General features: G+C 35.6%; 1 protein-coding gene across 2 annotated transcripts; it reads left to right on the top strand.

Moving 5' to 3' along the window:
* Nucleotides 1-97,571: 97,571 nt before the first annotated feature.
* XIRP2 (xin actin binding repeat containing 2) lies at nucleotides 97,572-340,319 on the top strand (the record flags this gene model as incomplete). Of its 2 annotated transcripts, none has more annotated exons than XM_084247807.1 (9): nucleotides 97,572-97,988; nucleotides 221,230-221,383; nucleotides 287,645-287,805; nucleotides 293,633-293,770; nucleotides 320,191-320,298; nucleotides 320,672-320,744; nucleotides 321,884-322,017; nucleotides 334,187-334,320; nucleotides 338,816-340,319. In XM_084247807.1, 9 exons carry the CDS (start codon nucleotides 97,572-97,574, stop codon nucleotides 340,317-340,319), a joined length of 2,823 nt encoding a protein of 940 aa, XP_084103933.1. The 2 variants fall into 2 exon arrangements, with proteins under 2 accessions (XP_084103933.1, XP_084103932.1); XM_084247806.1 differs by lacking the exon at nucleotides 338,816-340,319 and adding an exon at nucleotides 322,620-331,896 and having other exon boundaries at nucleotides 334,187-334,281.
* Nucleotides 340,320-576,716: the final 236,397 nt, after the last annotated feature.

Below are 576,716 nucleotides of genomic sequence, written 5' to 3' on the forward strand. Positions count from 1 at the left end.
GAAGACTTAAGTAGTAACTGGAATTGCATTTTAAGTAAGCACTTTTGGGTATTCTGTGACAAGTGTACAGAAAATCACACTTTGTAAATTTCTTCTTTAGAAAAATGTACCCAAATCTTAGTGGTTTACAAAATAATTTAGACTCAAACCTATGGCATTTGAGAATAAAAGAGACATTTATGTTTGGACTTTTTATTTTATTTTTTATTTTTATTTATTTTTTAAAGATTCATCTATTTATACAAGAACCAGGGTATAGGTCAGATGTGTGGGAAGGTGAGAGGATTCACCAGAGACAGAGCAGGGAACAGAAAAGGCACACTGACGAAATACACTGCTGAGGGAGCAGCGGGAGAGACAGGAGAGGTCTGCTGCGCCATGTGGGATTCTCGCCGGCCGGCTGGGATCGAGCCCACACTGCAGAGGCTGTGGACAGCTTCACAGTGTGGTGTTCAACTGCCTGCGCCAACTGAGAGGCCCTATGTTTGGAGTTTTTAATGTCTATGTGTTGAGAATATCACATGTAAAACACAAACAAATCTATATACACAGATTCATTCTGTCTCTTGATGCATTACTTTCTTCCCTTGAGTGGTGGAGACAGTAGTCTTGCATATTGCATATTCTCGAATACCTAAAATTAAAAATAATTTACTTAAGCCGTAATTTCTGTCTTCTCACTTCCTCTCCCCACTATTTCCCATCTGACTGTGAATAAACAGGTGGTATGAAGGAGGCTTATAGTGTAATTTAAAATGAAAAACAATTAGAAAAGTAATTAAAAATGGGAACTGACAATATGTCTTGATGTGCCTGGTGTATAAAATATAAATATTCTAGGGAAATTTTATTTTGTTATTTAAAAAAAATTATGAATCTGGGGAAGCATAGAGTTAAGGCTCTCACTCGCTCCCTCAATCACCATTGCTTTATCAGCTGTGTCCTAAACTTGAGTCAAGAGGGAAAATGCAAAGTATATTTAGGGAAAGAACTGCTGCTACCAGAAAATGGCAAGACAATTTTCCATTCTATTGGGAGTGTTGACTCTGTAATTCCTTTACATGTAGTATTTGGAGAAATGGATTCTGTAATGTACTGTTTGCCAGAATTAAGCAGAGTCCAAAGTTCTTATGCATTAAAAAAATAGAGGGTGGAAAGAGTTCTACTTCCAGTATGACAGATTGGGGGGCTCCATAGACCACACAATTTAATTTCCAGTGAAACTGATATAAAAAAGAAAAGATAACGTAAAATCTCTAGAAATGAATTTAAGAGCACAAACCAAGTAAAAACAAAAAATAGAAAACCATTAACAACTTAGATTCAAGAGGAATCTACTAAAATTTGGTAAGAACTGGGAGAGTATGAGTGTTTCAACCATGTCATCTCTCTCACAGCTCAGTTATCACTCCAGATAGGGATGGTGAAAAATCATAGAAATTGCTTTCTGCCACCTTTCACCAAGAGAGTAATGTTCCCAAGAGATGCAGGATATCAGTATTTCTCATCCTATCCAAGCTACCTGCTGTTTAAGCTGAGCTGTCATTGGATACAGTTGAAAAGTGGGATGCTCCTTTCTTCTACCTGCCTCCCACTAGTAGGACAAAGGCTTTACCAGAGGCATGGCACCTCTAAGAATACCAGTCCCCACCCACCCTGGTTCCAATTTAGGGGTGGGTAGCAAGGAAAAGGAGGAGGACTTGTGCTATTGGATAGCAAGATTATATAACTATGTACAAGACTATGTTAAACCACAGTAAATTAAACAGTGTGGTATTAGGGTAAGTAGAATAAAACAAGAGTGTAAAAACAAGAGAACTCAATTTTTTTAATGGGCTGAGATAGAAAGGAAATATGGATGTTTTAGAAAGTATGTTGTTTTCATCACTTGTAATCAGGGAAATGCAAATCAAAACTACCATGAGATACCATCTTACACCAGTGAGAATGGCACATATTAAAAAAACTAGCAACAACAAATGTTGGCAAGGGTGTGGAGAAAAAGGAACTCTTCTGCACTGCTGGTGGGAGTGCAAACTGGTCCAACCACTATGGAGAGCTGTGTGGAGATTTCTGGACCTACTAAACATAGAGCTTCCATATGATCCAGCAATTCCACTCCTAGGTATTTACCCAAAGGACACAGAAACATCCATTCCAAAGAACACCTGCACCCCTATGTTTATAGCAGCACTATTTACAATAGCTAAGCTTTGGAAACAACCCAAATGCCCAAAAATAGATGACTGGATCAAGAAGATGTGGTACATATATACCATGGAATATTACTCAGCATTCAAAAAAGATAAACACATGCAATTTGCAGCAACATGGATGGTGCTGGAAGGGATCATGCTCAGCGAAATAAGCCAAAAAGAAAAAGAAAAATACCGGATGGTCTCACTCATAGCAGGAATCTAGAAAACTTAAATAAGGGACCAGGAAAATGAATAGCTACAAGAAAGTGAAAATCAAAATCAACAAAAAACTATGAACCAGAGACACTTTTTGGGGGGTGAGGGGCGGAAGGGGAGGGATTGGGGTCAGAATGGGGGGGTTGCAATTGTATAGGGAATATAAAAATAAAATTTATTATTAAAAAAATATATACACAATGGAATACTACTTAGTCAAATAAAGATGAAATCTTGAAAAAAAATAGAAAGTATGTTGTTTTCCTGTTATATAAATATTAGAGTTTATCCTTTTTTCTACACAAATTGAGCCTTTCTACAGTAAAAGGATTTATTCACAAGGTAGCTTCTATGAATTTCAAATTAAATGACCTGTGATCCTAGGTCAAATGAATTTCACTGTATATATTGACATTTCTAAAAGGTATGCATGATGTCTTCTCTAAATGAAACAATTTATTTTTAAAGTGGCCTTCTGACTTTATTTCACCTTGTACCTAGGTATTAACCTGAATGTAGATTAGCAGAGAATTGGAGAGTTCCTGCATCCAAACTATGCATAGAAGGGAAACCACTGTACATGATATCACCAATAGTTTGAGAATTGGAAGAGATAATCCTATATACAATAACATGCAGCAGCTACCCAAGTATCAATTTGGCATAGATTTCAGGGCTGGGATGTCTGGTGTCACGACAGCACTCTCGATGTAGTAGTGATGTGCTAGAGTTTACTAGATGTTAATGCACATTTATTTACCCAGTTATCTTTTTGATTTGAGAACTAATAGCTGAGATACAGGGTGTCTTTTCTAAGTTACCTATGCAGATAAGTGTCAAATACTATGAAGTAAAGACTACTAGATATTCACCAAAATTTATTTTCTCTTTCTCCTGGGTAAATAGCCATGCTACATTTTTGAGTCTCTCTTGTTATTAAGGGATTAGGTGTTAGTTAATGGAATGCTATCAAAGTAATGATCATCATTTCCGGTTCTATCCCACAAAACCTTCCTCCTGTGTATTTTCCCCCATGCTACTTCCCTCTTGCAGTCAATTGGAAAGGGGATGATTCTCTCAAAATAACTTTGGGAGCTGTGACTTGAAAATCTCCAGAACTGTAGGTATTCTATGTACCAGAATTATTTTTTTTGTTAACCAGACACCTCCCATTGACAAGATGCATTGGCCTAAGTCTATTTAATGAACCACAAGTGCACTTCAATTGTATCTGTGCCTTTCATCTTTCTACCTCTTTAATCCAAATTAGCATGACCCTCACTAACTTAGTGGAAAGAGTGATGATGTAATGATTAGGAATTTTGTACTCTCAGCCCAAGTTTACCACTGACTATTTCTAACTGGCCATGTAAAGGTGATACTATCTCTGAGAACTGTAATTTCCTCATCATGCAATGTGGTAAATCTACAGGTATAGCCCATTATTTCCCATTTCACAATTTTTAAATTGTGTCAACAGTGTATTTTTGTATTAATGCAGTGACACTAACTACAGTATTTACACTAGTGTGCAGCTATGTGCTCATTTTTTTAATCTACAAGTAAATTTCCAATAACTTTTCTTGGGGTGTAAGTCCCCTGCTGTTGGTTAAACTGAAATATCTGGGATGCACATTCACTTATTTGAACTAGTCCTTTTTCTAAGCAACTAAGGTCTATTATATTAGTATATCTATAAATTTGCTCCCAAATAATAGGAAAATAGTGTTTATTCAAAAGAAAGCACCACAGAATTGTTAACAAATATAAATGACTGCTTCTACTCTGCAATGTTTATAACATTGAAGGGAAATGAGCTTTTGAGCAAAATCATTCATTTCCTATTGTCTGTGAAAAGGGCATTTTCTTTCTTTTAAATGTTTGAGTGAAATTGATTTGATCATTTTTGAGTTATTTAAGGGTCTTCTAGGGAACTTTTTTATCTAAGAAGGTAAAAGATTCCTCATATTTTCTAGATTGCCTCATAAATAAAACCAAAAACAGGAAGACTAGGTTACTCTCGGAAGTGTCAGTTTCCTATATGCTTTGTAAGCAATTGCAGAAGGTACAAAAGGGATGTATGATTTTTAGAAATGAATTTCCTGAACTTTAGGCTTATTCCTTTTCTTAAAATGATTTTAAAAGAGTTTATGTTTTTTGATATTTATGAACTTGACAACAGTTTCATATACTGTAGTCTCTTCTACTTTGAGACATCAGTTTGTTTGCTAAATATAAGTGGTCAGCATTGTTTAGAACACATTGACTTTTTTTTAAATGCTGCATTATGTTCTTAAAATAGTTCTTAATAAGATGGAAAAGCTGACTCATGGGTTTTATAATTTGTTAGCTGTCCTTGATTTAAAAACAAAATACAGCACAAATAGTAGAAGAACTGATGATTTTTATCCAAAGCACACATGGTTGACTGCTTAATGAGGTGGCATTACTGGTAAAGGAACTACACTGCTTACATTTTTTCATTATTTTTCTCTTTCAGAATTAATACATTTTTCTCTCTAAGTGAAACTTTGAACAGTGAGGACGGTTGGTCATTTTTTGGCATAGAGGTCATTGACTATTGTGACAATTTAGAAATGCTTTCAGCCTTCTTCCCTGATTCCATTGCTGACAAATACAAAGTCTGCTAAACAAGTGAACTCTGGAGTAGAATGATGTAATGAAATAAATTACTCTGTTCCTCACTATAATTATAATTATTTCAACAAATAATTGTATTTACTCAGATCAGAGTGACAGGCTAGATATATAGCATTTATTATTATTATTATTATTATTATTATTTTAAGATTTATTTATTTATTTACACAAGAACCAGGGTACAGGCTAGATGTGTGGGAGCATGATAGGTTTCACCACAGACAGAGTGGGGAACAGAACAGGCAGACTGATGAAATACACTGCTGAGGGGAACAGCAGGCGCTACAGGAGAGGTCTACTGCGCTATGTGGGACCCTTGCCGGCTGGCTGGGATTGAACCTGTGCTGTAGAAACTGTGGACAGCTTCACAGCATGGCACTCAACTGCCTGCGCCATCAGGGGAGGCCCTATTATATTTTTAACTCCAGTTTCTTGTATCTAATTTTTTTGCATGGAAAATGAGTCATCCTCACAGATGAATTTTTTTTCTCTTATATAAGTACAACTGGAATTTATTACAAATAATTTGTAGTGTTCAGATCAAATTGCATATTTTTTTCATAGTTAATCATGTTCCTTGAATTTGACTTTAGTAAAATATTTCCCATTTCTGGGCACTAATCACTTTCATAAATTTATCACTTGCTGTAACCTCAAAAGAAAATTTTCATATCGCCCAATGTTATAGCAGAGGGAGAAGATTGAAAGGATATTTGAAACCACAGTGATATTTATAAACTGAAAATTCATCTAAATACCTTCACACATTGAATGGTCTATAGATGATATATGAGCAGAATAGTCAGGGAGTTAAAGCCTTCTGTAGAATAGAATAGAGGAAATCAATGAACAATTTCTTTAATTCTCTGGGCAAGAGGGGAAAGCCTATCTTTAACTGTCAGGACTATTGTCATCCAGTTGAAAGCTAGCAATAAGTTGAGGCATCATGTTGCTTTACACCACTGTGAAGTTATTAGAGAAACTGCTTTAAAGAAATATTTACTGGATTCCTTTTAAAGGATGACAGCCTATTACTACTAACTCCTGTCAAATAGAATATTTCCTCTTCATTCTGTACTTTGCAACTCTCCATGAACTCATAATCATAAACGAAAGTAAATGGAAATCATTCCTTTCTGTTGAAATCTAGAAGTCACATTGCCATCAGTCACAGCCATATGGCAGATGTTCTTAGAGGAGGAGAAATTAAACCAAATTCTAAAGCACATGACTCAGGAATCTCACCACTGAATCCTAAGTTGCACAGCAAATTAACTTAAAATGATTTCTACTAACACTTTAAAACATTATGCCACATGACTTTTAAAATCTGCATATGTTTATGCCTTTTTGTTATTGTGTAAATGTTAATATCTAATTTTAAAATAGATTTTTAATTATGAAAGCAGTATGCAGGCATGTCAACAAACTCAGATAGGGCAGAAGAGTATAAGACTGAGGCTTTGTTTTTCTATCCCTGTAATGACTACTTTCTCTTCCCAAAGATAATGGATATTAAGAGAATATTGTGATTTTTTTTTGTATTTTTGCTGACATATGTTTATGTACACACAATTGTGTGTTTGCATTTGCATAAATAATTTTAAATTAGTACATCCATGCTTTATGGACTTTGTATATTGCTTTAATTGGTCTTATTTTAAGAATAGTTTGTATTTATGAGTTTCTTAAAGATCTAAAATGGATAGTATAATATGTCCGACTTCAGTTAACTCAGTTTGTTGTATTTCTCAACTAGAGGAACCATAACTCCCAAACTCATAAAATATTGGATAGAACATAGATTTTAGGATGAGAAGAAAGGTTTAGATTTTAGTTTGAACACTAACTGTTTCACTCTGGCTAAGTCATATAATTTGTTCAATATTTTCATACCTCTTTCTTCCCTTTACCTTTGTTTAATAAAATCTAAAATACTAATTCCTCAATGAATTTATCATTAAGTCCTTAATCCTTCTTCTTGATCTTCAACTTTTGCACTTTACAGATATACCATGTGTTTTAGCATCCAGCAATGAAAAATAACATAAGTCTATTTTCTTAGCTTTCATATTTATCAGAGTACTTTGAACATTGTTAGCTAACCTAGAGATTAATGAACTTCCATTGATTGAATGATCAAGGAAGCAAATTATAATTAAATCAGTGAATCCATTCAGCCATTAAAGCCCCTGTTGGCACATGTAACAGCATAGCCAGATGAATCTATTTCTACAGATGGTTTTCAGTCTGAAAATCACAGCTATCTTTTACTGCATTTCAATTGCATATTTCTAAAGATGAATAGGAGTGTCAGATGCAATCTCTGAAGTAAATATAGAAGTAATTTGATTTTTATTCCTTGTCTTATAATCGTATTTCTCTATTAAAGAATTCAGCCCACTGATACAACCTCAATCACCTTCCCGTGGATGGTGCTCCTGTCTGTCTGATGCACTCTTAAACCTGAAGTTTCTCTATAAGTTTAGTTTCGGTAGCTCTAGTGCTCCAAAGGGAAACATATTAAGATCCCTATTTCTTCAGATGGTGCTGGGCATGCATATTAGTCCCAGAATTTCAGCATTAGTGTGTGGCTCTGGAAATACTTTGACCCTTATAAACCTGAAAGAAAATTAGGTCAAGTGGATTGAAAGGGAAGCTCTACCTTGCCATTTTTGATCACTGTAGAATGAAACTGTACACATTTCTCTAAACCCTGAAATTGAGTTCTTAGGGGTGGATTTATTGAGAATTACTTAGATGTAGGACAGAAGAAAAGGACACCAAACAGAAAAGAATGAAGGAAAGAGGTCAAGAAAGGTTATAATATACTCTCTTCTATCCTTCAAGTGCCTAACTAATAAAGCCTTTTTTTTTCCCCTAAACCTTGGTCTATATTTAGAATGAGCCAAACTGTATCAGTTATTTCCATCGGATGGTTATATATTCTTGAGATGTAAGTGAATGTTCTTTTAATCAAGTTCATATTCATGAAACAATGATTTGTTAAATATTTTTCAGCACACTTAAAAGTTACAGTGAGATCACAGTCTGCAGCTTAATGATGTTTTGCCTTAGAAAGCCTATGACTGTAAATGTGGAATTTAAACAAAATTCAAATTTTTTTTTAACTACCTAGATGGTGCCGAAGCTTATAGCAAATAGCATTGGTACATATGAAGCTGCCAAGTGAGTTTAAAGAGATTTCCTTTTCTTTCCCATTCCCTCCGTATGGGGTGATTCTTATTTTAATGATGTATGAGGGAGTTCTCATAAAATGAACTAGTTATCTTGGCTTCTTAAACATCTTTATGTAGTAGAAATTATACCTAAAAAAACGGGATGCTATAAATTAAGAAATTATATATCAAATTACCATCATCGTGCATTTTTTTCCATGTGGCAATTACTCTTCAAAGATCTTTTTTTAGATTTATTTATTTATATATATTTTACATCATTGTTCTTTTTTTTTTTTTTTTACAATGTTTGCTTTCTTTTCTCAGGTGTAGTCCCCATAGAATTTCCACCACCAATTCACCCATGCACCATTACCATAGTCCCTTGTGCTCTTCCCGCCCTTGTTTTGATACCTCTCTCCCCCCATCCCCTGCAGTGTCTCTGATTTATAGTTCTCTGTTTATTTTTGTTTTGTGGTATTTTTTATTGTTATTATTTTTTCCCTGATACCTTATTTGGTTCCCCTATATTTTTCCTGTATGTGAAACCATCCCATATTTTTCTTTTTCCTCTGACTTATTTCAGTGTGCATAACCCCTTCTAGCTCCATCCATGTTGCTGCGAATGGCATTAATTTGTCTTTTTCTGATTACTGAATAGTATTCTACTGTGTGTATGCACCACATCTTCTTGATCCAGTCATCTATTTTTAGACATTTGGGTTGTTTTCAGCTTTTACCTATTATAAATAGTGCTGCAATAAACATAGGGATACAGAAGTTTTTTTGCATTAATGTTTTTGTGCCCTTTGGGTAGATCCCTAGGAGTGGAATTGCTGGATCATATGGTAGTTCCATTTTTAGTAGACTGAGGAACTTCCACAAAGCTTTCCATAGTGGTTGGACCAGTTTGCATTCCCACCAGCAGTGTAGGAGAGTTCCTTTTCCCACCACATTCTCTGCAACATTTGTTGTTGCTAGTTTTTTTTTTAAATATATGCCATTCTTACTAGTGTATGGTGGTATCTCATTGTGGTTTTGATTTGCATTTCCCTGATTATGAGGGATGTTGAATATTTTTTTCATGTTTGTTAGCCATTTGCCTTTTTCTCTTTGGAGAAGTATGTTTGAAGTTTTAAATTGAACTCATCTAATCTTCCTAATAAACCAAGTATATAGGTATATAAAAGCACACTTACATATGATTGTATGTACATGTATTCACACACACTTGTCTATCATACTAGAAAGAATAACTGTAATTGAAACTGTATTGATTTCTCATTAACAGAAACTTAGATGATTAGGGTATTCATCATTAATAGGAATCCCTATTTGGTTTTACGGATTTCCATAAATTCCTAAATCCTTTCCATAAGAGGCCACTCCCCATGGTCTAGAGCAGAATTCTGATGTGGTGGGAATTCCTACTAATCTTATTTCCTTACCCAGAGGTTTTGTATTTCCAAGATTGTTTAGTTGTTTTTGAGGCTCTGTTTTGATGTAGTGGTCTGAGTTCATTGCAGAAACAGAATGTCTAGTCATTTCCTTGTTGTGCATATTCTTTTTCTTTGTGGTTTGGAGGCAAATGAAGAACTTGTGCTACAATAAACATAGGGATACAGGTGTTCTTTTGAATTAATGTTTTTAAAAGACACGTTATTTTGGGAATCAGTGGCAAATATAAAAGCTGCACTATATATATAAGACATTCAGCCTGCGATAGGCAACTGCTTTCCAGCAAATAAGAACAATATTGCCACTCAGCTGAAGTTCAAGTGGATTGTCAAAACAGTTCTCATGTTCAAAAGACCTAATAGGAGCTACACTACACATATGAGAGTCCTGTCTAGCGATTTTTTTTTCCATCTCTTTTGAACTTGCTGTGGCTTAAACTTTAGAATGTCGCTCTGTCTCTCAGAGGAGACTGACTCAAATTCAGCAGGAGTAAGCTTTGAAAACTGACCTATTGTGATGGTGTTTGATTCAGAAACAGCACAGTGTTGGTCAAAAAATATTCCATAAATATGAAGGGGGATATAAATTTTATAAAGCAGCTAAAGAAATATTACCTGAATGAAACAGTGGACATGACTCACAAGTGTCCTTTCTTTATAGAGACTGTGGTTAAAATAACTTAGAAAACACATAAACATAAAGTAGAACTTAAACTCACTTGAGCCTTAAAACTAAGATAAGAAATGAAAAAAATACATGTATCCTAAGCAGAACAGCATTCATAGTGGTATTACTGTAGTTTTATCATTGTTGTCATCATTGTTTAGTTTTTGATTGTTTTTAATTTTTTTTTAAAGACAGGAACCAAATAGCTATTTGAACCAGGATTTGTAATCAAACCACAGTACATCTGAACAGCAGACAAAACCAGTACTTATCAGCGAACTGGTTACCGTCTTCAATGCGGTAAGCATAGAAGTCATGAGTAAGCTTTTATGAATATTTGTAGTCATTTGATATTGCTGCAATATTTAAGTACATGATCAGTGAACATGGAGTGAATAATGTATCATCAGTGAATAATGTATAATATGTCCAGATTTGTTTAACTCTCCTTTGCAAGCTATGTACTGATCATGTGGGATGAAACCATTTATCAGTTCATAAAAAATTTGAAAGAAAAAAATAAAAAAATGTGTTTCCTCACCAAAATAGGTTTGAAATCAACTACCTAGATGTTATGAGAGGCTTTCATATCTCAAACTACTTCTCCAGTAGAATATGAAATGTCTACATTATTTGTTTTGTTGCACTCTTATGTTAAAACATTTATAGTACTTAAAATATAAATTAATTATGGAAGAGTTTATAGTGGTCCTTCAGGATTAAAGGACTTATACCACCAGCTGCTGAGAGTGATGACAACTAATGGCTGAGAGCTGAGTATTCTCTCCTGAGGTTTGCTCTTGCCTGAGACAAGAACTGTCTCATGTAGTAACACGCCACTTTTCAAAGATGGTCTAAATATAGTGCTGTTTACATGGGACTCTCACAAATTGGCACCACTGTGTTGATTGGAGAAAACTGTTCAGGACCAGCACAGCTTCAGAGCTTCTCAAGGCATCACTGATGCTTTGTTGTGACCGCATCCCAGTCTAACTTCCTCCTTGGCCTTGTCTCATTTCCTTCACATCCCAGCAGCTGTTAATTTCATTACCACTTCCTCCAAAATTTCCTGCATACAAATTTCCATCTCAGAATCTTCCCTCTGGGGAAACCAAGCTGTGGACAGAAGTAACACAATGATTTGTTGAGAGGGACTTTCACTTTGGTTTCATTTATCAGAGTAGCCTGATTGAGAATAAGCCCATAAAATAATGAAAAACTGAATTGGAGAGTGATATTGGGAATGTGGTTGTGTGGTATTTGTCAAAACTAGAGCTGAGAGCCCAGGTCACCAGGGACAGGAGTTGGCAGGGGGCATTAGCAGAAGGACACAGGTCCTCAGTTTGTATGGGAAGGGATACTAGAAGTATACACTTCCTTTTTTCATGACAGATAATCTTTCCTTTCTTTATATTCACAAACTAAATCACCACTCAATTTTCCAATCATACAGAGCTGGTAGTAGTCCAGTACTGAATTGTCATACTGTGTGTTCACAGAACACATAACTCATTTTTAAGCACAGTGTATAATCTAAGGAATTGGAATTGGAGGTACTACATATATTTTTATTCAAAAGGATTTAAAATCATGTGTTTATATTTTAAAATGTCCTCACCACAGTTTATTAAGTCATACCACATTGCTGTATCACATCTGAAATTTATCAACTTCATGATGTTCCATCTGCTCAAATAGTGAGCCATCCATTCCATCCCAAACGACATTGGTCACATTATGTTTTACTTTTATGCAATTCCAAGTGAACTCTTGGGGCAGTCAGCATCATTAGCACCTGATGCCTGTTAGAAATTAAAAATCTCAGGTCTTTCCCAAACTAAGTGAGTCAGAATTTACACTTTATAAAGACCCCCTGGTATTTCTTATACATTTCTGGTATTTGAGAAACATTGTTCTGTGGGACTGAAATCCTCTTGAGTTGTTAATATATAAAGAAACTTGTTAGAACAACCTCCATACTAGAGGCAATATCTGCAAAGCTAACTGTGTCATTCACTCCAACAACATACCATAGTATTTACTTCATATTAGAAAGTTGGAAAAGGAATGTACGGAGTTCAGGATGATTAAAAAAGAAATGCTATGTTTTCATGAATCAAACACTAGTAAGTCAAAACAAAATATCATATGACATATACATCTAGAAGAAAGCAGATGTTTATTAGGGTACAGTCCAAACTCTGTGAAATCACTAACAAGAACAAACTGCATAACTGAACAAACTGCACTACTTTCTGTTTCACCCATATGTTTTGCTACCTCTAATGTCCTCTGAATATGCTTTGGCTAAACTACAAGCCTCATCTATTTTCAGTTTTACTTTAAGCATTGCAGGAGTTGTTTCCTTCTAATATTATCTAGAAAATTTATTCATATTTCAATTTTTATATTAGATATCATATTGTCAAGAAAGTCTTTGTAGCATTGACTGGATCCCAAATATCCCCCCCTTTTTTTTAAAAAAAAAAGATGCTGTTCATACATTGTTCCATTTTTTTTTAAGATTTATTTATTTATATATATATTTATTTATTTATGCAAGCACTGGGTACAGTCAGAAGCGCAGGAGGGTGAGAGAATTCACCAGAGCCAGAACAGGGAGCAGAACAGGCAGAAGGACCGAAGTACACTGCTGAGGGGAGCAGCGGGCTGCAGGAGAGGTCTGCGCGCCATGTGGGACCCTCCTCCGGTGGCCAGAGAGCAGCTGGGGATCGAACCGGCACTGCAGAGGCTGTTGGCAGCTTTGCAACCCAGTGCTCAACCGTTGTGCCACCGGGGAGGCCCCCCCAAATATCCTCTTAATTGTTGTGCAGTATAGTGAGTGTCTGATCTCTTAGGCTATAAATATTGGTTAGCCCTGTACCCAGCACCTAGCATAATTCCTGAGTACTTATGGATTAAATACACAAATGAATGAAAAATTTAATATAAATAGGAGTATTAGTTTTCTGTGGCTAAATAACCAAATTGCTACAAACTTAGCAGCTTGAAACAACACATGCTTGTTATTTTATCATTTCATATTCAGGAGGCTAGGCATTACTTGGTGGACTCCTCTGCAAGGCTGTAATAAAGGTGTTGACCAGGGCTGGGTTCTCATTTGGAGATTCAAGGGGGAGCCGAATTTGCTTCCAAGTTCTCTCAACTTGTTAACAGATTTCATTTCCTTGCATGTATAATACTTTTAGAATCTTGTTTCTTAAAGGCTATGACTCTGGCAAGACAGGGGACACACCCTTGTGTAATCACATGCTTAATCATGTATATGCCCTTACCTTTTTACATCCCTTTGGTAATAAATGAGTCAGAGGTATTGCTCAGCACTAGGGGAGGGGTTACACAAGTTGTGATTGCAAGTAGGTAGGGGTCATAGATGTCCCTTAAAACCTATCTACCAGAATAGTATTGTTGTAAATTGTGTTTGCTTCTTTTATTGTTGTTAATTTACTAATGTATTTAAAAATTAGACTTTCCCATTATGAGATTCCAATTAGTGATCTGCAAAACAATTGCAGGGAGATTTTCCAGAGTTTCCTCAATTCTGTTTCATTCTCTGTAAGTCTCTGCAGTTGGATTATGTACTTCTGAATAAACCCATTTTTTTTTTTCTAAAGATTGACTCTCCTGCTCCATAACAACCTGCATGCCTTCCAGAGGGGAATATCATATTTATCTTCCTGACTTGAGTCTTCAAATATGTTTTTCATTTCTGCTAACCTTAGTCAATAATCAACTTGTTTGCTAAGCTGAAAATTTAAAGCTGGTTGGCAGCTCCATATAATTCTCATCTATTTTTTCACCTCAGTAGTTTTATTTTTCTCATATTCCTTTGATTGTTTCTAAAGAGTTAGTAATAAACTGTCAGGCACCTGTGTCTGTCGACAGAGAAGAATTTTAAATTTGCCTCTGCCTAAGGTACAGATATATACTTGTAAAATCCAGCACTTTCCATATCTATAGAAATAGTGTAAGTCCTCTTGAACCCACTTTATCTGTATTACCCTTTCAAATTCACACTTATTTGTTTCTTTGGAAGAATGATAAATACTAGAATAAAAAAGATAGAATTGATAAAAATTTGGTAATTACATTAAGGAAACAAATTCTTATTTTGCTTTCTAGTAATATGGTGAACGATGATTCACATTGCTTGCACCTTTGCAGTACTTTCATGTTTTCATACTTATGATGTATTTATGTGTGTGTGCGCTAGAAATTGTTTCTTCCTTCCCCAGCTTACACTGACTTCTCAAATAATGGTTGAATGGAATTTGTAATTGTTATCATCAAAGCATTCAGTACTAGTGTAATAAAAATTTTTAAAGGAATAGGAAATTATTGCCAATCCAATCCAAGTTATTTTTGTCAGATTAAATACACAAATGAATGAATAATACATTCATAATAAATACACAAATGAATGAATATAGTCCATAACCCTATGTGGACTAATGACTAGGAAGGATCTCCGGTCATTTCTTTGCTTTTCATTTTTGATCTGGATACTGCATGAATCAATTGCATAGTAATCATATTTGTGGAAAATATGGCTTGTTTCTTATGAGTGATTTTATATTAAATATCATTTAAATGCCCATATCACCCCATATTTCACCTCTAAATAGTTATCTCTGAACTCAGATGCAAATATATACTTGTGTTCTCACATTTTTATCAGGATTTCTCACACTCAGTACAAATAAAACATATCTAAATTCCATTTCTCATCAGTTTTCTTTAAAGCTTTTGCTCTTTCTTTTTTGCTATACAATTTATGATACTATTACTCTACCAGACAAAGAAGAAACATCTTTTGGGATCATCTTTTATTTGATCATCTCTGTAATACACACCTGAAAATTTTATCTCTTGAATATTTTTATAATGTGTTGCTTTTTATTATCTATAACATGGTTCCAGTTCAGACTCTGTCCATCATGTGTCTGGATAATTGCAACACATTTTCTACCTACCTCTCTATTTCCCTCCAGTGTTGTTCTCCTTAAATTCACTCTTCCCAGTCACAGCAGTTAAATCATTTAAAAAATTGCCTTGTAATCCCCAGTCTCCTTAAAATCTTTTAGGGGCTCCCCTTTACCTAAGGTATAAAGCATAAGCTCCATAGTACAACATACAGTATAAAGTATAATCTGGCCCTAGCTACATTCCTAAATTTCTTTTATCATCTCTTGCCTGGTACTTATGACTCAGTGCAAGGTATGCTCTTGCTAGCAAATCACAATGAAGAAGGTATTTGAGATTGAAAGCATAGTCAGCTCATAGAGACATAGACTAGAAGACTGTGACTCTACATGTCGAACAAGAACAACAAGAAATATTAACTGTCTACAGAATTTCCGTTTTTGAGACTTTAGGGAGAAATAAACTTTTGAGGATAGAAATCTTCCTATTAAGAGATTAAACGAGAATAAAAGAAGAGAGAATCACATGCATTTGCCAGGTTCTCAGGCATATATAGTGCCAATAAAAACATAAAATATTATTTCATTAACTTATGAGAATTATTGTGTTTCTCATAGAAATACTTATAAATGAAAAATTTTTAACCAGGATTTATATTTATTCTCCTCAGCAATTCAGTCATCCCAAGGGCTGATTGGTGACTACCTCAAGAGGAGGGTAGAAATACATTAGGTAGGAAGCAGTCCTGACTCTAGTCACCTAAGACATATTGTTGCAAACTCTCATCTCATTTTTCTCCTCAAATTTTCCTGATGCTTCATTTTCCTTGCATAATTTAATTCCTTACAGAATGTTCAAACTATTTGAACCATTAACATGTTGTATCCTTCACTGTGTTTGAAGTCCTATATTTTGTTGGCCAATATTTTAAACTTAAATGAATTCTACACATTACCATGTACCTCATTTCTATGTTGGCCTGTCTTACTGTTATATCTTAATTTTATATTAAATATAATTTTATAATAAAGATTTTTATAATAAAGATACATCCTTAATGCATATAATCATAGAAATGCTAGAGAAAATAAAAATATAAGCATTGGGGAATAAAGACAATATCAATATTTTCAATAGAAGACAATTCAGAGCCATAATGACAAGAAACACACACACTTATACCCCTAAGGAGAACTAGAATATTGAGGAGAGAAAATTGTTAACCTTGTCATCTACTTCTGAAATAGCAACTCACTCTAGGAAAATAAGGAAAACATCACTTATTTTCATCCTAAGAAAAGAGCAGGGAAGCTTGTCTCTTAATGAAGCTCTGATGGGAAACAGCAAAGTGTTCTCTGTATAATCAAAATAACATTTGCTTTGCCTATAATTTTTCTTAAAATTAGCACACAGTTAACTAAGATGGCCATCTACTCTGGTTAACTTAATCCCTTTTGTATTAATCAGGGTTCTCCAGAAAAACAGTACCAGTAGAATTATGTATAAATTAAAAGAGATTTATTATAAGGAATTGATTTACATGATTATGGAGACTGACAAATCCCAAGACCTGCAATTGGCAAGCTAGAGACCTAGTGGAGCTGATGGTGAAGTTCCAGTCCAAGTCCAAAGGCCTGAGACCCAGATAAGCCAGCACGCCCAAGACCCAGAAAGAACTGACATTACAGTTGAGTCCAAAGGCCATGAAGAAGTGATGTCCTAGCTCAAAAATGGCCAGGTGAAAGTAATTCTATCTTACTCTGGGGAATGTTAGCCTTTTTACTCTGTTCAGGAGTTCAGCTGATTGCATGGAGAGCACCCACATTAGGGAGGGCAATCTGTTTTAACTCAGTCTGTCAATTTGAATGTTAAACTCATCCAAAACACTGGGAAAAATGTTTGCTCAAATATCCTGGCACCTAGCAGCCCTGTTTCATTGACCCATAAAATTAACCATCACACCCTGATTTTTATAAAGCCTCTGTATATGCCAAGCAGAGAGTAATGATTTTCCCAAAATAAAAAAATATATATATTAATGCACAAAATAGATCATTCTACCTTTGGCAGATTACAGTATGATTTCATGATTATTATGTTCTCTCACATTGTCCTTTAAGTATCTAGAAGTTCTACCCAAACAAAATTCTCCATAAACTTAGACTCCTCTTGTAAGTTCAGATTGTCTCTTTTTATGAGCTGCCAATATCAGCTTTCTCACAGCTTCCCATGTTAGCCTATAATCTACAACCTCCACCCTTTAACTGGCCATGTTCTGGAGTTAACTTGTGATTTATAAATACCAGGATCCTGATGCTTGCCAGTGTATGCTAGTGCTTGCAGTTCTGTTATTCCCTTGCTATCACTGTGCCTTAATTAAGTAATCTTTCTTGACTATAGACACCACTTTCACCCCCTGAAATTCTCCCAGCTCACACTTGCCACTGTGTCTATCCCCTATCTTTTTCCCTAACTAATATATCTCAGTTGACTCTGGTTTTCTCTCATGTTTGTGAAATCTAATTATGTGAATAATAACAAAATCAACCATAAAAAGGAAAGCTAATAGGGTAAGGTGGACTAGATCCTAGTATGTAATGATCACTGAAACCACTTTACAAGTCAGTTTAAAAAAATGGAGGTTTTCCATAAAACAGAGAGACTTCCTTTGGAAGGCAATATCATCTTCACTCACTTAGGCCATGACTTCTCTTACTGAAAATGTGAAATTATTTTGAATACTAGACTTAATTTCTCTTTGAAATTAAATGTGAAATTTTTTATCTCAGAAGACCTAAAGTCTATTCATAACCCATGAAACAAACATTTATGATATTTGGTAATTCAACAGCTGCATTCTAGATATACAAACACAGAGTGATACAAAAAACATATATGGATGAGTTTCACAAAACTGAAATCATCTCAACAAATGATAAGAGATTGAAGTTATATATCTGCCAGTTCTCAGCAAACTCACACACAGTTACAGGACAGAGGTATCCTTCTCATCCATTAGTCAAGACATTATCTAGTCTGTCCCCCTGGTTTCTAGAATGACTTAAGTTTAGGACATTCTAGATTGATAGTTTTCTATCCTGTTCTTCAGCTGTGTCTTCAGATACTGATGGAAATTCGTAGATTTCAAATTGATCAGTCCTTAGCCACTGATAAAGTGAAGCATGATCCTTACTTAGTTGCCCTTCAGTTCAAGGCATTTTTCTTCATAAGAGACCTGTGCGTGTCTTCTTATAAACTGGAAGACATATAGAAGAGTTGTTCACCATGATCTTTATGTAATAAGAATTTACATGAATTCAATACTTTGTTATTTAAAGTTTGTTTTTATTTAATTTTAAATATATGATTTAGCAAATATATGAGACTTAATTTTAAATATATATTTATAAATAAAGGTATCTGATTTAATACTGTGAAGACAATGAAATAATATTTGCTATAAATTCTGGATTAGAAGGGACATGATATCTGAAAATAATCATCACAGGCAGAAAAGTAATAGAAGCTTATACAATTTTAGAGATAGGAGGAGTGATCCTAGATATTGTCTAGACCACCTTTGTCCATCATTTCATAAATGAATAAATTGAGGTTCAAAGAGTAAAGAGACTTGCACCAAGACCAGAAAGCTAATTAGGAGGAAAGAGAAGTCTGTGCTTCTGATTATCACAAACATTCTAGGACTGTGCCATTTTAAATGTTTATACTTTAGGAAAAAATTTCTTAAAGAGATAAAAAAGTAGATAAAATGTAAGAAAGTAGATAAAATTTAAAGCAAATCTATTAAATGAGCTAGTGCCATTTATCAATGTATTATTCCATTTCTGCGAACGAACTGGATCATTAGCCCAGTCATAAGATTAAATAGTAATTAATATGTAATTAGCAGAATTATATACAAAATGGTCAAATTATTTGAAAATAGATATATTGTTTGGCCTCCTTTACCCACCACCAAAAAGCCCTTATACCCTGTTTGCCCTTTTGTGGGACCCTTGCCGGTGGCTGGGGATCAAACAGGCTGCGGGCAGCCTCGCAACCCATTGCTCAACCGCTGCGCCACCGGGGGAGGCCCTACCCTGCTTGCCCTTTGAGGCCCATTTTTGACTTGGTTTGTTCTGGGTTCTGATATATTTAAAGAATTATTATAGAAGTCATCCATTATCCAGTAATAATCCAGAGGCTATTGTAAGGGGTAATGTGTCAATAGTAGTTTATAGGAACAAATTCAATTAAATATACTTAGCATCATTCCTCTTTCTGGAAATATAATTAATTTCACCAATTTGAAAATTGATTTTTCAAAAATTAGAACAGATACCTGTTTATCTACCTGAATTGTTATTACCAAACCTCATAGGAGCTATTCATATTTCTAATATTCTTGTTTCTTTGTAAGAGAATATATCAGGTATATAAAATCATGTATATTAGTCACCACTTAGAAAAGATAAATAATGATTACAAGGTAGCATTCTCATGTATAATATTTAGATTAATAGTGATAATTTAGGGGGCCTCCCTGATTGTGGGAAACGTTAAGACTCAACCTGTGAAGCTGTCCACAGCCACTGCAGTGTGGGTTCAATCCCTGGCCAGGGAGCTACCCACATGGCAAAGCAGACCTCTCCTGTAGTGTCTGCTACTCCCCTCAGCAGTGTATTTCATTTCAGTCAGTCTGCCTGTTCTGTTCCCCACTCTGTCTCTGGTGAATCCTGTCACCCTCCACACCTCTGGCCTGTACCCCAGTTCTTGTGTGCATAAATAAATCTTTAAAAAAGTAGTGATAATTTAATGAGCTATACTTTTATATAGTGCTTTTAATATAACTTGTTAGAATTGTATGTGATTGAGAATTTGGAAGGAGTCATATAATATTATGGTAATTTCATCCATAGAATAATATCTTTCTATGAATCTCCACAAAAACTCTGTCAAAACAAATCAAACAAAACTCCAACTCAAAACAAAACAAAAATGAAGTCTTCTGAAATTGTCATAATACTTCCCTAAAAGAGGAAATGATATTGTACAGAAAGATTAATTTGCATAGTATTTATTTTCTGAGAAAATAATATTACATGATAGTTTTCAGCACTTTTGCTAAAATAAATCATTATTCAGAGTGATATGAGTATTAATATTAATATAAGTGATAAATTTTTTTGGAAATGAAAAACTATTTTCTGTTGTACTGCTTTATTTACTTCATTTAATATTCAGAATGTTTCTTCAATTTAATCAACTATGAAATGTGAGTAAGAGATGTGGTCAAAGTAACATGCATTGAATGACTTAAACCTTCTTCCCTTTTGCATTTTTAAATATCTCAGATGAAATTATCTTATGGAAGAGAATGGGTGATTGCTGCTTATAAACCTATGGAGAGCCGGAATGATATCAAATAGTGAGACTTTGTACAACTTCTGTAATTATTTCAATAATAATGTTTTACTATTGAACAAATCATCTAATATAATCTTACTGATAGAATACTCATATGGCATAATGGAGATAATGTAGTTTAGGGGTCAAAAAGTAGATTTGAAATTACACTTTTTCCTTTCCTAATTGTGTCAAGACTTGCTGAATGATTGCAATAGGCAATGATGGTGCCAGGCCCTAATGTCTTTTGTTCTAAGGAACTCATAGTCTAGTAAAGGCAGTAGACATATGAACAGATCATTTAACTAAAATGTGGTTATTATTTGGATAGACACATGGCCTAGGTGTTAGGGGAGCCCAACTAGGAAACTTAACTGATCAAGGTACTTGAAGGTTCTGGGAGAAAGTGATGCTGGAATTAGGTTCAAGTCTGAGTGATCATATTCTAGGTGAAGAAAGACAGGAAGGGTGTTTTCTGCCTTAACCAATGTATGTAAGCATAAAACAGATAATGCATTTAGGGAAAAAGCAATGTATATTACCAGAATATAATAGAATATATAAAGGATATATAGAGAGAGAATATAAAGGGGAGATAGATAGATGGATAGATAATGTATATTGTGTGTGTATGAATAATATAAAGGATAAGTGAGAGAATATGGGGGCATGAGATTAGACACATAGTCAATGCTAGGTTATAAAATTAATTTTTGTGCTCAATTATGTCTATGATGGGAGGTCCAGGAATTATGGCAGCAGAGGAATGTTAAATTACAACTTCAGCTTGTATCAGTCACACTAGCTACCCAATGAAGAGGATGTTTAATGTTTTCAAGTCTAGATGAAGGGGTGTTAGTTAGTGGTTCTGGCAAGGGTGGCACTGTAATACTCACTGCAGGAAAAAGGAAAGATGTAGACTGAAGCAGGGAGCATGAGAATGAAAAGACAGAAATACATTAAAACATTTTAGAGGGTTAACACTATAAAATGTGGTAAGTATTGATACATTTAAATATTTTTAAAAGAAGGTGGAAGGGAAGTTGAAATGATTTTTAGATTTCTCTCTTGAATGACATCAGTGAAGAAGACAGTTGTGTCCATAATAATGAGTTGTTTTTAACGTGCTAATTTGAGATGAATTGGGATCATAAAATATGACTTTCATCAGAAAATAGCTGCTTCTGAATCTTAGGGTGGATGTCAAGGTTAGAAATTTAAATATCATTTGTATATTAGGTAAAAAAATAAATCCATTGGAGCGATGGGACCAAAAAATGAACATTTGGCAAAATATAAAGCTATACTCCTTTGTGGTTATTAATATTTTAAATTTGTGTTTTTACTAACAAGAATTCTATATTCTTTTCCCCAGTTTTTTGCCATGTATACATCCTCACTATATCCATTTCTCTGGCATAGAATCAGTGACATCCAACAGCAGTGAGCATACTCAGTTCTTGGTTTCTTAATATCATTTTCCAATAAAAGGAAATAACTGCTGAAAAAATGGAAGATTCTAAGGCTAGAGCAGAGAAAATACAAGTGCACCAGGAGCACCTGGTCATAATAGAAATTAAAGAAGTACTCAACAAATAATGATGTTATTGAAATTAGCCAAAGAATAAAACAAGTTCTTACAAGTCCATACTGAGATAAATAAATGAATAAATAAGTATACATAGGGAAGAGATATGTGTTGTCTATATAAGGATTACAGATAATATATTTAGATGCTCGTTATTCCTAGAGAAGGGAAATAATTTTCCTTTCTTTGGGTTTGAGTTAGATTTAGTGACTTATTTCCAAATAAGAAGAATATGGTAAGGGACAAATAGAAAGTGTGCAATGAGTTGGTAAACCTGGTAGTTAACACCTTTGCCAGTATTTCCAGGTTAACATCATCAGAGGGAAGTCACATTAACTTCAGATACTCTTCAATATGAAGAGAAGGGAATTCCCTCTCTGTGAAATTTTTGCTCCAAATCTATTACCCAATATAATCATGAAAAATATAGAACTATGAAAACTAAAGAACTTTTTTACTAAATAGCTAACTAGTGCTCTTCATAGTTATAAAGTTTGTAAAAACCAGGAAAGAATGAAAAACTATGACAGATTGGAGGATGCTCTGAGAAGATGATCACAAAATATGATCTAGAAACTTGGAATGCCTCCTGGAAGTGAAGAAAGGATATTAGGGGAAAAAACAATGAAATCACTCTATGTCCAGTTTAGATAATAGTTTTGTACTAATGATGATTTTTTTAGTTATTTATGTTGCCATGACAGGAACCTCAATGAGAATTGCTATGTTTTTTTAATTAATTTTTTTATTTTTTTACATCATTTTTAATTTTTAAGCAATATTTGCTTCTCCCCACCCCCTCAGGTGTAGTCCCCATAGTTTCCTTCCCCAATGCATCCCCTGTGCACTATCACTTCAGTTCCCTATGCTCCTCCCTCCCTCCCTCCCTCCCTCCCTCTGATTCCTCTCCCTCCAACTCCCCTGCAGTATGTCTCTGATTTATAATTGTCTGTTTTTTCTTTGTTGTGTTTTATACTGTTACTATTTTTTACACTGATGTCTTACTTGGTTCCCCTATATTCCTGTTGTAAGTGAAACCATCCAGTATTTTTCTTTTTCCTTCTGGCTTATTTCATTGAGCATAATTCCTTCTAGTTCCATTCATGTTGCTGCGAATGGCATGAGTTTATATTTTTTGATTGCTGAATAATATTCCATTGTGTATATATGCCACATCTTCTTGATCCAGTCATCTAGTTTTGGGCATTTGGGTTGTTTCCAGGTTTTACCTATGGTAAATAGTACTGCAGTAAACATAGATGTACAGGTGTTCTTTTGAATCAATGTTTTTGTGTCCTTTGGGTAGATCCCTAGTAGTAGAATTACTGGGTTGTATGGTAGCTCCATTTTTAATAGATTGAGGAACCTCCAGACAGCTTTCCATAGTGACTGGACCAGTTTGCACTCCCACCGGCAATGTAGAAGAGTTCTTTTTTTACCACATCCTCGCCAACATTTGTCATTGCTTGTTTTTTTGATATGTGCCTTCTAACTGGTGTAAAGTGGTATCTCAATGTGTTTTTAATTTGCATTTCCCTGATTATAAGGGATGTTGAACATTTTTTCATGTGCCTGTTTTCCATTTGCATTTCTTCTTTGGAGAAATGTCTTTTAAGTTCTTCTGCCCATTTCTTTTCTTTTTTTTTTTTTTAATAGAGGCATGCTTGATTTATTTATTTGTTTGTTTGTTTGTTTGTTTTGTTTATACATGCAGTGGGTACAGTCAGAAGCGCGGGAGGGTGAGAGAATTCACCAGAGCCAGAGCGGGGAGCAGAGCAGGCAGAAGGACCGAAGTACACTGCTGAGGGGAGCAGCGGGCGGCAGGAGAGGTCTGCGCACCATGTGGGACCCTCCTCTGGTGGCCGGGGAGCAGCCAGGGATCGAACCGGCGCCGCAGAGGTCGCGGGCAGCTTCGCAACCCAGCGCTCAACCGCTGCGCCACCAGGGAGGCCCCCTGCCCATTTCTTGACTGGATTGTTTATTCTGTTTTGTTGAGTCATATGAATTCTTTGTATATCTTTGTGATCATCCCTTATCAGTTGACTGGGGTGCAAAGATATTTTCCCAATCAGTGGGGTGTCTCTCTGTTTTGATTAATGTCTCTTTTTCTGTGCAGAAGCTGAGAATTGTTATGTTTTTTTTTATTGTGGTTATTTTATAGCTGGAAATTCAAAGTTTTCTATTTTTGAGAGGACTTTCTGCTTTGCAACAATTCATGGGTGAGTTGGAAAAAACAGAGTTCTAATTATGAATTCCTCTGGAAAATAGTGGCTCTATAAATTTAGTTTAGAGGATGTAGAAGGAAAACTCTGGAGGGATTTATTTTTCAGAGAGAATTTTCAGTGGAATTCTAAGAAAATTAGTATTAGTTTATTTTGCTAAAAATATGTAGTCATAATTAAAGTATATGACTACATCCTATCTTTCCTTGAGGAAGTTTAAAGCATTTTGCTAATATAGTTAGGAATATGGTTTATAGCCAAACAAAATAACAATCAACAATGAAGTTTCAGGTTTCGTATAGATATTAATATGCTTTGTCCATCTATCTCTCTAGGTTGATAACATATGAAGCAGTTAGTAACTATGGAGGATGCATGAATGATTCAAACTGTTTGCTCATTTTGTGTGTGTTCATTCATTCAACAAAATGTTCTAAAGTCAACTGCACCAAGTACCATGTTAGGTTTTTATGATCACAATCACAATATGTTCAATGACCTGTTGTATCCTAATCAAACACAGCATACTTCTGGATTGTGGAATGCATCTGCAGCAGCAGAGACTAATACTGTCACACTCTATTCCATAGATTCAAATATCTGCTTAGAGATTTTACTGCAAAAGAAGCATGTTATTCTTGATTTCTGACCAGTGGTATTTCAAAGTTAATATAAGACCTAAGTGAGACATACATGAATAATAATTTAGAATTAATTTATTTTCATAACCTTTATTTCCTTAAACATGTCATCCTAAATGGTACATAATAAATAATTTAGAGTTAAATAGAACATTGACTCTGCATAAAATGAAGATAAAATTCCCTCTCTTGAGTAGAGCAGCTAAGAGATATCATATACTATTGATTGCTTCTAAAATATTAAGGATTCCTATTCCCAGAATACATTTATGGAATAAAGTTAGGTAAAGAATACAATCATTTTTCTTGGCAACGATGATAACTGTTACCTAAGCTGTTGCAGGCACTGAGGAAAAAGCCTAAACCTTTCATTTGAAAGCACAGTTTTTCAGGTGGCTCTTATTTTGGGAAACACTTGTCTTTGCACATTTGTGAAGAAAATCACAAATGAAAGAATGCATAAGTGGTAAAGGGGGTGGGAAAATTATTTACCAAAGCATCCTGTTCATTGATTATATTCACAGAGAGAATAGAATTAAAAAAATGAAACCTGACCATAGAATGCTAGCATTATAAGGAACTTAAACATCATCTAGAATAATTCTCTGATGTCAGTAGTAAGGATATTAGAATTGAGAATACTAAGATTAAAATTATAGGTAATACTGACTAAGAACAACCAAGTAAATATCGTCAAGTTCATACCTGGGCTATTATATTTTGAAAGTAATTTTGAAAAAAAAATTGAGAATAAAATATGTGCTATTATTTGCAGCCTGTGACACCACCAGTAGTAAAAAATATCCTATCAACTATATTATTTGGTGGATGTTAGAGTTCAAATTGGAATGCATATGTATATACTTTTTCCCAATAATGTATGTAGTAGTTATTTGATGGGTGATAAATGAATAAATAGACATTTAGTTATACATATATATATATGCTTATATATGTAGAATTAAGCAAATATTAATATTATGGATACTATCTCTTTTTTAGGAACAGAATTCCTTAAAAATGAAATTAGTCTTGTGATATTTAAGTAACTTAGAGTACTTAAGTTGGCATTTAGAAAATACTCTCTGAAAATAAAAATATCGATTGTTAAGAACTTAAATTTAAAATGAAATTTTATTTTAGTATCCTCCCTACAAATTTAGCTAGAATAGCAAAACTGGCATATTTGCATTGAAGCTTTTTTTGATGCTTCTCTTCTCTTGATTTAAGTCTGAATGAACAAATTTAGCATGTAAAAGATCATCAAAGACCAGGATAATACATTGTATTATCAACTTGAATAATCCACAAGAAGAAAGAACAAATACTTTAATATTGAACTCTAGTCACCTTTTTAGAGTAAAGATGAAAGAATTTGCAGCTCCAGAATTGTGAAAGTCGATAATGACCCTTTAGAGATTGCTTGCATATTTTTCATACTCCAAGTAGATAATATCTTTGGAGAAAATCTATAACCTAGCACTATAGAGGTATATTCTGTAGCTCACAACTGGGAACGTAAAGTTCTGTTGTTTTAATATTGGTATAGTTCAAAACCTCTTAGACGCAGGTCATAGTGAACCATTTAGCCAGTTTTACCTAGAAGAAAACTTACTTATTCCTTCTTAAAATCTTTTTGATGAGGATCAATTTCACAACATCTGAAAACTCATTACCAAATTAAAATATTCTGGAATAACTAGAAGAAATAATAGCTAAAAAAATTTGGTGAGTGACTTCAATTGAACAGCCAGCCCAAGTGTCTGAACTCAGGTTCATTCTGTTTATCACTTTCGTGGATGGAGAGCTTGAGTATCTAAAGTTAACAAAGGCTTATAAACAAGACAAAATAAGTGGAGTAAATAATTGTGGAAATCATAATAGTGCTTTTGATACATACAATACAGTGTTTCCATATAAAATATTATAACAAGTATCATCTCTTAACTCCAAAAATATTAGAGAAAACATTCAATTTTGATAGAGCACATCACATTATTGAAAAATCAGGGACTCCCTGGTGGTGCAAGGGGTTAAGGTGCAGCCTATGAAGCTATCCATAGCCATTACAGCATAAGTTCGATCCCTGGCCAGGGAGGTGACCCACATGGTGCAGCAGACCTCTCCTGTCTCGCCCACTGCTCCCCTCAGCAGTGTATTTCACTCATTTTGCCTGTTCTGCTCCCCACTCTGTCTCTGGTGAATCCTCTCACCCTGCCCCCCCCACACCTCTTGCATGTGCCACAGTTTTTTTATGCATAAATTGAAAAAACTTTAAAAAAAAGAAAGAAAATCACTAATAATTATTTTTGCACTAATAATATATTTGCCCTACTGTACAAATATTGTGGCAGGACCAAATATGCTGAACCCCTGATTTAAACTTAAACTTACGGACTCAGTTGATATTCCTCAGGTGGTTCCTAGAAACCACCTAAATGATGGTTTCTGATATTCTCCTAAAAAAGGAATGTGATCCTTGGAGAACTGACTGATTCAGTTATATTTTATTTCAAACAACTAATTCAATTAAAAGATGAACCTTGAGCATCTTGTCATTCCAGGAAGTAAGAAAGTATCCCCAAAATTCTCATTAAGGGGAACATTGTCAAAGCGCAAGCATCAACTGAAAATGCTTCTAATCCCCAGATCTGAAACAATTTGAGAACCAAAGAATTTGTTGAATTTGAACTCAAAGATTATAATGAATATTCATGAGTCCATGACTAAGTAAAGAAGTTATTGAATAGTTCAATAAATGGGGGGTAGGAGGAAAAGAAGTATCCCATGCAGAAGAATGACAAATAATTTATGTAGCTAACTATACCCTAAAGGAGGGGGAACATAAGGTTCTACTCCTCTGACTGTGGTCTATGCATAATGATTTCCTCCCAAAAAGGATTGTATAGAAAGGGGGAAAAAAGAGTATATTTACAGTGCAGATTTCTGACAAGCACTACTTCAGCCAGGTGATCAAGGCCAGCAACAAAAGACATAAATCATATCACTTTAGGACTGTGATTTTTGTCCCTAAAACCTATAACACAAGTATAATCTTGAGAAAAACATCTGACAATCCCTATTTATTGACCAGTACACATCAAAGCTGTCAAGGTCATAAAAAAAAAGTCTGAAAAACTGTTATAGACAGGAGAAACCCAAGAAGACAAGACAGGTAAATGTATTGTGGTAACCTGGATAGAATTCTGGAACAGAAACAGAACATTATGAGTAGAGTAAGACTAGCCAAATAAACTATAGGTTTTGTTCATATTGACCTATTAATTATAAGAAATGTACTATGCTAATGTAAGTTGTTCATAATAGGGGGAAATAAGTGAAGGGTATGCAAATGGTGACTATACTATTTTTTCAGTAATTTTTGTAAACCTAAAACTGTTCTAGAAAATCAAGACTTTTATAAAAAACAATTTAACTTTCTATAGTAACCCACTATTAAAAAGATGGGTAAATGTGAACCTCAGGACAAGTATCGACAAAAAAAGCCACTTAGGCATTGCAGAAGATGCATAGAAGAGAAATGTTTCTATCTAGATGTGTAAGTGATGGCAGAATTTCGTGTATTTGTTTTATATTTACTCCCTATACCAATATGTTTAGATGCAAATTGTGAAAGGGAAGCTGGCATTGGGTTATCAAGGTTCAGTTCTGGAGACAGCATGGCCTATATAGATTAAGAGACCTGGTCCTCAATTTTCTGAAGGGTGAAATATGTCACTTATGAAACAATCCAAAATTCTATTATCTTATATTCTAAAATGGTAGACATTATTCCTGGTTTGAAAAAACAATGTCTTCTGATCAGAATCTAATAATGTAATTTGGGCACATCATACAAAGTTTTTTTTTTTTAAACTTTCAAGCTCCTTGGTATTATATTTCTTTGTAGGATAATCTTATTCCAATATTAAAAGAAGCTTCAATAGTATAAAATATAGTTCACAAGGAGAGAAGTAGAACTGCATTTGATACTTTGTAGAAAATAACATTTTGCATAATGAAAACATAAAACAAAATTCCTTTTGTAGGCATGTCAGTGAGAATTAGAAATGACTGAATGCAGAAATAGCTTCCATATATTCACCTCATATTGTGGGTGCAAAAAGTATTGTTGTTTGACTAAATTTTTTCACTGCAAAGAGACTCAATTCCAGTGAATCTCATATCGCCAAAATTTCTTTGAGGAAATGTTCCTCTAGTGAAAGTCAGTGATAAAATGTTTGAAAACTGGAAAAGAAGAAGCCATTCATCTCTGGTGGAAGTAGTGGGGCAGAGGCTTGAGCAAAGGAAGTGATAAGCCACTTAGCTTTCTGAAATATCTAATTTAGTGCTGTAGGAAGCTGTGGCAATTTATGGTGAGATTCCTCTGATGTCTATATTTGCAGGTTTCCTAAAGACTAGCAGTGGCCTCAGTGATCTTTGTTCCTCAGCTATTCCAATTCTATAAATCTTTTATCAATTTCCTTGAGAGAAGTAACAGAAAATAGAGCATGATGTATTTTTTTAGGTACTGAAAACATTTAATTTTTTGATCTGGCCCTGTGACATGTGTATGTTCACATTTAACTTTAAAATTATGATGGGTATATTTTATGGGTACACATTATACCTCAACAACAAAATTTATGCAACAATTTCTGCTTAAAAGATGTAGAAAAGCTTCTATTGTTCTAGCTGATTCCTGGCTGATACACAAATACAAATTGATAAATGAGCTACTTTATTGTTGCAAATCTCTTTAATCAGACTTTCTACATTCATTTAGGTTTGTTTTACACTAATTTCTGTGAAACATAACAAACTTTGTTTTCTATAGAAATAAATCATCTGAAAAAGTATACCTTTCCTCCTCCTTCACTTCTCTTAAGGAATGATCATTTTTTCTGACTATTTTTCTTATTCTCCCGTTAATGCTCATTAGCCAGACAAGCTTTTATTCTTTCTAGCATGAGTATACATTAATGTTGAGATATTTATCTTGATATTTCTTGTTAAGGTAAATAAAAAATACACCTAACATACCATGAAATAGCTTGTTATAGCCTCACTGAAAGAAGATTATTATAACCTTGATAATGATATCAAGAAAAGATATGTAAAAGATACATTCAGATATACAAGAAGACAGACTTTATGCAAGGTCTAGAAGAATGTTCTTCATCATGATTCAAGTTTCTGGTAAAGATAACATTTCTTGTTTCAAATAGGTTCTGCAACTCTATGTAGAGTTGAATCCTGACCCAAACTTTTTATTGGCTAGGTAACATATAAGTCAAATGTCCTTCTTCTTCTTTGTCCTCTAGAGTTTATAAAAAAGTAGACACAGACTGGCTTAGTAGTTGATTTTACAGCATCATCTTGAAAAAGAATAGTTAGTCTGCTCCTACTTACTAATCTTCGATGTTTGCATTTCTAGGATATTCATGTGTATAAAAGTATTTTATTTCATTATAAGCCTATTGCATTTAGATTATAATCATCATGTAGATAAAAAATGATCTCTTGTTCAGCTTGAGAGGAAACATTTCTGTAATGACATGGCCACCAGGAGTGATCCAGTCTGTAGCTTCAACTTATGAAAGAAAATTTTCTAAGTTTCAAAGAAAACTACTTACTGTAGAGGCAGTGTTAGTAAATTACTATTTTTCTCCTATTTCTTAGTGAAAAAAAATTATGCAGATATTCTGTTGAATCATATTTTTTCTTTATGCATCTGTATGAGAAAGTTAACTGTTTTTTTTCATTTTGACTAAATATTTTGCTGTTCCTGTCTGGAGCCATTGCTAAAACATTTTTACTTTAACCTTTCCCTATTTTTCCTAAAAAGAAGAGTAAATAATTAAAACCAGATTACTGAATTGCAGTCAGACCACTTACTAGCTGTGTGATTTTGAGCAAATTGACCAACCATTTGCCTCATTTGTAAAATGAATTGGGTGATAGACTTACCTTATGAGGTTGAGGAAGGATTAAATAAGTTAAGATGTATTAAATGTTACAAAGTACATGCCATAAGGTAAAAGTTATGAAATGTTTGCCTGTTTAAATAATAAATGCATGCATGCATATCATATGTACATACATACCAGTTTAAGGCACACAATTCATTTTTAGACCCAGTGACCTAATGTGGTCAGTTTCACTATCTGTTTTAGTTACCATTAAATCTCCTTTGTCCTGAACAGTACCTGAAAGGAAGTTAGTATTCAAGAAAAATTAGTTTAACAGATTGACTTTATTTAAGCCAAAAAATTAATTTTATATTCTTTTCTCCCAAATTTCTTTTTTTTTTTTTTATTGAGAACAATCACTGCTTTATACCACTTTGCTTCATTTCTAGGAGTACTATTAGTCAATTTCTCTTGGGGACTATTTCTCACCAAGAGACAAAGTCTTACCCTTCAAAAGAGCTCACTGGATATTTGACATCAAATAAAGAGCAACAAAGTCATGTTGAAATGGATATGCTAAGAGGTCTGCTGGTCTCAGTTACCAGCTGAGAGATCTGCTTCAGCTCCCAGACTTCAGAGTATATGCAAACCAAGTACATGTTTCGAGAAAATGACTTATTCATGCTTGTCACCTTCAGTGCCAGCAGTTAGTGGTCATAAACACAAATGTTAAATTCATTTATTTTAAGAGTCTGCCACAAGTCTAGATTTTAAAGCTAGTTCTGGTATTTTAATCTTTCTTAAAAAATACTTGTTCATGAATATATTCATGGAGTATTTCAAATATAACTGCTAAAAAAGGAAACGTGAAAAATGAAAGTTCTTCCAATTTTTTTTCTCTATATTGTATTTTAGTATGATGTGTATAATAATGTATATGTGTGTATTTGTGTTATGACCATGTATTATATGTATACATCTGCTGAAGAAAGCATTATGAGGAAACAGAATGACTGAATTTTGCATGAGATAATATCTTGTTGAGAAAATACACAAATACCAAGGAAAGTTGTAAATGCTTATCTGGGTAAGTCTCTAAAGAAAGAGACAACTTACAGAAATAGATCTAGAACATGACATTATATACAGTTAAGGAAAAATTAAATGCAGGTATGGCTAATCTGTTTTCCCATTTTTCTCTTCATGTGCTAAGTGTATGAATAAGTTGAATGACCTTCGTCTTCTATACCAAATGGTTCTGGGTATTCATTTAAATTAAAATAAAATATTTACTTCTTTGAAGTCAATTCAAAAGGGAGAAAGGACTCTGATTTTTATGCAACATGGGTGCTTTTGTCTGGCCTTGTGGCTGACTAATTCAAATCTGGATTATTTGACCTACCCAAGGCATCATCTGTATCATCAATTTCAAAGATAAAACCTCTGTTCAGGGCAAAAAAAATCAATTTAGATCATATTAAGATGCATAGTCTATCTCCCAACTTTACCAATTTTCTCAGTTTAATTATTGCTAATTCTTATTATAAAGACCAGGTAAAATACAGGTTTCTACATTTCTCCCTCTTGTAAATGTTAGCTTTTTGTGTGGCTGTTTCAGTGTTCCATTAGGGTCTTTTTATTGGATTGTTAAAGGAGAACAATTTAAATGTGAAGGAATAATCACATCTGCAGAATGACTTAGATGCCAGACATTTTAAAGGTAAAAAGGCTGGTTAAAATGCTTACTTTTCTTTAAAGACAGTAATACCACACATGTAAGAATTTTTAAAATGCATTCTTTAACTTCTATGTATAATACGTCGTACACAAAATGATATGAAAAATTGGGCAAAGGAAGACATGAATCATTAATATGTTTCCATATACTCAAAGACTGATAACAAAATTCAGTGTTTTGTAGCAATCTCTGGACCTGGATCTTGGTTGGACAGAGTAACAGCAAGTATGAGAAATTAAATAGGCCATACTTAAAAGACTGGCATATGTATGTAGGCCTTGTGTCTAATATGGCTGAGAGTCCAAAGTATCAATAGTAAGCTACGAATGCATGTCCATTAGGATGGGTTCAAGACGAGGAATAGGATGAGTTATGGAAAGGTGAATAGGTGTAAGGTGCTTAAGGATGGAGTTCACTTTTTGCATGACAACCAGACAAAATTATAAAGTACTATGCTTGATGAACAGCATTCAAGTAAATTACATCTATTATTGCACTTAAAGAAATAGGGGCTAGTGAAACATATTTGTCTCATCTGTTAATTTACTCATAATTCACTGATTTTTATATAATATGTATTGAAAGATAACACCTTTCTCGGTCTAAATCCTGAAAATTCAGAGAGGAAAATAATACATAAGAGTTTACAGAAGGAAATTAATAGAAATACACAAATAAGTAAGCAAATATTAATCACTGTATGTAATAGAAAGAAAATAGTTGTGTGCTCTGAGATACTATAATAGGGAGTAGGAATTTAGATTGAGGTATTAGGGAGGGTTTCTTTAAGGAAGTATCATGTTAACTGAGATCTGGAAATGATATTATTTTTGCAATGATTGAGAAGAGCCTTCTAGGTGAAGAGAATAACAGGTTCAAAAGCAAGGGAAAAGGTTTGCAGAAATAAGGGAAATGCAGTGAGGCTTCAGTGTTATGAATCAAAAAAAAAGTAATACAAGGTGAGAATGGTGAGGTAGGTCAATCAGAAAGGGCCCTGAGGATCATGGTAAAATGTTAAATATTATCCTCTTTGCAAGTAAAACCATTTGAAGTTTTCAGAGAAAAAGTGCTGTGATCTGATGAATGTTTTATTGATATCTTTCTTGTGCTATAAGGAAATGCATAGAAAGGGTATTAGAAGGTCAGAAGTTGAAATGCAATAGCATTTATCTAAATTAGAGTTGATAGTAGCAAAGATGAGGGCAGTGTCAATGAGAAATGTTGGCAAATAGATTCCTTGGTATGTCAGTGTGCATAACGCATTAGGTCCCCTCAGACCCAGGGGACCAGGAATGACATGAGCCTACTTGGCAGGCTGGACAGCTACAGATTTGGTGACTGGTTAGAAGACATGCATAATTAATTTTAAAACCTGCCGAGATTTAAGAAATAAATGAAAATATATTGGCCCTCCATGTTGCTAATACCTACATGTGCCAAAAGAACAGCTGGGATCTGTCAAGTTCTTAAATTTATGAGTTCTAACTAAAGTATAGTTAAAATCACTGTTAGTAGTCTAGTTTAGTTAAATTATTGAATCACTGGTAAATTAGGATTCTGTTTGCTAGTCTGGGAACCTGTCCACATTTATAAAAGTTGTTTCTTTGAAGGAAAAGTATTGTATATTGGAAAAAACAGGGCCCATGTAAAGTAGAAACATGTCAAGAAGGAATCACTCTATAGTTGGATAAATGAAAGGTCCAAACAGAGGTGTTCTATCAAAGATGAGCGTGATTTACAAATAAGTGACATAGGAAGTCTACAAAATTAATTTTGGTTAAATTTTCATTTATTTATTTATTTTTATTAAGACTTTTTTTAAGATTTATTTTTATTTATTTATACAAGCACTGGGTACAGTCAGAAGCACGGGAGGGTGAGAGAATTCACCAGAGCCAGAGCGGGAAGCAGAGCAGGCAGACTGAAGTACACTGCTGAGGGGAGCAGCGGGCAACAGGAGAGGTCTGTCGCACCATGTGGGACCCTCGCAGGTGGCCAGGGATCGAACCAGCACTTCAGAGGCTGTGGGCAGCTTCACGACCCAGCACTCAACCGCTGCGCCACTGGGGAGGCCCAAATTTTTAAGATGACTATAAGATGTATTCCTGATTTTATGACAAAGAAACTGTTAACTAGAACTAGATTTTAAAAATTCTGAACATAATGAAGCTTTAAGGTCAGAATTAATATCAAGGTAAGGAAGTGATTTAGGGTAGAGTAAGAGATTATCTCATACTAATATTAATACATTGTTAATACAGATACCAGACTATTCTTATTAAAATCAAGACCAAACAAGGATTTCTAATGAAAATTAATTTAATCTTTCACTATAAATGTTTGTTGGTGCAATAAATATGGGGAAAATAGCATAAAATCCAGTGTTGGGAGTTACATTTTACATACGTATATTTGTTGTCTAAAAATCCAAAATAATCAACTAGAGTGTTATGAAAATAAGAGATTATGTTAAAATGAATGTTATAATTAAGACTTTTTTAAAAATCTCAGTTTTCAAGTATTTAGAATAGTCATAGATAAGCCATGTACCCAAAATATCAATGTACTTTTAAAAAAGATTTATTTTTATGTTTATACTTATCAAATGTCTATAATATATTATCTAAAATGCAAATATATTTAACATGTTTTTATTTTTGAAAAAAATCCCAACATCACATAAACATGTGTCCTAAATATGTCTGACAGAACTCATTAATTCTTAAATAGTTCTCTTTGCATAATAAAATGCAGAATGGTGTGAGGATTTTTTATATGTCATAAAATTATCTACTGTTAGGAAAATTATGTCTTTTATAAAGAAAATGTTTTAAATACCAAGCTACTATAGTTCACTTCTGTCAGGTCATGTTTACAAAAAAATACAAATTTTAATTAACATTTTATATTACAATGAAAACAAGTACTGCTTCCCTGTGAAAAAAGGGAAAAACGTAAGTATTGTTTCTTAAATTTTAGTTTATGTACTTTATTTTTAAAGATTTATTTATTTTTGCGCAGAAAAACTGGGGTATAGGCCAGATGTGCAGGGTGTGTCAGAGTATTCACCAGAGACAGAGTGGGGAGCTGAACAGGCAAATTTACTTAAATACACTGCTAAGGGGAGCAGCGAGAGAGACAGAAGAGATCTGCTGAGCCATATGTGGGTTAGCTTCCTGGCAGGGATCGAACAGGCCATGTTGGTGATAGTGCTGAGATTTAACCCCTATGCCACCAGGGAGGCCTTGTACTTTAAACTTAAGTTCACAGACACATTTTCCAATACATATTTTCTCAAAATACAAAATAAGTTAGTACTTGTACTGCAATTATTAATGACATCTTTTCTCTTTACCTGCCTTTTCTCCACCCCTTTCCCTTTGTTAGCCTGAGTTCTCTAGTCAGATTTCAAGGGTTTGGTTTGGTTTGATTTCATCTGTTCTTTTACTTTGTTTTTTTTATATTCCAAATATGAGTGTAACCACACAGTGTCCGTTTTTGTTCTGACCTATTTCACTTAACATAATCCCCTCTATATCCATTCATGTTGTCACAAATGGCAAGATTTCTTCCTTTTGTTGATCTTTTGGTATACATTCCACTACCCTACCTTTCTTATCACTGATTCAGCCCTTGGCCTCATTGATTCTATTGAGTCCCTCTATGTATTGTTTAGTTAAATTATTGCATTATTTAACTCTGTGACTTCTGTTTGGAGCTTTATTATACTTTTTCTGTGCTTGTTATTCATCCATTATTCTAATTTTATTAAAGGCAATTGCTCTGAGGTCTTTGTCTGGTAGTTTGGTTAATTCGTTTGTGTTAGGGATTTTTCCCAGGGTTTAATCTTGATCCATCCAATGGGGTGAATTTCACTGCCTTTCCATTCTGTTTGATATACTGTGATTCTAAAGATTAAGTGAAACTGCTTTCTTTCCCAGTCCTGCTGTGATAATCTTGTATTAGAATTGCATGTCATAGTGGTTACATGCTTAGGGTATTCATTTTGGATACTGTGCTTTCTGTTGTTGTATTGGTTGAAAACTCCCAACCAGGCAGGGTGATCAGAGGTCTAGAGTCAGCCCAAAGTGATGTTTCAAAAACCCAACATATGAAGTAAGGGCTGGAGATGGGGTGTGTATATGTTACTGTAGTAGATTACCAATATCATAAGTCTCCCCTTACTGATCTGGTTATTTATTTTAAAGATTTATTTATGCATACAAGAACTGGAGTACAGGTGAGAGGTGTGGGGGGTGAGAGGATTCACCAGAGACAGAGTGGGTAACAGAACAGGCAGATCAACTGAAATATACTGCTGAGGGGAGCAGTTGGCGAGTCAGGAGAGGTCTGTTGCGCCATGTGGGTTGCTTCCTGGCCAGAGATCAAACTCATGCTGCAGTGGCTGCGGATTACTTCATAGGTTGAGTCTTAACCCCATGCGCAACCAAAGAGATCCCCTGCTCTAGCTAATTTTGCTGAAGGAATAATCTGCAATTCCACTCTGGTCAAGGCAGGTCAAGGTCAATTTTACTGTGGTGTTCTTTCAGAAATCTCAAATTACACCTGAATTTTCAACTGTAGCCTAGTTCTAACCTCAGCAGGTTTTGCTGGCAGTACCTTTCCCCTGGGGCTAGGCACAAAGTAATTGATCAGGATACTGTGGGTTTTCAAGGATATTTCAGTTAATTTATTCTTCCAAACTATGTTTTTTTTTAAATTGTTTGAGGACCTCTCCGGTGGCACAGTGGTTTGAGCACAGTGCTGTGAAGCTGTTCACAGCCTCTGCAGTGCAGGTTCAATTCCCAGCCAGCCAGGGAGATTCACACATGGCGTGGCAGACCTCTCCTGTCTCACCCGCTGCTCCCCTCAGGAGTGTATTTCAGTCAGTCTGTCTGTCTTGCTCCCTACTCTGTCTCTGGTGAATCCTCTCAACCCCCACCCTGTACCTCTGGCCTGTACCCCAGTTCTTGTATGCATAAATAAATAAATATTAAAAAAAATAAAATTGTTTGAAACAACTATTTTACAATTTTTAATAAGACATATTATATGAGAATACTCTTTGAAGTGTAAAATTTTTCTCTTATAAAATGTGAAAATTATTTGGCAATTCATATTTATATCATACCTTGTGATATGCAAAGCTAATTTGCAAAGGACAGGTGTCATGTGCAAAAATATGTGCATAAATGGAGGAAAAACCATCTGATGGCAACTAGGAAGCCTGAAAAAAGGGAATTCTTGTTTTCCTTATTCAGTTTGTAGACTAAACTCGATAAAATCATTGGAACAGAACCTTTGGAACAAGGAAATGAAAAATGTTTCTTGTAAGGAAGTAGTTATTTCAAACCAAGAACCATGTTATAAACTGCTAAAACACCGATAGTAGATGAAAATAAAATCCAATTTTTCATTTTAATCAGTACATGAAGAGATTTTTTCATGATATTGATTCTTAAGCAACTGCCTATATTAACATATGCAAATGTTTGAAGTCTCACAAATTTTTGAATCCATGAAGCTTATATGTTTTGGTGAAAAATAAGATAAAATTATATACCTATTACCTTCTTATTATAGAAGGGGGGAAAAGGAGCAGAATTGACCAAGTGCTTTTTAATAATGGTAATATTCTGTAAACAAACCTTGTATATGTGTTTAGTAAGTAAACTTAACACACACACACACACAGAGTGTTAACACTTATCTGGGGCTTTGAAAAAAATATTTTATTCAGGTAAATATTAGTGACCATATAAACAGGACACTTCTGTCACTCACTACTGGTATGATCTTATGCAAATAATTTACCTCTCAATTTTAGTTTCCTAAAGTATGAAAATGGACATAATACCATTTCTGTTTGTAGGACATGTAATAATTATTAAACAAGATCAAACACATGAAAGCTTTTAACAAAACACCTGACAGACAGAATGGGGATAAAGTAATAAATGGTAGTTTTCTAACCTGCAGAGATATTGGGCAATTGAGAAATTAATACAATTTTGCATTCTTTAAAGAAAATTTACCCTGTAGGGGAAAATGTGAATAAGTGTTTTTTCTGGAAGGCTAGGGAATAGAGTAGAATTCTATGCTCAGGACAAATACCTCTTTAAAAATTCCCCCACATAGTGTTTCCAGGGAAGGACAGTTATTAAAATGATTCTGGGACAGGTGGGTTAGAGATTTCCAAATAAGCTTACAAAACAATGGAGAATAAAGATTTTTAACCCCAAGTTACTTACATTAAATATCATTTGTTCCTAATAATTTTTATGCCCAACCTTGAATATGTGGAAGCCCAATTATTATTGTTATCAAATTTGAAATTCTTAAGTTTTTAATGGAAAGATTGCCAGATTAAATTTAAAACTGCAGTGTGGTATTGTCAGAACTGCAGAAGATATTTAATTTATCATTACTGACAGATAGTAGAGAAAGTCTATAGTCAGTTACATCTTGAAAAACACATCTCTTGAAAAGCATAGGGGAGCAGAGGTGAAGGATGCCCTAATGTTGAGGCATCAGAAAGGAATGCGAGATATCTGAGGCTTGGGGTAGGGGCATGTAAGGACAGTAAAACAAGAAAGGAACCCAGAAAAACAAAGGTCTGTTTGACAAAGTGAGTTGCAGCCTGAGCAGAGTAGAGGGAGGGGTAAGGTCAGGGGGAGCAGCAGGCAGAGAGGAGAGCATCAGGTAACTCAGAATTACTTTGGCTCCAGGGAAACCTGAACTCCAGTGGGAGAGTAGGTATATTTAAGGTAGTCCAGGGAGCTTAAAAAAAATAGAAAGGAAATTGGATATCAGAAAACATTTTGTGATGCTGTAATGAGATCTCTGTGTTGGTGGATTCATGCCCTAAGGAATACAATGCAAGGGCCTGTCATCTGAAACATGTTCGTTAGAGAGGGAAATCTACTTGAATGCCTTGAGGAATCATTCTAACAGTATTGTGTCATTCATAGCATGGTTAAAAATTTTGCAAATTATGTTTCATTTTGTGACTCAGTAACCTACTAAACAGAGTTGCCTGAAGTTAGTCAGCAGCATTATTGTTTGTTTGTATAGAACTGGTTTTTCTTTTTGTTTTAGGAACTGATGACTCCACATGTCCTTACTTTATCTAAACATAGCCAATTGCAAACTCAGAATCTTCAGATGGCGGGACCATCCAGTTAGAGAACTTAATGAAGTCTTCATAAAGCACTGGAGTAATTGACCCTTTATATTGAACTATGGAAGGGAATGGAATGAAAACAGAAAATAGACATCCTTGGCTGCTTCTCATAGTTGATATGTCACTTTTGAGACTCTTTGTGGGGCAGGCTGCTACTTTGCACTAGCTGTCATATGAAATCAGTGAATATTTGACAAAGTGAAGCATTTCATCTTCCTAGGGATATAGGTTTGAGCAGTTTTGCATTAACAAATAGAAAAATTGTTTGCAAATAGCCTAATATTTTTCAACGAAGGGAAAGAACTAGAACAAAGCATCTAAGCTGCCTCCAATTTTCCTTAGCAAATAGAAGTTACATTGTTTTGTTTTGATAAATGATGCCAATGAAAGTTGGGGACTTTTACAAGTGAGTAATTTTTCATTTCACTATACCATTGTTTTCCATTATTTTCTGTTAAGGCACTTGCATGCTTTTAAATAGTCTGTTAGACAGCCCATTTCCTTCAAATTTATTTTTGACATATATATTGAGAAAATGAATAACCAAAGATGAATCTATCCCAAATCCTCCTTCTTCCTCATTCTCAATTTTACTGTTGCTCATAGTCCAGTGAAACAGAGGGTCATGTCCTTTCCCAAAATTGTTAAAACTAGCAAATGTTAATTACTTCCTTTTAATATTAGTGACCACATTTTGAGGTCAGATCATCTCCACTAAGTTAGTGGGCACGAAGGAAGATATGAAAAAAAGTTATACTTACGTTGCCTACCAGGGCTCTTTAGTTACTTCTTGAAGCTATAGTTTACCAATTTGTCACAAATGTCTAACAAAGTCTTATTAGCAAGTCAGTCTATGTAGGTGGAATGCATAACATCCAAAAGTGTTATAACATGGTCTTCACCTTGAAAGTTAGTTGCTTTATAGCAGGCACAGCTTTCCTAAAAGTCTTTTCCTTTTCATCTTGAAGAGATGAGGGACATATCAGAAAAGGCCATCTTAACCTAAAACTCGAAAAGTCCTGGTTAATCTAGCATTCTTTGCTTAGGGATTGATTTATTTTTTTAATGATTTATTTATTTATGCATACAAGAACTGGGGTACAGGCCAGAGGTGCAGGGGTGAGAGATTTCATCAGAGACAGAATGAGGAGCAGAACAGGTGACTGAAATATCCTGCTGAGGGGAGCAGTGGGCGAGACAGGAGACGTCTGCTGCACCATGTGGGTCACCTCCCACCAGGGAGGGGATTGAACTCATGCTGCAGTAGCTGTGAATAGCTTCATAGTGCTGTCTTAACCCCTTGAGCCGGCCAGGAAGGCCCCCTGCTTAGGGATTGTTTTAAAAAGTAACAAAGAACATTGATTAGGAGTGAGATAAGATTTCTATCACTTTTTGTTTGCATCTCTTGGTCACATCAAGTATATTTGTCACAAATACTGACAAATATGGCCACACATGAGGACCACTTCTTAAATATGTAATTTTATGTTATTTGTGTGAGGAACTATAGAACTATACCTGCTAATTTTTGAAATTCAGATAGTTGAGAGATGAGAAAATAGTGAAAATCACCCATATTCCTTTTCCTATCCTTCATCTCCAAAGGAAAATGTAATACATTTTTCGGAAATGTTTTAAGGCATATGTAGATATTCTATGACAAAAAGTGTCATTGTAGCCATATTTTAAGCCATATTACAGAGTAATAATGGATTCAGCCTTTCCCTTTGCCTTCTGGTTGGTTTCTTTTATGACTCTGTCAACTTATTCAAAATACAAGTAAGATGACTCAAAGTAATATGCAGCCCGTGTTGGTAACTCAACACTGAGCATAGACCCTGCTCATTTCAACTGTATTCTAGTTCAGACTTTATATGCAGTCTTAAGGGTGAGACTGAAAAAGTATGGTGATTGAATGCAGACTCTGTTATCTAAACCATGTATTATTTAGTTTATATGTAGACCATGTATTATTTAGTTTATATGTAGTATTAAAAAAGAAATTTCAACTGAGTAAATTTTAAATATCATCTTGTTATTCGATAATTCATGAACCTGGCAGCATCCCATTTAGCAGGTTAGAAAGGAGCTCGAGAGAACTATACCATATAAAAGACTTACAAGCAGAAGGGAGCAGGGACAGGGAATTTATATTGGCAAAATATAGACTGGTTGGACATAGGTCACCTTCCTTAAGGGAAAACAGTGGTGTGACAAGCAGAAAACTTCATGAGTGCTTACCAGATGCTTCTTTATTTTTATAAGATTTATTTATTTATGCATACAAGAACTGGGGTACAGGCCAAAAGTGTGGCGGGCGAGAGAATTCATCACATGTTGTGGAAAACAGAACAGGCAGACTGACTGAAATACACTGCTGAGGGGAGCAGCAGGCAAGACAGGAGAGGTCTTCTGCGCCATGTGGTTAGCTCCCTGGCCAGCAGGAGATTGAACTCCTGCTGCAGAGGCTGTGGATAGCTTCACAGTGCTTTGCTTAACCCCTTGCACCACCAGGGAGGCCCTTACCAGTTGATTCTTGATTGGTTTAAACATTCCATTTCCATATAGGCAAAACACTACGTGATCTGCACATCAAAGACATCTTTACAGACACATCACCCAAAGCAGTGATAGTGAAGGCAAAGATAAACAGCTGGGACTACATCAAATTAAAGAGCTTCTGCACAGCAAAAGAGACAATAACAAAAACAAAGAGAAACCCCACCAACTGGGAGAACATTTTTGCACCCAACACTAATGATAAAGGACTGATCACAAAAATCTGCAAAGAGCTGATGAGACTCAACAACAACAAAGAAAATAATCCAGTCAAAAAATGGGCAGAAGAGCTAAAAAGAAACTTCTCTGAAGAGGAAATGCAAATGGCCAACAGGCATATGAAAAAATGTTCAACATCACTTGCCATCAGGGAAATGCAAATCAAAACTACCATGAGATACCATCTTACACCAGTGAGAATGGCACATATTAAAAAAACTAGCAACAACAAATGCTGGCGAGGGTGTGGAAAAAAAGGAACTCTTCTGCACTGTTGGTGGGAGTGCAAACTGGTCCAACCACTGTGGAAAGCTGTGTGGAGATTTCTGGACCTACTAAACATAGAGCTTCCATATGATCCAGCAATTCCACTCCTAGGTATTTACCCAAAGGACACAGAAACATCAATTCCAAAGAACACCTGCACCCCTATGTTTATAGCAGCACTGTTTACAATAGCTAAGCTTTGGAAACAACCCAAATGCCCAAAAATAGATGACTGGATCAAGAAGATGTGGTACATATATACCATGGAATATTACTCAGCATTCAAAAAAGATAAACACATGCAATTTGCAGCAACATGGATGGCGCTGGAAGGGATCATGCTCAGCGAAATAAGCCAAAAAGAAAAAGAAAAATACCGGATGGTCTCACTCATAGCAGGAATCTAGAAAACTTAAATAAGGGACCAGGAAAATGAATAACTATAAGAAAGTGAAAATCAAAATCAACAAAAAACTATGAACCAGAGACACTTTTAGGGGGGCGGGGGCGGGAGGGGAGGGATTGGGGTCAGAATGGGGGGGCTGCAATTGTATGGGGAATATAACAATAAAATTTATAAAATAAATAAATAAATAAATAAACATTCCATTTCCAGAAGAAGCCAAAGCTGTAATTAAGTTTTGGTTTGGAGATATGAAGTTAGCATAGTGACTCCATTTTGAGCCTGTTTTTGTGTTTTTAAAAATATAAAGTTGGGGCCTCCCCTGCTGGCGCAGCGGTTGAGCACTGGGCTACGAAGCTGCCTGCAGCCTCTGCAGCGCTGGTTCGAACCCCGGCCGCCGGTGAGGGTCCCACATGTTGCGAAAGACCTCGCTTGCTCCCCTCAGCAGTGTATTTGGTTGTTCTGCCTGTTCTGTTCCCTACTTTGGCTCAGGTGAATTCTCTCACCCTCCCACGCTTCTGACTGTTCCCAGTGCTTGTATAAAAAAATAAATAAATAAAAATGTACAGTTAAAGGCAGTTTGAAATATAGATTTCTTGCTAGACATCTTATTGCATTGCACAAAAATAAAAACTTAAGCAATTATATAATGCAACCTTCTATTTATACAAATATGAATGCTGAGGAGTGGAGCGGTCAAGAGACTTGTTCATTATGGCAGGTCTGCGTTCAGGATGCTTAGTCCAGTTTATGTTCAGTTACACATTATTGTCTAGGATGAGCTGACAGTTTTTGGCTGTCATTTGCCTGTATTGATTTTTTAAATCTACTTTTTGGAATATTTTTTCTTTCTTAAAGAGAGCTCCATAAGTTGAATCTACTTCTACAGTAGCTCTCACAAACATGAAATATCAAGTTGCTCCCATCATGTACATTTGATTGCTGAATGTAAAGCTTTTCTATAAATCCTGTGGAATTACATTTTTTTTTTTCTGTGCTAATTCCTTGTTGGCATACTGGTACTGGCTCATTCTAATCCTATACCTGTCTCTTAGCTTTATATTCTAACAATCCCCTTTATCCCATTTTCAAAATGGTACATAAACTTAGCTCACAGATTATATAAAATTCACTACTTCACAAATACAATGGATTTAACTTGCTTCAAAATATTTATTATCTAATATTTGCCAAGCACCAAAATTATGTTTTTATAGGAAATATAATCCTGTTTGATATCCGTTTGCTTAAGGTCTCCATGCATTTCTAGCTCTAGATACCAGGTGAGGTGGCATTCATTATATAAATCGTCTTTAGTGTTTATATGTAAATGCTGAGCCTGTATGTGCAGAGGTCACAAGAAAGAAAAAATTTCCAAGACCTTACAAAAGGTTCCAGAATATCCTGAGAGGCTTTAAAATTATTAAAGTTTCCTTTCCAACTGTGGGACCTGAGTGACATCACTGAGCAAAGGTCATTTTGAATAGCAACTACAAGAATAAGCTTGGTAAACTATTCTGTCAGGTAAGATCTTGGCATTTTGCTTCTCACAATGTTTAAAGATCTACCCTGTAATGTCTGGGAAGTAAGGCATCTGTAGTGTATTATTGTTAATTACAGACTTTTCCTTCTAGGCCTGGCTGTGTTTTATGCTATTTGCTAATAACTGATCCAGGCCTGAACATAAGGAAAACTGAGGGAATGCAAATCCCCATTTATCTGATCTTTTGTTTTTAAGTAAGAATGCTTTCTCCCTATGTAATATTGTAACTGACACACTTGAGACAACTGTAGACCCCAAACTATTTATAGGCTAATCCTGAATTGAGACTAATTGTTCCTATCTTTGTCGATTTCATTTTTTTTTTTTTGCTTTGAACCCTAAATTTTTGTAAATGCTTTTGATACCTTAAAGTTTGACAGCAAGTTTGAATTCTCTGTTTAATTATTAGAAAGCACTTACCACTCACCCCTTCTCTGTGTGTACTTCTGATTTTTGAATCTCTATAACTCATATAAGAAGTTTTCCTTTTCAACTCAAATCCAAGTAATCCATCTGGCTGGGCTTGATGCCTTCTAGGAGGAGGGATTTGGTTTTCAGCTTCCCTCAGAAATGACTTTGCTTTTGTGTCCTTGACTTGAGCACCAGTGATCCCCAACAAATTCAAGCTGCTCATAATAATCATACCTACAGTGATCTGGGTGTTCACAAACCTGAACTACTTAGGAAATACTTTTGAAGTTATCCTCCTTTCTAGTTTATTGTACCTTCAAGTAATACATACATACAGGGAGTTAAAATTTTTACTGCTATTATTTCCATGAAGAATACAATCATTTTGGAATCAAATTTGCAAGCCTAAAGTTGTAACTTCTATTTCCTGGAAAGTTTATCTATGTTAAAGTATAGCGTATTGTTGAAAGCTGCAATGTAAGAAAAACTTTGAGATGTGGGGATTCTGAAGTTCCCAGAGACATGAACTAAAGTGAAAGGAGACAAGAGGCCACATATGTGAGATGGTTATGACTCTGGATGAGGAGCAAGAGCAGGAGAATGTATGTGAGGAAGAGAATCCACCAGGTTCCTTCTCTTACCTAAGCTTAGTTCCTCCATGGCAATCAATATAAAGAACAAAATGTGAGAGGTCCAGAAAAATGTTCCTTTTTTCATTCTATCCTTTCTTCTTTTCTTCCTATCCTTCTTTTCTTTTTCAAATGGAGTTCAGATTTGTTTTCAAGGTATTGTTTCCAAAATCTTTTAGCATAAGCCTGAACATCTGACCATATAAAAATGGGAAGGGGTAGGAACTTACCCTTAATGATTTGGGATACAAGTAGGAAACAAAATGTAGGCACAGAAAGATATAATCCATGCTTACGCATGCACTTAATGACTATTCTATTCTCTTGAGGTCCTTCTTATGCTAAAACTTGTACAGTATCCTAAGTAGCCCAAGGTAATGTCTTAAGTATCCCAAGGTAATAAGTACGCTGCCCCTTTGCCTAAGGAATATATGTAATCTAAAAGGAAGGAAGACTCAGATACCTAACTTCTATAATAGAGAAATGTACTGATAACAGTCATGGCAATGAGGAGAAACTTTTCTTAAGTGGATCAGAGAAAATCTCATTAAAGTTCTCATGATAACCATGATACAGGAATATGGAGGTAGAGGGGTGAAAAGTACAGAGTTTCTTTTCATAGGTACAACTGCTATAGGATCGAAGTCATGGATAATTCACAAAATCTTGAGTAATTTGCTACTTTTTGGAAAGTGGAAGCAGAGTGGAACCTGTGAGTGAGAAAAGACTGAAGTATTAGGGGCAAAGAAGCAAAGGGCTTTGGTAACATTTCAAAAATAGGGGATTTGTGAGTAATGGGAAGAATTATTAATTTTAAGCAAGTAAGACAATTATGTCTTAAAAAATCTCTAGCTGCATCATGGAGTGTAGGATGGAACATTTAAGATTAGATCTTATTGCTTAAAAAATACAGCTTTTTCTCAGCAAAAGGAAGTAGTGATTTTAACTAGGATAATGCTGTGATTTGGAGGTAGGTAGATAGAACCGACATGAAATTAGGAGTTAATAGAACTAGTATTGATTGGTCAAAACTGGGAGGTTAAGGAAAGGACGAAATCATAACTTGAAAAACTGGCTAGCTTATGGGTCAATGTCCTGTAATAGAGATAACAATAATAGGAGTATGTTTAGCAGAGAAAATTATATGTTTAATTTTAGATCTGTGATTATGGTACCTATAGAATAAATACAAGTAAGTAAAGATGTATTATAGGTAGTTATTATTCAAAAGGGACATTTAGGCTGGAGATAAAGATTTGGTAGTCATCAACGTATATGTAGTTCTGATATCTAGGAGTAAATGTGATTGTCAAGGAAAACTGTGGGGCAAGAATAAATCTGTGAACAAGATCAACTGTTGAAAGGCATAAGATGGACAATTCAAAAAGATTTCTAGAATTAATAGTTGTATTAGTCTGGAAGATGTCATTCTTTATTTTATAGACTTTTAAAATAACTTGTAGGTAATTTTTTTAAAAGGTTGTGTATTATTTACTCTTATCTATTTAATGATAATACACCTAGGGGAGAAACAAACAGAAATTATAAGAAAACCTTGCATTTGAATATCATATTATGGGTGCTCAATATGTTATGCTGCCATAAGCTTGTTAATTGGGAAACTAAGCTTCAAAATTGTTTTTCATCTTATTTTTTCTACCTTTCTCTTAAAAATTAATATAGATATTAGGATAAATTGAAGACAATGGATATCAGGAAAACTTAAATGTTTTACTCCCTCAACTTTTATTATCACAACTTTGATAGGAAATAGTTATAATGATTCAAAAAAGAAGAGAGGGCCCCTTTAAAAACCAAAAGACTCTAGAGAGGTATATATATTTTTATGAGCTTCTCATAAGGAATGCAGATTGGACTCACACTAGGATTCAGATATTTCTCTGGAGACTATGGGATCATGAGGGGTCTGTTTCAGATAGGACTGGGGAGGGTTCTGAGAGGAAGTGATCCCAAGTGTGGGAAGAGTCAGGCATTAAGTCTGCACACAGTCACAGTGACAAGGGGAGTCATGACACGAGGTGTACCACTCTCGATCCTCCAACTTATTGCTACAGTCTTTTCTGTTAAATAAAGAAAATGGACTATGAATAATAAAAGATTTTTTTAAAAAATCATTGAAACATTGGAAAGACTAGAAGCCCAACTTTAGAATGTATAAAAAGAGCAACCCAAAAGCCAAGGATAAATACCACATGACAAACTGGTCCAACCACTATGGAGAGCTGTGTGGAGATTTCTGGACCTACTAAACATAGAGCTTCCATATGATCCAGCAATTCCACTCCTAGGCATTTACCCAAAGGACACAGAAACATCAATTCCAAAGAGCACCTGCACCCCTGTGTTTATAGCAGCACTATTTACAATAGCTAAGCTTTGGAAACAACCCAAATGCCCAAAATTAGATGACTGGATCAAGAAGATGTGGTACATATACACCATGGAATATTACTCAGCATTGAAAAAAGATAAACACATGCAATTTGTAGCAACATGGATGGAGCTGGAAGGGATCATGCTCAGCAAAATAAGCCAGAAAGAAAAAGAAAAATACCGGATGGTCTCACTCATAGCAGGAATCTAGAAAACTTAAATAAGGGACTAGGAAAAAGAATCACTATAAGAAAGAAAATATCAAAATTGACAAACTATGAACCAGAGACACTCTATGGCGGGTGGGGGACCGGGAAAGGAGGGGTTGGGATCAAAATAAGGGGGTTGTAATTATATGGGGAATATAAAAAATAAAATTTAAATTAAAAAAACACCATATATTTTGAAAAAAGAGTAACATCCCACAAATGAATGCTTCTGAAAAAAATCCTAAAACATAAACAGATGGTGTGCAAAAAAAAATAAATAAATGCCACATGATACAACTTATATGAGGAACCTAAGATCATAAAACTCATAGCAGCAGAGAGTAGAATGGTGAATGCCAGAGCCTGGGTCAAGGTCAAAATTAGACAAAAGGCACAAAGCTTCAGTTATGCAGGCTGAATATGTCCTAGAGATCTACTATATAGCATAGCGTGTATAGTTAATATTGCTGTATTACATACTTAAAATTTTTTGGAGAGTAGATCTTATACATTCTGTTCACAAAATAATAGTAATGATGATGATAATGATAAATAAAAGAGATGGGGAAACTTTTGGAAGTAATGGATCTGTTATGACAGAGATTGTTTTTATGACTTGACAGAGGTATTCTTAACTCCAGACTCAGCAAGTTGAAATATAAATGTGTGCCACATTTTGTATGTAAGTCATACTTCAATAAAATATCTAAATAGCATATAAAGAGGAATCATCATTAAGTGAGAAATCATGGTGCAGGGTTTCTGCAGAGAACACTTTGATATGGGTATCAGTAGACACTGCAGCATGTTGGATACTGTTCAGTGCACCTAGTTGCTGCCCCTCTATACAAAATGTATGTGTGTACACATATATATTATTGGAATCATGCACAAGCTGGGAAGATAAACTATGATTGACCCAAGTCAATCATTATGCATAGTTAACAAGAGTAATCTAATGTTTCTTTGTGGTTCAGTTCTAGTCCATTGGATGTAAATAGAATAATACTTGGATTTTTGTGAAAGATTTTTCTTTCTCATTAAGCAAAGATAATTACCTTTTGGCCTGAGTGCCTCCTTCCCTTCCCTACTGTTCTGAATGTTCCAATATCAGGTGATCTAGCAGCCATTCTGTATCCATAAGGAACAACATTTCAGCACACTGAGTTGGAAGGAGCAGAAAAAACATAACAATAATGAAGACAGCATTGGGCTACTACTCCAATTCAAAAATCATTGACTTCCACACTTTTTGTTATATGACATAGTCCAATGTCTTTATTGTTAATGTCACTGTGAGCCAAGTATTCTATTATTTGTAGTCAAAGCATTGCTTATTGAAACATGGTAGCAGAAATAAGGCACCTTTAAGTGGCATTACATCTTCAATAACATGGACAACAGATGTTTTGAGCAGATTTTTCTGAGAGCAAAGCTAGGGAATGGGGGGTGTAAAATAGCAGATGCTACATGATAGAGGAGAAAACTCAGGAATCAATCAAAAATTCCTTGCTCCCATTATTTTGCTTTGCTGTAAGGATTCTCAAAGTGAGATTTTGAAGTCTGCCTAGTAATGTCAGTATAGCCAAAAAATATTAGTTGGGCTATTTTGTGATGCTGTGGTTTACGCACCACTGTTTAGAAACAACGGATATGAATTGAATGGATAGTTCAATGGATAGAATGATAGCTAGCTATTAAAGAAATTAGACAGTAATTAGGCTATAAGAAGAAAATAACATGGTAATGAACCTAGTGAAATGTCTGCCATATAAAACTACTCTTTAAATGTCTGTTGAATCTAAATAAAGTTGCAGGTTCCATGTTTGTTTTTTAAATGTTCTCCTACTGAAACGATCTTACCAAGAAAAATAATATTACCTGTAATTATCCCTTAGTTGATAGTAATAGAATTTCTTCTTTGTTCATTATCTTATTTCTGTCCCAGGGACAGAATTTGAGACATGAATTCACATGATCAACAACCTAGTTGGAAAATGCAGGTCACTGGTAGGGAGGTATAGTGCTGGCCAGAGGAGGGAAGGCAATGAATAAAGTGTTTATCCATTCAGCTACCATTGTGAGCTATCGGATCTTAAACCCATGGGGAAATCCTGAAAATCCTAGGAAATGTGAAAAATATCCTAGGAAATTGCCTCAAAACTATCCCATCCAAAGGACCAGGGACTGCTTACTGTTTGAGGAGAGCTGGGGAAGAGGTTTGGGATAGTTAATTCCTTGATACTTGCAGTTTCAGGAAGAAAAATAAAACCCTTAAGAACAGAAGAAGATGCTGACAGTTGTCAGTCAGCTTGAAAGACTGGACAGTTGTGGGCAAGTGTGGTCAGGGTCTGCTACAAATACCTTTGAATTATATACTATACACTGCTTCACCAGCTCCTCAGGCTTTCCCCCTTTTTCTGGAAACACATGGACATATGTTCATATGGACATATGAAAGGAGGAACTGGTTTGGAAACAGATGAATGATAGTCGATGATATATTAGAACATTGTTGACAAATGTATATATCCTACTTCTTTTATCTTTCCTCTTGACAGATTAAAACTGAGCATAGTGTGAGTCATATGCCTGGTACATGACCTACACAGTCCTGTGAGAGATGCAGTGTATGGTTTATTGCTTTCTCATTTCCCTTTGGTTTCCTTCTTTCTTTGCTGCAGACTCTTTTTACCTGTCACTGGGATACTGAAGGCCTTCATAATGCTCTCTGGTTGCTATAAAGTTTTTTTCATTAACCTGACCATATCAGCCATTCTCAGTGTTCTAAAATTATGTCTTTTCGTGCCTTCTCTCCTCACCAACTTTTATTCTATCAGTGTCCTCTGCTAAGAATGGAACAAATTGACTGATAGTGCAGTGTACATAAAGGGGCATCTATGTTAACTGCAAACATTGACAAATTAACTCAAAGCAATTCTCCTTTCAGATTGTAATAGAGCAGTGTGGCAAGTTACAGGAGGAGATATTTGTGGAGACAGTAGTTGTTCCAGTACCTCTTAAAACATTCTCGGAAGCCATTACTCCAAATCTAATTCTATCTGGTTTTATATCTGGATCTTTGAAAATGACCAAGGCTAGAATTTCAGACTATAAAATTCAAGTTTTGGTGTTCTCTATTTAGAACAATCTGTTAAAGACCCTTTGGCTAATTTATTTCTTTGTGAAATATTGTTATATTCAGCAGTTTACACTGGTGTAGCTAAGCTTTTAAAATGTTAATTGTTCATTTAAAAATGATCCCTGTGTACCAGTTTGCTTGACACTGTAGTTCCTAGGAGGAACAACAAATTCAGTGCCTAAGTATTGCCTAGTCAGCGTGGTGTGCATAATGTTCAGAATTGAACTCCCAGTGTTCCATTCTCTTCTGAAAAGAGACATTACTCATGACACAATTTGCAGTTCTTTCAACCGGAGATGGCAACTGGAACTCATTTGGCCTCTGCCTTCAGATCTTTGCCATCTTCTTGCTCACCATTCTCCTCCAGAGGGAGAATATTTTACCTTTTTTACCTGGCATGGTTCTCTATCAATTTTTCATTTAAGAATGTATTCAAAAAAGATGAATAGTTGGATCATAGAGATGTTTTCAGGCAGTGGAATTTTTATATTGTATGACACAGTAGTGATGGATACATGCCATTATGTATTTATCAAAACCCATAGAATGTACAACAAAAGGAGTGAACTTAGTTAATAATAATATATCAATATTGCTCATCAGTTGTATCAAATACATTACACTAATATAAGATGTTATATAGAGGAAATAAGGGAATGAGGAGGTAATTAGTGACTCTGCATTTCACTCGTTGCCTTCTATAAACCAAAAACTGGCCCCTAATGTCCATTAATTTTAAAAAACTTAGACACATGTGTCAATGACACAGGCATTCCTTCTAAATAGTCACCTAAAAGAAATGAAACTATATGTTCATACATACTAAAACTTATGCACAAATGTTCATAATAATTTAATTTTTAATTATTCAATCTAGAAACAATCCAAATGTCATTCATCCACAGATAAATGAATAAGGAAATTGTGGATAATGCATTTAGTGGAATATTACTCAGTGACAAAAAGAAATGAAATATCACTTAGTTTCAAAATAATTTTGAGATAGAAAAGATACTAGGCAAACTAAAAAAAAAGAACTATAAGGGAAGGGTGCAAGCAATCTCTTGGTGATGTACATGTTCATTATATTATTGCAGTAATGGTTTCATGAACAGATCTGTGTGTCACAATGGATCAAATTGCCTAATTTATATATGTTTCAGCTGATTTTATGTCAATTGCATCTCAATTAAATATGTTAAATATATCAAAGAGCATTTAGCCATCCTTCCTTTTCCTTCCCTTTCTACTCTTGCTCTTTGCTATATTCCCTATCCTTCCCACACCACACACATCTCCTTGAGATATTTTAGGTAAAAAATGTTGTCTATCAATATTTTCCCTGTTTAGCTTTATCAGTTAGGGTTTGCATAGTTTGGAGAATGAATCATCATTGTTTCTCAACTCTTCAGAGTTAGGTCTAAGACTTTCCTCTTATTATCCTTTGAATGGTATTGGTGTATATCGTTCTACAGTGGGATTACTCTATGAGGTAAGGGAAAGAAGAGATGACTGTGGTCAACTGCCTTCTGATCTTCAACCTAGCACATTGCCACAGAATTTAAAATTCTGTGGAGAAAGGAAATTTACCACTCAAGGGAAAGTTAAAAAAGAAAAAAAGGTAGATTTCATCAAATAGGGAGTTTTTTTTCTGTAGTATCATTTCTCAGTGTAATTCCTTATTTCATGTCACTAGGGCACCTACACTACTGTCTCATCCTTTAGAGAGATCAATTAGTATAAAATGTCTTAGTTATACATCATGATAGTTTGTGTTATCTTTTTGGAAAATGACAGCCAGAATATATCAGGGTGAGTGCAGTCTCTTCCTATAAGGTAAGGGGAAATTTCTTAACCCTTTTTATTATCTTTTTTTATTCTTTCCTTCTCAAGCAATTTATCCCTCTGATGTTACCAGTGAGAAATACTTTGCCGTGGAATTCCATGCCAGTTTATAATGGTATCATCTAGCAGTTTGGAGCCACTCTCTAGAGACAGGCTGCCTACATTTAACAATCAGTTTACCATTCACCATCATGTTAATATACTCTGTAAGGTTTAATGGAGCAAAGTGGAGTCACTGACATATCATAATGGTATTGCATATGTTGTGAGCATTAAATGAGATATGTGGAACACAGTTTCAGGCACAATATCGCCATAAACATAATCTTTAGCTAATACAATTGTTTTATTGTCATAATGGCAGATAACATTTGACTGCTCATGTTTAAGAGGCATAATGAAACTATTTCCTAAGATAATGTACTGAATAAAGACATTCATCTCTATTCTGCAAATGCTAAAACAGTAAATAACAACTGTCAGCATTTCCCAAGAGTTTCAGATGAAATGTTAGTGAAAATTAAACTGCAATCATGAGCTGAGAATTAATTGTGATCATGCATGTTATTTTATGCAAGGTACATTCTACACACTTGTGACCTATCATTAGTTGAACTGTGAAAATTGGGATTCATCCTGGGAAATCTACCTACCTTTTAGAGTCATGCTGTGTAGTCAATCAATTATTTATTTATTAAATATGTTGGAGATTTACTGTATGCCAAGCACCATTTAAAAAGATGAAAGGCAGCAATAGCCAGATGTGTACAAGTCTTCTCTCATGAAATTTATAATCCAGTAAGGGGGGAAGACAATAGGAAGCAATTATCTAATTATAATCTTGACGAGCCATTGATGAGCCAAGTTAAAAGAAGTTGAATAATAGTAGATTCTCACCTGATCTGTGAGAATGATGTGGTCAGGATAGCTTTTGTTCCACAAAATGTACTTTCAAAACCATTACCTCATTAACTCTTGCGTAAGATAATTCATCTCTGATTTGGCACTTATTAGCTTTATTATTTTATCTCTCTTAAATACTTCAGGCTTCAATTTCCTTCTTTGTAAAACAAAGATAATAACATTTATTTGACAGGGATAATATAATAATTAATAATGGCCATTACAAACCATTGAATATGTATTGTATGTCAAAAACTTAGCTGTTGTATAATCTTAGGATTTGAGAGACATTTAGATTTTTAATATTAGATGTAATTATCATTTATCTAAATTTTATAGAGAAAAGTATATATTTATTAAATAGTTACAATTTATACTTTTCAGAGACCAGAATGGAGGTACATTTGTGTGTATGTGTGTGTGTATGCACATGTGAGTATGGCTTCTGCTTCCCATTGTGTAGAAAGGGATTCTAAAAAGGAATCATTCCAATAGCAAATAAATTATTAAGTAACAATAAGGGGAAATTTGGTTGAAGTTTTGAACATGAGGGCCTGGTTAATCCTGATTAGACGTATAATCAGCATTGTTTGTAGTCCCTGAGACATTGGTCCAGTGTCACCCACAAACAAACATGGCACCCTAATGTGAGTAAGTAGTAGATGATTCAAGAGCAATTCTAAATCCATCTGAGGTGAATAATAAGATTCTCTCTAATTTAAGAAATACCAGAAATGTATATCTTTATATCTTTTACAACACTTCTTTCTCTGTAGATGTGGAAGAGCCTCAACAGTTTTTTTATGGCTTTTATAATCTCAGGCCTCTAGAATTCTCAATTTATAAGAAAAATGTAAAATTATTTCTCCTGGGATCAGTCTTTATGCCTAAACCTACATCAAGAAAATCTTAGAGATTAGAAAGACTTAATTATAATTTTTTCTAATAATAAACAAATACTGTGTCAGTGCAGTTAACTAGAACAAATAGTATTTACTTAAAATAATATTGGTAGTGTTGTGGAAATTGTGAAAATGCATTTTTGTCTAGGTTGGTAGAATCATTATTCACATCTTTGAACATATTATGTGGGGTTAAGTAAAGTTATATATGGTTTATAACTACTGACTAGAAATGTAGCTATTCCAATATCTAGTTCTTACAATTTTTCAAATACACAGTTATTAATTATGACGTATTTTCCATGAATTCTAAGAACTGCCTACCCACTCAGCTTTTGGTCTTACTGAATACTTTTCAAATTTTGTTTAATTCCTTTCTACAATTAATACTTTAACTTTCCATCTACTTAAATATAACCAGATTTTTTTTCAGATTATTTTTACCTATGATTAAAAAGCCAATCAGAGTTAAGGATATCCTGATTGCTGAGAGAAAAGGCAAACTTTTTTTTTTTTTTAAGATTTATTTATACAAGCACTGGGTACAGTCAGAAGTGCGGGAGGGTGAGAGAATTCACCAGAGCCAGAGCAGGGAACAGAACAGGCAGACTGACAAAATACACTGCTGAGGGGAGAAGCAGGCGTGGCAGGAGAGGTCTGTCACAACATGTGGGACCCTCTCTGGGTGGACGGTGATCGAACCGGCGCTGCAGACGCTGCGGGCAGCTTTGCAGTCCAGCGCTCAACCGTTGCGCCACCAGGGGAGGCCCAAGGCAAACATTTTTAAAAGAAAAAAAAATCATACCAAATTTTTTAAAGGAGAAATAATACATATATTTAACAGTTATGCCCATTAAAATAATATGCAGAGCACAAGAAGTGATGTTCAAAAAACGCTAAAACAGGGTAACTTTGCTTACTGCAAAAATTAAACATTAGATTGTAGGGTTTATAAAATAATGTAGATATAAAATATATAAAGCAAGTATTTTAAAAATTGATATGTGGGTTGGATAGAGAAATGTATAGAGAAACAATATATATATTCTCAATGATAAGGAAAGTTATTTCATGACCATAAAAGATTAAATTGATTAGAAAGGCATTACGTTCCCAAGTGTTTCTGTGCCTAAATAAAAAAAAAAATATATATATATATGAGGCAAAAAACAGACAGAATTAAAAAATATATTCACAATAGTTGGAGATATTTATGCCCCTTTATCATTAATGATTGATAGAATAATGAAAAAATCAATAAGTATAAGATTTTAATGACTATCAATTACATTGGCTTCTTTTATCTATTTGATATTTATTTGACACTACAACCAACAACAGGCATTCTGTGGAAAGCAAGAAACTTTCTTTTCAAATTCACATTGAGGGCCTCCCTGGTGGCGCAGCGGTTGAGCGCTGGGTTGCGAAGCTGCCCGCGGCCGCTGCGACACCGGTTCGATCCCCGGCTGCTCCCCGGCCTCCTGAGGAGGGTCCCACATGGCGCGCAGACCTCTCCTGCCGCCGCTGTTCCCCTCAGCAGTGTACTTCAGTCCTTCTGCCTGCTCTGCTCCCCACTCTGGCTCTGGTGAATTCTCTCACCCTCCCGCGCTTCTGACTGTACCCAGTGCTTGTGTAAACAAACAAATAAACAATAAATAAAGAAATAAATAAAATACATGCCTCTTTAAAAAAAAATCACATTGATTAGTTAGCAATATAGTACATATATTAAGCCATAAAATAAGTCTCACATGTTTTAAAAATATTAAAATATTAGAGTATCCAATTACAGCCAGAACAGGAAATAGAAATGGAATACCCTACAGCTATTAAATAAACAGAGTATATAATTATAAACAGTCATTAAAAAAGAATTTGAACATGTTACATGCATAACATTTAAAAGAAATAATCAGCTAACTGGATAAGATGATATATGTTTTTGTTGTTTTTATCAGCAATAAGCTGAAGCACCGATATTTGAAAGAAGCAAGGGAAAGAAATTAAGGATATAAAGATTGGGGAAAAGCTCAATTATTGTTATTTAACTGTTTGCAAAAGAATTCTAAGAAAACTATATGGAGCAAATATTAGAACCAATGAACAGATGTACTGACATTCTGCATACTAGATCAATTTATAGAATAGGCAGAATTCTAAGATGATTCCACGTATCCTGCCCATTCGTTGTATGCATAGTTTCAGTTATTAAATCAAACCCTAGTCTAAGGGTTGCTGTAAAGGAATTTTACAAATATAATTAAAATTGCAAATTAGTTCTTAAAACAAGGGAAATTTCCCTCAGTGAAGCCCACAAACCCTTAAAAATAACTCAACTGCTCTGGAGAGATACAAAGCGTGAGAATGATATAAGGGCAATTTCTATCGTTGATTTTGAATGTGGACTTTTGACTTTGAAGGGGGATACACAGCAAGGAATGTAGGTATCCTCTAAGAACATGAAATCATGTTTGGTTGAGTCAAAAGGATATGAAACTTGTTCTAGAGATGCAGGCAACTGAATTATGCCAGAAAATTTAGTGATCTTATAAGTGGATTCTTCCCTTTGGACTCCAGACAAGAATTTGGTACAGCTGGCACCTTGATTTAATCTTAACAGACCCTGAGTAGAGGAATCATCTCTGTTATGCCTGAACTTCTTACCTACAGAACTGAGAGATAATAAATGGGTGTTATTTTAAATCACTAAAGTTTATCATAATTTGGTACACAAAAATAGATAAATAAATCAAGAAAACTGTGATTATATATACTAGAAGCAAATAACTGCAGGTTGAAATTTTAAAAAAATCATTTTAATAGCATCAACAAATAATTAAAAATAATAACAAGAGGTATAAGATTTTGAAACTAGTAACAGTAAAGTATTGCTGAAACTAAAAACTAAACAAATGGAGCTGGATGGATGGCTATCTGTCTATCATATTCACAAATTGTATAATTGATATTAAAATGTCAATCCCCTCAAAATTAATGGCATAATAACAAAATTAATGACAATGAATCACATACTAAATCTATAGTTTCAGCATGACCTCCATTACAATTTCAACAAAATTATTTTTCATAGAATTTGGCAAGCTTATTTCACATTTACATTGACATGCAAAGGATGGAGAGTATAGCTAAAGCAATCATGAAAAAAAATGTTGAAGGATTCACACAACTTCATTTCAAGCTTAGTGTAAAGCTCCTACTATTTAAAATAATGTGGCCGGGGTATAAGTATGAACAAATAGATCAATAGAAGAAACAGAGATCCATATCCAAATATAGGTGACTTTCAACAAAGATGCCAAGACAATTCAATAGGAAAAGGATAGTGTTTTCAACAAATACTGATGGATAAACAAGGGATAAAAGAATCTGTACTCATACATCCAGCAAATTCATTTGAATCGATCATAGACCTAAAGCTAAAAACTTAAGCTACAGTGTTTATTTTAAAAATATTGGAGGAATATCTTTATGACCTGAATCACAAAGCTTTTTCATAGGGGACACCCTCTCATATTTCTTCTTGCTGTCTCATTTTACTTCTCTGATACTTGATATCTTAACATATTCTTTAAAAACTCCTTCAATTTTTAAAAAGCGCCAACCATAATATAAAACATGAAAAGCAGGATTTTATCAAAATTAAATAATTGTTCTGATTCACATAGAATGGATTGCTATTAAAATGTTTGCTAATTCTCAATTTAATTTCTAACAGAAATACACCTGTTGTTTTATTTAGTGCTCATAACAGCTCATTGGGGTTGATTCCCCTCCCCTCCTTAACCAGATGGGAAAAGGCCAATCTTTAAAGTTAAGAGAGTATTCTCAGAAAATATTAAGTTATCAGGTATCATGGTCAAGATTCAAAATCTGATCTTCTGTTTCTGTACCTAGGGTTCCATCCAAACCTGATCTGACTAGTAGATAAAAACAGTTTCTTTCTTGACAAATTCATAAAAGTAAGAAGAAAAAATGATAAAAATCTTTGCTGCTTTAGAGTTGAGTGAGTTGCCTTGTCTTAAATTATTATACTAAAAACATATTTGATGAAACTGATGACTTTAATAAAAAGTCCATACAAAACAAAATTGTTAAAGGTATGCTATCTATAATGGTTGTATTAGTGAGAGGTACAGTGCTGAAGGATGTGTGCAGTTTACTTAGAGCCTTTAGCTGCCTTTACTCTGCTCTGCTGAAACCTCTACATCACAACTTTTTATCACCTGCATGCAGTTTTTTTTTAAGATTTATTTTTTATTTATACAAGAGCCGGGGTACAGGCCAGATGCGCGGGAGGGAGAGGGGATTCACCAGAGACAGAGTGGTAACAGAACAGGCACACAGGAGAGGTCTGCTCGCCATGTGGGTTGCTGCAAGGCTGGTGGGGATCGAACCGGCATTGCAGAAGCTGCAGACAGCTTCACAGCGCTACGCTCAACCGCCTGCACTACCAGGGAGGCCCACACCTGCATGCATTTTTAAGACAGATTTGCAAAATTAATGGAGTGAAAGAGGCACATACTTCAGTGTATCCCAAAATTTATGATTCACAAAAGTCAACAAATATGCCAAAGTGGTGGTAGAGTAGAAATGTGAAATAATGATTAAAGTGATTATAAAGATAATCATTGAACCTGTTGAGAATCAAGACCTGATGAAGAATTTTACCCAAATTTAGTTTCTTTAGAAGGAATATGGGAATGAGTAGGAAAATTGGAAATTATTCAGTCAATGGACAATAAAATAAAAATGTTGCATATTTTTATTTCCATTTAAAACCTTGAAAGTTTCATTGACACGGACATTTCTCTGCTTCCTGCAGGCTTAGATCATTTACATCCTTCTTCTCAATATCTTTTGCCAGCTAACCATTTCAAAATTACAGCTAAATTAAAGATACAGCTTGTTATTTGCTGTATACTGAGACTCAGATCTACCCTTGGAGAGCTCTGAGCTCATTCAATGAGGCGTAGCACTTAATTTCATTTGCAGAGTTTCTGCTATCCAACTTTCCACAAATTAAATGAGATCATTCATTGCTTCCCTGTAGGCTAATGGGACTTACATTGTTTGGCCACATTTATTGTCCTTATATCTTGGTTTCATGGTCTAATGTTTAATAACAAATCAGTAATGTATTTTCATGCAATGTTAAAAAAAAGCTTATAGTTTATTACTTTCTATTGCTCTATGTAACCTTAGGCCTCTTCTATCTCAAAAAGTTGCAAACATAGATGCCTGTAGGAGTTAGGAAGGATATAAATGTTTGAACTGAACTTGATGTAAAATCATAGAGCAGGTTGGGTCTAAGGATCACCTGAAGAAAAAGATACTTAATTTTAAGGGTTGAAAATTAGCACTATGAAAAAATGTTGGTGGTGCACAAACATATCAAGTGTCTGTTGATGGAATTTATTATAAAACTTCACCAATTTTTCAACCTGAACTTACGTACCTTTCTGATTTGGTACCTTAGAAAATAAATAAAGCAATTTAAATATTTAACAATTCACTTATGACCACTAGTATAGTGCCTAAAAAAACTATCCAAACACAGTCTGTGTTCTTGAAATAAATTGTACATATTCATAAATGTGACCCTAAAGGATAAGGGAAGATGCATGTTCGAAGAAGAGAAAGGCTGACATTAGATTAAGATACAGAAACAAACAACAGGGACCACAGTGAAAAGTATATTAAATAAGAAAATGAGTTGCAAGCAAATAAATTCATGAGAAGGTCAGGATAGCAGGTGTGATTTCAATGACAATAAGAGAAGCTTGAACTGGAAAAAGCACAAAAGTAGTAGGATTATTAGGCAGACTGAAAAATATGATTTTTTTACTCTTAGTTTTAAGGCTTAGACTAATGACAAACATTTTCAAGCACCTATACAAGCTAGCAAAAGGCATATATGTTGGATCCATGGCTTTGATTATTAATTGGCAAATAATGTATCTTTATTAATTCAGGATTTGGAGAAGAATCACAAGATGTTTGTATAAATTATTATAAAAAGTACAAAATATTTTAAGACACGGGAAAAACACATCATTTGTAACAATTACGGTTTCCTGGGAAGGAAAATAGCAAATCCAAGCATGCTGCTTTCATGAGAGCAAGACTTGAAAAAAGATCAGTGAGCTAGAAGGAATTATGCTCAGTGAAATAAGTCAGAAGGAAAAAGAAAAATATCTGATGGTTTCACTTATAGGAGGAATATAGGGGAACCGAATAAGACATCAGGGGAAAAATAGCAATGCAAAACACAACAAAATAAAACAAAAACAAATAGATAATTATAAACCAGAGACATCCTGCAGGGTAGGAGGAGGGAGAGGGATCAGAATGAGGGAGGGAGGAGCACAGGGGACTGAGGTGATGGTGCACGGGTGCATTGGTGAAGGAAATTCTATGGGGACTACACCTGAGGGGGTGGGGGAAAGCAAATATTGTTTAAAAATGAACAATTATGTAAAAATATATAAATAATAAAAAAATCAGTGATACTAGCAATACAGTATATGTTCACATGCACAGGATCATCTTGTTTGTGTTAGTTCTTCTGGTGTGAAGTTATGACAATTCCTGGTATTTGGTAAAAAGGAAAAAAATACTAATAAAGTTGTTTCATAAAGTGTTGTTTTCAAGTTCTATGTTTAAGAACTAAGAAACCTCTAAGAAACTTTAAACATGGATTCACTATTCCCTTTCCTACTTTAGAAATAATTCACTGTTCTGTCCAGTATAATGCTTCAGCGACTGAAAAATATGTAAAACATTTCGAACAAGTGACATTTGGCTGAAATTTTCAAATGTGCGATTTTTAAGTCTAGGGTATATTCTGAACAGTGTATTTTTTTCTATAGGTTGTCCTATAAAAATCATTTTACTATTGGCTGAAAAAGCAGGTAGGAAAAACATAATTTTGTAAAAAGAAGATTCTGGGGACAGATTCATGATATCTGAATGAAGACCCTACTTAAAATTGAGAACCCTTGTGTTTTTTTTAGTGTAAAACTTTTAAAATTGCATGCAGTGGGTTCCTTTATAAAGCTGGATGAAGAGTATGGAGATAGCAGATGTATTCAATACTTGAAATGATTCAGCTAATTAAAGAAAATGTTTAAGATGAAGGATGCAGTGCAGATTGAAGGAATTAGATGGAACTGAAATCATAAGTCATATTGTCAGTGTCTCCTTTGGAAGATGGTTCAGAAGGAAAAACAAGTTGATGCTGGTCTCAGAAGTAAACTGCTAGAGAGCTGACCTAAAGCTGAGAGCTTTAATAGGGAGAAAAGCAACTTCAATGAATTCGAATATCTACATTTTAATATGTGAATATAAACTGAAAACAAACTTTTAAACAAGTGATGAAATTGACCTCAAGCAATGCAAAAGGGAGAAAATCTGATACCATCTAGTTATCTTTGCTTTCTGATAATAGTTGCATGCCAAAGATGGTTTTCAAGGGCAAGTCTTTCTGTTAATCTAGTGGGCTGATTCCTTAATCTGCTAATCCAACTTCTCTCTTGCCCTTTATTTTAACAAAATTTCCTAATGAGGTAGCACCCTGATAAAAATTTTACCAGCTTCACATACTCCTAATGTACTTTTCCATATATCTTTCCACATTCTCTTGATGAAAGTAATATTTTCACTGCTAGGAAAATAATCCAATACTAAATTATGAAATTAGTCACATATGGTTTTAAATGTTTTACAAAATATTTTTATTTTTAAATATTATATGTATGTCAAATCACTCATTTGACAACATACATACAGAAAACAAGAAAACATCTTTAAAAGGGATGGGCACTTAACTATAGACCAGAGACACAGTACAGTGGGGGGCGGGGGAGGAGAAGAAGGATTAGGGTCAGAAAAAGGGGGTGGGAATTGTAGGGGAAATATAACCAAAATGAAGCTGCATACATTATGCAAAAATGAAAAATGATGTAAAAATTATATAACATAAAATAATTTATTAAAAAAAGGGATGGACTCTTTTTGGGGGACACCATACTCCAAAAATATCAGATGAATTAGGGTCACAGACTTGCACATGTTATTGAAAACACTTTCCTCATAGATTGTTTTCTGTTTTTTATTCATTATTATTATGTATAAACTTACAGTGACTTGTCAATTCCTTGAAGTCACGTTTGTATCTTGTTTTCCACAGTAGTCTTGCTCCTAATACAGTGCCTAAGAAGTGGTAATATTTTTTTGAAAGAATGAATTTTGGATAAGTACACATATGATTTTATAAATTATTTTTCAGATTCTTTTATCTTCATTAGACACAAATATGTGTAGACATGTTCCAAACAGTAATTAACTGGCTTTTCTAGAGCCTTTCCTAAAATTTCAATATAGTTCACTTGACATGTATATCATACTTGGTGGAGAAAAATCACCTTAATTTTATTTAACCCCTGAGGAAAGAGTAAGATGAAAATGTATATTCTTGGTCTCTTTAATCCCTCTATATTAATGTGAAATACCATGTTCAGAATTCAATGATGTACTTCCTTGAGTGATATCTGATTATAATTATGGTGCTAACTTTATGCTCTGAGATTTGTCTATTTGGTGTCCTACACATTTAGTGGGTCACATTTTTTCCCTCTATGAAAGAAATATCAACAAATAGTCAAAAAGTCAACTAGTATTAATTAAATTCCAACAGTAGGTGCTGTGGGCAACTGGAAATTCTCCCTTTAGGATTCTGCAATAATGTTGGAAAACCACGACACACAAATTTTATTGTTAATGACAATACTGGGATATGCATGAGATAATGAACAAAAGATCCGATAAAGAGAAATTAGATAAGTAAATATGGTTTTTTAATCTAGATGACTTTTCTGTTTTAAATTAAGGTAGAAACAGCAGTCTTCAAAATATTTTAGGCAGGAAAATTATTGGAAGACAGTTAAAACCTATTTGATTTAGCCAAAGATAAATTTATTTGTTATAAAAATGCATATTTAAAAATTTTAAAGGAAAACAGAACAACTAGATTTCAGCAAACGTGGAAATCATGAGAGCTCCAGGGAGCTCAGCTGGAGGAGTTCATGGACCTTTACTCTAATGATCTGCCATTACCTCAGCTAACAACTTATTAGGTTTCCTCCTATCTAGTTCAAATTCTCAAAAGGGAATCTGATTAATTCAGATTAGTTTATGGATTTGTTCCTCTGGGATTGGATAGCTACTCTTGACTCAATCAGCCTTGTCAGGGGAATGACATTACTAATTAGAGATAAGCAGGAAGAAATGGATCTTTCTATATAGTAGAGATGTTCGCTATACCTGTACACATTTGTTGTCATATAAATATGTAGTAGAAAAACAGATGCCATAAATATTAACAAATATAATTATCTTATTGTAGGGAAGTGCTGCAGGAGGACTTGTTGCTCCAGCCAGATAGGATACTGACAAGCAGCAAAGAGAAAGGGCCTCACACCGTGGGGCTGAAGATCTGACATCCCTTTGCTTTTTGTTCATGGACATAGAGAAAAATTTATCAGAAAGTATATTAGCCAATAAATTATATGTATCAGCATACTGTAAGTAAATAGCATGGAAAATTGTTTGTTTAGAAATTAGTTGTTGGGCAGTTTGGCCCACTTGACAATGGGAGACAAGTTATTGAACATGCCTGACAAGCATTACAATACAATAATTATAATAGGTCCTTCTATTTTGTTTTCTCTTGAAGTTTCTTGGGAAAGTTTTTAATATGAAGCTATTTGAGTTAAGGAATTTCTAGGTAAAAAAAGTTCTGATAGCTGAACTGCAGCTGGTCTCCGGCTGAAGGTCATGTGAATAGAATAGTCCTTTGATGCTTAGGCTTTAGCTGATAGGGATGCACTGGTGGTTATTCACTGTTTTAAATAATTGTCTAAATGAAAAAATAAGTAGCTTTAATGTTAGGTCTGGTTTATTTTCTATTAACCTTGAAAGCTGCCGTCTAGCTGAGACCTGTAGGGGCCAGTAGTCTATGGGAAACATAATATACTAATTGTTTTTGCTTTACACATGATAATGTATTTCCTTATTATTATTACTAATAATGAATAAAAAAAAGACCTGCTGAGTCTCTCGGCAGAAGATACTAGCACCTCACCAAGTGTCAGTGTCTCCTCATTCTACCTCATTCCCCTTCCCCTCAGCCCTTAAGTTTCAGATCTTTCGTTTTCGCCTAGGCCGTCTCATCCTTTCAGGAACCCCTGGCAAGACGTTTTGCCGGAGGCTGGTCCCCGGCAGGGAAGTATATTTATAGGCAAATTATTTACAGGTCTTACTCCTGCGTATTCAACATCAATATATGGAACATAGGTTGCAAAATTGCTTAAGTAAAAACCAGGTGTTATTCTTGATTGACCTCTTTAACTTACCTAATATATACAATCACCCAATCCTAGCACTTATATCCTAAATGACATATTAAATACATTTAAATTATCTATCCATGTGTCAAGTTTTCATGTTATGTTAACAATCCATGGAAGAATGGACTTTTTTCAATTTTTCATATTTGTATCCTCTAGTATTTCACACAGTGCTTGCCACCAGCAACCCCTACTAATACATTGACTGCATCTTTGTGGGATCCTATAGCAGAGAACTCAGCTAAAATCTGCTCACAGAAACTCTAAGATCATAAATATGTTGTTAAGTTTGTGATAATATTGCTTTGCAGTAGTAGATTATATAACCTTTTTGTCCTTTCAGCATTACTTTTTTAATGACAAAATCTCATTTTAAATTCTGAATCTATGTTTTTATTTTCTACAAAAATCTCACATTTAGCATTTAGTAACAAATTTATTATTAACTCGACATGAAATCCAAAAATGATACAATGAGTCAGCAAGATGAGGTGCAGATGTGGTTAAATCATTGATCATTTTCTTTTGGTTTCTCCTCCTTTCTCTCCTCCGCTGTCTCAGAGACTGACATTATAGATTGCAGTCCCAAATTATTTCAGACTTTGTTGTTTTACTTAAAAATCATAACTGCCTCTTTGTTTAGCTACTATGTCATATCTATAAAACTCTTACTCTTTCCTATAAGATGCCATGAAAGTATCAAGTGTCCAGTTTTTGTCTCAAGTCCCAAATCAATCTACCATGGTGTTTCCCTGTTCAAGGAGCAAGAGGAACATTATACTCCTATTCAGAAAGTAGTAGATGGATATGGTTCCCAATCTGTGAAGTCATGTATTAATAGAGCAGAGATGAGGCAAATTATAGGTTCCTTTTAATGGTCCCAGGAGATCATCATATCTTTTATATATATATATATATATATATATATATATATTTACATCATTTTTCATTTTTATACAATGTATGCATTTTTATCTTGATTATAGTCCCCGTAAAATTCCCACCACCCTTGTTTTGATCCTACTCCCTTCTCCCCGTCGTAGTATGTCTCTGGTTTATAGTTGCCTGTTGATTTTGATTTTTGCTTTATTATTATAAGATTTTTACTTTATTATAACATTAAGAAATTTAAATTTATATGGTATTTTAGTGATAGGTCTTTTTCATTATCCCTTATTTGGGTTTTCTAAATTTCTGCTATGAATGAGACCATCCGGTATTTTTCTTTTTCTTTCTGGCTTATTTCACTGAACATGATCCCTTCTAGCTCCATTCATGTTGCTGCAAATGGCATGAGTTTATCTTTTTAGATTGCTGAGTAATATTCCATTGGGTATATGTACCACATCTTCTTGATCCAGTCATCTATTTTTGGGCATTTGGGTGGTTTGATATCGTGAGGCAACTAAAATCCTGAGACTCTGAAGAAAACCCTTCTAACCAATTGGCTTAATGGTATATAAGGGCAAATGAATTTCAGCATTCATATATTCAGAAGAAATTACAAAACTACATAAAAGATGGTGAAATAAATATAAAGGAGGGACATTCTTATATATCTGTGAAAAGTTTTTCTATATATTTATATTTGATTATGAGTTTCTGAAACTATGCTTCAAGCTCTCTGCCAAGGGTACAGTAATCTAGATGGCCAAGTTCCTCCTCTTCATCTGCTCCTGGAGTTACGTAAGTTTGAGTTTGTATCAAGTTTGCACATGCTTCTAGAATTCCTGCTTCTGAGAGTACTGGACCATGCCTTTTAGTTGTCGGGACCACGCCTTTGAGTCATCATCACAGAAACCTCAAGATTTATAATAGGCTTTCTCTAAAAATAAAGGACTCAGACACCAAGGAGAACATTAACTGTTAGTGCTATAGACTTTAACCCCAGCACCACCAAGGAGGCCCCCTTCACTTAACTTTAAAAATAATAGTTCTGTTTTTATTCTGTATTGCTGAATACAATTTTAATGGAACACAAAATTGTCAATTCATGGCATGCCATCCTTTCTATCCAAGGATTTGATTGTGCATTGAAATTAATAACTAAACTTTCATAGAAATGTGAAGTTGAACATTGAAAGTGTAGTTATTAAAGAGTAAAACAATTATAAAATCTAGTATTGTCTATTATTAGTTTTAATATAACAGATAATCAAAATTTTTATGATTATGTAGAAAAATCTATTTGAAATATCTAGGAAAATTTGAATGTTTTGGAAATTTTCCATGATAGTACTTCAGTAATTACTTTGTCCTTGATAAATACTGCTTTTTATTTTTCTGACATTTTAATTAACATTAAGAAATTTAAGTTTATATGGTATTTTTGTAATAGATACATTGGAATTTTTCACTAGGTTTTCTTCAACTCAGAAAAGATTCCAGTAATATATATAGAGTTTTGAGATGTGAGAGGACCTGACAATTTTTTTAAAAATTCATTTTGTATGTATCCCTAATAGCAATAATATGACATTCCAAGTTACTAGATATCTTACTCAAAAATACTCTGAAACAAAATAAAGAATTGAATGATACTAAGTGGTGTTATTAAATGGAAATTGAATGCATTCATTTGTAAGCCTTGGCATAATAGTGTAAAGCAAAATATATTGAGGTTGTAGTGGAATATTGTGTTTTGTAGAAAGTTACTTTGTTTATTAAAGCGAGGGAGGTAAATAAAATACTATAACAGAACAGGATTTTGCATACTTAAAATTTATTTATTTTAAAGATTTACTTTATTTATTTATGCATACAAGAACTAGGGTGTAGGCCAGAGGTATGGGTGGTGAGAGAGTTCACCAGAGGCAGAGTGGGGAACAGAGTAGGCAGATTGACTGAAATGCACTGCTGAGGTGCACAGTGGGCAAGACAGAAGAGGTCTGCTGCACCACGTGGGTTAGCTCCCTGGCTGGGCGGGGATCAAACTCATGCCTTAGTGGCTGGCAATGGCTTGATAGCACTGAGACTTTAACCCCTGCACCACCAGGGAGGCCCACAAACTTAAAATTTAATTGAATATGTGACACTAAATTGTTTGAAACTAAACATAGATGACAGAATTGTTTTGCTCAGCTTGAAGTCGTATGTTTGAATCTTATGTTTAGACCCATGCATTTAAACATAGTAGATAGACCAGGTGATAGCTGAATAAAACACAGGGCTTCAGAAATTATATTGCAGAGATTTTGTTATTTTTCTCACATCTCATAAAATACTGGTAAAGCTGATTTCCATTACTGTCTACAAAAATATCAACACCTAAAAAAATGACACTTTCAAGGAATATAGAACTTTCATCTGCTGAAATGATAGTTAACACTTTGAATTTGAAATAAACTGCAACAAATCAAATCATACATTAAGTAAATACTTATGTAGCCGTGAGGGATGGATGAGATGCGGATGACTCGTTTTTTTTTTTTTTTTGGATTTATTTATTTATTTATACAAGCACTGGGTACAGTCAGAAGTGCGGGAGGGTGAGAGAATTCACCAGAGCAAGAGCGGGGAGCAGAACAAGCAGAAGGACCGAAGTACGCTGCTGAAGGGAGGAGCGGGCATGGCAGGAGAGGTCTGTCATGCCATGTGGGACCCTCACCAGTGGCCAGGGAGCAAACCAGCGCTTCAGAGGCTGCAGGCAGCTTTGCAGCCCAGCACTCAACCACTGCGCCACTAGGGGAGGCCCGATGCGGATGACTCTTAAACAAAATAAAGTGTATACATATGACATTAGGATGAATGCTAGCAGCAGAAAGAAAGATCTATATAGGAAACACTGCACTTAATTTAGAAGTTTTGCTTTAATTTTAGCATCAGAGTCATTATTCATAGATTGATATTCAAAAATGTTTAAGCAAATTTATTTTGTTAGAAACAAATATTTTCATATTAAGTAATAAAAATTACAAATACTGAATCACTTAAAGAAAGTTGTTATTATTTTTAAAGATTTATTTTTATTTATTTGTGAATACAAGAACTGGATGTATGCCAGAGGTGCAGGAGGTGAGAGGATTCACTAGAGACAGAGTGGGGAGCAGAACAGCAGATCTACTGAAGTACCCTGCTGAGGGGAGCAGCAAGCGAGACAGGAGAGGTCTGCTGCATCATATGTGGGTTAGCTCCCTGGCTGGGGATCGAACTCAGGCCATAGGTTGATAGCACTGAGACTTAAACCCTAGGTCACCAGGGAGGCCCCCACTTACAGAAAATTAAACTAAGGGGAAATATCAATATAAGATATCACATTTTAAGAAAATTGACTGTTCATTTTGTACATTGAAGTGATCTAAGAGCAATACAAACCTAATAGACAATTCCAGCTCCCACATTATTATTTCTAATACCATTCTCAATTAAAAGGTTCTGAGGTGCTTTTGAGCAATGGAAATTACATGTATAGGTCAGTAAAGATACAAGGTCTGTCTAGAATATCTTAGTGTGGCCAAAGAAAAGTAAGCTTTCAGTGACTAATAGCATAATTTCAAGAGGACACAGAAGCCTTATAAAAAGGTTCCTACTGGTTAATGTTTTAAAAATTTGAACATGAAAAAAAATTGTGACTGATAGAAATATATTGAAAAAATAAAAATCAGTGCACCCATAAAGAAAATATAAATGCATTTATATAAGTAAAATATTGTTGTGTTGTCTTTTTCTTCAATTACTTTAATATCACTTAGTCACTTATTATATTTTATTTTCCATTTTAAATAAAAAAATCTCCAGGGAGCATGAAATGATCCAACAGTGCTTCTATTTCAAAACAATAGCATAAGTAGAAGCATCTAGTTTCTAGAGAGAAGAGTCTCAAAAATAAGGCCCACAGGACTATCATAACTAAGATAAAATGATATCTTCAGAAAGATTATAAAGAATGTACTGTGAACAACCAATCAACAAGAGCAAGAAACAACCATTTATAATCAAAGAATTGTTTGAATATATAAAAGATGCTATTATAAATATGAATATACAAAAAACATCAAGTTTAACAGATGTACTTTTTTAAAAGTTAAATTTCAATAAATAAAAATTATGAGGATGGAAAGTAAAATATGCATAGTAAAGTCTCAGGAATCACCATTGAACTTAAATTGTTTTAAAATGCACAAACCTAACATAATAGAGAAAAGATAGAATAAGAAATTAGTGAACAGAATTTTTTAACTCAAGAGAGGAAAGAAATACAAGCAGGACATGAATAAATTCAAGTGTAAGGTGATAAATATGACACAAATTATCAATATTTTCATTAAGGTAAATGGAGGAGATTCACAAGTTAGAGATGAAGATTGTCAAATTGATTTTTTAAAAATCAGCTCTATGTTATGTGGTTGGCAGAATAATTACCACTCAAAGATGTTCAAATCTTTTTTTTAACTCGTCTTAATACTGACAACTTACGAATATATTGACTTACATGGAACAAGGAACTTTGCAGATGTGACTAAGTTAATGGTACTGAAATAAGGAGATAATCTTGCATTATCCAGTAGGCCCTATGTAATCATAAGGGTACTTAAAAGGGGAAGTGAAGGTCTTAAAAAGCAGGTATTAGGAGAAAGAGTGGGAAATCTGAAGATGCTACCCTGCTTTGAAGATGAAGGCAGGACTACAGCAACCTTTAGAAATTGGAACAGATTCACAAACATTCTCCAATACACATTCCAGAAGCACAGTCCAGCTGAAAACTTTCTTTGAATATTTCTGACCTCTAGAGCTGTAAGATAATGGGTGTTGTTTTTGCCACTAAGTCAATGACAGTTGATACAGCAACAATAGGAAACTAAAATTGTTTATGTTGCATCTCTAAAGCATGAGAGTATATGAACATTGAAATTAAAATGCAAAGGAAGATACAGAAGTTTGATCAAGAATTTTAAAAAGACAAAGCAAGTAAGATAGAAGGAAAGAAACAATAAAAAATAAGATTTCATATTTTTAATAGATGAGTAGTATCCCAGTGAGTATATACTATAAACTTCTTTATACAGTAATCCATTGATGGATATTTAGGTCATTTCCATGCTTCGGCTATTGTGAATAATGCTGCTGTGAATATAGACGTGCATGTATCTTTTCAACTAGTGATTTCATGTTTTTCAGATGTACACCTGAGAGTAGTATTGCTGGACCATATATTATTTCTATTTATGGTTTCTTTAAGGTATCTGCTCACCATTTCCCATAGCAGCTGCACCAAAAGGAACAAGAGTTCCTGTTGCTGTGCAGTCTCACCAACATGTGTTGTTTCCAGTTTTTCTGATACAAGGTCATTCTCAGTGGAGTGAAGTGTATACCACTGTGATTTTGATTTGCATTTCCCTAATAAGTGATATCAAACATTCTTTCATGTGCTTGTTGGCCATCTGTATTTTTTTTTTAGAGAAATGTCTATTTAGATCTGCTTTTATAAAAATTGCTCTTTTTGGTGTGTGTGTGGGTTTTTTTTTGTTGTTGTTGTTAAGCTATATGAGTCAATAAAGGCCAGTATAAAAATAGTGAACCTTCAAGCAAGATGGGAAAAGAATAAAACAAATGTCAGAAATAAGTAATATTGCTAATGAAAAGAATATAATTCTATATAACGGTGATTTTTAAATAAGAGTAATACTATAATGGCTCACAAAATTCCCATAAAATAGAAAATTTATCATCAAATCTGATGGCATTTATACATGTGCACATACACACACACATATACACACACAGGCTATATTATATCTTAGTTTTTTTTTTTTTGTTTGAAACAAAGCACCTGTTGAATTTAATTTAGGATTTTAGGTATTACTATATATACTGAGATGAAAGATTCAGTTTCCTTTATTTCCTCTTTCCATTGTCTATTTTTCCTTTTATTTGCTCTCTGTTATTTTTTTCCCTTCCTAATTAGTGAGAGAAAAAAAAATGGCATTCCCAAGTTATTCAAACAACAATTCATAGTTGGTCAAATCAGGCAACTATAGTAAGGTTAATTACAGATCTTCTGGAGTCAACAGAAGATGCAAAAATGCTCCATTGACCATCATTCCCCCTACCAAAATAACAATTTCATTTTAATTGTGAAGCTGCCAGAATAAGGTGCAAAATGAATTACTGCATAGTTTAATGCATTTTTGCATTCTTCTACTCAAGCAAAAATAGAACAACAGATGGCCATAAATTCAGGAAAGCTTAATGAATTGGCAAGTTATGACATAAAGTAACTTGGAAATAGTAATTTAAAAATATATTAACAAAGAAGGAAAATCTGCAAGCATATTATTTTGAAAAATATAATGCATTGTGATTGATGATTTTGATTTCATTTTAATTAGTATTTCCCTGATACAATTAACTTAAGAAAATCAGAGTGAGTGGTGACTTTGGCTATGATTGTTGATGTTCAGTTACACATGACCTGCAGAAGACCCCTCAACTGCACAGTTTTACCTGAAGAGGCACAGTGCCATGCATTTTTGGTCAGGCACCATGAAAACTTCAAGATTCTATAATAAACAGCATTGGTGGGGCGAGCCTCTGGGGCAGAAAGTGAATTCCCAGTTTAAAATTGAATCATATAAATACTTACTGTAGTTTGTCATTGCTGGAATGATTGTAAAACCTAATAATTTTATATGCAAATACCAAGGGCATAGAAAAGAAGATGAGAGAGCAATTTGAGGATTGGAGGATTTGTGAACATTGTATATTAATCCCTTTTTCATAGATTCTTTTAAATTACATTTTTCTTCTATTAAGCGTGTGTTTATTGACAGACATAATTCAATATATAAAGAGACTAAAAGAATATCTAATGGGTAGTCTATAAAATATTTTAAGATCTTCTATCCTCTATAGCCATTCAAAAGCAGGTTTTACAGAGTGATGTTAAACAATATGAGTATAATGAATAAATCTGAGCAAATAGTCAAAAGATTGGGGGAATGCTGACCCATCACAAAGCTATGCCAAGTAGATGTTAACTTTTCCAATGTAGACTTCACAAGGATGTCAGTAGAGATCATCCTCTCCTTTACACCAAGAATATATGTTAATACATTTATTTTAAGCATAGGCTCTTTGCATGGCTTACCAGTGTGAATGATTCAATGGTTGGCAAATTACTCATCATTCTTCAAAATTATTTTCAAAATAAAAACAATTAGGTTTTATCACAAAATAGTTTTCATGGTTCTAAAGAAAAGCAAAGATCTAGAGAAATGTAGACTGTGAGCTTCAGTAAAACACTGCAAAATCTTCATAGACTATTGTAACTTAGAGTATAGTTTGAATTTTTTTGAGTGTCAATTCAGTGATGTGATAGGCCTGCAAGTCAAAGTAAGGAGGGTTAACAGAAAAAATGCCAAGTAATTTTAGACTGTGAGCCATGCTTCTTTTTTCAATAAAGTTAGAAATGGCAGGAAAAGAAAGAGGTCAGAAGGCATTTCTGGGATAGACTTAAGCATACTTTTTTGGTAGAATGAACCATAAAAAAGGAAAAAAAATATTAGTAAAATAAGAATTTACTCTTTGTTTGATGTGACTCACATGCTGAGAATTTGGGGAGGCTTTCATTTGGGGAGTGATTTTAAATAGAGCTTTTATAAGCTTTCCTTGTGCCTTATGTTTACACATAAGAATTTCAATGTTTGGTGCAATTCCCTTTTTTAAAGTCGGTTTTTATTTTTTTAATTTTTAAATATTCATTGTGATTTTAAAAATTTATTTATTTTTCATTGACATAATATTGGAATACCCCTATCAGGTATTACCTCCATATTAGGTGCGATTCTTGAGTTTTGGTAATTATGCAGATATATTTGATTTATTTCACCAAGCATAATATCCCACTCATAGTCTACAAGGGTTTCTTTCTGTTCACATCCTTCCTAGCACTTGTTTCTTGTCTTTTGGATAATAGTCTTTCTCATAGGTGTGAGATATTGTATCTCATTGTTTAGATTTGTATTTTACTAATAGTAACAGATGATGAACTTCTTTTCATGTTCCTGTTGGCCATCATGTCCATTCAGATCCTTTGCCTATTTTTCAGTTGTTTTTTTTTGGTTGTTGTTGAATTTTATTAGTTCTTTATATACTTTGGATATTAATTTCTTTTAAGCTGTGTTATTGGTAAATATCTTCTCCCATTCAGTAGGTTTTTGTTTGTTTTGTTTTGATGACAGTTTCTTTCACTTTGCAGAAGCTTTTTAGTTTGATCCAGTGTCATTTGTTTATTGTTTGTTTCCCTGGGCTTTGGAGTTAAGTCCCCAAAGACTTTTCTAAGGCTCATGTCAAGGAACATATTGTCCATATTTTCATCTATATTTTATGGCTTCAGGATTTACAGTCTTGTCTTTAATCCATTTTGAATTAAGTTTTGCACTTAGTGTTAGGAAATAGTCTACTTTAATTCTTTTCCATTTTGCTGTTTGATTTTCCCAACAACATTTATTGAAGAGATTATCTTTGCTCCATTATATACTCTTGGTTGCTTTATCACAAATTATCTATACATATATGTGTGGGTTTATTACTGGGCTCTCAATTCTGTTTAATTGGTCTGTATGTCTGTTTTTATTCCAGTACCATGCTGCTTTAATTACTATTGCTTTGTAGTATATTTTGAAGTTGGGGAATGTGATACCTCTGTTTATGTTCTTTTCTCCAATGATTCTTTTTGCTATTGAGGGCTTTTGTAGTTTGAAATAATATCATGGTTTTATTTTTAATCCTTGAGATTTTTATAGAAAGTTGCATTGATTGCTTTAGGTAATATAGCCATTTTATTGTTTTGTTGTTTGCTTTTTTTGAAATATAGTAAATTTTTACAATGCTAATTCTTTCTATGAGCATGGAATATCTTTGAGCATGGACTATCTTCCTATTTCTTTGTTTTACTTTTATAATTTAACAAATGTATGAATGAAATCAAGAGGAGAAACATGGTACTTGCAAAAAGTATGATGACTTTTATTTCATTTACGTATTTGTAAATTCTTTATCAGATGAATGTTACCATACCCACCATCAAAGCCCATTAATCTCCCATAATAGTCCATTGGTTCTTCTCCCTACTTCACTCCCCACCTGCACTCTTCCCATATGGTAACTTCAATTGTATAGTCAGATTCCTGGAGGGTGGGGGTTTGGTTTAGTTTTTTTCTTTTCCTGCTTTATTTCTTTGTATTCCATGTGAGTTAAATCACAAGGTTTTGTCTTTCTCCTTTTGAGTTTTTTCACTTAGCATAACCCCATCTACTTCTGCCCATGTTGTTACAAATGGCTAGACTTATTTTAATCTTTTTTCTAAAGCTGAATTGTATTCCATTGTGTGTATGATAGTTTTTTACATTTTATTTTAATTGAGGTAATATTAACCCCAACAGGTATTACCACCATAGTGTATCCATGATTAACTCACCCCTGTTCTACAACCACAGATCATTTTGCTTTTTTCCCTGTCTTTTCTTACTCCTCCCACCTTAGTGCTTCAATTCAATAGTCAGCTATCAAGAGATAGTTTTTAAGTTTCTCTTTATCTGACAATTAGTTTAGTTACTTTATAGTCCACATATTAGTAACAGCATATGATGGTTTTTTAAAAGAAAGAAATTGGGGTTTTTCAGTTTTAATTTGCTAATATTTTCTGCTTTTTTGGTCAGAAAATCAGCTCTCTACTTGTTTTTGAACTTCTTCATCTTTCTGTCTAGCCAGTCACCTTCCTTGTCCAGTATTCAAATTGAATATAGTTTACAGATTAGTAATTAGAGATTTTTAATAACCCAAAGTCAGGACTTATTTTGTCTATCAAGTTCTCTGTCTACTGTTTTTGTCACTCTGTCATACATAGAAATTAAGTTGATTTGACAGGATTTATTTTTCACAATGCCAAACAGATTTTACTTACTACCCCATGATTTTCTAGGTACTTGAAAACTGATTTTTTTAAATGATATATTTCAGTAAGTCTCCAACTAAGTAGTGATGATGACAGGTCTATAATTTTTAGAGTTATCCTTTTTTTAAAAATCCCCCTAGAGTGGTAAAAAAGATGAACATTAAGATAAGCACTGCATTTAGTCTTTCCAGTACAGCTGAATTCATAAGTCCTTTTTAAATTAAAAGATGTTAGGTTAATTGTTCTTCCTTGACTTTGGCAAACTCCTGAGAAAATGTTCTCAGTCACCACAACTTGCAGTTCAGAATGTAAACTGTTTATAAAATTAGCCTTATAATAGAATCTTTATATCACACTTTTCCCAAATAGTGCCTCATAATTCTCCATATTTTAATCTTTCAAATAAGACTTACGATACTTATCATTTGAAGATTGACTAATTTCTACAGCTGTTTATCTGATTTATTGTACTGTTTATGTTAGACAATTCATTAATTAAACATATAAAAATAAGATATTACTTCTGCCATTGAAGTCATTCCCCCAACAAAAAATAAGTAACATCATCCTGAATAATATCACCATAACAATTATACATAGAAATCTCCAGACTATAACAACATCTATCAGAAAGACCAAATAAAAACCAGTTAGATTTTGTGATTGCAGTCTCTAAGGAGAAATACATAATAAACTCAATTGAGAGACAGTTTAAACTATATCGAATCAAGTCAGATTGTCTCAACAGACGTCATCTATTGTTTGTAGAAAAAGATAACTCATATCTTTAAGTGTTTTTTTGTGATATCTACTATATTAATTCTGCTAGTAAGAGCTAATATCCACTGATCATGTATTCCATACTAGACACACTGAGAGACCAAGTGAACTTGACTATCTTAAGATGAACATTTGCTACTAAACAGCTGGCCCTCATCCCAGCATTCCCGGAAGTTTTCTAAGAATATAATCAATCTTCTTTTTCCATTTTAATCCTTTGACTTAGACTATTTTTGAAAATCAAATCCATTCTTAATGCATAATTTATATCCACTGAAAGTGAAAGTTAACATGAATTTTTAGAAAAGTTTTAAATATGTTTTGACTGGCATTAGTGTAGTACTCAAAAGAATTAAGTCCCTATTGAATGTTATTTCTGGCACTACCTAAGAGATTATTCTGACATTGTGAAACATTTTAAATTTCTGCATATTCCCTCTAAGAAGTGATCTATACAACAGTTTCATGTCAGGGAAGGCATTAGCATCCCATTTTATCCTCAAGGAAACTAAAGCTCAAAGCCATGTGGCAGCCAAATAGAAAATCTGGGTTAATGATCTCTGTGTGCTGAGTCCCAGTTCTGTATTCTTTGCTGCTACGCTGTAAGTAGCATTCTATATTATCTCATCTGTTCTTACTGCACTGCTCTTAGTCTCCATCTCATTCACTTATTGGATAAGAAAGTTGTTTTAGCTTTGTTTTTTTGTTGTTCATTGCCCAAGGAAAAAGAACCTTGCGTATTCTTGTGTCTTCTTACAGAATTTCAGTAATATGTTATTCTATCTTCATATCTTAGGTGTAATAGTATTTTGTTATATATAATATATAATAATATTTGTTCCATAATTATATTTTATTATATATTTTTAAAAAAGATTTATTTATTTATACAAGCAATGGGATATAGGTCGGAGGCGCAGGAGGGTGAAAGAATTCACCAGAGACAGAGCAGGGAGCAGAACAGGCAAAAGGACTGAAGTACACTGCTGAGGGGAGCAGTGGGTGAGACAAGAGAGGTCTGCCGCACCATGTGGGAATCTCCCTGGCCAGCCAGGAATCAAACCAGTGCTGCAGAGGCTGTGGACAGCTTCACAGCCACAGCACTGCACTCAAACTACTGCGCCACTGGGGAGGCCCTATATTATTTTTAATATATTGTATATAATGTATAATACTTTAAATTTATTTCTATTCTATAATACAATAATACAATATTTATTACCATAGTATATTTTATTATATATAACATTTTTATAAAATAAAATTTTTGTTATTTTTTTATATACTAAATTACTAAGTTTCCAATTCCTCTTCATTTGTGTAGTGGGAGGAAGGCAAAAGTTTCAGGCAGCAGGTACAGGGTCCTTTTGATTTCAATATCATGTGCAAAATTTCTTTTTCCCAAGAAGCCTGTTTTAATTGTTCACAACCATTGTATTTTCTACCCTTTCTGATCTTGTGTATTTTTTATTGTGGTAAAATACACACTACATAAAATTTACCATAATAACCATTTAAATGTACAGTTCAATGAAATTGAGTACCTTCAACTTACTCTGTTTATCACTACTGAGCTCCAGAACTTTGCATCTTCCCAAACTGAAACTCTCTACTCATTAAACAATAATTCTCTATTTTCCTCTCCTCTTAGCCCTTGGTAAACACTATTTAATATTCTTCCCCTATGAATCTATTAGAAGTGTCTCATAGAAATGGGATTATGCAATATTCATCCTTTCATGAATGACCACTTACTCTAATATCTTAAAGTTTCATCTATGTTATAGCATAGAATTCATTCCCTTTCTATGGATGAACAATATTCCAGTGTGTATAGTACATTTTGTTCATCTAACCATCTGTTGATGGACATTTGGGATGCTTCCACCTTTTGGTTATTTGTGAGTGTACTGTCCTATATATCGGTGGTCAAATGTGTAACCCTCTGCTCTTTGATCTCTTGGGCAAATACCTTAAAATGGAATTGCTAGATCCCATGGTGATTATACATTTAAATTTTTGAATACATACTCTCTCCCAGAGCAGCTTCACCCTTTTTCATACCTACCGTCAAGCAATGTTTAAGAGTTCCAATTTCTCCATACCTTTCCTAATACTTGCAATTTTCTGTTTTTATTTGTTGTTTTATAAATGCTTTAAAAGGACTTAGCATATTATCTTCCAAGTAGGAAGTGCCACAAGCATTTATTGAATTAATTAATGGTATATCTTTGCTATTTCATTGAAATTTTTGTTAATGTGACAAAGTGATTTTTAATCTCAGGTCCATAGACCTGGTGGTGCTTTGTAATATGGCAGATTCCCAGATCTATTGAATCTGGAACTTCCCAATAGGAGCCTTAAAAAAAACAGTGTTAACAGCCTCTTAGGTGATTTGGGTACACAATAAGGTGAGAACAAATACATTTAACCAGATTGTAAATCCTTCAAGGCAGGACTTACCTCTTAACCCTTTAGCAGTTTCCCACAGTAAACTCTAATTTGGTTTTTCTTTTTATTATTAACACTGAGATTCATATTTTAAGCCTCATAAGCACAGTATTTGGATGGTTATTTTCCTGCAGATATGTTCTATCTGTGAGTGTAGTAGAAGCTTACTTATGGGACAGAAACATTGGCTTTGACCTAAAAATCAGATATTATCTGCTCATGATAATATATAAAACACTTAATGAATATCTTTTATTTTATTAAATACTAATTATCCACACCCTGCAGATAGTTTTCTGATATGCTGGAAGATCAATCCTTTGAGAATGGATTTTTGTCTATAGAATTTTGAAACAAAAACTGCTTCAATCAGCCTTTACCTGGTAAACCTTGTAAGCTGAGTACTCAGCACAAGCTGGGGTTATGGTCGAAAGTGCACTTCTCTCTTCCATGACTTACTAAATAATGTAGCTCCCAGAGCTAGCTATGAGAGATTTGGTGTCTTGTAACGGCTATCTAGCGACGTATGTCCATCATGCTTGATGTTCATTAGTTAGATGAGATCAGTGAGTTAAAGAACTGTTAAATTTGTGTTTTCCTTTATGGTAGCCGAGTCACAGGACAGATACTTGACAGAAAAGGATATGGCGGTAAGATATGCTTATTGCAAATATACAACTACATAAATTCTTTTAAAAACTTGTCTTAGCAAGGTACTTTGTCACTGGACTTAATAAATGTGAATGAGGAGACAAAAGAAAGACAAATAGACAGATGTGTTATTCCTATCTGTTCTTCATGTATATGAATTATGCATGCATCTTTTTAGGGTAAAATTAATATACTGATTTTAGTTAGAATATCGGAAGGGAAACCAATTGAGTATCTCCTTTGATAAAGTTAGAATAGCTAGAAAAAGTATTGAAGTTGGCAACATCTAATATTAAAGCTGGCTAGATTTTTTTTTTAATATTTAAAATGTCATTTCTTTGAAATTCTTAGCTCATTTCTTCATATTCTTATCAGGTAGATATTCAGCAACTCCTTGCCAAAAGTAATTAATATTTCTTTCCTAAAGATGTCAATTAATTGATTTGTTTTTATAAATACTTCTAGCAATTGCCTTTAGGGTATTTTTCTCTGGGAACAAAATGAGTGTTGAATGAGAATGTTTCTCAGTACCAGCAAAAATACTGAATTCTTGGTAACAGCAAATGTAACCAAAACAAAAAAATGAATTTTATTGACTTTTAACGCTTTAAACTTAAGCTGATACTTGGGATGCTTAGCTTTGCTGAAAGATGCTAGTTTGACTTATTTCCATAACCTTAACTTGCTTTCTTCTGTTGCAAGACTGAGGATTTCCTGACAGAATCTGGCTCAGTGACAACTTAAATTTGGCAGGTTCTTGGAAACCTTTTGTTTTGTAGTTTGAAATGCAGTTTGCCGATGCTGATACACCACACAATCTCTTTATGTTCTGCCATCTTGGTGTGTTTATCTGATGTTTTAAAAGAAGTTAACATTATATTGCAGAATGTTTTCCCCTTCTAGCATATAATTGCAGTTCCCAAAAGGAAGAAGCCCACTAAAAAATGTTCTGCTCTACAATGCATTTTTATTCCACTCTGGTGTCCTTTGTTCTTAAATTGGTGATGAATTCATTTAGATTAATAGCAAAGTTTCCTAACTTAAGTTGGTATGGAAATTACTAAAGTATATCTAAAAAATATATAATTGTGTTGAAAGGGCTTTGGGAAATGATCTGATCTCTAAAATGCAATGGTTAAGAGGCCAGTAGAAGAAATAACACATAGAAACCAGTAGAAGCAATAAAAATGGAAACAGGCATTTGGTAATTTTTTATGAAAAAGTAAATTGATCGATGACTGAAATTATTCTACAGGACAGCTCTGGCATGCAGTCCAGAGCTCTGCAGCATGCCATGTTTCCAGAACTTCAAAATAAACTTCAAGTGATTGACTAGAGTAAAGAACTCCACCTGCCTGCATCTGGAAAAGAGCTTTTGGCTCTTTCCCCACAGGAGAATATGTAGAGGAGACTTCTGAAGTTCCTACAAAGTTTTTATTCTTTCATTCTTTGGCTGGTTATTTGACATAGATTGCTATGATTTTCAGAGCAATGGAAATGATGTCACTTGCAGTCAGAGATAAACTATTCTTTATAGAAGCTATATATAGAATATGTGTGTGTGTGTATGTATTATTTAAAAAAAAAATAAAACCAACACAGGGAAAAAGGAGGAATTGAGTGCTGATTCTGAGGAGAGCTTGGTAGTGTAATATAAAACAGAGATGACGATAGTAAACTGACTCTAAGGTTTAAATTACCCTCAGTGGTTATACTTTGCTTAATGAAGACTGAGAATATTGGAATTTGATGCTATAAATATTAGAGTAATGAGAGGGGAATTTAAATTTTTCTGGAACAATCCATAATTGTTTTTTAAAGACATTTTCTCCCTCATGGAAGGAAACAGTTTAAATTAATGCTGCTAAGGAAAGTATTTTTTTAAGTGTGGAAAATCCAGCTGCTTCAAATCTAAACACACTAACGTAATTATTCTCATTTTAAAAAGTGCTTTAAATTCTCAAACATTGACATATATTTTGAAGTAATAAAATATATTCCATTCTGTACATTTCTTTGCTTAATGTTATACTATAAATTAATTTTAATATTTTCTACCTTGTCATATTTACAAGTTCAGATGGCTATATAATTTCATTGTGAGGCTAAACTATAATTTATTAAAACATTCCTTATGCTCGAACTTTGGGGTTTTTTTAATGACTATAAAAGTGCTGCAAGGGATATTTGCTTATAAAGAATGTTCCTTGTTATTAATCTAGTATTATTAAATTTTGACTTTAGGATACATTTTCCTTTTGGAAATATTACTCAAAGATATCAGCACTTTTGTCACTAATGAGATATATCTTGTCACTTGCTGTCATTCTGTAATAATCATATACTTGCCATCATTTTGTGTTATTTATATATTTATTAGATTTGGAACTGTGTCTCAGTTTATAAATAATTATGCTTTAAACTTGAAACACTCTTAATAGAAAAATATACCAAAGTATGTCTTGAATACAAGAAACAGTTATGATTTACAACAAGTCTTAGTAAATCAACCATATGAAACTATTTCCAAACCTTGTTTAAAATGTGACTTCAGGGAATTTCAGTGGAACTGGAAAGGATTTGGTAGTTTTTCTTCTCACAAAGAATTCCTCCAGAACTTAATTTTTCTTTGATCAAATTGATGTGCTTACAGGAAAAAATCGTTGTTTTTGTTCTTATACATTTATGAAATGGGTCAAAAAGAATATATTATTGTTAAAATTAGAAATAAGCTCAGTGTTACAGTAATTGAGACAAGAGGTAATTCTTATAATTACAAAGATTGCAAGATATAAAAAGCTTTTGTAGGAATCCACTTTTCATTGCATTGACAACTTTATTTTGAACAAGTCTTTCCTTGCCTTGGTTAAAAATTCTCTTTCTGTATACCTGATACTTTTTCACATGTGATAGCAGATCACCTGGCAACAACGTGAACTGAAGTCTTTGGAATCCTAATGTGAAGTCAGTTCTTGTGCGCATGCTGTCTTGGCAGATTTTATATCTGTCAGTCCTTGTAAACAGTTTTTCTCATTGTTAATGTTTCTTAAAGTATGAATTTAGATTCCTTTCCTTGAAATCACATCAGAGGCTTATTAAATAGTGAACTATAACATCATTGTTAAATCAGAAATGATTCTCTGAGGGATTCATGCTTTAAGTTGAGAACAGAAGCATAATTAGGATATACCTGGAGAACAGGAGAGGAAAGAATACTGAAGCAGAGGGAACACATTTGCAAAGGAAAGAAAATAAGGAACATGTGAGACTGAAAGAACCGAGTGGTTGCATTCTAGAATGAAAGGATAATGGAGAGAACCAAGGTTATGAGTCCCATAGATTACCAAAACCATCCCTGAAACAAGGGAAAAGATAGAATTCTTTACTTAGGTTTGTACCAAAATATTTTACATGTCAGATGTGACAATGCAAAACAGCCCACATTTGTATGAAAATTCCAACATTGGTGCTGTATGTACAGTGCTTTTTTCAGCTCATTAGTTATTACTGTAGTGTTTGGAGACTTTTTTCAGTGACTCAACATATTGATGACTAACTGAGTGCAGATACTGACAGAGAAAACCAAGGTCCAAAATCATTGAATTCAAATAGTTTCTTGGGCATTGCTCACCTGGATGTCTAGATAAGGCCGTAGGTAGTCCTCATGATGCCCATTAACAGACCTGAAATGAAGCCCAGGTGAATGAAAGTTTGTCTCACTAAGTGTGAAAGAAGGCTTTGCAGCTTGCTCATGGTAACATCACCGACATAGCCCTTTCAAATCTTCATTTCACTGAATTTTTTTATCAAATGACTTTTGTTATTATGAAATACAGTTATTTTCCTTAGTTCAGACATACCTGAAGTATGACTTACTCTACAATTCCCTGAATAATGGGAAAGTTTTCTCATTTTTACATAAATGGTGCAGCTTTTCATGTGGTCTTTAACAGATGCCAGCTATTTTTTAATAAAATAAAAATACAGAAGTCATTTTAAGTGTAATAATTAACATAAATAATTTAAAAAATGTATTCAAGACTGAGATTAATAATTAATTTTATAACTATATATATGAGGCTTGCATTTTATAATCAGTGGTTTTTGCTTTATGTCAATGTTTATCAAAATGACTTTGTGTAAGATAATACCTGAGGATGTTATGGGCAATTTATAATAAAAAATTCTCTTGTTCAGTAAGTTCATAACAACACTGAACTACTTGCACTTATTTTTGTCTGAAAAAGCCTTTATATAGAAGTGCACATTGTTGTTCTCTCAGAATGGGATGGATGTTAGGTTTCTTAAATACATTTGCCCAGAAATTCTTTCTGTTTTGTTTTCTGATGAATGTCAGTGGGACACTTTAAGAGAAATGCTGCCCTCTGCCATGTTGGATGTCATTCTTTGATTAAGGAGTAGGGGAGAAGAGTTGTCCCCAAGAGCATGTCACAGCCGAGGACAATTGATTAATTGGAAACAGTGGCTTGCTTCATCACCGATAGTACTGAAAACGTGTCAGTGTGATCTACTGTTGGAATTACAGAACAAACATCTCTTACTGAGAGGAAATGTTATAACAGCCTGGATCCAATCAGGAAATAGAAATGATTCAATAGGTTGAAGAGAAGCTTTATACAAAGAATTAACAACTATAATGAAAGTGTAACCATAACATATAAGGAAACACTACATGATACAGTAGGTATGATTACATCTGGAAAAGGATTTTGATCTTGGAGAAGGTATGGAGAATGGCGAAGCTTGCTAGTTTTAGCAGGCATGAGCTGGTTGGGAGCTTCTAGACAAACAGTAGGCCACTGCTATGATACAGACTAAGAAGATGATCAGCAACTGGTGGTAACAAGGCAATGGAAGTTAGAAATGTGTCTAAGCAAGAGGGCTGCAGAGCACAGTGGGAATGCATAGCTTGCTAGAGGGAGCAGCAGGTCTGTGGTTATCTCTTGGGTCATCTCTTGGTTTCATGGAAGGCTGTGTACAGTCTGCTCAGAGCCTTTCAAATCAACAGCTACTTGCTGTGAACCTCCAGGCCACAGGAAACTGTGGGATTTATTTCCTTGTGAGAGGGCTATAGACAGATTATTCCCAGATTAAGGCAAGATCATGAAGGGATGCTTGTGCCTGGGCAGGATCCACTGAGTATAATCATATCTACAACTCCTGACACCCAGGAAAGAAAGTGCAGGAAGCCTTTTCCTCCTGCAATGTCCCTCCAGTGCCCTCTACTGAGAAAGTTAAACATTGTACTCACTTTAAGGAATAAATGCTTAAAGGGATTTAGTTGTTTACCATGAATCCTATATTTAAGAGTGCATTTAGAGCTGAAGGGCAACACATTGACCACTGACACTTACCATTTATCCTTCATGATGGTGGCTTATAATTGCCACCGTCATAAGTTGTCATTGCACAACATGCATTCTGGTACTGGCTATACGTCTCAACTCCCCCCGCCCCCCCACCAAAAAAAAAAAAAAGGAATAAAACCTGGAGGAGTGGCTCCAAATCATTTGCTCATTTGGTTTTGACATTTTATTTTGAAATCGTAATAGAATTGCAGGAAGAATTTTATTTATAAATTACAAATAGAGTGCAGAAATTTTTTTTCTTTCTTACTTGTACTTTTCACCCAGTTTCCTTCAGTGGCTACATCTTAACTATAGCATTATTAAAACAAGGAAATTAACATTGACACTGTGTGTGTATAGTTCTCTGCTATTTATCATATGCATAAATTGTTATACTTACATTATAGTTGTTGCTGCTTTATAACCAGAGCAAGGAGAGCAGAACTTTTCCATTGTTACATGAATCTCCCTTGTGCTACAACTTCATTGTCAAATCTACTCCACCCACCACCCCAACTTACATATGCCTTGACATTCTTTTATCTGTTGCATGTATCTGTAATTTTTGTCATTTCAAGAATGTTATATAAATTCTGTCATAGAGTGAGTGACCTTTGAGATTACCCTTTTTTCATTCAGTGTAATACTTTTTCACATGTATTTGGATGATATTTATCTACTTTGCAATCTCTGCCATTTAATTGGTGTTATTAAATGATACACATTCCATGTAATAATTAATATTATAGGACTTAAACCTGCCTTTTTAGTCTGTTTTATCTTTGTGCCCTTCATTTTGTGTGTTTCTGTATCCTTTTCCATGCCTTCTGTAAGTTTCTTGAATAGGTCTTAGAATCCAATTTCATTTATCTGTAGTGTTTTTTAATATATAAAACTGATCACAGTCTATTGTTGTCAGAACATTATCCATTTGAACGTTTGAATGAAGTATAGACTCTTTTCTTCCTTTTTCTCTTTTCCCTCCTTTTTTTTTTTTTTTTTGGTCTTCTGTAACTCCTCTGTATGCTAGGGAACCGTATCTGTTACACTTTTTTCTTTAATCATCAGAAATAACTTTGACAATTCAAGAGGAAGAAGTCTAGTGTATTTCTACATGCTTTTGCACTTTCTATTGTTCTTTCTTCATTCCTGATCTTCCAAGAATCCTTCTTTTATAATTTTCTTTGTATTTCAAGAACTCCCTTGACTATTCTTTTGGAGTAAGTTTGGCAGCATTTAATTTCTTAGTAATTTTTTGCTTGAGAAAGTCATAAATTTACCTTCATTCCTGAAGGATTATTTTGGCAGAAATATAATTTGGGTTTAGCAATTATTTTTCTTTAGCAGTTGAAAAATATTTTGTTACTTTCTACTGGCCTCTAGGAGTTTGGATGAGATATTCACTGCCATTTAAATTGTTTTTCTCATATGGGTAATGTGCCATTTCTTTTTTCTTTTTTATATATTTTATTTTATATATTTTTACATCATTTTTCCTTTTTTGCACAATGTATGCTTTTTCATCTTGGTTATAGTCCTCATACAATTTCCACCCCTCTTATTTTGACCATAATCCCTCTTATCCCCTCTCTACTCCTCCCCCCACTCCCGTGTGTCTCTGGCATATAGTTGCTTGTTGCTTGATGATTTTTACTTTAATATAATTAGTCTTTCTCCTGGACCCTTATTTAGGTTTTCTAAATTCCTGCTATGAGTGAGACCATCTGGTATTTTTCTTTTTCTTTCTGGCTTATTTCGCTGAGCATGATCCCTTCTAGATCCATCCATGTAGCTGCAAATTGCATGAGTTTATCTTTTTTGATTGCTGAGTAATATTCCATTGTGTATATGTACCACATCTTCTTGATCCAGTCATCTATTTTTGGGCATTTGGGTTGTTTCCATTGCTTAGCTATTGTAAATAGTGCTGCTATAAATATAGTGCAGGTGCCCTTTGGAATTAATGATTCTATGTTCTTTGGGTAAATAATTAGGAGTGAAATTGCTGGAGCATATGGAATCTCCATCTTTAGCAGGTTGAGGAATCTCCACACAGCTTTCCATAGTGGTTGGACCAGTTTGCACTCCTACCAGCAGTGCAGGAGAGTTTCTTTTTCTCCACATCCTTGCCAACATTTGTTGTTGCTAGTTTTTTTAATGTGTGCCATTCTTACTGGTGTAAGATGGTATCTCATTGTAGTTTTTATTTGCATTTCCCTGATTACAAGTGATGCTGAACATTTTTTCATATGCCTGTTAGCCATTCACATTTCCTCTTTGGAGAAGTTCCTTTTTAGCTCTTCTGCCCATTTTTTTTTTTTAAAGATTTATTTATTTAAGTGTACAAGAGCTGGGGTACAGGCCAGAGATACGGTGGGTGAGAGGATCCACCAGAGACAGAGTGGGGAACAGAACAGGCAGACTGACTGAAATATACTGCTGAGGGGAGCAGCGGGCAAGACAGGTGAGGCCCTCCTCGCCATTGGGTTTCTCCCTGGCCAGCCAGGGATCGAACTCGTGCTGCAGAGGCTGTGGGTTGCTTCACAGTGCGGTGCTTAACCACTTGTGCCACTAGGGAATACCTCTTCTGCCCATTTTCCTCTGGATTATTTACTTTGTTTTTGTTGAGTCTCATCAGCTCTTTGTAGATTTTTTGTGATCAGTCCTTTATCATTAGTGTTGTGTGCGAAAATTTTCCCCCAGTCAGTGGGGTATCTGTTAGTTTTGGTTACTGTCTCTTTTGCTGTACAGAAGCTTTTAATTTGATATAGTCCCAGCTGTTTATCTTTGCCTTCACTATCACTGCTTGGGGTGATGAGTCTTTAAAGACGTTACTGAGGTGTATGTCATGTAGTGTTTTGCCTATATTTCCTCCTATATATTTTATGGTTTAGGGTCTTATGTCTAGTTCTTTAATCCATTTTGAGTTGGTTTGTGTGCATGGTGTGAAGTAGTAGTCAAACTTCATTCTTCAGCATGTTGCAACCCCGTTTTCCCAGCACCATTTATTGAACAAACTTTCTTTGCTCCATTACATAGTCTTTGCTCCTTTGTCAAAGATTAGTTGACTGTAAATCTGTAGGTTTATTTCTGGGTTTTTTATTCAGTTCCATTGGTCCATGTGTCTGTTCTTGTTCCAATACCATGTTAAAATTATGGCTTTGTAGTATAGTTTGAAGTCTGGAAGTGTGATGCTGCAATTACCTTCTTTTTTTTTTCAGGAGAGTTTTGGCTATTTGGAGTTTTTGGTGGCTCCATAAGAATTTCATCAATATTTGTGCTATTTCTTTGAATGATGTCATTGAAAGTTTTATTAGAATAGAATTGAATCTGTAAATTGCTTTTGGGAGGATGGCTGTTTTGATAATGTTAATTCATCCAATCCATGGGCAGGGGATGTCTTTCCATTTCTTTGTGTCTTCTTCTATTTCTTTTAACAGCTTTTTATAGTTTTTGTTTTTGTTTTTTTTTTTTGGTATAGGTCCTTTACCTCTTTTGTTAGGTTTATTCCCAAGTATTTGATTTTTTTTGTTGTTTCAATAATAAAAGGGATGGTTTTCTTGATTCCTTCTTCAGATTTATTGTTTGTGTGTAGGAAGGGTACTGATTTTTGTGTGTTGATTTTGTATCCTGCTACTTTACTAAACTGATTGATTAGTGATTAGTTTTTCTGTGGAGTTTTTAGGGTTCTGTATGTATATTATCATATGATCTGTGAATAGTGATAGTTTTACTTCTTCCTTTCCTTTTTTGGATTCCTTATATGTCTTTCTCTTATCTTATTGCTCTGGCTAGGACCTCCAGTTATATTCAAAAGCAGTGATGAGAGTGGACATCCTTGTCTTATTCCAGATCTTAGTGGAAATGCTTTCAACTTTTCACCATTGAGAATGATATTGGTTATGGGCTTGTCATATATGGCCTTTATGATGTTGAGGTATGTTCCTTGTATCCTGAGAATTTCAAGGGCCTTTATCATAAATTGTTGGAGGCGGCCACCCTGCGTAGTGAGCAAAAGGGCCTTGACCTGAGTCCCTAAGGCATGTGAAAACACATGCGTCTCAGAGGAAAATCTCTGAGTGACAAGACTTGGTGTTGAGAGCCTGGAAAGTGACCTGCGTGGAGTCGGGCTTCTACATCTCCACAGCCTGAGAATAATAAAATGGAGAGATCCTGTGCAGTAAGCAGAAGGGCCTTGACCTGAGTCCCTAAGGCATGTGAAAACACATGCATCTCGGAGGAAAACCTCTGGGTGACAGGACTTGGTGTTGAGAGCCTGGAAGTGAACTGTGTACATCTCCACAGATTGACAACAACAAATAATGAGCGAACTTTCCAGGCTCAGGCTAGGAGGCGATAAGATTATGTGTGTGAGAACTAATCGCCCAGTACCCTACTGTCTGAAGTAAATAGATAATAGTAAGAAAATAGACTAATCATTCATGCATGTTATCATTATGTGGTATGATTTGATGTTACACCTGCTGCAATTAAAATAGTATATAATGAGCACTAAGACAATAAAGATTTACTGCATGCTGGACATGACAGTCCCCCATGTCTGATTTCCTTCACCATCGCGGGTCAGGGTCGGACTCACTAGAAGTCCACAATAAATGGGTGTTGTACTTTGTTGAAAGCTTTTTCAGCAACTATTGATATTATCATATAGTTTTTATATTTCTTTTTGTTGATGTGTTGGATTACATTGATTGATTTTTGGATGTGGAACCATCCTTGTGTCCCTGGAATAAATTCTACTTGGTCATGGTGAATTATCTTATGGATATCTTGTTGGATTCTGATAGCTAAAATTTTATTGAGGATTTTTTGCATTTGTGTTCATTAGAGAGATTGGCCTATAGTTTTCTTTTTTTTTTTGTATTGTCTTTGTTCAGTTTTGGTATTAGTGTAATGTTGGCTTCATAGAACGTGTTTGGTATTATCCCTTCCTTCTAAATTTTTTTAAAGAGTTTATGAAGAATAGGCACTAATTCATTTCTGAATGTTTGATAGAATTCATTCGTAAATCCATCTGGTCCTGGGCTTTTGTTTTTGGGGAGGGTTTTGATGACCATTTCAATTTCACAGCTTGTAGTTGATCTGTTTAGGTGTTCTGTTTCTTCTTTATCTAGCTTTGGGTGATTGTAAAGTTGTAGGAATTTGTCCACTTCTTCTAGATTGTTGAGCTTGTGTAACTGTTCATAGTAATCTGATTATTCTTTTGATTTCTGCTGTGTCTGTTGTGATTTCTCCTCTTTCATTTGTGATCCTATTTATTTGTGCTTTCTCCTATTTTTCCTTTGTGAGCCTGGCTAGGGGTTTGTCTATTTTTATTATTTTTCCAAAGAACCAGCTTTTGGTTTCATTAATCTTTTGGGGTTTTTTTTAGTTTCTTTTTTTTCCCCAAAGATTTATTTATTTATACAAGCACTGTGTACACTCAGAAGTGCAGGAGGATGAGAGAATTCACCAGAGCCAGAGCGGGGAACAGAACAGGCAGACCGACAAAATACACTGCTGAGGGGAGCAGCAGGCGTGGCAGGAGAGGTCTTTGCACCACGTGGGACCCTTGTTGGTGCCTGGGGATCGAACCGCGCTGCAGAAGCTGCGGGCAGCTTCGCAGCCCAGCGCTCAATCGCTGTGCCACCAGGGGAGGCCCCTGTTTTTTTAGTTTCTATTTCATTTATTTCTGCTTTGATTTTTTTTTTTAAGATTTATTTATTTATTTATACAAGCACTGGGTACAGTTAGAAGCGCGGAGGGTGAGAGAATTCACCAGAGCCAGAACAGGGAGCAGAACAGGCAGAGGGATGAAGTATACTTCTGAGGGGAGCAGCGGGCATGGCAGGAGAGGTCTGTGCACCATGTGGGACCCTCGCCTGGTGGCCGGGCATCGAACCGGCGCTGCAGAGGCTGCAGGCAGCTTCACAAGCCAGCAGTCAACCGCTGCGCCACCAGGGAGGCCCTCTGCTTTAATTTTTATTATTTCCTTTGTTCTACTGGTTTTAGGGTCTTTTGTTGTTGTTGTTGTTCTTTTTCTAGTTCTTTAAGATGTGACATTAGGTTGTTTCTTTGAGTTTTTTCTTGTTTCTTGATATGAGCCTGTATTGCTATATATTTTCCCCTCATTACTGCTTTTGCTACATCCCATACATTTAGGAATTTGGTGTCTTCCTTGTCATTGAACTCAAAGCATTTTTTAATTTCTTCTTTGATCTCCTCATTAATCCAGTGATCTTCCAGTAGTGTGGGTTTCAATCTCCATGAGGTGGGAGGGTTCCTTGTCTTCTTTTTATGGTTTATTTCTATTTTGATGCCTTCATGTTCAAAGAAGATGGTTGGTATAATTTCAATCTTGGTGTATCTGTGGATGTTTGTTGTGTGTCCAGTATGTGGTTGATCCTGGAGAATGATCCATGTGCGCTTGAGAAAAATGTGTACGAAGATATTTTGGGTGTAGTGATCTATAGATGTCTGTTAAGCCCACGAGGGCTAAATCCTTATTTAGAGCTTTATTTTTTGTCTCATTGATTTTTTTGTCTCATTGATCTATCCATTGTAGATAATGGTGTGTTGAAGTCTCCCACTACATTTGTGTTTTTTCTGATATCTGTTTTCAGAGATGATAATAGTTGTCTGATATATTTTGGTGGCCCTTCATTTGGTGAGTATATGTTAATGAGTGTTATTTCTTCTTGAAGTACTGTCCCCTTAATCATAATGTTGTGACCGTCTGGGACTCTTTCTACCTTTTTGAGTTTGAAATCTGTTTTATCTTATATAAATATAGCTGTTCCTGCCTTCTTTTTTGGTCTATTCAATTGTAGGATTGTTTTCCATCCTTTTACTTTCAGTCTATTTTTATCTTTTGTAGTTAAATGTGTTTCCTGGAGACAGCAAAATGTTGGGTTTTGTTTCTTAATCCAGCCTACGACTCTGTGTTGTTTTATTGAAAAGTTTAGTCTGTTTACATTTAGAGTTAATATTGATATGTTAGCATCTGTATTTGCCATTTTGTTTGTCTTTTCTCTGGTTTTATTTATATTTATTTTATTTATTTTTTTTGTCTTGTTTCTCTTATTCATCCCTCTGTTGGTTCTGGCTTTAGGACTGCTTGTAGTATTTTTTGGAGTGGGGGTTTAGTCGTAACAAAATTCTGGAGTTTCTTTTTGTCTGGGAAGGTCCTTATTCTTTCTTCATAGAGGAAGGAATGCTTTGCAGGATTGAGTATTCTTGGTTGGCATTTGTTGTCATGGAGTCTGTTGACTATGTCCCTCCACTCTCTCCTTGCCCGTAGTGTTTCTTCAGAGAAGTCTGATGTCAGCCTGATTGGTTTTCCTTTGTATGTTATCTGTTTCTTCCCTCTTGTCAGCTTCATTATCTTTTCCTTGTCTTGGATTCTCGGGAGCTTTACTATTATGTGTCTTGCTGTATTTTTCCTTTCATCATGGAAGTTTGGTGTTCTTGCTTCTTGTATGTCTATTTTCAGCTCCTTCTTCATGTTTGGGAAGTTCTCTTCAATTATTTCCTTGAATATTTTCTCTGTTCCTATGTTTTTCTCCTCTCCTTCTGGGATTCCTATAACTCTTATATTTCCTTTCCTCCTGGAATCAGATAGTTCCCGAAGTCTTTCTTCATTCTTTTTCCTTTTCTGTTTTGGTTCTTTTTATTTCTGTGTCTTTGAGAGTACTTATTTGTGCTTCCATTTTATCTATTCTGCTTTCACTGCTTTTCCCAGAGTTCTTTAGCTCCTCCATTAATCCTTTGATCTCCTGCATTTCTTTCACTTCCCTCTTTAGGGACTCAGTTTCATTCTTCTGATTGTTGATTATTTTTTCCCTTATCTCTGTTTTCCTTTATGACTTCTTTCAGTTTTTTAATCATGGCAATTTTAAATTCTCTATCTGGAAAGCTCAGAAGTTCTTCCAAGGCACTGTTGTTGCATTCTGGTGGGTGATTTTGTTTTTGTGGAGTGTCTTTTCCCTGAGGACTTGCTTGATTGCTTGTAGTTTTTCTTCTCCCTGCTGCTTGTTTTCTAATTTGTCCTATGTGTTGGGAGACTGTGTCACTGGCCAGCATCTTTTTGGTGTGTTCTTTCCGGGATGTCGGAAACTGGTAGTCCAATTGAGTCAAAAAGTGTTATGCTAGAAGTCTAGTCAGGCAGTGGTATTATGAATATGTTAGTGGTCGCTGTCACAGAAAATTTCCTCCTGTGTTTGTTTAATTCCGGAGGTGGGTCTTACAGTCCCACAGACTGCCCTGTCCATGGCTGGAACACCCACTGGGCTCCAAATCGCTGGATCCTCCTCTGGACTCTGACTGGCAGCCAGATGTGGCCTGGCTTATGGGGGCTTTTCAGCTGAACTCTGGTTGTGGGTGGTAGGTGTGAACTTATTCCCCTAGACATACACAATGTTGTAAACCAATGTTAGCTTAATCAAGGGGAAAAAAACCCCAGAAAGAAAATATCAGTAATAGCATGATAAACTAACCGCAGCCAATTAAATTTGTTTGCCATCTACAAAATTGTTTTACTCTGATGCTTCCTTGAAACCTCAACAATTAATTGTTATCCACAGTGTTTTACCTTCAACAAAGTCCTTTCTTATTCCTACAGAAAGAACTTCATATACTGTGTGCTTAAGCATGCACTAAGTATAGTGTATACTTAAACAGCTTTGAGGCTTTACTAGTAGCTAAGTTGAGAAGCTACTGGGTTCTTGAAATTGCTAACCAAAGAACTAGTGGGAGAAGAATTAATTATGTACTATCAAATGAAGTTATGAGAGATGATTGCAGTTTATGTTTGAAATGTTGATGTTGTAATATATCATGTTTTAATTTCTCAATGTGTGAAGGAACCCTTCCTCTTAAACCATTCATAGCTTATAACAATTTAGTAGACTTAGCTTTCTAAAATTGAAATTCAGTGTTTGTAAATGAAATCTTAATTTCCTAATCAGTTTTAAATATTAGGATCTCCTTTTCAGTAGGAGTGTCAATTTTTCTTCCTTCTGAGCTTTCGTTTCCTAACTTTTTCATTGAATAACCTCATGAGATCACTATTATCAGTTGTGATAATGTCTCATCAATTCCCTTGTTAACAAGATCTTTTCTGAATTTCAGTCACACATGAGACACAGACATTTCCAACATATGTTGATTAGATTTTCAACACATGCTTATGAGTTTCCCAAATGATATTCAGGTCTTGTTTGGTGCTACTGTTTTACTGAGACTTTCTATAATAAATGACTAATCCAAAATTATTAATTAGCAATATTATTAAAACCAAATTTTCCAGTCTGCTCAGTCTATGGATTTGTGACTTAAATTCCCTCTTTCTTCTCCCAAGCACTTTAGGAAGCTCATGTGCAGTGTAAATGTTTGAATAGTTTTAATGATGTTGTTTTTGCTAGAGATGGGGCTGGGAGTGGAGTTAACAGCTGGGGAAAGGGAGGAGGGTTTCATACATACTAGTAGTTTAATATGCATTATGTAATATATCTCAAAATGAAACCATAATGTATATAAACTCATTTTATAAAAAGAGTTTTTGCAGGGCCTCCCCGGTGGTGCAGCGGTTGAGTGCTGGGTTGCGAAACTGCCTGCAGCCTCTGCAGCGCTGGTTTGATCCCCGGCTGCTCCCCGGCCACCAGAGGAGGGTCCCACATGGCGCGCAGCCCTCTCCTGCCGCCCGCTGCTCCCCTCAGCAGTGTACTTCGGTCCTTCTGCCTGCTCTGCTCCCTGCTCTGGCTCTGGTGAATTCTCTCACCCTCCTGCGCTTCTGACTGTACCCAGTGCTTGTATAAATAAATAAATCTTTAAAAAAAAAAAAGAGTTTTTTCAAGGTCACACAGTCACAAAAACCCAACTGGGATTGAAAACTTCTGCTGTAAGTATAGAGCTAGTCAGTAGTCCATGAATCATTAGGAGACCATTAAATCAATTCAGTGAGTAGCATTATTTTAAAAGGGAACCATATCAGAGTAGAAAACATCATCAGACATTACATGGTAAGGAAGACTATTATTTAATGAAAACAAGTTTATTTCATATGTATATGTATACATACATGCATACATATATATGTGCATATATATACGTCACTCAACATTACCTCAATTAATAAAAATACATTTTTAAAAAAATAGTTAAAACAAAGTTCCAAATTCATAGTGTGGAACCTCTGGGTTAACCAAAATTATTTCTGCATTAAAAATTTATGCTAACATATAACTCTTGTAGCTAATGGCGTATGTGTATATGTGTGTGTGTGTGTGTGTGTATTTCTGATAAGAGTACATTTTGCCATCGGACTTTTTCAATTCATCACAAAACTCTAAAACAAGGAAGAATTCTAAAGAGTTTCACAGTGAGGTGTGAATTGGACTTCAAGTACAAGCAAGAGATTACACTCCACTTGTTGAGAGGTTGTTCTGGAGTCATACAAATGAATTTCAAACCCAGGCTCCATCACTCCAAACCCTGGGCAAATTACTTCTCAGTTTCCTCTACCAGGAAAATAGTAATAATAGCAGCAACTAACTCATTGTAATATGTTGGGATTAAAATGAGATAAACATATAAAGTTATTATCAAAGGATTTCATTATAGCAAAAAGTTAATAACTTTTAGCTAGTAGTCTATTACTTCTGAAATAGTTTGAAGACATTTGCAGAAACCAATAATTTCAAAGGAAGTCCTAAAATGTTATAGGCAGGAGAAAAAACCTTAACTTTAGTGTCAGACATGTTAAATCACTCTTCTCCCACAATATGCTAAACGATAAATGAACATTATCCAATTCTACATTGTAAATAATTGTTGGATGATCTAACATAGAAGGAAAAGGGAAGAAAATGGTGTCTTTCTGCTTTTTCTCTTTATATTCAAATATTCGTGTGTTAGTTGAACCTTAGGAGTTACCTTGCTGAAATTTGAAACTGAGTCCTGAATAGGGAAGCCTTAGGGAGACTGAAGGAAGGAGCAAACCACTCTAGATTGGTAGGTGGTGATGTTAATAAGCAAGGGAACCTGCATAGTGAGAATTGTCCTGGATGGCCACAGAAACAGGACATCTCTGCACAACCCATCAGAATCTTAAAAGTTTATACACAGGCTTTAACTGGGTTCAGTCCTGCATACAGGCCAGATGGTCTCTGCAATACATTACACTCTCAAGACTGCATCTTTAAACAGCTTCTAGAAGAGTGGAATGGACATACATTCCAAGGAAATGGGAGGCAGGGAAGGTGCATCCATTGAACAGGTCCAGCTCTCAGGTTAGCCATGATCATAGCCTCTCTATGACTTCCTCCAACACCATTAAGGTATAAATTAGTCCTCTACTTAATCTTTCTATTCTAGGTTAACTGACATAAATAAGAGGAAACGAGTCCAGAGTCGGAAATAGCATAGCAAAGCTGAATTTCTACGCTGAAACACAGACCCTAAGAGTTGGCACTCCTGACACTATGTTTTGAAAATTACTCACACCTCTGAGCATACCTTTGATGGAAGGACTTTTGATATTGCAGGACAATCTGGAGCAATCTATGTTCCCAATGCAGAAGGGCTCCCTGAATCTCCTGAGGCAGAAATGGGAATCCACCGATTACCAGAAAAGTGAGTGTTGTCCTGGTGGCAGCCGGTGCAGACTTTTTCAAGCTCCAGAAAGCAAATTGCTTGAACCTGAAGGAGAGGTAATGCCAGAACCTGTAACCCCAGATCCTCCATGTCTGCCCTTCAGTGTAAGAGAAAAGATACTGAGCTCAGAGCCTATAAAGAGGGGCCTTGAGAACAAGAGTAGCAACTCCAGGGAACACAGCTGGCCATCAGTGCTGAAGGATGACTTGTTGAGTGGTCGGCACCGGATCGAGCACTTCTCCATTGCCCTTGATGAGCTGAGGAGTGTGTTCGAGGCTCCTCAGAGTGGAAACAGATCACCCGGACCTGCTGAGTACGTTCGAAAGGTAGGGAATCATCGAATAAGAACTGAAGTTTATAGCTTTTTATTTCTGTGCATGTCATTTTTTTCCCCTCTCACCTGTACTCTTGACAGATGTACTGAAGCAACCATGTAACACAGTATGAAATGTGGCTTCCTCTATTACTGACTTCTCTGTGGTCTGTTCATTTCATTCCCACAAAAACAGCTCTGATAGGTCCTTTTAGGTGGGTGTTTCTTTAATTGTGTGCTTTGTTGCCACAATCAGGTTGTAAGTTCCTCAGATACAGGGACAATTTCTTAACTATTGTTTGTGCTTCCAACATCTTGTAAATGGCTGGGTTAGTTAGCACTCAATGAGGATTTATCAGTAATGATGGTGATGTGGTACAAGGGAAAGCTTGTGATCTACACTTTAATCCCCCAAACTGCCTTTTACTTCTCTACTACTTGGCGCTTAACCTTGCCAATGTATGTCTTAATCAGATAATTTGCAAGGATATTTTGGGGGATTGTTGGTAATAAGTTTAAGTCACTAAATATATTTGGAATATTTTGTCACAGATAACAACCTTGCCTCAGTCATTATGGTGAACCATAGTGTCACACATAAAATATAGCTATTAACTAAAAGGAACATTTAATCCAATGTAAGAAACAGGATTAGCAAAGTTATTAACAACCATATTTATATTTCTGATGACAATTAAAGGCAACTGCTCTTTCACCTGGAATTGTTTAAATTTAATGCACTTATTAGCACCCCAATGTGAAGCAAACTCGGTGCTTTATTAATTTTTTAGACCTAGTGCCAGTCATCACGAAGGTACAGTTTCACTCTTATTAATGGATAATTAGCCTTCACAGAAGACATCACAGGAAAATTTTTCAAAATAATTTATTTTGCTAATACCAGCTCTCAATTTTGCTATTGAGACATAGATAGTTGTTATAATGAGATAATTGTTATGTAGCAAATAACTTGATTTTATCAGAAAAAGTGTATATGATGTGGGCCTCCCCAGTGGCGCAGCGGTTGAGCGCTGGGTTGCGAAGCTGCCCGTGGCCTCTGCGGCTCCAGTTTGATCCCCGGCTGCTCCCCGCCACTGGAGGAGGGTCCCACATGGTGCACAGACCTCTCCTGCCACCCGCTGCTCCCCTCAGCAGTGTCCTTCTGTCCTTCTGCCTGCTCTTCTCACCGCTCTGGCTCTGTTGAATTCTCTCACCCTCCCGCACTTCTGACTGTACCCAGTGCATGTCTAAACAAACAAACAAACAAACAAATAAATAAAACATGCCTCCATAAAAATAAATAAATAAATAAATAAATAGATAATAAAAATTTTAAAAAATGTATATGATGTTTGAGGTTATGTTGAAGAAAGATGATTTTTTTTAAAAATGCAGTCTTTCTCATCCAAACTTGAGGTTTTTCTTTCTCTCCTTTTTACTCTACAAATGCAATCCTTTTGCTTTATAATATCCTGTAGTTGGATAAGTAGGGATTTGGGAAAGTTTAACATATATTTTTAAATTTTCTTTTTTTTATCTTAATGAAGAAAAGTAAAGTTACAGAAAAACATTTTCATTCAATCTCTCTTGAACTTTGTAACAATTTTGGACTTTTACCCAGGATAAATGACAGAAAAAATGGCCAAAGGTTAAAAAAAAACAGTCATCATAAATTCTGCAATATAACCCATCCTCATCTAGAGCTGATATAGCTGCTTAAATGCAGTAGTAAGATGAGGGATTAATAAGGATTTCTGGTTGAAATGTAAAATTGCTGTAATTTGTATGGTATGTGATTTTGAGTTTAGTGCCTATAAAATTGATTATAGAAAGAAGCAGATATATGAAAAATACCAGTGGGTTTACAATTGTGAAATTTGGTAAACATATTTAATACACTGTGTTTCAGGTATTCTCAGGTATGGTATTTCCCTAAATGGGTGAAATGTGGGCAATTCGAAATTTCTAATCTGTATATGACTTTAGAATCAGTTTACTTAATAAGCATTAGAAATGTTTGCAAATTCCTCTATAGGAATTCCATGTGACTTCCAGAGAATGGAGAAAAAAAAATGAGAAGACAATGAGAAATAAACTTGTTTTTTTTCTGATGAAGTAATTATGAAGTAATTAGTAATTAGTTAAGCATGAAAATTCTTGTTCAACTGAAATTGAAATTACAGATTTTACACCAAAGCATAACAATTATATACCACCTAATCCTTAACCCTTTTTTTTTGTTTGTTTTTAAAGATTTATGTATTTATTTATATAAGCACTGGGTACAGTCAGAGGCACAGGAGGGTGAGAGAATTCACCAGAGCCAGGACAGAGAGTAGAGCAGGCAGAGTGACCGAAGTACACTGCTGAGGGGAACAGCAGGTGGCAGGAGAGGTCTAAGCGCCATGTGGAACCCTCCCCAGGCTGCTGGGGATCGAACTGGTGCTGCAGAGGTTGCAGGCAGCTTCGCAACCCAGCGCTCAACCACTGCGCCACCGGGGAGGCCCAACCCTTAACCCTTTCTATAGATCTTTTTCTTTTCTCTCATATTAATATTTATTCTATTATTATATAGTAATAAGGTAATATTTATTTGAATAAATTAAGCAAAAATATCCTAGCTACTTTATAACTAGGACACATTTATGGAGCCACTTACTGAGATATTTGTGATGTGAAAGTTATTCAATATCTATGATATTTAAAGCAAGGACAGAAAATGATTTCAGATAAGGGACATTCTTACAATTAGCAAATAATCTAAATAATTATAAACAATTAAATGTGTTTTAATGTTACTATAGAGGGTAACTCTTCAGCAATAGGCATCTTTTTAGAATAAATTTTATGAACTTTTTTAATTTTTGTGTAGAACAACTGGGGTGTAGGCCAGAAGTGCTAGGGTGAAAGGATTTACCAGAGACAGAATGGGGAGAAGAACAGGTGGATTTACTGAAATACGCTGCTGAGGGGAGCAGTGGGAGAGACAGGAGAGGTCTGCTGTGCCAAATGTGGGTCAGCTCCCTGGCCAGGGTAGAGCTTATAGCACTGAGACTTAACCCCAGACCACCAGGGAGGCCCTTATGAACTTATTAGGGTTCAGTCTAGAGTTTACAGAAATTTTAAAGATGAACAGTATTTTATACATTATGTATATAGTTACATATACACCTACACACATATATTTGTTCAAAGCATTTTTGGAAAACAGAACTAGGTCTTAAAATATTAAAAAGTGTTCATTTAATGATAGTTTTTGCTTTTAGAAAATACTTGTCAATTGGAAAAAGAAACTTAAAGTCAATAGTATTATTTCTATGCCGCGGACCAGCACAGCGATGGACGATGAGGCCGTGTCAGGGTTGAGAGATTGCGTGGGGTGGTCAGGGATTTGGCTAATGACAAACAGACACACTTCAAGAGAGTGAAATTCTGAGTGTAATTTTATTTAAGTTAGTGGCCAGTATATATATGTTTTTTTTAAAGGCATAGGATCGGTTATTAGTGAACTAAACCAGTTGGCTCATAGGTTTACTTATCGATGACAAGGCAGTGATTTATGTCCAGAGTTACATTTGGATCTAGGCACATTCCTAAGCAGTCAGATCATTAGTTTTGTCTTTTGTTTTATATAATTACATATTCTCTTAGCTAACCACTAAATTCATTAATTATTATTAATTATAACAGGTGCACTTATTTTTATGTAATAACACTTTTTCATTAAGGATCAAAGCTAAGGAATTTTAACATATAACAGAGCAATTATTGAACTAGCAATTTTGTTGTTACACAAGGCTTAGTGGTGTTTCATTTGCGTCATCCTTGTTACTAGATTTCATATGTTTCTTTAATTTAGCAATCAATGACCTTTATAGAAGAGAAGGAAAAAGTTTTAGAAAGAGAGTGAAGGGATAAAATTTGTAGGTTTGAGGAGACGAGATAAGGTTCCTTTTGGTCAGCATTCTTGTGGAGGCTTCTTGTGGTCGTTATCTTTCAACAGGCTTCAGTCTTATCTATGTCTTCAGTGGGGTTTGCTGTTCTCCCCCTGCACGCTGGTTCCTTGCCCAGCCGGACCTAGGGATGGTGGCGAAAGCCATTAGCCCTAAAGGTCACTGCAGGGGGAGGTGCAGCATTTCTATAAGTATGAAAGCTCATTAAAGAGATACAGACTTCTAAAAAAATATTCAGTTTTCCAGAGCCTTTGTTAAAACAATTTATCCTAATAGAATTACAGTAGAAAATTAATGAGAAATCCTTATAATTTTCCCTACTGTCATTTTATTATTTCCAAAGAGGTTCTGTATAGCATCCTATTGTTATCATTTCTAAAATAGCTTACATGGGCCTCCTCTGGTGGCATAGGGAGTTGAGCGCCATGTTGTGAAGCTGTCCGCAGCCTCTGTAGCACTGTTTCGATCCCAGTTGGCTGGCGAGGGTCCCACATGGCGCGGCGGACCTCTCCTCGTGCACCCGCTGCTCCCTCAGCAGTGTATTTCATCAGTCTGCCTGTTCTGTTCCCCACTCTGTCTCTGGTGAATCCTCTCACACTCCCGTGCATCTGGCCTGTACCCGGTTCTTGTATAAATAAATAAATCTTTAAAAAATAAAATAAAATAAAACAGCTTACAAAAGCAAGTTAGAATCAGCTTTTCAAACTAAAGATTATTATGCTCATAAGGCAGATTATAATTCACAAACACATATTCACATAAGCATTATTCCAAATAAATTGTGTGAAACATGACTTTTAAAAAGTTCTTAGTAACTTGTAAGAATCTGTTATCAGAAAAAAATTACTATAGATGGCAAAAATATCAGTTAGCATTTGCTGTGTAACAAACCATCCCCAAACTAGCAACTAGTGAGCATTTGTTATTGCTCACAGACTTTGTTGAGCAGAGTTCATCTGATCTTGGTTAGTGATGCTCATACAACTGCAATCAACTGCCAAGTCAGCTTCAAACTGGCAATTTGAGGCTGGTTACAGAGTTGGCACAAAACAACTCTGCCCTGTGGTCTCACCATTTCTAACAGATTGCACAAATTTATGCATACATTATAAGAATTTCAAGAGAAAAAGTGGAAACACTGGAAACCCCTTAAAAGTGGAAACACTTAAAAAGTTTTTTGCCAGAAATTGCATGAACTTAACCAGATTAAACTGGTCAAAGTAGTCACAAAACAAGTTAGATTTATGACATGCTGAAGTAGACACCATCACTTGATGAAAGGACCTGCAAACTCATATTTGCAAGCATAAGTGGATACAAGAGAGAAATAATTACAGTGACTTTGCAGACATTTATCTAAGGAAAGTTTACCAAAATACATAAAGAAATAGCATGGTTTGATATATCACAAATTAATGCAAATACTAGGACAATCCTACATAAAAGGATCCATGTTGATAACTATTTGGCAACAAAACTTGTCTTATTCTTCTCTTAGATTCAAATAAATGAATAAACTGACAATACTTAATGCAGATAGAACAGTGACCTCCCAAATATATCTACAGCCTCATCTCCATAACCTGTGCATATGTTTACTTGACATGGCAAATGGATTTTATCAAAGTGATTAAACTGTCTTGAGATGCAAAGATTCTCTCGAATTATCTGGGTAAAAATTGCAGCTTTGTAAGTGGAGGCAAGGATAGCAAAGTGAAAGAAAATCAGCAAAGAGATTATAAGAATCAGAGGTGGGAGTGGTGCAGGGGCCATGACCCTAAGAATGTGGGCAGTCTTAGGGACTAGAAAGGACAAATACACCAGGTCCTCTGTAGAACATTCAGAGGAATGTAGCCTGAGGAAACCTAGAATTTGTAGCCCAAAGAAACTGATTGACTTACAGAACTATATGATAATTAACTTATTAAATCACTAATGTGGTAATTTGTCACAGCAACAATAAGAAATGAATACAGTTATATTGTAAGCACGTCAGACATTACTAAAAATGTGGGTAGTGTATGATTTTTTTAAAGATTTATTTATGCACACAGGAACTGGGGTACAGGCCAGAGTTGTGGGGGGGGGATGAGAGGATTCACCAGAGACAGAGTGGGGAGCAGAACAGGCAGATTGACTGAAATATACTGCTGAGGGGAGCAGCAGGTGAGACAGGAGAGGGCTGCCGTGCCATGTGGGTAGCTCCCTGGCTAGGGATTGAACTTGTGCTGCAGTGGCTGAAGATAGCTTCAAAGGTTGCATCTTAACCCCTTGCTCCACCAGGGAGGCCCAGGTAGTGTATGATTTTAGAACTTTCCTCTGTTCTTTTCTGATGAATATATTAATATATTTCAAAAGCAGGTCTTTCACCTTATTCTAAATAATTTTAAATAATCAGGTGACATTAATGCATATTAATAAATCCTAGATTTGGATGATCTCTATTTGATATACAACACATAGTCACCTAAAATGCATAAATTTCTCGGAAGCTTCCAGTTGCTGTCCAGCAAGCTGGCATAGTGAGGTCACTGAACAAGCCTCACTAAAAGATTCCTTCAGATCCCATTTTAAATAAGGGTTTCTTGACTCAGTTAAATAATTAATTTGCCTTTAGTCTGCTCATGTTGTTAGACTTAAAATGGTAAATGATCTGATATTCACAGTAAATTACTTAGTGACCTTCTGTATTTTCAATGCATAGTTAGAACCTTTCTGTACAGTTCCACTCACTTGTGCAGTCATGTTGAATTTACCTAATGCCCCAACCAAAATTGTTGCATCGCCTACTTAGGCCCTATTAGTTTAACAAAAACCATTCAGACATGAAGTTGAAAAAAGGGAACAAGGGCTTTCCTGGTGGCACAAGGGGTTAAGATGCAACCTATGAAGTTATTGACAGCCACTGCAGCACGAGTATGATCCCCAGCCAGGGAGGTGACCCACATGGCGCAGCAGACCTCTCCTGTCTCGCCCGCTGCTCCCCTCAGCAGTGTATTCCAGTCAGTCTGCCTGTTCTGTTTCCTGCTCTGTCTCTGGTGAATCCTCTCACCCCCTCAAAACCTCTGGCCTGTACCCCAGTTCTTGTGTGCATAAATAAATAAATCTTTAAAAGAAAAAAAAGGGAACAAAATCATCATATTCTAGTAGTACTGCCTCAGAATGTATGAGTGAGGGTGTAGGAAAGAACATGAAGAAACAAGCTAAGTGACTGTGGGGCTACATGGACATTAATGATTAAATAAGATATAAATAATTAAGCATGGAATAGCCCAAAATATGACATGTTCACTACCTCCCATAATCCAGACGTCAGCTTTTCATTTAATGAGCAATTTGTCTTCCCTACTTTTTATTTCTGCATAAAATCAAGACTTTAAAAGCACAGGTGAATCATGACTTCTAGTTTGATTTCTACACAAAATCTCTTCATTAGAGTTTAAACATACATTTGCTTTTTAAACTTACGCATCAGGGGACACAGGGATTAATTTATCTCTAATCTCAGAGTAGGAAGCACTACTTCTTTTCAGACCATTATTTAGTCACAGAGGTCTAAGACTCTACATTTTCCACCCTCCTCTCTCATCAGTATTTCTGAGATAATACCTATGGAGCATGATAATTTTGTAAAATAATTTAACAGGACAGAGTTTATTACAATCTTGAAAATTGCTGAAAAATCTGGACACCAAACTGTCAAAAATATATTGTTAATATTTTTTTCTTTAAGAAGAATTTAAAAGATCTTTGAAGATCTTTTTTAAATTTTATAGATATATTACACCTTTCTTCCTTTTTGTACAATGTATGCTTTCTCCTCTCAGGTGTAGGCCCCATAAAATTCCCACCACCCATTCACCCGTGCACCATCACCATAGTCCCTTGTGCTTTTTTTGCTTGAAAAATACAGTAGGTTTTTTTTTTTAAGAGCTTATAGTTTAATGAGGTCACTACTTTTTTTGTTAGAGTACATATAAATCATAATTTCCATTTCAGCTACATATAGCTTACAGACTAAAAAAACATAATTATTTGGTGACAAAGGTCAGTTAGAACCTTGCCTCATTGTACAAATTTGAATGAGTTATTAATTCCCTTCATTAATACTTAATTTTCACTTCTATAAAATGAGGAAATTAATATAGCACAGGATTGTTGTGAAGATAAAATTTTATAACACCAAATAAAATTTGAGAAACAACCCCCTAATAGCAGCAAATGGATATTTCTTTTATTTTCTTTTCTCTAATCAATTTGTGTAAGTCAGTACATGTCCTTGTGGGAAAACATATAATCTCAATGGGCTTCTGTTTTATCACCTATAAAAGCAGAGAATTATACTCTGTTGTTTCTAAAAGTGGAAAGGTACACATTTTGTTGTTTCATTACTGTTAACACCTTAGTCTTTTATAAAAACACTACTTAGAAGGCTGTCATTGAATATTCAGTGGAGTAAATGCTACTGAAACTTTGCAACATGAATTACATTCCCATTTTGAGATAGTAAAACATTAACAATTTGATAAACTATAGTTTCAAAATTTTGTTAAACCCTAGACAGATGTTTTTGCCACCTTTCTTTCCAATTAATAGAAAGGGAACTGGCATTTAGGAATTCAAAATCCAAACCCCAAAAATATGAGACTCACGTGGTATTAAAATGATGTTGCTTTTCACCCATATAGCACACCATGAACAAATTAAATGTAGTCTTCACAGACATTCTAAAGATGAGTCATAATGTTTTGTTTCATTTTATGTAGGTATTTCTTTTTAATAATTTGTTTTTTCAAGTGATGTTAGTGTACTTTGGTTTTTCTTTTCATCCATTTGTATGTTTGACAAATTACTGCCTCCTGTCCAGGGATTTATGTTCATTGGGGTAAAATAGCTGTGTGACCTGGTGATAAAATATCCAACTGAATACATTTGCATGACCTTAAATACTTTCAGATGAAACTGCTATCTCATTTCACGTTTCTTTCACAGTGATATATGCAGTCACAATATGACATTGTTTAAGATTGTAGTGCCAGTAACCACAGAAAGATGTTAAGCAATACTGACTCCCCTTCAACTGGGAAAACTGCTATCATTTCATGGATGGCCATTCTTTGACATTTTACTTGGGAGACTAGCAAGTATTTTTATCCTTTTATTATCGGAGTATTGATACCAACTCTTCTACATATGATTGCAAACCCATTCTTTTACAAATCCTTATTCCACAGATATTTATCCAGCATTTCTACTTATTGACTTAATTGCTGCAAGTCCCATGCTTGACAAAATTTCCTACTCCCTGTCCTGACATTAATGATTTTCGTATTCAGTTGGGTATTTTGAAGAATATTTTTACTATAAGCATAAACTAAAGGGAGAAATAAAAAAGACATTATGTCAGAAGGATGATCAAATTGGGAGAATTTTAGTCTTTATGCCCTTTATGCCCAACAAGAGCTGTGGAGATGACATTCCAGACATTCACACAGCAATCCAAAGGCTATCTTAAAAGAAGTCAACATAGGAATTCCTTCCACAATACCCATTTGCTATAGAGATGTCTGAAAGGAATTAACTTAAATCATCAGAATTAATATTGCTATTAATCTGATACATTGATATCAGTATGTCCAGATATGATATCACAGGCTGTGAAAGACAAAACATCACACTTGTGGTATTTTGCCAAAATTAAGAAACCTCAATTTAATCATGAAAAATATAACATAAATTCATGTAGCAGGACAATCTATAGACAATTTGCCATTGTTCTTTAAAAGGGGGAAGACTGTGTTAGATAACTATTGAGAAGCTGCCATAGATTGAAAGATACTGATACATGATAACCTAATTGAGGATGGGACCCTATATTCAATCTTGAACCAGAACAGAGTGCATTAGTGGGACAGTTGGTAAAATTCTAATAGTACTTGATTATTTCATGTTTTTAGAATTATATCATAGTTAAATGAAATGTTAAGATTAGGATTCAGTCAAAGATGACATCAGAGGAGCTACCTGGCTTTGCTCCAGGAAAAATAATCTGAAAGTTAATGCACAACATCTCTTCACCCTGAAAGTTCTGTGACAAGGTATATGGTAATTCTATGTATTATTTTTGTAACTTTAAGTATAAATTTATTTCAAAGTGAAAGTTAAATACTGTTATCATCACTGCTAAGGCTTTAGCACTGTAGCGTGGAGTCTCTTTTGTTTAGATTTTTCCAAATCTAGCATATTTATAATTCTTATATTTCCTTGCAAATGTGATCTTTGTCTTCCCACCTCCCAAGTTCTAAAACTTTGGAAGTTTTGGCTATTTAATCTCTGCCTATAATCTCAGGCACTCTGCAGTTAGTACTTTTTCTAACAGAAAAATTGGGATCCAAATCAGTAGCTCAGCTGATGACAGCTGAGTATGGATAGCTTTATGACTAGATCATTTTACAATTTATAACCCATTTCTACTTCTGGGTTTCCCTATAATTTTAGAAATAGAGTGTTTCTTTTCTGTTTATTTGTATTTTTAGTGTTATAGTTTAGAAACTTGGTTTTGTCTTGACCATGGTAGTTCTAAGTCATTGCTTCAAATTCATGAAGTTCAAATTATCTCGTCTCAAACTTCAAGAACTGTAACTATAATCCTTCTGATGTTGATATGACAGCAAGCTTCAATCTCTATAAAATATTTTCCAGCCTCTCCACAATGCTCTAAGTCTTCTTGGGTGGTATAATACATTGCTTTTTGCTGTGTTTCCCAGTTACTCCTACAATTCTTTCTGTTTGGAGCTGGTTCCTCTAAGGGCTAATTTCATTAGCTCTGTAGGGTCCCCAACTGATCTTTCTCATTGCAAACTAGCCCCAGGGTTGACATAGGGAAATTTCTTTAATGAAGTTGCCTTGCTCATTTCTCAAAGTCCTTTTCCGAATTTAGAAATCTGGAATCTTTTGTCAGGTTTAAATTGAAGATACTTAGCATGGACTGCACTGCAGTTTTAAGTGTCCTTAAAATTCAGAATGGATGTGCTTTTAAAAACAGGCACAGTCATCCTTTTACCATCTTCTTGGATGCCAATTAGTCTTTAATCACCATATTATACCCTTATCTTAGCACCTGCCAAGCACTCGCTTTATTGTGTATGGAAAACAAATGGTTACCACATTCTCCTACTTGGAAAGATATTTCTTTATTTGCTTAATGTGTAGTGGTGAGTGAATGCAATGAGTTCCAAACACCTGAAACAAATTCAAGCTCCATTAATGTTTCTCATCTACATGAACTACCAGATATGATGATTGATCGTACTTAATAGTGTGCTAACTTGTTTTATGTCAAAGTAAGGCATGTATTGGATGCCATGAGACAAATTGCTCAAAGAATGGTTATGCATCATAATGCGCACAGTTCTCTACCCACCCCATCCCCACTTATGGGAACAGATCAAGAGTATATTTAAATTTCTTAAAATGTTCTTATCTCAACCTTGATTAGATGACAATCTTTTATTATTAATGATAAGTATGGTATAACATTTCCATTTCTGATTATAATGTTTCTGTAATTTAAAATTCAGTATCTTTCCCATTTACCTTTTTTTAAGTGTTAGAAGAAAATTTTCTGTGTCTCGAGATATGTTTGGAAATGCATTAAGAAAATAAGTGAAGCTATGGTTAAAAAAGAGTAATTAGCAATGACAACAAAAAAATAAAAAACTTGGAATCTGCAGACATTCTCTCTCTCCTCTCTTTCTCTCTCTCTCTCTCTCTCTCACACACACACACACACACACAAACACACTAATACACAGGTTTTTGTAATAATTTGTTTAAAACATTTATTAAAACATTACTTGTTGATAAAATTGATTTAATATTTAATGAATTTATGTAAATGAATTATTAATTAAATAACTCAGTAAAACATTCAAAATAGTTATAGTAAACTTGAGATGTTAAAGAATATGTGTTAATGTCTCTAAAAAGATTTATTAACTTTGGGTCAGAAGTATAATGTGAAAATATCTTCTCCCATTCAGTTGTATGCCTTTTCACTTTGATGCAAGTTTCCTTCAGTGTGCAGAAGTTTTTAGTTTGATGTAATTCTGTTGGTATATTTTTGCTTTTTTTCCTTTGCCATTCAAATTACATGAAAAGATGTTAATATTCTCTTATTGTTATAGAAATGTATATAAAAACAATGAGATAGCCAAGCCTGAGTCATAAAGAAATGGAAAATCCGAGTAGACATAGCACACCTAAAGATATTGATAATGAAAAACCTCCCCCAAAACAAATAACCAAATGAGTCCTTCCAAATATTCAAAGAATAGCTAATACCTATCTTTCTCAAACTCTTGCCCAAAATTGAAAAAACAGGGAATGCTTCTTAACTTCTTTTATGAAATCAGGATAATATGAAACTGGTTATACTGGTTTATACTGGTTTCAGGATAAAACTGAAACCAGACATGGACATCAAATAAAAAATTATAGGTCAGTGTTTCTGATGAAAATAGATGTAAAAATCCTCAACAACATATTAGCAAACTGAATTCAACAATACATTGAAAAGATCACACATTGGCTAAGTGAGATTTATTCCAGGGATGTACAGATGACTCAACAGATGCAAATTCAAAACCTTGATTCATCAAATCAGCAAAATGAGAAAAAATTCATATGATCATCTCAATTTCAATAGACATAGAAAAAGCATTTGATAAATTCTGGCTATTTTCATATATATATAAATTTTGTTCACAGCTCTCAATAAAATAGGTATGAAGAGAACATACCTTAAGATAATAATAGCCATATATGATAGTTTCATAGCCAACATCATCCTCACTGTGGTAAAATGACTTTTCCTGAGATCAAGAATAAGACAGGGATGCCCACTCTCAAAATTTTATGTGTACATAAATTTCTAACTCTTTTCTTTTTTTTTATATTAAATTTTATTTTTATATTCCCCCATACAATTGCAAACGCCCCATTCTGACCCCAATCCTTCCCCTCCCGCCCCCCACCCCCCAAAAAGTGTCTCTGGTTCATAGTTTTTTGTTGATTTTGATTTTCACGTTCTTATATTCATTTTCCTGGTCCCTTATTTAAGTTTGCTAGATTCCTGCTATGAGTGAGACCATCCGGTATTTTTCTTTTTCTTTTTGGCTTATTTCGCTGAGCATGATCCCTTCCAGTGCCATCCATGTTGCTGCAAATTGCATGTGCTTATCTTTTTTGAATGCTGAGTAATATTCCATGGTATATATGTACCACATCTTCTTGATCCAGTCATTTATTTTTGGGCATTTGGGCTGTTTCCAAAGCTTAGCTATTGTAAACAGTGCTGCTATAAACATAGGGGTGCAGGTGCTCTTTGGAATTGATGTTTCTGTGTCCTTTGGGTAAATACCTAGGAGTGGAATTGCTGGATCATATGGAAGCTCTATGTTTAGTAGGTCCAGATCTCCACACAGCTCTCCATAGTGGTTGGACCAGTTTGCACTCCCACCAATAGTGTAGAAGAGTTGCTTTTTCTCCACACCCTCGCCAACATTTGTTGTTGCTAGTTTTTTTAATATGTGCCATTCTCACTGGTGTGAGATGGTATCTCATGGTAGTTTTGATTTGCATTTCCTTGATTACAAGTGATGTTGAACATTTTTTCATATGTCTGTTGGCCATTTGCATTTCCTCTTCAGAGAAGTTTCTTTTTAGCTCTTCTGCCCATTTTTTGACTGGATTATTTTCTTTGTTGTTGCTGAGTCTCATCAGCTCTTTGCAGATTTTTGTGATCAGTCCTTTATCATTAGTGTTGGGTGCAAAAATGTTCTCCCAGTTGGTGGGGTTTCTCTTTGTTTTTGTTATTGTCTCTTTTGCTGTGCAGAAGCTCTTTAATTTGATGTAGTCCCAGCTGTTTATCTTTGTCTTCACTATCACTGCTTTGGGTGATGTGTCTGTAAAGATGTCTTTGATGTGCAAATCCCGTAGTGTTTCGCCTATATTTCCTTCTATGTATTTTATGGTTTCAGGTCTTATGTCTAGTTCTTTAATCCATTTTGAGTTGATTTTTGTGTATGGTGTGAGGTAGTGGTCAAGCTTCATTCTTTTGCATGTAGCGACCCAGTTTTCCCAGCACCATTTATTGAACAAACTTTCTTTGCTCCAATGCATAGTCTTTGCTCCTTTGTCAAAGATTAGTTGACCATAAATCTGTGGGTTTATTTCTGGATTTTCTATTCGATTCCATTGGTCTGTATCTCTGTTCTTGTTCCAATACCATGCAGTTTTGATGATTATGGCTTTGTAGTATAGTTTGAAGTCTGGGAGTGTGATGCCTCCATTTCCCTCTTTTTTTTTTCAGTAGAGCTTTGGCTATTTGGGGTTTTTGGTGATTCCATATGAATTTCATCAATAATTGTTCTATTTCTTTGAAGAATGCCATTGAGATTTTGATTGGAATAGCATTGAATCTGTATATTGCTTTTGGTAGGATAGCCATTTTAATAATGTTTATTCTTCCAATCCATGAGCAGGGGATGTCTTCCATTTCTTTGTGTCTTCTTCTATTTCTTTTAACAGTGTTTTATAGTTTTCTTTGTATAGGTCCTTTACCTCTTTTGTTAGATTTATTCCCAAATATTTGATTTTTTTTGTTTCGATAATAAAAGGGGTGGTTTTTTTGATTTCTTCTTCTTCAGATTTATTGTTTGTGTATAGGAAGGCTACTGACTTTTGCGTGTTGATTTTGTATCCTGCCACTTTACTGAACTGATTGATGAGTTGAATTAGTTTTTCTGTGGAGTTTTTGGGGTTCTCTATGTATATTATCATATCATCTGCAAATAGTGATAGTTTGACTTCTTCTTTTCCTATTTGGATTCCTTGGATGTCTTTCTCTTGTCTTATTGCTCTGGCTAGGACTTCCAGTATTATATTGAAAAGCAGTGGTGAGAGTGGACATCCTTGTCTTGTTCCAGATCTTAATGGAATTGCTTTCAGCTTTTCACCATGGAGAATGATACTGGCTGTTGGCTTGTCATAGATGGCCTTTATGATGTTGAGGTATGTTCCTTGTATCCCAAGAATTTCAAGGGCTTTTATCATGAATGGGTGTTGCACTTTGTCGAAAGCTTTCTCAGCATCTATTGATATTATCATATGGTTTTTATATTTCTTTTTGTTGATGTGTTGGATAACGTTGATTGATTTTCGGATGTTAAACCATCCTTGTGCCCCTGGAATGAATCCAACTTGGTCGTGGTGAATTATCTTATGGATACATTGTTGCATTCTGATAGCTAAAATTTTATTGAGGATTTTTGCATCAGTGTTCATTAGGGAGATTGGCCTATAGTTTTCCTTTTTTATGTTGTCCTTATTCGGTTTTGGTATTAGTGTAATATTGGCTTCATAGAACATGTTTGGTATTGTCCCTTCCTTCTCAATTTTTTGGAAGAGTTTGTGAAGGATAGGCACTAATTCGTCTCTGAATGTTTGGTAGAATTCATTTGTAAATCCATCAGGTCCTGGGCTTTTGTTTTTGGGGAGGTTTTTGATTACCATTTCAATTTCGCTGCTTGTAATTGGTCTGTTTAGGTGTTCTATTTCTTCTTGATCTAGCTTTGGGTGATTGTAGAGTTGTAGGAATTTGTCCATCTCCTCTAGATTGTTGAACTTGTTTCCATATAACTGTTCATAGTAGTTACTGATTATTCTTTTGATTTCTGCTGTGTCCGTTGTGATTTCTCCTCTTTCATTTATGATCCTGTGTATTTGTGCTTTCTCCCTTTTTTCCTTTGTGAGCCTGGCTAGGGGTTTGTCTATTTTATTGATTTTTTCAAAGAACCAGCTCTTGGTTTCATTGATCTTTTGGATTTTTTTTTTTTAGTTTCAATTTCATTTATTTCTGCTTTGGTTTTTGTTATTTCTTTTCTTCTACTGGTTTTGGGGTTTTTTTGTTGTTCTTTTTCTAGATCTTTGAGCTTCGAGATTAGGTTGTTTCTTTGAGTTCTTTCTTGTTTTTTGATGTGAGCTTCTATTGCTATATATTTTCCTCTTATTACTGCTTTTGCTGCATCCCATACATTTAGGATATTGGTGTCCTCCTTGTCATTCAATTCAAAGAATTTTTTAATTTCTTCTTTGATCTCCTCGTTAGCCCAGTGGTCTTCCAGTAGTGTGGCTTTTAATCTCCATGAGGTAGGATAGTTCCTTGCCTTCTTTTTATGATTTATTTCTAGTTTGATGCCTTCGTGGTCAGAAAAGATGGTTGGTATGATTTCAATCTTGGTGTATCTGTTGATGTTTGTCTTGTGCCCCAGTATGTGATCGATCCTGGAGAATGATCCGTGTGCGCTTGAGAAAAATGTGTACTCCGTTTTTTTTGGGTTTAGTGTTCTATAGATGTCTGTTAAGCCCAAATGCTCTAGGTCCTTATTTAGAGCTTTAGTTTCTTTACTTATTTTTTGTCTTGTTGATCTATCCATTGTTGATAGTGGTGTGTTGAAGTCTCCCACTACGTATGTGTTTTCTCTGATGTCTGTTTTCAGAGAGGACAACAGTTGTCTGATATATTTTGGTGCTCTTTACTAACTCTTTTCTGTATGTTCAAAGGAGTGTAATTGCTGGAACATATGGTAAGAGTATGTTTAGTTTTTTTAAGAGACTGATAAACTCTTCCCAAGTGGTTATACCATTTTACATCTGCCCACCCCCCTCCAGCAATGAATGAGAATTCCTGTTCCTTCTTTGCCAGCATTTGGGCTTGTAAGAGTTTTAAATTTTAGCCATTATAGTAAGTATATAGTGTTCATTATTCATTTTCAATTTATGCCTTGCTTGTGCCAGTTGGTGTTAAATTGACTTAATTTTTAATATTCTTGAATGTTTTTAATAGGGGGGGTATAAGCTTATCTTCCTTTATTGAAGGTACTCTTTCAATCCTGCTTTATATTTTATTTTACTCTATATTATTTCAAATTTAATTCTCCAGACTTTTTAATATTTAAATATGGAAAACACATTTTTTATCTATATGGTAAACATATATATCTTGCTTTGTGGGTACAGTCCTGGTCTAAATACCAACATAATTAATAATGGTATCCTTTCCACTCTCAAAACTGTCTTAGTGATCAGTATTTCATTATCCTTTTTCAATAACCACCTGGATTACAAGGCAGGCACCTTGTCTTCTCTTTCTTTTCTACCATCTGCCCACACACTTTTTTTTTTAAACAGTGCTAAGAATTCAGTGGGTCTCCACTAAGTGTCTTGGGAGTGGGTGAATGGAGGGATCTTGTTAATATGACTTGAATCCTTTCAAGTCCACATTATGTGCATTATCATTCCATCCTTTGGACTTAGCTTCAAGGTAACCTTTTATAGCAATTTTTCAGCCTGCACTGTCTATAGTTGTACGCTTTCTGGTTATTTGACAGCAGGTGCTTGCTAACCAGATGTCTTTCATTCCTTGTATGTGATCAGCCTAAGCCCAACCTAAGCAGTATTTCTAGTACCTGTGTCAATGTCTCTGGTTTAGGCACCCTATCTTATCATTCAGTGTGTTTGATAGATGACCTGGTGAAATTGGAATTGCAAGAAATAAACATGAAGGAATTAATAGTCCTTTTATTGATTTTTTTTTTATGTCTCAAGTCTGATGTTACTTTGACATCAAGCTGCAATTGCCACCCTCCTAAAGGGTAAATTACCTTCATAATTCATATTTATTCCATTTTTCCCTGCGCATTATTAGACAGTGACCTGAATATGCAGCTAGTTTCCCAAAGAACTTGAATAAACTGTCTTGGTAGAATCTTCCTCATGAACTGTTGACCTTCCCCCTACCATTGTCACTCCCAGCACAGGACACTCCTTTAAAATATACTGCAACTTATTGTTTGACCTGTTTTTCCTACTCTAGGAAATGTTAAGTAATAATCAATTATTATCTACCTTGTAAAAATTATGAAATATTTCACCAATATGAAAAACTGTGAGAATATATTCTGCATCTTCTTGAAACTTTGCATCAAAAGTACAGTGGTGAGTGTTTAGAGTCCCCAAGTACTAAGGTCCTTTAAAGGGATATGCCACCAAGGAGTTTAAAGATTTTTTTTTTGCTAGCAAAATGCTTTATTTTATGTTAATGTCCAAATTCTCTTTTAACATAATATATGTTACTTCTATTTAAAGCAGGAGAAAATAAACTCAGCAGATATATGACACAGAATAAATAATAAATGTGTTCTACCTCCCCCCACACACATATTCATACCTTAAAAATAAGCCAACTACCAAATCATTTTATTTCTGTTTTTCATTTGAAGAAAGGTAACCGGGGTCTATAGCATATATACCTAAGTTAAATGGTTTCTACTACTCAGAGTGAAGTGTTCATAAGATATACTTAAGCTGAATCATCATTTTCTTTTCTTATTCTTTATCAGTGAATAAAAGTAAGTTTTTGATCCCCATGGGTGTCCAGAATCTGAGTTTCTTTGCTGCTGAAATTGGGAGACATTCCTATCATTTCAAAGAGAGTGAGGGGGTGGAAATAATAGAAGAAATCCACTGGTTTAAAGTCTAGATCCTGTTTTCTTATAATGCTGCTAATAATAACTTAGGCATGGTAGCTAGTGTAAAGATGCTGTGTAAGCAAAAATAAATCTATACTAAATGGTTTTTAATGCCTGAAAGGTAAAAGTAGCTGCAAAGTTAAAATCAGTTTACTATAAACACTTTTTCCATAGCAACATATCTTGCCCGAGTTCTCCCTAGAGTTTTTTGGCATATTGCTCAGAGATGTCGCAGTAGAATATATCTAATGAGATCTTTTCCATTGAACATTTTTTACTGAGAGATGCTTTTCCAAATATAGAGCTTAAAAACTATAAGTTCTTACTTATAGTTTTAAGAAATTATTAAGAAATAATTATAACTATAAGAAATTATTCCAATTCCAATATAAACATTACTATTAAATCCTCTCCCAGCTTGAGGACATTATACTGACTTTTAACTAGTAAATGCAGTTCCAAAATAGATAATTAAAAATATGAAGCAATTCAGTTTCCATAAAGATAGGGCTATTAAAGTGACTGAAGTAGATGGCTAAGAATCTTAGAGGAGAAACCTGCATTTAGGTGTCATTGAGTCAGACTTGCCTTCCAAGGTTGGATTCCATATTATATCCAGACAGATGACAGCCTAGCTTCCCTTTAAATACTTCCAGCTTGAAGGCATTCATGCTTTTGCAAAGCAGTGTTTGCTATTGTTAGATGGCTCTCTTTCCTAGAAAGTTAATCCTCATGTTGAGTAGGATGTGTCTCTTGGGAATAACTAATGTTGAATAAAGTTTTGCCCTCTGAAGCAACATGGACTATTCTCCATTTGTCACTGTGAGAAATGACAGGTTACCTCTAACCTTGAGGGCTCAGCACACAGCTTAACAGTAGGAGGTGAATTTGAGATACTCCTGAGTGACATAGGAAGAGTCACGGCCAAATCTATACATGACAAGGGCATGCTATGATTCAGCAGGATCAGACTAGAGAAAGACATTGGGCATTAATTAAGGGGTTTGTACTAGATAAGTCAGCCAATATATTTGAGTATCTTCCTTTGCAAATGTTTTAAAAGTTTATGTTTGGGGATTTTATAACTCCCCTTTTTTATAATCATATCAGGAATATATTAGTTGATTCACTTGGGAGTTACAACGACTATAACAGAGACAAACGAAGTTGACTGTTTCTTTGTCCAACTGTTGCAATAAGCATTTAGGTCAGAAAGGTAGAGAATTTCCTAATGGTGGGTTCCATGCAGCATGTTTTATTATCTTTTCTGAGTACAGTTCATAAGCTTCAAAAATGTTGACACCTTGTGGCGCTGACATTATGTGTCCCAATTGAAACTTTGTCTTTTCTGACTAAGCTTCAAACAAGGACTTATAATGGCTTTATTCGCATAAATAGGTACCAAATGTGTCATTTTCATCTTTTTTTAACTGCTAATTTTTTTTGGAAATTTTTTCTTCAGTTATAACTCCAGTCACAACCATATGTACACAATTTCTTTTACTGATTATGCTTGTACACAGCTTTTTCTTCCCATGACAATTATTTTCTCTGACATTACAATCAGGTTAAGGACCATGTATGAAAGAGAAGGGGCTTCCTGAGTCCTGTTATTTGGAGCTTACAAATCCTTTTAATGGCAGAAGGACTCAGGAAGGCCCTGTAACAGAATAAACCTTCCTACCAACCCACCCAAATTTAGTTCACACACACCAATTCTCTATCAGCATCCAGCTGACTTTTTTCCATTTTTATTGAAGTTTAATTAACAAAATTGTAAAATATTTAGTGTACAGTGTGACAGTTTGATATATGTATACATTGTGAAAGAATGTTAATTACTGCATCTATCACTTTACATATTTACCCCTATTTGGTGAGAACACTTCGGTTCTACTGTCTTAACAAATTTTAATTGTACAATATAGTGATAACAGCTAGTTAATATAACATGCATTAGCTCTTCAGATTTTATAACTGAAAGTTTATACTCTTTTGTTAACTTCTTTCTATTCCCTACCCTCCCAATCTTTGGCAACCACTTCTCTACTCTCTGTATATATGAGTTCAAATTTCCCACCATCCCAACCCCAGATTCCACAGTATTTGTCTTTCCCTGTTTGAGTTATTCACTGAGCATAATACCCTCTGGGGTAATTCATGTTGTGTTAAATAATGGGATTTTCTTTTTTTTTCTTGAGGTTGAATTATGTTCTATTCTGTGTACATATTTTTTTGACCCATCCATCCACCGATGGACAGTCAGGTTGTTTCTATACTTTGGCCACTGTGAATAATGTGATAATGAAGATGGGAGTGAATATATCTCTTTTATATCCTTTTTATACTTCATTTAGGTAAATACCCAGAAGGGGGATTGCTGAATCAAATGGCTGGTCTGTGTGTAATTTCTCGATGAACCTCTATAGTGTTTTCCATGTTGGCTATATCAATTTCCATTCCCACCAATTATAAAAAGGTTCCCCTTTTTTCCCATGTCTTTCCAGCATTTGTTACTTCTTATCTTTTTGTTTATAATTGAGATTACATTGGCTTAAAACACTGCATATGTTTTTACGGTCCAGATACAAACCTTTATAAATATATGTTATAATACCATAATCATCAGCAATGTACAGTAGCCCTCACCACATTTCATTTGACCTCCTTACACCCTTTACTCTCACACCTTCTCCCCATCCGATAATCTCAGTTATGTAGTCAGAATCCAAGGGATTGTTTAGGTTTGGTTTTGTCTGTTTCTTTGGCTTTGTTTCTTCATAGAACACATATGACTGAAATCATGTGATATTTGTCTTTCTACTTCTGACTTACTTTGCTTAGCATAATCTTCTCCATTTCCATCCATGTTGTCACAAATGAAAAGATTTCACCTTTTTATAGTTGAGTATAGTTCCATTGTGTGTTTGTTTGTGTGTATACATACCACATCTTCTCTATCCATTCAGTCATCTGTCTGTTAACACTTAGTTTTCTATATTTTGTCTGTAATAAATAGTGCTGTAGTGAACACAGTGGCACATATGTATTTTCAAATTAATGTACTCTTTCATATTTTTATATTTTTTGGATAGGTACCTAGAAGTAGAATTGCGGAATCATATGGTCATTTTATTTTTTAAGTTTTTTGAAGTACTTCCATACTGTTTTTCATAGGGACTGGACCAGTGTACATTCCCACCAACAGTGCGTGAGGTTCCTTTCCCTGCACACCCTCCCTAACATTTCTTGTTTCTCATATTTTTTTATAATAATTATCATAACAGGTGTAAGGTGATATCTGATTGTGGTTTTGATTGTCATTTTTCTGATCATTGTTTCCCTCATAATTAGTGATGTTGAACACCTTTGAATATACCTATTGGTTGTTTGATTGTCTTCTTTGGAAAAATGTTTAGTCAGATTCTTTATTCATTTTAAAATTATGTAATGTGTTTTCTGTTATTCAGTTGTTTGAGTTCTCTGTACATTTTAGATATTAGCCCTTATTTGATATGTTGTTTGAAATTTTTTTCCATTCCATAGATTGTCCTTTTTTAAAAAAATATTGTATTTATTTATGCATACAAGACTGGGATCTACGCCAGAGTTGCAGGGGGTGAGAGGATTCACCAGAGACAGAGTGGGGTGCAGAACAGGTGAATCTACTAAAATACACTGCTTAGGGGAGCAATGGGCAAGCCAGGAGAGGTCTGCTGTGCCATGTGGGTTAGCTCCCTGAACTTATGCCACAGTTGCTGGTGATAGCTTGATAGTGCTAAGACTTTAACCCTGTGCCACCAGGGAGGCCCATAGATTGTCCTTTGATTCGGTAGATGGCTCCCTTTGCTCAGCAGAAGCTTTGTAATTGATATAGCCCCAGCTATTTATTTTTGCTTTTGTTACCTTTTCTGAAAGGTACAGAACTGTTTTGATTACTATAACTTTGTAATATAATTTGCAATCAGAAAGCATGAGGTCTTCAGCTTTATTCTTTGAAAGATTTCTCAAATATTATTTTTCTAAGATTACTTTGAATTTTAGGGGTCTTTCATGTTTTCATACAATTTTTAGGATAGTATGTTCAATTTCTGTTGAAAAATGCAACTTAAATTTGAATCTTTGGATCATTGCCTGTCATAACTCTAGTTTATAATGCCAAATTTAAGAACGATGGGAGAACAGAATAACTGCAGCTTTAAATGAACCGCTTAAGTTCAATTGTTGATGGTTTTATAGAACTGACATTTACATGTTGATTTCTTTTATCCCAATGCTAAGGCAAAAAGAGAGTGTATATTTTGTCTCGATAAGAAATGAATCTTTGATTCTGTTTTTTTTAATATTAAGGATTAATACAACTTTAACTGTGTAACTTTTCTATCTTTTCCCAACCCCCAATAACCTTGTGCTAGATCTTCCCTACTACACATTGTTTTTTTTTTTAAGATTTATTTATTTATACAAGATCTGGGGTGCAGGTCAGAGGAATGGGAGGGTGAGAGAATTCACCAGAGACAGAGCGGGGGGCAGAACAGCCAGATGGACTGAAGTCACTGCTGAGGGGAGCAGCGGGCGAGGCAGGAGAGGTCTGCCACGACATGTGGGTTTCTCCCTGGCGGGCTGGGAATCGAACCTGCACTGCAGCATGGTGCTCACACCATGGTGCCATGGGGGGGACCCTACACATGTTTTTCTTATATTTAAAGAATTACAGGCTATACTTTCACACAGAATAGGTAGTATCTATATCTATAAATAATCTTGTCAATTTTTCAGTTAGATAGCTATCAGCCTACATTCAGTATTGTTCTGTAAAACTTCTGAAGGAGGACTTAATATTATGCATTTAATACTTAATGTATGGGGAATATAAAAATAAAATTAAAAAAATAAAATTAAAAATACTTAATGTAAAAATGTATATACAGTTTATTGAACCATTTAATTGGTATATAAATTAAAATTTCACTTTTTTATATCACCAATTTGTAGAATTACTTAATAGAAGCATTCAGAAATGATATCTTTTCACACTGCTAGGTATGTTCTAGGAATTGTACTCAAAAAGGACACCAAGTATATATTGTATTTTATTTTATAGCATAATTGTAGTGTTTCATATATTGTGATTTAATAGATGCTACAAGTAGTATCATCAGCTCTAACCACATGTTGCTCCAGTGGCTATCTTTAATAAATGCACATCCCAATGTTCATTTTGAAAATATTTATGTATGTTTCTGATTGCTCCCCTGCTGTTCTCATGAGGTTAAACTATTTCAAAATTCAGGTTGTTCTCCCCATTGCCTGCCATGATTATAGGCAAATTCAATGTTTGTTGAATAAATAAATAAATAAATCCATTTTGAAGCAATCCTGTGCCTTTTACAAGTACATGTATAGGAATTGAAGGATGATTGCTTGAACTTACTTGGTTGTCTAAAGCACTCTTCTATTATCCTGTGTATTTGGTGGGATTATATATTTGCTCAATTTACATTGAAATGCAATTCTCAAATTTCTTTATAAAATCCCCTACGTACCTTCCTTCATTATTACAAATTATCTATCATGGGAATCCCTGGTGGCATAGGGTTTAAAGTCAGCATTGTTAAGCTAATGCCAGCCACTCTGGCATGAGTTTGATCCCCAGGCAGGGAGCTGACCACATTGAACAGCAGACTTCTCATGTCTCACCCACTGCTCCCATCAGCAGTGTATTTCTGCAGATACACCAGTTCTGCTCACTACTCTGTCTCCAGTGAATCCTCTCACCCCCACACTTCTGGCCTATACCCCAGTTCTTGTATGCATAAGTAAATGAAAATAAATCTTAAAAAAGACAAACAAAACAATCTATTGTTATTGAAATCTTGTCATAACAATAATCTATAAATTCATTTCCACCTAAAATGTGGAAGATTATCTGTCTCAGTTTAAAATAGTTACCATTCCCATGTGCTGTCAGATGTCATTTACATCACAACCATTAAAAGGAATCTTTAAACAGTAGTGGCTATTTTGTTGTGGCATTCAAAATGAGCAAAAAGGTCAACCATAATAGTCTCTGCTTTTATAACAAATATCTACAGTCATCTGCCTCTTTCTCAGTGTCAACTCTTTGTTCTTCCAACCACATTAACATGAGTGTTGTATTTGATAGGATAGAGTCATATTTTCAGTTGGCAATCATTTCACTGTTCCAGTTTTGTGCAGAATTTTTCCTGACATGAGTTATCTTGATTGTTTACTGCTTGCCAAAGAAATACAATCTCATTGTCTAAGAATTTACTCATTCAGTGGACAGACTATAGAGCAGAGGAAACATTAGCCTCACACACACAATGTTTTTCATGCTTAAAATGGAACCCAGGAGTCTGCAAATAAATAAAACAGCAGCTGTCCATTGACCCAGCAGGCATAGTGCACCAGTCATAATATAGCCAGCAATAGCTCAAAACCCTGAGAACATTATTTTTATAAAATAGTCAACTCTCAATTGTCCCTCAATGAACATGGCTCATTGAGCTGAGAATATAATTTTAAAAGACTCAGGCTTACCATTAGTTTGAAATGGTTCCTATTGTTATTTTTCTGCAGTTATTTTCAAATATGAAAACTAGCATTTAAGTCTTTGTCTATGTTCCTCTTTACAGGAATGGATATTAAACTGGGACCTACAATTAATAATTAAATCAATTACCAGAGTAAAAAGAGCAAGGAATAAAATGGGGAATGACGAGTAAGAGGTACTTCACTTTAGGTTTATCAAACCAATTTGCTACTTAATGGTGGTATTTCTATTGTTGCTATAACAAATTGCCTGAAACTTAGTGACTTAAGCAAATCATTTTTATTTTCTTATAGTTCTGGAGGTCAGAAGTCCTGTGTGAGTCTCAGCAGGATACAATCAATGTAGCATGATTTCATTTCTTACTAGAGGTTCTGAGGATGGTCTGTAACTTTGGCCCTTCCAGTCTCTGGAGGCGGCCTATATTCCTTTGATCATGGTCCTTTCCTCCATCTTTAAGGCCAGCCGTAGTGGGTTGTGTCCCCACATAACATCTCTCTGCCTTCTTCTGTCCTGCTGTTCCGCTGTAAGAAATCTTGTTTACATTGGTACCACTCAGGTAATCCAGGAGAGTCTTCCTATTTTAAAGTCATGTGATAGCAGCCGTAATTCCATCTGCAGCCTTCATTTCCCATTGCTATGTAGCCCAAGGTATTCATAGGCTCTACCTGAGGACATAGACATCCTTGGAGTCCAATATTCTGTCAACCGCAATAATATTATGAAGATCATATTTCAGATCTATATATTTTTTACCTTTATCTTTTCTAATATAGTATCTTTTCACTAGTTGGCTCCTACCATTCATCTAACTTACAGAGGAAACTACAAATTTATTAAAATACTAAAGAAAGGCTTTTTTTTTTTAATTCTAGCTTCTTACATCAAAATGGACCTGTTGGAAAGATTTTTTTTTTTTTTTTTTTTTTTTTTTTAGTGCTGCCTTTATATATCCATGTGCAAGGCCAGAAGAGTAAATACAAAGAGATCTCTCATATTTTAGAGCACGTATTTCTGGAAACAGACATGAAGGGAGACAGACATATTTCATGGACACAGACAGGCACTTGCTATGCCTATTAATCTGAGGTGGCTAATATACATAAATAAAGTATACAGATTTCAAGTGTACATCTTGGGTGATTTTTACATGTGCTTATTTATTCATCTTTTTAAACATCACTCAGATCAAGTGAGTTCTCATTCTTTTTATCAGTCAGTGACACCCTCCCCAGAGTGAACTGCTGTTGTGACTTCTATTGTAATAAATTCTTCATGTTCTTAAACTTCTTATAAATGGAAATATACCATCTGTATTCTTTTGTTTCTGGCTTTTCTCCCCTCAATATATTTTTTCTGTGCTTTGTCCATGTTACTGTATATAGTACTTTGTAAGTTTTTATTGCAGAGTTGTGTTCCATTGTGCAAGTATTCTTTGATTTGTTTATTCATTCTCCTGTTACTATGCATTTGAGTTGCCTCATTTTTTGACTGCTCTAGTTATTTTTTACATAAAGCTATGAATATTTTTTAAATGAATTTTGGCAGACATCTGCATTATTCTCTTGAATTGTATAAATGCCGGCACAATTGCTGGCTTATGTTTAACTTTAATAAAATCCATCAAATAATTCTCCAAAGTAATTGAACTAATTTACATTTCTATTATCAAAGTCTGAGAGTTTTGGTTATTCGTTATCCTTGCCATTATTTATGGTCTGTCAGTATTTTTAGTGTTTGCCTTTCTAATGGATGTACCATGTTCAAATTATGGTTTTATTGTAGTTCCCTGGTGACCAATGATGTTCCCTTTGTCCAATGCCTATAACCATACAATTATCTTATTTTATGTATTGTCAGTTCATATATTCTTTCTTTCATTTAAAGTCAGTTGTGTTTTTCTTGATTTGGAGATTTTTTTTTATATATATGTTAGATACGCATCATTTGTCATAGTATCGTCTCTCTATGCTTTGCATGTTTGTGTTCTTAATTTACTTTGCTCATGAGAAGTGCTTTATTTTATTGAAGTCTAATCTGTAAATACTTTTCCGATCTGTTTCAGAAGTATTTGCCTTCCCAATATTATTATGATATTTTTATGTTCTCTCCTAGAAGATTTATTAGTTTCACTTTTAAATTCCTGGCTCAATTTGAATTAGTTTTTGTGTATGGTGTGAGATGGAAGTCAAGAAAATTTTTTCCTCAATAGGTAATAATTTGCTCCAGCACTATTGTTTGAAAAGACTACTAACCCCAACACACACCAAATTGTCATAGTACATTCATCAAAAATCAAGTTATCCACTTTCTATAAATGTATTTCTATACTCACTGTTCAATTTATTTGCTCTATTTGTTCATATGTCACTCTTGCACTATTATTTTAGATTTACAATAAATGTTATAATATGATAAACTATTCAACTTGTTTTGCAAGATTGTTTTGACTATACTAATTTCTTCATATTTGCTTTTAAGTGTATAGAATCAGTTTGTTAACTTAGATACATATACATAAACATGCAAATATTTCAATTCTTTCACAGAAAATATCTCTAGTTATTTAGGGCTTTCTAAATTTCTCTTTATAATATTTTATACTTTTCAATGTAATGATCTCACATATCAGTTGTCTGATATTCCTCTGTGTTTGATATAACTGAAACTATTTGTGAAAAGTATTTTTTTAATTTTATTTATCATGTTGTTACTACTTTAGTGTTGTTTTAAAGATAGAAGCCCCTTTGTTTAAAAAAAAAACCTTAAATTTGCTTTTTCTCTTGTTGCAAACATAGTATATGTTTTTGTAGAATTTTTGAGACTCATAGAAATATAGGGACAGACCTTAAGGTGACTCAAAATACTTTCTGCCTTCTATGATTCAAGCCCTTGAGTGAAGGTGAGACCTGTGATTTGTTTCTAATCAGTAGATTATGACAAAAAAAGAAAAACTTTATACCTGTATTTGTGTTACATTATATAAATATGTCTTACTAATAGACTAGCGTTCCTTAGTCACTTGACTTGAGGTTGCAAGCTGTCATGAAGTGGACGTACTAGAGAAGCCCACATGGCGAGCAGTTGCATGCATCTTCAGCTCTCAAAGAGCTGAAGATGAATGCCAGCAAGAAACTAAAATTTGTAGTTCTTCACGTTTTGAAGAAGATGATAAATCTTCATAGAAAGAGGATAAATTTTGTAAACAAGCTCAAGAATGCTGGAAGTATATATTTTTCCCATTTGAGCCTCTGAAGAGAATGTAGTCCGGGTTGACACTGACTATATCCTGCTGAGACCCTGCAGCACAAAAACCCAGTTAAGTCATAGTTAGGATTTTCTCACCTACAAATGTGAAATAATGAATGTGTCTTGCTTTAAACTGCTCATATGTAAATAAAGGGTAAGTGGTTTGAGCCTTTTTAACTCCCTCCCCCTCCACTCACAGACAGTTTTGTCACAAATGGCCACACCTTCTACCACTTACCCCTAAAAATACATGAATTGCCTGTGAAAATGCTTTCCAAGGCCAGAATTTGTCAAATGTAAGATAATAAACATACTCTTGAATCTGATTTATTTAGAGACATTTTCCCTAAATTATGAAGTGCTACATTTAAGACACTACTAGAGGAGCTCCATTATAATTGGGGATATGAGGCAATCAATGAGCTACAAAATTCTCACAAGTACCCATGCCCTAGAAAATTTGCCAGAGCTGCCATGGAGCTGGCAGGTCTAAATTCCTCTTCATAATACTACTGTTTTACATGAACCTTCCCTGACTCAGTTCATAATATAAAAACCTATTTTCCATGTGAGTGTGTTAAAATACTAGGACAAACAGAGCTTTAGAGGTCATGCTTTAGAGGTCAACTACAACAAAACTGTCTTAAATTTGTATAACCCTTGAAAATACACATCATGCTGTCACAGATATTATCTTGCTTTATTTTTATGAAAAAAATTCAGTAGGCACAAGAATGCATTGCCTAATATTATTCTTTCCATTTCATATATAAATAAAATGAGGTTCTTTGCAATTGCAGTCATTCCAAGGACACACACCTAGTAAATGGTACAGCCAGGACTCAAATAAAGCTCAAGATTGTATGTTATGCTGTTTTCATAAAAATATTGTACAATCAAGCCACAAACATCAAATTCTATGTATTATTTAGAGACCATTGTGATTATGCATATTTCATAAACTGGTACTTATAATCAATTCCTAAAAAGAGGCAGGAAATGTTAAAATCATTACTTTAAAAATATGATCTTTTCATTGCAAAGTTGTTTTTCACATACTTGTATTAGGAAAAAATATATCAGTGTCAGGTATTTTTAAAATGCAGAATAAATACTTTGAATATTAAGCTCTTAAAACATCAACTGAATTGCTGACATAAGTGTTAAAAATCACTAACAACATCAAAATATTACCAATTAAATTGAAATTCTCAAATGGCATCTCTTATGTTAGTAATGAAAACATCAAAATTTATATGAATCATCAGCAATTGCATCTAAGGAAAGATGAATAAAATTAAAGCATGCTTTCATTAAATTTGAATTCAGTACCATTAAATACAAATAAATGGCTCTTAGAACAATTTAATTTTTTAATTGAAATATTTCTAGGAAAAACATTGTTGCCTTTATTATTCAGAATCAAAACATTTCGTTTTCTCTTCGGGATGCACATGAAAAAGTAACAAAAACATACAAAGTGTTTTTACCTTAGATCTAATATAATTTAGATGTATTTGTATTATTTTCTCTTTATTTTATAAACTAAAAGAAAAATAATTCAGATGGTACATAATATACTAATTTTAAATATAGTGAAATAGTACATAAAAATTTAAAAGATGGTCAATGAATTCAAAGATGAAACACTGGAAACTCATGAAATAACTATGTTCTCATCTCCCTTTACTCTGTCTTTGCTCTGATTAAAAGATTTCTCTAGATTTTTACCTTAAATCCTATTTAGAAATTTTATTGTGTTCATAGGATCAGGCAAAGTATTGTTTATAATGATGGACCATTTGTGGTTTTGGTCTTCATATAAAGACCACATAAGTGATCATAAGTGGTCATATGAAGTGGTCACTTTTTTTATAAGACACTTATATGTACCTGACTTATAACAATCAGCACCCTGCTATATCATGTTTTGATAGGTGAAATGCCACCCCACCTCTTGAGTAGGCTGTGTGCCTCAGTCTGAGTGAAAACGAACATGGTTGTCCCATGCTGCAGTGACTGGCTTGTGGTAGGCATATGACTGGCTCTCATCAGAATGATGTATATCTGGTATGGAAGAAACCGAAACAAGAGTTTTTGAATTTCTTACATTTGGACTTTTTCCTTATCAGTTCCACTCCAGCTATTCCAAAAGATGAGCTGGGTCATTGACATGATCTTTAACCTGGTTTTTTTTTTTTTTTTATTGACTTGATGTTCCTGTAGAATGCCAACTCCTGATTCTATACTGGGTTTGATATCATGTTCAGTTCAATTATTTACAGGCTAGAATTAACTCTCAGCAGGCATTTTGACATACTAAATCTTCAGCTGCATATAATTGGGTAAAATGACAAGTAATGAGAAGTGAGATATGGAGATGGCAGCCTCTTCTCTATGACCTAAATTTTTCCAACCAATAAATGAATAATTGATATAATTAACTTACAAATTTTTAAACATTTTAATTTTACTTTTCCTTTACTGAGATGTAGTTTATTGTTTCAGTTTTTCTAAATAATAAAATTATGGTCTTCCTCTGATTTCAAATCATTGTGTATTAGTAATGATTACTTTGTGTCAAGTATATATATGCTTAAAAACTGTCATTAGCCCATCCATATCTCCTTTAAAAATGATTATAGTTTGTTGTATATTTTGTCAGCTCTCTGAAGCAAATAATTATACCTCCTGACCATAAGTTTCCCGAATTTTAGGTAGTCATCTGAGAATCATTTTTTTTTTAAAGATTTATTTATTTATTTATGCAAGCACTGGGTACAGTCAGAAGTGCAGGAGGGTGAGAGAATTCACCAGAGCCAGAGCGGGGAACAGAACAGACAGACTGATGAAATACACTGCTAAGGGGAGCAGAGGGCGAGACAGGAGAGGTCTGCTGCGCCATGTGGGATTCTCACGGGCTGGGATGGAACCCGCGCTGCAGAGGCTGCGGACAGCTTCACAGTGCGGAGCTCAACAGCTTATGCCACCAGGGAGGCCCTAGACTATTCTTTCGATCTGGAAAGGGCTTAGTCCCCCAGGAGACTATTGACCTCAAGTAGTGGAAGATTGTCTGGATCTGGGTCACCTGTCAGATTCTGTGCCTTGGAGTAAAGTGACTGGAGGCAGGAGTATTTGGAAGCTACTGGACAGACAGAAACACTTCCCTACTCCCCTATAATTCCCACCCACAAAAGAAAGAGGTTTTACTCTGATTTCATTGCGTGGATGTTATCATTCCTAGTAAATATATTTGTGGGTTTTTTTATCTTTTTGTTTTTTAAATATCTTTGTTTATTTTTTAATAATATGTAATTTCTCCCTTCAGGTGGGGTCACCATAGTTTTCACTATATTTATCTTTTATCAATGAAAGGTCTTGATCTAAAAACAAAATATTCTGATTATTATGGTTAAACTTAGAATTATAAATGGTTTGTGCTATTTAAGTAAAGCCTAATATTTAAAATGATAAATTATTCTTCTGTTTATGGATATAAATTTAGTTATAAGTACACTCTGTTGTTAGGTCATTGACCAAATGTCAGTTTGCTTGCTCCTTTCTGTGTGTCACCTACACAAGAAGAAAGTCCTTTTCCTTTAATTGTGATTTTTTTTCTCTGATTGTTGTAGAGTTTGTATGTATAGCTTAGGTAGCTTTGATTTTAATGTATACCTTTACATCCCTGTGGAGTCATAAATACAACCAGACATGCAACAGTGATATGTGAAGCAAATTGTGTATGTGGTCCATCATTTTAGAATATTATTTTACCCAGATATAGGGATGTTGTTATAAATATATAAACAAATATTTATGAAACTGGGAAAATTGATAGATAAGGGATGTTTTTCTAGGGAAGTAAAAGTCATAATTCATATGTAAATATAAAAGAATGTGTGCCAAATATATTAATATTTCATATTATATTTATTACATTTTATTAATAAAGAGGCAGTTGGTACAATGTTAACAACCAGTTCAAAGAAGAATTCAAAATACCCTGTATTGACAGATGAAAATAATTTGCAAATAAACACAAAACTGGTTGGATTGAAGGGAAAATAACCAGATTCTATGAAATATAATTTGGATCTCTATGGGAAGATATCATTTTCATTGCTCTACTTCTGTAAAACATACACATTTGTGAAGTGGCTCAAAAACACTGAAAATCTCAATATTGCGGTGGAATCGGGAACAGTGCAGGGTGTAGTCTATGCCTTGTTTTCATTGGTCCATTTCCAGTACTTCATAAATTTTACTGAAAAGGGATTATCAATAAATACAAGTATATAAGGAAACGGGTGCATTTAGAGTACATTGTCATGTACCAATGTAACAATTTTAATAGAGAATAGTTGACTCCTAAAGCATTTCTGATTATTGGCAATGATTATTGCCTCAGTTTTGATAGTTCCTCTAAAATAGGGTTCTTTCCCTAGGATGCAAGGGCAGCATTTAAGAATTTTCTATATGAAGAAATTGTTTGCTTTCATCAGAATCTAAAATACAGCCTTAATGGGCCTCCCCTGGTGGCACAGGCGGTTGAGCGCTGCCGCGCTGTGAAGCTGTCCACAGTCTGCAGTGCTGGTTCGATCCCGGTGGCGGGCGAGGGTCCCACATGGCGTGGCAGACCTCTCCTGTCTCGCCCGCTGTTCCCCTCAGCAGTGGATTTCAGTCAGTCTGCCTGTTCTGTTCCCTGCTCTGTCTCTAGTGAATCCTCTCACCCTCCCGCACATCTGGCCTGCACCCCGGTTCTTGTATAAATGAATAAATAAATCTTTAAAAAAGAATAAAACACGGCCTTAAACTAATCTTGAGTGAGCACTTTGGAAAAAAATTTTGATGTATGAACACATTTATTCAAGTATCTCTTTGACTGTAGTATATAGAGCAGTTGTAGTTCCATGATCTGAAGTTTCTTCATATACTTGAAAACAAAATTCTATTTTCAAAAACAAAAGAAAAATGAAAATATTTGTAATGTTTTCTCATATTTCATTTTGATATTTGTGGGGTTTTTTTGGTTACTTTTCTGTATTTTTCATCTTTTCAAATCTGCCTCCTTCCAAATACACACTTAAGTGTTTACAAATCTGTTGTGTGGTGATAGAACATTACAATATTCATCTGACTAGCTCAGCTTGAAAAAATAAGAGAAAATGAGTTAAGAACTTTAGAGAGAATGTGTCAAGCCCAGTTTTGGTACTTCAGGAAAGTTATTTTCAACAATCCTTAACTGATAAAAATTACTATCCCCATTTTATAGAGAATTATATTAACCTCAGAAAGGTAAAACATTTGCCTATATCTTATTTTTCTCAGGTTTGTCTAACTCTTAAAAAGTGTTTTTATTACTACACTGTGATGCCTCTTTATTTCAGACTTTCATACTCTAATATGCCAAGAGAAAATTGTTAAAAATCTTTTTAAAAACATGAAAATGGATAGTAGCTCCATTTCAAAGATTCATTCAGTTAATCAGAGCCAAGAAAAACTGTAGTACTGGTTCTAAGAATATTTGAAAATCACAGTTCTGTATAGTCAGTAAATATAGAATTGCCTATATAAGATTGGCCAATTAAATACAAAAGTGGTTACTGTCCTACTAGGAAATAAAATCGTAACTTTTCAAATTATTTTTCCTACTGTTCTCTAACCCCCAAATCATATCACATCAGCATTTTTTTCTCTATGCTGATAAATCTCTCATTGAATAGGCATTAAAACACCTGGACCTTTGTTTGCGAAAACAGAATTGCATCCTTCTAAAGTTACATGTGAGTTAAATGGGTTTATTAGCAAGTGCTCTAGCATTTTATTTAAAGTCATAGAATTATAATTTTGCTTTATTTCCAATTTTTAAATTATTCTTTAATGGAGTATAGAGATTGGAGAATGCAGACTGTGCAAAAAGTGCTTTGATTCAAATGCCATCTCCTCCCCTTGTTAGCTCTGTGTCTTTGAGCAACTTTCTTATATGTTCTGTGCCTTCATTTTCTATTCCTTAAAATCAAAAATTAATAATAAAGTTTTAACCTTGTAGGGTGTTACAGGAATTAATGGTGCCTTGTACTTAGCTAGTGGCCAACACAGCAAGGTGGTAATTATAAGTTAACCTCATTTGTTTTTGTTGTTTTTTCATTGATGCCACAAAAAAGGGTCTTAACAATTACAACTGGGAGTGGGGATTGCTTTGTCTTCTTCCTCACTTGTTTCTTATTTCTAAATATTCTTTCATTTTCTGTTTTTATTCCTCTCTTTACACCTAATCTTATTAAATTTTATGCACTGTATTTCCAGCACGTTAAATTTATATGTAGTAGTGTTCATGCAAAGAGTGGCTCTGCAAATGTGATTAATTTACTGCAAGTATGATACAAATAGGATAAGTGTGTTCATGATTCAAGAATTCTGATTGATATCAGAACCAATGCTTTAAGATCATGAAGTTCCTAAAGAAAGGTGTCATACCTGTGCTAATAATTATGGCATTTCTATAATTTCTTTATTGGTCTTAAAGCTATCAAAATTACTTCATTTGAGGTATGTTCTTTAAAAATCTGGATAATTCAATCTTAAATCCATGCTTTTTTCCTTTTTACTTTATTCAGCTTTTCCAACTTGCTATCTTTCAATGAGTAGAAACATAACAGACTTTCCACTTAGATGTGGAAGGATATGTCATCATTACAAATGGTAGTTACATATAATAGTTTCACAAACATGATGGCTAGCAGTGCCTTAAATTCCAAGGTATTACTCCACACTGAATAATTTAATTTAGAAATGCAAACCAAATGCTAAAGGTAGCATTTGGCAATGTTCTTGATTAGAATATCTGCATGTAGTATTTGTTTATGAGCAACTGAAGTGCCCTCCCTGGTTGTTTTGCTATTTGAAGAATCTTCTTAGAATCTCAAGTACTTGTTGTCACTGAGGCAAAAACTAATTTGCTTTCCATTACACTATCTGCCTTTCCATTTATGTACTTAATTGTGGTGAGGTCTTGGGAATAGTTTCTGACTTTTATACAAGGAAAAATGAGAGTAGAGCTGTTACTTTTGACAGCTCACAGATTAAAAAAAAAATGATGGAAAATAAGTTGGAGGCTGAATTACAGCCAAACTATAAAAACCTTAATTAGTGGAAGCATAATTACAGACAGCTATTGTAGAATAAAATTTAAATTGTATTAAAATATTTTTTCAACTGATTTGAAGTAAGAAAAGCATGCTTTAGACTACAAGTAATTTCTCTAAATTACTGCCCATCATTAAATTTCACAAATTAAAACTGAGTGCTAAAATGAAAGCTTGTTGCTACCATTCTTTCTGTTTAGTTCAGTTTGGAATGATTTCCTAAGGCATTTTTAGAACAATAATGTTGTTTCTTTCTTTTGTATATAGTGAAAACTGTCCAATCTTGTCAAAGCCAGGGATATCAATGATTATTAGAATACATAGATAATATGAAGCACCCTCTTTAAGGAGTCATTCAATCACTTGATCTTTAAATAAACAATTATTATGTATAATCACAGCACAGAATCAGTATAATTCTCTGTATAACCAGGGATGTTAAGGAAGAGCTAAAACATATGCTCAATTTTTTTGTGTTTCTTTCTTTGTTCCAAATATTTGCCAAAGAAGTATGAACAAACAGGGATATGACAATAAAGGAAAGTTTAGAAAATGGAAGATAATTAAAAATTATGACTTACTATGGCAACACAATTTTGAACACATATAGTCAACACATGCACATGCATTCATATTGTTATAGTTAGTTAAGTTTGATTTTTGATTTTTAAGTTTGCTTTTTATTTTGATTCTTTAAAATATTGCAGTATCAGCTTCTAGAGCTCCTTGTCTATACGGTCTGTGGCTCTCAGATTTTTATATATATTTACACATGTGCCATGTCCATGTGTTACATATATATAACTTTGTACATATATTATTTATGCATATATCATATATATGTATGTACATATAAATTATTTGGCCAAATAGTGACATATTAGAAACAATTACAACTTTCCATTCTATGCATTATATTATAATTTAAAAAATTATTTAAAAATTTTAGAACACATATTATTGCAAATGAAAGGAGAGTATTTCTTTTTTAAAAGATTTATTTATTTATGCACACAAGAACTGGGGTACAGGCCAGAGGTGTGCGCAGTAAGAAGATTCACCAGAGACAGAGTAGGAAACAACAGGCAGACTGACTGAAATACACTGCTGAGGGGAGCAGCAGGCAAGGCAGGAGAGGTCTGCTGTGCCATGTGGGGAGCTCCCTGGCTGGTTGGGGATGGAACTTGTGCTGCAGAGGCTGCAGACAGTTCCACAGTGCTGTGCTTAACCCCTTACGCCACCAGGAAGCCCTGAGAGTTTTTCTAAGGGAGGAAAAATGAGTTGGTAATCTGAATGTGTCATATTAAATATACCTATTTTTTTTTTTTTTAGTCATTTGTCAAGAATTGGTCAAAACCCCATTATTGACTAAAGTTTGGGAATCAGGAGACCAGAGATTAAATATGGCAAGTTCAAGTACTCACAATCTAGCTCCAGGATACCTTTTCTCATCTGTAAATTTTACTCATGAATGCTAAGCTTCATCTGTAGCAAGTCGTAGACAGCACAGACTTGTGATCTGATCCCACTATAAGCTATTCCATTTTCCTGAGTCTTGGAATTATAATATGAGAGACAGGACATGATCCTAAGATCATGTTTTGTATTCAGAAACCACCACTTAGTGTGTCTTTTGGGAAGTCACTTAGTCTCTGTGTACTTCAATTTCCATCTCTCTAGTATGAGGACAATAGTATTACTTCCAAAGAGCATGACCTCAGGGATCCAGATCATTCCTGGGACTAAGGGATCTTTTCAGTTCAGGACTAACCCTGAACTGTACAGCTTCACTTCTGCTGCATTTGATCGATGAAGTCACTGAGGGAAAGGGAAATTGACTCTGCCTCTTGATAAGAGGACTGTCATGCTCATATTAGGACTGGAGAAATTGTGGGTAGCCATATGTGTAGACAGAATAGTACAGCACATATGAAAGTTAATTTATTGTTGTTTATAAAATGGAGTCAGTGCTATCCTCCTGCTCAAGTTGTAGTGAGTATTAAATGAAAAAAAAAAAAAAAGAAAGATACAAGCACCACCATTGTTGTCATTGATATCATTACTAATGATTGTCACTTGTAAAGGATTCTCACCCAGCTGTATTTTTGGAAGCTGAAGCAACTGAGATTCTGCTATAGCTGAATCATCTCAGCACATGATTCTCAGGCCTTGGAGACTGTAACATCAAGAGACCATCTCTATTTCTTTTCTGCCCTGGCCATCTGAATGTTCCAAGTTGCAGGTCTCCCTAAATCTTCCTGTCACTTTGCAGTTAGAGAGAGGTACAAAATATGTGCTGAGTCTGGAAAATGGTTTTATGAAGTGCCTTTCATAGAAACAAAAATGGTGATTATGCTCTCTAGAACTCAAATTGAAACATGGTTTTGGAATTAATTGACTGATTTGAGAAGTTAAACTTTTCTAGTATTGGTTGTTGTTTCTGACATGAAAATGAAGTTTTGAACCTAAACTACTTCTGAAGCAAGCTCTAAATTTTCAAGGAGGTAGATTTCCAGAATTTTTATAGAGGTCTCATTCTTAAGATTGTTAAGAAATATTTACACTTTCTAATCCACTGTTATACAAGTAGTCTTATCTACTAAGCTATTTCAATCCACTGTTATACAAGTAGTCTAAACTACTAAGCTATTAAAGAGTCTCCTTTTCCTGCCAGTTCCTTATATTTTTACTCTTAACTCCCATGCCAAACCTCTCTTACACTGTTGAAGTTCACTCAATTTAAAGTGAACAAAATCCAAATTACAACACACTTTAATAGTTGTGATACCTGAATTGCTGAAGTTTTCATATGCTAGTATTTAATGTTATAAAGTAATAAATCTAAGAAATACTCTGCAGTGACATGAAAAAATCCATTCTCCTGGGATTTTTGCAATTAGGACAAATGTCTAGAATTAGACAAATTTCACAACTCTCTACATCCAGAGAGTAGATTCTTATTGCCATGAACACCAATTCTCTTTGGTGATTAATAGTAATATTCCCACATAAATCCTGAAATAATTAATTGTTATTAGTCTTCCAAAGATCCAGGTTCTTGCTATAGCAACTCTGATCAGTTAATCATATTTTAAAATGTAAAAGAAAAAGGTGTGCCCAACTTCACTCTGTGTTTTTTATGCAGACTATAATTGTGCCTCTGAAAGGCTGATTTCAATTAAAACTTGAATTTTAGAGACTAGCAGTGTTCCAACAAATGTTTTAAAGAACCCTAATTTTTTTGTGAACCCTCAGCTACCCTCTAAAGGCAGTGTCGATTCAGGTAAAAGAAATTATTAAGAAAGTCCCCAATATTATCATGGCTACTGACATTGTACAGACATAGACAGTGTCAAATTCAATTTAAAAATTGTTTAAATATTTCCATTGGTAGGAATATATCAAGGAACACATGCATGATTTTAAAGAAACTATTTTGTATGTGTGTGTTCTTTAAAATAACCCATTGCTTCTGAGACCAACTAGGATGCCCCTAGACCATATTGTAATGTCCTGTCATGCAAATGTAGCATGTGTTGAATACATGCAAGCACATGGTGTACATCAGAGGGACACTTGCAGAACCTATACTAATACTACTGCCTCTTCTGTAAGATCCTTTGGGATTAGTCATATTAAGGATTCCCAGTGTGTTATCAGGCACATACACATCTGAAATTTCTCATTTGATCAAATTAAAGTATCAACAAAAGATTGTGGTTGTTACCCTTGCCATCACCTCTGAAACCAGTATAGGTTCTAAAGGTGACATCTCAAAATCACTGTTTCTGTTACACCAGCTTCTCAAGAGGTCCTTGCACTATAGGACATTGTTAATTACATTCTTATCATTTCTCTAACATCCCTCTTCCATCCCCCCCCAATCGTGCATTTTGAGAATAAATCATTCAATACACTTCTCTCTCACCATGTCTTCGACTAGCTCCACCAAAAGGAACTAGGGGAGAGGTTTTCATAAAGGAGAGAGAAGCAAGTCCAGGAAACCATTTAATTGGTTAGAACTTAAGTGTTTGTCTTATTTAGGAAAGCCTAGTTTGTTGGTTGTGATTGATTGTTTTTGAGTTTCATTTTCTCAGACTCCCATGCTTTGATGCTGGCTTAGGTTTTAGTTTTTCTTTTCTTTTTTTTTTTTTTTCCAATGGATAACCATTGAAATGGATAACATTGGAGCCACCCCATTCTAACGGCTTCATTATTTAATTACTTTAACGGTTAAAATTGTAATTAAATTTCCAGGATTGTCTTTTTCATTTCTGTGCTGCATTTTCATCTTTTTGGCCAATTCTCGCATTCTATTATTTCTTTTTGAAAATGTCATGTGGATTTATCACTGATAGACAAGGAGACAATACAGTGAGTTGCTGTGTGTAATGAAATGAACAGATGTGTGGTGGCCAACACAACAGACTTGGAAAAAATTAATGTGACTGGTCATTGATCACAATGGTAGGATCTGTTCATGTGCAATGATTCTGTTCTTGTGCAATGATTATGAACTGAACAGTGGGATTTTTACCTAATGCAATAATTGACTGCTTATAGTGAGGGAAATTTAGATACCATTAGAACTGATGTCATTTAACTGGAATCTATTCTTATTAAGTCTGTGCAAAGTAAAGATTGCCTGATTTGTCTATATATTTGTGCATTTCTTTTCTTCTCCTTTCCTTTTTGGTGATCATTGCAATCTATCATTTTTAGGCTGAATTCAGACCCAAATAACAAGTTCCAAGGAAGCCTGAGGAGTAGTTAAACATTACCTGCATATTTTTCTTCATATAACAAGTCCATGCTGGATAGTTTTCAAGTACCAAGACTCCTTCTCTGTACAGTCAGCCATCCTTACCATGTAGCTTTTATTATTTTACATTGTCTCATCTTACAGATGACTGTTCTGTGTGTGGAAGGCACTGGAATAGTAGGCAAGAAGAAAGGAAAAGGCTCAGGGGAGAATATGCAGACAGATGTCATTTTTAAAAGAGTTTCCCTTACTTCTACTTACATCTCAATGACCAGAAGTGTGTCACGTATCTTTGACTGCCCAGCAGTCTAGTAAATGCTTATTTATTTTAAATCTAGTTAAAATGTTACTCTGTAGAAATTGAGTTCTCTTAATTAAGAAATAGACTGTTAAATGGATATTGAGCTGAATGAATATTGAACTAACAGCATATGGCACATTAAACATTTTGCAATTTCACTTTATTATATCATAAGCATTTTGCCCAGTATTACCCATCTTTAAAAGCATTGTCCTGGAATATTGTATGATATTCCATTAAATGTAGGTTTCACTAATAATATCTGTTTTCATTTTGTTTCTACATTGAATACCCTTTATTCTTGATTGTTCCCTTTATTTGATTTTACTGAATTACTAATCAAAGGTTATTAACATTTTATATTCTTAAAATTGTCAATTTGGAAAGGTTATTCTTATTAAAATTAAATTGTACATGGGAATAACATAATAAACTGCCCCTCCCCAAATTTATAGCTATCTTTTCTTAACTCCTTTGATTAAAACAATTTTCTTCAAACATCATCAATACTAAAGATTAAAAACCAATTTTTTATGCATTTTTGGTTTAATGTTTTAATTTGCTTGGCACATATACATTTTCCTGGTTAAACGTACACTAATCTGCATTTATGATTCAATAAATGAACTGACATAGGACTTAATACTAGTAATTTTCTTTGTTTCTGTGAGTGACTAGATACCACAGGAAATGCACATTTTATGCAAATTTAACTTTACAAGTTTCCAAGGATGGGCATGGGGTAGGACAGGACTTTTTATATGCATGATTCTATATGTAAACTGTGTGTAGCATCTTATGGTCAGTAGATGAAATTATGGTCTACTCCTGGTAAAGGAAGCACTGAATATGTAAACCCTATCAAGAGTCAGCTCTATTTAAAGCAAAACATAGACAACCCCCTATGAGTGTTTTAGGGTCTTTTCAAAGATAATTTTTTGTTTACTTGATTTTCATGTTAATCATTGACTTTATCAGATAATTCTATATAAGATATGACTGCACTGAAAAAATATTCTTCAGTATATAGAGCTGATTTCATTTTGAAGCCATGTTAGAAACTTTCTGTGATGTCTTATGTACTTTTCTCCATAGCTGTGATTGCAAGTTAATTACTGAGTATCGATGATAGTAAAGTATAATTGCAAACTAATGAAGAGGGAAACATCTTAAGAATCCAGGATGATTGGTGATCTTAGAGTCTGAGTCATTTATATTTTCCCTTGAAATATGAAAAATTTTGCAAATATGGTTTTAAAGTAATGATAAATTTCAGTTTGCTGCCTGGGCATTCCCCAGGAATCCACAGACAGGCAAGACCTGCTGACTGGGGATAAGGTGGCTAGATGTGTGCCAAACAATTGTGAGCAGGGGTTGTCATTCAAAACACTTGAGAAATTACATAAATTAGACATGTATGCACAATACCAAGCTGTCTCAATGGAATAGGAAATGTTAGATTAAATAAAGAAACTATGGGCAGTTTTAATTTTTCATTGCTAACATTTAACTGTTTCTGAAGGGAATTTGAGGGTTCTCCCTATATGAGCCCAATCAGACTAGTGATTTTCAAGCAAATATTCTCATTTATATTTAGTTGTTAAGAATTAGGTTCTGGAGCCATACCACCTACACATTAGTCTTGGGCCTGACATGCTACAGTGTGTGAGTTTGGTGAATTCTAAACTATCTTAAGTCTCAGTTTCTCTTTATGGAGAAAAACAGATTAATAAGAGTAACTAACTCATAGGGTCATGAGGATTGAATAAGAATATATAAAAATGCTTAGAATGTGCCATAGAGTTAAATATACTCAATAAATGTTAGTAATACTATTATTATTTTTATTGTTTTTTGTTGTTGTTGTTGGACAGAAGCGCATCAAGAGGAAGCCATCCCTTTTTCTGTGATGAAATTGCTTCTTTCTCGTTCAGTGTATATCTTCTTGTCATGGAGTCTTGAAAATTAATTTATCTGAAACATAAATGTATTCCCAGACATTAATTCCATCATATGCTCATAGAATTTTAATGGTGAAAGGCATCTTAGAGGACATCTTTTCCAATCCTCTCTTTGTCACAGAGGGGCACAGCACAGGCCTTTCTTCATTTTACACTGACTGCTCCACATTCCATAATGCTTTGGCTGGAACATCTCTGTTTTTCCACCTCCTTAAAGAGGAAACATTCCTAAAAGACTGTGGAGAATCTCTATGGTAATTGTTATCACTCTGGACTCAATAGAAGCTATTCTTTAAGGTATTTTTGTCCTGGTTGGACTGCTGTTTTTTCTTCTCCTGTCATCTTTAACATATATCAAAAGCAATTTTAAAGCAAGAAAGTGCAAATGTCCCTGTTGTAAGAAATAAATCTGAACCATTTTCTCTGATCAAATCATGAAAAGTTGCCCTGGAGAGAGCCAGATAAAACAAGGGCCATGGAGACCTTCCATGGACTTGTGTAATAACTCATTTTTAGATATTTACAATGCTAGGCTTTACTATGCAGTTCTGCAGATAGAAGCCAAGAGCAGTAGTGTGATTAGATTTTTAATCCCATTAACTCTAATTGCTTCTCAGAAGCCGTGTACTTACAGTATGTGTCTGGTTTTAGAAATGCAGGGGAGAGAGAGGGAAAGCAATGAAATGTTTCCTTCATTTTGGATAGAAAATCGAAAAGCAAGGAAAACAGTGCACAGGCAACCAGCTATGGAGAAATGCTGGCTGAGTTTTTTAAAGACTCTATTTACGATGATTAGATATGCTTTTGAATATAGAAATCCTCTTGACTGCTCTGAAATTTCAGCATAGGAGGATTCATTTCCCTGTTCTTCATTCCTTGGGTTGGACTTTTGACACCCTCATTGTGTTTTTGAGAGTTTGCCCACAAATTATTGCACTGAAGAGCATACAATTGCAGTGACTGTCTTTGTGATTCAGAACAAGGTCTATTAAACATGAAGCTGACCTAGTGGAACTGATAAACACAATCGCTTTAAGGAAATGGAGATGAATTGTAGCTGGGGTTCAGGAAAATAGGAAAACATAATTGGGTAAATTAAAAATAATTTTAAATCACAATCTTAATAGCGCTTCATTTATTTTTACCCTGCCAGTTTCATGTAGCATGGTCTGTAATTTGAGAATGTTTCAGTGTAGCTAGACTTACTGTTTAAAAAATGAGGTTATTAACAAGAAAATCCAGTTTGTTCTGCAGAATATCTATTCATTGTGAGAACATTGGGCCGAAAGTGGAGTTGTTTTTTAACTAAGGAAATCACAACTTTGGAGGATTCTGCATTTGATGGAAAAGGCTATGTTATTTGAATGATAAGAGAAAAGCAATGAAAAAATCGTAGAAAAGAAAATGCTGGCAACAACATCCTTCCTATCTAGAACCCATAGAACAGGTAGCAGAAAAAGGAAAAAAGCAGAGGAAAGGAAGAAAAGGTCAAATATGTGAACTTGTCAATTAACTAGAACAGTTGTGCTTATGAAAAGGGCAGGTGAAGGTTTCAGAAATAAGGATCCTCAGTCTCCACCAAAATCACACTGAACCCACTTTTACAATTCCCTGCTTTGATGATCACATCACTGAATGCTTTTAAAAATGCAAGGAATCTCAGCAACAAATGTGCCACCTTTGTTCTGCGTGTCTGTGTGCTCTTAGAGGACAGTTTTTTTTTCTTTTTTTTAATACATTTTTTACATCATTTTACATTTTTGCACAATTTATGCATTTTCATCTTGGTCATAGTCCCCATACAATTCCCACTCCTTTGTTTTGATCCTACTCCCTTCTCCCTGCCCCCACTCCGCGTAGTGTGTCTCTGGTTTATAGTTGCTTTTGATTTTGCTTTTTAGTTTATTATAATTGGGTTTTTTCCTGGTCCCACCTTTAGGTTTTCTAAATTCCTTTTATGAGTGAGACCACCCGGTATTTTTCTTTTTCTTACTGGTTTATTTCACTGAGCATGATCCCTTCCAGCTCCATCCATGTTGCTGAAAATTGCTTGAGTTTATCTTTTTGCATTGCTGAGTAATCTTCAATTGTGTATATGTACCACATCTTCTTGATCCAGTCATCTATTTTGGGGCATTTGGGTTGTTTCCATAGCTTTAGCTATTGTAAATAGTGCTGCTATAAATATAGGGTGCAGGTGCCCTTTTGAATTAATGTTTCTGTGTCCTTTGGGTAAATACCTAGGAGTGGAATTGCTGGATCATATGGAAGCTCCATCTTTAGCAGGCTGAAGAATGTCCACACAGCTTTCCATAGTTGTTGGACCAGTTTGCACTCCCACCAGCAGTGCAGGACTGTTCCTTTTTCTCCATATCCTTGCCAAGATTTGCTGTTGCTAGTTTTTTTAGTATGTGCCATTTTCACTGGTGTAAGATGGTATCTCATGGTAGTTTTGATTTGTATTTTCCTGATTACAAGTAATGTTGAACATTTTTTCATATGCCTGTTGGCCATTTGCATTACCTCTTAGAGGACAAATTTATGAGGATTTGCTTCAAACATCCTTAAGAATCTCAGATTAAAAACAGCATGAATTTTGGGGGTAAATATAATACAGGCTCAAAGAACTCCAAGGGACTAAGGTAGTTCATTCAAAACTATAAATCAAAGAATTGGGATCAATTCATCTCAAGGGAATTAGACATGAGAATAATTAATATTTGCAAAATATTTGCTAATGGGAGCCAAGTCAGAAGCTCTTACTAGAGAGATTGGAATTGGGTTTATTCAAAATCTCCTACTTTAAAGCACTTAATGGCACATTGTAACCATCCCAACCTTTAACTTCTCCAAGTGCAGATTAAACTCATTGGCAGGGCACTGACTTGTGCCCTTTGAGGCACATTAATGCCATTAGAAAGCTCAGTTTAAGTACCATCATTGCATCAGATTACTGCACTTGCTTAATTAGCATAACATGAATATGAAAAGTACTGTTAATGGAAAGTGCCACTGCACAGTTCCCCTCTCCAGTGCTCCAGTGTCTTATTCCAGTGAATTGCTGGCAAAGTTGCATCTAAGAGGAAAATATTTTGCCGAGAGCAGAGTTAACCCTCACTTCTGGGTGACTGGAGCAATGCCATTAACAATGATTGAGACATTGTGTGTTAATTGTCATTTAGAGCTTGTTTCTTCTCTTGGACAAAAAGTGATCTATCCAGAATCAAAAGGTACTATGGAACATACCTCATCTAAATTCATCAGAATCACATCAAATTAAAGCTTCAGAATATTCCGTGGACACTTCAGAATTTATGTCTAGTAAATTTCAGGGCCATGGGTTGCTTTCTGTTATCTTAGTCACTCAGAGTTTGCATTATCAGTTACTTTAAAAAAGAAAAAACTCTCCAAATCTGACAACTGAGTTAACCTTCAAGCAGCTAATATATCTGTTTGTTTATTTTGTATTCTGTTTGAAAAAGAAGGAAATGATATGTACTGTATTCGAGGGACTGTACTAGTAAATTTGATAAAAAATATTTCCCTTTTTCCTATTTCATCATGAATATTATTCTGTCCAAGTTTCAGAAGTAGCATCTGGGAAAGGGAAGTTGTGTCTACCTAGATATGTCTTATTTTATAGATGTACCAAATGGTCATCTTCATTTCCCATATACTTAAAAATATCTACTTTTCTCCCATGAAGCAAAACTCTAATTCAACATACCTGTAATTTCCACCATTAACTTTACTATTTATGAAGTAATTAAAAGATGTAAATATGCTATGGCCAATGAAACACATTAAGATACATATAATCATCTCAAGAAAACAACAATAGCATTCACAAACACTTGTGTGGTAGGGAAGATAAGGATTGATCAGGCATAAATTCAGGCATCAAGGAATCTGTCATGTAGTAGAAGATTGTAATATGTACCTGAAATGTAACTGGAGGCTAAAAAAGATACAATTGAGAACCAAAGAAGTTTAAAAGAGGAAGGTATCTTTTCAGTTTCTCAATAGGGATGCTGTCAGCCTCTTGGGCAGAATAACACTGTGTTAAGAATCCCTGGCTCCCTGATAGCCACCAGTCTTATAACTTTAAAATATCCATACATTTCCCAAAGCCATCTAACAGCCTGATTTGGACTTTGTTGAAAATCAGTTATTTCCAGACAATTCAAAGGAGGCTTTTTGGAAGAGCTGTTTCTTGGACTATGCTTTTGAGACTAAAGATGTTCTGCGTATGCAAAAGTGGAGTGGAATATCCATCTAGGTCTAAGAAACTATTATTCAAGCCACTAAAACTGTATATATGAAATAGCGAGTAGTTCATTAAAAACAAAGAAAAGAGTGCTGTTATATTACTATAGGATACACTGAGGACACATTTTCCTCATTAGGACTGGTTTGCTATGTGAAATCTACATTATTTGGAGAGCTAGAAACAATGCCTCAGACATCTATAACAGGAAATTCTTAAAGCAGTTGATTGCAATTGTATGTTCAAGATTGATTTCAGACTTGCTTAAAAAACTAAAATATAGGAAAAAGCAAAAGATTTTTTCCTGGACAAGATAAAGAAAAAAGGATATACAAGAAAGGAATGCCTTGTTAAAGTTTATTAATTCACCACAGGGATGATCCAAGAGTAGCAATTGTTGAAGGGGATTAACTCTAACTTCACAAATGAGGTTCTTATTTATTCTCATTAAATTCCACTAAGAATTGCTCATTTTATCAGGCACGTTTGTTCCTTTCTAGAGGAGGTTTATGAATTAGAGTAATACCAAAAGCCCTATCTTAGAACCAGTTAGGTCTGTTTTTCTTTTCACATATTAATGTTCTAACATGGTGCTAAGCAGTCAACAATAAAAATGTGAAAAATAACATGATACAAACTAGCTCTGATATCTATTTGGTTATTTACATTTCATGTTGACAATTTTTCCATTCATTCTCTCATTCATTCATCTAAACTGCATTCATTCAAGATCTCAAATACCAAGTCTGTCACTCCCACAGAGTTCTATATTCAAGGAAAGGTAGACCAAAACAAGTAAATAACTACAATTACTTTAGACAGATAGCAACAAGTGTTAGTGAAGGCAATAAAATTTTTCTAACAATAAAAATGATAGGTAGGGCCTCCCCTGTGGCACAGCAGGTTGAGTGCAGCACTCTGAGCTGTCCACAGCCTGTGCAGCATGGGTTCGATTCCCTGCTGGCCAAGGTGATACCCACATGGCACAGCAGACCTCGCTTGTCTCGGCTATTTCAGTTGGTATGCCTGTTCTGTTCCCCGCCCTGTCTCTGGTGAATCCTCTCACCCACCACACCTCTGGCCGGTACCCCAGCTATTGTATAAATAATAAAAGAAATCTTTAAAAAAATAATGATAGGTAAACAGATAGATGATAGACACAGATATAGAAGTATATATAGTTTTAAATATAGATACTATGGGGTCAGTCTTCCCCAAAAGGTCAGTTAGCCTTTTTCAATAGACCCAGAGCAGGCCTTTTGTCATCTTGGTATTGTAACAAGAGGTCAGTCAAGGTCCTGTGAGCTTTGGGAGGTCTATCATTACTGAAATAGTGCAGATTGTTTTTGGTCGAGAGCAGTGAGGACCCTGAAGCCTAGGAGAAGCTTCTGTTCTTGAGTAAGTTCTTCTCCCTTCCCTAAGGAAGAAGAGATCGTTATGTCCTAAGCTTCTGCCCTTTTCCTAAAAAATGTGGAGGGGATTCTCACCGAGGTCTAAGTAATCAGTAAAAATGTTCTAAGATTCTCACCTTTACTTTCAGAGTGAGGATGAGGTCACCCCTGTTTGTCTGTCATGTGGAGTCTCTACTCTCTGTCCTTAATGCACCTTATCCCCAAACAAAACACAGAATAAATACACCTGTTCCACTCCATACTTTCCAATTTACAATCATATAAATTCTCTATACATACATTATTAAATTGATTGTTTTTTCTTTACCAACTCTTCTGATGCTGTTTTGATTACTTACCCAGCCTGAGAAGAACCCAGAGGGGTGCAAGATGATTTATTTTTTGTCCAATCAATATAAATAAGGATTTACATATAGAGAAAGATACAGTTGCAGATACAGAGTCTTTCTATAGACAAGTAGTGATGTTGGTGATGCACCTAAGGAGGTTTATTACTCATTTACCAAAGATCATTGATATTGTATCTGTCTCTCCACCTATGTATTGCCACAAAACCTTATGTTACATATTAACATATTATTTCACAGTGGTTATACTAAGATATGCCTGACCCTTGTTTGGCACTATTTCTTACTTGTGTTGCAGTCTGTTATTCACTTGTATAATTTCACATGGACAGAAATGGACAGCATATGATTTCTAGAAAATATCAATTGCAAAAATAACAGAAAGTACAGGACTTCATGGATATACAACAATGACAGATTTATGTAAAATGCTTTTCCTCAGAAATTGCATCATTTTGAATTCTACACTAAACTGCTTCACTTAACCTCAGATGTTAATGCATTAACAATCTCTGATTTATTAATATTTGGCATTTACACATCTGAGTGTGTTTTCTTAAAGGGCTTTTAAAAACTGACATAACCTCAGGATAAGGTACATTCTGCAACTTCTTCTAGCTGGTGACCTTCTTCTATAGGTCTGATAATATAGTTTATGCAGCATAGCAGAGACTCAGTGTGTACCCTTGATCCCAGATCCTCTCAGGACTGTGGTATGTGAATTCCTTAATCTTAAGGTGAACCTTCTGACCACAGATTCAAATAGCAGACAGAAGTAGTGGTGTTCCTCAGAGGCCTCTGCCTGATGAGTATACTCTTTATGTTTTACATTTCTTCTGCTACTTGACTTTTGGTACTTTCAATCTTTTGTTTTCCCTCGGTCTAATAGTTCCATTCCATTATTAGCAAACGTCTTGAGTGTATAATTTAACTTTACTTGCTTCATCTAATTCTCTCCTGTAAAGCAACAAATATGGAGTTTGGATCAGGAAGGTGGGTGTAGAAAGAGAGTGAAGGTTCCTTAAATGTTCTGATATCAGGGTAAATTATAGATAGTCATACTATTTGTAAGCTAAAGTCAATCTACAATTTTCACATATTCAAGCTGGCATATAGTCCATTGCTACCCCAACTGATGTTTGGAATGGCATCACTATTACCTTCAACCCTATTAGGATCACAGACCCATCTCAAGTCTACTAAATCTGATTTTACTTTTGGCATAGTTTGGAGTGACTGATGTGCACCCCAAAGTTTGAAAAATATTGCCTATAGTCAATATATTACTGTGCTATATGCTTTTCCCCCCTGCTTTGAGTTTTGATACAAGAAAGTTATTTTCCCCCCTGCTTTGAGTTATGATACAAGAAAGTTATTTTCTGCTGTCTTTCCTGTGGTAGTTACCAGGATCCTGATAAATAGGAAAGTGGGAAGAAAAAACTTATTCCAACACTCTAGTTAAGAAAACATTAAAATTATATTAAATGTTTTCAGAAGCCCTATAGCAAGTTATATAAAAGACAGATACTCTGTTAAGAGTTAAGCTTGCATCTGGTTAAGGAAGAAAGATTAATTTCACATATTTGAAGTCTCCATTGGTTGAAAAACCACAGTTTCTTGAATTATATGAAATTAGTTCAACTTTGATGAACCATTTATTACTCAGAAAGCCCATAAGGCACATGTGGCATATTGTTAAATCACATTGATTCAGATATTGATCCTGTTTTTCAAAACAATGCCTAGGTTCCACTGAATGAGTACTGAAGGGATGCTGTTTAGCTCAGTGGGCATTGTATGATCAGAAAGTTGACACGGAAAGACCTCTTTATCCAATGTGAGGACAAAAGACTTATAATCAAACATAACTATGTTTAAACATGCAATTTTCTACTAATAATCATATGATGTACTCTTACCAGAACGGTGATTATAATCAGTGTAATATTTCACTTCCCAAAAGAGTACCTTTACCATTTCAATCATGTCCCACATAACTATATAATAGTAAATAGAAAAGAATTTCACATATGTTTCTAAAAGATGACAGTGGTGATTTGTAAGTAATTAGCTCTATACTAGTAAAATAATTGTTTGGTCATAAACCATTAAACTTCTTTGTAACTTTGTGATTTAAGAAAATCTGACAAACAAGCAAAATCTGAGAATCAACTATAATTGATTTATACAGAAGAATATATATTTTTACTTTTTTTTTATTAAGGTAACATTGTTTTACAACACTATATATAATTCAGAAATAAAGGATCCTACCTCTTCAGATATATGTTACCACCCCAAAGCCATCACCAGGGTACCCACAGTCTGCCATAGTCCATTGGAACTTCCCAACTTTGCTTTCTAACTTCTTCCGTCTCCAGCTCCTCCAGCCTCAGTTCTGCAGTCAGACTTCTAGGGTTTGTCCTTAGTTCATCCCTGTATGACCTTTTGCTTTGTTTCTCTGCTTTCCACACATTTATGAAACCATCTGGTATTTGTCTTTCTCCCTGGCTTGTTTTGGTTAGCATTACATATATATATATATATATATATATATATATATATATATATAGAGAGAGAGAGAGAGAGAGAGAGAATATATATATAGTACACATATATAGTACATATATATGTACATACATATATATGTATAGTATATATAGTATAGCATATGTATAGTATATATAGTGTATAGCTAGCTAGCTATAGTGTGTGTGTGTGTGTGTATGTAGTGTATAGCTACCTAGTATACCTGAAGTAATATGTCACATGAGTTTCTGGAATTCCAAAAGAATATACAAAGGGTAACTATATGGATGGAGATACTAACCTTTAGAACTACATGAAAGTGGAAACTTCTTGGAAGCTAATGAATCCTTCACCTACAAGGGAATTCCCAAAAAGGCTCAATGATGAATTGTAGAACTTGCTTTAAGGATTCACTATAGGTGAAAATCTTTCTAGTTCTGAACTTTTTAGTTTCCAATTTTTAAACTCTTTATCTTCAGATATATGTATATATGCTTTTATGCATATAATTGAGTATATATAAAGACAATGAACAATATTTGATGACACTAATGAAATATTATTATCAAAAAATATTTTGTAAAAACCTATGCAGAGAATAGGGGAAGATCTGTGCTTTAAGAGCTTAAAGTTGAAAACTATAAAACTATTTGTAAAAACAAAAGATGCTAGCTTTCCTGATGATCTGCATGCAGTACATGGCTTAAACCCTTTCCCCTCAAAATCTTCGTGCTTCACTGACTGTAGAATCATAGGGCATTAAAACTGGAAAGAAACCTACCAATCATCTGTTGCAATGGTTTGTTTGTTTATTTACAAATAAGGAAATACCTGGAAGCTGGTCTGTTGTGGCATAATGTTTCTTTGAAAGAATGTTCTCTTGTTTTCAAAATTACATGTTAAAAAAAAAAAACTAGTCAGTTAACTTTTAAGACATTTGATTTTAGTATTTTCTGTTTCTTTTCACAGGATCTAGTACAGAGGCGTGTGCGAATATTTTAAACACACACACACACAAAATATTATACTAATAATAATATTTATAAGACAGGTCAGCATTCAAATTCCAGTTAATAACAAGGTGGTTTAGTTTTTAAAAGGTGAGTGTTAAAGAGTCTGAGCTCTCAGACTAATTCATTTGAATCTAAGCAGAGGCAATTAAACAATTTATGCTTTCAAATGGATTTTAAAAGTAGGGCAATGGTATTTTGCCAAAGGCAGTACATGTTATTCTGGATTCCATATCCTTACTTCCAAGCAACTTAAAGATAATTTACTTTTTCACGTAACAGAAAAATCTGAGGCCAAGGAAAGTGTTAACAAGACTTTTATCAAGGTTTTAGTTCTCTTCTCTGCAGTTCTTAAAATTGACCCTTAATCTGTGTCCACTCTCTTTTAGGTCCTCATGGATGTATAGCGGTTTTTAGGATTCCTAGGCCAACACTTTCTTTGTCTTACCCAGGAAATGAACATGAACATTGAACAAAAGTACTGAAAAGATCTTTGATGAAAACAAATGAGGCAAATGCCAATATCTGTAACAATCTAAGTGGCAAGGGAATGGAATTGATCCATCCTAACCCAAAATCTATGACATGTTGAGCCGGAATTCAGTGGGATTGGGAAGACAGCAAAATGTTCACTATACATATAGTAAATTTATTTACCTCTGGTTAATATTCACCAATTATAGAGGCTAAGTGTTCTCATGTATAAAAGTAATGTATAGGAGCTACAGCTTTTAAATTTGATAAATAACTACCTATTAATATGATATGTAGCAATTCATTAAAATAATTCAAAAATCCTGCTGGGTTTTGTAATGTCTTGTGGAATGAGTGGAAATAAATCTCACTGCAATTTTAAAAAACTCCTTTTCAATCATTTTTCCTTTAATAGTTAGAAATTCAGGGCTTTATACATGATTTTCTAAAAATATTTTAAAGCATCCCAACTGGGAAAGCAATTTCATGCTTGCCTTTTAAAGAATCTATTCAAAGAACTCATTAAAACCATTCATTTAAATAATCTCATGTATGTTCATTATGCTATATCCTTTGGGAGAAAAGAAAAAGTATGAACTACTGCCAGAAAGCAAATGAAGGGAACAAATGTTAAATGTAAAAGGTTAGTCCTTCATTAAAATTGTTTAAATAAGCAGCAACTCCCTTGTACCCTTAAAAATTCTTTGAAGAAACATTTGTACACATTTAGGATAGCAAATTAAAAGCAGAAACTAAAACTATAGGTCAGTTTCATGAACTGTTAGTATTTGCATCGTTTTCGCTTTTTACTTTTGGGTGTAGGTGACAGAAGATCACAGTCTGTGCACATAATGTGAAGTGTCCATAGACAAAATGAGCCTGAATATTATGGGTGTCCTGTAAAATGTAGAATTTAGAAACTTCAGATTTCAAAAGTACCTGTATTTACATAAAATCCTATGCCTTCTCTATATACTTCTGGTCTTAACTTTTTTACCCTTATTTTTTAATAACTATTTTAGGACCTGGAAAGGTCTTGTGGAGGGAATGAATAATCTAAAATGACTTTATTTACCTTTTAGGGAACAAGTTGTATATATGCATTTCTTTACCTTCACTACTTGCCCAAGTATGGAAATCACCGTAATTTTCCTGACTGATGTGCATTTCTTAAATTATGTGCGTTCTAGGCAAGACACCGAAGCACCATTGTGTCCCCTATCTGCTTTACTCCCGATCTCGCCTTTCCCCTTTTGGGGCCCTCAATTCTACAGTCAAATTTCTGGGGTTTGTTTGGCCGAGTTTTATTTGTTCCTTTGTTTTGTTTCTCTATATTCTACATGATTGAAATTACCCAGTATTTATGATCTTAGATAGAAGTATTTAACCTCTGGAAGATGACAGTTCTCCCAACATAATATATAAATTCAAAGTTATCCCAACAATAATACCAATATTTTCCTTTGGTAGCAAATAAAACTGATTCTGAGGTTCATATTTTAAAATAAATATACACTTACACAAACTATTACAATATTATTAGGCCTTAATGGTGAAATCAGTTCATAGAGAAATGAAATTGAATGGAAAGTCTAAAAAAGAATCAAATACATGTAACATATATAGTAGGTATCATCCAGGTTTTTAGGGTAAAGATAAATTATTTAATATAGATATAGGGATAATGATTGGCTATATAAAACACTCAAAAGCCTGAATGAGCAAGGAACCAAAGGGCACATTAAGATGAGTAAATATATTATTTTGCACATCAAATAGTCTTTTTTTTTCCACATACTCTTTTAATGGTAAATCTCTTAGAATTTAATAAAATTGTAATTTTACTTTGATTTTTTTTTATACTTCAGTCTCTTTCTTCTACTAGAATATATGCTGCGTTAGGATAGGAACTGTGGCTGATTTTGCTAATTTTATTTTTAGAACCTAATTCACTGCCTGGTTCATTGTAGGAGCTCAATAAATGCTTGTTGAATTGATTAAAATATATGAAAAATCAAATTGCTTCTAGGAGATATTTGGAAGATAGGTAAAAATAGTGTATAAATTGTGTAATTTATTGGATGCTGATGTTAATTTGGCAAGATTTTTTTTAAAAAAACAAAAATATTGATTCCTTAGAGCACAGCATGGATTAATTACCTCTGATATTTTGGACTCTACTTACCCACTTTATTCCGCATGTTTGTGATTTATGAGGCAATGAGTGAAAAATATTTTATTTGTTAGGTGTAGTTAGCTCTCTCTTAAATGTACAGTATTTTATTGATAACTAATTTTCTTTTTCAAAGCAGCTGTTTTTCAGTGGATTTAAGTCATTTTACAAAGTGAGACATTGACCTACAAGATTGAATAGAGGATATCAGAAAATCTCTTGAAAGATATTTTGTAGTTATCTTAGAGATCTTCAGGAAAATTATTTTTAATTACCAAAACCAAGGGGGATATTTGAACAACATGACATGCTTACTATTTCAAAAGTAGTTAACTTAGTGGAGGGCATTGTTATACATTGTAGTACCCATAATGAGTTTAACATTTGCATGGCATTTGCAAATACAAATAACAGAAAAAAATATATAGATATAGGGATGTAAATATAAAGGACACTTACTATGAACTCTTCTTCAAAATTCTTAGGCTGAAAAACTAATCCCCAATATGTTGGTATTTGAAAGTGAGACCTTTGAGAGCTTTAGATAAAATCATGAGGGTATAGCCCCCATGATGGGATTAGAAAAAGAGTCAACGCCCTGTTGATCTCTGCCATGTGGGAACAAGGCTTCTGCCTACAGATCAAGAAGTCTTTTACCAGACACTGAATCTTCTAGCACCTTGATCTTAGACTTCCTGACCTCCAGAACTTTGAAAAGTAAATACTTACTATTTAAGTGCCCCAGTCTATGTTTTTTTTTTTTTGCTATAGTCACCCATGCTAAAATACACAGTACATATTTTCTCACGTAATTATATGTCAGACAGAATGATCCTCACTTGCATTAAATAATCAACAGCTCAATGCTGTAAACAGGAAATTAGCTACCAGCTACAGTTGGTTTCACTGATCAGAATCTACACTTACAGTGGTTGGACCAGTTTGCACTCTCACCAGCAGTGCAGGAGGTTTCTTTTTTCTCTGCATCCCTGCCAACATTTGCTGTTGTTAGTTTTTTTTAATATGTGCCATTCTTACTGGTGTAATATGGTATCTCATTTTAGTTTTGATTTGCATTTCCCTGATTTCAAGTGATGCTGGACATTTTTTCATATGACTGTTGGCCATTTGCATTTCCTCTTTGGGAGAAGTTCCTTTTTAGTTCTTCTGCCCATTATTTACTTTGTTTTTGTTGAGACTCTTCAGCTTTTTGTAGATTTTTGTGATCAGTCCTTTATCATTACCGTATGTGCAAAAATTTTCTCCCAGTCGGTGGGGTGTCTGTTTTGGTTACTGACTCTTACTATGGAAAGCTTTGTGGAGATTCCTCAAATTCCAATTCTCCTAGGTATTTACCCAAAGGTCACAGAATCATTAATTCAAAAGGGCACCTGCACCCCTATATTTATAGCAGCACTATTTACAATAGCTAAGCTATGGAAACAACCCAACTGCCCAAAAATAGATGACTGGATCAAGAAGATGTGGTATATATACACAATGGATTATTACTCAGCAATCAAAAAAGATAAACTCATGCAATTTGCAGCAACATGGATGGAGCTGGAAGGGATCATGCTCAGTGAAATAAGCCAGAAAGAAAAAGAAAAATACCAATGGTCTCACTCATAGAAGGAATTTAGAAAACCTAAATAAGGGACCAGGAAAAAGACTATAATAAACTAAAACTCAAAATCAACAAGCATCTATAAAACAGAGACACACTATGGTGGGGGGGGAGTGAGTAGGATCCAAACAATGGTGTGGGAATTGTATGGGGATTATAACCCAAGATGAAAATGCATACATTGTACAAAAATGAAAAATGATGTAAAAATATATAAAATAAAATAAAAATATATAAAAAAATCTACACTTATTAGTGGATCCCCTTCAAGACTTTGACGGGGGAAAAAGATGGGAGGGAGGGAGAAAAGGGAGTAAAATGAATTCTGTCAGGGCACTGGATATTGTGTACTAAAAAGTTCATATTTGGCAATCCTCTCCCATAAAATATACCTTGGAATAAAAAATACACTTGTAGATCAGAGTAAAATGAAGGCATCTTGAAGCTTTATTTAGCTATTAAAGCAGTTATTTCCTGACAGAGAACATAAGGAATTTATACTGTGAAGAAGTTTTCACATACACAATTCTGGCATCCTTTTGGGAGTGGAAAGCTAGGAACAGCCATCTCCAGGGGAGAGGAAATCTTTATTCCACTATGTTGTCATTCAGACTTAAGGTGTAGCTAATAATAAATGGGAGGGATAAACTCCATGGTAAAAGAGGACTTGTCAAAAGAAGAGAGGCAGTTTTTGTAATCAACTATTTCATGTTTCAGATATCTTAATAATACTTTCTAAATTTATCTTCACTTTGACATGATGTGACTTTTGCAACCACATTTCATGTTCCAAAAAATTTTGCATGTATTTTGTTTTAGCTTATCTTTTTCTAGCAAATTCTTTAAAAGGATGAGTGAATCTGGCTTGAATTATTGCTGCATATAGCACCACTTGCATTTCATAGGCATTTTCCTTTTCTATAAGTTTGCCACATTTGAAAGATGAAAAATTCCTGCAGAAAAAGGAGAAATAATTAGGAATTTAACAAGAAAAGTAGTATTTTAAGAAATAAGTATTAAGTGGAAGCAACTGCTTATATGCAAATGTGATCTTTTTTATTAGAAAACGTCAGGAAATGTTTGATCATTGACATCATTAATTAGAATACCATAATCATTAATTAGAATACCATAATAATATTTTATGTTTTTTTAAAAATTGTTAATTTTGCAGTCATTAACATAGCTGTATAATTTTGGAGTATGGTTTCATTCACCTTCTACCAAAACCCCACTGTCAATGGCCTGTCCCTTTCCTTCCTGTACCTCCTTCTCTTTCTCTCCATCCCCTCTGGTAACCAGCACATTTTTCAGAGACAAAGAATTACATTTGCTGTGATTTACCAGTTTGTTTTCTTTGGTTATTTATATTCCACAAATGAAGAAACCAGCTGGTAACTGTCTTTCAATTTCTGACATTTCACATACATAATTACCTCAAGATCTCTCCATTTGTCTCAGAAGTCAATATTTCATGTTTTTAAATAACTGAGTAGTATTCCATGGAGTATATGTTCAATAATTTATTTAGTCCTATGACAATGGATATTTAGGTTTGTTTCATGATTTGGCTATTGTGAATAATTCTGCAATGAATATAGGAGTGCATAAATCTTTTCATGTTAGTGTTTTCATTGTCTTTGGGTAAATACCTAATAGTGGCATTGCTGAACAATATGGTGTTTCCATTTTTAATTTTCTTTTTTTTTTTTAAAGATTTACTTATTTATGCATACAAGAGCAGGGGCACAGGCAGAGATGCAGGGGGTGAGAGGACTCACCATAGACAATGTGGAGCAGAACGGGCAGACTGACTGAAATACACTGCTGAGGGGAGCAGCGGGCAAGACAGGAGAGGTCTGCTTCACTATGTGGGTAGCTCCCTGGCTGGCCGGGTATCGAACTCGTGCTGCAAAGGCTGCGGATTGCTTCATAGTGCAGTGTTTACCCCCTTGCGCCACCAGGGAGGCCCTCCATTTTAATTTTCTTAAGGAATTTCCACACTGTTTCCTTAGAGGCTGCACCAAATTACATTCCCACCAACAGTGGATTAGTTCTCCTTTTTCTCAAATCTTCGCCAATATTTGATGTTTTGTCTTTTTGATACAGGCCATTCTCACAGATGTGAAGTGATGCCTCATTGCGTTTTGATTTGCATTTTCATTATAGTGATGAGCACTTTTTCATATTTCTATAGGCCATTTGAATGTCTTCTTTTGAGAAGTGTCTATTTAGGTCTTTAGCCCATTTTTTAATTGGGTTACAATTTTTGTCATTTTTGAGTTGTATAAGTTTCTTACATATTTTAGATATTAACCACTTGTCAGACACATGATGTGAAATACTCTCTCCCATGGCATAGGTTGCCTTTTGTGGTGCTTTTTTTTAAAGGTATGAAAGTTTTTTAATTTGCTATAGTTCCATTTGTTTATATTTGCTTTTGTTCCCCTTGCCATTGGCATTTCATCCCCAAATACATCTTTACAGTTGATTGCCAAGACTGTGTCAATGTGTTTTCTTTTAAGTATTTTATGGTTCAGTCCATATATCTATGTATATGGATATATATATATATATATATATATATATGTAAATGTCTTGAATCCATTTTTGAATTAATATTTCCATATGGAGTTAAGTAAGGATCTAGTTTCAATTTTTTGCATGTGGCTTACCAGGTTTCCCAGTACCATTTGTAAAAGGGTCTCTTTCTTCATTGTTTGGGTATGGCTCCTTCATCCATATCTGTGTGGGTTTATTCATGGTTCTCTACTCTGGTGCACTGGTTTGTGTTTCAGTTTTTGTTCCAATATGGTACTATTTTGATTCCTGTTGTGTAATCTTGTTTAAAGTCAGGCGATGTGATACCATCATTTTCTTATTTTCTCTTAAGGATCACCTTGTCTGTTTGGGGCCTTGTGAGGTTCCATACAAATTTTGTAATTGTTCTATTTCCTTAAAAGATTTAATTGGTATTTTGATAGGAATTGTGTTGACTATGTAAACATCTTTAGGTAATGTGGCCGTTTCAATGATGTTTATTCTTCGAATCTAGGGACACAGGATATCTTTTCATTCATTTGTGCCTTCTTTTATTTCCTTTAACAATATCTTACAGTTTTTGATGCATAGGTCCTTCACCTCCTGTGTTAAGAGTATACTCTGAGGTATTTCATCTTTTTAATTTATCCTTTCAAAGAACCAGCTGTTGGTTTCATTGATCTTTTGAACTCATTGTTTTCCAATTCATCATAAAATAATAACTTTTATTATTTCCAACCTACTGATTTCTGGTTTCATTTTTTCCTTCTATCTCTATTTTTTCCAGATATAAAATTAAATCATTTGAGTTTTTTCATGTTTTTTGATGTAGGCCTGTATTGCTTTGTATTTTCCTCTTAAAACCACTTCTAGTGTCTCACAGACTTCAGTAACATTTCGTTGTTTCCAGTAGTCTCCAGATCATTTCTTTATTTGTTCTTTGATGTTTTCATTGACCCAGAAGTAATACAAACAAGTTTTGTTTATTCTCCACAATTTTTGGTTTTATCTGGGTTTCTTTTTGTGGTTAATTTCTTGCTTTATACCAATGTGGTCAGAGAAAATGCTTGATGTAATTTGTTTCCATATATGTTTGGAGACTTGTTGTGTGTTTCAGCGTATACGCTATCCTTGAGAATGGTTCATGTACACTTGAGAAGAATATGTATTGATTTCTTTGGGGATGAAAAGCTCTATAAATGCTTAGTAAGTCTATATGACTCAATAGTTTTTAAGGCAATTATTTCCTTGTTAACTTTCTGTCTGGATGGCGCTGGAAGGGATCATGCTCAGCGAAATAAGCCAGAAAGAAAAAGAAAAATACCGGATGGTCTCACTCATAGCAGGAATCTAGAAAACTTAAATAAGGGACCAGAAAAATGAATAACTATAAGAAAGTGAAAATCAAAATCAACAAAAAACTATGAACCAGAGACACTTTTTGGGGGATGGGGGTGGGAGGGATTGGGGTCAAAATGGGGGGGTTGCAATTATATGCAGAATATAAAAATAAAATTTATTATTAAAAAAAAGATTAGCCATAGAGGAATGTGGAGAAATAAGGTGGTAGAGGGAGATATGTGATTTTAACTTCAAAAGATTAGCCATACGAGGGTGTGGAGAAAAAGGCACTCTCCTGCACTGTTGGCTAATCTTTTGAAGTATTTTCTGATATGGTAACCTAAACTCTCTCAATTTCCATTCATTGATGATAATACCACAATCTCCCTTGCAGTTTCACCGTGAAACTACGAGGGTATATTTTATAGTTATCAATTATTTCTTTTTCATTAAATAAGAGAGAAATTATTTCCCCCAAACTTAAAAAAGTGGTACTTGCTTTTATTTGAATCCTTATATGAATTCTCATATTTTGGGGAATTCTTTGATTTATTGAAATAAAAATTTTCCCTTTGAAGAAGACACATCAACTTAAAATAAGTCTGCTTACATCTAGTTTTGGAGACTCCTTTATGTCACATGATATAAGTTAAAAATGGATAAAAATGTTAACATAATTATCAGTTACATTATATTATCGTATCAATTATTTCAGGAGGTACTCCCTCATAATATTCATTTTTTTATATTTTGAAGTGAGTCTTTTAAATATTACTAAAAAATAAGGCATCTGTAAGGGATCACAGATACAGATTTACAGGAAATATTTTCATTTAGGAGAACTATTATCCTAACGATTTTTTATAAGTAGTTGAGCATTAGAACAAACTTTTAAATGTGTATTGTTATCTGAAAGAATTCAGATGATACTGAGAATGATATATTAGGGAATTCTATTTTAAATTAAGCAGAATGTGTTTCTATGATTCTGAAGACACTGTGTCAAAAGATGCATGTAAACAATTTGAATAAAATTGTTTCATGAGATATCAGAGTTGCGTTTCTGCCACTCAAACAGGAGTCCTGACATTGCAATTAGTGAATTAGTCTGAGAGCAACTTAGACATGTGCTTGTGAAGGCTGATGAGTTATTCACATTGTAAGACAACACAAACTTTACTTTCTCTTTAAAATTAGTTCCAACTATTGTATTCTTACCTCTACCTACAAACCAAGTTTCACATATAATTTTACTTATTCTAATTCACAACTCACTTCATTGATTGTAATTGTTTACTTTTTATGTCATCTACTCTTTCGAACTCCTAACAGAAGATATGTTATATGATTCCTTTTCATACTGTTATGCAGAAAGTTTGGTTCTTAATAGTGCCTAGATTGATACAAGATACATGTTACAACTCTTTCCCCCCTTTGTCTTCATTAAAAATGGAAATCAATTAGTAAAGCAATTAAAGCAATTACAAGTACAAATAAGTGACCACAGCAAACAGGCAGGTCAGAAAAAGATAAGAAAAAGGAAGCGTAATCTATAAAGTTACAAGAACTGGTAAACATGTGAATTTGTTCAAACTTTAGTTATTTTTTACTCTCTGCTAAAGTTGCCAAAATGTTTTATTTAAAACTACCATTTTAAAATGCATAATTACCTCAATGTCTTTACCTAAAAATATTTTCTAACAGTTACTCAGTATTGGCCTGAGTGGGAATGACGTTAGCAATTTCTGATCTCTCCACTCTGAAAACAGCAACAGTATGCTGCGTTTAGTCCCTACCAGAGGAAGCATCATATTTCAAAGATCAAGTGATCTAGTCATGTGGGAGTAGAAGAAATATGGCCAAGTTTGGCAGAGCAGGGCTTTAACTTGAGAGAAGAGCACAGATATAGCCAAGAAGCCACACCCATCGTCCTATAATTACAGGAGGAGCACAAAGAGTCACCTGGCTGCACTGTGGGTAAAACAGTTCCTGCAAGACTACTCGGCTCAGCGGGCAATATCTACATCTAATGCAAGAGATTTTGAGAATCAGAAACACAGCCTTTTATGTTTGAATTGACTAGATTATTCTGTGATACACTCTAGGAAACCAGAGAGTGCTTTAAGCTCCCTGTCAGAGTAAGAGATTCTGAACCATGTGGTTTGAGGTTATTCCCTCAGTATCCTCAGACTCTTAGTAACATGGGGTAGGGATGAACATAGCCAATACCTCAAAATCCCTATGTATCCGATGTATTGTTGCCAACTGATAGAGGATTTTTATGAAATATTTTCTATTTCATCAAGGCTACATAAACTATCGATGCACATTTCAACCAAAATATTCACATGTAATATTTACACATTGTGATTTATTTTATTGGTGTCACTTCTCCATAATAAGCCAGTATATGTCAAAGTGGGGAAAACACTGCAAAAGTGGAACCAGACAAGTCACATCTAACTTTAGCATCTGCTTCTTTTTGAAAAGCTTATGATACCAAATTATTCATAGATTGAGGGAACTGTAGATGTTACAAGGTATGGTTAGGGTATTCTGAATGTAAAATTTTGAAACTGGTCATGAGAAATTGTCTTGTTAAATGTTTGTCTGAGATCTTTGTATTGAATTATTTAAACTTGTCAGTACTGTGAAATAGTGTCATAAAGCATACACTTAGAAAAAAGAGGTTATAGCAGAGGCTTCATGGAGCAAATATGCTAATGGAGATTCTGACCTCTTTATTTTCATGTGCTAATGAAGAAGTAGGATGGTCTAAAGTTAATCTTGTGGGATTTTGTAAGAATTATAATATTTTCTAAAATAACTCATGTTTACCAAAATGAGTTATTTTATTTCACTTTATTATGAGGACTTGTAATTCACTGAGTTAGTCAGTCACATTTAGACCTGTGAAATAAAACCTGAAATTCTAAGGGGAGCGTAAATGTCATTGATAGTCAACATAGTATAACCATGTTTAAATTCATTGCTATCCTCTCAACGTATAGCCTATATCAGCAATTCTGGCAATTCAGGAATTTTGACTGGAACAGGAAAGGGGAAAAAAGTGTAATAGGTAGGCCCCTGTAAGGCAAGGCAAGTGAAACTGAGTCACCACAATGACAGTTCTGGGTAGTCTGGAGGTAGCACAGGGACAGTATCTGCCTGTGGTCTAAGACTTGGTATGGAGAGTCAATGATAGGTCTTGATTAAAAGAGTTGAGAAAGGTGGATGGATATCAATAACAGGAACTAAACTGTAACAGGAAGACCAAGAAGACCTAGTAACTGCCTAGTGTTCACAGGACACTTATGTATATAAGTCTTAGACTACCAACATCTGTGCAGACATATGTGAGGTAAATATTAACAAAGTATAATTAGAAATTATGTCATTCATGGCATCAGTGAATAATGATGCAGCCATGAATAATACAATGAACTTTGTAAATTACAAATATTCTATAAACAATTTTAAAATAATGCACTAAATTAGAATGCAGATCTTGATATCTGAAACCCATTCTTAAAGAAATCAGGACCTTCATTTTTTATTGTATTATTTGTTTTGCTAAGTTAGTGTTGGTTTACTGTAGCATATATGATTTAGAACTATAAGTTTAGAGCCTCCCTGGTGGCACAGGAGTTAAGTCTCAGCACTATGAAGTAATCCACAGCCACTGCAGCACAAGTTCAATCCCCTGCCAGAGAGCTGACCCACATGGTGCAGCAGACCTCTCCTGTCTTGCCCGCTGCTCCCCTCAGTAGTGTATTTCAGTCAGTCCGCCTGGTCTGCTCCCCACTCTGTTCTGGTGCATCCTCTCACCCACCCCTGCATCTCTGGCCTATGCCCCAACTCTTGTATGCATAAATAAATAAATTTTTTTTGGATTTATTTTTTTTTTATTTATACACACAGTGGGTACAGTCAGAAGCATGGGAGGGTGAGATAATTAACCAGAGCCAGAGGGGAGAGCAGAACAGGCAGACTGACGAAGTACACTGCTGAGGGGAGCAGTGGGTGGCAGGAGAGGTCTGCGCACCATGTGGGACCCTCACCTGGCGGCCGGGGATCGAACCAGCACTGCAGAGGCTGTAGGCAGCTTCACAACCCAGAGCGCAACCACTGCACCACTGGGAGGCCCTAAATAAATAAATCTTAAAAAAAAGATGTGTAAGTTTACATCACTTCAGATGCTTGGTAACACCATCAAAGTACCACCCCAAAGTACAGCAGCCTCCATCACAGTCTTTTGGGCCCTCTCCTTCATTTGCTTCCCACTTCCATCCTCTTCTTTAGGTATCGCTAGTTTTACAGTCAGAGTCTAGGGTTTGTTTTGGAAATCAGGATTTCTTGTAGAAATATTTAGTTCCAGAATTGGAAATGGAAGACAAGATGGACTTGGAAACTTGGATGTGCCAAAAAACAAGGAAATACTAAAAAACTAATAAGGGAATATATAAAGGAATATTGGGCTCTAGTAGAAGGAATTTCCAATGTCCAAACATCACAACTTAAACAACAAAATGATTAGCAATAGGACATATTACACCCAATAGAATAAATATACATGCATAGTCTATCTTAATATAAAAAAATTGAATGCATTTTAAAAATTGGGAGAATACCTTCTTCCATATAAGAATTCCAATCAATTAATATAGAATTTGGATAACAGAAATGGAAAACAACCATTAGGCAGACTCCACAATGAATGTGTCAGGCAGGGACCATTGATGGGTTCTAAAGCTAGTGATCAAAAAGTATGGTGAAAAATACTAGTTTTGGTTAGTCTCAAAGCAACTTCCTGTATGATACTCCTTAATTACAAAGGAATAATAATAACTGTATCTAAAGTAATAAGACACATGACATCAGGTACTGTGTGTATCTTGCTATGGCACAATGAAAAGTACAAAATGTCACCTATATCAAATTCTTGCCAGTTATGTACAACATATATATGTATGTGTACATGTACACACATACACACACACACACAAAGTCTAGTAGCGAGAAAAATCAGATTTAATTTTTTTATTTGACTTTTTTTAATTTGATTTGAATATCCCAACTTGAGGGATATTCTACAAATAACTGCCAGTAATCTGCAAAAGGGTCAAAACCCAAAAACCAAGGAAAACCTAAGGAACTCACTAATTGAGGAGTCAAAGGAAATATGACAACTAATAACAATGTACGGCCTGGATTAGATCTGGAAAAGAAAGAGCATAAATTAGAAAATTGTTAAAATTTGAATAAAATCTGTAGATTAGTTACTAAATGAAAGGTCTGTTGGCTCCAGGAAATGGCTAGTATACATACAATGGTAGAAATGACCATCTGGAATTTGTTGCCTTGTTGAGTTTTTTTTTAATTTTTAAAGCAAAAGTACTAATTAACCTGTTTAAGTGACATTTCACCTATTTTTTCCTCTCTCAATTGATGGCTATGCTTTTGAGAAATCATGGGTGAAACCAGTTGGGATTGGTAACAAGCTGTGATGTAGCTTTAAAGATGCATTATTAGTAAGAACATTTTTTTTCTGAAATTTGTCACATCATCTACCAGATACCTGATAATATTTGTTATCAAGAGGCTGAGAAAATGTCTCTTCTGAGTTGACTATAAAATTACAGAACAATTCAGATTCTCCATTTTTTTATAATGTGAAGATAAAAAAGCAAAAAAAAAAACCCAATTATCATAGAGCAATTTTGTTGTGAAATTGATTTATATGCAGATTTCCTAGAAAGTAGATATAGCACATTATTGACCTTTCAAACTGACTTGAAATTTGTAGCAGATTGAGAAATTAGGGTATTTCTTGCCCTTCGCTGTTTCCTTGAAAGGAACTACTTTCGCCCTCAAGCTAAGTCATGAAACTCCACTTCTTATCTCAGTATCTATCCTTACACAATCCTGAGGTTTGCTTTCCTCTGTCTTCAACAGCCTTCATCCTTTACATTTTGATTTATCACCTTCGTTCACTCTCCTTGTTATATCTCTCCTATTCCCCTCCTTTCATATGCCACTCAAATAATGTGATCAAGGGACCAAACAGAGTGATCTATAGTTACTTCATGACTTAGGCTTCCCCAACTAAGTTGAAGCTCCTTGAGTCTTGTTCAAGGACTGACTGACTCTTATTCTTTTCCTCTCCCCAGTCATTAAAAGTCCCTGGTATATTGTAGAAATGCAGTATTTGTCAGAGAAATGTGTGAATGAGTGAATGACCTGGGAGAAGAAAAGATAAATGGTGACTATGTGAGGTGATGGATGTGTTTATTAGATTGGTTGTGGGAATCACTGCACAATGTATACAACTACAAAAATAGCATGTTATATGACTTAAGTAAGTACAATTTTTGTCTATTACATCTCAATAAAACTAGAAACAATAAAAATCTATTCTAGTTTACATAAGAAATAGCTCAACACAAAAAATTCAAATTCAGGAAAGAGTAAACAAAACCCAGATTATAATAAACTTATAAAATTTGTCAAAATAAGTAAAATTCTAAATTGTCTTCTTGGACATATTTTTGAGTACATTTATGTGCAGTAAAATCATAGTCAACCTAAACCAAAATGATGCCTTGTTCTCAATTTGGCACCCCTTCTTACCATCACCCCAATTCACTGGAATTCAAACCCACACAATGATTTTCACATACATACATACACATTCAGCTCTTAAATTTGGGGCCTCTCTACTCTGCAATTCTGGACAGATTCCATATGCATTTCAAATTTGACATTACCTGCTCCTGTTCCCTAAGACTAATTCAGTAACTTCAAGAAGAAGTAATATTTCCCTTTTCTTAAATAAACATATTCTTAACATAAAAATTTATAGGTGTGGCAGAAAAATGAATTAAGTTTGCTTTGTGTGTATTAGGAAGGAAGATGTCCACTTGACCTAAATATAGAATTATCTCTACATCTTTGGTGATGGTCAGAAGACGTTTAGTACTGATATATGTCAAGAACATGTTTTTTGTTTTGTTTTGTTTTGTTTTTGTTTTTTAAGATTTATTTATTTATTTTTATTTATTTAACAAGCACTGGGTACAGTCAGAAGCGCGGGAGGGTGAGAGAATTCACCAGAGCCAGAACAGGTTGCAAAGCAGGCAGAAGGACTGAAGCACACTGCTGAGGGGAGCAGCAGGTGGCAGGAAAGGTCTGTGCGCCATGTGGGACCCTCCTCTGGTGGCCGGGGAGGAGCCGGGAATCGATCCGGCGCTGCAGAGGCTGTGGGCAGCTTCACAACCCAGCGCTCAACTGCTGCACCACCAGGGAGGCCCAAGAACATGTTATTTTAATAAGATTTTAAATAATTCATAATTTCCACAGTGCCTTTTATTATTTACCACATTTACCCCAGTTTTATTGCTGTGTCATTGATGTACAGCACTATAAAATTTTAAGATGTACAGTAAGTGATTTGACATAATGTTTATCATGAAATGATAGTCACAGTAAATTCAGGTAACACCCATCTTATATAAATACCAAAAAAGGTAAAAGAAAAAAATTTCCTTGTGATGATAACTCTTGAAATCTACTCTCATTCAAAATACTCTTTTTTCAAAAACATGGATCTCTTCATGAATTTGCCTTTTCATCCTTGTGTAAGGACCATGCTATTGATGGTCTCTGTCTTGCTCCAAGTTTACTATATGTACTACCAAAGTGAGCACCTTTGTCACGTTCTTAAATTTATTTCCTCATAACTCTTTGAACTGTGTCTTGCACTTCATAGGCGGTTTTGTTGTTGTTCACTTAAAGATCCTTAAGTTATAATTATGCAATGCTTTCCATATCCCACTTTTTCCTTAAAAGCAAATTAATAGCTCATGTAGGTTAAAAAGATACACAGAAGTTTAAATTAGGAAGTATCAGTAAGTTAGTTGTTAAGAAAATCTAGTTCAATATATCTTCCACATATGGAGTAGGTTACATTAATAAATGTAGGTTACATTTATTTCTTTTGTAGTCTTTCTCCCCATAAATGTTATTACTCAGAAATCATAGCTTGAGGTGACTTTTGCAAAAGTCATGCTTTGATTTTTGCACAAAATGAATTTCTGTATAAAGTTAAGTTGAGTGAGGATTATTGGGAGCCTTTTAGGTTCAAATGTTGATTCATGTAGGTCACACAAAAGACTTTCAATTTGAGAAACAGGGAGAGATAAAATGTGATCCATTACAAAGTTCATAAATGATTTCATGCACTCCTTATAATTACTTTATGATACACATCACATTCATGTGACTCTGAGCTCTAGAATTGATTCAGAACTCAAAATAAGAAGACATAGCTTCCAAAAACAAACTTCAAAAATCTCTAATTTTTCATTCAAAATTGATTTTTGGTCTTTTACTTACAGTGAATTTTTTCAGAAAATGTACACACACACGTATATATATATATATATATATATACACATATTAAATTAAATAATTGCTTCTAATTGTTTTTAATGTATGAAATATACCTAACTAAACTTAGGGACAAATATTAGTAATCCCCTACCCCCCCAAAAAAGTAAAGCATGGGTAGATTTAATTATAAACTCAAAGTGAAATCCTATGGATTATTTTACTAAACTCAGGACCTAGCAGATTTATAAAAACTACTCTAAATATATATAAATCCCACTCAAGTGCTATAATTGTTTGCTCAGGCAAAGTCATGTGCTGTACAGAATTGGAAGAAGTTAGACACAGAAAAGTGTTTTGAAAATATTTAATTGTAAGTTTTAAACATTTAAAGTATATTAAAGTTATTATGGTTTGTGAACACAAAGAACTTTCAAAACACTACTCTCCTCCACCTCCACAGTTAAAATATAACTAATCCACATACAGGAGAAAAATCTAACCTTTTTAACTAAAGACTATAACCATATAAAGATGCCTAAATTTTAGGCATTTCTCTTTGATACGCTCAAGATTTTTCTAGATTGGAGAAGGACATGATCAATTTATAAATCAATAATTAGATTAGTAATTACTTCAGAGGTGAATCAGTGAAATCATGATTCTCTTGAACAACACTGAACTTGCAGTAGCAATAGAGGTGAGGTAGGGGGTGGTTCTTAGCCTACTGAGAAAGCTTTAACACTTTAAATCATTTTTGTCATTGAAAATCTTAAACACAGGATAACCTCAAACTCAGGAACCAGAAAATACTAATGAGCAGAAAGTCTAATGGTCATTATAGTAGTTTAGGATAGATTTTCCCTGAAATATTAAAGTTACTTTTGGTAATCCAGTTGCCTATTTGATTGAAAAGTTCCTATTGTCTAGAAACCAATACTGATTGCTGAAACCAATGGCGGATACAACATACCTGGCAATAGGATATTTAGTTGAGCAATTGTGATGGCAAAAGAGCTCGAGAAACCCTCTAGGAATTGCTCATTTTGGGAGACACTGCTACTACATGCCCTGGACATTGACCCTGTGTGGGTGTGCTCTGTACCTACAGTAACACCTTCACTGCAGCACTCTGAGAGTAGGAGTGGGTGCTGTTAATAGAAAAGGTTCGTAGACATAAAGAGGGACTCCTCTTTGTATTGTCACCCTATCTCTGTCCATGGGTCACGATTTTTGTGTAGGTCAAAATATAGCAGCTGCCATCTCCATGAGAAACTTTCTAAAGGATTGAAGTTATCTGTTGCTTGGCCACCCTGGCTACATTTAGACTTCTCAGGAATGAAAATGTGTCACATTGTGTTTGCATTAGAAAATTACTTCACCTAAAGAAGAGAAGACACAAGACAAAGATGAATTTGTTGCATACGACTTGCTCATGGTCTTTTGATAATATGCAAATGAATATTGCATTTGAAATCTAAATCTTAGAAGTAGTAAATGACTTTGAATCTTGAATGCTGAAAAAAGCTCCCTAGACAAATTTAAACTGGGAGTGGAATGACCTATTTCTAACCATACCTTTAAACTCATTTTAGGATAAAATATATGCATGTATGTGTGTGTGTGTGTATAAATTATGGCTTGATTTAAATTATCTGTATGCTTTTCTGACTTTAAAAGTTTGTGTTACTGAAGTAACATTGGCTTATATGTTACATAGATCATCAGGTGTGCATCACTATATCACAATATAAGTGGATAGTGCAGGATATTCATCAGTCTTCAGTTCATGGCTGAAAGTCCAATTCCATCCTTTACCATACAGTGGAAACCTTTTACCCAACTAATATACCCCATTCTCTCTTCCCTTCCAGTAACCACTAATTTGATCTTATGGTCTAAAAGTTTATTTTTATAAGGGGGGTGAAATTGTATGGGGAATATAAAAAATAAATCTTAAAAAATAATAAAAATAAAATAAATACAAGTTTATTTTTACACATTTATTCATACATTTCTTTTGCTTTTTTATATACCACCTATTAATGAAATCATAATGTTTGTCTTTCTCTTATGACTTATTTCACTAAGTATTATATCCTCTAGATCCATCCATGTTGTTGCAAATAGCAGGATTTCATCATTTTAAATATTCCAGTATTTGTATATACCACATCAAATCACCTGTCAATGGGAACTTAGCTTCTTTTCAGCTCTTATCTAAGGTAAAGAATGCTGTGATGAAATATGTGTGTGCATATGTCTCTTCAAGTTAGAGTTTTTATATTATTTGGATAAATACCCAGAAGAAGAATAACTGGAATTGATGGAATTTCTATTTTTAATTTTTTGAGGATACTTCATAGTGCTTTCCATAATGGCTACAGAAATTTACATTGCCATCAACAGTGTACAAGGTCCCCTTCTCTCTACATCGTCTATAACATTTGCTATATTTTATCTTTTGGATAATAACCATTCTCACAGGTGTGAGGTGATAATTTCATTGTTTCGATTCGCATTTTCCTGATATGAAGAAATGATGAATATCTTTTCATGTGCCTGTTGACCATTTGCATTTCTTCTTTGGAGACATTTCTATTCAGATCCTCTGCCAATTTTTAACATTGTGTTGTTTGTTCCTTTGTTAAGTTTTATAAGTTTTTTAAATATATTTTGTATATTAACCATTTGTTAGATGTATGAGTTTCCAATATTTTCTCCCATTCAGTTGGATGCTTATTCATTTTGATACGTTTCTTTTATTATGCAGAAGCTTTTATAATTTTTTATGTAGTCCAATTTGTTTATTTTGCTTTGCTTCCCTTTTCATTCAAACTGCAAAAGTCACCAAACAGCCAAATGATTCTGAGAAAAAAAAAGAAAAAAATGGATATATTACACTCCCAACATCAGCCTGTACTACAGAACAATAGTAGTCAAAATAGCTTGGTATTTGGGATAGAAACAAAACACACAGATAAATGGAACAAAATTGAGAGCCCAGAATTAAACCCACACATGTATGATCATCTACATTATGAGAAAGGATCTAGGAACATACAATGGAAGAAGGAAAATATCTTCAATAAATAGTGTTGGGAAAACTAAATAGCCACATGCGAAAGAATGAGACTAGATCACTGTCTCATACCACACACAAAATTTAATTCAAAAGTGATTCAAGATTTGGATGTGGTAGCTGAAATCATAAAATTCACAGAAAAAAAATCCTAGAATATTATGCAGCACTTTAATTGATATTCTTATTTTCTTCATTTTACTTTTTGTATCAGTCAACCATAGCAAATATTGTTCTTTAATTCTAACTACTTTAAAACATTTTTTCATTAAAATAAAATATAATTAAAAAATTATTAAACCTGCTTACTAAAGTATTACTCTAATTTGCAAAATTAGAGTATTTCTGAGGAGGCAATACAAATGATTTCTGAGGAGGCAATACAAATGATTCTCAAAAGGATCTCCAAGTTTTCATGTTTATTTCAGGTTGAATGTCACCCGAATATCATTGGATGGTTATATGACATTATTTTCCTGAAAATAAATATGATATCTAAAATATTCAATATAAAAGTAGCTGAATAGCTTCAGAGACACAGTCCTAAACCTGGATAAAATGGTGGTAATTTTGTAATTTAGTATGTTTACAGTGACTGTAGTAGTTTTTTACTACCTATATATTTTCCTTCACCAAAAATAAAACAAAACAAATATCAAAAATTTGAAAGCTTGGTAATTTTCTATCATCACATGTCCAAATACTATTAATATTGTAAGGTATAGTTCAAAAGATTTTGTCTCTTTTCTCAAAGGGAATTATCTTTCCTTCTTTGAAATGTTACTATATTTTGCTATTTCCCATGTCATTTATCAATGTCTGGCTTATTCATTCCATGCCTTATCTCACTTCCTAAAACTTAACTTCTTTGAGAGTAAGAAATATTTCTCAGAGCATGTGCTCCAGTGTCTTACGCATAATAATTTTCAATAAGTGTTTTTTTTAATTAATGAAAAGCTAATTACTGGGATTGTGTCAATAAAGCATAAGATAACAATGTTATATTTTTCTGGTAAATACGTCTTTAAATATTCAAATGTAGTAAATGTGGCATTAATTTATTTCAGGAGATGTTTGACGCATACTATTTGATGTTTGGATTGTCAGATGCTCATGGCTTATTAACCCTGTGCTTATGAAATTTGAAAGAGTCACTAATATATTTGCATATTTCTAAAATCCATTATTTCTTATGTTTCTCCTATTGAATAATTCATAAAATAAAGTTTTAAAGTAAAACACCAAGAGAGAATAAAATATGTCTACATTAGAAAGAAAAGAAAGTAGAGATATAATTTGACAATCAGAAACGTAATATTCATTAGTTGCAGGTGAACATTACACACATGTCTCATTTATTCAGTCAGCAAACACTTGTAGATAAAAGGCATAGGCAAGATGAAACGATGAAAAATAATTCTCACCATTAACTTGGAAAATGGAAATATACAAACCTAAGTACAATATGGCAAATAAATAAATTTTCTAGAGAGATGATAGGAAAGCAATAAAGGAAATACTGAGGCGGTAGAGACTGGTAAAAAAAAATAGTATAGAGGAATGTGGTCAAGAGACTACAAAGAGATAAAATTTTGAGCTGATTATTAAAGTATACATTTTCTCTGTCAAATTTGTGGAGAGAGACTGTAAGAGGTATTCCAGCCACAGAGAGCAGGAGTGCAAATTTATGAAAGGATGAGAAAGTATGAAAGGTTTAGAGAACAGCACGTAATTTAGTATGATTGGGGGATTGATTATGAATGAATATTATGCTGTGGTAGGAGAATTTGTTCCTAAAGAGAATGACTTAGTGTGTCATGGGGAAAATAAAGATAATAAAATCTTAAAGAAAGTTGGGGTATTTTTTTGTTTGTTTTTATTTCCCTTGCTGAGAGTTGAGTCCCCCAATATATCACTGAGGCCAGTGTCATACATATGTTTCTGTCTGTGTATTTTATGGTTTCAGGTCTTACATCCAAGTCATTAATCCATTTTGAAATAATTTTTGTGTATGGGCAAACTAGGAAAAAATAGTCAGGCTTTATCCTCAAGGCAATGGAAAGCTGTAGGAGGTGATAGATAACATAATGAAATTTATTTAAATCAGTAACATTATAAATAAGAGTAAAAAATATAAAAATGTATTTAAGCATTTGTTTTGGTCCCTATTTTAATAAACTGTGTTTATGATAACATCTTACTCCAGTCTAGAAAACTAAAGTAAAATAAATTGCAAAATATTAGATTACAGGGGTAATCTGTTGTTTATAGGATTTTTAATTATTTTCTAGTCAAGGCCAAAAATAATTTCTGTATTCTTTCATTCTAGTAAAGCTGTTAAATGTCCCCATTTCAAAGTTTACATAAAATTAGAAAAAAATAAAAGGGATGGGATGTTTTTAGCATTATAAGGAAATTCAAAACTTTTATCTGTGAGGATATTACAGGCAATATAAGAAGGCAGACCCATCATCAATTATCATGTGAAAGTGCTATGTCAGTGACTTTTGGCTGCTTTTATGTGCATGCATCCACTGATTTATTTTTAAACCTAGAGATTTGTAGATGTGAAAACTGAGGCAAAGAGATGTTTAGTACCTTCTCTAATTTCATCACTGAAATAGTGGTAGAGCAATTTGACTTCAGAAAAGAAGACAAGTCAAAAAGTAAGTTTTAAGTGACAGCTATTTTCAGGATATTCTGTTAGTGCATTTGATCTACTACATGTAAAACAGCTAAAACATTTATAGTAAAAAATATTACATCTTAAACTGGATCAGAATGCAGTGCAGTTGATAACAGAAAGGTGCCCAGTGTCTATCTAGAATTAAATGTGCTTATAAATTCTCACAGAAGCAGGAGAACTGAAGGTCCTAACACTAGCTCCCCTATTTATAATCCCTGATTATAAGTAACCAGGTAGATGTAGCAAGTGTTACCCAAGTGAGCTGAAGAGACTCTGGGCATAGAAAGGATTTTTCTATATTAAACAGATCCAACCCTTTTACCCAAAAATGGTAAATTCAGGAAAGGAACTAATTTTTTTAAATAAAAAGTACCATTGGGGAGACTTTTATATTAACTCTTTAATATGATACATTTGCAGATAAATTTAAGCAAATTTTGGATTTTTTCCCATTTTTCTGAGTCATTCTACGTATTATCTAAGTAATGAATCACATTCAGACACATCTACTTCCCACTAATTGTTTAGAAGAACAGGAGTGAATTTCATAACATCCTTAGAGACAAGTTCAATCATGTTGTAAATAAGTGGACAAAAATAGGAGGTGGAAAAATATGGATTACCCAAGTAGGAAAAGTAGGTTAAAATCTTGTATAAAGAATTATAGAATTATGTTTTTAAAGACATTTGTCACCTACTTACAGAGGTGAGGAATATTATTCTCTGGAAATGAAACATGTTTGTGTCATTTCTGCATTTAAACTGTATTTCATGATATTAATATTGGGTATTCAGCTAGGTGAACAGGCAAGATAGTGCCTTCTGAAGTTGAAAATGGTACTGTTTTATACACAGCCAAGGCAGTATATGTACAATTCTTTAGGTGCAAAGGAGAGCAAGCATCTCATGAAAATGCACACAGCTACCTGTCAGTAGTTGGATAAAAAAAAAAATCTGTTGGGTGAATTAAAAATACTGCTAAAATTTTGGAACGTCAGTAAATTTCCTTGTGTTTGTAATATTATTTTCTTCTTTGAGTAATGTTCTATCATAAAGATTTAGTTTTGTGTGTTTTACCTTTCTCATTGTCTGATCATTTCCATTCTTCTTCTTCCATTGTCTGATCATTCTGCTTGTTTTAAAGCTATTCACATTCGACCAAAGTGATCTAGAAAATAGAAATATCTATAGGAACAATAAAGAAAATGTTCACAGGTTACAGAACTAAAATTGCATATGGTATATCAAAAGAATATCACTGATTCAACTTATAATGAGCAGCTATATTTTATTAAAAATAACATTGTATTCTTCCAATGGATCTTTTGATTCTTTAAAGGTGTTGGCAGTAATTTTTTTACTATAAGAAATTCCTAATTAGATTTTTTAAAGTACTTATTTTTATTTTAGTATAAGTTAAAGATGTTATCTGGAAACCACATTTAATGCTAGGAGCTAAAATGATCTAAGACTTGATATATTTGCAAATTCATAAATCTCTGAAAGAGATTAATTTGACATTATCAGCAATGAGGTGTGAGACTTAAAGAAACATTTCTAATTATAACTTTAAAATACATACATTACCCTTGCATGAGAAGAGATTTAGTTGTCTCCTAATGCCCAATAGAAAGCAATATTATGTTATTATTAAAAACTGCAATAAAAGTGCATGTAATTAAAAAAATATATGGGAGAGGGGAAAGTATTGTAGAAGAATATCAGACACTTAACAAATGAAAATAATACCTTTTTTAAAAAGATTTATTTATTTATACAAGCACTGGGTACAGTCAGAAGCGTGAGAGGGTGAGAGAATTCACCAGAGCCAGAGCAGGGAGCAGAACAGGCAGACTGACGAAGTACACTGCTGAGGGGAGCAGCGGGCGTGGCAGGAGAGGTCTGTGCACAATGTGGTACCCTCACCAGTGGCCAGGGATGGAACCAGCGCTGCAGAGGCTGGGGGCAGCTTCACAGCCCAGTGCTCAACCGCTGTGCCACCAGGGAGGCCCAACAATACCTTTTTATAATGTGGTTTTTGGCATCTTTGTATACTCTTGGATTTTTCTCATTCTTAATAAATGTTTACATTTGTACCTATTTTTATACCCCAGTTAGGTATTATATATTTTCTTTCACGCACAGCTTCCTAAATTGCAGAAGTTTTAGTACCCTTGAAACTATGAGCCACCCTTGGACTGAATTTATCTTAATTGTCACTTCATTATAGGGCAGGTTGCTACAATATTTTTTCTTTATATTGAACTCAAATATTTAAACCTGTCTTTTACTTGTATATCCAAGTTTGATCTTTAGACGCTAAATAGAGCACATTTTAATATTTCTTCCAAAATAGAACTGTCATTTTCTTATTCTGTCCTAGAAAAACATCTCGAAATTTTATCATTCTTTCTGTTCTCTGATTTTTTCTAGAAATTATCCTTAGTACTTCAGTTGCTTTTCATATGAAGTTACTAAATTGGTCTCTCTTTTAAGTGTTTCATATTACTCTTAAAATATGTTAACTAAATCTGTAATAAATCATGTGTAATATGATGAGCTTATAATAGAATCATAAAGTGTTGTTATAATACAGCAGTATTTCTGCTATCTCATTTTACATACCATTCATAATTTAACTGAGAAAAAGTCATCTTTTGTTGGTAAGAGGTAGCCTCACAATTAACCTCTCTCTAGTGCTAAATTGGCTTGTTAAGCAGCATCTTTTCTTTCCACAATAATTTCCTCCCATTAAATCGGATGCAAATTCATTATTATCTGTTCAGTTTTCCATAAGGAAATTTTTCCCTAAAATTCATATATACGCATGGCCAAATTTCTTTGTTCTGCAGATAAACTCGTTCCAAGAGGAAACTCTTAACTTCATATGACTTAGTAAACTCATTTTTAAAAAAGATTTATTTATTTATGTATTTATTTATGTATACAAGAACTGGGGTACAGACCAGAGATGTGGGAGGGTCAGAAGATTCACCAGAGACAGAACAGGGAACAGAACAGGAAGACTGACCAAAATACACTGCTTGGGGGAGCAGTGGGCTAGACAGGAGAGGTCTGTCAGGCCATGTGGGAATCTCCCTGGCGGAAATCGAATCGGCACCGCAAAGGCTGCTGACAGCTTCACTTTGCTGCGCTCAACCTGCTGCACCACCGGGGAGGCCTCCCGAACCCATTTTTGTTTTGAGCATTTTTTCCAAGTGCTCACAACATATATTTTAATAATACAATATGTAATTTAATTTAGGAATGGCATCATTTATAGTTTTTAGCACTTAACAGAATTTGCTTCCTCCATATTTTAAATATCAAAATGACATTGCTGATATATCCTCTTCCATGGATCTCCCTGTTTCTTTACATCTTGCTGATGCTAAGTGTGCAAGAACAACATAAGTCCTTACTGCTCTTTAGTCAAGTCATTTTTCACAATTGTGTTTGCAGTCAGCAACTTTAAGGATGAAAATAATGTCTTTTTCTGGGACAAAAGGCAGGCTTGGCACCATGCATGACATGATGGCAGGCTACCTTATAGCTTGCTAGTAGGCCAGCTCCAATGATTCTTTCAGCTACAGCTGTCTTCTTCCTTCATTGAAATTAGAAGTAGTTCTTTTTTGAGTACTTTTCCTTTGACCACTTTTCTTATAGAAACTTAGAATCATTACCAACATACTTTTAATTTTTTGAAATTTAACTTCCCATAATTGATCCTGTCAATCTAGCTATGCCTAGATTTCTCTCATTATGCAGACTCTAAACAATTAGCTGCAATTCCCCAGTGCCTTATTATTTCCAATTCATCAATTGGCTCTTCCATGATGATAAAAATTAGGACAATAAAGCTTCTTGTCATTTGCTCTTCCTTCTCAGAGGTAAAATCGACATTCACTCATAAAGTGAAAATTTTGCCAGCCATCCTGCTTGTTATGAACCACCCAGAAACTGTCTATCTAGGTTAGGTATCCACCATTACTATATCTTATCTTTAATTCAGTTTGGTCACCTCCAATATGGCCATGCCAATTATTTTCAATTTGCCTTTTTCCCCCAGAAGAGTTATTCAGTACTTTTTTATTCCCACGTATGTGGATATTCATGCAAGTATTTAACACGAAATGCTACTCATTGTTCTTCCCTGAGCTTTTTTACTTGTGTATATTACGCCGTAGCTTCCAGGACTTGAAGTATGATTTTCAGCATAAAACATATAATAAGAAAAAAAGCGGTTCTAGAATGAGGTATAATGATTCTCAATTTGATCTTCTTTCCTATCTACTTGCACAGACTTTAATGAGCATAAAAATCAGCTGGGGACCTTGTTAAAATGCAGATTCTGATTCAGTAGGTGTGGGAGGAACTGAGATGCTGCATTTCTAACTAGCTCACAGGTGGTAATGATACTTCTAGGTAATGGTTCGGTTCTCTCTTTGTATAGCAATGCACTTCCTCATATTTAAAGGTATATACACTGATTATACAAGAATCCCTAAAATAATATAAAGATATAAAGAATATGCATGTGAAAATATAGATCAGTATAATAGCTGCAACATTGTTTATAATTGCCAAATTTTGTCTGCTATTTTAATGCACATTTCTAATGTAATACTATCGGTATTTAGTCAACAGTTCAAAAAGTCACATCACCACATAATCCATCTAGAAATCATTTAAGATTCATTTTAACTTTAAAATTATGAACTTTCATTCAGACACAATCTTTCACAAAGTGTCTTTTTTTGAATATGCCTTAATCTTACTCTACCACAATCTAAGATTTTGATTAAATATCTGATATCAATTTCTTTGAAGAATATAAGAACCTAAAGACACCCTTAAATAAAATGAATGCAAGTCACTCCAGACATTCAGCATTTAAATAATTTAACATTGGTTTGCTCATAATTAATCCAGCAGTAACAAAAGCGACAATTGGAACACTCTAGAACAAGTGGAACTCTGGAACATTATAGGAATCTGGTGATCCTGTAGTTCTATAAACCTATAAAATGAAATATAAAACCAAAATAAACAAAAGAATATATAAACCAGAATAAACAGATATTTCAGTGAACATGTTAACAGCTTGCCTGCTGGCTAGGTATATGTAAAAAGATCTAGATAGGACACTTAGAAAATCAAGAATATATTACTTCCACAAAACAAGAATGTGATGTGTGCTGTTGATTTTATAAATATTATATGTACATTATACATATGTATTATATGCATGTTATTATGCATGTTATGCAATATAAATCATATATATCATATATATATATCATACATACACACAGATACTTATTAATACCCTGCGAGATGTGAGTCTCCCCATTTCACAGTTGAAGGGAATGAGACAAAACCTTAAATGTCATGAAGACACACAGTGGTAAAACCAGAACTGAAACCCAAATGTCCCCTACTCCAAATATTATTCTTTAAGCATTAGTTGATATTGCCACCAATAAAATGATTTTCTTATATCAGCATCCTAATATGAAGAGGAAGACTACAAATTGAAACTTTGAGAAGAGGTTCCAGGGAATATTTACCAAAATGGAGTTGATATAACTTATTCCTTTTCTCAGTTGACTTTTCTTGCCACTCACTATATCCTCCATGGGTAATCTTAAGCACTCTGAGATTATTTATTATATATAATTTAATGTATACTGTATCTTTATCTCCTCCCTCCCTCCTTCCCTCCTTCTCTCTCTTTCTTTCTTTCTTTCTCTCTCTCTCTCTCTCCACACACACACACACACAAACACACACACACACACACACACACACGCCCCTTCTGCTTCCTTGTTCTCTTTTTTCCCCAGTTCAACTCTTTCTTACATAACACTACTTGAATTTTCCCCCAGTACACAAGTTCATCTGGTACAGTTTATCTCCTGTTCAAGCTTCCATATTCACTATCTTCACTGTGCTTTGTTCATATGAATTCATGATTTTCCTTGTCAGCTTCTTCTCATCCATTTCATATTCTGTAATTGATCAAATCAGTCATTGTTTTTTAAAAAAGATTTACTTATTTATGCATACAAGAACTGGGGTGTAAGTTAGATGTGTGGGGAGTGAGAGGATTCACCAGATACAGAGTGGGGAACAGAACATACTGCTGAGGGGAGCAGCGGGCGAGGCAGGAGAGAGCTGCTGTGTGTGCCATGTGGGTTAGCTCCCTGGCTAGCCTAGGATCGAACACGTGCTGCAGTGGCTGGAGATAGCTTGATAGTGCTGTCTTTAACCCCTGCACCACCAGGGAGGCCCTTCATTGTTGATTATTATATAAGATCTGTTAAATCCATCTATTTCTCACCATCCTAAACAATTTCAGTAGGTGTAGACTATCCTCTTTTCTAAATTTTATGTACCTATGTTCCTTCTTTGACAAAACTGAGATACTCTCCTAAAATATAAACTTTATCTAGCAATCCATTCTAATGGTCCCCCAATCTCCTTTAAGAATATGTAACTTTTCAGTGTGACAAGACTAAACAAAATCTTATAATCAGCCACTTCCCACTCATTGTGCTTTATCTCTTTACAATTCATGCTCTCCTGTATACCCACTTGTACCCAGTGTTATTGTCAGAGAAAACATTGACTTCTTTAAACAGGCTGTGTTTTGCCTCCTTGGTCCTATGAGAAGCAGTTTCCAACATGAAACTAGGTATAAAAATATTTATTGGAGCAAATGCCTAATACAGATGAAAAGGAGACAGTGCATGCAGTAGGTGGCTCTTGAGTATTCAGGTCTGGCATCTGTGAAAAGAGGGAGGTAGGGAAGAACTGAGCAGAGGGATTCTCAGTCACAATATAATCCATGCAAATTTCAGGGGTAATGTTGAGCCAAAGACATCTATTAAAGGAGTCCAGTGGCCCTCATGAAGGAAAAACATGCACTGGTACCCTTATAATGCTCTAACACTGGTTTAAAAGTAAGACAGGGGAATCATAGCACTTGCATGTACGTAGAGGTAGATCCAACAGAGTGGGAGATTTGAGTAGTGCATTCTGTGCCTTATACTGCACAAATATATGTCATAGTTCTTTCAGGAATTAGTTTCTTTATTGCTACTCTGTTGCCATGGGCTTTCATAAGAACTTTGAAATAGCAGTGGTGGAACAAACTGAAGACCCCATTGCTAAAGTTGATTTAAAGACTATAACTTGTATTGATCTCCTCCCTTCAGCATGTCTTCTACTAAATTCCCATCACCCTTTCCTATCACTGGAGGAGGCCCTGCAGTGATTTATGTGATTGTGTGATTCAAATTTTCATTCATGAGGTACTGAACAGAGTACAATTCCATCACCTGTTGATGTTCCACATGTCCCAGAGGTGTCATTTACCCCTACCAATTGGATAAGAATTACTCTCCTTGCAGGTAATCTAAAGTGCCTTAGAAGCATCCATATCTTGTAGGTCGGTAAGAAACTTGTTGGAAACCAAGTTCCCCAACACCGAAGAACAGGGTTATGACTAGAAGAATCACCAAAAAATCATTACTGGGAAGGGCATTAAGTGAGACCATTCCTGCTTCCACCTCTTAGTTCCTGGAATCATTGTACAAGTTCTTTTGGGGATGAAATGCCTACAGATGTGTCTGATTTAATTCATGTATCACATCCAAAATAATAGCTTCCCATCAGTACTTTTCAGAGTATTGCCTCCAAACTGTTACTTCATCTATCCTTTTAGAAACCCATCATGGTGCTCTATTAGGCCCACTAATCCTGGAGGTATGAAGGCAGTATGCTGTCTTTTTGGAGTGACCATCCTTAGCATGTGTTCTTCCATTCTTGCTTTTATTTGTTGTATATGTTCAGCATCATTTTCAGTTTCCTAATGAGATTGTCCCCAAAATATCTTGCTCTGTTGAATATCTCCAATACTCCCTTTGAGTCAAGTGCCTTTGGTTCCTTGTACAACTTTGTAGGTCATTACATTAATTGAAATCTCCTGCTTAACTCTGTAAGTCAAGCACTGCTACCTTTCCTCTAATCTTGGGAGGGAGGTGTTATCCCCATCAATGTCAGAATTCCATGATTGACTCCCCTATTATCATGCCTGGTCTGTAGAGGGCAGTCACCACTGAACTACCTGAAAATGTTGGTTCCTCTATCCTCAGTGAAAATTGAATCTTTGGTGAGTGCTATGTCCTGTAGGCCTTTTTTTTTGGAAAATAAACTCCTGCTGGTCTTCTGGAGACACATAATATATTTATTCTAGCATGCTCAATTCCTGTACCTCTTTACTTATTCCTCTATCATCTGCTAGTGTAATTTAGGCATATCCACTTTACTCAGCATGGGGCATAGCTTCATCAGTTGCTATGAGCTACACTAGCAGCAAATTTGCCTCACATCCTAGGGTAATTCCAGGCTGTTAAATCCTGTGGCCCCAAATGAATGGATTCTTGATTACCTAACCTTATATCTCACCCCACTGATAAAACACATTCAGAATTCAATCCTAGACTCACACCCTTTGTTCCTTTCAGTACATGCTAACTAAAGCTCAATTTCCTTCATTGTATTGCATCTTCCCACTCTTAAGCCTATCATCTCCTCTATGATTTTGGGGTTTAACCCTAGTTATCAGCCTGGCAGCCAGGGGAGGAAGTTCACACAGTTCCTGAAGGTTCATCATGCCCTTGAATTGGACAAATTGCAATAGTGTCCTCTAACACAATAGATATCCTACCTCGTACTGGGGAGATTCTCCTCTGCAAGTCCTGTGGTCCAGGAGGTTCTTCAGTGCCAAAATCCTCAGGGGTGCCCATCCAGATGACCCCAGTCCATATTTCAGAGTACCAGGTTTTCCAGAGACTTGATCTCAGCAAAAAGGACCTGCCTTGTTTGAACATTTGGACATCTCTGGAACTCTGTGAATCTAAATAACAAGTCACAAGGTACTGCAATTCCATTGCAGAAGATGAAAAACTTTTTGGAAGCTACCAAAGAGAATTAGCTCTTACGATTAGCCTTTTGCTGCTTAATACTACCCCTCAATTTCTCTTTGCCCCTCTGCAAGAAGTCAATTCAGTACAATAATAACCAACCAACTCTGAGGTCTTTGTAAAAATTGTTGCCTTCATATTTTTTAAATTCCTGAATCTTTGCATTTTCACAAAGCTCCCCATACCCCAGTGCATTTTCCCAAGTTAGCTCTAGTGAGATCTTCAACACTTAGGCCACTACCTGTTCTACAGGCCATGTGTATCCAAATAGCTCCCAGGAATGGGCCTCCCTGGTGGTACAAGGGGTTAAGACGCAGCACTAACCCCTTGGTAAAGTGCCTTAGAAGCATCCACTGCAGCATGAGTTCGATCTCCAGCCATCCAGAAAGGTGACCCACATGGTGCAGTAGACCTCTCCTGTCTCACCCACTGCTCCCTTCAGCAGTGTATTTCAGTCAGTCTGTCTGTTCTGCTCCCCACACTATCTCCAGTGAATTCTCTCACCCTCCATGCCTCTGGCCTGTACCCCAGTTCTTGTATGCATAAATAAATAAATCTTTAAAAACAAAAAACATACCTCCCAGCATGGTGTCCTTTACTTTTGCTGGGCAACAAGTTGGCCAGTCCCTAAACCCTGTTGTCTGTGGATCCCTCTCAGTATTACCTGTATTAATTCAGGTTTTTCCAAGAAGCAGGCTACAAAATAAAGAGGTATTTTGTGTGAAACAAATGTGAAAGATGAAGGGGAGGAAGGAGAAATAGAGAAATCAGGTAGTCTATGATAAAATGTCTGACACCTGAGATAAGAGAGGGAAAAGAAAAGAGTTCATGAAACAAAGATTCTTAATCTGCAATACAATTCTAAGACAGCTTCATCAGGCCAAGGGGAATGAAACAAAAACTGTCCATTGAAAGATTCCTAATTCCACAGAAATGGATCTGAACAGATACCCCATGGCTCACGGTTTTGGGGGTGGAGCAAGGCTACAGGAGTACAGCCTCCCTGTGGGTGTGGCTGTGGGTGCACCTACAGCTGTCAGTCAAGTTTGCGTCCTGCAGCAGGAGACCTGTGCCTCGTATTTTCCCAGGCTACCAGACACCTGAAGCATCATTCCCTCTACTTTCTGACATTTACTGATAATTCAAAATTTGGTTTAGTGTTTACATCCTTTGGGATACAATCCCTCTTCAGTTCTCTTCTTTTTCTCCATATCCTTATAACATGCAAAACTTTAATTCATGCCCCAAGATCCCAGTGTACACCTCATATCTGCTTGTTTGCTCTTTTGACGTGAGCACCTGGAAGTCAGGGATTTTTTTTTTTTTTTTAGGTATTTTCCAACCTTTGAGTTCTTACTTCCTAGCATAGGTATTAGGATTTGGTAAATGTTGAACAAGTGTTTGCTGAATGAATAAATGCATACACAAGAGACCAGAAGAGATCTACTTAGGTTAGATGTTGAAAACCTGTATACCACAGTAATAAAAATGAATTGCTAAGAAAACCCTAAAATCTCTCTGTAAATAGTGAAATATTTTCAAATTCCCGAGATGGTTTTAAAGTCTTAAAACCTTGACATGAGTTAAGAACTAAATGACTCTTCAAGGTGCCCTTCAGTCCCTGCTGCTGTGAAAATCTAAGAATCAACCTATTAAAAAAAAAGAAAAAAAGAGTTGATCTTTAATAAGATGTATACTCTGATTACAAGGAATAGTGACCCAAATAATAATGCTATGAATGAGAAAGGTTAGTAGGTGAAATAAGTCACCACAGAGAGGATAAAGTATAGATAATGCTATTTAAAAGAGTGAGGATTTAGGAGAAATAGAGAGAGCGACTTGACCTCTTTGTTACGTATCTAATCTCTGGGGCAGTGTGGTTGTCAAGAATTTTGTCTTCATTAAAGAAGAAATTCAGAGTGAAAAAGAACATGGCAATAAAGCAAATGTCCAACATGCCCAATTAGCCAGCTAGGGTTAAGACCTTCAGTCTTCAATTTAAACTCAAATTTGCAGTGTTTGCATTCACTTTTTTACCAAGAAGTGGCAATATGTTCAGAAAATTTTCCTATTGATTAAAGTAAATTTCATTTTAAAAAGATTTTCACAACCTTGAATTTTTATTAATAAGACATTTGGCAAGAGTATAAGTATATGAGTTATACTCTTTGGGGGCTATGAATTACTAAAGTTACTACACTCTTCCATCTGAGAAAAATATCTCATTTTTATTAACACATTAAAACTTAGATACATTTTATAGCAGTCACTTGTATTGCCAGTCTAAGTGCTTTTATTTGTAGCAAGATAATTTTTTAAAAGGTTGTATTTTTATTTTCTAGTTTTCCATAAGCATATGATGCAGTTCACAAGTACATTTAGCTTTGATGGGTTAGATGTTAAAATCACATTCTTTTGGGCATAATCAACAGCATAATAAAAAAAAGTTCACTGATGAACTTGTTTCCATCTATATTAGAGAATTTGTTTCAATTTTCATGGAGATTGTATATAGCCAAATTTGAAAATGGAAAGAGAAACTCAGGATGAAGGAACATGTAGGTGATCCTAAAAATTAATACTAAAATATTCACTTTTATCTCTTCTATCTGGAGCTTTTAGGCAAAAATTTCATTTATGGATTATCAGTTATTATTTGCTAAGAGTAAGTACACATAATGTTTAAATATAATATCATATAATAGTGAAACAAATGATTTTGAAGTATACTCTAAAGCTGTATTCTTCCACATGAACAAAAGTCAAGTCATTGCTTAGTGTTCCAAAAGTTAATGTATCTATCTGTGTTGAAGATATTTATTATCTTTAATATATCCTATAATACACAACACTTTGTTTCGTACAAATTGTGTTTGTGTATTCTAACCAGAAATGTCTTTTTTATAATGTTTTGAGAAAAGGAATTATTTCTACTCTGAAGCGTATAGCTCAACATGTCTCATACTGGATGTTACTGGTTGTTAATTCATCCGCTGATGGTTTATTTTTATTTCTTCCTGCTTTAAACTGAGGAATTATCGCCTTTATCTGCTGCCAGTTTTTCTCAATCTTGGGTAATTTCCTTTCCTATTTCATTATTATTTATCTACCTATTTAATGTGATCCCATTGTCTCCTGATCAAAGGACTAACATTTATTATTTTTGTTTCTGAACTAATATTAAAATCTTATTCTAAATTAAGATTTACTTATTGATTAAAAACAATTTGATATTTTTGTCTTCAAAATCTATTTCTTAGATTCTAGAGTTGAGGAGGTGGTCCAAGTGAAAGGGTCTCAGGGTCACCCACTACTTCTTCCAGACCCCTGGTTCTCATCCCTGCCCCTATGTTAGAATCACCTGAGAGGGTTCTCACAGTGTTTGAGGAAGTCTAATTTGCATGCTTTTAAAACATCCTAGGTAGCAGGGCTCCCTGGTGGCACAAGGGTTTAAGTCTCAGCACAATCAAGCCTTGGGTAGCCACTGCAGCATGAATTTGAACCAGGGAGCTAACCCAGATGGCACAGCAGACCTTTCCTGTCTCGCTTGCTGTTCCTCTCAGCAATGTATTTCAGTAGCTCTGCCTGTTCCTCTCACTCCCAAGTACGTCTGACTTACACCCCAGTTCTTGTATGCATCAATAAAAATAAATATTTAAAAAATTACTCACAAATCTAGTTCTTAAAATGAGGATCATTTATTTAGTTTACTGTTCTATGCATCATAATTTTGATTTGAGCTAGCTGTAGAGTTTTTCTGAAATCTAAGATCAGCTGCACTCACTTATGTATCTATGGTCCGCAACCAATTATGTTAGAATCAGAAATCTTTTTTAAGCTATAGATACTATTTTCATATCCTTTTTTATGCAACTTATTATTTTGTAAAAGTCATTGAAAATTTCTTCCTACTTCAGCTATGCTAATGACAGCAATGAAAAACTGTGTCATGTTTGAATACAAACCATTTTTAAAAAGCAGTGTATTTCTGGGAGCTAAGAAAGTGCAGAGAAAACATAATAAAAAAGTAACAGTTTTGTAGTAACTCTGTCTAACTCTTTCTCTCTACTCATGATAAAACATTGAGAATTCATGTATTTATTTTAATGAAGGATGCAGTTTCTTACAAAAAGTATTTTTCACAAGAATATTTTGTGGATCACTTCATTTAATAAAATTATAATCTACAAATATTTTGCTGTAAGAATAAATATGAGATAATATATGTTCCATATGCTGGAGATTATCAGAAGTGCAAGTCATTGTCATGGATGGCTACAAATCATATTCCTGTCTAGTCAGTTGGGACAGCTATAACAACATGGTATAGACTGGGTCACTTATGAAATACCGAAATTTATTTTACATAGATCTGGTTGCCAGTAGTCTGAAATTAGAATATCTGAATGGTCAGGTTTTGATAAAACCCTCTTTAATCTCATATAGCCAATAGCATTGTATCTTCACACAGCAAAGGAGATCAAGGAAGTTTTGGGGGTCCCTTTTATAAGGATCCCTTTTATAATGAATCTATTCCATTCAGTGGGACTCAACTCTCACAAGCTAATCATCTCCCCAAAACCCACTTTCTAATATCATCACACTGGGTATTAAGGATTTAAAGATAAGAAGTTTGGAAGGGTCATAAGCACTCTTCCCATTGCTCCACTTCTGACTAAAAGTATGGAATGATGATGTAGCCTCATCTCTAAATAACACTATTTTACCAATTTTTAAGAAACCCAAGTAAATGAACAGATTTACGATAGTAGCCTACTGTGTTAAAAAAAATATTGGGGTAAAAAATTATTTGTTTTTAATGAAGATAGTCGTCCCTAAAAAGTGATTAACTTCTATAGTCCAAAAATTACAGCCTGATCTCAGACTCAGTTTTTATCATCTTCCTCTCCCTTTGTGTAATTTTAGGAGGAACGCATAAAATTATATCTGCTACCTTAAAAACTACAAATGCTAGAATTCAATTTTATATGAAGTAAATTAACATAGTAAACATTTGCAAATTTCATTAAGACCTAATTTCATAATTATGAGTGTACCATAAACCTTTTTTCATAAATATATCAGGTTCAATAGATAGCTTCTATTTCATCCTATTTCCTTCCTCACTGATTTTCATTCCATTTTGAAACATTAAAATGTTCTTTAATAAGTATATGGTAAAAATAAAGCCAGCTTTCCTTAGAGAGAGTTCAAGCCTTACCTAGATTAGATGTCTTTTAATATGAAAAGTAAGCTATAGCTAGGGTGTCATTTACCGAAGAAATTGAGTATAAGGTTTGTTGCTAGGCATGGACTTCTAAGTCACTAGAGGAAAATGAAAGAGGCCATTCCTCTCATTTCCTGCTAGAAGCCTGAAGTTATAAAATCAATGATAGAACATAAATATGAAATTACTTTTTTATGGATACATTTCTGCTGATTGATTTAAGTGGTTCCTTGTTCATTTCTACATGTTACCTCTCTCGATTTTGAGAGTCTCAACACATATCTCCAAATATTAAAAGTCCTTATGTTCAAATTGATAGCAGAACATGTAAAGTTTCCTTCTAAATAAATATTAGAGATGCCCAGTTTATGTAAACTCTGTTTTCTCTATATTTCACTTCCTGAAGACCTTCTGCAGGCAATATTATAACAACCTGGTTATGAGTTTAATCTCTGCTCCTAATCACTGCTCAGAATCACACAATTTCTGTGTGAGCTTGGGTAGGTTGTTTAATACTGCTCAGTGTTCAGTTCCTCAGATATAAAATTGAAACAAAAGTAAAATACTATTATTTACTTTATTAGTTTGTTTAGAATAATAGGACAATGCAAATGTAATGGGTCTTTTTTGGCTAAATAAGCTAGATATATGTGTCTTAATTCAGGCAGCTTTCCTTATAGACCTGTTTCCAACCTCTTATAAGAGGAGGAGGTTTCGTTGCAAAGTCAAAGAGGTGGAATTGGGAATGGTTGTGAAGTTGTGGTAGCAGTGAAACATGATTGAGTGAATGGAATGGGACATGAAACACAATAAGCCCCTTAAACTGGATTTATGTTATTATGATTAAAAGAGTGACAGTGAAATCTGATGTAATTTCTTGGAAACTTGTTTAATTTGGGGCAGTTTAACCTCTCTAACTCTGTGTTTCCATCTCTGAACTAGTGATGAAAATATCTCATAGAGGAAGTGGATGTATTATATGAAAAATGTAGATAGAAAGTATAGTGTTTAGCTAATGATTAATAAATTCTATTAGTTTTTAAATTATCTGTGAGACTCTTTATACAAGCTGACATATTTCAAGACCCAGGTTATAAGCATGGGGAAGAATTGGGTAGGAGGTATTTTTCAAGCCATGTCCTTATAGACCAAACCAAGGAGTCCTAATCTTTGAGAACATGAGTATAGATCAGAATTTTCATGATGGGACATCTTACCATGAGATTTCACCAAGTGGATTTTTGAGCAGATTCATAAATGAGTGGGATCAGAATGGGAGAAGAATAGCATGATAGCATCTAGATAGTGTTCTTCTTTGGTAATCAGAAGATACTGAGGTCTGCGAAAACTAGATTATATATCTAAAAGGCCTAAACACAGTCCAAGAAACATTCAAAAACTGATTGCTGTAATTATTATCATTGGGTACATTTACCACTTACCTGCAAGAGCCAGGTAGCTAAAGAAAGAAAATGAACTGAAACTACTTCATTTATCTACAATAGCAGTTTTCTTGATGTGTTGACAGTTTACAGTCTGGGTTTAAAATAATGATATACTTGTAATTCTAACTAGTTAATGAAAGTAGAGACAACCATAAATCCTAGGGAATAGTCTACTTGGTAAGAAGTAAAGAAATATAAGTTAGAATATATGAGAAATATAGGACAACTTTATCACTTTGCTCACTACTTAGTATCTCAATGTTTTGAAAGATATGTAACATTTCAATAGACAGAGAGGCATACACATCCTAGAAGGAAATATAAACATGAGCAAATCATAGAGGAGAAAAATGAAAAAAGAATTTATGGAAATATGAGTAGCCGAGTTTATCTGGGGTCAGGGTTTCCCTTTGTGCATGTTTCAGTTTTCTCACTGCTGTATAACAAGACACCCCCCAAAATGCAGTGACTTGGGTAGTGAATTATTTCTTATTCTGGGGTTGATTGATGAAATCCACATAGACTTGGTTGAGGTCACCTTTGTGGTTTCATTCAACTCCATTCTCCTTGACATGTCCTTTACCTCAGTACATGGATTCTCAGACCAGGATTGTCAGCGGACCTCCTTCTAGCAGAATAGCCTGGACTACCTTATAACACAGTTGCTGGATTTCATGAAGGACAACTTGTAGAAGATAACCTGCCATATAGAAGCACATATTTACCTCAGCCTGAAGAATGGTTGGTAATGTCTCACTGACCAAGGCCAATAATGTGAATGTGAGAGATACAGAAGGGTGTGAATACTGGGTGGGACTGAGAATGGGGCAAGTTGGCAGTTCCAATAGAATGAATTCAAAGGTGGAATCAACTAGAGTTATGTTTCACATCACTACATGATCTTACGGTGGACAGAACCTATGTGTCTACTTTACTTTCAACAATTAGTCCAGAGGGGAAAGGTGGAAAAGATCTTTGGGGAAAAAGTAACAATAAATTCATCGCAAAAAAGAAAAATAATTGTAAATTTAAAGTAGTTGCCCCCCACCCCCCCGCCACCGCCCCGGTGGCGAAGCAGATTGAGCGCAGCGCTGTGGAGCTGTCCTCAGCCTCTGCAGCACGGGTTTGATTCCCGGCTGGCCAGGGAGATAACCCACATGGCACAGCAGACCTCTCCTGTCTCGCCTGCCACTCCCCTCAGCGGTGTTTTCGGTCCATCTGCCTGTTCTTCTCCCTGCGCTGTCTCTGGTGAATCCTCTGGCCCTCCTGCACCTCTGGCCTGTACCCCAATTCTTGCATAAATAAATCAATCTTTAAAAAAAAGTAGTAGATACCACTAGAAGATTTGGCTATGTTTATCTTCATGCTAATTAAACACTCTCTTAGTTACTGTAGAGACAGTACTTCTTCAAATCAGATAGTATAAGTCCTTTTCCAAAATGCCTTTTTTCTCTATTTTTAATGTGTCACAGTTGTCTAGATTCTTCCAATTTCTATATAAATTTTAGAATTATTTTACAATTTCTATAGAAAAACCTAAAAGAATTTTAATTGAAATTGCACTGAAATTTAGGTGACTTTGAGGAGGATTTCCATATGAGCTATATTAAGACTTTTATTGAATTTCTTTGTTATATGAAGGTGTTTTTTAGTTTATCACAGCAATATTTTACAGTTTAAGCCTATGGTGTTGAACTTGTATTGCTGTATTTATCCACAATTAATTTATGTGATTGAAAATGGAATATTTTTATTTCAAGTTCCATTTGTTTGTTGCTAGCAAATAGAATAACAGTTGTCTTTTGTATACTGAATTTGTATTTTGTGACAATACTAATAGTTAATTTGTGCATTAAAGATGTTTTACATGGAAAATCTAGTCATCTGTGCATAAACACAATTTTATTATTTTTATATCTGTGTTACTTTTATTTCTTTATTTGCCTTATTGCTCAAGTTTTGACCTCCAGAAAAACATTCAATAAAAGTGGTGTGACCAGTATATCTTTGTTTTTCACTGGTCTGAGAGGGAAACCTATTGGTTCTTTAAATGTAATATTAATGATAGATTATTTGTAGATGCCATTTGCTCAATCTTACCCAGTCTTATGGATTGATTAGTGCCCCCCAAAAAAGAAATGCTAAAATCCTAATGTCCCAGTACCTTTGCTTCTGCTCTTATTTGGAAATAGGGTCTTTACAGATGTAATCAAATTATGATGAAGATACATTGGATTAGGGTAGATTCTAACAGGACTGATACCCTTTTAAGAAAAGAGAGACACAGATAGCTATAGGAAAGGTCATTAAAGATGGAGGCAGAAATAGGAATGATACATCAATAAGTCAAGGAATATCAAGGATTTCTAGCAACCACTAAAAGCTAAGAGAAAAGGAAGAGGTTCCCCTAGAAGCTCAAAAAAAAGTATGGCTCAGGCCTCCCCTAGTGGCACAGCAGTTGAGTGCTGGGTTGCGAGGCTGCCTGCAGCCTCTGCAGCACCAGTTCGATGCCTGGGCACTGGCGAGGGTCCCATAAAAAAAAAAAAAAAATATGGCTCTACCAACAACTTGATTTTGGATTTCTATTTTCCAACATACAATATTGTTTTTTTCTGTATGTCAGTGATGTCTCTCCACTCTTTTCTCACATGCACACTTTCTGATAAGGAATTTAAGATAATTCTTATCTTTGTCCTCTATACATAGTGTGGTTTTGCCCTTTCTTTCCCCATCATTACTTGTTTTAAACAATTTAAGATATACTTTAGGGGTAACTTTATAAATTGTAGTCTGCTAGGAATATTGAATTTCCTGAATTAATCAGTATAATTTTTATATGTGGATTTTTTCAGTAATTATTTCTTCAAACATATGTTTTACTTGTCTATGCTCTTGTCTATGTTCTTTTCCTAGGACTTCAATTATATATATATTTTTGATGACTTGACAAGGTCTCCCAGTTCCCTGATGACCTGTTTATCTTTTTTTCCATACTTTATTTTCCTTATTTTCTATTGCCATGTCTTCAGGTTCACTATCATTTATTCTGCAAAGTTTAATTTTGCTTTAATCACAATCAGTGTATATTTAATTTCATTTATTTTTATCTCTAAAATTTACATCTCTCTCGTATGTATGTTTTCCTGTACCTTCTTAAAATATATTTGTAAAAGGTATTATGAAGCTATGCATATGTTTATAATATCTGTTTTAATATGTGGTCTCTTGCCATGCTCATAGTTGGCATATAACCCCAGAATAAGCTGGCAAAGGCCAACTTCTTCTTTGTCATCTTAACCTTAGGAATGCTAAGCTTTTGTTGACATAGAAATAGTAATTTTTATGTCTCATTGCTTCTGTAATTCTCCACTGTCATAAAACAGATGATTTCTATATTTTATTTGTCGTTCCTAATTTTTCTATAAAATGAACACTGCCCTGCCCTGAAATATGCTACTCCACTGCAACCATAACTTTTAAGATGGTTTAATTGTGAAGTAAAAAATTCTCAATTTAGCCTTCCACAGTCTGACCTCAACCTACATTCCAGTCATATTTCAGTAACATGCCTGAGTATATATATAATAATTTAGTCCTAACTTGCTGAATGCTTCAAATATTCTCTCAACATTCCTTACTGGAATTTCCTCATTTAACTCTCTGAACCTCTGCTTGAAGAAGGCAGATCTACTGAACTGTTCTCCATAGTTAAATACTCTTTAAAGTTAGGCACTGTGTCTTGTTAAATTTGAATTTCACTGTGTCATAGCTCAGAGCTTTAGACATAGCGGGAACCCAATAAATTCTTGATGATCTTAGTCAAGTGACCTTTATTTTGACATCCTGTGCCCTTTCTTTCCCTGACCTTTTAATCTATGATAAATTTCAGTTCTAGATAAGTCTTTTACTAGCTTGGTTTCCTTGTGGTGAAAGCATCAAATTTTGAGCTTATTGACCTTTGGGTTAGATACATAGAACCAAATGAATGGAAAAACCAGTATCTAAGTGAATTTTAGTTATGATATTTCAATAAGCTATTGAAATTAAAAATCTTTATCTTGGATGTATTTTGTATTTAATGACTGATTATGCTTTGGAGTTTAGCATTTAGATATACTCTTCTTTAAAATGCCCATAGGACGTTAGATAGCTGTTTCTTATCAATCAATAAAAATGACCTTATCAGTATTTTCTCTTATTGATTTTTATTATCAGAAAGACAATATATCTGCAGATGCAAAGTCTCCTATTGCAACTTTTAAACATTTAATTTGAAGCAAACTAAGTCTACATAAAGTTGATTTAGCCTTACCATAATTTTATCATTTTCCTTTAAGGAACAAGTTCATTTTGATGCCCTTTTGTTAAATTGATTTAGAAGAGAAAAAATATTTTAAAGAAACAACAATATGCAATAGCAACAGCTATTGCTTCTTGGAAGTTTATTATGTTGACATCATTGTACTAAACACTTGTTCAGATTATTTCTCATTTAAAATTCACAGTGACATCATTAGGTGGGTATATTGACCATCTTCATTTTGTAGTCAAGCTCACTGACTGTGTCAATGCGCCCTGCACTTCCCCTCCTTTTGTTACTGAGGTTTAGAAAAAAGAGATTTGCTAAGACAAACATTTAGCGAGTATCAAAACAAGGATTTTTACCAAATTTTGTCTGAATTCTAAAACTTGTTTTTTTTTTTTTTTTAACATTCTGAGGTATTAGTTCTCTATCCATACATGGATAGAGATCTATGTGGAAAGGAGTCACAACAATGTAGCTGAACAGAGATGAATTAAAGTGTTGAACTGGACGAGGTTAATAGGATATAAATTAATTTTTACCATAAACTGATGTGAATGGCAACATTTTACTAACAGACATCTACTTTAGAAAAATGTATGGCTTCACAAAATTTGAATTTTTTTCTGATACTGTCCCCATTATTAGGAAGTAATTAGTCAAAAATATTACCAATCCCAAGAAAGTATATGTTATATATACAGCTATAGTTGCAACATATCTGAGCAAGTTTGCCTGGTAAATAGGAACAGATAGTCAGAAGCCTATTTTACTTAGGAACTACAGTATCTTATGGGACCAAACTTGTAGAAGTCCAAGTGAAAGCCATCATTTTCTTAAGAGAATGTAGACTGAGTCTGTCATCCAGGTTTAGCTACTGTCCCATTTTCTTACTAATCCTTTCCTATAAGAAAAAATTAAAATAGCTATTAAAATGTGTAAGGCAGCATAACGAAAATATGAAAATGAGAAACAGAAGAGAGTGTTATTAACCCCATTTCTGCTGGAAGCTAGCAGGCCTCCAACATAGTGGCAACTCCTGAGAATGTTGCACATGCCTGGTGTCAGTGCCTAATAGTTGTGGCATCTCCATGAGAAAATAAAGCATGAGCATTCTCAGTGAACATAGGTAGAGGTAAAAAATCGAGAGCCAGGATGGGGAACACCCAGATATCATCACTACATATTTGCTCACAAATACATGTGAGGCATTACACTCAGGTAGTCAAAGGAATGTAGCAGTGCATGTATATATGCCATGCATGGAACATGGTGTTTGACATAATAGTCATTTCATATCGCAACACTTTGGGGTTAATATTTTTAAAATATATAATATGGATATATGTATATTTTGGTGTGTGTGTATATATATATATACATGTACTGTGTCCATATTAGGTGTGTGTATATATATATATATATGTGTGTGTGTGTGTGTATGCACGTATGTGTGGCATGAATATCTCTGTATATGTGTAATTACATGCATATGCATATATGCTTTGTTCCTTTTATACAAACTAACAATTTACTTATCATGATATTGTTTTATGTGTAATGTTTTATGGGACTATGTATAAGAAAACAATGATTTATATACCGTGATTTGTTGCTATCCTACATTTTCTCTGACAGGCAATTTCTCAGTAAACTAATACTTATATGTCCTAAAGAAAATATGCATTTTAAAAGTTTAACAAATTCCTTTGCAATGCAAATAATCTATTATTTATTTTATCTTTCATTAAATGGTGAAAACACTACTAAAAAAACTAACTTCATTCGTGTAGTAACCACATTCATGTTTTGTAAGAGAATCCCAATAACCTACGGTGTCTTTTCTACCTACTTTACAGGATCTGTCACTTAGTTTTATTTTAGTTTTTGTCTTCAGCTTTCAAATCCTGGCAACCAGATATCAGTGGCATCACATTCATTATTTAGTGCCTCATTAAGTTTTATTCCTTCCTTTGTAATAAATGTCTACCTGTCTAAACCTACTGATGAAATTATAGGCTTGAAAAAGGATCAAATAGATAAATTAAATTTTGAAAAGAGTTTCCTTGACTGTATCAGTCAAAAACTCTCTATTCTTATAAATATGGAATACTTTGATGTGTATTGACCCCTAACTAGAGGGACCATTTTCCCCTTTCTAATACTTAATAATGTCCTTTATGTCAAACAGGAAAAAACATAAAAGCTTAACAGTAAACATCATAGATTTAGAACTTCGTTTTTGAATGTCAAAGAAAGTTTAAGTTTTTAATCATATGGTTCAGTTTGGAAATTTTAAAGTCTTTTCTTCACTTTAAACTTTCCTTTGGTCATTTATTTAAAAGCTTTGTTCTGACTGAAAGTCACCATGCTTTCAGAGAAAATGAATTGGACCAGGCATCAGAAGTCCTAGTTTTTAGTACCACTTTTTCACCATTTAATTAAAGGAGTGATCTCAAACATCTGATTTTAAGAGACTCAAAATCATCACCTATAAAATGTGAATTGAATAAATTACTTTCAGATTTCCTCCTAATTTTAACAACTATAATTTATATGTGTGTATGTCTTTTTTTCTCCTTTTTTATTAATCAGTATGAATCTTGTTAATCATTTTTTCATCCCTTGCAAATAGAACACTGTTTAATCCCTGTGGTACTGAATGATACTCTTTTTTCCCCCCCTAAAAGAAGGAGGTAGCAAAAGGCAGAATGGAGATGAGAATGGAAGGGGGGGAATGGAGTAAAGGAGGCAGAAAGAAGTATTTCAAATGTGGCAAAAAATAGACCTTTCAACCTGGGCAAACATTATCAAAGAAAAATTTGAGTTACTTGCTATTTCCAACCTAGTTCAATTTCCCCACATCTGGAACATAATTCATTCTCATAGGGCACATCACTGATAACTGTTTCACAGCTGCTCCATCCTAGATATTGTAAACATTTCTTAGCATTAGCTAATTTTATTAGGTTGTTAAAGGTAGTGTTTCTTAGTGTCTCTGGGTTTTTCTTCCTCTTTCTTTTCTTAAAGCATTATCATTTGCATCCAGACAAATATTTTGAGAGATTTAAGAACACTCTTGACACTTTTAGTAAGACTTGTCTTTCAAGAAGACCTAATGAGTATTCACTTTACCAGTCCTGCAGAACAGGCAGTTCTTTTTGGGAGTTCTCTTTGAAGGTAGAATGAATTCCTAGAATGCAACCTTCATAGTACACAGAATATGGTATCATCAGAGTGGTGACAGATGTTTACTAATTATGATAGAAAATGGTGACTCACTTCTCTAGCTTCTATTTTTCTGAAATGTAAATGATCTAAAATTAATAGGTATTCAAATGATAGGTGAAAGTTAAGGTAACATTTTCAAGGAAATTTAGGAGCAATTTATATGGCACCCAGGCAATTTCTGCCTTAGAGTAGACGCAATCTTTTATTTTAATGCTGACATTTCAAGCTGAAAGTCTTTCAGTTACTGTTGAAGTTAAAATAACACAACAGAGGGAGGTGAATAAACTGTTATAAAATACATGATGAATGTTCAGAAAACATTGCCTATTATATGCAAGAGAAAGTGCGTAGAAGAGGAAAATATGAACTTGCAAAATGAATCAAGAAATCAAAGACAGTTCACCACTATACAGGAAAAATGAATGCAGTTTGGAGAAGGGAGAGATTTTATTAAGAAAAGCAAAAACAGTTCCTTCTTCCTTAATTACAGTTCCTTCTTCCTTTATAAGCTTTAGAAATATTTTTTATTTGCTTTTTAACAATAGTTTGTTAGACTTTAGGTTGACTAGGTAAATTAACTACATATTCAAGTTTGAACCTTTTTTTTGAAATGAAAAGATTATGTTCATGAGCATTGCATATATATTCATTTTGCAGAAGAGTGCTAAGAAAAGACTTTTCTATTTTATGGTAACAGCTACTCTTAGTATTTTTTTTTTTTTGCTTTGTTTTCTAAATTATTGGGAGGGGAAGTAATTATTCAATGAAAGAAACCCTTTCTGACAGTGAATATTGTAGTTATGTTTAAGCTTTTATAAACTTTTTCAGATTATATTGAAAAACTCGTTACAGTCATTTTAATGGAAAAGTATGATTTCCTGATATTACACTAATTGCCATTCTTTTTGGTGTTTATATTAAATCATTATTTCAACAAATAGTTATTTATAGCTATTATGCAGTTCTAATATAGACAGTGAAGATGAAACATAAAAAAGGGGCCCAACTCTGTTTGTTTAGGAGCTGATCTTCAAATGAGAAGGGATAAGGTAAATAAATATACAATATGCCCTAAACACTATAGAGAAGAATAATGAATGGAAAGAGTATAGTACAGCAGACATTGTTGGAGGACTACAATTTTAAATAATGTGACCCAGAAAAGCCATTAAAATATATCTGAGTAAATATCTGAAAGCCATTAAGAAGTATGTCATTGCTTACCTTGGGAAAGAGTAGCTCAGACACACAGAACAGTAAATACTAAGACCCAAAGTCAAGAGCATGTCTGGAATATCAGAGAAAACAACTATAATTTGCTTTGAAGGGTTTTTTTGTTACCTAGAGTGAAATGCAAAAGCTGTAGAAAGTTCAGAGCAGAGAAATTAAACATTCTGTTTTAAATTTTTGTAGGATTAGTTGAACATCAAGTCAAAAAGATACTGTTGGTATCCCAGAGCAATAAAAATGGCAACCAGTTAGAATGTATTGAAATAATCCAGGCAAGATATAATGGTGGTTTAGACCAACGTGGTAACGTAGAGGGAAGAATGGCAAAAAAAGTGATGTCTGCTGTGATGGTGACCTTAATCATTTAGACCAACTCTAGAGTAAAGGTGCAAGGATACAAATGCAAAAATTATTCTGTGAAAGCTTTGAGGAATTTACCAAACAACAATGTATTTCAGATTAAATCCTCAGAGAAAACAAAATGCCAGAGAAATAAAACAGGATGTTCAAATTGTTCTCCAGGGCCGCTAGCCAAATACTGGAGCACCAGTTTGCACCATCATTTTCTACTTCCACTCACAGTCTCTATATATCTCTCTGTTTTTTGGTATAGATTTTAACATCCTCAGTGTTTATTCTGTCACAGCCAATGTTGGTCTTCCATGTGCAAGAGGTCTCCAATTTTGACCCCAATCACAGACCATCAGTACCTCTCTGGTTTACTTAAAATGGTTCCCCTGGATGAAAAGCAGAAAACCTGCTCTAAAGCCATCTTCCCATCGCCAAATTAAAAAAACCACAACTATATATACCATACACACATACACACATGTATATGTATATACTAAATATATATGTATGCATGCATGTATAGACATGTATATACTTGAATTTTTAATTTGAACATATATAAATATATTTTGATATATGTAATATATGATTGTTCATATTAGTATAATGTACTATAATGTCATCAATATATTAAATATATTAATTTTAACAGTAAATAAATAATATAACATCAAATATATTTGATAATTATATATATGTATATACATACATTAATGCTGTTTTATTTTTAACTTGACACAAATTCTTGTACAGATTACCTCATTTATTCCTTACAACAGCATTGAGGAAATTGAGGCCAGGAGAAACTATGTAGATATGATTCAACTAGTAAACAGTTGAATTGAGAGATTAACTCAAGCTTATCTATTGCCCAAAACCATGTTTTTCCCACTAGAACATATTTTTAGTAGGGACAATACTTGAAAAATCAGATACTACTGTTTATAAATAATATATTTATGAAATATTGTGTATCAACTTCTGGTTTTATCTAGGATGGGAAAAAAATTGAGAAATGTTTAATTTTTAGAATTCCTTCAAATCTCACATTGTATCAAGGTACATAAACTCCCTTTTTCCCTAAAATCTTTACAACTTGATAAGGAAGCTACATGTAGTGTTAATATTTTCAGCAGACTCGTTTAGCAATTGCAGTCTATAATCACTCACCTGGGACTGAGCATATGTTACATGGAATTGTCATTTGTCTTTCTAGATTAAACGCAAGTGAGCTTTTTGCCTGCAGTAATTACTCAGGAAATACTAGTTGACATGAAATCGAAGAACTCCCTTTTTTCTGGTCTTATGCTACTTTGATCTTCAGGCCACTACCTCTCTGCTTATTCTTTCTATTACTAGTAATTTCTGCTCGTGTTTTAACACATCTCCTCACTTCTGCCAGAAAAAAAAAAATAAGTTATGGAGAAAATAAAACAAGTTTATTTCTTAGTATTTCATAACAATAGATTTTCCCTTTTTTTTAAGTTTTTTACTGTTCTCCGATGTTCTTCTTTCCTAGTGTCTTTACACAGATGGTCAAGGTTACTTGAAGACTAAGAAGTAAAGCTACTGAACACTTTGAGTTTGTAATTTTGTAACATGCTGTCTGTGAAAGCTATACTCATTTTATCTATAACCTAGTTATATTGTTATAAATTGCTTATAGTAAATCTAGCATTTAACAGTAACTATACTACTTTAGATAGAATGAAAATTGTAATTTTTATTACTTAACATGTAATAAAATTTAGATCTGAAAAAATATGCCTTCCTTGATCACCTCCTCATTATCTATGCTTCTTACCAGTTCAATGTCAAGTTTATTACCAGACTCCCTGCCTTACTACAGCACATAGCAGACTTTGTTCATAGCAGAATGCTCATTCTATCACTATTTGGTTTCCAAATGAATGATTTTTCCCTGTGAGATTTAGTTCTTATTCTCTATCTGTTGGGTCATTTTATTAAAATACAATTTTTATTTAACTTCTCTGTCAGACAAAAGATTAATTCCTATAAATAAAAAAGAATAAAATCCATTAGATTTTGCCTACTGCAATCAACCAGATTAATTTTTTGTTATTAATAGTTTCAGAAGAAAAATTGAGTACTATTTTGGCACAGTACAAACAATTGACTTTTTGCATTTCCAAAGTGAAAATCAAAACCTATGACACTAGATGAGGGTATGGTCTGTCATATAATATCAAAGCTTATTTTAGCTTTTTATTTTTCTCTTTGTTGTTGCTCTTTGGGATTGGCCTCTTTTGGATTTGCACAGTAAAATCTTTATTTCTTACCCAAACAGGCTTTTCCAACAAATCTTGAGATTTAGGGAGTCACCAATGCTTCCAGGAATTTATGTTACTCAAACTCAGCAAACAGATTTAGCCAATATTACAGCAATGCTCTAAGCTACAGGAAAGCTGTTATTTGACCAGATGTTATTACAGAGTAGAAAAACAGATTACTCTTTATATTTTGGTTCTACAGAAACCTTTCATAAAGTAGTTACACCTAAGAAAATACAGAAATTCATTTGTCAGAAAACACACGCGCGTGCACGCACACACACACACACACACACACTATTAGCTAAAAAGGATCAAACACTAGTTATATACTTGCCCACATTTGTAAAAACATGTGCTTATGATTTCACTTTATAGAAAAAAAAATCGTGAAATGCCACGGCCAGACTGCAGCTAATTTTAATGTATCTACTCTTATCACTAGACGCTATTAACTTATTGCATCATTACCAGCTCGAGTGATTGTTTTTCTGCCCTAATCTGCATTTTCCCTGTTGGAAAAAGAAGTCAGCTGATATTTCTTATGCTGTCTTGTACTTAATCGTTATTGTTAGAGCTCCTTTAGAATTTCTCTTACAAAGTGTTCACTTGGGTTTTGTATGAGAACAAAAACTAAGCTACCAGCATACCAGTTGATATGAGCTGATATTATTCTATGGTTAATTCTCCTTAACAAAAAATTGTCTTTTGTTCCCTTGCTTTTACTCTTGAAGGATTTTAGTATTTTCATTTGGTTGAAATAATCATCTTACTTTTTGCAATAAAATTTATCTGAGTACTCTTTTATGTTTCATTTTTGTTTCCCATTTCATTATTTTTTTAAATAAGTACAAAAAGAAATGTATGCTGGTAAAGTTTTAAACTACCTATATATATATATGAATGATAAATTCTCCTTCACAATTTCAGCAAGCATATATAACAATTTGATTACTTTCCCCAAAATAATCATTGCCTTTGCAGAATATTCTCAATTTGTATTTATATACTCCCACAGATTCTAATTTTCCACTTCTAACACATCAAATAAGCAAGCCATTTAAAAAATTCTCTGAAGTAAAATTAAATGCATAAAGTAATGACCTGAACCAAATATGTGTACTTTAGTGTATGAACTTAGTGACATTTCTTGGCTTCTTAGAATTATTTACTTGTTTTATATCCCTTTCTGAATTCCTAGTAGTTGTACTTAACAAATAAGTAAATTCAGGGTAAATATTTTTGTAATTTTTAGTGTTACCTTATTTTTCTCATGTGAAATTGAGTTTTTTCCATCATTGGGATTGGCCTGTATTAGAGGTAAGAGTCAAATGGTTGATCCACAGCTGTAGCCATAATATATTAGAACATCAACACTATCCTCAATTTGCTTTCTTGATCACTCACAATATATACTTTTAAGAACATTAAATTATTTTACTCTATACAAGTCTTTTTGCTCATTTGAGCTACTGAGCCAGATTATTAAATTGTTATCAGGTTTGGGGAGTTCCTAGGGGTCCCTGGATTTTTGGGGTTGCTCCATCCTTGACTATGGCGTGAGAGGAATTTGAAACCATATTTTTTCGCAGAAACAAAGGCAGTTTATTTAGAGACAGAACAAAAGTACACCCAGGGAGAGAGTCTGAGGAAGAGCAATGCAAGGAAAGGCAGGGAGCTCCTGGCTTAAATTGGGTGCAGAAGGCAACTAGCTCAGTCCCTGTGCAGACTCTACTGAGGTGTTGGTTTATTAGTCCAAGCAAGAGTTTCTAGGTCTTTCCCCCTTCCACTGTGTTACCTGGGTATATATAGTTTTATCAGTGCCTATAGCAGGTCGCAGCAAGAATCTGCCTTCCCTCATTTACCACTTCTTAATCCCCTGAGGCTTTATCAACCTGCCTGTAAATTGGTAGGGGACTGCCTTTCTTCCTTCTGGGCATTTTTTCATTCTCTCCTGGCTTTACTGGTTCTGACAAGTGTTTCCTAGGGTCTCGGATTTTCTTTAGGCACCACCCTCCCTGTCTAACAAAGTCATCCATTATAAACATTTACTAAAAGTAAAACCACATTCCAAAATGGTCAATGAATTGAATTAGTAAAGTGAATTGAAGAATATTTATCAAATGAGTAAGTCAGTTCTTTTAAACCAAACTTTGAGATAATTGTAGATTTACATAGTGAAGTAAGAAATAATAGAGATCCTGTGTGTGCCTTTACTGAATTCCCACAATGGTGACATCCTGCAAAATTCTAGTACAGTTTTACAACCAGGTATCCACAGTGATAAGAAATAATGGAATGTCACCGCAGAGATCCTTCCTGTTCCCTTTCACGGTCACACTCTTCCATCCTATACAACTAAGAACAAATGAATGTAGGCTAATCCAGCCTTGATGAAAAACAGTATGAAGGTTTCTCAAAACATTAATAATAGATCTATCATATGACCCAGCAATTCCACTTCTAAGTATCTACCCAAAGAATGCAAAAACACAAATTTGAAGGGATGTTATATATGTACGCCTATGTTCATTGCAGCATTATTTACAATAGCCAAGTTATGGAAACAACTGCAGTGCCCAATGACAGATGAATAGATTTAGATGATGTGGTATTTAGCTGCATAATGGAATAGTGGAATATGATACAGCTATTAAAAAGATGAACTCTTGCAATATACAACAACATGGATGGAACTGGAAGTGACTATGCTAAGTGAAATAAGCCACAGGGACAAATACAAATACGAGATGGTTTCACTTATATGGAATATATAGAAACAAAAGAAAGGGTCAGACAAAACCAATCCAAAAACCAGCCCTAGAAATTTGAGCAGAAGAAAGGGGAAGATGGGAAGCTAAGTGTGAAAGTAGTGGGGGACACCCAGAGGATTGTAGTAGAGAACTTGGTGTCTTGGTAGTAGGTGTGGTGTGGTAACACACATCCGAAGTGATGTGCACCTATGCCTTAAGAATTAAATGCATTATTCTAAACCAGTGTTACCTCAATTTTAAAAAAATGAAATCATGCAATACATTTTCACCTTTCAGAATTATGTTATATATAATATATATATTTCATATATATATATATATATATATAGTATTTTTTCTTTGTATTGCTGAAAGTAGTCCATGATATGTACATATCAATTTGTTTAACCTATTGCAGTTTGGGACTGTTATACTAAAGCTGTTATGAACATGCATGCACAAGTTTTTGTGTGAACATGAATTTTAATTTTTCTAGGATAAATGCCCAAAAGTGCATTTGCTGGCTCATATGGTAGTTTTACTTATAGCTTTTTTAAAATCTGCCAAACTGTTTTCTAGAATGGTTGTACTATATATAAGTGATCCTGTTGCTTCACATCCTTGTCAGCATTTACTCTTGTCACTATTTTTATTTTAGTTATTCTGACAGGTGTGTTGTGATATCTTATTAGGTTTTAATTTGCATTTCCCTGATAGCTAATGATGTTGAACATATTTCCGTAGTACTTACTGCTTATGAGCTTATTACTATCTGTATATCTTCTGATGTGAAATGCAGACTAAAACACAGTCTCCTCATTACTTTTGCCCATTTTCTATAACTTTGTTTTGTTTTTTGCTCTTGAGCTTCAAATTTTCTGTATATATCAAGATACTAGTACTTGACACAGATGTGCCTTGCAAATATTTTCTCCTGGTTTGTTGCATGCTTCTCTTTTCATCCTCTTAAGATCTTTAACTGAGCAAAAACTGTTGACACTTAAGTTAATTTTTTCAGTGTTAATTTTATGGGTAATGATTTTTATTGTTAAATCTAAAAACTCTTCACCTAGCCCAAATAATAAAGAATGTCCCCTATGTTTATTTCTTAAAACTTTTGTAGTTTTACATTTAAGTCCATTATCCAGTTTGATTTCATTTTTATGTAAAATGTTAGGTTTGCCTTGAGCTTTTTTATGGATTATTTTTGTCTATGAATTTAAAGATATTTGAGTAATTGAAAAAGCCTAAAAATGTATGCTTTTTGAAATACATGGAAGGCTATAAAACTATGATTCCTCCATTGAAATGATATTGTACCTTTCTCAAAAATTAATTGAACATACCTACATGGGTGTTTTTCTAGATTCTATATTCTGTTCCATAAATCTATATGTCTAGCTGTTACTGTGACACAATTTGAACTACTATAACTATAAAATGAAAATTATTAAAATCAATTTAATAGTTTTCTCCCACTTTATTTTTTTAAGTTATCTCAGTTACCCTAATTCCTTTTATTTCTGTACAAGTTATAAAATAATCTTGTCTGTAACTGTCAGTATAAAGGAATTTGTTAAGATTATATATTGTCATTTTGAGTATATTAGACACATATTTAATTTACTGAGTTTTAATAATCCCTGAATACAATATGTCTCTTCATTTATTTAGATTTTTCATTTCATTCATGAGTCTTATAGTTTTTAAGCATCCAAATCCTATATATGTTTTATTATATTTAAACCTAAATAATTAATTTTTGAGACTTTCATGTAGTATTGTTAACTTCAGTGCCCAGATGTTCATTGGTTGTAATGTTTTTATTCACTCTGCCAATCTCTATTTTTAATTGGTATAATGAGACCATTTAAATTTAGTGCAATTATTGACACATTAAACATCAAGTTTTAATTTTTTCATTTTTTTTCAGTCTTGCATTGTATATTAGTTGATATAATGTTTAATTAAATTATGTTATTGCATTAACAAGGATAGCTGACATATGTAGTTTGAAAACAACTTATGTTTTATAAAAGAATTGTTGGGATTAATCTAACAATATAGTTGGCTTTTGCGTAAGAGAAATTTGATTTTCTATGTAAGAGAAAATATATGATTTCCTTGCTAAGTGTAACTAGTCCTGTCTTTTCTTATCAAGGACGGTGATAGGTAGAGAATGCACCTGAACATAACTGGTCAGAACTGAGAACAGAACAGAAAAAACAGAAACATTGCTTGATTGATATTATAATCTCGTTAGTGACTTCTGGGCATGGCTGATGCCCAAATACTGGCTCTATTCTGTGGCTAATTTTGTATGCTCCTTGGATACTTCCTATTCCTTGGGTATCTCCCACTTGCTCATTTCCTAATGCTATCACTATAACCTCTGGATGGCCACTGTATTTCCTAATTTCCTCTACCTGCATTCCACCACACAAACAGTAAGTTTCTGTCTCTGGCTGTATATCCCAGTCTCTTTTTACTTGACTCATCTCACTTCCACAGAAAGCCCTTTAGGACAGTGTCCATTTAAAGATGACTCAAATGCAACTGTATTTGAATACACATGAAAACTCATGCATCCTCCTCTTTCCTTCACTGCATTCTCAGCTTGTGCCCAATTTAGAATGTCTTGCTTTCAGAATTCTTCTAGCAAGAGTCAGTTACCAGTTTATGTGACATATAAGTATGAGGAGATAATGCCAGCTAACCCTCTCTAAATCCTCTTCTGATGCCTTAGCATTGCATGAGTCTGTGGTTTTCTATAGTTCAGCACACACTCAATTGAACAGATTTTATTGTAGTGCCTCTCTCCTCCTCATTTATGTGGGTTTGAAATACAATACTCTTCAAGGAATACTTTCCTTACAATTTCTTATCATTCAAATGCTTCATTCCTTTTGCTTCCTTTATGTGTCATGAACTAAGGTTTGGTGGGTAACTTTTTTTGGGTTACCCTTCAGCAAATTCTACATGATTGACCCGATACATTTCTCCGATGGTTGTCTCATATCCTTCATTCTCAGCTTTGCAAACCGAACTAAAATTCTGAGACAAATTATTTTCATCTCTACTATATAAAAATATGTACATTAAGATATATCTCCTCTAAACCTTAGACCTTTAACTTTAGATCAGTTATAAATATAGGTGAGTGAAACACATTCCCCAAGATAATCATATAGCCTAAGTCCTAAAATGATATTGAGATAATTTGCCACCTACTTTTTTGGTCTCATTGATAAGTTTTAGATAATTTGTCTTATATTATTCATTGACAATAGTGAATAATTCTAGAGTAAGGTGTCCAAGAAAACAAGAGGACAGGAAGGTTCTTGCCCTGGGTGAACTTTAAAATCACCTAGAAAAGTTTTTAAAAGTTCATGACTCCCAGCCCCACACCAAGGGATTCTGATGTAAGAAATGAGGAGTAGGACTCTATAGCATTCAGAAATGAAAACCGTAGCAAAGGGTATGATAATTGGAGCACAGTTCAGGGAATTAACCTTAGATTCAAGAAAAAAAGAGGGATACACTCTGAGCTGTAGTAAAGAAGAAAGGGTGAACTATAGATACAAGTTCATAGATTTCTATAAGAATAAGAAGTAATACCTGCCTGTCTCACTTCATCTAGTTGTGAAAATTCAACAAGAAAGCAAATGCAATCTCGGAAATGGAATAACATTTGAACTGTGTTTAAAAGATTTACCTCTCTTGCTTTGTAGTTTCCTGCTTTGTATGTATAAAAACAACATTTTAAGGTAAATCTAATGATCTTCATAGAATTTTCATTGTAAAATTCACCCTCTTTAATTTAGCTTCTTAGATGTTTTCCATTTTACAAATCTGATTTCTTAAACAATAACCTATTTTAAAGCACTGTTTCCACTGATCAATGACTGTTTCAACTCTTTCATGTGAGAATGAATAGTCTATGTGGCCTAATTTTTGAATTTTTTAATTGAATTAACATTACGTTATGACAGTACATAAGTTTCAGGTGTTCACTGATAAGAATCAAAATGCATATATAGTACATTAAGGTCATCGCAAAACCTCAACTCTATCTTTTACCATACCATTGTCCCCTTTTTCCTGATTTACTCACCCCCTATCCCTTCCCTTTCAGTTATTTCTAATTGGTCTTATAGTTTGAAAGTTTGTTTTTGTTTTTATTTAGTTCATCCATTTGTTCATTTTCTCTGTATACCACATAGGAATGAAGTCATATGGTGTTTGTCTTCATCTGACTTATGTCATAATAATGACATTCTCCTGAGTATATTCATTGTTTTCTGTTGCAATGGTTGGACATGCATCCCTTTCTAATTAAGATAATCTTTAACAGGCCACTATAAATCAGAGACATTTTGCAGGAGGGCAGAGGGAGAGGGATCAAAACAGGGGAGGGAAGGGCCTCCCCGGTGGCACAGCGGTTGAACGCTGGGTTGTGAAGCTGCCCACAGCCTCTGCAGCACCAGTTCAATCCCCGGCTGCTCCCCGGCCACTGGAGGAGGATCCCACATGGCGCTCATACCTCTCCTGCCGCCCGCTGCTCCCTTCAGCAGTGTACTTCGGTCCTTCTGCCTGCTCTGCTCCCTACTCTGGCTCTGATGAATTCTCTCACCCTCCCGTGCTTCTGACTGTACCCAGTACTTGTATAAATAAATAAATAAATCTTAAAAAAAAATAGCACAGTTTAAAAAAAAATAAACAGGGGAGGGAAGAGCAAAAGGGACTATGGCAGTGGTGCTCAGGTGAATTGGTCTTGGGGGCTACACCTGAGAGGAGAAAGCAAACATTGTATAAAATGAGCAATGATGTAAAATATATATAAATAAATTATATAAAATAAACTTTATATCACCCCCCCAAAAAAAGATAATCTTTGAAATGCAAAGAAGCAAAGGTAAGATACTATGGGGATACCCAGGAAACAGTAAAGAGCGAATGTATGTGACTTACTTGCAAAGTTTAGTGTTTGAGCACAATCTCATGGCTCACTACCTCTTAGAACCACTGCCCTAGCTTGTAGGTGCTTTTCCAGCCTGAGAGCTTTTGAAGGGACAAACTGTTGACTGTTCTTTGCAAAATTTCAGCATTTGACAGTCTCTGCCATTTGATAAGTGCTCAATAATGGTTGCTGAATGAAGGAATGGATTATGCTTATGAGGCCCACATTTCTCCAAAGACTACAGAAATAATTATAATTCAAAGCATACAGCTTCAGAGTTAAGAAGATTGAAAATTTCTTAATATGGCACATGCTAAAGTTCAGCAGTTTATTTATAGGATGGTTTTGTTTCAGCTTCTCTCCCTCATTGCTGCAAATGTTAAACACAGTCTGTCATGTATGCTAAGTGCTGATCTAATTGGCTTATAAGAGTATTCTTTCCCCTTTTCAGCATTGTAAAGATGGTATATGGATAATCCATTTAGAGCCTCCCCTTCTGTACTACTATATTTAAAATAGCTTGTTGTGTTGTTCATGGGGTTTTATAAAATGAGTTTCTATACTATGGAAACTATGCTCTGAGAGTGCCAGTATGCTTTCCTCATTTCACTAAGCCTTTGAAAGGATTTACCTCTGTCACATTGGGGCTGATTTCCATTGACTTTTTTGGCCATCTTTAGTCCAGTATCACAGAAATGGGAACCCTCTCAGGAAAAACTTTAAAGAAGATGTGGTTCTCTCCATACTTCTTCAGTGCCATTCCGTGAACTTCATCTCTCAGGGGCTGTATCTGGCTTCCTAGAGCACACATTGTTATTTCTAGCAGTAAGCACAGTCCCCAAGGAGGGAGGGATTTGAACAGGATTTCTTTGCCATCTGTTCCTCCATGGTGTTGAATGTTATATTCCCTAGGCACAGCAAAGAACTGTGTTAGAAAGTGTAATACCTTCAGGAGTCTCAACATTTCTGCCTCCTGATTCAAAACATTTCTAACTTTGAATAAGAGCACTATGCCTCGGAGGCATGTAAGACATTTTATAAGAATTGTTTTAAGTAATTATTTTAATTATCACCACAGAAGGCCTGAATTATCATTCCCTTAATTTATAGTAAAGGAAAAGAGTCATGGGGAGTTTATGACATATCTAAGTTCCCACAACTCATAAGAAATAAAAGAAGATAAAGGTCCATCTTTTTTTATAATTAGCATCTCACTGTATCTCACTTTATCTTCTATAAAGCGTAGACAGCCAGAAGCTTCATAAGAGCAACTTTCTCAGCCTCTTTTCTTAGCAAAATCTCAACTTGGCATAATTAGTCCATGAATATAAATATTTATACCTTATGAGGATCGCATTTTTCCTGAATATTCAATTTAGTGTCGAAAAGAGAGTTCACAGCTAAAAATCAAACACACTCCTTGAGAAATCTTAAGTGTCTCTTTGAATTTGGAAAACTCAATTTCCTTCTTAGCATTTCATTGATGGTTATTAAAAACGTGTATTGAAATATCTATGCAATATCTACCAGATATTAGATGCCTACTTTACCCAATGTCATATTCAACTCAAAGTAAGTAATATTACCATAATTTAACAGATGAAAAAATGGATGCGTATAGTAGTAAAAAAATTTCCTCACATTCATGAAGCAAAGAAGTGATGAATTTGAGTCTGACTAGCTTCAGCCATTTTCCGTCATGCTGCTACAACTCAACGCAATTATGTGGTCTGTCAAGAGCTTTGTGCTCCTCAGGTAAACATGACTGATTCCCTCTGAGCTCTGTTAGATCACCATCTACACAAATGAACATTTTTCCATTTTATCCTTCTGCATATTTTTAGTACGATAGTTTGAATACAAAGTTTCGTTTTTAACTGTTTCATGAAACTCTAGGGAATATCATTGGGTTATCTCATTTCTAAAAAGTTAAGGGGAAATGAAATAACAAATGAATGTCAGAATAGGAATAGAAAACAGTTTGCAAGCTAACACCTAAATCTCAAATGGCACATCAATTTTAAAATGCGTTAAAGCAGATTAGCTTTAAAAGGTTTAGCCATTAGGGATTTTCCATTGCCAGTAATATGGTCAATTGAAACTAGTTAAAATATTTTAATAGAAGTTTTCCTTTCATTAGAATTATTTCAAGCCTGGATATAGTCTCCAACTAATAAAGATAATCATAAAATACTTTAGGGCCCTATTTAAGAAAATGAGACAACTGGGGCAAGTTGGAGAATTTTATTCTTGACTGAGAAATAAAAGAAGGCATTATTTCTACTTTATATGGAAAATTAACTGCCTAAATGCAATGCCAGCAGGAAAATAAGGGCATCTAGCACTAAAAATCTGTATCTCATGGGGAATTTGAGTTCAGTTCTTCTTAAGGATAAAATGCCACATGCTTTCTTAGGAACACAAAAGTGCTACACGCTTTCTTAGGAACACAGCAAGTCAAATGAGCATGGTCTCTGAAGAGGTGAGAAACAAAGGGACATAAGGATGTGTTTTCCATTCAAAGCCCAAATAGCAACATGTTTTCTGTACTTGAGGAACCTCAGTTAACTTGGAAACATACCTCTTTTCATTTCATGGTATTCTTTCTGTTAGGTCAGTAGCAAACAGCAAAATAATCATGTACATGCCCAGCCTCTAAATGAGGTGACTTTATCAAAAGAAATTAGAAAACATGCACACAAGACCTGAATCAGCTTTTCCCCTCCTGGAAGAGATTTTCTTCCAAGAATATAAAGTGAGAGTGTACTTGCATATACCAAATATTTTCTTTAAAAAGTTGGGACATAAGAGTTTGAATTTTGGATCCAACCAAAAATTGGATATGTAATTCTAAGATCTCTGTGCTTAATTTTCTCCAAGTAGAAAACAGGGATAATATATAGGGCATAGTACAAGGTTTCACACCCGGGAGGTGAACATGTTTTATACCCACTTGCACATTTAGGAGAGGCGATGAGGAGCAGATTCATTCTACAGAAAATAGCAGACACTGGAAAGGTTGATAGTTAATAGTGATGTGTGTCTGGCCCCAGAAGTCAAGTATGTATGACCATGTAGATTTGGATGTCCAGGCTCACTGGACTCTGTAACAGAGCATGGGCCCCAGAGAGCATCATCTACAGGGGCCTGATTCTGCCTGTGGCTGAGCTCCCCTTAGTCCTGCAGCCCGAAAGCTGCCCACTAATTGCATTTTTGAGCAAAATACTCCATTTTAAATGACTATACCTGTCAAATTCTTGAGACTACTAATAACATTGTGCATCATGTTAGACAATCTACAAAACTCAAAAGGTTATCTTGTATTTTGAGAACATTTCCTAGAGATGGCTTCTCTATTCCTAACTCTATCCAGGGTACTAAAAAGGAAATTTGAAAGATGGAGGAGATATAGTCTTGTTCCTGAGGGCTAGTGCATCCCTTTAGGAACGCTGAAGGAAATGTTGGGGAGAATTTTAGTATGCATCTCAGGTTTAGGTATAATACACCAGAGTGATAAGATTCAAGATGTCTTTATAGCTTCTAGAACTAAAGTTAAGGTGAAGAATGGCCTTAAGTGATAGATCTGGAATTAAATGAAAAGAAATTGAATGTTGCATGAAATAAAACACAGAATGACCTTGAGGGTCAATGCTATTTATGCATTTATAAGTTTTGGCCTTAGGTCTTTATGCCAGGGACTTCTGTGGGACTTGGTACGTTAGTTTGTGCTGGCTTGTCAAGGGCCAGATAGGACTTACATTCATTTCACCTGAGGAAAAAAAAAAAAATCTGTCAGGGTTTTAATAAAATTGACTACAATGCAGGCAAAGTATCAATGGGATTTTATCTGAAAAATTCAGCTTTCGAGAATGTTCCATACTTTGATAAGGAGATACCTTGGAAACCTTTTGCCTGTGGCCTTGTCTCAGAATCTGGGCCTACATACATATTACATAAATATCACATGTGAGCCTTATGCCCAATGCAGAGTAAATGTAAAGTACTCAGATATTATGAGTGCATAGCTACTTTGATAGTTGTTCTATTAAATTCACCCAATATTGGTGACACAGAGCCAATGGTAGTAAGGAGTTCTCTGTTTGGCTATAAAGATACAACCAGTTAAATCTATTGTTTTCAAAGCTACTGAGGAACAACTCACAATCAACAGCCAGGTATATCCTTATACGTCTAAGTCTAAATGTAGTGTTTAAGTTTGCTATAACTGCTTAACAAAATACCCCAGGTTGGGTGTCTCAAACAACAGAAATTTATTTTCTCACAGTAATGGAGGTTGATGTCCAAGAGCAATGTAATGCAGGGTTAATTATCTCTGAGGCCCGTCTCCTTCATATAACTGACTATTTGATGGCTCCAGTTGGTCATCCCAGTCTTTGTGGGTCCAAGTTTCATCCTCTAATAAGGACACCAGTCAATAAGTTCACCCTAATGGTCCCATTGTCATAATTTCTTTAAAGGTCCTATTTGTCACGAATATAGTCACGTTCTCATGTAGTGGGGAATAGTGATTTCACATGAATTTGTGGGTTGATACACAGTTTGGGGTTGATACATAATTCATAGCAGTAGTGAATGGATGAATGAATGTATTCTCGGGGTACACAGAAATAGAAAAGGAGACTACAGAACTACATGAGGAAAGAATGCCTCTAAGAATGGTATAGATGACATAGAATTTTATGGCTGTATATTTAATAAGGATTGATAAAAGAAATTTGAAAATCATAAAAATTATTGGTGCATTTTCTTGCCTGAAAAATCGTAGTTCAATTACGCCATTTATATTTAAGCTCATTCTGGAAGAAGTAGTAGAATTAATGTGACAACTGATGAGACATTAAAAAAGAAGAAATTATCTTATAGTACCTTAGGAAAACATGTACTTTCTTGCTTATAGACAACAATGTTAGTATTCATGTATTCCTATTGGTTCTTTCTGGTATAATGAAATTTTTTAGCTTTAAGTTTAAAAAATTGTGATAAAATTAGTTTATTAGACTACTAGAACAATTTAGGTGCTGAGTTCTAGTAACTGGCAATAAAATTCGGTTCATGAATCAAAGGATATAAATTTTGTTTTCCTTTCTCTTTTCAAAGCAATTCACCAATGTAATGTCTGCTTCTTTCACTCTGTGAAGTATGTCTTCACAAATTTTGGACATTTCTAGATTGTATTTTCTTCTGAATGTTTTATGTGAATATAAAATTCAAAAATTATTTTAGTCCATTCAATAAACATTTAGTATCTGCAGTGTTCAAGGAATTCAGTGTATTAGATTACATGTGGGCTATAAAGATGAATAAAGCTTCTCCTTAATGAGCTGACACTATAATGGGAGAAACAAGATGTCTCAAAAATGACTAGAGTACAAAAGAGAATGAAAAAAAAAAAAAAAACCCTGCAAACTGACATTCCAAGGTGGGTGAAATTTCTTATATCTGTGGCATTAGGGAAAAACTACATAAAGCAAGTGGTACTTGAACCTCATCAGAGAAGACAGTTGGCATTTCTGTAGATAAATATGGCAAGTGGGGACCAGAGGAAGAGTTTTATAGACAAATAGAAATTAATATAGCAAAGAAGTAGAAAGTAGAGAAATGATTCGGGAAACACCAAGTGTCATCCCTTTGAGAACAGGAAGAGGGATGGCTCAACACAACCTGAAGGGACCCGGTGGACTCATGGTAAAGAATCTCAATGCCAGATTATTGAAAATTTCCTGGCAAATCAGGGAGTTCCACTAGGCCAGCTGATATACTCACATTGAAATTTTTTTAGGTGTGGTTAAATAAGGGAGCAGGCCACACCATTTCTTTGGGTACTTCTTGAGTGATACATGCAATAGAGTGTGAACAGGTTGTGACATTGAATATGGTTTCTCCATCTAATTATTGTTTTTGCCCATTTTCTTTGCTTCTGTTCCTGAATTCTATGTGAATAAAAAAAAATGCCATGTGGGCCTCGCTGATGGCACAAGCGGTTGGTTGAGCGCTGTGAAGCTGTCCACAGCCTCTGTAGCACAGGTTCGATCCCGGCCGGCTGGCAAGGGTCCCACATGGCTTGGCAGACCTCTCCTGTCTCTCCTGCTGCTCCCCTCAGCAGTGTATTTCGTCAGTCTGCCTGTGCCTGTTCTGTTCCCCACTCTGTCTCTGATGAATCCTCTCACCCTCCTGCACATCTCGTCTGTATCCCGGTTCTTGTATGCATAAATAAATAAATCTTTTTTAAAAAATGAAAAGTTTTGAAAAGTTAGGCTGAGCCTTTATTAAATGATTACAATGTGTAGGCATAATGCTAAAAAGTGTAGAAGGAGGAGTAAGACCTATTTATAACTGTTAAGGAGTTGATATTTTATTGTCACCCCATTATAACCCATATTATAGATAAATTGCCCTATGGAGACAGGAAGATGTAGTAATAAAATATATCAACTTAGACACTTTCTAACTGTGTGGCCTTCAGCAAGCTGCTGAAGTTACCAAAGCTCTTTAACCTTTATTTATTATAAATAGACATAAGCATCTCATAGTACTGTTTCAAATGTTAAATAAAAGGGATACATGTGGAGCAGAGAACACTTGACATAAATCAAAGCAAGTTCAAAAAAATATTGGCCTTTATTATTTGTTTAAGGAATATTTCTGTTCTCCAATTTTCTTATTTCTGAGTCGAAAATTGAGGGCCACTGAAACTAAACAATAGAATATACATTGTGTGAGGAAATACTTTATGGTTATTTATTACTCCATAACAAACCACTCCCCAAATTTGGCGACTTGACAGAATTTTTTGTCTCTCAGGGTCCTAGGGTTGACTTAACTAACGTGGGCAATTCTTAGAATCTTCCATGCAGTTTCACTTTCATGTGAATTACAGCCATAGTTATTGAAGACTACATAGTACTGAACATTCAAAGCAGCTCATACACACTGCTCCTGTCACCTGGAAAATCAATTGATTCAGAGCAGTGGAGCTCTGTGCAGATGTTCTCTCCAAGTGTCTTGAGCTTCTGAAAGCATCATGGTTTCTGAAAAGGATATCCAAAAGGGAGCATCCCAGAGACTCAGGCAGAAACCGCAGTACATGAGCACTCTACTTCTGTTACAACTCACATTCTCCAGGATTACAATAAAAATTTGTGATTGTCTCTTTCTCCTAAATATCAGTCTATTTTGTTTTCTGTTGCCTTGCTTGATGTTTTTTTTTTTCTAAATTGAGTTAACATTTGCTTATAACACTGCATATAATTTAGAGCTGTAGGATCACACCCTTCAGATGTACGTCACCACATCACTTTAGTTATCCACCTTAGCTTTTCTTGAAACAATTGTCTTCTTCAGGGATTTTTTTTTACCCAGAACACCTCCTAATTGCCCAAATCAGGGGATTTTTTTCATTACTTATTTTCTACAAAGTGCTTGCTGCATTTGAAGTGCCATGCAGTAATGTTCATGGCTTTCAGGTTTCCTTAGCTGCTTCTGGCAGCCACACATTGTTGTGCATGATGTAACCCACTCAGGCAGAAGCAGTGCAGTCAAAAATAAGGTAAAGTTATATATCTATTATGACAGTTTTCCAGCAGATGGCAGTAACATGTTCTGATCTAACAAAAACAGTATATTATGACAACTTTCTAGCAGATGCAGTAAAGGATCTTGAGAATGAAACACCTTTTGCTAATTCACACAAAGACAGTGTAGATTGGAAGGGGCCTTTCTTCTGATGTTCCCCCTCTACTGCCTTCACCAGACTATCTTCCGTCTCCTATCCCTTAAATACCAGTGAAGTTCCTTCTTCCACTGTCTTCACTTTTTGTAATACTCTGGGTAATTTAATAGACTCATTGTTGTAACTGTCACCTTCTTGCTAATGAATCATGTCTTTCATTCTACCACAAACTTCTCTTTTCAGTGACAGAACTCTAGCTACCTCCTGAATATCTTCAGCTGAATGTACCATAGAAAACTCATATTCAGGGCCTCCCTGGTGGCGCAGGCGGTTCAGTGCAGTGCTATAAAGCTGTCCGCAGCCTCTGCAGTGCCAGTTCGATCCCCACCGGCTGCAGAGCAACACACATGGCGGGGCAGACCTCTCCTGTCTCGCCCGCTGCTCCCCTCAGCAGTGTATTTCAGTCAGTCTACCTGTTCTGCTCCCTGGTCTGTCTCTGGTGAATCCTCTCACCCTCCCATGCATCTGGCCTGTACCCTGGTTCTTGTATAAATAAGTAAATCTTTTTAAAAAAAACCCTCATATTCAACATAGCAGAAACTTAATTCACTACCAAGATGTCAAAAGAAAACACAAGCGCCATTTGTGAAGCAAAATAAATGCTATGCTTTAGCAATATTTCCTTGGAAAAAGTTAGGTTTTACAGTTATGTGTAAAATGTGTATTAGAGAAATAGGGATATATGCTTGTGGGAGTCCCTGTGGCTTTTATCCATATGAGTATCCCAAAACTGAGAATATAACAAAGATTTTATCCACCAGGTTCCCTATTAGATCACCTCACTTCATGATGGGTTGAGAAGCACACGAAAAATTGGCTTTCACCTCCCTGAGGCACTGATTGACTTGAAGAGATTCGTCCTGTTTTATCAATTTCACAGTGCTGTTCAAATCACTGTATAGGAGCCATGCTTAAATTCTACACTACCTTTATCTTACAAATTACTAATTTCATGCCTAACTAGTTTTTAATGTTCTCTCTCTCCTCCCCTTTTTACTAATCTTTTGTAGGTTTATTCTTTCAATTGGAAAATTTAATAAACTCTTTACTATGCTTACTAATAAGCAATTAGACATGTATGTATGTGTGTGTGCTGTATTTGTAGGTAATATTTTTCATATAACTGACCGCTACATATATCTAAAGTACAAATTTAATCTTGTAACCCTATTTCATTCATTCTCAATAATTCCTGTTTCCTATAGGAGAGAGCTCAACTCTAGTCCAATACATAGCTCCACATCACCTTCTTTAGGGAGCTTTCTGTGATCCTAGTTCCCAGGAGTTCTATCTCTCTGCATCCACGATGGCTACATTTCCTTATAATTATTTTTTTTGTTTTTTTTTTTTGTTTTTTTTTAGTTTTAAGGCTCAATTGATGTGATTTTCTCTGTCACTAGACTTTGAGCTTCTGGAGATCCCAACCTGCATCTTAATAATACTTGTATTCATAGTGACTAGAAGAGTGCTTGAGAAATTTTCAGTGTTTACACACATTTGAATGAATGAAGATGAGTGTAGGATGGAATGAAGGAGCTTTGTAGTTGGCCTTGCACCAAGTTGGGTTATCAGGAAAAAGATATATTTAAAATATAGAGAAAAGAGGTAAAGCTTTCCTGGAAAGGGGTTGCGACAAAGGAATTTTAAAACTTCAAAAGCATGAATAAATTTATTTTTCATTCATGAATTGATCAGGCTGTGTCTGGAATTGTCCTGTTCACTCAATAGAGCAGAATTCATTGTGAGTTTTCTTGTCATTTATGTTGTATAATTCCCCTTTCTTTCTGGCCCTCTCTTTATGTCAACATAAAACTTTCTATGTTTGTCTATTTCAATATATTTATTTCTCCAAAGGCAAGAATACACTGAGTCTGGCAGGAAAGTGCTTAATCTAGATCAGCATTTTTTTAAAGATTTATTTATGCATACAAGAGCTGGGGTACAGGCCAGGGATGCAGGGGGGAGACAGGATTCACCAGAGACAGAGCGGGGAACAGAACAGGCAGACTGACTGAAATATTCTCCTGAGGGGAGCAGCAGGCAAGACAGGAGAGGTCTGCTGCGCCATATGGGTTGCTCCCTGGCTGGCTGGGGATCAAACTCATGCTGGAGAGGCTGTGAATTGCTTCATAATGCACTGCTTAACCCCTGTGCCACCAGGGAGGCCCTGGATCAGCATTTTATTTATTTATTTTTTAAGATTTATTTATTTATACAAGCACTGGTTACAGTCAGAAGCATGGGAGGGTGAGAGAATTCACCAGAGCCAGAGCGGGGAACAGAACAGGCAGACTGATGAAATACACTGCTGAAGGGAGCAGCGGGCACGGCAGGAGAGGTCTGCACACCATGTGTGGACCCTCGCAGGTGGCCGGGGATCGAACCAGTGCTGCAGAGGCTGCAGGCAGCTTCCCAGGCCAGCGCTCAACCGCTGCGCCATCAGCGGAGGCCCTAGATCAGCATTTTAAATAGAGACAAGTGGAAACATTTTCATTTCCCACCCCAGTGACCTCCCTACTCATAGATACAACCAAGAGAAAGAAAATACAAAGTACAAGGCAAACCACTCTTTTAAAAAAACATGTTCTGACTAGGTGGTTCTATAGTTCCGTGGTCTCTTGTGAAGTAGATGTTAAATCATAATTAAAGGCTGGAACTTTTCATTCTCATATTTTAAATATATATAAATACTGATTTTCTAAGGTTATAATTATACATTATGTTAAAGGAAGAATTGTACATAAGTAAAAATGAATAAATATCTCATTTTTATGCTTAAATTTCCTGTGTTTTCCATTGCTTTCCTGATTTTAAGGTTTCTTAACAGCTAGAAAATATTGTAGACAAAACTGAGAGACTTTATCTATTTAGGTATTATTTAAGCCTAGCTTCCACAAGTGTTTCTGGAACTCCCGATCCACAATCAGCAACCTCCTCTAAAGCCTCAACTGGTCTACTTTTTTCTACCTACTTTCTGTAACAGACACATGACTCTCTCCTGAAAACACACCAATCTCTGAATTTTCTTCAGGTGTTTTTTTTTATTCTGTATAATTGTAATCACCCTCAGTTCTCTTGATGACAGCCTAAATCCCTTGCAACTTCCAACACCATAAACTACCCTACAACACACATTTCTTTTTTTTCCTCACAAAACCTCAACCTGACTGAAGTAAAATTGTAGAAAACTTTCAGACAAAATCACTCAACAGGTTCATTAATAGCCCTGGAAATTTAAAATAGTGCCCTCCCAACAAAAAAAATATTTGTTTCAAAATGCTGATAATGCCAAGGTTGAGAAAATACATGCTAGTGGTTGACTGAGCTATTCACATTGCAGACCTAATTTTGTCATGTGTGTCCATGGACGCACACGTGCACACACACATACACACACTTAAAATCCTTCAGTAATGCCATTTGGCTTTTTTTTTAAATAATAAATTTTATTTTTATATTCCCCATACAATTGCAACCCCCTTATTTTGATCCCAATCCCTCCCCTCCTGCCCCCTACCCCCCATAGAGTGTCTGTGGTTCATAGTTTTTTGTTGATTTTGATTTTCACTTTCTTATAGTTATTCATTTTCCTGGTCTCTTATTTAAGTTTAAGACCAAAATAGTTAATGTTCCTCCAGGTCCTGTGTGAATCACCTCTACCTACCTCTGCAGGTCATCCGTGTTCTCTCTCAGCTCCCTACTTCTACCACATTATCCACCATGCTTCCTTCCTGCCCAGATTCTTACCACATGAAAAGTTCTTCACATAGTTAAGTCCCACTTATCCTTCAAATATTTACTGAAGATCTTCTCCTGGGGAACTTTGCTGACCTTCCTCACTAGGTTAATTTCATTTTAAACACACTGAGTTTATATATCTCTCCTTTCTGAATCTATATATAGTTGCAGAGCTACATTGATTTATGTGCTTTATTAGTCACATAAAGGACTTAGTCTTAGTCTCCCTCACTGAACTGGAAACTACAAAGGATGAATAATGTTTCTTTATTGTAATTTATTTCAAATAAAATTGCACTTTGAATTGTTGGTTGTTGAATGCTAGATGTTCAGTGACTAAATCTCCTTGTATAACAACAAATAAAAACTCTTAGTCATAGACATGTCAAGTGACTTGAGCAAGACCACGCACCTAATAAGTAGCGAGGGAGAACTCCAATCCAAGTTCTAGTACCGCATGTTTTCCCTTTCAACTGGTGTTTTGCACATATGTTTAAGTCTAGATTTTCACTCAAAGTAAATCTTTTGGGAAAGCACAGTACGTAAAATAAGCTCAAAGAGATTAGAGTGGATCACTAATTTGATGAGGACAGTTCAGTTCCACATGCTCTAAGTTCTTCTAAGTCTTTACCTAGGTCCCTACTTACCACTGTCCAGGGTGCTGAGAATCTTACCTGACATCTGATGATCAAGATGTGGGAACATGTCTACTACATTCACATGTGAACCTTCTGTGGGGTCCCTTCCATTCAGTATATGATGCATTCTTGCTATCTTTTTGAGTTTAAATTTGAGAATACCAATATAGTATAAGTTAGTGTCATCACTGGATGAATATTTATTTGCTTAAAGAATCTCACCTGTCACATTTCCATGTTTTAATATGAAACAGAGATGATCCTTTCACATCATCAATCAGGCCAAGGACCTTATTCAGTATTCCACCCTTTCTCCAAACAAAAATTTTCTGAACAGGACTCACTGATTTTTCAGGCATCTTCTTACTTTATTTTCCCTGGGAGTTGGGTTACATTGATAAAACAAAAGACCAACATTCTGTATCCATTTCATAGCTGTTATTTTCCATGTTAGTAGAAGGAGGCACCAAAAGACCTGAGGTGATGATGCTATGCTTTTTCACTAGTTAAGCAACTGCCACCCTCATGCCATGGATGAGTAGCATTGTGTCTCAACAGCATAAAACATCACTGCTGTTATAAACGATGGCATTTTGGTGTGAATTTATGGATTTTTTATAATAGTTGGGAACACAAATGTTACGGAAAGTCCTGAAACAATGTAAACTTCTTTTCCTCTATTTTTCTCCTGTGTTTTTAATTTCAGTTAAAGAGTACAATAATAAAGGTAGCAGGGGCCTCCCTGGTGGCATAGCAGTTGAGCGCTGGATTGCAAAGCTGCCCGCAGCTTCTGCAGTGCCGGTTCAATCCCCAGCTGCTCCCCAGCCACCAGAGGAGGGTCCCACATGGTGCACAGACCTCTCCTGCCGCCCGCTGCTCCTCTCAGCAGTGTGTTTTGTCAGTCTGCCTGCTCTGCTCCCTGCTCTGGCTCTGGTGAATTCTCTCACCCTCCCTTGCTTCTGACTGTACCCAGTGCTTGTATAAATAAATAAATAAATCTTTAAAAAAATTTTGGAAAAAAAATAAATAAAAAAATAAAGAGCAGAAAACATACCTTTGGTATGTGAGGTTATTTAAAGGAAAATATAATTAAACACAAAACAACAGTTTCTAATGATTTATTATACATAAATATACATTAAACATATTCATGTATATACAAATTAGAAAACAAACAGGTTAAGTGGTTAAGAGGTTACTTATATACACTTTTGTTTCTCAAGCTGTCTTGGCTCATTTCCTTACATTTTACAATTTTTATCCAAAACAATTAGCCTGATTACTTGTTTTATTAGATAATATAACTCAATCTGTTAGAAAGGAAAGCTAGACTCCCTACATGTGAAATGTCCTTTATTCTTTCTTTCTCTGGGAACTTTTTATGTCTCCAGTTTTGAGTTACTATCTCAAAGAATTAATTGTACAATCTTTATGAATTGCCGAACTATACTTGCAGTGGTGTCTAAATGGATCTGTAATTTGAGAGCTCTATAATTACAAAGATTATCATCATAGGGTAAATGTGACATTTTAAAAAACTCATTTCCTTCTGTCTTAAGCATCTAATGTTGCTATATAACTGTTTTTTGAAATCCGTCATGGACATTTCTCAGGCCTTAGGAAGTTATATCTATTAACATATATTACCTTATACTGTGACCCTTATTTCCAATTTCTCTTTTTTTATTAGAGAGAAAAAAAGCACATGAAAGAAAAGCTAATTCAGAAGTGTAACTCTTGGTAATAAAGTAAACTAAACATCAAATATGTATTTATAGTTCTTAGCTAAGTTATCAAATTTACCAGAAGAATATTGGAAAACATTATTCATAGAAACCCCCTCTCTCTCACTGTTGCTTCCCAACCCCCCTGAAAACCACATCTGTTTCCAACTGATAACTTTTAACAAGCATCCCTTTCATGTCTTCTAACAGGAAGTAGAAATTGAGAGAAGTTTGTGTTCACCAACATTTAAGAGTCAGCCTGAAAGCCTGTCTGATGATTCTGCGAAAGATTCAGACAAGAAAAGCAATGAAGCATCTTTTGACAAGATGTCACCTGAAAGTGGTCACAGCCACATTTTTGAAGGTTAGCATAATATTTTCATGTGGTTTCTTGGGATCATAAATTGTGCAACATGAGTGCTTAATGAAATATATGAAAGTTTGTTTAACAATTAGTATAGAAAAAGATGGCAGAATATAGCTCAAGAAACAAAATTCAGGAATAGAGGTACATTTAAATGCTTCTAGCTCTATTAAATTTGATGGAGCTATTTTAACAGATGTTAATTGTTTATAAACCAGTATGACAAGCACTTTCAGCATTAGACTATTGGAACAATGCATTTGACTATCATCTGACTTTTCCTTTATGAATAGAAAACATTTGTTTCTTAGTCCGTAGGTAATAAGAGGATAAAATATAAATAACTGTCAGTTACAAAATGTAAAAAGTTTAAATGCCTTCAGCATCTCTTTTTCAGGAAATTAAATGTACTAAATGAATTTGAAACAAAAAGTGACATGAATGTGTCATAATTTAGGGGGAAACCTCATAAATTTGATTAATGTTTTACAAATGTCATTAAAAAGTTAATAGCTCATATGTTATAAATTGCACTATTAATATAATTTTCAACTGGGACAGAAGTGCAAAATAGCAATAATTTATTGGAACATACAGGCATCATTTATCATTTCTGATTAGTCATAGTCCAGATTTTTCCATTTTAACCAAGTAAAGCATATTATAGTATTTGTGATGTTTGGTAAAGATCGTAATTAGTATAACATTTAGAACATCAGAGCATCACCATCACCTGAAAGTGTATTAGAATTGCAGAGCCTTGGGCCCTACACTAGTCCTACTAAATCAGAATCCACATTTTAACAAAATTCTCAAATGATTCATGTGCACATTCAAGTTGGAGAAGATATATTCTATGACAGTACAGACTGAAGCTTAGAATGATTTACATATGATTTAGCCCATTCTGATTCCAATTGGTTTAAGTATATAATTTGGAGTAGGAGATGGATGTGGGCAGAATAAAGGGAAGCTTACTAATGATGGACGGGACCTGGGTTTCAAAATACATGTAAATTGGGATTTCAATATCTATTTTTCATTTTCAATTCATTTTGGTATGCCCAATTGATATCCTAATATGATTAGCATCAGTCTTGAGGAATTTACTCCACATATTTCTGGCATGTGATTAAACTTTATGAGCACTTGCATGAATGCAAAAGAATTAGATTAGTAGAGGCCAAAAAAGAAAAGCTTTAGGGAGTGATTTTCATTCTGATGATACTACCCTATGGTGATCTTCGCATTAGTAAACAAATATGAAGTTGGCTAGATGATCAGTTACATGAGATAAACAACTCCACTCATCTTACCTTATTTCTCATCTCCTGTTTTTGTTTGGTTTCCATGCAAAAGTTTATAAAAGTCTCTGTTTTATAAGCTTAATAAAGGTATTCTAGAAGGCCACCATTATTTGGCATATGACATAACATTTAAGAGTCACCTCAGATTTAAACATCCAGATATTGAGAATTTTAGGAGCTAAACTTAAAAACACAAGATTGGAAAATTGGACTGGGGGTGAACATTGCACTTAATTTTATTTTTACTTCTACATTACAGAAGAACTTGAATTCCTGTATATAATTACTTGTAAAAGAATCTTCTTTCACTATGGGATCCTCTTAATTCTCCCATGGTGCTCCAAATTTCTACCTCTGGTGGGACAGTCATAACCCTTTTTCTACTCATAGTTAACTTTGATGGGTTTGATATAAGCCTGACAAAACCTGCACAACCAAAGAGCATATTGATATTGCTGTTCTAATACAAAGAAATAAGATTTATTCCAAGAGGATGAACACGTCTGAATAGAATGTAATAACTGAAAGATGTCAGAGTTTATGACATATGAGTGACAGTGATGCCTCATAACTAGTTAAATGTCTTAAGTAGTCTCAAGAGTTTCATACGGGCCTCCCCGGTGGCGCAGTGGTTGAGCGCTGGGTTGCGAAGCTGCCCGCGGCCTCTGCAGTGCCGGTTCGATCCCCGGCTGCTCCCCGGCCACCGGAGGAGGGTCCCACATGGCGCGCAGACCTCTCCTGCCGCCCGCTGCTCCCCTCAGCAGTGTACTTCGGTCCTTCTGCCTGCTCTGCTCCCCGCTCTGGCTCTGGTGAATTCTCTCACCCTCCCGCGCTTCTGACTGTACCCAGTGCATGTATAAACAAACAAACAAACAAATAAATAAAGCATGCCTCTATTAAAAAAAAAAAAATTAAAAAAAAAAAGAGTTTCATACAGTATTTGAACAATATTTATTTATAGCTCTTTCAAAAGCAGTTGAATTTTTTTAAAAAATCTTATAATAAGTCATTAAAATGCATTTTAAATTAAATGCATTTAAATGTCCTGATTTTTAGAATTTAGTAAGATCATTGTAAATTGATAATTTTTCATCTCAGGACTCCGGAATCATAATGGATATGGAATTATTTCCCACTCTTTACCCTCAACTATAGGTCCCAGGCAACAGAAAAAGGCAGTGGGATTCCCTACCACCACCACCCCCCCACCCCGTCTCCTTTCCATGCCTGGTTATCCACTCTCAGGTTGTATTTAACTGCACTGATCACTCCTTATTTGGCTTCCCCTGCTTACCTTGCAGAAGTATTGATGCTAATAAAGCAACGTGCTTGGGTGTGCATGTTGATGCATTCTACTCTAATGGTTAGTTGTTCTAGTGATACTAAGAAGACTTGGCTCATTTTATGTTAAATGTCAAACATAACAAATGTCAAACATAACACATGCATAATTTCGAATTTTGGGTGATATAATAGGTCTGAGAGAGAAAAATCAGTATATATGGTTTTGAAGAACACTCTTGTAGTGATATAAATATGTGATTTGTGCAATTCACTTTAGATATTTTAAAATAGTAAGTTGGAAAGTAAATATTGGGTATCTTAGGTACTGATTTACATGATTTTATCTACTAAGCTTTGAGCTATCTGTATGTAGAATAAAAAATAAATCTTTTTCTGCTGGAAGATTCTGGATCAAGGGATGCTTCAAATAACACAGGTGACTGGGTTCATCACATTTAAATTACTTGAGACTTTTTTATATGACAATCACTTGTGTTTCACTTTTATTCTCTGAAGCATAATTTTAATTTTAATCTTCTAAGTCATCAACATATAAAATGCTAACAGATAAAACATACATTCAAAGTCACTCTTTCAAGGCTTTTGTAATAAACCTTCAAAATTACCTGCTGTATTTCTCTTTTCATTCTGCTCCATTAAATCTAAATTCATTCTTTATCCTTATAACGGCCATTCATCTTCTCTGACAGATTTTACAAAACAAACTCAGGGTTCTATTCTTTTTAATTTTCTACTTCTCTTTAATTGATAGGATCCTTGTAGTTATTAATGCTCCTAAAACATTGAAGTATATGTAGATATTTATTTATTTGAGTGATTGTTATTCACATATCTTGTTTTTTGTTTAAAATCAGACATTTCAGAGTGATGTTTTTTGAGCTAAGAAAAGTGCTCCATTTTTGTGCTCTCCAGTGTGGTAACCACTAGCTAGCTATTTGCAACTATTAAGGCTTTGAATATCAACTAGCAAGATGGAGCAACTTAATTGTTAATTTGATTTAAATTTAATTAGTTTAAATGTAAACAGTTACTTTATTGGATAGCATATTTTTACAAGCTATTTCTTTGAAGAATTCATTGTCCACCCTTCTCATAGGAAAGAATTCAGATGCTCATTATTTATTTTAATCTTCTCTATGCAAGTTTACTTTATTAAAATGTATGTGTATAAATGCCAAGAGAATCATGTCAGCAAAATAAACAATCATCCATGAATTGAAAATATTGTATTTAAAAGCGAGTGATGGCCTTTTTGCTATAGTATTTGTAGTGACAAAATTAAGAAAAAAAGTATTTCCCCAGTGTGCTCTCTTTCAACATGCTGATAAACAATGGTTTTATCATAGGAAGAAAATATCTACTATGAGGCTGTGCGTTTTCCCATAGCATCTTTTTAGAATGTAATTGCCTTGGGAATGTGAATTTTCTCAAGGCAGAAGGCAAACTATTTTCTTAAATGCCTAAGGTCAACAAAGTTAAATGAAATGGAGTAACAGGATATTTTAAAATTAACTACAGCATTTCTTTAACAAAAAAAGAGGATTTCATTTGGAAACTTATAAATAAATCAGACATTTAGTCACAGAGTAGCTTCAGCGAAGACCATCGGCATCATTTGTTCTGTTCTGACTGGTGTGTTCTCTTTTTTTCCCCCCTAAAGATTTATTTATTTATTTGTACAAGCACTGGGTATAGTCAGAAGTGCGGGAGGGTGAGAGAATTCATCAGAGCCAGAGCAGGGAACAGAATAGGCAGACTGCAAAATACACTGCTGAGGGGAGCAGCGGGCACAGCAGGAGAGGTCTGTTCTGCCATGTGGGACCCTCCCTGGCAGCCAAGGATTGAACTGGTGCTGCAGAGGCTACCCAGCGCTCAACTGCTGCGCCACCAGGGGAGGCCCTGGTGTGTTCTCTTAATGAAGCCCAGGGGACGGGCTAGTCTTTAGATAGTCTTTAGATAGTCTATGAACCCTCATCTCCAACACCATCTTCTACTTCCAGACTTGCTTCTTCACCCACTGTATCTGCGTTCATGCCCCCAGAAATTCTCCTGTAAAACTGGCATGTTATTGTAATTCACAGTGGAGACATTTCATTAGTAAAAATAATATCAGTGAATCATCATTTAAAGTAATTCTGAGGTACGCCCCTTTAGAAAAACTCCTTTTGTCATATCAAAAGGACTTGATATGTTTGATCTGTTTACTCACTTGGGGGTTTATCCTTTCTTGAAGTAGGTTTCACCTTCAGTTTTTCAATTACTCCCACATGTTACTTTGTGTTGCTTTTATAGTCAATGAGTCAAAGCAAATTCCAGAGTTAAATCATGGCTCTACGTGAAGGGACAGCTGGAAGTTTGCTATTCTGAGGAAATCGAAATGAAAGGTCTATTCATGAGATCTTTCACATAGTAGCTGGAAATCAGCACCTTGGAATGCTGGAAATTTTCCATTGATTAATGATCAAAATCCCAGGATCCCATTTTGAACTTGTGCATAGTCATACTTAATTTTAAAACATGATGCAATCAAAGAAAGAGAACAACAAATATAAATATCCCTCTTGAAAACCACTCATTTATCTTAACTTTTTGCAGTTGGAAAGGCTAAATACTCTTTTTAAATATTCTCACTGTGGATTATCAGAAATGCATATCTATTTCTAAAGAATGTTTTTGAGATAATGTTTACATGTACCCATTTATTCAGTAAATCTTTATTGCACATCTGTATTTGTCAGTACTATTCTAGGTGCTTAGAGTCATCAACGAATAAAAGACAAAAGCTTATATTCCAACAGGTAGAACAATAAAAATAATGAAGTTAATTGACTATCAGGAGGTAATGAGTGCCTTAAAAAAATACAGACCAAGATAAAGAAGATGAGGTTTGCAATTTTGAACAGGATTGTCAAGGTCAGCCAAAACAGAAGGTGGCATTTATGTAAACACTTGAATAAAGTATTACCTCTTTTTCTTCATTAACAAAATACAAAGTCATCTTTTTATAAGTGTTTAAGACAGTTATATCCAGGAAGACTTAAGGCAGAATCTTTCCTGGGTAATCCCAGGCCTTGTGGCTGGAGCACTCCTGATATATTGCTACTTTCTGTGGAGTTACTTGAAGCAGAGGAAAGATACCTGGCAGTAAAACCTTTATACATTTCTGCTGTCACCAATGCAAAAAGTGTAGACTATTCCTCCCTTTTTTCCTCAGCATATGCACTGTAAACTTGGGGTATTTTCTCTCCAGTGGATAGGCCCAGACAGGAACCAAGGAGTTTAAGCAGAGTCACAGGACTGGTTGAAGACTTAGAGCCTATGTATGGGAGCCAAACCAGGAACCGGTTATTCTAGGGAAAGGGACATGAGAATTGTGTTGCCTAATAAGTTTAAAATGAGAATGTCAGTGCAAAGGTGAAACACAAGAACCCCACATCTTTAAATATGTTCATGATTTCATGTGCTTCTCCAGGTTGACACAGCTCACATGACCGTCAGTGTTCCAAAATAAAGGCAATGCTAAAGGCTTATGAATGTGGTTGGTCTGCACTGGATGAATTTGATGACAAGTGATGATACAATCCTAGCTGGGTTTAAGGATTCAAAACCTAGTCACTACACATTAGCACATGACTGAGAAAACACTACTTTGTCAGAGATTTTGAATGAAAGGAAAGAAGAAAAGGGTGAGCAAGAGAGAGAGGGATGGAGGAAGAAAAAGTGATAGAGACAGAAACAGAAATGGAGAAGAAAGACAAGAGAAAAAAGGTTGGGGGAGGGGCAAGGCAGTTCTAGGAAGATTTTGAGAAGTAGTGAAAATTCAGTTATTCAGAAGCTGCTGTTTTGTTTTTTGTAGTCAGAGGCAAACAAAGAGCAACATCCATAAATTTAGTAAATGTTTACTGAACATCTACTGTGAACCTGCCTCTGTACTTGGTATTGGAGAGTAGGGTATGTGAAGACAGACACCCTGCTTATGAGAAGCTTAGTTTAAGAAAAGGAGGAAGGTTCATAAATGAATGTCATTATATAAAGATGAACAGTATTACAATATAGCACATCTGTCCCTGGACCCAGAGATAATCAGAAAAGTGCTAATTTTTCCCCTGTATCTTTCTTTTATTTCTTTTCTTTCCTTTATTAAAAAAATCCACTGATTTGAAGTGTGATTTGGGAGTTCACCAAGAAGAAAAAGAAGGAATAGGTAAGAGGGAGGAATAGGAGTCAAGATGGAAATTCCAAGTAGCTCAATCAGGCATTGAAACTAAGGAAATTGGGGGAATAGGAATATCTCCATATGTTTGCTGCTTGGCAGTTGATTTTAATAAAAGTCCTTATATCCCCAGGAGATGAGCTTAGAATTGGTTCCAGAGTCAAAACCTAGGGTGAACTAATTCAGGTTGAGGTTAGGTAGACTCCATTGGCAGGTTAAGAAGGCTGGATTTCATGAAAAGGGAAGACTAGATTTTTTTTTTTTCTTTGCTTTCAGAGTTGACTAAAATGTTCATTGACGTAATTTAACAATGCTTACAAAATTGATGTATTTGGTGTATTTGGCTGTTTTTTGCCACTATGAAAAACTAATATCCTGAGGTCAATGCTAAGCAGTAGGTATCCTGGATATGCAGAGGGGGGAAAAGCCACTGAATATCTAAACTTATCTGAAAGTCTTTAAAATTCAATTTTCAAATTATATAGTTTTTTATGTATTGATATTTTCAGGTTTTGAACCAAATACTTTTATTAAAAAATGTGTCTTTTCTCCACATGACTTATATAATAAATATTTAATGTAAGAAATACCTTAAATATTTGGAGTCATAATTAATTATGAATATTTAACTTTTTAATCTAACTTCTCATTTCTGGTTAATGCAGCTTCACATATGCTTTAAAATATATAGGGCTGGTCTACCTGGTGACCTAGTGGTTAAGTCTCAGCGCTATCACCTCTATACTTCAGTTAGACCCTCCGCCAGGGAGCTGACCCACATTGCACGGCAGTCTCACCCGCTGCTCCCCTCAGCAGTGTATTTCAGTAAACCTGCTTGCTCTGCTCCCCACTCAGTCTCTGGTGAATCCTCTCACCCCCACACACCTCAGTTCATCTACATAAAATTAATATATAGTCTGTGATAAATATTAAGAATAACAAATTATTAATAATAAGTGTTAAAATGCAAATAATAGCACATGAATCTATTTGTAAAGTTCACTTACAAAGTACTACGTTTCTATATTTGACTCTTTTTCCACATCTCTAAATATGCGGGTGGACCTAAAATAACATTCTATGAATAAATTCTGCACGTCACAGTTATGGTACTTTATTTGACTTTCAAACTGATGAAATTGTATATGAGGCCTTAATTAGAAGAGTACACAGAGTCCCAGCCAGAGGGTCTCAGAAATCCTTGAAGAATATTACCTAACTTTGTACTGCCTAAGACGAAAAACCATTTGTTTCATTTTTTGAAGAGCATCATTTTGTAGGAAAACTATCATCTCTTGCCAAACGTGATAGGAAAATCACATTGTTGATTAGTTTGTTTGGTCTAATATTTGAGCACTTAACATTCTTTAAATTCTAAATTTATTATTAGCTATGTAAATGTTCTCTAGTTACTGGTAAGAGCATTACTTTTCACCAGGTAAGAATTTTGATACACTGCCTCCAAACTTATCTTGCGTAATTATTCCACAGTACTTTGCTTTAAAATATGTAATTAAATATATGTATTTCACTGCTTAAATATATGTACTTTTCATCCCCAACAATGACATACTTCCCTGTGAGGGGAAGCTTTTAATCATGGAGCCTATTACTTTTTAGTTATATTATAGACAGGATACTATTAAAGAAATGTTAACATAACAAGATTTTGATTTTAATAAGTCAGATTAAAAATTTAGGAAATGAGTGAGGAATGAATGAAAATTCTAGTAAGCTAAATAAATACTTATAGTAAGCTAAATATAGACTTTGCTTTTCTTGACATTTTGCTCAGGATCTTTTAATCCCCATCTTTGTACTGCAGCAACAAGCAATCCTATCTTGGCTCATTCTCAATATATCTTGCTTATACAGTGCCATAGAATGAGTAATCTAGCTATAAATTTTTAAAATGTTTAGTTTCTTAGTAAGGAAATAATGAAGGCTACTATATACAATCATATTTTCTATGACTATAGAAGCAAGACATGATATGTACTATATAACTTGTCATTTGGACACTTTCAGTGCCTATACTCCCACTCCCATATATTTTCATTTTTTGGTAAGCAATGCAATTTTTTTTAATACACTGAAGATGGAATTGATCAAATGGAAGCCTGATAACTACCACCACTGAAAATGGGAGAAATAATTATGGATTTTGTGAAAGAATGCCATCAACGAAACAGTAATTTTGAGGAATTACTGAAAGATCTAAATTAACAAGAATTTAAGGGAGTGATTTGAGTGAACAGAAAAGGTAGATGTATCAGTAATTGTAAGCAAATTCTTTCAGAGAGGGAAACATACTGGAATTAAAAATTGAAAGAACCCATTGTGTTCCAATGAAGTTGGTAAGTTTGTACAACTTTAATATAAAGTCCTAACAAATTCCAGGTTTGGGAAAAGGCCAAGTTTCCAAAAAAGGAAATGAGTTTGAAATTGACAGCAGACTTATCAGTTATCTGGATGCTAGAAGAAAATAGATCAAATAATTTTCCTTAACAATCCATGTTTGGGCCTCCTGGTGGTACAGCGGTTGAGCGCTGGGCGCAAAGCTGCCCGCAGCCTCTGCAGCGCTGGTTCGATTCCCAGCCACCTTCGAGGGTCCCACATGGCGCGCAGACCTCTCCTGCCACACCCGCTGCTCCCCTCAGCAGTGTATTTCGTCAGTATGCCTGTTCTGTTCCCTGCTTTGTCTCTGGTGAATTCTCTCACCATCTCACACTTCTGACTGTACCCAGTGCTTGTATAAATAAATAAATAGATCTTTAAAAAAAAAAAAAGAAAGAATCCATATTTGCAGAATTACACAAAAAACTACGCAGCCAGACTTGTTCAGAAACTCACAACTAAGTTAGATTAAAACTATTTCATATTCCTTGTGCTACAAACTACCTGCCAAAAGCAAAGTCAAATCACTTATCCCTACTCAGGGTTACAATGGTAAAGAACCATTGAGAGCTAAAATTCCAGAATTTCAAGGTACACAGGAAAACAATTCACCATGAATTAGTCAGTAGAAATGTAAATACAGAACTTAAACTGTCAAGAAATTCAGACAATTGAAGTATCAGGAAATTAAAATGCTAAAAATAAAGTATATCATGAAAAATAATGGAATGGGACAATTTGTAATAAAAACAAATAATCAGTCAGATTTGGGAAAGAACCAAAGAAAATTTCAAAAATGTTAAAATTATTTTTTTTCCTCTTTGTAGATTTATGTTTTTCTTTTTTTTAAGATTTATCTTTTTATATTCCCTATACAATTGCAACCCCCTTATTTTGACCCCAATCTCTCCTCTCCCTGCCCCCCCATAGTGTGTCTCTGTTTTATAGATGCTTGTTGATTTTGATTTTTTTCTTTATTATAGTTATTCTTTTTCCTGGTCCCTTATTTAGGTTTTCTAGATTCCAGCTATAAGTGAGACCATCCGGTGCTTTTCTTTTTCTTTCTGGCTTATTTTGCTGATCACGATCCCTTCCAGCTCCATCCATGTTGCTGCAAATTGCATGAGTTTATCTTTTTGGATTGCTGAGTAATATTCCATTGTGTATATATATCACATCTTCTTGATCCAGTCATCTAATTTTGGGTATTTGGGTTGTTTCCAAACCTTAGCTATTGTAAATAGTGCTGCTATAAACATAGGGGTGCAGTTGCTCTTTGGAATTAATGATTCTGTGTCCTTTGGGTAAATAACTTGGAGTGGAATTGCTGGATCATATGGATTCTCTATCTTTAGTAGGTGGAGTAATGTCCGCACAGCTTTCCATAGTGGTTGGACCAATTTGCACTCCCACCAGCAGTGCAGGAGAGTTCCTTTTTCTCCACATCCTCGCCAACATTTGTTATTGCTAGTTTTTTTTTTTTTAATATGTGCCATTCTCACTGGTGTAAGATGGTATCTCATTGTAGCTTTGATTTGCATTTCCCTGATTACAAGTGATGTTGAACATTTTTTCATATGTCTGTTGGCCATTTGCATTTCCTCTTTGGAGAACTTTCTTTTTAGCTCTTCTGCCCATTTTTTGACTGGATTATTTTCTTTGTTGTTGTTGAGTCTCATCAGCTCTTTGTAGATTTTTGTGATCAGTCCTTTATCATCAGTGTTGTGTGCAAAAATGTTCTCCCAGTCAGTGGGGTTTTGCTTTGTTTTGGTTATTGTCTCTTTTGCTGTGCAGAAGCAAATTTGATGTAGTCCCAGCTGTTTATCTTTGCCTTCACTATCACTACTTTGGGTGATGTGTCTGTAAAGATGTCTTTGAGGTGCATGTCATGTAGTGTTTCGCCTATATTTCCTTCTATATATTTTATGGTTTCAGGTCTTATGTCTAGTTCTTTAATCCATTTTGAGTTGGTTTTTGTGCATAGTGTGAGATAGTAGTCAAGTTTCATTCTTTTGCACGTAGCGACCCAGTTTTGCCAGCACCATTTGTTGAACAAACTTGCTTTGCTCCAGTGCATATTCTTTGTTCCTTTGTCAAAGATTAGTTGACCATAAATCTGTGGGTTTATTTCTGAGTTTTCTATTTGGTTCCATTGTTCCATGTGTCTGTTCTTGTTCCAGTACCATTATGGCTTTGGTTATTATGGTTTTGATTATTATTATTATTATTATTATTATTATTATTATAGTTTGAAGTCTGGGAGTGTGATGCGTCCATTCCCTTCTTTTTTTTTTTTTTTCAGGAGGATTTTGGCTATTCGGGGCTTTTGGTGGCTTCATATGAATTTCATCAATATTTTTTCTATTTCTTTGAAGAATGACGTTGAAATTTTTATTGGAATAGCATTGAATCTGTAGATTGCTTTTGGTAGGATGGCCATTTTGATAATATTCATTCTTCTGATCCAAGAGCAGGGGATGTCTTTCCATTTCTTTGTGTCTTCTATTTCTTTTAAAAGTATTTTATAGTTTTCTTTGTATAGGTCCTTTACTTCTTTTGTTAGATTTATTCCCAAGTATTTGATTTTTTTGTTTCAATAATAAAAGGAATGGTTTTCTTGATTTTTTCTTCTTCAGATGTGTTATATACCTGATTATCTAATCCTTCATGATCTAGAGGAGAACTCAGAAGAAATTATAGGGAACATGAAACAGAACAATGAATGTGAAAATATGAAAAGGTTTTAGACAAAAAGGACATAATGAGTAGTCTAACATGTTTTTAATTGAAATCCCAGAATAAGAAAATTGAAGAGAGAAAATATTCAAGATGATTATGGCTGGAAATTGTACAACTTATAAAAGACCTGAAACTCAGATTTAGGTTGCACAAGGAAGAAATAGCAACATAAATAGAATCTGCACCTCTGGGCAAATGATAGTCAAACTACAGGAAGCTATAAAATTAAGTAAAAAGGGAAGTATAAAAACAGAAGTTATCTTTGGAAATTGATAATTAAACTGATAACAAAATTAAAAATAAAATCTGAAAAAATACAAAGTTATATTTTTGATATAGTGAGAAAAAACAACTTTTGACTCAAATATTGTACTTAATTAACTGATAATATAATAGTAAGGGCATTATATTTCTTAGACAAACTAAAACATAAAGAAATTGCTACTAGTAAGGCCTAATTAGAGGTAACTCTTAGTAATACTTAAGCCAAAAGAAATATAACTCTTAGTAATACTTAAGCCAAAAGAAATAGCTCACAAGGATTGTTTGTGATATAAGGAAAGGGTTGATCATATTCAAAATGTTTAATATGTAGGCAAAAATGAGCAAACATTGATTTTGTAAAACCATAATAATTTAGGAGATTTGCTGTAAAAGATTAACTCAGCAGGTTTGGCTATACAAATCCTGCACATTACAAAGCAAATAATTGCCCTTGACCAGCTCCCAGGAGACACCTCTAAGCATTAGCAATAACTGACCTGATATGGATATCTTGTATACCTAGAGTATTGCAAGACCAGACAGTTTATGTTAGCTTGTGCTTTATATTGTGACCTCTGAGCCATGTAGACAGTTTATGTTAAATATTATAGGGGCCTTGAGATATACTGTGTCAGTTTGACCTCTGGAAGGACTGATTACTGAGTATCTGAGGTTCAGTTACATGGCTAGTACATACCTATGTGACCAATCTCTATTAAAAAATGTGGAAACTGATTTCTGGTATCTAATTCCATACATAAAGTGCTTGGAAGTTATCAGTCCTTCCAAAATGCAAGACATAAGCTGAACAGATTGAAAAATCAGTAACAAGTAAATACAGGGAGTCACAGCATACTGAAGTGGGAGTTCATGAGCAGAAACCACTAAGAGAACTAGTGCAAGATAGGAAACCTTGATAGTAATTGGCAAATTTCTTAAAGCTTAGTATAGATTAATTTGAAAATTAAAATATTCAGGGGACCTGGTTATAACAATTTTGTTAGATTTACCTACAGGACTTCAACTAGGCTTTCACAGTAAGTATCAAAAACAAACAAAAAAAATCCCCTCATGTTTCTGGTTATGGTAGGGAAAAGAAGCCTTTTTTTTTTTTCCTTTTTTATTATTTATTTATTTTTTTTTTTGCCATCAAAGTACTTTGCCATCTTGCTTTATTCTATATATTTTTTTTATTGTTATATTCCCCATAAAATTGCAGCCCCCCCATTCTGACCCCAATCCCTCCCCTCCCGCCCCCGCCCCCCTAAAAGTGTCTCTGGTTCATAGTTTTTTGTTGATTTTGATTTTCACTTTCTTATAGTTATTCATTTTCCTGGTCCCTTATTTAAGTTTTCTAGATTCCTGCTATGAGTGAGACCATCCGGTATTTTTCTTTTTCTTTTTGGCTTATTTCGCTGAGCATGATCCCTTCCAGCGCCATCCATGTTGCTGCAAATTGCATGTGTTTATCTTTTTTGAATGCTGAGTAATATTCCATGGTATATATGTACCACATTATTGTATATGTACCACTATTTTTGGGCATTTGGGTTGTTTCCAAAGCTTAGCTATTGTAAAAAGTGCTGCTATAAACATAGGGGTGCAGGTGTTCTTTGGAATTGATGTTTCTGTGTCCTTTGGGTAAATACCTAGGAGTGGAATTGCTGGATCATATGGAAGCTCTATGTTTAGTAGGTCCAGAAATCTCCACACAGCTTTCCACAGTGGTTGGACCAGTTTGCACTCCCACCAACAGTGCAGAAGAGTTCCTTTTTCTCCACACCCTCGCCAACATTTGTTGTTGCTAGTTTTTTTAATATGTGCCATTCTCACTGGTGTAAGATGGTATCTCATGGTAGTTTTGATTTGCATTTCCCTGATGACAAGTGATGTTGAACATTTTTTCATATGCCTGTTGGCCATTTGCATTTCCTCTTCAGAGAAATTTCTTTTTAGCTCTTCTGCCCATTTTTTGACTGGATTATTTTCTTTGTTGTTGTTGAGTCTCATCAGCTCTTTGCAGATTTTTGTGATCAGTCCTTTATCATTAGTGTTGGGTGCAAAAATGTTCTCCCAGTTGGTGGGGTTTCTCTTTGTTTTTGTTATTGTCTCTTTTGCTGTGCAAAAGCTCTTTAATTTGATGTAGTCCCAGCTGTTTATCTTTGCCTTCACTATCACTGCTTTGGGTGATGTGTCTGTAAAGATGTCTTTGATGTGCAAATCACGTAGTGTTTCGCCTATATTTCCTTCTATATATTTTATGGTTTCAGGTCTTATGTCTAGTTCTTTAATCCATTTTGAGTTGATTTTTGTGTATGGTGTGAGGTAGTGGTCAAGCTTCATTCTTTTGCATGTAGCGACCCAGTTTTCCCAGCACCATTTATTGAACAAACTTTCTTTGCTCCAATGCATAGTCTTTGCTCCTTTGTCAAAGATTAGTTGACCATAAATCTGTGGGTTTATTTCTGGATTTTCTATTCGATTCCATTGGTCTGTATGTCTGTTCTTGTTCCAATACCATGCAGTTTTGATGATTATGGTTTTGTAGTATAGTTTGAAGTCTGGGAGTGTGATGCCTCCATTCCCTTCTTTTTTTTTCAGGAGAGCTTTGGCTATTCGGGGTTTTTTGTGATTCCATATGAATTTCATCAATAATTGTTCTATTTCTTTGAAGAATGACATTGAAATTTTGATTGGAATAGCATTGAATCTGTATATTGCTTTTGGAAGGAAGGCCATTTTAATAATGTTTATTCTTCCAATCCATGAGCAGGGGATGTCTCTCCATTTCTTTGTGTCTTCTTCTATTTCTTTTAACAGTGTTTTATAGTTTTCTTTGTATAGGTCCTTTACCTCTTTTGTTAGATTTATTCCCAAATATTTGATTTTTTTTGTTTCAATAACAAAAGGGATGGTTTTTTTGATTTCTTCTTCTTCAGATTTATTGTTTGTGTATAGGAAGGCTACTGACTTTTGCGTGTTGATTTTGTATCCTGCCACTTTACTGAACTGATTGATGAGTTGAATTAGCTTTTCTGTGGAGTTTTTGGGGTTCAATATGTATAATATCATATTGTCTGCAAATAGTGATAGTTTGACTTCTTCTTTTCCTATTTGGATTCCTTGGATGTCTTTCTCTTGTCTTATTGCCCTGGCTAGGACTTCCAGTATTATATTGAAAAGCAGTGGTGAGAGTGGACATCCTTGTCTTGTTCCAGATCTTAATGGAATTGCTTTCAGCTTTTCACCATTGAGAATGATACTGGCTGTTGGCTTGTCATAGATACCCTTTATGATGTTGAGGTATGTTCCTTGTATCCCAAGAATTTCAAGGGCTTTTATCATGAATGGGTGTTGCACTTTGTCGAAAGCTTTCTCGGCATCTATTGATATTATCATATGGTTTTTATATTTCTTTTTGTTGATGTGTTGGATAACGTTGATTGATTTTCGGATGTTAAACCATCCTTGTGTCCCTGGAATGAATCCTACTTGGTCGTGGTGAATTATCTTATGGATACATTGTTGGATTCTGATAGCTAAAATTTTATTGAGGATTTTTGCATCAGTGTTCATTAGGGAGATTGGCCTGTAGTTTTCCTTTTTTGTGTTGTCCTTGTTCGGTTTTGGTATTAGTGTAATGTTGGAAGAAGCCATTTTGAATTATGTCATAGCATTCTTTCCTCCTTAATGTGGCCAGCTCTTAACAGAAAAGAGAAAAGAATGAAAAGACTTAGCTATTAATTCTAGTGGCACAGAGGTTAAAGTCTCAGTGCCATCAACCTGTTGCCAGCCACTACAGCATGAGTTCAATCCCCAGCCAGAGAGCTAACCCACATGGCAGAGCAGATCTCTCCCATCTGGCCCGCTGCTCCCCTCAGCAGTGTATTTCAGTCAGTCTGCCTGTTCTGCTCCCCACTCTGTCTCTGGTGAATCCTCTCCGCCCCCCACATCGCTGGCCTACACCCCCTACACCTACATTTGTATGCATAAATAAATAATAAATCTTTTTAAAAAATAGTTATAGCCTAGCCTAACTGACCTGGGAGAAAAGAAATACCAAACTCCTGTCAACTCTAGTTGGAGAAGGGGATGAGCCATCCTCTTCCAAGAAAAAATAGAGGGAGAAAAATCCTTGAAAAACTTAAATGAAGTTCAGGGTTCAGAGACTTAGGTGCACTAAAAAACTGAGACCAAATCAAAAGACAGTGGAAAAGTTTCCTTCTCCTTACCTCACAGCCACATTTCTGAATATCTATTTACAGCTATTTTGACTATTAAACAAAACTTACAAGTTTATAGATAACAATCAACCAAAGCCCACAAAAGAAGACTAGCTGAGTAAGTCTAAATGTATAAAAAATGGACTCAATAATTAATAATCTTCCAAAATAAAAACTAAGGCCAGATGGGATCCATTGATAAATTTTATGAAATACTTAAGGAAGATATTATATCAATTCTCTATCATCTTTTTTTTAGAGGGTAGGAACAGAGAAAATACTTCTTAATTCATTCTACGAGGCCAGCTTTATCCTAATTACCAAAATCTAACAAAGATTTTACAAGAAATCTACACACCATTATCTCTCATGAACATGGATACAAAAATCATCAACAATATAATAAGGGGGCCTCCCCGGTGGCGCAGCGGGTTGAGCACCACTCAGTGAAACTCTCTGCAGCCTCTGCAGTGTAGGTTCAATTCCCGGCCAGCCAAAGAGAAACCCACATGGCGCAGCAGACCTCTCCTGCCTTGCCTGCTGCTCCCCTCAGCAGTGTCTTCGGTCCATCTGCCTATTCTACTCTCCGCTCTGTCTCTGGTGAATTCTCTCACCCTTCTGCAGCTCTGACTGTACCCCAGTTCTTGTATAAATAATAAATCTTCAAAAAATAAGTTATCAAATTCAACAATGTATAAAAAATAATTATACAGAACAGTAAAGTGGGATTTATCACAAGCATGCAAGATTGATTTAACATTTTATTTTATTTTTATTTATTTATTTTAAACATTTTTTTAAGGTTTATTTATTTATTTATTTTATACAAGCACTGGGTATAGTCAGAAGTGCGGGAGGGTGAGAGAATTCACCAGAGCCAGAGCAGGGAACAGAATAGGCAGACCAATGAAGTGCACTGCTGAGGGGAGCAGCGGGCGGCAGGAGAGGTCTGCGTGCCATGTGGGACCCTCCTCCGGTGGCCGGGGAGCAGCGGGGGATCGAACCGGTGCTGCAGAGGCTGCGGGCAGCTTCGCAACCCAGGGCTCAACCGCTGCGCCACCGGGGAGGCCCTTGATTTAACATTTTAAAATCAATTCATGTCATCCACAACAGATGAATGTTCATGTGATCATATCAATAGATGAAGAAAATACATTTCACAAAATCCAACGCATTTGTGATAAAAACTCTTAATAAACAAGGAATTTCCTTAACTTGATAAAGATTGTCTACAAAAAAAATCTACAGCTAACATCATACTTGTCAAAAATGCAAGCTTTTCCCGCTGAGACAATGAGCAAGGCAAGGATTCCTCTCACCATCCCTTTTTAAAAACAAACTCTGCTAGCTACGCAATAAGATAAAACAAAGGCATACAGATTGGAAAGAAAGAAAGAAAACTATATTTGTTTGCAGATGTCATAAATGTAGAAAATCTGAAAAAATTAACAAAAAGTATTCCAGAAACTATTACGTGTTTAGAGCAAGTATGTATAAGATTAAAATACGAAAAACAAGGGTCCTCCCTGGTGGTGCAAGGGATTAAGCACCGCACTATGAAGCAGTTCCCAGCTTCTGCAGCTCGTGTTCGATCCCCACATGGTGTGGCAGACCTCTCCTGTCTCACCAGCTGCTCCCCTCAGCAGTGTGGTTCACTCAGTCTGCCTATTCTGTGCCCCACTCTGTCTCTGGTGAATCCTCTCACCCTCCACATCTGTGGCCTGTACCCCAGCTCTTGTATGCATAAACAAATAACTCTTTAAAAGAAATACAAAAACACTCTTGTATACTAGCAATGAACAAGTGAAATTTGTGGAATTTAAAATAAAAAACACAATATCATTTACACTTGCAATCCCCAGATTTAATTATGTATTTACAAATGTGTGTGTGTGGGGGGGGGTGTCTACATGAGGAAAATTAAAAAAACTGATTAAAGAATTAAATAAATGTTGAGCTATTCCATGTTCATGAATAGAAAGGCTAAATATTGCAAACATGTCAGTCCTTGCCAATTTGATCCGTAGTTTTAATGTAATCCTAATCAAAATCCCAGCAAGTTATGTTTTGTGGATCTTGACTGGCTTATTTGAAAGTTTACATAGAGTTAGCAAAATACCCAGAATAGTCAATACAATATTGAAAGAGAAGAATGAAACTGGAGATCTGACACTATTTTCAAAACTTACTGTCATGCTACAGCAATTAAGACAGTGTAGTATTGGTGAATGAATAAACAGTTCTTACATCCATTTTTTTTAGTTAATATTTGTGTATATGAATTTATTTTTGTGTATGAAGTGAAATAGTGTTCTAGTTTCATATTTGTATGTGGCTGTTCAGGAACTGGTCTTTTGTTGTCTAGTTCACATTTTTTAAGAGACCACTGTTATTTCAATTTAGTGGAAACTTTTAAGAGATTTATGAGGTTAAAAATTATTAGTGAATGAAGTATTTTAGGAAACATTAATATAAAATCACGTAACTTGAAACAAAATCCATTGGAGACATAGTTGAATATATGACATTGCATTGACTGAAGAAAAAAATCTACATTCATTCATATGCTTGCAAAGAAGTGATTTCAATGATTATTCATTAATCATTAAATAATCTCTATTGGGTCCCAGTGGCTACAGGACTTTACCTAACTTGTTTTTACATTTTAACTGGTTCTTAATAAACAATTCAATTATCTTAAGTGACACTGGGAGTTGTTAATGGTACAAAGAAGGGTGTGATTAAATATTAATCAGTGGTCTAAATTCCTATTAAGGTCAGGTCCTGGTACAGGATAGAAAATAATATGAAATGAGTTCTGGGGCATAAAATAGTTAACAAAAGAAGAAAGATCGTGAAAAAGCTGATTCTCTAGGGAGCATAGGCATCTACATTTTAATGGATGGTGTTAACACCAATTAAGAATCAAATATAGGCACTGACAAAGCAAGGATGCATAAAATTTCCTCTCTGAACTCTCAAGTCATAGTATCACCCAAAGTTTCTCAAATCATCTTCCTAACATGATTATTAAAATGTTACTTTCTCAGTTTAATCTGAATTTTAAAGTCAAATGCAGTTTAATCCTATTGATTCAGAGTTTGTAAAAATCAGTGCATTTTAATACAGTTCCCAAGTGATTTCTTTGCACTCTTATCTATTCTGGTTAAACTATGTTATCTTGAATTTTTGTTTGCTTAGGAAAATAGCACTGAATAACTCATCTGTACCAAGACCCATCCTGTATTTGGAAAGAGGCTGGAGTTGAGAGTGAGATCACTATTTTGAGATTGGGTACAAGTTTGTCAACATAGAGATAGCTAAGAATAGAAGGCACAAGAACACAAATTACTGTAAAAATTCAAAACAGAAAAAAAAAAACTGTAGAGGAAGAGTAATAAGGAAAACTATTCTCAAGCCGAGATTCAGATCCTCCCTCTTTCCCCCATCAAATCTGGTTAGCAAAAAACTCATTTACCAAACAGTGGTTGAGTATCTCTTATAAACTAGGCACAGAAGATACAAATTCAAGACTAATCTTGCTTTCAAGGAATTCATATTTTAGTGGAAAAGAATGATAATGGATACAAAAATATGGAAATAAATGATAATAGCACTGTAAAATCACTATTCATTTATTCAAACAACAAATTCATGAATGACTATTGAGTACTAGACATTAGATGTACCATTCTGAACAAAAACATGGTTACCCCTAATTTGACTTTTATTTTAATTGGGAAAACAGACAGTAAGTACTTTACACCCATAACAAAATAGGGAATTATAAATTGTGGACATAAAAGAAGAAAATTGGGTTCATGGGATCACTATGGGTTTACTAGGGACAGCAAAACCAATTAAATATAATATTCAACATTCAATTTCTAATAGATTTCAAAAGAATTAACTTTTGAATCTGACAAGATATTTTCTGAACTGGTTATGTGTTTATAGTCTATAAAAAAAAGTATAGAGGTTGTATCAACTCTTTTTCCTGTTGTCATATTTGTAAATCAATTTACAAAAACTCTTGAAGTAAGCTTCTGTGACTTACAGTTCTTTGTGTGGGAGAAATGTTCCAACCATGTACTTTGGTTTCATTCAGCTCAAATTCACTTTTTTAGTACAGCTGGGTATTATTGCTTATGATTTTTTTTTTTTTAATAGAGGCATGTTTTCTTTCTTTTTTTTTTTTTTATTTGTTTGTTTGTTTGGTTTGTATATACATGCACTGGGTACAGTCAGAAGCGCGGGAGGGTGAGAGAATTCACCAGAGCCAGAGCGGGGAGCAGAGCAGGCAGAAGGACCGAAGTACACTGCTGAGGGGAGCAGCGGGTGGCAGGAGAGGTCTGCGCACCATGCGGGACCCTCCTCCGGTGGCCGGGGAGCAGCCGGGGATCGAACCGGCAGCGCAGAGGCCGCGGGCAGCTTCGCAACCCAGCGCTCAACCGCTGCGCCACTGGGGAGGCCCATTATTGCTTATGATTTTTAGTCTTCATTTTATACATGTAATCTTTTACTTCCGCACAGCAATAGACTTGATGTCTTCTGAGTCCTATACCCTGGACTTAAGAACAAGAAGACAAGCCAAATCATTTTTAATTGGAATGAGAAAAACAATATAATAGAAACCTCAGCTCTAAATATGTAAATAGCTATTTCCTAAGAGAAATTGAGTCTCTGGAAATTGCTCACCACTTTGATGCTCTCCTATGTAATCACTTTGAGAAGTACAAGATTCCACAAAATAGAAAATGCTTCAATGGTTTAAAAGGAAGTTGTGCTAACTCCTTGACATTAGAATAAGAGAAAAATGATCCCAGAATGTCTTATTCAGTTCCTCTCTCAAATGCAATTCCTCCCCCATCTGCACAGGCAGTGTCTATATTTTCTATATGATGGTTCTGATATGTTCTATACTATGGTTTATTTGTCTGTTTTACTCATAGTAAAATTTGCCCTGTGTGGAGTGTATCTTAAAAATACTTATTGAATGAATACATTAATTAATTTTGAGATACTAAGATCATTAACATAGTTGTAAGTCATGAGCATGAGTATGCACTTTTTTAAAAAAAGATTTATTTATGCATACAGGAATTGGGGTGTAGACCAGAGGTGCAGGGGATGAGAGAATTCACCAGAGACAGAGTGAGGGGCAGAACAGGCAGATCTACTGAAATACACTGCTAAGGGAAGCAGCAGGTGAGACAGGAGAGGGTCTGCTGCGCCATGTGGGTTGCTCCCTGGCAGGCCATGGGGGATCGAACTTGTGCTGCAGTGGCTGGCGATAGCTTGATAACACTGTGTCTTTAACCCCTGTGCCACCAGGGAGGCCCATGAGTACGCTTTTTTATACACATCCTCTCCTGATAAAATAGTTGAATGTAAACTTTGATGATGGAAAAGCCCAGATTAAATTGTGTATTTGGCATGTATGAATCATCAACTTTGAGAAAGTTACTTAGTGACCCTAAACTTTAATTCCCACATTTTAAAAAAGTAAAGTTAGCAGTAGCTACCTGTTATGAATTTTGTAGGTATTACCTGGAGTATTACATGAAAATAACTCAGACACTGCATAGCCCTCAAAGTGGCACTAGTTTGAGTAGAAATTTAAAACATACCTTAGCTTTCCAGTTAAGGGAAGTTAATTCTTAGAAAACTTCTATAATATATGTTTATAGTTACAATGTACTACTTGAAAGTATCTCTCTAAGATGGTTCCAACCTCTCTGAATCAATAAACAACAGTGAGTTCATAAAGTGCACAGCAAATTGTACTTGCATTCTCAATGCCTGGTAGATATTTAATGAATCATGTTCAGATAAATACTTGATTTCCTACTTCTTGACAAGGTCGTCATCTACAAGTTATGCTTCTGAGAGTATAAGCTTAAATGATAGCTCTGCAAAAGCATTGTATCAAATAGAGTCTGCTGTATCCATATCTTTCAAAGATTTATTTATTCATGCATACAAGAACTGGGGTGTAAGTCAGAGGTGCGGGAGGCAGGGTGAGAAGATTCACCAGAGAGAGTGGGGAGCAGAACAGGCAGATCTACTGAAATTCACTGCTGAGCGGAGCAGCGGGCAACACAGGAATGTCTGCTGCACCATGTGGGCTAGCTCCCTGGCTGGAGAGAAACTCGTGCCTCAGTGGCTGGCGATAGCTTGATAGCACTGTGTTTTTAATTCCTGCTCTCTAATATCCATATTTTTTGTGGACTGTCAACAGAGTATTTGTTAAATGATTGTTTTTTGAAAAATCAGAGAAACTGACCTAACAACCTAAGATTACAATTGAAGGTAGATGAATAGCTCTTTTGTCAATGAAAATGGGTGAAAAAACAGACACTCCTCAGCTAAATCCTCAATGATAATTAAAATGACTGTGCTTGGTTCCTTCTTCCAAGCCCCATTGTGTAATTTTTAGACTTTCATTTTCTTCTTGCTTTAAATTTTTTTTTTAAATTTTATTTATTTTTGCATGGAAGAACTAGGGTGTAAGCCAGAGACAGAATGGGGAGCACAACAGGTAGATCTACTGAAATACACTGCTGAGGGGAGCAGTGGATGAAACAGAAGAGGTCTGCTGTGCCATATGTGGGTCAGCTCCCTAGCCGGGGATCAAACTCAGGCTGAAGAGGTGATAGCACAATTCACAGTCTAAAAGTATTCATACTGAACCATTCTTACAAATTGTCCCTATTCCTAATACAAACACATCAAATGTTGCTTAGAAATGTGTGGTATTCTTTTTATTTACAATAACAAAATGCACTGAGTGCAATAAAGTGAAAGCAAGCGTTCCCAAAAGATACATGAAGCCATTTATGACATTCAAATGCCACTCTTGAAAACTGGTATACTCATGAGAGGCCAGTAGTCCTAGTTTTGTCTTGCTCATCTGTCCTTCATATTGTCTCAACTTTAATTCATTCATTCATTCACTTATCCAGTTACTCATTTTTTTTATTTCATAAAGCAAATATATGCTTTAGGTGTGCTTTTGACTAATGTTCTACAGTATAATAGGATAGCATTTGATCCTAGTATGCTCATGAGGGTGTCCCTACTTTATAAAAATGCTGTTCTTAATTTGTGTGACGCAAAGGAAGAAGCCTGTTATGCTGTATAAATATATATGTATGATAACTTAAAGGCTAGCTTTTCATATTTTAAAAGAAACATCAAAGAAGCAAACACACAAATGTGCAGAGAAAAAAAGTGAATTTTTTTATTACTTTTAGAAAAGTATTAAAAATCCTTATTCCTTTCCTTTCCTTTCACCTTAAATCAAAGCAAATTGGTAGTGTCATTAATTCTATGCTCTTAGAAATAAAACAATGAAATTCCTTGACAAGGCTACTAGACATCCTTATGAAAATGTTGCAATAGGAATTACAGTTTATGAACATACACACCCATGTACTGATGTAAAAAAAATTGTAGTTTCATCTTGGTCATAGAAACATATTTTTACTTGATATCTGTTTAGATTTCTTGGTGAAAATATTGTAGGAGAGGCTATTAGGAGTGAAAAAAAATATGAAAGCTTTTTCCTTCTCCATGATAAAAAAGCTACAAATGGGGTGTTATTTATTCACTTAATAAATTCTTTAAAACTGTTCTCATTGGACTGCAACATAAAAGTTTGTTATCAGAAACTACAAGTTACCCTTAAGGATAAGAAAAGAACTGTAGTCAGTTTTATGTGCTTTATCAGGTTATAAAGAATAATATCCTTACAAAATGAACCTGAAAATATGACAAAATTTTATGACAAAATTTTAGTCTCCGAGACAGTTTTCCTATAGTCCCTGTCTTCATTTATAACCACAAATGTGTTTGAGGCAAGATTCTAGTATATATTGGGATGCAGTTGAAGGATACCAAGTGTATTTTTATCATATAATATTTATATTTTTCAAACTTGAAAGCACTAGATTTATTTATGCCATATTTTTAAAATTCAACTCGATTAATTTAACAAGCATGAAATAAAATATTATAGATGCGTTTGTGCTTCTGTTCAGCAAGCTAGTTTTTCTAGAACACCCAGTATACCAAGCCCTCTAAGAGGCACTGGGTATTCAGGAATGACTGGATGAATCCCAAAATAGACCTGCTTCACAGTTTATCATCCACTAAAAATAATTCATATACTTGCTGTGTTTTCACACCTTCTAAGGAATTTCCATGAACATGGTGTTATCTATTCCTTATCCTTTGACTTGAGTGCTATTATTCCCAGCATTTATTAATGACTATTGAAACTTAGAAATTTTAAGGCTACTATGTTCAGAGATAACTACAAATATATATTCAAAATATTCTCTCATGACAAATAAGGTTTATATTTTATTGAAATGAGAGGTTTCGTCAGAAAGGTTCTAATCAGGAGACAAGAACCATACAGGAATTTGAACAGGGTAACTTTTAAAACAGAATTATTAACTATAACAAGAGATAAGAATAACAGGATTGGGTACAAAGGGGTAAAAAAAAAACTCTAAGGAATAGAAAATTGTAGATATATAGAGTAACCATTACCTCTACAGGTAATACAGAACACCCAAGAAACAAATCTGTCACACCTATTAGAATGGCTATCAACAAGAAGACAAGAGATAGAAGTTTTGGCAAGGATGTAGGAAAAAAGGAACCCTTATGCACTGTTGCTGGAAATGTTCTTCCACTGTGGAAAACAAGAAATTCCCCCCAAACATTTGAATGTAGTCACCAAATGATCCCGCACATCTGCTTGTGGGTATATACACAAAGGAAATGAAAATGGGATATTGAATTATTATCTGCACGCCCATGTTTATTGCAGCATAATTCAAAATAGCCAAGATATGGAAATAACAATGAATGAATGGCTAAAGATGTGCTATATATATATATATATATATATGTATATACATATATATAAATATATCAATTGTCACAAACACTATACATATATATGTGTATATATAATATGCATGTAGAAGAATTCATACTGTCTAATGATTATAGACAGCAATATTGTATTATAAACAAATAACTTGCTAAGATAGTACATCTTATTAATCCCATCACTAAAAAGAAATGACAATTGTGTGAAGTGATAGATGTGCTAGGTAACATTTCAATGTGATCATGTTGCAGTATATAAATATATCAAATCTACATGTGGTATACCTTAAACTTATGCAATGTTATATGCCAAATATTATTTCAATTTAAAAAATACATCTCGAATGAGTTTCTTCCCCGTAAGACTGGGATCCAGAACTCACTGGAGAGGGCACTACTGTGACCCACTGTGTGGTAGAGAATTCACTGAGTCACTGCGCTCCAAAACTAACTAGGAGATCACCTTCTTAGGTATGCAGGGAGGTGCCATAGGCTCTTACCACAAAGCACTGGAGGAGCCTGCAGGAGAGAGGATGCACAGAAAGCAAGAACTGTTTCTACTCCTGGAACCCTCTAGGGTCTTCTAATGAAACTTACAGTCTCTCTAACTGACAAAGGAGAAATGTTTTAGTATCACAAGCAGAGCCACAGAGGGTAGATTTGGAGCATAAAGAAATAAAATGCTGGGCCTCCCTGGTGACACAGGGGTTAAAGTCTCAGTGCTACCATTTCTGTGGCCTGACTTGGATCCCCAGCCAGGGAGCTAACCCACAAGGCAGAGCAGACCTCTCCTGTCTCTCCTGCTGCTCCCCTCATTCATGTATTTCAGTAGATCTGCCTATTCTGCTCCCCACTCTGTCTCTGGTGAATCCTCTCACCCTCCACACCTCAGGCCTACACCCAGTTCTTCTATGTATAAATAAAAAATAAATCTTTAAAAAAGAAAGAAAATGCTAAGTGGCACTTTGATATATCGAGAACATGTAGATGAATTATATCAATTATTTCTCACAACCACACCATATTTTATTCTTATCATATATGAAGCCATTTAGATGTACTTTATGTAATTATTTCTGAAAGATAAATAATTTTGAGATAATAAAGATTATAAAGAGTTATAGTCTGATAATCAAAAACATTGAATTTTGTACTAGACAGTTTGGATCCAATTTCTGATTGTTAGGCTTCAGGCAAATTATGTTGGAAAACATATCTAACCCCTGCAACACCAGGGAGGCCCAAGTATGGGATATTTTATACATGCAGTTTATGAATATAAGAATGTTCCTTTTATTCTTAATTTGTTCAAAGTTTTTAACTATGAATGGCTACTGAATGTTGTCAAGCATGTATCTTCAGTTAATAAGATGATAATTAACTACATTTTTATCTATAATTTTCTTTAATAATTATTTGCTTCAGATATGGAAATGGATTTGCAACGTTATGGAGCATTGGTTACATGATTCCAGCATTTGTATAAAAATGAAAAGTGTGGTTTCATCTATGTACCATTTGTTTTTTGCATATTAAACACATTGTATGCTTTCATACACAAGAAGATTTCAAAATACATGAAAAATTTAACAATCATTGCCCATATGAAAAAGACTATGTCTGGCCCTGGAGAAAAATTTTATTTGTGCATAGTTTTTGTGCTGTGTGAAATGTTGATGATCTATAACTGAAAAAAATGTGTACTTGTATTTCTTATAGCTATTTGTTGCATATAGACCTAAGTATTTTATCATATTATACTATACTTTGCAACAAAGTATGAGGTAAGCCTTTAAAATATTGTCCTAGATATTTAGTTGCATTTCCAAATTCTTTTTTTGAAATTTCTTCCATTTAGTTGCATTTACTAAACACTATTGTTTGAGTCAGAATGGTTATTTTTATTCTACTGAAAGAAATGTTGATTTCAATCCCAGTTTCATAGCATTTGAATTAATGTAGCTTTGTAATTTTTGATTTTTGTTGGGTCTAGTATACCATGTTGATTTATCAAGGTTTTTTTTAATCTCTTTTTATGTATGTGTTTATACTTCTGATGTAATTTAAATTTTGGTCACTTCCTAAAAGTGCTTACTCTAACACTCAAAATATTTTCTTTTTCATACCATTGATTTCTTCTGCTTCATAAAGATAGCCCACTTTATAGATATATACTATTTGTGTATTTCATAAGTCCTGTAAATATTTTAGTCATCATATAAAAACTGTAGCATAACACTTAACTTACAGGTACTCCATAAATATTTGATGACTTGATGAATGAATGAATGGATGATTACTCAAATTCAAAAAAAAATCAAACTGCATTTTACTTCCCCTGTTGTTCTCTACAAAACAAAATTTATCTTATTTGTTTATATCTTTATCAAGGTAGCATTGACTTACAACACTGTGTATAATTTGGGGAGCAGATGTATGTCACCACACCACACCAAAGCTTTGTTCCCACCTCCACCTTCCCTCTTCCTCTAGTATCTTCAATTCTACAATCATATTTCTAGTCTATGTTTTGGTTTTGATTTCTCAGTTCCTTTATTTTTCTGTATTACACTTATGGGTAAAATCACCTGATAATTGTCTTTTTCTTCTGATTTATTTCAGTTACCATAATCCCCTCCAGTTCTATCCAGGTTGTCACAAATGGCAAGAATTTATCTTTTTTTTAATAACTGGGTAATATTCCATTGTGTGCCTACACCACATTGTCTTAACCCATTCCTCTGTCTTTGGGCACTTAGGTTGTGTTTATAATTTGGCTATAGTAAATAATGCTGCAATGAGCATAGGAATGCATATATCCCTTCAAATTAGTGTTTTTGCATTCTTTGGGTAGATACCTAGGAATGGAAATGCTAGGTCATATAGCAGATCTATTTTTAATATTTTGGGAACCTCCACATTATTTTCTTTTAAAAAAAAGATTTATTTATTTATGCATATAAGAACTGGGGTACAGGCCAGAGGTGTGGGGATTTACCAGAGAAAGTGGGGAACAGAACAGGCAGACTAACTGAAATACACTGCTGAGGAGAGCAGCGGGAACAACAGGAGAGGTCTGTTGCCCATGTGGGTTGCACCCTGGCTGGCCAGGGATCCGGATCAAACTCGTGCTGCAGAGGCTGCAGATAACTTCCCAGTGCTGTACTTAACCCTTTACTCCACCAGGGAGGCCCACCTCCACATTGTTTTTGATAGAGACTGGGCCGCTCTACATTCCCACCAACAGAGTACAAAGGTTCCTTTTTCTCCACAATCTCAACAACATTTATTGTTTTTGGGTTTTTTATATGCAGCAGGTGCATATATGAGATACCACAGATGCAAAGTGGTATCTCAGTGTGGTTTTGATTTACATTTCCCTGATGACAAGTGACTTTGAACATTTTTTTCATTTACCTTTTCGCCAGTTGTATGTCTTGTTTGGAGAAGTGTCTATGTAGCTCCATGGAATCTATCTTAATCTTTGATTAGTGCTTAATTTATCATATTATTAAGATAATATAAAATGCTAAGTGTCATGAATACTAAAAATGTAATCTTTTCCATATTTTTTTCAAAAAAAAATTATTTAGGGCCTCCCCTGGTGGAGAAGCGGTTGAGCGCTGGGCTGCGAAGCTGCCCACAGCCTCTGCAGCGCCGGTTTGATCCTGGCCGCTGGCGAGGGTCCCACATGGCACGCAGACCTCTCCTGCCACCCGCTGCTCCCCTCAGCAGTGTATTTCGGTCCATCTGCCTGTTCTGTTCCCCACTTTGACTCTGGTGAATTCTCTCACCCTCCCGTGCTTCTGACTGTACCCATGCTTATATAAATAAATAAATAAATAAATCTTAAAAAAAATATTTACTTTCAATTTTGTAGCACCTTTTGCAATATTTATTGGTTTTAATTCAAATAATTCATTTTACACACTGAATTTCCCATTCTTCTGTCTCTCCTCTTTCTCTTTTCTCTGTATGTCCTCTACTAGCAATAAAATATCCACCCAACATAGGACTCACCCTGAGCTACACAGTCTCATGCTCTTCCAAGTAACTTAGCCAGAAACACCTACCCCAGAATCTCCAACTTCCTTGTTATATACCTTAATGTACTCTTGTAGTCACTTTTATGAAGTTGTGGTTATGTCCATATGGAATTAGCAGGAGGATAGCCCTTAAAAAACAATATCCAAATGGCACTGGCTATCTATTTATCTTCAACTGCATTCATTCGCTAACTAACCAGGAAGTACTGGTAAGTACTATAACACAAATTTCAGGCCATGTTCACTCAATTCTAGCCAAAAGTAAGATGCAAAATGCCTCAGAATCTAATTTGGAGATGTATTTGAAATCCCTTCTAAAGAAATGTCACTAAGGCTCCCTAGTCTCAAATCTCCCTCTTTTCCCATCATATAGTTAAGATGATTTAATATATAATATTACAGATGTATTTTATCCGTAAAAAATATTTCATTTATATTTTATAAGCATATACTACTGATATATTTAGTTGCTTCTCAGTGAAGATGTGTTTACCATTTCCAGATAATCTTTTATATATTGAAAAACATTTTCTTTGTCCCTCCTGCATAAATAACAAAGCTTCTGTATAAAGAGAATTCTTCATTCAAGTCTATGTCCATCATGTAAACAAAAATAATGCTTATATACAATATTCCACTCTGTTTTAGTACCTACTATAGTAGCAAAAAACTCTAAGACCAACTTATTTTTTCCTTTTTTGTTATATTTTATCTTTAAAATTCAAAAATGTATAAGGGCATTCCAGGTGTCTTGATGAGACTTTGGTTTTGTCTTCTCAGATCTTTCTTCAGCTTGAAAACTTTTTCATTTCTTTTAAATTTAATTATTTATGTCCTTGTCATTTTTCTCTTTCTTCCTCTGAAACAGTTATGTTTGTTTGATCATGTCTCTATCTTTCATATCCATCTTTACCTAGGACCTCATTTTCTTTTTTTTTTTTTTTCTTTTTTTTTTTTTTTTGCAGGAATTTATTTTTTTTTTTATAAATTTTATTGTTATATTCCCCATACAATTGCAGCCCCCCATTCTGACCCCAATTCCTCCCCTCCCACCCCCGCCCCCCTAAAAGTGTCTCTGGTTCATAGTTTTTTGTTGATTTTGATTTTCACTTTCTTATAGTTATTCATTTTCCTGGTCCCTTATTTAAGTTTTCTAGATTCCTGCTATGACTGAGACCATCCGGTATTTTTCTTTTTCTTTTTGGCTTATTTCGCTGAGCATGATCCCTTCCAGCGCCATCCATGTTGCAGCAAATTGCATGTGTTTATCTTTTTTGAATGCTGAGTAATATTCCATGGTATATATGTACCACATCTTCTTGATCCAGTCATCTATTTTTGGGCATTTGGGTTGTTTCCAAAGCTTAGCTATTGTAAACAGTGCTGCTATAAACATAGGGGTGCAGGTGTTCTTTGGAATTGATGTTTCTGTGTCCTTTGGGTAAATACCTAGGAGTGGAATTGCTGGGTCATATGGAAGCTCTATGTTTAGTAGGTCCAGAAATCTCCACACAGCTTTCCACAGTGGTTGGACCAGTTTGCACTCCCACCAACAGTGCAGAAGAGTTCCTTTTTCTCCACACCCTCGCCAACATTTGTTGTTGCTAGTTTTTTTAATATGTGCCATTCTCACTGGTGTAAGATGGTATCTCATGGTAGTTTTGATTTGCATTTCCCTGATGACAAGTGATGTTGAACATTTTTTCATATGCCTGTTGGCCATTTGCATTTCCTCTTCAGAGAAGTTTCTTTTAAGCTCTTCTGCCCATTTTTTGACTGGATTATTTTCTTTGTTGTTGTTGAGTCTCATCAGCTCTTTGCAGATTTTTGTGATCAGTCCTTTATCATTAGTGTTGGGTGCAAAAAGGTTCTCCCAGTCGGTGGGGTTTCTCTTTGTTTTTGTTATTGTCTCTTTTGCTGTGCAAAGCTCTTTAATTTGATATAGTCCCAGCTGTTTATCTTTGCCTTCACTATCACTGCTTTGGGTGATGTGTCTGTAAAGATGTCTTTGATGTGCAAATCACGTAGTGTTTCGCCTATATTTCCTTCTATATATTTTATGGTTTCAGGTCTTATGTCTAGTTCTTTAATCCATTTTGAGTTGATTTTTGTGTATGGTGTGAGGTGGTGGTCAAGCTTCATTCTTTTGCATGTAGCGACCCAGTTTTCCCAGCACCATTTATTGAACAAACTTTCTTTGCTCCAATGCATAGTCTTTGCTCCTTTGTCAAAGATTAGTTGACCATAAATCTGTGGGTTTATTTCTGGATTTTCTATTCGATTCCATTGGTCTGTATGTCTGTTCTTGTTCCAATACCATGCAGTTTTGATGATTATGGCTTTGCAGTATAGTTTGAAGTCTGGGAGTCTGATGCCTCCATTCCCTTCTTTTTTTTTCAGGAGAGCTTTGGCTATTCGGGGTTTTTTGTGATTCCATATGAATTTCATCAATAATTGTTCTATTTCTTTGAAGAATGACATTGAAATTTTGATTGGAATAGCATTGAATCTGTATATTGCTTTTGGAAGGATGGCCATTTTAATAATGTTTATTCTTCCAATCCATGAGCAGGGGATGTCTCTCCATTTCTTTGTGTCTTCTTCTATTTCTTTTAACAGTGTTTTATAGTTTTCTTTGTATAGGTCCTTTACCTCTTTTGTTAGATTTATTCCCAAATATTTGATTTTTTTTGTTTCAATAACAAAAGGGATGGTCTTTTTGATTTCTTCTTCTTCAGATTTATTGTTTGTGTATAGGAAGGCTACTGACTTTTGCGTGTTGATTTTGTATCCTGCCACTTTACTGAACTGATTGATGAGTTGAATTAGCTTTTCTGTGGAGTTTTTGGGGTTCTCTATGTATAATATCATATCGTCTGCAAATAGTGATAGTTTGACTTCTTCTTTTCCTATTTGGATTCCTTGGATGTCTTTCTCTTGTCTTATTGCCCTGGCTAGGACTTCCAGTATTATATTGAAAAGCAATGGTGAGAGTGGACATCCTTGTCTTGTTCCAGATCTTAATGGAATTGCTTTCAGCTTTTCACCATTGAGAATGATACTGGCTGTTGGCTTGTCATAGATGGCCTTTATGATGTTGAGGTATGTTCCTTGTATCCCAAGAATTTCAAGGGCTTTTATCATGAATGGGTGTTGCACTTTGTCGAAAGCTTTCTCAGCATCTATTGATATTATCATATGGTTTTTATATTTCTTTTTGTTGATGTGTTGGATAACGTTGATTGATTTTCGGATTTTAAACCATCCTTGTGCCCCTGGAATGAATCCAACTTGGTCGTGGTGAATTATCTTATGGATACATTGTTGGATTCTGATAGCTAAAATTTTATTGAGGATTTTTGCATCAGTGTTCATTAGGGAGATTGGCCTGTAGTTTTCCTTTTTTGTGTTGTCCTTGTTCGGTTTTGGTATTAGTGTAATGTTGGCTTCATAGAACGTGTTTGGTATTATCCCTTCCTTCTCAATTTTTTGGAAGAGTTTGTGAAGGATAGGCACTAATTCGTCTCTGAATGTTTGGTAGAATTCATTTGTAAATCCATCAGGTCCTGGGCTTTTGTTTTTGGGGAGGTTTTTGATTACCATTTCAATTTCGCTAATTGTAATTGGTCTGTTTAGGTGTTCTATTTCTTCTTTATCTAGCTTTGGGTGATTGTAGAGTTGTAGGAATTTGTCCATCTCCTCTAGATTGTTAAACTTGTTTCCATATAACTGTTCATAGTAGTTACTGATTATTCTTTTGATTTCTGCTGTGTCCGTTGTGATTTCTCCTCTTTCATTGATGATCCTGTTTATTTGTGCTTTCTCCCTTTTTTCCTTTGTGAGCCAGGCTAGGGGTTTGTCTATTTTATTGATTTTTTCAAAGAACCAGCTCTTGGTTTCATTGATCTTTTGGATTGTTTTTTTAGTTTCAATTTCATTTATTTCTGCTTTGGTTTTTATTATTTCTTTTCTTCTACTGGTTTTGGGGTTTTTTTGTTGTTCTTTTTCTAGATCTTTGAGCTTCGAGATTAGGTTGTTTCTTTGCGTTCTTTCTTGTTTCTTGATGTGAGCTTCTATTGCTATATATTTTCCTCTTATTACTGCTTTTGCTGCATCCCATACATTTAGGATATTGGTGTCCTCCTTGTCGTTCAATTCAAAAAATTTTTTAATTTCTTCTTTGATCTCCTCATTAGTCCAATGGTCTTCCAGTAGTGTGGTTTTTAATCTCCATGAGGTAGGAAAGTTCCTTGCCTTCTTTTTATGGTTTATTTCTAGTTTGATGCCTTCATGGTCAGAAAAGATGGTTGATATGATTTCAATCTTGGTGTATCTGTTGATGTTTGTCTTGTGCCCCAGTATGTGATCGATCCTGGAGAATGATCCGTGTGCGCTTGAGAAAAATGTGTACTCCGTTTTTTTGGGGTTTAGTGTTCTATAGATGTCTGTTAAGCCCAATTGCTCTAGGTCTTTATTTAGAGCTTTGGTTTCTTTACTTATTTTTTGTCTTGTTGATCTATCCATTGTTGATAGTGGTGTGTTGAAGTCTCCCACTACGTATGTGTTTTCTCTGATGTCTGTTTTCAGAGAGGACAACAGTTGTCTGATATATTTTGGTGCTCCTTCGTTTGGTGAGTATATGTTAATGAGTGTTATTTCTTCTTGAAGTATTGTCCCCTTGATCATAATGTAGTGACCATTGGGGTCTCTTTTTATCTTTTTGAGTTTGAAATCTGTTTTATCTGATATAAGTATAGCTGTTCCTGCTTTCTTTTTTGGTCCATTTGCTTGTAGGATTGTTTTCCATCCTTTAACTTTGAGCCTATTTTTATCTTTTGTAGCTAAATGTGTTTCCTGGAGACAGCAAAAGGTTGGGTTTTGTTTCTTAATCCAGGCTGCAACTCTGTGTCTTTTTATTGAAGAGTTTAGTCCATTTACATTTAGAGTTAATATTGATATGTTAACATCTGTATTTGCCATTGTGTTTGTCTTTCCTTTGATTTTATTTATTTATTCTTTTAATAACTTTTTTTTTTTTTTGGCCTTCTTTCATTGTTATTCGTCGCTCTGAGGTTCTGGCTTTAGGACTCCTTGTAGTATTTTTTGGAGTGGGGGTTTAGTTGCAATGAAATTCCGGAGTTTCTGTTTGTCTGGGAAGGTCCATATTCTTTCTTCAAAGAGGAAGGAGAGCTTTGCGGGATAGAGTATTCTTGGTTGGCATCTGTTTTCTTGGAGTCTGTTGACTATGTCCCTCCACTCTCTCCTTGCCCGTAGTGTTTCTTCGGAGAAGTCTGATGTCAGCCTGATTGGTTTTCCTTTGAATGTTATCTGTTTCTTCCCTCTTGCCAGCTTCATTATTTTTTCCTTGTCCTGGATTCTTGGGAGCTTTACTATTATGTGTCTTGCTGTATTTTTCCTTTCGTCGTGGAAGTTTGGTGTTCTTCTTGCTTCTTGTATATCAATTTTCAGCTCCTTCTTCACATTTGGGAAGTTCTCTTCAATTATCTCTTTGAATATTTTCTCTGTTCCTACATCTCTCTCCTCTCCTTCTGGTATTCCTATAACTCTTATATTTCCTTTCCTCATGGAGTCAGATAGTTCCCGAAGTCTTTCTTCGTTCTTTTTCCTTCGTACTTCTCTTTCCTTTTCTGTTTTGGTTCTTTTTATTTCTGTGTCTTCAAGATTACTTATTCGTTCTTCCATTTCATCTATTCTGCTTTCATTGCTTTTCCCAGAATTCTTTAGTTCTTCCATTAATTCTTTGATCTCCTGCATTTCTTTTACTTCCCTCTTTAGGGACTCAATTTCTTTCTTCTGACCATTGTTTTCCCTCTCTAGGGACTCAATTGCATTCTTCTGATCGTTGATTATTTTTCCCTTATCATTGTTTTCCTTTATGACTTCTGTCAGTTTTTTAATCACGGCAATTTTAAATTCTCTTTCTGGAAGGCTCAGAAATTCTTCCAAGTTATTGTCGTTGCAATCTGGGGGCTGGCTTTCTTTTTGTGGTGTGCTTTTTCTCTGGAGAGTTGCTAGGTTGCGTGTGGTTCTTCTCCTCCCTACTGTCTGTTTTCTAATTTGCCGTATGCGTTGGGACACTGTGTTGTTGGGACTTGCCGGCATCTTGGGTGGGCTTCTCTGTTCCCCTCTGGTTCTTCCAGGAGTCATCTGTCAGTTTCAAGCAGCCTTTACTGGAGAAAGGTCCCTATTCTAAAATGCCGATGTGGGGACACACTCCCCTGTGCGCCTGGTCTGCCCCGGCGGTGGGTTCCTGCTCCCCTCTGGGCTTGGACTGCAGGCCAGAGGGGGTCTGGCGTGGGCGAACTTCCCCCGCTCACCACTGGCTCCTGAGGAAGCCTTCTGCAGGTAGTCTTTACTGAAGAAATGTCCCTGTTCTAAAATGGTGATGTGGGACACACTCCCTGCACTTCTGGTCTCAGGCACACTATTCTGCGCACCTGGTCTGCCCCGGCTGTGGGTGCTCGCTCTCCCTGTGGGCTCAGACTACTTGTTCGGAAGGGGCCCAGTGTGGGCTAACTCCCCAGCTGGCCACTAGCTCCTTCAGTAGCCTGTGCTGGGGTCAAGTCGCTAGGTGGCACCAGAGATCTCTCCTAGAGCCCTTGGGGAGCTGATTTTCCACCCCGTGGGACAGGGAGCAGAGCGGGGATGGTAGGGTACACCTCAACGGCTTTGGGGTGCTGTGTCTGCCTTGTGCCCCACCGTCGTGGGGAACCCACGCCCCTAATTTCGTGCCCCGGGTCTCAGTTCCAAAGCCCTCAGTTCCAGGACGCGGGCTGTAGCCCAGATCAGTGGCGCGGGAATGGCGCCTTTTGAATCCCGCTCCCCTGCCTGGGCGCCTTGTTCCTGCTCACTCAGGGAGGGCCTCTGCCCCGGTCTCAGTTCCAAAGCCCTCAGTTCCAGGACGCGGGCTGTAGCCCAGATCAGTGGCGCGGGAATGGCGCCTTTTGAATCCCGCTCCCCTGCCTGGGCACCTTGTTCCTGCTCACTCAGGGAGGGCCTCCGCCGTCTCCCCGCAAGCCTAGGTCGCAGGCGCAGGGCCCTGGGCAGCTGCAATCCGAGCGCCGCTTTAGCGCAAGCTTACCGGGCGGCCGGGGCTGTGTGCTGGTGCTGGTCTCCTCCTGGGGGGCGGGGCTCTCTTTAATGGCGTCTGGAGCTCACCTCCGCGGCGGATCCTGCAGGGTTCGCCTCAGCTCCCGTTCACGGGGTGTGGTGGCTGAAATAGTTCCTTTCCACTCACAGTCCCACTTGCTGCATCCGGTTTTTCTTGTTGGGCGTTTTGGTTTGTTGTTTCCCTCGTCTCTGCTGGTCGGAGAGTGCCGCCTCTGTGGGCGGGGGAGGGGAGCAGGGTTCTGCGCTTCCCTCCCTTCTCGTCCTCTTTTATGGCAACTTTCTTCTTCGGGCAGTTTGCTGGAGTCGTCCGTTTATCTTCCGTGTCCCAGTTCTCACTGGGACCTGCCGCTTTTCCTCCCTATTAACTTTTTTTAATGGGAGATCTTACTCGCAGCGTCTCCTCGCCGCCATGTTGCTCCGCCCCTCCTAGGACCTCATTTTCACCTCTGATTTTAGTCTACATTATGGAAAAGTTCTCAAATTTTTCTCATTGATTGGATTTTCTCATTGATTTTCTTCATTGATTGGATTTATGTTTTTGTATGTGTTCTTTACTATCTCAAATGTATTTTGACTTTTCCGTTGGATTTTACATTTTAGTGTTAATATTTCATTCTTTACTTTCATCCTATTCTCTCCTTAATTACACCAATTACACTTGTGTAGAAATTTCTATTCCTGAATGTTTTTGAGCACATTAGGAATGATAATTTAAAAATTTAATAATAGGGCTTCCCTGGTGGCACAGCAGGTTGAGCCCGTGCTATGAAGCTGTCCGCAGCCTCTGCAGCGTGAGTTCGATCCCGATCGGCCACGAGAATCCCACATGGCAGGCAGACCTCTCCTGCCGCGCCTGCTGCTCCCCTCAGCAGTGTCTTTGATCCTTTTGCCTGTTCTGCTCCGTGCTCCGTCTCTTTGAATTCTCTCATCCTCCCGCGCCTCTGACTGTACCCCAGTGCTTTTATGCATAAATAAATCTTTAAAACAAAATTTAATGATAATTTAGAAGCAATTTAATTTTTTAAAGATTTATTTATGCATACAAGAACTGGGGTAAAGGCCAGAGGTGTGGGGGTCAGAGGATTCACCAGACAGAGTGGGGAGCAGAACAGGCAGAATGACTCAAATACACTGTTGAGGGGAGCAGCAGGCGAGACAGGAGAGGTCTGTGGACCATGAGGATTAGCTCCCTAGCCTGGAACTCGTGCTGCAGTGGCTGCGGATAGTTTCATAGTGCTGAGACTTAATCCTCTGCACCACCAGGGGATTAAATTAAATTAAATTAGGCCCCTAATTTAATTTAAAAGTTATGTTATCACCTAGTCAGTGACCCCTTGCCACCCTCCAGCAGTGCTTCTATACAACTTTTTGACTTATTTACTTGCTTTGTATTGAGACTGCTCCAGGTTTGTCATTTCCTTTAGCAAGAGTGAGTGATTTTTTCTTATTCTGCAATCACTGGACACTTGGCTCTTATAATTTCTCCCTTTTTTTTTTCATTTCCCCTCTGAAATATATCTAAAATCTCTAATTTTTATTTCTATATAAATTGTCCAACTAAATAATAACTGTGATAGTTATAGGGGTAGAAACTTCTCTATTCCTTGCAATCTTAACTTAGGTTATCAGATATAATGTGTCAACTTTCTTTGTCTAGTGCAAAACATAAAAAGAATTGCACCAGGTACGACCATGTGCTCACTAACTTGCTTCTTTATGAACTGAATGACCCATCCCATCCCCTCTCTAAGTCTTGAGAAATATGTCACATGAATAGATGTCACATAAAGAAGAGTCAGAATTGTGGTTTGGGTTGGCCCAAAAAGGTATTTCACATGGTACTGGGAGAAGATCTGGTTTGGTTCACAGCAACATGAGACTATGGGGTAAATCAAACTCTTTACCCTGTGGGAAAGCTATGTGTCCTCTGCTGATTCAGAGGATGCTCTATGCACTGTGTCATCTAAAACTGTGATTCATGTTTGCTTCTCTCAACAATAACCACAATTGGAAACTTCAGCATATTTTCTCCTCCTACTCTGCCTTTTCTCTTCCTCATTTTCTTCTTTGTGTTCTTTACCTTTCTCTCACACACACAAACCCTCTCATTATTAGCAATTTATGTTATTTTGTGTTGCTTTTTCTTTCGCTATTTTCATTGAAACTTGGCAAGAAGATTATCAGTAATGCCTACCCCTCTGTCATTCTTTAACCGAGTAACTTCCTAATTGTACCTGACCTCATTCTTTTATGAATCTAATTTCACAGGTTCTCTAGAATTCTTTTATTGATTCCAATCTTTGTTATAAGGAACATATCTAATCCTAATTATACTTGAAGATTAGGGATGATACACACATTGTGTACATGTTAAAGAACTTTCTTCTTTTTTTTTATATTGGAAACCACACCATTAGAAACCATCCTGAGTGTGGACCTGTGGTGAGTCAAGAGGGTCCACATTTGGCTTATTAGTCAGATGATTCCATGCCCTTATTTGCTTGCATAGGCCAAGATTATACTGCTGTTAGCATAGTTATTAATAGTGCTCCCTTCACTCTCAAAAGTGCCATGGTTTGCTTGATAAAATGCATGATCACTCTACACATGACTATGAAATACATTTTAAATATGAGTCATATATGCCAGAAGGCCTTAATCATGCTTCTTTAATATCTTGACATTATTTCAATGGAATTATACTTGAACAGGTAAAAAATTATAGTTTACTAAATTCAGCTACAATTTAGTTATTAATACCACAATCCTGCTCACTTGACAATTGAGTTGATCATACCACCAACCATATTCAAAGCAGATTACTAAACCTTAATGGTGAGCAATTTCAAGTGTTTGAGATAGTAATCTACAATTTGCATATTCAAGATTTTCAATTCTACAATTTTTGTTCTTTGACTCAAAATCTTAGATTGACATCATTAGTCCGGAGATTACTTATAAGGTAACTAAAATACAGTTGTCTTCATTTTAAAGTCCTCATTTATTTACTACTCTCCTGGTGTCCACTGATAGGTAACTTTGCTGCCAACACAAAGAGGGCCTTACCAAACGGAGCCTAACTGTTGCAGGTCTACACTGTATCTTAACCACATATTTATTACACACATATTTATTACACATATTTATTACAGTCTAACCACATATTTATTACAGTCTAGCAAACAGCTGTGAGTGGATGGTGCTTTTAGAGTAAGATCTGGATAAATAATACCCGTAGGAATCCAAACATATGGAGTCAAAAGAATTTAATCCAATTCCCATTTATGCTGATTATTAACTAGTTTCAATCTTTGAAATGATGTTAAACAAAATCTAGGGTTTGCTGTGAGAATAAGAGAAAATAAATGCACATTATCTAATTAAATCCCTGATACAACTCCTCTATAAAATATAGATGTTATTAAGGGAAAATTGAAATAAGAATCACTTTTTTTTTCCTGAAAAGTTTTAACATTAATGAACAAGATGAGAAAGTGACCCAAATGAATTCCTAGATGATGTCTATCTTTTATGCCAAGGAGAATGAATATTCTACAGCTAACACAGCCCTGGCAAAAATAGAAAAGGGAAGAAAATCAAGGTGACAGATGACCTAATCAGATATATTTTATTTCAGATTATTAAGAACACCTACAAATGTAGATACATAGACTTAAACTAATATATCATTTTCCCCTCAGAAAGAGGTATTTAGTAGTAGTATATTGTTATATGTTAGTGGCTCTGTTCTACTAAATATCCTTTATCATATGTAAGAATTATATAAAATAAAATAATTCATAAAAAAGAAATCTGAAATTATATGAGGTTATCAATTAACAGTCATTACTAACACTAGATTTTAAGATCTATCTAATGAATCAAGTAGTAAAATCCCCTATGAGACATTTGAATTTACTAGAGAAAAGTCACTATCTAAAGGTTACCTATAATGAACCATTCTTCACATTTAGGGATCACTTTTGTCATGTAGGCAATCTTCCTGCTAGCTAGCAATTTAAATTTGTGGTAGGGGGCAACTAAATTGATCTTCCTGAAAAAAAAAAATCCTTTATCATAGACCTAGATTAGGTACAGATTACCATTTGTAATATAATAAATATATTAGATGGCAGAAGCAAGTTGGGATAATGGTCTGATACTATTGTCATTCATTTAGGCAAAAACTCAAAAACATAAGAAAATGTAAATGTAACTTGTCAATAACATGCAAAAAAGACAAATTTAATGGACTCTGTGACTCAACAATGTCACATTGATACAGGAAACTTAGTTTTTGGGTTTTTTTTTTGATATTCTATATAAAAATTTCAAACCAAAATTCTGTTTCTTAGTTACCTGTCCTCCATATATCTAATCTTATCTTTTACTATCTCCAGACTGCTGTTAAACTTCCATTGAGTTCTTAATGTCTGATATTTTTAATCTGAAATGTCCATTTAGTTATTATTTTCTAATTTTAATTTTATGAAATTCTGCATCTTTCACATCCTTTATTATTTTCTATATTCTCTTAAATATGTCAGTCATGATTATTTTAAAGTTCTTGTCAGCTAATTCAAATACCTACATTTGCTTGACATTCTAGTACTTTTTTTAATAGGAAAACAAGTATTGTGTTTTCAAAAACAAAGGTAGAAATGCTCCGGGTATTACTTTCATCAGAGAGATTCAACCTTTCCTCTGCTAGACAGGTAAAGTGGAAAGGAGAGAGAGACTGACCATCTTAATTTAGAGTTGCATTGAGAATCTGTCAGATCCTTTTCTCCTCAACATTGAAACTACAGAAATCCATGCCCTACTTTTCTGATGTCTTCAGTTTGAATATTAACCTCAATCCCCATGAAGCTTCACTGTTTGTGAATGTCTTGTCAGGAAGACTTGCTGTGTTTGAGTCTATTCAAGTCACCAATTCTATCACCTCAAGCCTGATCAAGTATCAAAATCTTCGCCGTTTCATCTGTTTCCTTTCTTCCAGGGGCCAAAATAGTATTTTCACTCAACCTCGAGCTAAGTCCACACTATCAAGGATTTCCAGGGACAAAGTTCCCCTTTCTGCTGAGAACTTTGTTGTTACCTGTCCTTCTCATGGGTTCTTGCCTCGTAAGTTATCACGAAAATGTGGGCTAATCTACTTCACTTTTCTCAGTTTGGGCTTATGATTGTGACCTTCTAACCTGTGAATTTTTTGAAGTTAGCAATTATCTTAAAGAGAAAACAGAGTTGAGGTCCCACTATTCTCCAATATTGTCACTCTAGTTCTGTGAAACTGCCAACAACAGGAGTGTTCTTTCAGGGGTTAACACAGATTCTCAGCCTCTTACTGAATCCAGAAGTGACAACTAACCCTCAGGGACAGCTGCAAATCTTCAAATCATATTTAAAAGATTTCTGCCTTTCTTGAATTGTACTCCCTCTGGTGCTTATTGTAATTGATCCCACATTCCTAATTGTTCTCTGTGGGAGCATTGGTCTGATGCTGAATTTTCCATCTCACTAGAAGCAACAGTCTTATGTAGATTTCAGTTGGGTATGATGGTATGATACAGGATTTTGATAGTCAAAGATATAGAATATAGAAAAAATAAAGTATGTTTATGGATTGATTAAGGAGCAAATTTATCCTTTTGAACTTTCTAAAATTTTTAATACAAAGGATCACTTGTGCATCTTTTTACACACCTCTCTCTCTCTCTCTCTCTCTCTCTCTCTCTCTCTCTCTCTCTCTCTCTCTCTCCCCCCACTCCCCGCATCTATCTAGATAGTTTCTATGTATCTGCCTATCAACAACCCACTCACTTATCCATCCATCTATCTACCCATTTATTCAACTTACTTTTATAGTAATTTCACAGCAATTGATTATATTGTTTTATAAGAATGAAAATTCTTATAAAATCAAGGGCCTCTCTGGTGGCGCAAGGGGTTAAGTCGCAGCACTGGGAAGCTATCCATAGCCACTGCAGCACGAGTTCAATCCCTGGCCAGGGAGCTACCCACATAGTGCAACATACCTCTCCTGTCTGGCCTGCTGATCCTTTCAGCAGTGTATTTCAGTCAATCTGCCTGTTCTGTTCCCCACTCTGTCTCTAAGGAATACTCCTGCCACCCGCCACCGCCACACACACACACACCTCTGGCCTGTACCCCAGTTCATGTATGCATAAATAAATGAATCTTTATAAAAAGAATGAAAATCAATGTTCCAAACAGCTTAATTAACAAATAAGAATCTATGTGCTGATATTTTCATTGTCATCATGACTAAAATGAATAAATCAAATTTTTGACAATTCCATAAATTCTATAAATACTATAAATGCAAATTCTATAAATACAAATTCTATAAATAAAAATTTTGCTTGACCAGTGCGCTGGAAGAAATAAATTTTTAATTAAAATTTAAATGCTCACATGTGTCTAGTAGCTACCACAGTGACCAGCAGTACTATAAAATGATTAGACTCTGCTGGCACCTGGTCCTGAAAAATCTTATAGAGTGGATAGGGACAAGATTTTAGAAATTTTTTTCTTAGAGATAATAAGCAAATATCACTAATTGAGCTACTTTTAAAAGAAATACAGGGGCCTCCCCGGTGGCGCAGCGGTTGAGCGCTGGGTTGCGAAGCAGCCCGCAGCCTCTGCAGCACCGGTTCGATCCCTGGCTGCTCCCCGGCCACAGGTGGAGGGTCCCACATGGTGCGCAGACCTCTCCTGCCGCCCGCTGCTCCCCTTAGCAGTGTACTTCGGTCCTTCTGCCTGCTCTGCTCCCCGCTCTGGCTCTGGTGAATTCTCTCACCCTCCCGCGCTTCTGACTGTACCCAGTGCTTGTATAAATAAATAAATCTTTAAAAATAAATAAATAAATAAAAATAAAAGAAATCCATACTGAATATGGGGGGGGATAATGTATAACCTTGCCTTCATTAGTAAGTAATTGGTAAATAAATTAATTTGTAAGCCTTTTCTATGAAATAAATAGTACAGATATCAGGAAGTTTTCCTAAAATAAAGAACAGTTTCCTCTTTATTTGGGCCACTTGTGGGGTTATGGATGCACACTTAACACTGCATTAGGAAAATAACAGCAGGAATGAAAGATAAAGAAAGCCGCTTGTTTTATATTCTCTTAGAATGGTTTAGATGTTGGCATTACAGAGCTAAATGGCCATTCTAGGTGAGGTGCCCTACTTCCAGGTCAAGTTAGTGGGGTATGCTGAGTAAGCAGGTGGCAGCAAAGGACATTTAATATGCTTCTCCCTGGCACATGTGAGGTGACTCCTTTCCTCTGCTCTTCCTCCTGCTAAGTGATTTTAAACTAATATTAGTGGGCAAAAACAGGGTAAGTGTGCCCTTTACCTTAGCTGAAATGTCCTTTCACCACTTCTTCATATTTAATACACACACTGTAATAGTGTTTTTCTTCACATGTAAAACCTCAAAAAGCAAGGTAATGATTTCTATATCTAAAAAAATTTTGTAGAAAAGAAACATGTTTCTTGTTCCTGAGAACCCAGTTTCTACCAGAAAAAATTGAATTTTTTCAGTGTGCTTTGTTTTGTACACTTGACATTCAAAAATTGAAATCATTTTTTAAAGTACAAGTAATTAAAGGGATTTAATCCTGCCATTTCCTCCTTGGTGCTGCTTATTTTTTAGGCTTTGTTTGGAATTTAAGAGTCGGTTTGGTGGTCAATGCTGCTAAAATGTTTGATTGACTGCACATGTGTTAGTGCCATGTGTATATTACCAAAGATTCCCGAGGCAGAATGCCCTCAGAAACATACTTCTGAGAAGACTGGTTGACTCGGGCCCCACCTATACAGAGATCAGTTCCTAAAAATAGGTGCTAAGTTGCATCCTTTACAGGCAGGGCTAAAATAAATTCAGCCGTCCCATCTACTTGCTTGATAGACCCTTCAGTGGAGCTGGGCTCCACTCTACCGATTGCTTTCAGGGGACTGGGAAATTTGCTGTACGTGAAACAGGGAGGAAACAAGTCTGTGAAGAACTGTAAAGATTTATGGTATTTCCACGAACTTGGGGTTAAGTCTAAATACTACAAAAGGTACGTGTAATAGTCTTTGATATATGTCTGTGTCCAAAGTTGTACAAATGTTCTTACTGATTAAGATTAATGAAGATCATAGATCTAACTATAATTGTTATAAAAGGAAATATTCAGTCAGATTTAGCTTTTCTGAAAGTGTCTGACATTACTTTATATCATTAAATTAGGACTTCATATATAAATCTCTTGGCAAAATAGTTAGCATTTTTCATACTGAGTAGTGAAGCATAATGAGCCAAACTTGGTAAGTAATGATGAGTTACAATGATACTTTAACATAAAACTAAAAGCAAAAACTGAAAAAAAATAGTTTATCTGTTATGAGCATAAGTTGATTACACATACAATAAATTTATTAAGACATATGAAATGTATTTTTTGGAATTTAGTGAGGGAAAGTAATAATTTACAGTATTCTCAACTGTTGTAACTTGCTCAGAGAAAGGTATGAAAATTATTCTTCCTCCAGCCTTAGTTTGATTTTGTACCTCTTGCTCCAGTCAGTCTCATCTCTTCTGGGAGTGTTACTGGAGTAAGGATTAAAGAATCGGGTTATTACATGTTTTGCAGAATTAAGAAAACACTGCCAGTTGGATTTGCCAGCCCTAATTACAGTAACTACAAACTTAAAGAGAGAAGACAGAGATTTTACTTTAAAGATATCACGCCCTATATACTGTTTCAAGTGGACTTTTTACTGTCTTAGATTGCCTGTGAACACCTTAATTTGGTCCTGTTGTGCCTTAAGTGTTTAGACATTAGAAGCTGAAGTGATTTGGGAGAGACATTATAACAGAACCTCTTAAGACACCAACTAAAAGCAAGGACACTTTAAGATTACATAATACAGGGTTTAAATTTAGCCAGTTGGTGCTGAACTGAAAAATATTTTATTTTTACCAGAGCTCTATTTGGTCACTGGCAAGCCTTAGGTTGTTTGATTTATTTTAAAATTTTATGTGCAGGGTGCTGAAGAACGAGTAAAATATTTACCTCAGCTACCTTCAGAGCTATGAATTTTAATATGAAAGAGCACCTGTTTTGATTTTTAGAAGACATTTCCATTGAGTGGCAAAAAATATTTGGTCAGAAATGAGAAAGTCTTGAATTCTAAGCTGAAATATTCTCTACTTGTCTGCCTAATCTTTGAATATTTTACTTTTCTTGCTATCAACATGTAAAGGAACCACTAGTTCCATTTTTTAAAGTCAGTCAGCATATTTCAGATGTATGCGCTGTGGCAAAGTGCCAGCCATTAGGGGAAAATGTAGTCTGGAGTTTGGACTAAATGTATCTGCTTTCATCTGATGGTGGGCATTTTTAAAATACGGCTTCTCTGAACAGCCTGAGAAATAAATGTAGACATTCTTTAATGATCACAGAAGACTTTACTTCAGAAAATGTTTGTGTGAAAATATCAGCCTGGACCTCATGTCTTCTGTGAAGAGATCTGTTGCCTTTCCATAGGTTTAATTTTGGGTGAAAAGCCCAGAATGTTCACGGATAATTTATTATCCTTTACAAATAATAACTATCCATTGTTCCATCAGTTCTAGCTTGATTCTCAAAGTAACCACAATTGAAAACCTTCTGCACTTAAACTTTTTACTTGCTTGGTAAAATATTAATTACAATGAGGTGATTTGGGTTTGGGATATCCTGGTAATTGTGTTTCTAGAACTGACATTTCCATTCCTTTTTTCTCTCTCCCCCGCCACCCCATTCTCTCACATATTCATGTAGGCACACAACTCTGGAATTAAGAGACCATTTTGTCAGACTTGTGTGGTAGTTAGGAGTCTTGTCTCCATTCAGTAATTTCTAGAGCAGGGAAGACATTTAGTAAGTGTCTGGCAGTGTAATTCCAAGATTTTTGATTGAACAATCTGTAGGGGACAAAATTTAATTGACATTACATTGTCCTTTTTATTAGCTTCCCACCCCCTTTTCTGAAAGCATCCAAGTTACACTCTGAAATTTAATTAAGTTGTAATTTGTTTTTTCCTGTTTCAGAAACAAACCCTCATTCAAATTGCAGGGTCAAACCTTGCACAATGGTGGGTAACTTCAGACTTTCTGATTTGGGAATGACTTTTTTAGAACACTGATTTGTTCCAAATAGGTGTATGATCTTTATATGACTGTTTGATATATTTGTTGTTAGTTTTTTTTCCCCTGACCGTAAATGTATGGTGTTTTCTGACACCAACCAATTCTTCCACACCAACTAAATGTACAACAGTTTAATTCAATTCTCTGACTCCTAGAGCTAGAGCAGACCCCACAGATTGCCCTGCTTCAGCCAGTTAATGCAAGGTACAACTCAGGGCAGGAACATGAGGTAGAGAGGGCCATTTGGGGGGCAGGCAGGAGTGTCACAGAGCTTCCATGCTCTCTGTGATCCAACCATCCATCAGGGTATTCAGCAAGCAGGAAGTTTACCGAAAGCTTTTGCTTAGGGACTTTTTTCAGAGCTACGGTGATTAAATCACTGTCTATAGTCTCTTTTTACAGAACTTCTCAGATAGGAAGTGGGACAGAAAGTTGTAATGCTCTAATTATTTGGTTGGTATTTCTGAGAATCAGCCCCCGTTTTGAAGCTATCTCTATCCCCTGCCTTCATTCCTCTCTTGAAGCCAGGAGTCATTCATTGGCACACCGAAGACTATCACTCATGAAATTTTAAGAATTTTAGGAGCTCTGTGCCAGGACCCAGAAGCAAAGACCAAATATTTATTTTTATAATACTACATATGTCCACCATGTCTCCTCTTCTCTGAAATGCTACCTATGGACTCTAGATTAAAAATTTTCATGTAATTTCTTTTCCTAATCATTAGCATCCCTCTCCTGAAAACTTAACTAACCTGAGTATCCAGTTATTCAGTAAAAACACAAAGAACAATGACAGAAAATGAAGAGCAAAGATTTTGTTTTCTTAAATAAGTGGAAAATCTGCAGATTGGTTGTTACCAGGAGTGAGGGCAGGGGAGAGGTGAATGGGTGAACAGGATCAAGAGACACAAACTTCCAGATATAAAATAAATGTCATGGGGCTGAAATGTACAATGTAGGTGTTATAGTTAATATTTTATTGCAAATTTGAAAATTGCTGCAATGGTAAATAGACATACTATGGTGATCATTTCACAATGTATATACAAATGTTGAATTACTACTTTGTACACCCCACACTAATATCCTATTTGTGTCAAAATGCTTCCATTTAAAAACCAGCAAACTAAAAATCCCTGCAAATAAAAAAGTTGGAAATATGAAAATTCAGAGAATTATCTGTATCAATTTTGATGCAACAAATGAGTGTAGTTTTACATGTAATGACTCTTGGGACTTTGTGGGCCTCAATGGCACTTAAAAATAATCAGCCAGTGAGCCACACAGTAGGTAACTGGAATTCCCGCTGAAGTAGTTGTACTTCTTAAAATGCCATTAGGATAAAAGGAATCGATTACATAGATATGAAAAAAAACCCTCAGTGATTATTTGGTTTAACACCTTTAAGTTTCAGATAAGAAAATTGAGGCACAAGAACACTCACCAGAAACTCTTAAAAGATTTCAACATAGAGAATTAGAAACCAACTCCCTTGATTTCTATTTCAGTGCTATCTGTCACCCTCCTAATCTTTGTGCCTTACCATCACCGCAGGCCCACTCCACCCTCATGACTTGGGATACATCCCCAGGTACACCTTGATAAAAGCTTTGTTTTTCCAGCACTAGTTTTTGTTGCTGAAAAGAAGGCCTTATCCACATAATTTAGTTTATACTCAAAGAATGATAGACTTACTTTTTCATTTTCCTAAGCATCTAACTTTTCTCATCTTCTTTGTTAGATGAGCTCTTCCCCCTCACCTTCACCGTCTTGTCAACTGACATATCATTCCTCACTGCTCTTGTTGACAAAGCGTCATGTAGGATTTTTTTTCTTCCACATTTTTCTAATTGTGTGCAGAGTATACCCCATTACCTGGTGAATTAAATGCTTTAGATATACCTAACATTTCAAAAGTAAATAGTTGCCAAGTAGCTCCAGGCAATCATATGACTTAAAATAAATATAATGCTAAAATAATTAATTTTGGCAACTTCTCTGTGAGTCAAAGATCCAATAGTATTTTTGAAAAAGGACACAATTCTGAATATATAAGCATCTGTTTCCTAAATCTCATACTTCTGTGCTACCAGTGTGGAAAAGCTTAAAAGCAAAAAAATAATGAATATCATCATTAAATTTAAAATCAAAGCCTATCGTTAAAAATGGTTTCAATACATGTTCTCAATTTTTTTTCATTGAAGGTTCCATAAATGTGGACTAAATGTAAAATAAAATTCTAACAGTAATTATTTTTTAATTTATAGGAACTTCATTGTATTGAAATAAAATGTAGGTAGACTATATATTATAAAGTATCTGGAATTTTTGAAACTTTATATATTGAATTTTGATAAGTAGATCCCATTTCCTCATCAAATTGCACTATATCTTCATCGGTACGTTATCAGTATGTCTGTTGATGATTTTGTTTGTTTTAGTCAGCACTGTCATAATAAGACTTCAGTTTAACCTTATCTAAGCAGTAAAACTTTTTATCAAATTATTGCAAGTTTGTAAGAAATTTATAGTAAATAAGTGCTCCAAGGAAACAGTGAAAAAACTTTTTTTGTAAAGTTAAAATTTATCTTTATCAGTTCTCTAAGTTATAATTTTTGTCTACCCACACCAGATTTCTTTGTCAAGTTGAAATATTCTGGGAAAGGGACAAGAATAAAGTGAGTTTGTTCAAGCAGTTAAAGGGTTGTCAGTTCAGCTGCTTTTATTTAAAATGTACAATGTCTGCTTCTGTTGTATCTAGAGTCATTTTCCTGAGCCCTGTACAGGAAGTCTGCTACTTTGCTATGAGGGAGACACCCAGAAGCAGTTTCCAGCTGGAGCACAGGGGATGGAGGGAGGGGTGCCAGAGGAAGAGCAACTGGTGCCAGTCAGCAACTTCATTAGCTCTTTCTTTCCTCTGAGTCATCCCAGGGTGCTCAGATGGGAACAAGCCACATTAGAGCCTTGACTTCATTGGTGGAATCTATGTGAACCCTCTGAATCCTGGAATACTCAAAAACATTTATTTTGGGGAATGTGACTGTATTCAGGCTTGTCTGATTCTATCACTGACTCATTCTGGAATGGGAATAATTTCAGGATTCAGCATCCCTCTATATTTCACATTTGGACAATAGCAATAACTCTTACCCTGAAAGATTTCAGAGAAATGACATTTGAAAGAAAATCATCTGATGTATTTAAGTTACAAAAAAAAAAAAAAACTTTTTCCTCTCAAAAGATCTAGTCCAGCTATTGTAATTGTCAATTCAAAACTACTATTTATAGTTCATTACACACCACACGTTAAGCCTTAAATAGAAGCAATAAATTATCTCAAACTTCAATTTTCAGCTCTTTTTGTTTCACCATTTTAAGCCAACTGGCCCCACCTTCTTCACTATCATTATACTGTGTTATTACCATTTTTTTCAATTATGCTTTATTATGTTCTTACACACATACATATCTGTGTGTATTTTTTTTCTATAAGGTATGGTATAATTACTCTTACAGACTGTTCTCCATTTCTTTCATAGTCTCAAATTCCATTTGGGTGTTCAAAGAAATATGAGTAGCCTTCAAACAACAATCCATAACCACAATATCATCCATAATGATACCTTTTTTACCATCTGTGTAACATAGTATAGAGACCCTCATACAGAATTATGTGAATATTTGTATTGAGAACATGTTAGGCTGTGTCATAATAATAATAATAATAATAATAAAATGTTTTTTAACTCCCAGGGATAGATATATAAAAGGAGTTTCAGATACATAAAATTTCATTATTGACACCATCTTTATACTTTGAGCAATCTGAATGATGTACATTGTTCTCTCTCCCTTGATCCTTCCTTTTTCTTTTTTAATCTCATTCTATTAAAGACCTGTAATAGATTCCTAACCCTAAAACAAAAACTATCTTAAGATGTATGAAGTGTCCACAGTTTACCAGAATCACAGAAACATCATTTCAACCAAAAGCATCTTCAAATGAGCCCCACATAACACTTTACTGGAAAACCGAAAAATACCCTCAGGAATATCCTGATTGGTTGAACACAGACTTTGGAACCAGGCTGCCAAAGCATGAATTCTGACTCTTATACTTACCTCCTGATTGATGTCAGGCAAATTATTTAATATCTCTGTGCCTATTGCCCATCTGAAAATGGAGATAACAACACTATCTCTAGGGTTGTTTTACTAACTAAATTCAAGTATGAAAATGACTAAAACAACAGTGCCTGGTACATGGTAATTACATATTGGTGGTGGTAGTAGTAGTAGTAGTAGTAGTAGTAGTAACCATTATCTCTTTCCCAGAGACATAGATAAGAATAAAAATACACAGTACCAAGTTATCCTCAATGTTGAGCATTCAAAAATAACAGTAAACCTAACTGTTTAAGAGAGAAAATTACCTGATTTAATACGTTGTTCTGTTGTTAAAGATATCCTTACCTCTCTGAGAAGCACTCTTGAGCTCCAATTAAATTCCAGTCCTCTCTGGAATTGAAGGAAGCTATTTTTTTTTTATAGAGGCATGTTTTTATTTATTTATTTATTTGTTTGTTTGTTTGTTTTGTTTATACATGCACTGGGTACAGTCAGAAGCGCGGGAGGGTGAGAGAATTCACCAGAGCCAGAGCAGGGAGCAGAGCAGGCAGAAGGACTGAAGCACACTGCTGAGGGGAGCAGCGGGCGGCAGGAGAGGTCTGCGCGCCATGTGGGACCCTCCTCTGGTGGCCGGGGAGCAGCCGGGGATCGAACCGGCGCCGCTGAGGCCGCGGGCAGCTTCGCAACCCAGCGCTCAACCGCTGCGCCACCAGGGAGGCCCTGAAGGAAGCTATTAAGTGCCCTCTTTCTATTATAGCCATTCCAACACTTGAAATTGATAACCTTTCTGTTATCTTTTGTGATGTCAGTATCTATTACTTTAAGAAACTGGATGTTTCAGCCACCTCAGCCTTCATGACTCCATTCTGCTTTTTGATGGAGCTGCTCACAATATCTTAGATCACAATTTTCTTTCATTTCATCTAAAAGTGATCTTAACCCTCAACATAATCTTCACATTCTCAATGCCCTGCCCACCAACCCCTCCAGCCACTCTGCCTTTATTTGCTTTCTCTTTGTATATATTGGGTCCATTTTTAGTATCTCAGCATGGTGGAAGGAGAGCTCTTGGAAAGGAGGGAAGCACTGAAAGGTGGGACTGTGATGGCCAGACTGCTTATTAAGAGAATCTAGAGCAGCAAAGGCAAAGAAGAATGTAATAGTTGAAGACAAAGCAAAAGATCCTAAGCCAGTGAAAGGCATCAGGTTCAAGGGATGAAGCTAAGTTATAAATAGGAAAATAAATCATAAGTTCAGAAGGAAAGAAGACAATGGACAGGATAGGAGGAAATCTGCAATGAATTAGAACATAAACTTTGAAATTAAGGGGTGGTGGAGTCCCAATGTTCAGGTTTTCTGACTCCAGACTTCAGGGGCTGTTCTAAAACCTTAAAGGAACCATGCTACACCAAATGCTCTCTCAGTCTGGGCCCCACTGTCAGCTGCAACATGAAAGTGCCCATTGACCCTGTTTCATTTGTGCCCACACTCCTAAGCTAAATCCTCACCAAGAGCCAATTTAGAGATGGCTTCGCATGTGTGAAATGTGTCTAAAATGTATATATATTTTTATATATTTAAAGGTTAATGGTTTTGCACATAAGTTAATACTGTACAGTCACTATTATTAGTTGACTCCTTGTCACAGTCCTCATTATTCTGACAATACCAGCTGTACCCTGTTCCTAATATACAACTGGGAAATTTGAGAGTGGGGCAAAGCTTTTAGGTAATATTTTTAAAAGCCCTTTTGAATTTTAAAATGTTTGGTAGCATATAATTAGGACTTAAATAGTTGTTGGCAATTTGTGTGTTGGGTGTAATATGGATATGGTTGCAGATGTTGATGTGTATGAGTAAGACAAAAACAAAAGAATTGGACAGAGCCCTGCAGGCTGTTCATGGTTGAATAGTGTGTGTGTGTGAGAGTGTGTGTGTGTGTGTGTTTGTGTGCGCGCGCGCATATGCATGCTTCAGGGGACAGTCATGAGAGGTGAGTGTCTGGTTGAAGCCACTTGCCAACTCCACACTCAGGTTTACCATTTTGTAAAGAATAATGTAGAGTGTTATAAAGCATCAACATATTTACATTTTCCTTCTAAAATAATTTCTGTAATGGCTGTGTCAGAGTTAGGAAGGTTTATGACATTTTCTTCAGGCCCTGTACTGTTGGAATCTAGTGCTTCTTCCACATCTGCTTTCCTTGGCAGGCTTCCAACCCAAATGTGTGCTGGGACACCCTGAAAACCTGCTGAGATCTCTCTTCCTCTTAGATCTTATAAAAAAAAGTAAAATACAAGTTGTGATAAAATGGTCCTCAAGGAAAATTGTGTGTATGTGTGTGTGTGTGCATGTTAATGTTTGCATGTTCTGTCTATTCTTGGCCCACTGGACTGAAGAGGCTGGTTATTTTTTTCTTTAATTCTTTTCTTGTCCTTTCTTTACAACTATGATGGTGACATGAGTGTATTTGGAATTTTTTTTAGCTGTAACACTTATCTAATTGCATTCTGCAGATATGTAATAACAGGAGAATTTCTGGCAGAATTTAAATTTGGCAGAAAGCCCAAAGTTGACGGGTTTCACTTTCCAAGCAAACATCTTTGTGCAGTTCTAATTTTCACCTGCTCATGTGGTGTCCTGCTGAGCATTTTTGGTGATGAGCTGGATTTCGTTGTGGGAGACTCACAAGTTCACAGGCAAGGAATTTATTTTTGCTCCCTCCTGGAAGCTCTAATCCCAACTTTCACATAACTTCTCTGTACTGCTTAAATAACTTATCTTGAATAATTTAGAACTTGCTTCTTCCTACTCTTTAAAAAGAAGTAGGAGAAAGAAGGTAACAAAATCTGTCAACAGGGACCACAAAAAGATGGGCACTGAATTTTCCAATATTATTTCAAGATAAATTTATTCAATAAATCTTAATGGATGTACACTGTTTAGAAGTTGATGTTAAATGTTAATATCTGTGAATCTGGACATGTTAATGTGAACTATCAGTTTGCTCTTGGCAGTCTAGGAATTTTAGCTTTAGGTAATTATCGATATTTAATAACCAGTTCTGCAAAAATATGAGGAAATGCTCTACCACTCATTAGTAAGGAAACACAAGTTTATTCATGCTGAGAAATGCTTTGTGTTTTACCTACTTCGCATGAGGCCCTAAGGAGCGTTTCTAGTCACTCTGTGCTGGCCATCCTTCTGCATTCCCAGTGTGTGCACTTCCAAGTTATAAATTAATGAAGCTAAGAGATTCTTTGGCTAAAATTATGGTAGATATGGCATGTCTGCTTAAGTCTTTGAGTGACTTAAGAGATGGAAATTGATGCTTTATTGCTGGATATTGGTTGATAGCCTGCTGTTGTAGTTGCAGGTTCAAAAAAAAATGAGCTTTCAAGATAAATGAAGAGATGCTCATGTTTACAATTTTAGTTTCCTATCAGGTGAATTGTCCTAATGTAGTGGAGGTTACTTAGTTGAAGTGACCTCCTGTCTGTCCTCCTGAGATTTTAATGTATAAAAGGCATAGTCTAAGAAAGTGGTTCTATTGTAAAATTGTAAAAGCCTAATTTCACATGGAATTTTACAAGAAAACCCAATATATAATTTGTTTAATTGCTTTTTACATTTCTACCCCCAACTTCCCTCCTTTCACCTTTTACTACACTTGAGTTTAAATTCCACTGGTCTAGGAGAACTTTTGTTTGCAAGTTTTAATTAAATTCTTTGCTGTTCACAGATGTTACTGTCTTCATGTACATGGAAAAGAGCAAGTTTCAATCTGAATAACATTTAAAGGCTGATTTTTTACACTTCATTCTTTAAAAACAGGAGTGAAATAAGAAGCATAAACTGGGTTCCTCTACTTATGGTGCACTTAAAGGATTAAGTTTGGAATCTCAGAGAAAAGAAACAAATGCCAGTGCCAATTTATTTGAAGATAAATAGCTATAAATAAATCAAGGGATGGTGAGAATAATTATGTACTCCATGTGTATCAAACAGGGAGAACTATCAAATTACTTCCACTCTTTAGACTATTCCTAGTATTGGCATATCATTAGGAATCTGACATTATCTTTTTTTTTTAATTACAAGCTGCTTTTGTATGCAAAGGATATTTAGGCTATGTTCATGGTGAGAGGAGAATAACCCAGTACCCAAATGATTCAAATTTTTGATGTGTTAAAATTATCATAGCTTTAATTCATAAGTATCTCTGTTCTAAATTTCAAAGACTGTTCAAGTCTATCTAATATTATCTGGTATGCCCTATAAATAGGGGGGACAGTAATCAGAAAGTACTTGTGAAAATACAAACATTTGAACAAGATGTAGATTACATTTAATTTTAGACCATATTAGAAGAACCTATAGCTTTAATCAGAACAAGTGTACTCTACAAGGATTCTTAACATTTCTGCTTAACATTAGCAGTTTTAGCTTCCCACCCAAAATTAAATCATTAAAGACCACATCATTTTGAAAGTGTTCAGTACTTAGGTAGAATTTTTCTAAGTACATTGCCTCTCTGAAAGGGTGAATTTACTTCCAGTGGAGTAGCTTATTCACTGACCAAGATGTTGCATTATTTATACATCTTCACTTTTCTCCTTGATTGCTTGGCTTCTCCAAATAATGTTTAGTAAAGAAAGTGTATGGAATCAATGTGTCTTTCTTTCCTTGGTCAAGTCTCTCAGCCATTAAGTCTGAAAGAAAAACATAACAAAATATGCTACTATTTGTGGAGTTAGGCAGAGAAAGTATTTTAAACAACAACTTACTCAAGGTCACGAAAAGAGTTTATCTGTCTAAAATTCAGAGACTGAAGTTCTCTAAAATGAGGGAGATTGAATTAAATACATATTATTATTCAAATGGAAAAAATGACTAGTTGGAGAAAAGCTGCCATAGTCTCAGTTGTCTAAGTTGATAGAAAATCAGAATATGGTGATTTGAACTTTCTTTTAATATCCTTTGTCAGAATAAATTTCAAATGTAAACCCAAACAGGGGTGGAAGTTGGACTGGTAAAAAATTGGGGAATTTCTGGGGCCTCCCTGGTAGCACAGGTGTTAAAGACAGCACTATGGAGCTATCAGCAGCCACTGTAGCACCAGTTCAATTCCCTGGCCAGCCAGGGAGGTGACCCACATGGCCCAGCAGACCTTTCTTCTCTCACCTTCTGCTCCCCTCAGCAGTTTATTTCAATAGATCCACCTGTTCTGCTCCCCACTCTATCTCTGGTGAATCCTTTCACACCCCTGCATCTCTGGCCTACACCCCACATCTTTTATGCATAAATAAATATATCTTTAAAAAATAATCGGGGAATTCCCAAAAACAGATCCAGAAATCTCTGGCTATTTCAGAGTGCAGCTAGCATAGAAATAGTTTAAGGTGGACATGCTAAGATGTTTTTCCAAATTGCAAATTATTAAAGATTCATCTCCATTACATTATTGTTACTGTTTTTGTCTATAGAGTGCCAACAGCATACCTAGAACTAAACAAAACAGTCCAATACATGTGAACTAACATAAAATGGAATTTGGCAAATCCTGTACAAGATAAAAGTAGATCACTTTTAGGAAAATGCATGAATCATTTCCATCTGCCAACAGGTGACTTTGCCCCTCATACTGAAATCACTTTTCTGTGCATTCTGGAGACCTCTGTTGGGTTTAAAAGTGCTGGCAGACATTCTAACTAGTCTGTTTCTGCAGTGCTTTTCAGAAGCAAGCACATTTGCTACTAATCACAGACCAGTCTTGATGATGATCTCTTTATGCCTGAAAGAATAAGTCCATTTGCTTGTCATCTCCCATGTTTCACCCTAAAAAATAGAAACATGCTTTCCCCCTCAAAAAGGCACTGCTGGTTAGTATTAAGATACAAAGAAGGAGGAGGTAGAGACCTGGGAAACACAGGAAAGTCTAAGTAAAGGAAAATTAAAAAATGAAGCATTAAGAATTTTTAAAAGGGTTTGTTTGAAATTTTGGGGTGAGAAAAAGATGTCCTATAAAACAGCTCAGGGAGAGGTGGAATCATGTAAAATAATACAAAAATTAGAGATTTTTTTAGAACAGATATTTTGGGAAAAAAAGCCTGGGAGTTAATTTAACTCAGAGATACACTAAAAAGGAATAGGCATACAAATAGAAGTTTGGTTTTTTGGTTTCTTTTGTTTCTTTTTAATGTTGTGGAGGCACAGCAGAGGGAGCCCCTCACTATCTGGGTTAAGTGGGGACAATCTGAAAAGAAATTATACCACTGAGTAGCTTCAAGTGATTTTTCAACCACATCCAATATAATTAGTTTGATCCATTTTCATCTAATTTCATCTCTCTATATAAAAAAAAACATGGTTTGAGGAGTGGGGCTGTGAAGTATGTGTTACGAAGCTCCTCAATATCCCCTACATAAGGAGGACTCCATTTGGTGTGTCTTCAAACAAGCCAGCTTCCTTGGCATGGCCAGCCTTCTGGGAACTTGTTTTATTCAGAAGTTAGTGTGTTGAAATGATGCAACCTGCTGGGTTTCTGTTTTTAGAGACAAGGGCCAGATCAACACTTCTTAGAATACTGTATTTCTTGAGGATCGTGCTGCTCTCTTAAGTAGAGCAGTACTGAATATAAAGGTGATTGCTTAGTGTTTGTCGGAGTGCTGTAGTTGGCCAACAGTAGATGGGCAGTAGATACTTACTGAATGTATGACTTGAAGTCTTAAAAAGAAAGCTTCTCAGATACCCTCATTGTGTACCTGGGATGCAGATGTAAACAAGAATATCCTTTGATGGCAGCATGACACCACCTTCTATGCTCTGTGGCAGAATAGGTTTATAGAAAATGTCAACAGTGGTCTTTGCTTTGCATTTTCCTTCTCATAGTTTTGTCCTTTTCCCTGTGTGCTAGGATCAGTGCCTAACAGTCTCTAGGTTGATCTCGATGGTGATGAAAGAAATGTAACTGAAGAATTTGCTTTGATTTCTAATTCTATGCTTCAAGTTTATAAGAATGAAGAAGAAGTCACTTGGAGCCATAGAAATTCAGCAAACTGGTTTCTCTTTGATTTACCCCTGGATACACTGAAAATAAGTCTAGGAAGGATTTGTGTATACTTAGGAAACAGAAAGGAGGATTCATATCATTATTTAAAATTCTACTTTGTAATAAAATTTTATAGTTTAATGAAAATATACTTACATAAGAGACTTTAGAGTTGAAAAACCTTGTTTTCATAAATATCTGAACTCAATTCGTTTTAGTCACTTGCTATATGAGTTTATACTTTGATTGTTACTTTCCTCATTAGAAAAATAGAAATAATACCTCTTTATCAGGTTGTTATAAGAATTAGTGGGATAATACTTATAAAAAGATTAATATATAATTGATATTCATTATCAGGTAGTTATTGTTATAATGCAGTATAAGTCTGGTTGTATTTGGAAGATGTCCAACAAGAGATTTATACTGTAAAAATCATCTACAGGCATCATCTACAGGCAATTAATGGTTCTAATTTATTTCACCATTTCAAAGAAATTTAAGTCATTTTATTCAATTATTGATTTTTTTAAACTGGCCAATTATTTAAACTAAGCAATGAATTTAAAAATATTAAACAGCAATATGATTAAATTTTCAAATATACCCAAACTAGCAATATTAATGCACTTAAATTCTGTTCATTCATAACTATTCTAGTACAGAGCATATGTGAGATGATAGAAACTGCAGAAAACAGGCTGAGTCTATATAACTAGAATGTTTGCAATTAAAAATGGCTGTACGGTTGCTCAGATTAAAATTTAAATGGATGTTTAAACTGAGTATTCTCTATAGGAAGACTTTTCATCTTTGGTGCATAAAGAATAACTTCAACGATGTTTTCATCACAGGGTCGGCTTGTGTAAATAAATCTGTGCCATTTGGCAGAGGTGAAGCTGAAATATACAAAGAATCTACTATGTAATGATTTCTCTCTTGAACAGATGTGTGTATGTACATAGTGGACGCTTGTGCTAGCTTCCTATTGCTGCTGTAACAAATTCCCACATAGTAGCTTACAATAGCACCAATTTATTATATTACTGTTCTGAAGGATTTATATTTATTATATTACTGTTTAAAATGGATTCTACTAGGCCATAATCAAGGTGTTGGATGGGGCTTTAGTGAGGAATGTTTTCTTGCCCTTTCCAGCTTCTACCTTCATTCCTTGACTCATGGACCTTTCTTCCAATTTCAAAGTCACCCTACAATATCTCCTCCCCCCTTCCCTTGCTTTGGTCTTTTGTCATCACATCTCCTTTATGACTTTAACTCTTAAGGACTCTTGTGATTACAGTAGGATGTACGGGGATAAACCAGGATATTTTTCGCAGTCAAGATCCTAACTTCACCAGGTAAAGTGACACATTCACAGATTCTGGGCATAAATGCAGAAACATCTTTTCAGGACCAATAAAGTGTTTATCAGTGTTGAATCTTCTTCTAGTCAGCAACTGGATATATACAGGATTTCTCCCAGTATCTAGTAAACTAGAAGAAGGGTAATAATCCTTTTTATTAAACTGAGATACCTATTTTTGTGAATATATAAAACATAGTAATCTGATGGGTGGATGGATTTGGGGAAAATGATAAAGGTACACATAATACCACAAAGCATTTTAGGGAAAAAGGAACATAGATTAGTTTAAAAAGTGATATTTAATTCATTCTGTCCATATGCTGGATGGACACCACAATATAGTTTTTGTGCTGTCACAGAATTTCCACCATTTTGCTTTTTCATCCTTTCTCTCTCATTTTTTTAAAAAAAACTGTAAATTAATGCAAGATTGTGTTATACACTTCCTCTTTCATTTTATTCTCCATCTACTTCTCAGTTTTATAATATTCAAATGAGAGTAAAATATATAAAACTCAAATTGATTACAAATTTGACCCGGTAGTAGCATTCTGAGTGTTTAAAAAAGATGAATTTTATTATTAGCTGAGGGAAATGCAAATATTAAGAATTACAGAAAATTTATTCATGCTAATGGCTCTGAGCCCTTATTATGTCCAGCAGTATGATATCCTATGCGCAAATCTGAGCTGGGTTATATATCATATACTTAGGTTTGATAGAATTTTGTTCATCACTCCCCCATTTAATTCTGAATCAATTTTCTGAGTCGTAAGCAGTTGACTTCTTTCCAATGCATACAGAATATAATAGCGGGGCTATTGATGTGTCTCCAAAAGTGTCCTTGCCTTTCCAAAGCTGGTGTCTGCATCTCTGTCAGCTCTGTGGACTTCCTTGTAACACTTCAGCTCACTCTCTGCCTGGCTTTTAGTTCAAACTAAATAAAGGCCTCTTCAATTGCTTTTAGAAAAATTCAAAGAAAAAAATCATTAATTTTTTCAGGTTAACACTCAAAACCTTATATTTTATTTTCACTCATAGTTAGACACTAGATTAGCTATTAAGGAATATTCTTTAGATTGTATTAATTGTATATGCCTTCTGAGTATTCACAACAGAAAAGGTATCTCATTGTTTGGATTTTCCTTCATCTGTTTACTATAAAAGGTGATTGCTTGGGTTTGTTCTTTGTCTGCTTTGCTTCCCAGCTCTGAAGCTCATCAGTCACCTCACATTAAGCAAGTGTTGTAACCTTTCTTTGTCTCTGTTTCCTTATCTGTAAAATGGAGATAAAAAATATTAAATAGTCTCTACCTTATGGTGTGATTGAGAGGATTAAATATATCAATGCCTGATACATAAAAAGCAATTTATACATATATACTATTACTTTTAACTTATAAATCATTTTCTTGAATACTTTATCAATTTTTCAATAATGTTAGTAGCTTTTTTCTAACCAGTATTCTTTAATGAAGATTAATATTTCAACCTATTTATTATAATTACTCCTTTTCAGTTTTATTCATCTTATAAATTTTAAGAGTTTTTAATTTGAATGTTTTGTGCTTAAAAAGTCCAATTGAAATAATTTTATGAATTACATTTACTTCACTGAAGACTTTTTATCATTTAAAAATCACTCCTTAGTCTATCTAATACTCCATTTACCATATGTAGTCAGGTGAGGAACTCATGTTTCCCTCAAAGCTATTACCCAGTTTTCCCATCAAAACTTGTTGATAATACTGCTGTTTCTTTGCCTTTCTGCATCTTTTTCTCTTTCATATATTCCGTGGCCAGCTCTTCCATGTTTCAGTGTTGAGATCCGCTTCCTGCCTGCCTTTCCTGACAGCTGTTATGTGGATTATGTCCTCCCCTAGAGCTTCCCAACTCACCTGAGGCAAGCCTATGTGCCTTGGGGTATAATTGCCTGAATCTCTCTTTCTAACTAGACTGAAAGCTCTGGAACATCATGCACATGTCTTATGCTTATTACAGATAATCAATACTTGTTTAAAGTAATAAATGAATATAGTAATATAAATTTTATGAATTCTATAGCTCAAATCATTTCTTGTTGAAATTTCATGTGGCAAAGATGGAGGGAGATAGGTCAGTGTCATCCATGGCAATTATATCTCTATAACGTTCTACTTTTTCTTACTGATGGTCTTTATACGTTTATACTTTTTCTTACTGATGGTCTTTGTATGTACTGTGCTACTCAGGGTGAAGACTCATAGTTCTTAGAACGTCATAGTGGGATAATATTTTCACTTTAGAGAATAGCCCCCATCATCCTTATTAATACACTTTGTCTGCAATGTTACTTTGTAAGAAAACACTTTTCTTCAGTATATTCATGTGATAGTTTTCACCCAATGTTTTATTTTTAAATTGTGTTTTATTTTAGGTTTGTTTCTCAGAAGAGACATATTTTGGATTTCATTGTCTTTGTCTTTTTTCAGTGTGAAGTTTGACCTGAGTTTATTTTTATGACTGTAACATTTGATTTTATTTCTAGCTTCTTGTTTAAATATTTTATATCAGAATCCTCTGTTTTCTTTTTAGCTGACCTTTGCTCCATGGGCTGATTGCTTTTTTGGTTGCCTTCTCACATGAGTACCAACTTATATGCATATGGACAATAGTTTACAAAACTAAAATTTTGGTAACCAGTAACCAGTAAACAATTCTTAATTTCATTTAATGTTCAGTGTTTAAAGAAAATATCTAAAGACATATGAGTTTCTTTTCTTTATCACCAAATTCTTCATGTGTCTATATAGCTGCAGAATTTTCCTTGAATTTCAAAGGCTTTACCAGGATTTGCTGATGTGTTGGTGCTATAAAATTATTTTTCCTGGATTATGATTCATAAATATAATCATAGACTAATCTAGGTCCACATTTTATTTTCAGCAGTTTTCTCATATATTATAGCTTATTTGTTTTATCTACTCCCTCATCTTCTCACTGAAATGTTATTATCTTATAGCTTGTATTTTTCTCTCTATTCTTTCTCTGCTGCCTCCTTTCATATTCTTTTTAATATGTTCATGATTCCTGTCTCTGCAATACATATTATTATTTTTTTTAAGATTTATTTATTTATGCATACAAGAGCTGGGGCACAGGCCAGAGATGCTGGGGGGTAAGAGGATTCACCGGAGACAGTGGGGAACAGAACAGGCGGATTGACTGAAGTACACTGCTGAGGGGAGCAGCTGGTGAGAGAGCAGAGGTCTGCCTCACCATGTGGGCTGCTCCCTGGCTGGCCAGGGATCGAGCTCGTGCTGCAGAGGCTGCGGATTGCTTCACAGTGCAGAGCTTAACCGCCTGCACCACCAGGGAAGCCCCACATATTGTTCTACTTATTGTCATCAATGTATAATTTAATTATTGTAAAAATCATTAATTTCCCTAGTTATTTTCTCATTTATAACAACTTTCCTGATTTTTTTTCCTGATTTCACTTCAGTCAGGTCTCTGTTTTAAGTGACAGCTCAGACATTAGCAAATGTTCTTTTTATGAAATAGAGGTCAAATTATTTTTTATTGTAGACACTTCCACATAATACACATTGGGTAGAAAAAATGGAAAACAAATAATATAACTCATAAATTTTTATAAACCAATTTCAAAGTAGCTGTTGTTTAATATCTGTCTCTCTTCCCATTACACCTATTTTACTGTTATATGGTCATCCTTTCCATAAAACTTTATCCACAACTACAGTTTAGAAATGTGCCAAAGTAAAAAGAAATATTTAAATTAGAAAATGTGCTGAGATTAAATTTTGCTTTATAAATAACATTATGACAAAGCACTTGGCCTTATGTACCCTGACACAGTAGATACTGTCAAACATTTTTCTGACTTTGACAGAATTTTTGAACAACACACTGATCCTAGTATGATGTATCAAGTCATTGATCTTTATTTCCAAATCATTACTCTATAAAGATCTTAGGTTCATATTTATAACTTGCTATTTTAAGTTTTTTTTTGATAATTATGTGTTTACTGGAAAACAAGGGTAGTTTTTGTCATTTCTTAATGTTGTAAGAACATATTTTTATAAACCACTAAATTTCATATTTGAAATTTCTGAAGAGCTAGTTAGAACAATTCATAACAATGTAGCAGTGACCCTTTTGAAATGTCTTTTGATATTCTTCTATGCACGTTTCTAAGAATTCTTTTATAGTAAAAATGATAAAATTAAGAGAAAATTCCAGAATGTATTGATTGCATTAACTAGCCCTCATTGTTTTCTATATCTGACACCTTAAAACTATTTTTATCACTTCTGAGGAAACATAGAAGGATAAATATAGCAATCGTTCTGATTGGTCATATGCATGTGACGTATTGGTCAATAAAAGAGGAGTGAGTATTTTGCCTTACATGATGCTCTGTTTCTTATTTTTTTTACCTTAAATTAAACATGGATGTTCCATAGAAAGTCAAATTCAGGAAGATATATAGCATTTTGCTACCTGGACAAATGTGATCAATTGATTGATTTAGTTACATAGTTCTTAACAGTTATAGAAGAAAAACACATGTTTAGAACTCAAGAAAAGAGATCTTTAGTCATACATATGATTGAAGAAAATAACATAACTTTTTATATTAAAGATTATAATATGAATCTTTTCTCTAAAAACTTCAGTATTTTTATAAAAGACAGCATTATCCTTGATATCTAATAGTATTGATAACCATTTTTAATGCTTTATTTTCTGTCAAAGTGCTTCCCTGTATGTTCTTACTATTTTTACAGGATTTACTATACTACCCAAAGAATTAATATTATGTAGGAATTGGCAATTATTTTCTTATCAGTAAAGAAAACATTCTAAATTTAGGGTTTAAAGGATTCCAGTCCCAGCTACACCATTAATTCTGGAGATATGGGAGAATTCATCGAACTTTTTGAAGTTTTGTTTATTCATCTGCAAAATAAATTACCTCTAAGTCCTAGAGAAAGTAACTTCTACTACAGTGATTTGTGATATTAATATTTATAATGCCTTCCAACAGTAATACTCACCTGAAACTTTCATTTTCTCCTCTCTCGTTTTCACAGATCACTTTAGGCTTATATATAGCATGTTCCTCCTCTGTCTGATTTGCATGCTTACAGATTCCACCATTCTCTTTTTCCACAGATATTTTATGACAGTGGTATCTTAATTTGTTTTTCTATGTCACCTTTTTCTTTAACGGTATCCTAAGCTCACTTCACACTGTTCTCTAATCTCAGTTGCTTCCAAATCTTCTGACAGCACGTTATGAAGTCTTGTGACCACTGTTTCTCTCTTCTTTCCCACACATGCCTAAGGAAAGGGCTCTCATCAAAACTAAATATTTGCAGCAGATATCCTCAGCATCAAGTTAGGTATAGATCGGTGCAATTCCTTATAATAGACAGGGCAGGAATCATCACCTTGTTTTTCAGATGAAGAAATTAGTCAGTAATTTAGGAGGTTAAGAAACAATATGCACACAACTTCTTAGTTAAAGGCATGTTTTCTATCCCATGGCCCTACCCGAGCAGGCAAATTTATGGTGAGGGGAAAAGAGGGAGGGAGAGAGAGAAAGAAAAAGAAAAAGAAAGATTAAAATGTAGTGGTTTTCCATTCAGAATAAAAGGCCACAAGGGGCCTCCCCTGGTGGTGCAGTGGTTGAGTGCTGGCTGTGAAGCCTGTTCGATCCCCGGCCACTGGCTAGGGTCCCACATGGCATGCAGACCTCTCCTGCTGTGCCCGCTGCTCCCCTCAGCAGTGTATTTCAGTCCATCTGCTTGTTCTGTTCCCCACTCTGGCTCTGGTGAATTCTCTCACCCTCCCGCGCTTCTGACTGTACCCAGTGCTTGTATAAATAAATAAATCTTAAAAAAAAAAAAAGAATAAAAGGCCACAAGACTAGAGAATCCAAATTTTTTAACACTCAGGCAACTGATTTCCTGACTATCAATCTTGGGCATTTCCTAGATGAAAAAGTGATAAAAATCAAATATTTGGAAATTAAAAATATGTATGGGTGAGCAAAAATATACTGCTCACTTTCTGCTATGATTAAGAAAAGAAAGCATCTTTACCAATAACATACAAAATGAAATTTATATTTTAATGTGGAAAACTTTAGGGGGCTCATGTTCAATAAAATCTCCATAGTGATCATTAGCAAAAAAGAAGAGTGTAATTGAATATAAACTGAATTCATCTGTGCAGCTAGATAATCCAATGGGAAAAGTAAAGATATATTTTCATCAGGCATGTGAAAGATTTTCAGGGGTTTGTGGGACTCTCTAGCAGAATCAACTGGAGGAGCATACTTCTGTAAGCATATGAAGTTTGAAAAACAGGTGAATTTTAAAATAATTGACAGCGTGAATATAGTAATGTTGTTTAATCATAACATTCTTATAATACAGATATCTATTCCTTTGCTTTTGTTCCTTTCTGGCAGCATGTGAAATAAAATATATTTACAATTTTATTTAAAGTACATGAAATGTTTACTTAAATAGAAAGTCCCTATGGAAAACAACATAGACTCTAACAATTTTTTTTTTTCTGGCTAACAGAAGTTGTTCACAACTGCTATTATATACTAAGCCTTGAAGAAGCTTAGAATGTTTAACGTAAATCCCATGCATAGTGCTTTAGGATTGTTCATTATTAATGTTATGTGTCTCTTCATATATAACTGTCTCATCAGAATAATTGTAAGAACAGATAGGGACAATATTTGTACTTCCAGGTATGCTCATATACTGGCATTTTGTAACTACTTAAAAGCTTGAAGAGGGTGACTGTGAAACATTGAAAATATTATGAAATGTTACAGTTTATTGTACAAGAAAGGATATTTTAAATGCCCTTACTGTTCATAAGGTGATGATATTTCCTCTTCGAGATACCTGACATATTTCTGAGCATGCTACATTTGTTTTCAGTGACTGCTGGCCCTCATAAACCTGCAAGTGGATTTGCAAAAGACTGTGCTGTGCAGAGTGAGGGTGTGTCAGACCTCCAGGAGGTGGTGTCCTTGAAGGAGCGGATGGCGAGATACCAGGCAGCTGTTTCCAGGGGTGACTGTCGCAGTTTCTCTGCCAATGTAAGCTGCTCCTGATGGTTTTGCATTAAGCAATGTGCTTGTTGTCTGCCTTTCACATGCCCTCCTTATATTGTATACAATTTTGATGGGCAGTTGGATGAAGTTAAAAAAAAAAAGGCACAGATATAGTGTGACTCAAACTCAGGGGATCTTCCACTTATTATTAGCTTGTGTGATTTTGGTCTACTGTCTTCACTCTTTTTGAACTTCAGTTTCCTTGCCGAAAAATGGGAATAACCATTTATTACAGAGGGTCTTGGTGAAGAGTCAAAGAGATAATTTACATATAAGCCATAAGGCACTGTATAAATGTGTTATTATTGCCATCATTATCATTTAACCTATAGCTATTCTCCTCGGGAAGGTTGAGAATTAATTTCAAATTTTAATAATGTGGGTCTGCTTGCTGCCCTCCTCAGTCTCATGTTCATTTGAATTCACTGGCAGTTAATTTCTTTTGCTTTTCTCGTTTCTCTGTATGCACTAAATCCATTAGGAGTAGCTTAATCAACATAGAAATGAGAGAGATTAGCAATGTAGGCACTCTGCTAAACCAATTATGATTATAGGAAACAGCAGGATTCAAGTAAGACCACCAAATTTTAGAGCCAATGTATAATAAAGTCATATTCAATAAAGTTTGTTGGGTTCCATATTCTTTGACCTTCAATCCACAGGATTTGATGAGTCATTTTATTAGTAGCAGCTTTATAGCCTAATGGAATTTAAAGATATTATTTTATAATTATGATCTTCAAATTAGTAAAGTTGTTTATTTAACCAAAAAAGAAAGAATAACCTAAAAGGGTGGTACTCTAAAATAGCTGCTTTTAACATTCTTTTTTACAAATCATTTAAGGACAAGACTGTGCCAAACTCATTAACAATATTGCACTTCTAGATGACATTTAAGTTTTTACATAGTCATTAAAACACATTTTAAATGCAGCATAGATTTCGAATGAATGCAGAGAAATAAAATAGATCACTACAAAACAACTATCACTCCAGTGCGTCCTGGCTTCTTAAATAGCACCCCCTGCTGGATCATTAAGGATTTTTTCTGTAAATTAATATTCCAAACAAATTATTCATGAGGAAACTAGTTGATTTTGAAAATACTCAGTTAAAGAGTGGTTATTTAGTAAACAGCATTTTATTTAGGAAAACTATTATCTTTACAGCACTAGAGGACATACCATTAAACAAATTTATATAGCCATGATTTGAATTTATAAAAGAGAATATTTAAACTGGGCACATAGGAAACAAAATTATCTCACCATTTGATACAAAATTTTTTAAAAGTATTTCTGTTCTTAAGATAGTCTCTGTCTCTCGGTCTCTTCCTGCCTCTCCTGCTCTCTCTCCACAAACACACACACACACACACACACACACACATATATTTGAAATGTAATAATCCTTTCCTATCCATTTACAGACAAATAGAAATTAAGGGTAGTGATTAAAGGGAGATTATGCAAATAATTAGTGACAAAGCTAGATTCCTTAGTTTGACACCAGTGCTCTTTTAACTGTATTCAACTGACATCTTACATCAAGAAAGCATCTTTGGCCCAGTATATGCCCCACTGTATGATTTGGCCCTAAGCAGATATGAGAAAAAAAAAGGGAATATATATATATATATTATCTCAGAGAAATGTTGGTTGGTTGTTGTCTAAAGAAAAGTAAAATAACTTCCTAATTTAATCAGTTGCATCAAATGCTACAATTTTGAAAATAATTTTTAAAATCATTTATCTACAAGACTAAACCAAATATTTTAAGAGCAAAATCTGAAAGCCACTGGGTCTGATTCAACCCCAAACTGATTGCAATATATTTCAGTGACATTGAGATAGATGACAATAATCAGGTAATCATTGTCATAGACTCAGCCAGATGCCATTGGGTTGAACCTAATGAAAGTCATGCCCATGAAAAGGCTGCCATCTGCAGAAGCCCCCTAGGAGCCTGGTAGGAAAGAAGGGGGAGGTAACTTTTGTTTAAAAACAAATTAAAGTGCCATATTCTATGCTCTGCAGTTGTATTTCCTTTACCATGTTTGACATTCACAAGAGATCTATTGTTTTGTTTTGTTTTGTTTTTTAAGAAGGAGTTATTTAAAAAAAAAAAAGATTTATTTATGTATTTATACAAGCACTGGGTACAGACAGAAGTGCAGGAGGGTGAGAGAATTCACTAGAGCCAGAGCAGAGGGCAGAGCAGGCAGACTGACGAAATACACTGCTGAGGGGCGCAGTGGGCGGCAGGAGAAGTCTGCACGCCATGTGGGACCCTCGCCAGGCGGCTGGGGATCGAACTGGCACTGCAGAGGCTGCGGGTAGCTTCGCAACCCAGTGCTCAACCGCTGCACCACTGGGGAGGCCCGAGATCTATTGTTATTCCCAGTTTATAGGAAATAAATCTGAGGTTTAGGAACTCTCGTCCAAGTTTTTAAGATTAAAGCCAAAATCTAAATTATTATTTTAATCTCATGTCATGATCCAATCCAGGATACAACATTGTATATATCTGAGTTTTTTAATTGATTTGTTAGTTATTTACATATTTTATATCTTTGGGGTTACATTATTACTCCTCCATATGTGCACATGCTTCACTCACCCTTCAGCAAACTTCTTGTACCAATGCCTTTTCCCTCTCCTTCCCCTATACTCTCCTCCCTCCCTACCCTTCACTCCCCACCCCTTCCAACACCCTCTTCTGCCCCCACTTCTGTCTGATAACCAGTTTATTTTTCAGTCTAAGAACTGTTTTTGTTGTACCTGGTCAGGAGTTACTTCACCTCAAGGTCCATCCATTTTTGTCCCAAACGTCATTATTTCATCTTTTCTAATAGCTGAATAGTATTCCATTGCATATATACATAATTTCTTTATCTACTCATCCAGTGTTAGGCACTTAGGTTGGTTCCATGACTTGGCAATCGTGGATAAATAGTCTTACTTCTATCATTAGAGCCTATGGACAGTTGTTCATAAAGGAAGTTGATGATTATGTAATATCTTTACCTAGGTTTAGCATCAAAATGTTAGATATTTAAAGTAACTTATTAAAATATAAAATATACTAGATAGGCTGGTTCTGTGATAGGCATTTAGTGAAAATCAAAATCAACAAAAATTATGAACCAGAGACACTTTTTGGGGGGTGGGGGGCGGGAGGGGAGGGATTGGGGTCAGAATGGGGGGATTGCAATTGTATGGGGAATATAAAAATAAAATTTATTAATTAAAAAAATAAATAAATTAACTTGTTAATAAACTAATTATTTTTGTCATACCCATTAGATCTGAACTCTTGTTTCTGAGTCCAAGAATTTAAAAAAATAGGCTAAAAGGATAAGCATTAAAAGTTTCAGTGCAAAGTAATCTTAGTTACATGGTCATTTACAATAAAGCATGTTATTTGGGAATGGTAGTAGTTGGTGCTAAACTAGGCAAAGTCAAGGAATCTTCATCTGGGAAAGCAAGTATCACTCCAGTTCATGGCCAGCAAGTGCTGCTTGACCGTGCCCTATATCTCACATGTGCACAACTTCATTTACAAGCTGGACTGAACAAGGAAACCTGATCATCCTCACATAACTATAACTCAAAGGACTTGCCCATGTAGGTGAGTCAGCAGCAGCACAGGGTAACTAGCATCGGGGGACTAGAATAGTGGTAGTGCTACTAGTAAAAATAATTAACTACAGACATTTCTGAATGTGGCCCGATTCCAAATTACAATACTAAAGAAAATCAATGGTATATATCTGTATTTTTATTCCATTAGGTAGATGGGAGGCAGATGTTCAGTCTAGAAACAATATCTTTAAAAATTAACTTACTAGGAAAGCATCTAATCATTAATATAATATAATTATAGTGGCGCAGCAGTTGAGCGCTGGGTTGCGAAGCTGCCCGCAGCCTCTGTGGCGCTGGTTCGATCCCCGGCTGCTCCCCGGCCATCGGAGGAGGGTCCCGCTTGGCGCGCAGACCTCTCCTGCCGCCAGCTGCTCCCTCAGCAGTTTATTTCGTCGGTCTGCCTGTTCTTGTCGGTCTGCCTGTTCTGTTCCCCTCTCTGGCTCTGCTGAATTCTCTCACCTTCCTGCACTTCTGTCTGTACCCAGTGTTTATATAAATAAATAAATAAATAAATCTTTAAAAAAAATGGAAGAGGGAGTTAAACGAAATACTGTGGACTTAATTCACCCTTCTTTATTTTAAATTTTAAGAGATGCCATTGTTTGTTATAACCTTAACATGTATCATATGACAGTTACTAATCAGAATTCACATTTGAAGTTTGTTGCAGAAGTTCATATAATATGTATCTAGTACATACCAGTATACATTTTTATCTCTTCTTCCCATAAAGCCAATGTGAATATTCTTAAATATTTATAGTTCATGTAATTGGGGAAAGGTGAACTTCATAAACCAGTTGAATTTTTACTAGTAATTTGGACAACCTGCATTTTAATTCAGTCTGTAATATTTTGGAGTATGGGGAACCCAAAGATGTAATTGTGGTAGAATCAGTTTTAGAAACTATATTAGGAGTAAAGATTCTGGGACTCTAGGAGTCCAGTCCTTGATATGGGAACCTCAGTTCACTGGTATCTAGTTACTTTCAGGGCTCAAGGCTTCTAGGGTTATGTCAGGACTGGACCAGACCACAGGAGATCTCCTATGATTTGAAGTGTTGCTGGTTTTCCTCCTGGTATTAAGGGACTTGGAGGAGGGCAGGTTGGCATGAGGCCTGTTTGCTTGAGTGTTGTCAGCCCATTCGGGTTTGAGTGCCTGCTAGGCCCAGAGTGTGCTGAATCATCAAAACCAAAGCCCTTGAATTATTGCACTTCCCACAGGAGCATAAGATCTGACAAGACTCCTCAGTATTTTTCAAGTGGCTCCAAATGATACTTATTGAAAAAGACTTTCTCATCTATAAAATGCCAGTGATGGGCTAGAATTCTGCTCACCTTAAACTCCCCTCTCCTCTGATTCTCACACACCAATTCTAAAAGCTGAGTGTTAGTCCTGGAGAATCATATCTTCTTTTTTTATGCTTGTTCTTGAAGGGTAATGATTAATACACATGCTATGATTTAAACAGAAATCTGGGTTCTAATTCCAGATCCATACCTATAACCCAGTTATGGGAATTTAACATCTGCCTTACTTCTCCCAAACCTCAATTTCCTCTTTTTAAAATGAGGATATGCCCATACCTCACAGAAGATGGAAAAACATTACCAATCACAAAATATTGGTAAATACATAACAGTTCACCCAACATGATGTATTAAATAGCTGTTATTATTTCCGATATTAGTATTTTTGTATGAGATACCCTGAGGTTATTTTGTTCATCCTTAATGATTTAAACACATATTGCAATGAGTCAAATGTTTTTAATATTCTTAATAATGTGTTGCCTGTATAGAGATTTGGAATTTTAGTGACAACCTTATTGTAGATTAAAATTGAATCCATTATTCTAATTTCTACTAATCTTTGTAGTATGAGAGTAATATATTCTAATAGGCCTAGTCTCCAGATATCAAAATCTATGTGAAATAAAGAGAATTAACTCAGTATTTTGAAGTCTTCAGAGTTTACATCCAAAGACTGATAAATGAGAAAATAACATAGAGAAGTTATTGTGGTTTTCTATAAAGGCCTACTGTGCATGTTAATATCTTTTTAATATACCATCCTTCAATCATGATCAAGCATTTTTTAAAAATCACCAAGAAACTCATCCTGAGTAAATGTAAAACTAAATTTTCCTTTTTCTTAAATCATCTTAGATGATGAAGGAATCAGAGACCTGCACAGTGCCGGGTGGTTTGGCTAGAGTGAAGAGACAGTTCGAGATGGACAAAACTACTGCTTCCCGCAAAGCCCTTTCTCAGTATCAATACCAGCATGAGAATGTATCTACAAAGGTAATTCTGCTATACCTAATGGGTAAATTACACTTGGTTGAAATGCTCACATTTCAGTGCCAATGCAGAACTCACCTTCCCCCCTTGGGTGCTGTACTTTTTTGTCATTACTTACTATAAACAAAAAGTATGCTTTTAAAATATTTTGGAAAATAATCTTTAAAGCTTATCATTTATTGTTTTTTCTTACTTGGAGCATGTATTCACATTCCTAGAAAACCATGCTGGAATGTATTTCATCTCAGTTTCCAATGCTTCAAACATATATGAAAATTAAATAGCCTAAGTTAGTCAGCAGGTAAATAGAAATATTGAGAACAGTGTTTATATTAAGCCTCTACTTCTAGCTTATAATACATGATAAACTATCTGTTCATGATAAATTGCTGGTTGCTTGCATAAATTAAATCTGAAGCATTATTCAGCTGATTATTGTGGTGAATTTTCTATTTTCTTTAAAATCATCAAAAACTGAGCAGTAGAATCAGATGTTACATAAAATGCATGATGCAACTTCTAAATGTTATCTTAGATTAAAATTTTTTTTTTCATTTCATTACCCCATTATCAAATATCAGCAAATAATATCAAGGTATATAATGATTTTTGAATGTGAATATATAAGTAATAAAATTCATTAGATTAAGCCTGATAACTTTGTAAAATAGTAATTGCACTCTAAACAACTATACTCTGGTTCATATTTTAATGAGGAAAAAAATATTGAGGTGTTTCTGAAATGTTTGTAGTGGGAGATAAACATAGGTATTTTATTTTTATAAAATTCCTTAGGATATTTAGTTCCCTAAGTTTTAAGAAAAATAAGGCAACTGGTTGTACGTATGATAGTAATAGTGGAGTATATCAGAGTGATTAAAAATCTAATACATGAAAATAGTATTTTTTTTCTGACTTGGTCTGAAAGGTTAAAAATGTGCAATATAGGTAGCTCAATTTATGGTAAGATTTAATTTTACCTAAAGAAAACCATGTAGGGAACCCCCTGGTGGCACAGGGATTAAAGACACAGCACTATCAAGCTATCGCCAGGTGCTACAGCATGAGTTTGATCCCCAGCCAGGGAGCAACCCACATGGCACAGCAGACCTCTCCTGCCTCGCCCGCTGCTCCCCTCAGCAGTGTATTTCTTTTTTTTTTTTTTTAATTTTTAATGCTATTTAGCAGTGTATTTCAATAGATCTGGCTGTTCTGCCCCCTACTTTCTTTGCTGAATCCTCTCACTCCCCCCACCCCCAACCTCTGGTCTACACTTCAGTTCTTATATGCATAAATAAATATTTTTTTTTAAAAAAGAAAGCCATGCAAATAAGAAATTAAGGTTGAATATACTTGTGATCTAATATATAATTGCTGCAACATAGGTATATGTTCTTAAAATTGACCAAAACCAAAAAATATATTTATCATTAATAATTTAAGTGAAAAATTCTACATAGGTATAGACAATGCATTTATAGATATTTTATTTCACAGGGAAGCAGTGTGACAGAGTGTAAGCACTATTAAACATGTAGATTTTGAGTTCACATTGCATCTCTGCCACTTACCAGCTGAATGACAGAGGTCCAGGGTCACTTTCACAGGTGTGTGGCTTGGGTGGTTACTCAGGCCCATCTTTAGAAAGGATCTGTACCTATTTTCATGCTCTGCTGTCATCATCACCATAAAATTCTTAATAATTTTAAACAGGGGACTCTACATTTTTATTTTGTACTGGGTCTGTCAAACCAAATTCATAACCCCCTTAAACTTCTGTTTCTGATGAGTTAGATGGTGAAACTGGTGAGTAATTTGTCCATCAAATGAGGTTATTGTGGAAGTCTAGATGACAAAGACTAATTTCTGTGAAAGTATTTCATTAGGCATGAACTTGAATCACTTAGGACTCTTTAATATTGCAGAGACCAAAAACTCAACTAAAAATGGCTTAAACCAAAAGGAACATTCTAGAGTCGCAAAAATGCAATAGTGTGAAGGGAAGTATCATATAATCTCCAATGATGTACTAAAACAGCTGGCTAGCTTATACCATCTCTCCAATTATTAAACTTTGGGGGAATTTTGCAGACCACATGATATCACGTTAATAGCTTCAAATCAATCATAGGGAGGATATTTATATCAAGGAAATTGGCAAATGCAGTGAATTAAGATATTCTCTCTTTATCTCTCTCCCTGTGCTCCCCTCTTCTCCCACCTCCAGCCTCTCCCTCCCTCCCTCTCTAGAACCCATTGTTAAGAAAGTTCCACTTAAGTAAAGGCTCACAATATGTCCCAAGTATAGTGGCTAACAGCACAGAAACAAGTCAGAGCCCTTGGGTCTAGGAAATTTCCTCAGTTACAAAGTGAAATTATAATAGTAGCCACCTGATGATGAGCTCATTAACAGGATTAAATAATTTGTATATTTAAAGTGCTTAAGACTGTGCCTGGCCCATCAAGTACAAGTTTTTGTTTAAAATAACTAAGTATCATCACTATTATATTTTTTCCTTTTTTATCCCTCAGCCCATTTCCTCTGTGCTGGACCCAATCTCACCCAAGTTTCCCCCAGCAAGTAGTGAAGAAAGATGCAGAAAGATGTGAGAATCCTTTTCCCTGAAGTCCAAGGGGAAAAAAATGCCTTACTACATTCTAATTGACTCTAAATGGACAAATGCATTCCTCCTAGAAATAACTGCTATAACTGGAGGGTGCTAATTGACTGAGATTTCTTTTTTCTCTTTTTAAAATTTTATTTTTTTTTTACTCCTGTTTATTAAATTAACGTTACTTTACAACACTGTATAGGTTTTAGGGGCATAAGGTTCACACCTCTGCAGATGCATGCTCTCACACCACACTCACCACCAAAGCACCAAAAATCTTCCCCAATAGCCCACTGGGCCTCATTCCCCGACTCTGATCCCACTTTCCCACTCTCTTCTGGTAACCTCAGTTCTGCTGTCAGATTCCGAGTTTTTATCTGTCCCTTAGCTTTGATTTTTTATATTTCACATATGAGTGCCTGAGGCTTCTGTACTTGTTTCCCAGAAGTGGAAGTTCTTGGCATAAGGTTATCCACGAAGATGAATGGTTGCCAGATAAAAAGAAAACAAGAGACAGAGGAAGAGAGATCTCCACTATAAGCTCCTTGTCAATGTTGATAATGATGGTGATGATGATGATTATAGGGTATACTTGATCATTGTGTGAATGGGAAATACTAATGTGTAGCAGTGTATTAAAAAACCACTAGAAGTATCAATAGCTGCATGATTCTGGGCTGGTAGTGACCTCACTAAACTTCACTTTCATTATCTACCTCTAGACATGCTAATAATACCCAATTACTCCATGAGGAATGAGTAAACCTGTTATAACAAAATGCAGTGTAAATAAAGTATAAAGGAAACATGTGAGAATAAGCCAGCAAATGTCATTTATTGAACTATAGGAAGGAGTCTGGAAAAATGAAAGAAAAAAAGTCTTCTATACATTAGAAAATTAAGTGACTATTTTATAATCCCAATGAGAAATTTCTGATACAATTTGATTTGGACTAGGGCCTCCCCTGGTGGCGCAGCGGTTGAGCACTGGGCTGTGAAGCTGCCTGCAGCCTCTGCAGTGCCGGTTCGATCCCCGGCCACCAGCGAGGGTCCCACATGGTGCGACAGACCTCTCCTGCTGCGCCCGCTGCTCCCCTCAGCAGTATACTTCATCAGTCTGCCTGCTCTGCTACCGGGTCTGGCTCTGGTGAATTCTCTCACCCTCTCACGCTTCTGACTGTACCAAGTGCTTGTATAAATAAATAAATCTTAAAAAAAAAAATTGGACTAGAGGGGAAAATAAAGAAAAATCATATCTTAGATACTTAAACTTTTAAAGTTATCTCAATGCATTCGAAAAATCCCTTCTTTTATCAGTGGGAATTGAGGACAAAACATTTACTGGTAGAGACAGTTAATTCTTTCTTACCTAAGCTACTGTCAGCTTTGATAGTGTTTTCAGTCACTTTTGCCTGTTGAAAGTATACTTGAGATTTATCTCTTCTACGTCTGCCCCTGGCCAAAGAGTGTTTATTTAGTTGCCATATAAAAATTAATATTAATTTGAAAATCAAATGTAATTAGAGGTAAAAGAAGTAATATTTGTTTTGGATTTCTGACAATATTTAATGTCACAATTAATAATAGGTTCATAGGGTATAGTAATTAACTCCAAGCTGCCTTTTTCCTTTCTAATGTACTGCAATCAGATATTTCAAGGGAATTAGCTGACGATTTGGTAATAGTTGTCTGGGAGATCAGCAATGAGACTAAACAAGTTTGGAAAAATCAGACTAGTTTATACATATTGAAAACAGGATTATAAAGTAGAAAAAGGAGGGAGCATTATTTATAGGAGCTCTCATTTTTGCCAGACATTTTAAACTTGGGATTGTGTCCCACTTATATATTCTAGACTTGCCATGCTTTATGGTTCTGCCTATTTAACAGGTAACGATATCACTGCTGGCCTGTGGAGTATCCTTATATAAATTCGAAAAAGGGACCACTGTGGATAATCAGAAGTCCTTGGCAGGGAGCTTGGGGTTAGGATTCAGCTTCTTAGAAGACTGTGTTGGAGAATCTTTATTAGGAGGCTCTGGTAGTTATTACTGTTTTTAACATTGCCTAAGGATACTTAGCTTTTCCAAACACACATAACTGATTTCAGTAGATATGAATGAAATCCAGCTGTCCTTAACATTTATATGTCATTCATTACGTCTCCTCTTGATGCCTTGATTAGAATATCTCATCAGCATTGTCTCTGATTTTGTTTTAAGACTGAGTTCTCAGCATCAGTGAAAATCAATAGATCCTTAATGCTAAAATGGAAAGGACCACTTAAAAGGAGTGTTTTTATTCCACTCACTACAGTAGACTCCCTTTTGGAAGAACATTCTCAATATTCCATTCCCTCATCCTTAAAAAGGTGTCTTGAAATATCCCGAAACAGATTTTAGAATAAATGTGTTATTGGAATGAAGCTGCCATTGTCATTTTCACTTGTCCTTTCTATAGTTTCTGAGCTGAGCTTTTTTTAAAGTCTTTCTTGTTCTGCATTTTCTTTCTTAGCAGCTTTATTGAGATTTAATTTGCATACCATAACATTCATCCATTTTAAGTGTACAATTCAGTGGCTGTTTAGTATATTTCCAAAGTTGCACAGTGTCACCCATCTAATTTTGGAATATTCCCACCCCTACCCCCCACCCAGTAAACCTGGGACCCATGAGCAGCCTGAGATGTTCCTGCTAGGTTCACTGTCTCACCCTCGGGCTCTGACTTTATCTTCTCTTATGAATTTCTCTCTCGTCTTTCCCCCATATTTATGCAGTACTGAATAGTGCTTTGTGTATTAATTGTAAAGTCTTGGAAGCCTCTTCTTTTCTGAAGTAGTTTATTTTTTCTAAGTGGCTGAAGTAGGGAAGAGCAGATGGAGCTCCAAAAATTTGGGGAATAATCAGTGCAATACAGCACTTAGGTAATTGCTTTCATGTGAAAATGGCTGCACTGAATCCATGTCAAAAATCTAAAGCATTCATAATCTTCCCTCCCTGCTGAAAATTCTGATGTGGACCAGTAGGGAGCTTCAAGACTGTATGTAGCTTTCTTCATACATCTGTTGTTGCAAAAATCCTAATGTAAACTGTAGCACTCTGTAAGATTATGTGGATTTGCACCAATCTCTGGACAATTTAAGTTGATAAAAAGTATTTTTGACAGCTTGTGACAGATACAAACTGATATCTGCGTGTTTTAGACTCTTTAAAGGTGACCCACAATTATTTTCTAGCAAACTAAACATATTTTTATCAGCTAAATGTCCACATTGCAAAACAGTTATCATATAAGAGCTTTAAAGCTTCCTTGAGCCTCCTGCCACTTACATAATTTTTCAAGGTCATACATTGCTATTAATAGCCCCAACCTAACCTAGATCTCTATCAACAAACAAGATTATGGCCAAAATTCTTTTATTGTCTGTTAATTATGTGCACTAATTTTAAATGACTAATATAACTTAAAGTAACCCCCCTCGAAAGGAGGTCATTTAGAGGAATGGTTAGGCCTGCCTGCTCCAGGTTCAGATAAAACAAGTTATAATCCTCTGATTTAGTCACCTAATCTCTGCTGTAAAATGAAGATGCACTAACAGGTGTGTTTTAAGAATAAAATGAGATAGTTCATGTAAAACTCTTACTCTGATGCCTAGCATATATGAATTGTTCAATAAACACCAGCAATTATCATCAGCAGGATTGCTGCTGAAGCCAAGAGAGCATAATGAAGTGGTAATTATTCTCAATGTAAAATATTATTCATAACATTTTAAAAAGGAAAAAAAGGAATACATTGTTCTGTGCCTCACATCTTAGCTTTCTTTTTAGTTTTTTTGTTCCCGTTAGAATCCTTTTCCAATAGCTCATTAGGTAATTAAAGATTAGTTTAAATCTAACATCCCCATGTATGCTTTAAATATATTTATGCTTAAAGTGTGCTATGTTGCTTTGGAGAAGTCAGTAACTTTAGTGCATATTTTAAAAATTATAATAGGTTTCTTTTGAGGAAAGAGTGCTTAACCTAAGCACTAGAAAATGACAGGATAAGCCGGACCTCTCAGAAGGCTGAGGAGAAGAATATGCATAAAACATATTTTGCCCAGGTATGTTATTGCCCTCCGATGCCTTTATGAATAAAGAATTGTTTTTTAAATGGGAGCAAATGAATAGCATAGCATTTGCTTTTGAAGACTGCTTTATTCACAGTATTGTGACAAGATGTACTGAGAGGAAAATAATATAATTAATACACGAATTGAATCAGGGAGAAGAGAAAAGCCTACACTGCTTGAATGAATGAGGAAAAGAGGGAGAGTTGAGGGAGTATTGATTTCGTTCAGTTTCTGCAAATATGGTTGTTTCTCAGTAAGTTCTAGTTGATGTTTGGGAGGGAAAGAGTAGTATTTGTGAGGGGTGGAGACTACCTTGTACTATTTTCTAACTTGTGTAGTTTAAGCAATGAAGATAAATGTATTCCTACAATTGTCTTAGTAAAAAATAAAAAGCATTTTTTCAACATACCATGTTAATATGTACAAGTACTTTAAAAAAAATTACGACCCCACTTTGCCAGAGAATTGTTCCTTTTTCTTTGACACAGGCCAGGGTATGTCCCTGCCCTTTCTTCACACAAGCTAATGACAACACATAAACCTTCCACAGGCTGAGTGTCCACAGCAGGGACCCATGTTTGCTGGGTGGCAGGAGGACCCAAGGAAACGGAGATTAAACTATGATGAGGGGAGAAATCCTATATTGTGAAAAAAATTTTAAAAAGATATGAAAATAAATAATGAAAAAGAAAGAAAGAAAAAAGAAATCACACAATCCTTGTCCTCAGATGCACAGTAAGGCTCATAGCCGGTGAGACTTAACAGTCTCACTCTGTGAGAAATTAGAACTCTAAATAATTAATCTTGTACTGCTTTTCCTTTCCAAATCTTGAACCTTTAAGATCTTTGTACTCTTCCTTATTGTCTGCATTTTAGTGGGCTTTGTTGATGAAAACAACACAGTAAGAGTAACTTTTTAATACTGATTCAGAATCAAGAGAAAGAGTCTGCTAAAAAAAAAAAAAAAAAAAAAAACCAACAATGGAACAATGGCCTCTACTAAAAAGAAGTTGCTTTTTTTAACCCTATCAATTTATGTGGCGTTTCTTATTACTATTTTTCCTATAAATTATATAAGACTAAATAAAGACTATTTTGTAAACAGAAAACAAACAAACAAAAACAATGGCCTCAACTTTTGCAGTCTATAATCCAACTGTGGTCAGTCCTGCCCAAACTGGTTGAAGCAGAATTCCTCCTACTGAAGTTAACTATTAATCAAAACATTCCAGTTCCTGACTTTGTTAGAAAATAAACCAGCTTTGCTCTACATTAGCAACTTGGTTTTCCTATCAATTCAACAATAAAGAGAAATGTAGGCTCTGGTCAAGTTGTGGGTTTATACATACATACTCCGTGATTTGACATTTTTTCTCTACACTTGCCTTCAAAACTCTCTGCTGTGCTTGTGGTTGCCCACTCCATTACTATGTTTCACACGCATGTGGGGTCTCTGGCCATTTAGCAGCCTCTGATCTCCTGCTGCTCAGTCTCTGTGTCTCCTCATTTCCTACCCTGTCTACCTTTCTGCAACTCTGTAGGTAGGTCTTGGTGGAATCACATACTCTTTTCCATAGAAATGAAATAAAAAAGGCATTTTTCTAGTTAAAAAAAATTGCTGCGCAATTTGGAAGGTAAATTAACTGCACTTAGGTACTGCTTGCATTAACTTAAGGAAAACAACAGCAAATTCGCAAACTAAACTCAGGGAGAGCTTCCGTTTCTCATAGTGAATGAAAAAGTGACTTTCTCTACAAACTGCAACAAACTACTGATTTTGTCTCTGCTTGTGCTTAGTCCTGCATAGACCCAGTCTGTCTAGCATACCATCATGCTCCTTATGAGGCCCTTACCTGTCTCTACTCCAGGCTTCCTTGAATTGGGTATAGAAATGTGATAATTTCCAAGAATCCTCTGTCTATTGGCTTCTTCATCACTCTGGGCCTGCAGGGGGACATCTTTACAGAGCCCTTGAACCTTCACCTCCTAGCTTTCCTCTGACTGGATAGAGATTTAGAATCAAATCATATTCTGTCAGGGTATCTATCAATTAATAAGGTTAAAATCTAACCACCCCTTGCCCAGCGGGAAGGCTTGTGAGGCTTAAATAGATAACAGGAATTGATAAGGTTGCGATGGGAACCAGGCCATAAGGCTGATTATCTTGACCCTGAATGTGGAAGCAGGGCCAAGACCTATGAACCAAGGGTTCATAGGTCAACGACCATGACCCAACATCCCAGCACTAACTGGCCCAAACCAACTCCCCAGACATGAAAAACCTCCAAAAACAGGTTATAAAAGGGAGCCCCAAATCCTTATTCAAACATAGACCTCTCCCTTCATTGTGACTTCTCTCAGCAGTGTATTTCAGTAAATCCCCCTTTTCTGTATTCCACTCTGCCTCTGCTCACTTATTTCACCCCTGTACCTCCGGCCTCACTCTGATCTTCTACCTACAACATACTCTGTCTTGGGCTAAGAGATGGAATCTCAGGAAGAACTCTGGTCACCTAAGTCTCTAGGCCATCAGTGAGATGGGCCCTCAACTCTGGTTGTACAGTGGTGCTCCCAGGGACAACCCCAGTAATTCTGATGGAACTTTTCTGGCTGAGGGATCAGGGAATGTTGCAGCTCTCCAGGTGATTCTAATTCACAGGAATGAACAAAACATTGCAAACCTGAGCCAGGATCTGTTGCAGTGCAAGAAGAGGGGCACCCCAGAAATCCCAAACCTGCCTGCTCTAAATAGGTTCTGCCATCTACCACATCAAGATAACATATCGACCTTTAATGGAAAGGTGCAATTAGTGTGCAATACAGAAAAGACAAAGAATATAGTTTGCAAATCAAGCACCCAAAGTTAGCCATCCCCTCATGGGTAAAAGCCCGTTCAAACAGGATTGGCCCAAAGCCAGGCCCAAAAGCCTGCCCCAAATCTAAAGCACCTTCCAGCAGGGACCCATAGCAAAGGTCAGAAACAGCCAAACAAGTCTGGAAGGAAAAGACCAAAATCAAGATAAAAGCTGCCATTGTTAACCTCCCCACAGGTCTCTCACTCATCTGTTTCAACCAGTCCAGGACCAAAAAGCAAGTGCAGCTTCTTCACATGTCTCTCTTCTCCATGTGCCTCCTTAGGGGGCTTCTTCTTGCTCTCCATCCTGCTTCCTTTCTTCTTCAGTCTCCTCTCCAACTTCTTCTCCTCACTGCTCAGCTTCACCCTCCTTTGGGTAGGGCAGGGAACCTGGAACCTCCTCTTTTCTTGGGGACCACCCTGTTCCATATTTGCATTCCAGGGATGATCACTCCCCATTTGGTTCTCATCCAAGGCTTCTGATCTGCTCACTTCATCACTGTCATCAGGGCTTTTCTGTTTATATTGACATTTCTCTAGAGATGCCAACTGCAGTAAAAGAGAACAAAGGGTTGTGGAGAATACAGAGAAAGCAAGGGCTTAAACAAATCATGGTCAATATAAGACATGCCAATCAACCAAAAAGTTTACTAATATCTCCAAACCTAGGTAACTCCTTTGTTAATGGTAGACAGTATTGAAATCATGGGGATTTGCATATGTACAAATATCTAATTGAATATTAAAAACAAGTGAAATAAAAGATATAAACAAACTAAAAAAGATACATGAAAACATTAAAATAAACCCATTAATTAGAATTAAAAATCTAAGTAATTTATTAATTTTAGGCCACATTGATACACCAATAATTAGAATTGGCATTTAATTATTAGAATCTTTCATTAAAAAAAAACTTTAATTTGCTAGGATTATACAGTGTCTCCTGACTTTGTACCTTTGATATTTCTATACAAATAATATTTTTTAAAAAGCACTGGACTTAATTATAATATTCAGTGATGTAATGAACATGTTCATAGTCATTTATCTCTTTATATAACAAAACCAATGTGTGCTCTTCCCCTGGGATACAAGGTGTACCCATAAAGTGCAGTAATATTGTCTTCTGTGATCAACTAACATCAATCATACTACTTTAGAGTCACACACTGTAACTCTCAACCTCTGCTATTCCCAAATGTAGTTGATGGTAATTACTGAGGCTGACTAGAAAGTCTCAGTCATGGTCCCTTTGCAGCTCCTAATTTCAGCTTCCGTCTGCAGAATCTATTGGGATATGAGTTCTCTTGCTAGCACTTAGAGAGTCTTTCCCCCCTTCACTGTGGCAGCACTGCCTATGTTTGCCCATGTCTTGTATGGAAACTGTCTTCTTGGTGAAGAATTACAGTGTGTGATTCAGGCTGGGTTTCCTAAGGTAGTGTAAATAACTAGATGAATCCATCTTTCTGATGGCTTGGAAGGGTGTCCTGCCAGGGTGTCCTGGCACTGTTTCCCAGTTGTCAGGGCCTCAGTGGATAGTAGAAATACTCATAAGTAAGACTGAGTTTCAAGCACAAATTCAAGTACTTTCAAAAAATCTTGAATTGGTGACTGTTCTTTCTGTAATTTATGTTACTTTCCAGAATAGAATTTGCAGGAGCAATATTTACCCCAATTATTGGAGTATCACTACCTAGCTTCTCTTCTCCTTAACAGTATTGTGGATTTTCTGTCTCTGTAAACCTGTGTGTTCTTATAGATCCCATTTTCAATTTCATTTACAGAGGACAAGTGCACTTACAGATATACCCTTCATGCCTTTAAAGTAAAATGAATTGGGATTGCTTTAGGAAAAAAGGAGTAATGGTGTTCTTATCATAGCGTCCTGAGTTGTTGAGGGAGTGTCACCTGCACCATTTTGCCAAAGAAAAAAATCACAGTAGTTTCATGTTCTTAGTGCTTGCACAGGTGACTTTTTGATGTTGAAAAAGATATAAAACAGATATTTTTGTTAGCAGGCAAAATCAGGGGCACCCCAGTTCCCTCAAAACTGCATGATCTAAATGGTTCTACCTTCTGCAAGATGAAGACAAAATATACTCTTAGTGTTTAAGACCTTCAATAGAAGAGAACTTTAATACAATTAGTGTACAAGAGAGAAAAGAGAAAAGAACGAAGATAGCTAAAATAGTTTGAAATTAAACACCACAAGTTACTCATCTGCTCATGGGTAAATGCCAAGCCAGACAGGGTTGGCCCAAAGAGGAGTGGGCACTGAGGCCCAGAAGCTTGCCACAGCCTAAGGCACCTTTTGGTGGGGAGCCAGAGGAAAGAGGCAGTAGGGGTCAGGCAAGTCTGGATGGAAAGAACAAAATCAAAATACAAGCCAAGATAAAGGCTGCCATTGTCAGCCTCCCCACAGGTCTCTCACCCGCACTACCAAGTGTTCCGTTCCATGTCCCTCAAGTCCCTGGTGCGAGTCCAAGATTAAGAAGCAAGTGCAGGCCTCCCCGGTGGCGCAGCGGTTGAGCGCTGGGTTGCGAAGCTGCCCGCAGCCTCTGCAGTGCCAGTTCGATCCCCGGCTGCTCCCCGGCCACAGGAGGAGGGTCCCACATGGCGCGCAGACCCCTCCTGCCACCCGCTGCTCCCCTCAGCAGTGTACTTCGGTCCTTCTGCCTGCTCTGCTCCCTGCTCTGGCTCTGGTGAATTCTCTCACCCTCCTGTGCTTCTGACTGTACCCAGTGCTTGTATAAATAAATAAATAAATCTTTAAAAAAAAAAAAAAAAGGAAGCAAGCGCAGCTTCTTTACAAGTCTCTCTGCTCCATGTGTCTCCTCCAGTACTTCTCTCTTCTTCCTCTTTTCCCAAGTCCTTTTCCCAGTCTTTTCTAGCTTCTTCTCCCTGCTCAGCTCCACTTTTCCTTGGGTGGGATAGGGAACATGGAACTTCCCCTTTCTATGGATATCACACTGTTACATTTTGATGTAATAGACTTTTATATCTTGTTTTATTGGGTGGGAATGGACATTTGGAGGAGTTGGAATAGGAGTAAGACATTTGTATAGACTCTTCTTCAACCTGAAATTCCCTATTAGCTTAGAAATCTAAATACACTGTTATATGTAATTGTAATTATACCTAGCAGAATTCTCATGTGCACAGGCAGTATGTTATAATATGCTAGTTAAATTTATTTATTGTTAAAATGCAAGCTACAGATTTTGCTAGTTTGTAAGGAGTAAGAAACATTCTTATATTTTGCTAATGTATAAGGAATAAGAAACATTGTAACAGAAGAAACCATTTACATTACAGAATCACTATGCTCTTAGAACTTAGTGAAACACTTTATGAAAAAGGATGTTTTCTGTACCAGCACTTGACATCAGAAGATATTATTAGTGTTTTCCTGTTCTTCAAGGTCTGGTATGTCTCAAAATAAATTAATCCTCATGGGTCTTTGAAAATGATTAGGTTGAGTCAAGCTTGTCTATTCTTTTGAATGTTCATTTTATTGCCTGCATAATTACAAACAAATTATGCTAAAAACTAGAGGAACACAGGCCTGAGACAAGGAAGAGACATTAAGAGATTCTGTCCTTATACCCCAGGCCCTCAAGATGGGTCATGTTTATAGCCCCCTAGTACCCCACCTAGGTATTCTTTCCCCAGCGGCTCCTCTTGGAGACAGACAGACTCAGCCCTGCGGCCCCTTCCTGCTTCTTTGGAGACCCAAGGGCTTGAGAAAGAATGGAGGGCTGACTGTGTGTCTGCAATCACCAGGTTACTGCTGGTATAGTGTACTGGGCTCTCATCTTAATTTAATTTTTAATATTTAATGGTTTTGCCTCTAACAACAAAGTTTTGTGTGCCCACTGCTTTTGCTTTCCCTTGGCTCCTGGGAAGAGACTGGGTGTCTTGGCTCTGGGCTTGGACAGGTGGTGGGTAGAGGCCCTGCCCCAGGAAGAGGCCTCAGCTGGCGCTGAGGGAGAACCTTTCCTGGTTCTTTGCCTTCTCCTATTACCAGCAGGTGCCTCATGGGCCTTGGTACATTTTAATTTCCCCTCCCTCCTAAGTTCCTGATTGGTGGGGAAGGGGGCCTCCCATCCCCAGACTCTGGGCCTGGGATGAGGAAGTGTTAGGCACTGCCCAGAGCCCAGGCTCTGGCCAGACCCAGTGGACAGCTGAGATAATTCCTTTAGTCCAGGTATAATTTTTTAAGCTCTAAGGTATAAGTCACCCTGGTATGCTTCCTGCAGCCCCCTAAGCACAAGCTGTGTTGAGATTTGGATCAGAGGGGGAAATGTCAGGTACCCTGGGAGTGGGATATAAAGGCTAAAATAAAAATTTGTTCCTTGGCCTCCCTGGTGTTGCAGGGGTTAAAGTTATAAAGTTATCACCAGCCACTGTGGCCTGAGTTCAATCCCCTGCCAGGGACCTAACCCACATGGTACATCATACCTCTCCTGTCTCACCTGCTGCTCCCCTCAGCAGTGTGTTTCAGCCAATCTGCCTGTTCTGCTCCCCACTCTGTCTCAGGTGAATCATCGCACCCCCAGTACCTCTGGCCTGCAGCCCAGTTCTTGTATGCACAATAAAAATATATCTTTAAAGAAAAAATTTGTTTAGTCATGGGGAAGGAAGAGATTCTGTCCTTAGTACCATGCTATTGCAAAGATATGTTTGAGAAATTCTTTTTTTCCCCCCAGCCTCCTTGCACATCTCATCAACACAGAGCATGGAATAAGATTACATCTTCTAACAGTCTTTCTTACATTTGTTTTTAATCCCCTCTGTCCTGAATGATCTACCCTGGCATGGAACAGTAAGTTATTGTTCATCTCTTTAGGAACCAGTGGAGGCTACTTCATTTCTTCCCATCAGGAAGCTAGGAGAGAGCCCATGTACCAGCCACTAGATCAATACCAACAGGGGGAGCCAAACATTCAACCTTCTTATCTTGGAGCAAATTCCAGTGCCTTCTAGAGACATCACCCTCCTAAGTCATTTGAAATTCGTTCTCAGAGTACATATTGCAACAAGCAATTTCTGTAACTTATTGCACCAATGTTTAGAAACATAGTGAAGAGTTTGGGTGCTTCATGAAGTCAGTACTTTAGACTGGGGTTCAGTTTGAAAACCTTTTATCATAAAAATTTTATATCATTATCCTAAAAATATCAACTAAGTCCCCCAAATTATATATTCTGTAAGTTTTTCTTTTTTTGAGGACGAGAAAAGGAGTTTTGCATTTCTCCTTCCAACTCCTTTTCCTTCCTGTCCTTTTATTTTCCCCCGGGGCCTTTTATTACTACAGAAGGAATTATGATAATGAAACAATGTGCCTGAGTACAGAATATTAAGAAAAAGACAATTATTTATGGGAAAGAGGGAGTATGAAAAAACATGAACAAATGAATTTTAGGTAGTTACCTATAGAACATTTTCTGTATGAGAACCAAATACAAATATATTGATTTCTTCCTATAAAAATAGTTGTGTGACAGACAATATCACACAAGATGTTGGTTATATTGTTTAAATATAATAATGATAGCTTTTGGCTCCTATGTTCAGTAGAATCTCTCTTACTAATAATTTTGGGATATGTAATCAAATATTTATCTCTTAGTATTTCTTGGACCACTATACTTGAAGTAACTTTTTAGAACCAGTCACTCTTTATCAAAGCTTATTTGAATATCATCTGCACTAACCTATCCTTATCCTTATGAACATGATCTCTAGTGATGAGTCTCTATCACATTAGTGGCTTTTTTAGCCTTTTGGTGTGCTGGTACTGATAAACTTTATTGGAGGGAACTCCAGTACTAATCTTAGAGGATGTCCTTGACTTTAATTTCATCTCATTTATTTCCAAAAGTCTGTGGGAGTTAAGTGGCTCAATTTTTACTAATTTTCAATTGATATTTTTTATGTAAGATGAAACTTTTAAGCCTTTACTTAAAGCAAATTGTTCTTTGTCCTCTTTTTGTAAGAAACTCTTTTCAGTTTGAGATACCTCTAATTTTTACATTTGTTGAATCTTTATTCTTGATGACCAAATGTTACATTGATAGAAAAGATATTTGGCTGATCACCAACCCTAAAAGAAAGCAAGCATAATTTGTAGCTACTTGATATAATAGTGAAAAGGATATTATAGTGAAAGACTCAGTGATTTTTTAAAAATAATTAATACCCCAAATTTACTGTACATGATTTCTAATTTTTGATTCTTTAAAGACATTTCAGAACTGTGCAATTCTTCAACATATTTAGCTACTTAAGGATCATGATTCTTTCTCCTTGCCCCAACATTAAAAACACTCTAAGTATATTATTGATATATGTTAAAATACATCACTTTTGTACGTTAAAAATACTGGTTCAAAAATCTAGTTGATTGAATTTTAGTTAATATGTTATCGTCTGGATATATCTTTGGTATTTTTTAAACATTGCATAGCATTATTCCTATAATTCATTACTCATTTCTTTGATAGAGTTCATATGTAATCAACTCACAGAACATAAGAATGGTAGAATTTTAAGGAAATTAGATACTATACTATTGTAAAGGGCCTTGTATATTTCCTGACCAATACAACAGCCCAATCCAAGGTGACCCCTCCTAGCTCTCTCCTTCAGTGCTTACTTCTCTGTGTGCCAGTAGCTTACAAATGTGGATTCCAAGTGAGACCAAAATTAGTTGTGACTTATTTCCCTATTCTCACTTGAACTGATGAGTCTCCAATCATAATCCAAGATCCCCATATGCCTCTTCAATGTCTCTCCATTCCCCATGTTGCTAGTGGATACATTCACCAGTGAAATTGCAACTAATTACCCTTTTAATTTTTTCCTTTTTTGAAGAAAGTCCAAGTGATCAGAGTGATTCATTTGTTGTCATAATTAATAATTATCCTGAAATGCCTTGTTTGCACACCTTACAATGCTTACATTAGTACCAAATCAGTTTTACTGTGCTTCTTCCTTCTTGCTTAGATTTTATATAAGGATTTAAAATGCCATTCCTCACAACACAAGGGGCCATAAAGATTCAGAAGGACAATGAGAAGAAGGCAGGCTTGTACAACAGGAGCTCTGTGTGAATCTCTCAGCAGGCAAATTGTGCCTGTAATGTCACATGGAACTTATATTGTCAAGAAATAAACCCGTATTAATTTTACTATAAGATATGAATAGTGTTTTCTACTGTTTTGTCTATATTCAAAAAGGAGTGTTTTAAACTGCTTCCATTATTTTTAAGAAGATTTTAGTGTTCATGAATAATATTTTTCTTTGTGGAGATAAATGCAATCCTAGTCTAGAAGGATGACTTCAAAATCTGTGCCTTATACAGTTGATAATCATTAGGTACTCACCATCTCTCAGGAACAAAAGATTCAGTGATGACTATGATATTATTTTGCCCTAAAGAAGCTCACTCTATCAAAGAGACAGACATATATAAATAGTTACAAGTGCAATATGGTAGATTCTGTGATACAAAATGTAAATGAGATTTGTTGCAACACAAGAAGACTATGTTTGTTCCTTCTGGATGAAGGAAGATGTTGAGGATATCTGAGGGTGAAGAATGCTTTGGCTGAGACTTAAAATAATTTTTCGTGAATGTAGAATTGTATTTGAGGCAAAAGGAACAATTTACACAAAAGGTAAAATAGCATGATATATATGTGAATATTGTGAAGAGTAATTGAGGCATGAATCTGGAGATGCAGACAAAGGCCAGATAATAGAGAAAATTATATGCTATGTTAAAGAATTTTTACTTTATTCTAAGGCATCCAGGAATCCTTGAAAAAGCTTAAACAGGAGAGTAAGATGAACAGATATGCATTTAAGAAACATAATTTACAGAATAATAAATATTAAAAATGCATAATCACTTGGTAATTAATCCAAAAAAGTAACATTTCTCTACCAAGGATGCATAAAACAAAGAAAATCAATATTGTTCAAAATGATTCACTAATGGGAAAATAAACTAGTGTACTGTCTGGAAGGCAAAAAAAAAAAAGAAATATTTTTGTGACTGTGTAGGATTGATATAAGCAGGGTCAAGATCAGCTGGAAGAAGATAAGCTTTAGGAGACCACTAAAATAACAGATTGTATACATGGGAACTTAAATGGGTCCATAGTTCTAGGGTAATGAGGTCATTGACTCAAGAGATAATTAAAGATAGAATTACCAGGACATATGAATCAGTTGGATATGGGGGAGTACATCTTTTCTATATTTTTTCATGAATTTTAGCAGTTTTGGACTCTAAACTATGGCTCTATAAATAATACTTTTTGGAAAGCAGAGGACAAAGTTCTAACAGATTTGCATTACTTATTCAGAATCCTCTTTTTTGAAGGCAAACATTTCTATTTTAAAATTAATTATTTTTCATTAAAATCATGTTTTGAAACTCATGCCATTCACAGCAACGTGGATAGAACTAGAAGGAATTATGCTCAGTGAAATAACCAGAAGGAAATAGAAAAATATCGGATGGTTTCACTTATAGCAGGAATATAGGGGAACCAAATAAGACATCAGTTTAAAAATATAACAACAGTACAAAACACAACAAAGCAAAAACAGACAATTATAAATCAGAGACATCCTGCAGGGGAGGAGGAGGGAGAGGGATCAGAGGGAGGGAGGGAGGAACACAGGGGACGGAGGTGATGGTGCATGGGTGCATTGGTGAAGGAAATTCTATGGGGGCTACACCTGAGGGCTGGGGGGATGCAAATATTGTCTAAAAATGAACAATGATGTAAAAAATATTTTAAAAAGCAAAAAAAATAAAAATGTGTTTTGTTCTTTATAACTAAATATGACCAAGGAATAGTTGTTTGAGTCAAGAGAGAATTGAAATTGTATGGAAATACTTCTCTCAGAGAGTAAACCTGCATAATTCATGCATCTGTACATATTTAGAATTCTTGTCTCAAGAGAAATTCAAGATGAGTATATTTTATTCCATTAAGTATAAAATATGTATTTTTATATATTTCACAGATAAACATATGCATGGATCATAGGTAGATGGGCAGGCAGATAGATAGATAGTACAAATTTTTATTGAAATACTGTACTTATGGAGATACTTGGTGCTCAGTAGCTATTGACTGAATAAATAAATGCATTGGTGAAGCCATATAAAATCACACATATTTGGGGATGCAGTGATCTTCAAGGAAAAAGTCATTACCTTAATACTTTTTTTCTAATATTTTACATCATTAGTTTCTTAGTATCCAACAATCCAGCTAATACATGCTTATAACTGTTAGCGAGACTGCTATGGAACCAAGTAAAATTGGAGGCTTTACTTCTGAGTTTGTTTATTCAAAGAATCAGAATTAATCATTGCCTTGACATTTTTGCTCCTTGATATATTTTCCCTATTTATATAAATCAGAATTGAGGATAAAAATATTTTCATTGTCATTCAAAATATCTCAGCTTAATTTTTTTGTGTCACGCTAATCCCATCCAATGCATTCTATTCCTGTTTCTGCATGATGTTTGACAAAACACAGATTCAGCAATTCAATGAGTAAAACCCATTCACTTGAAAAAAAAAACCAACAACAAAATGGTTTGTTTCACACCAGAAGATTTATAAAAGATTATTTAAGGGTCTCCCTTGTGGTATAGGTGGTTGAGTGCTGCACTGTGAAGCTGTCCTCAGCCTCAGCAGCATGGGTTCCATCCCCCCCAGCCGGCGAGAATCCCACATGGCATGGCAGACCTCTCCTGCCGCACCCGCTGCTCCCCTCTGCAGTGTATTTCATCAGTCTAACTGTTCTGTTCCCCACTCTGTCTCTGGTGAATCCTCTCACCCTACCCCAGTTCTTGTATAAATAAATAAATCTTTTTAAAATAATTATTTAAAATACTTTTTCCTCTTTTCTAAGGGCCTTTCCTTCTGTGTGATTTTCACTTTGCGTATTTTTTTTTTTTTTGGTTTGTTGGTACCAATTTTCTTCATGCTGATAATGCCAGCTACAGCACTACAGACTACCCATTTCCTTCCATAGATGTCTTGATCACTTGCACTGTTATAAGGAAGCCTTTTTCAGAGTGCACTTTGTAAAGTGATTGACATATATTATACACTGTTGCAACAGGAACTTTGTTGCTGGCTTGGCTTAGTTGGGGGACACAACAGTGGTGGAGCTGGTTTGCAAGGCAAGGCTCTGCCACTTGAGCAGTTCTTGTGCCATTTATTGAAATTATACAGGATAGTAAAAGCTGATCATGGGACAATGGTATGAGGAATACGGTCCAGAGGGCAGGATAGGAATGGGAGACAAATTTTTACAAAGGACAGGAAAGGGAACATCATGCCATGTGTCCAGAGACATTTGCATCAGCAAAGTACATCAGCAAAGTACATGATGTTATCACAGGCAGTTATCCCGAGACCACCATGGAGATAGTCAGCTAATCAGGTCAGCAGTGGCCTATGTGGCCCCCAGCCTGCCTTGCGATACGAGCTATACTCTGTAGGTAGTCAAGGAATGTTCTTCTGTGATTTGTAGATAGCAAATAGGTCACAGTTGCCCATGAGTGGCCAGCTCATAGGAAGGCACAATACACAACAGCTTCTGCAGCACCACCTGCCAATTATGAAATGTTCTGTATCAAAGATTGACAATGAAATACCAAAAAATAAAATCATAGATTACATGAAACATTTTAGATTCTTAAATTTTAATGCAGATATTTATAAATCATAAAATTTTCACAATCCTAGAAATATATGACTATTTACCCATTCATTTGCTCCTTTGTATTTTGGAGAGGATTTGTGTCCTGGGAAGCTAAACATTGGGATTTCAGGATGCATGACATTGGTTAAAGAAGAGGGTTATATTATCAGATAATGACCCTGAGATGTGACAGGTAAACAAAAAGAGATGTAGACTGACAGCATGAAATAGCTAACTGTGTAGAAAGTCAGGGAAGACTTCAAAGAGCAAATCCTTTTTTAACTAAGACTTTAAAAGTTTACAGTCAATATGGAAAAAAAGCCTTTACTTGAAGCACAGACCCTAATGGTACAAATTTTATACTGTAATGGTACAAATTTTTATACTGTACAAAATTTATACTGTAATTTTATTTTTAAAATAAACTTGAATAGAAATAAAGAGGAAATTTGGGGTAAAAGAAAACAGGTTTGAATTTCAGTGCATCTAAATACAGACAACTATATCAACAGCAGATTGTTATGTTCATCGCATGAAAGAACTGATTATTCTTTCAAACCTTGCATCCATTGGCATTTTTGCTAACATAAATAACACAGTTTTGGTGTTGCTTATGTTTGTTTGACAAAGATGCAAATAACATTAATACATCACAACCCTTTCTAGTTTTATTAAAAAAGAGATTAGTGATGGGTAAAATTGCTGAATTTTTGGCATTGAGCATGAAATGTTTTGTTTAGTTTTGGGTTTTTTTTTTGTTTTGTTTTTTTTTTTTTTTTTTTTTTTACTTTACTGAGACAGCTCTCATTTACCACTCTACCAGTCTTTCATCCCATTTTGTTCTGTGGGGGCCACTTCTAAGAGTCACAGTAATAGTGACTCACCATCCACAAGTCTATCTTTTTCTTTACTTACTGTGCTAAAGTGAGTTTACGGTTTTATTGGTAGAAATGTATAATGTCTTCTCCCCTAATAATGATGACAGTGGCAAGACGGATAGGCAGAATGTGCTGGAGAAATCTCCTCAGGAAAAGGACTTATTTATCAGGTTTTTGTAATATCCTTGGCTCCCGTATGGGCTGACATCAGATAGTTGTAAGCCACACAAGCATCTTAATGTTGTTTTGCGATTTGCCACATTGTCTTCTTTAGATTCCAGAATTATAGCAGATATATCATCTGTTTTTCTTTCTCTTGAGGGATGAATGAAATGAGAAAAACCAAGGTTAGGTGTGATTTAGTGACTTATTCAGGATTATGCCATACGTAGTAGAGGAGGGATTTACAGCTGATCCCCCATTCCTGACTCCAAGGAAATTCACCTGTGAGCAAAACTGCATTTTATGTCTTGCAGCCTGATCTGTATTTGAATTTAATTTTCAGGAACCAATTTCCTGAATTGTGTGAATTTATGTTTGGTGTTCCAGCCAGAATTTTTTATTGTATTTTATTTGTGTAATTTGGTTTCTTCCTGAGCATGAAGATGATCCACCCTTTTACCTACCTCTATACTCTTAGACACCAGCAATTGGGAAAAATGAATGTCAGATTTAAAATCTAAAATAAACTAGGCACAAAATATGAAACATAATAAATGATGGAAACAAAATCTCAGATCATTTTAAGATAGACTTTATGTAAATTACAGTAACCAGGGGGCAGTAAAATTGTCTCAAAATGCTTTTATTTACTGTTTCTTTACTCCCAGTATTTTGCATTTGTCTTTCTCAATACAGATTCACATCACTAACTCTATTCTTATATTTAACAATTAGCAAGACATATTAGAAACTCAAATTTCTTTGGATTTAAGACAAAAATTTTTAAAAATTTTTAAAATTTTTAAAAATTGTCAGCTTGATATTAAATAATAGTGAGTGGTAGGAATAGTGACTAACTGCAAAGTACATGTCCCAACTGAAAAGGATGGTCACAACTTTGTTCCAAGTAGACACTGCCATCTTGGAAAGGAAACCTGGTTATTCCCAGATCTACAAAGCTTTTAAAAGCAGGAAAAAAAAATTCTTGATTTTTGTTAGTGTTAACCAATTCAAAGCTAAAGAGGAGGAATGGATCATATAAACTATGTTTCTGGGACACAGCCTGGCATGTGGGCCTGTAGGTAGAGAATGGTTCTGTAGGAATGTTTATAGTCCCCTTAAACAAGGATCTTGGTGCTGGTCAGACTAACACTGTCCTTTGCATTCTCACATCTGATTGATCGGTACTTCCTATTTCTCAGTGTGTCTATGCATCATTTTTATCTGCAGGTTTCAATGATTATTATTGTTACCTCCAGCCTAACACAATTGATATCCTTAAATAAGATTTGATTATGCAAAGCTAATTGTATGGAATTACAATCTTTAAACTTAAAGGAGAGAATATAGATTGTTTTCTATACTCCCTCAGGAGAAAGTAAAATAAACATTTTGATCGCTGTTATGCTCCTAGTTTCTGGAATGTTCTCTGGCAAATAGTAGGTTGAATGAAATTAATTTATTAATGGAAGTTTATTATTTTAGTCATTTATTCATTATTTCTTCCTTCATTTGTTAACTTTTCTTAGCATAAACTGTATCAATCATGCTGTTTTAAAACCTTTGAAAAAGTAGAGATTAATTAGGGCAGGAAAATTATTCTGCTTGGTAAAATAAATTATACTGTCTCCAATTTAGTGAGATATAATCTATATTTTTTTCAGCTTTATTGAAGTATAATTGAAAAGTAAAATCTTAAGATAATTAGTTGTACATCATGATGATTTGATATTTGTATATATATCATGAAAGAACTCCTCCCATCTGTTTAATTAATGCAACAATTGAAATGTGATCTACATTGTAAAGTGTAAACCTACATGTAGGCTTCAACTTTTTGTTGGAAAGATATCAACTTTTTTCTTAATTCTCCTTCCTAGAAAAATGTAATAAGAGCATATCATATTTTATAATCACCAAGCAAATATCCCTTAGCCAACCAGAACTTTGACCCTGTAAATGAAATGCCTTTGGGGGAAAAAGCCACATACTACAAGTCCATTAGCCAAAAAAAAAAAAGAAAAGAAAAGAAATCACCACAAGATCTCATAAATTAATTTTAAAATAACTCTTGGTTTAGGGCCTCCCCTGGTGGCGCAGCAGTTGGGCGCTGGGCTGCGAGGCTGCCCGCAGTCTCTGCAGTGCCGGTTCGTTCCCTGGCCACCGGCGAGGGTCCCACAAAAATAAATATATAAATAAATAAAAATAACTCTTGGTTTAAAGGATTAGTATTTGATAACCTAAAACTATTTAATTCACTGTAAAGAAAAAAAAAAGCTTTAAAACTCCCATTTGGTTAAAATAATGCACTTTTGCTCACTTCACTATTCACTACTAATTTATGACCATTTTTTAAAAAAAAACAGACCTCAAAAATAGTATTCATTTGACATATAAGTATAAAGAAAAAAATGAACTCCCAACTTCAAGTTCAAATACATAAATTCTTATAGAGTCGTGTCTATACACTTATTTTTTGATGTTAAGATTTTTAGCACTGTGTCAACTGTTTCATCATATGAATCACTCCATCATACACTGCATCAGATTCAATTCTGTACTAACAGCAGCATTGGATAACCAAAATTAACATGAGTACCAAGCTTCCTCTTCAGCCAGGGTCACCTATCTACTTAACTAAAAATCAAAAGTAGCCCTATTTGAAAAATACTCACTAGCATAATATTACCTGTTTATGTTGGTTATAGTTCATTGTTCTAGTCTTCAACTGAAGACTATAATTGAATGTGCCATCAAACTGTGTTTCCACATTGATTGGATTGCCTATTTTAAAAAAAATATTTTTATTTATTTATGCATTCAAGAACTGGGGTGTAGGCCAGAGGTGCTGGGGGTGAGAGGATTACCAGAGACAGAGTGGGGAGCAGAACAAGCAAATCTACTTTCATACAGCAGGGCAAGACAGGCGAGGTCTGCTGCACCATGCGGGTCAGCTCCCTGGCCAGGGATCGAACTCATGAGGCAATGGCTGGCAATAGCTTGACAAGGCTGAGACTTTAACCCCTGCGCCACCAGGGAGTGAAATGTCTTTCTATAACATGAAAATCTGACTTATAAACCACAAAATATATTTCCTTTTCATTAAGGATTTGCTTTAACTTTTCAAGCACATGTTTCTTAGAGTGTGTAGAAGATAATTAATATTTGCTGCTTAGAATAGCAGGAAGAATAACATATATGTCCCTGAAAACATATATGTCTCAATCACCAGAATTTGTAAATGTTAAATTACATAGTAAAGGGAAATCAATATTACAGAGAGAATTAAACGTATAATCAGCTTATCTTTTCTCCTCTATTTTTAATTGAAATCACATTGCATTTTATGTTTCGGATGTGCATCATTGAAAATCAGTATGTGTAAATGCAACATTAAGTTTACCACCAAGGGAGTGCAAACTGGTCCAACCACTATGGAGAGCTGTGTGGAGATTTCTGGACCTACTAAACATAGAGCTTCCATATGATCCAGCAATTCCACTCCTAGGTATTTACCCAAAGGACACAGAAACATCAATTCCAAAGAGCACCTGCACCCCTATGTTTATAGCAGCACTATTTACAATAGCTAAGCTTTGGAAACAGCCCAAATGCCCAAAAATAGATGACTGGATCAAGAAGATGTGGTCCATATATACCATGGAATATTACTCAGCATTCAAAAAAGATAAACACATGCAATTTGCAGCAACATGGATGGCGCTGGAAGGGATCATGCTCAGCGAAATAAGCCAGAAAGAAAAAGAAAAATACCGGATGGTTTCACTCATAGCAGGAATCTAGAAAATTTAAATAAGGGACCAGGAAAATGAATAACTATAAGAAAGTGAAAATCAAAATCAACAAAAAACTATGAACCAGAGACACTTTTTGGGGGGTGGGGGGCGGGAGGGGAGGGATTCGGGTCAGAATGGGGGGGTTGCAATTGTATTGGGAATATAAAAATAAAATTTATTATTAAAAAAAAAGTTTACCACCAAAAGTCCAATTCTGTCCATCACTATACAATGGACTCCTTTTACCAATTTACCATTTGTTCATTTGTTTGTTTTCTCTGTATACTACATACAAGTGAAATTATGGCATTTCTGTTTCTCTACCTGACGTCTTTCATGAAACAATACATTCTAGATCCATCCATGTTGATGCAAATGACAGGGTTTCCTCTTTTTTATCGCTAAGTAGTATTCCATTGTGACTATATACCACATCTTATTCATCTAGTTGTCAATTGATGGGTATGTAGGTTGTTTCCAGCACTGAATAGAATAAATAATGCTATATATCTCTTCAGTGCTTTTGTATTCTTCAGATAAATTCCCAAAAGTGGGATAGATAGATGATATGTAATTTCTGTTTTTAATTTTTTAATTTCCACACTTCTTACCATAAGTGGCTATACCAATTTACATTCCCACCAACAGTGTTAAAACATTTCCATCTCACCACTTCCTCTCCAAAACTTGTTTCTCACCTTTTTGGTAATAGCCATTCTTGCAAGTATGAGGTGCTCATTATTTTGATTTTCATTTGATGTTTTGAATGGGAGAAAATCCTGGATTATCTGGATTGATTCAGTGGAATAACAAGGATCATTAAAAGTAGAATAGAGAATCAGAAGAGAGTCAGAATCAGAAGAGAGTCAGAGAATCAGAAGAGATGGCAATATTAGAAAATTGCCATGAACCAAGGGAAATGGGAGCTTCAAGAACTGCAAAGGGGAAGGGAATGGATTCTTCCATAGAGCTTGCAGAAAGGAATATATAACTTCTGACAATTGACAATACCCAGTGAGACACATTCAGGGCTGTTGACCTACTGAACTGTAAAACATTACGTTTATGCAATTTTGGGCCATTGAGTTTGTGATAAGTTTACTGAAGCAACCAGGCAAACTAATATACTGTAGAACCTTATTTTTTTTTCCTTTTTCAGAATCCTCTGCTATTGAAATTTCATTAATGAAAATAAGTTAACATTTTCAGGCATTCTTAAGGCATTATCTATTTGTTCAGTCATTCTTTTTTTTTCCAGGCAAGTCGACATAGCAGGCAAGTAGACATTTCAAGAAGACAGGAAATGGAAAGAAATGAACAAGAGCCTTCCAAAGCACACAAAATTGATGTTCTTGGAACAGAAATGGTAACTACATAGAGACACAATACTTTACAGTTTCCATAAGTGTGTGGAAATTCTGAACTTATGAGCTTTTTTAAATTTTATTTATGTATTTAACATCAATGTAAATCAGAGTCTTTTTCCATAGTTTGAAAATAACATATTTGAAAAATAAAACTAGCACCCTAAAAATACGAGTGCATTTAACATGTTAACTTGTATGTGTCATGTTGTAGCATAAATCTCTGTGTTAAAATAAGTGATAGAGTTCTAATTAGCGTCGCTCAACCTGTACTAAAGACTTTGATGAAAACCTCTGTGAGATGAAGCCTTTATGTGCAGGGCTGAAATAACTTCCTGAATACAAGTATTTATTTAAAATTGTCTTTAAACACAGATGTCTCATCTTGAAGAACACACTGAGGAAATAAACCAAGCTTCCAAGTTTCAACAATGTGTTCAAGAAACAGGTAAGAATCTGGCATTATTTGATCTCAATATACTTTCTATTATCTGTCTGTGTTTGAATACAGGACTTTCAAAACACAATTCATCCCACTAAGAAAAGTTAGTAACTGTTACTCATGATCCCAAAGGGACCATATAATTTTGTTCTATCTGTGGTAATAGATGCAATAAACTTTTTAAAATAAACCATTGTCTATCAACCCTAGATGTATTTATCCTAAAAACCTAGAAAGTGATAAGCCAGCCACCTCAGAATTGTTCTTGCCTCAGAGACCTGGAAAATAATGATATTTATCAAGATCCCTGATAACAAAGTTGTTATATAGATTGTATTACTTGTAAAACAGATTTGAGCACTTATAAATCCAGTTCTCCAACCTATAGATATGAGATCAGACTAAAGGCAAATTTGTAAGTGTTCACATAAAATGGACACAGGTTGTCTTGCCTACAAAAAGAGAATGGCAGACCTCCCAGGTGGCGCAGTGGCTAGAGCGCTGTGCTTTGAAGCTGTCCACAGCCTCTGCAGTGAGGGTTTGATTCCCAGCCAGCTGGGGAGAAGCCCACATGGCTGGCAGACCTCTCCTGCCTCGCCCACTGCTCTCCTCAGCAGTGTCTTCGGTCCATCTGCCTGTTCTGCTCCCCACTCTCTCTGGTGAATTGTCTCATCCTCCTGCACCTCTGATCTGTATCCCAGTTCTTGTATAAATAAATAAATCTTAAAAAAAGAGAGAGAGAATGACAATTTTTGCAGTCCTGAAGGGTTTAAGGAAGATTTAAACCATATGTGACCAAGACATTATTAAACTATATTTGTATTTTGATTTTGCTACTTAAAGAAATAAGTCTACCTTTACTGTTCTCCTGTTGTTCTTGTTTTATATATTTTAATATTTTTTCCTGACTATAAAAGTAAAACAAGAGTATAGAACAGTTTAGAAAATATATACAGTTAAAATAAACAGCAGTTTCATCAATATGACTCCCCACCCAGAGTCACTAATACCACCATTTTACTTTCTGTAAATTTTACTTTCTTAATTTATGAGACATTTCCCATAGCATTATAATTTCTTCTCAAATATCATTTTTGTTAGTTACATAATGTCCCTGGTATTCTTTTTTGTTTGTTTGTTTGTAGTCATTGACACACCTGAGGATGAAGAGACACCAAAGGTTTCTACTAAGTTTTTAAAAGAGCAATTCGAAAAATCTGCCCAGGAAAATGTTGTTTATTCTGATAAAGAGATGACAACCCCAGCCAAGCAGATTAAGGTAAAATACTCTCTCTAAACAGAAACTTATATCAAGCATTTTCAAATTGCTGAATGTTTGAGGTGATTCTTAACAACAAAAACTCCTAAACAGTTTATAAAGAGAACATTATCCCACATGAGAAAAGAGGTAGAGTTAAGACCTTTCTCACTAAAGAAAATGAGGGAAGAAAAAATTATGTATGCTCTAAGTTTAATAACTGACATTAGATAAAGTAATGAAGTCAATTTTAAATGTCAGATACTCTGATCTGTTTGAAATTTGAAGGAAAACAAACAATCCTCAAAAGTACTTTAAGACTTATTGTTTCCTGTAGATGATTCTGCATAGCACATTAAATAAAGGAGGGAAAAACAACATTGTGCATAAATGTTAAAAACCTGAGTCATTGACGTGTTGAAGAATATAACTCTAAAACTATAAATGGATTCTGGAGAAGATGACAAATACTGAGTATTGCTTCAAAGTAGTTATTTAAATGAAGTATATCATCTGTTATTCCTAATGGAGGTGTCACAGCAGGTGGGCAGGTGAAGGGGAATGTCTAGGAAGACTTCACCACTGCATCCATCTTTATATGATTTGATTTTCTCTCCTTAAAGATCAAAAGTGACTATGAAGAGACTTTAAAGCCATCATCATTGGTGGGTACCTCTTCCACATCTTGTACTTCTTACAATCAAAGAAATGAAGCATCAACCACAAAATATAGTGACCACAGTGCTACTGCCTCAACTCTAGCACAAGTTAATGCCATTCCTTCAGGAAAGACAGAAGAATTTCCTCCTCCCCCACCTGATATGCTTCAAACTCCAATAGATGTGACAGCATTTTCCCAGTCCCCTGAATTCCCCAACCCTCCTAGAATGCAACCAGTCCCCAAAGAACTATATTCCAAGCAAAGAAATTTGTATGAATTAAACCGTTTGTATAAACATATCCACCCTGAGTTAAGAAAAAACTTAGCAAAAGATTATATCAGTGAGGTTTCTGAGATTGTTTCTAGTCAAGTGAACACAGGGAACTCACTTTTAGCAGATGTGCAGCAAGCCCGCTATGTTTTTGAAAATACAAATGACAGCTCACAAAAAGGTCTGAATTCAGAAAGAGAACACGTGGAGTGGGATGAAATTCTGAAGGGGGAGGTACAGTCCATGCGATGGATCTTTGAGAATCAGTCATTAGATTCCATTAATAATGACACTCCAGATGAAGATAACATCTCCAAGGGCATTGCTGCTCAAGAAATAATTACTGGTGGGGATGTAAAATATACTACATGGATGTTTGAAACCCAACCCATAGATACATTGGGGATTCATTCTCCTGGCACTGAAGAAAATGCTGAGAAAACTCCAGAGCTAGCCAGAGGAGATGTCCGAACAGCCCGGTGGATGTTTGAAACAAGGCCATTAGACTCCATGAATAAAATACATGAAAGTCAAGAAGATTCAGCAGTAACTGCCATAAAGGACATTACTGGGGGGGATGTAAAGACTGTGAGATACATGTTTGAAACTCAACCTCTGGATCAACTTGGGCAGCTTGATTCAGTTGATGAAGTTCACCTACTGCAACTCAGATCTGAGCTCAAAGAAATTAAGGGAAATGTTAAAAGAAGTATAAAATGTTTTGAAACTCAACCACTGTATGTTATCAGAGATGATTTCGGTCAAATGCTAGAAATTAAAACTGTTCACAGAGAAGATGTCGAAAAGGGGGATGTGAGAACAGCACGCTGGATGTTTGAAACACAGCCCCTGGACACAATTAACAAGGAAATCACAGAAATTAAAGTTGTCCGAGGAATATCTGTGGAAGAAAATATCAAAGGTGGGGTGAGTAGGGCAAAGTGGCTGTTTGAAACCCAACCTTTGGAGAATATCAAAGAAGAGTCAGAAGAGGTCATCATTAAAAAGGAAACAATAATAGGTGCAGATGTGTCCAGAAAGTGTTGGATGTTTGAAACACAGCCACTAGACATTCTGAAAGAAGTTCCTGTTGGAGATCCTGTACAATCTGAAGAGATAATAGGGGGTGATGTACAAACTACTAAACATCTATTTGAAACACTTCCAATGGAGGCCTTAAAAGATAGCCATGATATAGGAAAACTTCAGAAAATTACTGCCTCTGAAGAAGAGAAGGGGGATGTCAGAAACCAGAAATGGATTTTTGAAACCCACCCTCTGGAGGAAATCAGAGAAGATAAAAAAGAGTACATACGAACAGTGAAACTTGAAGCCGTTGATAGGGGAGATGTGAGGCATTACACACATATCTTTGAGTCAAACAATTTAATTAAATTTGACGCATCACATAAAATAGAGGTGGAAGGAGTCACAAGAGGTGCTGTAGAGTTAAATAAATCACTCTTTGAAACAACACCACTTTATGCTATTCAAGATCACCTTGGAAAATATCATGAAGTAAAGACAGTCCAGCAAGAAGAAATCGTAAGAGGTGATGTAAAAAGTTGTAGGTGGCTTTTTGAAACAAGGCCCATTGACCAGTTTGATGAAAGCATTCATAAATTCCAGATAATTAGAGGAATATCCGCTCAAGAAATACAGACTGGCAATGTGAAATCTGCTAAATGGCTATTTGAAACCCAACCTCTTGATTCCATCAAATATTTTAGTAATACGGAAGAAATAGAAAGTAAAACTGAATCAGCTACAGATGTTGTTAAAGGGGATGTCAAAACCTGTAGATGGCTTTTTGAAACCCAGCCAATGGAATCTCTTTATGAAAAAGTTTCATTAATGACTGGCAATGAAGACATTCATAAGGGAGATGTCAAAGCCTGTACTTGGCTCTTTGAAACCCAGCCACTTGATACCATAAAAGATGACTCTGAAGCAACAATCAAACTACAGACTGTAAAACAGGAAGAGATCCAAGGTGGGGATGTACACACAGCATGTTTTCTTTTTGAGACAGAAAATTTGGATAGCATACAAGGAAAAGAAGGAAAGGAAATGAAGGCTGTGGAAATAGATATCCAACCTGGAGATGTCTCCAGCATGCGGTTTAAATTCGAAAATCAGTCCTTAGATTCTATAGGTTCGAGCACAGAAGAAGTTTTGAATAAGATGAAAACCCTAAAGACTGAAGATATTCAGAAAGGCAGTGTTTTAAAATGTAGATGGCTTTTTGAAAACCAGCCAATTGATAGGATAAAAGAAATCCAAGAAGGTCAGGAATTAGTGAAAACAGTTACAGACATACAAGGTGGGGATGTGAGAAAGGGGTGCTTTATTTTTGAGACTTTTTCTTTAGATGAGATTAAAGAACAATCTGATGTCACAGGCAGCAAGAAAGCAATTACTGAAGAAGTAATAAAGGGTGACGTAAAAAGCTACAGAATGCTCTTTGAAACCCAGCCACTCTATGCAATTCAAGACCGAGAAGGGCATTATCATGAAGTGACAACAGTTAGAAAGGAAGAGGTAATTCATGGAGATGTACGAGGGACAAGGTGGCTTTTTGAAACAAAACCACTAGACTCCATTAATGAATCAGAGACTGTGTATGTTATCAAATCTGTCACACAAGAAGACATTCAGAAGGGGGATGTTAGTTCTGTCAGATACAGATTTGAAACCCAGCCACTGGATCAAATTTCCAAAGAGTCACATAATATTGTGCCCACTATAGATGATATTCAACATGGGGATGTAAAGACAAGTAAACAATTCTTTGAGTCTGGAAATCTTGATAAGAATACTTATATAAGGACAGTAAATGTCAATGAAATACAAAAGGGCAATGTTAAAACATCTACTTGGCTATTTGAAACCCACACTCTGGATGAGCTGAGAGGAGAAGGGTCAGAATATGAAAATATCAAAATAGTCACCCAGGAAGATATACAGAAAGGTGATGTTAAACAGGCAGTATGGCTTTTTGAAAATCAAACTTTGGATTCTATTAAGGAAGCAGATGAAACCCTTACAAAAGTAATCAGGGAAGAAATCCCTCCTTCTGATGTTAAGACAACTACATGGCTCTTCGAAACAACACCCCTTCATGAATTTAATGAAAATAGAGTAGAAAAGGTAGAAATTATTGGAAAAAGCATTAAAGAAACCTTAAAAGAACTCTACTCTCAAAGAGTTATTGAGTTTCCTGGAATTATCATCGAAGCTGATGAAGTTGGAGATGTCCGAATGGCAAAATACAAGCTAATGAATCAAGCATCTCCTGAGATACAGAAAGAAGCTATTATCAGGGTTGATCTCAGACATATAATAGTGAACCTACTTTCCAGGGGAGACTGTATAAAAAGAGAGATTTTAGTCAGTGAAGAAGAAAGGGGAAATGTTCACTTGACCAAAACTCAATTATTGAATAGAGCAACAGAATTTCATGCTGAAAAAGAAGAAATAGTGAGTGGCAATGTGCAACAGGCAATCAGAAACCTTTCCTCAGAGGAAAGATCTGTAAAGAAAGGCATTTTAATTCAAGAAGATGAAAAAGGGGATGTTAAAATGACTCTCTATTGTCTTCTTCATGAAAGGCCTAGTGACACAATTGAGCGTGAAAAAGTAATAGGGGGTGATGTAAAACGTACTATTCATAATTTGCTATCATCCATATCAACAGATAAAATACCTGAAAGGGCTAAACTTGATGTCTCTGAGAGGGGAAATGTTCAGTTTTTTACAACATGTATAGAAACTGGAGCTTTGGATTATCTCAGACAACTCCAGACAGGGTCAAGTGAAACACTAACAGCTAGGAAACAAGAAAGAGAGGAAGCTGTAATTGGTGATGATGCCGAGGGTACAAAACTGTTACTAAAGAAAAGGCAGTCTCAGTTTAAACGTACTGTTAATGAAACTGACATCATCCCAGGAGACATGCATAACACAGTTAAGGTTTTTATGACACAGCCTCAGAGTACATCTTGTAAGACACCCAAAGAAGAAATTATACAAGCTGATTTCAAATCAAAATCAACCTTAAATTCTTTCAACCAGGACATAAATCAGAAAACGGTGGCTAAAACTGAAGAAATCATAAACGGTGACACGCTGGCCACAGTCAAGTCACTTAAGGATTCAGGACACCAACAGAAAGAATCTAAACAGCCTAGTGTCATCCCTGTTGATATTGAGCAAGCTATTGAATGTCTTGAAAGGACTGCAAACACAAGGACGGAAATCCTGAAGAAGGAGCTTATCCTCGATGACCTTGAAACATCATTAAGGAGTCTGAAAGAAGCACAGAGAGCTTTCAAAGAGGTAGATAAAAAAGGTATAATCAAAGAAGATGGGCACACTGTGATGGCAGGGTCCTCAAAAGAGCCAAATGTTCTTCAGCCAAGACCAGGACCATTTGAACCAGAAGCCAGGTGGCAAAAGGGAATAAACACTCTCACTCAAACTACTGACAGTTCTTGCCATGGGAATTTGACAGAAGGAAGAACTGAGGTTATTCTTCCAAAAGCCCCCAAAGGTAACGTAAAGTTTGTCATAGATCGTGAGCAAAACAATGATACTCTTGAAAAAAGTCTTAGAAAACTATCCAATCCGCACAACAAAGCTATTAAAAATGTATTGGAATCAGGGGACAGAATGGGTATCTGGACTGATACCACAAGAGAGAAGCTTAGAAATGAATATATGAGGAGAGAATTGACTTCAACTGTGTCAGCTAAGGAAAGTCTAACAACTAAGGTATCAGAGAAAGTGAAAGAACAGAAAAAGGATGATGTCTTTAATGCCACCCAATCTATTAACAAAAAAGTTGAAAAGCAACAGATACAAAACTGCCAACTGAGGAATGATTCTCAGGAGACTGAGGCATTCCCTGTAACATGTTCCAAGAATTCCAAAGACATTAAAATATCAAGAGATGTACTAAACCCCAAGCCCAGTCCTGCCCAGGGTCCAGTCAATAAGATAGTTGGGAAAACTTGTGATGTCACAGGGGACTTTCAGAAGCAAACTTTGTTAAAACAAGAAATGCAACATTCTGGTAAAGATATAAAGAATGTGAACCTTCAACCAACGTGGCAGAGTTTGCCTGTAGATCAAAACATCACAAATGTAGCAGAAGTGAAATTCTTGCAAGAAAACAACAATAAATTTAAGACAGCTGACAAGAAGCAAAATGTTCACCTAAAGAGCCAGGACTTTCTAATGAAGACAAATACTTCCACAGACTTAAAAATGGCAATGGAATTGTCTTTTAATCCAGTCAACCTTAACCCTAAAAATAACATTAAAGAAAATGAGTGCCCTCTTCCACCTCCATCTCCACCTCCTCCCCTACCCTCCAACTCATCATCTGAAATTGAATTTCCTCTTCCTCCCCCACCTCCTTTAATGATGGTGCCTGAAAAAAATGTCTTTCACCCCTCAGAGAAGATAAAGGCAGAATGTGAAAGTTTCCTGGTCCTCCCTCTTCCTCCACCACCAGAAGAGAAATCTGAAAAAGAACGTGTGCCAATGCTACAACCACCTCCAGCTCCAACTCTAGCTCTAGAACCCACACATCTTCCTTCCTCTTCCATTCAAGGAAAACATAGTGGAACATTCATACAGTATTCCCAAGAAGAAGCCTCAAGCTCTCAGCAAATTCATTCTCAGGCTAAAATCCAAACAGGAAAATCGGGGGTACGTGTGCCACCTCCCACACTCCCCAAACCCAAATTTCTCAAGTGGATAGGAGACAGCAAGAGTCAAGACTCCTCTAAAGTTGAAATGGAAAATTCCCTTCCAAGAATGGAATGTACAATTACTCCCTCAAAGGACCAGACAAGAGAGATAATGGCAACTAGCAGTGAACACACACAGACAAAGCAGGACATTGGTAGAAAAAATCTTAATGAAATAAAGCAATTATCTATGCACTCTATAAGGTCTATTTCACCAACAGCTCCAGAAATTTCAGCAACCAAAAGGAAACAGGTAGCACCCCTCATAAAATCACATTCTTTTCCAGCCAGTGCAGGACCACAAAGTCCAAAACCCTATATGAGAAAATTTAAGACTCCTTTAATGATTGCCGAGGAAAAATACAGACAACATAGAAAAGAACTTGAAAGACAGAAACATGAGAGTTCTTGCTACAATACAGTCAGAACAGAAAGGCAACATCAAAACATATCAGAGATGCAAAAGGAAGTACTTTTACAAAAAACAGTTGAGGACAACCCCTTACTTGGAACGGATTCAGAGGTCACTGTACTCCAACCCAACACAGACATTCAAGGGAATTCTCAGGTACCAGGAGTGTGTACTGATAACCAGCTCTCCATGGCACCAGTAGTGACAGTTGTGGCCAATGTGCTCCAGCCCATTCCAGCAGCCTCCGAAGACAAAGGTACCATAAAAAAGGAAGTTTTACAGAGCTCAAGGGACATTATACAATCTAAATCAGCTTGTGAAATTAAACAGAGTCACCAAGGATGTAATACACAGCAGACGTATGTGGGGCAGCTGCACTCCCTCCAAAGCAAACCAGTGGCCCCAAGTTTCAAAGTTAAGACTGTTAGACTTCCAAGTCTAGATCATAAATTGAATGAAACAGACCATAGCTATGAAAGCCATAAAAAGCAATCTGAAGATGCTGTTCAAACCATCACCCAGCAACACCAAGAAACAGAGAAAACTGAGGCAAACCCTAAAGATCATAATAAGCAACCCATGGCTGAACAATATTATCAGTTACCTAACAAAGAGAAAAGAGTGACAGTAGCATTGCCCACAGAACCTGCCGGGAAGAGTCATGAAAGTAAATTCAGTATAGTTCATGAGAAGCAAAGAGAATTTAGAGAATATGAAAGTGGGAACATTCTAGGAGGTGAGCAAGCAACTCAGGGGCCACCAATGACTGGCCCAAAAGAAGAGAGACTAGTGGTTGAAAGCAAAAAAGAACAGTCAAACAAATCAGCACAGAAAGTAGTCAAGCAAAAGGTCACTGATATACATCTTGACTTACAGACTCAGAATTTTCAGCAAACACAAATACAGACTTCTCAAAGTCAAGTTGAACATAAAAAATTGCCCCAGCCCTATAATAATCTGCAGGAAGAAAAATGTCTTAGAGACAAGGATGTGCAACAGAAACAAGTCTCTTCTAATACGAAAGATTCAAAGCAAGATATTACACAGAACAAATCTTTATTTTCCTCTGTGAAAGAATCCCAGCAGGGTGATGGAAAATGTGCTGTAAACATATTGGAATTTTTGAGAAAACGTGAAGAACTACAACAGATTTTGTCTAGGGTGAAAGAATTTGAAGCAGAGCCAAATAAAAATGACCTTAAGACATTTCAGACACTGTTAAATACTATTCCAGGGTGGCTGTTAAGTGAAGAAAAGAGAGAATATGGAGTATGCATTGCTATAGAAAATAATGTCGAAAAAATTAAAGAAGAAATAAGGCAAATTAAAGTTCAAGCGGAAGAAATGCTCATGTCCTGTGAAAATATAATTCAAACAGCCATGATATCCTTCAAAACAGGAAAGCAGAGAAATAAACCTAATCATCTTAATGAAACATCTAAAGTGTCTAGTGTTAATGTCAGCTATAATAAAGGCACTGAACAGAAAGAAAATAAAACTGTAGAAAAAACAGAACACCATCAAGTCGCAGCTCGTCATGAAGCAACTGCTCATAATCTTGAGCAAACCCACCAGGAAACTAAACGAGATCTCAGAATTTCTCCTCCCTCTTTGAAAACACGCCCCGCGTCACCAACTTTTATAACAATTGAGTCTACCGCCCGTCGGACGGAAACCTCAACTAAAAATGGGCTTTCTCAGTCCCCAAAAAAGGACAATTTTGCTGAACCATCGCCAAAAAGGGCCACCTCACAACCGTCTAGAATCCACAGAGCAAATACCGCCCCTTCTCCACCTATGAGTCGCTCTGAAAAACTTGTCAAACTCAGAGACACCACTGCAAGGTTATCCAGAGGGACCGTCCCACATTCGTCAGCAAGCCCAGTTCCGATTGTGGAGAAGAGGTCTGAGATCATCGTGTCTCCTGCAACGCTTCGTCGTCAAATTAAGATAGAAACTCAAGGTAGGGACTCTCCACCTACAATCACGATACCCATAAGTGTAAATCAAGTTGGCAGTTCCCTCAGAGAATCCATGGAAGCTCAAGAGGAGGTGAGGAAAGTGGAGAAAAGGGCTACATATGTTCATAAAGATGGAGTAAATGCCACTACGCATGCGGTGCCTGATGCTGAAAGTTATGATGCAGTCGAAATCATCCGCAAAGTGGAAGGGCCTCACCTGTCAGAGCACATGGAGAGCTACGAAGCAGCAAACCGAACTCTTCAAATGGCTGAAAATTTCATGAATGACCATGAAAACGAAATAAACAGATGGTTCAGGGAATTTGAGAACAGCCCACTTTTTGAAGCCAAGTCAAACAGAAGAGTTAATGCAAATGGAGAAGCAAACCATAATATAAAACAAGAAAGCCGTACATTTTGTAAGGAGGAATTTGGGTTAACATCTTTAGAAAACACTAGTTTCACAGACTTTGCTCACACTCATCCTATAGAGCTGAAAGAAAGATTTACTGTTAAACAGCCTGGGGTGCACTCTGAAGCAAGAACTCTAAGTGAACATTTCACAGGTGTGGATGCATTTGAGAGTCAAGTGTCTTCATCTCATAGCTCAGAAGCCGGCAAAGCTGGCTTTGACTTTAAACATGCCCCACCAACCTATGAAGATGTCATCGCTGGCCACATTTTAGATATTTCTGATTCACCTAATGGACTCAGGAGGAATTTTCAAGAGACATGGCAGGAGAGTGGAAGAGTTATTAAAAACCAGGGCTGTGCAACCTCAGATGCTTCTGCAACCGAGATGAGAACCACCTTCCAAGAGGAATCTTCCTTTATAAGTGGTAAATGAGCTTTTGAAGTGTGAGGAAAGATTAACCCATTTAAAGGCATGCTTTCTACATGTTCCATAGCTAAAATGATTTGCAGTTAAGAATGTATGGAAATAACCAAACAATATAACCCGAAACTAACAGATTTCCCTGGATGCTGGTCTCCACTTTGCAATGTTTGCTTTTACTACCTTTTCTTTACAAAAACACCTGATATGATTCACCGGTATGGTGTCAGAATAACAAATACTCGTGTATAAATCATGGGGACCTGTGTTTGTTGAGGTAAATAGGGTTTTGGATAAAGCAGTACATATAATAATTGTTATTGGATGATACTAATGACTGTATTTAACTATATATTTATTAATAATTATACTACCATAGTACATTTTTACTATATCCACTTGCTTTAGACATTAGATAACATGCCTTGACCTTGTATTAATGTATTTTTAACTGCCAGATTTAAATGCTATTTGCTTTTGAAATCAATTCATACTGGTAATAATCCAAGAAGCTATTTACACTCTTCATATGTGCTTTAAGAATTTTTATTGATTGGTAGTTCTGACAAATATAGGTAGAAAATTAGGCCTTTTATATATTTAATTATTGTTATTGAGTTGCAGATTTAGTTATCTCCAATACTTTTTTTCTATAGATAACTTTTTTACCTTTCTTAAAATAAACCCCAAATGATAGCTCTTGTTCACAGATGACACGGATAATAAATTTTAAATTTTTGATTATATTGGAAGGAAAGAGGTTTAAAACATATGGAACATCGAACATATTTAACATCAGAGAGAAGTTCATTTCTTTATATTTCCCTACTTTTTTACAATTAATGAGGCTTTACAATAAAGGATTTGACATAATTAATGGGCATCATTAGTATAGTTCATTCTTTTAGACAGATTGAAAGAAATAGCCTGCTTAAAAATAAAAACTGCCGAAACTAATAATTATGCCTCTATCACATTTGCAACATATGTGTCTAGTTTATCAGGTTAATGTGATGTCTTACTATGCTTGCTTCTGGCATAATTAAGCAAATATGTCTAATTAATTTCAAACACTCAGTTTCTGTTAAGATAGCTAAAAACAGAAAATACAAAGAACTTGGCATTAAATATAGAAATATGTCCTCTACTAGCACCAAATAATCAAAGGAAATCTCTCAGTAGCACAAATTGGGCATCAAAGCACTAGAGTATATTATCTTTATTTGTATAAAGAATCCTGAGCCTAAGTGCTCTTCTATGTAACTATGTGAAAGCTTAGTTATTCTCACAGGATTGTTGTGCGGATCAAAGCAATACAAAGTTTGGTATCAGTTTTGAACCACTATGCAAGCACTCATTGGTATTATAACTAGAATACAATATTCTAGTTATATTCTCATTCACATGAGAACAGTGGCAAGTGTCTGTACTTTAGACCAAGGGAGGAGATAGAAAAACTATAAAAGGCAGACTTGAGAATCCAGGAGGCCCTACATCCAAAGTTATTTAGATTGAGGACAAATAACCCTGAACATTTCAATACATCAAGAAGTCTCATTGTATTCAAGTTAAGGACTGGTGCCATAGAGTAGTCACTAAGTCATCAAGACTTATTCTAATATATTAATTCTAATATATATATATATATATAATGTAAAATTCAGGTATTTAGAATGATACATTCTCTCAGGGCTCCCCATGGCTGAATTTACTATATGTAGTCTTTGAAACATTAAAGTTAAGGAAAATACTTTTTCATGTATGCTTCCTTAAATAACTTAAGTCAACTTGTACAATTTATTTATACATTGTACAAGTTGCATCCTGGAGACCATAGGATAAGGTACCAGAGCCTTAAATCTGGTGGTAGGATGGCCCATGTCCAAAAAAGCAGTATTAAGACAATAGTCTTAGCATATTCTAATTTAGGGCCTCCCTGATGGTACAAAGGGTTAAGACACAACCTATGAAGCTACCCACAGCCACTGCAGCACGTGTTCAATCCCCGGCCAGGGAGCTACCCACATGGTGCAGCAGAACTTTCTTGCTCCCTTTAGCAGTTTATTTCAGTGGATCCGCCTGTTCTGTTCCCCACTCTGTCTCTGGTGAATCCTCTCACCCTCCACACCTCTAGCCTGTACCCCAGTTCTTGTATGCATAGATAAATAAATCTTTAAAAAAAGATATTCTAATTTAACTGCATGACTACTTAATGTGCTATTGTTGTTTTGTTTTTGTTCTTAAAATGTGATTAAAGGTAATACTATATAAGCTTTGTAAATTTCTGTTTTTAGAAACTGCTACTCCAAGACAAGGAAATATGTATACTTTGTCAAAGAACAGTTTATCCAATGGAGTGCCTAGTAGCAGACAAGCAGAGTTTTCATAAATCTTGTTTCCGATGTCACCACTGCAACAGTAAACTGAGGTAAAAGTTTTGTGGTCTAAATTTCATTTCTCATAAGTACAACAATTTCTATATGCCATTGTCTTCTATTGAAATCTATTAATTTACTGCATGGTCTGTATGCTACTGTCTAAGAAAATGACATGAACATTAATTCAATGACTGAATCATGACATTACATTAGACTGGGTCTACGCCTTCATTTCTTATACCCAATCTACCACCATGTCCTTTAATTTTTGTCTCAAAAATACCTCTTTATCTATATACTCTCGTCACCTCCACAGCCCAGTTATCCTTCACACAAGTAGTATTATCTCTCACCTGTACTAATGCCACAGTCTTTCTAGCTAGTTGGTCTCCCTGCCTCCAGTATCTATCACCACCCTCATCACCTCTATCACCAACATGCCTCAGTGCCACACTCCATAGTATAGTAAGAATGATCTTTCTAAAATGCAAATGTGAGGTCACGTCCCTATTTAAAACATACATGTAGTTTTCTTCATAAAAAATTACCACCTTGGGCCTCCCCTGGTGGCGCAGCGGTTGAGTGTTGGGCTGCGAGGCTGCCTCTGCAGCGCGGTTCGTTCCCCGGGCCACTGGCAAGGGTCCCACAAAAATAAAAATAAAAAAATTACCACCTTAACATAAATTTAAAAGGCAGTTAAGGCTCTTGTCTCTACTACTCTCTCTACCTTCTACCTCTTCTTCCTCTCATTGCATATTACTTTTCATGAATTTCTTCCAGTTCCTCAAAATCATTATTTTTCTTTCATATCTTGCTGGTCCCAAAGGTTATTTTCATCCCATCTAGGGGTTTTTCCATGGACTTCCCTCAAATCTATACAATTCATTCTTCAGCTCAAGTGATACTTTATGTCTCTGAAGAAACCTGCTTCAAACCCCATATGTGGAGTTGGCATCCTTCCTCTGTGCTTCCAAAGCACCCTCCCATCCTATTTGCCTTATTCGCAACACAATCTAATGTGATTGGCCTCAACTGTAGGAAATGTGTTAATGCTTATCTTGCCAAAACCAGTAAAGACTGACCTATAAGGACTCAGAAATAGGTATTCAATGGCTGATACTTTTTAAATTATTGTACCAAAAAACCCAGAAAACCAAACAAAGCAAACATGATTCATTAAAGTATTGCAAAGTGAATTCTTTATAACCACTACCCAAGTCAAGATATACAACATTGTCAGTCACTCAAGAAGCCACATCCATATGTCCCCCTCACACATAACCTGCATTTTATAGGTTATTTTATCCAAATGTGCCTTCCTCGACACTAAGACCTGCACAGTTTTCAGAACTTCAACATGTCTTTAAAGGCTTGTTGAATGCATATGTTTTCTATCCCTGCCATTTCTTACAATTTATTTGTGAAGAACCAGAGCATTTACCTGTCGAGCTTTCCATGGTCTGGATTTGCTGACGGCACACTCATGTTGCACTTCTACATACTCCTCTCTCCTCTGCGTTCTTTAAAACAGTGGTGGATCTAGACCAATTTAAACTAAGATTCCTTTTGCAAGGACATGGTGAGGGTTTCAAAGCTATAATAAATACATAATGTCTGTTGTTATCTGTGTTTCGCATTTATAATAGATATCAAAGTTTAAAGCCTATACTCATTCATGCATATTTGCATAATGCTGATTGTCTAATACTGTTCTCTCTCTTTCATTGTTAGAATACTTTTATAGGAGCCCCCTTCCCTCATCTACCATCTTGCTACATAGTGGTATAGTTAGTTGGTTGGACAAAAAGCAGAATAAATGCATAATTATTTCCCTTTATTTATGAACTTTGCTAATGTCATTTTTTAAGAATGTGATGTAGTTCCTTATCATCCCCTAAAATAATATTTTTAAAGTTTAATATATTTATAATGATAACATGCATTATTATCATTATTGAAACTCAAATTATTCTCTCTCTGGCCAGTGGGAGTCTCTTCAAGTTGTCTCCAGACTCCTTTATACAAAACCTTAGTAATCTTTGATAGTTTTCTCTTCATCTGATAGACCAGATATTCCATGTTCATCTTGCGCATTTCCCACTCCAGGCTTAGAATCAGTCATTTTTGAAAACCAAGGTTTCATTGAGTGAGAAATGTATTTTAAGATTACAATCTCAATACTCTTTCTACTGGGTTTGTCACTTCATTATTTCTAAGCTTTGTCAGTGTGAAGAGCTAGTAGATATTTATATTTAAAGAAAAAAATCATAAATTTATAGTGGTATTTCCAAATCAAGTTCAAAACTGAATTCCTTTGCTTAGTTTCTTCTCTGTTAATTGTTGTACTATATCTTCATTGTTCATTGTCTGAACCTAGTCATTACAAATCATATTATCTCCCTTTTACACTCATTTAAATTTAATTTACAAGTAACAATATAGTTAAAACTCACCATCAGTCTTAATGTTGATGTTTCTCAAGTCTTTCTGGTTGTCAAGCTTGTATTCTAGCAGATTCCTCAGAAAGGTTAATGGAATCATTTTCTTGAGATCTTGCATGCTGATAACAACTTGTGGTCTCTGTAATGGAATGTTAGTTTTTCTGAAAATAAAATACTTAATCTTTGTTTCATTGACATCTTAAATGTATTATTCCATTTTTTTGGTATAAAGTCTTGAAAATATCTGATAACAATTCAATTTTCTGTTCCTCTATGGCATAGTTTTTTTTTCCTTTGCTTTCAGATATATAAAAAACATTTAATTTATATATATTTAACATTAGTAATTTTACTAGAAAAGCTTTGGTATTGGCCACTCTGGGTCAATAATAACAACATGCTCTTCACATCTTCACATCATGCTCTTCACATCAGGAAAATTGTATTAAATTGTGACTTTTTAGTATTTAAGCTGTTTCATTGCCTTACTTTCTTTTTCAGGAACTCCTACTATTCATGCATGGGTATTTTATGTTTATCTTTAATATTGGTAATTCTTTCAAATTCTCTCTTTTTTTCATTTTTGTTTGTAAATTTCATTGCCCAATCTCTTTTTAAGACGTTTTCTACTGTGTTCATTTGCTCTTAAATTTATTTCAGTTTAGTTTTTATTGCTGGCATGATTTTTCTTTTCTACTTTTTTCAGATTTCTGGAACTTTTATGACTTTTTTCTAATTACAATTCATGCTGTTCTTTCAGGTCTTTTATGATGTTCTTAATGTCTTTGAGATCATTTTGGAATAGTAGGTGAACATTTTGATGTTTTTCTAGCATGTTTTCATTATCTGCAGGGATAGTATAATTTTCCTTACTCTTCTATTTCCTTACAATAACTTTGTATAATATTTGACCTTGATACATTTTGTTGCACTTTTTTATATTGAATTAGTTTTCTCAAAACTTAATGCAAAATGTAGGATGGTTTTCCTAACTTTACTGTTACGTCTTCCATTTTTTATACACTGTTAAAATAAACTATGATGGTTTGATTTTTGGGTTTTCCCGCCTTGGTTCTTTGCCCCATGTTAGTTCCCTGTGTTCTTTTCTTTCTGTCATTATTAACCTATCCAATTTTGATTCTACTACCATATATTTTTTTCAGTATGGGATCTTGTTCTAAAAGGGCACCTCAGTGGACCAGTTTTGAAAATTTGGGTTTTCCAGTCCCTAAAACAGTGTGAAAGTCTTTCTTAGCACAGAGCCATTGCATTCAGTGGCCATTTGAGAGGGCAAATTCCCTTCCAGATTTAGCTGCTGTTATCTGTTGACATATGATATTTCCCAGGAAACATTTGCAGGCTATTTTGTGGTTTCATATTCTCAGGTCTATCTGACACTTGCCTTCTCCCTCTGCTATCATCTGAAAAGGCAACTGTCATTATGGTCTCATAGCTGTTGATGGTTTATCCTTAGCTCCTTGTATTTATTTGATCTTTGGTGGGGAGAGACCTTATCACTTAGTTTTATTGTAAATATTATCCATAAGTTATTAAGTTTTGCTACCCAGTTAATTTGTTTTTATGCAGAGATTCTGAGATATTAAAAAATTAAGTTGCTGACTGATTATATATGATTTTAATTTCAATAGACACTCTATTTGTTGATCTCCTTAAAGAGGCCAAATAAACAATAGACTAGGCAAACTTTCAAGTTCATTTAAAAATCCAGTTCACAAGGAAGTTCAAATAGTTAGTTTTTGTGTGTGTGCTCTTCAGGATTTAAGAATTATGACCTCTCACAAATTATTAAGTTAGCACAGATTTAGCCCTATAATTTTCTACCAGCTGTAACTACATTTACATTATACTCTAATACCGATTATGCCAATATCTACATACACCATGAAATTCTAAATACTAGAAGACTTATATATGTATTTGTGGCAATTGTTACCTAACAGGAGTGTTCAATTAATAAGCACATTTCTGTTCCCAGTTAATTGTACTGAATCTCTGACTCATTTATGAAACAATTAATTCCTTAATTCCATATGAATATGCAGTGCATATATAGAATGTTAAAATTGTTTTTTCTCTTTGGCAGTTTGGGAAGTTATGCATCACTTCATGGACAAATATATTGTAAGCCTCACTTTAAACAACTTTTCAAGTCTAAAGGAAATTATGATGAAGGTTTTGGACACAAACAACACAAAGATCAATGGAATTGTAAAAATCAAAGCAGCTCAGTGGACTTTATTCCTAATGAAGAACCAAATATGTGTAAAAACAGTGCAGAAAATACCCCCTTACATGATGCTCTTAATAAACATTTAGATGCTGGTAACAGTGAAGGGCAAAAGGATGATTTGAGAAAATTTAGGGAGAGGGGAAAATTAAAAGTCATCTGGCCCCCCTTAAGGGAGCTGCCAAAGAAAGCCTTCCCTCTTGAGGAAGAGCTCAAAATGTGTAAACCTAAATGGCCACCTGAAATTACAACCCCTGCATCTGCTGTGTTTAAAAGTGATTCACTGAGAGAACACATTAAAACTCTGGAAAATAAAAGAAAAGAGCAATATAACCTTTCTTTCCTGCAGCCATATCTGCAGTCCATGCATATGTGTCAGAAAGGGGATGTTACCGGAATCAAAGAAATGGAAATGTATGATGCGCGAAAAGATGAGAAGGAAGGAAATAAGAACGTGCAAGATAAGCTGAATGAGGCAGAAGATACAAAGAATAAGAGGAAAAGTGAAATAGATCTTAATGACAACAATAATGTGGTTGTGCAGAGTGCTGAGAAAGAGAAAAATGAAAAAACTAATGAACCTGATGGTACGGAAGTTTTACAGGTTACTAACACTGAAGATGAGGTAGTGTCTGAAAATCATAAAGAGAATTTGAATAAGAATAATAATAACAATTATGTTGCAGTCTCATATCTGAATAATTGCAAGCAGAAGACATCTATTTTAGAATTTCCTAATCTATTACCACTGTCAAGTGAAACAAACTGCACTGCAAGTGAATATCAAATTGAAAATGTAGAAAATGCATCTAGAATCTCAGAGTTACTTGGTATATTTGAAACTGAGAAGGCTTATTCTAGGAATGTATTAGCTATGGCTCTCGATAAACAGACTAACACAGGTACTGCTGGCAGTCCTGTGCAGTCTGCTCCAAAATCAGACCTCAGCAGTGCATTCATAGTAAAGGGGAAAAGTTCAAAGACCTCTTTTGATAAGAATATCTTACACATCAAAGGAAATCACTCAAATAACAAAAATCTCCACTTCTTCTTTTCTAACACTGTGAAAATTGCTGCTTTTTCCAAGAAGAATGAGCACATTTTTGAAAGTGATTTAATAGAATCTGTAGATCAAGTTAAAAATATGCCATGTTTGCATTTAAGAGAGTTTGGGAAGAACATCAAACATTGGCATGATGAAGCCACGGAGTTAGCCCACATGAATGGAAACACAAATGTTAAGGCCCTGAGCAGTGGATGTGCAGCTAAGCCTTTGCATCTCACTGTGGAGGTCCAGCCTCAAAAACTCACTGTGGAAGAGCAAATTAAAAGAAATAGGTGCTACAGTGACACTGAGTAAAACATCTCTGGCCACTTGCAAACCACGCTCAGGCAGAAGAAATACTGATCTCCTGAAATAAGTCTGGAATAAGTCTAGGAATCTGATTAACCTCTACTTGCAAATGGAATGTTCAAAAAATCTCCTGTCTGTCACAATGGGATATTCCTTATATTACATCATATAGTGTTTTTCATAATTAGTTTGAATCTATTTTTATTCTGAATGGAATGAAGAGATGAAACAGCATGACTGTGTTTGCTTCTCAAATGACATTAAAGTATATCATCTTATTTTTTAATCTTCAAATAATATCATTGGTGAGATTCTCTACTGCTAATGTTTATCACAATTCTTATACCCTCTCTAATTTCTGCTGAAATAAAAGGAAACCACTTGTGGTACAAAGTAGAATACTTTTGTTACCTTTTTTCTTTATCTATTGACCTTCTAGATATATTTGTTTTCTATTATTTAGGAAGAATTTGCCTTGGGGCAAGTATTTAATGTACACACACAAAACCCTGGAAAAAATTAATACTAAACCAAGATGACAGTAGTATTAGAAATATAACATTTTCTTTCTCTTTTTTAAAGGTATGAATATTAATATGGTTCTTAAAATAATTACCCATATTAAACCATCATGCAATAGGTATATAAATATTTAATGAAAAATTATCATTTTCCTCCAAAATAATGTGGCGTCCATACTCAGAAATCAGCTGAATTAGAAAGGTGTTAAAAATTACTTAAAGAAGTAATATACAATGTTTTCTTATTGCTTACTATATGCAATTGATATATATATATATATATATCATGTCACTATTTCATCAGTTTATTTTTCTTATCATATTTAATGGATATCAAATTTTTCTGGTAGGAAAAGATAGCCCTTAGAAAATTTGGTCTCCAAATTTTCTGCCAATTTTGCCTTTCCTCAAATACATTTGATGATTCTGAGAGAAAAAAATAACATGAATGTAATGAGTGGCTTTGCATTAACTTAGGTTATACATATGAAAACTGGCCTTATCCCATATTCTCCTAAGTAAACACAAACCATTGACTTTCTGTTTCATGTGAAACCAAAATACAATAAATTTGTTCTTACTAATATATGCACAATAGAAATCTAATACCTAAATTATTAGTTTGCCAGGACTCTCAGGCAAAGTGCCACAGACAGAGTAGCTTAAAACAACAGAAGTTTGTTTCCTCATAGTTCTAGAATCTGAAGTCCAAAATCAAGGTGCTGGCAGGTCTAGTTTCTCCTGAATCTTTTCTCCTTGACTTGCACGCAGCTGCCTTCTCACTGTGTCCTCACCTGACTTTCTTCTGTGCATGTACATTCTTCATGCCTCTTCTGGGGATTCCAGTCTTAATGGATTAGGGCCCCATCCATTTGAGCAAATTTAACCTTAATTTCCTCTGTAAAGACCTCAACATATGAATTTTATAGGAACACAGCTCTGCTCATAACACGTATTTTTACTCAATTAAATCTTATGAAAATCCGCCAAGAGAACGACAGGCTGTGGGGCTACCATAGAAATCATTCATTTTAATTGAGTATTGTACTTTTCCACTACCCTTCATATATTCTTAATGATATAGCATTATTTCAAAGACACTTATACCAATAACAAAAGTTTCATAGCACCAAAAGTAATTTATGAATGGTCATGACATAATACCTTAATGTATCATTTCTTAATATCAGTCATCCTTTTACAAAAGTTCTTGCTTCATAAAAATTCTCTCTTGGGGCTCTGCCCACTTTATCTTAGGAGCCCAGCCCTCTGTTCAATTACGTTAAAAGTTGGATTTAAAATAAGCTAATATGCATATAATATTGAAGAGAAAACAATGGAAAAATATGATCTGTTGATCTATTTGCCCTCCATTTAAATCTACATTTTTTTAATCTTATTAATCAGAAATAGTATGTCATAATTTCTGGCAGCATCACCTTCCTTGGATGACATGTTAGAGTTTAAAAAGTACAAATAATGGAACTAGAAGGAATTATGCTCAGTGAAATAAGAAGAAAAAAGAAAAATATCGGATGGTTTCACTTATAGCAGGAATATAGAGAAACCAAATAAGACATCAGTGTCAAAAAATAATAACAATACAAAACACAACAAAACAAAAACAGACAATTATAAATCAGAGACATCCTGCAGGGGAGGAGGAGGGAGAGGGATCAGAGGGAGGGAGGGAGGAGCACAGGGGACTGAGGTGATGGTGCATGTGTGTATTGGTGGGGAAATTCTATGGGGACTACATCTGAGGGGGGTTGGGGGGTAAGCAAATATTGTTTAAAAATGAATAATATAAAAAATAAATAAAGTTTTTAATATTAAAATAAAAAGTACAAATAAGCTTAAGAAATTCAAAAACAATTTAATATGGTTATGGATTCATTCTAATTTTGACAAAATCTTCCAGCTATATAATAACAATTATTAAATAAGCTTTAGGAACTAAAGTATAGATAAGCACACAAATACAAAATTCAGTAAGTTTTCTTACTGTTATGAGCAGTGTTTTAGCTTGCTAGGACTACCATTACAAAACACCACTGACTAAATGGGTTAAAACATAGAAATTTATTTTTCCCCAATGCTGGAGGCTAGAAATCTGAGCTCAAGGTGTCACAAATGGTTTCTTCTGAGGTCTTTCTATTTGAATTGTAGATAATTTTCTCACCATGGATAGTCTCTTTTGTACATGTTTGTGTCCAAATTTGTTCTTATTAGACACCAGTCATATGGATTAGGGCCCATTTTAATGTCTTCAGTTTACCTTAATTACCTTTTTAGAGACCCTATCTCCAAATATGTTCCCAAGATACTGTGGTTAAGACTGCAACATGTTGACTTTGTGGGGATATAATTCAACCCATGATAACAGTGATGGCATTTCATCTTTATTTTTTTTAATATATCTATTAATATTAAGAAACAACATCCTAATAAATTTTCTCTTGGTATTTATAATGTTATTATAGATTTATACTGTGCAAATTAAGATTTCCAAGAATAAATTCTCTTTCAAAGAATCAAGATGGTCCAATGATAGACCAAATGCCATATTAGAAGAGGTTGTGTAATGGCAGAGTTTGGCATGTAAGAGGATTTGCATTATTTATTCAAGGCTGGACCTTCCAATGAATCTTGTAAAAGTGTTCTACTCCTCAGAAATTTGTGCTGAATTGTCTTTTTCAGCTTCCACACAATCAAACGTTGTTACAGATTTGGGGCTCTAGGCAGCATTTTCTTTGAATTGGAACAATGGATTTCAACAGTGAAGTAAAACTGCAGAATCCAAACCTACTACTCCCTAATGTACAGTCAATATGTGCATTTGGCGTATTTTCCCCCAAACTAACAATTTTATATAAACATCTCTAGAGTAATTTCTAAAGGTACACTAATTTTCAAGGAACTAGAAGATAGAAAAAGAATACTTTCTCTGCTGTGTATTGATAGTACTGACTGCTGCTTACTATCCAACTGAGGAGTAGAAAAATTTTTCCATTGCCAAGAAAATGAACTTACAAAAAATGAACTTACAGAAAGATAATCACAGGATGGTCTCACTCATGGCAGGAATTCAGAAGACCTAAATAAGGGACCAGGGAAAAGACTAATTATAATAAAGTAAAAATCAAAATCAACAAGCAACTATAAACCAGAGACACACAATGGGGGGGGGAGGAATTAGGGTCAAAATAAGGGGAGAGGGAATTGTATGGGGACTATAACCAAGATGAAAATGCATACATTGTGCAAATGAAAAATGATATAAAATATATAAAATAAAATTTAAAAAAAGATAATCACAATGTTGAAATGAAAGAGAAATGCAATGCATTTTTTTTCTCTCTGAAAATATCATGGAGAACCAAGGGTGACTTCCAAATGTAATGTAAAAGTTTTGAAATCTACAGGTATTAACACTAATATGAAGTCTTATTTTAGAAAAATCTAATTTACATGGAAATCAAAAATACACCATGGGACATGATACTCAGATTCAAAATGAGAGTCATCATAGCACATGAGAGCTGCTAAAGAGTGCAGAATGTCAATCCCCTGGAAATTAATTCTACTAGAAGACACAAAAGATTTTTTAAAAAATAGAATCTAAAAGCAGTTTAATCTCAACATTGCTGAAGTGTTTGGGAAGACTACTATAAACTTTCTAACAGTGGCATTTAGTATAGATAGTTTCCCCCTAAAACTTTCTGAGAAATTTTTAAACACTAGACACTGGCATGCAAATGAAGTGGTAGGGGAAAGTAATAGTATAGAAAATAAGCAGTGTGTTCAGTGTCTTTTAATAGAATGATTTTTTTGTAGAAAGCAAACTGATGGATAGAAAGCATGACAAATACTGTGTCGTCAACAGACATTCCACAACCTGGAACCCTTCTTATGTTTTGGCAGAATGATTTTTGACATAAAGGATAAATCATGGTATTTTCCAAATAAATTCTCAGACTAGAAGAGTGATGAAAAGAAAAAACGAAAAAACCCTACTTGTAGCTGATGTTCCCGGATGTAGATGTAACCAATCCAAGAACATATATAACCACAAAAGAATTCTGATAAATTTGGAGATCAGGATAACAGTAAATAAGCAGATGGAACGTTTCAGGTTTGAAAGCTAAAGAATATTCATTTCCTGATAGTCATAGTTTACATAGATGTATTTATATGCACTCTGTGAAGCATAGCCAAGATACTCTTTCAGAATTGAGGAATTTACTTCTGCAGATGCTGGAACTTCTGCCCACAGGAAGCCCTCATCCTTCAGTCTTCCCCCAGGATTGCATTACTTGAAAAGAGTCACTTCACCCAAAACAGACAATATTCAGTAAGTGATCAGTGACATAATGACTCAGCACAATTCTTAAGGGTCACTTCAAAGTCAAATCTTCCTGTAAAATAGGCCAAAGCCTTCATTGAGACTGAATCACAATTACACTTCTATCAATTGTGCTTCTTTACCATCCCTTCCCTGAATAATAAGAGCACACCCTGATAAACCTACTTCACATTAATCTCTGCCTTGAATCTACTTCTCTAAGCAAGCAAACTGGACCAGCCAGTGCTACAAATGGCCTAAGCAAACAGATAATGTTTTAGAACTCAGTTATTTGCTGCCTGGCTGAGAATGAGCACAAGATGACAATGTAACTGTTAAAATTCTCAGCAGTGATTAACTGGCAATAGTGGCTAAAGCAAATACATAGCTGTTACCATGTATCAAATACTTGAAATGCCTAAGAAAAAGAACAGTTATGAAATTAAGTGGCCATTGCTAAGCCCTATCATTCTGGGGGAAAACATGAACAAAAAGCTGAGAGTATTAATTAACAAATTGTTAAACTTGCTATGGTTAAGTTTCTGTTTGGGGGAAAAAATGGGATCTAGAACATTAGAGAGAGATAATTTGACTGATGCACCCAAAATGTTTGAAATCAAGATTTATCTGAATTCTCAGCCTACTCCCTTTTAAAGGTTAGCACCTATACTCTTATCAGAGATGAGCAAACACCTTCCCCCAATTCAGCTGGTGCTTCATGTGATCTTGGCTGGCACCATCAAGTCTGAAAAGAACTGTGTTCTAGGTTGTGCAAGGTTGGGGCGCCTTAGCCTTGGATAGCTCTGTACTAAGTAATTTTTCATCCTCCTTCCGTGACCAGTAAGCTTTTCTGAACCTGGCTTTTTTGCTTATTCTGGCTGCTGCTGCAACACCTACCACATACATACTGGCTGCTTTTCTATGGAAAGTCAAAGACACACCACCAGCTTAGGTTCTAGTGAAGTGGATCCTTTGAGGGTTCTGACCCAAAGACATCTGTTGCAAGCTGACTACACCTGCTTATGGGTACATTGCAAGGAGTGTTCTGAAATGAACAGTGGCACTCAGTGGCTCTTGAGAGGCAGTTTGGCCTCAACTGAACATGACTGGGATTTAGGTCTTGCCTTTAGGCAGGGGTACCTACATATCTAGTTCCAGTTTGTACTGTAAAGAAGTCAAAAACCTGGGGCCTTCCTGGTGGCTTAGGGGTTAAGACTAGGGTTATTACCGTGAAGGCCTGAGTTTGATCCCCAGCCAGAGTGCTAACCCACATATGGCGTAGCAGACCTCTCCTTGTCTTGCCTGCTGCTCCCTTCAGTTAGTCTGTAATTCAGTAAATTCACATGTTCTTCTCCCCACTCTGTCTGGTGAATCCTTGCCCCTGCCCCCAACACCTCTGGCCTACACCCTAGTTCTTCTCTGCAAATTAAAAAAAAAAAAAATCAAAAACTTACCTGCCTCCCTTCACTAGTTTGTGCTAAACTTGGTGCTCAATTTTCCTGAAATCCTATCCTATCAACTCACGAATGGGATTCTGAAAGCTCAGGAAAGCATTTTTCTGTTCTTGGAAGCCCAGGCTGTTCACCTTGGGGCAGTTTCGATTTTGATTGAAAACAACCACCTTTTACCCTCGATCACTGTTTAGTGCAAAAGTTGATTGAAGTAGCATCTGAGAACCAAACTAATAGTAGAAGTCAAAGAGAAAGGGAGATACTACCACTTTGTGACTTCTGCCTTAGTCTGATGTTGTATTCAAAGTCAGCATGACAGAGCTATGGAGACTCAAGTAGTACAGTGTTTATTTACAGTGAGAGGAGAGAGATTTAGTGGCTCTATCCCCCAGCAGACATGGGTGATGCGGCTATATGCACCCACTTCTTGTTATAGTAGAAGGACTCTGACACTTGTACCTTATCCCTGAAATACGGAAAGCTGGAGGAGTATCAGAGAGGTATTGATGTACTCACGGCAGCTAAGAAATTTTAGGAAAAGGTTGCATACAGAGGGAACAGGGTTGTGTGTACTGCCTGTGCTCTGAGCTCTTTGCGTGAAATAGGATGTGTGGGCTTGCGGGCATGACCTTTACCAATAGCCAGGTTCTTTTGGCGAACAAAGGGAAGGTATCCAGCTGTGCTTGGACCCATTCTGTGTTTTATCATTTTACCTTAACTTTGCTTCCAATGAATGCAGATTTGAAAGTGTGAAAGAAATAATTAGTAAAGACCACTATTGGATCTACCATCTAATTTACTGCGTGATTTGCAAGATGGTGGTAAATTAATTACCATGGTTTATTAATTACCATGGTGTTCCTTTCATTCCCTTTAACAGGATAGACTGGTTAGTGAACAGACCTCACTATATTGTCTTTATTTGCCCATATAGAAATTTCTAATTAGTTTAAAATTCAATGCTAATATAATTCATTATTTCCTGAACTCTGTCTACACTAACATGTTTGTTGGTCAAAAAATTTCAATGATCTTGTTCACTGAAATGATACATAAGACCCAAGCAGTGCTGGCAATGTCTAAGAACAAGTAATGGAAAAATAATAATAACAAATGCCATGCTCTTGCTCTAACTGCTCTCTTTTAAATCTTAATCCCTGCATTTCATACTGTGCATATGTTTGTATGTGTTGATATGAGTGTATGAGTAGGTCTTTAATAGTTAATGTCTAAATTATGGAAACATCGTTATCAGCAGTCCTCAATGCTATCAGCCTGTTTTTAGCAAGGCAACACAACATGTTCAGTGTCGATGTTAATGTCATCAAAATCGACTTTGAATACATGTTTGTTGTAAGTTAATAACATTAGTTGGATAAATATTTATCATCAAATGGAAGAAATTTATATTACTATTCATAATATTTTGATTATGTATCTCAGTCCTCTCAATTTTGCTAATAATTGCATTTGTTTGTTGTTGATGTAGTTAGAGTACTTATAAGCAAATGCACATTCATTAACATATTTTCTTATAACCAAATTACTGTTACTCAAAACATTTTACTAATCTATTTTATTTCCTCACCTATACTACTCCTAGCAATTTTATCCATGCATGAGGCTTTAGTTATCTCCTAAATACCAGTGACCCTCAGATGTGTATCACCTTGTGAGCACTCTTCTAAATACTGGAATCATATACACAACTGCCTACTAGATAGTTTCTCTTGGATTTTGCAATGACACCTTATATCTATTATGCACAAGTTCAGGCATCGCCCTCTCCCACCACCAATCTCAAATTTCATCCTCATCCTTTTCTAGTATTTCCAGTCTCACACACCATTATCAATCCAGTTGATAAAACCAGAAAATTAGGGATCAAATTTTAAATCTTTAGTTCTTTCATACATCCCCAATTAAAATTTCTCACCAAATCCAGTTGATTTTTATTACATATCTCTTGCATTTCTCACACATATCATGTTTATAATTTCACATGGTTTTATAAATTATTTGATTAGTGTCAGGGACACCCTCTATGGCACCACCTCTCTATACTCACTGTAAATGTCACAAAGACAGGAACTGGGTCTGATTTGGCTCTCCAGAATTCCTCAATTTCCAGCAAAAATTTTGACATGTTAAATTTTTGATAAATGTTGCTAAAAGAGTCAATCACAATACAAATCTAAAACTTGAGCCATTATACATGCTGTTTGAGAGTAACATTGAAATTGATAATCGTTTTGAAATGATTTTCAGGTTATATGTAAAGTATTAACCACAGACCGTGCTGATAACATATAAAAACAATACTGCCAAGGGAACTACAACTATACTTCTAGATTGTTTACCTAGGTGCCAGTGGCACCCTTGAGCATATTTATAGAACAATGGTTAACTATGTCCATTTCATTATTACAAATATGGCTAAGCAGGTTTTATAGGAAAAAATGTTTATTATTTTAAAGATTGCCAAAATTAATCCAGTCTCTCATAATGGATAAATTCATTTATGAATATTTAGTTTTATGAAATCTGCATTAATATTCATTATAATTCCCTTAAAGTGTACAATTTCCCACATGTTAGAAGTTAAGTTTTCTTGCATAATTCTAATAGGATAGTTAGTCTGGAATGATGGTAAGTTTTTGATTTGGAGATCACATTTCTAAACATAAATATAATGGAGTTACAGATGAAATCTGAAAGGAATGGTTCTTTCAATTATTTAAAGTATTAAGATTTCATAGGGTAATACTTCTACTATTTTTACTGGCTATCAAAATTTATCTATCTCTCTGTAGTTTAATAAAACATTAACATGTTTTATCTGACTCAATCTTCACAGCAGCCCTACATTCTATGTAAATCTTTACCTCATTTGACATGTGAGGAAACAGGATGAGAAAGGCTAAGTATTTATCCCAAGATACCCCAGTGAGACAGAAATGCAAGATATATTTGTATCCCTAGTTTATATTTGACAAAAGCAAGATTTAGAGAGCACATGTTTAAGTACTATGACATAAGGACATGAACAAGAGTTGTTGCTTAAAGGTCTGTACACTTCCCAACATTCACACAGTCCTGTGAAAGTATAGTGATTTTGCTATCAAGCATTTCATTTTTATGCTCAGGCTTCATTTTTATGCTCTTGCATTTATCATTGTATTTAATGATACATGGTATTATTAAATATGTATCACTTACACATGTATGTTATTTATGTGTTCATATGCAAGTATATGTGTATGTACACATACACACTAATCTTGGGAACAAATGAAACATCAGTTGTTTAATCAAGGTCCAACTCATCATTTGACTGAAAAACAGCATGATGTATTATTGGCTTTTATATAAACACAATCAAAATTTCAATATATTTAGAAATTTTATATGTTGATCATTTTAATTAACTTAGATAAACTGTGATTTCATTGGTTTGGACAAATTTTTAACAAGAATTAAAAAGATAAAAGGTCTGGATTAAGTGTTAATTTTTATTTCATTTTTTTTTAGTTGTAGTATTTTCTATTGAGATAACATTGGTTTACAACAATGTAAATGCTTGAGGAATATAGGGTCACCCTTCTGCAGGTATATGTTAGCATATTACACCCACCACCAAAGCCCCCATAGTCTTCCACCATAGGCATTTGGGTCCCTCCCTCTTGTGGTCCCCCTCTCTCACTCTTTTCTGCTGGTAGTGTCAATCATTTAACCAGAGATTACAGTCAGGGAGCCAACTGCCATGAATTAGAGAATGGTTATGCAGGTCTATATAAAAATAATATAAACAAGTAGCAGGTAGCATTCATCTTTTTGCTGTGCTCAAAGGCCAGCAGCATGGTATTCAATCTCACTTAATCCTTACAAATATCCCATGCATATAATGAGTTAAGTTTTATTATTCTTGGTGAAGAGTCTGTAGATTACAAGTTAGCCACCTTGTAAGAAATTAGCCCTAACTCACCATTAAATATGATTTTTCCATTTCCATCTGACCACTCAACACTTTGTACACTATGTACAGAAAATGGTTCTAATATACACACATACACATGAATTCAGGTATGATTCAGTAATGTGCCTATCACTGTGTACATTTATGTATTGTCCTGAAGTTATTTATAAAGTATACAGATTGTACTGTTGTGTTATCTACATGTTTATATGTGTTTGTATGCACACACCTATATAGTACTATGGCTACAACCAAGTACCCATACCTGTACATTCCAAAGACACATTTATAATGCAAAGTAGAGAACAAAAAACTAAAATTATTTATTGAAAATGTCATCAACCGCAGGGAATGGAAGTGAAGGAAATACATCAATCCTCCCGCCTACCTTAAAGGCAAGCAGAAAGCAGAACTGCTCTTTTTAAATCGATGAAATTAACAAAAGCAATTGAATGTGGCAGAGAGGAGATGTCAGGTAGGAATCAGTACATGTGGGACCTGCAGATTGTGAATAACTTAGGAAAAAGACATCAATGATGCTGCTGCGAGTGATTACCTCACTCTCCGTGTGGCTGTAAAACATGGCAGCATTTGTCCCTGTGCCAGGAAATGTCAGGATGTTAAAGATTCAGCCCTGGTTATGTGAAACAGGATAGGAACTCTTTGCCCTAAATACTAAACCTTTTAATTTTCAAAGTTCTGAAATATTTAAGCTAGAAATACTTTCCAACACTGGAAAATGTTTAAATGGCTACTTTATAAAGAAGAAAGGAAGAGCATGTGCCTTTTTTTTAATTCATAAGAAAATTATTAAATCACTCGCCTTTCAAAGAGCCCACTTTCAATTACCCATGAAGAGATTGCCTACAGAAAATGTTAAGTAGGTTGGAGACCGGTGTCTCCAACCTACCCAGACCACTGCCTCCCTTCCTGTGCACTGCCTGCCTGCACCTGTGTCCTCAGGGAATAAGGGTGAACTTCAATATCAGCAGAAGTAAAATGTAATGGCCACATTTATAGAATAATTTCCACTGATATTTTTATTCCAAGGCAGAGGGAAGAGAGTTGTGAACTAAATGGCATACCCTGGATTTCTACTGCTTCTGCTTTCAATGTCAGTCTTCTATAAAATCCAGCTAAAGACTTTTCCCGTGGTCTGGCTTTTCATCTTTCTCCTGCCCTCAGGGTATGCAGCTACTTACTCCCTTGCTAACTTTCTCAGTTTTTTTCATTAGCTATGGCATCCTCACCTGCAGTTAATGCCAGCATATGAAAGGCATATGATATGTGAATAAATGAGTGATTGGATATATGAATGACTGAATAGCATATGTCCCTGTGAGCAGCAAATGGCAACACTTTGCAGATACATCTTTAGTCCTTTGTCTCCAAACATCACTAATGATAGAGGCTAAGGAGATAAGGAAGAAGGAAGAGAAGGAAGTTATAAAGAATGCTTATTTTTGTAAACAAAGATCTAATACCCATATATTTGGCCTATATTCAAGTATCAGGGTTTTATAATTGCAGTAATGATGGTCACTGAGTTTTGGACATCAACATACTTCTGATCAAAGGTGTCAGTATCTTTTTTTTAAAGATTTATTTATTTATGCGTACAAGAGCTGGGGTACAGGCCAGAGATGTGGTGGGGGAGAGGATTCACTAGAGACAGAGTAGGGAACAGGACAGGCAGACTGACTGAAACACACTGCTGAGGGGAGCAGCGGGTGAGACAGGAGAGGTCTGCTGCGCCATATGGGTTGCTCTCTGGCAGGCCAGGGATCAAACTCGTGCTGCAGGGACTGTGGATTGCTTCATAGCGCTTAACCCCTTGCGCCACCAGGGAGGCAGTATCTATGTGATGAACTGACTTAAGTCTTGAAGAGGTTAAACTTTTCCCAAGATCACCCATCTAGAAACTGGCAATCACAGTAAGTCTTGAGAGACCATGAGGACAGTGGCCAAAAGTTATTATGTCCAGATTAATCTAGAGATCTGGGAAGTAGATGTGAGAAACAATAAGAAAGAAAATGATCCATGGGAACATCTTAAAAGGATAGTTTGAGTTTGGCCTTATGTTTTTTTTTTTTTTTTCCATTTCAATCAGGGTGGTAATGAACAGATGAAGGAAAAGCAAAGGGTATGGCAGCATTCTGCAGCTCCATCAGGGAGGAGGTACAAGCAGACAGGTTCATGTTCAAGGACTGAACCTTGAAAAACAAAAAAGAAGTTAGAATAATGTATGGCTAGCATAAGTCAGTTATTACAGATGTAACAGATAGACTCTGAATCTCAGTGGTTTTTAGACAATTTTCATTTTTGTTTATATCACAATCCACTGCGTGTTGGTGAAGACTGCCCCAAAAAGGTGTTCAGAAACTGAGTATTTGCATGTGCTGGCTCTGCTCTCCTCTGAGGCCCTATAGTCCCCTCACTTAGCAGGCAGAGAAGAGAATGAGGCTCACCAGTCAGCACTTTGGCTTTTACATGTCACGCCCATCACTTTAGCTTGTGCTCACTATCTCAATGTCACTAATAGAACCACACCTGCATGTAAGGAACCTGGGAAATACAGTTCATATGAGGCCCAGGAAGAAAATTAAAACATGCAAGTAACTGAACCTCCATCACAATGAGCTAAAAGGAAGTCCTGATTTTCAGACCCTTAATCACCCTTATTTTCCAGTGACATTTATATTACTCTTTAAGATATGGACTTGTATAGCTTATAGCCTTTTGTTTAAAAAGCCTTTGTAGATATTTTAGTATGTATGAATCTAAATATATGCTGACAGGCGACATCTGGGAGGTTGAGCACTAGGCTCAGGGACACCCCACAAGGCCAGTGGCACCCAGATGCAGGAGTCAGCAACAGGCTAGGCTGAGACAGGTAGGCAGGAACTTCATGTGACAGAACTGAAGGTAGGGATGCAGGTTGGGGGATTCCAATCAAACCTGAGTCTCAAAGGGTCAGGAGGCTGCCCAGGTGGGAACCACGTGGCAGAAGAGAGGTTGCAAAGCAGAGTATCACTCACTTAGGACAAGAGCCCAGGTGTGAGCACTGGACACGTGACTTGGTTACTGTTCTCCGTCTGCTTTTGGAAGTTTTACAAGAGACTGGAGAATTACTGAAAACCGAAAAGAATTAGTTTAGCCCTAGAATTTTCTGTTCGTTTTGTATGTTTCCTCACATTCTCTTCTTGCATTTATTTGATTTGGGAACCTATTTAAGCTTATGGAGGCAAAACTCTGGAAGCACTTTGGCAGGTGTGATTTTTTACTTTCAAGTTAGATCTCTGTGTGTGTGTTTGGAGTGCCAGCAACCAGGCACAGAGTGGGCAGGGGGTCCGGGGGACCAGGAGGCTGGAAGGCCTCATAGACCCTCCAGCCCCCCAAACCCCGTGATTCTCTCCACTTTCTCTTTGGGCTCTCTGGTGTCATGTCATGGCCCTACCTCTCCGTTATCACCCATCCTCTCATAGCCCTTCTGCTGCTCTATCTCTGAGTATTGCTGCCTTTATATCCCTGACCACCTAGGCGCAGGTGTGTACACTTAAACATGCCCACACCATGCTCCAGATGTCCACCTTCAGGCACTTGTGCCCCGAGCCCACATGCCTAAGCTTCTCCTGCATTCAAGGCTGCAGGCAAGAGCCACAGAGGCCAACAGCACTTTTGTCTGGGCATCATTGTTTACCCTAAAGTGTTAAAAGAAGATTCATATTCCATTCTTGTTAAGAGAACAAGAAAATATTTTTTTAGTGCCTGAATGCATAGAACAAAATATACAGAGTATTAATATAAAAATGGATAAATTATTTTTTCTTTTCAAGTATTAAAATGCAGCTATATTTATAGAGATACCTGACATGCCTAATCAGACACAGGTGTTTCCTAAAACTTATTTGAATTCTAATTGTTCAGATACATTTTAGACATATTAACTTGGAGTTAATTGAATTCTATTTGATATGAAACTACTAGCAACTACTATGAGTAATAAATAGGTTAGGGGAATTTAGGACAAAGGAACAAAATCTGCTTGTGAAACAGGAGTTGTTTATTTTCCCCATCAAATAAATAACTGACTTAAGATGCACTAATATGGATATAATTAATAGATTCAGGTGTCACTTTATTTTAGAGTTGACTTTTTCAATGTTGGTTTTAAAAATAAATTGTTGATCTATCAAACTAAATGAGCTAAGACTTTTGAAGAATGTGTTACACTGTAGCTACAGGTCTGAATGTGTTATGCATAAACTTCTCTAAGTGATCCAGCAACACTCATACTGGGCTTTTGAATTTTTACTTAATTTCATAATTACAATGAAAGTACAATTTTCTACAAGTAATTACAAAAGGGAGTAAATGAAAGTTTCTCTGGTCTCTTTGTTCCCATATCAAAAAATCTCCGAAGCTAAATTATGGCTATGCATTCTATGTCTTTGCTGGTTTCATCTTCATGCCTCTTCAGGGCTCTTTTTCTAATAATTGTTCATCCTGTCTCCCAAAACATCTACCTGTCCCTTTTTCCATGTTTAATCACCGCTGTTTCAAAGGTAAACTAGATTATACATTCTTCTTCAGCTACATTGTGTCTTCTCCTCTTTACAGCAAAGTTGCCAACAAACATTATTTTTAGCCGCAATCGATTCTTTCTCATTTCTCTTACACAGCTCAAACAACTGTAAACTGGAATCACCCAGTCCTTACTGGTGAAATCCCAGTTATGGAACCTAATGACCACATTTCAATCGGTTTGACTTAGCTCTTTAAGTTTCAACACTAACCTGTCTCCAGGTTGAGTGTGTTTCCTAGTCCATCTGGTAGAACATCTATGGTCATACTCTATTGACTGCCTGGCCATAGTGAAGTTTTACTTTCTTCCCTGGATATTTGGAACATTGGTGCTTATGCTTTGGTTCTACTTCCTCTTCTGCCTTGGGGATCTTTCCCTGAAATAATATGCAGGGATCACTTATCTGGCCTCTAACTGTAGAATTTCTTCCCAAAGCTTGTTACTTAGAAGTAGCCTCTCATCAGTTCACTTCAAGTTTATACAATATCTGACACTGCTGACTACTCCCTCCTTGACACCATCATTTACCTTATTTTCCCTAAATCACTTTACTTCTGGTTCTGTTACCACTCACTGCTTGTTCATTCTCCACCTTTTCCACATGCAGCTTCTCTTCTATCTCTCTGGAATGTGAAGTCTCCAGATTTTTCGCCCTCTCGCCTCTATTGTTATGCGTTCTGCCTAGGCAATTTTACCCACATTCACCTTCACCTGCAATCACCTTCGCCTGCATAGATAAATCACAAGGTTGTGTCTCTAGCTCTGAATGTTTGGCCTTCTTCCTGAGCTCTAGCTCTTTGTTTCTAATTGTTTGATCTTTTACAAAGACCTTAAACACAGCAGGTTGAAGTGCTCTCCACAAGTATTCCTTTTGCATATGTATTTGCGTGTCTTTGTGTTATAATGTGTTAATTGAGTGGGATGGTCACAGACTCACTAATCAATCCAGCAAGCAGTTGATTATATTTTATTTAATTTCTTTCTCTGGATAACTCTCTCTCTCTCTCTCCACGCCACACTCCTCTTCTCCCCCCCCCCCCCACCGTGCTGTCCTTTCTCCCTGGAGACCCTCTCTCTTATTTGAACTATGTTAACTCATATCTCAGATGTGTCTCAAGATCAATTTAAGCATCACTTCATTTTGAAAACTTTCCCTCACCACCCTGGACTGACTTAGGTATCTCTACACTTCCTATTGCCTTTGTAATAGAATTATACCACATTGTCAGATAGCTTGAGGTAGGGAAAAAAATATGTCTTCATCATATCTGTACTCTTTTTTTTTAAGATTTATTTTATTTATTTATACAAGCACTGGGTACAGTCAGAAACGCAGGAGGGTGAGAGAATTCACCAGAGCCAGAGCGGGGCACAGAACAGGCAGAAGGACTGAAGTACACTGCTGAGTGAGCAGCGGGCACGGCCATGGAATCGAACTGGTGCTGCAGAGGCTGTGGCAACTTCACAGCCCAGCGCTCAACCGCTGCACCACCAGGGGAGGCCCCATATCTGTACTCTTAGTTGTGGGAATAAAGTAAGTCAAGGCTAGAAACCTAAAAGCATCACCTTGGAATAAAATTGCCCAAGCAGAATACATACATACAGAAACATCAGAACTGTGCATGAGCATGACAATATGTTTAGTTTGCAAAATAGATGATTAAATTCTGTATGTAGTACCTATGAGTTCAGGATTTAAGACAAACAACATCTGATGCTGACAGACTAATAAAAAACACAACCAAATAAAACAGAAACATGAAAATATAGGTTCAACAAATAGCAGAAGTTAAAAAGAATAAGAGCAAACCAAACACTTAGAGATTATTACTTTAGTTTCACTCTGATAAAATAAGAAACAGAATTCAAGGAAATATTTAGAAACCAAGAAGAGGAGAACTGGATAAAATACTTGAGAAAAAAATAATGCTAGGAATAGTATGATTATTATGAAATTTAGAATAGGATAATCAGATAAAGAATGAGTGTGCTGATGGGGCATATGGGGCTAGAATTAAGACAACAGTGATCACAATTCCAAATAATACAGGAAAAAATACTATTTATGGCATGTTTCCTTTTCATGTTTAATGTTTAGACTCTGAATGCTATGAATGTATTAGTTTCCTGTTGCTGCTATAACAAATAACTGCCCATTTAGTGGCTAAAAACAAAACAAATACATAATTTTATGTTTTTAGCTATCAGAATTCCCTATACCAAAATATCACAGGAGAGAATCATTTTCCTTGCCCTGTCCAGCTTTTAAAGACATCCTACCATCATTGGCTCCTGTGCACCAGCATTGTGGCAATCCAGGATAATTATAGTATTTCACTATAACTTATTCATACTTGCAAAGCCCTTTTGCCATGTAAGTAATATATTCACAGGTTCTGAGTATGAGGTTGTGTATAACTTGGGGCAGGGTGGGATATCATTCTATGTAACACAGAGATCAAAAGCATAATAAGTTAGGGGAAAATCTGATTTTCATTCATTTGAGAATGTATTCTCCATATAAAAACAGTCCCTTACATTAAGAACTTCATCCTTTTTAAGGGTTTTTCACACTCATAATCATATTTGAGTCTTAAAATAACCCTGTGAAATAGATACAAGCAATATTATATCTATTGCATAGATGAGTTTATGCATGTGTTCATAAGAGTTTAGTGGCTGGCCCAAAGGCACACAGCTAGTGTATATCAGATTGAAAATACAAAACCATATTGGGCCTCCCTGGTGGCACAGGTGGTTAAGTGCAGTGCTATGAAGCTGTCTGCAGCCTCTGCAGCACAGGTTCGATCCCAGCTGGCTGGGAAGATACCCACATGGCGCAACAGACCTCTCCTGTCTTGCCCGCTGCTCCCCTCAGCAGTTTATTTCAGTCAGTCTGCCTGTTCTGTTCCCCGCTCTGTCTCTGGTGAATCCTCTCACCCTCCCACATATCTGGCCTGTACCCCGGATCTTGTATAAATAAAATAAAATATTTTTTTAAAGGAAAAAAAAATAAAACCATATTATCTAACTATAAATCTTTGTTCTTTCCACTACTCTATAACTTCTCCTTGTGAATGAAAAATAAAGAAAAAATTCTACATGCACCAGACATTTCACAGCTGAAAAGAAACAAAAATTAATTTAGATGTTGATCCATGATTCTGTCTTTCCTAAATACATTCCTCATTGTCATTGATAGTGAGAAAGTTGAACATGTTTCTATCCCCTTCAAGTATTAGATTTAAAACAAAAACCCGGAGTTATCTAGGAACCCTGGCACGCAGACACTGCATAACCCCGGTGCACTGCTTGTCTCCCTCCTTCAGGAATGAAAACGCAATTATTGTGTGTAAAGGCAGGAATGACCACTGAGCAGGTTTTCTGATCCAGCAGACCGGGCAAAGGAGGAGTCAGAGTCCTCAGTGGCTTTTGCAGGTCTTTTATTTAGATTTACCAGGCATATGGCAGGCAGTGGTGCTGGGGGGCTGGGGGGCTGGGAGGCCTGCCAGCCTCCCAGCCCCCAGCAAATCCTCACTCTATCTGGGCTCTCCGGCATTTTCTGCTTCTCTCTCGGCTTCTGTTACTTCTTTCTCGGCTTCTCTTTCGGCTTCTCTTGGTGTCCCCGTGATGCCGCCCTTAAAAGTACCGTCTTAGCCCAGGTGAATCCCATCTACCTATGCCCACACCCTATTCCAGGTGCCTGCCATTAGACATGCATTCAGGACCACAAGGATCCATCATCTATCCTGATGGCGGGAGGGCAGAAAAGCCTGACATTTTTCCTTACCCTACATGGTGGTAGACACAAATGCCCCTGGTTTCAAACAGGGCTTCTAAATCTGAGAAGCAGATTGGGTAGAGAATGCAAGCTCACTTACAAATGTAACTATCACTCACCTTCCATGACAAGGAATCCAGGGGAGCAACAGGACCTGAGACAGCTGGAGTGTGCCTAACTCATCAGAAGGGGAAGCTTCTCAAGATCAATTTAAGCAGCAAGAATTGGCAATATGTATGGGGGAGGCCAGTTCTTGGTTTGTAATTTCTGAACATGGGGACAGATATGAGTGAGGCGTGTAACAGCTCTGATTGTGGAAAGTCACTTGTGTTTGTTGGTCTTCTGGTGGAGGTCTTAAAGGAAGTATATTTGAATATTCATGGGGTTAAAAGTATCCACAAGCCTTCATTTTAAGTGGTAAAAGTTGCCTAAACCAAGAAATGCCTCAAGCAATATTGGGAGATTTGATAATGGTGACAATTCCTCTTATATTGATAGAATTAAATTAATTTTCTTTAAATAGTCAGTGTAATCCTCTAATCAAGCGATAATTACTGCTTTTTCCAGGTATATATTTATATACCTTTTGTCCTGGGATCCATTGACCATCTCTAAATAAGTAATTTTTAACATCATATATTTATGTTCATTCTGCTATAAAGTTCTTTGAGTTTTGAGAAATGCATCATGTCATCTGTCCTTATTATAATGTCACACAGTGTAGTTTAACTGCCCTTAAAAAAAATGATCCCCTACATCTTTTCAGCTTTCCTCACCTATAACACCTGGAAACCATTGATCTGTTGTTTTTTTGTTTGTTTGTTTGTTTTTTAATGCATACAAGAGCTGGGATGTAGGCCAGAGGTGTGGTAGGTGAGAGGATTCACCAGAGACAGTGAGGAACAGAACAGGCAGATTGACTGACATCCACTGCTGAGGGGAGGATTGGGTGAGACAGGAAAGTCTGCTGCACCATGTGGGTCAGCTCCCTGGCCAGGGACTGAATTTGTACTGTAGTAGCTTCATAGTGCTGAGACCCAACCCCTTGAGCCCCCAGGGAGGCCCTGATTTGTTTGTTTGTTTGTTTGTTTTTTAATAACTCTACAGATTTGCCTATTTTAAAATTCATAAAGATGGAATAGCAGGTTGTATAATCTGTTTAAACTGATTTCTTTCACTTAGCATTATGCATTTACTATCCATCCAAATCTTTGTATATCTTGATATTCCATCATATGGATGTACTATAGTTGGTTTATCCACTCACTTACTGAGGTACATCTTGGTTGATTTTAGCTTTTGTGATTACAAATAAAGTTGCTATCAACATCTGTGTGTGGGCATAAACATTTTGTGTGGGCATAACTTTTCAAATCAGTAGGGTTTATTCCAAGGACAGTAATTACTAGATAGCACCATCAAACAAAGCGTAACAGTGTTTACCCCAAACTGTTTTCCAATGTGTCTGAACCACTTTGCATTCCCACCAGTGATGAATGAGAGTTCCTGTTGTATCACATATTCACCAACAATTTCTGGATGTTAGAATGCTTGTGCAGAGGCATCTTGTTTTTTTTCTTAATTTATAATCCCTTAATAACATGAGGTTTGAGGGTATTTTCATATACTTGTTTGCCATCTGTTTACCTTTTTTGATGAGATGTCTGTCTGTTCAGATCAATTGTCAGTTTTCAAATGGGGTTGTTCATTTATTTACTGTTCAGGTTTAAGAGTTCTTTGTATATTTTATATGCAAGCCCTTTATCAAATATGTGTTTGATACATCTCTTCTGCCAATGTGGGGCTTGTCTTTTCATTCTTTTTACTGGCTCTTTTACAAAGCAGGTTTTTCATCTTAGTAAAGACCAACTTAACAACTTATCTGGATCAAATTTGTTGTTTTCAACATGCTGTTTCCACTTAAAATGTTTTGAGCATTTATCTTGCTAATAAATATACACTGATACTTTCAAAAATACTTTCAGAGAGACTAAAGAAACAAGTGAGAAGGGAATGTTTCATAAGTTCATTAAGTATAAAAGTGCAAAAAGATGCTTTTTGTCTAATGAATAAATGAATGTGTTATTTGAAGTGTAACCTCAATTACATCCTCTGAATTTTTCTGATTATCTCTTCTTAATTTAATTTCTGTTCTACTACCACTGTTGCTCAGTCAAGGTGGATGTTTAAAGATAATGAGAAGTAACATGCCTTTAGTTATGCTGCTTAATGTAGAATCTAGTTCTTTGTGATTTAAAATGAGAGGCTTTAAAATCTAAGATTGGAGATTCACAGAGAAAGATTTAGAAGAGAATTTGAATCATAGAATTACTGAATTAAAAATGAAATTTATAAGAAAGATCAAGGTTTTGAGGCATTAGAGTCCCTTGGATCATCCTTAACTGATTATCAAGAAAAGGAAACATTACAAATTAAACACTTGCATTTAATATTCTATTCAGGAATGTGTACACAAACTTCCTTTAATTATGATAATGTTAATCATGAATTAGTATGTAATATATACCAAAGGAAAAAGATACCTTAGCTTATGCCAACATATCCATTAATTTTCACAAATTCCCTATAAGATACTTATTATTCCCATTTTATAAATTAGAAAACTGCTGCTCTGAGATAACTAGTAACTCAGTGGCACACAGCTAATTTATGGTAAAGATGGAGTTTGATGAAGGTCTAGATAATTTAAAAGCTTAGGTTTTCTCAAATACCAGTACAGAAATAGAAACCTATTGTATGTCATATGCTTACACATAAACCCTTCTCATTTGGAGGAGAGATGAGGCAGAGTTGATACAAATATAACTACTGACATATGATGGAAAATAATCTCTATGGTATTACAATAAATGTAATGGGAGGTCAGTCAGAACAAAAGTAAATAGGTGAGGGATTAGGAAACTGTTCAACAAATTAAATTTTCCTTCTTTCTGGATAGCTAGACTACATTCTCAGTCTACCTTAGTTACACTGGCCATGTCTGTATATATTACTTCCTGGCCTGGCCTATAAAAATTGCCTATATAATCTTCCTCTTTTTCTTTCCTTGGACTTCACTCAGCCTGAATCCTTGAGAGTCTGAGTGTAGTCAGTGTTGCTGACTCCTGATTGAACTTTTTGAGAGCAAGAATGAACTTCCACTATATTAAGCCAATAATATTTCTAAATTTATCTGTCAACTACAAGATAACTAGTGTTGCCTTCACTAAGACATACATTGGTACCAGAAGTGGTATGCTACAAAAGAAAAACCCAAGAATGTCTCACTAACTTAGTAATTGAGCAACAAGATGCAATGCAGGAAAACTAGTATTTTATGAGTTGGAAAGACATAGAATGATTTCAGATGCAGGCAAAATATTTGGAAAAAGTGTTGCCTACAATAAAGTAAATAATACAAATATCTATTGAGAGGTTACAGCTAGGGGGAGTTGCACAAAACAATGGTAACATTGCTAATAATTAAACTTAACAAGGTATTTTTAAAATGACATGAAGTCATTCAAGAATTAGTAGGACTAAAAACAGAAATGAATTAGTGAAAAACCAAAATATTGGGTATTTAAAGTACTGATATTTGTCTGATTCTGGTCCTCACATATTGGGGAATATAATTTAAAAATACACTGAGCAACTCTGCCCATTCAATTTCTGTTATGAGTTATGAGTGTATCCCTCACCCATTTCTGTAAATCTTTTTTTTTAATTTTTTAAATATTTTTTTATTTATGCATACAAAAGCTGGGGTACAGGACAGAGGTGTGGGGGGTGAGAGGATTCACCAGAGACAGAGTGGGGAACAGAACAGGCAGATTGACCAAAGTACACTGCTGATGGATAGCAGCAGGCAAGTCAGGAGAGGTCTGCTGTGCCATGTGGGTTGCTCCCTGGCCGGCCAGCAGTCAAACTCCAAACTCATGCTGCAGAGTCTGCAGACAGCTTCATAGTCTGCATTTTAACCCCTTGCACCACCAGGGTGGCCCCGTTTCTGTCAATCTTAAGGAAGGTTTCATTGAGTTAAAGGACAAGGAACACAAGGGCAAGGTTAAAAATGGTGAAATGAGAATTACACTTGAGAATTATGTCTAAAGAAAGAACTTCAAATGTGAAGTGTAACATAAAACTCTGGCAAAAAATAGGACAAAAGCCTATTAAATTTTTGATTAATTGTATAGTCAAATAAATCAGTACTTCTGACTTAAAAAAAATCTATAATAGGAAGAACAAAATTTGGATTCTTCATGGTTTAAAACAAACATCAAGTTTTCTAACATGTACTGACTAGAAGCAGAATGCCAAGGGGAATATTTCCCATCTCCAGGTTCATGTGGGATCATGGAGAACAATTTACAAGGGAGAGGAACTCTTCCTAGAAGTGTACAAAGGACCACAGACAAATATGTACAAGATACTTAGTCCTCAAAAGGAGGATCAAGGCCTCATTAAGGAACAACCCCTCCAGGTTAGAGGTTTTCACAGATCCATAGTAAAGTCTTCCTGATTGCTGTGGGCAATTGTCTCCTTGGTATTTCCCATTATCTCGTTTCTAAGAAGATAGTTTTTTTAATTGCTCCTATAGTTAACATATTTCATTGGGTATGGAAGGGTAGATAACAAGGCTTCTAGCAGATAGTTTATGAGGAAGCACCTCAGATTCTGAATAAGACTGTGAGACACACAAATATCTAAATATTCTGGTTTTGAGTGACACACACTCTGGTTGGGAATTGGGTAATCTTTCTGACTATGGGGTGTTGAGTGAAAAAAGGGCAACTTGTGGCAGAAACTGACAAGCACTAAAAGCATTTCCCATTCCTCCAGGTATATGGTTAGTCTGTTATTCCCAGATTGCCTCACAGTTAATGTGGATGTATCATTGATATAATACAATAAAATGTCGGTGGAATTGATGTATTCCACATGTGAATAATCCTTCTGATCTTATATTCCATTTGTATTTGGATGTTTGTTCCCAGAATCACTTTGAAAGCTTGGTGCCAGAGATGAAAGAACCTGTGTGGAGCAAATCTGCTTCTCTTCCTCACTATACCAACAGACCAGTAATGAGTGAGAAATAAATTTCTATTCTTTTAAGTCATTGATAAATTGCAGTTCATCTACTGCAGGGTAACTGTCCTCACAAATACTTTAGGAAAGACTTCCCAGAAAAAAGAGACAGTGAAATGGTCCCTGAAATTAACTTACAATGAAGAAATATATATCTGCTTTAGTGGGAAAAGCATGAGTAAAAACTATAAGACTGAGTAAGTTTTTTTTTAAAGGTTTATTTTATTTTTATGCATACAAGAGCTGTGGTGCAGACCAGAGGTGTGGGGGGTGAGAGGATACACCAGAGACAGAGTGGGTAACAGAACAGGCAGATTGACTGAAATACACTGCTGAGGGGAGCAGCGGGTGAGTCAGGGGAGGTCTGCTGCACCGTGTGGGTTGCTCCCTGGCCAGGGATTGAACTCATGCTGCAGTGGCTGTGGTTAGCTTCATAGGTTGCGACTTAACCCCTTGCGCCATAGGGAGGTCCAGAATGAGTAAGTTTTGAAATAATAGTTCTCAGCAAGTCAACTACCTCAAATTTATGATGACTTCTGTTCTAATATATTTATTAATAATGAAATTATGTAACTCATATATATTGAACATGAATCGTCCAGATAGTTACTTAATATACATTTTCTCATTTAAATTTCCTTATTTTACACCAATGAGGAAACTGGAGCATAAAGATTTAAGTAACTTGGCTAAGTCACACATCTCATGAGAAGTAGACCCAGAATTGTCATGTACGTTGATCTGTCCCCAAAATATCCATTCTTAGTGACTTCATTCTATTGCTTAGAAAGTGAAATACTTTAAAACTTCCCTGACATTACCCACTTGATGTAAATGAATATGTGCATTATGGTTGATATTTTGTGGTTGAGTTTTCAAAAATTTCCAATTTGTGCTTCTGTTAATACATTTTCAGGTAGTCACCAAAACCAACATGCATCTTATTATACCACTATCATTCAATTCATGTTAGAAAAATCCGTAAAGTATATATTTGACTTGTGTTTATGTCTTGGAATACTAACCACTGGATTTCAGTGAATAGAGACATTAACACATTGACTTAGTGATTAATTTTAATTTCTCATTACATTTATAAAAAAGGATTATTTGTACATATTTTAGGTTTTTTGTTTTCCTCTTTTGGCTGCTCTGAAGTTGTGCTTCGTGCAATTATCCTATTGGAGTCCAGAAAATTATGATATTCTTGCCCCCAGAGGCTTAAGCCCAACAAAGAGGATCTATGTTCTAGTGCCAAAACCAGCTGTTAGAAATTGTCTTCCAACTCAAAAGCTATCTGTTCCTTTTAGATTCCCGAATCTCCTGTTCAATTCCAAGAACTAACATGTTTTCCAAAGACTGAAAAGACACTAATTAGTTAAAGTACCTGATTTAAATGTTTTGTTAAGAAATTCCCAAGTTGCTACAACTGCTTGAGACTTCATGTAATATCTAGTAGGTGGTTCTGTTAGACATCACCGGTATACAGACTAGGGGATGATGCCCTGGGGGGCTGTCAGAAGGATCTGAGATGGGCTAGTGAATTAGCACCAGAATTAGTCAGGGAGATTTATGCTAAAGATTTAAAATCCACAGGGCAGTGGCTTTATGGGAGCTAACCAACCGAGAGTCAGTGGGGGAGATAGTAAAATACAAGCAAAGTAAAATATGTTGGCATCTATCTTTCTTATACATATTAAGATTAATTTTAATGTATGTCTAGAGTACCTAAAGCCTAATAGAGATGTTAAATACATATCATCTTGGGAATCTGTCTTATCTTACCCTATGCTACCATGTTTTATAATGTCCTTGGTATATTTATAATTAGAGTCTCAATTGGAAAGTGCTTGATAATAATCAGAATTGCTTTTCTAAGAATGAAGTACTCAAGTCAAGTACTATATACCTCTAACTGGTGAGTGTAATTAAGGGGGGAAACTGAATACATATGTACACATGTAAAATCTCAATCAGAATATAGAAAGATACAAAAATTAAAGCTATGTATTACAAGTTTTTAAGATTATCAGAAATGAGTTTTTTATTTGAAGACATTTGAAGACCATATAAAAGACGGAAAATAAAAAAAAAAGCTTTCCATCTTTTAGGGGAGAAATAACATTTCTAGAAGAATAGATTGGCAGTAATTTAGAAAGGGTTGAAAGCCTGGCTCTTAAAGATGTAGACTATCAGCTGTCTAAATATTCTGGTTTAGGCAAAAAGATTAAGGCAGAATTTAAGAAAATTTTGAATTGTGAAGTAAGATTTTCACTTTATAATTAAATGAATGCTGATAAGGAAATTAGTTTTTTACCACATAAAAATTTTACTATAAACCTTTCTCAATCACAGCTAAAAGCCCTTTCTGCTAGCAAATGACATGACTGAGTCTACGTCCAAAGTAACTCACATTATATGGCATTAGACTCATAAGCACATACTCTCAAGTTCCTGGTTTATTTTAAAGTCGCAAACATTTTTGACAGAGCAAGGGTATAAAATCTTTTGTTGGGTATTTTTAAGACCTTCAGTCCTGCAATGTGCAAGTCTGTTATATTTTTTCCTGTGAATGTAAAAGTGTTCCATAGCACTCACTGGGTCTCTCTGAGTTCACATGCAATAAAACGGAAACAGCAATGGTTTGCATGCTTCACTTACCAACTAACAACATGATCTACCTCCCTCTACCATCACCAGATCAAGAGTCAGTATACCAGCAGACTGCAAAGTACTAAAATATGCTTGTAATACACATTAAGAGAAGTAGACTTAAAATATCAATCCTGTTATAAAATATTTATCCACTGCTAAAGAGACACCAAAGGTTACTGAATATAAAGCATATGTGCAGTGAAGCTCCATTGTAATGTGACAACAACCACAAAAGATTACTAGAAGAAAACATTATGGGCTTATCTTGCACTACAGGTACAAAGACTAAGGCTGACATTCAGAACGCAGAATAATTTTTTTTAAAGAAGCAAAAGCTTTCCAAACTTAATCTAGAAAGCAATTATCAAGCTACACGGTAGCATAAAGTCCTATTGATCCAAATTTCTCTTTCTGTATGAACTTCACAGACTTGCATGACTTGGCATCAGTAAAAGCTAATGATGATTCATGCTATTAGCTTCAGCAGTCCCAGTCTCCGGGAACTCAGGTTTGACCTTTTATTAGCACTTTTCTCTCAAGCAGGTGGGATCATTCTCTAGGTGTACTTCCTAATCACCTTAAAATTCCTCAGGAATTAGTTAAAATCCTATCTGGGTGTGGGGCTTAGATGCTAAAGGAAAATATTCAGTCTAAGGATGAAATGCATCGATTATATAATTTGACCAGTATCCTAGCAGACCATGCAATGTAAAATTACATATTAAGATTTCATTAATGTAAACTTAAAATAGCCATAATTATGAGAAGCATGTCAAATGTTACCAGTGGTTTCAACTTTTAGCAGCATACTCTTCCCTCTAAAGAAGAAAAAAAAAAAAAAAAAACCTAAATCTATGTAACACTCACACCTTCATTTTTTTTTTTTTTTGATGAAATAGTTATGGAGCTCCAAGCACTATTCTAGGCACTTGAGGAACATCTGTTGAGGTAATATAGAAGTCATTAATTTTTTTAGTTGACATTTTAGTGTTCTGTACTTTAATTAAACCATGGAGATCTACTGCACAAATAACTTGAAAACTCAAATCCTTCTGTTCTTCCTCTTCCCATTTCCCACTGCTTTTCCTTATCTGTGTCCCACATGTGCACACACTTACACACACACACACACCTGCCTCTTCTTGACTTTAGACTGGGCCAATGCAATGTGCTGTTCTTTAGTGATTAAAGCTGAAAGGGGGAAAGAAGCTTATTTTAAGAGGTCAGATTCTCTTATTCAAGCAAAGAACCTAATTCAAAAATTATAATTATTGAAGATGGAATCTATAGGGCAGGTAGAAAAATATCTTTTCTTCAATTTTGGTATTGGTTTGATTTCCATCACCTACACCCTCACTGGAATAATGCATAACCTTGCAAATGATTTTGTTTTAATAACAGCAATAAAGACTGTCAATAATGTAATGCTTTATGAGATTTTATGTTGATTTAAATTCTTTATACAGCCTTCTGCATAAATCATCACTCCATCTCTAATGCAAGGTACTGAACTTAATATGACCCTTTCTAACACAGGTATCCCCTGCTTTTGGAAAGTTCTAGTTCACTGCTTTGTTTTTTATGAGAGACCTACATTAATACCTGTTTTTGCTAACCTAAAGAAATCCAAAGAGCATTTTTCTTTTAGGATAAAAGATGAAGAGCAAAAGAGAAAAATGGGTCCTAGTAGCAAGTATGTTTTTAAAAATAATAATCATTATGAACTTAATAGAATCCAGTTCCAATCTGGAGGTTTTCATGTCTTGACTTTGCTTTAATCTTACAGCATAAAAGATTTAATATAGCAGTGTATTAACATAAGCAATATCTATTATAATATATATTTTAGAATTTTAAATATGAAAACAGGCTTTTTATATTATCACATCAGTTATATTGTTTGGGGAAACATCTTTATTCCAGGCAAAATTGACATCCAATGTTAAATACAATGGATTGTCCTTCATTTGAATTAAGGTGCAAGCCTTTAAACTTGTGTATTTCACCCATATTGGAAGTGGCATTCTGAAGGAACCATGGGAGAAACATTCTTACTGAACACCACCAACAAATAAAGTGTACCTGATAATCAATTTATCCTAAAATTGGTGATAGAACCTCTTTGGTACTTAATGTTTGTCTGTAGAAATAGGTATCATATATCCATAATGAACGGGGTTATTGTGAGAATTAAACTAAGCCATATTCAAGAGAAGGTAATATTACCATTACATTCCAGTTCTCTACCTTTTTGTAAGGGCCTTTCTGCATTTGAAGGAAAAAAAAAGCCCATTGTGACTTGCAGTTCCAATTATAAGTTAATCCTCACATCTTAGAAAGGCTTGATTTTGTTTTTAATCTCTACTTTGCAGATAAGGAATGCTGGGAAAGTTTAAGTGACCTGCGATTGCTCACTCAGTCATAACCAGAGCTGGAACTAGACTCATTTCTTTCCTTTTTATTAAGTTTTCTGCCTGCTGGATGTAACTTTTGTCAGAACTGACTTGAATAAAATATTCTGTTTCTGTTCTTGATACACATTTTTGAAACATTTAGTAATACCATTTTAAATATTTTTAGATTATGCAAGTTATTGATTTAAGTAGTGCCTAAGCAAATTCATTCCTCCACTAACAAGTCCAGTGAGTTCTTTCATTGTATGGGGAAAAAATGAATGCATGTAAGTATCCCCTCCCCCTAAAAAGAACCATCATTATATATTTAAACATAATTAACTTAAAGTCATATAATTCAATAATACTAGCTTTTCTGTCAATTTCATCCCATGAAATTCATAGCAAAGCCTGGAATCTAGTTGTAAGGGTCGAACTGGACACGGTGCAGGTTTTCTGATCCCATGCAGACCGGGTAAAGGAGAAGTCAGAATCCTCAGTGGTTTTGCAGGTTTTTATTGGGGTTCAGCAGGTACGTGGCAGGCAGGGGTCTTCCAATGGGGAGACTGCCAGCCTCCCAGTCCCCGGCAAATCTTCACTCTATCTGGGCTCTCTGGCGTTCTCTGCTTCTGCTTCGGTCTTCTCTTTCGGCTTCTTTCAGCTTCTGCTGGCGTCCCCATGACGCCGCCCTTAAAAAGCACAGTCTTAACCCAGGTGAATCCCATCTACCTAGGCCCACACCCTACTCCAGGTGCCCGCCATCAGGCATGCATTCAGGACAAGGATCCATCATCTATCCTGATGGCGGGAGGGCAGAAAAGCCTGACACCTTTTACCTTACCCTACACTAGTGTTAGCATGCAATCTTTTTACGTAAACATTTTTTCCTTAATCTTCCATCTTTATTGATTTTAAATATTTTATGGTTTTCACTGTTGGTAGGTTGTTAATCATGCAGCTGAGTTTTACTCAGAGCTGCTTATGCACAGCATTAATGATATATTATTATTGCATCTGCATGCATGCCCCTGATTTTCTTTAACTTTTTGCTTTTGTAATGTTAATTATTTGATTATCTTAATCACCAAGAAATATGGTATATAAGATTCATATATTTTTAGTATTTACTGTTGCAAAATACCAGATAACATGAAAAAAGATTAAAAGATATTGGAAAGTAGTATATGTGATATGGTATATGTCTCTCTTTAGGGCCTACAGCTTACCATTATAAGCTTCCCATTATCTATTTAAGCACAGTTGTTTCCTTAAGAAACTAGATTGGGCAAAAGACTGATGAGGGAGGCACACGGAAATTGGGAAAAAATGATGCTGTTAAGCATACACTTAATGTACTATTAAAAGATGGAAGTTCATGTCTACTCTGCAATCAAATTTTCCTTAGAGAGCTTATAATAATTAGGGTTTTCTAGTATCAAAGGATACACAGAATTATCTTGGAAGGTCAATGAAGAAATAAGTGTTTATTGGGGAAAAAAACCTTAAAATACAATTAGGAACAGCTGCATAGTTAAGACATACTGAATTTCAACTATGAGTCAGACAAACTATGTAGCTGGTTTATACACTTTATTTTGAGGTCTTCAGGTAGAACTTAGTTCACTTTTTTCCTGAACATAGAATATAGGCTTGGAACTGTGGACCACGCCTACGTATTTGCACTGAAGGGATGCTCCCCAAGGAAGGATCATTAGTTTTGGGGAGACCGTGCTGGAAAAGTTTGCCACTTCCGTTTCCCTTTGCTTAAATAACGTCTCTTCTCTGGTGTGTGGGTCACAAACCACAAACCAACCTTTTGTGTCATTCAAAAGTGATTTTCCTAAGAAAAGGAAAAAGAAAAGCAAGCCATCTAGGTTGTCTCGAACTTTTTGCACCGCGTTGGGAGGCGGTGTTTGTTTTCGGGGTGTGCTGGGCGAAGGGGAGGTGAAGGTGGGTCGTTTATTGGAGGGAAGGTGGGGACCACCGCGCTGCACCGTGGAGCGCGTTCCTCCGTGCGCCTCTGCCACGGCTCGGGCACGCTGCCGGGCTGATCCTGCGAGGAGTGGCTGGCGGCGCACAAGTCCCGCTCCCTTCAGCAGCTGAAGGAAGAGGACGGGGGCGCTGTCTGGTGGCTGTTCGCGTGATTCTGCCAAGGCGGCGACCACCTCCAGGGACGCGCTCTCCAGCCACGCCGTTCGCCCCGGGGTCCCGCGGCCGCCACGCCGGGACGCACAAACGCTGAGCCGCCAGCCCCGGGGTCCGGGGTCCGGAACGCCGCGGGGGTCCTCCTCGGTCAAGTCGCGGGGTCCCCGTGGCCAGGAGACGCCCCAGGCCCACCTCGGCGGGCCTGGCTACCTCGGCCACCTCCAGCCGCGGCGCCCAGAGCCCCTCACCGCGCGCCCGCGGCCCCCGCCCCCCAGGCCAGCCCCCAGCCCAGCCCCAGCCGCCTCTCCCGGAAACAAGCCTGCCGCGCAGGGGCGGGGGCTCACCCCGGCCTTCCGCTCTGATTGGTCTCCCCCCGCCGCGCGGGGCGAGGCTGCGATTGGCTGCCGGGCGTTGTCAGTCGCGGAGGCCGGAGCCGTCGCCGGGTGAGCGCAGCCCGGCTCGGGTCCTCCGGCTGCTGCCGCGGCTGCTCGAGCGGGTGCAGCTGGGCGAGCTCGCGCGGGCGCCGCCGTCGCCTCCGCTGCTGCCCGCCGCGCCGCGCCGCCCCGCGCCGCCCCGCCGGAGCTGCCGGTCCCGCGGGCGGCCGCCGGGGAGGGGCGGCCCAGAGAACGGAGCCCCGGGAGGCGGAGGCGGCGGAGAAGTGATGCTGGCACCGGGCATCCGGGCAGCGGCAGCGGAGCAGCAGCATCGCCGGGACTCCGGCTGCGGCGTCCCCGTGGCCCGCGGGCCGGCCGAGCGGCGGGAGACCACGCGCCCCACGGGTAAGGTCCGCCCGGCGGCTCCCGCGCGCCCCCGGGCGCTGGTGCGGTCTTTGGGGGTGACGGGGCTCGCGTCGTCCCGGACATCCGGACGAGGGTGTTGGGACCCGGACGGCGAGGGTGATGCCCGCGCCGGTGCCACTCCCGCTCGTGCGCTCTCCCCTCCGCACTGACACTTTGACAGCTCGGAGATGGCCGCGTGAGTGTGTGTGTGTGTGTGTGTGTGTGTGTGTGTGTGTGTGTGGGCGCGCGCGCGCGGTTCGGAGCACTTTGCAAGGAGCGAGCTGGGTCCCTTGTCTCGAGAACCGACGTCCTTCAGGAATCCAGGCTGGGATGGGGCGTGAATAGGATGCTCTTGGCTCGGCGGGAGGCAGAGCTCGCAGAACGCATGAAAAAGTCCGCCGTGGCTCTTAAAGAGCCGGACAAATTGAACTTTATTCCCTTAATGAAAAGAGGGAACTGTGGCTCTAGCGCGCCAGGGGACAGGAGCCTTCACCCTGCTCCCCAGCTCCTGGGCGGGTGGGGTGAGGAAGCGGGAAAGTAATGGTTGGTCCGCCTGGCTGGAGGCGAGGAAGAGCGAGACCGGGAGTGAGACTAGGCTTGGGGAGAGTGGCCACTTCTTTTTTGTCTCTCAGGCCCCTTGTAAGAGGATCACTGCACTTTTCGGGAGCGCAGAATTGGAGTCCCGCTTGGAGGGGCTGGAGAACAGCGCTCCCGGTCCGCGAAAGTGTGGGGTACGGGCGGCGGCCACCAGCTCCCCAAGCTGGGCGGGGCTCGGCGGTGCGTCCAGGTGGAGCCAAGGCCGCGGGAGTCGCGACCCGGCCCGGCGTGCGGGTGGGCTGCGCGCTGCTGGGGGCGCCGCCTCCGAGAAGTTCCGGCCCGCAGGGGTCCGGCCCGCTGGGCAGCCAGAGTACATGTTTCACGTTTCACCGAGTGTGACAAGGTTTGCTACCCACTTTCCCCCTGTGCCTATCCCGTTTTTATTTCACAGTAAATTGTTTTATTTTGTAAAGCCATTGGGAGTTCCATCCGCGCTGCAAACCTTTCCGCAGAAGGTGGATTTTAAGCGCTGCTGCAAATGGCTGGTTGGCCTGACCATGTCCTAGCCTCAGAAGCTCAGTGCAGTGGTTGATTTCGCCATCCCTGTTCAGGACACACAAACTTAACTCTTGGCGACTGCTTTGTACCTGGCCCGTTGTCTTTGTAGGAGTCTTTGCTTGGGAAAGTTGTTGAAACACCTAGGCACTAACAAATTGTCCCCACCCTGATGCGAATTGAGAGAGGCTCTACTCCTTTATACAGAAGATGGGATTGCACCAGGGGATTGGACGTGGAGAGGGCAGCTCGCCGCTGCCTGCTAGAATCTGGTAAAATTAAAATTGGCTCAGTACTGAGATCCGGATCTTGAACTGAGCCCAGCACTTTTTCTTGTTATGGAGTGCCTTGATCTCTTTCACTGGAGGAGTCTTTTGCCCTCAAATAACACAACACAACAAAACTAAAACCCAAACCACAGAAACCGCTTTGGTTAGACTCATTTCTCATTTGGTAAAACAGAGAAAATGAAAGTAAGATACTCAATTGAAATAATGTGGTTGTGGTGGTTGGGGAAATCAGGAGGGAGCTGTCCAAAATGTCAGCATTTTCACCATTTTAAAAAAATTGTGAAGATTCCACTCTCTCTCATTTTACCTGTGTGAATTATTCTGAAGCACACGAACAACTTACTGGTAAACTAGCTGTATTGTTTTGTGTCTGAGGATGGTTGTATATATTTTTGTCAATTATTTAATCATAAGGAATTTTAGTACTATTTTAGTTGAATGTTGCACTTGAGTTAGTAGAAAATTGGTAATAAGTATTTTCTCCTTAGTGGCCATTACATCTAGTTTAAAAGTCTAATTTTCTGATGTAAAGAGTGTAATCTGAGGTGTTTATATTTCCATACAAAATTTACCTGCCATCAGGTGATTATTTTAATAAAATTTTCTAACTTTCAGGACTTAAGATTATGAAACACTCTAAACAGTTCATTTTAGTTTTGTACTTTATTCATGCAATGCTGTGAGCTGCTAAGATTTTCTCTGTGGGCTGATATGGGGGAAATAGGGTTAAACTGTTATGCATTATTCATTAATAATTTTAAAATATGCTTAAATTAAAAACAAGGTGACCAATAGCAGACAATACTAAAATAGAACATTTAAGGAAAACGTTAATACTTTATTAAAGAAGTGATTATTTTAACATTGTTATCAAGTAATACCTTGAAAATCCACTACATTATATACTGGGGTAAGTCACAACCATTTAAATGCAAATAGAATATCTGTACTCACTTTAAGGTATTTGGGGTGACTTCTATTTGAGAAAGTTTTTTTTTTTTATAGAGGCATGTTTTTTATAGAGGCATGTTTTTATTTATTTATTTGTTTGGGTTTTTTTTTTGTTGTTGTTGTTTATACATGCACTGGGTACAGTCAGAAGCGCGGGAGGGTGAGAGAATTCACCAGAGCCAGAGCGGGGAGCAGAGCAGGCAGAAGGACCGAAGTACACTGCTGAGGGGAGCAGCGGCAGGAGAGGTCTGCACGCCATGTGGGACCCTCCTCTGGTGGCCGGGGAGCAGCCAGGGATTGAACCGGCGCTGCAGAGGCTGCGGGCAGCTTCGCAACCCAGCGCCCAACCGCTGCACCACCAGGGAGGCCCGAGAAAGTTTTTTTTTTTCCAAATAATTAAATATGCCTTGAAATCCACCAAGACAAAATGTAATCAACTGCAGAGAAATGTGTCAATGGCCATAAATATTAGGTTAAAGTATTAGTATGTAAGTTTGACTGAAAGCCAAAATGATGTAAGAAATGGTGGTGGTGGTGAAGGGGGAAAGCACAGGCTTGGGGGAGGTTATGGATGGTGCAAGCTACTTAGTTTATACAAACAATTCAAGTTCAGTCAGTTCTGCAAATTCACTTCAGTTTTGACTTGTTTTGCTGCAGGCAGCCCATGAGCTCAGACTGCCATATTTTCCAGATGGATTTTAGTAACTCAAGTAAATGTCATCTTGTCAAGACTGTAGGCCACTAAATTTGCTTTTTGACCTAGATCAGGTTTTAATTTTAATCCTGCGTAACTTTTCTAAAAAGATCATGTTGGCTATGAATAGCAATACCATAAATACCATGTTCTTATGAAATAAAACATTTAATTTGTCAAGTAGTCATGATTAGAGTTGCTACTTTGTTAAGTAAGATAGTGGAGTTTGTTTCATTTAATAGTAATTCATTTTCACTTAAAGATGAATTTTTTTTAAAAAAGAAACACTTAGGGGAATTAAAAGCTTCAGTCAGATCAGTAAGTCAGAAATTCTCTGTCTCTCTGTTTCCCGCTCACTCTTGTAGGCGCCTCCTCCCTTCCCTTCCCTTCCCTTCCCTTCCCTTCCCTTCCCTTCCCTTCCCTTCCCTTCCCTTCCCTTCCCTTCCCTTCCCTTCCCTTCCCTTCCCTTCCCTTCCCTTCCCTTCCCTTCCCTTCCTTCCCTTCCCTTCCCTTCCCTTCCCTTCCCTTCCCTTCCCTTCCTTCCCTTCCCTTCCCTTCCCTTCCCTTCCCTTCCTTCCCTTCCCTTCCCTTCCCTTCCCTTCCCTTCCCTTCCCTTCCTTCCCTTCCTTCCCTTCCCTTCCTTCCCTTCCCTTCCCTTCCCTTCCCTTCCCTTCCCTTCCCTTCCTTCCCTTCCCTTCCCTTCCCTTCCCTTCCCTTCCCTTCCCTTCCCTTCCCTTCCCTTCCCTTCCCTTCCCTTCCCTTCCCTTCCCTTCCCTTCCCTTCCCTTCCCTTCCTTCCCTTCCCTTCCCTTCCTTCCCTTCCCTTCCCTTCCCTTCCCTTCCCTTCCCTTCCCTTCCCTTCCCTTCCCTTCCCTTCCCTTCCCTTCCCTTCCCTTCCCTTCCCTTCCCTTCCCTTCCCTTCCCTTCCCTTCCCTTCCCTTCCCTTCCCTTCCCTTCCCTTCCCTTCCCTTCCTTCCTTCCCTTCCCTTCCCTTCCCTTCCCTTCCCTTCCCTTCCCTTCCCTTCCCTTCCCTTCCCTTCCCTTCCCTTCCCTTCCCTTCCCTTCCCTTCCCTTCCCTTCCCTTCCCTTCCCTTCCCTTCCCTTCCCTTCCCTTCCCTTCCCTTCCCTTCCCTTCCCTTCCCTTCCCTTCCCTTCCCTTCCCTTCCCTTCCCTTCCCTTCCCTTCCCTTCCCTCTCTCGCACATGCACACAGACACATGACATGCTCTCAGGAGGAATGTAATCTCTACATTTGAAATAAATTGATCAACCCATTATGAATTGCCAATGTATTTAATCAGGCAACTTTTTACCCACTTTATAATCGATTCCTAATTAATTATGATATTGGTTTATTCAAGTACAATTTAAGAATTTGTATTGTGTACCTATTGTATGCCACACACTGTTCTACTTGCTTTTTTTAATTAGGTCGGGAAAAAAAAAAAAACCCTAATGAAGCTTCTATTTTATTTGGGTGAAGTAAATCATGAACAAAAGCATAATATAAGTAAATAATGTTTACTGACTGTTTATCTCTTAGCAACCTATTTTTGCTAAACCCCCAGCCCATGGCTCAGTCTCCTTGTATCTTATCATCTCTCCAATTAATATACACCTACCCACACACCCACATAAATATACTCGAATTAATCTAAGAACTGGAAAGTAATCATGTTGACAACCTATTGCTGAAGCTATTCCTGAAGCTATGTATGTGAACAACAATAACATTGTATAAGATGAGGGTTAAGACATGGGAGGAATTCAAAGATGATGAAGTAATAAAATAACAGGCTATCTCCTCTTGAATAAGTATTTGAAATCAAATTATATTATTTTTCAGAAGAAACTAAATTTGAAAACATTATCCTTTTACATACTTCTTTCACATTAACATTTTGAAAGCCATTTATGACTATTCAAGGTCAAGTTTAGGAAACTTCATTTAAAGGGGATGATTGAGTGAATTCTAATCAGGAGGCATCCAAAAGCCTAGTTTTAATGAGAAATATTCTACTTTTCCCCCCTCCAGAGTGGCATATTCTTCTGCCTCTGGGGAAGTTGATCAAAAACCTTAGGGTTTGAGGTCAAAGTTTCCCTAAATTTATATATCAGAAAAAGACTTGTGTTCTGATCTTCTAGTAAGATATGCCAAAACGCTTAAAAATTTTCAAAGTAAATTTGCCTTTAATTTAAAATCAATTTGGTTATTCAATCCTTACAGTTACATAAAACCTGGTGATATTTTCCTCGGCTCTACTCTCTAATGCCTAAAACAGTATGCAATTATGATTCCAATTTCACTTTCTGTGCTTTCCATTTTATTATTTTCTTTAGGGTCTTTAGCTTACATCTCAAAAGAATTTTTTTTTTACCCTTATGAGAAGAGTGAAACCTAGCTTAGCTTTCTGAAATTGGTTTATGAATAATATTTTCATATTAGAAGAAAGTTGAAATTGTACTTTCAAGAAGTCATGCCTTATAATGAATTAATACCAACTTATTCACCATTTCTAATATGACAGAATATTAGTATAGAACACAGTGTTGAGTGGATTTCCATTACTCAAGAGAAATATTCAAGATTGCTGCTATGCAATCCAGTTTTAGAAGATAAGGAAAAGTCTTCTGATAATTCTGTCACACTATTTTATTTATCCAGATTCAGGAATGCATGCCACCCATTTAAGCCTTTACCTTTTTTGCCTTGGTTTTTCTCTTATCAGCCTTAAAATTTGGAAAAACAATTTTTAAAAAGTAAGTAAGCCAACCAGAGATTAACATAACTAGCTCCTCAACTTGGCTCTGATTAGTTATAAAACTATTAGATACAGGGCCTCGATGGTGGCACAAAGGTTGAGTGCTGGGCTGCGAAGCTGTCCACAGCTTCTGCAGGGCCAGTTCGATCCCCAGCTGGCCAGCGAGGGTCCCACATGGCGCGCAGACCTCTCCTGCTGTGCCTATGGCTCCCCTCAGCAGTGTATTTCATCAGTCTGCCTGTTCTACTCCCCACTTTGGCTCTGGTGGATTCTCTTACCCTCCCGTGCTTCTGACTATACCCAGTGATTGTATAAAATAAATAAATAAATCTTTAAAAAAAAAAAAACTATTAGATACAAGCTAAGCAGGAAGCTACTATGTGGAGCTGGGAAGAACCCAGGTCATTTGTCCAACTTCCCTTACATGTGGGGAAGTACTTTATTCCAGGAAGTTGATATTAGTTGCCCACAGTCAGGTGAAAGTAGAGTCATGTTCAGAAACATTGTTTGTCAACTATTAAATATACAAGTGAACCCCATAAGAGTTGCCCAGTAAATAACTCTACATTTTATAATATTGTAATGTCAAAGAAATAACAGCATCTGCAAATTTGTGCGTATAGTATTTTAATACCTGACATAACATTGTGTTGTATTAATATTATGTTGTGATCAAGAAAATGATAAATTTGGATGCATTTAGAGCTGTCAGCTAAGATTTCAAGGACTAGGAGGTAAGTTTGCTTATTTGAGCTTAATTCATATGTTATGTCTGTGGAATTCCTTTTAAACCTTTAGTAGAATCTTTAAACAGGATTTTTTATTCCAGAGGTCTGTGTGTCTCAAAGTGGCAGATAGGTGAACTTCAAAGACTCTAGGAAATACTGGAATTGTTCACCACCTTTCCTTTCCCCAATGTATTAGGGTAAGGAAAAATGATTAAGAAGAGAGTAAGAGCTATTGTTCCAAGTTAACTTAAAACAAAAACAAAACAAATGTTAGAGAGAAGGAACCTGCATAGGTAGGAGATTTTTAAGAGCAAGTACTGTTACAGGGCAGCCCCTATACAAAACGGGGTGCCTGACTGTGTGTCCTCACCTGCGGGCTTAAAAGGACTTATCAGTACTCTACTGCAGGCACACATGAAAGGTTAATAAAAGGTTTATTTACAAGGGAAGGGCAAATGAGGAAATGTACAACTCAGGGAGAAAAATGGGAGACAAAGTTTTAAATGCGTCCTACCCGATCTACCGATCTGGAATCCCAAATGGCACTCTGAGAGCTGGCCGCGAGCCAGGAGCCTTGAAGCCAGGAGGCGAGTGAGAGAGCAAGCTCCCCAAGGCCCATGTGTTTGGTTTTTATAGCAAACCTGGCTGCTTAACTCCACCCTCAGGTCCCAGCAACCTTCCCTTTGGTGGTGATGGGATTTGTCTTTCCTAATGTCCTGATGGCTTTGGTCTGGAGTGGGGGTGGAGTCCACAAAGCCTGTATGGAATTAGCTCAGGACATCCTTTCCCCCTAACAGTACCTTTCTCAAAACTTAAGGAAAAGGAAATAGAACAAACCTCCAAAGTTGTTAGATTCCATCACAAAGGTTTGAAGATAAGATTCCTTGTCCTAAAATGCAAATTTACAACTGAAGAGATGGTTTACAACTAATATATAAGACTTTGTTCTGAATTATTCAAATTAGGATTTAGTTTGTATTTTGACTATGAAATGTTTTCAAGATACATATACATGAAATCAATTCCTCACTGAACAACAAAATTCGTGGATGACTGACTGCCCTAACACTCAGTTAAAGACAGTGGATAGATGTAAAATTGATTATGTGCAGTTAATTATTAGTTTAAATGCTGCCAAACAAGAATTGCACAAGTGTATACAAATACACTGACTTTATGACTAGGTCTCCAACAGCCTATGTCAATCAAGTCCTGGTAAGTTCCCACCTAACCCATCACTCATTTAATTTCTAAGTGTGCAAAATAATGATGGCATCACTGTTTGAATTCCAGTTTTTGAGGTTAGATGAATTGAATATACAGATACCTAGTTACAAATGGGAGAGGTACTATATTTTATAATAAACAATGACTAACAAATAATGAATTTATCAGTAAAGTTGTTATAGTTATTACATTGGCCTAAATACCTTTATTCAAAGCAATAAAAGATATTCTTCAGATTATAAGCACAGAAATAGGCTGCTGAAATTTCTTATAAAGGCACATACTGAGATATGAAGTTATACTCCCCAAATTACATAGCTATATAAATGATTGGCAAATCAATAAAAGTTGAGAGGGAAGAAAATAAAATCAAATGTATTTTCATTTTATAATTCAAATAAAGAATCCTAGTTTAAAAGGATAAAAATATATGTATTTACATATGTGTATATTATCTATTACCCTGCTAATTCTAATAGCTCATACTTAAATTGAGAAAATATTAACCCATTCAGTCTTAAGAAGATGAACTATACTTGGCCTAATTATTTATTAATGCAACTGAAGATTCTGATAAATTTGTTTATAATAAGCCAGAAAGTGATGTTCCCTTTTATAAACCAGCAAGCAAATACAATATATTTTTTTTCTTCTTGGTTCTTACCTACAAGTAGACATTATAAGTTTCAAAGAAGAACAAAGAGTTCTAGATATAAGAATGGTTGGAATTTCCCTAAAAGAAATTCAGTTATTGTAATACATTGTTTAGCATCATTTTACTTTGCCATATTAACAGAACTTTATGCATCTACTTGATGATCTTGTGAACTGTATTTGAACAAGTAATGCAATTATTTGGAAAAGAATAGAGGAAGAAAAGAAAATCGCTCATCACTAGTTTCCTCTAATCGTCATTGCCTTCTTGTAGTTCATGGGCATGTGAAATTTGACAGTTAGTTTTATTCCACAGTTAAGTTAGGGCCATTTTGTTGTTACTGGCTTTTGTTAAATTAACATATTTGCTTGAATCGATAATATACCTGTTTCAAAATAATCACAGTAAAAGTTCTTCTTTTCCTGTCTCTCTCCCATACACTCAGTACTCATTCCTTCTTTCCCCAAATAGGTAACTACTCTTATTAGCTTCTTGCTATCTTTTCAGAGATTGACTAACATATACAGACAGTAAACTCCCCCATTTTTGTACAAATGACAACATTTATGTGCATGTTTTACTTCTTTTTAAATTCAATAATCTTGGAGGACTGATAAGTTGATATATAGATTACCTCACTCATTTTTACATATTCCATGCAATTCCAAGGTATTACATTTGTTGAAAATACCATACTTTATTTATTATTAGTCCCTCCTGATGAATAGTTTTATGTATTATTTTTTTCAAATCTTTTGGCTAACACAACCAGTGATGTCATGGATAATCTTGTACAATTTGCCTCAATGCACTAGTATCTGTAGGTTGTAGAAGTAGAGTTGCTGGATTAAAATGTATTTATGTTTGTTTACTTTGAAAATGTGTGCATGTATTTATTTCCATTTGATTATCCTGCTTTCCTGCTCTTAGTAATGCTGAGTAGAAGTGGACCAAACCCTTGCCCAGGTTTTATATTTACTATCAGCGTGCTTTGTGTGTACACAATTTATCCTGAACTAATCTTGTCTGATGATCTTCCAACATCTACTTAATCATCTTGACCACAAAGATAACCACAAGAATAGTTTTTACTAAGGAACTTTCGTCAAATTGTTCCTTTATTTCAGATACTCTTCTTTCTCATTGCTGGTCTACTAGACTAAATAAATTATGTGAACAATATGAGACCTTGTTATTCATCTACTAAATGACAATATTAAAAATAATCATGTCCCATGTTGGCAGGGATGCAGTGAATCTGGTGCTTTCAGAAACTGTTCGTTGCAATTAAAATTGGCAAAGACTCTTTGAAAAGCAATTTGGCAGTATACAGGGGAAAAAACTATAAAAATATTCATACTGTCTGAGCCATTAATATTCCTTCTGGGAATCTATCCTAAGGAAATAATACTAAATAGAGAAAAGGTCATATGTTTGAAGATGTTGATGGATGTGTTATGCGTAATAAAAAAAATCAGGAACAACTCAAATGGCCAATAATACACTTAGGCAAGTATATTTGAGGATAATATGTAACCATTAAAAGTAAATATGAGGATTATGACAGAACAAAGATATGAAAGCTGTAATATTTCTTGGGGAAAATGTAGTACAAAATTATGCACAAATCTTACTATAGCTAGATAAAACCTACATATATAAACACTGAAAATAGAAATGCATTATGAAATGGTGGGAAAATAGTGATTCTTCCTTATCTTTTTATCATCAGTTTTCTAGAATATTTTATGATGCTTTAAAATTTTTAAAAGGAAAATACTAAAGGAACCCTTTAGTCATTAATATTTTTTCACTAAGTATAAGTAATAACTTCAAATGGTTCTACCTTCTTTGTCAGCATTCAGTGATGTGAAATTTTTCAATATTTTGTAATACAGATAAGTTTATCCTAGAGCAGTGCAATGCAATGTGTGTTTTCAGAAGTGTACTCTACTTCCTTTCTATGTATGAAAGACATATTAATTGCTGAACTTTCTTTCGGTCATTTTCTTTGTGATAGATATTTTTCCTTTTGGAAGAAAAAACTGAAACATTTGAAAGAGTATTGAACCCAACTCTTGTCTATTTCTTGGACTTAATCTCCTAACATTATCCTCTCTGCTCACTAAGTTCTTATGCTGATCTTTCTCAAACAGTCTAAACAAGTCCAACAGTAACTTAATTCCTTTTTAAATTCTACACATTTTATTAAAGTATATTCATGGAAAGTTGGTAACATATATATTTGTTACTAACAAATATACCTGTATATACATATACTTAGCCAATAGAATAGATGGAAACTCAGTGAGATTGCCCATTGTAGTTGTGCATTTTTTAAGAAAAAGCAGGTAACTAGTATATGAGAAAAGTTTTCCTTTTACATATGAGTTAATTTATTAACTTCATGTGAAATAGGAACAGTGTGAACTATTTTTTTCTTTTTTTTTTAAAGGGGTGTGAGGGAATCAGATGGAATTAGCTTTATTTTATTTATTTTAGTTTTTAAAGATTTATTTGTTTATTTATACAAGCACTGGGTGGTATAGTCAGAAGCACGGGAGGGTGAGAGAATTCACCAGAGCCAGAGCCGGGAGCAGAGCAGGCAGAAGGACTGAAGTACACTGCTGAGGGGAGCAGCGGGCGGCAGGAGAGGTCTGAGTGCCATGTGGGACCCTCCTCTGGTGGCCAGGGAGCAGCTGGGGATTGAACAGGCGCTGCAGGAGCTGCGGGCAGCTTCGCAACCCACCACTCAACCTCTGCGCCACCGGGGAGGCCCTATATTTTTTTTCTTCACTAGCTTTTGCTCTTTGGAAAATGAATGCAGTGGCATTATCTCTCTTTATTGAAATGCATTTTATATCATAGACTATCTTTGCCCAGTTGATTATCACATTTTCTTCAAAGTATTAAGCTCACAGTTAATTTCAAAGAGGTTGCAATGAGAAGAGTGTCATCTCATGTTTGAAGTACTATGTTTTATAGTTCTACTTATTGTTCCTGTCAAGTGAACTGATTTTCAATTTCTCCATATTAAATATGTCACTTTCTGAGAAGGTACACCAATGAATATGTGGGCTCATTTTGAAAACTAGGTAGAAGACAATGGTGTAGCTTTCTAAATGACTGGGTTCACCCAATGCCCCTTTCCATGGTGTGCCAGAACATTCATCAGAGCTAGGTCATATTTTTAAAATTAAGCCTGTTTTGCTTATATTGTGCTAAAATTCTTCTTCCTCCTTCCTCTATACCCTTAGGGGTATCTCTGCCAAAGCCACTCCTTCTCCTTTCCTTGTCAAAATCAGAGATTTCATTCTCAGCTATGTCATAGCCTTTAGTAACATCAGTTTTGATAATTTTAAAAATTGTGGGTATCTTCATTAAAAAGAGCTTCAGCAGTTTTTTGAGCTTTAAAGACATGGTCATTTAAAATTGCATTTATAGTTAAGTGTTCAATCCATGATTAGAAGTAGAGATGATATAATGGGATTTGAAAATGAAGTTAAAATATCATTTTAGTAAATGAGACAATAGTTCCTATCTTATTAAGCTTTTTGTTGAGAATAATGATAATGACAGTATATAATTTTTGGTGATGCTATGTATTAGATATAGAGTTGTTAATCATTTTATAAGAATTATGTAATTTAATACTTTGTAAAACGTAAGGAAGTAGATATCATTTTATAGATGTTGAAACAGAGAGAGCTGTGTGTTAAGTAACATTTCTAAGACTCAAAAATGAGCTTTTGTTGGAGCCAAAGTTCCAATACCAAAGTCTCAAACAAAAGAGTGTTAATTTTGTTTATTGGCTTTTGGTGTTGGGTGAATTTCAACTTTCCCCCTTCTGTAAACAAACTCAATAGAGATGAAATGTCAAATGTTCATATCCATTTGTGTATATGTATATCTATTTATAACTCTGACTTAAAAGATTTCAAGTGAATAGACCCAGAGTAGTCTAATAACTGGAAAAACAGTCCTATCTTCCTTAGACATTAGCTGTCATTTCTTTATACATTCTTCATATCCCCCAACATATAATTTATTATACTATTATTTCACATTTCAGCTTAAAATTGAGAACTGAAGTGATATTTTAAAACCAAATTTGAAAAACATATAAATAAAATTATCTCCATGTTTTCAGTTTTGAAATGAAATGAAAAGATTTGATGACTAACCAAAGCTCTTGGCGGGGGTTAAGGAGGGGTGTTGGGAATGGGAGTGAAAAGTTGAATATATGTCTACTGTTTATTTTTTAGCAACTAATTTTAAGTAGTTAATTTTTCTATTTTTACTTGATGATGGTGAATGACATCCTTTACTTCACCTTCCCTTATAACTCAGATGTGAGAACTATATTATCCCATTAATAGTATGACAGATATTTATGACTGATCTTTTTCATTTGTATATAAAATCCTTAAAAAAAACCCAAACTTAATGATTAAATCCTGTTTGAAATAGGAACTTACACTAGTAACCTTGTTTCTTAGCTATTTTTAAGTCATATTTGTCATCATATTTATATCTATAAGTTTACCAGTTGCCAAAGTAATTTAACCAACAGCATCTGGCTTAATATCCAAGGGACCATGAATCGCAATCATGAAGTTATTTTTTTCAGTTACTTTTTATATATCCAGTGCCAGTTCAAAATTATATATACTATAAAATTCCAAATAAATAGTAATAGTTCAGAATTTCTGAGAATGAAAAAACAATATATAAATATAGGAAAGATGTAAACTTAAGAGTTTATGTACCTTGGAATTATATACCCATTTTGATAATATTACTTTATATTCATGAATTTCTGTCTCACAGAATTAGTATATGTTGTGTGCACAATTATATATTCCGTTGGGATTTCATAGCTACATTGATCTACTCTTAAAACATATTTGTGTGCTAATCTCAGTCATCTAATGATTTGAAAACAGTTAGCATCTATATTTTCTTATGCCTGTTAAATCATTATTACTCTACTATCCCAATTTATTAACAATGAAGGGTGAAATGATCAAACTAGATGATAATTTTTAAAAATTTAATTAGGAAAATAAATATTTGGCTACATTAATGTGACACTTTCACTTTAATTTATAATTTAGTATTCCATAATTATAAACATGTCTTAAATACTTATTTTAAATGCATATTTTGTTTTAAAGATTTATTTATTTTTCTACAAGAGCTGGGGTTACAGGCCAGACGTGCGGGAGGGTGAGAGGATTCACCAGAGACAGAATGGGGAGCAGAATAGGCAGACCACCAAAATACACTGCTGAGGGGAGCAGCGTGCAGGACAGGAGAGGGTGTGCTACACCATGTGGGGATCTCCCACATGGGCTGGGAATCCAACTGGCACTGCAGAGGCTGCGGACAGCTTCACAGCACTGCACTCAACCTGCTGCACGGCCGGGGAGGCCCTTAAATGCATATTTAATTCAGTTTTGTTTTTCAGCAAATACTTGTCTCAAACAGGCAAAACTTGCATCTCAGTTAAACCAATAACTAATAGGATAAATGAATATTTGGATATTGTACACATGCAATATGTATTTTTAACAGCAACATTTTATACATATCAAAAGCATAGACAAGAATATATAAAAGATGTTTTGTGTAGGCATCAAACACAAACTCTTCTTTAGCAATGTACGTATTATGATTTCATTTTTTAATGGGATATTTTCACTGAGCAATTAATATTTGCACTAAACAAACCAGTATCTTCCTTGTAGAGTGCCTGTTTATCCTTTTTGGGGGCCTGGCCTAAAATGATTACAAATTACTTAGCCTAAAATAGAATTTTACATTCATTTATAATTTTTTTTAGTTGTATAATTATATGCCAGGTACTGCTGTAAGGAATGGGAATACAGCAGTGAGTAAAACAGTTTCTGGTGAAACTCAGGTTTTAATGGAAGGGAAAGAGAGTCAATGGGCAATAGGGGAGGGAAGCCAGGAGAGGCAACAAAAAGATAAACAGTGTAACAGAACATCAAGTGTTGCAAGTGCTGTGATACAAAACAAGGTGGGGGAGGGCATAAAAGTGGGTAGTATGTTTGTTCTTTGAGCAGAGACCTGAATTGAGTAAAAGACCATGCCTTGTGATTCTTGAGGGAAGAGTCCCACCAGGCAGAGGTGCTGCAGAAGGAATGACCCTACAGTGTTAGAGACACCTCAAGAAATCTTGTACTACTGGGAGGGACAAGAGGAAGAGTATTAAGACAAGATTATACAGGTAGCCAGGACCTGTGAATGAACCTTTTGTGGATTATACAAAGGATTATAGAGGTTCTTTAAAGTGTCAAGGATTAAGGATTGGGAAGATGGGGTGATGTATTTTCTGGTTCCCATTGGTAGACTTGGTGATGGGGGGAAAAAAGGTAGCCCACTGGGAAATGACCAGAGACTATTTCATAAACCCGAATGAGAGATCATGGAGCCCTTGGGGGCATGGCATAGAAACTCCTTGGAGATGTTCCAGTATTCAGAATATGGTTTGTCTTGTTTGCTAATGACCCACCTTTGGGTCTACATGTTATGTAAGGATAATGGAAGAAACTAGGGTGCTGTGGGCTCATTGGAAGAATTGTCATGTATGTGCATTTCATTTTTCCTAAGGCAACTTATCAATAGTAAAAACACTAAAAGATGTGACTACATGAAAATTAACTGTGGTAATTAGCATTTTCCATCTTCTTTCCTCTTTGGATTTAATTCCTACAACACTGTTACTTTATATGCCTTTTCATTTGGTTATTGCTCATTGACCTGCAAGAATTCGAGGAGAGATACTCTATAGTTAGACACAGAATTTTTTTTTTTAATAGAGGCATGTTTAATTTATTTGTTTGTTTGTTTGTTTTGTTTATACATGCACTGGGTACAGTCAGAAGCGCGGGAGGGTGAGAGAATTCACCAGAGCCAGAGCGGGGAGCAGAGTAGGCAGAAGGACCGAAGTACACTGCTGAGGGGAGCAGCGGGCAGCAGGAGAAGTCTGCGCGCCATGTGGGATCCTCCTCCGGTGGCCGGGCAGCAGCCGGGGATCGAACCGGTGCCACAGAGGCTGCCGGCAGCTTCGCAACCCAGCGCTCAACCACTGCGCCACCGGGCAGGCCCTAGACACAGAATTTTTATTGTGTACATAAATCTTTAAAAAAAAAAAATTAAAGATTTATTTATTTATTTATACAAGCACTGGGTACAGTCAGAAGCACGGGAGGGTGAGAGAATTCACCTGAGCTAGAGCAGAGAGCAGAACAGGCAGACTGATGAAGTACACTCCTGAGGGGAGCAGTGGGCGGCAGGAGAGGTCTGCGCGCCATGTGGGACCCTCACCTGGTGGCCAGGGATTGAACTGGCACAGCAGATGCTGCAGGCAGCTTCACAACCCAGCGCTCAACCGCTGTGCCACTGGGGAGGCCCAAATCTTTAAAATTTTTAATCATTCTGCACAGAGTGTTGAAAAAGACAGAAATCCAATCCAAAATATCATAAATTTATTGACTTGTATAACTGAGCTATCCAAGAGGTAGATCTAGGTATGTCAGGATCCATGGTTTCAGTGTTATGGTGGTATTCTCTAACTTTGCATGTCGGTATTCAGACTAGCTTCTACATGACTGCATTCACAGGCAATTTCTCTCCCTCCCTCCCTTCCTCACCCCCCAAACACACACACTTCCCTTCCCTCCACTCACCCCAAACAGGCAATCTCTACACTAAAGAAGCCAGAAAGGGAGTGAGTCCCAGTTTGCATCAAATGACACAATCACTGTGACCAAGAGAAAATGCTGGGCCACGTGATCCACATTTCTTTTCTGTGACTCCATGTAGAGCTGATCATGACCTTAAGGAAAGTTGATGGGGAGATAAAAGAAATTCTGTACACCTCAACTGATTTACTTCAGTAAATTTTAGATTTTTTTAACTATTTGGAAGCTGTCACTCTACTTTTATATTACTTATTTGAGAAGAGATTTAGAATCACAGATAACATAACAAATCTCTTTGTCATTTGGTTGAATGTAAATATTGCTCAGTGGCCATGAGATAACAGATGATGACTCATCTTCTGTTAGACATTGCTTACAATAATAATACACACAAATTTGAACCACCCCTGCCACCAAGACCAACTAGAAAAGTTGGATGGAATTTAAAAGAAAAATGAAACCTTTTAAAAAGCAACAAACATTGTGAAGAATTATGGTGCTGAAGTCTGGGAGAAGAGAGAACCCATAAAATTTAGCCCAATATTCAAGGATATTTTTTATCATTAGATAGAAATAGCTGAGAGACTGAGTTGCATTTCTGGTAGTTTTGTGGGTCTGAGTGAAATACAGGAACTTCCATAGGGGCTGGACTTCTAAAGAGCTACACATTGGGAATAAGTTTGTTTAGAATCAAACCAATCGATTCCCGGCCAGCCAGTGAGAAACCCACATGGCGCCGTAGACCTCTCCTGCTTCCCCTGCTGCTCCCCTCAGCAGTGTTTTCAGTCCATCTGCCTTTTCTGCTCCCTGCTCTGTCTCTGATGAATTCTCTCACCCACACCTCTGACCTGTACCCAAGTTCTTATATAAATAAATACAAATCTTTTTTACAAAATCAAACCAGTCTTTGTACAGACTTGCCACTCATCTTCATGTCACATGGGTGACCTAGAAATCTAGCTTCCAGCTAGCTAGTACTTCTAGCACCTAGCAGAAGAGAATGAAAAGACTTTCTAGAGGAAATAGCATTATCCAGGAATGTTTTTGAATTTTTTTTCATATATGATACCCAGTATGCATTCAGATCAGACCCATGTTGACAAATGATCAAAATTAACATTGTCAGTGAAAGGCAGATAGATATTATGTGCCTCCAGACATGATGTCCTGAGAGGGAGACAACATAATTTATTGAATGTATAAATTGAATATAATTATTGGGGGAAAGGAAGTTAATTTTAAGGAGGTCAAAAGAGAACAAGACTGTATTATTCAAGTAAGTCAATATTTTTTTGTCATAAAAAGACAAAAAAGAAGGATTAGGAATGTTCCAAATTAGAGGATCTGGACAAGTGACTGAACAACTAAATGCTATACATGATCCTAAATGCTATACATGATCCTAAACTGGAGGCTTGAAACCTGTGACCATGGTTGGGTTCTGGTGAGTCACCTCTTCTGTCTTCTGGGGTTGCAGACTGCTGACTCTTCTTGTATCTTCACTCAGTGAGCAGAACTAGCTAGCTTTCTGGACACTTTTTACATGGCTACTAATCTAACCCATAGGGATTCTACCCTTCCAAAGGCTCCACCTCCAGTTGTCATCCTCCAGTTGTCATTTTAGGGTGACATAAATGTTTATTCAGTACAGTGTAATGTTATAACATTAAATTAACTGAAGTTGGTAACTGTGGCAGTTGCTTAAGATACTATCCTTATCTTCAAAACTAAATGCTAAGGAGTTTATGCATAAAGAGGTAAAGAGTACTGCATGCTACTTATTCTCAAATAGCTCCGAGAAGAAACACATGGAGATATATATCTATTTCTATATATCTATATAGGTATATATCTATATCTATATATCACATATATATGATATATAGATATATATGAATAAATATTTATATAGAAAATATATTTAATATTTATGGATATAATTAAAAAGCAAAGAGGTAAGGTATTAACTGTGTTTGAATCAAATTTGAATCAAGGAAAGGTTATATGTATGTTCTCTGTACTGCTTTTATTCTTACAAATTTCCTATAATTTTAAAATTATTTCCAAGTGAAAAGTTAAAAATAAAAATCAGGCCCATTAGGCTCTAAGATATTTAAAATATTAGATACAATCTGTAGTACCACTAAATATAAATACATATTGTTTTCAATGAGGAAAAAATTTGGAAATCTATGTGAAGGTGATGTAATAGATTTGATAAAGATGAATTAAAAATAACAACTCTTGAAACTAAAAGTTTGTGAATAAGTTTAACCGCAAATTAAACACATACGAAGAGGTCCCTAACAAGTTGAAATATGGGGTGGAAGAAACAATCATGATTGTATAATGAGGAGATAAAAGAAGGAAAAAGGAGAGCAGAAGGAGTTTGTGTATATTTAGTTGGGTTCCGGAAAGAAAAGAAAGGAGACAAAAGCAGTATTTGATGAGAAAATGTCTGAAAAATTTCTACACTAATTAAAATTTTGATCCAAAGATTTAAGAAGTCCGAGAAACCTCAGGTTTAGAAAAGAAAATAAACCATAATTAGAAATATCACAAGTTGCAAAAAAAGAAATATAAGAGGAGAGATTTCCTTAAATAGGTAGATTAAAATAACATCTAGAACACCAGTGGAGGCCAGAAGACAGTGAAATATTATAGTCACTGTGTTGAAAGGAAATATCCAGTTATCCATAAATTATAGTCAGTGGAAATATTCTTAAAAAACTGAATAAAACTAATTTTCTAATCAAAAAAAGCCAAATAAATAAAAACTAAGTTCATCACCAGCATACTTGCATTAAAGTAGTTACTTTGTATATGAGGAAATGATCCCAGTGATACAGGAGACAATAAAAAGTCAAGGATGATAAATTTGTAGATAAATCTAAATGAAATTAGCTTCATAAAATGATAATGAAATTAAGTAAATTGAATTGAGAGAATTAAAATATACAACAAAAAATCATAGGAATCAGGGGAAGTTAAATGAAGTTAAATTGGCTCTTGGTCCAATTATCTGAGGAGGGATAAAGCACTGGTAATTTAGGGTGTGTGCTGTAATTTCTAGAGTAAATCTGGGAAATTAGAAAAGTATAAGATAACAGGGTGAAAATGAATTGCTAGTTAAAAAGATCATTCAGTCTAAAAGCAGACAAAATGTGAGACAGACTGTAACAAGCATAAAGGGATATACAGAAAAACAAGATGGTATAGTCACACCAATATTTTGATATAAAATGTAAATTGGTCTAATTGATCTCACTCCAAGAGAGACTGTTGGACTGCATTTTTAAGATTTTATGCTAATTTCAAGAAGATATCTAAAACATTAGTGTGTGGTAAGTTTGAAAAAAAAAAGAATGGCAAACATCACTCTTCACTGATTCTGTGTGGTTAATGATGGTGTTTTTGACGTAGCACAGTTTATACTCACTGCTAATTGTAAGGATTATAAAGATAAAAATCAGGGAATCATTTCATACCACTATTTATTTTATAAATTATGTGTCATATGATTATCAGAAGAAAATGCAAACCAAACCTATAATGGAATATCAACTCCCTCTTGCTAGAATGGCTGTTAACCAAGAGATTACAAGTGTTGGTAAGAATGTAGAAAAAGTCAGGAACCCCGTACACTATTAGAGGGACTATAAAATGGTCATCATTATGGAAAACAGTATAAAAGTCCTTTAAAAATTTGAAAATAGGGCCTCCCCTGGTGGCGCAGCTGTTGAGCGTTGGTCTGCGAAGCTGCCTGCAGCCTCTGCAGCGCCAGTTCGATCCCCGGCCACCAGCGAGGGTCCCACATGGAGCGACAAACCTCTCCTGCCACCTGCTGCTCCCCTCAGCAGTGTATTTCGTCAGTCTGCCTGTTCTGTTTCCCACTCTGGCTCTGGTGAATTCTCTCACCCTCCCACGCTTCTGACTGTACCCAGTGCTTGTATAAATCAATCAATCAATCAGTCGATCTTTATTTTAAAAAAATGAAAATAAAGCTACCATATGATTCAGCAATCCCTCTTCTGGGTATATATATGAAGGAAATGAAAACAAGGTATCAAGATCTATCTTCCTGGGTTCTTTGCAGCATTTTTCATAATAGCCAAGACATGGAAACAATCTAAGTGTTCATCAGTGAATGAATGAAGAAAGATAATGGGTGAGTGTACACATACACTCATGTGTATATATTGGATGTGTATTATAGCCAAATTTATTTAGCCATAAAAAAGAAATAAGTCCCTCCATTTGTGGTAACATAAATCGATGATGGAATTTGAGGACATTATGCAAATTAAAATAGATCAGACAAATACTGTATGATCTTTCTTACATGTAGAATCTCAAAAAGCCTAACTCATAAAGAACAGAGTACAGTGATAGTTACCAGGGATGAGGGTGTGGGGAAGGAAGGGGAGTTAGAGGGTAAAAATTTTAGTTACAGGGTAATTAAGTTATTTTTATATAGTTAATAACACTTCACTGTATACTTAAAATTTGCTAAGAGAGTAGATATTAAATGTTCTCACAACACACAAAAAGTTAATTATGTGAGGTACAGAGGTGTCAGCTAACTGTTGTGGTAATCGCTTTGCTATATATATGTGTGCATCAAATCATTTTACACCTACACAGTGTTATATGTTAATTATATCTTGATAAAGCTGGAAAGCATATTTGTGATGAAACATAAGAATTCGTTTGCGTAATGTATAAAAATAGTTTTAAAAATACTCCAAAGAATAGACATAAAATGTGCCATTCAACTATCACTACACTTCTATTATAGTTGTCTTTGCCTGGGATTTCCAAACCCCCCCAATTCTTCTTCATTTCCTCAAAGTATACTCAATTGTATTAAGTGTTGTCCTGATGTAATGATATTGTGGAGTAATTAATTTGCTAAATGTTGTGCTATCTTGATTCTTCATTTTTCTCTACATTTAAAGAAACCCAGTGCTCATTTCCTTTTGCCATTTCTATGGAGATCTCAGTAACCTAACACTCCCCATCAGGATAATTTGCTATGCATTTTTTGCTTGCCTGTCCTCTGCTTTTTATAGGAAAAGGCATTGGTTCATTTTTAAAGTCCATACCCCAATTCCCAAACCATCTTTCAGTAAATAAGTCAGAATAATTTAAATAATATTACCTAAAAATCTACAGGTTATTCTTGACTACAGTTAATGTGTTAAATGATTTCATCTAACAATTTAAATTTAAACATAAGTAGGGCCTCCCCAGGGGCGCAGCGGTTGAGCGCTGGGTTGTGAAGCTGCCCGCGGCCTCTGCGGCGCCAGTTCGATCCCCGGCTGCTCCCCGGCCACCAGAGGAGGGTCCCACATGGCACGCAGACCTCTACTGCCGCCCGCTGCTCCCCTCAGCAGTGTACTTCTGTCCTTCTGCCTGCTCTGCTCCCGGCTCTGGCTCTGATGAATTCTCTCACCCTCCCGCGCTTCTGACTGTACTCAGTGCATGTATAAACAAAACAAACAAACAAATAAATAAAGCATGCCTCTATAAAAAAAATTAAACATAAGTAGAACCCTGCATATGGAAAGATTAAAGGTATTGTTAGTTTTTAAGTCCCAGCTGGCTCTCCCAGTGCAAGGAGCCTCTTAAGGATCTGGTCCTCCGATGATACCAGTGTGTGCAAAAGAGCAAATAAAACCCCCCTCCAATGAAAAACATCAAATTTGTTTTTTGACCTGGTTAAGTCAGTGAGAAGATCAGTTCTCAGTTTAACCCAACATTTGGATTTTGTCATGAAATTTCTTGATTTGGGACTGCTTTTTAGTTTTATCATTAAGAAAATGATTTATTGATAATTATCAAATGACAGTTGAAATAATTGAGCATCTTTTGGATATACAGCAAGCTAGACTACCTAACCAAAAGATATCCTTCCATTGCAGACTTGTCAAAACTCAAGTCACTGGAAGTCACTTAGATTTTCCATTGTTTCCCTTTGACCAGACAAAGTAGCCATGTATCTTTTGATTGCGTTTTATGAGTCTTGAAGGATGTTGAGTATCTCTTTGCTTGCTGAGCCCTCAGCTTTATCATTAGGTTAAAATCTTCAGTAAGATCATATCCTATGATGAGCATCACTGGCTGTGAGATTGGAGGGTCTTAAGCTTTTAGAAAAGAAGTTGTTGGCAGCAGTATTAACCTCATGTGCTTTTGAACTGAGCTTAGCATTCCCCACTCATGTACGTATAAATGCTGCTTGGCATTGGTTTCCAGATTTAAAATATGAAAGAATAATTAAAAAAAAAAGAGGTCTGGGGAAGTTAGTCTGGATGCTGAGAAATCTAACAGCCCCTCAGGAGGGAAGAGAAAATTACTCAAATGATATCTTTGCCCTGTGATAATTTAACATGACTTCCTACTAGCAGTAGACTCGTCTGTCTCTGTGATCAGCATGTACAATTTTGCTTTCACTTGCATAAACTTTATAAGTGAATTGCTATGTGCCAATGTGTTTTTAAACAAGTGGTCATATATATTATCAGCTCCTTCAAAAAAGACATGATTTTTGCCAGTTGCTGTGTCATTCATGGTTTTACCAAATTATTTTTTGTGTGAAAACCAACTATATTTATTCTGTTGTTTTTAAATACCAAAAATATTCAAAATTATGAAAATTTTTAATTACTTTAAATTATCATTTTTCATTAAGAATCTATATTTTTGTCTTGGTTTACATGCAAACAGTACACATTTTTTTCTTGAGAATGATATCACCCTTAACTTGGGCTGCTGAAATATGTTGGGACATTTATAGTGACCAAAATAATGTTTCCATTTTGTACTTAAAGTCCTTGAAATTTATGACCACCCTTGCTTACAAATAGAGGTCAAAAAGCTATTTTGCATAAATTACATGCATGTAAAAACTCCTAATAAAACTCTTAAATTTATATAAATGGAATGTTGCATATTGACTACCCATTTCAAATTAGAGAACTGTTTCAGTTTAATCTTTCCCTTAGACTGCAAAATATCTTCAGAATAGGCACACTTAATAAACTATATCTCTTAAACATTATTAAAATAAATCAAGCATATTTAGGAAGAACTGTGTCATGATGGTGATAGTGAGATACATCCTTTGATTCTTGAAGTGTAATTGAAATATTAGGTAAAGCTTGAAATAAATGAGGAGTTTGTTCTACATGATAAAATACATGCCAGAGAATAAGAAGCCATGCTTTTTGTTGCTTGTCAATCCTTATTTAAAAATCCCTGTTTAATATCATAGTATAAACCTACCTACTATGAAAAGAATCCTAGAATAGTTACTATTTATATATAAAATGGAGAGCTGTTGTTTTATATATATACTTGTTATGTTTATATATCTATAGGAAACTAAATCTTTTCACTCTTGAAAGAGATTTTTCCAGAGTTCATTATCCAGATCATTATAACATGATCTTTGGTTTCTGTGACAAAGACAGTGTGAACAACAGCAGCAGTTCCCACCAACTTCATCACCCCCCTAACTTGGATTTCTGTTTTTCTGAGCTGATAGGGAATCTTCACTGCTTAACAAATTTCTAGCTGGAAGGAGAGAAGTGGTATCTAAGCTTACCTAGCCTTGATAAATGAGATATTAGTACCTTGAAAGTTTAGACTCACATAATAATTTATAATTATTATGAAATTCAATGTCTTTTCCTCTCTCCTCTTATCCTTCCATTGCCAAACAGAATCCCATTTTGGTTCAGTGACTTGAGCAGAATTAACTCCTTCCTATAGACATGACTTCACAGCCTTCCTTTTTACCTCTAATGCTGAGAGTTTATGCTGAGAGATCTCTTGGAAATGTAATATTAGTTTTGTTTCCACTTTGGTAGAGAAAATATTCCACTTGGCTTGTTATGTTAAACTATATTTTGTAGCACTTCTAGCCACTGAGTCATATTTTAAAGTATATTTTACATATTTTGCCTATTAATAAAATGCAAATATTTTCAATTACTAGTCCTTTCATATTTATATAATTGCTCAGAGCATGAGAAGAAATAATGACAATTGACCAAGAAATTTCTTTGCATTTAACCAGGCTTTGGAAAAAATTTGCAAAATTTCTAGGACAACTTATTTTTACCAAAACTGTGAGAACTGATACAGATAGATGGGAGGGTGGAAAAGCTAAGGTATTGGTGCAAAAAAAATGCCACACCAAATTCTAGAACTTTATTTCTTGGGAGGAAATGGAAAGGAATGTTTGTGCAGGAATGCATCTATAACAAGAACCAGAAAAACTAAATGGGATGGACAACTAACTCACAAAAACCTCTACCACAGGATTCTGACATAGCACAAGGTTTCTTGACCCATAATAGGCAATTGAAAAATAATTATTTCTCAAATTATAGTCTTGCTAATTATTTATAGTATGATTTGAGATATTTCAGCATACATATGGTATTTAAAGAAGAGTAGTGTCCACTCATTTATTGCTGGGACATGTCATTGCTGCAAGTCTCTTCACTCTCCAACTGAGGCTTCAAACCACCCAGCTTGGACATGCCTGCAGGTAACCGCCAGCAGGATCATCCTTAGCTAATAGCACACTGAAGTGGGAGATAAATACCTCACTTCTTGTTTCCCAGGTAGGATAAATGTGAGGTATATTCTATATTGGTTCACGATATTCCTTAGCAAGACAGCTGCCTAGAGCAGTAACCCACACACAGGACAACCTTTATTGGCTTCTACTCTTCTTTATCTCACCTCTGTATTTCCTTATCAGTGCTTTCTGAGATCAGCTCCCACTTAAGCTACTTGCACTTAAGTCCTCCTTATAGAATCTCATTCTGGGGATTCCAAACTCACCTTCCACAAAATTCTAAGGACACTAACAAGGGAAACATCTTTGTGCAGATACTGAAGGATATGCTAGTCAAGTTTTTTGCTTGTTTATTTTCCTAATTTAAAGTTTCTGTCAATCCTCTGAGACTTGGTAATGTAACTATGTCATTTTCTCCAGCTACTAGGACTGAGTGGGGTAAATGTTTTAGCATGAAAGGAACAAAAAAATAAAGAAAATGGCTCAAATTATTTTACTCTGCAACACCACAGGCATTGAGAGGACTACATAAATAAAGTGTATGTATCAGAAGATAGACTGAAATATGCGGGCTATCCTAGCATTGACTGAAACAGAAATGAACTTTGAAAACCATGTTAGAGACAGCCAGGATGATCAGCTCAGCTACATGGGATGGTAGTAGAGCAGACAAAGGAGTGGACGAATCTAGATTTCAAGAGAGGCACAGGTATATAGACCCCAGGCTAGCTCCAGTAACCTCCACAGGAGGGAAGGATGTCAGGTTGCATTAACTTTTCTTTTTTTTTTTTAAGATTTATTTATTTATACAAGAACCGGGGTACAGGCCAGATGCACAGGAGGGTGAGAGGATTCACCAGAGACAGAGCAGATAACAGAACAGGCAGACTGAGGAAATACACTGCTGAGGGGAGCAGCAGGCAAGACAGAGAGATCTGCCGCACCATGTGGGATTCTCGCTGGCCGGCTGGGATTGAACCCGCTCTGCAGAGGCTGCAGACAGCTTCACAGTGCGGTGCTCAACCACCTGCACCACCAGCGAGGCCCTGCTTTAACTTTTCTAACAGAACATTCATGCTGTTCCTGGAGGTCACTTGAGGACATGTTTAAAAACATTTGAACCTCCTGAGTGCCCTGACCAAGATAGTACAGTGCACTTCTTTCATCTATAATAAACAAATTTATGTTCTTATTTGAATTTCAAAAGGTAACTTTATATCCTTGAGTAACACAATCAGTTTGGGGTGAATGTATATTCCACATTTGTAATCTAGTGTATATATGAATAAAAAAATCAGAAGTCAGATAATTACTGATAACTTATCACAGCAATTATATTTAAAGAAGTGAATGCATCATGATTTTTTATGTAAAAAATTGCTGGTTCTTATGCATAGAGATAATGATAGGAATTTATTTTCTCAGCATATTATATATTATAGAACTTAAATCCTGAGATTATTACATTTTCAAATTCTGAGGTGCATCTACACATTGCGAATGGACTCAGTTCTAACAGGAACACTAAAATTCACTCTTAGAAACTGACTAAAACTTGACAAAAGTTTTTTGAGTATACTTAAAATCAGTTAATTAGTTATATCCCAAAATAGGAATTATTATTCTCTCTGTTCAGTTTTTTAACAACTTGAATATGCTGCTTAAATTTAAAAATATCCAACCCAAAGCCAAATGGAACAGATATTTACCCAACCTTCAGTCCATGAACAAGTGTAGATATAAAATATGATTTTGTTATTATTTTTATGAGATAGTGAGTGACTTAGGTTCCTAATATTGTTTCCTCTCCCCAACTAGACCCTTATCCTATTAAGAAATTTTATATATAGGAGGGATGAAAGATAAATTCAACTGTGGTTTTGCAGTTATTTTCTTTAAAAAGTTATTTTAAAGAGAAAATTAAGATTTTGTAATTGTTTAAATTTAACATTTGTTGATCTTTATTATCCAATTTAGGTTTGGAAATGTAAGCCAACTGCACTCCTTAGCTAAGGAGAGGAAAAAATTCCTTTTCCAAAATCTTGGATTCCCTGAGGTGCCTGGGCTTTCGGCCAGCCTCCCTGGGAGGTATGCTCAGCTGCCATGGCCGGTACACTCCTGTCTGCACAGTGGCTGAGAAATGTCTCTCTGACAAGCTGAAAATCAGCTACAAAAACCAGCTGCAAATGGGACAGCAGGGCCCCTGGGCCACCCAGAGGGTCTAGCCCCTCAGAACATGCAGGGTGCCATTTGTTGTCACGAACATTTTTTCATCACCTTTGCTCTCAGAGGAACTTGAGCCACTTCATTTTTATAGCTGTGCAGAAGAATGACTTCCAGAGGTGCCTTAGATGTGACAGACTGGCGTTAGAGAATTCAGCTCTACATAGCACTGCCTTGCTCTGCAATGGTTTTAGGAGATCTTGTGAGGAATAGTAATGGCTAGGGCAAACTGAAGGTCAGTCTCTTTTTTGCTCATGATGTGTGTTTGGAGCCCATTATGGGCAACACTGCTGTTAGTGTCTTTGCCCTTGATCATGTTTCTACAATAGGGCTGCATGCAAACATCTCTAAACCTTTTAGAGGACTCATCTAAACCTTTCATCTTTCTCACTCTGTTTACCTTTCGTAACATTCTTCTTCCTGAGAGTCCAAGTTCCTCTCCAGGAAACCTAGATGTTGTCTTCTGAACTAATGGTGTGGAGATGATATTCTGCACACATGCTTAAAGTCTTTTTCAGGTCTCAAATGCCTATGCAAATATGCATGAGCTAATAAAATGTGTATAAACTATAGTCACTGTAATTAGACAGAAGGTAGAAGAACATAGAGAATCTTTTAAAGTCACACTTCGGACTTTCTAAGAATTCTCTTACAAGAATAACACCATTGGCCTAATTGCTTTTTTGAGATGATGAATTTTTAAAAAAACACATTCTCCCTAGCTGCAAATCAAATGAGGAGATATCTCTGTGTCACTTAAAAAATAGGCATAAACTCATTTATATATATATATATATATATATATATATATATAATTTCTCAGATATGGGTACTTAATGATACACAAGGAAAATTCTAATAATGATTAATAGTAATAGCTAAAGCCACAAGGTGTTACTGCATGCCAAGGACCTCTGCCAAACTATGTGATGATTTCCCATTGGATCCCAATAGAGTACGTGTAGATGGAAGCACTGTGACTCAGCAGATTAGTGATACTGAAGAAGAGACTGAGGAAGGAAGCAGGATGGAGCCAGGAGACCTGGAAGAGGCGCATGGAGCCTAGAGACACATGAAGAAACTGTGCTTGTCTTTTGGTCGTGGACTGGGTGACACAGATGTGGGTGAGACCCATGGGGAGGTGACAATGGCAGCTTTTATCTTGATGTTGATTTTGCTCTTTTCCTTCTGGGCTTGTCCGGTTGTTTGTGACCCTTTTCTGTGGGTCCCCACTGGAAGATGCTTTAGTCTTGTGGCAGGCTTTGGGGCCTTGCTCTGGGCCAATCCCATTTGGATGGACTTTTACCCATGAGGGGATGGGTAACTTTGGGTGCTTCATTTAGAAAATAGACTCTTTGCCTTTCCTGTATTGTTTCCTAGTTTTATTAAAGTTCCTTCCCATTAAAGTCTCCTATGTTTTGTGTTGATGCGGTGGATGGCAGAACCCATTTAGAATAGGCAGGTTTGCGGGGTTTTGGGCTGCCCCTCTCCCTGTCCTATAACAATACAATAGATAAGTTCCATACCTCAGAAGTGACCAAGTTTATGACTGAACCCAGACCTCTTAGAAATTCACATTTGTGTGATTAATCACTGTCTTATACCACTTATATTCTTTTGGTAGGGAGGTACAGTTGGTCATTAAATATAAGGATACATTGTGGAATGATTGCCACCATCAAATTAGTTGGCACATCCATCTCTTCAGAGCCATATCATGGCTTCATGTGTGGTGAGACTCCTTAAAATCTACTCTCTTAAGCAAATTTCAAATATACAGTAGAGTATTTTTCACTAAAGTCATCAAAATGTACATCAGATCACCAGGACTTATTCATCATATAACTGAAAGATTGTGCCTTTTGGCTAGTTGTCTTTTTGAAACACACTAAAACCTGCCTTTTACAGTTAGGTTGAGGAATGTTCTGATATTAATTTTTTTTAATATTCTCTCTCTCTTTTTAAAAAGATTTATTTATTTATACAAGCATTGGGTACAGTCAGAGGCACAAGAGGGTGAGCGAACTCACCAGAGCCAGAGTGGGGAGCAGAACAGACAGACTGACAAAATACACTGCTGAGCAGAGCAGAGGGCATGGCAGGAGAGGTCTGCGCACCATGAGGGACTACCCTCGCCTGTGGCTGGGGATCTAACTGCTGCTGCAGAGGCTGTGGGCAGCTTCACAACCCAGCCCTCCACTGCTGAGCCACCGGGGAGGCCCCTGATATGAATTTTTAAAGTGTTTCTCCATCTATTCAATTCAACATCTGGGCTGTTAATTTTAAGACTCTGCCTCTGGTGCTCTGGATCTAGATTTCCACGTTCATCACAGAGCTGGACTTTGCTATGTTTGCGCTAAACTGTGAAATCCACTTTCCACTTTTAACTCATTGATCTTCCTCTCCAAAATGCCCTCACCTTAACATATATAAGCTTAAAAAATATTTTCAAGGCACTTTAAGTAATGCTTCCTGTATAGATTATAAACTGATATTATTTAGCTGTAATTTTAGAAAACAGCATTTTTTTTAAAAATCAATTGAAACCATTTAAGTGGTTAAATGGGAACTGGGCAGTTCAGGAGTGAATGTTGTAGCTGCATCATGGCTCTTGAAGAAAAATGTTCACCTAAGGACTGCTTTGTAGGTTAAAAGGAAGCTTTCCAAGTTTAAATCCATCAATCACCAGAAAAAGAACCCCTACTCTCAAATATCCTGAACAAGGAAAAATATAAAGTCACATTCTTTAAAGGAATTTTGATAATTGGGACAGAAAGGAATTCATTAAGTAGATTGAAAAGACTGCTGAACACAGGTCAAAAAGCTAGCATACATTAAAGACAGAAAAAAAAGATAAAATATAAGATAAAATTAAGCCAAGGCCTTCATGTCACTTTTGTAAAATTGAGGTAACATTGGTTTATGTCGTTGTTTATGTTTTAGAGGTATAGATTCTCCCCTTTAGGTGTTGGTACTATGCCACACCCACCACCAAATCACCCACAAGGCCATTGCCCCTCGTATCCCCTCCCCATTGTTCTTCCCTTTACCCCCTCTTTGGTAGCTTCAGTTCCAAAGTTGGATTTTTGGATGCTCTGTCGTTATCTTGGCTTTAAGCTGATCTTTTTATGCTTTTTCTGTATTCCACATATAAGTGATACTGTCTGGGGTTTATCTTTCCTCCTTCTGACTTATTTCACTTAGCTTAATTCCTTCCATTCCATATTCTCACAAATGGCAAGAGTTTATATTTTTTTGATAGCTGAGTATTTTTCCTGATCCACTCATCTATATTTGGGCACATAGGTTGTTTCCATATCTTGGCTATTGGCAACAATGAACACAGGAGAGCAAATTAGTGTTTTTGTATTAGTGTTTTTGTATTCTTTGGGTAGATACTTTGGAGTAGAGTTGCTGGGACAATGGTACCTCCATTTTTAATATATTGAGAAAGTTTCATACTGTCTTCCACAGGGACTGGACCAGCCTGCGTTCCCACCAACAGTGTGTAAGTGTTCTTTTTCCTCCACATTCTTGCCATCACTTGTTTCTGATCTTGTTGATATGGGCCATTCTCAAAGGTGGGAGGTGGTATCGCATAGTGATTTTGATTTTCATTTCTCTGCATGTCACTTTTTAAACTTAAAATTCTAAAGCAGCTTTAAGTTTACAACAAAGTTGAGGAGAAACATGTCCCCTACCCCTGCACATTGACAGCCTCCCCAATTATCATCAAAATACTTTTTTTTGAACCAAAGATGAAACTACTTTGACACATCACAGTCATCTAAAGTTCATAGTCTATATTACAGTTCATGCATACATACATTTATCTCATTGTAATATCACATAGAATATTATAAAAATCCTGTATTTTGTATAATTCATCTCCCAACACCCTCTCCAGCAATTGATCTTTTTTTTTATTGTCTCCGTAATTTTACCTTTACTGATATGCCATAAAGTTGAATTCTGATAGTATGTAACCTTTTCCTGGTTAATTTCTTTTACTTTGTAATATACATTTAAGTTTCCTTCATGTCTTTTCAGAATGATAGCTTACTTCTATTTAAGGCTGAATAATATTCCATTGTAAAAAAATAAATAATATTCCATTGTCAGGATATAGCACAATATATTGATCTAATCACTTGCTGCAGAACACCTTGGTTTGCTTCCATTTTGGTTTGCAATTATGAATAACATTGCAGTAAGCATCCACGTGTGGATACAAGTTTCCAACTCCTTTGGGTAATGCACATTCCTGATGACAAATGATGTGGATCAATTTTTCATATGGTTACTTGCCCTCTGGTGAGGTATCTCTTAAGGTCTTTTGTACATTTTTAAATTGGGTCATTGTTTGCTAATTGTTGAATTGTAACAATTCTTTATATATATCAGATGACTGTCCTTTTTTATAATATATTTTATTTTATATGATTCTTACATCATTTTTCATTTTTGCACAATGTATGCATTTTCATTTTGGTTATATTCCCCATACAATTCCCACTCCCCTTATTTTGACCCTAATCCTTCCTCTCCTTCTCCCCAACCCCCATAGTGTGTCTCTGGTTTATAGTTGCTTGTTGATTTTGATTTTTTCTTTATTACAATTAGTCTTTTTCCTGGTCCCTTATTTAGGTTTTCTAAATTCTGGCTATGAGTGAGACCATTCAGTATTTTTCTTTTTCTTTCTGGCTTACTTCACTGAGCATGATCCCTTCCAGCTCCATCCATGTTGCTGCACATTGCATGAGTTTATCTTTTTTGATTACTGAGTAAGATTCATTTGTGTATATGTACCACATCTTCTTTATCCAGTCATCTATTTTTGGGCATTTGGGTTGTTTCCAAAGCTTAGCTATTGTAAATAGTGCTGCAATAAACATAGGGGTGCAGGTGTCCTTTTGAATTAATGTTTCTGTGTCCTTTGGGTAAATACCTAGGAGTGGAATTGCTGGATCATATGAAAGCTCTATCTTTAGTAGGTTGAGGAATGTCTGCACAGCTTTCCATAGTGGTTGGACCAGTTTGCACTCCCACCAGTGGTGCAGAAGAGTTCCTTTTTCTCCACACCCTCGCCAACATTTGTTGTTGCTAGTTTTTTTAATATGTGCCATTCTCACTGGTGTAAGATGGTATCTCATTGTAGTTTTGATTTGCATTTCCCTGATTAAAAGTTATGTTGAACATTTTTTCATATGCATGTTGGCCATTTGCATTTCCTCTTTGGAGAAGTTTCTTTTTAGCTCTTCTGCCCATTTTTTTTTGACTGGATTATTTTCTTTGTTTTTGTTGAGTCTCATCAGCTCTTTGTAGATTTTTGTGATCAGTCCTTTATCATTAGTGTTGTGTGGCAAAATTTTCTCCCAGTCAGTGGGATGTCTCTTTATTTTGGTTATTGTCTCTTTTGCTGTGCAGAAGCTTTTTAATTTGATGTAGTCCCAGCTGTTTATTTTTGCCTTCACTGTCACTGCTTTGTGAGATGTGAGATGACTGTCCTTTATTAGATATGCCTTTGCAAATATTTTTTTCCATTCTGTGGCTTGTGTTTTAACTAACTTGATAATAATTTTTCTTTTTCTTTCCAACATTGTTGAGATATAACTGACATATAACATTGTGTAACTTTAAGGGATACAGTGTTTTGATTTGATTCTCATATATATTGCAATATATTAATATTTACCATCAGAGTGTTCAATAACTTCTCCATCATATCACATAATAAGACTTCTTTTTTTGTGGTGATAACATTTAAGATCTACCCTTTTATCAACTCTCAGCTGTATAGCACACTCTTGTTATCTATAATTGCAATGCTGTGTTTCAGAAGTTATTCATCTTCTAAGTAGAAGTTTGTATTATTGGCCAACATTTCCCCATTTTCCCTTGCCCTAGCCACTGGGAACCAGTGTTCTTTCCATTTCTGGAAGTTAATGCTTTTTAGGTTCCATGTATCAGTTATATAAAATACCTAGTGAGACACCACCCACATTCCTGCCAAGCCATTGATGTTTTAACCAGGTCCAGGTAGAAGATGCATTATTCTATGGTCAAGCCTATTCCTTCATACTTTCTCAGGTATTTTACCTTACTCTCTATTAGTGCCTCCTAATGTGTGTTTAAATATTTTCTTTCTGTCTTGAAAACAGTATCAGGAAGAAACTGCCTGTATGTCCCATATCTCATTTTAATTTTCACTCTTCTCTCTCCTTCCATTTATAAACTTGTCAAAGTGGTAAAATAAACTTTGGCCTCTTTTCTGAATTCCCAATTTTAATCTAGCTTCTGTAGTTACCACTCATTTGAAGATCTTTCAATGATATCACCCTTAAAATTCAAAGGGTTAAATTATACATGGTGCTTGGTTATTTCTTGCTTGAAATCTTGGCATCACCTAATACTGTGACCACTCCTTTCTGATTCAGAAATTCTCCCTTGCTGTATACATTTTCTACCTAAGATTTGGCTCCATAAATTCAGTCTCCTTTTTGGTTTTCCTCTTAATTATCCTAATTCTCTCATCAAGTCTTTAAATTACAGAGTGATATTTTCATTAGCTTATTTATTCTTTCATTGTACCAGTATTTAAGTAACCACTTTCCTATGGTTACATAGTCTCTAAGTTCCTTCAAGTGTCAAGATCATTTCTTCCTCCCTCCTTCTCTCCCCCTCTCTCTCCTTCCTACCTTCCTTCCTTTTATCTTAGAGCATCAGGCTCAAAATATGGGATTCAAAATTTTTTAAATGCATTAATATCTGTATTTCTCCTATGATAAAATAGATAATTTCATAGCTTTTTCATATACATTAACATAGACTAGGTGGCAGAAGGTTGAAGAAATAACAGCCCCCAAATGGAAAAGCTAAAGTTGTATCCTTGTGCTTTTAAGGACATAGTGATTACTTTCCCCATAATTTAATGTCATGCACTTACATTGTTAAAGGATGATAAAATGTCATTTTATAAGTTTGAATTTTCTGCTGTAGTACTATGGCAGAAATAGCATGCAAATCTGCTAAGTTATTTTATTACATTACACTTAGAAACAATATAAAAACACACTTTTAGAATAAAATGTCAAGACAATGGCTACTTCATCTTTCTTATTTTTTAAAAGTTAAATTTTGTTTCTTCAAGTTTAGTTTTAACTGTATATTTAGAAAACCATCTAGTTAAGTATCTTTCCACTTTAAGCATGAGAAGTGTACTCTGTATCCTGAGATGTTTACACTTAAAAGAGATGGTTACATAAAATAATCTGTAAAGAACTGGGCATGTCTTTCAAAGACTCCAATGTAGCAGACCTATAATAAATTACATTAGGTTGAGCTATGTGGGGATAACTTAATATATTTAACAAGTTCAAAAATATATGCTGTCTAATATTTATAAGCTCTTGAAAGAAAAGAGAAAACTAATATTGAGTGAAAATTTTTGAGGATATTGAGAAATGGACTATTTCCAAGTCAGGTAGTCTAATTTTTTAAATGCTAAAATTTTCAATGGCTCTAGAATCCAGGAAATGACTTAGCTGCTCTTGGTGAGGTACTAAAGGTGGGACTTTCTCCTCTTGATTTTACTTATTTCAAATAAAGGCACATTCTATGGAGAGTTAGAATTTGGTTATTTTGAACATCTAAAAAAATTAATTTGAAGGTTAAATTTACTGCTTAATTTCTTTTAAAAGTAATTATTTCTTGTTAAATATCTACTGAATTTTTATGATGAGTAAAATTCTTTCCTAATGTATTTTAAAGGGAGTATCCTGTTATAAACTGTCTTCTATCATCCAATTAAAAGATTTGTGAGTATGTATCTAGCAGTCAAATATCTGAATGAAAAAAAGTAGACCAGTGCCACAATGAGATTTGACTCCAGAAGTATTTAAGAAAGAAAAAAAAAATCCATAATTATTCTACAAATACTAAAAGTTTATCACATGTGGTTTATAACATTAAAATATTGAAAACTGCATTAAACACTAAATATAGAAAAACTCCTATCTAAAAATTACTTACCTGATCTAAATGTCTGCATGTGTCATATTTTCCCTCTAATAAAAAAGACAATCACACATTTTTTGAATGAAATTTAGAAAATATTAAAATAAGTGATTGGCTGATGAGAAGTGTTTGAGGATGGTTTTGCAAGGAAAAAAAGAAATTCTGCTGCTCACTTTGATGACTTCTTATCAACATCCTTGAGGAATTTGTGAAAAGAAATGTGAAATCCAAATTTTCTTCCTTGATAGAGAAACCTATAAAGACTGTATAACCACAGTTTTATGGGACTATGAAGCATATTCTGAATCTGAATTAATGATGAGCTTTGAATCTTGATTTTTAAACTCAAAAAAGTAAATGCTTGTTTGTTTTATCTATTACTAAATGGAGGCTTTCAGACAAAATTTTTAGTGTTAGAAATCTGCCAGTTCTTTTTCGTGATTTTGGATTGTATTTTCCTCATAATTGAGAACAGAGCCAATCAACTGAGGATTCATCACTTTTGGCATGACTAATCATTTCCATTTTGTCCCAATTGCATTATCTTCAAAACAATGCCTTCATTTTCTATTTTCTGGTAATTTTTTTTATGAAATAAAGGCAAAGCACAATAAAACATTATTATGATTGCTTGAACAATCATTGCTGCATAACAGAAATGCATTTTATGTGAGAGCACAGTCATGCAAAGCAGGCGGGCAGGTAGTCCCAATGCTCAATAACTTGAAGTATTTGTTCACCAGCTGATGTCATGTAGGTCATAATTTAACAAAGGAAAATTTAAGAGTGTGAGTATATAAGGTGTAATGTTGCATGTGGCATGCATGTTGGATATGTGAAAGATTTAATTTTAGTTATAAAGTATAAAGTGTACTAAAGTATACTTTATAAAGTATCCTAAATGCAAGTTGGTTTTTATACTAGAAAATCCTTGATCATGGTTGATGTGTTCCTATTTGTACATACAACTGCATGTATTCTATGACTTTGAGTAGGTCAGTGTTTAGAAAATATTTAGTGACATGTGATTGAATGAATGAATCACTACCTTGAGATTCTGAATTATTAGGAAACTCATTGACCAAACAAGATAACAGGCATGCAAATCTTAAAAAGTGCAGAGGAGGTGTTAATAGTAAGTAAGTATGGACAGGATGGATGAATAATAGAGCTTTTTAAGGAGAAAATGTGATGCAGCAGAGAGAGCACACGTAATAATACACACCTGTGTTCAGATTCTGCTTGTGATATTTCAGACGCTGAGAATATCAGCAAATTTACTTATGTTCTATTCTCTCTCATTTATAAAAACAAGCCTTAGTTCTCTCATTCATAAAATGAGAAGTAAGTATATTTTTCTCATCAGGTTTTATGTACAAAGAGTACAGTGCTTTGCATTTGGGAATATTGAAATACTTGAGCATTTTTTTTGTTTGTTTGTTTGTTTATGTGAGAAGTTGTCCTTGTCCTTTGCTTATAGCACTTGGGGCTTAGTGCTCCTAAGTTACACTTTACGTTCATAATATATTACTGACTCAGTTGCTTACTTTTGAGTATGGCCAGTGATGGTGTGCTGTGAGTGGGAGCTTGCTAGAAGGAACTGAGCCACCAAGATCCCCATGGTGGCTTATTGCTATGTAGTTCCCACATAGCTGTTATTAACTGGGTAGAACTTTAGCAGGTACAAGATATGGCTACACTATTCTGGCTGGAAATATGTTAGTACTCTTCTTCAGAGTGAATATTAACATCAATTCAGAATGTCATTATCACTATGGTTTTTGAAATTTGGATCTCAAAATTTTTTGTAATTCTGATATGGATCAGAATTACCACACCTATAATTCATTTTCCTTTCCACAAGGTTAATAACTGAAATTAGCCATAGTAATTCTGTAAACATTTCCAGGTATGTAGATGGAAATCTTTATCTCTAGAAGTTCCTACTTGTTTTAACTGCTTTAGTTCATGATATTTAGTTCACACTGCAAGGCACATTACTTTATGATAGATGATGGAGTGTCATCCTGATAATCATGAGTAATCAATTATTTGTAGTTTATTCACATGGCACCAAAAACGTGCTTTACTTTGCTGCCTGGTATGGTTTGTATTTGTCATTGTTTCTAAAGTTTCTATTTGTTTTGAGATTAACTAAGGGCATTTTAAAATTTTCTCATATCTGAGAAGCCAGTGGGAATGCTCTTTACCTGGTAAATATAGCATATTAATTTGTCATGTAGAAATTACCAAAATAATATCATGAAAATGTAAAACTGCATGGTTGCTTACTGCACTAACAGGGGCAATTAAATAATGCTATATTGCCCAAGAAGAGTTACAGGATCCAAAATAATAGTACATGCACATATACAACTTTTTTCATGAAAGATGATGAAGTAGAGCAACAGCATTTAATGTAGAATATGTATCACAACTAAAGGTGGTTTCACAGCAAGAGTCAGGAACAGACAGGTACTATTCTATTGTTCTCCTTAATAAAGGATATCTGGTTGCAAAATACCATGGGGCCAGGGATTCCCAGTTCAGTCTCAGCCCTGATGATAATCCTGATAGTCATGGAGCAGATTTTTGCTACATAACTAGACCCAACAACAGGCCCTCAGAGGGGCATCTGGAGACCAAATGCATTTGTTCTGCAGAAACAATGCGAATAAATTGGTATAGAGCTCCCCCAAATCATTATACCTATGGTTATAAAGCAACACTATTAATTTGTGCCATGACCAGGGGTTAGTGCCATGTAGATACATTTCTTATTTTAGTAACTCAGTTTTGCTCTGCTCGAAATAGCTATCACAGCCTACCTTTTCTTTAAAACATTTAAGAAAATTCTAGGTAATGATGGCAACTTGGACATGCATATTTACGTTTACTTTTCTCTGAAATTCTTTTAAAATGGTTATAAAGGTAACTTTTTAAAAGCATGAAAGGGCAAAAACTAGAAGAGGGGGAACTAGCAACAGTTTTGGAAACCAAAAGGTAGGCGTACAAGTAGAAGCTAACGTTACAGTCCTAAAATGTTGAATCCTAAGCTAATTGCACAGAAAGCCAAAACCACATAGTTTACTCCACAGATTTCCAAAAGGTTCTAAGAGATATCTATGGTAATAATTATAAAACAGGATTAAAACTAGGATATTTACAGAGAATTATGTTTAAGAATAATTTATATCCTCACATCTTCAACTGCTTTTTGTCTGTCTAAGTATTGTACAGAGACAGAATTTAACACTCTGAATGTCAATGTTAGGTTGGTACTAGAATTATAAACCTAACACACCTCCCTGGAACTCAGATAGCTAGTGAGTGAGACTTCATTTTTTCCCAGAGATTTATTTATTTATGCATACAAGAACTGGGGTGTAAGCCAGAGGTCTGGGGGTTAAGAGGATTCACCAGAGACAGAGTGGGAAACAAAACAGGTGGATCTACTGAAATACACAGCTGAGGGGAGCCAAGGGGGAGACAGGAGAGGTCTGCTGCACCATATGTGTGTTAGCTCCCTGGCTAGGGTTCGAACTAGTACTGTAGTGGCTGCTGATAGCTCGATAGTGCCAAGACTTAACCCCTTGCGCCACCAGGGAGGCCCAGACTTCATTCTTAGAACTGGGTTCTGAATTTCCTTCTACCTACATTGAAACTGACTGATAACCTAGGATATTTCTGCCAGGAAATGCTTCCAACAGATAGGTCTGTCCCTTAGGAAATAGAGTAGGTAAGTCAAGGTTTGGAACTGGACAGTGTCATGAGAAATAATTGTTGGGTGGTATAGAATGTACTAGATGAGATATACATGCTAAAAAGAAACTCATTTAAATTATTGCAATATTTCAGGAAGGAGTGAACGAGGTTAGCAAAACTATGGTAATATTACTAGGAGTGGAAAATAAGGACAAATTTAAAAGTCTTAACAGCTTCCTCTATTCTCAAAAGTGCTTTTGGTTGCTCTAAGAAACTTTCCTATTTAGGTTTAAGGAGCTTTTAAAAATACTTGTAGTGTTAGAGTTTTTGTCTTATCATTTTCCCACTTTTTTTTTTAAAGATTTTTTATTTATACAATAGCTGGGATACAGGCCAGAGGCGCGGGGGGGTGAGAGGATTCACCAGAGACAGAGCGGGGAACAGAACAGGCAGACTGAAGAAACACACTGCTGAGGGGAGGAGCAGGCGAGACAGGAGAGGTCTGCTGCACCATGTGGGAATCTCCCTGGCCAGCTGGGAATCGAACCTGCACTGCAGAGGCTGCGAACAGCTTCACAGTGCTGCACTCAGCCCGCTGTGCTCAACCCGCTGCGCCACCGAGGAGGCCCCATTTTCCCACTTTCTAGATATTAGTTTACTAAAATTTGTGTTCACTGTTTTTATACTTAAATCAATAACCATCAACTATTATATCATTATTGAATATATTTTAGCACATGACTCTATTCGCATTGGATAATAAATATAATACATTGCAATTCTACAAGTATTTAAGCACTTATTATAATTAGTCTACTGGTGACCCTGCAAAGTGACTTACATACTATGCACAAAAGAACTTAATAACAGTATGGATCATTTGACATTTGACTGCCTTTAAGATTAGTATGGATGGACAACTAACCATCTGGTATCTCCTCCTAATCTTCCTCAAAGAGGAATAAGTTGAAAAGTAAAGGGACTCTATTCACTTTTAAATCATCTCTGCAAGGTGATTTAACCATGCTTTATAATTCATTATGTTAGAGGCAGTTGATGAAGCATGAAGCAGTCATTTCTGAAGTTAGTTTTAAATGAGGTCATGAGCTAATTCATTCAGGTTTGTAATTCCCTCTGAAATCAGCTTTGAAGCAAGGATGTTTTGAGTAATATATATATAGGGACTAACAGTGAAACATATCCAGCACTGTTACTTAGAGTAGAGGAAGGTGAAGCAGGTAATAAAAAAAAAAATTATAATTCTTGGATGAAGGAAAAGAGTTATATTCTCCTTGTGGAAAAAGAGTACTTTTAGGGTACTCTATCAATATTTGTGAGAAACTTTAAATATTATTATTGATAACATAAAATATTGGTACTTGTAACTACAGATATGTTAACAGTTGAAAATATTTTCACATAATCTGTACACATTAATTTCTAGAGTCATCTCTTAAACATATGTATTATAAATGTGAATTGCTTTTCTTTTTTTCAAATAAATATATATTTCATATCATTCTTCCTTTTTCTACAATGTTTGCTTTCTTCTTTGTAGCAAAATCTCTTAGGTCTGTTTTTTCCTTAAGATACAAGTGATTGTATTTTATACTTAAAAAAATTATTATTAGTCCTTAGTTCATATTCTTGTTTTCTTTATAGCTTTTTGCTGAAGCTCTATTGCAATAACTCTTTGCTAGAATACTCAGACTTTTTAAAAAAGATTTATTTATGCATACAGGAACTGGGGTACAGGCCAGAGGTGCAGGGGGGTGGGTGAGAGGATTCACCAGAGACAGAATGGGGAGCAGAACAGGCAGATTGACTGAAATACACTGCTGAGGGGAGCAGCAGGATAAACAGGTGAGGTCTGCTGTGCCATGTGGGTTGGCTCCCTGGTTGAACTCAGGCTGTAGCTGGTGAAAACACTGAGTCTTAACCCCCAGGCCACCAGGGAGCCCCAGATACTCAGCCTTTTATTTTCTTTTTATATTTCAACTTTAGGTATTATATGTAGCTTTGCTTCCATATCTGTTCTCCAGGTTAAGCTCCTTTCTCTCTAAAAGCCTAAAATTTTTCTCTTAACTTCTTCATTCTTGGTCTGCCTCTTTAACATCTCAAAAGGAAAAAAAAAATTAGCAACACAATTTATTTTATTCCAAAAAGTGAACTGGCTTATCTAGTTTTCAAGTGACCACAGGTGCATTTTGGGCCATCTCTTCATTTAATAATGAAATCTTTCTTGCATATGGATAACCACTTCTTAATATGCTATATACTTTCCCCAGCTTAACATCTTAGACATACATATTGATAAACATCCTCTACTTAGCCTACAATTACTTATATTTTTAATAGATAGGCTTAATAGGAAATATATAATTCCCGTTTATCTTCAAGAAACATAGGGTTTTATCGTGTCATTGATTTTTAGAAATCATCTAATGATTTAACACCTTCATTTTAGAGAGGAACAAGTACGGACTTATGGAAGTTTAGCATCTTAACCAGAGTTCCCCAGCTTAATGGTAGCAATTCTAATTTATTTCTTTATATTTGGTGACTACGTCACTGGGAGAGAATCGAGTTCTGATTTAAAAAAAAAACTAGACTTTTTTCATAAATTATTGCTTGTTCTTGCCTTTTCTTAATTATATTTGCCAAGCAATAAACTGTTCACTAATATGTTGTTGGTAGGAACTCCAGGAAAAAACTAGATAGAGTTCACTCTGATTTCACAAATTATGGCTACAGTGATTCACAGATTGAGTAATTTTCAAAATGTAAACTTGGTTCAAATGTAAACTTGTTTTAGGCCTTCAAAGAGTACTATGAAAGTAAATATTATAGAGTCCTTAAAAAAATCACATATTTTCCTCACCCTTTCAGAGTTTGGGTTTTGGGGTTCATGCTTGATGAGTGATTTAGAGTATAACCATTCAGATGGCACTTGCTGTAATGGTCATCAGCAAAGATGCTTTTCATACTAAATAATTAGTTGGCATTCAAATTCATCTCTGAAAGATGTTGCTGCTACAGTACTGTGAACACAATGTTAGGTCAATTAGGACATTTCTTACATAAAACTGGTTAGATTAGTCTAGCAAAGCAGACTAATGGTTATTGTTCTCCTTCCATTGTTTTCTAGGTGTTTGATGATTGATGAATATTTTTTCTAGTCCTTTTTATAGGACTTTTAAGTTAAGCATCTCCATTCTTGGGTCTTTATTTTATCTCCTTTAAAATAAAGATAACTTGTTAGTAATAACTCCTCTTTTTTTTTTTTTTTCAGTCCGCCATATAGTCTCTAAACTGGTGTGTGCAGGTCATATAAACCTTTCCCACAGGGCCCTTATTCTAAAATATTTCTTGAAATTTGTCCTAGAGGTCCAAATTTGTCCTAGAGGTCCTCACAATTGAGCATGGAACTCTACCTGGAAATCCCTTCCTCATTCAGTATGCTAGGTGATAACAAAGGAACTTTCAGAGTTTCCTTCTAAGTTCAGAGTTTCCTTAGCTTCTAAGATTTATCCCCTCCTTTTACCTCCCTGTCCCTTACCATGGATAGAATTAGGATGTGGAGTAGCCAGGGAAGGTTAGAGCAGACTCAGTATGTTGAACATTGCAATTATTATATGAGGGCTCATTCAAAACCATAGTTGGAGGTGAACGTGTCCTTTATTTTTTAGTGAAAAATGTGTCTTCGCTACAAGAAGAGTCAAAGGATACCATTTATATGGTTTACTGTAATGCAGGTACTCACCAGAGGATATAGATAATATACAGTGAGGATTGTAATACATCTTAATCTTAGAAATTGTTCAGCTATCATACATTTCTGTGCTATATTCCTAAGATGCACATACACACACTCACCATGCACACATGTGCGCACACACACACAACTCTTACAGTAAAACTTTACCCAAAATATGTTTGCTTTGTTAAGAAATATCTGACCAGTTGGGTTTTCTGCATAACTTATTTTCTAGCAATAACTTTAGCATTTGTATAATTCATTAGTGTATAATGTATTCTTTCAAATTGCTGAAATAGACTTGAGTATTCATTTGCCATCATCCTAATAATTTTTTAAAAATAAAACATTCTTTAGTTTCAAATGTTCTTTCTTTGAGTAATTTATCCCTTGATACAATGTCATTAGTTTCATAGTTGCTGCCTGGGACACGTCTATTTAAATTCTGAACTTTGAGTATTTTTAGCCATGTCAAACTAATTTGCCTTTGTATTCAATGGCTTATCATTTACATTAGCACTTACTCTGTAAAAAAAAATGACTGATAATACAGTAATTCCTAGTTACATTTGTTTTTATTAATAATAAAGAATAGTGTTACTACACTCCTTGAGCCAATTCTCTGGATTCTTGGAAACTAGTTGAGGCTTTTCAAGTGTATAGTACCTTCTTTTCACTTCCACTTGGGAACAAACAGTTCATATTAAGTACAAATAAACTAATTGTTGCTAGACAATGGTAGCAACTTTTATTTCATTCTTCTGTCTAAAAAAGGTAAACATTGAAAGTTATGGGCTGAAAAGGTAATAAGATTGCATATTTCAAGGTGTTTTTGAAATAAGTGAATTAATTCCCCATTTTAGGAAATTGGATAAGGTCAGAATGTCTGCACACAGCAGACAGACTGTATTCTTATATGTAAAGGTACCTAGGAGTCATCAAAAAGTAAATAAATTTAGATGACTTTTAGTCATATAACTGATACTGGACTATCAGAGTATGACTGATGCAAGACTATCAAAATTTCTATCAATATGCCAATTTTAGTCATCCCAACCTCACATAACTCTATAGCTCTATAGCCAATTACATTTGTCTATATGTGGGAGTTTCTAAAGAGAATCTAAATAAACTATGGAGAGAGTTGCTTCAATTTTAAGCAGAAATATACATATTATGTATATCAGTATATACCCTTTCACCACTTCTTTTTAGTATTGTTTTTGGAAAGTCTAGACTACAATAAAAAAAGACGAGATGAAAATATACAGGGTAAGAAGGAAGAAATAAAGCTGTGTTCACAGATAACATTGTTTATGTAGATAATTCAAATGAATCTACCAGAACACTTCTGTAACTAATGAGCAATTATAGAAGCAGGATAAGTGGTTAATATACAAAAGTGAACTGCTTTTCTATACACCAGTATCCAACAAGTATAATTTGAAATTAAAAACACAAATCATTTACATTAACACTTTAAAAATGAAAAAAAAAAATGAAATGCCCAGGTATAAGTCTTACAAAATATGTACAAGGTTTATAGGAGGAAAACTATAAAATGTTGATGAATGAAATCAAAGAGCTAAATAAATGGAAAGATATTCTGTGTTCACTGTCATAAAGATGTCAGCTCTTCCAAATTTGATCTGTAGATTCAATGGAATCCCAATTAAAATCCCAGCAAGTTATTTTATAAATATCAGCAAACTTAATCTAAAGTTCATATAGAAAGGCAAAAACCTTAGAATAATCAAAATTATACTGATGATCAAAATGGGAGGACTTATGTTACCTGACTGCAAGACTTACTGTTAAAGGTACAGTCAAGACTGTGTGGTATTGGTGAAGCAACAGACAAGTAGATTAATGGAACAAAACAGAAGCCAACAAATATAGTCAACTGCTGTTTGACAATGGAGCAAAGATAGTATTTTCAGCAAGTGGTGCTGGAACAAATGGGTATCCACATGCACATAAATGAATCTAGACACAGATCTTCCACCCTTCAAAACTTAGCATAAAATGTATCACAGACCAAATGTAAAACATAAAACTACAAAACTTCCAGAAGAGAATATGGGGGCAAGCATAGATGACCTTGGTTATTGTGATGAATTTTTATATACTATGCCGAAGACATGATCCAGGAAGGAAATGATAAGCCGAACTTTATTAAACAAGTTTAAGAAAGACCATGTCAAGAGAAGGAGAAGACACTACATACTGTGGAAGAAATTATTTACGAAAGACACACCTGACACAGGAGAGTTTTCTGAAGTATATAAAGAACTCTTAAAATTTAACAGTGAGAAAACGAATACCACTACTAAAAAATCTACCATGGACCTTAACAGATACCTCACCAGAGAAGATGTACAGATGGCAAAAAAGCATATAAAAATATATGATGTATGTCCTACATCATATGTTATCAGGAAAGTACAAATTAAACAGCAAGATACCAATACATATCTATTAGAATGACCAAAATGAGAAACACTGACAACATTTTGAATGCTAGTGAGAATGTGGAGCAACAGTAATTTTCAGTCATTGCTGATGGGAATGTAAAATGGTACAATCACTTAGGAAGACAGTTTAAGAATTTTCTACAAAACTAAAATAATCTTATAATATAGCAGTCATGGTCCTTGTTATTTACTCAGAGAAGTATTAAAGTTATTTCCACACAAACACCTGGGCATGGATATTTATGGCAGCATTACTCATGATTACCATAACATGGCAAGCAACAAAGATATCATTAGTGAGTGAAATGAATAATAAAATGTGGGATATAAACAATGGGATAATATTCAGCACTAAAAAAGGAATTCATTATGAAGTCATAGAAAGATCTGGAAGACCCTTAAATGCATTTTACTAATGAAAGAAACTAACCTGAAAAGGGTACACATTGACAGTCACAACTGAATAATATTCTACAAGTGCAAAAATAAAAAAAAAAATCAGCATTTTCTAGAAATGTGATGGCAGAGCAGAGGATTTTGACAAGTGAAAATATTCTATAGGATACCATAATGATTGATATATGTCATTATAATTATGTCTAAATGCAAAGATTTCACAACACCAAGAGTGAACTCTGAACTGTGGATTTGGATGATTATGCTATGTCACTGTGGGTTGATTAATTACAACAAATTTGTCACTCTGGGGGGATGTTTTTATCTTAATTATCATAGAGAAGGGTAAGGAGTATAGAGGAAATCTCTGTACCTTCTCCATTTTGCTCTGAATCTAAAACTGCTCTGAAAACTTAAAATCTTGGTTGTTGAAAAAACCAGTTCTCTTAAAATTTATCAATGAATTTAATGAAATACATTTGTTAAAATTGCAGTGACTTATGCATAAATATACATATAGCAGAAACTGTAGCTTTCCCAACTTCCCAAACTGTAGCTTTTCCAACTTCTTAGTTTGCCCAGGTGATTATCACTAGCTAATAGAATGAGAGGTAATCACTTGCTTCTAGGTGACCTCGAAGCCATGGATGTAGCCATGGGGACACAACTGAAATCCTCTAGATCCCAAATTCACCCCTTGAAGGACAGTCTCTTTTTTTGTAAGCCTTTCAAATGTTGAGGGGATTTTTTTTACTTATAGAGCATAGTCTCACCTTCTAGACTAACAAAACTAGTAGTAAAACTTTATACAAAGCAGCAAAATACCGAGGACAGACAGCTAATTTTGAAGACAAATATCCGGTGAGTGGAATTCAATAGATATGCAAAACACAACACATGTAGACCTGAGAATTTAGTAGATAACATAGGTAGTATTATAAATCAGTGAGAAATGATGAGTTTATTGGCTATACATGACAAAAAAATGATTTATACCTATTCACATATTATTATAAATGGGTTTAAATCTGAGTGTGTAAATCAAACATTTATAACACTTAGAAGAACATTTAAAAAAGGGATTTCATAAGACAAAAATACAACAGCCATAAAGAAAAAGTGATAAAAATCATTAGTGGATTTTTAAATGTCTATGCCTTATAAGACCTCCCCAAAAATTGAGATTGAAATACAGATTGAGAAAAGGTTTTGAACTCAATATAATCAAAAATGTCAATGTTTTTATATAAAAATTAAATAAGAAAGACCTCCCCTGGTGGCACAGGGTGTTGAGCTGTTGAGCGCAGTGCTGTGAAACTGTCTGCAGTCTTTGCAGCGCTTGGGCTGGCAGGCAAGGGTCCCACATGGTGTGGCAGACCTCTCCTGTCTCGTCTGCTGCTCCCCTCAGCAGTGTATTTCATCAGTCTGCCTGTTCTGTTCCCTGCTCTGTCTCTGGTGAATCCTCTCACCCTCCCATGCATCTGGCCTGTACCCCAGTTCTTCTATAAATAAATAAAAATCTTAAAAAATTAAATAAGAAAACAAAAAAATATAAACCAAGATATCAATCCATGCCATCAAAATTATCAAAGCTACATAATCTTCAGTATTAGTGAAGCTACAGAAGAGCAGAAACTCCCATAAAATATAAAAGCATTTAAATTACTATGGTTGTCTTGGAGAGCAATTTGCTCAGTTTGAAGATGTGCATAATCTCTCACCCAGAAGTTCTCCTTCTAAGTATATCCTCTAGAGAAGTTCTTACACATTTTTGAAAAGAGAAACGGTCTAAGGATATTCATAGCTATATTGATTGCAATGGTAACAGAATAACAGAAAAATCAAATGCTCAGTGAAAGTTTTCAGTAACTACATGTATCAACTCAATTTCAAGATATTGTTTAATTTAAAAAAATCAGGCTGTAAAATGTAATACATGTGTCATATGCTTTAAAGTTTAGAGATGTACATTGTAAATTATGAATTGGAGTGTATGTGTGTGTAAATTGTTGGGGGTGTGTGGATGTGGATGTAGTTGGGTGTAAATAAAGGGCATGAAGATGTACATAAAATGATAAATCTTATAATGAGGATAAATAATTTGGAGGAGGGAATTATATACAGGGATCTTTTATTGTACTTGACAGTGATTTATTAAGTAGGCAAGTGGTTGACTTGTAAACATTTTCTTCTTAAACTGTGTAGAGGATATACTGGTGTTTGTTATGTTATTTTCTGTCTTTTGATAGTCTTAGAAACTTCATAATCAAAGTGGGATTACAACTGGGTAGTGGAAACCTAAGCAATCAGAACCTTCCATTTCTAAGAAAGGTGAAATAGTTCATAGAAGACCAATACTCTCATAAAAAGAACAAATACAGAAGGCAATTAATTACAAAGATGATATATGCTCTAAAGGCATTAGAAAGCAGTGGAGGCACTTAACTAAAAAGAGTAAAATTCCAAACAGGGTGAAACTTTCAGAAGAAGAGAATCTGCACTAGTCCCTGGAGGCTGACTGAATCTGCACACTGGCTACAAATTGCAAATATAGTCTAGACTCAGACAGAAGGTCACTGCTAGAAACAAACAATCTAGCAGAACTTTTACAACCTTATCTGGCTGGAGTAACAAAAATGAAACTTGGAAAGTCTCAAATGTATGTACAGTTTCCAACTCTGACATTTGCTGAATTCTGAAGCTGAACAAGGCTTAAGCAATTTGTAAAAGCAGAGTGAATTCTTTGTATTCATGTGTGTTTAGGAAATGAAGACCTGGGAGGGTGAAAGTAAAGAAATGCATATGAGAACAAGTGACAACTGAAAATAATTGTGGAAATGGCAGTTTGTTTTTGATGATCCCCTCAACTTCTTTTTGCCTTCTTTAATGTCTCCTGGCACAGTTAGAGACTGATAATTCAGGCTAAATCCTCGCAGGAAGACCACATGCATACAAGCACAAACATGCACTCTCATACACATTTGATGATGGAGCAGGATTGGTGGTATGACATATGGAGGTGTGAAGTTGTACTTTCAAAATTATACAGCTACACTAAACTACTAGCAAATCAAGGCATCCCTGGTGGAGCAGGAGTTGAGTGCAGTGCTTTGAGGCTGTCCACAGCCTCTGCAGTGCAGGTTCTATCTCAGCTGGCCAGAGAGATACTCACATGGCGTGGCAAATCTCTCTTGTCTTGCCCACTGCTCCACTCAGCAGTGTATTTCAGTAGATATGCCTGTTTTGTTCCCTGCTCTGTCTCTAGTGTATCCTCTCACCCTTCCACGCATCTGTCCTGTACCCCGGTTCTTGAATGCATGAATAAATACATCTTAAAAAAAACTAGCAAATCAATAAACTTGAAATAAATAAATGGGTAAAAAAAAAAATTACCTTAATTTTCAAAGAAAAAAAAATAAATACATCTTAAAAAAAACTAGCAAATCAATAAACTTGAAATAAATAAATGGGTAAAAAAAAATTACCTTAATTTTCAAAGAAAAAAAAAGGGGGGAATTGAGAGGTCTCAAAAGAACATGTCTCCCTGCCAAGACATTTGCTAAAATCTGAAGCTGTACAAGGCAGGAAATGAAAAGCTTATCATGAAAGTTATTTTAAATTAATGACATGTCATTATTTTATATCCTTGTTACTTTTTTCATAATAGAGGATTTCTTTCCTCAAATATGGTCACCATAGTTTTCCCACCACCAAAACACCCACAGTCCTTCACTGTAGTCCATTGTGCTCCTCTTATCCCTATTTCCCCCCCCCTCTGGATGCCTCAGCTCTGTGGTCAGCTTTCAAATAGATCCTAAAGTTTTTAATAAAGTAAAAGTTTTGCAGTCTTTCAGAGATAACAAGACAAAGATTCACAAGGATTTTCAAGTAGAGTCATGAAGAACCACTCTGTAAAAAGTAATAAATAAATGGAGGATGGATGAATCTCCCCCCATATCCTCTTCACTTAGACATAACTCTCCCCATGACTGCATGAAGATTTAGATTCACACCCACCCCACTCTGTCTTGCAACAGAAAAAATAATTTTTTTCCAGTTAAAGACATTATTATCTGGAATATTTACTATTAAAAATAATACAATGTCTAGCATTCAAACGCAAATCACTGAACTTTCAAAGAAAAGATAGAACCCTGAAATTTTGAAAAGATACAATAGAGGAGTCAATTATGTGTGTGGGCAGGTAGTCACTTGATAATAAATATGCTTAATATGGTCAAGATAACAGGAAAATATTGGAAAATGAAAATATGAAAAAAATTAACAATCTATCAATAAAGTCAAACAAAAATTCTATACTTGAAAACTGACATTAAGAATTTAATGGATAGATTTACCAAAAAGCAACAAAAACCAGGGCCACAAACTTGAGGTGGGACCTCAGAAAATATCTAGATCGAATAAATTAGAAAATAACTTGGATAAACAGGAAGGATAATTCTGGCCTATAGAGAAGGAGGCAAATACAAAACTCCCAAGCAGTGTTCAACTAGGACAAAAGATTAGTGAATATTTTGGTTTAGTGCTTTACTTCCGATCATCAGTGAGAGATGTGAGGATGTTTTGATCAGACTAATGATATGCAGCCTGATGCAGTTCAAATATACATTATCATTTATTTAGAAGAGAGGCTGATATCAGAAAAAGGCAAAAATGAGGATCGCTTCTTAGCCTTTTCACTCTTGTGGTGAACAACTCTGGTTCCAAATATGTGTTGTTCTCTCAACCCTATAAATATCTTTCATCAGACTCTTTTTAGAAAGATATTCCTTATGCCCTGTTGTTACTTTTATGGTCTCACTGCATATCTAGGAACTTATCAAAATATTCATTCCAATCACATGGTGTATCTTTTTCAGAGAGGAATCTTTAAAAATTAGAATTTTTTTCACCTTATTGAATTTCTAGTAAACTTGGCAGTTATTAAAAAGAAACCTATGGTTCTTACTTGGCTACCTGGATCATTTCATTACGCCTTATTCTATTTTTGTTCAGCTCACTGATATAAAAAGTCAAGCCATATAAAAATTATATTAATCTTTAGCAGGGATAGTTAAAATAATCAGTCAGAAAGTCTTTGAGATCATCTGAAAGGTATTGTTTTACCCAAGAAAAAATTCCAAGTTTCCAAGGACAAATAAAGTGAATACACTAAAATACATATTTAACAACAGCAGCAAAACATCTTGAAGGCATCTAAGAAAAGACAAAGGGTCTTGGAATCAATATTTCCTTAGATGATGTTTTAAAGGCAAATATTTGTTAATGGAAATGAATATGCTTTACTCTCTCTGATGCTTAAGTTCTCTACCTCCCTTGTAATCCTTTTTTTTTTTTTTGATTGTTCTGTCCCTTTAACATCAATTTCTGTTCCAGTGCACCTGGTGTATGTACTGAACATAAGGGATTTGGTCATGGGGACACCTTTTACTTTGGTCATTGTCACAGTGTCTAACACCGGCCTTTACTGCTTTCTTTCTCATCATCTCAAAAATTACACTGCTGGGCTTCTAAGAATTTGCTCAAAGGAGAGAGAATAATATAAAGCAAATGAGCTAGCTTTTAAGGTGGTCCAAGCAATGCCTCAAGGGGGGCATTCAGGATTTATTCATTTTTCTATCTTAAAAAGAATATCCTTGTCCTCCCACTGAATGGAGTGTCTATGAATATTACAGAGTTGGAAAATAATTTTGTGGCAAGAAGTAGATTCATATTTTTTCAGTCTCTTCTCTGATAATGCTTGGATTATAACACTATAAATGGGAAGTAGGTCGTGTGAAAAAGGAAGTCAGTATCCAGGGAAAACTTAAAAGAGCAAACTTGGTGTTGGGCAAATTTAGGTCTAATATATCCATGTTTTGCAAATATGCTGTAAGTGATCTTTATTGAAACTCAAAATTTAGGAGGATTTTTATTCTAAAGCTGTAAAGTGATACAATTCATGTTAAAAATAGTCCATCACTTGGCATTTTTTTTTCTAAATTTGGCAACCGGAAACACTTATGAAATGTCTACAGCTACGAAAGTTAGAAAAATAACACAGCGCCTTATACAAATTTTAACTCATTTTAAGTACCCTAGAACTGGTATGAAGGGTTAACAATGTTAGGAGGAAAGAGCCTTCTTCTGTCTCCTGATCAGCCATTTTTATAATTATGGGGAAATAAAGCCCTTTCCTTTCCTCTACTACCTACCATGGCCCTCTGCTCTTCACCTGTGTAGATGAGTGGTTAATATAGTCAAAGAAATAAAAGGAATATCACATTCATCTTGCCATAATAACAACTTTCATTTAATTTGAGAGCATTTTAAAGTAATAAAAGATAAAAAAAATGTTGTAGATTATGGTCACCATTTTGGCCTTCATCATTGTGTAATAGTTGTCATTGTAAAATGACTTCTGTGTCTTCAAGTTTCAGTTTTCTTTTTCCAGAATGGATTTGTAGGAAGATTGTTGAAGGAGCTAAAATGTAAAGGATGAAAGAGTATATGCCTTTTTAAATGCTTGCCAAAATCCTCTCCTCACATATTCACCTTGAATCTACTTATTCATACACAGCATTGGCCAAAGCTGGGTCACACTTCCAAATCTTTCTTTTATCCTAAAAGAAGATAGGGAGAAGGCAGTATTGAATGACTTTTGGTGTGATCAGTTTTAAATGCCCACTATAGTTATTTCCCTCTTTCTTGATTAAAAATAAATTATAAAAATAAGTAAAATTACAATTGAAGAATATGATGAATAAATTAATAAAACAGCAATGTAACAGGTAGATATGCATATAATTGCAATTAAATAAATAAGGATTTAACCTAGAAAAATAAGATGAGCAATTCGAGTCACTCTTTGCTGTCATGTCCCATATCCCCTAAAGAACCTTGTCTGGTGATCATTTTTCAATTTATAAATCTATCAAATTAACCCTTGTGCCAGTTAAGCTTAACATCCTATTGTGCAGATATTTTGTTTTGATGATGTGCTTATAATCAACATCTTTTCTCTCCCTCATGCTAATCAAACACTCTGAAATTAAATTAAACTTGGTGCTTTGGCTAAATGAACGCAATGACATTGACAAACTTTCCTTGTGAAGTTAATCTAACTTTGTACAGAGCAGCATCCTAAGTAGAAAAACAAATAGAGAAATGTTTTCAATACTCATGGATATTACATAAATCTTTTCTAAAAATGTGCCCTTACATTAAGTGAAAGAAAACTTCTGGGTCAAGGTAAGTGCTTTACTCTTTATCAGTGTTGGGTCAAATTATTTCCTTTTAAGTGGAATCAAATCTTACTGAATTAACTATGAACTTCATAGGGAAACCTCAGTAGGGGATAAAGATATAGCATATCAAATTGATTAAAAAGTACATATGGTAAGTTAAAGATTTATTAAAGTACTTTAGTGAATTGCCACAATTTTATTAGAGTGGAAAAGGAATAAAAACTTCAATATTTTACTTGGAGGAACCCAAAAAGATTAAGCTGTAATTTGAAGTTTAACTTCAGTGAGATGTTTATATCAACTTCAGAAAGAAGGTATAGTTGCCTATTTTAATAAGAAAGTAGTAATGCAAAATTTTTAAAATATGCAAAATTCCTATTAGGCATTAGAATTAAATCAAAGTACCCTTCCTGAAACATTTCTGCAGTTTAAAATGAACCTTTTTTTTTTTTTAATAGAGGCATGTTTTATTTATTTATTTATTTATTTGTTTGTTTGTTTGTTTTGTTTATACATGCACTGGGTACAGTCAGAAGCGCGGGAGGGTGAGAGAATTCACCAGAGCCAGAGCAGGGAGCAGAGCAGGCAGAAGGACCGAAGTACACTGCTGAGGGGAGCAGCGGGCGGCAGGAGAGGTCTGCGCGCCATGTGGGACCCTCCTCTGGTGGCCGGGGAGCAGCCGGGGATCGAACCGGCGCCACAGAGGTCGCGGGCAGCTTCGCAACCCAGCGCTCAACCGCTGCGCCACCGGGGAGGCCCTAAAATGAACCTTTTAAGTTACCCGAAATAAACTTCTAAATCATTATCTCTTGTTATAAGAAAATACAGAGAAGAGTATTGTTAATAATTGAATTTTTGCAGGAAAAAAATACTGGATGGGTGATGCCTTCAATATTTAAATCACAGCCAGGAGTAAATCAAATGGCAAAGTCCTTAGTAATCTTTCAGTTGTCACTTAAATGTAGCCTTTGTGGTTGTGATTTGTCTTCTGTTTTAGTTTGCTCAGCTGACTATAAACAAAGATAACCATAGACTGAGAGGCTTATAAACAACAGATATTTATTTCTCACAGTTGTAGAGACTGGGGAGTCCACGATCAAGAAGTCCACAGATTCAGTTTCTGATGTGAGCATGCATCCCATTTCATAGCCAGCTGTCCTCTTGCAGTGTCTTCTCAAGATGGGAACTCCAGATTCCCCTTGTTGTAAGGGCATTAATCCCATTTCGAAGGAATCCACCCTCATTTTCAGTTCCCCAAAAACTCCACCTCCAAATGCCATCACTAACAGACTTAGGAACCTACAGATAAAGAGTAGGCCTGAGTGGGTAAAAACATCTGAAACTTCTTTTATCTTAATGAACATTAGGAATCCCTAAAACAAATTTATATCTGCAAGAAATATTCATTTTGAATGGAGTTCAGAGTGTTAATCTCTCTGATGATCAGATAATCCTCCCAACTGCTTTCTAATAATTGTATTAGAGGTCTGCATTAGTAGGTATTTTTTAAATATTAGAAAATTAAGTTTTATATATACTGTATTACCCTTCAAGCTCTTTGTGCCTTGGAATTCACAAGAACTGATTATATTTGAAACTGGCCTGACATTTTTCACAATCAATATCAGTGCTAGTACAGTTTATATAAAAGTGTGGATAACCTGGATTCCTACAGGATCTGTAATTCTGTCTTGTATTTGGTTTTGCATCCATGGGCTTGCCACTTTTACCGAAAGAAATCATTTACTTCTAAAATCATGTAAAAGAATGAAATGAAAATGAATTCACTTAATTTTGTTATACTGGCAGAGTTAAATTTGTATTTAGAAAACCCAAATGCATTAATATTTTCAGAAATTAAGTAACTTTAGAGGTTCTGCTTTAGTGTTTAGGTAGTAAAATAAATGACAAGATTTGTAGTTTGTTTAACCTAGATAATTATCTAATATCTAAAACTTATTTTAATGTTTTGCCTTGGATGTTTCTAAATCTTAATTTCATCTCCTTTAAAATAATATTACTGATTCCCAAATTACAGAGCTACTGTGATGATTGATAGTGTATGTAACCCAGATTTTGCATAATACCTGTTATGTAATATATAATCAGAAAAGGCTAACTTACTATTAAAAGAAATAATGATGAATTTTAAGCCAAAATTTTCAGTAAATTTAATGAGTTTTAAGTCATATTGGCGTGCATATGTACATTTAGCCAGTTTTTTTCCTGAGGTCTTTCCAACCATTTTTAATGTTTTTTTTTTCTATATTATATGAATGTTGAAATAGTATTGAGGCAATGATTTAACAATAAAAACATTTATTTTTATTCTTAATTGACACTACTACTTTTAATTTTGTAGGATGTCTTCATGTATAAATAGAACTCAGCAAGACATATTTTACTGATGAAGATCTTAGGGCTTAGCTTTTGCCAGAAAATTTAAGCAATTGATAGAACTTGATAGGTTTTCATCACACCAGTTGACCTAAGCACATACTTATTTCTCTGTTCTAAGCCTCTGTTCACTGTTGCTTTCTTCTCCAAACTTACTTTCTACTAATTACTTCTTCTGTTGGGTAAACATAAGTATTTGGCATCACATTTTTTTTTCAATTAACTCAGAATTCAAAGCATTTTTACCCTATGAAAAATGTTCAAATTTCAGTGTTTCTAAAAGATTTTCTCAAAGTTATCTAATCCAGGAAGCCTTGCCATTCCCTGTTCTTCCTGTAACTCCCATTGTTAGCTTACCCCCCATGTTACCTTATTATTATAGTCTCTGTGTATCATGTTTCCTATTATAAAGATCCTAAACTTCTCCTTGAAAGTGGGTCCAGGTTTGATTAATCTTTGTGTATGTGAAATAGTGATCAGAGAGCTCAATACCCAGTAGACACAATATGCACATTTGTGAACTGGTAATAATTCATATTTTTCAGTTCAGAATATAGGTATTGAAATATACTAAATGAAAAGTGATAATATTGATAGTTATACTTAGTAGTCCATAAAGACGCAGGCCTAACTTGTTTTATAGAATTGCAATGGGGCATACCCATATCTGTAATTATTTATCTTTAAAACTAACTTTTTTCATTATTCTATAAATAATACTGAAGAACTGAAGTTTACAATTAAACCTTAATTCCAATCAATGTGTTCCATAAGTGGAACACAAAAATAGAACTCCATTTATAAAATGCTTTTTATAAGAGATCTGATATCAATGCAAATAATTTTAAATGCTTCTTCATACTTGTAATTGCCAGTAAGAACTAATAAGCATTTTCACAGGGATCTCAAGCATTATTCTCAGTATTTCAAACCTCAAGTAAAATATGATCATTAACAAAGATTTTAAATGTATGCCTAACTAACTAGACTCATAATGCTAAGGAATTTCAGCTCTCATTTACAGTGGAGCTTTTGGTAGAGTTTGAAATCTCTTTGAATTACAGGGTTGTTTTCTGTTTTACTTGAAAGTGAGGATAATAGCACATAGTTTGCTTATTCTGGGGTACAGGCCAGAGGTGTGGGAGGTGAGAGGATTCATCAGAGACAGAGTGGGAAACAGAACAGGCAGATTGACTGAAATGCTCTGCTGAGGGGAATAGTGGGCAAGACAGGAGAGGTCTGCTACACCATATGGATTAGCTCCCTAGCGGGGACTGAATTCATGAGGATTTCTTCAAGGGCTAAAACTTAACCCATTCCACCACCAAGGATGACCTAAACTTTTTTTGTAATTGCTTAGCTATGCAGGCTTATGCAGTCATCAGGCTCGACCTCACATTTCTGTATCTTAGACTCCACAGAGAGGGTCAGGTAAGGGTCTTTCTACTGTACCATTAAGTAGGATGCATGCAACTGCACGGTCCACTTCCACTGTGCAGTGGATCCCTCAGCCATGAGAACCAAGGGGGTGAATATTGTGTATTTTCTCTTCTTGCTATAAATAAACACTGAGATGTGTGTGTGTGTGTGTGTGTGTGTGTGTATTGTCTGTTTTCAGCAACCTCAAATTTTGCCCTGGTCACTTCTCTGTTGGCACTTACTTGCTATTTAACCTTGGCTGCACTCATTTTTTAACCTATCCTCAAGCACAGTTTAACCACTTAGTGAAACAGTAGAATTTTCAGTTTTATAGTGTTACCCTGTCTAGGCTGTGTTACAGCTTCTCCCTGTTGCAGGTAAAGATGGTATTCATGTGGTTTCTTCTATAGAAAATAAAATAATAGGTATTGCACAATAATAAAAACCAGTTTTTCCAACTTGCATTAATTTCTATTTATGGCATATAAAATGAAAAGCTGTTCTTCCTTGGAAAGAAAGCAGACTTGGCTTGTGCAAAGAGATTTGTTGTAACAAATCAAATGCAGTACACAGGCAACATATGGAGGAATGGTCAAGATAGGAGATTTATTTAATGTTCACAATACTTTTTGAATTTTCAATGTGTAATAATATACTGTAAAAAAAAATAGAGATTAAGGAGACTCATATCTTTGAGGAAGAGGAAATGATCCACTTTTCTTTCTACCTGACTCCAAGTGTCTTTCAATTGTTTCCAAGTGTTACTTGTACACACTGAGTACAGGGACAGACACAGCCACTCCTCTGACTCAGCTAATAAACTGATGTGGTTATATTTGTAGGTATCACTGGAGGTGACCAGCAGAATCTCCCAATAATGTAAAATGGAAGGCTCTTTTTGAATTATTTTAGAAGTCCACTGTTATTTGATTCTCTGCATTATCAACATATAGAGATACATGAACACCTTGTTTCTGTATTTGGCATCCACATGTCTATATGTAAGTAGGTTAGGAGTATATGAGATAGGATGGACTGATGGAATGGTAAACACCAGCATTCACACTCAGTAACCTGAGATATAGAATCCAAAAGAATGTCTGGAAGCGATGGCTCACCCAACAGTCTCCAAAGGAGAAATGACTGCTGGGGAAATATTGCTAATCTTCTGGGAGATTAAATCTTGGGATGGAGACAAATTATATTCTCATAAAACTTGAAATTGTAAATACGAAGCCCAGTGGGTTTTGAGTGCCAGTGAATTATTGATAATGGGGATTAAAGAAAGAAATGCTGTGGAAAATAGTTAAGAGTGAGGAGAAAGAAATGACACAAATTGTTTCTCTGTATTGTAAATATGTCAGATTTTCATTGGTTTATTCAATTTTGATCAAGCTATGCTGATAAATGGGTTTCCTGTAAGGGCTAGGGTTTCCCTAAAATGGTAGAAGGGAATGATAGTTCCTGTACGTTCCTTTCCTAATAGGGAGAGAAAACTGTTTTCAATGACAAGAAAACAGTTACTTCTCAAAATTTAATTTGTGGCTGGTGAGTTGAGATTTTGTGGTGGTGTATTTTAGTTGCAAGGTTATTGGTCATAGTTCCAAATATAGAGTCAACAGTTTTATTTAGTAGTGTCCACTAAAACTCAAACCATTCTGACTGGTAATGTAATGCTTCATAGCTTTCTCAAATATTGCTTGACATTAAACTTAATGGTATTTTTTTCATGATCACTTTATTTCAGGCAGAGAAGTGACTTTTTTATGGCATTCTGCTATTTTTGTATAAATATTGCACACATATTGCTAGGTAGGATATTTTCTAAGGTCTTTAGTATCTCACTCACACATATAAAATTCAGTTAACCAAGCCAATATGAGGATTGTAGGTATAATACTTTTATTTTATCACTGTAGTGTATATCTGCAAAATCCAGATATGTTAGATAATTAACTGTATGAAATTTACATTAAGTTCTGAAATCATACCATTGAAGTATATCAGTGTAGGAGATTTGTATGATTTCTCCCTTCCCTGTTTTTTTGTTGTATTGTACTTGCCTGGTTATATCTGCAGTGTTGGCTGGTTGTCTGATAGCTCCTAGAAGTTTGGGGGAGGGATTTATTTTTGCAGTTTTGAAAAATGGAATGCCAAATCTCCTTTTTCTCTTGTGATATGAAAGGATAACATAGTCATAAATATGCTTCTTCAGTGATAATAGTGAAATCTTACAGAGCTAGTTCAATTCATATAAGCATGAAATGTGGTGATAATAATACAGTTCTTTAATGTTTTTGTCTTAGATGGTATCATTTGGGCACACTTTCTCTAGGAAGGCAGGATGTCAGAGGAAGCTACTACCACCTGTGTATAAGCTCATTTGTCTGATAGGCACATTATGGAACAATGCCCTGCCCAAGTTGCCAAGTGGATAACAGCTCTCAGTTTTGTATACAGCTTTTCCTGACTTATCAAGCCTTAATGCCATGGTTTTACCTCTTTAAGTATTTGCCAACTATTTTTATTTCCTTCCTTCTCAGTAATACATTCACAACTGTCATGTTTTTCCCTTTGCTCTATCTTTTGTGTCTGTCCTTTTCTTTCTACTTCCTTTCTCACTATAGGCTGAGAACTTACAGCCCTACTCAGTTTATTAAGAACCCACTAAGGGGACTTGACATTTTAGTTTCTCACAATATTCTATGCAGGTTTTACTCTGCTTCACAGTCCTTCAGCTTTCTCCCATTTCCTGTACCATACCTACTGTCTGCACATTCAGTCTACTTGTACATCTTTCATAACGTCATCACAGCAGTTTGGTTCAGTAGAATGCAGATTGGTTCAGTATTACATACCATGCTGAGTCTAGACTGTCACTGTGCTTTTGCTCATTTATACCTCCTCTTCCTCTTCCTAAAATGTCTTATTTCCTCCCATCTTTCATAGCTAACCTCAATTTTATATCCTCTGTAAAATCTTTCTAAATCCATCAGTACTGGCACAATAGAGCTGCATTCATAATTGACTTTAAATAAGAAAATGCATACAACTAGCTGAGTTTGTTACATAGAAAGTAGTCAATAAACCGATGTTTCTTTACCTCCCCTCTTTTTAACATATATCTCAGGATGATGATGCATTTCCAATTTAACCTCATAGATGACTATCTCAAGGACTTTTGAAGGGTCTCAGAACCCTACAATTAATTTACAAAATATAGTCCAAAAGTGTATTACATGGAAGAGGAAATGAGGGTGGAATAAACTAAGTACTCTGATAGGGTATCTTGGGTGATCCTGACTCACATAGCTGATTTTGATGAGTAACTGCCAAATACATACCTGTGTGTTACATCTACCAACTCTATAGAATATAAGTACAGGATATTATACAGAAATAACAGTTTTTTGCTTTTAAACTGAGTTATATATGATATGTAATGCTATTGTATATACCCCTAGATTTCTTGTTGCATATTAGCATTCTACCATTTATCTTTCAAGAAAAATATTTCTTAAAACTAATCTGTATTCTTGTTTTTTTATATTTCTGAGATTCAGAATATTTTTTTCTTTATTTAAGGTTTTTGTGTTCTTTAGACCAAATGATTTTTCTCAACTATGGCTTATAATATATGCAGTTAGTTAAAACATTTGTACTAAATCCCAGATATCAATGGTGGACATTTTCAATGTAATAAATTGAGAAAAATGAACACAGACAGCTTTTCCTCACAGGGATAATTCTTGGTAAATGTACTGAGGCATGAAGTTGGAATGGTAAGAGTTGGGAGAGTAATTTTGTTTTCAATGTGGAAGAAAGAGCTCAAACTCTAGTACTAAGGATGACACATATAGTATGGTGTTTATAAGTGCTCCACAGTCATGTTTATAGCAACTGAGTATATCAAGGTTTTCAAAGAAAATGAGAAACTAAACACAACTGGTGGAGTGTGAAGCCCAAGATTGGTTCAGTCTTCTCTGGCATGAGAATTACAACCCTATTCCTGTCTCCTGCTCACTGAAGAAATTGTTCTCAATTTGGTATAAGCTCCATACTTCATTTATAATACATTATGAACATGGTGTCTGAAATGGAGATATTGTGCATGCATCTTAGTGTACCTATTGTTAATGATTTTATACTGACTATACCAATGAAAATGAGATTGAGGCTCACTACACATATATGTTCTTTGTCAAAAAATTGGAGAATGGAAATGTAGACTAGAGTGAAATATTTGATTTTTTAAAAACCCATTATATTGAAACTGTAACATAAGGTTACTATTTTTAAGAGATAAAATGTATAATTGTTGTAAATCGCATCACTTGTTCTGTCATTATAATTTTAAATTTCTGTTTCTGCATCAATAGTAGTTTCAAACATCACGTGCTATTGGGAGTTTTATATTTAAAGAAAGTGCAATTGGGCCTCCCTAGTGGTGCAGGGGGTTAAGTTGCAGCACTATGAAGCTATCCCCAGCCACTTCTGCACACGTACAATCCCCAGCCAGGGAGCTAACCCACATGGCGCAGCAGACCTCTCCTGTCTCACCCACTGCTCCCCTCAGCAGTGTATTTCAGTCAGTCTGCCTGTTCTGTTCCCCACTCTGTTTCTGGTGAATGCTCTCACCCCCCCACACCTCTGGTCTGTACCCCAATTCTTGTATGCATAAATAAATAATCTTTAATAAAAAAGGGGAATTTATTTTGTAAAGTGAATTTTGAGAAAGATAAAAAATATAGTTTTTTTCATATATTCTAAAATTTCAGACTTTTTTAGCTTTCCATAAACCTTGGTGCTTAGTAAATGCTAAAATGTAATATAATTTGCGGTTTTTTTATATATTAATTAACTTTATAGTCATTAAATATACATATAATCATATATACTTAGTAACATAGTGCTAGTTTAGAAATAATAATTTATATGAGTCAAGCATCATGAGGGTGGTATTTTAGTTCACAGATGCTCATACAATAAATAACTCTCAAATAGATTAATAATTTAAATGTAAGTAAGGAAACCATTAAAAAATTAAACAACCAAAACTAGGTATGCTGATAACTTTATGTTTAACATGACTGTAGAAAATAATTTCATTTGTTTTGTAGCTCTATACATACATACATCTCTATATACATGTGCATAGATATATATACCTGTGATTATACATGTATACTGAATCACTTTCCTTGCTCTTTCTAGAACTTTGCGTTTCAGACAGGTTATATAAATAGTTCATAATGAATACACAACCATATTTACATTTAATGCCATTTTAATATATATTTCAATCTCATGAGAGTTCTTCTTAATTTCTAAGTGTGTTCAGTTACATTGCTTTCCTTTCATAGTGAAAACATATTTTGGAGTAGAGTAGGTACAGAATACTTAATTAGTTTAGATTGTAAATCCAGGAGAAAATTTATCATTAAAAATCATTTAATCAATATTTTTCTTTTGTGTTCCCTTTAGTGTTATTATTTTTATTTTTATTATTTAAATGCCATAATAAAATAAGGCTGTTATTTATTGAAGCTTCACTCTAAAATAGAACATTTGGTGTATTGCGTTGCATTCAGATACACTTTGTCACTCTAGTAGTTTGTTAAGAGGTATTTTCTTCTTTTTCTAATCTCTGCCACTACAACTTTGTGTCAAGAAGCCAATCAATTCTGTCAGGGACCAGGATGGTGCTTAAGAAATTGAAAACATTTCTGCTGGCAGGTTCACTATTCATTTCTGACACTCGGCTGGTACAATATTGAGCACTTTAATTTATTGAAGTTGCTATTCAGAAAATAAAGGCCATACATTCTCCTACATGTAACCTATTTCAACATTTCTTTATATCTGTTTGGACACAGTTGGTAGCTTTTTAATAAAACATTGAACATTCATCTCTTTAAACTGCACTATAAATGACAGGTAAGACTATCAACTAATTTGAACCCAAGATTTATTTTTAATGTTTTCAGAAATCATGAAATAACAGACTAAGAGCATTTTAAATGTGTGAATTTTTGTTTGGTTTAGTATGGTTGTATCTTTGAATTTTTGGTATTTTGGATTTAGGATTTAAAATGTAAATGCCTATTTTTTTAGAAGACCACTTATCTTCTATCAAAATTATTTACTTCTTTTTGCAAGTAATGGAGCCAAATCCATGGATAGTGCCTATCACTTGAATGAATTCTGGGAACCAAAGCTAAGATAGCCACAAATTGAATTTGAGCCAATTAGCCTAGAAAGAGCCAGGGTCAAGGCAGAGAAATCAAGATAAGTCCATAAACCAGGTTCCTAGATGTACAAACATATGTGGGGAACAAGTGCTATTAAAAAAGTAATGACAAAAGATTCTGGGTATAGAAGCTTAGGACTTAACCTTTATCGATTATGTATTGGAGGCACATGGGTGGATTAAGCTGTCATAATGGCAGAACTATGAGTGCATTCCACTTGGTGGATTTTGTTTTGTTTTGATAGAGATGGTATATGCAAAGATTTTACTTCATTATAATTTTCTAATTATGAATAAAGCTAAGAAAATCTGTTTAATTTTATAGAGCATGCTCATGAATTCCTTTTCAATAATAACAGCTCAATTTGAAACTGTCAAACTTTATGTTCACTAAATCACACATTAATGGTTCATTTTGATGAGCTATCTGAATCATTATGTACTGTACATTCTTATGTAACAGAATTTTAATTAATTTTTCCTATATAAGTTACTAATTTAGAGTGTCAGACAATATAATGTAAGACAAAAAGCAGTTTTTTAAATAGCAATTATGTATTTGTAATCCATAATATTTACATGCAGATATCTATTAAGAATATAATCCTTGTAAATGAAATAAAGTAGTTCAGGGAGTTTTGTTGCTGTTACCATTAATATCATCTTTATATGTTCTCTGAGTCTAGTCTACATAAGAGATATTAGAGTGTATGGAGGCAAGAACTCAATCCCTTGAATTTATATTGAAACACCCTTCCCCCCCCAAATATAAAATACTACCTGCATATGCTACCTTCTGTGCTACCCATGGTAAATTTCTTCTGCCATTACCTATAACTGCAATGATTCTGAAATCTTAGGGTGCAGACTTCCAGGTACAGTTTAAAAATGTCTGTTCCTGACACATTACATCTTACACATACAAGCTATTTATACATACCCTGGGTGATTCTGACCCAGGAGATCCCCAGACCACATTTTAAGAACATCATAGTACAGACAATAGACTAGCTAAGCTGTCAGGTACCAACTGTGTCTCCTGGTGTCTGACAATGGGAAAAATTTAACCAAAGTTTGAGCACTTAATACCTTTTTCTTTTTATCCATTCAGAAATACCACTTGCATGAACACTCCCAAGAATTTCGGTAAATCCATCTTAAGAAATGTATCTATTGGTTAATATATCTTTGGCCTTTGTCCTGTTGGACTGCAACATTTGTCTTAATAAACCAAGAAAGTGTTACTTTCTTATAATTTCTGTGGTAAAGAAGCAACACTTACCACAGCTGTAAAGTACAAGAAGTAATGTTATTACTAACATTTTGTTAGGAAAATAGATAGCCTCACATTTAAAATGAATTAAGATATGGTAATTAAGGACAGCCATAAAAACCCTAAATTCTCTTTCAGATTTCCATCAGTTTCTGTCTAGGTTAGACCAGACTAAAAGCTTCAGCACTACCCTGGAACTACAGAAAAGACAAAATTTTGGCCCTCAGTCCAGTTTCAGGTCTAAATCAGAAACTGCTGGTGAGGCCTGGTGATTCTGATGCCCATTTAAGTTAGAACCACTGATCTGCATAAGTGGGGATATCACTTATGGCTAGGGTATGACCAGTTGTTCCATTAGAAAGCAGAAACATTCTCAATGAATCATCTTTTCCAAGTAATACAGAGAAAAGTCCTAATTACAGAAAAAAATAGAGTGATCTAGCAAAAGCTGACAATACTGGGTGGTGGGAAAACCATAGGGTCCAATGAAACAGATTAAAGTCAGGTGTTAATTGGATGCTGGCAGTTGAAATGCCTTTGTACACACAACAGATTGTGACCCATGAGCAAAAATCCAAAAGAAAAAATCAGAAGGAAAGAAATCTCTGTTTTTCCATTGTCAGAGCATCTTACTGCTTAGCATTCTTGGTGACTGTTCATCTGTTTCCTTCTTGTCAACATGCTGACAGCCAGCACCAATCAACATTTATTCCTGTTTCCTTATTTTTCTCCCTGTTTTGTTTTTCATCCTCAAACCTTCTTTGTCCCAAATCAGAGTTTGAGATTCTAAGAAAATTACCTGTCACCATAGCAGAGATTTTTAAATAAATAAATACATATTCCACAGTTCAAAGTGATATACTTTATTATAAATCCTCCAAACTATTACATTTCAACTTTTGACTTTAAAAAGCATCTAGGCATTGCATGACAGACATAATTATGGTGATATATAAGAATATGAATTAAAGGTAATTAGTTTTGTGAAATAGATCTATATTTTCCTTCCCTTTTCTACATTTGTCATTATTCTTTTCCCACATTTTACTCATTTTTGTCTCTGCACACTTTTTTTCATAATTCTACAAAGTTGCTTTTCATTTTCACCTCATTATCCCATGTTATTTGTTCCCCTTTTCCTAATTTTGTTTTACATAGAACATTCCCCTCCTGAATTTTTTTTTAAGATCCATTTATTTATGCATACAAGAGCTGGGCACAGACCAGAGGTGCAGGGGGTGAGAGGATTCATCACAGACAGTGGGGAACGGAATAGGCAGATTGACTGAGATAAACTGCTGAGGGGAGCAGCAGGTGAGTCAGGAGAGGTCTATGGGTAGCTCCCTGGCCAGGGATCGAACTCATGCTGCAGAGGCTGAGGATTGCTTCATAAGTGTTGTGCTTAACCCGTTGTGCCACCAGGGAGGCCCCCCTCCCCATATCTTGAGTGCAAAATTAATTTTTTGATTCATTGTCCCATTCAATAAGATATTCACTTTCCATGTATCTCAGTCCATGTTATTTCCTTTTTTTTAAGGTTTATTTATTCCTTTGACTCTCTGACTGTGTTCTATCCTCCTTTCTCTCCTGGGACTTATTTAACTGTCTGTTGATAATCTTGCTTTGCTGGGTACCTTCTATTTCTTATTTCTCTCCCCCCTTTCTTCTCCATTCCACTCTTTCTCAATAAAAACTTAATGTTCTGAGAAAAATGCATACTGAATGCAAATTTCTAAATATGTCTTCATCATAACAAGATGACTAAGGTGTTGTCCCTGATCACATAAAAGACTCCATTCAGGATGACTTTTGACTAAAATACATCATGTTCAACATCAACTGAGTTCCTAGTGCGTGGTGATAATGATTTTATGTGTCCTTACTCATTTCACTTCCATACTTGCCTCATTTTTTTTCCTCCTTAAATTCCTCCCTATCTCAACCTTCTCCACTGTTAAAGATGCCTTTTCTTTAGATTCACAAAAAGGAGACATCATTGGTTATCCATTTGCTCCATTTTTTGATTCCCTCCCTTTCTGTCTCCTCAAGCCGCGTCTTCATCTGATAAATCGTCCGGTTCACCTAAACTTGGACACATTCCTGCTCCCCTTTCCCATGTTACACAAGGAGTGGCCCATTTTTTCTGGGACATACTAATTTTTGGATGACTAGTGCTTGACTCACAAGAGAAAGGTAGTTGTATATTAAAATACCCAAACACTTCATACCATTTCTTCTCATTCTCTATGCCCCATGCACTTATTATTGGCAAGGTTTCTTTCACGTGACTCTTACATCTTAACTTTTTGAGAGCAGGACTTCCGTTTCTGACTCCCAGTATCTTTGTATCTAGTACATGGCAGAATATCTCAAAAGCAGTTTTGCTAAATGAAAGAATAAGTATTGGGTACACTGATCATTTTGCCTGCTGTGAAAGCTGAAGGGATAGCTATCCAACACCACGTCTGTTCTTCACTTTCTCACCAAGGTGACCGGGAATGATGCTGAAATGTAGCTCACATTGGCCTACACACTTCAGCCCATTCATAGCTCAAGATCTGTGCTGTTTCTGTACACACATACACTTTGACAGAAGCTGCGTTGCATAGTTAGCCTATTAGTATGAGTTTGTCTCTTCATTTTTTTGACTTTGTCTTTTGTGCTTTGCAGTTTGCCTTGCATGCATATCATCTGATTAAGTGGAATCAAAAAATTAATGAGATTTTCCCAAAAATCCAGTTATTTCTGGGATCAGTGGGTATTACTTTGATGAACAGTCTAAAGGACCTAAGAGTACTTTTTAAAATTGTGTATGTATGTATGTATGTTTGCATAGAGGGACTGGGGTACAGGCCAGCTGTGTGGGGTTGAGAGGATTCACCAGAGACTGAGTGGGGAGCAGAACAGGTGGATCTACTGAAATATACTACTGAGGGGAGCAGCAGGTGAGACAAAGTTAGCTTCCTGGCCAGGAATTGAACTCAGTTCATCACAGTTATAGCCCTGAGATTTAACTCCTAGGCTACCAGGGAGGCCCCTAAGAGTACTTATTAAGGAGGCCTCTTTGGCAGAAGGAAATTTTTCTTTAGACTTTAAGTGAAATGTAACAACAACAACAAAGTATGAGCTATAAGACTGAACTCCTCTGAGAAGTTTTACAGTGTTTGACTTTGATATTAGATATTAGTTTAATAATACCCTCAAAAACGTGCTTTTGAAATTTCTTGACTATAGCTTGTTTCCTGGTTTTCAGAGAATGAAATACAGTTGAGGAGACTTGTATTTAGGATCCTTGCCCACTTCCCTTCATACATCAGGAGCTGTCTACAAACAGTCGCAGAGTGGGAAGAGATCAGAATTATGTTCTTCCTGCCCTTTCAGTTTAGAACACTTGGCAAAGCTGTCTGGAAACCTGGCTTCACAACTAGGCATAACACTTCAGGTTGTGTTTCATTTCTTCTCACTAAAATAGAAGAACTTATTTTCACTGTGAAAGCATCAGAGTTACTGGCTCTTGCATATCTGTTTTTGTTGCTGCTGCTATTGTCATAATGATATTTTTCATAATCACCCTACTTTGCAAGATGGTGAACAGAAGATGTAAGAAGATCATACCTTTTTCCTTGGGGAGCTTACATTTATAACAGGAGATAAACACATACACATATACATGAATAAAATGCTTTTTGTCAATTTCTCAGGGAGCAGAAATATGCATTGTTTTTGCTGATTTTGAATTTCTTGTTTCCTTTCACTTTATTCTTAGCAGGAATATGAAAAGAGATTGCCTTAAAATCCCTAAACTATAAAAATGAAGGCATACCTACGAAAATGGCACACAAAAGAAATCAGGGTAACAATAGTGACAATAATTATTGACTCCCAATGATTGAATGCCTTTGAAATCCCTCTAACAATAAATACTTACACAAACAGCAAGCCAGTAATAGTTATCTCTAATTTATGTAGAATGAAACCTGTCTCAGAATGATTAAGTGGCTGGCTAAAGGGTACAACATATGTAAGATTCCTGTGCTCCTTTTATCTGGCAATTTGGTAAACATCAGAGGAAAGAGCAAAATTGCTTGTAGAAAATAATATTGGGAAATTTACAAAGACCCGATTTAAAGTTTGAGATACTCTTTTTGAGAGACTAATACTTTTGAAACACTAGTACTGCTCCTCTAAAATGAAAGTTGAAAATTTTTTTTTTAAATAACGTGTTAGCATATTTGTTGTGATAACAAGTATAACAGTATCTTGTTTATAGAGTGTTTGAACTGCTGGTGACTGGCTCACCAACTTGTAGGCATGTACAAAATCAAGTACTGGTGGGGCCTCCCTGGTGACACAAGGGGTCAAGCACTATGAAGCAATTCACAGCCTCTGCAGCACAAGTTCGATCCCTAGCCAGCCAGGGAGCAACCCACATGGTGCAGCAGACCTCTCCTGACTCACCCGCTGCTCCCCTCTGCAGTGTATTTCAGTCAGTCTGCCTGTTCTGTTCCTCACTCTGTCTCTGATGAGTCCTCTCACCCCCCATATCTCTAGCTTGTACCCCGGCTCTTGTATGCATAAATAAATAAATAAATAAATAAATAAATAAATAAAAACCCCAAAATCAAGTACTGGTACATAAATTTTTTTACCTTTTTGGTTCCAGATCTTTACTTTTGAATAGCTAGATTACCCATTGCTTAGTTTGGGACTTTCTTTGTGAGAGTAGCTAGTGTTTCCCAGCATTCTCTATTGGATATTCAGCCAAGAGTATAGGTGCTCATTCATTTTATTGTGTTACCTCAGAGAAATTACTTATGTTTCATAGAAGACATGGTTTTGAGGAACAAGCTAGTAAGATCTCCTAGCAAAGACTTGTATGTTTATGTGTTATGTATTCAGCTCTATTCAGCAAAAGGAACCTGCAATTCTATTAAGAATTGAAAAATCAACTATTGTCACTAACTTTACATCTGGGAAAGGCAATGAAGTTCTTTGCAGTTAAACATATACACAGACCCTGAAGGAATTTGATCAAGAATTTGAACATTTATTTGTCAACTAAATAAAAAACCACCTTACAGTCCCCTGAATAAGACTAACCTCCTTCATGGGATATTTATCAAATGCTATGTCTCCCTTGCTAACATCCCCTTACACTAGTCTAGTCATTCTTTAAATCATAAATAAAAATCTCCAGAGTGTTTCAAGGCATAGCAAATCAAATATAACAGGACTTCAGAAAGAAGAATTTTCCCATTTATTCTTCTACCAGTCTTATAAGTAGGAAAAGGAATTTTTGGTCGGTTAACACTAATCCTTAGCACTCAGCTGTGAATGCCCCTTACTTTAGCAGCCAGGCTAAAAAGCAAGAGGACCAAATATCTATAAGGAACACTTTTTTTTTCTGAGAATGAGAAAGGTATGACACCTTTGTTTCAAGTAATGTATAGATCAGAAAATGTGAACATATACTAGGAGCCAAGTAAAAACTAATTTGAGGGGAAAATTGTCTTCTGAAGTATGTGGCCAGAATACTAAAGATCTCACAAGTTTCATCCTTGGTGCCTTGAATTTTTGTCTCATTTTTTTTTTCCTTTTGTTCCTTTACATAACAATATAATAGATGTGTAGTTTAAGTCCAGGAGCTATTAAGGAAAATGAAATTCTGTTGAGTCACTGTCTTGAGGAATGTATCCTGAGGGGAGTATTTAAATTTTGGAAGACTTAAGTGCCACTCTTCCCACCCCATGATTTCCATGTGCCTGATTCCTATTCCCTTTTCCTGCTTTCCTAGATGGCAGGCATAGTTAAGATCGCTATGATCACTTCATGATTATAGCAAAATTAGGTACATACAATAAAATTCTCAGCCAGTATTCCCTGCATTTGATTCAGACCTCTTTCCAGTTCTGCGAAGGCCTCAAACTTTTGCTGCTCCTACTAAAGCAGTTTGCAGAGAAGATTCTCATTCACCTGAAACATCTGATTAGGAAGTGTTAATTAAGACTTTATATGATTCACAATTAAGTCTCTAAATTTAACCTTGTATATGTTCAAATAAATGTTATCTTACTGTCTTGTCTTACTGTTGATAGACTTGCAATGAATTCACTACCTTTGAATCTTAGGATCCTTGCAACTCCTCTGCTTCAGTAGAATATGCTGCAGTAATTTAATTTGTCCATTAGTTATTGCTTCTGTCCCACATCCCCATCAGTAGTCTCATTATAGTAAATGGGATAGAGTAAATGGGATAAGTAATGTGTGTGTGGGGTGTGTGTGTATGTGTATGTGTATGTGATTTGTGTCTTTGAACAGGAAGGAGACCAATCTCTTTCTCTACATGCCTAGCTTTGCATACAGTGGGGCCTCTGTGTACTGATATGTGCATAAAAGAATACAGTAAACTTGTTTTGGAGGTTTTGCCTTTCATTAGCTCCATATTCAGAATAGTGGGAAAGAGTGAGGCAGAGAATATTCTTTGAACCACACTGTGGGGAAATCAGATCAAGAGTTGCTAGAATGGTAGTATCTGCAGTAGTTTGGTCACTAGATGTGTGAAAGATGGAGGAGGTTTCAAAAGATTTGTAGCGTACGTGTCTTCTTTTTATTTTGAATGATATTGGTCAAGATTAAAGTTTGAAGTATTGCATTGAGTACTAGAGATTGGGAAATATTTTACATCAACTCAGTACCAAAGCAACTGAGCCATGAAACAGTTGAGTAAAAATATATACCTTACAAAGGTAGTGATAATAATACTCAATTTTGTTTTAACCATCCAAGCATAGATTGGAGTATATTAAGTGGAGGAAATGAGGCTAGGGTGATTTTGTAGGTCTGGAAAAGGATTGCTTTTAGCTTCAATATAGTATGTGAAGCAGCCAAAAGGGAAAGGAATATGTGATATTAAGTATTATAGTGGTTATGATTAAATAAAAAACAAGTTTTAGAGGGTATCTTAGCAGGGTCACATTAGACCAAGAAATAAAATGAAATTCAACATAGGGCAGATAAAAATATTATCCTTCTTGGCAATTATTTTTATTTATTTTTTGAAGGTGCTAAATAAATTTTTGTTTGTATGCCTACTCAACAAAATATGAAGACTTAGTTCTATTACAAAGAATTGGTAATCCTCTATAGTTTATTTTTTAATAATGGAAGCAGTGATGGCTGAAATTAACTGTAATTAAATGCAAAGCAAGTTAATGTTCATTTTTTTAATTCAAAGTTTCTATTACTATACAAATGTTAGTGCACTCCCATTGCTTGTATTATGAGATTTTAATATAGTTTACAATGATTGTGTAAATACCTCATTACTGTATGTACATAGGAGTTTAGTTTAAATTTCAGTCTCTTAAAAGACCACAATTTTATCCATTTAACTGCTGAGCCTGTGCACATGATGCCTCATTTCGTTAAGCATATTTCTTGCAGGGACATATATTATATCTAATGGCAACTTATGCAGGAACTGAACGACGCAACTAGAAGTTCCTATAATGTTTTAATTAAACAAACACTAAAGATATACTCTGTGCCATCCCAGTTCTAGAAATTGTGGGAGGAAAATGATGATATACCCTGACTTGTAGGAGGAATATATATACCCAGGCTCCATTTAGGTGCTTCCAAGATGGAAAAATTAGTTTAGTGCAGGGATAGAAAGTTAAGGAATGACTACTGTTGGTGGAAGACATCAAGATGGGTGGGGGAGTAGAAAACAAAGAAGTTGTTCTTAATAATACTCTATTTATTTGGTTGAGTTCTGTCTCAATGGTGTCCATTATTTTTTTAAATAAAAGAAGGTACCTTATTGATAAATGCATGAAACAATAATGAAATTGTATCTTCAACAATAAATCACAAAATGTCAATTTTGTGCACCAGATATCCTCATCAGGAAGTGGGCGACTGTCATAAAAGTAGAGACAGAAGAGAGACAAAAAGCAAAGGCATAGGAATCAAAGGAAAGAATTGTGCTAAATTTCTATTGTGAGTCAAGAACTTAAAAAATTAATTTTTACTGATCTTGCTTTTCTTTTTTGTGCTACAAGAATATTCACTCAGTGAAGGTTGGGTTTTTTTCTTATGTGTATGTTTATTTTGTGCCTATACATAGATTGTGCACAAAACATTTCTTGAATGTTGACAATAGTATGTCATAAAATTCTCTAGTCTTTATACTCACACATCTTTAATTTTTCTCAAAATTTACTAAATATGTTCCTGTGCTAAAGAACATATCATTTATGTTTAAAGGTCTTGTTTGGGTTTCCACCGTGTTGGATTAAATAGATAATACTGTACCTCTACTCCATGTATAAATGAGAAAGTCCAAAATTGCCTAAGTGTTCTTGCAAAGTACTTTAGAAACTCTCAGAAACAGATTTAATTAAGATTATTGGCAGGTTAAATTTATTCAAACTTAGGCAAAACATTTAATACCTTATCTGAAGAAGGTTATAGCATAAATTAAAATTAATAGGCAATTATAACTGGGTGAGTTCTTAAGAGTTTACCTAATCCAATCCCATTGATTCGTCATTTTGGACACTGAAAAGGAGGGTAAAAATTCTGAGTTGCCAAATTACACTTTTTTTAAAAAGATTTATTTATTTATACAACAGTTGGGGTACAGGTCAGAGGCGCGGGAGGGCGAGAGAATTCACCAGAGAGAGCGGGGAGCAGAACAGGCAGATGGACCAAAGACACTGCTGAATGGAGCAGTGGGCGAGACAAGAGAGGTGTGCCACGCCATGTGGGTTTCTCCCTGGCTGGCGGGGAATCAAACGTGCACTGCAAAGGCTGCGGACAGCTTCACAGCGCAGCGCTAAATCCGCTGCGCCACTGGAGAGGCCCCCAAATTACACATATTGTTAACAGAAAAATTAAATTAATTGATTTTCATAAGTTATTGTGGCTTAATTCTGAACATATAATAAGAGAAGGAATATTCAGATGATATTTATGCTATAATATTTCTAAAGTTTATAATCAGAGATGAAATTTTTGAAAATTAGAAACTTTGAAGCATTTGGTAACATAAAACAAATTAGATTTGATCAGTTAGCTGCTCAATGAAAGTGGTTGCAATATTTTTTTCCAAAATTGAAAGCCTAGTATAAAAATAGTTAAAGTATATGAATTAAATGGATTAAATGACAAAGTAAAATTTCAAACAATAGTGAATAAAACTCTTTTAAATAAAATTATTATTTTGTCATTAAAAATAGTTCCACTGGCCTCCCCAGTGGCACAGGGGTTAAAGTCTCAGCACTATCAAGCAATAGCCAGCCACTGTGGCTGAGTTCGATCCCTGGCCAGGGAGCTAACCCATATGCCGCAGCAGACCTCTCCTGTCTTCCCCGCTGCTCCTCTCTGTAGTATATTTCAGTAGATCCTCATGTTCTGCTCCCCCCTGTCTATGGTGACTCCTCTTATTCCCTGACCCTCCACCTCTGGCCTACACCCCAGTTCTTGTATGCATAAATAAATAAAAAATAAATCTTAAAAAAAATAATTCCACAAAGTCTGGATAGTTTTGTTGATTAATTTTCACATATTTACAGAAGAAATAATTCCATTTTTACACAAACACTTTTACCTTTTTATGAGAACAGCATAATTTTCATAACTGGCCATGACCAACTTATTAAAAGACAGGAAAATTATCAGCCAGTATCTCTCATGAACATAAATGGAAACACACTTAACAAAATGTTAACAAATTGAATTCAGCAGTGCATAAAAAGTTAAAACATCATGACCAAATGGGATTTATCCCAGAAATGAAAAGCTAATTTAGTATTTAAAAACAGCTTGCTATAACTTACTATATTTATAGAACAAAGGAGAAAAAAGTCCATCATTTCAGTAAATGCAAAAAAAGAAAAGACCAGACTAGACAGAACTAGTCTCAATCTTAAAAAGTGAGTCTATGAATAAACCTGCAACTAATAATCTATTAAATGGTGAGATAGTAAATGATTTTCCTAAGATTGGGACAAATCAAAGAAGTTCCATCTTAACACTTTAGCTCAACATTTTATGGAGGCTCAAGTCAGTAAAAACAAAAAACAAGAAATAATAATAGGTTCATACATTAGAAATGCAGAAGTAACGAAAACATTATTCATTTAGAAAATCCTAAAATATCTAAAGAAAACCTTTAAAACTAATAAGAAAATTTACAAGATACCAGTTTAGTAAAATTTAAAAATAAATTATACTTCTATATATCAAAAGTAAACAATTAAAAAATGAAAATTTTAAAACATCATAGTTCTTTTATCTCTGTTAAGTTTATTCCTAGGTATTTAATTTTTTTCTCTTTTAGTTTTTGTAATTGGGATTGTTTTGTTGATTTCTTTCTCTTTTAGTTCATTGTTTGTGTAAAGAATACAACAGATTTTTGTGTCCTGATTTTGTAACCTGCCACTTTACTGATTTATTATTTCTTACAATTTTTAGTGATATCTTTGGGGGTTTCTATGTATATTAAGAAGCCATTTGCAGATAATGATAGTTTTACTTTTTTCCCATTTTGAATTCCTTTTGAATTTCTCTGAGATGTTATAGGTAGAAGTTCTCATGATGAGAGTGAATATCCTATCAGTTTTTCACATTGAGTATGTTACCTGTGGGTTTGTCATATATAGCCTGTGTTATGTTTCTGAATATTACTTCTGTCCCCATTTTTGGAGAATTTTTATCATAAATGGATCTTGAATCTTGTCAAATACAGTTTCTATATCCACTGATATGATCATAAGATTTTTATGGGTTTTTTCTGATGTGCTGAATTATAGTGATCAATTTGTGGATGTTTAAGCATCCTTGCATCCCTAGAAAAAATCCCATTTCATTATGAAGTACAATTTTTTAATGTATTGTTGAATTCAGTTTGTTTAGATTTTTGCATCTGTATTCAAGGATATTGGCTTGCAGTTTTCTATATTGTGATGTCCTTATCTGCTAAATCTCACTAAGAAAAACACAGAGGCAAATTAAAAAGGGAGCAAAAGATCTGAAAAGACACTTTATACAAGAAGGAACTTATGACATCATCCTAGGTCAGGGAAGCAAAATGATGACAAAATTAGCATTTAGGTGTTGATTTGTAATCCTTGTAATTTTTGGTCCAAACTATACTCTGACTTATCAAAAATATCTAAACCAATCATTTGCAGTGCTGACTGAGTATTAAAATCACCTCAGAGTCTTAAAATGCCAATGCTCAGACTGCATTCCAGACCTGAAACTTTGGTGCAAGGATCCTGGGGACACTGGCATTATTTGAAAGCTTTTTTTTTTTTGTTCTAAAATGCTGTCAGAGTTGAGAACCAATGCTCTGATACTTCAGTGATGTTATGCTTCTAACTGTAAGTTTGAGGGAAGCTTACGTAAACTATGCTGAACTTGTACCATGAAAATTTGATTTACCATTGCCAACCTTATGAAGATTTATTACGCATTACACAACAGGAACCTACCAGGAGGGAGTAATAGAGACTGTTAGCCAGAGAGGGACTTGTGTTTTAAGGATGATATAAAAACCTTAGTGATGTTGAGGCTGCAAACTTGGCATTCAGCACCTCACTTAATGGTTTATTTACCTTCAGTTTTGATCAATTTGTCTATCTTACTCTGATGATGTAGACAACAAGATTCTTTAAAATTTGGATCAGGGGTATCCCCGGTGGCACAGGGGGTTAAGCGCAGCACTGTGAAGCTGTCCGCAGCCTCTGCAGCCATGGTTCAGTTCCAGCCGGCCAGGGAGATTCCCATATGGCATGGCAGACCTCTCCTGCCTCACTCGCTGCTCCCCTCAGCAGTGTATTTTGGTCTTTCTGCCTGTTCTGCTCCCTACTCTGTCTCTGGTGAATCCTCTCATCTTCCCACGTCTCTGGCCTGTACCCCAATTCTTGTATATAAATAAAAATAAATCTTTAAAAAAATAAAATAAAATTTGTATTAAATATGTTGGGCATAGCTTGTTACCTCAGTCACCAGTGCTGCCAACTGTGTTTTAATGGAGGTTGATGGTATGAGCCAGAGGTGACGGTTGTAACAGGAGTTAAGTCATTGGGCTTAAATTGAAGCAATTCATTTTACACTTAGAGGATGTCATTTCCCATATCGCCACTTGCAGACTTATCAGGTTGCCTTTAAGTCTCATTTATATAGTATCAGTGATTCTACCATTACTTTCCTCTCATGGCAAACCTTCATTGCTGTTTTTTAGATTTGGTGGTTCAATAATAATTTTGGCATTAAAGCTCTTCTCATGTCCAATCTACCATGCTTCATGAGTTTTTCCCCTTCTTGGTTTTTGCCTCCCGGAGGTTTTTTAATAAACCCTCTTTACAACCTTTCCATTACTTTTTTTTCTGTAATTAAAGGTGTTGCCTATGGATAAAATTTTTATTTGAATTAGCTAACTACCTTCCCCTCCCTCTCCCTTCCTCCCTTTTTTCCTTTCTTCCTTCTTTATCCTCCCATACATTCATCAAGAACTCCTTTATGAGGATCACACAAGAGTTATTGGTCTTTTACCTTAAAATGAAAATCAGTAGTTTTTTTTTTTTAAATCATTGTTAAAAATACAACAGGCACTTTCTTTTTTTAATTTTTTTATTAAAGTGCTAGAAGGCATTAGCTAATGTATAAAATTCAAGGGATTGTTAGCCACATTGTAATGATAATTAAGACCTTATAGCAAATAAAAACCTTGTAACAAATCCCATATAAATAATATGGAATAAATAAACTGATGTGTCTTGAAAAAAAAATACAACAGGCAGAACAAACTGCAGTAAACTGCATTCCTAGAAGTTATAATTGGTGAATAAGGTATCTGGAAACCTAGCCAACCTTTGCAGGTGAAGTGAAGAGAACAGGAAAGAGGAGGGCAGAGGACAGTCATGTCTGAGCTGGCATGCAGCTAAATATGCATTAATAAATTATCAGCAAGGATCGCATCTAAACATTAGATGTTTTTTTTTTATTTTTTTTATTTTTTTATTTTTTTTATTTTATTTTATTTTTTTTTAAATAAATTTTATTGTTATATTCCCCATACAATTGCAGCCCCCCCATTCTGACCCCAATCCCTCCCCTCCCGCCCCCCTAAAAGTGTCTCTGGTTCATAGTTTTTTGTTGATTTTGATTTTCACTATCTTATAGTTATTCATTTTCCTGGTCCCTTATTTAAGTTTTCTAGATTCCTGCTATGAGTGAGACCATCCGGTATTTTCCTTTTTCTTTTTGGCTTATTTCGCTGAGCATGATCCCTTCCAGCGCCATCCATGTTGCTGCAAATTGCATTAGATGTTATTCTCTGTACCTTATGTATAAGTATCTTTTACATCTCTAAGTTCTTTATATATACTAAAATTTTTGGCTTCAATTCCCTTCCACTTCTAGTATTTTATAATTTTATGTGTAGTGCCTTATTTTGACCAGAATTCATTCAATCATTTCTTTACCAGTGTTTGCCACCAGAGAACAGCAGAAACTGTGGTTCAGTTCTGAGTAATTTCTAATCATAGGAAAAACAGCTGTTCAAGAAAGGGACTCCAATATGTCCCTATGAGGGTCCAAATCAGAGCTCTCTCCAGGAAGCATGCGGTTTCCAAAGAATTAGAAGCAAACCCTGAAGTTTTCCATGCTTAACAGTAAGCTTGCCGAGCTTTTATCCTTTTTAACTCCCACACATCCTTCACACTCTGAACACCTTCTTGGGACTTATCCGTCCACGCCTCCCTTCTGCAAGTGGTCCCTGCAACATTGATGAGCCCCACGCTTCATGGCCCGTTGCAGTATAAACCCTCAGCCATTGAGCTTGGCAAAGTGTTTCTCCACATGTTTTCTTTGCACTTTTTCTCAGGTTTCAAGTTTTATGATTAATGTGTTATATTTTATGGTTGAAGATTTATTGTGTGTTTTACAATGTTGTATAACAGTACAATCACACTTTTTAAAATAGATGCCATCCTTTTAAAATGTGGTGTTCATGTGTACATACATATATGTTAAATAGCAGTGGTTAAAAACATTATGAATTAATAAAAGCACTAACTCCTTCCGTAACAAACTATGTGGACTTGAGCAAACATTTCCATTTTATTTTGAATTAGTCATGAGAAACTGATCCCTTAATATTTGGATGTGGTGGAACTTGCATGACTTAATGAATTTGAAAGTTTTAAAGCCATAAAGACCACATGGTGTTAGTAAAATGCCATTGTCTGATTACCTTTTCTGGATCCTTACAGAGTCAGCACAGTGCTAGGAATTATCCCCTGCCTTCAGTAGGACAGAGATATACTTGATAAATTTTGTTGACTGACATATCCCATTTTTCCTTGAAGAAAAGAACATGTTACATGGTGAACATGTACACTCCTCTCAGGGGATGCCCAGGTCATCTTGTGGGAAGCTTGGGCAATTTAAATTTTAAACTCTAATTTTTCAAACTCTCTCAGTCCCCACCACCTCATCCCCTCACAGGTAATCCTCTGTGCCCTGATTTGTGTGTCAGAAATCGTTATCCAGTCATAGCTGCCCGATCTAGTAAACTCTCCTTTGTCTCCCTTCCCTCCCCACAAGTTGTCAGTCATCGGTTTTCCCCAAAATGTTTGTGATGTTGTCTGAAATTCTCCATTCACACTACCACTGCTCTCGGGCCAGCCCTAGGCAGTGTTCCCCTGCACTGCTACTGTAGCGCTGCTCAGTATTCCTCTAAGCAACTGACCTTTCCTTTCTCTCATCTGTGCTTCACATCTCTCATATATGAATAAATAAGGGACCAGGAAAATACTTATTATAATAAAGTAAAAATCAAAATCAACAAGCAACTATAAACCAGAGACAGACTATGGGGGGGATGGGAGTAGGATCAAAACAAGGAGGGTGGCAACACTAATGATAAAGGACTGATCGCAAAAATCTGCAAAGAGCTGATGAGACTCAACAACAACAAAGAAAATAATCCAGTCCAAAAATGGGCAGAAGAGCTAAAAAGAAACTTCTCTGAAGAGGAAATGCAAATGGCAAATAGGCATATGAAAAAATGTTCAACATCACTTGTCATCAGGGAAATGCAAATCAAAACTACCATGAGATACCATCTCATACCAGTGAGAATGGCACATATTAAAAAAACTAGCAACAACAAATGTTGGTGAGGGTGTGGAGAAAAAGGAACTCTTTTGCACTGTTGGTGGGAGTGCAAACTGATCCAACCACTATGGAGAGCTGTGTGGAGATTTTTGGACCTACTAAACATAGAGCTTCCATATGATCCAGCAATTCCACTCCTAGGTATTTACCCAAAGGACACAGAAACATCAATTCCAAAGAGCACCTGCACCCCTATGTTTATAGCAGCACTGTTTACAATAGCTAAGCTTTGGAAACAGCCCAAATGCCCAAAAATAGATGACTGGATCAAGAAGATGTGGTACATATATACCATGGAATATTACTCAGCATTCAAAAATGATAAACACATGCAATTTGCAGCAACTTGGATGGTGCTGGAAGGGATCATGCTCAGCGAAATAAGCCAAAAAGAAAAAGAAAAATACCGGAAGGTCTCACTCATAGCAGGAATCTAGAAAACTTAAATAAGGGACCAGGAAAATGAATAACTATAAGAAAGTGAAAATCAAAATCAACAAAAAACTATGAACCAGAGACACTTTTTTGGGGGTGGGGGGCAGGAGGGGAGGGATTGGGGTCAGAATGGGGGGGTTGCAATTGTATGGGGAATATAAAAATAAAATTTATTATTTAAAAAAATAAAAATAAATAAAATATTTCATATTGCCCCCAAAAAAAAAAAAAACAAAAAACAAGGAGGGTGGGAATTGTATGGAGACTATAACCAAGATGAAAATGTGTACATTGTGCAAAAATGAAAAATGATGTAAAAATATATAAAATAAAATAGAATTTAAAAACAAACCAAAAAAAACTCGCTCTCACCAGCTTCTGTGAGCCAAAGCCCGATCTCATCTGTTCCAAAAGTTCCTAAAAGGCAGTTGGTCCCCTTTTCTTAGTTTTTCAGCTCCATTTTCTTCTAAATCATTAGCATTGAATTGGTATCCTTGGTATCATCATTATCTCCCCCCACCCCACCAACACAGTAACAATTTATGTTTGCCCAAGCAGTATGCAGAGAAGCAGAGTCTATTTAATCTTTAGCACAGGAGATAGAGAGAAAGAAATTAAGGTTCAAAGCTCAGTAAAATTAGAAAACAGAACCACAAATTGAGGCCACTAAGACCCCAGAGCCAGAGCTTTTAGCCACTGCTGCTTTGCCATTCTGCTAGAATGAACAGGGACTCTTACCCTCGTTCCTTTCATCCATGCTGTTCTTTCTGTCCCAGATATCCTTTCCTTTTCTCCACCTGTCAATTTCCTATGGATTCCTGAAAGATACTGCCCAAATTCCACCCTCCTTAGGGCATAGAATTTGTGAACATTCTGAAGGCCAGACAACTAGGAAATAACATAATTGGTACTGACAATGAGATAGCACAACTATAGCTTTCCTTTTATCAACAGTTTCTTAAACAGACACAACTAGCACAGACTTGGAAATATATCTAAGACAATTCTATGGTGACATAGAATTCCACTTGGCAGCCCAGTCTCAGCTTTCTTGAAGGATGATTGTTAAGGATTCTGTCATTTTGTTTCCCAAATTTTCCACCTTGCAAACACCATAATGATTGGAAGAAGAACTATTTATAAATTTTCATTTATATTATTGGAGAAGATATACCAGGTTAAATAAATGTCACCCAGTTTCATAGAGTTTTTCTTATTTGGCTGGCAGACTGCAGCTGTTAAGTCAAAGAAATTTGGTTTCCTACCATTTAGTCTCTACCACTGAAAGACTTTAAGCCTTTAGTGGCTTTTGCTAATTGACATAGACTAGAAGGGAAAGAGATACACAATGGGAAGTCTAGTTGTCTTCCCTTCAGCAGGTACCTAACACTATTGTTACTTAGAAGATGCAAGTAAAGTTCACCTGTTTTTTGAGAGCTTTCTGGGTGCTAAGGCAGCCCATGTGTGTAAGATTGTACTGCTTACTCTTTGTAAAGATATTTTATTAGTGTAAAATGAAAATTCTGCTTTCCCACCCTAGTTGATTAGATAGCTGCAAATGAGGGAATTAAGTTTATGGTGGGAAAACAAGTCAAAATGAAAGCAATAGTGTAATTATTGAATTTTTTTAAAGATTTATTTATGCATACAAAGGCTGGGGTATAGGCCAGAGGTGCGGGGGGTGAGAGGATTCACCAGAGACAGAGTGGGGAATAGAACAGGCAGATTGACTGAAATACACTGCTGAGGCGAGCAGCTGGAGAGTCAGGAGAGGTCTGCTGCTCTCTGTGTGTTGCTCCCTGGCTAGCCGGGAATCTAACTCATGCTGCAGTGGCTGTGGATTGCTTCATAGGTCGCGTCTTAACCCCTGCACCACCAGGGAGGCCCCAATAGTGTAAATATTGGTTCTTTTATTTATTTATTTATTTATTTATTTATTTATTTATTTATTTATTTATGTGGGACCCTCGCCGGTGGCCGGGGATCGAACTGGTGCTGCAGAGGCTGCGGGCAGCCTCGCAACCCAGTGCTCAACCGCTGCGCCACCAGGGGAGGCCCTAAATATTGGTTCTTAATTGAGGGTGAGCAGAATAGCTAGGAAGCATGTTTTCAGAATGCCTGTAATGGAGCTTGCTCCCATTTTCTCCAGGTTCTAATGCAATACACCGGAGATATTGCAAGGTGTTAGATTTTTTTTTTTCTCAAAAGATTTTCAAGTAATTTTGTTGTACTATATTGCTTTATAAATGGCAATGATAGTCTCAAACCATGTTACTAGCCTTGCAGCTGTAAGATTTCTCCCTGTCATGCCAAAGCCAACAAAATATCCAAATTCAAGTTTACAGTCAGAGCCTTTGGATGCATTACCTATGAGCTTAGATCCTATTGAAAAGTATTCTTTCACTTCTGGAATTGGACAAGACCTTGGCCATCTCTATTTTGATTGTGTTTCAAACTAGTATTAGAAAATTAAACATTTTTTCCCTAATATCAGTAGTCCTCACTATAAAATAGATGGAAGAGGAAACCAGCTGGATAAAGCAGGGGACTGTATAACAGCATCCCTCTTTCTCTAGGCTTTCAGGACCTCCTTGATTCCTTTAGGGCTCCACAGTTTTTTATCACAGGTTGTCTCACTATTCCATTTACAGGTGAGGAAACTAAAGTGAAGTGACTTGCCTTGGGTACCAGTTGTAGAATATACCATTTTAATGTGCTCACTGTCAGTCTAATGTACTGTCCATGATTGTGTTTATTTACTTCTGCTATGGGAGGGCATTAAAAGATATAATGTACTTTCATTGTCCTCATTAATATTTTGATCAACAACATGCCATTTCTAAACTCAGATTCATTATTGCTAAAATAAATGGAAAAACACATGTAAAATTAAATTAGTTTTATTATCCCATTAAAGGAGCCATCTGAGTTTGTCAGTGGGGAAAAAAATCTAATAAAATCAGATGCTATATTAATTAAGTAGAGTAATATAATGAAGCTTCAAAATTGTAAAATAGGATCTGTATAGGACCCTGTAGAGGAGGTGTTATGTTATTTCATATGAAGTCTCATAGGAGTTTCTTTTATATATGCAATCAACTTCAAAATGTAGAATTTAGTTAAGTCCTTTTTCTTCAAAATAAAACTAAAAGGACATTGCAAAAGAGAATTATTGGTGGTAAAGAAAATTTATCTCTTGTGTTTCTTCTTACCTTAGCAACTACTAGGCTTAACTTAAAAACTTCCAAAGAGAAACCAATTTAATTTAAGTTGTTATTGAACTTGCATATATCATTTCTTAAATATACCTCTTTGCTAGTGAAATCACAGAATGTGTTGATTTACATGCATTTAATTCAGAATGAATAACTCTAAGCCATATAACACTGTTGGCATATTTTATTTAGAAAAAGGGAGAAAAGAATAATGTAAATCTCCACTCCCAACCCTCCTCCCAAAGACTAATAATGCCTTATTTTGTGTAGCTGGCAGAATATAGAATATTGCATTTCAAAATTCAGTTTTATTTCATAAAAGCATCGAAGCATATTTGAACATATGTAACTTAATGGGATGCCACCTATTACATCACTAGTGGCATTTCCTAAAGAGCAAAGCTTGAATAAAAATATAAAACAAATATTGAATATTTTTGAATTGTAGGTGATGTTGGGCAGAAAGATGGCTTTCCTGTCAGCAGAATTAGATGTAATTTCAAAGGAGCAGTCTAGATGGAAAAGGTCTTTCTGAGCCATTAGAATACTAAATCCAACATTTATTAGGAGATATAATATGATGAAATAAATAGGTATCACAAAATAAAGGGGAAATATACTTGGGCCTCTGTAATTCACTGAGGAGGGTAGAGTCAGTTTTACCTGATAGGATTTACAATTGCCTTGAAACCCACTGAAGGCTTCTGTGCAATCTGAGGGAAGAATCTGGCCTTAAATCATCAAACAAATTAAAAATAGCAAAATGTTTTGTTAAGACAAACCATCTGTTCCAAAGCAACAGAAGAAGAGAGACTGAGGAAGTTTCCAGAAAGGCTGCTGGAGTTTAGAAGTAAAAGGATGGTCACACTGCAGCCAAGGCTCCTGTGGCCTCATTCAAGTACAGAGTTGAAGGTAATGCTTGGAAATTAGACAAGAAAACCCCCTGAAACCAATACTTTGTGCAGGTAACCAAGATTTCAATATAAGAAAATTGAAATATAAGGAAAACGCAGAGACAAACTGACCCTGTAGCCTTGGTTCTTAAACCTGACTGCATAGGAGGACGACCAGGGAACTTTGAAAACAATACCACTTCCCACCTCAGGGCTTTTGAGTCAAGGTCTTTTGGGGGTGACGATCCATAGTCATTTGAAGGATTTGATGTAAAAAAAAGAAAGAAAAATCCGCTGCAGAGGATTTAATGTGCAGCCTTGAGAAAGGCTCTAGAATAAGATTATTACAGTAGAACTTTCTGTAGAACCAAGGGGAACAATTTCCGTAGTAAAACCATAAAATGATATTTGGTAAATTTGACTTCCATAAATACATCAGAAGGACAAGGAGGTCTGTCCCTTAGGGATAATGGGTGTGTGTGTGAGTGTGTACACAAAATAATTTCCTGGAATATAAATTAATTTTTTTTTATTCTAGAAGAAATCTCTCCAAGAATATATCAGCTTTTTGGCTGACAAGAAGTCACAACCTGGTTACAAAGAGAGCCAGTGTATTTTCTTATAACCAAAGTGTTCAATATAAGAAATTTTAGATTTTTCTTATATTTGGCATTCCAGTTTTTCTATTTCTAAGTCAGAGAACAAATTTAGATGTGTAGAACTTAGTAGTTTCATTCAGTAGAAAGCAGAAAAAAATTACTATGCCATTGAACCAATAGTGGGGGCCAGATAATTGTCCATGACTTAGTCATTTTATTATTTCAGTGTTGGTTTGAGTAACTGGCGTGCTTATAGGGAACAATTACCCTAACAATAGGAAGAACCACCATCAAGAGTGTCTGGTAGAAACTGTGTGAAACTGTGAAAATGCATCAGGACAAATAGGGTGGCATAAATACCAGGAATATATAATTCCTGAATAGGGTTCATAAATGGGGACTTCTGTGTGATTGTAGAGTGAACTAGATAGAGTTGCATGGTAGTTATAGAAAATTGACATAGTCAGAGACCAGTGGGGCGAGAAGCAAAACCCAGCCACCCACAAGAAAAGGCAATGGTCTCATGAACTGACAAGAAAACAATCTGCTGAGAAGTTCTGGAAATGGCCCCCTTCTGAGAACCAGTCATGTTAAAGAGAGAACACAATAGAAGCCCAGACATGTACACTCTACCATACTGGAAGAACGGGGAATACACCATCTAAGTGGGACCCAGGACTAACTCCATTGATAGCTTCTAAACCACGATAGAAGGTAAGACTAAGACTGCTCAATTACTTGCTGCTCCACCTAGAACTTATCCTGGAAATTAGAGCTAGGCTGCTATACAGGTAGAGTTCAATAGGTGATTCAAGTCTGGGGGCACTATAGAGAGGAGGAAGAAATGACCTAAGAGCTGATGGAGTTGCTTCCAGTATACACAAACCTGATCTTGCTTGCCACTTCTAGAAATTATCAACAATGGTCCAGTACAATTTCAAGAAAGTGAGTTAGTTATCACCTGCCAAAATAATGTACTTCTTTCCTCTCCTACTCTCCCCTTTGCCAGTGGAGGTGGAACACCAGATATATTAGAAGGAGATTCTCTCTGTAGCTCTCTGACTTTGACCCAGGCTTTAAGCAGAGGCCCTCACTTGGTGTAGACATAGTAACATCACCTTTGGAACTATTTAAAACTAAATGTACCACCAACTTCCCTTTATCTTAATTTTTCCTGGAAATTCTGACATGTCCTATTCTGCCATCTGTCAGTCTCCTTACAAGGTCCTGGACAAAATGTATAAATCTTTGCTATTTAAGGTTCCTCTTTCATGGCATTCTTGTCATTATATGTATGTACTTAAATTACATATGTAAAATATTTATTAATGTATTCTCTGCTAGAATTTGAGTCACACTACTAATTTATATGAGGAAATAATCTGTGCATGAGGGAGAGAAAACATTTCCTATGTATCTAAATAAACCAACGAGTAAGTGAATCCACTTGCCTGTTCATTTTTAATGCAATGCTGTCATTGATCTTCCACCCTGCTTTCACAAACACAGCATAAGGTATATTCCAAGTTTTTATTTATTTTTTAAATTATGTTATCTCTTGACCACTATTTTCATTTTATTTATTTTTTTAAAGATTGATTGATTGATTGATTGATACATACATACAGGCACTGGGTACAGTCAGAAGCGTGGGAGGGTGAGAGAATCCACCAGAGCCAGAGCGGGGAGCAGAGCAGGCAGAAGGACCGAAGTACACTGCTGAGGGGAGCAGCGAGCGGCAGGAGAGGTCTGCGCGCCATGTGGGACCCTCCTCCGGTGGCCGGGGGGCAGCCAGGGATCGAACCAGCGCTGCAGGGGCTGCGGGCAGCTTCGCAACCCAGTGCTCAACCACTGCGCCACCGGGGAGGCCCACTATTTTTATTTTAAATGACTATAGATAAAGGTGGATGGAACAGGTTTATATATATTACAGAATATACAAATCTTGCTTTGAGGTAGAATTTCTCACTTTGTCACTTCAAATTATTGAAGGGAGAGCCTCACTGATGGCACAAGGGGTTAAGCACAGCACTATGAAGGTATCCACAGCCTCTGCAGCACAATTTCAATCCCCAGCCGGCCAGGGAGCTACCCACATGGTGCAGCAGACTCTCCTGACTTGCCCGCTGTTCCCCTCAGCAGTGTATTTCAGTCAGTCTGCCTATTCTGTTCCCCACTTTATAGCTGGTGAATCCTCTCACCTCTGTCCTTTACCCCAGCTCTTGTATGCATAAAATAAATAAATGTTAAAAAAAAATATTGAAGTGGGACTCCCTGGTGGCACAGGAGGTTGAGCGCCGCACTGTGAAGCTGTCCTCAGCCTCTGCAGTGTGGGTTTGATCCCGGCCGGCCGGCACTCCTGACAAAGCAGACCTCTCCTGTCTCTCCCACTGCTTCCCTCAGCAGTGTATTTCAGTCAGTTTGCCCGTTCTGTTCTCCGCTCTGTCTCTGGTGAATCCTCTCATCCTCCCGCGCATCTGGCCTGTACCATGGTTCTTGTATAAATAAATAAATCTTTAAAAAATATTGAAGGAAGAAAAATATGAATACTAGGTGAAGGAATCTGGGGTTTTTTTTTTTTTTGGAGTCATATAAAACTTTTAAACTTTTAGTCTTGTCATCTACCATTGTCAGCATGTCTAAGTAGTTTTATTGTATTAAAGAAATTCTGTCTCCTTAGAACACAGTAATACTAGGCAGATGAGTGAGCAAACTGGATAACAGTACAGTTGTGTGGTAGTTTTAATTATAGTTCCATAGTTCTCTATCATGATTATTTTTTAAATTTGTAAGTATATTTTTTGTCCTTTATTGTAGCTCACTTATTATTCAGAAACCTTTATGTAACAGTTTTGCTGCTTTGATAAGATTTAGAACTACCTTATAAGATTGGTTTTAGGTCTAGTAAATCAGTTGACAAAGAACGCATGTATGAATCATGGGAATAAATGATAAAGGAATAATGAAGGCTTTTACACCCACTCCTGGTTGCTTTAATGATAGCTCTCATTAAGTAGGTGTAATTTTGCTAAAACCCAAACTGGATTAACCTGATCTAATAAATTTTCATGGCAAATGTGAGCTTTCAAAGTTTCCTACTTTTAGAAAATCAAAAATGCATGAATATTCTCCTCCCAACTATTTCTACGGTTTTGGTTCTTTGTCTGCTTAACAGGCCTTCATCCCCGCTATTCAACTCCAGTTTCAGAATTTGTTGTCTATCCCTTTGTAAATGAACTGTGATAGCTATACGGAGAGCAGGTTGTCTACTTGGTTTCAATTTTTGATTTCTGGATCTTAAAGCAGAGTCTAGGACAGTGAAAAACAAATACCCATTGATTCATTAAATGATTTGTACCCTTAAGACAATCATAGGATAAGCCAAAGTTGAATCTGATTAGCAACTGCTCACATTTTAAAAATGATGAAATATTGAACTATGCTACAGCTTTATCAGCCTGGACTTTTTGGTCTCTGTAGAACTTTGCCTCATGTTGTAAGTCTTCATCGATACTGTGCATATAATACTAAGGGGCATTTGCTTTATGCAAGCATGCCAGTGTTTTTATTTTCCTGTGATCTTGTGCCTCTCCTTTTCCCTCTGTGACCTAAAAGTAAAATAGATTTTTAAAAAAGGAAACTATATGACCTAGGTTTGAATTCTAGCTTTCATCACCTGTTAGTTGTGAAGGCTTGGCAAGTTGCTTAAAGACTCTGTTGCTTTGTTTCCTTGGCAGAGTTGCATGAGAGTACTTACTCAGGCAAATTTTTGAGACTTGACTGATGTGAATAAAGTACTTCACACCAATAAAAAAAATTCTTCATGTTATGCAAATTGTTCCTTCCAACTATTTCTATAAACTTCGAGAATTATCCAGCTTGGAAGTTTCCCTAAAGGGCAGAAGTTTTGGGAACATTGTATAATTTTTTTTCTCCAAGATTTTATTTATTTATTTATTTATGCATACAAGAACTGGGGTACAGGGCCTCCCATGGTGGCACAGGTGGTTGAGCGCAGTGCTGTGAAGCTGTCCGCAGCTTCTTTAATGCCGGTTTGATCCCTGCAGGCTGGCGAGGGTCCCACATGGCAGGGCAGACCTCTCTTGTCTCTCCCACTGCTCCCCTCAGCAGTGTATTTCATCAATCTGCCTGTTCTGTTCCCCGCTCTGTCTCTGGTGAATCCTCTCACCCTCCCATGCATCTGGCCTGTACCCCGGTTCTTGTATAAATAAATAAATTAAAAAAAAAAGAACTGGGGTACAGGCCAGAGGTGCGGGGGGGTGGGTGAGAGGATTCACCAGAGACGGAGTAGGGAGCAGGACAGGTGCATTTACTGAAACACACTGCTGAAGGCAGCAGTGGGTGAGACAGGAAAGGTCTGCTGTGCCATGTGGGTTAGCTCCCTGGCTGGGGATTGAACTCAGGACTTCACATTGGTACTGCTAAGACGCTCAACTGCTAGGCCACCAGGGAGACCCTGAATATAGTATAATTTGAAGAAAGGCCAAGTCAAATATATATTATCCCAGCTATATCATTCCTTTACTTTAAGAATATATACTTATTTTCAGACTGTTGATTTGCGTCTTTCCTCTCTCTTGTATGAATGTAAGCCTTTTGGATCAGGAGTGTAATACATTATATATAAAACTGCTCAGCAATTTTAATTTTTGAATCTTCTATTGAGACATTTTATTGCTATTTGAAGTGAAATTGCTTTTTTTTAAAGATTTATTTATTTATACAAGAACTGGGGTACAGGCCAGAAGCACAAGTGGGTGAGAGGATTAACCGCCAGAGCAGGTTGCAGAACAGGCAGATGGACTGAAAACACTGCTGAGGGGAGCAGCGGGCAAGACAGGAGAGGTCTGCTTTGCCATGTGGGTAGCTCCCTGGCTGGCTGGGAATCGAACATGCACTGCAGAGGCTGCGGACAACTCCACAGCATTACGCTCAACCCACTGCACCACTGGGAAGGCCCCTGAAATTTCTTTTAAAATCAAGTAAGAGGGCCTCCCCGGTGGTGCAGCGGTTGAGTGCTGGGTTGTGAAGCTGCCTCTGCAGTGCCTATTCGATCCCTGGCTGCTCCCCGTCTGCAGGGCGAGGGTCCCACATGGCGCGCAGACCTCTCCTGCTGCCCGCTGCTCCCCTCAGCAGTGTACTTCGGTCCTTCTGCCTGCTCTGCTCCCTGCTCTGGCTCTGGTGAATTCTCTCACCCTCCCGCGCTTCTGACTGTACCCAGTACTTGTATAAATAAATAAATGAATAAATAAATAAATATTTAAAAAATAGTATTAAAATCAAGTAAGATATAATGAAAGTTACTTGGTTAAAAATGTTCTTAAGTAGGGCCTCCCCGGTGGCGCAGCAGTTGAGCGCTGGGTTGCGCAGCTGCCCGCGGCCTCTGTGGCGCTGGTTCGATCCCCGGCTGCTCCCCGGCCACCGGAGGAGGGTCCCACATGGGCGCAGACCTCTCCTGCCGCCCGCTGCTCCCCTCAGCAGTGTACTTCGGTCCTTCTGCCTGCTCTGCTCCCTGCTCTGGCTCTGGTGAATTCTCTCACCCTCCCGCGCTTCTGACTGTACCCATTGCATGTATAAACAAACAAACAAAATAAATAAATAAATAAAAACATGCCTCAATTAAAAAAAAAAGTTCTTAAGTAGCTACTCTATCTTAGCAAACTTTAGTTTTTTGGAACAAAGCATAAAATAACACAAAAGAACATCAAAACTTCAAGATGCTAATGGAAAGTGTTTCAGTACGTTTATTTGACTCAACATATAATTTTTTATTTTAATTCAGCATCAGTCAAGGCACACATAATTTATAATGCATTTGATATCAGTGGATTTAATATAATGCATTCTCTTTTAGAATGAATACTTATAAAAAACATAATTTCTATGTTGAAAGGGAGCTGTTAGAAATATTTTTTTGCTGGTAGAATTTTATGTTTTGTTTGTCTGTTTTACAATTACATCTGTGATCTGGTAAAAAAAAAAAAACCCTCAAGTTTCATAAAAGTAGATTTGGGCAATATCAAGACATTCAAGGTCAAGGAAAGAATGGATTCTCAAAGCTCTGCTCTGGGATTAGCGGAGGGCAGTGTAGGTCTGTTTACATCTTGTTTTCTCCAAAGGAAAGCATAGCATGAAACACAAACATAGTAGAAAACAAAACAAAGGGCCATCTACATAGAGCTTACTTTTTTATCTTAAAAAATAAGTGCAACTCAACAAGGATTTTTGAAAAGGTAAATGATTATAAAAACAATTTAACTCCCTACCCTTATCTTTTTGCAATTAGGGCTTACTCGGTCTTCAGTAATATCCTGCTTTCAGTGAAACACAAACCAACTGTGTAACCTTTTGGAGGTCATCTCAACAAAACATTTCAGCATAATGTGATTTTTTTTTTCAACTGCGGGCCTACATAAGTCACCTCTTAACTTGCTTCAGGCACTAAATGGACCAGAACATGCCTCATATTTTAGCAGCCTTATCTACTTATCTTACTTTGCTCTAATTTATTCTGAATTGACTATGGATTGCACGATATTGTCTTTCACCATTATATTTAAATACACTTTAATTTTTATAACATTACTCTGTATATATCGTATCACCTCCATGACTGAAGCTTGATTGTTGAATTAGAGGCAGAGATCACTCATGTTCCAGAGATAATACACCTTCATTCTAGTTAGAATTCCTATTTAAAATAAACATTCTTCACATTCAATTTTAGCTGTGCAATTAATCCAAGTAAATAGAAAAATAAAATGCTGCTTGAATGTTTACTTTCCTCTCCCCCTTACTGTATACTGTTAAATAATGAATCCTTCATCTAACTCTGAATTATAAATATTTCCAATGAGGTTGTACCCAACAAAAATTGTGGGTCAGAAAAAAAAAATATAACTATCCATTCCTTCTGCTGATTTAAACGTTCATAGTTTTAGGTCAAACACATTTCTCTCTTCTATATCTATGCAGAAGAGTTTGGGCAGTTCTTCTAAATTACATCTGTCATTACAGAAGCCAGATTATTTCAAAGTAATCATTGTCTTTAGTTCAGAAAAAAACTGCCTTAACCAAAGTTTTCATTAAGCAAGGTGGGCTCTACTATATTGCTTGAAAATAGTATAGATAATTGTAGCAACAGGATATTTTTTATATACAGAAATATTTTCTATTGTGCATGATGTTTCGATACTGCAGCTTTGATGCAGCCCTGTTGAAGCTCGGGTCATTTTTTATTTCGGAGATGCTTTGAAGTGGCCTTTTTGCTAGGAGCAATTTGTTGTGAGGATGTTTTTTATATTATATGCTTTTTAAAAAAACCAAAGCATTATTTTCAGCTTTTGATTGCTAAGTGTTAAGTAAAATAGCATTTCCTCTCCATCCCTGAGGCACATTCCACCAAACACTCCCCACTCACCTCCACCCATGGCGATTAGGAATAAGGTAGTTTAGGGATGGGGTCAGGACTCAGAGTGCAGAACTGCAAACCCCAGAGGGTTATTTCCAGGCATTGAAACCTAATGGCACTTACTGGGTTGGAATTGACATTGCTTAAGACCAGTGATTCCTTTCTTCTTTCCATTTTCCTCCCTTTGGAATGGGAATGGAAGATCTATAACTGCTATGCTATGCTGTCCCACATTATATTTTAGGAGCACAGCTTTCAGTCTCCGATTTCACAGATCACAAATAGAGAGGAATTCCACCCCAGGATTTTCCTCACACTCCAAGTTTTATCCATCTCTGATTGATTGAGGGGAAAAGCTGATGATATGCACATGGGCTTTTTTTAAAATTATTGTTTTTTTTTTTACTTTGAGTTGATGCTGTAACAGATTGAGACTTTGTGAGTCTTTGGTAAACTGAGGGTAGGCTGTAGTAGGTTAAATAATATCAGATATGTCCATCTCCTACTCCCCAAAACCTATGAAATTTACTTATTAAGACAAAAGGAACTTTTGAAAATAATCAACTTAAAGATTTTGAAATTATCCTCAAATGTCTTGGTGAGCCTGGTGTAATCACAAAGATCCATATAAAAAAAACATAGAAGACGTCAGAGTTGGAGGGAAGAGTCATGTAATGATGGAGGTAGACACTAGAATTTGTTTTGAGACTGACTGTAGTAAGAGCTACAAGACAAAGTATATAAGTGTGACTAGAAGCAAGAAAAGGCAAGGAATACAATTCTCCCCCAGAGCCTCCAGAAAAAATGCATCCCTGTTGACTGCTTAACATTAGCCCAGTGAAGCTAACTTCAGACTTTGCCTCTCCAGAATCAAAGATCATAAAATTGTATTGTTTTATTAAACCACAAAGTTTGCAATGATTTGTTACAACAGCAATAAGAAACAGTTACAGATGATCCAAATGAAATGGCTTTATAATGGTAGATTCTGGTAGAAATCATGAGATCATTTATTCTCTGGATATTAAATTCATACTTTTTGAAAAATTTTAACCATTATATTATGTAGAACATTGCAATGAGAGTGAGAGCTAAAGATGATGTAAAGGTCAGAATGTCCACTGCACACATTATTGGGTAATAAAGAAGATGTATTTTATAGTTTGACAAGGCTGTTGTAACCAGTGTCCCAAAAACTGCATCAAAAATCATTTGATCTTGGTTTTCCTGGATATTTTCTCTCCAATGTCACTCCCGCCCACTCCTGTAGAGCACTTCAAATCGGGCCTATAGAGACTCTTTTGAAGGTTAAATGAAGTTCAAGGGCTTCAATTCTTAGTTTCCCTGCTGATACTAAAGATACACTAATTAATGACTTTTATGAAGACTTGGCTTTTACTAGAAATAAAACCAAATAATTTCTCTGAAGTGTTTATAACTAATTGCTATTTAGCATAATAATGAATTTGAATTTCTCTTGGAAAACAGTTGAATGGAAAGAGACTTATTACGAATCCAAAGTTCCTTCATTTTAAGACTAGTCATGCTATGAAGCCAATGAATCATTTATAAATTTTATTCAGTAGAACATTTCCTGTTTTGCTGAATTCTGCATGGGTATTCTTATTGCAGAGAATGAGCCTTTGCAGGAACAAAGAACTTAAGTAGACTAAAACTTTTACTACCTGGACTATTAGAAAAATAAGTTGTTTCAAACTGAAACGTTGTACAGATAGAATTTTTCCTTTTAATACAAATGCCATCCTGTAAATATGTACGTCATACTTAACTTGTTAGTTTTTTTAAAAAAAAAATAAGGAATATAAATAAACTTTCTTCAATGATACTATTTTACAAATGAGATACTATTTTCTTGCACCAAAGCACAAAACAAGCCTGTGGAGATAGACATATCCTGAGTATACTGTTAAGTCCAGGTTCTGTCCAAGGGACACCACAGATACGGGTCTGATCTTTATAAAAAGTAGTGCACAAAAGGGTGGTGGCATTGCTTACATGATCTAGTATGTATGAAGATAGAAGAAAATCACATCTTAAATTGTTACTGCAGAGTGAAGAAAATCCTTCAAGAGGTCCTCATAAAAATGGCATGCTCTAATACGACGGACAAAGCCCTCCATTGCAGAGTTTTGTTTATTGCTACAATAGTATTATAGGACTTATTCAAATAAAGATCCTTCATATTGCCTGATGATGTAAAGGCAAAGTAAAGTTGGAATAAAATAATCTCCAAATCCAAGATTCCTAAAAAGACTTGGAAATTCTACCTTTTTAAAGGCAATATGATGTTTAGATTTGTTTCAGTTATAATCCGAGGTGAAATCTGATTTTTCAATCCATCATCTTTTTTTTTTTTAGACTGAAGTTTTTCTTCATTAATTCATCTTTTTTTAACCTGTCCCGACCCGCGGGATTCGTAGGCACGAAAAGAGAAGGGCTGAGGATTGAAATGAGGGGCTTTAGACAACTTGACGCTAGCGTTTGCTTCTTTATTTTTCCTTTTCCTTCTCTTACTTTTCCCTGTCTTTCTACCTTCCCTGACCTTCTCTCTGCTCCTCTCGCGGTAGGTAACCTCTCGCAATAACCTCCTGACCGTCTCCTGGTTCTCTTCTTATATCCTGGCAGCTCCTCCCATCGTCCCTCCCAGTCTCATTTGATTAACAGGAAAAACCTGTGGTTTCTCAGCAGGAGAAACGGTAAAGCAAAACTTGATTGAGGGCACGTGTTGTGCAACACTGCGCATGCTCCAGGCGGCTCCGGACATTAACCATTCTTTTTCTCTCCTTTATTCCTCCCTTCCTTTCATCTACCCTTCTTTCTTTCCTCCCTATGTTTGTCTTTCCCGCCCTTCCTTTCTATCCCTTTTCTTTTCTTTCTTTCATCCCTTCTTCCTTCTCCTACTTCTCAGGACAAGTCAAAGTTGAATCTATAATGCTGAGCTCATTTCCTAGAGAAAATATAAATAAAACCTTTTAAACAATTCTGAAGTTATTGGAGAGGTGAGAGAAAAACCTTTTTCCTCTCAATTTATGAGGCCCTATACTGAAATATCATTAATATTGTTTGAAAACATTTTGGAATATCTTATTCTTCCTGACTCCCTGACCAGCCTTAGTGCAGACTGGCTCTTGGACAGTTAAGAAAGAGAATGGAAAACAGCTAAGGAGGAGTGATCATTTTCCCCTCCAGTGTTTTTTTATTGCATATAACAACCAATATGTATTTATCATGTTAATTATAACATATAACAACTATATGTTATAAGTTATTAAGTAATATATGGTCTTTTCTTGGCATTATCGAGGTATCACTTAAAGAATGAAAATGTATTTCTGTCTGCATCCCTCTGTGTTCTCAGGTTCTGAATGTTGCCCCCTGGGTGGGTAGAACTTAAACTATACCATCCAAGAACATCTTCATCAATTAAAGAGAACAAACCAATGAGTAGAATGTTTCCTTCTGCATTTTTCAAGCAGTATCTCCCTAGAGTCTGCATTATTTAGAAATTTATAGACTCAGAAACAAGGCTAGAAACACTGAGAATGACCTTTTTATTAAACTAGGTGAATGACTACATCCCTAGCTTTGACTTGGTTTGTGCAAAAGTAACCTAACATTTCTTTGCCCTTCCATATTTGGAACCAATTAATCTTTGTTGCCCATACAGATTAAAAACAGAGAACCTTTTGATATACTTCTGCATTTGCAGTACAACTCACTAACTCATAACTATAAATAGATGAGTTTTATTCACTTGCTAGAACAACGTTTATGGTTCATTCCATGAGAATATAATCTAGGTGACATCTAGCTAGGAGTTGATAGATAGGCATTTGAATGGATCAAGATCCAAGAAATGACCAAAAGTCTTGGCATGTCTCATTGTTAGTCCAGACCTGAGAGTTACAGATTCCATTGGGTAATGAGAAAAATAATTAATTTGATTTTGTCTTTCTAGCTTTCTTTCATTTACCATCCTCCATGGCTAGTGCTATACCTCTTTATCTCTACCTATATCTTTATTCTGTTTCTATATCTCTATTATTTTCAAACTATTAAAAATGATAATTAATTGCTAGTCTCTATTGACTATTTTAGTGTGTGCCAGGCATGAATATACATGAATCTTATTAAATTTGGAAGAATAGTAAAACGGAGAACAAGATAGTTGTTGCATTTTACTTTTAAATGTTATGAAAAATAAACTTCAATATACATTTGAAAGTGTTAACCATTTATAAGAGGGATGCCTTTTAACAACATAAATAAGAAAAATATGCACTAAAGTTACAGGTTTGACTAAACTAAAGGGTCAAAATAACATTTACCCATTCATTTAATTTATCCTTCCCCCTTTCATTTATTAAGCACATCTTAGGTTCGTACTGGAAACCCCAAGTTACTCTGGTACTTGTAGCAACAAAACAAAAGAAACCTACTTCTCTACCACCACTTGTGGCCTGTTACGATTCTTACATTTCCATTTCACTCTCCTTTCAGCGATCTGTTCTGATACCAGAATATCTAATGCCAGGGTGACACCTGCCAGTACAGACCATCATATGCTAAGACTTTACTGCAATAATCAACAGGGGTCACAGTTCCCAGCAGGGGGAGCATCTCTATGTGTGGCTGACTGCCACATGTCTAACAGAAGCATGCACAGCTATTATCTGGAAAGCTTCTCCTTTAACTTGGATAGCAAGGATACAGGTGACTTCATTAGGTGTGTTACAGAATCATTCAGCAATAACCCTCTAAATTTCTAGAAAACAATAAGCCATCAGGAGCTGCAAAATTTAGTAACGGAGTTGAAAGTTCCCATCAGGAGTCATCTTCAACACAAGTAATGTGCCTCTTAGAACATATCAAATGTCATCTTTTCCTTAGAGGTCTGAATAGTTGTTCATTTAAACCACGAGTAGAAATGAGTTGTATAAAATAAAGTTTAAACACACTTCTTTGCTTCTAAAATGTATATCTAATATAACAGCATACTAAATAACACCTGCATATGTTCAGAGTACCTATTTGCAGCATCAAAGCTTATGGCACTTATTCTTTTTCACTCTCCTTTATGCTGTTTTCCATTACTTTGTATTGTTTGAAATAGTGATACAATTGTTTCATAATTTTGTATTCATTGTTTTACTTTCAGTTTTTCCTGAGATTTTATATTGCTTTTGTTTTTGCTGGTTCATAGAAGTGATATATTCATTAATTTGATTTACAAAAATATAAAAATTTCCAACAGTATTTTGTGAGGTATTTACTTTCCACCCAGTGAGACCCCTCCCATAACCCTTGATCTCCCACTCTGCTATGAATGAGACCTTTGTTTTCTAGGCATACTGCACATTTATAATTTTGACCTTTTTCATGGAAGTGCTTCTCTGTGGAGGTTCTATTTCTGGGATTTTGTGCCTCCTTCCAGCTAGTTTGGCTCTCATTTTGTCAGAATATATGTTCAAGTTGGTTTCTCAGAGGCAGGAAGTGGAAAGTAGTTTGATACTTGCATGGGAGAAAGTGTTGTTGATGTACCTTCACTATTGATTAATGATTTCTTTTTTTAAGATTTTTTTATTTATGAATAAAAGAACTAGGGTATAGGCCAGAGGTGAGGGGGGGTGAGAGGATTCACCAGAGACAGAGTGGGAAACAGAACAGGCAGACTGACTGAAATACACTGCTGAGGGGAGCAGTGGGCGAGACAGGAGAGGTCTGCTGTGCCATGTGGGTAGCACCCCGCCTGGCCAGGATTGCTTTGTTCTGCAGAGGCTGCAGATAGCTTCACAATGCTGTGCTTAACTCCTTGTGCCATCAGGGAGGCCCTGATTAATGATTTCATTGGACAAGGCCTGGTAAGATTGTGCAAGAGTGAAGACATCAGTGCATGAGATAATAGGCACTTAAAGAGCCTACGTAAAATAATATGATTATACCCAACTTCTTATAGGAAGAGTATTAAAACCAATTTATCAGGATGAGAAAATAAATGTCCCTGTTATAACCCATAAGAACTAAAAGTGAAGAAACAGAAACATATCACAAATGTTGGAGCATAAAATTCCAAGAGAGGATTCTATACACTAGAATTACAGAATATGCCTGATGAAAAGTTTAAGGTAACGGTTATAACTATGCTTACCAAATTAAGACAATAGGTAGTCAAAAACAGGAAAACGATAAATATTAAGAAAATATAAAACTTTTACAAATTTTAAACTGCTCAAGGAAAAAGACTTCTGATCTTGAACACTTTATCCTGCCAGACTATTATTCAAGAGAGAAGGAGGAAAGGAATTGCTCTAAAAAACAAAAATTAAAAGAATGTATCAAACCAAGCAGACATGAAAGAAGTACTAAAGGGGATGTTATAAAGCAATAGTGAAAAATACATAAAGGTAATAGACAAATTATATAGTATGTGGGGGGGAGGAGAGTAAAATTGTGGCCCTCAGAATGAGGTTGAGATCAAATCCTCCACAAAAATAGTATATCATAGCTAACCTTAGCAAAAGCTTCAAACAAAAATCAGTAAAGGCTACTCATAAGACAATGGAAATGAAACTTTAAGCATGAAAGGAAAATGTCAAAAAATGAAATGACAAAGACAAAAAATTTACTCACTGGAGATCTCCCTCTTAATTTAGTTTACTCCACCCTGTTAATTTATGCTCTTCCTTGTGCATCTTTACTCTCAGTTCAGTGGGATTTGTAAAGGACTAGAGGGAAAACTCGTATAGCTATTTGGCCATCTTGAACTGAACAGCATGCACATTTTCAATAGCTTAATTGGATGAAGAGCCTACTAGAAAATCTGGTGTTCTGTAGGAAATCTATCCCCAAAGATTGCCATCACAAATAGGAAACAGAAACTACAACCTACACTTCCAGAGACCTGAATTAAAACAGGAAATTCTCATAGCCTGTCTAATCACCAGAAATTCTAGCTGACTTGCCAATGACTAAAGTAGGGCATGGATTTTATTTTTCTACAGATATGCACATTTTTAGTTCTCTTGTTTTTATGCACACATTTATAATCAGTTTGAACAGACAGGTCTCCTACAATATTGTTGGAAATAGTCATTATTTTATATTCTACCATCCCCTTAAGACTGCTTGAGGGGCTATTTGTACCTTCTACTGGAAAAGCCTAGGATGAACCAAAAGTCTCTTTAGACTACTGTAATAAGTTTGATTAAATAATAAAAATTGCCCTTAGTCTTGGATAATATAAAAAAATCCAAAACTTTATTTAAATTCAGTCTTCCATCCTTTCTTGCTCCTCATTTCTCAGGAGGGTGACCTTGGTTTTCCGCCCAACAAAAGTTAAAAGAAAGAAAAGGAAGAATAAGCTTATATATCTAAGTTTTGCAGATGTTTATTACTGACTCTTGTGAACTTTTGTGAATTTTGTGAAGAAACCCCTTTTGGACTCCCTTCTCTGCAACTGTCTTCTAACAGTTGGTTGCACGTTGATAGCTAAATATTTACTAAGACCTGCTGTGTACTAGGTGCTTTCTTAATAACTAATGTATGTTTAATAAATGAATTCTCACAAAATATACTTATGAGGTAAGTATTACTACTATTTGCATTGTATAGCTAAAGAAATGAGGCAGAGAGAGTTTAAGTAATTTCAAGAGCACACATGTAATATGCAGCAAAATTTGAATTAAAGATTAGACTGTCTGATGTTGGAACTCTGCTCTTAATCAGTATGCTGCGGTAAGTGATAAGACCTTTGTAGAAAAGTGGAAATTACAGTGTTTGAGTTGACCAGTACATAGTAGTCATAATGACAGATTGCTTAAGTTCCAAGTTAATCACATTTCTAAGCAAGAGATTTTAGATGATTGGAAAGTATTGGGAAGCATTTAGCAAAGTAATTTTGATAGTGCAATTAAAATTCAAGAATTATTAACAAACACACTTTGGGATAATAGGAAGACCTCCCATCCATTTTATTTGCCTCTAAATAATGAGCAATATTTGGTTAAATTGAGCATTTTTTTAAAGGCACCATGTTAAAACATGGCCTCACTCATAGCAGGAATTTAGAAAACCTAAATAAAGGACCAGGAAAAAGACTAATTATAATAAAGTAAAAAAATCAAAACCAACAAGCAACTATAAACCAGATATACACTACGGGTAAATGAGAAGGGGGGAAAGGATTAGGGTCAAAATAAGGGGGGGGTGGGAATTGTACAGGGAATATAACCAAGATGAGAATGCATACATTGTGCCAAAATTAAAAAGGATGTAAAAATATATAAAATAAAAAGAGTCAGATTAGGTTAAACACATATGATTTTAGGTAATTTGGTATGGGGACAGAGGGATAGATATGATTGATCATATAGATACATGATCAGTGTACCCTGATGATTGATGCCTGTGCAGAGTGACTAAAACCAGGGAATAGAAACCCTGCTGTCATCTGTCCTGGAATGTCTAGACTGGAATATTGTACATAGTTGTGGACAAACTGGTCCTACTCGTGACAGAGAGACAAACCAATGAGGAAAGCCCTGAAATCCAGATTTGTGAGGAATAATTGATTTATTTCTTGGAAAGAAGGGAGAGAAAGAGAAGGTCTTGATTTTTTTTTTGATATGTTAAATTTAATGCCTGTTCATGAAAATAAATTAGAATTTTTTTGTTTTTCCTTGATCCCAAGAGGCAAGAACAGATGGATATAAATGAAAGATTTTAGGACAATATAAGAAAGTATAATGAAAGTTGACAACAATAAAATGGGCTACTTTGGGATTAGTGATTATTCAAGTGTTAAGAATATTTCAGTTAATTAACAGGTTGTTCTGTTTTGTGATTTTGTTTCTTCACTGTTCCATACCACTTGTTTGCCTGGTATTTTTTTGCTGATATGTTCGATTTGCCTAATTATTTGAAATTGTGAAGATGTATCACAGTCAGTATAAACATGTTCACTATAATAAGTCCTCTTCTCATAGGAAAAATTGCTGTTAGATGGTACAGTCATTCTTCATTCAGTGTAGTTTGCTCAAAGACATCTCCATTACCAAGAGTGTCTTACCTTTGCATAGATTTCAAATGCTTTGGTGATTTGTACTGTACTTAAATAAAGCACATCCTGGCATGAAAATGAATGAATGCCTCTTTGCACTCTGTTCATGTATTCCTCAGAGTTTATGATAATTAGGATGCTTGTTTAATTGCTGTCCTTTTATTTCCACTTGGTTGTGGCAGTTAAAGAGCCACTTTCAAACCATGTGTGTTCTATACACAGGTAATTTATAAACTAATTTTTGCTGATATGAGCAGAGGAGAAAAAAAATCCCTGAATGCCAATAAGTCAATGTTTTAATCATTTTTGTGGCCACTCTTACTAATGGCACGTTTGTTCTGCTCCTTAGACAGGAAGGATGACCCTTTGAGTGAGTGCACTTCATAACTGTCACTTTAGCCATGATAAATAAGCATTATATTGCTACTATATTTTTTATAAAATAAGAACTCTTTGGGTTTCATATAGTTATAACATTTACAAATGCAGTTACTTAAATATCTAAGTTACTATAGCATTTACTACATTTGAAATGCTTGAATGATACTGAATTTTTGAGGTTGTAAATGTTAACTACTAGAGTGCAATAATTATTTTTAAAATACTATTTTTATAATAGCAATTATTTTTGAAAAAAATTAGTGAGTCCAGTTTCCTGGAGTGTTAGTATTGGCTAAGAATACTAAATGCTGGGGTGGTAGTGTTTCTTATTGGGAAATCATTTGCACATTCATGTTAAAGGCAGGATATCAGGATAAAAGAATCTATCTTGTTGCATTATGGTATGAAGTATTTTATTCACATATATACATTTGCAGCTATATAATTAATTATTAGATATGTTTTATGAAAAATACAAAATATTAAATACATTGTATAGTTAGTTCAGTCCCATTTATTTTAAATCTTATTTTGCTTTTCTCTGTGATTTAAATTGAAATTCCACACAGAGAACATGAGATAAATAAATCTTAGTATTATCCAAAGACACTAATTTGAGAAAGTTATAGTGAATAGTAAGGAGTCATATATTATGATTATAGTTTAAAGCTATGAAGTATGTAAATGTGGATGGTTAAGTAAGGGGGAGAGAGAGGTAAAGGAAGGGGAAAGGAAAAAAAGAAGGAAGAAAAATACTGGAAATAAATATCGGAAAAGAAAGTAGCTGTTTTGCAAGGATGAATAGTATTGGAGAAAATAGGGGGGGATCTTTATTTTGTTAAGTTTTATGATAATTGAAATATTTTAAGCAATCACTTAAAATGAGTACACAAAGTAATTTCTTGCCCATATGCAGAATGGTATAAAAGTATTCTAGGGGGAAAAAAGATTAGAATTGAAAGGAAAGGTAATAGCTGGTATCTGGATCAAAACCCACACATGGTATAGCTGAGGAGGCTGATGTCCAGAAACTGATTTTCTTCAATTTTGACAACTGTAGAAGATGAAAGATAACCTCATTTCCACGCCAACACACATAGCATGTGCAAGAGAAACACTGAATTTTATGAGATAATTTCTAACTTTAAGCTTTTTAATAAGTAGTTATTTTATATGGTGGACTGTGCAGTGTTTGCTTCACACCTGAGATAAAAAGTCTTTTTTACCCCTATTGTTTTTGCCATATTCCAACCTAACAAGATTAGCACTTTAGTATTTTAGGGAAAGTTTCATTTGATGATTTCATATTGATGTGCGTTTGTGTTAGATCAAGATGTGAGTTCTGTTTCTTATTGGCGCTGTTAATCAAAAACATTTTGATGGTCCCCAGTCTGATTAATCTAATTATCCTTTTTTAAAGGTTGGCATATTTCTTTAGATATTTAGTTCATTTCTCTGCCCCAATGCATTGCTGAGGTCATTTTTTTTTCAGGTATTTACTGAAGCACACATCCAGCAGTGAGTGATTCTTAGAATGATTGAATAGCATTCTGGTATAAAACTTGTAATAGGAATGTCTTAACAATCAATCTGCTATATTTTTTAACTGAGCTGTAGACATTCCAAGCATAATGACAAGCTATTTTAATCTTTGAATATAAATTCAAAAGAGACAAAAGCAAAAAAATATTAAACATTAAAATTGTTTTCCCTCTTGTGTTTTCTTTAAGAAAAAATATACATATCAACAATCTGTTAGAGTACGAAGGATATAACCAACCTCCTTGTGTCTAATGAGTAATGATTTATGACAGTGAGAGGCCATTTGGGTAAAAGGGCAATTTTGATGAAAGAGAATTGAGAGAGACTTACTTTTGACACCTAAGCACTGTGCTTACATTAATTTCCCATTTTGCAAGATCATTTTAAATCCTATTTTTATCTACATAATGGGTTATTGTATTACATATAATTCATTGACTCGAATTATAACACTAATTCAAATTTGAAGCAAGTCAAATTTTTATTGATAGGTGATAAAGTTGTTCTGCATTCCATAATGCTTATGTACAACAAATATCTGTTTTATTGGTCATTTCTGCTATTGTATATACTTTAAAATATATTAACATGAATGCTTAAAATTTATCTCTAGTTATCACTAGAAGACTAAATTACTAAGTATAGGGACTGAAGAAAAAGGGAGAGATTCAAATTTTCAAAGAGCAGCTTTAGTTTTCACATAGATACTACAAAGTAAAGACAATTTTTTTTGGCTAAATCTTGGATCAATCAGTTCTAGCAATTTCCATAAAAACCCTAAATGCCACTAGTTTGTTCTTACTACTTCTTGAGAAAAGACATTGAACAGAATGGCTATTAATTGAATCAGAAAGACTTGAGCTTAAATCTTGACATGGCAATGGACTGACCGTGTAATCTGGATCAAGCAATATCACCATTCCGAGATGCAAAAAAATATTTTACTAATTAGTTTTAATTTATAAGGTGGAAGTAACCAATTAGGTTATAATATTTACTATATGTAAGTCATTTTTGTTCACTATGTTTCATTTGTCCTAAAGTGGCACATAGTCAACCATGTGCCTCTTCTAGATTTAATAGTTTTTATAAGTTCCACAATAAAACAGATGCCAAATCCTAGATTTCAATGGAGAATGGTAAAGTGGATGTTCTATAAAAGGCATTTATATGAACTGTACACTCTTAAATAAGATAAGTGTATTAAAGATTTGTTATACTTGAAAAGGATCATTCTCACTCTTTTAAACCTAGGTTAATGTCCACTGTAATAAACCCTGTTGGAAACCCTCAATCAACAAATCTTTCTAATGCCACTAATTAGTTGATGGGCTATGGAATCATTCAAATTTGCTTTCATAGGGCCTCCCCAGTGGCACAGTGGGTTGAGCACAGCACTATGGGGCTGTCTGCAGCCACTTCAGCACCAGTTCAATTCCTGATTGGCCAGGGAGATACCCACATGGTGTGACAGACCTCTCCTGTCTCACCCGCTGCTCCCTTCAGCAGTGTCTTCAGTTTGTCTGCCTGTTCTGCTCCCTGCTCTGTCTCTGGTGAATCTTCTCACCCTTCCTAGCCTCTGGCCTGTACTCCAGTTCTTGTATAAATTAAAAAAAAAAAAAAGCAAATCTTCAAATTTGCTTTCATAACTTTCATCAGGTTTTCAAAAATATTATACCACAGTCTCGCAACCATGGTTATAAGGAACAAGGAATATATTCCCTGAAAACACTGCTAAGATTTCTGCTTTATCTTTTTTGGCAGACATTTTTCAAAGTAGCAAACATTTAATGTTTTTAAATGAGAAGGAAATCCATGATCACTGTTTATTATATGTCTGACATGCATTATTTCATTGAATTTTGAAATACTCTGAGACAGATTTATTTTATTCCCCCTATTGCAAATTAGATACTGCATCTCAGAGTGGTTATGTTACTTAGGTAGATCTACCTGGTCAGTCAATTGCCAAGTCAAGATCTATGCTTTCTTGAGAAGTAATTAGAGGAAACTAGTGTTATTTAGTGTTTTCTTAGAAATTTCTAGGACTCATTGGCACAGCATCAAGAGGTGACCTGAGGAATAATGGTTAGTCTACCTGTGAATAATCATTTTTATTTTTAGTTAGGCCCAATGATTCACAAACTAGCAAGATATGCCTGTTAAAGGTATTTACTCAAACAAATACTAAGTTCTTTGATAAAATAATAGGTTTCCTATTGTGGTCAAATTTTGTAAGGAGCACTGTACAGATCAAGATCTGTACAACCCAATATTTGTATAATGTGAATTTCAGGGCACAATCAATTCAATGTACTGCAATTCTTGGTGCTTTTATGATGTTAAGCAATATTTATGTGTTGCAAAATTCCATTTAACTCTTAAAAATGGCAGATTTTGGTCATAGTTTATTATTTGCTTAGGCAGAATTTGCATGTGACATTTCCATTTTAAATCTTCAACTTGTGGCCACTTCATGCTCCTTTGATTGAAAGCTAAAGTACTTATTTATTTTTATTGTTTTATTTATATTTATTATTATTATTATTATTATTTACATCATTGTTCATTTTAAACAATATTTGCTTTCCCCCACCCCCTCAGTTGTAGTCCCCATAGAGTTTCCTTCACCAGTGCACCCTTGCACCATCACCTCAGTCCCCTGTGCTCCTCTCTTACTCCCTCTGATCCTTCTCCCTCCTCCTCCCCTGCAGGATATCTCTGATTTATAATTGTCTGTTTTTATTTTGTTGTGTTTTGTACTGTTTTTTTTTTTTTACACTGATGTCTTATTTGGCTCCCCTGTATTCCTGCTGTAAGTGTAACCTTCCGATATTTTTCTTTTTCCTTCTGGCTTATTTCACTGAGCATAATTCCTTCTAGTTCCATCCATGTTGCTGCAAATGGCATGAGCTTATCTTTTTTGATTGCTGAATAATATTCCATTGTGTATTTATGCCACATCTTCTTGATCCAGTCATCTATTTTGGGGCATTTTCATTGTTTCCAGGTTTTACCTATTGTAAATAGTGCTGCAATAAACATAGGTGTACAGGTGTTCTTTTGAATCAATGTTTTTGTGTCCTTTGGGTAGATCCCTAGTAGTGGAATTGCTGGGTCATATGGTGGCTCCATTTTTAGTAGACAGAGGAACCTCCAGACAGGAAAGCTAAAATATTTAAAAGTAAAATTTAAAAAGGAAATTAATCGCACATTACAATTAAGCAGTTTTACTTATATTTATTTCTATCAAGCTACTACCAAAGTAGCATGCAAATCTCTGTCCTTGTGACTTTTCAATCTTTCTGAAAGACTTGGGTCCCTAGAAATGTGTGAATCAACTCTTTGACCACTCCTACTTTCTTTCTTTGAGTATAGATATAATAGCAATGACTTAACTAGGAAAACCAGCTTGATGTAAAATCCAATGCTGTCTTCAGTATCTTGGGCAAAGCAAATTTAGAGATGTAAGACATGATAGTGGGGAAAGGATGCTGACTTAGGAGAGCTAACGTTTGTTCTATCTGTGGTTCAGTGGAACTTAACCAGGAGAGATGTCAATTGCCTCAGTGTCATAGAAAACCAATTTTCATTATTTTAAATGATATTGCAGAACTTCTAAAGACCTCAGTCACCCTAAAGGCAACTTGCAGAATAGAATGTGTATACTTCCCTAACTTTCACCATAAACAGGTATGTGATTTTGTCAAAGGCTGAAGTTGAAGTTACTTTCCATAGGTCATCATTTTCTTTTTCTTTCTACTTGTCCCTCTGATCAAGGAGGTGCAGGATACGTGACTGAGGGGCAGAGATGCTGTAGTGGTGGTTCTTATTTCCTTTGAGAGCACTCTGTGTGTTTGCTTTTGGTAAGTGGCACCACTAGCCCCTGGGTGCTTCAGTTGCCTACACTATTGTCCCACTGTAGGAAGGGGACATTTCTACATGCTGAATTGTCTTCTTATTTTTCCAGAAAAAAATTCATTTGTAAAGTGATTTTGTAAGCAGCCCTTTGGTTTGGAATACTGCAATGAAATGAAAAAAATACCTTGACCATGCTCAGGAAAATATATCTTTTATTAATATTTATTTTTTACATCATTGTTAATTTTTGGACAGTATTTGATTTCTCCTTCAGGTGTAGTTCCTGTGATTCTCCTACTGCCATAGGGAAAATATATCTAAGTAAAAAGGATTTCTCTAGTTTTATCAAATAAAGAATAAAGCCCAGAATTTAAAATATTAGGGGATACTGTATTTTCAAATATGATCACACACAAAAATTGCAAATTTATTTAAAGTATAGCCTATCTTACCTAACTAGGGGGTTAGTGTTAATGCAAAATACATGAGTATTTATGCCCAACAAAATACCAACTTCAATTCTAGCTTCTTCTCCAATAATGTTTGACAAAAATGCTTATGACTAACAAATACATAGTTATTAGATATCTTCTTATTTGCCTAATACCATTCTGGGCATTATGAAAATATAGAAAATGGGCAAGGCATGTTCTCTGTCCATAAACAGTTAGTGTATGAAAGGTGGTGGTAGAATATATCATTAAATCACCAAATTGTGCAATAGTAACAGGTATCATAAAAATTTAGAAATTGTAAAAATATGATATGTGGAAAAGCAGCTGGGATGTTCTTTAGAGAGAAAGTTGGAACAGAATGTGTTTGTTCAGGTCATCATTCATGTTCGAAGAATGAAAAATTTTAAATAATACCTGAGTTAATGTGTTTTAATGCACCAAGATGCATCTGATATCCTCTTCAACTTGGAAAACACATAATAATAATTGTGCTTGCTCATTTATTTATTAACCACCTTTTGTCAGAAGCTGTCCCATGGGCCAAATTGTAACAAAAACATTAATTCTATATTAATGTTATTTCCCAGTAGATTCCACCAACACAATCATATGAAGTTATCAGAGTGGACTAAAACCACTGCTATAATCAGAACAGCTGTTGTGAACAAGACAGATTTTTTTTTCCAAAGAAATATCTTCTAAGGATTTAAAACATTATTAAATACCTCCTATAAAAGCAGACCCAGAAAACTGATAATCTGGTTTCTTTCCATCTTTCAGTACATAACTCCTGTATAAAGTTCTGGAACAAACTGAAGGTATATTGAAGATTCAGAATGATTCAGCATCCACTTAGGACATCTCTACATTAGCTTCAGTATTACTTCTTTGGAATCCACTTTTAACTGACAGAATTAGTAACCAAAGAAATCCTGGGGTGTGTCCACAACATACTATTGAAGCTTACTGTTAATGACAGTTTTACGTAAACAGGTGAATAATGGCTAGAAATTGCATAATTTGCCAAACTGATGAATGATAACTACAAAAAATAGGCAGAAATACTGTAAATTTTCTAAGTGAACTAATAGTAATGTGTGGTGTGAAGGTTCCTGGTTAACCTCAGGAGTAGCTAGTTCAACATAGTGTAACCAGAAATGGTATAGTTTTGTTTGCATAAAGACATGCATTTCAAGAAGTCAGGACAGACTCATGAACCAGAAAAAATCACTGCACACTGGAATTATCCACAGAAAAGACTAGTGAGGACTTCATGATTTATATATGCCATTTGTATCTCTAACTTGTTTTCAAAATTGATATAAATTATTTTGCGCCCAACATGGCCACTCTTCTCTATATCTTTCATGATGCCTGGCCTTGGAAACCATATGAACCACTGTATTTTTGTCCATTCTATTAGTTGTACATACATTCAATCTGAAAACATACATGGTTATTATTCTAAGTTTCTTCCTTGAAGAAAAATGATGCACTCTGTTTCAGGTAAAAATATCTTATTGCATGAAGTAGAAGAAGGCCACTGCCATAGTAGTGGTAAGAAATAGAAAGGGACATCACTTTTATTGGACTTTTATTAAAAATAAGTGGATTAGGTCTTATATAAAGCCTTTCATCCATTTCGAGTTAATTTTTGTGTATGGTCTGAGGTCGAGGTGTAGTTTCATTCTTTTGCATGTGGCTGTCCAGTTTTCCAAACACTATTTGTTGAAGAGATTTTCTTCTCCATTGTATTAAAGACATAAAAGAAACATGAGTTAAGCACTTTAAGACACTGACTTCCTTGCCCATTGGAGGAAGGAATATTCCTTCAACAAAAATAACCAAATGAGAGTATATCAAACAAAAGTTTCTGCATGACAAAAGAAACTCATTCAAATGAAAAAAAAAAAAACCTACTAAGCAGTATAACTCACTAATAAAGTCATAAGGCCCCAGGCAAAAAAAAAGTGGATTATACTAATTTGACATATTTATGTACTAATGTTACCTAATGTGAAATGATGAAATAAGAGTCATTCAGTATTTATTGAGTAGAATAACATATACACTCTAAGAAGTACACTATTTTGTGTTTTGCTATGTGATATGAAAGAATTAGAGATCAAGTCCTAATCATTTGGTATTACATTGTCTTATTTCATAGATACTAAACATACATGACTATTTAAATTTAATTAACTTTTGGACTAATCAATGCAAAGTAATAATCAAAATCAACAAGCAACTATAAACCAGAGACATAGTACGGGGGGAGATTGGGGGGGGTGGGGAGAGGAAGAATTAGTGTCAAAATAAGGGGGGGGACAATTGTATGGGGAATATAACCAAAATGAAAATGCATATATTATACAAAGATGAAAAATGATGTTAAGAATTATATAAAATAAAATATTAAAAAAGAAATACATTAAAAATGAATAAATATAATTAGCTTTTGTATTTAAACTAATTTAAATAAACTTAAATTTAATGCAAATTAAAATTAGAAATTCAGATCTATAGTTGCACTAACCATATTGCAAGTGTTCAAGAATCAAAGATGAATATTGGCTATTAGTGGATAATGCAGAACTCTCTATCATCACAAAAAGTTCTATTGGGCAAGTGGTTTTGACTAGATCTAAATGATTTTGATATACCTGTAAAAGTCAGGAATACAAAACATAAAGCATAATAAGCAAACAATATAAACATCTTTCATGAACTCAGGCTCTGCTGGAGTTAATTTAGTATGTGGAGTTTGCTCTCAAAGACTTCATAAAGGAAGATATTAAAATTGGCATTTGCAGAAAAGCAAGGTTCTGCAAATGAAAGAAAGAGGTTAGCTTTCAAGCATTCATATATTTAAAAGGATGCTTAAATGTTATTCTTCCTATTTCAGTTTGTCAGCTGAATCCACAAAACTGAGAAAAATTAGTCTGAATAGCCCTACCAAAAAGAGAGTTCCTAAACTGCACATACAGTTCAAAAGGGGAAGCCAAAAGATGGTTTTGTGCATGTTAGCACATCAGTCTCTGCTGTGGATTGAATTTTGACTCCCCAAGATTCATATATTGAGACCCTAACGAGTGTCATGGTGTTTGGGCCTGGAGTCTCTGGGAAATATTTAAGTTACGCAGGTGGAGCCCTCCTTGTGGGGTTTAATTCCCTTGTAAGAAGAGATGCAAAGCTTACTTTTCCATGAGAAGATTCAGAAAGAGGGCTACCATCTGTAGCTAAGAAGAGGCCCTCAGCAAGAACTGAATCTGCTAGTTCCTTGATTTTGGATTTCAGGCCTCCAGAACTGTGATAAAACATGGATGGTTTAAGCCATTCAATTTGGTATTTTATTAAACCAGCATGAGATAACTAAGATTACCTCCTTTTAACCTGCAAGTTGATGAAGCATGGTAAATACAATTTCCTCAGAGACTAGCAAGGTCTCTGAATGGTGTGGCATTTCCCATCTTCAGTACAGGATATATAGGTTCTTTCCTTTTTATGCCAAATGAGGGAGAATTCCAAAGACAATTGGCATATTTCACTTGAATCTCATGGAGACTGGAGGATGAAGTATGCATTATGCCTGTAAAACTGCAAAGGTCAGTGACTGACAGCTGGGAAGGGTTATCTTTGGGAGTAGAGTCAAGAGTGCTGTTCTAGGAATAGCCTCCCCTTCCAAAGATTGACTGGGAATACATGCATTTTTCCAGTGAGTTTTATGTGTACTCCACGGAAGGGAACCAGGGCTACTTCACCTTGAAGAGAACATTAGCCAAGACTCATGGAGTAGATCACCTTAGAGGCCTAGGTGATTTATGAGGCAAACATAAGTGAAAGCTACCACAAAACAAGACAGGAAAGACACAGAGGAGAGGCATTAGTCAGAAATGTGCCCATGTCAGAGAATTGTAGTTGGAAGACTTTTAGAAAGAGGATTCTGAAAATCCTTGACAGTCATCCCAGAGGAAGAAAAGCACTATTGCGATATAAGAATTCACAGGCCACCAATATTAGGTTTTACCTATATTAGTCAAATGAGACCTATCTGCTTTTTTGCTTATCCTTTCCCCCCACCACTCCAATCTGGGGGATCAAGAGAAAGCATTGTGAATGGGGACAGAGCCTGGAAGAGCCAGGAGTGTGGAGCAAAACAGGGGGCTACACTTTTCATCCTTATGGAGGTGTTGAGTATGGGCTTCAACTGGGAAAAAAGGAGAAATTTTCAACTGGATGAGTGATTCCATTCAACTGGATTGATCTCTGAAATACCAGAAAGCAACTTTTTTAAAAGGCAAGAGATGAAAAAGATGTTATAGGGGCTATTTGAAGTTTATTGCACAAACAGTTCAATAAAACAGATACCTATTACAAAAATATTTCTCCCCAACATAATAATTTTAAATCCTTCAAAGTAACAAGCCTTTAAAAATGCACATACACAATGGCAATCATGAACTGAAGGATTCCATTCAAATTAACACATAATGTTCCTGCTCAAAATTTGTCACATCCTACTTGCAGCAGTTAGTATCAATAAAAGAGGGGCTGTGAGTATCCTGGGAACCAAAGGCAGGACCCATACGACCCTATTACTAGTTATGTTCCTATAGCAACTTATTAGGAGCCAACTTTTAATTCTTGATATGTCTCTTTTCACATTTATAGATTGGCAATTATAACCTCTTAAAGCTGGAAGGTTTCATTTATTTCTCTCTCTAGTCCTAATAGCGAGAACAGTGTCCGGCAAATAGTAGGTACTCAACTAACATTGAATGGATGCTTTTCCTGCCTACCTTACATGAATACTATGAAAATCAGATGAGGTAGGTATGACAATTTTTTTAAAGATTTTTATTGTTTCATGCATAGTAGAACTGGGGTGTAGGCCAGAGGTGCAAGATGTGAGAGGATTCACCAGAGAGAGAGTGGGAGCAGAACTGGCAAACCAACTGAAATACACTGCTGAGGGGAGCAGTGGGTGAGACAGAAGAGATTTGCTGCTCCTTGTGGGTAGCTCCCTGGCTGGGGATCTACTCATGCCTCATGCTACAATGCCTGGTGATAGCTTAATAGCACTGAGACTTAACCCCTGTGCCACCTAAGTAAGAGGCCCCAAGCATGACAACATATTTTAAGTCCTACATCAAACCCAGAAATATGCACAAATATCATCATGGAAGGAAGATATGTTTTCAAAAATCTAGATGACCTCTTTTCCAGACATCATTGAAGCAGACTTTATTAAGTGCATAATGTGTTATTTTGTTTCAATGTGTGTATTCCAGTCTATCTTGAGCACCACATGTGCCATAAGTGAAAGGATCTTAAAAAGGAACCAAAGGGTAAAGTAAAAAATAATTTGAAACAAAAATGTCTCCTAAGAATAAAATATAAGGATTTCAGGCTGGCTCTCATGCTACAAATGAGAAAAGGTGCCAGAAGATCTGTTTTTTATAGGCATCTAAAATGATGGTGACAATAATGTAATTCTAGATCAGTGGACTGGCAGGCTAGGATAATATACAAGCAAGCGCAGATGCCGGCGCTTCATTGATCACTGAAATGCCACCTGCTAAAATGCCAGAAGGAAGCCACGATTAAAATTATATAATCTGAGGAAGAGCCTTTTTTCCTCACCAACTTGAAACTTTAGGAAGTATTCTTTATAGTAGTATATGTGTGTTTATGTGTAGTGATTTCCAAAATGATGATGCAGAAATATTTTGCAAGTCATATTTAGACTGAGGCGAGACTGTGAGTCCCAGGGTTCTCTCCTCTCCTGCTCATTTTTCTATAGCTGACAGTGAGAATATACACTTTTATAACAGCCATCCCCTTTTACAGCCAAGGGGTTGTTGTGAGGGATTGTGGACTTACAGCTATAATAGAAGTCTTAATATACACTACACCTAATTTTCAGCAGCAGACAGTGAAATTTGAAAGTATCCTGTTTAGATTTTGCGCCTTAGGGTGAGCATAGGAGGAGGAAGAAAATTCTTTTCCCATCATTTTGAAGTCAACATTGCATTTTTAACCAAATGCACACACATATGCCTGTACTTCTTTCCCCAGCTGCTCCTTCTGGTTAATTTGTTTACTTCCACAAAGCTCCATCTTGCCAGTGGTTTTTATCAGCCTCTCCTGCTACTATAAATCTACCCTATTACTTAATATGCTACAGTAAATAATTTGTATTTGTAACTGTAAACAGTGCTGGCAACCTCTCTGGATGATTGGCACTAGACAGAGCCTGTGGAGTCAGTATTTGTCCATAGCAGACAATCCTGGCTGTTTGTGTCCTGTGTTGAGGGCAGATACAGAAATGTGAGCTTCACTCACTCCTTTGCAGTTGTTATTTACATCTTTAAACAAAATTTGAAAGCAGTAACTACTTTGGTTGTAATTTTATGTTTATTCATACTTTTTTATTTTTATTTTTTGGTGTAATACTGTTTGATAGGTTGCATGGCATAATCAAGAAGTTCTGGACCTCCCTGGTGGCGCAGTGGGTTGAGCTCAGCACTGTGAAGCTGTCCACAGGCTCTGTAGTGCAGGTTCGATTCCCCGCTGGCCAGGGAAAAACCCACATGGCGCAGCAGACCTCTCCTGCCTCACCCGCTGCTCCCCTCAGCAGTCAGTATGTCAGTCTATCTGCCTGTTCTGCTCCCCACTCTGTCTCTGGTGACTCCTCTCACGCTCCCCCACCTGTGACTGTACCCCAGCTCTTGTATAAAATAAATCTCTTAAAAAAAAGTTCTGCACAGGTTTATGTGCCAAACATGGAATATTAAGCAATGAATCCCACCAAAGGAACAGGAACACCTATTTAAAAAACGTATTTAGCTCGGATAATATGATTTTTTAAAGGATTAAATTCAGTATACTGATGTAGTTGAGAAAAATCACTTTTTCATGCATCTCCAGATTATATGTAATTCTCCAGTTGCATGCTGTGCAGGCCACTGGCAGACTTGGGTTACCAGAATTAACTCTTCTAGCAAATTAGTATGGGAATAAGAGAATTGCTATGCTGTACAGTCTTTTCCTTGATATTCAGTGCCAGATTTTCTCAGGTTTTTTTTTCCCCTTTTCATTCTGCATTTATGCACACAAATGTGTATTTGTATTTGCGCACCAAAGCTATAATGATTCAGTACCTTTGTACATGATTTATGTGCACTAATCTAGCAATTAAGAGCACAGTAAATGCATGTGCAAAACCAGAGGCACTCCGAAAAGAAAAGTGTTCATTGAATTTAAATGAAATCAGAATTTCTATTTAAAAGCTGAACTGAATAAATATTACTCTGATATGAAGTATAATATAACATTTGTTGCTCCTTTGAGGCACCTTTTCTTTATTTCATCAAAAATTTGTCATACTAAGATATGTAACCTATAGCCTGCAAAGCAACAATCCAGGCATTGTTTCCTGTGACTTGAAAGAAAAATATTTCCCATACATGATTTATATCTCAAAAATAGGGTAGAGTAAGGTAACTTGGAATGCTGTTGTATGTAATCGCTAATCATTTTCAGGATAATGCTTAGATTCTTTACCTCTTCTGTGTGACTGTTTTTTTTAATGAAGTAACATTGCATTATAACATTATATAGGTTATAGGGTGCAGATCATTAGAAATCAACATCCACACATAATACACTATGTTCAACACTAAAATTCCAACTCTCTAATTAACCTAACAATTCAACCCTTTTACCCAATTTACTGACCCCTCTTCTCCCTTCCCTTATGGTAACCACTAATTTGGTCTTTTTAGCTTAAAAGTTTATTTTTCTTTTATTTCATTTATTTATTTTGTGTCCTAATATACCACATATGGGTGAAATCATATGATGTGTTTTTTCTCTGTCTGACTTACTTCACTAAACCTAATTACCTCTAGGTCCATCCATATTGTTGCAAGTGGCAGGACTTTGTCTTTTCAGTACTGAGTAGTAGTCCATTATTTGCATATATGATGACTTATTTATATAGTCACCTATGGATGGACATTTAGATTGTCTTCACCCCTTACCTATTATAAAAATGTTGCAGTGAATATGGGTAAGTGCATATATCTCATTAAATAAATATTTCTGTATTCTTTGGGTGAATTCCCAGAATTAGGATAACTAGATTCTATAGAATTTCTATTTTTTAATGTTTTGCAGAATTTCCACACCACTTTCCAGTTATATACACACTTAAATTCCCACCAAGAGTATACAAGGATTCCCTTCTTTCCACATCTTCTTTCTGTTTCTATTCTTTTAAACAATAGCCATTCTTACAGGCATGAAGTGTTATCTTGTAGTTTTGATTTGCATTTCACCAAATCCTAAATAATAAATGATGGTGAACATATCTTTATATATCTGTTGGCTGTCTGTATGTATTTTTTAGAAAAATGTCTATACAAATCCCCTGCCCATTTCTCAAATTGGGTGTTCTTTTTTTTTAAATTGCTGAGTTTTATAAATTTTTATATTTGGGATATTAATCCCGTGTTGGATGTATGTTTTGCAAATACTTCCCCATTGAGCAGGATGCCTTTTCATTTTTCATAATAGTCATTTTCACTGTACAGAGGCTTTTTAGTTTGATGTAGTTCTTTTGTTTATTTTTGCTTTTGTTTTCCTTGATTTTGTCTTCTAATCCCAAAGACATCTTTTAGACTAATACTGAGGAGTGTATGACCTTTTCTTCTATGAATTTTATGATTTCAGGTCTTACATATAATTCTTTAATTCATTTTGAATTAATTTTTTTGTGTATAGTGTTAGTGTTGTAGTTCATTTTAAAATGTGCTTATCCAGTTTTCCCAGCACCATTTATTGAAGAGATTTCCTTGCTCAATTATGTATTCATTTCTTATAAATTAACTGTCTATATGTGTGTGGTTTTATTTATGGGTCTTCGATTCTGTTCCCTTGATCTGTGTGATACTGTTTTTCTATTTTTATTACAGTATCATGCTGTTTTGATTACTGTTGCTTTGTAGCATAATATCAAGACAGGGAGCATGACATCTCCATTTTTTTTCCCCACAGGATTGTTTTTGCTTTTTGGGATCTTCTTGTAATTCCAAGTAAATTTCATGATGTTTTTATTACACTTCTGTGAAAAAAGTCATTTGGGATTTTAATAGGGATTACATTGAATCTATCTACAGATTTAGCTAATATAGCCATTTAATGATTCCGAGTCCACTAATCAATGAGCACAGAATATCTTTCTATCTCTTTGAATCTTCTATTTCTATCAACAGTTTTTTCAATATACAAGTTTTTCATATCCTTGGTTAAATTCATTAATGGGTATTAAGTTCTTTTTGATGTAATTGTAAATGGGATTGTGCTCCTGACTTCTTTTTCTGCTAGTTCATTATTTGTGTATAGAAATGCTACAGATTTTTGTATATAGTAGTCTGCCACTTCATCATTTCTAATAGCTTTTTATTGGAGTCTTTGGGGGTTCTATGTATGTTACCATTCCATCTGCAAATAGTGATTGTTGTATTCCTTCTTTTCCAATTTGAATACCATCTTTTCTCTCTTCTGTATAGTTACATTGACTAGGACTTCCAGTTTTATGTTAGATAATAGTGGTAAGAGTGTACATCCTTGTATGATTCCTGATCTTAGAGGAAAGTTTTCAGTTTTTCACCATATATAACATAATTCAATTTGCTACTGTTTTGTTGAAAATGTTTGCATCTATGTTCCTTAGAGATATCAGTATATAGCCTTTTCTTAGGATGTCATTATCTGCTTTCAGAATCAAGATATATTGGCTTCTAAGAATGTGTTTGGAAGTTTTGTCTCCTTTACAATTTTTTAGATGAGTTTGAGGGTAGATACTTCTAGGAAAGTTTAATAGAATTTAGTAGTGAAGTGCTCTGCACCTGGGATCTATTTTTTGAGAGACTTTTGATTACTATTTAACTTTTCCTGCTCGTGATAAGTCTGTACATATTTTCTATTTCTTTCTGATTGAATTGTGGAATATATTCCTAAGAACTTATCATCCTAGGTTTTCTAATTTGTTGTCATTTAGGTTTCACAGTACTCTCTTATTATCCTCTATTTCTGTGGTATCTACAGTAACTTCTTTTCTTTCATCTCTTAATTATTTATTTGGGTTTTCTCTGTCTTATTTTTCTGATTTAAACTGAATGTCCTCAAAGAGCCTGTTATTCACTTTATTGATGGTTTGAATTGTATTTTTGATCTCTTTTATTTCTGCTGAAATGTTTATAATTTCCTTCCTTTTACTAAATTTTGGCTTTGTTTTTTTCTTCTTTTTCTAATACCATTAGGTGTAATTTTAAGCTTACTGTTTGTGATTCCCTTATTTCCTGAGGTTGTGTTAGTTTGCTTTTGTTGTGTCACATAGCTTCTGATAAGCCATGTCTTCTTTTTCATTTTTCTCTAGGATTTTTTTTTTAATCTCTTCTTTGATTTCTTTGTTCATGTAACCATTGTTCAACAGGCTGTTGTTTGTATATTTTTTTCCCCAAGAGTATGAGTCTTTCTTGAAAAATCATGTTCATAGTTTATTGATCCCCTAAAGTACTAATAGAAATTTGAAGTCTGTGGGTTACTCAGGATTTATCATTATTTCAGTTTGCAGTGGACACAGTATTCCAGTATTTGCTATATTCATTTTTCTGTTCCAGTGATTAGCACACTGATGGGGACATAGAATTCTTAAGTATTTTTTTCATAAATGGAAGGACTTAAGAGTGATGACTCTAATAGCCCATGTAACCTGACAAATTTACACAACTAGGAAGCGACAAAGTTCTCAGGGATTTTCATAAGCCAATAATAAGTATGTTAATTGATAAAACTACTTTGCAAAATAATGTAGCATTATAATTTGTAGATAAGCATAACCTGGGACCCTGTATTCCACTCCTAAATATATATCTGAGAGAAATGCATGCTCATATGTTGCAGAATACAAAGAAAAATATGTTCATAGAAACATTGTTTAATATATCCTCAAACTGGGTTCAACCTAAATGTTCCTTAACAGTGGAATAGATAAACAAGTGTGTATATAGTCATGTAGTGAAAGACTATATAGCAATTCAAATAAATGAGCTTCCGTGGCTCACTTTTGCAAATATTATTTTGAGTAAAATTGAAAAACACAAAGGTGCATAAAATACAATTCCATTTATACAAAACTCAAAAACATTGTTTAGATAAAGTTTACAGGGACAACACAATTAAAATCAAAGAAATTAGCACTACAAAGTCAGGAGACTGGCTGCTTCTATGGGAAATAAAGAACTGTGATTAGAAAGGGATACCTAGGTTTGGGGGAGGGTATCTGGTGTCATGTTCTATTTCTTAAACTGATTGACTGCTACACTACTAATCACTTTATAATTTTTTATTAAACTCTTTAAGAAGGTGTTATGTACTCTGCTATAAATGTATCTCAGCTAAGTTGGTAAAATATTCAGCTCACTTACACTTATCAGGATCTATTTAAAGCAGTTGGAATGTATATTACTTATGACCTACCCCTGCAAGGAGCTGTTGTTAAAAAGTTGTATATTTTTCCAGATTTATTGAGATATAATTATCATAAAAATTGTATAAGCCTAAAGGATATAATAGACTGAGTTGAGATATGCGTATTGCAAAGTGACTACCACAATAAATTACCTCACATAATTACTTCACATCCATTACCACATGTAATTACAATTTTTTGGGTGATAAAAACAGTTAACATCTTATCTCTTAGCAACTTTCAAATATTTGTTATAGTGTTATTAACTATGTTAGGTCAGAAATAGCTGATTACTGATAATACTGTACATATCTAGGCCTTATAAACTTTAGTAATGGGATGTTAAGATACTAATGTCAACTGTAAAGTGTTCTAACCCTTTGTGTCACTATCTAGATGAAAACATGGAGACCAAAAAGAATTGGCTTAGATACCGTAAGTATTAAAGACCAAAAGTGCCCATCTCGTTTCTCACTAATACAGTGGAACTTTTTCCTAATTTTTTTCCTGTCAATAAGATTAAGGGGAAAATGTTTATCCCTCCTTTCCAATCTAATTTAAGGTTTCTTTTCTTTGAGACATGTGACTATTCATCTTATAGTTCTTATTTTTCCAGTTGTCTTCCCTTGGTAGTCTAGCTGCAGTAGGGTGAATAGGGTAGGGCCATAGCTTAGTAATATTTACTGAATCCACAATGTGCTTTATTTGCACAGAATAATTAATTGCTGTTTGGGGACCAAGAAGTTTCAGATGGATGAAAGATTTAGATTTGTCTAAAAGTTCTTGATCATTAAGAAGCTCATTAGACTAAAAACCAAAGTTTGAAATTAGTTGTTAGAGATTAGACCCTATATTCTTCCTTCTTAGTAAATAGCCATTAGATTCTTGTACTGTGGGCCAAGGAAAGCAGATATTAAGTTTAATTGGAATGAAATTTATTGGGTTGAAGAACCCACCATGAGTAAAATGTTTCTTGGTCTTGATTTACTGAAAATTTTACCAGAAACTTTTATAAAGTGACAGATTATACCTAACCTGAAGAGTTTAGCTTTTGCTATTTTGGTGTGAATTTTGACTTATTTTTGAATAATATATATACTATGACATACATATTAACATTTATAAGAGCATACACCTTGGATATGACAAATTAAAATAACTTTCCACTGCAATAGCTCCTTTAGAGTTTCTATAATAAGTGAGTTAGAGCCTGAAACTGAAGTCCCTTTGTATGTTTTTGTATAGCCTTTATATGACATTAACTAATTTCTCATCTCAACTGCTTAATTTAAGAAAACTGAATTTTAAAAGGACACTATGAACTTCTTCCTGAAAGTATTTATTCTAATACTTTCTGTAAATTGGAAATCAATATAGGGAATTTTGCACGTATTGTGTAAGACAATGGATCTCCATTTTCTTTGAGAGAATTGCGAGCACAGACATGAGGCCCTTTACCTTGGTGACGACATTTCCATTCCCACATTCCTAAAAAATCTCAAGGAGCAAAAGCTAATTATCCAGAAGAGTTGGTGAGAAGAACAGATTTCATCTGTTACCCTCCTTCCTGGGAATGTGCTCTCCCTGATAAATGGAGGTGATCCAGATTCCAGACATAACATCCCAGAATTACACTGGAAGCAGACTTGGAAAAGCACTAGAAAAGGCTATTAGTGTATAAGATGTATTTGTTCTAAATATACAGCAGACCACTGTTTATGTGATTAATAGTAAGATGCAGCTTGACTTAGAACAGTTTCATCATTTTATTCAGTTTCCCATGTCCTATATCCAGTCTTTAAGATAAAAGAAAAAACAAGTGAATAGTGCCTAAATATCGTATTTCAAAAATTGGGGTATAAAATTGAAAATGCCTAACTGATAGTAGTGACAACTGTTTACCAAGTACCTAGACTAATACTTTACATTAAATTATTGGTTGTTTGAATAGAAAATCCAGAAATAAACCCACAGATTTATGGTCAACTAATCTTTGAAAAAAGAGCAAAGAATATGCAATGGAGCAAAGAAAGTTTGTTCAATAAATGGTGCTGGGAAAACTGGGTCGCTACATGCAAAAGAATGAAGCTTGACTAATACCTCAACCCATGCACAAAAAATAACTCAAAATGGATTAAAGATCTGGACATAAGACCTGAAACCATAAAATATATAGAAGGAAATATAGGCAAAACACTAAATGACATACACCTCAGTAAGATCTATAAAGACATGTCATCCAAAGCAGTGATAGTGAAGTCAAAGATAAACAGCTGGGACTACATCAAATTAAAGAGCTTCTGCACAGCAAAAGAGACAGTAACTAAAACAAAGTGACACCCCACTGAGTGGGAGAAAATTTTTGCACATAACACTAATGATAAAGGACTGATTACAAAAATCTACAAATAGCTGATGAGACACAACAAAAACAAAGTAAATAATCCAGTCAAAAATGGGCAGAAGAGCTAAAAAGAAACTTCTTCAAAGAGGAAATGCAAATGGCCAACAGGCATATGAAAAAATGTTCAACATCACTTGTCATCAGGGAAATGTAAATCAAAACTCCGAGATACCATCTCACACCAGTGACAATGGCACACATTAAAAAAAAAAAAAAAAAACTAGCAACAACAAATGTTGGTGAGGATATGGAGAAAAAGAAACTCTCCTGTACCACTGGTGGGAGTGCAGACTGGTCCAACCACTACGGAAAGCTGTGTGAAGATTGCTCAACCTGCTAAAGATGGAGCTTCCATATGATCCAGCAATTCCACTCCTAGGTATTTACCCAAAGGACACAGAAACATTAATTCAAAAGGGCACTTGCACCCCTTTGTTTATAGCAGCACTATTTACAATAGCTAAGCTATGGAAACAACCCAAATGTCCCCAAAAATAGATGATTGGATCAAGAAGATGTGGTACATATACACAATGGAATATTACTCAGCAATCCAAAAAGATAAATTCATGCAATTTGCAGCAACGTGGATGGAGCTGGAAGGGATAATGCTCAGCAAAATAAGCCAGAAAGAAAAAGAAAAATACTGGATGGTCTTACTCATAGCAGGAATTTCAAAAATCTTAATAAGGGACTAGGAAAAAACCTAATTATAATAAAGTAAAAATCAAAATCAACAAGCAACTATAAACCAGACACACTATGGGGGCGGTGGGAAGGAGGGAGTAGCATTAAAATAAGGGTGGTGGGAATTGTATGGGGACTATAACCAAGATGAAATGCATACATTGTGCAAAATTGAAAAATGATGTAAAAAATGTATAAAATAAAATTATTGGTTGTTACTCACAATTGCATTAAGATATATCTTGCAAGAAAGGAAAATTTGGTCTCTTTCTTGCTTCCGGTTTACAAAATTATTCAGTCTTCAGGGTACCCAAAAACAATTTGTATATTGTTTAAAGATTTTGCTTCAGATCTTCAATATACTATCATGCTAACTCCAAATTTCTTTATCTTCCATTCACATCACCATATTTTCATGTTTTCTCATTGGTTCAAGTGTTTATTTGTTGTTACATTGACCAGTTAGTTTGAACCGTGCCAGTTTCCAAAAGGAACTCATATATGTGTAGATCTGTAAATGTGGTTTTGTAAAAATGTCAGTTTTGAAAATAAAATTTTCTTTGACTCAACTCACTTTCTGACCTTCAACCCCCAGGAACCAATAGAAAAATTAACCTCAGTTCTTGCAGCAATCTCATGCTCCCTGGGATTGTTCCACAGCTCTGGTGTTTTTCAGAGTGCTTGACCTTTCTGTCTCAGGTCACCATCTAAGCAGGGGCCTTACAGAATCTCCATGGCCCCTGACTGCATAATCCCTCCGCTCTGCACTGCTTGGGCTAACACCTGGGGGACTTTCTCTCTACCCTGCCAGTGTACTTTACTCAGCCTCTGTAGGGTCAGTGGAGGTGCCAAAGAAAGGCTGTTCTGGGTGTTGCTGGCCATTCTCTGGTTTCCCTCATCCCCGCTTCCTGTCATCCACAAATATCCTTTCCCTTCCTTTACTTTTCTTTGAGGATGGTAGGTATCTGGAAAACCAAACCAAGAAAGGCTTGCTTGCTTTGTCTCTTCTCTACCATGTATGAAGTACAGTCAGCTTCCTGCTAGAATGGGTAAAAGAGAAATGAGAAAACACTGTGAGAAAAAAGTGAGGCTTGCTACGGTTACCCAATCATATATAAATACAGATACTAGTATACAATAAAAATGAAAATAATAAGCAATCAAAGTCATGAGAATATAAGAAATTAGAAGTAAAGCAGTACTTTTAATCAGATTTTACATAACACGTATAGGTGGGTAGAAAATTTACCTTTGAATAAAAACTAAACATACAGCTGTGAGTGCCTAGGAGAGAAAGGTATACCATTTACTTGCGAGATCTTGAAGTATGCCTGCAATTTATTCTGGCATTCCTCATTCAACAGAATACTGGCATTAGATGTATAAATGTTGTACATTTTTTGTGTATGTTTTCTATAAAGCTGCAGTTTATGGTTTTGTTCTTGTTTGTATATTTTTGTTTCATAACTATTTCTTGTAGTATCTCATTCACAGTACAGTTGAAGAATATAGTACTAAAGACCAGTTGAGGAATAGGTAATTTTATGAGGGATCAAAGCAATTTGGTGCAAGCATACGACTTTTTGATTTAATTTATGAATGTATTTATCTCCATGCCATCTCATCCCAAAGGGGATTTGAATCAGTTACTTAAGTACCATACTGTACAAAAGATAAATAATAAAGGAAATTTGAATGTGTATGGGGATGGAGGCTCTTAGAAAGTAGTCTAAAGCCAAGGTTAAAATTAGCCCTCAAGGTTACATGCTAAACTTAACTAAAGTATTTTCCTTGAGTTTCTTTTTTTTTTTTTAATTTTTATAGAGGCATGTTTATTTATTTATTTGTTTGTTTGTTTTGTTTATACATGCACTGGGTACAGTCAGAAGCCCGGGAGGGTGAGAGAATTCACCAGAGCCAGAGCAGGGAGCAGAGCAGGCAGAAGGACCGAAGCACACTGCTGAGGGGAGCAGCGGGCCACAGGAGAGGTCTGCGCGCCACGTGGGACCCTCCCCCGGTGGCCGGGGAGTAGCCGGGGATCGAACCGGCACCACCGAGGCTGCGGGCAGGTTCGCAACCCAGCGCTCAACCACTGTGCCACTGTGGAGGCCCTTCCTTGAGTTTCTTAATGAAGAACCCAAATGGAAACACAAACATTTTTTTTTTATTCTATTTTGTTTTTATTGAGGAAACATTGGTTTACAGTACTGTATATGTTTTAGAAATATAGGATCCCACCTCTTCAGATCTATGTTACTACACAGCAACCACCACCAAGTACCCATAGTTCTCCACCATAAACCTTGTGTCTCCTCACTTTTTTCCCACACCATACTCACCCTATAGCAGCCTCAATTTTGCAGTCACATTTTGTGGTTTGAATATAAACATTTAGACATTTCACAGTGTCCAAAAGATAAAAATGAACCAGACATCTACAGAAAGGTAACTTACCTGTTCTTAAGACCTGAATGAAATCTCTTCCATGAATGTATATTGTATATATTAAGGAGTAACTCTCCTAAATAGAGGACAGTGTTCACACTGCAACTTATGTGAACTCATCCCATGGACAATAAAAGTGCCAACTTCATAGGGTTGTGAGTATAAGTAATTCCTATAAAGAATGATGTCTGGTCAATACAAGATATTGACCAGATAGATAGTGTAAGCAGTTTATATTAGCCTCTATTGCTGTCATTATTTTTCATAATTATTTTTTATAATTCTTCATAATACTTAATAATTATTCAATACATATTTAGTAAGTGCTTGGTATATGAAGAGCTACACTGGGAATGCAGCACTGAACAAAGCAGATAAAAAATCCCTGCTGTAGCGAAATTGGGTTAAACTAGGAGGAGACAGACAATAAAAATATATAAATAAAATGCCCAATAGGGTAGATGACCATAAATGCTGTGGAGCAAAATGGGGATGAGAATAATCAGTGCCAAGGGTGGGTGCAGGTGGTCTCAGTTTTAAATAAGGTGTCTTCTGAAGGGTACAAGAAAGGCATGAACATAATGGAAGAAGAGCATGACAGAGACAGGAGCAGAATAACCACTATTGAGTATTTGAGGATGACAAGGGGACCTGTTTGGCTACAGCAAGGGACTGAAGGGGAGAATGACAAGAGATGGAGTCAGGAAGCTAACAAGGTACCAGAACCAGGAGCACCTTGTAATACACTTGTCACCTTTTGAATATGATGAAGGCTGCTGGAAAATTTAAGCAGAGGAGTAAATGATCTTACATTTTAATGGGGTCATCTGATTCCTTTGTGAGGAGGCTTTAGGATTTATCCTAAAGGTAAATAGTAGCAGTATCTTACGTTATGATGGTAGCAGTGGAGATGGTAAAAACTAGTCAGCCTTTGCATATTTTGGAAATAAGTGACAAGTTATGATGAAAAATAATGTGTAAGATATAGGAAAACAGGAAGCATGACGGCCCCCAGTTTTTGGTCTGGGTAGATAAGATAGATTTGATGCCAACTGGATGAGATCACATATATAGTAGGGGAAGAATGTGGGTAGAGCCATTTTTAGGGAGAATCATATCAGCGTCACCATTATCAGTTTTTATTAATACTGTTACTATTTTCCTCAGAGCAAAGTGATGGCATAATCCCAAAATGTAATTGAGAGAAAACACTTCAGTGAGGATCTGAGAGAATACAATTTAAGTGTGCAGCTTTTGATGGTCCAACTAAAGCAAGGATAAAATTTAGGACATTAGCAGGAATTAATGAGCTGCTCATCCTCCTGGCAACCTTCCCTGTTATTTCTTACAACTGCAATGTTGATAATATTTTAGACAGCAGAGAATTCTTTGGCATGAAACTCTTGTGTTTTTTATGCTACTGCCTAGGGAGAATCCATGAGCTTTAGTAGTCAATTGAGTGGGTAGTATAATTAATTATCTACAATGAAAATGATAAAAGCTGCAGTTCAAGAGATAATTATCCCACCTCCACATAGATAAAGGTGAGGGAGTAAATGGTCAGTAGTAAATATTTTCCTCAGAAAAGAACACTTAGACAAATGGAAAGATACAGGCCCCCAAATTCTTTTCCACAGAGCTTTGCTCTAATGACTTTAAGTGGATAAAATTTCAAAGCAGTATTACCAGTCACCTACCACAGAAAAATTTCATTAGTGGACCCTTGAGAGTTTTAATTTTAAAGTAATATAACTTCTTGATGAATTCTGCAAGACTAATTAAGTTTCAGAAATGCATATCTGAGTAGCTAAGTGGGTTAACCTTCTATGAGGTGTTGTGATTGCAAGACAATTTAGTTTTGGAGACATCTCCCTCACATAGAGATTATTTGCTTTTAAAGTATTAGTCCTTAAGTCATTTTTCTTGACAATAATTGGACATTATGTCTAGTTGTCTATTAAGATTTTTCTTTGAAATAATAAAAATTAATCATTGGCAACTTTCTGTTTACTGTTTCATGTCATTAGGAAGCCTGCTAGGAAAGGCAGGGCAAAACATACTGCATTTTCAGACCACTTACAATTATCATCTGAAATTTGGTCAGTCTTTCTGGAAAAGATGATAGCTTGAGAATTGGTGCTGGGACATGGATATCTTAATAATATTTAGAAAATATAAAAATGGGGGGAGGGGTCTCCCTGGTGGTGCAAGGGGTTAAGATGCAACCTATGAAACGATCTACAGCCACTGCCACATGAGTTCAATCCCCGGCCAGGGAGCTAACCACATGGCACAGCAGACCTCTCCTGCCTCCCCTTCTGCTCCCCTCAACAGTGTACCTCAGTCGGTTTGTCTTTTCTATTCTCCCCTCTGTCTCTCCCCACACCTCTGGCCTGTACCCCAATTCTTGTATGCATAAATAAATCTTTAAAAAAAATAGGGGGGAATCTGTAACAACACTGGACATAGGACAATAAAGCCATAAAACTGCCACTAACTTAAAAGGCTTTCTGCTGGAATCAGTGGAGACAGAGTGTGAATAAAGAAGAACTCCTTATAAATCCTTGGTCCAGAAGAGAAGGATAATCTCATACAGTCAATATCCTGGAGGACAAAGACTTGGAGGAGTGAACTTAAAGACCATCTAGCAAAACTGATGTAGGGCCCTGATGGGTTATATAGGTCAGTAGAAATCTCAAATGTTGTAGAGTAACACTAGAGCTTGGAACACAGAACAGTAAAAAGGAGTAGAACAGCTGCAGTAACTAGGACTGCAGCAAGTTGGCTCAACACTCTGGTGACTTCCAACTTGAAATTGAATTGGGACACCAGGAGCTGTTAATCTGGAATAGCGGTATCCTGAGACCGAGTGGGAGGTTTCATTGACTGGAAATTTAGTGAGATTGGTCCAGAGTAATAAGACCATTTGTGCACCTGGAAGAAGGCTTTGTCTCACCAAATCTAACCTCTATCCAAGAATTTTCTGCAGGGACACAGGAGAAAACTTACCCCAACAAGGTTGACATGCCAGGATCGTTCATAACCTTAGTGCTCCACTACTGTCACACATTATATCAAAACAATGTGTGGGCTTTAAAAAAATTTAGTTAACAGCAAGTGAAAAAATGAGGAAACCTATGAAGAATCCCCTTGCCCTGTTGTTTTTGTGGGGAGACCCAAACATTGATAATCTTGCCACTTTTGAAAAATTAACCAAAAAAAAAAAAAATTCAAAGTGAGGTCTATGGAAAGGGATTATAATAACATGGAGTATAAAGCATTCAAGAAGCAGAGGAAAAGTATTTTTTTAAGAAATAGATGTTATTTTTAGGATAACAAAATTGAATGAAAAGTGCAGAGATTTCCCATAAACCCCCTATCCCCACATTAGTGGTTTCCCCCATTTAAAAAAAAAAAAAAAAAAAAAACACCTCCCACCAGAATTGTCATTTGTCACAATTGATGAACCTACAGTGAAACCTTATCTCCCAAAGTGTATAGTCTACATTATGGCTCCCTCTTGGTGTTGCACATTCTATCAATTTGGAAAAATGTATAACACCATGTATCTATCATTATGGTATCAATACAGGATATTTTCACGTTTGTAAAAATCCCTGTGTTCTGCCTATTCATATCTGTACCCTCACCTTAACCTTTGGCAACCACTAATCCTTTTACTACCTCCATAGTTTTGCCTTTACTAGAATGTTGTGAAGTTGAAATTCTATGATATGCTGCCTTTTACATAAGTTCCATTGGCTTCTTTCTTAAGTTTCTTCCATGTATTTTCATGACTTGATAGCTCATTTATTTTTAATGCAAAACAATTTTGTATTGTCTGAAATGTATCACAGTTTATTCATTCACCATTCACTTTGCTTCATTCTTGATTGCTTCTGAATTTTGGCAGTCTAGAGCTGTTCTAAACGTCCAAAAACATATTTTTGAGAAAGATTTTATATGTACAGCAAAATATTTGAGATTGTATTTGTTCTTTTTGACAAAGGTAGAAAACATAGACTATGAAAGACAAGAAATAAAAGGTAAAAGAGAGATTATTAAAATGGAGCTGTCTGAGAGACAAAATAGAAGTTTGAAGAGAGATCAGTAATATGAGGATGAAGGTTATGAAATTATGAATTTTTAAAATGTTTTAAACCAATTCAGAGCAGAAATTAACAGTAAATCATACGAGTAATATAGATTTCAAAATGCAGACAATAACAACAAACACTTAACTGAGCAGAGAAAAAAATGTGATGTGCAGAAACAGTGTTGCTAAAGAATAGGGACCTTTCTTCAGTAAAGACTGCTTGAAACTTGCAGAAGGCTCCCAGAGGAGTCAGAGGTAGGCTGGGAAGTTCGCCCATGCCAGGCCCCCTCTGGCCAGCAGTCCAAGCCCAGAGGGGGAGCGGACACCCAAGGCCAGGGCAGATCCAGCTTGAGGGAGAGTGTGCCTGTCTCTGAATCGCCATTTTAGAACAGGGACCTTTCTTCACTAAAGACTGCTTGAATCTGGCAGAAGGCTCCCCGTGGAGCCAGAGGGAGAAGGTTCCCTGCAAAGTCAGAAGTGAGCTGAAGGCCCCCACAAACCCGGTCCCACCTGGCAGGAAGTCGGAGCCCAGAGGAGGATCCAGAGATTTGGAACCCAGAGTGCAATCCAGCTGCCCCACCTCCAGGGAAGTCCGTGGGACTTCAAGACACACCTTTGTAACTAAACACAGAGGGAGGAGAGATTCTGTCACAGTGACCATTAGCATACTCAAAGTACCACTGCCTCACTAGACTTCTGGCATAATAGTTTTTTACTCATTTGGATGGCCAGTTTCTGAAACTCCCGAAAGAACACACCAAAAAGATGCCAGCCAGTACCAGCAGCACAGTGTCCCAATGCATAAGGCAAATTAGAAGACAGGCAGCAGGGAAAAGAAAAACTACAAGCAAAGTAGCAACACCTCAGAAAAAAGACACACCACAAAAACAAACAAACAAACAAACAAAAAAAAACAAAACCCACCCACCTGCTTGCAACTACGGTGACTTGGAATAATTTCTGAGACTTCCAGAAAAAGAATTTAAAATTGCCGTGATGAAAAAACTGGTGGAAGTCATTAAGGAAAACAATGCTCAGAAGAATGAAATTGAGTCCCTAAAGAGGGAAATGAAGGAAATGTAGGAGATCAAAAGATTAACAGAATAGCTAAAGAATGCTGGGAAAAGCAGTGATTACAGAATAGAGGAAATGGAAGAACGAATAACCACTCTCAAAGACACAGAAATAAAAAGAACCAAAACAGAAAAGGAAAGAAAAGTGCAAATGAAAAAGACTGAAGAAAGACTTTGGGAACTATCTGACTCCATGAGGAAAGGAAATATAAGAGTTATAGGAATCCCAGAAGGAGAGAAGAGAGACCTAGGAACAGAGAAAATATTCAAGGAAATAATTGAAGAAAACTTCCCAAACGTGAAGAAGGAGCTGAAAATTGATATACAAGAAGCAAGAAGAACACCAAACTCCCATGATGAAAGGAAAAATACAGCAAGAAACATAATAGTAAAGCTCCCAAGAATCCAAGACAAGGAAAAAATAATGAAGCTGACAAGAGAGAAGAAAGAGATAACATACAAAGGGAAACCAATCAGACTGACATCAGACTTCTCCGAAGAAACACTTCAGACAAGGAGAGAGTGGAGGGACATAGTCAACAGACTTCAAGACAACAGATGCTAACCAAGAATACTCTATCCTGCAAAGCTTTCCTTCCTCTATGAAGAAAGAATAAGGACCTTCCCAGACAAACAAAACTCTGGAATTTCATTACGACTAAACCCCCACTCCAAAAAATACTACAAGGAGTCCTAAAGCTAGAACCTCAAAGGGACGATTAACAACAAAAGAAGTCCAAAAAAAAAGTTATTAAAAGAATAAATAAATAAAATCAAAGGAAAGGCAAACACAATGGCAAATAGAGATGCTAACATATCAATATTAACTCTAAATGTAAATGGACTAAACTCTTCAATAAGAAGATACAGAGTCGTAGGCCTGATTAAGAAACAAAACCCAACCTTTTGCTGTCTCCAGGAAACACATTTAGCTACAAAAGATAAAAATAGACTCAAAGTTAAAGGATGGAAAACAATCCTACAAGCAAATGGACCAAAAAAGAAAGCAAGGACAGCTGTACTTATATCAGATAACACAGATTTCAAACTCAAAAAGGTAAAAAGAGACCCCAACGGTCACTACATTATGACCAAGGGGACAATACTTTAAGAAATAAAACTCATTAACATATACTCACCAAACAAAGGAGCACCAAAATATATAAGACAACTATTGTCATCTCTGAAAACAGACATCAGAGAAAACACATACGTTTAGGAGACTTCAACACACCACTATCAACAATGGATAGATCAACGAGACAAAAAATAAGTAAAGACACTAAAGCTCTAAATAAGGATCTAGAGCACTTGGGCTTAACAGACATCTATAGAACACTAAACCCCAAAAAATCTGAGTACACATTTTTCTCAAGCGCACATGGATCATTCTCCAGGATCGATCACATACTGGGACACAAGACAAACACCAACAGATACACCAATATTGAAATCATACCAAGCATCTTTTCTGACCATGAAAGCATCAAACTAGAAATAAACCATAAAAAGAAGACATGGAACTCTCCTACCTTATGGAGATTGAAAACCACACTACTGGAAGACCACTGGACTAATGAGGAGATCAAAGAAGAAATTAAAAAAGTCTTTGAATTGAATGACAAGGAGGACACCAATTTCCTAAATGTATGGGATGCAGCAAAAGCAGTAATAAGAGGAAAATATATAGCAATAGAGGCTCACATCAAGAAACAAGAAAAAACTCAAAGAAACAACCTAATCTTGAAGCTCAAAGAACTAGAAAAAGAACAACAAAAAATTCCCAAAACCAGCAGAAGAAAAGAAATAATAAAAACCAAAGCAGAAATAAATGAAATTGAAACTAAAAAAGCAGTCCAAAAGATCAATGAAACCAAGAGTTGGTTCTTTGAAAAAATCAATAAAATAGACAAACCCCTAGCCAGGCTCACAAAGGAAAAAAGGGAGAAAGCACAAATAAACAGGATCACAAATGAAAGAGGAGAAATCACAATGGACACAGCAGAAGTCAAAAGAATAATCAGAAACTACTATGAACAGTTATATGGAAACAAGTTCAACAATCTAGAGGAGATGGACAAATTCCTACAACTCTACAATCACCCAAAGCTAGATAAAGAAGAAATAGAACTCCTAAACAGACCAATTACAAGCAGCAAAATTGAAATGGTAATCAAAAACCTCCCCCAAAACAAAAGCCCAGGACCTGATGGATTTACAAATGAATTCTACCAAACATACAGAGACGAATTAGTGCCTATCCTTCACAAACTCTTCCAAAAAATTGAGAAGGAAGGGACAATACCAAACACGTTCTATGAAGCCAACATTTCACTAATACCAAAACCGAACAAGGACAACACAAAAAAAGAAAACTGTAGGCCAATCTCCCTAATGAACACTGATGCAAAAATCCTCAATAAAATTTTAGCTATCAGAATCCAACAATGTATCCATAAGATAATTCACCACGACCAAGTAGGATTCATTCCAGGGATACGAGGATGGTTCAACATCTGAAAATCAAGCAATGTTATCCAACACATCAACAAAAAGAATTATAAAAGCCATATGATAATATCAATAGACGCTGAGAAAGCTTTTGACAAAGTGCAACACCCATTCATGATAAAAGCCCTTGAAATTCTTGGGATACAAGGAACATACCTCAACATCATAATGGCCATATATGACAAGCCAACAGCCAGTATTATTCTCAATTACGAAAAGCTGAAAGCATTCCCATTAAGCTCTGGAACAAGACAAGGATGTCCACTCTCACCACTGCTTTTCAATATAATACTGGAAGTCCTAGCCAGAGCAATAATACAAGAGAAAGACATACAAGGAATCCAAATAGGAAAAGAAGAAGTCAAACTATCACTATTTGCAGATCATATGATAATATACATAGGGAACCCCAAAAACTCCACATAAAAAGTAATTCAACTCATCAATCAGTTCAGTAAAGTGGCAGGGTACAAAATCAACACGCACAAGTCAGTAGCCTTCCTATACACAAACAATAAATCTGAAGAAGAAGAAATAAAAAAAAACCATCCCTTTTATTATTGAAACAAAAAAAAGAATCAAATACTTGGGAATAAATCTAACAAGAGGTCAAGGACCTATACGAAGAAAACTATAAAACACTGTTAAAAGAAACAGAAGAAGACACAAAGAAATGGAAAGACATCCCCTGCTCATGGATTGGAAAAATAAACATTATTAAAATGGCCATCCTACCAAAAGCAATATACAGATTCAGTGCTATTCCAATCAAAATTTCAATGTCATTCTTCAAAGCAATAGAGCAATTATTGATTAAATTCATATGGAATCACAAAAAAACCCCAAATAGCCAAAGCTCTCCTGAAAAAAAAAAAGAAGGGAATGGAGACATCACACTCCCAGACTTCAAACTATACTACAAAGCATAATCATCAAAACTGCATGGTATTGGAACAAGAACAGACACACAGACCAATGGAATCAAATAGAAAACCCAGAAATAAACCCACTGATTAGGTCAACTAATCTTTGACAAAGGAGCAAAGAATATGCTTTGGAGCAAAGAAAATTTGTTCAATAAATGGTGCTGGGAAACCTGGGTCGCTACATGCAAAAGAATGAAGCTTGACTTCTACCTTACACCATGCACAAAAACCAACTCAAAATGGATTAAAGAACTAGACATAAGACCTGAAACCATAAAATACATAGAAGGAAACATAGGCGAAACACTATGTGATATGCACATCAAAAACATCTACAGGCACATCACCCAAAGCAGTGATAGTGAAGGCAAAGATAAACAGCTGGGACTACATCAAATTAAAGAGCTTCTGCACAGCAAAAGAGACAATAAAAAAAACAAAGAGAAACCCCACCGACTGGGAGAACATTTTTGCACACAACACTAATGATGAAGGACTGATCACAAAAATCTACAAAGAGCTGATGAGACTCAACAAAAACAAAGAAAATAATCCAGTCAAACAATGGGCAGAAGAGCTAAAAAGAAACTTCTTCAAAGAGGAAATGCAAATGGCCAACAGGCATATGAAAATATGTTCAACATCACTTGTAATCAGGGAAATGCAAATCAAAACTACCATGAGATACCGTCTTACACCAGTGAGAATGGCACATATTAAAAAAACACTAGCAACAACAAGTGTTGGTGAGGTTTTGGAGAAAAAGGAACTCTCCTGCACTGTTGGTGGGAGTGCAAACTTATCCAACCACCATGGAGAGCTGTGTGGAGATTTCTGGACCTACTAAACATAGAGCTTCCCTATGATCCAGCAATTCCACTCCTAGGTATTTATCCCTAGGACACAGAAACATCAATTCCAAAGAGCACCTGCACCCCTATGTTTATAGCAGCACTGTTTACAATAGCTAAGCTTTGGAAACAACCCAAATGCCCAAAAATAGATGACTGGATCAAGAAGATGTGGTACATATACACCATGGAATATTACTCAGCATTCAAAAATGATAAACACATGCAATTTGCAGCAACATGGATGGAGCTGGAAGGGATCATGCTCAGCACAATAAGCCAGAAAGAAAAAGAGAAATACCTGATGGTCTCACTTGTAGCAGGAATCTAGAAAACTTAAATAAGGGACCAGGAAAAAGAATAACTATAAGAAAGAAAATATCAAAATCAACAAACAACTATGAACCAGAGACACTCTATGGGCGGTGGGGGGCGGAGAAAGGAGGGATTCGGGTCAACATAAGGGGGTTGTAATTGTATGGGTAATATAAAAATAAAATTTAAATTAAAAAAAGTTGCTAAAGAAATCAGAACATGTTAAAATGATATTAAAACACATAATAGAAGAAAACATTTCATACCTAATGATATAATTTGATACTTAACAAAATTTATAGAGTTAATTTTAAAAGACTCTAAGATATGGATGGAGAAAAGATATTGAAATTTTAGTGAAAGAATCCAACAAAGCATTCCAGCAAGAAATGGTGAATAAATTGCATTTTTCTCATCAAGGAAACTTCCTCGATCTCTCTTCCACAGCTATAGAAAAGGGTAAACTGTAGCTAGCGTTTTCTACTAGGAACACTTCACATGTATACAGAAGTAGAAAAACTCATATATGAAACATATATGTACACATTTCCAGGTCAACATTTATCAACTCTGGTATCTCCATCTCTGCCCCACCCCTACACACACACATCCCCCTTAGTCTAAGCCACTTATGTTCCATCCTGATAACACTTAAGTAACCTCCCTGTCTAACACTGTGTTCTACACTATCAGAATCACCCTTTTGAAAATGATTCATGTAATATTATTTACCTGCCAAACAACTTCATCTCAACTCAAAATAAAATCCAAAGGGCTTTGCAAGACCTCGAACAATCTGGCACTCTGACCTCTCCAACTATCCAGTTTTTTTCTAAGTGCTGTACACACACTGCCTCCCTTGTATTTCTCTCAATCTACCAAGAATAGTTTCACCTGTTTTGCATGCACCACTACCTCTTTGCTGTACTCCTTCCCAGGCTTGTGTATGTCTTATTCTCTGGTTACTTTCTGATCTCTGCTTGTATTTGTCTTTATTCAGAGGCCCTTCATGGGCTAACCAAATAACACCTATCCATTCCCTTAGCCTGATTTAATTTTCATTTTTGCTGTTAACCACTGTTCAGAATACTATTTATTATCTGCATTTTTATTTATTATTTATTTTATGTATTTATTATGTCTCCTTCCACTGGAATATAAACTGTTGTAGGGTAAATGCTTTTCAGGCTTTTCTTCCCTCCCACCGTGAGGATTGCATGCCTGATGGTAGGCATCTGCATTTGTTACATTGTTATAGTTATGTTGTTTACTTCTGTGGGCCATGACTGGAGTATTGATATCCTAGTCAAGAGAGATCCTGCTCAGTGCCCTTCCCCCCACTACAACTGTATTGCTATATTCTTATGTTTTAGAGCAGCGAATTTACTCAATATTTGGTTAATGAGTGACCTACATCATCTCTCACTTGACTTAGATGTAAAATCACATCACCCTAATATGAGTTATGGTGTGGGCTTCAGCAGTCATCCATTTTGTTTTTACCCTGCCTTTGCCCCAATTCAGGAGTCTCACTCTAGTTTGGAACCATTCCTTAAGTAGCCTAATACTATGTTGATTCTTACAGGTGTTTTTCCTGAAAATTTCCCCTTAGGTTAGCTGCATGATGGTTTCTGGATAGTCTCAATCATTCACATTGTGCAGAGATAAATGGATTCTGAGGTATGTGCCCCAACATGGAAAACAGGGGAAAGCAATTACATCATTTTGTTGGCATTATAGAGGAATACTTTGCCCCTTTTCTTGGGGAATGTATCTCTAAGATACTTAGTAGATTTTCATTAAATCTTTTCTTGAAGGGTCTCTCTTGTTGAGGAATGGAAGGTCCTAGATCTCTGAAGTCCACTAGGTGGAGCACTTTCCACACCAAGGGGTTCTGGAAATATATCTCTAATGGAGTCAGAAGTTCTAGGGTAAATGAGCATCCATTTGTGGCTTCTGCTCTTGGTTGGACAGAATAAGTTGGAACTAAAAGGTCAAATATTCAGCTACTGCTAGTATATTCCCTAATAAAGCACAAAGGTCTATGCACACTTAGTCCAATGTTTCCTGTTTAAGTGTTTTTCAAGTTAAGCTGCTTGCATGGGTGGAGCATTCTACTAGTAGCAGCAGGCACAAGTTTTCCATTAAGAGTTGATGACTGATGCAATGTTAGGGAAAACATCCGTCTAGATTACTATAAAAATTTATGTCCCATTCAGATATCCAAAATCATACAATTTTCTCAAAATCAGGGAAGTATCATGGAAGAAGGCCAGTTTTACTTTCTGACCTTCAACTAACAAAACCTTCTTTGTGAACTCACCCTCAAAGTAAAATTTTATTTATTTTTATTTTTTTTTAATTTTTATTGACCTTGTGTTTTGACAGTATAAGATTTCTCCCCTCAGGTGTAACCGTCATAGCATTCCCAGGGTCCTCAACTATAGTCTGTTGTGCTTTCCCCTTCCCATTCTCATTCCACCCCTCCAACTCACCTTCCCCCTCTGGATGCCTCAGATTATGGTCAGCTTTCAAGGATTGGTTTTAATGTTTGTCTTTGACCCTTTGTTTGATATCTCTGTATTCCATGTATAAATGACATGATCTGATATTTATCTTTCTCCTTCTGGCTTATTTTGCTTAGTATAATCCCTTCCAACTCCATGCTTGTTGCTGCAAATGGCATGAGTTTATCTTTTTGGATCACTGAGTAGTATTCCTCTGGATAATCTTGTTCCACTCTTCTGCTTTGGGACACATATTGTTTTCATATCTTGGCTATTGTAAATAGTGCTACAATAAACATAGGAGAGCTAGTTTCCTTTCAAATTAAAGTTTTTGTGTTGTTTGGGTAGATACCTAGTAATAGAATTGTTGGATCCTATGGCAGATCCATATTTAGTCTTTTGAGAAACCTTCATACAGCTTTCCATAGAGACTGGATCAGTCTGTGTTCCCACCAACAGTGTAAGAGGCTCCTTTCTCTACATACTCTTGCCAGCACTTGTTTCTGTTTTTTTTTTGTTTGTTTGTTTTTTATATAAATGGGCCATTCTAATTGATTCAAGGTGATATCTCATTGTGGTTTTGATTTGCATTTCCTGGATTAGAAGTTTGATGCACAATTTTTTCATGTGTATTCCATCTATGTCTTTTTTGAGTGGTATCTATTTTAATTCTTATGCCCTTTTTTTTATTGGGTTATTTGTTTTCTTTTGTTGAATTGTATGGATTCTTTGTAGATCTTTGATATCAGTCCCTTGGCAGATATGTGGTGCAAATATTTCTTCCATTCTGTAGGGCATCTTTTTATTGTAGTTAACTCTTTTTCACTATGCAGATGCTTTTTAGTTTTGATATAGTCCCTATTGATTATATTCTCCTAAAGTGAAAATTTATATCTTGGAAATCACCTGATTCATCTATTCAGATATCTTTTGCTCTTTCTCTTTATCTCTTAAAGGGGTGGAGACAGTGGAGATTTTCCTATTGTCATATCCTTCACCACCACAGCCAAATGTGCAAATGTTTAGTCATTCCTTCTTCAAGAATATCATATGTCACCATTGACTTTCAGATTGCCTTAACTCTGATAGGCAACAATTTCCATGATATAAACTAGAGATAGTCACTTCTTTATTACTGATATTTAATTTATATTAGATGTTGGAAAAGTATAATCTTCAAGGTAGACATGTTGTCCTCAGTGCCAGTTCATTGTGTAATGGGATATTAGTTAGGACCTTAGTCTTAGTTCCTGTCAAGACAAAATGACAGAGTTAAAACAAAGGTTACAACTTCCTCCTTGTTCTAAATAAAGGGTTAGACCATCTGAACATGCTTGCAAAGGAAGTTTCAACTTTTAACTGCCTAACTTCCTATAAAAGAGGGTAGAGAGGATAAAATGTTATCGGAGATTAGAGAAAGATTATTTTTGCAAAAAGTTCTTGGAACACTGTGTCATATCCACATATACGCCATGAGGGGCAAAAAGAAAATGTACCTCCTTTAATTTTAACTAGATTTAGGAGGTTTCAAAGACACCCATCAAAATGTGTTGTTTTTTCTCCAGAGGTTTGAGCAACACACTTAATCAGTGACTGCTCAAGTGAACCAAAGGGCAAGGAATTGTCCTCATGGACTGGAAGATTTAACATATTAAATGGCCATCTTACACAAAGCAATATATAAGTTCAGTGCAATTCCTATCAAACTCTTAATGGCATTCTTTAAAGAAATAGAATTAACATTATTGAAATTCATATGGAACCTCAAAAAGGCCTGAGTAACAAAAGCAAGCATGACAAAAAAGAAGGATGGTAGTATCATACTGCCAGACATCAAACTATACTACAAAATGATAGCAGTTAAGACAGTATGGTATTGGAACAAAAACAGACACATGAACCAATGGAATAGAAGTGAGACAGTTAATCTGCAACAAAGGAGCCAACAGTATACTTTGGAGAAAGGAAAGCCTCTTCATAAATGGTGGTGGGAAAACCAGACAGCCATATGTAAAAGAATGAGGCTAGACCACTATCACAGTGTTCACAGAAAATTAAATCAAAATGTATTAAAGACTTAATGTAAGATCTGAAACCATAAGATACATTGAAAAGTACATAGGCAAAACACTCCACAGTATAAACTTCAGTGATGTCTTTTTTATATTCATCTCTAATAGCAAGAAAAACAAAATAGAAACAATTGGGGCTACATCAAGCTTTTGTACAGTGAAAAAAACTATCACTAAAATGAGGACACCTTCTGGAATGGGAGAAAATATTTTCATGCCACACATACATGTGACACAGGGCTAATATCTAAGATCTATGGAGAACTCATACAACTCGACAAAAAGAAAAAAACGTAACCCAATCAAAAAATAAGCTCAAGAGCTAAATAGACACTACTCCAATGAAGACATACATGAAAAAATGCTCATCACTTATCAGGAAAAATCAGATCCAGATCACACCTGTGTGAGTATTTCATATCAAAAAGACTAGAAGCAGCAAGTATTTGTAAGGATGCGGGAAACAAGGAATCTTTGTACACTGTTGGTAGGAATGTAGACTGGTTCAGATCCTATGGAAGCAGTGGGAGCTTTCTCAAAATATTAAAAATAGATCGATCATATCATCCCACAATTCTTCTCCTAGGTGTTTATCCAAAGAATATAAAAACACTAATTCTTAGGGATATGTGCACTCATATTCATTGCAGCACTGTTTACGATTGCCAAGTTATGGAAACAACCTATGTGCCCAAGGACAGATTAGTTGATTAGAAACATGTAGTATATATATGCAGTGGAATACTGCTCAGATGTAAAAATGAAAAGATAAACTCTTCTCCTTTTGTGATACATGGGTGGAACTAGAGGAGTTAATGCTAAGCAGAATGCATCAGAAGGAAAAAGACAAATGCTGATTGTTTCACTTATATGTGGAATATAGAGAACCACAATAAACTTGTGAGATAAAACCAAATTAATAGCAAAGCCTAGAAATCTGACTACCATTGAAGCTACCAGAGTGGGAAGGGGAGGGTAGAGAGTAAAGCAGGGAGGCTGCCACTATGGTGGGCTGTGGGTGTTTTGGTGGTAGGTTTGGTGTGGTAACATATACCTAAATGGTATGATCATACACCTCTAAATCATATACAGCATATACAGTGTTTTAAACCAATATTTTACATACATAAAAATAATTTAATGGGTAAATTAATAAAAATGAAAATATTAACTTGGAGCCAATAAATCTTTCTTTACTGAAGCTGAATATAATGTTTTGTTTTGCTTTTTACTGAGATAACATTGGTCCACAACACTATGTAATTCAGAAGGGTCATACCTCCTCAGATGCATGTTACTATACCATACCCACCACCAAGGCACCCATAGTCCTCCACCATAGTCAATATGTCCATTGCTTATATGAAATTTGTACATTATTCTTTGGAAAAACTTATCCTGTACTCACAGATAATATTAATTATGAACAAAATTAAATGGATTACTTATATATTGAAAAACAAAGGACATTGGATGGAAGTCACTTGTGGCAGCCAGGATATTTGGAGAATAATTGCTTTCTCAAAAGTTGGTTTAAAAATGTTTGTTTTCTGTGAATATACACAGATACAGTTGTCTGAATGAGAATATTCCTGTGAGTACAGCCTGGAGAGTTGGTGGAATTCTGACAAGAGCTTCTTGGATGGGCATAGACTGTTGAGAACCAGAAACTGAAGTTGTGGAGGGTAGGTAGAGGTGTTATCATAAGAAGCCAGCTGGAAAGTGCACCAGAGAATTTTCAGTGAGATTCCAAGCAATGAGTATTCTTCATGGAATCCACAAAGCTCTCTTAAAGTGAATGTCAGCATTTGACATATACCAAGCTAAGAGAGTACTTACTATCCAGCTTCTAGCGCTTTCACTTTAAGAAACTATTCCCAGCAACTCTTCCCACCACCTTTCAAAGGTCAGAGCACTGGAAATCTATGAAATTGGTATAGGAGCAAGAGACAGTTGCTTTTAGGTGGGGTCAATAGGAACATAACTCTGTCCCCCTCTCCTCTTGAGGTATTTCCATCTTTATCTTGCAGAAGGACTGTGTATTATTTAAAAGCGAGAGAGGGGATCTGCCTGATACTGTATCCAAGGATAATATGGAGTGATCTAGGCCCCCCACAAAATGAGTTTTCAGCATCAGTCCTAAAAAAAAAAAATGCCTTATTTTGCCCCTTTCTTCTGCCTTTTGAATAGATCACATTATATCTAATGTATGATTCCCGAATATAATTTGCATATATGATCACATTTTATATATGTATATATTATATACTGTAGAAGTATGCATTTATATGCAGTGTACATTATATACTTTATGTATATTAAATATACAGTATATATAGAGTGACATTAATATTGTTCACTTTGTTATTCAAATTCTTTATAGACAAAATAGGTTTTTGCTTCATATTCTTTGATATCTGAGATAGTGATGTTAAATTCAGTATGATTTTTGTTTTGCCAGTTTCATTCTACACTAACAGATACTGCTTTCTATACTTTAAAGCTATATGTCAGATGCAGAATGACTTGTGATTATTATATCATCTTAGATGACTTTCATTCTTTCAATTCTAATTTTTCATATTAGTATTATCAACTTTGCTTTCTTTCTGTTAATATTTTCATAACTTATTTGACATTTCCTTATTTTCAAATTTATGTTATTTTATTATATGGGATTTGGTGTTCTCTTTGGCAGCACATATAGTAAAATTGGAATAATACAGAGAAAATTAGCATGGCCTCTGTGCAAGAATGACACATTTGTGAAGAATTCCATATTTTTAGGGGAAAAAAAGATTGTGGGAGGTAGGTGCATATATCAATGTACCTTTCCCCAATCTGAGAATTTCTATTTAAAAATAAGGATATATTTTGGTCTTATTTCTGCCATGTTTTTCTAGCTAATTTCCCTACTAGTAAAAATTACCCTTAAGGTTCTAATAGGAATATTTAAATATATATTTTGTAATCTATTAAAAATCTAATCAGTATGTATAACCTCTATTGTAAAAGAAAAAAAGACCTTTATCACAATTTCCCTCTGTTTTTCTCCCTCTCTATCTTTCAGATTTTGTGATAACTGTTCACAATATTAGCTCCAAAATATTAGTTGTGTTTTTACTTTATGCCTCTTTCGTGAATCTTTATGTAATAAAATCAGTAGTTTTGACAGCTGCAATATAAACAATTTGGAGTTAAAACATATTTTTCTGAGCTCTTGCTTTACTTTTTATCTCTTATTTTCTTATATCTTGGGGTTTTTTGCTACTTTTTCAGAAGCACAATGTTAAAGGCCAATAAATCATAATGTGTTGATGTTTTAAATACATTATGAATATGAATTCAAAATACTAACATTACTATGCATACAAGTTGAGTTTTGCTTTTATCTCACAATTATTGTATTATTATTGTTTATACTGTATCATACTATACTGTACTAGTGTTTTATTCTAGCACTTCATGTTTTGGATTAAAATTCTAATATAGGTATGATTTTTTGCTCATGGAAATACCATATTTTTTAAAAAATCCTATACAGTTTTATGATTTTTTAATTTAGTTAATTTAGTTATATCCAGGTATTGTCTTCTTTTCAAATGGACTTTTTCTTTCCTTCCTCTCTATTAGCTCTGTTGTGTTACTCTGGAGTGACCATTTTACCAGTTATTAGATCTCTTAATTGGTCATTCAGGTCTCATAGCTTTTCTTTCATAATTTGTTTTCCTTTGCACCATGTTCTGAAATTTTTGTTTAAACTTTTCAGATATCTAACTTGATGTGCCTGGGTTTTTTAATTGTATGTTCACATATAGCTATTACCATAATTTTACTTCTTACTGTGATTTAAAAAAATAATGCTGCTTAATTTTTGAGAATCCTAATTAATTATGACTGGTCACTAATGCTATAAAAAGATCTGTGCGTTTTCATTTCTAGACTGGATTTATTTATCTCTAATGATTCTGAGGATAGTAAATTTTGATTCTGACTATAGAACCCCTGGCTGACATGGGTTGGATTGGGCACATGTTTGTTAAAATTAACTCTAGTATAAGGTACCCTGAGTAATGTTGTTGGAAGGTCCATGAAGAGTTCCATAAGTTGCCTGGACTCTACTGTTGGCTTTGGTCTTGGCACCTAAACTCTGGTAGCAGATTGTTTATTTCAGAGTAATATTCTTTCATCTTTAGCTGGATCAAACTCTGGAGTCATCAACCCTGAGAACGAAGAATTAAACAGGTTTTTACAGCCTTTCGTTAATGGACACATTGACTGTCCACCCTTCAGTCTTGCACCTAGTTGCTGCTCCTTGTCTTTTGTTTATTAACAGGGTCTCTTAGCTCATTTTTTTTTTTTTGCAGTTCTGTTTTTACGAATTGTGTATTAATACATTCTGTATGGCTTTCTCACAAATCTTATATCACATATACAGATACCTTACAGAAATTCTTCAAGAGTTGATTTGCTGGCACCTTCAATTGTCAACCATTACCATACTAGATTTTTTTCTTACTTTCATTTATATTTTAACATTTCATTGGGATCTGGGGTCAGATGCTCCTCTGATTTTAATGACTTAGATTATTAAATTTAGATATCTAATCATTTTAAAATATATTTTTTAAAAGCATACAGGGTGTTAATATTTACAAAACAATCATTTGGGACCATTGTGATTCAGGTATCTAGTCTCCTAAACTACTTTAATTTTAAATAGTTAAAGTTGGTTGTGTTGCTATTTATGGCTTCTCTTTCTCACATTTACTAACTTTTACTGGGGAAATACACTGAAAATCTGCCAAGATAACATATTCAGAAACAGAGATACTCAGGAAGAATATCAGCTGCTTTGCCTTTGCTTCCTGAATTCAGATCAAAATATGCAGTCAGATGCTTTCATCCTACTCAAATAAGGGAGTTTGCCAGAGTGTATAAGGTAGAGAGAATCATCTTTCTTTTGTCACTACTAGCAAGTAATGACAGCAATCCCACTATATATCTGCATCTCATAATTCTTTAAAACAAGCAGTAAATATATGTTATGGAGTGGGAACTCTACTGGAAAAAGACCACAGTGTATCACATAGATATGGTGATCAAGCAGTTGTGTTGGAGTTGGTGGTGGGGGCCGGGGAACACATTATCTGCAAAACTTCTTTTCATATCATTCCTCCAGTCTTAACTACTTCTCTCAGAGACATGGGTCAGAATCATGGACTTTTACTGATGAGCAGGAGTTCTCCGTCTTTAAATTTTCCCTTAAATGATGGAAGAATCTTTTATTCCCTTGCTCTATGAAAATGCAACCATTTAGGAATTTCTCTACCAAAAGGAGAAAGAGAAATGAATGTGCACTGGTTAATTTTTAAAGTGCTTGGTCCTTTTCCTGAGAGAGACTCCCAGCCATGCAAACTTTAGTATGTAAACAAAAATGAATGAATGATTTAGCAGTAATATTGTTTTCAATTTTGATGTGAGTTAAAATGTGAAAGTTATTCAGAATATTCTTTCATTCAAATTAATCTTCCCTGGATCCCTCATACATTATTCAGATTGCTGTGGTAGAATGACCAGTTTCATGTGAATGCTGGATGGTTTATTTTCTTCTAAATAGAGTCTCTGCCTGCTGCTTGAATAACCAATACTCAATGACAAAATTTTGTTAATGTAAAATATATTTAATATGTTTTCCTATTTCTATTTAGTAACTACTTTTATTGCCAGGCTGGTTTCCAATTGGCTGAGTAATAGCTTAGATTGATCAGAGAGATAATTGAGATTCTTCTGTTATTTTTGTACTAAATGATTAAGTTTAACATAGTTTATATTTTATAAGCAATTCATGATCATGATAATCTGTAACTCTTGGGAGTATTTTGAAGTATTTATTGATGATGAAAGAAAGAGGTGACGGAGTCACAATGGAAGCCTGCCTGGCTTCAGTCATCAGCATCTTATATTTGATCTGGGTAGGGTCCAAGAACGTACATTTGTGGCACTGTTCAGATACACAGGTGTAAGAATTATACTTTCAGAAATATTAAAAGCCTGGTACATTTCAAAATGTCAGTGGAAAGAAAAATCAGTTAAATAGCTTGTTAAAATACTAATTCTTATTTTGTACATCATAACTTTGCCCTGAGATTCTGAGAGTCTAAAAACTCCCAGATAATATCAGTACTGATGGGTCAGTAGCAAAATGTGCAAAGACAGGTTTTCAACTTGGCAAATCCAAAATCTCTATTTTGCCAACTCATATAAAATTTGATCATGAAAAGATGATACAATAACCAAAAAGACAAAAGACTAGTGTATACTTTATTCTAACTCTGTAGTTAAAATTTCCCGTGTGATACTAAAATGCACCTGCATTATTGCAGGTTTACATTGAGAAATGTCCAGTGCCAACTACATCAAATAATAATGCTAGTTGATCTGTATATTTTCTTTACTGAATAAATGTTTATATGAGGAACCAATAGAAGTTATTGACTTACCTGGGGAATGCACAGTCAAAAGGGAAAGAGTTGAATAACATGAATGGCTAGACTAAACACGCCTCTTAGGCCCACCTTCACTGTAGGATACACTTGCCTGATTGTGTTGGTAGACTCTTCAGGGCCTTTCTCCAGTTGATACATTCTTGCATTCTGTGCTCCTATTTCTTTTCTTTTTCCTTCCTTCTTTGTTCCCTCCCTCCCTCTTTTCCTCCCTCTGCTGCGGATATCAGAGGTTTATCTCATTTTTGTTGCTGCAGATAACAGTTTCTTTTTTTTCTTTAATTAATTATTTTTTAAATTGAAGTACCATTGGTTTACATCCTTGTCAGTGTATGGTAGTATAAGATATCCCTCCATCACGTGTAGTTACTGTAGTGTCATTTTCTACACTGAAGCAGATTATGCCGACTCTGCTTCCTACTTCCTACCTTAAAGCATATTTTCAACATTATTACACACAAACACTATCACTTGATTCATGTATTCCTTTTTACTTCAATCATCTTTTCCCAGCTCCCTAAAAACTCTTAGTCTCCTTGATTGAAAGTTGATGAAACAACATCTCCATGACTTGCTTCACAAGAAGCAAGATTTTCTTTACATACTTGTAGTATTACCAGTTATATTTCCTGTTTTTTAAATTTCCTCCTTAGAGAGTAAACAATATTTATAAATTGTTGAATAGCTATGTTGACTTTGTATTTCCTAAGTCATTTGCTTACTATCAATTAGATGAATATATGAAGTGCACATATTCTACTAATTTTTTCAAAGTTAGCGCAAGAGCTGTAAAAAGTTAAGATGAAGCTGAAATGAATTGGGTAAAAAATATTTGGTTTAGGGTCATAGAATAATATTATATTTTTCTATCATTTAGGAAAGTGTTTAACATAAAATTGAAATTATGTGTACAAAGACACTTCAACCTGAAAACTGAAAAGTGCCAAAGAATTGTTAACTGACTTTCTATTTTAAGTGGGAAAATGATTAATCAGGAATTATTGATTTGAAGGGAGTTAAACATTTGCTATCATTAAACTCAGTGGAAATTTCAACAACATATTATTTTGAAAATGTGAAAGAAAGGAGTGTAGTATTCAGGATTTCTTTATGAAGTTCTGTCAAACTAATTGAATTTTCTTCCCTGTCAGAATGATAGGACCAATATATCAGTTGAAATAACAGCTATAATTTACTTTGACTTTAAATGAACTTTAGCTTCTGCTTGTTTGGCATACAAATTAAACATTTTTTAAAAGCAGTCTAGACTAGAATCTTGCAAGGTTAAAGTTTTATTTATCTACACCAGAGGCATCCAAAATTATTCCTGAGATTTTTATGTCTGTTCACTGAATTTTTGTTAATGTCATAGCCATGTCTGTGTTAATATTTTATATTGGCACACAACTACAGATGAATCACAATTACTGGATCTTGAAACAACAGGAATATTGTGTGTGTGTGTGTGTGTAAATGAGCATGTATGTAAAACACAGACAGAGTCAATGATCATGTGGAATGTTAGCTTAACTTGGCTTGGAAATTTCAGGGCTGATTTTCTGTGGAAGGCATTACATATAGCAAAATAGCGTAGAATGGATAGTGTATTAATCAAGATTATCTAGTGTATAGAACCAATAATAGGCACATATATAATGGAGCAATGACAAGTTGTTTTGATCACTTATCTTGGAACTCACCAAAATCAATATATATGTGTATGTATGTGTGTATGTGTGTGCATGTATATCCATATATACATGTGTGTATACATACATAGTTTTGATATATATAAAGAGGAACTGCCTTATCCCCCAAATGATTTTAGATACAGTTTCCCAAGCTGGAAAAACTTGGATTTGAGTCTGGCAAAACACAGTCAACGGTTTCCCTAAAAGTAATTATCACTATTCTAAAAGGTCCAGTATGCTACCCTTTATAAGGTCCTCAATCTCGGGAAAGTATGCTACACAGGAAAAGTGTGGAATGTCCCTTGTTTGGAATCCGACATGTGGACAAGTTTTGATTTGCAAATGTTGAACTCAGGTACATTAAATTCTTATATGAACTCAGGTAAATGAAGTGGAGTTACTAGTGAGTTGAAATAAAGGCTTGGTATGTTGAAATGTGTTCTCCAGGGTAAGAGTTCCCTGACTCAGTCAGTTCTTTTTCTGGTCTTAGGTCCAGGAATGCACATCCTTTATGCTCTGAGGCCTGAACACTGCCTGGAAATGGCAGGCATTCAATATATGCATATTATTATAAATGAATTGCTTTTAGCACAGTAAGGAATAACATTTATTGACCCTGATTTTCTCATATGAAAACATGGTACTACAATAACAACTCACTTCAAAGAGATGTTTTGAGTAGAGTAGCAAATGAGATAACAGATAACAGATGGGACTTTTGTTTATTAACATAAAACCCTATTCAGAGAGGTTATTATTTCTTACATTGTTTTCCTCATTTAGCATATTTAGTTTTCCAGGAAAACAAGGTTGACACTTAAATAAGCAGATGCCATTTATATGAGACATAAGTCTGAACTACCTCTCACCAGCCATAGCAATTATATTTAAGAAATTGGTTTCTGAACTTTTAAGACACTTGTCATTTCATGTAAATCTCCAGATTCCTTTTTCTTTTCTTTTTTTCATTTTTGAAATCATGAGGTTTATTTTTGATCTGCCAGGGACAACAGGTTACACAGGGGCAAGGGCACTGGGGAAGGTTGGGATGGAAGAGGCTATCTGTGACAGTTTGATTTTGTATGTCAATTTGATTTTGACTGGGCCACAAGGTGCCTTGATATTTAGCTAAATATTATTTCTGGGTGTTTTTGTAAAGGTATTTCTAATGAGATTAGCATCTGAATTGGTGAATTGAAGAGAACAGATTACTTTAAGATTAAAATCAAGAACTTCAGATGCTCAGAATACACCATTAAGAAAGTAAAAAAGCAGCCTAAGTCTAGGCCATTATATTGCTCTCAAGGATTTTCTCAAGAAATGGGGGCATCTGATGGACTTCAGACCAAAAATTCTATTGTATTGAGCCCTCCAGAAGATTTTGTACACACTGAAGCTTCAGAAGCACAGGGTTTGGCTAATGAGAGACTACATTTAGAGCTGGAGTTAAATCTTCAAACTACACAGGTGCTAATTAATCTGAGAGGTGTGAAATGAATTGTAGATATGGCCATAAATTCAACCATACATAGCATTTATAATGTCAATTCATTTAAAAGTGAAAGATTTTCAAAAGCATTGTTTAGTCAATGACATTGTAAAATGTCATTTTTTGGAGCTTATTTGATATATATTTCTTGAAGTAACATCAGTTTATAACATTATATAGGATTCAGGTATACAACCTTATAAATCAGTGTCTGAAATACAACATTATTTTCATAACCAAAAATCTGATTCGAGTCTGTCATCATGCAGTTGACCCCTTTGACCCATCTCCTCATCCCCTCCCCTCTGGTAACCACTATTGTGTTCTTATTGAAAAGAAAAATTCATCTGAATGAATATAGAGATCTAAGTGATTTTACTACATGGTTCTTGAATTGGGTGATATTTCATCTAGCAAGTAGAAATACACTGATAAGAGTCGTATGAAATGGACGGTTTTTACATTCATAAAGGATGGGACAAGGAAAGAAAGATTATTTTAGGCCCAACTCCTGCCCTTAAGGGAAAGTGGGGGCATCTTCTCATGGTAGACCTCACTAGTGCTGACCAGGAAATTCCAGATTGATTAATTTAAAAATCCACTTATTGGAAAGCATGAAACTGCAGTTAGGTTAGGTATTAAGGCCATGTGGGCCTGTTGTATCTTTTTTCTAAACTTAGTCTAAGTTTGTTTTTGTTATGTTCATTCATTTTGTTTCTTCATCTACCACAGGTGAGTGAAAGTGTCTTTTTCTGACTTACTTTATTTACCGCTATACCCTGGCAGGTCCATTCATGTTGCGGCAAGATTTCGTCTTCAGGTTGTTCATGTGCCATATTTTTCCCCACTCATCCTCAGTGGACACGTAGGTTGTTCTAATTCTTGACTCTTGTGAATAATGCTATGATGAACATGGGGTGTATATATCTCTTTAAATCAGTGTATTCATATTCTTTCAACACATGTTTCTATTCTTATTTTTTTTTGAGGAATCTCATACTGTTTTCCATAATGGTTGCATCAGTTTACATCTCCACCAACAGTCTATGAGGACTCCCTTTTCTCTTGCCTTTATTTTAGTGAGATAAATCCTTATCTTTTTGGATTGTTTTAGATCAATGTTGTTCAGACTTTGGATTGTGATCCTTTCATGTGATTATAGAAGTTAATTTAATTGGAACCAAATTTCTCAATGCATTGGCTTTAATTTAGAGACTTGAGAGTAAGATAGGAAATAGATCACTGCAATATGAAGTTTTGATTCAAATGTGTATCTACACTTATAAATATGTATGTGCTACTAGGCTGCAATGTAAAATGCTGAACAGCTAATTGAGTGGGGGGGAATGGTCTGTTTTATAGTCAGCCAGTTTCCCTGGTATAAATACAGATGTTATGGCTACCAGTGTGACTTCACTTCACTGAAAGTGTTATTGGACAAGATGCACATGCATACAACAAGAATCTCAAGAACATATAGCAACATGTAATAAAATAATCAGGAGGTGATAAGTTGTGTTTACTAACTTTATTTTAAATAATTATTTACGATGTAAAATTATTAAACCTAATGTTTAGTAATGTTCATCTTTAACAGCTGTCTCACAACATTCCTGAAAACTTATTAACTCTCATGGGCTGGTATGAGCTAGCACAAGCACACAATTTAATTGTTCCAGAAAGTTTGAAAGCTGCTGATTATATCATTCCCCAGTCTTACTACCATCCCAAAGTGTGTAAGAGAAAATGACAAATGTAGTAACTCATTTCAAGACCTTTTTCCTTTCGCTGGACTACCTACACTTTTCTAGTAATGAAACAAAATCTGATTTACATATACTCCTCTTTTCCACAAATTATTAACTCTTTAAAAATTGGCAACTAGGGGCCTCCCCGGTGGCGCAGCAGTTGAGCACTGGGTTGCGAAGTTGCCTGCAGCCTCTGCGGCGCCAGTTCAATCCCCGGCTGCTCCCCAGCCACCAGAGGAGGGTTCCACATGGCACACAGAACTCTCCTGCCTCCCGCTGCTCCCCTCAGCAGTGTACTTTGGTCCTTCTGCCTGCTCTGCTCTCCCCTCTGGCTCTGGTGGATTCTCTCACCCTCCCATGCTTCTGACTGTACCCAGTGCTTGTATAAATAAATAAATAAATAAATCTTAAAAAAAAAAATTGGCAACTATTTCCATCTTTGTCCTAATATACCTGGTGAACTGAATTTGGCTACCAAAGGAAAGAGAAGAGTTTTGAACCATCTGATATTCAAAGTTTGGTGTAATTTTGTATCATTAACTTCAGTAGTAATAATAATTAAATGCACTAAGCTCCTGTTATTGGAAGGACTCCTTCAAGATAAGTTATTCTCATAATAATCCTTATATAAGATAAATGAATATTAATTAAACCCATTTTGCTTATATATTATCTGTAATATATTATGTAAAGGTTCTCAAAAGATGTACCTTATACAGGGAACAAAATTTCAAACATGACCACTTAAATCATCATGAATTTATTCTGTGGTACTTTTCTGCACAGCTTTTTGAGTGTAATAATGAATGTTAATAATGAGTGTAAATTTATTTGTGAATGAAAGTCAGTTTCCCCATAAGCTTCTAGAAAACATATTAAGCCTTTCCCTCAAGATACGTCTTGAGTCCTATCTTCTTTCCAAACTCCATTGTTCTCTATTACCATTGTTAAATTTAAGATCCATAAAAGCAGAAGCCTTTACATTATCTTACCCCCCCATAACCCCTACCTGCATCAGGAACATAGTAGTATATAATACCTTTTAAAGTTCATTAAGAAAGAAGTATAGGAGTCTGCATATGGGTCTATAAAATCAGTTTCCGCTAATATTATGAATAATTTATTGTTAGTAGTATGCAGTGCCTAATAATGTTAAGCACGATTTTAAGTATTTGCTTGGACTATTCATATGATTCTCACCACACACTGTAGGTAGTAGAGAAAATAATCCCACAATTGCTCAGGAAGTTTGACTCTGAAATCTGCACCCATAATCATTTACTCTATCACTTCACATACAGATATGATTAAGCACGTCTGCTAACAAAAATTCCAACACTAATTGACTTCTATGCATTTAACATTATGTAAAGATGAAATGTAAAATCTAGAATGTCTCTAAGGGCATCTGGTAAAAGACAGCAAGTATAAGACAGTGTGAGCATAGATATAAGAATAAACACTGAGAAACAGACATTTGATGTGAACTTCTTAGAAAGTGGGAAACTAGAAATGTATAGCAGTTCATTGAAAGTTTACAATAAAGACAAGAAGCATTTGTAAGATAAGACCTGACATCTGAGAACTACAGTTTATGTCTTCAGAATGGTCTCTCTAACCCGCAGGGCCTGAGTGAGATTGAAGACAATATGAACTTTCAAATGGGCCTTCTTCTCAAAGCTTTGCCTTTCTCAAGTCTGAGAAACTTAATTATCCCATCTTAAATCTTTTATTTCTAAGAAAAGTCAAACTGAGGGGCTTTCTGAATCATGGTTCACTTAAATGATTCATATGAGGAATTCATTACTAGGAACCAAGAGGCCTATGTGATTTTTTAAAATTTAAAATAATGATGTGAAAACCCCAAATAATCAGGGAAATAATCATATAATGAATGAATTTATTGCACAGCTTCACCTATTTCTTCAAGGGGATAACCTTAAAATGAAGATAATACAAATTCAAATTCTTGTCCTCAATGAAGTAATAATTCTTCTTTTCAGAGTAAAATAGAAGCTACACAACTTTGAATAGGCTTTTTTTCCTCATAAGAAGTTAAAATCATTCTTTCCTGTAGCAGATTTTATTTGTCTATCTAGAAGTTCCATGAAATTCTAATTAAGAAGAAAATGTAACCCAACATATTTCTAGAACTAGATATAGATATTACATATCTGTATATATTACATAGTGTTAATGGTCACCAGTCTTTATGTGTTAAGTAGATTCAGAATTCACCCAATATAAAGTAAAGCAAGGTAACAGAGGGTTGTGGCTGTGATTATGGGATGCGATGGGGATGGAGGAGGATGGTGGAACTCAATCTTAAATTAGAAACTCAGCTTTTCTGATTGTTAGTTAGGCGATCTCAAATTACCTGTTTTACCTTAAATTTTACTTCCAAATCTCTGACATAGATATGAATGAAGATATTGACTCAAGGAATCATTGCAGGAAATATGTGATCTAATATAAAGGTGCCTAGTGCAATAAATGGAAATTACAACGTTGTAATATAAGCTCAATACTCTGCTTTTCATTCATGTATTATTCACAGCCTAATTGATCACAGGGACATTTGTCAAATTTGTATTGGCATTGTGGTCTGTTCAACTCAATTCTTTGTATGTTAACATAAATAAAGTAATATTTTAAAGAATCCAAATGGCTATTGAGAGGCAGGGTCTTTTAAAAATGAGTGAATGAATGCATAAACCAATAAATAAAGACCTTGTTTTTCCAGTCAGGGCATTCCCACAGCTATTTTGAAGGTGCCTGCTAACTGCTCTATTTTAGTCCTTTGTATGATCTGTGCAGTCCAAAGATGAAATCTGTATATTCTTAGTTAGTCTCTATATTCTGTAATGTGAAGATGAAAGTGTTTAAGAAATATTTAATCATTAAGAAAGGAAAACAACTAATCTTTGACAAAGGAGCAAAGACTATGCATTGGAGCAAAGAAAGTTTGTTCAATAAATGGTGCTGGGAAAACTGGGTCGCTACATGCAAAAGAATGAAGCTTGACCACTACCTCACACCATACACAAAAATCAACTCAAAATGGATTACAGAACTAGACATAAGACCTGAAACCATAAAATACATAGAAGGAAATATAGGCGAAACACTACGTGATTTGCACATCAAAGACATCTTTACAGACACATCACCCAAAGCAGTGATAGTGAAGACAAAGATAAACAGCTGGGACTACATCAAATTAAAGAGCTTCTGCACAGCAAAAGAGACAATAACAAAAACAAAGAGAAACCCCACCAACTGGGAAAACATTTTTGCACCCAACACTAATGACAAAGGACTGATCACAAAAATCTGCAAAGAGCTGATGAGACTCAGCAACAACAAAGAAAATAATCCAGTCAAAAAATGGGCAGAAGAGCTAAAAAGAAACTTCTCTGAAGAGGAAATGCAAATGGCCAACAGAGATATGAAAAAATGTTCAACATCATTTGTAATCAGGGAAATGCAAATCGAAACTACCATGAGATACCATCTCACACCAGTGAGAATGGCACATATTAAAAAAACTAGCAACAACAAATGTTGGCGAGGGTGTGGAGAAAAAGGAACTCTTCTGCACTGTTGGTGGGAGTGCAAACTGGTCCAACCACTATGGAGAGCTGTGTGGAGATTTCTGGACCTACTAAACATAGAGCTTCCATATGATCCAGCAATTCCACTCCTAGGTATTTACCCAAAGGACACAGAAACATCAATTCCAAAGAGCACCTGCACCCCTATGTTTATAGCAGCACTGTTTACAATAGCTAAGCTTTGGAAACAACCCAAATGCCCAAAAATAGATGACTGGATCAAGAAGATGTGGTATATATATACCATGGACTATTACTCAGCATTCAAAAAAGATAAACACATGCAATTTGCAGCAACATGGATGGCGCTGGAAGGGATCATGCTCAGCGAAATAAGCCAAAAAGAAAAAGAAAAATACCGGATGGTCTCACTCATAGCAGGAATCTAGAAAACTTAAATAAGGGACCAGGAAAATGAATATAAGAAAGTGAAAATCAAAATCAACAAAAAACTATGAACCAGAGACTTTTTGAGGGGTGGGGGGCGGGAGGGGAAGGATTGGGGTCAGAATGGGGCGTTTGCAATTGTATGGGGGAATATAAAAATAAAATTTATTATTTAAAAAAAAAGAAAGGAAAACAAGAGAAAAATCATCCAATGAACTTGAGTGTGTATCTATGTTAAATATGATTCAAACTATTTGTTCATAACAAGATCAAAGATGTTTGTATTTCAAAAAGGACTCCAAAAGAGAGATACACATTGTTTGTAATTATCTAAAAGTGTCCAGTACTTGAGATTAAATTGTGAATCAGAATAAGTTCAGGAGAAAAAACAAACTTTGTATCACCTAAAGGGGAGGTGGACAATTTAATGAAGATGCGACTGGACTTTTTTCCTTCCCTTCAATAAGGTTATTTCTTCCCATCTCTATGGAACTGTCTTGCAATGACCTTTGTAAAAGAAAGGCTCAATGACATTGCCTGTAGAAATCATCTGCTGCTTCTAAGTCAGTAACAGGTTTTGCTTCAAGGCAGGAAAACACATTGCTCCCAATCACACCTCAGCATGCTATCTTCAGAAAGCTTCACCCTGCTATAAATGCAACTCCACTTCTTATAGTCAGCCTGAAATATTTCAATGAATTCCTCAAAGGAAATGTTACATTACATATGGCCAGTTTCATTGTTGTGTCCATGGAACTGTTTTATTTTTTTCCTGAAGAAATACAAAGCTAATAATCAAAAAATGAAATAATAAATTTGATAATCAAATATGGATATTTACTGCATATATTAAGAAATATACATATTACTTATAAATATTTTCAGCTGGATGGTCTTGGAAATATCAAAAAAATGCTATTAACTCAGTATGCTTTGCACTATCATGTTTCTTTATATTATAATTACTTATTTTATAATTACTATCATGTTTCTTTATATTAAAAATGTTACTATGATGTAACAGTGATACTTTGAATGAAGACAAATTTATCTCCAGTTTGCTATAGTCATTCTAATGAACAAAGGGATGGGAGACATTCAACATTCACATTGTGGGAATTGAGAAAGCAAAGTGTGGGGGGAAGGGAGGTGTGCTTAGTAGGAAAAGAGCAAACCTGACTGACCCACTCAGGGCCTGACTAATATTATCTTTATATGAACTAATTGATTGCTATTGTTTGATCTCCTGAGAACAAGTAAAAAAGAAAAATGTAGAAATGCAGGTATTTCCTTGACTTCCTACTTAATGTAGGTCCTCCCCCAGGTATGGGTTTTGATAACTCATAAAAGACCCTCAGCTTTCTTGATTAGAAGATTAGTTAAGCAAACAGTAAAGAATAAAAATGTCACATGAAGATTTTCTAAAGCAGGTTTCTTTATTTTCTTTGAGTTACTATTCCCAGCTATTATTTGTAAACCCTATATTATAAACCATTGATGGGTGTTTTTTTTTTTTTTATTTTGTCCTGTCAGCCATAGTTCTGGTATGATGACACATGACTGACAGGATTGTGTTCCTTACGAGGTTAGAAGCAGAAGGTCAGTCCATGCTAAAGATAATAAGGAGATTAAATGATTGGTTCTTGAATCAAAATGACATTTCATGTAGCATATGTATTTTGTTTGCCAAAAATATTTGTTTTCCACAGTTGGAATAAAGTAATCATGTAAGCAAATTGATTCAGCATAAAAGCTATAAGCTTGATACAGTAACACATACATATGTTCAATGTAGAGTATATAGGGTGAAATTAATCTCTTCTTTCCGCTAACAAATATGTAAGTGTTCAGTATGTCTTATATGTATCAACCACTGTATGAGGAAGGCATTGGGAAAAACCAAAACCCTACTACATGGAGTTTATATTCTGATGAAGGAACACCAATAATTAATAAACACCCAAACAAATGCATGTGCATATGTTAGTTGGCACTAAATGCTTGAAAGAAATATAAAGTGTAGTAAGGGGGTAGAAAGAGACAGATAGTGATGTCATTTATTGCTCTGTGGGAGATTCGAGTGCCAGGAAATTGTGAAAGAGCATAGCTTTATGGAATGATGCCAATACTGGGGAAATTCTGCAGATACTGATATTCACTGAAGGATTATAATTTTATAGAAAAAGATTCTATAGCTGTAGGTCTGTGATAAACAGTTTTCAATATAAATTACATTTGAGAGTGGGCTATAAATTGGTTTTGTAATCAAATCTAATCAAAATCTGAGAGAAACATTACAAGAAAAGATAATTACAGACTCCTCTTTCTCATAATACAAAAATCTTATTTAAAATATTAGCAAACCAAATTCAAAGATGTATAAAAAGATTGTATATAATAGCTAAATTGAATTTATTGTAATGTAAGATTCAAAAATTAAATTAATCTAACTACATTTACAAAGTAAAAGAAATGAGATGTTCATCTCAATAAATATGGAAAAGGAATTTGATATAATTCAATATTTATTCATAATTTAAAAAATTCTTGAACTTGTAATGGGACAGATTTTCCTAATCTGACAAAGTATTTCTGATGTTTTATATTTAATGATGAAATACTTAATACTTATACTGTGAGATCAAGAAGAAGGCAAGGATAGCATTATAGCTGTTTCTGTCCAGCATTGTACTGGTGAATAAAATTAAAAGAAACAACTGTCAAGTGACTTAAAAAAAATGACATGATTATATATGAAGACAATCCAAAAGAATCTACAGAAAAAATAGATTAATAAGTGAATTTCATAATATCTCTTTTTTAATATATTTTTAAAAGATTTATTTATGCATACAAGAGCTCGGGTACAGCCAGAGGTGTGGGGGGTGAGAGGATTCACCAGAGACAGAGTCGGGAACAGAACAGGCAGATAGACTGAAGTACACTGCTGAGGGGAGTCAGGAGAGATCTGCCACACCATGTGGGTTGCTCCCTGGCTGGCTGGGAATCGAACTTGTGCTGCAGTGGCTGCGGATTGCTTCATAGGTTGCGTCTTAACTCTTGCGCCACCAGGGAGGCCCCTGAAATGCCGATATTTTAAATTTCCTAGTAGACACATTTAAAAAAGACAAAAAGAAAGAGGTGAAATTAAGCTTAGTGATAGCAGCATTGTTTACAATAGCTAAGCTTTGGAAACAACCCAAATGCCCAAAAATAGATGACTGGATCAAGAAGATGTGGTACATATATACCATGGAATATTACTCAGCATTCAAAAAAGATAAACACATGCAATTTGCAGCAACATGGATGGCACTGGAAGGGATCATGCTCAGCGAAATAAGCCAAAAAGAAAAAGAAAAATACCGGATGGTCTCACTCATAGCAGGAATCTAGAAAACTTAAATAAGGGACCAGGAAAATGAATATAAGAAAGTGAAAATCAAAATCAACAAAAAACTATGAACCAGAGACACTTTTTGGGAGGTGGGGGGCGGGAGGGGAAGGATTGGGGTCAGAATGGGGCATTTGCAATTGTATGGGGGAATATAAAAATAAAATTAAAAAAATAATAATAAATGAACATTGGAATGGGGTCCCAGAAAAAAACTGAAGCATCATCTCCTGTGGAGACTCTTAAAAACAGGATAAATTTATACCTATTTAGAGTTGTACTGCTTAATATGCTGTCCACCAACATGTGGCAATTAAGTTCTTGGAATGTGACTAGTCCTAATTGAGATGTGCTGCAAGTATAAAACGCACAACAGATTTCAGCTACTTGGCCAAAAAAAAAAAACCTATAATATTACAGTTTTACAGTTTTTTATATTGATTACATTTCCAAAAGAGTATTTGGGATGTATTAGTTTAAATAAAATATATCTTTTTTAATATATTTTATTTTATATAATTCTTACATCATTTTTCATCTTTGTACAATGTATGCATTTTCATTTTGGTTATATCCCCCATACAATTGCAACCCCCCCTTATTTTGACTCTAATTCTTCCTCTCCCTACCCCTCCTTAATCCCCCCCCCAGTGTGTCTCTGGTTTATAGTTTCACAGTATCTCTTGACCTGAATCAGTACTTACAAATAAATTGTATTTCTATATAACATTATGGTGGATTTGAAAAGATCATCACCAAGTTTAGTCCTAACCCCTGGTACCTCAGAATATGACTTTATTTGCAAGTGAGGTATTTACACAGATAATGGAGTTAAAGTGAGATTATTAGGGTAGGTTTAGGGATTCCATATAACAGCTGTTCTTATACAAAGAGGGAATTTGGACACAGAGACAGACATGCACAGAAGAAAGACAAAGTGACTATGAGCAGGGAGAAGACTGTGTGACTAGAACGATGTTCCTACAAGCCACGAAACACCAAAGATTGCCCCAAACTAGGAACCTGCCAGGAATCATTCCCTCCTATTTCATGGGTAGTGTGGACTTACTGACAGCCTGCAGAACTGTATGATGATAACTTTCTGTTTAAGTCAACCAGTTTTAGATACTTTGTTATGGTTTGGAAACAACCAAAATCAATATGAGCATGGATTTAAAAAATAATATGTTATCTTTATATATTGGAATAGGAGTAGGAATAAAATTGTATTCATACATTGGAGTATTCATACATTGGAGTAGGAATAAAAATGAAGAAAATACTGCTACAACAAATAGATAGATGGTAGGTAGATAGACAGGTATGACAGATAGGAAAGATCCATACATAAAATCCAAATGCAGTTAAACTAATCTCTGGTGTTAAGAGTCAAAATAATGATTACCTGTTTGGAAGAAGAGATAAATAATGATTTAAGGAGATAAAAGTAGGTCTTATGTGGAGCTGCTAGTCCCCAAATAGACTGGAACACTCACTGTACATCTAGGAAAACTGTAGAAACCAAATATACAAGATGAACTACCTACTGATATCCTGAGAAGCAACATAGTGTCATGGTCACACTTGTAGACTTTAGAGCCAGCCCACTGAAAAGCTGGGTCCTGACACTTGCTAGCTAAACAGTTTTAGGTAACTGACTTATTTATCTCTGTTGCATTTTCTCACTTGTGTGATGTGTACAGCATTATCAATGTATTAGCAATATTTTCAAAATACTAAAATAGTATTTAAATACTTATTTGATATGCATTTATTTAATGTGATATTAGATATTTAATATATTAATAGTATGAAATTATATATACATGCATATTTTGCATGATTTAATGAACTATCTTGGAAAACGGGATATGAACTATGGAATTTTGAGATGTCAGAATTAAAATATTTTTCTCCATTTCTGTTAAGTCAGTACAAAACAGTAAGTAGTACACAGGTACACTTAAATACTAAGATGTGCATGTGAACAAACGTGTCCATAATCGAGCAGACCTCTCCTGCCGCCCGCTGCTCCCCTCAGTAGTGTACTTGGTCAGTCTGCCTGCTCCGCTCTCCCCTCTGGCTCTGGTGAATTCTCTCACCCTCCCGTGCTTCTGTCTGTACCCAGTGCTTATACAAATAAATAAATCTTTAAAAAAAAAAAAGTGTCCATAATAAGAATACATTCTAAATCTTAGTAAAGTGAATCTTAAATCATTATTAATTGTGATGTAACATACTTGCAATCATAAAATGATACAATTAAAAATATAATCCTTATAGAGTGAAGAGATAACATTCTATCAAATAGTAGCTGTCTTCCTTGGAAATTTGGAACAGCATGAGAAAGCAGCTTCTAATTACCACTAAAAATTTAAAATACCAGCACAATTTAAATTAATATGTAGAATCGTTAAAAATTATGGCAGGTACAGCTGAAAATATTGTTAACATTAAAAAAAGGACTTTCTTTTATGTCTCCAAAACTATGCAAGTTGTCAAGTATTCTTTATTCCCTTATTAATAGAAAATTGTTCTAAATTATTTCTGTAGAATTTGCAACAAAAGATTTTTCCCACAGTGTTGACTCTGAAAAATAGAGTTGTTATTTTTGTCTGAACATTCATTTTGTCCACTTTCAAAAATAAACTTCCATCACAGTAGTTTTCCTCTGAACCATAGTCCTGATGTATATTCATGAGTTCCAGGACTAAGGACTCAGTAGTCTCTCCCATCAACTTCAAACCCAGTGTCTCTCTGCATGATTCATGCTCTATCCCAAAGGTAGTTTGTTTGATGTCATTAAATTTCATAATAACGAGGAAGTTCTCTAAATTCCCTGGAATAATCATCCCTGGGAATGGGCCCCATTAATCATTTTATGTTGTCAGATCAATCCAGAAAACACTAAAAATTGATTTACTGATTTTTCTAGGTTCTAGCAATTAAAAATTAAATAAACAGAGAAGTCTGGATATGTTCTATCTTCCTTTTCTTTTCTGAGAAATAGATTTTAGTCTCAGCATTCTAACTTTACATTGTAAATAATATATAGATTTATTTGTAATCCAATGAAATTCAATGGCATGCTATACAGATTTATAAATTTTTTAAAGATTTATTTATTTATTCATTCATTCATTCATTCATTCATTCATTTATTTGTTTGTTTATACAAAAACCAGGGTACAGGCCAAATGCACCAGAGACAGAGTGGGAAACAGAACAAGCAGACTGACGAAATACACTGCTGAGGGGAGCAGTGGGCATGACAGGAGAGGTCTGCCGTGCCATGTGGGACCCTCGCCGGGATCAAACCGGCACTGCAGAGGCTGCGGACAGCTTCACAGCGCTGCGCTTAACCATCTGCACCACCAGGGGAGGCCCTGGATTTATATTTTAAGCAGTACTTTATAGAGTGGCATGAGGTTATACTTTATAGAATGGCATGAGGGTAATTTAATACCTATGATAGGAATTAAATATACTGTTTTACAAATGTTTATATCTCATTTGCAGTTGGAAACCAAAGAAATTGAAAAGGCCCTGGAAATCATCTTTCTGAGTTAAGGTTGCCCCCAACCCTATAATATCTGCATCCTAAAACTACTCTACCTGTTGCACAGTATCACAATCTGTTCACCCCATGATTTTTAAGTTTACTTTGTGAGATATAATACAGCAGTTTCTGCGAACTTATTTCTATTTAAAAACTTTGAAGGTCATTGAGGAAACATAAACATATGTTTTTGGTTTTTTTTCCCATGTAGCTTGACTGATTTCATACAGCTATTGTAAGCAAACATTAGTGCCTCTGTCCTCAGGGTTCATTATTCTACATAGAAAATAGGCTTCATGGCTTTCGGCAGCTTGATATTTTGCTGTCCTTCATACAGGTAGGAACAAGCTGACTGATTGAAGAGATTCCTTATAATGTGGTTTCAGCTTCTTGATTCTGACCAAAGGGGAAAAGTGAAAAAGAATCTGCTAAAAATAGATAAGCTGAGTGCTGGGTAAACAAAATGAAGAGACCCTTCATTTATGTTTCTTTGTTTAGGTTTCATTCCTGACAAAGCCTGTGGGAACAGTTTCTTCTGAACATGACCTGCTAGTTAATTAGCACATATTAAATAAATGTACATTTTTTAAATGAAAATCAACATTTGGTTCATTTATACCACATAAATAGAACTAAGACTTGGTGGGAAGACACATTCCTATATACAAATTATCCTTTCATAAATGGAATAGTTTCATCCCGTCAAAGTTACCTGAGAAGGGGAAAAAAATCGACATACCAAACTCCATCTTCTAATTTACTGCCATTGAAAATGAAAGATGGATATTGGAGTAGAAGATTTAAGAGAGCAGATGTAAAAGCTCAGATTTTGGCAGCCTCTGTCAGAAACTAATGAGCTTTGGAGAAATCCAGCTGATACAGAGTTTGGGTAGATAACTAGCAAAGCTAGTGGGTGTCTGGTCTACAATGAACTGGTTTTAAGGTGGCTCATGGATACTGACCAGAGGTAGCTTGTGTGAATTACTTATACATTATTTGATATTACAAAAACAAACAAACACTGTGTAGTATGGTATTGGTTAGTATGTTTCTAAAATCATTTCTTTTAAATGAACATATAGACCACACATTCCTTTTGAAACAGGAGTAAAAGTTCACAGTGCTTTCAACTCTTGGTGGGTGACTTATATGGTCCATTAGTCACCATAAAAGCTGTGGATGACCTTTCTTTCATAATAGCTACTTAGGGCAAGCCTGTGGATAATATCAAATGGAAGGAATTTCAGCAAGATGTCCAGACCTTCAGTCACATGTAAGAAGATGAGAGGATATTGTGAACTACTGTGGTAGAAAGAATTGCTAGCAGGCCATGAAAGCTCAGAGTTCCTTTACTCTATATAGTAAGCAGCTCCTTTATTGTAATTGGTACTCTCAGTAGTTTTGGCTGTTCACTCCCTTGCTAAGGAAGTGGCTATATACTGCATAATTAATTTCAATGTGTTCTGTGTATTTCCATATGTTTGTGGTATGTAACTATAATTAGCACATGTTTAGCACTGCTATGCCACACATCTGGGTGTAAGTTTTACAGGATATGTAATTTCAGTGGTCATTACATGTTAATGCTATTGAGATATTTAAAGTTGCGGAACTTCTAACAGAATTTATACCTACACATTTTTCAGTTACTTACTGCTGCTATATCAATGTATGTGTTTAGAAAGGTATGGAAAAGAGTATAGATGGGAGAGTTTAACAAGCATAGACAGAAATCCCTGTGCCAAAGATTATAGCTCCCAAATATTTTGAATCTTTTCCAACTGTCTCAGTTTCCTCCCAATTCATGAGTCTAATCCAGTATTTCCCATATAATCTAAGCTCACTGTCAGCCTTACCCTGTGGGTCCAGTGAATCTTGCTTGGTGGCTCACACCCTGATGAACCATCACTGTCTTCTCATTTAACTTTAGGGTAAAATTCAAACCTTTATTATAGCCTAAAAATTGGATGCAGATTTATCCTGTTCCACCAAACCCTGCATCTAGGCAACTACTCAGGCATTCTTTCTCATATTTGAATTTTGCAAATGCCTCCAATTTCAGCCTTTGCCTTGTTTTCGCCTCTGCTTCCTATGCTCTTCCTTACTCTTCATTTTTGTAACTGAAATGTAGTCTTTACTTAGCAGCATCAAAGGACCACCACCGTTAAGTGAAACATGGTGAAAAATGGCAACAGCATGCAGTGATGGCAATTTTTCCATTTGCTTGGAATTCTTTATGATAATTTGCCATATATATCTTGGAAAGGCCTAAATATCCTTCCTCTTTTATGTGAAAAAGTTATTTTCTGTGTGAAACATTAAAATTGTCAAAAGCAAATTTAGCCTAATCAGACTACTTAGTTATATAATTAGTTAAGAGATCTGCATTGCATATATTCTGTATTTAAAAATCTGCAATAAATTCTACTTAGGACCTTAAAGTGTATTTGCAGAGGTTAGTTATTCCCAAGCTCAAATATTACGGATCCACTCTGTCAATTAATTAATTAATACTTATTGAGCAATACTATACCCTAGTTGTTACAGAGCCTCAACCCAAAAGAGTGGGTCTTAAGCCCTCAAGTGGAAGAATTCCCCAGGGGAGCACTAGTTGTATTTGAAACAGGCAAGGCTTTATTAGAAAGTCATGCATGAGAGAGCCAGTTTGGGGAAGGAGAATATAATCTGGTCCCCCAAAGGGAGTTAGGGAAATATTTAAAGGATAAGTTCATGAGGCAGGGAGCCGGGGAGCACCATCTTGGGTTGGGCTATGCCAGGGCAGGCACACACAGATTACATTCCAGCTAGGGGTGCTCAGCTTTCTCCCTCCAGGAAATTGTGAGATAATCATTAGTCAGAACCTAATGCTTTTTGTCTATGATGGCACCTCATTGTCAGGGTGGTGGGTTCACCAGTCTGTGATTTAGTCTGCCTGTTCATGTGGGACTGGGGCAACTCATGCTATCAGCTTGCAGTTCCTTTTACCCAGGCTGTCTCACAGTCACTATAAAAGTTAGCATACCACATTTCTAATTAACATGTAGATAGATATATTGGGAAAAAAAAGCTGTAAAGATATTTCACTTTCTCACAAGCATTATCTGAGAATGTATTATGTTCCCATTACTGTACTAGGAACTAAAAATATAGAATCCCTGATTTCAAGAATTTCACACATTTTTGCAGAAACACACTTTTAAAACAATTTTAGTATATTATAAACAAATAAATGAACAGCTAAATGTACAGAAGCAGTGAAAAAAAGGCATAGAATGTCATCATTTAATGATGAGAGAGGTAGGAATAGGTCACTGGAACATCTTTCTGGAGTACCTGAGAGTATTTGAGTTTTGAAAATAGAAGTACATTATCTACATGAAATATCCCAGCCTTTCCCTTCTCACCTGGAGCTAAATGTGGTGTTCTTAAGTCTTTCCTTTCCTGACCTCTTAGAAAGGTGCTGCCTTTACCTGATCTGTTCTTTGTTCATGCACATCAAGGGGAGGAAGAAGGATAATGAGTGATGTAGACCTCTAGGAGACTTTGGGGGATAATTTGGCAAGGACAATGAGTTATGGGTTGCTATTTGCTATTGCTATAGCAAAATGGGGCCTTTGGAAAGTATGGCTCATCTTAGACTGGATATAACATTTACGATTTCTTTTTTTTTTAAAGATTTATTTTTCTTTATGCATACAAGAGCTGGGGTACAGGCCAGAGGTGCGGGGCGTGAGAGGATTCACTAGAAACAGAGCGGGGAACAGAACAGGCAGATTGACTGAAGTACACTGCTGAGGGGAGCAGTAGGAGAGGTCTGTTGCGCCATGCTGGTTACTCCCTGGCTGGCCAGCTGGTGATTGAACTTGTGCTGCAGAGGCTGTGAATTGCTTCATAGGTTGCGTCTTAACCCCTTGTGCCACCAGGGAGGCCCAACATTTATGATTTTAAGAACATAACTATATTGGAGTAACATAGACTATGTAAAGTAATTGATGCTCAACCAAGTATTTTAATGTCTGGGACCAAACCATATGGGACACAGAAAATTAAGTCAACATTCAGTGGGAAGACAAAGAGGGAGGACATCCAGAGAAACCAGAAAGGACAGAGGCACAGCACATGAAATAGCACGGGTTGTTGACTGACTCTAAGAAGCTTGGTACCGAATGCTGTATGGAAGAGGGAGTGTGACAGAATGGAGATGCCAGTATACAAGGTTGTCTTTGGGATACCCAACAGGAATATGGAAAATTTCTAATTAATTGGTTAGTTCATTCTTCAGTAGCTGTTTTGCCTTACTATTTGCATTCATTTGCCAAATTGGCCAGATAATTGATTTGACTTCTCATTGACACAATCTGACTCATTGTCTATACAACACATTTGCTTGTAGAGAAATGATGACATACAATTAGACAGGATTGCTCTGTCTAGAACATTTGCAGTATTTTTTGTCATCATTGTCTTTCCCCTTGTGATTCTACTTCTATTTTACATTTTTAGTCAATTAAATTATGCTGATACAAGCTCACTTCACTCTGTGAAACTGGTTATATTGTCTCTGGCCTAAGTTTTCACTGTCTTATCTCCAGAGATCGATTTAAGGTGAAGTTAAGTTAAACTAAGTTTCATTTATCTGGGCCCAAGCTATATGAATCTAATTTTATTTGTAATCTTTTTTTTTGTACGAATGCCAAAGTTGTATGAGATTTATACCCCATAAATCTACTGCTACTAGTTATACCTCAGACAATGATGTGGCACAGTTTAAATAGTTGTTAACAACATTTTAATCATTTATTGAAGCTATATTGTAGGTTCTTATTATCACTATTTGGTAGACTCCTAAAATTTGATGTGATTTTGACTCAGATGTTAAAATGTAAATTATTCATTATGTAGTTTTCTTTATAAGGGAGTACATAAATGTGATTCTAAAATTTTTGAATTGCCAATTCAGATATAATTACTAGATGAAGGAAAATTGTATCTCTTCAAAGCAACAAATAACCATACATGTTATACACTGTAAATGTTACATCATATTTTATATATCTTATTAGTAAACAGTTGCATTGGATTTCTAAGGCTGCCATAACAAAGTACCACAAATTAGATACTTATAAAACAGAAATTTGTTGCCTCACAACAAATCTACTGGGATTAAAAATCTGAGATCAAGGTATGTTGTCAGAGTTGATCCTTCTGAAGGTAGTGGAAAAAAATCAGTTCTATACCATTCTCCCCTAGCTTCTGGGATTTTCTGGCAGTCTCTCTCATTCCTTGACTTCTCTTTCATCACTCTGATCTCTGACTTCATCTTTACATAGTGATCATTCTGTGTGTGTCCAAATTTCCCAATTTTACAAGCACACCAGTTTTATTGGATAGGGGCTCACCCCAATTTAGTATGATATCATTTAACATTTAATATTTAAATGTTGTCAATTTAAATATTACATGGACAACCACCCTATTTCTAAATAAGGTCATATTCCGAGGTATTGAAAGTTAGGATTTAAGCATATGCTTAAATTTTGAGGGAACAGAATTCAACCCATAATAACTCTCATAATAAATGGATCAGAAAGAATACAGTGATACTGTTACTGTGTGAACCGAGGGTACCCAAGGACCCCAAGTGGGGTACCCAAGAACCTACAATAAAAGCTCTAGAAGGGATTCTGCAGTCTCTGTGTACAAAGGCAGAGGAAGCATACTCTTAGTGTGAAAGATTTTTAATGAATTGGTGTTTAGAGAAAGGGAAGAGAAAGGATATTCCTAATAAAAATCTGAAAACTACCCATCTCCAAATTTCCAGCCAAACACATGGGGCCCTAAGAAAGGCCACTGAGACCTGAAAGCTTGCCACAAGTCTAAGGTACTTTCTATTGGGTAACCATGAGAAAAGACTTAGGCAGGTCCTAGATATCTGGGACAGAAGGAGAGAGAGGAAAATCAAAATATACCACATCAAAATAATAGCAGCCATTGTCTCTGCCAAGGACCAGAAACTGCCTCCAATGTGCCTCTCATCCACATCTCCTCCAAGTGTCTATTCCATGTGTCTCCTCCAAGTCCCTCTTAGGAGTACCAGGGTACAAGTTGAAGCTGGAGAAGCAAGGGTCCAACAGCAAACAAGTGTTTTGTTACAAGTCAAGGATGGCTACTCAACTCTGCTTCTAGTTCCCAGCAACCCCCGATTCAGGAAATCAGGTTAATGGCATATAGAGTTGTAGTCCTCAGCACCTGATAGGTCTTCACTGTGGAGATGGGAATGGGGTGCATTCATTCACAGGTTCAGAGTTTGCTCTTGACTGTTCATCTGACAACATTCATGCAGTTGACAGCTTCTGTAGTAGACAGTACTTAAAATTGAAGGTGGCAACTCTAGTTTATCTTGAGCAGGCACAGCCTTTGTCAGTACAGCTACAAGTATTGAGCATTTTTATAATGTTAGTGTACATAGTTAGAAGTTTTTTTTTTTTCTTTTTAATGGTCTATAGGTCAAAAACTATCATAATTTGGCCATTAGGTCATAATTTACCCTCAAGTCATATTTCATTTTGGAGTTTGTAGCTTCACAAAAGTCACTGATGTTGAAAGATGTTAAAACATGATCCTTCCTGTCCTTTTAAGTCCTGAAAATTTGTGGGTTTCCTTTTAAGTTTCAAATACAGTTTAGGGTCCCATTATCTTAACAAAATATTCTATGTAAAAATCTACTCCTGTAATTAAAAATACAGGTACATCATTCAAAATGAAAATTTGAAATTCCATCCTTTACACCTCTCACTGAGATATAGGTATCCCCTGCTTTTCATAAAATTTGAGTTTATGTCATTTTGCTTTTCCAAATTATCTACATTAGTAACTGTTTTCATTAACCTTTCAGGTTAATCTAAGGAGTATTTTCCACTTTTCCCATAAAAGTAAGAAAGTGTAATAGTGTTAGTGTTTATTTTTCTGCAGACGCGATAGAGTAGTGTGGCTTGCCCCTTTCCTGACAAACAACTTTATACAAGCTGTGTATATTTATCATATCATTACTGTTTTTACTATATATTTGCGTTAATTTAGATTTCAGATATAATTTGGTTTGATTTGATAGATTATTTTCTGGGGTCTTGAACTAGTCAAAAAAGTCCAAATAAACTAATGGTAATTGTTTCTTCATTGTATGCAATTTTGGTTTAGGAAAAGTTTCATAGGGACATTTACTTTCCTAACTTTCCTAACTAACTATAGTTAGGAAAACCTACAATGGCTTCCTTATAATGTTTTTGCAAAGTTGAGTACTGCATTTCATTACCTACAGCCCAGTATTAATTTTAATTAATGAGATGGTATCATTTAAAAAAAAAAAGAAAGGAAATAAAGGAAGAGAGTGCAAAGAAGAAAAAGAAAAATGGAGAAAGGAGCAATGATGAAATGTGAGGAGAAAAAAAAAAAAGAAGAGACTCTTCTGAATTTTCAGAGAGCCTCTCTCAAGTAAGTATTGTAGTTCCGTAAATAATTCTGTCTGCAGAAGATAAAAGGAGTAGATTGGCTAATTACTTTCAAACTGTTTGATCATATCCATGTTTTTATTAATTATTCAAGCTTTAGGAGTCATCAAAGAACCCTAATGCATAACTCAAATTAGGAACAAAAGCTAAGACATTGGCAAATGCTTTTATGTTTAAGATTTCTCCTATTTATAAGCATATCTGATTTTGAATGTTGAGCTGATTTAAACCCTATACATGGGAAGGCTGTTGATAGTTTAGTCATTTGGAAAAAGGGGAAAGAAGGACATAAATTAAAGATGTTTAGAATGCCATTTCAGCAAGTAGAGCCAGAGGTGCAGGAAAAGGAGCATCCTCGGGGGACCATGACCCACTCTCAGATTGTCCGACTGTGCCTGTGTCTTTGCCCTGGCTGCACATTTGTTACTCCAGGAAAAGGAGTGATTGACCCATATAAAATAACAGTACCCGGGCCTCCCCAGGTGGCGCAGCAGTTGAACACTGGGCTGTGAAGCTGCCCGCAGCCTCTCCCCACCGGTTCGATCCCCGGTCACCGACGAGGGTCCCACATGGCGTGCAGACCTCTCCTGCCACCCCCGCTGCTCCCCTCAGCAGTGTACTTCAGTCCTTCTGCCTGCTCTGCTCCCCGCTCTGGCTCTGGTGAATTATCTCACCCTCCCGCGCTTCTGACTATACCCAGTGCTTGTGTTAATAAATAAATCTTTAAAAAAAAAAAAAACAGTATCTGAATCTTTAAACAAAACTAAGTTCTAAGAATGAAATGAGGTTTAGACAGAAAAAAGAGGGAGGGTGATAGAGTGAGATCCTATGCTAATGTGAAAGTGAGTTCCAAAGAAACATTTTCCCAACGTCTGTAATATATTACTTCAGTTATATCCTGAGTGTAAGACATCAGACCATTTTATGGGCACTATAATGTCACTAGAATTGCATGTCTAACAAAATAATAGAGTGCATTACCAGTTCTTCTGTGATGACCACTGCAGAGAAACTGCTAGACTTATTTGTCATTGTACTTTGGTGTCTAATAGTTTTAAAGATTAGATGGTTATAAAAACCATGTGACATTTTAAAATATCATTTCTCTTTATACACATTCAATTGAATCATCAGTTTGGAATACATCTATTTGTCCACCCATGCCTTTCCAGTAAACTGATTGAAAAGTAAATAAAACATTTTACATGACAATGACTAATGTGTGAATGGGATTTTAAAGGTCTAGTGTTTCAAAAAGAACCAAAAACTTGTTACATTTTGGGTATTTATCAGGTTGGTCCAGAAAATTAAAATAGAATATATACAAAGTAGGTCTTCAAAATAGATCTGCTTTGCAATAAAAAGCTTAGAAGTCCAAGATAGAAGTAGTCATAACATTATGAAGAATTCCTTTACAAATGACAATATTTAGCTAACTCCTTAAAAACTTAGCTTTAGTGTGTGTAGTACTAGATTTCTACAAAGGGATTTGCCTTACTATTCCTAACTTCAGCCTTCATTCATTGATCTTTCACATGATTACAAGACTTTATAACCCTAAACACCACTATTGCCCATCTTTTCAACTCTAACAATTATTGCAGTGGTTGAGGAAATAAGAGAAAAAACTGAGGGGAAAGAGGAAAGCACAAGCATTTTTCCTTAAAGGAAGAGCTGCTAGTTTGCTCTGTGCCTTTGAATTTGTTAGTGCCATCAGTTGTTAAATAGGAGACATAACCAGGTGGTCTATAAAATCTCTCCCAGATTTACCATGCTGTGATGCTATAAGTGAGGGCAATGAAATTAAACCTTTTTTTTTTTTAAAAAAAGTACCAATTAACTTTCCAAATTGCTTCAGATAGTCCTGAACAACTTTTTAAATTAAGATTCAGGGTTGCAGCGTTTCAGATTGTGTACTTTAAAATCCCAGCTATGTTACCTTCTAGCTCTGGTACTTTGGTTAGATCATTTAACCACTATAAATTACAATTTTCTACTCTGTCAATAAGAATAACAATATTATTTACATGTAGGTTAGGATTAAATGAGGTAGCACAGGATAATGTTTATTACCAAATAAGAACTCAATAATATTACTACTTATTATCAACCAGAGGTACATTGGCAATGACTAATTTAATTCTCCAGTTATTCAAAAATAATCATGTGTATTTTATGTCTAGGACTGTGCTAAATGCTGAGGATCCAGTATTTGCAGAACAATCTCCTCTCCCATATGCTCTTTTGTGGGAGAGTATATGAGTATATGTCTTGTAATAGGTTTATTTTAAAAATACACATAATGGAAAGGTAACAAGATACTTGTGTAAATAAGCAACTCACTTGTCTACTACTAAGCATGTCAACTCTGGTCCTTTTTTGATTGGTAGCAAAAATTTAATCTTGCCAGTTGAAGGAAACTTGATCCCTCTTGTCTCAAACTCTCTTTTAATTCATTTCCTCATTTTCATCACCGTTTTTCTCTGCCTTCTCTGGAGTTCTTTTGTGTTGTCTTGGAATCATGCTGCCTGATCTGTAGTGCATTTCTCTTATCTACAGTCTTGGTTACTACTTGACTTCTGGTCTGTGGCCTGATAACATGGAGATTGCCCTGTGAAGACATCGTAGACCTAGGCCTGTTGGACTTTTACTTTGTAGTCCTCTGGGTTTTAGCAGCACCCTCCATCTCACCCCTGGCTAAAGCAACCTATCCTGCCATCTTTGCTTACTATGGAATTTCCTCATATCAAGGTGGATCAACCCTTCAGGCTCAATAGTTCTCAAGTTTTAATTTCCTTTTGTTCCTTAGTCATGGTCTTGAGAATTTCTGTTATTTCCTCCATACTTTATGAGAGTCAAATACAACCTGGATGGGATGGTCCTACCATCTCAGGCTCTCTTTGCCTAGATCTGCTGACTGATTGACATTGCTACCTGATGCAGCTGACTAGTTTCTTTATTTTTTTTTTAAAGATTCAATTATTCATGAATATAAGAGCTGGGGTACAGGCTAGAGATGTAGTGGGGGGTGAGAGGATTCACCAGAGACAGAGTGGGGAACAGAACAGGCAGATCAACTGAAGTACACTGCTGAGGGGAGCAGCAGTCAAGTCAGGAGAGGTCTGCTGTGCCATGGGATCAAACTCGTATTGCAGAGGCTATGGACTGCTTAGTAGTGCGGTGCTTAACCCCTTGCACCATCAGGGAGGCCCCTGCAGCTGACTAGTTTCATACAAGGTAGTCAGCAAGGTTATTTTATTTTCAAGTTTCAAAGAGATGTGGAGTGAATCACCAATTCAAGTTACTAAGAATTTTGGCAACATTTCTGTCATCCAGCTCTTCACAATTTCACTCCTAAGTTCAGGGAATAGGGTCAAACTTATTATTGTAGGGCAGTAAAAATATGCCACCCCAAAACATTTGATAAAAACTTTGTTGTCACGTGACTGAGTAGCACCCAGGGACCCTAAATAGAGAGCATGCTCTAAAAAGGAGTCACACCATCTGTGCACATAAAGACAAAGCAGATTATTCACATGATACTTAATAGAATTAGTGTGATACTTAATAGAATTAGTATACATAGAAAAGAAAGAGATGACAAGATATTTTCTCCAGTAAAACACCCAAACTACCCATCCCCAGTGGGCAGATGCCCACCTAATCATGGTCAGCCCAAAGCATGGCCACTAAGACCCCAAAACTTGCCACAAGTCTAAGATAACTTCTGGCAGAGAAACACAAGACAGGGATGAAAGGAACCAGGCAAGTCTAGAACAAACAGAGCAAAATCAACATACAAAGTAAGATAAGAGCTGCCATAGTCTCTGCCAGGGACAGCTTTCTCACTTGTTTCTCCCCAGTGTGTCTCACTCACATGTCTCTTTCAAGTGTCCACACCTGTCTGTTCCTTGCATCTCTATTCCATGTCTCCTTCCCAGCAGTACTGTGGTTCAAGTCAGGACAGAGAAATAAGAGAGAGTGGGCCCTCCTCCTTTCTCTGTTAAATAGTTCATTCAGCTCTGCCCCTCCTTCCCAATAGCTCCTCTGCTCAGGAAATCTGCATCTCATAATGGTGCCCATTCATTGTGCTGTGATGCCCATCCCCTTTTTATGGAGATCTGAAACAGGTTGATTTCATGGGAAGGGCACTGGAGTCTGGGTGAAGTTGCTTTTAAAAAAAGACATTCATATGTAAACTTCTCTCTATAAGGGCATCTACCCTACTCTACAGGGGAAGAGTTATTCCCCTGACCTCCTTTCAATAAAGAAGGCAAAACTTAAATCCTCATACTTTCTTTATTTTGTTGTCATTGAGTAAACTGATGTTAGGGCACAGTGAGTAAACTCCCTAATTGATGTTAGGGCACAAAGGAAATATCCTGTACCCCTATGGATTTTTCTAGACTAGCAAATGAATAGTATTGGACAGATTGATGGGAAGAAAAAAGGCCAAAAAAAAAATAGTAGTAACAGAAGGTTGGGGGTGAAAGGAGAAGGTCATGGAGGGAGTTTACCAAGGAAGGTATGCACATTTAAGTTTTGCCCCTGCATTGAAAAGAGATAAAGAGATTTGGTAACCCCAGTGAATGTTCTTACACAGAAGTTTACAAGCAAATGTCTTTTTATTTTTTTTTAAATCAGATCTCTTTTATTCCAAAGATTTTTTTTTTTTATACAAGAGCTGGGGTACAGGCCAGAGTCGTGGGAGGGTGAGAGGATACACCACAGACAGAGTGGGGAGCAGAACAGGCAGATGGACTGAAGGCAGTGCTGAGGGGAGCAGCGGGCGAGACAGAAGAGGTCTGCCTCACCATGTGGGATTCTCCCTGGCCAGTGGGGAATCGAACTGGCACTGCGGAGGCTGCAGAGAGCTTCACAGAGCAGCGCTCCACCCGCTGCGCCACCAGGGAGGCCTGCAAATGTCTTTTTAAAAAACATCCTCTACCCTGTCTTCAAAGACCATACCATGAATATTTTGTCAAAGATATACTATAAGAATACTTCCATATTCTTCCCCGCAATCTCCTTGTCTTAGCTAAGCTATTAAAGATGACATCTGAACCCTATGGCAAGTTACTCAGTCACTGGGTCTCCCATGTAAGAGGCATAAACTTGTTGGCTTTTTTTCTCATATCAATCTGTCTGATGCTTGTTTGATTATTTGCCAGCATAGAAGAGTCACTAGGAGTACAGAATGATTTCCTTTGCACCCCAGCACTATCTATACTCTGTGTTTTCATTTCTCTTCTTTTCTAATCCATAAAAGATTTTAATTTTTATCACCTCTTGTTTTATAACAAAATTGCTCCTTGGCACCACTGATTTTTCTCCCACCTGCTCTGTGGATTAAACCCTTTGCATCAAGTCCTTCAGGATTTAGCTCTTGATATTTAAACCCAAGCTTTTGGCATTTTATGTCTCTCAAACTGCTGGTACTTGCAATTCAAAACCATGGTTTTAAAGACTATTGTCTGCACTGTTGACTTACAAAAGGTCAAATTAATTGCTCAAAGGCCAAAAATGCAATTCTTTGTTCTCTCTGAATCAACCATACCCTGAGGCATAGAGAAAGTCCTCTTTGCTACTTAAATATAGCAGAAAAATAGACTAAAAAGAAATGGAAAAACCAGCACTTAGTTTAATAGCAAACCACTTACCTTACTGCAGAAGGAACAAGTGGAATAAAATGATAGGTGTACTCTATACTTATCTATGTTTGCCCATTTCCATAAGCTAAAACAAAAACAAAACAATATATGTGCCAGTTATGTAACAGGGTGGTCCCCAGGAAAGGGGAAGGTTCCCTGCCCCACCCAAGGGAGGGTGGAGCTGAGCAGGAAGAGAAGAAGCTGCAGAAGAGACTGAGGAAGGAAGCAGGATGAAGCCAGGAGACCTGGAGGAGGCGCGTGGAGCCTAGAGACACGTGAAGAAACTGCGCTTGTCTTTTGGTCATGGACGGGGTGACACAGATGTGGGTGAGACCCGTGGGGAGGTGACAATGGCAGCTTTTATTTTGATGTTGATTTTGCTCTTTTCCTTCCGGGCTTGTCCAGTTGTTTGTGACCCTTTTCTGTGGGTCCCCACTGGAAGATGCTTTAGACTTGTGGCAGGCTTTGGGGCCTTGCTCTGGGCCAATCCCATTTGGATGGACTTTTACCCACGAGGGGATGGGTAACTTTGGGTGCTTGATTTAGAAACTAGATTCTTTGCCTTTACCTGTATTGTTTCCTAGTTTTATTAAAGTTCCTTCCCATTAAAGTCTCCTATATTTTGTGTTGATGCGGCGGATGGCAGAACCCATTTAGAATGAGCAGGTTTGCGGGGTTTGGGCTGCCCCTCTCCCTGTCCTATAACAGTTATAGCTTTGTTTTCTAACTTAACATTCTCCAATTAAAACACAATTGATATTTTTTCCTATAATAGAGTTGCACATTTTATTATTGAGTCTCTAGTCTTTGTAAAATATCTTTTTTAACATGATCATATGTTTAGTTGTAAGCCTCCTAGCTATAAATATTAATGATTCATCTTAATGCATACCATGTATGAGGAACTGTGGTAAATAAGTGAAAATGAGGAATGGATATGTCTATAATATACCAAATATTGAGAATTCCTCAGACCAAATTATCAAATATCCTCATGCTTAAATGTTACACAATGGAACCTCCCATATTGAACTTTACAAGTTCAAAGTGAAAGGACTGGCACCAAAAAGAAAAGGAAAGCTAGGCTAAGTTTCTCACAGGCAGGAACTTTATTGCACTCCCAGGCAAGGTTTGCCGACCCCGCAAGAGACAGAAAAGTTGCCCCATTGTATGGGAGAAATGTCCTTTTATAGGGTGAGGAAAGGTTAGGCGGGAAACTGGGTTTGCAGGGCAGGAAAAGGTTTACAGGGTGGGAAAAGGTTTATTGTCTGTTTTTTTTCTATGTGGGCTTCCTCATCCCTGCCCCTTGCACAGACCTTTCACAAAGCCATACCTACTGTCTGGTGGTAATTACCTGTCTTTTTGGTATTTCCTTTTCATTCTAGAGAAAGCACTCTGTTCGATCCCTAAAATAATTAAATCAATACAATTTTAGTGCTGAGTTCTATTAAACATTCTTTAAAATGAATAATATGCAGAAAGAAGTGTTATTGAAATATACTTTCCACCTAATATTTTTTTTCACAAAATACAACTGATCTTTAGAAGAGCAGAAAATGATTCTGTTGGTATACAAGAGAGGGGCACCCAGAAACCCAAAATCATTAAGGGGTCCATATTCTGAAAGTGATTCAGCCATCCATGCTCACAAACGCCATGGAAGCAGACTCTTAATATGAAAGATACTTATTTATTTTTTTTTTAAGATTTATCCATGCATACAAGAACTGGGGCACAGGGGTGAGAGGATTCACCAGAGACTGAGAGGAGAACAGAACAGCAGACCGACCAAAATATACTGCTGAGGGGAGCAGCAGGTGAGATAGGAGAGGTCCGCTTCACCACATGGGTCACTCCCTGGCCAGCCAGGGATCAAACTCATGTTGTAGAGGCTGTGGATTGCTTCATAGTGCTGTGCTTAACCCCTTGCGCCACCAGGGATGCCCAATATGAAAGGTATTTAGTAGAATTAGTGGTCAAAGAGAGAAAAGAAGGGATATTCCTAACAGTAATTTCCTGATAAAATCCCCCAAATTACCCAGCCCCTTATGGGCAAATGGGTAGCCAAACATTCTTGGCCCAAAGGTGAGACTTGAAAGCTTGCCAAAAGTCTAAAGTAACTTCTGGTAGGGAATAACAAGAAAGGAATTAGGTAGGTTCCAGAGAGCTGGGACAGAAGAGAGAGAAAATATAAAATATAACACATAATCCTAAATGAAGTCAGGATAATGATAGTCATTGTCTCTTACCAAAGACAGCCTCCCCACATGTTTTTTCCAAGTGATGTTGGTTTGGAATGGTGTTGGGTTCAAAGAATGGGGTTTTTGGGTTACCTCTAAGAAAAGTATCACCAGAGTTCCTCTTTCAGTGCCATGGTGAGTTTCCCCATGATGCAGAAATGACGTTTAGTTATATCCAAAAGAGCAGGGGTTTTTATACTTAAAAAGGAAAGGAAAGGATGCTTGCACAGACACAAGGGGGCAGAAAGAGCTACTTCTGAAGGGGATAGGTTTGCTAAAAGAGACACCTGCACAGACACAGGCTGGCAGTCTTGGGAAGAGCACTGCATCTTGCCAGTGCAGAAATTGCGCTGATACGGTGTTCTTCTTGGAAGGGGTTCATTCCTTTGTGGAATTATTGTCTATTGTTAAGTTAATTACTTCTAGGGTTTGAGTGGGTTGATTTGTAAGAACAAGGTGATTCTCTATGATGGGCCTCCATCTCCATATGCCCACCTCTGGTCAGCGCCTCCTAATATTTTCTATAGTTAGTTCTATGATGATATTAATCTAAATCTTTACCCTACCTCCAGTTTCTGATCTTGTCTGCCTCATTCACAGATTTTCTACTCTAAACCTCTGTCTCAGATTTTCTACTCGGAACCTCCATCACAAGTACCTCTTCAAAGTCCCTCTACAAGTCTTTCCTCCAGGTTCACCTGGTTACTCTTCTCTGCTCCTGGCTCCCAGTAGCTCCCCAATTCTGGAAAACCAGTTCATGGCCTACTAAGACTTGTAGTCTAAGGTAGCTGATGTGAGTGCATGGCAGGGAAAATAGCTGCCCTCTTCATGGAGGTGTATTTGTAACAAATCTGTTAAGCAACATTTAGTTTCTTTCTTTCTTCTTGGTTTTAAAATATATATAAGACTATTTCTCCTTCCAGTCCTTTGCTAATAAAATATTCTCATAGTCTGGCTCTAATATTACTACACTCAAATAAATAATGTATCAATATCTAAAGAAATGAGTGATTTTACAACTAGACAAGGGAACTTTCAAAACTCCATTAGGACAAGGCTTTTTTTAAAAAAAAGATGCTTAATTTGAAATGTCTTTATTCATACAGTACATGATCTGATGGGAATTCAGAATGAGTTAAATATGATCATGAGATTGAAATCAATTAACTGTTTCAGGACACCAGAATTTTATCTCTGTCACCAAATTTCCACAAATGCAAAAGCTTAAATATACATTTTCTACAATCCTCTGGGTCAGTGTTTCAAATTTGTATAATATACAGTCTTTTTAAGGGAAAAACAAAAATAAGGACAAAAAAAATCTTCTCTTTGATCTCCAGTTTTAAGCTATTTTTATTACATTACCATAAATATGCAAATATAAAAGCAAGCATAACTACCTAAGGCTTATACCTCTTACAAAACATAATTACAAATAAAATACAAATATACAAATGTGAAATTCAATTTAACAATATTGATTTTCAATGTAACAGGAGATGTTCTGTTGAAATGAAGTATCTGTTCACCAAGTGAATATGGGCATTGTCTTGCTATAAACAGACAATTGTTTTCTTTTTAATTGTATTATTTTTATTACAGTAACATTGCTTTATAACATTGCATATGATTTAGTGTTCACACCGCTTCACCCACCCACAGTCCGCCAACATGAAGCTTTGGGAATCTCCTCCCTTTTGGTCTTCACCCTCCACCACCCTCTTCTGGTACTCTCCATTGTACAGTCAGATTTCTATGGCTTATTTAGGTGTAGTTTTGTTCATTTGTTTTGTTTCTCTGTATTCTACACATGGATGAAATCATCCAGTATTTATCTTTCTCCTTTTTGCTTGTTTTGCTTAGCATGATCCTCTCCAGTTCTATGCTATCACAAATAGCAAGATTTCTTTTTTTATATAGCAGAGCAGTAGTCTATGTGTATTTATCACCACATCTTAATTCTCTCATCTGTCCTTGGACACAGGTTGTTTCTGTAACTTGGCTATTATAAATAGTGCTTCAGTGAACACAGGGATACATCTATCACTTTGAATTCATGCTTTTGTATTCTTCGGATAGATACCTAGGTGATTTGCTGGATCATATGGTAGATCAATTTGATATTTTGAGAAATCACCATAGTATTTTTCTAAAGGGGTAGGACCAGTCTGCATTTCCATCAACAGTGAAAGAGGGTTCCTTTTTCTCTACATCCTCACTAAAATTTGTTGGTGAGGGCCATTCTTCTGGGTATAAGGTGCTGTCTCTGGGTATAAGATGGTTTTGACTTGCATTTCCCTGAAAATAAGTAATGATGAGCACTTTTCATTGTGTCTTCACCATCTGTATTATCTTTATTGGAGAAGTATTTAATAAGCTCCCAATTTTTGATTGGGTTCTGGTTTTCTTTTTGTTGAGTTGTATGAGTTCTTTGTAGATCTTGGATATTAATCCCTTGTTGAATGTCTGATGTACAAATATTTTTGTTTTAATGATAGCTTCTTTCTCTGTTTAGAAGCTTTTTAGTTGGATGAAGTCCCAGTTGTTTATTTTTGCTTTTGCTTCCCTTGTCATGAAGTGAAGTCCCAAAGACATCAAAGTCATGTGTTGTGTTATTTTCTCTGTCCATTTTGCTTCTTTAAATTTCCCTTCTTTAAATTAATTTTTTAACTTAATCTATAAAGAGTTGAATTACCTTCACTTTCCCTTCGGATCATAATGTGGTTTTACTTAATTTGATTTTTTTGGCTTCCACAGATACTGAGATCTGTTTTTTCAGTTGCTGAGTCAAGAGGGAGGTAGAGAGGCCTCCAGGGTTCCAGCCACTGTTGTAAATGTGGGGAGGAAGATGGGCACAGCTGGTTGTATATCCTATGCTCTGGGGTTCCAGATCTGAGACTCTGCAGTCTGCGTGTTGTCAGTGCGATTCACAAGATCAATTCCAGCCCCAAGGTGTTGGCAGTAGCAGGAGTGAAGTCCAAAGAACACTCTGATCTTCTTAATTGTGTCCCATCTTGTGTGAAACACCCTAGCCCCTCCAAATGTTTCCCCTCAGTTAAGGGTGTGTGTAAGAGTGTGTGACTTTATACTTTTTAATTTTCTCATCCCTGGTTCCTTTTTTGAGCCTGCACCCCCACCATCTGAACCTACACCCTCCAAGCATTTCTCTCCACTATTTCCTGTTAAATGAAGCATGCCTCACCTCCGTGCATCTTCTGTACTATCTTAATTTCCCTCATCCAAGGGTTTGCCAGATTTGCTGATGCCACGAGACTATCTGGCTGTTATCCTTCTGTTTAACTGTTAGCTGATTCTCCCAGGATCAGAGCAAGAAACCTCCTCCATCTTGTGAATTCTCTTTCAAGGGTTATTTTAACTATTATAATTTCCACCAAGTTCACTGTTGGTGAACTGAATAGTTTCCAGTAAAATTAGGGAAAATACTCTAAGCTCCAACTTCCACTTTCCCCATCAGGTAGGCTCCTGACTCTGTGCCTCCCTCTTTCAGTTATATTTTGACTTGCCAGGCTGCATGGGAGTAGAAGGCAGGCCAGAAGATGCCAGCAGGCAGTTGTACCAACTCCCTCATCTGCACACAGCATGGTGCTGTGCATAGATTTGTGTATCTAGCATGGCAATACAGTATGTTGTTTACTGACAGTTTTTCTAACATTTTGTTTGTGGAAACTCTTTGTAGAGTGTCATCACTGATCACTTATATATATCCGCTCTTATCAATAGTTCTTGGTAATAAAATAATTGCATCTACAAATAAGAGCTCTGAGTTCATAAGGCAGTTCTTGACTATAAGATAGTGATCTAGAAGACCCCCAATCACTTGGGTTATTTCATTTCCCACTATGTCACTTGGATATTTTGGTGTGAGAAATCAAAACACAAATATAAAAAATATTATTACAGGATAATGTTTAAAACGGAAAACTGGCCAGTGTTATGCAAATATGAAAATAACTGTCAAAATTTTATTTAGCTCAGTTATTAATGAGGAAATTAATAAGATATCAGTTGGTTCAATAGAAAATTCAAAGTACTACACAGACATAGTTGAGTCAGGAATGCTGAAATAAATCTACAAATAAATGTAAAAGTGACTTTTTCCTCCAGTTTGAACAGAGAGAGAAATCAATTTTTCCTCCACTAGAGGGAATTTGCTTGTCTTTGAATAACTATTATTTTAACTGCTTATCATTTGTCTATAACTTTGTAAATGAGCTCAAAATGCCTGTACAGAATCAGACAAACCAGAAGGGTATGCTGTATAATGCTTCTTTTCCATTGAAGATACCCAGTCTTCTTTTGTTACCTTTCAAATTCTTTCACAATTTGTCCATTCTGTGTTTTAAGTGGAATATCTAGACCTAGTTTGAATCTATCCGTCGATCTATGGAAACCTTGTAAACTTCAATTTAGATATTTCTGTTGAGAACTGCCCTCTAGATACATATAGATGCCTCATATTAACCCTAAGTCTTAAAGGACTATAGTTCTTCTCTCAGATATAACATTAAATAAGCTAATTGGTTGAATTGGGTGACTTCTAATAATAGAACATTGATAACTAATAACAGTATTTTATGCATATTATTTCATTAAATATCACAGTAATGCTATAGGTATGTGCATTTCATGGGTGAGAAAATTCTTCCTGAACTAGCCACCTGGAAAATGTTTTTTAAACATTAATGAATGGAAATCAGGGGAAAAAAAAGATTTCTATTTAGTGAAACTTGCAACCAATAATCTGATCATATATTAGTTTAGAGGACACATGTCTCAACATGAGATGTTCAACTAATATTTATGGAATACATCCAACCTCATCTGGGAAATTAAGTGTCCTATATTTCCCAAAACCCAGAGTACACGTTGTCAGAGTACTTTCCAAATAACAGAAAATTATCTGTTCATATGTTTATGAACGTATGTTTGTGAAGTTTTATTGCTGAGCTTTGAATTACTTTAGAGAAATGGCCTTGTCCACAGTGCCTAGCACAGTAACTAGTACATATTACATAATTTTTCAGCTCAGCTAAAATATGTATATGCAGTAAATTCCTAAGATTAAATCTCTGAAAAATTCCGTCCTAAGTCACTAGTTCCAAATAGTTTATTTCCCCTTTCAAAATGTTTTACTGTAGCTAATAGGTTTTAGTGTTTAATGAATTTGTTACTTTTGTAACTATTTAGAATTTGCTTTAAGGACACAAGGAAAGGCTTGTCTCATCATCAATTATAAGTGTGCAGACTGAATATCATGATGAGACATCTCTGAGAATTAATGGGGAGGAAAATGGTGACAATGCAAATACCATAAAAAATCATCTAGAATTTTGCACCACATTTATGTGCCCAGTTGATTGAGATTGAGAACGTTTTACATGCTAGTACGTACAAGATTCTTCAAATTTCATAAAGTAAATACCATATTTTTCCTTAAAGTAATTCTTAAAACACAAGTGAATGTCAATGAGTGACTAAGGAATTGGAAATACAGAGGGCCTGAAATTCACATTGGATTAAAAAAATGTACAGAAGCCCAAACTATCTAAATAGACCTAGGAGAATAAAAACTGGAAAAGTGGAAGTAAAATTTACATTAAGATGATCGGAAACTATTTCTTTGTATTACTATTCTAATCATCAACTATTTGATTATAAGGTAAAAGTAAAACATTGAGTGTTTTTAAAAATGTAGTACTTGGTCAGAACGTATGCATTTGTTATGCATTACATATCTTCAACCTATATAACAGGAGCCACAGTTCATAACTGCCATTAGGGGATTTTTTAAAAAGATTTATTTTTATTTATTTATGCATATAAGAACTGGGTTGTGGGCCAGAGGTGTAGGGGCTGGGGGGGGGGGGATGGGTGAGAGGATTCACAAGAGTGGGGAGCCGAACAGGTGGATCTACTGAAATACACTGCTGAGGGGAGCAGCAGGCGAGACAGGAGAGGTCTGCTGTGCCATGAGAGTTAGCTCCCTGACCTGAGATCCTCAGGTGAACTCAGGCCACAGTGACTGGCTAGAGCTTGATAGTGCTGAGACTTTAACTCCTGTGCCAGCAAGGAGGACCTTGGGGATTTGTTTTTAATGTATTACTGCCCAGAGTAAGAAAGTAATTGTCAAGTTTGGAGTACAATCAGAATATTTTCTGTATGTTTCTGGAATGGCTCTCATGTTTGAGAGTTATCTAGAATCCCAGTTGCTTTAAGTTTAGTGGTCATTTTCCTGCCAGTTTGAGACAGATTCATAAAAATGGAGTACCACATTCCCTGCCCCCATTCATTTGCAGCTGCCTTGCACTAGCAACTGGAAATTAGGGTGGGGCTGAGTAGCCATGTGAAGCTATGTGTAACGGAAGAACAAAGTCCCTTTTTTTTTTTTTTTTTTTTTTTTTGTGGGACCCTCGCCAGCGGCCGGGGAATGGACTGGTGCTGCCGAGGCTGCGGGCAGCCTTGCAGCCGAGCGCTCAACCGCTGTGCCACCAGGGGAGGCCCTAAAGTCCCTTTATTCCTGTGGCCAGCCCTTCTAATACCCTGGTACTCCATGAAAGGAGACACGTGGAGAGACATGTAGAGACACCAGAAAGTGCAATGTGCGTCAGAGACACAAGGGGAAGCTGACAATGGCAGCTGATACCTAGCTATGGTTTGTCCCAGTTTTCTGGGACCTGCTTGGGAACCCCTTTCCAATGGTTCCTGGCCAGAAGATGCCTTAGGTTTGTGGCAGGTTTTTGGACCTTAGCAGCCCTGCTTCAGGTTGACCTTCTTTGGCTGGGCATTTACCCATTAGGGGATGGATAGTCCTCTAGGACTTCCAGTATTATGTTGGGTGCCAGTATTATATTGGGTGGGAGAACTACAGGGACTTCAACTAAGGAGAGAAATCAAGTACTGTCCAAAAATGAACAGTGACGCAAAAAAATGAATTTAATAAATAGCAGAATATTCTGTGTTCCCTCTCTGTGTATACCATTTCTATTACAGATCTTTCACACTTGGAGTCTGTGTAGGTTAAATTAATTAGTTTTTTTGTGCCACTAGCCTCTGTGACCGTCACCTGCCACCTTCATCTTGTTGATGCAGAAGTTGCTTGGGAGCGTGGACACAGTCTCACATGCCTGATGGTGGACACCTGGAGCATGGTGTGGACAAGCGTACGTGCACACCTAGCCTAGACACCTGGATATAAGGGTAGTGTCTCCTAGAGACAAAGGACAGCAATGGGAGAGACTGCTACACGGGTATGAATGATTGCAGAAGAGGTGAGAGCAGGAGAGAAAGCCAGAGAGAAAGCCAGAAAGAGCCCAGAACAGAAAGCATAGGGATTTGCAGCTTACTGGGCACTCAGTTGCCTCCAGGGCCTCCCCTCCCGCCCACCTTGCCTGCCTGCAGGCTTGCCACTTGCAGGGTGAATGGAAGTTATCAGGTTTTTCCCACCCTCCCGCCATTAGCATCTATTATCGACACCTGTGGTCTTACACGCATGTCTGATGGTGGCCCCTGGAGCATGGTCTGCACATGCGTGGTGGGCGCACCTTAGCCAGAGGCTGAGGCTATAAGGGCAGCATCACTTAGATGGTGAGCAGCGGAGAGTGGTTACAGGAGAACATTCGAACGTCCCCAGAGAGAGTAAAGACTCCCGGGGCTGGGACGCCTGCCAGCCTCCAGACCCCTGTTCCCGACCTGCCCTGTGCCCTGCAGGCCTGCCACAACATCACTACATTCTGCTTTGCCTTTGTGTGCTTGCGTGGCCAGACCCTGCAAGTTTCAGGGTCCCTGGGTGCCCCTCAGTCACATGCTAAGAAGTAGAAAATCTGGTCAGAGACTGGGAAGGCCAGTGGAGACCAGAAGGGGGTACTGTACGGTGAAGGAGTTAAAAATCAGGCTTTTTTACGCCCTCCCACGACTTGCGTCTGGCCGGCACCTGTGGTCTTGCACGCCCCCCTTGATTATGGACACCTGGGCCCAAAGAGCCATGGGCCTCTGCATGTAGAAGGCGCACACCTGGGCCTAGAAAAGAGGCAGGAGAGGACACAGAAGCAGCATTCTGAGGCTGCGAATAAGATGAGAACGCCAGGGAAAGCCCAAGAGAGAGCAGAGGTTTGTGGGGGCTGGAAGCCAGGGGGCTGGGAAGCAGGGGGGGCTGGGAAGAAGGGTGCTGGGAAGTAGGGAACTGGGAAGCAGGGGAGCTGGGAGGCAGGGGGGACTGGGAGGCAGGGGGGACTGGGAGGCAGGGGGACTGAGAGGTAGAGGGGCTGGGAGGCAGGGGGCCTGGGAGGCAGGGGGACTGGGAGCCAGGCATTCTGTTTACCTTGTTCCTTGATTCATCATTAAAAGAACTGTAATATTCACTGAGGGCTTCGAGACTCTCTATCCATCTGCCTGAATAGACAGTGAATATGCCCGCCTGGGCATGCTTTCTTGCACTGCGGGTACCCTTGTGGATATTTATTGATAGTTGATTAAATGCAAAACATTCATTATCCATTGAGGCCTTGGTTTACAGTAAGCTTCTTATTACAAAGCTAATTTTTTAACTACTCACTAGTTCTAGCATGTTTCTCTTAGAGCCATCTTTTAAAAATGTTGGTTTTGTTCTCGACAGTTTCACAAAATAAACAATACGAGTACCTCCCTTAGAAGGCCTAGGAATTCAGTAATTTAGTTATATGTTTGATGCTTTATTTTTTACCTTGTAATTCTATTCCTTCATCATTTTAATCTTATAAATGGCTCCTCCCATTTTGGAAATGATTTTGGACAAACTGGTTACAAAGCCTAAAAGGAAACAAGATGATTTTTAATACCAGTAGGGCTAAGGAAAAGTTTCATAAGCTTGACAAATTAGATTGCCCACAGAGAGTCTTCATTTAAAAGAGTGTTTTTGTCTGGGGCGGGGGGCGGGGGCTGAAGACAGTGTATTTACCTGAAAGCATTTTATATTGTAATGCTGGCCTGTTCATGATTATACTTTGTTTGTATATCAACTACTGCACCTGTCACAAGCTTGGATTTATTGTGAGTAGGCAGAGTGTTTGGTGCTGGGAGAGCCGGTGCAAATCCCTCATTGGCAGTGGAGTCACCACAAGTAGATGCACCTGTCTTCCCAGCTGGGCCTTGCTTGTGAGAAAGAGGGTCACTTAACACCATGTTATCCTCATGGACAGCTGGAAAGATAAGATGCCTTAGGGTGTAGAAGACCTAAATTTTGTTCTTTTTCAAAAAAAGACCCAATGTCCAAATGAAATTTGACAGGAGAAGTATTTTGATGCTTTGGTTCAATATATTTAGAAAATAGATTTGCTTTCATGTAAAAACATTATTTGGTTTGCTTTGGTCCAATCATGCTAACAGCTTTTAAATGACTCGGCGAACACTAATCTTTTCAGCTTAGATTAGTTTGAGGTTTAGCAGAATAGTTCATTCTGTTTTGATGCAAGCCTTTGGTTAAAATATGGGACTTCTCTCAATTTTGTAACTATAATTCTTTCTTTTTTTCTCTTTTAATCGTCTATTTTTCTCCAGCAGACTCTAAACTTCTTAATAGGAGCTATGTCTGCTTTGCTGTAGTTTTCTCTAACACACTGTTACTGTTAACTCTGGATGTATTTGTGCTATTAATAAATCTTTGTTAAATGAATGTATGAATGAAAGAATGAAGAACTGCTTTTCATTGGCTAGGAAGGTAGACTCAAGTGCTCCCTAAGCAAAATCATTCGCAGAATGAGAGGTCTCTTTCAGTCCCTTTTTGGTTTTAATCCAGGTACACTTTACATAAAATAAAATGTAGATTTTTTAAAAAGATTTATTTATGCATACAAGAGCTGGGGTACAGGCCAGAGGTGTGGGAGGTGAGAGGATTCACCAGAGACAGATGGGGAACAGAACAGGCAGATCTACTGAAATACACTGCTGAGGGGAGCAGCGGGCAAGTCAGGAGAGGTCTGCTGTGCCATGTGGGTTGCTCCCTGGCTGACTGGGGGATCAAACTTGTGCTGCAGAGGCTGCGGAAGCTTCATAGGTTGCGTCTTAACCCCTTGTGTCACCAGGGAGGCCCTAAAATGTAGATTTAAGGGTATAGGATCATAGATTTTTTTCAAGTGAGTATACCTTATAATGACTACCCCAGTTAAGACAAAGAATTTTTCTATTTCTGAAAGCCATGCTCTTTACAATTAATATTCCACAACTTCAGTTTATCACTATAACCTTTTAATTTTTTGCCTTTTCTATAATGTTGTAACCATAATGTATGTGCTTTTTGTGTCTGGATTATTTCACTTAACTTTGAGATTTTTAGATTTATCCATATTGTCTGCACAGATATTTAATTGGATTAATGGGTCTCATGAAGTTACCCATGTTGAAAATTGTAAGATGAATAAGGAAGGACTGTGAAATTTAAAAAACTACTGTATGCCTCTCCTTATAGGATTTATTGATCCCAACTTTCCCAGTCTTCAGCCATTTGCTCTTAAGAATTCCAAAGATACACAGAATTTAAGATTTCAAAAAGTATCTTAAGAATTCCAAAAATACTTTCAGAAGTAAACAGGATTTGGCTGTTATCATAGACTATGAGCCTCAATAGGCACATTGATCTAGGGGCATCTTTTAGATCTGGGAATTTAGTCAGGGGGTGTTCCCCCTGACTTCTCTGAGCTGTGCAGAGCATTACACCATTGCTTTCCTTTATTCTCATCATAGATCTATGGATAACTAATCTGTATGTAACAGGAAGAGGTTAAGTAAAAGCTCCAAAATTAGATTTTTCCACTAAAGGTCTTCTTTCAAATCTATTTTCAGTACCATAACTCTTTGGGAGTGCAGAAGATGATGTTTGGATAGAATTGCAAAGGAGAATTGCAAAGAACTGTAGTCATTTTGCAGGCAGTGGAAAGAGACTTGCCAAGTAAAGCCTGTATAAAACGGATTCATGGAATTAGAGCAGTCCATGATCGACTGCCAAAGCCAGCTTATTTTCTTTGCTAGTTCCAAAGAATGCCTGAAACTTGGTGGTGATGTAAGGCTATCTTATAGAACATGCTGGCAGAGTACACTTTTTCATGGACTCAGGTCAGTTTTATTTTAGACTTAATGTGGTATTTAGGCTCGGGTAGGAATTTTCAGGTCAGAAAAAATTTAGGCATAGGAGATTAGAAACCAAAATGTTAGTTTATTTCATAGCAGAGTAAAGCAATAAAACAGTCTTAGTGAAGCCACAAATAGGACTATATAAGCCTAACAATTTTCAACTTCTCTCGCAGCAATGTTTTCCACTACTAGTGAGACCAAATAATAAAATTGTGGTCTAAGGAAAGTAAGTAAATAATCATGGAAAATAGTTAATATGATGTCATAACAGGTAAAGATAGCATTCATTCAAAGATGGAAAAGGGGGAGATTATAAATATTTGAAAGGAAGAAAATTCTTCCTTGAATTCAATTAAATGTTCTGTAAATGCTGACTGTTTTGTACAAGATAATTTGATGCAAAGCATGTAGAAATTTCATGAAATGACAAGAGGAGAATCCAAACAATTTAAAAGTGTTGGTGGTATCTAAAGTGCCCCAAGAAGATTTATATATTTTTCTTTCTCCTTAGACCCATTAGAGATACTTCAAGAACTGCTCAGCCCCAGAGTAAAGAGAATTTGTGAAAACACAGAGCTTTACCCTGAGAGGAGTGCAGAAGTTTTCATTATAAGGTAACCATTGATTCCTATTTTCAACTTTGTGCTCTGAAAATTAACAAAATGGTATGTCAAAATGGACAGTATTATCAGGATTATTAAGGGGGCTATGAGTTTTTTAAAGCATGCTGTAGTTCATGCTCTATACCTCTCATGCAAAGTATGTTCAGAAATAATTCCTTGGAAAATGTTATTGTGTTTGAAGTAGGATGACATGCAAAAACAATGGGAATTGCACAGCATTAGTCTGGCCATTTTGGTTGAAAGCATCATTAGCAGAGACTCTCTTGCTACAAGCTTCTCTTGCCTTTTTCCTGATAATTTTCCTGTGATACATTGCTCACTATAAGAGACTCCTGGCATTGACCTGCAGCCCCAGAGCCACTTCAGGGCAGAAAGGATCAAATCTTAATTCATCTGTAACCTGTTGTTTGAGGAAACTCTGTTGGGAGCAATAGATTTCCTTTTTTAAAAAGCCCTCAAGTGTCCCCTGCTTTTGTTGCTTATCTAGTTTCTGTTTAGAGGAGTTATTTTTAGAGAAAATAAAATGTTACCTTGGGTCCTAAAATCTCATGCAAAGTTAATTATACCTAAAGATTGACCAGTATTTCTGATTTTGTATCAAGAGACTTAGACTATTTTCCTCCTTCCTCTCCATCGGTACAATAATAAAGAAGAAGAACTAGAGGAGACATAGAAACATCTCCATTTGGCTGGATTCCTCGATGTGCTAGGGCTGTGGGGAAGTTTCATAAGATAAACTGCCTAAGTTTCATGAGGATTTCTCATTTTTAGTTTACGCTTCATGTCAGTATTTGGTTTAGTTTGTGTAAATCTGGCTTTAGTTATCTTAGTCAGAACACAAGAAAAGGAAACAGATTTGGTGCTGACTCAAACCCAGACTGAATATTATAGAATCATAGGTTTCAATTTAATTCGACCCAGGCATGCTTTGATATTTCTTCTGTTCCTTATTCAAATATCATCAGTGGTACCACCACAGTTACCACCCTAACAATAAGAAATAACAACTGGGGGAGGCCCAGTGGTATTTAACAAGAAAGACTGTCATAAAATATCCCTTAGTCTCAATTTTAGAAGCTGACTTTGCTTCTCAGGATTTTTGTCTTGTTTCAGTTCGTTTTGGTTTGGTGAAACCCTTGTTGAAACGCTGGCAACCTCTGATCTTTTCAACTCCTTTCATAGCTTTTGCCTTTTTGAGACTCTCTTATAATTGAAATCATAAAGCCTATATAGCCTTCAAATTGGCTTCTTCCATTTAGTAACATGGTTTCAAGATTCCTCCATGTCTTTTCGTTACTATACAGTTCATTTCTTTTTGTTGCTGAATACTGTTCCATTCTAAGTTGTACCAGCTTATCCTGGTTGTTTATCAGTGGCTCTCTTGGTTGTTTTCAAGATTGGCAGTTACATAAAATTGTTGCTATAAACACTTCTCTCAGACTTTTGTGTGGATATACATTTTAGTGTATGTCAGAGAGTATCATTACTGGATTATATGGTAAGATATGTTCAGTTTTGTAAGAAATTGCCAAACTGCATTTCAAAGTAGTTGTATTTTTTGCATTCCCACTAGCAATGAATAAGAATGCCTGTTGTTATGCATCATTGGCAGCATTTGGTGTTGTCCTTGTTGTTAAATTTGGCTATTCTAAGTGTGTAGTGTTTTATCATTGGCTAAGGTTTTTAACAGAATTACAAGAGATTCTGACTACTCAGAAGATTTTGAAAACTTAACTCAATAAAAATGTCTTTATTATTTACTTGATAATGACATTAATTTAGAATCTGACAATATTCTCTATGATAATGCAGTCTTATGAAATATGTGTGTGTACATCTAAGTGTATGTGCCTATGCATATCTATTTTATATTATAGAAAAAGACCAAAATAAGCAAATAATTTTATAATAATATACCTTGAAAATAAAATAAGGCAGAGTATATTAAATCTTTATTTATAAAAATGAAATGTACATATACTGTAGATCCTTATATTAAAGCAAATCATGCTTGCATAAAGTTAGTTTATGACATAAATATTTTATTTATAAGTCACATCAAATTAGGCATTTCTAATTATTTTACTCACTAAAATTCAGCCATGCAGCTATAGCCAGAGGAAGATTCTTCATAGTCTTTTCAAGTCATCTTTTTCTGTTTGATACATGTTCCTGCTTTAGGTTTGCTTGTATTTCTGATGTACATATTTGTACATATTTCTGATGAGATAAAGTTTCACAAATAGAGGGTTACTTTCTCCAGTAAGGATTACTCCTTTCATGTTTCTGTCTTTAAACATAACACAATGTCTGTGTTTGAGAAAAAAAAATCATGACAATTGTTAGATACAAGGCTTGATTCAAAAGGGACTACCACAGTGAAATTTTGCAGTAGCGGAAAGAGATTGGGCACAATTCCTAATATAACAAGGAAAAGTAGAAATTTATAGGCAAGGAACAGAGTGGGGGTCAGTGACTGGAAAACTGCTGAGTGTTTAGGGAGATTCTTACTAGATTGACTCAACAGAAATTCTTGCTGAAGATAGGTCTGTCTAATATGGAGATTGGGGGATGAGGAATGTGATGAGATAACAAGGAGAGAGGATTTTCAATAAACTGTCTCATCAGGATTCTTGCTAAAATTTGAGTAATTAGGAGAAGGAGACAACCCAAAGCCAGAGCCTCATTGAGAATTCAGGGGCGTTGTTCTGACCCAGATTACATCAAAGAGCATGTCTTTGTCACCTGAAACATAGTAGAATATCAGTGAACATGTGTTGTTATATATGTAGCCCTACATTAAAGACTATAGAAATCTATTAACAAAATCACTTTAAATCATGTAAATAATTTTGTGCATTAAGACTATTAAACAAAACATGGATTTGGTTATAAAATAACTAATATACATGAACAGTTTCTGTGTGCAAAGTAGCACAACAGTGATGTAAATGCAATGATATAGACATATTCTCTATTTTCTAGGAAAGAAAATACACTATTATGAAGGAGGAATGGGGTGATAGGGAAAGGAATTGTGTTGTATCAGTGATAATAGATTAAATGTATATATACATTTTATAGATAAGTAAATACAATGTGTACTTTCTTTGGATATACCCTAAATCTAGTTTGCAACATCATTGATACAATGGTAAATAGACAAGTCTTTTTTCCCCCAGACATTAGTATGAATTCTTGTTTAAATTTAATTCTCCTAGGTCCCACACCTAAATTTCTAATTTGAAAGGTCCATGAATCTTCACTTTTAACAAGCATACTGGTTATTTTATTACAGATGATCTGTAGGCCGTATTTCAAAAAAACACTGACCTATACCATTTATAATTCTCTATGGATTGTGGTTAATGTTGGCATTTATGCCTGATAATAAGATAATAGGGAGATCAGACCTATATATAGAAACCATGAGAATGTGCCAACAAGATTGTGTAAGTTCCTGGCTTCTTGCAATAGTGTGGTTAATGGAAGATTTTCTTAGAATCTAAAATTGAGAAGATAAAGTAATTGTGGAGACCAACACAAAATTTGTGTTCAAGATTAGGATGTTTAGGGAAAAAATGCTTGTTTTGTAAACATAATACATTTTCAAAATAGATAAAATATAATGCATTACATAAATATTCAATGAATAGTTTATTCCAAAGTTACCAATTATGTATTTATAATTATAGGGAATGTGATAAGTACCTAGAGAAGCTTAGTAATAGGGAAATGAAGTTTGTACCCTCTCCCAATAGAATATTATTTTCACTGCTTTGAAGAATGGTGACATTTAGAAAGAATCTAACAAGAAAAGTGTGAACCTGTTTGGTATACTGTTTTCACATAAGCTATGTGTATATATGTGGTGAAATTTAAGAGGTATAGAACCCTAAAATTTTCTTTGATAGAATGTGGTACTCATAAAATCAAATCTTAGAATATCAAACTGGATAAATTGAATTAATAATATCCAGAATCAGAAGCTTTTGATCATGCATTTTAATAATATAAGTAAACCTTCAGGTCAAAAGTTATTTTCAGATTATGCTACTATTGAGCCCCAAGTAACATATCTAAAGCACTGATACTCACTTCTAGCTCACTATTAAATCATTTCGGGAGATTTTGAAAATACGAATTCTTTAAAACTAGACAAGTGACTCAGAATTTAGAGACCTCAAATCAAAAGTTTTTTAGATGGTTTACTGATAACTTTATGGATTTGGATTTTTCATTAGAAAGGTTTGTAACTACTGCTGTGGGAAAGACATTTTGCATCTTCAAGAGTTTCTACAATGATGAGTGTATGACCAAAAAATAAAAGAAACTGCACAAGGCAAAATAATGTCAAAGTCTGCATTGTTTATTGTATGTAGCATAGTAAAGTGGAGGTTCAGAGGAGGAAAGAGTAACACAAAGGGGATTGTTTGGAGGGACTCTAGAACAGGAACCTCAATAGCAGCGGTGATAGGAGTAGGGCGATGTTGCAGAAACTATATGCTTTTTCATCATCCTTACAACAAGAAAGTTGTTAAAGACAAGAAGTGGTGAGAAAATCAGACCTGGAAACAGTCAGAGGCAGTATTAAGGGTGGCACCATTTGGGGATGATAGCTTTCTCACCAAACCAAAGTGTAAGGCCTGCACCCCTTCCCTGAAAGCCCAATTCCCTTCCCTAGCTTTTCCTCCCAAGTTGGATCCTGGTCCTGAGGAAATAAATGGGGGGAAAAGGGCTCTTCCATGTTTTGGATTGGGAAGCATATAAAATCTACACATTAGATTTTCTTATGTTGATGGTGAGGAAGGTGAGCAAAAATACATCAGAATACTTGTGCAAGGACACAGAATAAGTTGAACTGAGGCCTTTTCACATAGGTATGATTTTCTTCCCGTGAGAATGAAAGTTAGATATGAGGCATTTCCATAACGGGGACATCTATATGAGTAAATCAGCCAATTATCTTGCTTTTGTGGCCTCAATTTCTTCTTTAATATAAATGCTGTTGTTTAGACTTAGATTCTTTAACTCATGTTGCCTAAACTGACAGCAAATTAGTTTTGTGCCACATAGGACCTAGGACTAAAAGGTCAACAAATATTTCTTAATGAAAAAAGCCAATACCAGCCTCACTGGAGCTGATTGCCGAGTAAGGCAGAGTTGAGACTACATGTGATTAGTAGTCATATTGAGAATAATAGGGAATTTTGTCTTGGCTTTACAAAGAAGGATTCTAAAGAGGATAATGAGAAGATAAATTTGGGTTTTGCAGAAGAAAATCAGCCAACAGTAAAGGAGATGGATTAAAGAGAGGAGGAGCAGGAAATGCAATTAGCATGCTAGTTAGCTAATTACCAGGAGAAGAAACCTCACAAGGTTGTTGCAACCTAAAGAGAAAGAAAGTAGTAGATAATATAAGGAAGTTTTTTCAACTCAAAGTAATATTGATTAATCACCTACTAAGCGCCAGTCACTGTTACAGACCATGGAACATTAGTGAATGAAATAAAACATATATTCTGTCAGGAGAAAACAAATATAAGGAAAATTATTAATAAAGTTAATAAATCACACATATAACATGTTGGAAGATAGAAATGTTAAGGAATACAAATTTGAGCTAAGTAAGGGGGTCAAAGGGAAGGGCAGCCGTATGCAATATTACATGGGTCATTTATGGGAAATCTGAGAAAAGATTTGAGGAAGGTGAAAGAATTAATGGCCTGAGGGATGAGCATTTAGGGCCAAACACAAAGGAAGAGTAAAGAACTCTGAAGTAGGTGTGTGCCTAGGCTGTTCCAGGATAGCCATGTTTTGAATTTAAAATCTATCTCAAGGCATGATGCTCAATTGTACCAGTCATCAACTACAGAAATGGAGGATCTTTTGCTGTAAGAAAGAATATTCCTTCTTGGTAGTTCCACATCAAGTCAGATTGTATTAAATTTCCTAAAGAAAAAAAAAAAGAGAAAAAAAGTGAATTAAGGAGTCAGCCTTGAGCCGTGCCTATAGTTACATCAGAGAAAATGACAAATTGGAGAAGGCAGAGAAAAACTTGAACACTGTCTAGCCTATAAAAAAAACTTGGCTAAGAAAAGAGTGTTCCCAGGTGCCAAATACAGCAATACAGCAAAATGGTTAAGGAGAATTAAGATTGCAGAAACAAACAAACAAAAAAAAAAAACAGTGGGATTGAGAGAAGGGGTGCTGGGGTTATAAAAACCTTTTAAGACCCTAGAGAAAGCAATTTCAGTTGATTGAGAACATAAGATCACAAAGTACTCAAAACATACTTTGGGTACCTGATAGAATGAAAAATCTGTGCTGTCAACAATGAGTGGTATACTAGACAAGGAGTGTATTTGTTTTCAACTATCCATTAAAGTTATTTGAATAATGTTTTGAATCTGTCTTTGATAAGATGTGTTGACAAGTTTGAAGACTAAAATTAAATGTGTTAAGCTTCTGACTGAAGAAATGTGCAACTTCTCCTTCCCCTTTGCTCCTCCCATCTGCTCTGATTTCATAACAAGAAACAGTAATGATATGTTGAAGAATTGAGGGCTCTTCATGGTTTGGTGGAATGGGGCTGCAGTATCGCTCAATTTGCAAACATTCTCTGGCCTAGAGTATGATTTAATTCAGATCATCACCAAAGCTTGTATTTATTAATGTAGCATGTCTTTTTCCAGGACATGTTCATGTTCGGATTTCGAAAAGGCCCTCAGAAAACATGTGGTTGTCATAGAGTTAAGAATTGAACTTGAGGGTATTTGGTAGCCTCTCCAGTAGTTCCCTTATTAGATTTCTTAATTTTGGGAAAGAATTAAAATATAGTAATGAGTAAAGACTCATTACACTTCTATCAGAATTAAATTAAAAAGTATAGAGAAATCAGGGATTGATAAATTTGATACAATCAGCTTTGGTTCCTGCTCCCTTTGATATGACCTAGAATTCATTTTTTTTTTAAATATAAATATTTCTGGTAGTGAACCTGCCAGAAAAGTGCTTTGTGCTTTGAAAGATGTTGGAGATTAGACATTTGAAGAATGGAAAAGTGTCTTAATATAAGGAAGGTGATGGTCTTATTATTCAGGAAAACGAATTGGGGAAGTATGTTAAAGCTGATGTGATAGATGGTAGGAGTTATTTGGAATTCAGGACTGATTGCTAGGGACTTTCTGAAGGACATCAGTTTTGTATTTAAGGTCAACCCTTTGGCCCTTATTCTTTTATTTCTGTTTCCTTCCAGATTCCTATCATTCTGCCCTTATTAATATTTGCTCTCAGGAAAGGTTCTGCTGCTTCATTTGATAATTTAAATCAGTGTTGCTTCTCCCAAGTGTATTTACATTTTAAACAAGAAAGGAAGGTGGTGTCTCCATTTAAACTAATTATAAAACACACTGCTCAGTATGTGTGTAAGACCTGGGAATTTTATGGGTAATTTTTGACATGGTGGTTGCACTTTTTTATTTATTTCTTTCTTCCATTTTATGTTAAAGAAACTGGATAGTTCCCATAATTGCAACATGATGAGATTCTTGTTGTTTTTAATTAACCTGTCTTTTTGTTTCTTAACTCTACAATTAATGTGGCTAAATTTGTTAGCAAATGAAAAATTCTAGTTGAGCTAGTTGCATGTTGCTTTTGCTGTTTCTTTTTTGATACTCCAGCATTGTGTCTCAAATGAGAAAAATCTTAAAATCTAGATTTTATAGTCTGTGCTAAAAAATCACCACTTTTTCCTTGAAGGTATTTTCCCAGAAATTATTTTTTAAATCGTAGCACTATTGGTTTCATTTCTTGGAAGGGGAAAAATGTCAGTCAGAGATGTAAGATAGTAATCTATTATATTTGGTATTATGAGTCTCTGGGATTTTGCAGTAAAAAGAAATCTTTACTGAAGAAAAAAATTGGCATATTTTGTTGAGAGAGTAGAATTGCTAGAGTTGACTATGAATCTGGCAACACTAGAGGCAGTGACTTAGAAATAAAAGTTAAATTTTTTATTTGAATTAGTCATTGCAGTTGTATCAATAACAAAATTCTTAATTTTTAAGTGGAGAAATAGGCATTATTTTATCCTTCAATATTCAAAATTACATAAGACACATTTAATTGTGTATGTCTTTATAGAATGTATATGTCTTTATAGAAACAGAGTAAGAAAAATAATAATATCTTATGAAAGCATGTCAAAGTGATACATTAAAGGATGAAAGAAAGTATTTTTCCCTTCCCAAACAAGTGAAGAATTTGGGTGGAAGAATTGTGAACTAAGTGAGAAAGTGTGGCTAGGCTGAAATGTCGTTGTGCTATAGTTTAACTTGATTATCTACTCTACCACTAGGGTACTTTAAGTAAAACCTTAGTGTTTCTGGTGCAAAGATGAAGAGGTATGTATGATTGTGTGTGTGTGTGTGTGTGTGTGTGAGTGAGGGGTGTTGTGTGGTGTGGTGTGGTGTGTCTATGTGTAACAGGAAGTCCAAGAGACAAATACAGAGAATGAGTTCAGAGGGAAGAGTTAGAGGTCTAAGTAGAAGGAGATATTTGATTATCTTTCATGTTTTCAGCTTGACATTCAAAATGGTTTTTGTTGCTTTGGAAACATTGTTTTACCTTTTTGCATCTGAATTTTTCTGAGAAAAACTTCCACTTAATGTCACAATAGCCTCACAGGAACAATTTAATAGAGCTTGCTAAAAGCCTGTAAGTACCCTCTGGATAGAAGATGCAGTTTGCAAAGGCATTCTCAGTCTCTGTCAATTTTAATTTAACAGATTGAGAGCTTGATGAGTTTCTTTACCAAATCATCAGTTGTAAAGAATAGAAGGCAAGAGTAATTCTTAATAAATTGTTAAAATGCTAAATAATGGTGAGAAAATTACTAATTGACCTTCTTCAGTGGCACTTCTAAATATGCCAAGTTTTATTTCACCACTTACTAATTAGGAAAATGCTTTTTTGGGGTGCCATTGTTAGGATATTTGGGGGCAAAATTCTTCCTCTGTATTTGTACTCTGGGTTATGGGATGCTTCTCTTGATTTCATCTGACTGTATTACTACATTACTTTTTTACTGTATTACTATATTACTGTATTACCTGTATAACTATAGTAACTGTGAACACCTGATAGGATCTGAGCTATATGGAAATTCTAGGCAAGACATAATTAAAATGAAAAAAAAAAATGCCCATGTTGTTCTTGTTATCATATGGGAACAAAAATCTGCCACCCCAAAATATGTCTTTTTGGCAGAAGGTTTATTTCATAGGAGAGATTCTGAGAGCCCAGCAAAGGTCAACCTTTTTTGAAAGTAATATTTACGTATATAAAGGAAAAGCTCTCTCCCTAAGGGCATCTTCCTTGCTGTACCCTGGGAGACCAGATCTCAAGTCTTTTCAGTGGAAAAGGAAGAGCATAATTTGCATATCTTTGTACACTTGTACTGTGTGCTTCCTTGGCAAACTCCCTAATAGTCTTTCCCTTATCTCCCTTCCCTCTCGAACCTTCTTTGTCTGAGCTAAGCAATTTAAGAATTTAAGATGGTGTCTTGAGGGCCTCCCCGGTGGCGCAGCGGTTGAGCCCTGGGTTGTGAAGCTGCCCGCAGCCTCTGCAGCACCAGTTCCATCCCCTGCTGCTCCCGGGCCACCAGAGGAGGGTCCCACATGGCGCGCAGACCTCTCCTGCCGCCCGCTGCTCCGCTCAGCAGTGTACTTTGGTCCTTCTGCCTGCTCTGCTCCCCGCTCTGGCTCTGGTGAATTCTCTCACCCTCCCACGCCTCTGACTGTACCCACCACTTGCATAAAAAAATAAATAAATAATAAATCTTTTTAAAAAAAGATGGTGTCTTGAGCTATGTAAGTGAGTAACCTGGTTTTTCTGGGTCTCTTCTAAGAATACAGTGAGTATATATGTTATTATTAAACTTCTTTTTGGATTTTTTCTTATCAATCTGTCTGATGCTTATTTGACATCCTAGAAGAACCATGCCAGGTGTGGGATGATTTTCTTTGTGCTCCAGCATTATAAAGGCAAGAGCATTTGCCCATATCTACATTTTTTTGGAAGCATCGGTATTTCTTCAGTACATCACTCATACACAGGTCAAAATATGAAAAGCGTTGATTATCTCTTGGCTAATATCTTATTAGAACTTTTAAACACTTGCTGATTCTAACTGATTCCTGAGGTGAGAGTAGAAATATCTATTGAAGACTAATAATTCATAAGAAGAGATCAATTCCAGTGAGGTAATTATAGACTCTTAAATAACGGTTGATGTTTGAATCACAATCCTTTATTGATAGTAGGTCTGTCATACTATCTGGGATAGCAAAACTATAAATTGAATGATCAGATTATTTTGTTGGTAAACAGAATTGTTTTTTTTTTGATTTGCTACTAAATCCCTAAATTAGTAGAGATACCCTTTAAAACCTGACATGTAAGGAGTCAATGAGGTAAATAGCTTCTTTGTGTGTGTGTGTGTAATATATATACACATACATATTTGATTAAAACATAGAGATCATAAAATTATTGTCCTTTAAACTAAATTTGTAAGACTTAGTGCAATGAAAGTAAGTGGAAATTGACCTTGAATTTATAAAACTAAAAGACTCCTTAAGGTGGACGTCTACAACTAATTTATTAAACATTAGCCCAAAATTTAAAAATAATTTCTAATACTAAATTGCAGTTGACATAATGTTTTAGTAATGCTTATACATAAGACATTTTAATAACTATTTCATTTTCAGATCTAAAGTTGTCAGTTTTTACATTTACATTTAAAAATATGTTTTAAAGTTTTTGATTTTTAACTTTGAAATTCAAACCTGAAAGACAGCAAGGAGAACACCAAAATAAAAAATAATCAAACAATAAAAACAACACAATATCTTAAACAGTATGAACATTTATTCTTGTCTCTTGGCTAAATTCAACTAGATCTTTTTCAAATTTGGAAACATTTTTGCCACTGTACACAGCTTTCAAAAATATTCATTCACTTTTCTGTAGCAGCAAAGAGAATATCAATGAAGTTGAGCCGCCACTGGGTTGCTCTTGAGGTAATTAAATACCTTGGACTTTACCTTGAAGTACCTGCTTATTTCTTGGCATTTAGCATTCAAAGTAGTATTGAGTTGAGATAAGTACATGAATGAATTGCATATGACATTTATGGCAAGACTCTAGGGTCTCATTTCTGCTCTAAACTCTTAGTGCTAATTCCTTTAAAGTTTTAAGAATCCTGTTGAAATGAACTTGCCTTACACCACTTGTACATTCCATTTTCTTATAATAGAAACCAAAGACAAATGACCATGGGTGGCTTATTCATTCACTCAGTGAACATTTACTTAAAGTTTCCTTTTTGTTAGGCAATAAACATGGTGGATATGGCTTATGTTCTGTTTATTTTTTAAAGATTTATTTATTTATGAATACATCAGGCCAGAGATGCAGGGGGTGAGAGGATTCACCAGAGACAGAGTGGGGAACAGAACAGGCAGATCGACTGAAATACACTGCTGAGGGGAGCACTGGTGAGACAGGAGAGGGCTGCTGCACCATGTGGGTTGCTCCCTGGCTGGCTGGGGATCGAACTCGTGCTACAGAGGTTGCAGATTGCTTCATAGTGCATTGCTTAACCCCTCGCACCACCAGGGAGGCCCGGATGGCTTATGTTTTAGCAGTGGAGGTACAATGAACAATGTTTCACCAATATTTTCATCAGTACAGTGATGAGAAAAGCTATAAAGGAAAGAGCTGAACAGGGTGAGAAGAGCACATGTAACAGAATCCTGGGGTCAGGATTCTCCAGGAGAAAGACCGGTGAAGATAAAGGGAACATTGAGGAAGGAGTTAGTGGAATGTTCTAAGGGATGTTTTCTGGGCAAAACTGTATGATCACAAATGTAATTATGTGATATTTTTAATTACTAATTGTGGACTTCTAGTGAGTCCAAGACCTGGGACGCGGCGGTGAGGGAAATCAGACATGGGGGACTGTCATGTCCAGCATGCAGCAAATCTTTATTGTCTTAATGCTCGTTATATACTATTTTAATTGCAGCAGGTGTAACATCAAAGCATACCATATAATGATAACACATATGAATGATTTGTCTACTTTCTTACTGTTATCTATTTACTTCAGACAGTAGGATACCAGGTGGTTAGTTCTCACACACATAATCTTATTGCCCCCTAGCTAGAGCCTGGGAAGTTCACTCATTATTTTTGTTATTCTCAGACTGTGGAGATGTAGAGGCCTGACTCCACACAGGTCACTTTCTGGGCACTCAACACCAAGTCCTGTCACCCAGAGGTTTTCCTCCGAGACGCATGTGTTTTCACATGCCTTAGGGACTCAGGTCAAGGTCCTTCTGCTCACTGCACGGGGTCTCTCCCAACAACTAATTCATAATATACAGATTATTTTCTGATGCTTTTAAAGTTAAGGTTATCAGCATACTGCCCACTAAAACTTTTTAAATTCTCTTCATTAATCCTGTTCCTACCCAGTCTCATACATTGACCAAACTATTACAAAAGCATTTACAAGTAGTGAATATACTTGATGGGTGTTCATGGGTGATTATTTGTGAAGTATTCAGGGGTCTGCATACTTGAAATCAGGATCTGCAGATACCTGGCTACATAGGCTTCCCTTCCCTTTCAGGCAACCAGACTACTGCTGGCACCTGAACACTGGGGAAAGTCTTACTTTTAAATTTTCATAATGTTAGTCTCTTTTAATCTTCCCCTAACTGATGTATTTTATGCAATAATGTCAAATGTAGTAGCTTGGCACTAAAAACTCTTTATAGTCAATATGATCTACAACCTGCATTTCCAACATCATCGCCCAGTACTTCCTGACACAATGCTAGCTTTTACCCAAGTAGTTTATTTACTTCCCCCTAATGTAACTTATCTCACTTCTAAGAATTTCCCTCCATCTAAAATGTTTTCTCAATATTTCTTCTTCAAAGTCCTCCTTAAATCTACATAATGTCAGCACTGACCTCCTCACTGTATTTTTTTTTTAATCTGAGTACGTTTTTGTCTCAACTGTATGATTTTAGAAACCATACAAAAGCTCTACTATTATAACCTATTTCTGGATTCCTATCTGTTTGTATCAAATAATATATTGTGATTGCTTCTGTGTTAAAATTTCAAGTTAACTTTGTTGTATTTTTGTAATAGGTTCCATTTATTATATCATCCTGTGGTTTAGATATCCTTTTTATGTTTCAAATTAATCTGTCTAGCTTCAGATTCTTAAAGTCAGAGTGCTTTGCCCACATTCACTGTGCAATAAATGCATGTTTGCTGGGTTGTTGAAAAAGAACAGAGACTTAGCAATAACTACCAAGCAAAAGAACTGCTGCATCATCAGGAACTTTCTGGCTCTCTGGATTAATATACAGTGGGTACAGTTCCATAACAGATTAATTGCTACCAATCATGAAGAAGTTAAAATGCTCTCAGAACTTAGAAGCTATACTTGAATCATAATGAAGTTTCTTAATTCTGTGCCAAGCCCATAGATTGAGTGTCTCCTATTATTTAGCTAGTCTTATTTATGTAGTGGTAATCATTTTCTGAGACTGTGCAGAACACTGAATTGGAATGGATACAATTTTAGCCTAGAGTCCATATACTAGTATTAGATATACAGAGCTCAACATTAGCTATTGTATGAAATTATACATCAATCATGAAAATAAGTACTAGCTAATTTTCAGGATAGATATCAGAAAAAAAATGACCTTTGATTTAAGATACTGCTTTTTATTGTTTTCATTGTGATTGGTTTTCATAGGAAGACAAACTATATAATTATTTACTATATCAAGTTGCCTCTTTTCTCTTAAACCAGTGATAAAGAAAGAAATAGAACAAAAATGGCTTATCAGAAAGGAGTAGATTCCTTCAATTCTATTGCTAGCTGGATGATTAATTAAATTATGGTACATGTAACTAACATACAACCATGTAAAAGAATGAATATTTATTTCTCTACATGCTCATATTTTGTGATCTTCATAATATATGAAGTGAATAAGCAAAGTACAGATCACCATGCATGGTATGCTACCATCTGTATAAATCTTAATATAAAGGAATATGGATATATATACAAAAGAGGTATCAGAACATTATACAATGGGCTAATTATGCTGATGGCATTGGAGGAGAGGGGAGATGGTTAAATGAAGAAATGACAGAAGCTTTTCACTGAAAATGCTTTATATTTTCTAACTTTAGAACAATGTGAATGTATAAACTTTAAAAATAAATAAAAGTTTTAAAAAGGAATACAGGAGAGACAGGAGAGAAAAGAGTGCAAAGTAAAGGTATAATTTTTAAGTGATATGAAGCCAATGAATGTATTCTGAAAACAGAACTTGTATTATTAAGTCTGTATGAGTCTGAAAAACATTCTGAAAGCTTCTCTTTTTGATATTGCTAACCTTACATATGCTTCACTCAGGTTCAAGAAACATGATTCTAAGGAGACAGGAAATAGAGTTAAATGTCATGACGCCCCATGGAAGTGGTCATCTATAAAGCTGATGTATTTGGCTATGTGCCTTAAGTTTGAGCCACATATTTAAGGCATTATGGAGAAGTTACACAGAAATCACAACACCCTCCTTCACAAGAATACCCATTAGATCTAAGTATATTAAGCACTTCTATGTATAAGTACTTTTCTGAAATCTGGAAATGACAAATAATACAGTGAAGAGCAAATAAGCTTACATTGTAGTGAGCATGACAGAGAATAAATGATAAGTAAGAAAATGTATATTTAAGAGTTATGATTGCCAGGGGAAAAACCGCAGGAAAGGTGGATAGGAATTATTGAAGGTAGAATTGCAATTTTATTCAGGTGGACAGAGAAGACCTTTCTGAGCAGTAGACATTTAATTAAAGTCCTGAAGGAAATGAGACAGTGAGCAAACTATGCAGATATTCAACTAAAAGCACTTGCAAGTACAAAGTCTTTGCCTTGAGAGAATGCCTGATAAGGTCAATGAACATTATGTTCAATATGGCTGGAGTTTGAGGAAGAATAATGGAAAATGAGGTCAGAAAAGTGAAGAGGAGAGGGATTGCAGAACTGTATACAACTTTGTAATTCTTTGAAGTGAATTTGGCTTTTACTGTAAGAAGGATGGGAAGCATTTGGAAGGTTTAGAACAAAGGGTTGACATGACCCATTAACATTTTTTAAGGATTCTGTCTCTGGCTGCTATGTAGAAAATAGAAAGAAGGAGTTTGATAGCAGAAATAAGGACTTAAAAACTAACGAAATGGTTTGAGACAACTGCTAGATTGTACAGTGGGACTGGAAAGAAGTAGAAAAACAACAGTACATTTTGAAGGTAGAGCCAGTAGGATGTGTTGGCTGTCAGATGTGCAGAGGGAGATAAAATTGAAGGTCAGACTGTCAGCAGACTCAGAGTAAATTGCAGATCTAACCTAATATCAGGTTTACTGATAATCCACTGGTCCTGATAAACAAGCCTTCCATTCTGCCCTTGGTAAAGTATGAAATCATCAGTGCTGCTCTCCATAAAATGTGCTTTTCATGAATGAACACATGCTCTGTGGTTCATATTTAACCTGGGGCATTTAAGTGATGTATGTGATATGTTGCTTGTACAGGAGACACTTCAGTTATGAAATATCTCTTTATAAATCTGCAACAATGTAACATGAAATTTTTCATGGAGCCATGCCTGTACATTAATAAATCACAAGTCTTGTTTTGTTTTATTGTGGTGGTAACTTTTTCAACATAAACACTCCTAACCACACATGCCTATATGGTCATACCTCCCTGAGTGCATGAATCTTGTCTAAACAGACTGGATACATCATATGGGGAATATAACCAAAATGAAAATACATACATTGTGCAAAAATGAAAAGATGATGTAAGAATTATAAAAAATTATAAAAAAAGAAAGTATCTTGTAGATTACAACTCTCCCCCTTAGTAAAAACTATTTGTATGTTTGTTAAAGTTGTCACTGAAATGTCTATAAAGCTATCTGAGTCATCACTTTCCCAGATTGGCTATGGGGGCAGAAAGATTGCAAGTCTGATGCTACCCCTTGCTTCTTTAAGAGTTCAAGATGATGATCAGGAGTTTTCATCTAACTACTAGAATATGGAGTTGTCACTCTCTGTGAATACAGAAGACAGAAAAACCAATTCCTACAGTAAAATTGTAGGAGCTGAGTTTCACATATTCTAAGTTTAAGATGTGAATTAGGCATTCATGTAGTCATATCTATTATTCAGTTATTATGTGAATCTGGAAGGATTCCAGGAGAAATCTGGAAGTTAGATATAAATTTAGGAATAACCAGTGTATAGATGATAGTGCATGAGATAATATGTGATCATTAGACATAATATGTGATCATTAGGAGAATGGCAATGGATAGAAAAGTTAACATTAATACAGCAACATTTGAATCACTAAAAATAGCAAAGGCAAAATATTGACCAAAAATCTTAAAAATGTTTACCATTCATTCAGAAGCTCTAGTCTAAGTAGAGTATTCTGAATGATCATGAGAAAGGCAAAATGGCATTTGTAGTAGTGTTATTTTAATAAGAATACAATAAGAATAACATGATTAAAATAGCTACATTAATTGTACTCATTCATCCATTAAAAATAATTGACAGATATGCGGAAAATAAAAACAAAATAGATT

This window comes from Talpa europaea (genome assembly GCF_964194135.1).
Source record: "Talpa europaea genome assembly, chromosome: 1".
Lineage (NCBI taxonomy): Eukaryota > Metazoa > Chordata > Mammalia > Eulipotyphla > Talpidae > Talpa > Talpa europaea.